Source organism: Hermetia illucens, chromosome 5, assembly GCF_905115235.1.
Source record: "Hermetia illucens chromosome 5, iHerIll2.2.curated.20191125, whole genome shotgun sequence".
Lineage (NCBI taxonomy): Eukaryota > Metazoa > Arthropoda > Insecta > Diptera > Stratiomyidae > Hermetia > Hermetia illucens.
In genome coordinates, this window is record NC_051853.1 from 40,556,012 (window position 1) to 41,077,536 (window position 521,525).

General features: G+C 40.8%; 6 protein-coding genes across 16 annotated transcripts; 3 read left to right on the forward strand and 3 right to left on the reverse strand.

Moving 5' to 3' along the window:
* Window positions 1-35,836: 35,836 nt before the first annotated feature.
* On the forward strand, window positions 35,837-89,143 carry LOC119658471 (microtubule-associated protein tau). Of its 8 annotated transcripts, none has more exons than XM_038065893.1 (10): window positions 35,837-35,943; window positions 52,337-52,438; window positions 54,134-55,418; window positions 55,550-55,593; window positions 65,797-65,959; window positions 69,770-69,972; window positions 71,119-71,304; window positions 73,687-73,713; window positions 74,158-74,316; window positions 87,501-89,143. In XM_038065893.1, exons 2-10 carry the CDS (start codon window positions 52,421-52,423, stop codon window positions 87,681-87,683), a joined length of 2,268 nt encoding a protein of 755 aa, XP_037921821.1. In that variant the 5' UTR covers window positions 35,837-35,943; window positions 52,337-52,420; the 3' UTR covers window positions 87,684-89,143. The 8 variants fall into 8 exon arrangements, with proteins under 8 accessions (XP_037921821.1, XP_037921824.1, XP_037921827.1 ...); XM_038065896.1 differs by lacking the exon at window positions 87,501-89,143 and adding an exon at window positions 80,373-82,321; XM_038065899.1 differs by lacking the exon at window positions 87,501-89,143 and adding an exon at window positions 80,004-80,344.
* A 9,204-nt stretch (window positions 89,144-98,347) lies between these two features.
* On the reverse strand, window positions 98,348-111,359 carry LOC119657161 (ras-related C3 botulinum toxin substrate 1). 3 transcript variants are annotated; one of them, XR_005250118.1, is made up of 6 exons: window positions 111,157-111,359; window positions 104,451-104,566; window positions 104,153-104,385; window positions 103,902-104,062; window positions 100,120-100,718; window positions 98,348-100,037 (listed from the first exon to the last, which is right to left on the reverse strand). XR_005250118.1 is itself a non-coding variant. In XM_038063942.1 (5 exons), exons 2-5 carry the CDS (start codon window positions 104,564-104,566, stop codon window positions 100,641-100,643), a joined length of 588 nt encoding a protein of 195 aa, XP_037919870.1. In that variant the 5' UTR covers window positions 111,157-111,359; the 3' UTR covers window positions 98,348-100,640. The 3 variants fall into 3 exon arrangements, 2 of the variants coding, with proteins under 2 accessions (XP_037919870.1, XP_037919871.1); XM_038063942.1 differs by having other exon boundaries at window positions 98,348-100,718; XM_038063943.1 differs by lacking the exon at window positions 111,157-111,359 and adding an exon at window positions 104,829-104,964 and having other exon boundaries at window positions 98,348-100,718.
* Window positions 111,360-111,727: 368 nt separating this feature from the next.
* Window positions 111,728-112,431, reverse strand: LOC119657396. 2 transcript variants are annotated; one of them, XM_038064286.1, is made up of 3 exons: window positions 112,238-112,431; window positions 111,841-112,185; window positions 111,738-111,788 (listed from the first exon to the last, which is right to left on the reverse strand). In XM_038064286.1, the coding sequence occupies exons 1-2, from the start codon at window positions 112,351-112,353 to the stop codon at window positions 111,864-111,866; spliced, it is 438 nt and encodes a 145-aa protein (XP_037920214.1). In that variant the 5' UTR covers window positions 112,354-112,431; the 3' UTR covers window positions 111,738-111,788; window positions 111,841-111,863. The 2 variants fall into 2 exon arrangements, with proteins under 2 accessions (XP_037920213.1, XP_037920214.1); XM_038064285.1 differs by having other exon boundaries at window positions 111,728-112,185.
* Window positions 112,432-123,193: 10,762 nt separating this feature from the next.
* LOC119658343 (protein CREG1-like) lies at window positions 123,194-129,955 on the forward strand. Its single transcript, XM_038065689.1, has 4 exons — window positions 123,194-123,549; window positions 129,506-129,616; window positions 129,684-129,765; window positions 129,826-129,955. Exons 1-4 carry the CDS (start codon window positions 123,256-123,258, stop codon window positions 129,930-129,932), a joined length of 594 nt encoding a protein of 197 aa, XP_037921617.1. The 5' UTR covers window positions 123,194-123,255; the 3' UTR covers window positions 129,933-129,955.
* Window positions 129,956-130,024: 69 nt separating this feature from the next.
* LOC119658342 (protein CREG1-like) lies at window positions 130,025-131,274 on the reverse strand. The gene is made up of 4 exons (XM_038065688.1): window positions 130,909-131,274; window positions 130,719-130,838; window positions 130,244-130,325; window positions 130,025-130,179 (listed from the first exon to the last, which is right to left on the reverse strand). Exons 1-4 carry the CDS (start codon window positions 131,209-131,211, stop codon window positions 130,046-130,048), a joined length of 639 nt encoding a protein of 212 aa, XP_037921616.1. The 5' UTR covers window positions 131,212-131,274; the 3' UTR covers window positions 130,025-130,045.
* A 99,912-nt stretch (window positions 131,275-231,186) lies between these two features.
* LOC119656677 (forkhead box protein O) lies at window positions 231,187-486,937 on the forward strand. Its single transcript, XM_038063162.1, has 9 exons — window positions 231,187-232,600; window positions 293,843-294,363; window positions 328,624-328,841; window positions 478,495-478,787; window positions 479,175-479,423; window positions 480,441-480,603; window positions 480,668-480,839; window positions 485,665-485,783; window positions 485,897-486,937. The coding sequence occupies exons 2-9, from the start codon at window positions 294,159-294,161 to the stop codon at window positions 486,119-486,121; spliced, it is 1,644 nt and encodes a 547-aa protein (XP_037919090.1). The 5' UTR covers window positions 231,187-232,600; window positions 293,843-294,158; the 3' UTR covers window positions 486,122-486,937.
* The last annotated feature ends 34,588 nt before the right edge of the window (window positions 486,938-521,525 follow it).

Below are 521,525 nucleotides of genomic sequence, written 5' to 3' on the forward strand. Positions count from 1 at the left end.
GCGTAGTCATATGCTGCATTTACTGAAAGTTTGTCAAAGTTATGATATGGTATAAAGGTACGCATTTAAATACATTTACGCTTAACATTTGAAATCAAACGCATTTCACCTATTTCCTACTGACATCATGCCAAATTCTCCCTCACCAAATGCAGGTAGACGAAGCAACCTGCTAAAAACCGACGCCACCTTTGTGAATTGCGTCTTTCAAGAAAACCAGCTCGTCTTCCAAATTGCGTAACCTTCTTCACACTAAAATATTTACTTTATCCTATTCTTACGTATACGAGTATGTACGTGTATATACATATTTATGAGTTGTAAATTTTCAAGCTGGTTTTGTAGAGTGACACAATCCGAAATTTCTAGGTGCTATCTTTTCACCTTTTCCCATTTCGAATAGAAAAGTGAAATCTATTGCTGGTTAGATCGACAGATCTGGATGTGATCACAATTCTAGATTGGATAATTCAGTTTTCTGCCCACCATGAATGAATCAAGTATGTGTAAAAATACTATTTTTGCATGAAATCATCTTAAATTTGTCACATCAATCAGTCTAAGCTCTGAAAATAACCACAGATATACTTCCGAACATATATGATAGATGCACGGATATCTGTTGTTTGTTATTATCATCTCGTGAGAATTAACGATTGAGGTGGATCGGCTAATTTGCATTCAAGAATATAAAGGAATAGTTTACTCGGACGTTAATGCACTTATCATGCAATGACTGCCTCGATGGGGCAATGGAATTAAGTACCAATTGTAGACTTTATCTGGGTTTATATCAAGTACTGATAAGAGCTCATACCTCATTACGTCATGTGAAATGGGACAAGTGAACAGCATGGAGTAATAATGGACGCTATTATGCAATTTGGAGTCATGCGTTGCAAATGTTCATTTAACAACCTTGTCATGATTTCTATTATCCATTTATTGTATTTTGTTTGCGAAAATTTTTGCTTGGATAGTTTACACAGTATCTGTCACATTATTGCTAAATAGTCAGCAATAAATTTTATGCGTTTAAAAATATAGAATTTTGGCGAAAAAAAATTTTATATGAAATTTAAGAACAATAAATCTTTTACTATTAAATTAAAAGCTATATATATAAACATAATAACATGATTCACGACAATGTATCTCCACTGAATAGTCTATCAGATCGTTACAAAGCCTGAACAGAATGCAAGCGACCATAAAAGTTTTTTGGTGTTGTGGAAGGGAGGTTTTTTGACAAAGAGAGGAGCAAACCTCCTATGAACAGACTCTAGTGTATAGCAATTGTGATACGGAGATCAAATCACGTTCAGAAACTTCGCAACAAACTTAGTAAACTCTGGCATATTAATGGCAGTTGAGCTTCCTTCCACTTCTTCTTTTTCTTTGGGCTTTGTCCCGTTCACAAGCGGGGTCGGCTCGTCGTGATCGGTTTCGCCATTTGGCTCTAGCGAATTCCTCATCTGGGTGCAATCTCGAGGCGTATCAAGCCACCGTTGTTTTGGCCTGCCTTTTGGTTGTTTACCATCGATGTTCAGACCAATCTTGGCAAGTGAATTCTCGTTAGCATGAATTACGTGACCATACCATTGAAGACGCCTCTCTCGCAATTTTTCCACGATCGGTGCAACCCCATATCGATTGCGGATATCCTCATTTCGGATGTGATCAAAACGTGTCAACTAGTCCAACGCAACATCTTCGTCTCCATTTCCGAAAGACGCCATTCATTCTCTCAATTGTTCAAATTGCGATGGACATGGAATTATGATAGTAAGCGGACTAGGAGCTCGTAAACACTAATAGAGGTAAGTATGCTCTAACACACTTCAAGGCCCTGATCCATTTGGATTGTTGCGCCAACGATTATTATTATTACGAGGGAGTAATATATTTATGGTAAACTGGAAGACTCAGAAAAGTAAGCCATTTAATGAAGGTACGCCAGGATATTTAAGCAGCAAAACAACTGATACTACACCTAGCAACTTTTCGATAATGGAGGATGGGCAAAAACATAAAAAGTACACGCTGTCTGTTATAAAAGGGAACCAGTTCGGATGAGTAACATGAGCAAACAGTCGATTAAGATGCTGACAGGAACAACAGAAATATACTGTTTAACGGAAATGCGGACACCATCCCCGATAGTTAACCTGATGCCTGAAAATCACGATGGCAATAAAAAGCGAAATCGCCATCCATTGAGTATACTAGAGTCGAGTGACGTTCTAGTTACGCAGTCATGCAGATGAATAACAGCTTGGTCATGAAGACCCTTACATGCTGATAATATAATGAAAATGACACTAAGTGCGTCGCCAACGTTTGCAGTTCTTCGGAAATTCACAATGCTGCTCTGGCATTTCAAATCCTTGACGAAGACGCCGGGAGCCAAAACGATCTTAGATTCAATCCTTCCAGATCATACTGACAAGCAGTTCTAACGGAGCCTATAATTCACGCAGGAGTATTCTCTTTTGTCAATTTAGCAAAAACGAGAGGAAACGGCAAATATTCCAGCATGCATTCGACATACCTCAAAATATCATCGGCTCCGGTGTTAAATCCCAATCGCTCCCCAGTTGTCTGGGGGAATAACGATGCGTCCATCAGGATCCTCAGTAGTTGAAGCAATTCTGATGTATCTCTGGCATATTCTGGCTGGCTGTTCGTAGGCAACTCACCTTAAAAGGCTAGATGTACCGCCGTTTTCGCTATGCCACAAGCATGCATGTAGCGATAAATTAGTCGATGGACGCCTTCTGGACTGCTGGACTGCTCTAACATGCTTCTTGGGCGGGAAAAATTTTGAATTTTGAATTTTTATAATCCCTTAAAAAGAAAGACATGATAGCCCTAGTTCGGCTAAGAACTACCTGAAAAACTCGGCGCTGAAGCCTCAGTGTAGACATATGGGAATTATGAAATTCCACGCATACAGTGAGTGACATAAATTTAGGTGGAGTTTAAAGGCCGCTCCCCATACATGCAAAAGGGGAATGTGAAAATTTTTTTTCACCAAAGATAGTCATGTGGGACATCAAATGACAGGTCAGGTGTGTACTTTTTTATGGGTAACAAAACCTTAATAGAATCGATTCGATATCTGTCTCTCCGTCTGTCTGTCTGTCTGTCACACCTGATTTATTTGGAAACGTTTCGACCAATTGTCATGAAATTTAGTGACAACGTGTGGTCTGTGAATCTATACATATAGCAAGCGGCGCCATTTTGTGTTGAGTTTAAAGGGGCTCCCCATACATGCGAAAGGCGGGCAGAATATGGGCATGTAGATTATCAAATGAAAGGGCTCAATTAGTACTTTTCGAAAACGATACCATTTTTGAAATCGGATGAAATGTATGGGAGCGAGGGCTCAAAACATGAACTCCGAAAAGTGTAACAGGTCCGCCGAAAAGCCTGAAAAAAATCACGAACTCCGTTCCCCAAATCAAGTTAATAATAGTATATAAGCATATTTTAGAAATTTTGCCGGAAGCCCCCTAAGTCCATGTTAGAAGTACAAAATTTGGCATAAACATAAGGAATAACATAAGGCGTAACTTTGGAAAGTTTGAAAAAAATCCAACTATTGTTAACAAAGTTATGGAAGTGAAACTTTCACAATTTTTGGGAATTTCGTGCATTCTTAAGCGCATATGATGTCGTCATAACACATCAATTCGTCAATACCGCAACAAACTGAGCGCATATGAAATGGGGACTCACCAGTAAACATTTCTCTTTTTTATACATCAATATGTCAATATCAATTACTCAACAAAGCCATATTTATATGTATATGAAGCATTGGGATAGTGTCTAATTTAGATAGATATATTTGTACATCAAACCAGCGGTGTTCAATATATGTACTGTATATGTACATATGTGTACGATCAATGTATATACGTCCATGTATGTCCGGTAATAGACAATATTTGTTTTAGGGTGATTATAACATCTAGCTGTAGTATGTACATACCTCTTATGATTTGGACAAAATATAAAGGAATATTTTGGGTTTTTAGCCATATACGAGTAGAAAAATGTTTGTTGAAAATTTTTCACATAAGATGAACACAAAACCTTTGGTCTTTATACCCGAAGCGCCAACTTCCGGTATTCCGACTTGTTTGTTATCTGTAGTAGGTGAACTTCTTCACATTGTTGAACTCCTCGTGTGCCGTATGAAGTTATTTATTATCAATACACTGCTTTCCAGATAAAAGTATTTTTATAAATGGTTCTTTAAAAAATAGGGAAGAATTGGATTTTTTACTATGTACACACAGAACTGCCATGCATTCATTGTTCCTCACATGGGAAACACGAAACCTTTTATACCTGAAGCTCTAGCTTTCGGTTTGCTGGCCTGTTTCTAAAATAAAGGTAAAGACAATTATATTTGTTCCCAAAATAAATGCATCTTTCTTCTTTATTTAAAAAACAAAAAACCATTTTTACATCCAAAATCCAAAATTTCGTAATTCTAGGATGAACTTAAGGGGGGATTCAATTATTAAAAATTATAGTAATATACTATTATCAACTTTATTTGGGCAGATATCGGTATGGAGGGTATTTCGAAGCCTAGGAATCAGATAGTGGCAGCCTCTTGATTTCTTTCAGATTTTTGTGTGGAGTAGTTTCTGAGAATTGGTCCGAGGAAGAAATGTTCAGTTTCGACCCCCACCTTTCTAAAGAATCTCAAAAACGACATCGGTCTGTACTGACCGAGACCTTTCATTTGATATCCCCCATGACTATATTTCGTGGAAAACAATTTACACCCCCTTTTGCCCCCTCTCCCTTAAATTCGACGGTAGAATGATGTAACTCACTGTAAGCGTGAGCGTTCAAAGTTCCCGTCTTCTCATCAAATTTTGTGCCAATCGCGATGACCTTCGAAACGGTCAAAAATCTCGTGTAACAAACAGACAGTAAACCAATTTTAATAAGGTGAATACACTCTCACCAAACTAACCTGGAAGAATTGCAACAATCGAGAAGTATTGGTTCATCGGAGTATGTGGACCAAATCTTCCATTGGGGATTTTGTATCTTAAGGGGATCAGGGGTTTTGCTTATGAGGGCATTCCACGCAAGCACTTTTGTTGCCATATTATAGCGCAAACCTTTTACCATAATAGATTTACATTCTCGTACACATGGACCATTTTCATGAACAACTTGCAATGGGAAATGTGAGAAACTAATCTGAAAAGCGAGAAACTACAGGTACACTAAGTACGAGTATGTATTCACATTCAGCATGGGGTGCAAAGTCAACGCCTTTTGGACAATCTTCTGCATTCCTGCTCTATACACTTATATGTTCTTCATATAATTTCATATTCTTTGTCGCAGCTAGTAAAAGGAAGTTCCTACATGCTGTTGCCATGCTTCGGGCAAGGAGGCTTCAGAAGAATACACATTTTACATTTACGTTTGAATGTAAGTTTATATACATATATATATACAAGCGAATCTAGATAAGCATAAACCCCGTATAGGCTTTCAGATGAGAACAATAGAAAATGAACGATGGCAAATGCAAATTTCATTTTTATTTCTCAACTTTGCATAAGTTACCAGAAAGTGAAATTTAATACTTTTCAGTTATACTTAACGGAGTGTACACTACACACGATGAGTACTTAATTTCCGCAAAAGCTACTATACATGCAGACATACGTATATGGTTCGTGCCATATCACTGTTCAGATTTGAGCCTTTGCCAACGCTCGTCTACTGGATTTCGCTACGTACTGAACGTACTGAAGTAGTCGGTATCACTTTTGTCTGCTTTTATGAAATATTAAAACAGAACAAGACACTTACTGTGCACTGCTTCCTCAAGAATGGCCATTATCCTCTCATTCAAATTTTCTAGTCTAGTAGATATCCCTGACCTACGCCACTAATAGCATTACGCACACACGGTACCCACCTATGTTTGTATGCACATGTAACATGCAAAGTAACGTATGCACCTATCCAGAATGCAACTTCAGCAGTGCTGAAAAAATAGAGTCATTTTGTAAAGTAAAAAGTTTGAAAGTTAACCCATGGATAAATCCTTTCGTGCTCAATTATGCCAGGGAATACGTGATCGTTGACTTAAACAAAAGTCCCTTCAAACTGAGTATCAATTGTGCTTATGCCAAGCGGAACAATGATGCTGACTTGAAATGGCTGGAAATGTACATTTATGTACATATAGTAAATTTAATTGGGTCTAGAAAACATTAATCAATGAAGCATAATAATGAAATATTGGCCTCTAAAGCTAATTTGGGCCTAAACGTAAATTTGGTTGTGATACCGCGTGCCCATACATAGGAAGATATAACACATTTCGGGCAAGGCAGGAAAATCATTACTGGATAATGGGGCAAAGAAAATTACTCTCCATATGCTTATCTTAAGGGTAATGGACCTGAAAACTTGCCAGAAATATCGCAAGAAGAGTCATTTTTCTGCTTGATGGTTAAATTGTTAAAAAGTACATACCTAATAATGATTTGAACCATTAAGCCTTGTTTTGTATTATACAATAGGACATTTAGCGGAACATCAGCAAATATAAGCGTACTTATGTTATCTGGTTAGACACGTAACGAAAATACCCATCGCAAACCAGGGCGAGGCCCATGGGGGTGTTAGCCTTCGTCGAAGAAAGACGGGATGGTGGAGGTGACTTTAATTTGACCACAGTGTACCGGAGTAAGCGCAAAAGTCCAGTAGTCGAAAGGGCTGACCTGGTATCGAACACAGTATCACTGGGAAGTCTCAAATTTTTCCCATATACTAGCTCGGCGGAGCTGGTGGCAAACTACTCACAATGGGCTGCCCGTAGGTCAAGTAGAACGAAAGACAGGACTTTCGATCACGAAAAGTCATCCTGCGCCATTACAGCGGCCTTCAGTGCCCTACGCCAGCGTTCCAGCACCCCATTGGATTTCGGATAGTACGCTGTCGTCCGATGGCGTTTGAAGCCCAGGAGTTTGTCTAACTCCGAGAACAGGGTAAACTCGCACAGCATTGCCTTGTCAGTAATGAGTTCGGCTGGAACTCCAAAGCGTGGGATCCATTCCCGACAAAGGACCTCGACCACAATAGCGCGGAAATATCTGCTAGAGGTATTACTTTAGATCACCTCGTGAACCTATCGATGATTGTGAGGTAATACTTGAAGCCATGCAAATCGTCAATGTCGATGTGGATCATGTGAAAACGCTTTGTAGACTAAGATAATAAGGTGTCTTCTTTCTGTACCTGCTTGGTGACTACACTTCTGACACACGATGCACAGTCTCCCTAGGAATTAACATCCTTATTCATTGAGGACCAGAAATATTTGCTTGTGACCAGCCGATTGGTCGTCTGAATGACTGGGTGCACAAGATCGTATACTGCATGGAATACTTCCTTGTGAAAGGTGGCCGGAATATATGTCCTACGTCCCTTGGCAGCAGTCCCGCAGAGTATTCCAGAAGTTGAGTTAAAAAGGGGAAACTCGGGAAATTTGCATTTGGGGTTGCCCCTGAGGCTCTGAAATACTGCGTCTTCCTTCTATGCCTTGGCGATTGCCGACAAATCAAAGAGGCGGGGATTGTAATGACAAAATGCATGACAAATCGTCTGCGACTACATTGTTCTTGCCAGACATGTGCTGGATGTCCGAAGTAAACTGGCTTATGGAATTTAAGTGCCGAAATTGACAAGGAGACGCTTTGTCGGGCTTCTACTTAAAAGCAGGGATAAGAGGCTTGTCGTTCGTGAACACTGTGAACGGCCTGTCTTCTGGGGAGTATCGAAAGTATTTTATTGCCATGTATGCGGCTAATAGCTCACAATTGCAGGTGCTATAATTCTGTTGAGATGTACTCAAATTTCTTGGAAAAGAAGCTCAACGGCTGCTAGATTTGGTTCATCTTTTGGTGAAGGGCAGCACCTACTGCGATGTCTGAGGCATCGACGAATACGGCTAAGGGTATATCTAATTGAGGAAATGCCAGGAGTGTTGCGTCCCCCAGCTGTCATTTGGTTGGCTCAAATGCCTGGATGGCCTCTGTGGACCACGCAATCATGCATGAGTCTTTGGTCTTGGATGCAGACAAGTAGGCGTTAAAGTTTGCTTGATATTGGGCGGCTTTGAACAATAAATGACCATCAAATTTTAAAATTTAAAACCTTCGCAGATACTTGAATTTTTTAAGTGATGGCAAGTCTGCGGTGGCCTGAACCTTGTCTGGGTCCGGATGCATCTCTCAGGGGAAATTGTATGGCTTAAAAACTAACGTTAAGTGCAAGACCGGCCTCAAACTCAGTAAAGGAGGCAACCAAAACATTATCCAAGTACACGAAACAAAATTAAAAGTTTCGCAGGACAGAGTCGATGAACCTCTGAAAAGTTTTAGCCGTATTGCACAGACCAAGGGCATCCTTGTGAACTCAAAGAGTTACCGTTAGCGAAACATCTTCTGAAGCTATAGGGATTTAATGGTCCAAGTCCAAGGTCGTGAAAACACGGCAGGTAGTGATGTTGTACTGGGTGAGTATGTGGATTTCTTGATGGTCTAAGGGAGGTTGTGGGGTCCATAGGGCACCTATTATGTATATCCACTAGCAATCTATAGTGGCACAGGAAATCCGCGCATAAGATAGGACTGCTGTTGTCCACGATAATGAAACGCTAAGAAAACGCTCGTCGAAGTCCTAAACTCAAGTCTACCTGCCTGTAGCCGCACGACCGGATCGACGAAGAATTTGCTTCCGCGAGTTTCAATGATTGCAGTATTGACTTATGATACCGGGATACGAGAAAAATGGAAACTTCAGCGCCTGTATCGATCAGGTAGCTCTGCTGGCTCAAGGGGTCGTAAATTGTGAGGCAACGCGGTGCTGGATTGCGGGCAGCAGTCGCTACAGCTCCCGACAAAGCTGATTTATTTGGTGAGAAATTGCCGGGGCTGACGACTTACTAACCGATCGCCCATTTCGGGAGGCGAATCTAGACCTCAATTTAGTCCTACTCCCCGAAAGGACTCACGGCCTCTGTCAACTCAGAGGTGGCTGTTAATGCTGGCACCATATGCTACAGCTTTTCCACGTGACTTAAGTTGTCACGGGACCCCGCACCAATCATGGGTCGCACATAGACCTCATGAACTTTGTTTGCGATGACAGCTAACGTATCCAAAGAATCCGCACATGCCAGAATGGCCTGTGTGCTCTCCGGAAGCCTCTGCAGTCAAAAAGACAGTCACCGCCCAACTGCTTCCTTTCACGCCGCAGTTGGTTTGGCGCACGATCGAATAGCGTTACCTCTGCCAGTATGTGGTTAAGTTTAGCCGTCTCACTTACTGACAGACGTTTAAGAGCTGCTCTTTTTATCGAGTATAAGAGCCATCCTCGAGGACGTCGAGAAAAACTCAACCGCCTCCTCGTCCAGGCCGACCAGCGGGTAATTGAAACGAACGGCTCCTACGCCGAACCAACGGCACTCGTACAACCACGATAGTCCGAAGACATCGTTAGCGGAAGCGAACAACCTAAGAGGGGAAACAAGCAAGTGGAATGAATAGAGAAACGAGCAAAAAGAGCGAAGAAAGAGGAAAATGGTCCTGCGTCGGCTCTTGTGGCGTTCTTCTTTTCTTATAACATTTGTTAACGAGAAAGAAGTAACATCCACTCTTGCGGCTTGACGAGTTTTAGTTTGAAAAAGGACATTCAATTCTTACAAACTTCGAATAACAATTTATTGGTAAGCGTTCCTTTCTTCGTCAGCACCGAAAACCAAAGAACCACCAACATCAAACCGCCTTGGTAAAACAGGAAAAATAGAGATAGGAGAGTACAACTTTAAAACCGTTGATAATTTCACCTATCTAGGGTCGAAAATCACAACCGATAACAGCCATGACGATGAAATCCGCGCACGGTTATTGGCAGCCAATAGAGTCTATTTCAGCCTTCAAAAACTGTTCCGCTCGAAACGTTTCACCATAGGGTCGAAGCTCTTGCTGTACAAGACAATGATCTTACCAGTCCTCATGTATTCCTCGGAGACTTGGGTTCTTAGCAAGAAAAATTGCGAACTCTTGGCCGTATTCGAGAAAAGAATCCTTCGAGGAATTTTTGGCCCCCTACATGAGGATGGACGATTCCGTAGCCTACATAACAACCAAATCTATGAGCGATACCATGACCGTAAGGTTGTGAATAAAATCCGTCTCAATAGGTTACGGTGGGCGGGTGGCTTAATCCGTATGGATGAGGATGATTCCACCCGGAAAGTCTATAAGGGCAATATCTATGGTAGAAAAAGAAGGCGAAGCAGATCCTGCCTGAGATGGAGTGATGGGGTAGGTCAGGACGCCAGACAGCTTTTAGGGATATCGATTTGGTGGACTTCGGCACAAAACCGGGATGTCTGGAGTTTCTTATTAAGGCTGACCTAAACCGGATACCGGTTGTTGCACCGTTGATGATGATGATGATGATTCTTTCCTCGGTGCCTTTTGTTGTGTTCGATATTTTGTCTGTTCCAAGTTTGTTTGGGAGCTGAAGTTGGTAGAAGTACGATTACGGAACTCTTGCTTATCGTCAAGTTTTTGTATTCCCTGGTCAATTTTAGGTATTAGCGAAGAAACCATTTGCCAATGTCGTCAACGGTGGCAATACGACGAACCTTCGCTAAGCGACTCGACGCTGCAGAGCCTCAACCATATTTTTACAACCATCTTTATGATGATGATGATGAAAAAATAAGTAAATTTTGAACTATTTTCAACGATGTGTTTGATTAACAGAAACTTTTCAACTGCATTTAAATAAATTGAATAACCACCAGTTATTACGGTTTTTAAAAATGTTAGGATTTCGTTTCTAGCTGGTTTGGGAATGTAGGCAGAATTCTTGGCACTTGACCGCTTTACATCATCTTAGCGAAAATGCACGTGCCTAGCTGAAGGCTGCTAGTGAGTGGACCTTGGGACTTAAATCTGCCGAAATCCGCAATTTCGATTTCACTAATACCACAAAATGGAGAAATATAAAATAGGTTAATCCAAGCCCAGTCATGACTGCAGATACTTTATCTTTACTTGGTTTACACTCAGCTATAGATTCCGGTTGGAATTTGCCCCTAGATTTGCCAGTTTTATATCGCAGTGTTTTGTGAGCCGTGGCTAGCCGTTCCTTGAACGCCCCCATTAATACCAAATCAGGTCCTGGCAGATATGGTGCTTACCGATAGGCACTAAAAAAGAAACTAGATTTCATTCCATTACCAATAAACGACCGACCGGTTTATTCAAACCGGTTGTTATACATTATCATGGTTGAGCGTTGTTCGGAGTAGTTAAGACTTAGGTGGGGGACCATATTAGAATTTTTTTTGGCTTTTTTTCTTAGTTAATTGCAAAATAGATTCATAATACCGGATATCATGATACGGTTTTCTATCTTGCGTCGTTTTGGTGTTCATCCTCTGTTGAACGAAATTACGGATGAAGCATTGAATTACGGATGAAGCAGTGAAAAGCTAACATCACATCACATTCGACTATGCTCAATGGGCTGAGGATGTTCACTCTCAGTCATAGATATGCCGCTAGCTGTTTCCATATTATATCATAAGTCTTTTTAGGAAAATCTAGTAAACAGTCCTTATTTGTTAATGCTTTGTTTCCATTGGGTCGCGCTAGTTCTTTCTCTAAAAGCCCTTAATAGTCGTCGTCGTGAATGAAACCGTCAGTCAAATTTTTTCAATAGCTGATGCGTGTAACCCAAAAAGATGGGTCCGCGGACCACGAGAGAGGAAGTAAGTAGGATCCCAAGCGGTCCGATCCGTCATCAAGTCGATGCGCACTACGTCCCAGTTTAGGTCTGAACTCACGAGAGATTTCACTTAAATATAATTCGCACTTATGGCCTGTTTATGATTATATAGAAATGGAGCGATTACCGCTTGCTGCCACTTTTGGTCACACTGATCCTAGGGCTGAGGTGAGGTAGCGTTTGATGAGTTATTTCTGTCCTGGACGAAACCGTCAGTCATTTTTTTTTACCTAAAGAGCAGTTCCTTTGAAGTGTCCCGTCGGGACGCGCTTGCCCCCTCTGGACAAACGTGGCTTACTAATGCTGAGAAGGGATCGTTTTGAACACTTCGATCTCTCGTAGTCCCGCGGTCCGTCATGTAAAAAGTTGTACGTGTCCTTAAACATGGCGTTGCGACTACACTAGATCCTGTCTGTCCATCACACGCATTTTTCTCGGAGACGGTGGTAGCGATTGACACCAAATTTGGTAGAAAGGTGGGAACTGTGAACGCTCACGCATATAGTGAGTTACATCCTTTTACGTCCAATTTAAGGAATCGAACAAGTGACTTTCGTGGGAATGATTTAGCTATTTATTTACAAATTGATTCGCATCGATTGAATACTGAAACCGCACAATCTAATGAATTTTACCAAATGTTCAAGACACCGTTGGAGCATAAAAACATAAGCATAAAACATCACTTTCTACTATTCCATTAAATAAACGACAGTTCGCTAATAGCTCGAATCTACACGTGTAGATATACATATCTCTGAAATGACACGCAACTTTAGAATTATTGTGGATTTTCTGATAGTCATCCGGTGAGTGCTGCGAAAGAGTTTATCGACCAAACCGTCCTTTTAAACAGTTCATTTAACTCCGAAACTTAGTCTTCCAGTCTGTAATCGATTGAGCAAGTCATATTTTTAGGTCCTTCCTGTCCCGCTTTCTTGGAAAAGATTTCAAACAGGTGTTTGTTCTGATATGACGTGGAACTTCCATATTTGCAAATATCCAAAATTCGCTTACTTTGAAATGATACCTTTTCCGATAATAGTCCATTGAATACAAATCAGCGAAGGGTAGAAATCAGCCACCTTTTTGATAAAAAGCGATATTAATTGACTTTTATTGATTGCGTGCAGGGGAGTGATTGCGATTGAATTAAACTATAGCGAATTGGAAAACTGTCATTAATTTCACATAAAGTCACTCTCGCTCTAAATAGACATGGAGACAACTAACCCACATTAAGAGCAATTTATTGGAACCAGGAAGTCACCCGAATGAAGATAGTGCACATATCTGGGTTGGATTATGCCAGGCATTGCCTGTGGCTGCCACCCCTTGAATTGAGGGTTATTGAACTGAAATGTGTGCTAAGGGTTGCATCAAAGAGAGTGGTTGGAGAGATAAATTGAAATTGTTCTTTGCTATATTTAAAAAGTGTTTACATGGCAAAGAAATAGATAAAAATGTAATCATGCCACCGCTGTGAATATGTTTTCTGGCCTGGAGGCTGCCAGGAGTTGAGTGAAATTAATTGCTCGTTTGCAAAGGGAGAACATGAAATTGGACGTTTCCATGTGTATAATAAACAAATGTATATTCATAGCAATAATTCCTTCACATATAAATCTATTTCAAATTAGCATAGGAGCGATAATGCACGAATATTCTTGTGTGAAACCATAACAATAAATACTTTATTAGACAACAACTTAATAATAAAACCACCCAACCTGATAATTCCCTGCTCCTCATTTGAATAATTCTTAAGTACTAATTGCGCAAGGAACATGGATTTCATTTCCCTACCCAGCTTAGCGGAACAGCCTGGAAGATAAATCCCCTCCTGTCGAATAATTGGACTACATTTTTATTAATAAATTAAATGCGGCTGACTTGTAACACGCAATCATTTTGTAATCTCCGTAAATGCAGACTAAATCATACATTGCTTGAGGCGAATTACGCATATGCATGCATTTGCAAATATCTTTTATGGCGAGAGAAAAATTCTGTAGATTGCCAAGTAGGTAAGTGTTTTCCAACGATATGGTACGCGTCGGCATGCAGGCCTGTTAAGAAAGTTGACAATTCCTTTTATACGTACACCTATCGACTATGTGAACTTTATTAGGAAATATTCAAGCATTAATTCAAAACTACAATTGCAAAAACGATTACGTACAGGAAACGTAATTTTAATTTTAAGTGTAAAGACTTTCACTTATTTGCTATATAGTTTTTCAGAATAACGTGGGAAAAAAATTTGTTTGAATATGTATACACGGTCAAATAGATGACGACATCTTTTGAACATCTAATATCCGCACATTTTGCAGAACTCTCATGTTAAAATCCCTGGCCCCTTGGATCATCATTTGGTGGTAAAAAACTATCGAGAAAGATAGTAAAAAAAACCAGGACAGCTCAACTTACTAAATTTATTCGCCAGCAAAATATATACCAAAGAACAAAATGATTCAAAGGTAGCAGCAGCAAAAGTCATTAGCTTTCTTTTTGGATAATATGGATTCCCGGCCAGCTCCTTTCACGGTGATACCGATCTATAGGACGGAAAGTTACACTAGTTTGCTTGTAGATAAATCTAGAACTAAAATACTTTACTTTCGTAAAATGATACATAATGAGGTTTATTTTCCAATGTTTCAGCCTTAGTCCTATCCGAAATTTACAAAAATAAATTCCATTTTTAAGGTTTTATGTAAAACAAAACCTTATTAAAATCGGTTTATTGTTTGTCTGTCTGTCTTTTCTTTTTTTTTTGCGTTGGAAGGTGGAAAGGTTCAAAACCTATTGCTGGCTCCTGCCACGCAGTTATGTGAGACTTCTACTCACTAAAACCACTTCCTTCTCATTCCACCCTCCCCACGGAACTCCAATAAAGTTTTGCGTCGCGGGGCTGGATCAGCTTTGAACTGAGGCTCATTATGGTTCTCTTTTTTCCTTGTTTTCGTCGTAGTTCTTCCTGCCTAAGCTGTTGCTTGCAGTTCTTTACAACCTGTTTCCAGGCATCCATTGACTCCAGCATGAACTCCACAATATTTTCGGGTGTTAAATGCCTGTCTGCGACCACTTCATTCTTATTCGCGGTGAACCTGGGGCAGTCAAATCTGACATGCTCCGCATTCTTAGCCACGTTGCACATCTTGGGCAGCATGGTGACTCGTCGTGACCAAATCGATGTAAATAAGCACGATAACCTCCATGTTCACTTAAGAATTGTGGTAACTCGCAGCTGAATTGCCCTGACTCAAACCATTTCCTAATATCCGGAATGATGCGGTATGTCCAACGACCAGTTTGTGACTCGTCCCATCGCCTTTGCCATCCTTCGGAAGATTCCCACCGTGCCAGCTGCCGTCGAAATGCGCTAGACTCCCCAGCTGCATACGTTTTGTCGTACAGTCGCCGGCCTTCATTCGCCAAGATGTCAATGGGGAGCATCTATGCTAGTGCATATGCTGCTTCTCCTGATGTTGTCTGATACGCACTGCATACCCGGAGCGCACTTAGCCGGCAGTTTACTTTGCCATCTAGGACAGTTGCTCAAACTGGAGCTGCGTAGAGTAGTGCGGAGCTGACTAGAAAACAGAAGACGTCGACTTTGTCTTGGCCCACCAATGTTCGGTAGTATCCTCGAGATCGTTGCAACGATGGAAGACGCTTTAGTTACGGCGTACACAATGTATCTTTTGAAGCTGAGTCTTCTGTCAATAATTATTCCCAAGTATTTGAGCGATAGTTGGGAGTAAATTGTTTGTTCGCTAATTTTTGATTTTCACAATTGAGTTCTTTCTTTCTTGTCAATTAGAACTACTTCTGTTTTATGTTCAGCAAGTGAAAGGCCAGAATTTCTCAACCAGGAGTTGATCTCCCATATCGCTTCATTTGCATAGATCTCGATCTCGTCTTGGTGTTTTGCAACCACTGTTATTCCGATATCATCAGTGAAGCCAATAGTTGCCACGTTGTCCGGAAGGCGTAGCGTCAACACTCCATGATACATAACTAGTCACAGCAAAGGACCCAGGACAGAACCCCGTGGCACCCCGCAATTTGTCGGGAATATTTTTAGCCCATCATCCGAGTCGCAGTAAAGTCTTCCCCCAAGGAGAAACTCAACCACAATGCGTACAATGTACTTCGGGGCCTGTAGCTTGTCGAGTGCCTCGATGATTTTTTTTGCACTATTGAACGCATGCTTTACGTCGAGGGTTATTACTAAGCAGCATTTTCCTTTTTGTATTGCAGCCTGAGCCAAACCAGTCACCATGCTGATTGCGTCGACAGTTGATTTCGCCTTACGAAATCCGAATTGTTTGTCGGAAAGGCCTCCTTCCTTTTTCGCAATAGCGAGCAGTCTGTTGTATATAAATCGTTCAAATAGTTTGCCAATGGTATTGACCAGACATATCGGTCACCCAATGGTTTACCTACCTTCGGAATGAGTACGAGCTTTTGTAGCTTCCATTGCTCGAGGAATTCTCCTTCCCTAAGGCATGCCGTGGCGGCTACTTTCAGGGCAATATTAGTGATTCCATCCGGTTCTGGACCCTTTTTTTCAGTCAATCTTTTCGCTGCGTCTACCACTTCGTCGGGATTTAAATGTACTGCAGGAAGTCTTGTACAATTCACATCTTTTGGGAACAGAATGTTTACTATATTCTGCAACAATAAGTAAACGGCGGGGAACGCTCGCCTTTTAGTCATGAGATCACCGACCTGTAGGCGCCAACCCATGGTTCAGAGTCAGCCTCAGTACACATCCGCATTTAGCATTTTTATCTTGCACGTGTAGCTCCTCGAACTCAGGTCGGTTTCTTCTGCGCTGGGAGCGTCTCATAGCTTTGAGGCACTTTTTCCGGCAATCCCTAATTTCTGAATTCCACCAGAAATTAAGATTTCATCTTCGGAAAATGCTACGTCGAGGCATAGCGGCATCGCATGCAATTTTTTCACGACCTGTGAAATTTTTTTTTGTGCGCTTCCGGATAGCAATGTATTATATCTTCCAGAAGTACTTCCTGCGTCAAATTTCTTGGTTACCCAGCTCATCGTTATTCTTTTTAATGGCTTTATAATATTCCTTTGCGAGGTTTGAAAGATGATAGCCTGATGATCGCTGTGTGTGTACTCCCCGCTGGCACGCCATTGCAAGTCTCTGATTAAAGTATCACTGATGAAGGTGAGGTCTACCATCGATTACAATTCTCCCCTCCGAAATAGGTTGGCTCCTCCATAGTTGACAAGTACCACGTTCAAGCGCGAGAATGTCTCCTGCAATATTCGTCCTCTTGCTTTGGTTTCTCCGCTATCCCATTCTTCTGCCCATGCGTTGAAGTCACCGGGTATTACTTTGGGATTGTAGCGCCTTCCATTGAAGGATGTTTTCTGCAGCAATGACGTGAATTCCTCTAATGTGAGACTCGGTGCTGCGTAACAGCTATAGATAATAATATATTACTATAATTTTCAGTAATTAAGTTCGTCCTAGTACCACGAAATTGCAGCAATGTAAGCTATAATATAGAGCTTGATCCTACCAAGTTTGGTGGAAGTCGCACTATGACTAATAAAGTTATAATACGTCAAAGTTGTCACTTCTTTGGATATTCAAGATTTTGAATGTCAGTATCACCCGAAAGTGGATATTCCCACATAATATATCCATATATTACCTGTTATGTACTAATGGGACAAATGCACACTCAAATGTCTTTATAAAGGAAATACACAAAATCTTTCATACCTGAAGCCTCCAGTTTTCGGTTTCCTGACTTGTTGCTACCTCGTCGCTGTCTAAGAAAAAGCAAAATACATATATAACTTTCTGAATGAATTCAATGCAATTCTGTGGGAATGGGTAGAAACACAGAGCGTATATATAAAATATTTGGGTGTGTGTATGTATATATATGTAAGATATTTTCACCTCTGGCCAAGCTCTGGTCAATAAGGCGGATTTGCGCTCAATATAATTCGTACTCATGTCGTTTTCTGCGAATTATATAAAGGAGCACTCAGCATCTGCGAGCCGCTTCGGTCACACTGCTCCCAGGGTGGAGGTGAAGCAGTGTCTGACGATTTGCTTCTCTCCTGGTAAGAAACTGTAAAGCTGTCATTGCCTGACAATTTTTGAAAGTTTGGGTGAAAAGGGTTCTCCCATTGACCTACCACCGGCCATCACCAGCAGTGCCCCTTTAGTTTTTAAATAGGTAGAATCGTCCGAGCCTAAATGCTTGGCACTTCGTGCTAGTATTGGGTAAAAACATCTTTTCCAAATGTAGTTAGCAATAGTCAAAGAAGATATTCATTAAAACATATCCAAACAAAGTGAGCAAAATTGGCAGATAATTCGTTACTGGTTTTTCGTGTCTCCTTGTTTGCGAAGTAGTTCGACTCCATGCGAGCTGAGTTGAAGTGTACGTGCACGGGCCAATAATATATGTTCATTAGCGGAACATAGACCCATTATGGAAACCTTCCTCCAATAGGTTTTACAAAAACCCTTCAAGCCCCTCCAGAAGGGAGTGGGAGGAGAAAAGGGGTAAATCAAATAAGTCTAAAATTTGCTCGAAGGGTTCGAAATTGAAACTCTAATGAAATTGTATTGACTTTTCACCCTGGACTCGGATTTTCTCCCTACCAACCTAAGGAATAGGATTGACTCACCGAATTTGATTTCGAATTTGTGATATGCACCTAAATAAAATAGTACTGATTACAGCTTTTAGAACTGGGTTTAATCAACTTTTCCTGATGTGTCATTCATTTATTTAGAGACAAATTCGCTTTCTATCGAAAACAAGAGTTCAACCTACTGATAAGACTTAAAATCAACAGACTTCTATAATAAAGTAATGCTTTTGCGATTTCGTTTAAATAGAAGCCCAAATTGGACGAAAATAATATTCGAGAATGTTATTATTAGATGAACAAAATATTCTATGATAAGATTTTTACCCGAAAAACGTTTAGTGTAACCGGCTCCTTAGCACCCAGAATAAAAAATAAAATAAATTTGAATTGATTGAAGCAACTATCTATTGGACGGTTGTCTCCCTAATGCACAATTCTCACACCGCGTTAACTAAGATGTGTTTGCACCTATCTTTAGAAATTCACGTTAGAAAAATTTATTCAAAAGTTGGTCCTACACATAAAAATTTTTATTTTAATTGAGGAAATAACGTTGTTTCTAAAAAGAGCCTGACGATTCACTCTGGTAAATAAATATATAGAAATACTATAATGACGCCTATCAGTATTAAATATTTTTATACATAGTATAGTCATACGTTCTGTAAGTTGACGCGTATAGACAAACGTTAGGCCGCCGAAACTGGTAACACTTCGCATGGAGAGTACCTAACCATACCCCAAATTCGTCAGACTTTTAGGTTCCCAAGGTCAGTAGTGCGTGAACGACAACACGATGAAGTTCGGTAACTACGAAAAAAAAATCGCGATTATTGCCTTGCACCAATGTGGGAATACGCCGAAAAAGTTTAATAGTTTTTTTAAAAAACCGGCGGTAAACGAATGATTCGATTTTAGGACATTAGCTATATACTGCGAAACAGCTGATGTGGTTGACAGGCTACGAGAAGGATGCCCGCGCTCGGTACGCCTCCCGAATTTCTTGGTGCGTACCGGCGGTGCGTTAGCCATATATAACGACAAAACTGCAGCAAATACGGCGAACTCGGTGTGCTACTCTTCTGCAACGATTTCCTGGTAAAAAATATGGCAAAATTATATTTTCTGATGAAAAAAATTTGACCATCGAGAAGAAATTCAACCGACAGAATGATGGACTATATGCTCACAATTGTTATGAAGCCAAAGACAATGCTCCGTGAGTTCAACGTCGTCGCCATCCGACTTCTGTCATGGTATAGTGGGACGTCTCATATCACGGAGTGACTGATATTCATTTCTGCGAGGCCGGCGTCAAAACCAATGCGAGCGTGTACGAAAAGATGTTATAAGATGTAGTCGAGCCATTGAGTGAATCTCTATTGGCTGGAAAGCCGTGGTGCGCCCAGCAAAACTCGGCCTCCCGGTCACAAAGCCAAGATAATTCAGCAGTGGTTAGCGGCGCATGTTCCTGACTTCATAACTGCGGATGAATGGGCCTCAGGTAGCCCAGATTTGAATCCTCTGGACTACAGCCTTTGGGCTAAGTTAGAGGAAAGTGCCTGCGATCGAATTTACACCGATTTAGAGAGTTTGAAAGTCAGCATCGTGCGTGCAGCTCGCGAAATGCCGCTTCATACCGTGCGTGAAGCGATCGATGCATGGCCTCTGAAACTCTGGGCCTGTATAGCTGCTAGCGGCGGCTATTTTGAATTTTTTTTTTTTTCATTTTTTTCATTTGGAAGCTCTATGTTTCCTTTTTCTAATGGTGTACTTTTCGATTGATTTGGTTTAGCACTTCGTCAGGAATATACATACATTTGTTTGACTGACAGAATTTATGGCTATATGCCTCTTGTACATTCCTTTGTGTTATAGAGGGCATCCTCACAGACTTATTGTTATTTTTCCATCGTTTGTTCTCCATTTGATTTCCAACGAGACTGAATTTCCGTTTCATTATCTAAGTGTGGTAGGTAAGACTGATTAAGAATCAAAAGACAAGCTTAAAGAAACTTAACAATGTGGTGGAGTAAGAGAAACTTTTAAAAATAATCGTTTGAAAGCGGATATAACTTACGAACTAATATCCGCCTCAATTGGGTTGTGATCAGCTCGCTTAAAAGTCATACCAGGAACAAGCTACACTCATCTTACGTATCATTCAGGAATTGTCCCTCAGTAAGGGAAGGATATTAATTGTCAAGGGCTTCAAGCTCGCGGTGAAGACGCGGGAACATTCACCAAGTCGTACAAAATGTGCATTGTAGAGGAAATGTTTTTAGCATCTTAGAAGTGACTGAAACTTGTGTTGGTACGCAATGTTTTTAAACTTTTGGGCAAGCCACCTTATTACTGTGCCATGTAGGTGAGAGTTATCCTAAAAACTAATAAAAAAAATGGTGAAATTGGCCGTGTGTTCTGTTGACACAGACCTGCTTATCAGGCTCGAGAACATGGAAGTGCTTTGAACATTTCACACCATTTTTTACTAACAAACAAATGCAAACGGAATTAAATTATTTTTCCCGGTCGATAATTTTCCACCACTTAAAACGTGCGCCCCGAATTATTGAATTAAATTGACGATATCATACGCGCTTCTTGGCACAAAACGACCATCCTTAACAACCATAACAACAACGCACTAACCTTCAGCTGTCTACATCAAACGGATTTCCATCCAATCAGCCCTACAGCTGGATCTAAGCATTCGCATGAATAATACTTCGCTTTAGCTAGAAAGAAGCGTTAGGAATGCATTTCATAATATGCAACATTATTAAATCTACATGTAAACAATAACAAAAAAGATCAATAATCGTTTTCGAAGTGTTAAAAATTTTCTGTATTAACCTTGAAATATTTAAAGGAATTTTAGGGTTTTATGGGAGTTAAAAGGTGTGGTAGATAAAATTCTCAAACGAAAATAAAAATCACTTTTTAATTACCATTTTAAAACGAGTAAATGTAGGGATAGCAAATAGGAAATTGAAAGGAGAGTGATGGAGCTGTTGGAGGGAGTTAGGTAGATAAAAAGGAAATATATTGCTTACAAAGAAATGCATCTCTAATTCGGGCGTCACAGGACCCACAGAATTAACGTTGCAAATGCTGAGAAGGCATGGCTACTACAGTTTTCACTAGGATGGGAAACCACAGCAGGAATGCGGTATATTTTTAGGTTGCTCAAGCCTGAAGAGCAGAGAGGAGAAGGGAGTGATTTTCTGCAGATCCAGAATTTTCTGGGAGCCTGGACACAACGAAATTATTGAAACTAACGAGATAATAGAAGGGCCCGCATAAATTTGACCCCTTGGCCGGGTTTTTTCTCCACGGCACAGCATATATCATTAACTCTATTCAAAATTATTCACTTGCATCCCGTTTTTGGATCTATATCTTAATTTTTTGCCTTGCTGCTTAAGGGTCTTGCAATCTACCACACAATTTGCCAACAAAAAGCTCAACTGGTTCCGAACAGAAACAAAAAATAAACAATACAAACGCGTGGAATTGATTTGAATACAGTTTTGTTTTAAAAAAAAGTATACAAGCGACGCCAAAGTTTATCTTATAATGTCATCTCTGATGCACGAACCTTCATTAAAACATCATTCAAATGACTATCTGAAGGGGTCCCGAAATTTGGGTTCATTCAAATTGATTCAAATTATTTTGAAAGTTAACTTAAATTATTTCTTATATCTATTCAGCCTTTATGTCATTCGCAACATATTGCAAAATGAAAAACGCAAATATCAAAAAAGAAGTTATAATGCAATATTAGTTAATCCTCATAACGGGCCAAACATTTGCATTGACCTCTTAACAAAAGCAGTTTCCATTTGAAAGTTTTCATTTCGCTTTCCCGCCTCATTCTTTACAAATCATCTAAACTTCCTGGAAATGCATTTTAAATTGACCAAAACTATCTTATTTTTTATTGAACTGATTTATAGCTACTTAATATTCACACTTTATCGCAGACCTTGAGTGTGTAATTTAAGTGATGCTCATAATACACAAGAACTGAACTAAATCAAAATGAAACAATCTGTCTGATGTCATTTTTCCCCCTTCATGATGTCATATTTCGGTCCACTCAGTTAGATTAGTTAATCAATTCTGCTGGATGAAAATTTCGAGGCCTACTCAAAGCTCTTTCACCACTTTCAAACGGCACTCGCACTGTGACCGGCCGGCCCATTGTTTTTATCTAATTAATTGATGGAAGCTTAGATTTACGCGTTGAGAAAATTTAAATAATCATTTTGACCTCTTCTCGGAGTAACTGCGACCGGTTATTATTCAATTTTAAGCTCACCCAACGTGGACATGTTTTTGTTAATGAGAAGCAGATTTACATAGTTTCGCATTATATAAAATGAGAGGAATACTGTCAAGCGTCTTACGCTACGGTAGGTCAGTTCGTGTTCTATTTATAAATATTGCACAAAGCTAAGCATTTCCATGTAGTTTGTTGATGCAATACATACAGTTTCATGATGTAGATACAGATACATACCCCAGCACTTTTTCATTGAAAATCTCATCAGCATTCTGTCGCCGAATAGTAAATAAGATGAATTTTTTATGATGGGATGCAAATTGATTTTCCCATGAGATGCAAGACACACTCAATGATATGCGAGTTCCGAGAATTCAGATCAATAATTTAAGGATTTCGAGAAGTTTGGGGTAGGAAAAATGAGCTTTCCTTGCTAGTCAACCACCCACCCACTAACCCACCCTGTAAGCTCTGGGAGAGCGAAATAAAAGCTTGGAAGAAGTATCTTTGCCCATATACCGCCAGGTGAGCCATCTATAGGGATTTTCACGTTTTATTTGTCAATGAGACTTGAAGTTTATCGCAAAAATAAATTCAAGTTTGCCGAAGCTTAGACAAAAACTTGGTTGTCGCGCTAAATAAACTTGTATAAAAAGTTGGATTATATGAAATAGCACAGACCTTGGACCGGAAGTTTATTTCAGAAACCATAAGCGGAAATTCAACTCAAATCGTTAACGGTGGATTACCAATAGCCAAAGCCTTTATTCAAAAAAGATATATTATGGGTACTTGGACTCCCATCAAATTAAAACACCAGCGCTTGATTTGGACACCTTTATTCGCCAACGGCTTCGTACGTTGTGCGAAGAGTGGAAACGCGCCACGATAGTCATGGCAAGAGTCCATGTGGCTTCTGTCTAAAATAATCCCTTGTAAGGATCGGCATGATTTCCCTCGCTCTTAAATGTCATGGCAATCGCTGTCGCGTTCCCACAGAATCCCCCTCCAAGTTGCATTGACATTACAATATAAACAAAAACAATGATTGAAAATGTTATGCTAACTTTGCTCAGAAATTGCGAATCTTGATTTGTATGTTACTTCATGTTTCCTCAGACAAAATGTACTTCAAATTTTCAAACAAAGTTTTATACGTTGAACCTTACACGTTTTGCTCGTGGTCCGCTGTAGGTCTTCGGTTTGGCTGCCTGGTCGAAAACGCTTCGGGTAAGATCGAAAACCTGACTTGCTTCAATGTCTTCGTTCGTTTCGAATGCTGGCTTAAGTCGTTCGGTCGTAACGTTAACTTCTTTTGTTCCGAGCACAATCGTATATACTCGGTCGGTAAGTCGCTTGACAACACGATGAGGTCCTAAGTACTGTGGTGTCAACGGTGGTTTCGTTGCGTTCTGGCGCAAGAACACTTGCGAGCAGGAGTTTAGTAATTGCCTCGCAAACATATGCGGCTCGGTTAAGTTTCCGTGTTGTACGAGAATCTCTCCAGGAAACGTGAGAGTCGTCCCGTATACAAGTTCTACTGAGGAACATTTGAGGTCCTCCTTAAACGCAGTGCAAATTCCGAGAAGAACGGTTGGTAAAACTTCTGTCCACATGCCGGATTCGTGACAAGTGATCGATGCCAACGTTCAATCAGCCCGTTGTATGATGGGTGGCATGTTGTGGCTCGCTATCTCGAAATGCCCACCAGCGAAAGAAGGCTACGGAAGAGCGCTGACTCAAATTGCGAGCCTTGGTCGGTCACGATTGTTCTGGGCACATTAAATCTGGCAATCCAGGTGTTGCATGCACTTGCCACGCATTCCGCCGTCATCTCCGCAATCGGAAATGCTTCCGGTCACCTCGTATATCGGTCCATCATCGAGAGAATGTAACGGGATCGGTTCGAGGGCGATAAAGGTCCAACGACGTCGATGTGTACTTCCTTGAAACGTTCGGTTGGAAGTGGAAACTGCATTGGCTCATTGTAAACATATCGACTAACTTTCACTCGCTGCCATTGTTGACAATTTGTTGCCCCAGTTTTTACATCACGGACCATTGAAGGCCACACGTATTTCTCCCTGATTTGTTGACTGGTGGACTTTAGACTTGGGTATGCTGGGTTGTGGAAAATATTGAACATCGTCGCCACCTCTCGAAAGACACATGCACTATCTCGGTAGCGAATTGAGAAATGTATTATAAGTGCCTGTTCTGGATGGGTGTCGCGCGCTACGATTTCTGCTGAAAGCGTATATCAATGGCTTGTGATTGGTACGGATATGGAATTTGCGACCTTCCACCATGAAGCAGAAGAATTTTATTGCCAAAGAGACCGCCAACAACTCTCGATCGTATGTGCTGTAATACGACTACGCTGGGGTAATTTTTTCGAGAAGAGCGGCCGCCATTCACCATCGGTGACCTGTTCAAAACAGCTCCTGCTGCTAGATCGGATGCATCAATTGAGATTCGAGGGTCTGCGTCGTCGGCTGGATAGCCGAGTAATGACATTTCGGCGATGGCTTGCTTGATCTCTTCGCAGCTCGAGAAGATTCGGGGTTCCATTCTATCTGCGTGTTGTTATTCCGCTTGCTTTCACATAGGTAGACGTTCAAAGGAGCTAAGATCTTGGCTGCGTTCCGCAGGAATCGCCTGTAGAAATTGACGACCCCTAGAAAACGTCGAAGATCTTTGACATTCTTCGGCCTCGGGAATTCCTAAATGGCTTGGACTTTCGCCTTGAGTGGCTTGATACCATCCTTGTGTCCAAGATACTCCACTTGATCAACCCCGAATGTGCACTTTTCAGGATTGAATCGGAGCCCATGTTTAGCCAAACGTTCACATATGGTCTGAATATGTTGCTCATGCTCCTCCATCGATGTTGAAGCGAAGAGGATGTCATCAAGATATTTGAAGCAAAATGTGAAACCACGTAATACGGAATCTAACAACCGCTGAAATGTCTGCGCAATCCAAAAGTCATCACGTTAAATTCGAATAGGCTAAACAGGGTGATCACCGCCGTCTTGGGAATGTCCTCATCGGAGATCGGGACCTGGTGGAATGCCCGTAGCAAATTTAACTTTGAGAATATTGTTTCACCATTGATCCCTTGCACAATGTCATGGACGTGAGAGGTTGGATAACTTATCAGCAACGGTGACCGCATTGAGTCTCCGCATGGACGCCAACCACATTTTTTCTGTTTCATTAATTGCGGACACAGTGACTCTTGGACGGTCGACAGATCCCCTGCTCGATCAAATACTCGAATTCACTGCGCGTTCTTTATCTCCCTGTTGACTTACTATGGTTAGTTTAATCGTTGTCATGTGGCCACCACATAGGTCGTTAAGGAACCTTCTTAATGCCGGGTGCGGGAAACCCGATAGTCAACGATGCTCCGGCCATATCGGCTCTCTTTCCTGTTTTCCTGCCTAGCATCATGCTAGTGGAGATTTTGAGGTTGTTCTTGAAATCAAGTCATTCCGAAACCTCTTTTTCTAGTAGCAATAGGAAACACTTTTTGAACAATGGCAGCTCAGAGACCTCTTCAGGGTTAGCCGCGTCGAAGAATTGGGATCGTCCGAAGACCGCTGCCGGTTTTGCTTTAGCCACAGGTGCCTTGGAGGCGGTTTGTCCAAAGGCTGCTGCATGCTTACTCATGAGCAAGATTTTAGCCTCAGCAGGCGCTGATTGGAGCCTGAGGCCAGGAGCACTGACAGAAAGGGCCTGCTCCATCTTGTCCGTTAAGAACTGGGTACCAATCAGATTGGTTCCCACTTGAGTAAGTGAGCAATCTGAGTCCAGACTCAGGTTCTCCAACGATCTGTTTAGGTTTGCCCTTTACTCGGGGTTGGATCGCCGTGATCGAGATTCAACTTTGGTTTTCAAACGGTTTTTTGTTTTTTAATAATAATAATCGGCTGCATTGTCTCAGATTTATCGGGGAAAGTAAGTCGATTTCGGCAGAGCCCCTTTTTGCCGAAACAAGGCTAATTGAAAGTGGGGATCGCCTCATACCCAGAGTTTACCCTTCACATTCACATCTTGTTCGTAGGTGTTAACATTCAGCCCTTGGCACGGCAGACACACCTTGGCTTGAGATTTTGATTGCCGCTTGGCTTCAAGTGTCACCTAGAGGATCTGCCTTACTGAGCTCCATCGCCACAACAAGGTAGGTGATGGAGACACATAAATTAAGAATATTGTACGTCATATCAAAATCTCTGAAAACTGCATTTGAACGACATGGACAGTCAGCTCCTCAATTTTCCTTTCCTCGATCATCTGAATCACCTTTTCCTCTCCTAAATGTAATATTATACAAATTTGAACCGAAGCTGGGTCAATAGAATTTCTTTAAAAAGACGACTGGAAGTTTTGTCTAGGGCAGTGGTAACTAATAAGATGCCACCTAATCTCTGCCTTAGCAGCAGCGAAAGTGGTTCCCAGGTAATGGTTGTTCTCGTTAATTTTTCGCTCAGCGTATGTTTAAGCGAGACGGTTTTTGCTTTGAATATAATTCGGACCCATGTTGTGTTTGCAAATATAATAATTTTTAACCAGTACCCCAACGAAAATACTCAAATCAGAGATTTAGAATTTTTGAATTTTGAATTTTTATACCCAAACATTTTCAATTCTAATGCAGATATTTATTATTATTTAATTTAATTTCTTTCCAGGTAAAGAAACACGTCAATATTCTGACAAAGGTTTCATTGGTTTCTCTTAACAATTTACGCATATTATAATCAATGTAAGTAGAATTGTTTATACAATATTAACCCTTTATTTCAGAAATTTACTTATACGTGTATACTATCAAGGTTAATGTAAAGCTATTTATATGCATATTATACATATATAGGAGTATATAAGAGAAAGGAACATGTTCCTTTGCATATTATTTAAGCAATAGCTCTATAACTATTTTTTTCGCAATACATAAAATGTAGGCACGAAACCAAATACTATGCTACATACCATTCATGACATGCGATTGTCTCATAAATGATGTTAACTAGCCGGTATTTATGTACTCATACTTATACTTATATGGACAAAGAAATAACTATGTGGAATAGTGCACATTCAATTATTATGTGAACTCCTTTGTGAAGGCATTAGGATATTTATTCCGAATTTCAATAAAAAGATAAACAGTTGGAAATTATATGAAAATTATCAATGCTGTTGGAAGCTCCTATTATTTTTCAGTCGGAAATTCATGCATCTGATTCCTTAAATCAATCAAATTAAAGTGTGTTGAACTTTTAAATTGTAACCAATGCATTGGCAAACTTCGGCTCTGATACACTTTATATATGTATGGTAAGCTGCCTCAATTAAATACAATATTACAAATGAAACTTGATATTGAATAAGAAAACTAGATTAGAAAACTTTTTTGTTACTATTCTACTTTACGATGTGATTGGTTTAGTTAATTTTATTTTGTGGAATTGAATTCTAATACATCGCATGTTTGCAGTAGGAACAGTAATCGTGACTATGAATTATACATATGTGTATACACAACCATATGTAATACAAAAAATCTTTATGGAAAATAAAAATAATTACTATGGTAGGGTTTTGTTTACGGATCATTACTAACATACATTGTTCAGACTGTCTGTTCGTTCGAAATTATCTATAACAAGTAAAAATCCTAAGACATGAAACTTTAGAATGGTACGGGTGATCATTTTTAAGGTGCTGCTTCCCTACAACACCAGTAATGATGTAAATAAGGAAGTCACTATATTTGCGCACTTCCAGCAACATATCAGAAGCAAAATTATAACACAATTAGAATAGCAGGAACATGAATAAGTAGACAAAACGCACAAGGCCTTCAGTGTAGATGGAGAAGAAAATCTGCGATGAATTGCAAGTCCACAAACGATCTTTGTCCAAGTTCCTTGTGTTCGAAGCATAACCTTTTCTTTCTCGCCACACGAACTTTTCCCAGAAACGGTTGTACCGACTGACATCAAATTTGACGAAACGCCCACGCATACAGTAAGCTACGTTGTTCTATGTGGAACTCAAGGAAAGATCTACATACATACAAAAGTAATTTTTTTTTCACTAAATATAGTCATAGGGGGCGCGCTAGAAATTGGCCATTCCTTTCACAGACCCATTTTCAAAACCTAACCAACTGCAAAATTTGAAATCACTAAGCTGCTCCGAAATACCCCCACATTGATCTGTTCAAATGAAGATAATAAGAGTACACAGTAGCATACGTACCATAATATAATAAGAGCACTAGAGTATATTAATATCATTTTAGTAATTAACTGTAAAACCCCCTTAAATTAGTTGTAGAATCATGAAATGCAGTGAAATAGGCTATAATATAAAGCATGATCTTACCAAGAATGCTGGAAATCGCACTACATTTAACAAAGTTGCAGTAGGTAAAATTATCCTTTCTGCGTAAGTTCTAAGACTTTGAATGCCAGCATCTCGCTAAAGTGAGCATTCTGACATAATATATGCATATGCATTACATGCTATGTACAAATGAAACAAATCTCCACTCAAATATTTTTATATAAGAAATATACAAAACCTTTCATACCTGAAGCGTCCGGCTTCCGGTTTCCCGACTTGTTATAGACATTCGCCTAATTATTCGTGACAACATAGAAATTGATCTAAGAAAAGGACAAATGAAAAAGAAATGTGGATGGAAGAAGAATTTCCTCTGGTGATGAAGCAATTTGGCATACCGGAAGCCAGGTATAAAGATTTTGTGTTCATCTTATGTGAAAAACTTACTATACACGTTTTCTTTTCGTAAATAATTAAATGTATTATACAAACAAACATATGTATATATGCACATACCTCTCTAAATTGAAAGCACACATCTTTAGTTGCTTTATTCCAAGAGCCAGCATACATATGTACATATATATACAAAGTTGAACATCGCTGGCGCTAACGTAGGTATATATATCCATCGGGATGCGACAATATTCACAACATATGCTTCCTTTGTTCGTATACGAAGGTGGGAAACCTTAGAAAGACACATCCGCACGAGCTACAGCGGGCGCGTGTCCAATTCGCATCCACTAAAAACCATCCCCGATCTCTCCAGCCCCAGCCCCGCGGGACCACCTTTTAGATATTACTTCGCGAGGTAGGTTTGCCCTTAGGCACTCGTCCCGTCCTTTCTTTTCCTCCTTTTTTGCTCCTTCAGCAATTCTTCCTGTATTTTCACCATTGCGGAGCCAACCGTAAGCCAGTTTTCCTCGGACCTTAGCATCTCCAGGCTCACGCTCCTGCCCAACACTTGATTTAGGCTTCTCTTCTCCATTACAAATCTAGGGCATTGAATCATCACATGCTCTGGATCCTCCGCAATGCCATCGCATCTAGGACAATTCGGAGAATCATCTAACCTAAAACGGTGCAGATACTGCCTGTAGCAACCACCGTGTCCCGTGAGTTCCTCACGTGTAGCTGGTCCCCCCATGTTTCGGCTCAAGCCACACTCTAGTGTTGGGAATGAGCTGGTGCTTTCGCCGGCCCTTCGTAGACTCGTCCCTTCTGCGTTGCCAGATATCATGCGACTCTGGCCTTCCTGCATTTTTACGATCTGTGTACAACACACTCATTTCTTTCACCAAGATTTTCGAGAAGGATCATGCCCGCCACCACCAATACTTCCTCATCTGATGTGCTTCTAAAAGCACTGAAAATCCTCAAAGCCATCAGCCGCCAAACCGAGTTCACCTGCTTCCGCCTCTGAGAGCTTACATGCACCTCTACCCACATAGATGACGAGTAAAGCATGATGAAACACACCACACCACCTGCGATAATGTTTCGGCCCAACAGGCAACCGTTTTGCAAGTGCCACGGCGGTACTGACTGCCTTTTGGCATGCATATTCTAGGTGTTCCCTAAAGCTCAATTTGGCGTCAATTATCATTATTTGATAACCGGCTTCGATACGACTGTATATCCACTGACATCCACTTTCACAGTGTTATTTCTCCTGCGGTTGGTTATTAAGACCGCTTTCGTAGAGCGGGCACGCCGAAAACCAAACTGGCTTTCCGACAAACCATTGCTGGCTTCGACGATTGGTAGGAGTCTGTTGTTGATGACTCTCTTCATCATTTTCCCCATTGTATCCAGCAGGCAGATAAGTCGCTATGATGCTGGTTTCGAAAGCAACACCAACTTTTGCCTTTTCCACTGGACAGGGAATACTCTTTCTTTTAGGCACGCTTCGAAAGTGTTGGCAAAAATGTCGGGCCTAGTCTTCACTGCCAGTTTCAAAGCTCGGTTAGGGATGCCGTCCAAACCTGGGGCCTTGTTGTCACCAATCCTACCGCGCCTCCACAATTACTGGAGATATTATGTCCTCACTTAGCTGGACAATCATTTGCCTTCCCCTATTTTCGTTATGAGGGAATAGAATTGTAACAATCTGTATCAGGATACGCGGACAGGTCACCTGGGATGATGTCCGCAGCTTCTTCATTACCCTGTAGGCCTTGCCCCAAGGGTTTATGTCGGCATGGTCACACAGCTATTTGAAGCAGTTCTTTTTGCTCCTCTGAATGAATTTTTTTAGGTGGCCACACAATTGCCTCTGTGCCTCCTCTCGACCGTCGCCAGCAGGCTTTCCCCTGAGTCTCTGGCAAAGCCTCATTGCCCAGAAACATGCGGCTCGCAAGCTTGCGATTTCGCTGTTCCACCAGTAGTTCGGTTGCCTACTGGGGAGCAATCGTCTTCTGGGCATAGTAGCATCGCATGCTTCCGTCACCCATCAGGTAATTTGAGTGGCTTTCTCTCAAGCCGTACCATTCAGGGATATGCCGGGTTTGAACGTCGCTTAAAACGTGTCTGGCACAAAAGTTTTCACCATTCAGCCCCAGAGCAGCAAGCATCTGCTCAAACTCGGCAAGTGTAGCGCTTGGTGAACCATAGCAGCTGCAGATGTGGTCCACTTTCACCTTCGCTCTGATGAAGCCTTCCTCCGGGTGCTCTATTATTTCCTCGATGGATTGTTTTCCACAAGCCCAAAGCTCTGCTTGGCCCGTTTGGTCTTCGACCTAAATGATATCACCGTGGTTTCGATATGTTGTCTGACAACAACCATTCGCGGATTTTCTCGTCCTAGCTGTTATCGCTTGTGATTTTTGACCCTAGGGAGGAGAAACTATTAGAAGTCCCAAAGTTGAAGTCTCCTATCTTTATTTCTTTCAGTTTACCAGAGTCCCTTGATATTGTTGTTTCCACAATGTATTTTATTTTGTCCTGCACCGCTTGATCATTCTAGATGAAGGCAGTTGGTCCATATTGGGTTGTTATTTTCAATATATCAATATTATCAGCATAAGCCAGTTTTTGGGTGAACTTAAAGGCAATAGTGGTTCTGACATATGTATTAGTATAACTGACCACATTTTCCCAGGCCAGATTGAAAAGGACACGTGGTAGGGCCTCCTCTTGTTTTAGATCGTTGTTAATGGTGAAAGGTCTCAAGAATGGTCCTGCTGCCTTTATCTGGTCTCGCACCTCGGTCATGATTACCACAGTAAATCTTATCAGTTTAACGGTGACTCTCACGGCCGTGTACTGTTTTACCTTGGCTATGGTACCACAGACGGCTTCCTAGACATTGATAAACCACTTGATCTATCATGAAAAAAACTTTTATCTTTTAATGCTGAATAGTCAGACAAAAACTCACTGAGGAAGAGGACAACTGGTCCTCGAAATACCGGTATATGAGGAATAAAAAACTCACTATTCAGCATTAAAAGATAAAATTTGTCTGTTTTGTTCATTATAAAATAAGCCGGAAAAACGACACGCACAACCGAAGAAAAAAGACCACTTGATCTAATTGGTTGCCTCTATATTTAAATGGTTGTAATTCCATCTGCTCCTGGTGCCTTCTGATACATAACCCGATGAATTTCACGGACTGCTTCTTCCATGCTTGATGGTCACAGCATTTGTTCGTTGGATTCAGTTGGCTGATAGTCTGGCTGTTCAGCAGGTCATTAAAATACTAAAGCCATCGGTCCATAAGGTCGAAAATCTGATTTTTCTCTTTGCCTCGAAAGGATGCGCATAGAGGTGTATATGGCTTCATCCTGCTGTTGATAAAAGTTCTGCATTTGGAGCGGTTGCTTCCTGTACTTCTCATGTTCACGGACTTATTGGTTTTCCCAGAATTCCTTTTTTGCCTGCAAAGTAGCCTTTCCGCCGGACGTAGTTCGTGCGCGCCTTCGCATTTATCCCGGCCGCCGCTATGCAGCATTCTTCCATTTCGTTGCCAACCTACAAAGTTCATCTTTTTCTTTTCATCTGGTCCCTTTTCTAAGTACTAACCATTCTTAATAAGGATTAAGTTTGGTGAACACTTGTCGAGTTCGGCTAATTAGATTACATTGCGTTATTCCGCAATATAAAGAATCTAAGAAAAATCTAAGAATCTTATGTTGGTCTTTTCATTGTAATTGATGCTGACATCCTCTTAGCGTACAGTAAATTAATATCTTTCTGCCTATTGAACAAATGGCTCTGAATTCAGAGAGAAGGATAATTGTAGTGATGGGGAAAATATTGCGGGCTTCAAACAGTTTGAGGCAATGGTACGCTACAATATGGAAGTAGTACATGGAAAGTGACTACCACTCAGAATCTCCAAGCTTTCATCAGTCCACATCTGCGTCATTTCATCGGTGTATTTTGTCTTGAGACAATAGTAAATGAAGAATTTCGACGACGTATGGGAAAGATTCCATTGGACGTGAGAACGCCGAAGTGGCAGTGAATAAATCATGCATTGACAAATGGTGACAGCTTCAGTATTGGTTATGCCATGCATTGAAATTTACTACTACTGGATGGCTGACGAGTGGTTCGGCCTAGAAACACGTGGCACAGAACAGTAGAGGCAAAGGGCAAGCTTCTTGGAAAGTTCTGGAGGGAGGTGAAAGACATTTCTAGAAACCAAGATCGTTGGCACGTAGGTGTGATTGTTATGAACACCCTTTACTCCCTTTATTTCAACTATGTATAAAATATTCGGTAAATTTTTAGATGAATCTCTACTGAAATCCAATTGATATTTTTCTATAATCTCGGAACTGTAGGCAGGACTTTGTGACCCCTACTCCAAAGGAAAATGCGCCTGTAATTTTCATAGGGCAACATGCCAAACTATATAAAAGAGTCGCCATATTCCGATAATTTACAATTCATCCCATCCTCCTGCGAACTTTGCCTATTTGACTAGTTGCCAAAAACTCACGTCTAGCAGCCGAAGCTTATTGCATCGTTGAAAAGAAGCAGCTTCATCATCAACGGCGTATAAACCGGCATCCAGTCTAGGGCCCGGTTGCAACCGGTCCACCAATTCGGTATCCCTAAAAGGCCTACGCCGTCGCTCCATCTGAGGCAGTTTCTGTTACGTCTTCTTTTTGTACCATAGATGTTACCCTTATAGACTTTCCGGCCTGAATCATCCTCACCCATACGGATTTAACGACCCGCCCACCGCAACATATTCAGCCGGATTTTATCTACAACGCTCATAAATTTCGTCTTTATGTATGTCTTTGGTATGGGCCGATGACGCTCCGGACGTATCGGGCTATACGCCCTAGCAAGGTAGCGGAAAATATCTTATAGATGGTATTCAGCAACATGATACCTCTATAATTGCTGCACTGAGTGACCCCTTTTTATATCTCATTGCCAATCGTCAGGCATTGATTCGCTGATGAACCGGTTAATGTTGATGTTGCCTCCATTTTTAACCAATCCGCATGTAATTCCATTGGCTCCAGGCGACTTATAATTTTTAAGCTGATAAGTTGTACGGGGTGTTTCTTTCATGATTGGTGGTAGCAGTATTTGTCCGTCGTCTCCGGTTGATGAAAACTCTTGCACGCCGATATTATGGTTGTTGAGTAGTTCATCATTGTACTGAGCCCATCACTCCAGTAGGCCTATTCTATCGGAAATCAGATTTCCCTCTTTGTTGAGTTGTATAAGGCTTCATCCTACTCCTTGTACTTCTTGGCTCTTCTCCAGGAAGCCCATCCCTGTTCAGCGCATTTCTTGCAACGATGTGACATTAGCCCTATATTGGGACAGGGTATCGACTAAATGCTTGGGAGCTCCTTTTTTGTACAGAGAACGCATTTTCCGTGATAAAATGCGTTGCCGAGTCCGCCGTTGTGTTATCAATCCAGTCCGAGACTCTTTTTGTGGCTCCGTAACTTTGGTTTTCCATGTAGAGTTATCAACCCTACTCAACCCCCAATCTGGACGACCCGTTTTTGGCACCAAAGAGTCCACTTCTTCATGTGTTTAGAAAGAACTCCCAGAAATCACCACGTGGAGGTGGAGATAAGGTTTGGTAGTATAGCTGTTGGTGTTAGTTCAGTAGGTGTTTCCCAGGTTTTGTGCTTCATGGTGTGTACCAATCCACGTCTCACCCTGAGATCTACACTACCCTTGGACATACATACGACAAATGCGATGTGGTCATTCTGACTAGATAAGCATTAACTATGACATGCGGAAAGAAGTTTATGCCAACAACGAAGCATTGAAGGTTATAGAAATCTGGAAAAAAACACTGATTTCACTTATGGCAACAAGACACTGGTGACATTTATCTTGCTTTTCTATCACTTTCTTCAACAGTGGATTGCCAAGAAAATCTTACTGCTCAAAACCAAATTAAGAGCACGCCCTATTCAAAAAGTCTCTTCTGAACTACATTGCGTTTTTCATAGAAATTTTCTTCTGGTTTCAGTTCTACGTGGGGGGTTGCAATTTAATGTTGTATTTTCCGTATGGCAGTAACAAGTAACATGAAAATAAAACCCAGTAACAAAAACACTTTGAGAAGCACATGCATAACAAAAATTCAGGATAATATGTCCATTGCGCAAACTCCTGTTTTAGCGAGTGTTAATAGCAAAGGAAGCTAAGAGAAAGTCAAGGAATAGTCGAGCCATTGTCGTCTACCGAGATAAAAGGTTTTTCTAGATAGTGGCAAAGTTGTGTCCCATTATCAGCTTCTAACCAGCAAACATAGTATCTCAACCCAACAGGTAACGCTGGATTCCTGGATTACAACTTTTAAAGTTCGAACGGTCAAAAGCAACAAAGTGTGTGTTTTAAATTAGGAAAATCAAAATAGAAAAGGCCGCCATGCAAGAAAATGTGTTATTCTGTAGAAGGACTCATAAGGACTCCCAGCGCCTGATTACTATTATTTCGCATTTAGAATCTTAGTGTGTCATCAAAGTTGAATGTACCATTTTGTCCGTGTGTGTATAGTTTCTGTTTATAGTTTTTTTGTTATGTGGTTAGCTCCCATAACACCAAAATAAAATTCAAACTAACAGAGGGGTGGAATTATTGTTGTGAAAGGAAGAACCCTATTTCTGTATTGTGTGTCGTCTTTGTTTTTTTTCTTATCGGGAAAACGCCGAAAATCGATAAACGAATGTGAGTGAAGCCGACGCGTCGCACTGTTTGCTCCTTTTTCGTATAACGTTTCACCCCTTGGGAGTTAAATTGCGGTTGTGTATCCTATGTATTCTGTTTGAAATAATTAAGAGATACCTTAAATTGGATGTCTACAAATGTTGCTTCTGGCCGTTTGGATGGACTTTTCCAGAGAAAGATTGTGTTTTATTAATTTTTCCTAGAGTAGTACAATGTCCTGGTTTAATGTGAAATCATGTAGTGTTCTTTGGTAGAATATTTGAAAGCTTCTAGACTTTAGTGCTTCCAGAATAATTATATCTCAACACAAGTTTCACGCAATTCAGAATCATGCTTAGTATACTCGTATAGTGTATTGTACGTCCGTAAATGTAGCTACTTCTTTACAAGGATCATTAGTATTAGTTAAATGCACGCTATTGCCTGCATCGTCTTCGAATTACAACCACGACAGTGCTATGTACTCCTCCTCATAATCCAAAAATAAGAAAACTAGTATATTATTTAGATGGTCATGCTCCTTCGATATGTGACCTACATAGTAACCAGTATATCCTGTGCGTGCTTATCATGGACCTGTTAGAAGCTAATATGGTTCTTACTTTGATGACTCGACCAATTATAATAAGTTATGTTCTTGCTAAGTAATAGCTCATTGTCAAGAAGTATTTTCTTTACATCTATCAACCTATGGATATCTATAAATATTCCATTCACTTTGGAAAGCCGCTTTTCACTTCTTCTAGAGAATTATTGAATTCGAAAAACATAGAATAAAGATTTCCACTGATAAAAGCACAATTTCAAATACATTTCAACTTTGTCCTTCACTATAGGATTTATAACAAGACGGAGTTGAGTACTTGCTAAGGATCCCTTCAGATTGAACTCACTTCTTTCATCCTTAAAACCTCCATTTAAATTTTCACCCATCCATAGCGAAACTAGTTAAAACAGTTGCAACTAAAAAACAATCCCACCTACAAAACGGCAAGCGTATGCCAAAAATAACTTATAAAGTAATATACCTTGCTCAAGGAAACTAGCGAAGGACTATTTAAAGATACACTTGATAAACATAGCTGGATTGCCGACTAGATACGTAGTAGACTCCGCGGGTATTCTCCACTAAGAATAATTGAAATCACGATATTATGAATGGTGGCCATGAATATGGTTTTAGTGATGTTAGTTATTATTTTTGCTAAATTTAGCTAAGTGCTGAAGGGTATCCATTCATAAATCCATAAAAGATTACATAACTTACCAATTTCTACTAAATTAAGACTAAGAAGGTATTCGATCATAATAAGGTAGTAAAGCAAGAATGATTTGCTTGTAAATTGGTTTAACTCGCTGATGACCATCTTCATTTTAAGATAAGATATTACTTGGGAGAAATTTCATTTCGTTTCGTTTCATTTTGATAAGTTAAGCTATTTTGTTCGCTCGAAAGTCTAATCTGGAGAGAGTGGAGAGGCTCGGCTATCACGATCTAGTATATCAAGTCAACATGGTTTCGACCGGCCTTTTGTGCGATTCCCATCGATTTGATCTTTATCTCCATTACCGCGAGCACCGTTCATTGCCTTTGATAGTCGGCCAGCACTCGGATATGCAATACAGAGAGGACGATGCTTGTCACGATGTTTCCCCATCAGTAACCGCGCAGAATATATTACATCAGTAATCCCGCTGTTCTTGACAAACCTGGCTTGATTCACTGCCCAGAGTCGCGCAGTTAAAAGCATTGTATTGATGGACCGTTCACGTAGCGGCGTTGTCCTTTCGCATTGAAAGTAAACTATACTTTGCAAGCAATTTCGACGGTAGGTGGTGGAAATAGAAACTCTTCGTAAATTATAACCTAACTGTAGCTGACCCCTTTCTCCCCTTCTTTATTTATTGTGCCTTTGTTCTCCCTATGCTGTCCTAGGGTTTCCTGTCCTCTACTATTTCCTTATAACGCCATCCACGCCTCTCGTCCCTTATGTATCTTGCCCCCCCCCCTAAAATTTCCTGTGCAGTGTATTTCTCAACTTTTGTATACTCCTCCTTACGTCGCTCCTAATGCTCTTGAATTCCCTCCTCTCTCCCCTCTATTGTTGTTGTGTGCAAGCCTGCTAAGTTCAAATTTCGAATTTCTGAATTCAATTTTGGTCAATATCTGAACTGAACCAACACCAACAACTCGACTACCAAATCCTATCTCCACCTCCACGTGGCGACCGCTGGGAGCTCTTTCTTAAAAGCTGCGGACGGAGAATGATGAAGGCGGGTCTCTCGGGTGTAAAAACGAGGCAAATTGTAACAACTGGTCCTCCAGGTTGGGGGTTGTGTAGGACTGACAACCCTACACGGAAAACCAACGTCACGAAGCCACAGAAGGAGCCTTGGACAGGATGGACTTTACAACGACCAATCCGCCAACATATGGAACGTGCGCTTCCTGTACAGAGATGGAGCTGCCAAGCAGCTAGCCGATACCCTATCCCAATATAAGGTTGATGTAATAGCGTTGCAGGAAATGCTTTGGACAGGGACGGGTTTCCTAGAGAAGAGCCACTACACCATATAACATAGCGGCCAACCAGTAAACTATATGCTCGGAGTAGGTTTCTTAGTCAGCCAAAAAATGAAACCTGCTGTAATGAGTAATGTTGCATTCCCGCGGGGAAGAAAGGGGGGGGGGAAGGGAAGGGACTTCACACACGGAAGAAGGAAGCCTGGGAGAATCAACGGATCTCTGTAATAGTACAGGGAGCAACCGCACCAGGAGCGCAAGTTTTACTTACAAGTCAGCTGGATGACACCTTGTACACGTCGATGCTCATCCTGCCGAGATAAAGAGGAAAATCTGATTTCCGACAAAATGGGTATATTGGAGCGATGCGTTGAGTATTTTGATGAACTACTCAACAACCAAAATATCGGCGAGCAGCTTTTTCCCGCCAACTGAAGACGACCCACAAATGCTGCCAACATTGCGTGCAATCCACCGGCGTAAAAACCATAAGTCGCCAGGAGCCGATGGAATTACAGCCGAATGAGTTAAGTATGGAGACGACCAACTACACCAAGTGGTTCATCAGCTAATTCTGAAGGGTTGGGACAGCGAATCAATGCCTGATGACTGGCAACAAGGCGTTATCTGTCTCATACATAAAAGGGGCGATATCATACAGTGCAGCAATTATAGAGGTATCACGCTGTTGAGTACCATCTATAAGATATTCTCCACTATCTTGTTAGGCTGGATAGCCCCATACGCCCAGAACATCATTGGCCCATACCAAAGAGGCTTCACTGCAGGCAAATCAGCGGCAGATTAGATTTTCTCTCTGCAGTATGGACATCAGTTGCACCACCTTTTCAGCAACTTTAAGCCACCTATGAGAGTATAGCCAGGGTAAAACTGTACACGGCCATGAGAGAATTCGGTATCCCAACGAAATTGATAAGACTGACAAGGCCGTCCAATGTGCGAGGCCAAGTGAAGGCAGCAGGATCACGATTGGATGATTCCGTAGCCTACATAACGAAGAAATCTATGAGCGATACCACCGTCAAGTTGTGGATAAAAGCCGGCTCAATACGTTACGGTGGGCGGGTCACTTAACCCATATGGATGGGGATGATCCAGCCGGAAAAGTCTATAAGGGCAATATCTATGGTAGGAAAAGAAGACGAGGTAGACCCTGCCTGAGATGGAGCGATGGCGTAGGTCAGGACGCCAGACAGCTTTTAGGGATATCGAATTGGTGGACCTCGGCGCAAAACCTGGATGTCTGGAGTTCCTTATTAAGGCAGGCCTAGACCGGATACCGGTTGTTGCGCCGTTGATGATGATGATGAATAATCTCGCGCGAGCGCAATACTGACCACATTGCCTCTTACAGGGTACTGTAATCCTGTAGTGTACCGTTACAGTCTTGAACGAAGTGCTCTAACACACTTCAAGGCCCTGATCTAAATTGTTGCGCCAACGATTATATTATTATTTCCGAGTTATCACCATCTCGGCAGATGCTGGATTTTACCTAATACTAGCACTAAGTGCCAAGCATTTAGGCTCGGACGATTCTACCTATTTAAAAAGTATAGGGGCGCTGGTGGTAGTGGCCGGTGGTAGGTCAATGGGAGAATCCGTCAAGAACCCCCCACAACATCGAGCACGTATGCAGAATGGTGTACTTCTGCCTGGCTTGAACTAGACTGTGCGAAAGTCCCAGGCCATCAAGGGAAGTCATGAGGGATTTAGGTACAATACCTGTAGCTGACAATATTATGGGAACTACAACCACCCGCTTGGCGTCTCGCATGGGGGAAAGCGACATCGATAATATAAGCGGAGCGACCCGTCTTGTCAACTAACAGTACGTCAGGCTTGCTATGTGCAGTATGGCGATCAGTTAGAACTTGTCGGTCCCAATACATGCTGTAAGCAGAACTATCAAGTACTGCTTGCGGCTCATATCGGTAAACTGGGCATGTTCCCATGCTTGAATGCAAGGTGCAAGCCACCCGTTCTTTCATGATGAGTTTTTATAAGCTAAGGTGGCAACTACGCCGCCCTGAATGGCACACATGAACCTCTCCGTCTCGGCAAAGAGCTGCCCAGCACACAGCCATCTGTGCGACAAATGCAAATCAACAAATAGCTGCCAAAGACAATTCACGTGTTTACTGTGCATTGCCTTCGACTTTCATTCATCGATCCGCTCTTGGTTCAACTTCACCCCACTCAGAGAATTGAAAGATCGATCCTTCAAGTTAAGTGGAGTCAGTCCACAGTCTGCCTTACAGACCAGACAGCCGCATACAAGGGACTCGCCCGCGCGCAGCGAGTCGCCTCGGAGATGATGTTGTGCCGCCACGTCAACCACGCCCCTACCTCCGATGTCATAAGGCAGTTTCATCCGCTCCACGGTAGACTTTGAATGATGCATTCGGAGTTTGGACATAGTTGCCCGTATCCGCCGCTGGACGTTTTCCAGATCGGTCTTCGTCCACAGTAATATTGCGAATACATAAGCCAGTGAAGGGATAGCAAATATATTCAGCGCGCTTATTTTATTCTTCCGCGGGAGATGCGATTTCAGTACCAGCTTTAGACGTCGCAGGAATTCGGACAGCAAAGCATTCTTCAGATCACCAACTTGAGCATGGGTTCCTTGCAGAATTCCTAGGTACTTGTAAAAGCATGTCTCGGTCATAGCTTCGATGTGGAGGTCCGTCATGCGGCTCGTGATAACCTTTGCGGATGGCTTGAACGACACTTGTCTAATCCAAACTCCATCCGAATATCACGGCTGAACATGTCTATTATTCGCAATAGACTTCTAAGATGATCGTCAGCACCAGCATGCAGCTTGATTTCATCTAAGTACATCAAATGTGTCAGTTTGCACTTAGCACGTAGGCCATATTTAATTGCAAAACCATGCCCTCTTGCATCATTCAGTAGCCATGAAAAGAGCTTCAGTGCCATACAAAACCAAAGGGGACTCAACGAATCTCCCTGCAAGATGCCCCTCCGTACACGGATGGGCTCTGAAGTATTAGCACCCTCAGATGTACTCCCTGATGTGGTATGCCAACCTTCCATGACTGTCGCCAAAAACTTTATTAGTTTCGGATCAATGCGATACAGATGTAAGACATCGATTAGCCAGGCATGAGGGAAGCTATCGAAAGCCTTGGCATAATCGACATAGCAACTAAAGAGGTTTCTTTGGCTTCTAGTTACTTGTCCTACAACTACCGAGTCGATAATGAGTTGCTCTTTTGCAACCCCTTGACCCAACTCGGCAGCCCTTCTGCTCCTCGGACAGAATGTTGTTTGTCTCGAGCTGCGCATTGACCCTACCACTAATAATGGACGTGATGAATTTGTAGACGGTTGGTAAGCAAGTAATCGGTCTTGTGTCTGCGGGGTCCTGCACCGTGTCCTTCTTAGGGATAAGGTAGGTAATTCTCGCAGTGAGGGACGATGGAAATTCCTCCGGCCGACTCATGACCTGATTTATACTGCGTGCCAACCGACTGTGTACGCTGGTAAATTTCTTATACCAGAAATTCTGCACCCGATCCAGACCTGGGCCCTTCCAGTTCTTCGAGCTGTTTATGGCTCGTCGAACTTCCTCTTCGGTAACATCCGCAAAATTCATGACAGGCGTATTGGCATGGCGGGTGCGTTCGGCGGTGATCTACTCAGCATGCTCAGCATGCTGGGCGGGTAACCCCCAAAGTCCATCCCAATATTCTTTCGCAGAAAGTTTCTGCTTTAGTGTGTCCAAAATTTCAACTACGGGTATTTCACTGGGGATGGCATAGTTCCGGTAAACCCACTGCACATTATTTTTCACTCGTCTGCTGACATTGTCAGTGCTGATCTGAATCAGTCTAACAATGTCCTGCCTTAGTAAGTCCCGCCGACGTTCCAGACGAATTTTCCATGGTGGATCTCTTTGGTCACTCAAACCAATAACACGAAAGCGGATCTTCTGACCGTGCAATCTGATAGCCGCAACTGCACCGCAATACACAAGTGATTGTGGTTGCAGCAGCGACATATCAGCACACAGCCGAGCTGCAATCTCATCATTGATTTGAGATAGAATTCCCGGAGTTGCTGGATATGCATAGAGCCTGGGAGCCTGGTGTATGCAAAACATCCATATCCGAGAATTCTATACACGATCTTTGGAAGCGGAAACCTCAACTAGACGGTGGAGAAGAGTGCTTCCGCGAGTACTGAAACTGTTGCCTGAAGTGCGGCGTGGTGTTGTTGATGCCACCGCCTGTGCCCCCATCGACTCTCGATCACCAGTTTCCCCGATGACCTCAAGTCGAACACGCTCCCTGATGGTGGCCGGGATTGTGTCGCTGCGAGTAATAAAGCGGTATTGGTATGCGACTCGCTACGCAGTCAAGTACGCGAATTGCGGGAAACGCTCGACAAATGGTGCAACAAGGAGCGGTAAGATGTTGTAATTTCTGAAAAGGTATAATTTGCGCCAGCAATGCTTTTTTTCTCCTTTTACAGCCATATTGGGCAGGACTCCAAGGGTTTCTAACAATATGGATCACATTGTGTTGGTCTTTGATAAATTCGTACAGTTCAGCTGCTCTGCAGTGGGGGGAAAATAATAAGAATGAAGAGACTATTTGGGTGTCCTATATTCCGCAGCGGAATTAACAAGAAACAGAAAAGACCTTGATCTGGATGGTTGGTAACGTCTGTCTGTTGCAAGCAGGGAAACTGTTGTACTTCTTAATACGAAATTTGGTGGTCATATGGAAATTGTGAAATTCTGCAAATGCATTGAATGGTGTGAAAGACGAGGTGTGCAATTCTAATTCCTCCCAATATAGCCATGTGGCGAGAAAAAGCCATGATTAATACTTTCTAAAATCGGAAAACATTTCATGTTTAAAGTACGAGGCTCCAGTTATTCTGCCGCTTGTACCCCTCGTAATTGTTATGCAAAAGTCTTGTGTCATAACTCGTTGAATCTGGAATTCGCAATAGAGTGGACTTTAAATCCCAAATATTACGAAATCAGCCTTAAGGTTCTGAGATGACGTACAGAATATTGAAATAAAAATTATCTTGTATGCTGTACCCCTTTTAACTAAATCATGAAAAGTCCTCCCAGTGAATGTTAGTTATCTGACCAGGTTAGCTTGAGCTTTTAGCTGAATCTTGACATAATGTTTCCCGACTCCCGACCTTGGTCAAAACTCAATTTAAAGTTAATCGGTAAATCAAATAGCAACACCATTAGTAACTCCTCATGAACATATCACATTCTACCACATTTCCCCATTCATTAACTTTGTGGATTTTCACACTATTCTTCTATGTCGATTAGCTTTAAGTTTCTCTAACAACACAAGTTTTTAAAGCCTCCGTACGTGATCCTTTGCGCCAGGAATTTCTTCCCTTATATGAATGTTACTTCGTCAAGAATTCATTGCACTTTTGCATGCAATCGGTTGCCGGTCAGGAAAGAAAAGTTTTGCTTTTCACGGCAAAGTTGTATCACTGACTTTCGGTTTTTCATATGGCTTCCTTGCTAGGCTTAAAACTGTTTGCTTGTCGCGTCTACCGTTTTGGCATATATTCAACCAACTTTCAACCAATTTCTGTAAGTTCTATAGACGTAAATGTGGCTATTAGCGCCTGCCGAGTACTCAAGTAATTAATAGTTGAGTGGATTTGTTTTATTGCATGATAATTCCAAAGTTAAAAGTTGCCGCACCTTCTGACATCAGATAATATGTTTTGCACTCTTATGCCGTGGAAATTCGTGTGAATTTTCCACAATGTTGTGGTTTCTGTGTCATTGTTGTATAAATGTGTATAAATGATTTTAACGATTTGTTGTGTGTCTCTGCATTCATTAGGACGTCGCAAAGTAGTACAACATAATAGTGATGTTGTTTGAGGGAAAGTTTCATAAACTTGTACTTTGGGACATTTTAAAACACTCTTCCTTGTCTCTTCACGGTGACAATGAAAAGTTTTACCAGCTTCCACGAGATTGGCGGCACACCATATATATATGTACATATATTCACGATTCTATAGAATTTTTCACTCTCCTTATGCAGGCGAACATATTTTTTCACAGAAAATATGACAATCACAATTTGCATCTTTTCATTATTCTGGTGGCTCTTCCTTGTTCTCTTTTAAGTACTAGAACTTCTTGCGCGCCTATGTGGTCTACTCGCTTGTAGCCGTTCAGGATTCCTAAGACTAACAGCTGCATGTTTTGCAAACGTTTTGTGAAAGCCGAAGGCGCTAGAAGATATTAGACGGGTTTTTCCTGGGTTATGCCTCCGGACATAAATCACGGAACTTAGTTTGTTTGAAACGCACCAATTGGTTTCGAAAATCAGATCCAGGGGAGTACCTTTCATAGGTTTTTACTCAACACATGGTATTATGTGCGTAAAAACGTTATAACGTCAAGGTTGTAGCCTTCTATCGACAAATGTATTTTGTCCTCTCTATTTCCAACCCGAGCTCAGAACAGACTTAATCACCAGCTCGATGATGAAGAACATTGAGTTGACGGTATACTGAACCATTAAATTTCGGAGAATGGGACGACGACAGCTTAGTGTCCTTGATTATAATGCAGTTCACTTTAATTCCAATTGTGACTCTGTATTTCGAATGCTTGATTGAAGTGTCCAGCGGTTGGATGGCTTAATGACCGATTCTTACCCACTTCTTAGTCCGCCAGTATGCCTTAAACAGGTGCAGTAATCTTTGAACTGTCCGCGTATAAATCCTGTCTACATCTCGGTTTCCTTTTCCATTTTTCCACCGACTTTTTTAGCCAACTAGTTACCATCAACTGGGATGACACGACCGCTTCTTTGAAACTTCTCGGCATTGGAGGCGACCCCTTATCGACTACCGAAGTTCTGATTTCGAAAGTAGTCGTTGAAATATATTCCTAATTGAATCCATTATCATCAAATCCATAGCCATTGCGATACATTGGTTTTCTCTGTGGTCGTTCAGAATTCGGGCCTATTCGATTTTTAGCGCGTACGTTTATTTATACATCGATCGCAAATAACATCTTTTACGGAAAATCATTTTATTCAGGATGTAGTGATTTTCGAATCTCCGGATGTCGGTATTTTCCAGAATGCTGCTGCAAAATCTTGATGTATGAGATTCAATAGTTAGTCAATGAGTCAGAACGTTAGCTTCCTCCTTCTTCCTATTCGCGGCTCAACTGCAATGTGGGAACTTTTCTCAACTTTTCTCGTTTAATTGCAAGTGGTGGGTGATGGTCAGATGACTATCTTGCCGGCCGGAAACGACTAAAAGGGGAGAGCTATCCCAAAAAACCTAGAAAGACGGCGAAATTGACCGTGAAAGTCCACCCGCAAATATAAAAAACCCTATCGAAGTGCTCCAGGATGATGGTGAAGTCGTCAATATACAGGTCGCATTTTTTTATCTGGAACAGTTACAATCGATTTTCTTCAAGCATTGATGACTTTACCGATAAAACAAGTAAACGGATAAATGCTGCAGAGACTATGATCAAAAGGAGAGACGTACTAGAATCTGCTTCAGGTGGAACGATGGTGCAGGTTAAGCCGCCAGACCACTACTAGGATAATTGAAGCGTAAAACCGAACTGGTTTGAGATCTTGAAATACATACTATAGCAGGGGTAGTCTGGATATCGATAGTTTAACGAGTAGAAGTGTCGAATATGACAAAACACTATATGCTAGAATTATGACAAACCATGCCAAAATCATGAAGCAAAGCTTAACTTTGCTAGGATATGAGTTTAAATAGTAGACTGCGAACGATATTGATGGAAGCTTCCTTAATTTATTCCTTTACTATCGACCAAGATCTGTTAAAAGTGAAGGCATTAAGGTAATAACTGGTAAGGATGATAACGCCTACCATACTTGCTGCGGAAGTTCTAAGGTCAGCGCGTTTAACTCTGAATCGGATTCCCCACGTAGCAACTGAACCCAGTTTCGCCAATGAAACTGCGCTAGAAGTCATCACTTTCGAGATCACGGAAGTATCATCCCATCGGGAATTCTTCGAGATTGACGGATATAAAAAATGTCACAGTGGAGAGAATTTGGTAATGAACCTGGGAACATCTTCAGCTGTTTCATTTTCAAATAAATGCGGGGGGCGAGACATAAAGTGACCCTCAGGGCTTGATTCACAAATTCGTAGGGGGTGTATCAAATTCATCAGAGAAACTTTCGAGGACGGCTGCGTCGTATGCCAAAGAAGGAGAAAACCCCGTCGCGGAACCCAAATTTAGCAAAACAGAGGATAACGGCGAAGAAACTCTTTAATCGAACTTCCAAAACTGAATACGGGAATCGATGCAAAGAAGTGCGAAAGGTTCCGGAGAAGAAAGTAACATAGGTTAAATGTGATTTTGGACAAAATAGCGCTGTAAAGGCATACAACGACATGAAATTGGGTGCTTCCATTTGTGATAGCGCCGCTACTTAAATTTATAAATTGATCACTGCCTTCAAAGTTCTGCCAATTAAAGTAGATAAAAAGGGTACCATGACAAGTCAGGCTGAGAAACTTGGATTTGTTGGTATTTATTTTCAGTCAAATTCTATCTCTCTCCTAACGATCTTCAGCCAAGGCAGTATGGGGAATGCAACCGATAACGAGAAAAAGTATCTCGCTGATAAGGGCAACCCTGACGGATTTCAAATTCCTATGAGATTTTGATACCATATTTGCGCCAATACTTCACCAGTTGTCGCACTCAAAATGGGTGCTCGTTCTTGAAATTTCAACAATTAGTACAATAGTAAAATTCCTTTTGTCACAGCGCACACTATCCTGCTCTTCCCGAGAATTCTCACGGTATCCGAGCCGGAACGCATTATGTTCGCCACGACTCACACCGATTAATAGAGCCTCCAATCTCTTATGCTTGTCGATCTGTTTTCACGCTTCCACAGTAAACCACGCCATATAATGCCTTTTCGAGAAGTAGTGATAACTTGAGTAGCGCCGGAAAACGAGTGTTTTTAATAGCGGTCCAATGACATCTGCCGTCCGGCGATAAAGTAATTCCGCTGCTGTTGAAATACCCCTTGAGTTTTCTTTCCGTTCAGAAGCGGGACCGGCTTGTCATGATCGGTTTTGCTATTTTTCTCAGTCATGGGCCTGATCTGGATGGAGTCGAGAGGCTGTCAAGTCAAGTCACCGATTTTTCCTGCCAGAACCCAACATACGTACCGCAAAGTTTATCCTGTCGAAAAGCAGGAGGACTTGCAGGTGTATTGTGGGCATTCTGACAGGCCATAATTCACTAGCTGGGCATATGTTCAGAATAGGAATTACCGAAGATGATACGTGTCCCTCCTGTAATGAGGAAGCGGAATCCACGGAGCATTTCCTATGTGAATGCCCCGCCTATGGACGCATCAGGCATCAAATCTTTGGTGCCGATGTTCTCCAATTACGACGGGTAGCATCACATCCACTAACGGAAATCCTACGATACGTTAACGAATCCGGAATATTCCGTTAGACGGGGGACGCGAGTACAATGGGCCAACACGGCCTGAGTGCTCAGAAGCTGTAGTTTCTCCCCACCATACACACACACACACACATATACACACCATTCAGCGTATCAAGCCAACCTTGTTTTGGCCGGCTTTTTGGTATTTTCCCATCAACTTCAATGCTCAGTTCTGCCAAGTGAGTTTTCATTAGCGCGAATTACATGTCCATGCCATCGAAGACGCATCTCTCACAATTTTTCCACCATCGGTGCAACCCCACAACGATCGCGAATATACTCATTTCGGATGTGATCATGGCGTCACTGGTCCAATGTAACATTCTCGTCTCCATCACGGCGATTCATTGCCTTTTATTGTTGGCCAACACTCAAAATTACAGAGGGCGACAGAGCGGATGACAATGCGGTAACTTTTGGATTTGAGATGTTTATTGATACCTCGATTGTAAGGAACCCCACTCGAGGAACACAATATCATCCAAGTTGCATTAATGCGTGAAGCAATTTCGTAACGCAGTTTACCATTGGGTGATAGCATTGACCCGAGATATCTAAATCGTTCAGTTTTCGGTCGAGAAAAATTCTGCTTTATTCAGATTCAATCTAAAACCGTATTGCATGAGGCGATCTTTCAATTTTTGAATAAGGTGCTCGAGATCATAAAGCTCGACCCGGACCCAAGTGCCGCTATCGAGGAGGGGAGATCTACAACGGATCGCAGTCTCGATCCCTGTTCCTTCTGCTTCAGATGGTCATTGCGGCGCGGCCTCTGAGGTTCCCTCCCTTTCTTGACACCCCCCGGCCATTATTCTGGAGTATGTCCCTAGCTTGTTAGAGGTTTGCGGCTTTAGGAAGGACGAGAAAAGAAGGAAATCCTCAATTTGATGAGAGAATTAATTCATAGTTAGAATCATATTCATGAGAAAGGATATACAAAAGATATAATCATGCAAAATAAAATAAATAATGTAGGAAAAAGTATTAAATGAACAAAGTAATAATGAAACAGAAGGAAACCAAAGTAAATAACATAAATAATAAATAAATGAATGAAATTAAAATAATAAAAAATAAAAAAAAAGAATGGAAGGACCCACTCTGGAAAGGGGAAAACAAATTTCTCTATAATTTGGTACTTCACGTTTTATATGTTAGCATGTACACAGATCAGCAATTCCGGCCCTTCATTTGATATTTCAATTATCTGTCCTCTCAATGATTTTTCGCGTTTCTACTGAAACTTCTTTGAATGTTACTCTTGTGTATATATTTTGGTATGACTTCGCCGAACCACAATTACTGTCGAACCTGAATTATTGGGAGATATCAGTCGCCTTTTCCTTTCGGCCGTAATTCGCATTAACTGCTGGTCTGGCCTCACAGAAGTTACCGGCTAATTGAACTTGAACTTGAATAACTTGAGGTATTTGGCGATTCGATTCAATATGTATGTACAGTAGGAAGATTCTGAGCAACTCAGCAAGAAAACTTCAACGTGAAATGATATGGGCAGAGATAACTGCTAAAGTCGCAAAAATCGTATTCTGTCGAACTGAATGTCACGTAGATCTTCTTTTGTGTTCTCGAAGGTTCATGCACGACAAATAACTCACTTAGCGAATTTTTCGAAGCCTTCGCGTCGCACCAAAACTTGAATTATTTATCAATAGATCGTTACGAGTGACTCAACGACGCCCGGCAGATAACTTCCCACAGGTCGCATCTATTCCACCCTCTCAGTTCATCGCCGTTCCTCCTCGACAGCCAAATCGTCCTTGCTCTTGCGAAATGCTGGTAGCAGTGACCAACAGCACTTCCAATGTCTGAGACTGTAATATCCAAGTCGCTATTATTCCGCTTCCGTCGTACCGTTTGCGTATTTTTCTGTGTCCTCCGCAGACTCCTCACCATCCCAACTTTTACCTCTCATCCAAAAACGATTCCAAGTGGAGCCTTTCACCGCTGGCTCGCTCCATGCCGTTGCCTGCGGGCCCCGTTTCATGCCTCCTCCTTTTCCCTGTTTCTCATTCACGACTTCTTGTCTAATGAAACAGAATTTCAAGTGAAACTGACGCAGAAAAGAAACTCATCACTGTAAGTGGCCTTTTTGCGATTCCAATTTTCCACTCGGCAAAGACAAAATTTTGGACTTTTACCACGCTCGGTGGCTAACTTTCCAAGTTTTCAGGCTATCGCAACAACAAAATTCAGAGAAAACTGCACGAAACAATGAACTACGGAAGATCCTACGAGCTACAATGCGTTTAGACAAATTCTCCTAGATTGAAAAGGAAAATCGCGGAAAACAAAAGCACTCCTCCCATTCGATGTGACTTAATAATAATAATCGTTGGCGCAACAATCCATATTGGATCAGGGCCTTGAAGTGTGTTAGAGCACTTCTTTCAAGACCGTAACGGTACACTACAGTATACTGTAGGAGGCAATGTGGTCAGCATTGCGCTCGCCCGAGATTACTACCCTGGTTTGAGTCAGGTACTCATTCACAGCTGAGTCGCTTGGTATCCGCCGTCAAGTCACGATACAAATCCCACTGCCACCAGCGAGGTTTGTACCACGGCCTTCCGTATGACAACCCAGTGCTCTAACCACTGAGCTATTCGGACACTTCGATGTGACTTGGTTGACGAAAACTCACGTTCTCGTTTTTCCTTTGTTCCCCCCTGCCCATCGGTCGTCTCTGGATGAGTCGGTCCCGCTAAACCTGGACTTGAACTTCTCGAATTCATATTGTCAGCAACATGCGCAGTAGCGTTGACCGATACGCAGGTCATTCCCCTTTGTCACGATCAATTCGCCCGAATGAATTCAATAATGTGCAATATGCGGCGAAATTTAAGGGAATTGTACACTATAGAATGCATTATTGGATCAAATTAATCCCGAAAAAAAGCGAATAAAATCCCCCTCCTGTCGCGAAGCCGCGGCCACTACACGGCTTCTGTTTGGTCTCTCACCGAGCCATGGACCGTAGCCAAGGGGTTTTGAATTTGGATAGGGGGCAAACAGACTTAGACTGCAGATAAATAGCAACAAAGCCAAGATTCTCTGTCTGATGGGTCATCGCACTCTTCCTATTTCTAATAATGGACAGCGCATTGAAAACATTGATCAATTTTGTAACGCCACTTCTAGGTAACAACGAGACCGAACTTAATAACGTCGGACGCGTTAACAGCGCTAGATTTGTCTTGGCCCTTTGGCCTAGAATCTGGAAATGCAACAATCTCAACATCGATATGGCCTAAGACAATAACTAATGAAGAACTTGGTTCGTACGCCCCAGATAGCACGTGTCCATGAGAAAGCACAAGTTGTCGTAGATAGGTCACACAGAACCCACCATACCAGAATGGGCAACGTGTGGGAGGCCCTAAAACTACGTGGTGTGGAACAGTGCATCTGTAATGACTTCTGGAAATTTGTTTCAATAAAAATGTATTTAGGGTTGCTTGATTCATAACGAAACTTTATGAAAGAATCCATGCGTCATTATTCATAGCAGATGCAATTTTAGCTTGAACAGTTCTCTCTCAATATCACCAAAAGCTTAAATCATCTACAATGTACACAATATAAGTCGATTAAATTTATTTTAACATATTTTCGTGCCTTTTGGAATTGAATTTCACCTCGTCCACAATGAACAGGATTCTTAGAACAGTAGAATTGTTGCCATCATTATAACACCTCATTGGGCACATAGTTTGAAAGTAGAGGTCATTCGTATTCATTTTTAAAACAACATTTTCTCCTCCTGATATCATCAGAATAATATTACATAATTGGAACAATAAGTCATCCTGAATTCACGGAGTTCACTTCTGGCAAACACAGTAGTTAGAGATTTCAGTAGAACCTACTTAAAATGACTTTATAGCCCCCGTTAATAATTTAGATTCTTTTCGAAGAGGACGTGATTCTGGATTTCATTTATCGATCATCATCCAAGGACAATTCTTACAAATAAAGCGTTTATACCATGTCTGAGACAGATACGGTAAGATGATGTTAGAAGAGCACGATATATACAAAAAGATTCAGTTGTAAAGGGTTCCACAGACAAGTATAGCAAACACCGAATCCACATCTTCTGCTTAAATTATTCACAAGAAATATTTATTTCATTTGCATACGTTCATAGAGTTATCGACATGATATTCGCATATTTCACTTAGTCATCCTTTCATTTGTGTCCCTTTGGTACAGTAATAAGTATAGTAGACCAGACGAGTACAGCACAACCCCCAAACCCTAACATTTCATTGAGGGGGAGTGTACTTGCACTATTCAAATAAAAAATTACATTATTTATGAAGACGAATAATATAAACAAACCCTAACCTAAGCGAAACTAAGAGTTGAAAATGAATATAGTATGCTTGGAACGTTAAACGAACTCCTGACACGAACACGACATTTTTATTTTGTTTATGGTCAATGATAGTAATGTTGTCATAGTTTCCGTCGTGAAATTTATTAGTTTTGGGGTTTTCTTCGGTTTTATTGAATTTCTACTGAATATACAGCACTGACAGCGATACATGTACTATAAGGACCCACCGAAGAAAGACATTTTGTTATTTGCATAAGCATACATAGATATCGATGGGATGTATATGCATATATGCATATGTCGAATCACAAAACAAATATTAGAAAAATACTCATAACACAAATTTATTACCTTGGAATTCGAACATTGACATTGAAATATACAAAGGATTCAGTTGTTAGCATATTTATACTTCCCTCAAATGCTTATATTAACGCAGTGGAAGGGAAGCCGGCTGAAACGAATATAATTTGAATCTCCAAGAGTATAGTTAGCTCTCCTTATTCGTGAAAAATAATTCAACTCAAAATGATGAGGAGAATATAAATATGGGCACAGACAAGGGTGACAATTGAATTCAACTATGAGTTGTTATTTCATCTTTTACTTACAATAGAAAGTATCTGGCACTTCAATTTAGTATGATCCTAGCCCTGTTAAATAAAAAATGTCCTCAAATCTAGGTTTGAAAAATGTTGCTTCAACTTCGCATCGATTTGTCAGGATACAGGAGAAAATATTAATAATTAACTAAAACACCAGCTTTAATATTGCTGGCCCTAAAATTTCCCATATCCACAAATGTGTCTAATTCCGTTTTTCCAAAATACGGACGCAAGAATTCTCTGGAGAGCTATTAAGAAGTAATACAGAAGTCTGGGAAATTTGAGAGCCGAATTTAATTGAGCGGATGCATACATCCCTTTGACATTCTCGCTCACCGCTTTATTATCCCTAAACTAATATCTATCAGACTTTTATGACTGAATATAGTCACCGCTAAATTTATCGATGATTGAAATGAAGCAAAAAAAAGTTTTGTTTCGGTATTTCCTTACCATGCAGCAACAAAATACAACCTTGTATAATCAATAAGCGATTCTCGAGTGAAGTAGGTCATATTACAAAACGACAATATTTCATGACAACAATCATGAAAAACAAGATACGTAGATTCATAGTAATGTAAGGGTAAATATGAAAAGTAGAGTTTCCTGAATTTTACCCTTAGCTTTATCGAGGAATATTTATTTATTTTTAACGAGCAGAAATATGTTGTATCGTTACTATTTTTTCACATGTACCTATTTGACCAAAGATTTAGAAATTTTCAGTTAATCTAATATTCTGATGTATTAGATACGAGGGCCTATCCAGCAGCCCCAACAATTTCAAGCGCAACGTCCGCCACTTCAGACGCAACAACCGCAACCATCTGTTCAACAGAATTCTGTACGACCAAATGTAAATCCTGTACAACAAGGTGTACGACCACCACCACCACCATCACAAATTAGTGGGCAACCGCCAACAGCGGTTCCTCAACAACGACCCGTACCATTACGCCGTGCTGATAGTAGAAGCAGCATCCAACCGAATCAGTTTGTGAGTCAACAGCAACCACCTCAACAAAGACCTATTGCACCTGCTCCAACAAATCAACCGATTCGCCCTCATATTCCACCAAGTGGTGGACAGAATTTTCAACCACAGGTACAGCAACAGCCTTACAGGCAGCAAAGTCCAGGCACCTTATCTCCTCAGCAGTCGTCTAATCAGCTTCACCAAACCAGACCAAATTATTCTTATCCGAACCAACAAAACCAACCAAACCAACCACAACAAAACCCGCAAGCAAGGCCGACATTTCAACGTCCTCCAGGACAACAACAACCACCTCAATTCCGGGCTCCCTATCCTCAGCAAGGACAGCAACAGCGACCACCTCCAATTCCTCAACCTCAACCAGTAAGGAATATGCAGAATCCAACAATGCCACAGAGTCCTAAATCTACAACTGGTTTCGATCGTCCTGACTTCACCAGTCCTACTGATGTGAACAAAATGAATGCATTGAATAACTCATCTTTCAACAACAATGACGACGATGATGACGTTATAATGGGAAAATCATCAACCCCTCTCAAAAAACCCATTGATCCAATGACACAATCGCAATATGGATTCCTCGATAATAAACCTCCCAGCAATGGTTTCAACAAGCCAGAGGAAGCTACCAAACCGCCTTCCAATACGAGTTCTTTCATGGCATCCAATGAAAACAAGGCAAACAACGATACATCAGGATTTAAATCTTCTTTCTTGGAGAATTCAGGGTCAAAGTTTGAACGCAACGACAGCTCCGATTTATTAGGGTTGAAACCAAGCACAGTTCGCACCGATCACCCACATGATAATCATGGATCTCGTGAGGTTAACAACAAACCATTGGCATCATTTGCAACTACTGATTCAAAGCCTCCAATTTCCTTGAATTCGATAATTGACGACAACGATGTTAAGCGCGCAATTCCCCAACAGAATAATCCTGCAGAAAATGTAAGAGATTCTCAAAGGGTTGTCGATAATATTCAGAAAAATGTGAAGGAAGCCCCTCGAGGCAGACCGCCAGTTCGATATTCAAGTAAGGGTCATTGTCTAATTTGGAGGTTTTACTATATTTTTCTGTTAAGAGAAGCCAACTCATCAATGATTTATTCTTTTATTTTCCACATCGCTTGACTGGGATCCTAAAATCAATTTCTATTTTTTCAGAAGGTGACAACGATAGTGGCGTAGATGAATCGACACAAGGAAATGTAAGTTAACATCAAGATTCCAGATACTTTTCTGAATTTATTGGTTACTGACTTTTAAATTTATATTATCCTTAAACACAACAGCCAGTTAGGTTAATTGAAATTTAGATCTCTGTCAATGTTGATGTGAATGCGATATATTCTCTTACTTCCCGCCTACCCCTATCTACACAGTCGAGCCATAAAAACTGTCAGTACTTTGAAACACCATAACTCATGAGCAGAACGCCAAACGCACTGTTTTTACGGTTTTGTTGAAAACAAAACCTTATTAAAATAGGTCCACTGTCTGTTTGATTCTCACACCCATTTCCTGAAAAACTATCATTCCTATTGACGCGGAATTTAGTGAAAAGTTGGGAACTGTGAATACACTTGCATCCATTGTTCTGCATTGAGTTTAAAGGAGGATTCCCATACATGCAAGAGGGTGGTGTAAAATTGTTTTTCACCGAGAGAACTTGTTAGCACTGATGAAGGAAACAAGTGGTTCCCGAAATATCAACACCAACGAAAAAGAAAAAAAAGTTTTTTATTATTTCAAATAATTAATCGCTGGAAGCACCGCACAATTACACTCAGATAACTATTTTAATCTAATTAAATTCATGAATAAGCCTTAATTATATCTTAATTTACATTACCCCTCTATGGCATCAGTGAATACAGATATGAATGCACGATACCCATATCTCTCTTCAAATGGTGCTCCTGAGGCTCTTTTCCAATGAAATTGGTTGCGTTTGACCCCTTTGAGCACCGATACCGCCTCCACGTGATGGTCATGTTCCAGCATACGCCATGCAACTGCAGATTGGATTTGTGCTTTTCTGCCCCGTTTTACAAGCTCACCTTCTATTAAATGCTCCTTGACCCGAGTGCTGACTAGCCGTTTGGTTTGCCCTACGTAGGTACATGGGCAATCTTCGTAAGACATCCTTTAGATGCCGCTTTTTTCCTCCTGTTTTTCCGGATCTTTTTCATTGCCTAATTGCGCTTTGAGAATGTGAATCCTGCTTGGTCCTATGGCTTCGATGCCTTCTTTAATCAAGCTTCGTCACAAAGCTGGTAACATTTCCGTTGAGTATGTTATGCTGGTTCGTTGTGTGTCCGTCTTCATTTCTCTAGTTTGAAGAAAGTTGTTAAACAATTCCGTTCATTCGTATCCTGGCTTAATAAGCTATGGATTAGAGTTGGCCGAAATCCATTTGTAATGGCTATAACCACAAGATATAACGTTTCTTTTTCAAACTTTTCTTTGGCAAGAGGTATTGACAAAAGTCTATCCACCAGGGATCGGTAAATTACCACTTTATGCCGGTGTGAGTGATTAGACGTCCTGGCGATGGTATGTATTTTTTCCGATGGATATATCGATTCGAGACTGTTATTCTTCTCTAGTGTTTTGATGTCGAGGATTTGATTTCTTCCATCGTGGGGGTGCCACTTGTTGATGAAAGGAACTCCCTGATTTGAAGGCTCCACAAGGCGGGAGAGTTCGGGGACTAGCCCGAACTAATGCGACAAACGGTTCCAGGCTAGCTCTCTGACGATGGGGAGGTGTTTAGTTGGAAGTCCGACGACGTACCGAACCGGGAGTCCAACACTGTGTACGTAAATGCATCCCAAAAAAAATCCCCCTCTTTCACAATGGCTAGGACAGCATCCACATAACGTTACCAAGCTCTAGGTTTGGTCATCTGTCTTTCCATTTTCCTTTCTAGACTTGCCATGAAAATTTTACTTAATTGAGCAGATAATGGGTGACCCATCGCTGTCCTTTGGTCGTCTTATAATATTTATTCCTGAAAATAAAGTCATTTTCTGACATACATGTCGCCATTACGTTAATATACAGTTTGGCCTTTCTTTTACCCTTCGGAGTACTATCATCTTATTCGATACATTCTTCCAACTTCCGTAATGCTTCTTTCACTGGGATGCTAGGAAATAGTGTCTTTACATCGTATGTAGCTAAGATCTTCCTCTATATGCTCTTCTGCTGTCTTTCTTACTGTTGTGCTTTTGTAAATACTACCAATTTTCTGCATTTCGCGTATCAACCGTTTGGCTATGTTGTAAGTTGGAGAGTTCGTATCTGATATTATTTCTCTCATTTCTATTCCCTTTTTATGGATTTTTGGTTGACATTCCAGACTGTGCCATGTTTGGTATAATCGATTTGCGAACGTGGCACAGCAGCTTAGAATAATCAAATTTTAGCGGTGGTTTTGATGAAGTGATACCTTTCCTCGAAGCTCCCTACCAAACCATCACGGACATTAGATGATGGTGAAACGCTTCAATCACGGAGTAAGGAGACGTCCAGTACATTGTTTGTAAGGTCTCTTGACCAGAATGTGAGAAATGGTTCGCGGTGCTAATTTCTTGTCAGACCCTATGATTTTTTGCTTACAAGAAGGGTTCCGATTAACTCTCGAGCACATCGTTTTAACCAGCTTTTCCGTATGAACAAAGCCCAGCCAACCGGGTCCAGGCCTATCAACAACATCGCCTGTATCTTAGTAACCTTGCTTAACACGAAAAGTCAATACTGTTTCCACTCTATATACGACACAATTTCTCGTTAGACAACGCTACTGACAGCATTTATGGTCAAACTATCTATATTCAGGAAGGTAGAAGCAGCACCGTAGATCATGGCCATTATAAGAGGGAACAATAAAATCTAGAGGGCTTTAAAGCTTATAACTAGTCCTTCGTGACGTAAAAGGCAACAACTCACTCACCCTAAAATTGGAGATTTCGGTTTAGCTAGTGTCCGCAACCTGACTCTATCTCAAGCTAGGTGATCGTGATGGCTGTTTATGAAAATCTGGGTGCCCTCACCGCAACTTTGGCAGTGGATATTATAACCAGTACCTCGTGTAGACCCCGTAAATATTCGTACGAAGTTGACTCACCAGACTTTTGCAATAGAAGGACCGACAGGTAGTTAAGAGAACCCCTTCTGACCAACTCGTCGGTCTACTCCTTCTACTTTCTATTTGTATGTCGGTGACACTTTGTGCGAGGCGCCCAGACTACCCTGCACGGACTCATCGATTTAGAGAATGCCACCGCCCATTCTAAAGCTCTGATGCCGCCTTGGCGGTCAGTCCAAATAGGTATATTTTGTTTAGCATATGGATCATACCTCATCTGCCGTCAAGCCTCGTGTATCGCCAATATGTTATTTCATTTTTTGCAATTCAGGTATGTTATGTGGGAAAACAGAACCTTTTTAAAATCGGTTTACTTTTTGTCAGTCTGTCCGTCTATCTGCCACACGTACCTTTCTCAGAAATCGTTACACCTATTGATATGAAATTTGGTGGAAAGGTGACATGTGTGAACGCCCACACATTTAAATTAAAGGGCCATTCTCAAAAACTACCCAACCGAAAAATCTGAAAAAAAAATATGATGCGTCTATATGACATTTAGGCCCTGAAATACCCTCCGTACCGATATCTGCACAAATAAAATGAATAATAGTATGTCAATATATTTTTGAAATTTACTGCGGATACCCCCTCAGATTCATCCTAGAGCCGTAAAATTTTGCACTAATATAGGTTTTGATATTAGCGTACTGTAAGTTTGGTGAGAAATCTTATTGACAAAGTTACAGTCGGTAAAAATCGCTTCTTTTGCGTCAAATTGGTACCCCCTAAAAGATAAAATGGGGTATGTTCCACGGATATACACTACGAGCTATATATAAATGGAACCCTAATGAACCCAGATATTAATACACGAAAACTCAACAAAACCTTGCAAACTTGTTGCTACTTCGCGTCGAAAATATTGTGTCCACTCTGCTCTGATTAGGAATCCCGTTGCGAAATTTCTCCTAGAGCTCCGCCTACGGTTAATGTAGTTCGTCGAAAATGTATGAAGATCCAAGATATTGCTAGGCCATAAGGACTGGATGTCCAATGTCGATCGAAGTCGATACCACGAAAGTGGAGGAATACTTTGATCACGCAAGCTGCATAGGCTTTGAATCTTGTTACCTTCTTGTTAAATTGATCTTATTTTAGCCCCTATGTAGTCACCATATATCAAAAATATAAGTTAGGAACAATTTTCGAACAAAACTCCCATTTTGCACAAACAGGCGTAGAAAGCTATGCCGGGCTCCTTAACCGTCAGTTTCATGTTTAGTCTCTAATTTAACTTTGCATCCAAGATCACACCAAGAACCTATACATGGGGCGACATCAGTTACCAGTTTAGCGGCGACAGGTTGAAAGCTTGTATCTTCATCGTTTTTGGTTGGCTTTATAAACTTTTATTACACTCTTTCCGGCGATCCTTCTGAAATCTCTCTGATAGTGCCTCAAGACGACGCGCCGTTCAGCCCACGGGCCTATTTAAGAGGCAGCCCCAAAGTTGGGGGTTTGGGAGGCAGCAGCTAAAGTAAACTGTCTAGTTTTGCCTTTGAAGCTGACATGCTGTAAGTGCAAAAGAACTGATCTTGTCACAATTGTCGTCTAGCACACGCTTTAAGGTTTTCAACACAAAAGATGTAAGACTGATTAGCCTAAAGTCCTGCAAAAGAACAATACTAACATGTTGCTTTTGCAGCAAAGCTGGTATTATTCCGCCTTAGCTAAAAGATTTTTTTTTTCGAGGAAACCGAATCTATGTTTTCTGGCGGCTGGGTCTGCGTAATATCCAAAAAGGGCCCTAGCCCACAGGAGAAAATGCCTCTGAAGTTCATTCCATCCCGGTAGTAATGCTTTCGGATTCGGATATCGTAGACCTCGCTCGTCAGTAAAAAGTGTCTCATTAAAAAGATTTTCAGCCTTTTTCTCAAGTAAACGTGACAGTGCATAGTAATAAGATTAAGCTTTTTAAAGATTTTCTCGAGAAATCTTTGAAATCTGCGTGATAACTGAGACCGTTGTGCAGGAAACCGATTGTTTTCATACACTCTTGCAGTTTCTGCGTAAAGAGCTTCGCGAATGCGTCCTGGTGCTCAAATAATTCATCAATTGTTCGAAAGGCAATTTCGTAAACAAGTTCAATTGATAAAGCGCCACTGCCTAATCTAGCTGGTACTCATAGTACTAATAGAAAGAAGGTTGTACCATACCATTTCAAATGTTGTTCGCATTCTCCTTAGTCGACGAAGTAGGCTTGGGCTTATTGTAACAGAATGTGAATATCTATCACTGTCAGAATATATGTAGTTATATTCTTTCGTCGTTCATAGCAAGCTAACCACATATATCGAAATAACTCTTGTCAAACCAATGGACCGTCCTATCTTCTTGACAAATGAGCAGGGTCTTACTACTTTGCCAAACGGTTATGATGAGACGGGTCGTGAACCATGTCGAAAAATTGTTTTCTAAAGAGCACGTATCGAGAGTCGAGTTCAGTGAAAGTATCCCAAAACACGATAGTTAAAGTTTTATGCTGTCTCAACAGAGGAGTCGGATTCTGCAAGGGTTCCTGCAACTTCTTTTCATCCTGCTGCGCTGGAGTAAAGTCCAATGTAGTCGTAATGATAGAAATTTATTACTGTTGATTTTTAACAAAGCAACCTATGCCTATGTATCCGAATTATTGCTGTTGGCAGGAATAGACTTTTTCGAGTGATCTTCAGGAGGGAATGATATCTGGCTCAGCATTTATACTAGTGGAAAAAAGGCCTACCTAAAACCTACCGCAACTAAGGAGTACGCACCCGAATTTTACAACGCAACTCTACTCTTGAGCCCACAAGTAACTAGGCCCAACCACACCCACCATGAAAATCCCACAAGAGAGTAACCGCAAATAACCGGACTACTCTGGTTCCCATGGTACCATATAACCTCTGGTGAGGCTTCGTGATCGAGACGATTTCAAATGAGTCCCGTGCAGGCTCAGGTCTGATCGCCCTGCTTAGGCCTTGGGGCATTCGTCAACTGCATCAAAACCAGCAAGTCAATGTGAATACAGCGTCTCCCGGTGCTACCACTTCTTTTCTTGGTCACTTTGTGTGCTAACAAGGTTGCCCTGTCTGCCTCCTCGCCACATCGGAACACTAAATAACAGAAAATTCAATCTTTTTGTTCTTGTTAGAGATAATAATAATAATAAGTTCTGTTTCGCTCGCTTTATGAGAATGGCCCTTTGGTCCACGACGTGATGATAAACAGTCATGGTTTTGGAAGTTGACATCTACTTGGGAGGACCAAAATTGTTAAATTATTAAGGTGCTTTTTGTTCATCTTGGTATTCCCAGTTGCTGCTCCTATTTATCGGTGTTAATATGGATGTAGCGCGTTACCAATTAGAACGTTAGTTCTAATATAGCTGTCTATGATTCTCTTCCTTGTTTTAAGTAAAAACGATGTCAAGCAAATTGGTCCGAAAGGTTTAAATTGAAAAGGATCCTTTTTATCCGGTTTCGGAATAAATACCAATTTTACCTACCTCTAAGACTACGCCTGAAATAGAACTGAGAAAATACCATCAACTTCGGGTGATTCCAGTTTTTTAAAAGTTCCCTCTGCCAATCGTACTCTAGCTTCCGAGTACAACTCTTTTGCTAGTTTTCAATTTGTTCTCCTTCTGTAAAAGTGTTGTTGTCCTCCACTATGTGGTAGTATCTCGGGAAATGAGTTGTGATCAGCAGACATACCATGTCTTCTTCAGTCTCGGTAAATGTTCCACTTTCCTACTTCAGACGGACAGAAGGTGTTGCCTTATCTTTGGTTATAGTGTTGTATAGTCCAGATGCTTCTGTGGTTGGTAAAATCCCTTCACTAAATTCCCTGTCTCATTCTGTTTGGGTTCTTATTCCAGCAGAGTAAATTGCTTACTTAACTATCTTAGCCAGACAGCTCATATGCGTCAATGATGACTCTGTTAGGATCTTCCAGCACTATTTCCTCCCACCTATGGATGAGCCATGTTTAACCTCAAGTTCCTTGAATATAAGTCCCAATCTGTTCCCTTGGTATTCCTTACTGTTCTTGTTGCTTCCGAGTTGTCATCAATATCGAGTCTGCCTATTCTAGGATCCGACATGTAAGGCACCCTTCAAATCTTTACCAGCCCATTCATCATAGTGCTCCCTAGAATTATGTCTTGTACCACTTGCCGGTGCTGGTCACGAATGTTGGTGTGTTCCCTACATTATATATTTCTAACTTATCGATAAGGATAAATTCAAGAAGGTACTCGCCTCTTTGATTGTAATCGCTGTTTCCGCAGATTTCATGATGGGCGTTGGCACGACACCCAAGGAGAAATTTTAGCATCTTCCACTCGCAAAACTTCACCACTCTAACGACTAATTGTGTTGAGGTCCGAGTGTCGCTGATATCCCCGGACATTCTGAAGATCGCGCTCTTGTTCTACATTTGCATGTAAAGATGGAGTTGAATCAATCTTTATAGACCTGGTCGTGTAATGAAAAGTAGTCCAATGACACGACTGCCTCCCGAGTTCTCCTACCGGCTTCCAATGAGACTTGGTCGCTAATCAGAGACTCTGAAAGACTTATATACTCGTATTTCAAATTGCGTTTAGGAATTATGCAAGTTCTTGGCTATTCGCAAGACCATGCCAGATTACCTGCATGCCTTCTCTTTGTAGATCACGAATCTGTCTGCGGTACACCCAGGATTCTTCAGCCAGCACTATTCCAATGTTATCCTTGAACGTTGCCCTTACAGTTACTTTTGATTCAGTTTTTGCATGGTGGAGGTTGAACTAGGCTATTTTAGTGCTGATCATTGGTTTCATTAGCGTTTAGGGCTCTTCGCCAATGTTGGAGTATCATCATACGCCTCTGCCGTGGCTCATCCTTGCTTTTCGTTGTCCCCCTTGATCTTTAGAAGGTCCAGGTCTAGGTCATCCACCCTCTCCTATCTAGTGGATAGCAGTTCCACTTCCCTGATCGGCTCTGACCTTTCAGCCTCCATGGCTTCTTCCTTGGTTTCTCCATATACACAAGTACAGAAATGCTGCCAAATTTATAATTGATAAGGCAGTTACGGAGTCTAATTACCCCCACGGATCGGGCATCTACCCCGATAGTGAGGACTTTACCTTTGCCCTCCTCTTTGCTTCTGAACACTTTTCATAATCGCATGTGGAGAACTTTGTTCTAAGCGATTAAGAGAGGCAGAAGTTTCTCCGTTTTAATCGCTGCGGCTTTGGGAAGGTCGACTATGTGCACTTGGCATGTCATCCACAGCACATATCGATAGTTCTGCTCCCTTCCATCCTTAAAAATTGGGGGACTATGATTCTATCGCCTTAAATTCAATGGAAGAACATGGCCGCCAATGAAAACCGGGATACACGATTTGCATTATAAAAAAGATGGAGAGATGCTTATGAGGATCGTTTGACCCAAACTTTTCCCTATCATAAAATGTTGAAATGGCCTATTAAAGCTACAATTTAGACTTATAGACCTGATATTTAAACTGGCTCGAAACGTGATATCCTCCAGAAAAAAGGTTATGACATCAAAAACACATTTAATTACTGCCTACTGGAGATGCCTCTACCCGGATGAAAAACCTAATGAGTCGCGTTAGGTCTCAGCGCCAGGTTCATTTCTGTAAAATATGGTATTTCCATTTTTCCCAATCCGAAGAAGGCTATTATTCGGCTTTGCTGCAGCTGTCATGCGAAGCAGAGTGAACATCTTAGAAATAAACGATTGTTTTTTAAACTAAATGGCGAACAAACATATTTTCTTATCCTGCATGTGTCGGGAGCCAGGTGCCCCACCCCCCCCCCCCCCCCCCCCCCCAGTCTCGAGGAGTGGATTCAGCAACGATACGGTGTAATCTCTAAATCAGGAAGTTACAGGAAGTATCTGTACCGAATTACGATGAATAATTTTCCTGAATATGGTGGTGCAGCATATCTGATGTCTACTGTTCGTAATCGGCCTCAAAAAGGAAGAGATTGACAGATACTTAACTGTATTGTCTTATTGAGTATGGGCTTCATTTGAGTAAAATTCTAGACAACTATGTAAAGTATGTCAGACTATTGACTTTAATGCGATGCTGGCATTCTAGTGTGCCCCTCCCTTCCTGCTTTTTCACCAAATATAAAATTGGGTGACCTCCTGTAAGTAAAGGGTCTCATAGACTACATGCCACTACAAAATTCGTGATAATTGGTTTTTTCGTCCTGGCAAAAATCAGTTATTGCAGATAGACAAATCTTGAATAATAAAGTTGTTTTACACGGAATCTCAAGGAAGAAAGACAAGCTAAAGAATTAGCAATTGACTACTCAGAGTGGAAGGCTCAATATTCCCTTTCTATCAATATATGATATAAATCAAATTTATGCATATACACTTGCGTGTGTTCACTCTATAAAGGGATTTAGGGGTAGCGATAGTCTACAGGGATTTTCTGATTGGATAATTTCGATTTTACACTTGCTGTATTAACTCTCTTCCGGTACAAATTAATAGCATAGTTGGGCTCATATCGTTGAATAGGAACATATGTACATATATGCCCATATTTCGAGACAGTTCGACCTACATATTGACTATAAATACCAACACACATTCGTTCAATACAATTAACCTTGACGAATATTAAACTTTGGTAATGCCCCTTGAATAGTGCGACGATACTCAAAAGAACAATGCACAGCAAATACTTCTACTAAGGTAAATTCACCACCATCTTAGTCTCAATAATGCTTTGAATTTGAATTCACATAGAATCTGCCGATTTACAGGAAATTGTATTGTCTCAAGACTAAAATCTATAAATGGGGCCACGGTTCGGGGAGCACAGTTTTCGTTTGATTCGATTGGATTAAAATTGAACAAACAACAAACTCACTTTTAGTCTTGCTTCAAGTAACTCCAAGGAAACCCGCCAACGACGAAATCATTCGCGAAAGTTTTCTGAAACGGTTATACATACATATTTGTCAGTCAATTTTCATATATTCGCGTTGTAACGACACCGGTTGGAAGGAAATTATTCGGTTCTCATTCGCATTCTGTAATACATCAAAGTGGTAGGAAAATCAATGTGCGATTTTTTCCTCTTGAAATCGGTTGTTTTGTAATTCGACTTGGATCCAAATGGTTCAGAAATTAAAGGTCAATAAACAATATTTAGTTGAATTGAAGAGAAAAGTATAGTTTAAATATTGGTGGATGATATTGTGCTTCACTGACATTGTTTCAATATTGATTTTCAGGATCGCAATGGACCAAATTCTCCAGGATCTCCATTGAAATCACCCACGAAAAATGCTAGCTCTCGACCAGCCAGCACCACCCCTTCTACAAAGTCGAATATTTCGAGAAGTGCGTCCAGATCAAGAAATCTCAAGACACCAGAACCGGAGGCCCCGAAGAAAGGTAAGATGTAACACTTAATATGTTAATTAATTGATTTTGTTGTAAACCTAACAACTTTCGAAAATTTCATTCGATTATGTAGTCAAATAATTATTCGACGAATTTCGATTTCTATAGTTTGAAGTATCTCAACTGAGCGTTAAGGATAATACCCGTTCTATATAGGCCAATGCATATTGATACATATTTATCGTTAAAAGAATGTTTCAATTTTATAGTAAATTATCCATCTTTCATGCTTGTAAAGCCGTTTATATCGAAGAAAATTTCTTGCCTAATCATAAGGTGACATATCAGAGCCTCCTTTCAGTTAAATAACTATCGACGATAGCAGGGAGATAGGCGGGAATACCAACCTTCGCTAGAGATTTCCGTATTAAATTCCAATTGGCCGAATTGAATGTATTTTTCACATCCAGGGTTACTACCACGCAATATTTGCTGGTACCACACTTTCCATGAATTGCATCTTCGGCAAAGCCAGTAACCAATTTGATGGCATCAATGGTTGATCTGGCTTTACGGAAGCCATACTGCCGATCTGGAAAGCCGCCTTGGTTCCCAACAACCGGGAGTAATCTATTACAGATTACCCGCTCTAACATTTTCCCTACAGTGTCCAAAAGACATATGAGTCTGTATGAGGATGGTTCACCTGGAGGTTTACCAGGCTTAGGCAAAAGTACCAATTTCTGCCGCTTCCATGTCGCTGGAAATATCCCCTCGGACATGCACGCTCAACTCAGCGAATATATCTAGTCTTGATCTCACGGCAAGCTTAAGGACCTTATTCGGTACTCTGTCCAGTCCCGGAGCTTTATTGTCTCCAATTCTACCACAGATATCCAGCAACTCGTCTCTGGTGACAGCCGGAATTGTCGTCACATTCAAAGGTGGTTGGAATGTGTCGATGCTCTCCTCTTGCTGGGGGAATAACCCCTGGATGATTTTCTGCAAGAGAGTAGGACACGTGATCTGTGGAGATGAATCGTCCCATCACGATTTTGTAGGTACCCCTAAACGGGTTTACGTCCGCTTCTGAGCAAAGCTCTTTAAAGCATTTCCTCTTACTTCGCTGGATGGCGAGCTTGAGGGTTTTGCGCTCTTTTTGCCCCTGATCGACTCTACCTACGGTCCTTTGAGCGGCTCTTCTGGCTCGATGGCAGGCTGATCGAAGACCAGCCAGTTCACCATTCCACCAGTAGTTTGGTCTCCTACTGGGGAATGAGCACCTCCTAGGCATGGATGTATCACATGCTTTGGAGATGCATTAGGCCCCTTGGACGGCTCTTTCCGCAGAGGCGCCTTCTTTATTAGGTTCATCTAACCACACCTTTATGAAAGTCTGTTCATCCAAAGTTTTAACAGACCAGCCTGAAATCTTTCTCGGTTTCGGCCATGATGGATCTTTGCCCTGTGGCGGGATACATGTCTCAAAGAAGATCGTCTGGTGATCGCTGGGGGTGTAACGTTCGCTGACGCCCCAAGACATACAACGCGCCAGCGCAGGGTTGACAAAGGTCAGGTCTACAACCGAACTTGACCCCCTTTCTGAAAGGTGTCCACAACACCTTCGTTAGCCAAAACTATGTCCATCTGCGCAAAAGCCTAAACAACGGTGGCTTGATACGCTGGATGGGAATTTAAAAGCCTCGAGATTGCACCCGGAATAGGCATTCGATAGAGCCAAATGGCGAAACCAATCACGACGAGCCGACCCCGCTTATGAACAGGACAAAGGCTGAAGAAAAAGAAGAAGAAACTGCGCCCCCTTGACATTTGATTCTCTGCTACCCCACTCAAGGGCCCAAGCGTTGAAATCACCAGCAATCACTTTTGGACTTCGTCCCCTTGCTTCGAGAACAACATTATCAAGCACTTCCTCGAATTCAGACAGTGTCAGACTTGGTAGGGCGTAGCAGCTGTATACATATACACCACTTATTTTCGCCCATACAAAGCTACTGGCTGCCTGACTTGCAGAACATTGTATGGCCTGCCGACCGCAAGCCCATATTGCCGCTCGACCAGTCCAATCTATGACCCATATGCCATCGTGACGGTTTCTATATGACTCACTTATGATGGCAATTTCCATCTCAGATTCGAACGTGGTCTGCTCAAGTAAATCCTGAGCCACCCTGCAATAATTGTGGTTTATTTGAATAAATCTCATTTTCTCATTGCGTTGAGCACGTTCCTAAATTCTGGACATTCACTACTTCCGGCACAATAGGCATTTGGGGTCCCTATTGCACTCTCTGGCAATACGGCCCTCCTCCCCACACCGTCTGCATCGATCGGATCGATCAATGCTGCTGATGCATGCCCTCGCGAAGTGCCCAAACATGAGGCATTTAAAGCACCTCTTTAGTGAAGCTTGCTCTCTTAAACGGCAGACAACCCATTCAATCCGAACTTTTCCGGCAGCCAACCACTTCTGCGCTACCTCCGCTGGTGCTCGTATTGTGGCCGTTTGAGTACCACCATAGGCTTTTTGTTAACTCACAACAGACTCCTCGGTAAGTTCTTGCAACTTGAATTGCTCCTTCAAAGCAGTACAAATTTCTCCTTTCGATGTCACTTCATCGAGATGCTTACACTATATGTAGATCTCAAGTTTTGGACACGCACTGCGGCATTCTCCCCAAGTGAGTTATTCACTTGAGTGCGAAAGTCATCAGTTTTGCCCAAGCTGGATCTTTTCAGCTCGAACATGAAATCCCCTTTCTGGGTTCTTCGGATTCGGTTCACATTTCCGCTCCGATCTTTTAGGTCGAAATCTGCTTTAACCTTTCTGAGTATCTCTGCGTAGGGCAGATTGCCCTTACTGGAGATAACAATCGCATCCGGACGGGTTCGCACTTTTGCTTTTCCTTTCGTTTTTTTTACTGGTAACTTAAGTCCATTCTTCGTTTCCGTTCGTCTTGGGCTTCACAATGCTGGTCGACTTTCGTACATTCGCTGCACGCTTTCCTCTTTCAGAGCTATTGGTTCTAGTTTTCAGAGTTTCCTGTCCGCCTTTTTTCTTTTAGGCGCCTGCTGATTATTTAAAGGATCCCCCTCTTTTTCACGTACTCGTTTATTTCTTCGTGATTCGATGGTAGTACGGTTAGGTGTCAGTGGGGTCCCTTGTGACACTGTTGGTGCAGCGGGATTCGGCGTATCCTTAGTATTCTTTTCCTCCATTTGCGATCTACTATAGAGGACTCTAATAGCCCTCACCATATTCTTTATGGCTTGGTGCACTTTGTGCTTGTCCTTGATGAACTCGGACAGCTCAACTAAGGGTAATTCCTCCGGATCGAGACTCTGCTCCCTATAAGCCCCAACAGGGTTACTCCTATTTTGTTGTCACCAAATATAATCATGTTGGGTTAAGTTTATCTCAGAGTTATAAAAGTTGGTAGTAGTATAGAATATAATATGAAGCATATTATCCCCAAGTTTGATCAAAATCATGTTAATACCAACAAAGTTACAGTACCTGAAAGTTGATTTTTCAGTGTAAATTTACTGCAACTAAATATAAATGTCACACTAAAGTGAGCAGTCTGACATGCTAAATGCATATACATAACGGGCTACGTACAAATGGTATAGTTCTGCACTATACTCACAGAAGAAGCATACAAAACCCTTCATACCTAAAGCGCCCAGCTTCCCGATTTCCGTATTGTTATCTTTCAATCGAATTGTGATTGTAACTAAAGATGTATTTTTTCATGATTTATCAAAAACTATAGGAATAGATTTTCGGCGTCTTTTTGCTTACTTTCAGTAAATAACTATATTCTCACCTTTCTATAGTTCCAATGAACAAGGTTCAAGTTGGACATGCGCCTTCACCAAATTTGAAAGCGGTTCGGTCTAAAATAGGATCTTTGGATAATGCGAGCTACAAGCCCGGCGGTGGAAACGTTAAAATTGAAACTAAAAAGGTTGAAATTAAAGCAGCACCAAGAATAGAAGCGAAGAATGATAAATACATGCCCAAAGGCGGTGACAAAAAAGTAAGTAATATTTGAATCCGGCATTAGAAACGAATACACTGTGAAAATCTCGAAAGGTATAATTTCAATCAACAGATAACTTTCATTTTTGTCACCTTTCACTTAATCGGTAGTTGAAGCTTTAAAAGATTTCCTCCAAATTTAAATTTAGCGCACTTTTCAGCAGAGTATTAAAGTATTCACGTAAGAGCGCACGTAGTTTGGGATAACTGCAAAAGTATAATAACTTTCTCAATCATCAATATCTTTATATTATAATATCTATATCATAACTTCGCATAATTCTTATAGATATTTTTTTGATTAGTCACGACAAAAAATGTAGATGAAAAATATTTAATGTTGAACTCGTTTCAGATTTTGCGTGTTTCATAGACCAAACCCGAAAATACATAAAAGTAATTTCCGTTCTTTGTTCAAATTTTGTTAAATTACTTTGTGAACAAAAAAAATCGATATTGACTCGTATGCTCCCACATGCTCTTACGTGTGTGACGTGAATGATTTTCTGCTAAATTCAATGAAATAATTTGGACGAGGTAAATTTTTCCTTAAAAGGAAGGACTTGATTCTCTGCTAATTAGGTCCATTAGTTTGATTTAAAATTTTTGCCAGAATCCCGTCGCCTATACCCTGAAATTGAAAATGCAGCAGATGTTGATTTATGTATGTGTTTCTGAACCTTCTTCAGTTATTTCGCTTTGAATTATTCGCTGTATTTGAGTTCATATCAACGTTTTAAATATAATAATATAACTGTGTCCAAAGGTTGCGAAAATCTTCCAGATATAATATAATATAATACCTTAAATTACAATCTGAGCTGCAGCAATCGAGAAACACTACAAAAATACCGTCTTTCGATCAAAATTTGATCCACTCAGCCATGAAATTAGACATTGTTTCATGATTCCCAATAATCGATGCCATTCTACAGTAAAAATCCGTGCAAACAATCTCTATCTTCATGCAGTACCCTATTTTAAATAAATTGATACATCTCTCAACATGTAAGAACCATCAAACGAAATCCGTATTAGCTATTTATTGCCATTACCATCATTCGGAAGTCATCAGAATGCATCACTTTGTCCCAGAATTTTCGCAGATATATCTATTTTTCACTTTCATATCTAAATATTTTAGATAATTTCAACCAAACTTCAATGGAATGCTAAATCAAAAATTGGTTCATTAGAGAATGCTCATCATAAGCCTGGCGGTGGTGATAAAAAGATAGAAACAGTAAAAACTGACTTTAAGGATAAAGCTAAACCGAAAGTCGGCTCGAAGGATAATACGAAACACACCCCTGGAGGTGGTGATATTAAGGTAAGATTTAGTAAAGAGTTTCGCTTTTAAGCAAATTGTCTTTTAATATTCAAATATATTAATTACATGGAGCATGTTTGTTATAGGAGTAAAAAAATAATTTTAACTTATTCAAACTAGAATAGAGTGAAATATATTTTGAATCTTGGATGTCCCTCTATTTATTTTTCCTAGAAATATGGTCAAAAACTGTAATCTGCATGAAGTTTTAAATCTTTTTCCAATTAAATAAGTGTTGCATGTTTTATTCAACAAAACTATATATGAATACCCGTGATATTCAATTTATTTAAAAATCTTATTGCATATGCTTTAATTACTCAGGGGTTTGCCAATTTTAACCAAAGTCAAAGCTAAAACGGATTTTTATCATCACGTTATCATCTCTCCTAGTTATATTTAGTTTCTATCAAAATATTCAAAATTACATAAACCTAATCGAAAATGTACATAATGCAAGTTAAATATTTATCTATATTTCCGAATTTATAACAGCAACGCCTTTATGCCCAGTAAACCAACTGATTCAAAAATATTTCAAACCAATCAACTGAACACCATATATACACATTCGCATCCAAGAAAGGATTGAAATATTATTTTCCAAAAGTTAGGGTATTTTTAGAATATAATTCTTCCAAACATTTTCGCTCCTTTTCGTTTCCTAAACTTAGATCCTCATAATTGGACAAAGTGTTTAAATTTTGGTTTATTGGGTCCAAACAAAAGATTCTCAAATCTAAATTTTCTATCAAACCATACATGAATCGATCATTTTTTGAAATAAGTGAAATCCAGTTTTCCAATTTTTTTTCTAGGATAAGAAAGGATATGTTTTGCAAAGTTACAAAAGTAACTTTTATAGGGAGAAATTGTGTCAATTACTGTAAATATCAGCGAGGGCTCATTCAAAAAAGAATAGTTCTCGTAAGTTAACAATAATTGAAGGGATTTTCACTACTTCCTGAAGAACTATTGTGTTTCTTCCATGGTTATTGTGTGCACATCAATGAGGCCTATAATGAAATATTTTAGAGTATCGCCTCCTCCAACCCTTTGCCTGGTGTATTTTCCTGCTGCGCAGAAAAGCCGAGCTTCGTTTCAAACCATGTATTTGCAGAGATATCATCAGTTGATAGTTTAGTAGTTATTACGAAAAATCACCAATGATATGATAATGAAAAACTGCTGACTTAACATTTAAACGAGAGAAAGGCCACATTTTTATATTTTAGTATTTTTTTTTATTTTTTGAGATATTTTTTGAAAAGATGTCTTTTTTGAAAAAATAGAAAATTTTTTTTTGGGGTAAATCACGGGGGAATCGCTCATCGGCGCGATATAACTTTCGTTTCTTATACCACCGTCACCACCCCAAATTTCATGTCAATCGGTCTTGACTGAAAAAATTTAGAGGTTGAAAGCTTTAATGGCTGGACTAATAGTCGAAATTGCAAGTTTGTGGGCAGGTTACAATTGTTTGCGTAGTTTGCAATATGAAAAAAATTGCAAGTTGGTTAGCGACGCTCAAGTGGCTCGCATATCCTTGATAGAAAAGGAAAGTTTGATTCAAGTAGGGAACAATCATCCGAATGAACCAAAAACAACATGGGCTTTTCCACTCACTCATTCGAGGCAGTTTCATAAATATGTGGTCCAATTATTTTCTAGCATTCTTGCGCGGATTTTCCGTTGTGTGCTAGGGCAGTACCTCACCACTAGCAGAAACGCTTACCATTTACCGTAGTATTTTCCTTTTCAGATCCTCTGGAAACCGTGGTAATAAATGCCTTTTTTATCTACCTTTCTTCCGGAAAATTGTTCCGCTCCGGTCTTTGACTTGGCGCAAGTTTATTAGCCTCAGGAATTGGTTGTGTTCCAGTTTCACCGATGTCCTTGAAAAAGACTTGTGTTTTGTTTTTGAAGTAAAAACAACTGGCTGAAGATACAACGCAGGTTTACTTCGCCATGCCGGAGTTCAAATATGGGCCTTCCTGAAATAATGCTAATGCTAATAATGAAGGCTTGTTATTCAGTGTTAATAAGGATTTTTCCTAAAAACTTTCCTTTACCAACCAAGAGTAGGTCTCCATTAAACTGCATCGGATAGACACATTTAGATTGTTTTTAGTCTTAAATTACTGATCTGGAGACTTGATTTTGGAAAGTCCTAGAATTTTCCTTTTTCAAAATGATCGATTCAAACATATTATACAGATACAGTATCGCTAACAGCTTGGAATATGCATTACAACAGTATATAGCCAACAAATAATCAAACGAAACTACATATATACCCGAAACTGTGTATGTGATTCCGATTTTACCATTTCATAACATTTTCATTTTTTTTACATATTTCTCCTTGAATTTTTCTAAAAGGCTAACGAGGGCAAATCCGAAAATAACGTAAGTATGGGGAGCAAGGACAATTTTTGTTTTTTGTTTCCAACATTTGTTGAGAAATTTTCTCAATCCTAAAATCTATCTGCACCCCTTTCTGGAACGCAAATCATTAGCACATTGTCAGTTGAAAATTCACATATTTCAAAATTATCTCTTCAATGAGTGTAAATTGAATAGAACTCACTACTGGGTAGATTTGGTACTTGAGTGAAATTATCTGAAGGTGATCTTTAGTTTTATAAAATTAAGATTTTGTCTTAATTTTTAAACCAAGCGCATGCACTGTATACATATTATTAAGAAAAATCTAGAAAATTCATAAGGATTCGTTTGTTACTAGCGGTACTGTGGTGGTCTTATGAAAATTTCTAATTTTTCTCTATATCCACGAAACCTTGTAAATACTAACATAATGCAATTCGATTTTGTGTGAATACTTTCTTGCAGATACAAACTCATAAGCTAGAAATTAAGGCACAAAGTAAGATTGGTTCACTGGATAATGTAAAGCACAAACCAGGTGGCGGAGATAAGAAAATATTTGACGACAAGGATTATTTAAAGAATGTTGAGCACCCAGTTGCACCAACTTCACCCACCACGCAGGTAACATCTTAAAGATACACTTGACTGGTTCAAGATATCTACTAGAAAATTGAATATTTTGCTTAAGTTTCTATCCTTTGACTTTAGCAACCGTAATTTAAGTGAATTTTGCACAAACTCTACACATAGCAGTAAACTTACTATTTAATTATGTACTAATTGTTAGAGTCACCTAAATTCAATATTTATTTTTAAAGGTTTATAGAAAACTTGAAATGGTTCTAGAAAAGAAGATTTTATTAAAAATAAAAATAAAACTAGTGGAGATAATATAGAATAATGAATACCGCTAAAAAAAAATAATAATGGTATTGTCTGCTATTCGACTCCAACTATATAGGGTGTCCCGTTTATAATGGTACAAATTTTAACGATAGATAGTACTACTTGTTTGAGGAAAATTGGTCCATAAAATGAGTCTATCTTTTACCATTACAGAGTTATAGCGTTTCTGTGAATAGTGTCAAAAAGCTTAATCTTCACTTAAATATATCAGTTTTAGTGGTTTTTCCATTAATTTTCCATATTCGCAATTAAATATTTAAGTGAATTTGCTCCATATTAAGACCACGTTTTCTCCCATTTAATGCGTAATAATAATAATAACCGTTGGCGCAACAATCCATATTGGATCAGGGCCTTGAAATGTGTTATAGCACTTCATTCGAATTGGTGAACCTTACTTCTATTTTGGTAGCTTAATGAGGGCCGATGAACGCAGTTTATCGTACACTCTGGCGCCATCTTACCAGCTCTTGGATTTTTCGTGAAATATGCCTTTTGGATACGTCTATTTTATAAATTGTTTGTAATAACGTGAACGTGTCACCTGTATATATGATTAAAATCGTTTGACTGTCTGTCTTTTTACCTGGCAGGGGTCAAAACCATCATGGATACGGATCTGGACGCGCATGCCGGATTCTGACCGACCCATGTTTTCTCTACACCCTTCCCACGGGACTATCGTTCTAGTATTGCTTCCCGGGGCTATTCACTTGTTAACTGTTCACTCTATATACATATACATGAGGTGCTGCCACTTTGCATGGTGTTGATTGCAGTAGTTTCCCTTCTATGTCTTCGTTCCGCTTCTGCTTCTTTTAATCGATTATGGATCCGTTTCACCATTACGCGTCCTATACAACCCACCAGATTTTCCATCGTTAAAAGGGTATTTCACTCAATTTCTAGGTTTCTCCTTAAACTTTCAAATCTTGGTCAGGTGAAGAAAACGTGTTCTACATATTCGACTGCACCTTCACACGTAGAGCAATCGGGTGATTCAACCGAACCTATGGAAGTACTTCCTGTACACACTGGGCCCGGTTAAGAACTGTGTGGAATAGTAGCTCCTCCCACCATGGTTTCGCATACATAGTGCACATACTTCAAACCGACCATTCTTTGCCTGCTTGCGGAGAGCACTTAGCCGATATACAGCTGGAAACTGTCTGTGACTTTCTACAGTTTTTATACCTGATAACCACACTTTGGAATCATCCTTGCTAAGTTGAGCTGTTGGTCGCTGCTTTCTGCCCAATAAACCTTAAATGACGTTTAAAGTTCAGCTTGGAGTCGAAAGTTATTCGCACCGATGCAAATTTCAATCAGTACCAATACCAATTCCGTGTTGTGTTCGACAAGCTTCAACCTGAAGTATTCAAATCAAGACTTAAGCTCTACTTCGTCAGGGTAATTAGGTCATCTGCGAATCCAAAGGCAATGGCTTGCTTAGGTACTGGGAGACGTAGGACGCCATCATACATTATATTCTACAGCGGGGATCCAGAACAGACCCCTGCGGAACTCCTGCCATTATATCGTACGTCATCGACCCTTCGTCCAAATCGGAGATTATAGTCGAAGATTATATATAACATATAATTTGGCGTGTGTGGCGCGATGGGCGCCTCTATACTACGGTTCAAGCTGGCAGAATTGCACGCATTTCTGATGTCGAAAGTAACTAGTGCGCAGTATTCCCCTTTGTCAAAGGCTTTCTTGGCTTAGCCAAAAAACCACTTTTGTAACATCAAACACTGACCGAACTTTCCGGGAGTCAAACTGCCTATTTGATATATCAGCGCCACTATTAGTTATTAGAAATAGCCGATGATTGATTATCCGCTTGAGAATCTTGCCTTTTGTATTCACAAGGCATATAAATCCATAGGATAATGGTTCATCTATAGGCTTACCTGGCTTCAGGATCAATACAAGCTTTTGTAATCACCACTCTGCGTCTGTGAACACCTGTGTCAGCATGCCTGGTGCCATTCTAATTGCCAGTTTCAGCACCTTATTGCAAATTCGATCAAAACCGGCAGCTGCAGTATCCCGGACCCTTTTCACTGCGCCCAGAACTTCGTCTGTAGCTGCTGGAAGGATGCCTTGAGCGCTCATGGATATCATCTAGGGTGCATAATAGGAGGGGACCTATTTACTTTTTGTTGCCGACATATCCGACTTTTACGGACCTCACCGTGAGTCAGAATCAGTGTCATCTCTGTCAGTCAGTCACATGCACCTTTCTCAGTCATGTATGATATTAAATGGAAGGTCTAGATTAGTACTTTCGAAAGCTAACCTCAGTTCTGACATTTGGTGCAAAGGGAGGAGGGGTGTGACGGTTGGAAAGCGGTGATTTCTTTCACAGACCCATTCGCAGAAGCTACCAAACTAAAGAATCTGAAAAATCATCCCGAATACCCTCCGTGCCTTTTATGATCAAATGACAATAATAGAATATTACTATATTTTTAGTAATTGACTGCCAACCCCGCCAAAATTCATCCTAAAATCATGAAATTTTCCAATAATTACACTATAATATACCTAAAGCGTGATCCTTCTATGTTTGGTGGAAATCTCACTACTATTAACAAAGTTGTAATAAATCAAATTCTCAATTTTATTGGTTTTGCGATAATGGAAAAAAATCCATCCATACTTATATGGTTGCCATTCACGCGCCGTCGAACACGGTCCGCTGAAAAGCACTTCAACTCCTTCTAGGGTTTCCCGAGAACCCTACACACATCCTCCACTCTTCTGCGCCAAGTGCTTTTGGAACGCCCCATTCACCGGCCATCTTGGGAGATTTTGCTCCATTGCATGGCCATAGCCAGCAATGGAAGTGTCATCCCTCCTTACTATGTGAACTATCAAGTAATCCACGTATAACTGACGTATGCGCTGACCGAGTTCTTTGTTCGAAACGGTACCAAACCAGCGTAATTCGATGACACGTCACAAACAAGTCTTAACCAAGGCGTGGAGTTTTGAGTAATGGTGGGGCCACTTTCCATGAGCTATATATAGCAACACAAAAAACCTAGGCAAATAACGGTCTCAACTTGATCTTCCTATTAAAATAACTGCATTTCCAGATTTTAGACAAATAATGAACACAACGATGAATAGCTCAGCGGGAAGACCATCAAGCCCAGCGGCTTTACCTTGTTTGTGTCCACTGACGACCGAGATGATTTCTCTTTTGTTGGAGGAGCAGTTCGTATCCGAATATTAGGGATGTGATGTGGTTAACAACCGTGGTGAATTGTTCCTTCCACCTTTTCAGTTATTCGTAACCGTGGATGAGGAGTCACCCGTTAACGTCCCTCACACCGTAAGTAAGTTCTTTCCTATGCGGTATACAGTTCTGAAGTTATTGCGATCATCGGCAGCTTCTGCTTCCCTGATCAACGCAATAACCAATTCCCTTCTGTCACTTCCTGAGATTTCACACACTATCGGAGCTCGAGCGCGACACGCTCGCCATCAATCACAACTATCAAATTAACCTCCATCTCTTCCATTAATCGATAATTCCACACAAACCCTACATATGATTGCATTTTTTTCGCAGTCTCCTGTAGATCAACGTTCACTGATGATTACTTTGACCTCTTCTTCCTTTCCAAGAATTAAAAACTTAGTGTCTCGAAACGCGCGGACGTCTCTTTACCCATCGTTTTTAGAAAAGCACGTGGTCGATTTGGTTAAAGGTCTGGCCATTCGGTAATGGCCAAATCCGTTTGTGAATGCGAACATGTGAGTAGCTTGTCAAACTAATGGCCATACTTGCGGTGTACACAAAATCAACAAAGCGCTTTTTTCTCCGCTGCTAAAGGATTCTCGACGCTTCCCAGTAAATTTCGCAAGGTAGACGATCGGCTTGAACCTACAACTTCCAATTGAAACTTTTTATCCAATTCCTGATGTTGTTGAATAGAAATACGGGATACTTATCCGCCTCGTGGTGGCTTCCTTATGCTGCGAAAGTAGTGTTGTATGGGCATGCCCATCAATAGTCTGAGGGTTATACCCATCCTTAATAGCGGTGTCAATAATGTGCTGTCGTTCCTTATTGAAACCGTATTCCGAAAGAGGGTATGTGATCAGTCGGTAAATCATGCAATTATAGGTTGCCACTTTTAAGGAAAATTTATGATGTGAAGCTGCTGGTATCGATTGCTGCGTCGCTGTTGGCTTACAGTATATTTCGAACTCAAGCTTCCCATTAGAGTAAATGATATTCAGGTCTAAGAAAGATCGAGTATCATCCTTTTCTGCCTCGAGTGTAAACTCGATTTTATGGTGAATCTTGTTTATTGAGGAGACGACCTTGTCGATATCGTCTCTTCCAATCTGTATCCACCCACTGAACCGTGTACCACCGCATTACTAAATTTGGCATTAAAGTTCACAAGCAAAATTTTAATACCACGTCAAACCAACGAATCATAAAGCCGCTCTAGGTAGCTATAAAAATTATGCTTCCTTACTTCTTGGTTATCTTGAGCTACAATTTAAAAAATGTTGCATCTGTTCGCAGCCGGCACAATCGTTTCTTGGGGAACATCTTGTCAGTCCTATTATGAAAAATTTCATCAATTTTATCAAAGAGTTTCCTTTTGCCATAAAAATATAAATTGCTACTGCTTTAAATATTATAAAGGAATGATCGGAAATGTTTTCGCAGCCTTAAGTTCAAACTGCAAGGTTTACTGCTCACCTGAGGACGAGTGGCTCCTCTTAGGAATAGACGCACAGTGGTCAATCTCTTTAACATTCCTGTCATGAGAAAATATGTATAGAAGATTTCGTTTGAACGTTCTGTGTGGAACAAAACCCTATAAAAATCGGCTCGCTATGTATCTCTGTCTGTCAGACACACTTTTCCCGGAAATGGCTTCGCCTTCACCTTTTGAGAACCAGAGTTCTAGTAGGACAAATTTATTTGTTTCTCGTAAATTAAGCGGACTCTAAGTCATATGTAGGGCGTAGTACCAGATTGTTATGAACAGTTGACGCAGACTTAATGCAGACTAATTGCAGACTTTCAAAGTTGGTAGGCTTTCGGGAAGACAGGGCTCACTCTGGGACTAAGTTTGCAATATTTCTAAGCATTTTCTGGAGATATGATAGGCCTTGCTTTTCAATACTTTAAACGCCCAAGAGCTATTAATTGTACTCTTTTGATATTACCTATCACTCGATCGTAATAGCTATTGATATGTTTCAAGTTTTCGAAAACCTTCACATAAAATCAATAATATAAAATTTCAACGCTTCTGGCACCAGCTTTTAGAGCCTCAAACAAAAAAATTAAACTGGTCTAACTTTAGAGATTGTTAACGTCTACTGAGATGTTTGTAAAAATTAGTGCTTCATCATTCTAGGAATATTTATACAAATTTTATTGAAACAAAAAGAAGCATTGAATCAAGCTTATCTCATACATTGTAAGTTTTTATGTTGAACGAGTTTCAAGATTTTGAAGTGAATTTATTTTCAAAATTATGAGATGTTTGTGTGAACCGATTCTTATGAAATAATTGAATTTTGAATGCTCAGATCAAATGTGATTTCACTAACATGCTAGTGTGATTGTTTGATCTTCAAATAAAAGTCAAAAGGTTTTTGTTTTTCTTTTAATTTTTATTTTTCAATTTACGTTTGAGTTCTGATTCAACGAGTTTTTATTTAATTTTAATATATATTCTTTTTGATTTCCTCCCTAAAAACTGAATGTGTTTACGAATCTTTAGAGTCCTGCACCACCATCGATGACATCATCAACTGGTGCTGATGAAAATTTGAATCAACAACAACAGCAACAACAACAAAGTTAAATATGCAAATGTTTATAAATTGTTCATAATAAGATGATGGTTTATTAATTTTGAAAGCAACTATTGTTCCCCTTTGTGTTCTGACAGAAACTTACCTAGAAATACTTGTAATTTGAGATTGAAAAGTAAAATACTTTTCAAATCATGTTATAATTACAATTTTAAACCCTCGATGACGAATAATTCAAAGATGTTTTTAAAGTTATATGAGATGAAAACTATCGTAAATAGTAATGTTGATGAATGAAAAATGTCCTTCTAATGCAGTCATTCCTTCCAAATGTTCCGTCACTTTCAAATTCTGTTATTGTAAATTGATTTTCCACATGCTTATCGATTTCATTGGAGGTAGCAGTGAGGGGCCAAAGTTTTAATTTTCGTTGAAAAATACAAAAGAACATACAGACTATTTACCAAACCGCTCATCAAAGATCAAAAATCGCCTTTCAATGTGCCTGAGACATTTTTAAGTTTACAACAGCGGCCAACTACCATTCAGTTATGCTTATTCCCATATCGCAAAACTAGACTAAATTAGGCATATCTGCTGTAATCTAGCCCACTCATCCTACAAAATTTTCTTTCTCTCTTAATTAAAAAAAAAATCAAAAAATTAATTCACTGTAACCACACATCCTAAATCCTTTTCCATTACTTGGTCTATTGTTTCAATACTTCCTGGGTCAAAGTAGGTTACACTCTTCTACGAAACAGTAATAGATATATCGGGTTTGAAAAACCTGATAATTTTACCAAATTCATTTGAAGTGAATCGTTACTAACTCCACGCTTAGATAATTTTTATAACCAAATGGAATTAGCTTTCAATTTCACAAGTCCACCTAATTATCAAACACCGATATATCATTATAGTAATGTGCCTATTCAATCCAAACTATATTCCTGAAAATGAAAACCACCAAAATTTTGTACAAAAATCATCAAAAAAAATCTTAAATTTCATTTGTGAGTATTCAGTCATCGTTCCTTCAATTCAGTCTTTCGACCCACCCACAGATACAATTTCTTAATCGGCCAGAGGAGAAGAAAATATTAAAATCGTAACAAGATGGTCGTAAAGTAAAAAAATAATAACGCGCTTGCCTATTGTAGTTCAATTCAAGTTATTATTGCTTATTTTTGTAATATTTGTATTATTGATTGAATTTGTTGGATATTTAGACGCATTAGATTTTGCACAGCGCTGTAGTTGCGAAGAATAAATATGCAAAGTAAATTTGAAAGCTGGAATTTTATAAGAAAATCATTCTCAATTGGATTTTAATATATTGTTAAGCATATTTAACAACTTACAAATGCTTAATGCAAAATAATTTTCTAAAGAAAGTAAAAATAGCGAAATAAATAATGAAAGTAATGTAGATTATTAAATCAATTCAATATTGTAATCACCGATTTTTGCAATTTCAATATTGTATCTTAGTGTTATTTTTTTCTATTATTAATAACCGCCAAAGGTTTTGTATCATTGCTGTATGCGTTATAATCATGAACACATAATATCCTGAATATATACAATACATTATTCTGGCAACAATAAAAACATCCCGCAACATAGTACTGAATGAATTGCAAAATATAACTGGACATTGATAATCGTCAAAAGATTAAAATAGAAAATATAATGAATATGATTAGGACACGATAATAACAATAAGTTTTGTAGCAATTTATATACATTTACGTACACTTATTAAATTTGACAAAGATTTTTTTCTTTATTTAGATATTTAAATTTTAAGACAACTATACATAAAATATTATTTATATACGAAAGGGCAACAACAGAAACAGACATAATACATTATTGAAAAATAAAAAAATCTATGTTTATGAAATTCGTACATTTATTGTTTGAATTACGCTTGCTTATCCCACTATCTCTTAGCTTTAGACTTTATCCGTACTTGCACAGTAGTGAGCGCTGAGTTGGATACAAAAGATGCACTCAGGATAATCAGTCACATAATAACAGCAACAGCGCCCTTAACATTCAGCAATTTTCGAAAATAAAAATTTTAAAGTATAGCATGTCATCCTATTGCAATCTGGAATAATTTGCGGAAGAAAATCTTCAAAATAATTTCTATTATTCAAAAACTTTCTATTATTCAAAAACTTTTTAACGTTGTTTTAAATGTAAGGTTGATATTTATGGTAGTTAAAGATGAAATAGTAGGTCAAAAGACCATCGTAGGCGGCCAAGGGGGCAAAACAATTCCAAAACAACCTAAAAAGTTGGCCTAATTAACTGTGAAAGTCCGCCCGCAAATACTAAAGCTCCACTGAAGTTACCCGCAACATTCGAATTATAAAAGGGAGCGCATAACATCTGCGAGCCGCTTCGGTCACGCTGCTCCCAGGGCAAAGGTGAGGTAGCGCAAGAAGAGTTGTCTCTTCCCCGGTAAGAAACCGTAGCCATTTTCGTCCCTCTTTTAATTTTGGAAACTTGGGTGTTAAACCTAAAAAGAGGAGTCCGTGGACCATCAAGAGTGGGAGTAAGTTGCTCTCCATTTGTTCCGGTCCGCCATCAAGTCGATGTGGATTTAGAACTCCTCAATCCCTAAAAAAAATAAATTTGATTGTTAAATCTTGGCTTCGTTCCAGGCTCCAGCATTTTTTTCAATAGGCATTCCAGGAGAATGATTTAGCCACTGAAAAAAACGCTGAAGCCTGGAACGAAGCAAAGATTTAATAATCATGGTGTTCACGATGGGCTTCTCCATTTGGAGTGCACTGATGAGGCTGCCTTAAAGTGGCAATCGTCCCTCTGACATTTGGACGAAACTCTCACGACAGCAGTCAGAACTGAGGCTGCAGCTTGCGCATACGTTTTCTTCCTTCCCGCCTTCGTATCCTATGGGAGGGATCAGCTTCATTGAGATTTCTCTCACTGATTTGATCACCATCCGGCACACCGGTCCTAGTCCCTGGGGGACGCGTGGATGTTGGCCCTGGTGCGAAGCACAATAAAGCGATGTGTTGGTCTTACGCTTCTTGCATACCTTACCGTTGACAGAAAAGTCTGGTGCGTCCAGTGTGGGTCTCACCAGGGTTACCACTTTATCCCCACCTTCCGCCAGCCGTACAGCCACAGTCCATATCCTCATTCCCAAGGTGCTTCATCTTCTTTCGCAGTGCCTTATACTACCGCCCGCTTGAGGTCTTCACAGGTTCACGGTCTGGGGCCGCTTGATCCATTTCCACATATCTGTAGCTTCCCTTTCTTCTGCTCCTCCCGGTAAGGGTGAAGGAAAGGCTCTGACAGGCAGAATTCAACCCGTTGTCCGTCCCTGTTTAGTGGCTTAAGTTCCCTTCTGCCTAGCCTTCCTCTTCCGTTGCGGGTAGATTTGGGCTGTGGAACCGCGAATGGCCGGCCGTAATCGGATTTTCAGTTTCTCGCAAGTTGAGAGTTTCTGTACTTTCCTTTCTGGCTAGCTCCGCCGTAGGCACTAAATGCAAGTTTTCCATTGAGTCGGACTTTTATCCATAGGGGGCATGAATGTGGTGAGGCAACTAAAATTAGCGCCTCAGCCGCGACATGATTGCTCATGGTCGCGGGTGGATTCGAAATCTGTGATTTCTTACCACTTTAAGTTTAAATGTCTAGTTTCCATATTCACTTTTGGACACCCCTAGGGTAGTAGTAAACTACTAAAGGCTCCCCCATCACGACAAAGTGGTGTCTGAAGAGAGAACCATACCGGAACCTAAAATACAAACAAGGGGAATATCTCGTGAACCTATCAGATAGCACGCGCGAACCGAAACTGAAAATATGAAAAATTTCCCCTAGACCACGCATGTAGAGCCGTAAAACTAGTGACTCAAGTGAGGCAATCGAGAATATGATTCTACGACGCATCGCATCCTCAATTGATGCTTAGCCTGTCTCAGATCTTCAAGGGCCACGGCCTTTGGAGTTTCCTTCCATTCTTAATATTCCCAGGCCATAAAAATTGGTGTGGATCCTACGGGAGTAAGGAAGGAGAAGAAGAAGTGTTCAAATTCGGGATTTAACATTTCATCTTATCTACTTCATTAGCAACGCATTGAAAAATGTATTAAAAAAGAAGTAGGGTAAAATTAAGAAACTAAAAGTAAAATAAAAAGTAGGGAAATAGGATAAACAACTAAAGGTAAAATAAAAAAAAAAATAATGACCACAGAAATAGAAATTCCAAATAAATGAGAAATAAGGTTCCAGGTTAAAGGCAGGAAGGTTAATTTTTTTAAAATGGAACCAGTGGAAATCTCTTTCTCTTAAGTGCTAGTGTGTGATAATATATAGGTAAAATACCCTTTTCTCCAAGATAAATCTGTTAATATTGCTTTAGCAAGAATAGTTCCTTCGTATAGCACGGAAGCGCTTCTTCAAGCCCATTCGATGAAAGCCAGCTCTTCAACCATATTGTTAATACCACTTTTCCAATTCGCAGGACATAATTCATCGAATTTGTCAGGGAAGTGGAATGCTGGAACTGATACTGAGTCGAGAGAATAGGCTTCTTCATCGAAACGTTATATTTGCGAGATATTGACAGGAACTTATTTGCATACCGCGGGATGTCTAATTTGCATCGAATTCGCGTAAGAAATCAAGTGTACAACCAACATTTCAATGGTTTCTTGTACTTAACAACAATGTATGGCAAAGCATCCCAACTTCCTAAAACTGCTGGTGATTTTAAAAGGTCCCCACGGCTTTCATCTAGCCTTGCACATGCATAGGTCACAGTCAGTAGTTATATCAATTTTATCAGAATACTGAATTCTTTGGAAGTCGTGCAAAGTTTTATTTAGGCTATGGTATATAGGCAGCCTTGAAGTCTATCGAAAAGTAGTGTAACTGATATGTAGTGTAACTCCATATTCCAGAAATTCCTTCAATAACCGCAGGATTTGGGAATGAAGTCCCTTTAGTAAGAACCAAAAATTTTTTGATTGTGTAGGACTTTTACTTAAACCAAGTAAAAACCTTTTCTTCCACGCCCGGTATTCTAAATGTTGATAAATTCAATTTTGGCAATATCATCATATATATGGCTTCAACCTGCTGACTTGTTGGTAAAACTACCACGCCTGGTGCGATAGCTACTGTGCAGATAACAAGAAACACGAACCTTCGATTATTTAACTTATGTGACAAATCAAAGTAATTCTGCTATGTCATAGCGAAACGTCGCTTGCTTAGAATTCCATTATACATATGTGAAAGAAACACAAGTATTCATCAACAATTACTTAAGAACAATAGGCAGGATATTCTGGTTAAGAGAATAGCAAATCTAGAGCTATGGAAAGACTCAAAAGAGGGACCGAAAGCAGTTCAAATTAGCAGAACCTAATGCACATAAAGACCAGCAAGCAACAATGTGAGGTACTGGCTACGAGAGGTTAAAGATATATGGCCAGGTCCACTATGGAAAACAGCAATGAATGAATGACAGTCAAAAATAGGTAGGAACAATTTTGTAGAAATTCCTACGGTAATACAGGACAACTAGAAGCGAAACATATGCAGTACCCGCTAATGTTCCATCTTTATTTAGGTCGAGGATAATAATTGATAATAATAACAATAAATAATTGATAATAATCATCAATATATTCTGAAAATAAAAAAAGTAGACTTGCCTTTATCGGCCTGGGTCCGCACATACAATACATCGATTCAAAATAATTTGCCATGTCGGTATTACAAGTATGAAAAAACGATCCCATTTTAAATTTAGCTTAAAGGACCTCTTCCACTAGCTACAACACGACACGAGACGCTATGGTGGCTATTAGAAACCCCACAGCCAAAGACGCAATACAAAAACCTTTTGAAGCCACTCTGGCACTGACGGCGACTGAAATCGATAAAATATTGCTTAGTGTATTAGCAAAAATTAAATATTTAAAACGCTATTAATATGAAGTGTCTACATCTAATTCAGACAAATGTCTGTCTCAGGTTTATTCATATTTGATAAGTATTGGTATAAACGAGTACTTTATGAGTACGCCCATCATTCCGGTAAAAGCATTTTCAAACGTACTTGCTTCCACCCATTCTGATTAGGTATCAAAAGATAGAGAAAAAAGAAATATCGAAAGATTACCAAAGGTTATATTTTCCTTCAACATTTACCCCATGGTGTCGTTTAAAATAATAAAAACTTGTTTTTCCTAGTGGCTAGTGTTGATTTATATTTTGCAAATACTAAAAAGTCCGAAATATTGGTATTCGCAAAATATAAATCAACACTAGCCAATAGGAAAAACAAGTTTTTATTATTTTAAATAATTTAATCGCTAGAAAATAAGTCTTGGAATAAACTATTTACTTCATAAAGTATTTACTTTTATATAAAAAAATTAAAAAGTCATCCATTCCTAAAATCTACAGGATAGAATTGTTTCACCTGTGTGTGATAGTCATAATTTCCTATCAGAAATAATAGATTAATCATTTTATATTCAGCCAACACAAGTCACAAAAAGAAAATTGAATTCATTTAAATATATGAAATTTTGAATTTTGGGAAGTAACAAAATATTTTTAAAATAGATTTACTCAAAAATATAGTTATTTTTTTTAATTTTCCAGAGATAAGGAATTCATATCCTCAAAATCTCGTACCGGACTAAGAATTTTGAATGTTGAAAGTATCCAACGCTCTTCTGGTGGAAACAAAATAATTCTTATTTTCTAAGAAATTAATTGGATTTTTTTCTGTATTTTACTAGTTTTTTTTTACATTTATTATTGAAAGAATCACTTCAAATTCTTTATTTGTAGTATTGCTTCGGTAATCAATATCCCCCAGACTTTATCACAAATCTTCTCACAAAATTACAATTTTATTCAAGCCTATAGTGTCATTGCGTAAATTGGATTAATAAAATGGGTAATTATTGTAGAATTGTAGTTAAGTTTCATTAGACGATATAAAAATTTATCTTTTGAGATTCACTAAATGAGCTTTACGAATGTTACTCTAATATGCGCTATGAATAATGATTTTATATTTTTAGTACTGGCGGACACCCTCAATGGTGAGAACATCTACGTTAACATCGTCAATGTCTTTACCAGCTGAATGCATCGTCCTTTCTGTATCGACTCCATCATTGACGTTTGAAAGACCAAAGAGTTCCAGGCCGAAATCAGCTCGTAATGGTCGAGCCATACACCCTAAACCTTTCCGACTCTTCTAAGCGCACCATTGCCAGACGAACGGACTTTGTTATAAAAACTTAGTTTCCCAGAAATTTTGGTGGTTATAATGTTAAAGACGACAACTGTACCGAACATTGTGGACCAATTAAGTTTAACTGCAATATTTAGTATCTTCATAATTGTATCAGCACTTACAGTGTAAATTTCACAATTCATTTATTAGTCGACTTAGTGTCTAGATAATTTCACTGGAAAATAATATTATCGAAATTTTAACACTTCTAAAAAAATACTAATAACTGTACACGAGTAGAAAATATTTATTGCGTAACCCTATCGACGCTGAAATGTACATTACATATGGTAAAACGAAGAATGTTTCCTCCCTATATGTATCCGTACCAGTTCTCGATGTCTAAACAATTCAAATGACAATACGTTTTGCGGACATAGTACATGAACGTATAGTCCACGGGTCAACCAACAGAGAGTTGGGAAAGGGTAATTCCCCCTGACCCGGAATTGTCTCAGAGGACCCGGGAATAGAGTTTTCAACCAAATGAGGCTGACTGTGCAATTCTAGACGGGTCAGTATGATTTTCACCTCGGACCCAGATTTTCTCCCTACGACCCCGATAGTGTATAGATATGAATTGCTTAGAATTAGTTATGAAACATAAATTTCCCTTGCCTTGTTTTGAAGTGTTCCGAAAAAGACCGGTTAAAACGGACTACACTTTTCCCCTTATGCTCAATAATTCATTGATATTATATAATTGTATGAAATCTTAAAAGATAACGCTTTCTCAAAACAACGCAAGAGGAATAGGTGATCATAATTTGAACAGAAGTTCAACAAATGTTAGATCGTAAGTAGGGCTACCAAGTGACACCAGGGTAAGACTCCCTTTAAAACAGTCTCGGATTTGGAGATGTCGTCACCGACGTTCCCTCCATAGAAAATTTCAACAGTTACCATTTACCCAAATAAAATTATTAGACCCCTGGAATAAACATTTACATACCTGCCTGAAAGTATCAAATGTTTATCCACTAAAACCAGCTCTCGATAATCTACGACTAATATTTTCCCCATCCAGAAGCTTCCTTTTAATAATTCATGTTCAAACTTTTGGGAGAAAGTACGTGTGATCAACCTCAGCATATTAGTAGACGTTACTGTCTAGTTATTCCTTATAAGCTTTAGCGGTTTGGCAGTTTGTTCTTTATGAAAATAAGTCATTCATCTGCTTTCCATTCAGTCATCTTGACAGACTTGTAATATCCGTCAATTTTTGGACTTCACATGGAGACATAATAATTCTTCTTTTCCTTTAGCCTTTGCCCCGTTCAGAAGCGGGGTTAGTTCGTCGTGATCGGTTGCGCCATTTTGTTCTATCAAAGGCATGATCTTGGCCCAGGCTTTTGAGTCCCCATCTAGCGCCTCTTTCGCATTTTTTTCACAATAGGTGCAACTCCATATCGATGGCGGATACCCTCATTTCCCTCATTTTACCGCAAGACGACGTTCGTTGTTTTTTATAGTCGGCTAACACTCAGAACCGTAGAGGGCAACAGGACAGACCACATTGTGATAAATTTTTTTAAAGTTGAGACGTTCGTTAATATGTCCATCACACACAATACCTGTTGAGGAACTCTAGATCATGCAGGTTGCGCTAATGCGTGAAGCATAACGCCGGTTTCCATTGGCTGATATTGATCCGGGATCCGGGATATTTAAATCGCTCAGTTCTGGGCAAGTCAATGCCATTGACAGTTATTGTGCCTGCTTCATGGGGATCGGTCGTCAAAAATTCTATTTTATTCAGATTCAATCTGAAACCGTGTTACGTGAGGCGATGATTCCATTTTTGGACAAGGTGCTCGAGATCATTTGCTAGGACGCTAGGAAAACATCTTCTACATAAAGCAGTGTATAGGGCGCTGGAGTCCCGTGTGACAATGTTCTTAACCAGAATAAAGAGGAGTGGGGAGAGGACGATTCCTTGATAAACATCGACAGAGATATGAAGCAGTTTTGATACACCCCCATACTTCAAATTTTACATTTCGAATCATGGTGGAGCAACTGAACACAGTGATACAGTTCCTCTGGCACTAAGTGTTGTCGTAGAGCTTATTAGATGAGTTCATATGGCACACAGTTTAACGCTTTCTCCAGATCCAGAAATGCAATGTAGATGATGTTTTTCACGGTGTTCCATTAGTAACCACGTAGTGTGTATTGCATCAGTAGCTAGTTCCGCAGTTCTTGACCAACCCGGTTTGATTCACGGTTCACGTTCAAAAATCTTCATGGTGCGGACAGCCACTGGATCGGTAATTTGAACATTCTGTTGGACTACCTTTCTTTTGCGATGTTGGAACTATGGTACTTTCTTGCCAGTCAGATGTTCTATCTTCTTTAATAACCCAATTGAATTCACTGAACCATAGCGTTGGATCCCAGCTCTTCGGAGGATGAACAATTTCTTCAGTTGAAATCTTCTCGAAATATTCTCGCCATTTATCCGTTGACGCTCGTCGGTCGGTAAGCAAAGTACCATTCTTGTCATTAATGCAACAGAAGTATTCGATATCCTGTATGCGTTAGTGTCGGCTTTTGACAAATTGATACAGATCTCTCTCCCCATCCCGAGTGTTCAATTTATCGTAAAGGTCTTTGTAATGGACCGCTCAGGTAGCAGTGATCGCTTGCTTTGCTCCCGGTTGGCATTCTTGAAAGTTTGCCAATCGTCGAGAAACTTGTGGTAGAGGCATTTCTTTTCACGGACCATCTTCTAAACATCGTCATTTCAAAGCCAAGCATCTCGGTTGATGAACCGCTTACCTAGCTTGGTGACCCTGAGGATTTCATGGGTGCTTGGTACGACGATTCTTCTAGATTCGTAATGGTTAGTAATCGCGTAAGTGAGATCATTTCATTCTATGACACAGTTGTGTGCCGTACATCCATATGGGTTTCAGAATCTGTTGACAAATTAAGTATCTATTGCCGATGGTGAGCTGGGAATTCTTTTGCAACAACTGGTACCTCTGTCGGTATCTAACATTTAACTCTTCCTTCTTTTTCGAAATCTGCCAGTTGAACGAGTTTCATACCTGTGTCCATTCATCGTGACTTTGGCTGAATTCACTTTGCGTTGGTGTTGCTTCCTCAGTATCCTTTCCAGTAGTAGAGTTAGAAGTGTCATCCGCAAATGTGTCCATTTTAGCTTCCTCACTAGAAACCCGGTCTATCACTAGCATACAACAGAAACAGTATTGAACCATGACACGGGCCCACGATACATCAACAGTCATTTTTTCCAACCAATCTCGAGAAATTTGTCTATCCTGACATCACACCCTTTCGAATGCCTGAGCACCATTGGGTATAATGTCTGAGCACACTTGCTTGTTTTCTACCGCATTTTCAATCAGAGTCGTGATCCTGAATACCAGAATCCAGATGACAGCTTGCATCGACTCACAATAGTTTACTTTAATCTCTTCAGAGGTAGCCTTCAAATAACTTCGCGGTAGTTGCGAGAAGGGATATTGTTCGATACGATTACTTTGGGTATTTTCAATTTTTGGCAATTCTTTCAATATTCTTCCTATAATGAGCTAGGAGCCAAGATCTTTATTAAGAAGCATATTTGTTTTATTTGAAATAATAAAAACTTGTTGTTTCTTTTTCGTTGGTGTGAATGTTTATTCTTGCAAATACCGATATTTCGGGAACAAACAAGTTGAACTTGTTAGCACTGATGAAGGAAACAAGTGGTTTCCGAAATATCGGTATTTGCAAGAATAATCATTCACACCAACGAAAAAGAAAAAACAAGTTTTTATTATTTCAAATAATTAATCGTTGGAAACACCGCATAATTTCACTCAGATATTTGTTTTAGTTTCTATCCTCAGAGAGTCTAAAACAGCTTTTAGACAATGTATTGGGTAATGGTCATTTTTTTGGGCTGGGGTTAGGCATGTAGTCTCTTGTGTGTTAAGAAACTGGAAAGTTCTTTCTAAATTCTTCGCGAAAAGATCTGCCTTATCTTTGGAAAACGAATCCAGTTCCCTTTTTGCTTTTTAATAGGTATATTTCTATATTAACCTTTGCAGAACAGTCAGTATTTTTCTCTATTTTGTCTATTTCCAAGCTGCCTTGTAGATCCTCCTCTAGCTTGCTTAGTGGGAGTAAAATCCAGGGGTTTTGGTATTGGTACATCTCGTAAGGTGGCTTTCCGGAATAAGGCAAATGTAAATCCTGACGAGAGAGGATGGAAGGGGAGGATTTTCCCTGCGCCCGGAATAAAAATTCCAATGAAAAAAGGAATAATAGGGGCATTTGGCAGTTTCAAGTGAGTTACTCTCCTCTATATGATTAACTTTGGCAAAATTTTATATGTGTATTGATAGTTGTTTCTACACAAATAAATGAATTTAAAACTTATAATATATTATTCGAAAATATCATAATCCCTTTTTGGCAGAAGAAACTGTTTATAACTTGTATGTTAGTAGCCATTGCAATCGTTAGTGATTTAGACAACATATCTGTTTTATATATACGAGATATCAAACAACACATTTAATAAAAAAATATATATGTATTAATGTTATCAACAAATCTTTCACCTTGTAATAAAGAACATACAAAGCGTCAGTTTTATTCTAATTCGTTATTTCGTTTAAAGATGTTATCTGTTCTGTTGTGTCCATGGCATCACAGCGGGTGTATAATTTCGTTGCTTTGCCCTGTGTCGAGCTGACGAGAGATTTATTTGCTGGTATGTGGATTTTTCCTTTTCCTAAATAGCTCCCTTCAACACCTCCATTACACCCCTTTCAAAGTTCTACTTTCCATCCGGACATTCATTTATTTCAAAATATTAATTTAAAAATGATTATTATTATTTTCTTTCTCACAATTTTATTCAAAAAACCCTCTGACCTTTTAACTTGCTCAAAGCCCTAAAATCCATCCAAATATCATCATCAACAGCGGCGCAACCGGTATCCGGTCTAGGCTTACCTTAATAAGGAACTCCATACATCCCGGTTTTGCGCCGAGGTCCACCAATTCGATATGCCTAAAAGCTATCTGGCATCCTGACCTACGCCATCGTTCCATCTTAGGCAGGGTCTGCCTCATCTTCTTTTTCTACCATAGATATTGAGCCGGATTTTATCCACAATCTGACGGTCATCGTATCGCTCATAGATTTCGTCATGGGGTAGGCTACGGAATCGTCCATCCTCATGTAGGGGACCAACGATTTTCCGAGGATTCTTCTCTTGAACGCGGCCAAGAGTTCGCAATTCTTCTCGGTCATAAACCTGATGATGCTATATATTAGGAAAATGGTTATGCATGCAAGTGATGCTGCAGAATTTTCGTTGTGATTGGAGAAGCACAGCTGACGATTGGGACTTTTCTAAGTTTTTTTTTTTTTTTTAATTAGAAACAAATGTAAAAGCAAATTGGTATCTGTCTTGTCTTTTCAAATTTTGAAAATCGGGAATTTAGAGGGGGAGATACCTGTAACCGCTCCAAGAAACTTCGATTTTTTTCACCTAAATATGTTTATGATCTTCCGTGTAATAAAGGCTGAAAATTTCAAATCGAAATTCAAAGTAATTTCCAACCATATAAGCTTCGAAGTGTCCATGTCTCTATTGGAAAAAGGGTACCGACCTTCTCATAATTTTTCACATTCTGATTTGTTTTGATCGATTAATTATTATAATATATACCGGTACAATTAGTGCAGGTATATACCGATCGACTTTTACGTTGAAGGATTGCAGTATAGGACGGGATCGCTAAATGGGTGTAAGTCGTTATAATTATCAATTTTTTGTTATAGAAACTTTAAACGCTGTTTTTTAAGTTGTTCAAAAATTACTTCTTTTGGCGTTTTCCACACACTCTTTATACACTAGTACGTTCTAGTTAAACCTAAAAAAATCCAAATATTGATAAAAGAAATTATTTTTTCAGAGCATAAAAGTCTCAATTTTTACTGAAAATTCACACTGTTTTGTTAAAAGCTTAAAATTTTTAATGAATTTTAAAAGTGTTTAACATTTTATTAGCTTAACAAAAAACTATAGATGTGTTTAAATGATTGTGATTTTAGTATTTTTTCAGATGAGAATTAAGAACCGATTGGGCATTTTGATTGCGACGTCCTTGAAACAAATGTAAATATTACCGCCATTTTGTATTTTTAAGAGTGAAACAACAAATATATATTTCATTTAAATATGCCTATTATTTAAAAACTGCAAACATACTATTTCTATAAAAAACCTCCCCTTAAAAAGAGATGTGAAGTTGGAATATTCCTAATAGTTGGGTTGAAAATTTCGTAGGCTAACATGCAGGTGGCGCTACTAGTATTAAATCCATGTGATTTTTAATTAACCCTAATCTTCAAAAGATAGCTGCGGGATGGAGCATTTTGAGTGAAGCAACTTTTGTTAGTTTGAAGAAACTAGATAAAAATAGATAAAAAAAAAACAAATACTATTGAAGCCAAGTCTTGACTTGACGAACATTATTCGGACTTAGCACTAGGAAAAGCAGTCGTAAAAAAGTAATTTGCTAAGCTTAAACGAGGCCAAATGATCACCGGAGACTATCTACATAGTGGACGCTCCGAAAGGTTGTTACCGACGAAAATATCAAAAAAATCTACAAAATAATTTCGGATAACCGCAAAATGAAGTTGATCGAGATAGCCGGGGCTTAAAAGATTTTAAAGGACATATCGTGCATGAATATTTGGGTATGCGAAAGATCTGTACAAAGTGGGTGTCGCATGAGCTCATAATCCACTAAAAACAACAACAAGTTGACGATTCTGAGCTCAAACGCTGCTTCCTCCATAAAAAAACCCGAATTTATGCGTCAATATGTGACAATAGACGAAACATGGCTCCATTATTATACACACGAAACAAAGCGATCGTCATCTGAGTGGACTGCACGTGGTGAACCGACTCCAAAGCGTGTAATCGAGGTTTGTCAATTTCAGCAGCTTACACCATCTTGTCATTGGTAGCACATTGTTCCAGCACAGAGCTTGCCATAAGATCAGTTTCAACCAACCGCCGCAGCACGAGCAATCAGATTCACAATTAGATACTAGACAGTTACCACACTCCCCCTTGTCCCTCAGGAGGGAAAATCAGTGCGAGTACGCACGATTTCAAATTGTTTTGCCCTTGAGCATGAGTGAGATGTAACGAAAATCCGATCAGCTGTGTTTGACATACCGCTCGGACTTGCCAATATATTGGTGAGACCGGCAAATATTTACTTATACATAAGTGAATACTGAAACAATTTTTTGCTATATGGGTGAGCACGGCAGTAGTACCAAAATAGCAAAAGCTCACCGATATCTCTCTGACCAATACGATTTGACGAAAATTATGCCTTTTCCTCGTTTAGCGTCTCTGATGTGTTCAGATAAGCTTCTGCAGCGCATTCGCAAGTCGGGTCATTTTAGTGTGGGTACTGCCTATAGTAGATCTACTGTGATTAGATTGACCACTATCAAAAATGGTCTTTTCTCGGGTGCTACAAAAGTCGTCGATCACGCCGCCCTGAAGTTCCTACTCTCCAGATATACTATTTCCACTCGTATGGAAATCTAAGGAATCCGAGACCGATATCAATACACTGGAGATCATTTTGGAATAATAGTGGTTTAGATTTTCGCTTCACCTGCTCTTTATCAATTGATCGAGAATGCTTTCGACATCAATGCGAGACATTACGGGGCAGCTAATAGCTATTATCAAAGCGATGATTCAAAATGTTATGTGCTGCGTCGGGGTAAAATTTTAGTAGCATTTTAGGTCCAAAGCGAAGTTTTGTCACGGATGTAATTTTTTTCTTGTTATCAGTGACATTCTTAATGCTGCTCTGTCCGAATAACGTGGAGAAATTTCTCATTAAATTTAATGAACCATAACATCTTTCCTCAAACACCTCGACCATGCTGATGACATCTATTTGATCTTCTACGGGTGGTAGACCTTGACCAAATGGCTCTCGGCTAAAATGATGTTGTGTCTGTTGTTTCTGCCAAAGATTGGAATAAATATAAACTTTTCCACCTAAAATTTGGGAGTGTGATTAGATCCGGATAGCTGAGTGGTTGGAGCACAAGGATTTCGCACGGAATGTCGCGGTTCAAATCTCGCTGATGGCAGTGGAATTTGTACCATGACTTGGCGTCAAATACCAGTTGACTCAGTTGGGAATGAATACCTCGGTCAGATCAGGATAATAATCTCGAACAAACGCCATGCTGATCACTTTGCCTCCTATAGGGTACTATAATCCTATAGTATCTAGGCCCTGACCCAATTGAATTTTTGCCCCAACGACTATTATTATTAATTAGATCAGACTCAACTCTAACTGCGTTCATTACAGAAAAAACCGACGAATTAGATCCATTAATCTACACAGGTTTTGTTTCCGCAGCGATGATTGATTCGGATGTCCTTGCTGTTTCAAAAATGGCATATTGAATAATAAAACCAGATTTTACCAAAAAAAGTTTTTCTATGTTAACCTTTGAACTTTTTACCGCATTTTTCATAATTTGTGGAATTTTAAAGATTTTGAAATTTACCTAGTTACGCGCAGTTCTGTTTCTTAGGGTTGTGCTAAAGGTTTAAAAAATCGAAAAAGGTATATAATATTTTTTATTTAGAAGTGCTTAAGGAATCGCGGGCCAAAAGTGTGGAAACAAATTAAATTCCAGAATAAAACTCCAATCAGAAATCACAATTATTTGTTTTAAAATGTCACTTGGCAGGGTAATAATGCTTACGTATAAACAAAAACAGTAACTTTAAATTCATTTTTTTTTTCATCAAATTTTGGCTTCGGAATCCCCTCGTTTATGTTTCATCACTTTCCCACAAATTTTAGAGATCCTGTTTCTAAGTAATCATGTCTAGAACTTTTTCTAGCCGCTTTGTAACAATGTCTTGCACTTCGGTCAAATTCATCCCAAGCAAGTGCGATGGGAAAGACATCTGGTAATTTTCATGATGTTGTGTCCATGCAAAGTTCTCAAATATCCTTCTTTTTCAGTATTCCCTCGTTACTGGTTAAATAGCCAGACTTTCTACTACGAAAGTATCCTAAACCAAGACACTGCCTCCTCCGAGCTTTATAATCGGCGCAGTACAGTAAGATCTAACGCCCTTTCTTCTTTTGAACGATTAACAAACACTTTCCTATTGGAACCAAATATTTAGAAATGCAACCTCTTAAACGAGTGGAGAGTAAACGCTTTTTAATCGTAGTTACTAAAAATGGTTTCCCACGCGTTTCATTTAATGCAGTAGTGATTTCAGGAACAGTTAAAAGTCGGTTACGTTTAAATATAACTGTAATAAACATGTCCTCTTTTTTATTGTAGCTTTTCTTCGGCTATATCCTTCTTTGTTGACATTAGCCTCGGTATTTCGTTTCTTTGAAAGGGTATAATGTACACCTTGCAATTCGTGCTTTCGTTTGGGTATTATACAAGAAAGATGTGAGATTTTCTATTCAAAAAATTATTTTCAAAACTGGTCAAATTTAATTTTTAAAAAAAAATAAACAGAGCCTTCGCTAAGTCGTACCCTACAGGATTAGTTTGCCGTCATTCAGAATGACTAAATTGATTGAATCGTGATTATTTAAATTTTTAAATAAAATCTGGGTCTGGCTGGACTGATGAGTTAAACTGAGTGTAGTGCAGTTACCATTGTGTTATTGCTAGAAACATCACTTTAAAATCGATAGTGATCTAAGCTCCGTACACTAGTTTACAATGATCCGCAGTGTCTCAATGTGGTCGGTGCAGGAGGATCCAGAGTAGAAGCTTGCTCTCTGTCGATCAAGCTTTCGAGGCGTTACTTAGTGCGGCCGAGGATATTTTAGTTGTTATCTTTGCGTCGGCAGGCAACAAACAATTACCCCGCCAAGTGTCGAACTCAAACATCATCCCCTTTTCTACTCACGGGGAAATATTTAAGACTGTCAGGGTGTGAAGCATTCCTTCCATCTAGAAGCCGCGGCTCCCACAGAATCGATGAAAAACTTATGACCACCTACAAGCCTTTTCGTGATATGGTATAGGGTAGCGAAATCGTTGCTATTCAAGTCAGCTACACTGTACTTTTCATACTTTGTCACGAAAATATAACACGTAGCGTTCACCTGTCATCAGAGCTCTGAGCCCCTTGCATTCATCGATCCGTCCCCGCGTTTCTGCTGTCAGCGAGGTCCTGTGGCATTCTTTTAGGACGTAGCCGAAAATTTAGCCCGCGTCAGAAATAAAGACACTTTTGGCGTGCTTATCAATATTCCCGATTAGATTATTCAATTTGTATTCTTTGCGCAGCACGGTTTCTTTCACCGTTGGACGAGAATCGGAAGGCGTTCTGGGGCCCCATTTTTCCGACATAGCTGTAGTCTTTAGCATCCTCTCCTGCGGTCTAATAATCACTAATATATTTTTTGCCCGCACTAAAACCGCATAAAGATTTTATACATTCTTTCAACGTCACGTGTGGCACGAGATATACTGTGACCTACAGATGGCGATTCCTTTCGCCAATGTGTGTTTTTTACAGATTTAGGGAAGAGAAAATAAAACTACATATTTTATTTGTGATGTGTATGATTTTTTTTTATTTCACACTCATATGTTTTAAAAATCCTTACAAAAACAACAATATGATTAGATTACATACAGTATTGTTTGCATTCAGCATTATATCATGTATATAATAAGAATTTCTATTCCTCATCATTGTCAAATTTGTTCGATATATTTCTCATTTACAGGATTTTAGTGTGCTTCGTATGAACTTGTTGAGATTGATTTCTTTTTGTACAAAAATAGATTCAATTGTAAGACGATACTAATTAAAAGAGATTCGCAATAAAGTTTTCGGAAATATTCTGATGTTTAAGTCTTTTATTTGCGCTTTATATATTCGAAGCAACTTGATCAAATTGACAACATGTTTCCACTGAGTATTGTGAATTTGCGCATAATTCGAAGCCCTCTGCAATGTAGGACTTCAGTTTCCATATCGGTTCCCTGCCACTCACTTTACTTCATAAAGCATAAATAAAAAACTTAGACCTATTCATTCATGAGCTTTGTGATGATTTGTGCTTTTGATTAAATGAGATACTTCTAATATACTGATTATAATAGGCAGAACTAAAATTTTGCTTCAATAGATGCGAAGGTGAGAGAATATAACTCCAATTGATTTGTGTAGTGGAGCAGATCTAAAAGATTAAGCTGATGGCGAGAAGGGGAGTATAAAACGATGGCGGTGTCACGACTGATGGCACTCAATTTGGAATTCATGTCGATATATTCTTTAAACATTCTTGAGGAAATGCATTAAAATCCTATTGCTAGGGAATTATGCATATTCATCAAGAATAAAAAAAAAAAAAATTCTTTATAGATGTTAAATTATAGGGAGAATTTGGTGAAGAGAAAACAGTCAGTGACTACCAAAGAAGGTTGTCAACCTGCCGCCAACAACAAAATTAGGATACTCAGACTTTGGGTGAAACGGGAGTATAGCTGGCACCCAAAGTGAAGGTGTGGTTCATAGATTCAAGGAAACATTGGGATGAAACATGAAGTCGCATAACAGATCCACTCCTGTACAATTGACTAGATAAGATGACCTCTCAAGAAACCTCTAAAACATAAGCTTTTAGCAAAATAGTTCATTACATCCTTTGGTGTCATGTATAAATTACTACATCAGATGCTCAATTCAATAATGTTCACGTTTAAAATAATATTAACTTAAGATCACAACGAAAAACTGCAAAAACTCAACTCAAATTTATGATTACAAGACAATGTCAAAGTATATCAACTGGTACATGAGATTCTGTGATTTCACTTATATTAGTACAAAAAATTTAAACTTTCCATAAAAAAAAATACTTTTCAGAGTTTAGTCTTTTCAGAAGTAAAATCAAAACCGAATTCTGAGTTCACAGTATAGTAGAAATGTTGGTAGTAATAGTAGCAGTCTTATTTGATTGAAGCTACCGATTTGATGAGAACTAAGTTTACTTATCGTATCGCAACTATTTGTCTTTCTAAAAAATGTTAACATCAAGAATAACAATCATAAGGCGGACACTACAAACCTAAGAATCTAGGAATATAGAAAGCATTGATTTTACTTGGGGAGATGAAACGGCTGCACAACTCAGTCTTTACATTTTTTTGGTAATTCTCACATAAATCGCTTTAGTTCCCAGTAAGTAATTGCTCTTACTCTTTATATTCCTTCCAGCGCTCGCCACATTACTAAAGACATAAATAGCCCGATATAGTCCACTTGATTTCTGTCAGAGAATTATTTTAAACTTCAAAGCTAAGATTTACTCACAACAGAAAAAGCACTTATTGATGCCTTCCTCACAATGCCGCTAGTCACTAAAATAATTCATTCGTTGTGAGGACTCGGGGATGGTTTGCTGCCAAAAATTCCATAAGGGGAAGTGGTGTATATCTTAGGGTGAAAACTAGACAAAAACAAATTCAATCTTTTCCATATATGGTGTATCAAGCCGTCTGCAAAACGAAGTCCTAAAAACTATGTATGGCTTATTGACTTCTATGGTACTACCCTTCTTTTCTCTGAGTTTAGTATAAAATTTGAAAATTCTAATTTGTCATCTTTGTCAGTTATTTATCTTGCTATTCGTTTTTATCTTTGCTAAATTTAAAACACTTTGAGTATTATAATAGGCCTAAATTAAATATTTTAAGGAGATTCGTCATTTATGCATCAATAATTTTAAGTAATTTGCATTTAGTTCCATCACTATCCTTTTTACATTATTACAAATAAAACAATAAAATAAATGAGAAAATAAAATTATCCTGGGTAAAAACCTTAATAGCTATTTACATTACTACGCATTTCCTTTGGCGACGTTTCTGCGGTTCAGGCCTTAGTACAGCTCTAACAGCCTCGTCGAAAACCTGAAAACATTTTTTATTCAGTACTAACTTATAATTTCCAGGAAATAAACTTCAAGAAGGAGAAATGTTTCCGTCCAGGAACATAAATAATGGCGATTTATATAGAAAATTGAATACCGATTTTATTCATGATATATAGTAAGCAACCCTCCGAAGGAAATGCGTCGATACCTGCAAGAAGCGGTGGTGTGGTTCCAAAGATTGCCACATATAATTTAACCATGGAAAAATTGGCTGTAAAATCCTCTGCTTTGGTAGCCCATGGACTTAATATGGCGCCCACATTGTAATTATTGAGAGTTACTCCGAGGCCACTAAAGACATCCAACGACTTGAAAATCGGTTTATGAAGATCATCTTCCTACTGTGCCTAACAGTGTAGACTAAACATCTTCTCAGGAGTCTATGCACCAGGCCTCTCAGTCTGAGCTGATTTCGCCTGCAATGCCTTCCTATATCAGGGTTGCTTCCACTGGGTCTACACCCCTGATCCTGTGGCCCCTATGCGACGAGTTACGGCCTACCGAGCCTCCGATCCTGTCCCGCTCCATCGCGCCTACAACGGGGGACAATATCCGTAGCCTCCTCAGCAAGTCACGAATCGGAATACAGCCGCCCCACTTTTTCACATCGTTCCTGTCGCCAACAAAGCTCCATCTCCCGCCGCTGCCATCCATCCTGGCACTTCATCCACCCATACCAGTGGCCCCAAGCTAAAAGTAGCGTCCCCACCTAAACAGCTCTTTATCTCCAGGCTAGCATTCGCAACTTCTACGGGTGATGTTCTGGAGTATACAAAGAGCAAAATTGGTTTACTTTCTCCTCTGTCCTGACAAAAGACAACAACGCCGACCGGGTGATTACATCTTTCAAGCTTACTTATCCACACGAAGTTGACGTCCTCGCAACCCTTCTTTCTGACCTGAAGGTGTATTCATCAAGCCATACAAGCGCTTCAATTCGCGGGCAAATTTCAGGACAACCCGCCGAGCTATATAACTGGATCCGCGTTTACTGTCCGTCTGTTTTATCAGAACGTTAGGGGTTTAAGAACCAAGCTGGGGGCCTTCAATTTATCCGCGCTGACTTAGCAACACCATGCCATCTGTATCTCCGAAACCTGACTGGACGATGCGATATTGAACTCCGAGCTCCCCGAAGGGTACTCCATTTTCCGCTGTGACAAGGACCGGGATGCATCTCGTAAGTCCCCCGGCGATGGGGTCCTAATTACAATAAAAGATACACTCCCCGCCGAACTCGTCTTCTCCTCCTCTGGCCTTCCTTTTGATTGTGTTGCTCTTTGTGTCTCCCCACACAAGTTCCTCCCGTTCATTGTATCTTGTGTATATGTCCCCTGTGCTATGTCTTCTCACCTGTATAAAGATTTGTTTGATAGCTTATCTGAAATTCTTAGCGTCAAATTCCCATCCCTCCCTTTCTTCTTTGAGGAGATTTCAACCTCCCCATGCTCCACTGGCCTAATCATCCAAGCCTTCCAATTCCTTCCAACAACCTCTCCCATTCTTCCTTTATGAACACTTGCTCTGCTCTGAATTTCAATACCACCAAAAACTCCTTGGGCCGCACTCTCGATCTCTTCCTTTCCAACATCCCCGAGCGCCACCACTCTTTATTTCCTTGCTCGTATGTCATAATTGACGCTCACCACCCCGCGCTTGAACTTGAAGCGGAGCTCTCTCGTTCAAAACCCAAAACCAAGCGTAAATCCACTAAGTTCAACTTCCGCAAAGCCAATTTTGATGGTCTGAATTCAGCCTTAGCGTCTTTCAACTGGGTACATATATTAAGCAACTCATCGTGTGATCAAGCTCTAGACACCTTTTACAATATCCTGTCCGATCTCCTCTCCTGTTATGTCCCTTCTTCCCCTCCCTGCCTACGTTCGTACCCAACTTGGTCCACAACGGAAATTCTTATTAACATTCGCTTGAAACATACAACTGCGGAAAAAGTTCCGGGCTTCTAAGAATGACGCCGACCTTGCTCACTTTAAGACTATACGCTCTACTGTGAAGTGAAGTCAGAAAAGCGCACAAAAGGTACGTATTGAGCGTCCAAGCCACTTTTGCCCGCGGTAACTTAAAACCCTTTTGGTCTCACGCTCGCAATTCTCTTAATGCCACTCCATCTCTCCCTTCTTCTATCAGTTTCGCTGACTCCACTGCCAACTCCCCACAACAATCCTGCAATCTACTCTGTACCTACTTCGCTTCAGTGCTTTCTCCCTCGAGCCCACCACCCTCTACACCTCTCATAACTGCAGACTGCTCCGAATCTCTGGCCATTCCTCTCCTTACGCCTTCCTTGGTTGAGTTCATCATTGATTTTTGATGTACCCTTCGCGGAGCTCGAGATTTACTTCCACTCTCCGATCTCGAGGCTATGCCGGTCCTATACCGCCCTACAGCTTGGGTCCTTCGACTCTATTTCCTTTTCTAGTTTTAAGCGTAAAATAAGCCATTCACTTGGTCCTCCCTCTGAGGACAATATGTAATAAGGAGTTTGTTTTCTGTGTATTGTACTCATTAAATAAATAAATAAATTATCGCTTCACAATCCATTTTTTACCGACAATTTGCTACAAAGACCTGCAACGTGTATGCCGACGACAATATCATCGTTACGAGTGATCCCAGTAGTCATGCCAGAAAAAAGACAGACAGTAGCCGGTGCCACGGAGGCAAACAACAAAGTCGGATACGATTATACCTCAACATCGATCGTTGATTGCTATCCTTCGCAACAAAGCAACGCTGTTGTTGTTGTAAATTTTAGTGGTCCCACGACGTCCCGGCGGGCTAATAGAGAGAGCTAAGTTCTCTGTTCCGGCGCTCGATGATTGTACGCGGGGACGAGACTTGGCCAGGCCTTCGGCCTATGTATGCCAGCTGTCACTCGGTTTTTGAGCACTGGCCCTGTGTTTCCAGGTTCTTTCGTAGTATACAGAAGATTAATCCCCACCAAAAAAAAAAACGAAGTCCTATAAACACACAACTTAGTTGTCTTAATCATACCACATCAAATAGATGTCAAGCTAAAGGTACAGTCACTTCTTCGACAAAACACTTTTATAATCGTTTTTGGGATTAATAGCAGAGATAAAAAAATATGTACTTCGCTTTTTCTTCGCAAATTCAATACAAATGAAAAATGTTTTACCTGTTTCAAGCCACGTTGTGTTAACGCCGAACATTCCATGTACTTCACTGCTCTAATTTTATTGGCCAGCTTTTGACCTTGTTCCCGTTTTAGCGGCGATAATCCTTGTTCAGCAAGAGCACTCAAAGTTTCTCTGTCGTCGCGTAAATCTATTTTTGTACCTAAGAACAACGAATGAACGCAGAATAAATACTCACTTGTTCTCCTGATTATTTATAAATGAAAGTAAATTTAGTTATAACACTTCTTACCCACTAAGATAATCGGGGCATCTGGGCAGTGGTGTTTAATCTCTGGATACCATTTCGATGTGACATTTTCAAAGGAAGACGGACTTGCAACACTAAAGCATATTAAGAACACATCAGTTTGTGGATACGATAGTGGTCGTAATCGATCATAATCTTCCTGTCCGGCTGTGTCCCATAGTCCTAACGACACTTGTATACCATCAACTGCCATTGGCGCTGAATAGTTATCGAAACTGCAAGCAAGAAAGACAATTGTTTAGGTATTTCGAAAAGTTTCTTAGTGTGATCAAAAACATACACAGTTGGAACATATTCTCCTGGGAAACTGTCCGTCGTATATGAGATCAACATACATGTTTTACCAACTGTTCCATCTCCGACAACAACACATTTGATTGGGCGACCTGAGGACATCTGAAATTATCGAGAGTTTAGTATAAACTTGAAATTGCTAAAATATTATTGATTAAAGGTCATATTTTAACAACTTTTCTGTAAAAAATGGTGGCATATGAACTGACAATTGATATTTGCTGTTAATTTGAATGAATCAAAGATCGAATTAACTTGATCCAATGAGAAGTTGTTTTTGCAACGAAATGGATACGACTATAAGTCTGATTGTATCAAAGAATATAACAAAATCCAGAGTAAATGGGTGACTAACAAAACTTACATTCCTGTTGTGTCAATATCAAATGAAATTAATTGCGAGAGAGTACGTGATAAGGTCGCTACAATTTCATCCGGTCCTGTAATTTCCGTGTTGTTCTTTTACGTCAAACAAAACCTATTTACTGTGAATTCTTTCTCAAATCAGTGAATGTCAGGAAATCGTGGGACTCAGCTTACTTTTAGAAAATCATACTTAGAGATGTTTTCCAATGTTTATAGAAACTTTACTAAAAAAAAAATCTGCCTATTGAAACTTTTTTTTCCAGGCAATCATTAGAATGTGACGAATGATTAACTTTAGAAATCATCATTAACGGCGCAACAACCGATATCCGGTCAAGGCCTACCTTAATAAGGAACTCCCCACATCCCGGTTTTGCGACGAAGTCCACCACTTCGATATCCCTAAAAGCTGTCTGGCGTCCTAACCTATGCCAGCGCTCCATCTCAGGCAGGTTCTGTCTCGTCTCCTTTTTCTACCATAGATATTGCCCTTATAGACTTTCCGACCTGGATTGTCCTCATCGACACGGATTAAGTGACCCGCCCACCGCAACCTGTTGAGCCGGATTTTATCCAGAACCAGATGGTCTTGTTATGGCTCATAGATTTCGTCCTTATGTAGGCTTCGAAATCGTCCATCCTCATGCAGAAGGCCAAAAATTCTTCGGAGGATTCTTCTCTCAAACGCGACCAAGTGTTCGGAATTTTTCTTACTAAGAACCTAAGTCCCAGAGGAATACATGAGGGTTGGGAAGATCATTATCTTGTGCAGTAAGAGCGTTGACCCTATGGTGAGACGTTTCGAGCGGAACATCATCGTCGTAGTTGTTATCGGTTGTGATGTTCGACCCTAGATAGTGGAAATTATCAACGGTCTCACAGTTGTAGTCTCCTATCTTTATTCTTCGTGTTTGATCAGTGCGGTTTGATGTTGTTGGTTGGTTCGTCTTCGGTGCTGTCGTTGCCACCATATATTTTGTCTTGCCTTCATTGATGTGCAGCCCAAGATCTCGCGCTAATCGCCGCCTGCTCGATCTGGATGAAAGCAGTTTGTACGTCTCGGGTGGTTCTTCCCATGATGTCGATATCGGCAGCATAAGCCAGTAGTTGGGTGGACTTACCTCTTACCTCTTGCATTTACATCAGCATCATGAATAACTTTCTCGAGGGCCAGGTTAAAGAGGACGCATGATAGGGCATCCCTTGTCGTAGACCGGTGTTGATGTCGAATGGTCTTGAGAGTGATCCTGCTGCTTTTATTTGGCCCCGTACATTGGTCAGGGTCAGTCTTATCAATTTCGTCGGGATACCGAATTCTCTCATGGCCAGTGTACAGTTTTACCCTTGCTATGCTATCATAGACGGCTTTCAAGTCGACGAAAAGTTGGTGTAACTGGTGTCCATATTCCAACAGTTTTTTCATCGCTTGCCGCAGAGAGAAAATCTGATCTGTTGCTGATTTGCCTGGAGTGAAGCCTCTTTGATATGGGCCAATGATGTTCTGGGCGTATGGGGCTATCCGGCCTAATAAGATAGCGGAAAATATCTTATAGATGCTACTCAGCAGCGTGATACCTCTATAATTGCTGCACTGTGTGATATCTCCCTTTTTATGTATGAGACAGATAATGCCTCTTTGCCAGTCGTCAGGCATTAATTCGCTGTCCGACACCTTGAGCACAAGTCAATGAACCACTTGGTGTAATTAGTCGCCCCCATACTTAACCAAGTCGGCTGTAATTCCACTGGCTCCTGGCGACTTATGATTTTTAAGCCGATGAATTGCACGGACTGTTTCTTCTATACTTGATGGTAGCAGTATTTGTCCGTCGTCTTCAGTTGGCTGGACCTCCAACTCGCCGATGTTCTGGTTGTTAAGTAGTTCATCAGAGCAGAAGTAGAGGTGAGGTAGCGTCTGACGATCTGCCTCTGTCCTGGTAAGAAGCCGTAAAGCCGTCATCGCCTAATTTTTAAAAAGTTTGGGTGCTAAGCCCTAAATTTGGGGTCTGTGGACCAAAAAAGGAGGGAGTAAGTGGCTCCCCATTTAGTCCCCCAACGTTCCCTCGATCCACGCGGCCATTTGCGAGACTCGTACTTTTTCAGGTATTGACTCCCAATCATCGATAGGTTCATCGGTAGCCTGAGGTGATACCTCTGAAAGGTATTACTGCATAACTTTGCGCATGAACCCTCTGTCGGGAATGGCCACACTTTCGTGTGCCAGTAATTATAATCACCGACCAGGGAATGCAGTTTGAGTCCTGCCTTTTCTCAAAGTTGAGCAAACTTCTTGGCTTTAAATGTCACCGAACAGCCGCGTATTACCCGCAGCCCAATGGGATGCCCGAAAGATAGCACAGGACGCCCTTTTTGGCCGCAAATCCTGCTACTCGTTCTACTTGGTGTCCGGACAGCCAATCAAGAAGAATTTGCTGCAAGACTCCCCCGACATCAGGTCGGGATTCAACGCTGCCGGTCTTTTGCGTATACTCAACGACGCAATGCCAAAACTGAAGCCGCCACCACGCGAAAACCGTGGCTGACGTGTCCAGGGATCTCGAATCCTGTACGCATGTCCTAATTAGGACGGCCACCCCTCGGAAGCCCCCGCAGCCGCCTTATCTTCGAAGTCCTCGAGCGAGGCCGACATCATTATAGTCTCAACGTGGCGGGTACGGTCAAACGGGTCTCCTTGGTTCGACTAAAGCCCTCGTCCAGCAAAAAAACGTAACCAGGGCGATAGGCGGGCGACATGTTCGTTTTGACTTGTAGCAGTCGAGTTGAGGGAGCCGTGCATCCTCATATTCCTCACTGAAACCCCCGTTTGGTTTTAACTGAGGATGCAGTGATAAAGGGAACAAGTGGTTCCCGAAATATCGGTATTTTCAAGACCAATAAATTAACAACTAGTGAATAGAAAAAACAAGTTTTTATTATTTTATAGTAAACTTCATTTCCCATATGATGATGACATCTGGGTTTACGATAAATTGCCTTGAAATACAAGATTTAATCTTCTATAATTTGGTTAATAATAGTTGGATTTCCTTCAAACTCTGTGCATTATATTATTACTTATAACATCACCAATTGTACTGCGAGGATGAACGAGCATGAACTTAAGGAGGGCTTAAATATCTATTGTAAAATATGGTCATATGTTATTAACTTTATTTGATCAAACATTGGAATGGGATATATTTTGAAGTTTAGATCTTGCATGGGTGCACCATTGTGAATTTGTTGAAACTTTTTTGCTGGATAAGTTCCGAGAACGGGACCTGTTAGACACCCACTCCCCTATGTTTCACCCAATATCAGAAACAGGATTATTTCCGAAAAGTACTAATCAAGTCCTTTCATTTGATACTCTCCATGACCATATTCTGTGAAAAAAATGTACATCCCAGTTTCATATATATGGAGTCTCCCTCAAACTGATCAGAAAATGGCGCCACTGAACGAGCACTACAATGCTGTACGTGAATGAATTTACAGACCTCATGTTCTCACCAAATTTCGTGACCATAGCCTCAGCCGTTTTCGAATAAATCAGGTGTGACAGACAGGCAGGCAGAAGAACAAAAATTGAATCGATTCTAATAAGCGTTTATTTTACACAAAACCTTAAAAAAGAGATATCACACAGGGCAACAATTATAGGTTTCACATTGCTGAGTCTTCTTTTTCTTCAGCCTTTGTCCCGTTCACAAGTGGGGTCGGTCGTCAAGTCACGTTGCTGAGTACCATCTATAATATATTCACTGCTATCTTGCTAGGTCAGATAGCCTCATACGCCCAGAACAACATTGGCCCATAGCATAGAGGCTTCACTCCAGGCAAATCAGCGGCAGATCAGATTTTCTCTCTGCGGCAAGCGTTATTCAGTTACACCATCTTTTCATTGATTTCAAAGCTGCTCGTGAGAGAAGTCCGTGTCCCGGCGAAACTGATAAGACTGACTATGCTGATCCTGACCAATGTGTGAAACTAGATAAAAGCAGAATCACTCTCGATATCATTCAACATCAACAACGGTTTGAAACAAGAAGATTTCGATGATATCACGCCACCCCTTTAACCTTGCCATGGAAAAAATGAGCCGTGATGATGGATTAAATGCGAAATTCAAAATTCCTTTCTAAGTCATTCTGGTCTACGCAAACGATACTGAGATCATGGGAAGAACCCGAGATGTACAAACTTCCTTCATCAAGATCGGGCAGGCGACATAGGCAAGATGAAGTACATATATGATGGCAACGACGGCCCCAGAAACCAAAGAGGCGACAATATCAAATAATGGTAAAATAAGAACAATAAAAATACAAGCCTGCACCTCTGAGCCGTGTTTTTCTTTCTCCTGTCTCGGATCGGAAATCACAATCGATAGCAGCTACAACGATGAAATCCGCTCACAGTTGTTGGCAGTCAAAAACCAAAGAGGCTCTAGCCAAAGCCCTTACCCTTACTGTGCAAGATACTGATCTTGTTAGTCCTCATGTACGCCTCGGAAATTTGGATTCATAGCCGAGTTCCAGAAAAGAATCCCGCGAAGAATTTTTGGTCCCCTTCAAGAGGATGGACGATTCCATTAGCCTACATAACGACGAAACCTATGACCGACATCATGACCGTCTGGTTTTGGACAAAATCTGGCTCAGTAGGTTACGGTGGGTAGGTTATTTAAGAAAGAAGGATTAATCCTTATGGATGAGGATGATCCAATCCGAAAAGCCAAAAAACGCGATATCTATGATGGAAAAAAAAATCTGCCTCAGAAGGAGCGATGGCGCCAGACATCTCTTAGGGATATCGAATTGGTGTATTTCGAGGACCAACTCTCCCCTGCATCAGTGTGCTCTCTTGATACTCGCTTCAGCGCAAAAGGATAAAAAATGTTTTCCATAATGGAATCACCGATTGAACGGATGTACTACATTTTTATGTGTTTCCCTTATGGGAAAGTGCATATTTTGAAAGTGATGAAGTTCTGAAATAATAACAAATACATGGTTTTCGGCACCGCCTTTTAGTTGAATCAGGTAAGCTCTAGTGGCTTATGATTGGGACTGGAATGTTTTTCTTAATGACGCAGAATAGTTACTACACCACGCTCAAAACTTGTGAAGGCTAATATTTGGCTTCAGCAACCTAATACGCCGAAGCTGTTACAGTTTTGATGTTTTTGTTAAATTTGTAAATTTCGCTCATCGGGATCATTTCTCGACATAAGGACTTCTCATTTTTGTGGAAATGTAATTTTCAAGTAAGGTCAGACTTGCCAATAGTCAATTCTCATCGATTTCAGCACCCAAATAAAAATTTTCGTGTGACCCAAGACTGGCTTATCTGATCCACTCGACTGATACTCGCCCCTAATGGCAACAAAACAAGCGCCAACTCTGTTCGAGATCCGTAATTTTCACTAATTCTCATCACATTCGCCGAAGCGCGTAATTAATTCTAAAAAAACGTCATTAACCAAGTAAAATATTTGAGAAAGCGGAAATGCCAATTTTGCATTGGTTGGAAATGGGAAGCGTAGAAAGTCCAACAGCCGCATTAGCCAAGGCCATCGCCGATATCATCTGCGGTTCTGACCAAGAAGGGCAACTGGCAACTGGGTCACCGCACGCAATCTGCCCCGTGGGCCGCAATATGGTGCACTTGAGGCGGCACGGGCCGGCTGCACCTCATTAGAAATCCAAGGCGGCAACTTGCCGAGTCGCGAAATAGTATGAACCATACCAAATTAAGGCATAGTATGATGTACTCCACCATTCTATCGTCAAGCGGTGACGGGACGTGCGAGATTGCAAATCAATCTGCGAAGCACGTTCGTCGAATGCGCCCCCGTCTTCACCCGAAACTTTTCCATTCTTCCGTCGCGGCCGCGATTCGACATTTCTTTTTTTCCGACGTTTCCTTGTCATATTTTTCCTTCCCATTGCACAGTGTCTAAACACAAAACCTCTTGACTTCTAGTGGCCCTTTAGCGAGGCACACATTATGCAGTAAATAGCGCACCACACTGGAGCCTCCTGGCACACCCACCCCTCATTGCCCTATTGGACAATCTGACCGGAATCAATGGTCCACAATGCGTTGGGAGGAGGGTTTGCACCGCAAACCACTCATCGCCGCAGATTCATATTGCATACAAATACCGTCCATCGGATATGGGCATATAAATAAACTGACACCACGCCGACACCGCCGAGAAGTCGGAAGAAAGTGAAATTTCGGGGGCGGCTGAGATTCTGACTCAAGGCGATGACAACGCCTGTCCCAAACAAAAGCGACATTCCGACGTCGATTCTTACCTTCTCTGAGTGCAAGGCTCGTTAAAACTCGAAGCGATCTTTCGGCGAATTAATTCTAGGCAGTTTCCGGTAGTCTGGACGTTTGCATTTATCTTACTGTTAACAACAAGTTGAGTTGGGAGCACTGATTTTGAAAAGTTTCACGGACGAAAACACTGCACAGTTCACGACCCCGTCCGATGTTCCTTCTACAACGATGTCAAATGCCAACTGTGCTGCCAAGTTTGAGTAAATGAAAATTTTCCTCGGAAACGTTCAGTGCCCAATTGGAGAAAGCAGATCTTACGGTTGTAGTCAATGATAAGTAACACAGTGCAAATTCAGGTTTAGAAATGAGGTGCTATACTTTCTTCAAGCCTATAACATTACCAGCAGGTGGCACTTCATTCTGGACTAAATGCAATCAAAGCACTGTGCAACCGTTCTGATAAGCAAAAAAACATAAACGCTCTTTAATTTGATCGGCGGTATAATACTCACCAAAATATATGTATGCACTGTATATTAAGACTCAAGGCAACACTACATTAAATTATGTGCGAAACCACCCTTAAAATCGAAACAACCCATGTTGGTTCCCAATATATTTCAAAAAAACAATTCGGTACCACAATTATCGGAACTACACACGCTCACTCCCCAGTTTGTACTTTAATTCCATAAATTCTTCCTTATAAACTAAGCAAAAACAATCCGCAGCCAGAGCTTCATTTCCGCGGGTAGTTTTGCAATGTTTTGTCCTCCATCAAGTCTCGCGTCACAGCCAGTACCTGTTCAGAACTGACTACATTGTTATTAGTTAGCATCACGAGGGTCAATTTTCTCATATAATTAATTTTCTCTATCAATCGTAACGCATTTGCTAAACCTTCTTTCTCGCCGCCTGAAGCGGTGGAACCCGCGTTTCTGAACTGCAGCAACAACTCTTGTAACATCTTACGTTGTCTTTCCACTTTTATTTGAAGCTCAGTTTTCGATTTACTGCTTTGTGCGAGATGTTTCGCGATGCCAGCCGCCTCTTTCAGCTTCCTGCAAAATAAAAATTAACAACATTTGAACGCAGACAGTACAGACAACTTACTCTTCCGTCACATTGTGGGGAGTTTTTCTCAGCAAGTCCTGAGATTTGCAGTGCTTTATTATCTCCGCTCGATTCAGCGCGGCTAGAACTAAATTCTGATTTGTCGGTAGCGACATTTTGCAAAATTCCCCAACGAAATTAATTAAAAGCCGAGAAATCGTAGCCAGAACTACCGAATTTCAAAACTGACAAGAACTATCTGATAAATGTCAAATTAGCCCAACATCAGTAAACAGTCGGTAAGGTAGTTTACTTGCTATAATCATCTTAGACACAATCCATTACGATTTAATCGAAAATATCCATTTTCGAAAGTGTTATTCGGGGATTTCCATTGCCGAAAATGTAATATCAAATGAATTAATATGTTATATATGCGATTACCTACTTTTTTCTTTTTAGCCGTTGTCCCGTTCACAAGCGGGGTCGGCTCATTGTGATCGGTTGCGCCATTTTGTTTTACGAAGCCCTGATCTCGATGTGGTCACCAGGCTTTCAAATCACCATCCAGCGTATCAAGCCACCGTAGTTTCGACCTTTTAGTCGTTTACATCGACTTCGATGTTCAGACCATTCTTGGCAAATGAATTCTCTTTAGCGCGAATTACGTCACCATACTTCTCGAAATTTTTCCACCATCGGTGCAACCCCATATCGATCACGGGGATCCTCATTTCAAATGTGATCATGGCGTCTTACGCTACTAGTCCAACGTAACATCTTCATCTTCATTACTGCAAGATGCTGTTCCTTGTCTTTTATAGTTGGCCAACTCTCAGAACCATAGAGAACGACAGGGAGAACGACACTATGGTAAAATTTAGATTTGAGACTTTCGTTGAATATCGACCACACAGACTACCAGTTCTGGAATGCCACCTCATCCAGGTTGCACTATTGCGTTAAGCAATTTCATACCACAGTTCTCCTTTGTCTGATATCATTGACCCGAAATATTTAAATCACTCAGTTCTGAGTAGGTGACTGCCACTGACAGTGATATTGCCTGTTTCATGGGATCGTTAGTGAAAAATTTAGTTTTATTCAGATTCAATTTGGCGATCATTTCATTTTTGAACAAGTTGGTAGAGCATACCAAACGAGTTCGTGTGGCATACGGTCAAGCGTTTTCTACAGATTCATAAAGAAGTATAAAAAGGGCGACGCTTTTCACAGTATTTCTCCTTTAGTAACCGCGCAGCGTGTATTGCGTCAGTAGTTCCGCGGTTCTAGACAAACCCGGCTCCATTCAAGATTATTTGAACGATGTCGTGAATATCATTGTCAAGAATGCATTCAGAAATCTTCATGGTATGGGATAGTAGGGGGAAGCACAACAGCGGAATGAATGCGTGCGTGCGCAATGAGAGAGCTGTCAAATGCAGTTCATTACACAGATTGTTGACTCAGGTACTCATTTACAGCTAAGTCGACTGGTATCAACGTCAAATCACGATACAAATCCCGCTGCCACCAGTGAGATTGGAACCGCGACCTTTTCCGTATGATAGCCTTGTGCTCTAACCACTCAGCTATCCGGACAATGGACTTGTGTGCATATTTTATGTTAAGAAAATCATACAATTAAATGCCACTAAGAGTGCACATATCTCCGGCTTAAATTCAATTTTTATGAATGGATGCGACGGGACTAATGCGAATCACATTAATGGTTAGCACTTGCAACGCAAAAAGTGCCTTCCACAGTTTTCAAAACGAATTTATTCAAAAGTAACCACTGAAAACGAAAAGCGCCTACAAATTGCAAATGGCGTGATTATCTGATTAGAATGAACTTTGTCGACGTGGAGCGAACTTTGCCGGCCTAAAATCTTGATTACTCATTGAAATCAGGGTTGGACATATTTGTTTTCGTAAATACGAATACCAACAAATTGGTACGATGATTTTCTATAAATATGAAAAGTGAATATATCAATATTTACACAAGTGAATAGAAATACGGCTGTATACTCATGTCCGAAAGTGGATGCAAACGTAGTCTTATTCACGACTACGAATACGAATTAATACGAGTATTTCCAAGTGCGAATACAAATTTTTTGTATTAAAATGTAACTATTCGCCTGGATAGCGAATATTATTATTATGTAAGGTGGAATCGGACTTAATCTCCAACAAGAAAATTAAAAGGTGCTGCAGGTGTAGACAAAAAAGTATGTACATATAAACTGAAAAGATATTTCATTCGTTTTATTGCTTACTCGACTTGAGTGGCCCCAATAAGTGAAATTGCTCCAAATGTCGGTAGTGCTTCTAGAGGTCAAGGATGAACCTGCTCGAAATATTCTCGCCATCTATTTGTCGCGGCTCGTCGGTAGGTAAACAAAGTACCGTTCTTGTCGTTAACGGAACAGAAGTGTTCCATATCCTACGCTGGTGTCGGCTTTCGACAAATCGATACGGATCTCTCTCACGGTCCTGAGTGTCCGGTTGATCCTAAAGATCTTTGCAATGGGCCGCTCTGGTGACAACGATCGCTATTTTTGCTTTCCAAGGTTGATGAGACTGCTTACCAGGCTTGGTGACATTACATAAACCGCTTTGTGAATCGGATTTTTAACTTGGCTACACGATTCTTCACAACACAGAAATCAATGGTCGATGTTGAGACGCGATGGTGGCAAAATGTCGGCGTCTTATTAGAATATATCGATTTGAGTTTTTCTGTTCCCACTATAAAATGTGAGAAGATGAGGGAATCGTTTGATGAGCCATGTATACACAAGTACAAGGTCATGAGTGTCCGCAAAATCGACTATGCGCTCGCCACCCTCATTACACGCTCCAAACCTTTTTCTCCCATAGCCCATGGCAAAACACCGTCTGCCTTTTCACTCACATGACCATTAAGGTCGCTGCAATGATGAGATAGTCATCGGCGGGCACGTTACAAGTTTTTGCATCGAGAAGTTGTCAGAAGGCATCTTTCTCGGCATCAAGTTACCCTGTGAAGAAGTGAATAGTGCAATCAGTTGATATAATATTGCGCTTCTTTAGCCAATCATCCAATCGTTCGACTTCTTCAATGGCATCACGGAAACCCTCTGAGATGGCAATGCAAGCACCGTATTGAGTGTGTGTGCTACCAAAATAAAGAAGTTTATAGCCATTTTTACCGCATTCGCGACTATCATGTTTCTTGAAGAGCGCAGATATCAATGGGCTTTTCCGAAGGGCTCTTGCGAATTCCTCGTTCTTTCCAATCAGGGTGGCAATGAAATCAGGTAGGATTTAGCATTGTGGAATAACTCCAACTTTAATGGATTTATCTCTTTCCCAGATCTCAGCATCTGTTTTATATTCAGAAAACCATCTCCGGCTGTAGCCTCCATTTCATCACGAATCTCCTGGGCATGACTTGTCCTACCCAAAAGTATAGTTTCATTGTGTGATGGCAGGCGCTGAGCAAAAGTACAATAAAACCAAGCTTCATCATCATCATCATCAACGGCGCAACAACCGGTATCCGGTCTAGGCCTGCCTTAATAAGGAACTCCAGACATCCCGGTTTTGCGCCGAGGTCCACCAATTCGATATCCCTAAAAGCTGTCTGGCGTCCTGGCCCACGCCATCGCTCCATCTTAGGCAGGGTCTGCCTCGTCTTCTTTTCCTACCATAGATATTGCCCTTATAGACTTTCCGGGTGGGATCATCTTCATCCATACGGATTAAGTGACCCGCCCACCGTAACCTATTGAGCCGGATTTTATCCACAACCGGACGGTCATGGTATCGCTCATAGATTTCGTCATTGTGTAGGCTACGGAATCGTCCATCCTCATGTAGGGGGCCAAAAATTCTTCGGAGGATTCTTCTCTCGAACGCGGCCAAGAGTTCGCAATTTTTCTTGCTAAGAACCCAAGTTTCCGAGGAATACATGAGGACTGGCAAGATCATAGTCTTGTACAGTAAGAGCTTTGACCCTATGGTGAGACGTTTCGAGCGGAACAGTCTTTGTAAGCTGAAGTAGGCTCTGTTGGCTGACAACAACCGTGCGCGGATTTCATCATCGTAGTTGTTATCGGTTGTGATTTTCGACCCTAGATAGGAGAAATTGTCAACGGTCTCAAAGTTGTATTCCCCTATCCTTATTCTTGTTCGTGCTTGTGTTTGACCAGTGCGGTTTGATGTTGTTGGTTGATTCGTCTTCGGTGCTGACGTTGCCACCATGTATTTTGTCTTGCCTTCATTGATGTGCAGCCCAAGATCTCGCGCCGCCTGCTCGATCTGGATGAAGGCAGTTTGAACGTCTCGGGTGGTTCTTCCCATGATGTCGATATCGTCAGCATAGGCCAGTAGTTGGGTGGACTTGAAGAGGATCGTACCTCTTGCATTCACCTCAGCATCACGGATCACCTTCTCCAGGGCCAGGTTAAAGAGGATGCATGATAGCGCATCCCCTTGTCGTAGACCGTTGTTGATGTCGAATGGTCTTGAGAGTGATCCTGCTGCTTTTATCTGGCCTCGCACATTGGTCAGGGTCAGCCTAGTCAGTCTTATTAATTTCGTCGGGATACCGAATTCTCTCATGGCCGTGTACAGTTTTACCCTGGCTATGCTATCATAGGCGGCTTTAAAGTCGATGAACAGATGGTGCAACTGTTGTCCATATTCCAACAGTTTTTCCATCGCCTGCCGCAGAGAGAAAATCTGATCTGTTGCTGATTTGCCTGGAGTGAAGCCTCTTTGGTATGGGCCAATGATGTTCTGGGCGTATGGCGCTATCCGGCCTAGCAAGATAGTGGAGAATATCTTATAGATGGTACTCAGCAACGTGATACCTCTATAATTGCTGCACTGTCTGATATCTCCCTTTTTATGTATGAGACAGATTATGCCTCGCTGCCAATCGTCAGGCATTGATTCGCTGTCCCATACCTTGAGCACAAGTTGATGAACCACTTGGTGTAACTGGTCGCCTCCATATTTAACCAATTCGGCTGTAATTCCATCGGCTCCTGGCGACTTATGATTTTTTAGCCGATGAATTGCACGGACTGTTTCTCCTAAACTTGGTGGTGGCAGTATTTGTCCGTCGTCTTCAGTTGGCGGGACCTCCAACTCGCCGATGTTCTGGTTGTTCAGTAGCTCATCAAAGTACTCAACCCATCGCTCTAATATGCCCATTCTGTCGGAAATCAGATTTCCCTCTTTGTCTCGGCAGGATGAGCATCGAGGTGTATAAGGCTTCATCCTGCTGACTTGTTGGTAAAACTTCCGCGCCTGGTGCGGTTGCTCCCTGTGCTTTTCTAGTTCACAGACTTGTTGGTTCTCCCAGGCTTCCTTTTTCCGTCTGTGAAGTCGCTTCTCCGCTCGACGGAGTTCGTGATAAGTCTCTGCGCGTGCCCGCGTTCTTTGAGAATGCAATATTACTCGGTATGCGGCATTCTTCCGTTCCGTTGCTAGCTTACATTCATCGTCAAACCAGCCGTTCCGACTCCTTTTGCGGCTGGGGCCAAGTATATTTATGGCCGTATCCATGATAACGTTCTTCAGGTGGTTGTGAAGATCATTAGTTGATGCTTCATCTCCAGGTCCTCTATTGACTGCGGTTATTGCGGCATCCATTTCCCTCTTATAGGTGTCGCGGAGGGTTGTGTTGTGGATGGCTTCAGTGTTCACTCTCACCTGATTGTCAGAGGGGATTCTAGGTGGTATTGTTATTCGAGCTCGGAGCACCATGCCAACGAGATAGTGATCCGAGTCTATATTGGCCCCCCTATATGTTCTGACATTCATCAAGGCTGAGAGGTGGCGGCGTTCGATCAACACGTGGTCAATTTGGTTGAAAGTGGTCCCGTCTGGAGAGGCCCACGTATGTTTGTGGACCGCTTTCCGCGCAAACCAGGTACTTCCAACAACCATTTCGTGTGACCCTGCTAATTGAATAGTCCGCAGTCCGTTATCATTTGTTTTTTCGTGTAAGCTATGGGAGCCAACGTATCGCCTGAATACGGGCTCCTTCCCTACTTGGCTGTTAAAATCCCCAAGTATGATTTTGATATCATATCTGGGACAGGCTTCGAGGGCTCTTTCTACTGCCTCGTAGAAGGTATCCTTCTCCGACTCTGCAGTCTCCTCTGTAGGGGCGTGAACGTTTATGAGGCTTATATTTCTAAACTTGCCTCGCAAGCGCAGAGTGCATAGCCGTTCGCTTATACTTTTAAAGCCGATAACAGCAGCTTTCATTTTTTGGCTGACTAAGAAACCTACTCCGAGCACATGGTTTACTGGATGGCCGCTATAATATATGCTGTAGTGGCTCTTCTCCAGGAAACCGGTCCCTGTCCATCGCATCTCTTGCAACGCTGTTACATCAGCCCTATATTGGGACAGGGTATCGGCTAGCTGCTTATCAGCTTCATCTCTGTACAGGGAGCGCACGTTCCATGAGAAAATGCGCAAATCGTTGTTCCTTTGTCGTTGCCGGGTCCGTCGTTTTAACATCCGTCCTATCCGAGGCTCCTGTTGTGGCTTCGTAACAGGTTGTTTTCCGTGTAGGGTTGTCAGCCCTACCCAACCCCCAACCTGGAGGACCAGTTGGTACAATTTGTTCCGTTTTTAGGTGCGGGAGACTCGCCTTCATTCTCCTCCGTCTGCAGCTTTTCGTCAAGAAAGAGCTCCCAGCGGTCACCACGTGGAGGTGGAGATAGGGTTTGGTAGTAGAGCTGTTAGTGTTGGTTCAGCAGGCATTTCCCAGGTTTTATGCTCCATCGTGGGTACCAATCCACGTTTCGCCCCGGGACCTATACTACCCTTTGACCACCACCAAGCTTAATAGGATTTAAAGAACCTCGTGTGCCAATGTAATCCTATACCTGACTCCCCTGGGCCTCCACATTAAATAAACTGTAGAGCGTAATGCTGCCAGAGAACGTAAGTCCCAATGTTGCACAGCGAAGCCCTATTGTCATAGGAATATCCTACATGAAGTGCCTCGGAAACTCGAAGCATTCCAAACGGACTATGCCACAAGCAAACCGAGTGTCAGTGGAAGTACTGGCAATACTGGAAGCGTATTGATGGCTGGAGCAGATCCGAGCCCCAAGCGTAACAAAGCCCAACACCCAGTGGTGATAAAGCCCAGGGTTCATTACTTACCCCAAGTCAAGGAGGATTTGGCCCACATATAAAAAGACTCGATCGCAGAAGCTCTTGCGTCAGTAGCATGCAAATGCTTACAATAATACGGCGGTCTGCATGAGGCACTGGCCTATAAGGGACCATGTCGTCAGATTCGTATTCGCATTGCCGAAGTTGCGGAGGGGAAGAAAAAACCCTCAGGCACTACCTTTGCGATTGCTCAGCTCTAGCTGGAGCTAGACTATGGACACTAGGTGAACCAATTTTTGAGAGCTTCATCCCTAGTGGCAGGGTTGGAGAGCTACGGTCCTTCGTGAATGCGGAAGATCTGAGTCATTTGGCCTCGCCCATTTGCTCCTACCACAATAGTTAGGGTGTTAGGAGTTTCTGACATCAAAACGGCACTTAACAGCTTAAATTGGGCTCCTACTCTATTCTACCTAGAATTTTTCAGTAAGTTTTAATGGAATGATTTCTAGTTTGCAGCTAGAAGGGATACTCCTGATAGCACGTTGAGTTTGCTTGGAGTTGGAGTTCGTCAGCCAGCTGCATTGGGTTCAAATCCCAGTCATCATGAATGGTTGTGTTTGTCTCGCTGCTGTTAGCTTATCCTTTTTATTGCCTTAAATGTAATAATAATGAATTTTAAAACAGTTTCATTCAAAATAAAAGTGGAGAGAAAAAATAACAATAAGAAGAAAAAAACTGTTTGCCTGTGTCCTGCATTTCAAAAGGGGTAAATAGGGCTCTTGTAAAAATACTCTCGTCTTGTGTATGACAGATTTTTCTCAATTTCATTATCATCACACACGACTGGTCTCTCCCTTTTATCACACGACGATGTGCTTTTGTACTCTGAAAAGCCGAGTCGTAGCCGACGCGAATCCTGCGTCGAATATTTTCTAACGGCTACCGCAAGGGACGCTCTCGAACAGACATCTCGCTACGAGATTACGATCCAGGTCAAGGAGCATCATAATTCTACAGTGCTATGCACAAGCTGAGCCTTTTACAAACAATTACATGAAGTTCAGGAGAGGCTTCTTAAAGATGATGAATGATCTAAAGGCCAAGGTGGATTCTGACAACACCTTGTCAGATATGTGATAGCGAAACACGGTTTTGGGAAAAGTAATGATAATGGTGGGAGGCTTATGGATTTCTGCAGTTTCACCGCCGACTACGAATCGACTACGTTGCGATCAGCAGTAGATTTACAATCTGTCTCATTGATGTACGTAACAAGAAGTGCTGATACCGACCTCGGAAGCAATCACAATCTTATGGTCCCTTATCTTCGCCCGTGCATTGCCTTCGCCACTTCTCGAACGCTGCAACCTCCCAAGTTCAGCATTATCCGCTTATATAATCCAGCTATCTCACGACAGTGAGAGAGCTGCTGATCAAACGGTAGATAAAATGAATCACCCGCCTAAGAATATCGGTGGGCCGCCATGAAAAATTATCTCCTCTCAGGTGCTAGACAGGCCACACAAGGGCATCATAAGATCTGGCTGACTGCGGAAACGTGCAAGGGGATTGATGAATGGATGGAATTGGAGGCTCTACTGACCGCTGCGAGTGATGTTCTACCATATATATTTCTCATTTCCTGGAGTCTTCATCCTCATGGAGTTATTATCATATGGCATCATTAATTTGAGGTTAATTTGTAGTTGTACACAAATATGTACAGTATGCAAAATTCGTATTGGAACACCTATGATTTTACAGAAAAATGGTTTATTCTACGAGAAAATTAAATGATTTTAGCACAATTATATTTCTAATTATTTGCATTTGAGTTAAGACACTTTTAACACATAAAAGTTTTTAAAATAACAAAACCGGTTTTTCATAATGGGCTATAGATCATTATTGTCGAAGCAAAATTCGTATTAGAACACTAATGGTGCGACACTGTACGCTTCCAGGAAATGCACAATTTGCACAGATTATGATGTTTTAGTTAATGATCGGCTGTGTATCGAGTTAGAGAATAGTTTTAAGTATAAAAATTACATTTATTTTCCATAATTAGTTATACTATTCAAAATTTATCAAAATGGGTCGGAAGTCAACAGAGTTATCAAACGATGTTCGAAAATTAATCGTTAATTTGCATGAAAATGGGAAATCGCTCCGGGAAATAGCAACAATCGTTCAAAGAAGTCATACGACGGTTTACAACATAATCAAAATATACAAATCAAGCGGCAGGATCAATAAGAAATCGCATAATCCGAATCGAATGCTTCTGACTCGCAGACATCAGTCCTTTCTTCTCCGTCAAATTCGAAAGGATAATGCCGTAAGTGCTGTAAAGCTAGCTGCCCTCCTAGAGAAATATTGTGGAGTAAGTGTAACAGCTCAAACGATTCGAAATTACATTCGCCGGCTTCAATTTCGGAGCAACGTAAGTGCAAGAAAACCTTTTATAAATACAGTAAATCGGAAAAAGCGAATTACATTCGGAAAAAGGTATTTAAATAAAAACTTCCGATTTTGGAAAAATGTAATTTTTACCGACGAATGTAAATTTAATGTTAAGTCGTCGGATGGTCGCATACGAATTTGGCGTGAACGAAATACTCGCCTCCATCCGAGAAATCTGAGACCAACCTTTAAACATGGGTACCGCTCATTAATGGTTTGGGGTTGTTTCGCTGCATCCGGCGTTGGAGAGCTCCACTTTATCGAAGGAAATATGAATGCCGCGCAGTATATCGACATTTTAAAAAAAAAATCTGCATAAAAGTGCGAGAAACTTGGGCATTGAGGACCGCTACATATTTCAGCAAGACAATGACCCCGAGCATACCGCTTTAAATACTCGCTTGTGGTTATTGTACAATTGTAGAAAATATTTAAAAACCCCTCCTCAGAGCCCAGACATTAACCCTATTGAAAATTTGTGGTCAATTTTTAAACAGAGGTTAAGATATCATAGCATAAGAAACATCAGTGACCTTAAAACTGCATTACAGGAAGAATGGAAAAAAATTCCGAGAAACTTGACTGAAAAATTGGTGCAGTCGATGCCAAAATGACTAAGGGCTGTTATAAAGCAAAAAGGCTACCCAACTAAATATTAGATGTGTTTAAGAAAATGAATTTTTGTAATCCATTTTAGTGTTCCAATACGAATTTTGTTTTTGTTAAAGTATGAAATTATTATTATTTTTTTTTTGTTACCAACATTTTTAGTTATTTTTATACAATTGAATAAATATTTTGCTTTAAAATCCAAAACACATTTTAATTTTTCAAAATTCGTGCGAATTTCGAAGATTTAAGCAAAAAACTGTTAAAAACCTATGTGTTCCAATACGAATTTTGCATACTGTATATGCTGGCTCAATTTATTAGTCGTCTTCTCGGATATTGTGCCAAGACCACTTCCATTCTAATTTCAAGTAACACATTAAATAGTAATACATAGTGCTCTTGTCTACTTCGTAAAGCATCAGTTGCTTCAGAAACGAATTGTATAGTGCCAGCGACCACCTTGTGAATTGATCCTAAAATGATTTTTTTCACTAAAATTCGCAATTTGCTGTTTTATTATACCTAGAATTCAGAAAAGTCAGACCTTTCTGAGAAAAATCTGATTCACAATGAGTTTAAAACGTATCTTAAGTACTCTATTTATGGGAAGGTAATTATGATACCTGCCTCATTTCAGTGATTATATTCATTCATTGCGCGATTATAGTGTACTCTCTATGATTGTTTTTATTTTCGACGTAACACCCGTCTATTAACTGATGATAAATTACTTCCTAATATCTCACTCCTTATCAAACAGAAGACGCTATCTCTGATATTGATATTTATAAAATGTTAACTTTCGAGTGTTCGTTTCGTCAGTACTGCATAGAGTTGTTCAGAACCGCCAATCAGTTACCGAAATGTTGATAAAAGTGAACTTGCTTTTGTGCGGAATATTTGCCACTGTTGGCTCCTGCTTTGGGCAATATGCAAATAACACAACCTCTGAGAATAGGGCTCTCGCTCATATTGCTAGGAAGCTTGTACATGCAGCCAACTGGACCGTGCTCGGAACGATTGCTCCAATTCCTGAGATAAAAGGATTCCCAATGGTTAATCTGGTTCCAATGTCGGATGGACCACCAAATGGACGATCATCGGGATATATTTATTTTCATCTCTCCAAATCCAATATAGTTGTGGAAAGTATTCAGGTTGGTAGAAATTTCTTTTATTGGGTATATGTAGATACAGTGACCAGACGTCCTTACGCACTTTCTTACATATAGAGGAGTGTGTGATATAAATGTTTGTTGAATGTTTCATACCATTTTCTTTCCATATTTAAGTGTCTAAAACTCTGAAATAAATACAGAGTCTAGGAAACGTTAGAGGAGTCTTTCCGCTAAATTGGTGTTGCCCGTCAAAAACAGATCAATCAGTCAATCAAAAATTAAAAGTGTTTAACATTTCAAACTCGAATTCGCTGACGTACGCGATAACGCAACGCTTCCGCCAAATATATCCAGAAGCTTGGGCGCCATCACCTGTATATAGGTTCGGGATGATCCAATTGGACTAGGAGTAAAAACTTCCTTTTTTGATGTGCAGCCTCTTTGTGATTTACAAATAGGCCTTTGTATGGCCTGCGGTTTACTATAGGATAATGTGAACTTCACTCATGCCTGTGAATATGATCCTGATTTGGCTAAGGTTCTTATTTATAGATTCCATTTCGAAAGCTTGTTGCTCTGACTATAACACACAACCGTCAGGAGCTTCTTCCCAACCTCAGTTATCTTTTAGTTTTCCTTAGTTTCTAGACTACCTACTTTTTTCTTTACAAAAATGTCCATCGTTTATCTTATCTTTTGCAGTTTTTCATTGTAGATCTTTGATAAAAAGAAAACAATGCATGGTAAATAAAGATACAATGTCAAAGTTTGAGTGAAATATCTGAAAAAATGCCAAAGATCATGTTTGTATATCATTCATTTCGTGATAAGCTTATTTTCAAATAGGCAGGTAGCGGAATGATTGACTTTCTTCCGGAGGCTTTGATGATTTTGCTGATTCCTGATACTTACCAAACATTGCATACTTCAAAATTTCGTGGAGTAGATACTTTGATTGTAAGGCGGGAGTATACATGCCTACCAAAACAAAACCAGTGGTTCCTAGGCCAAACTCACTGACAAACGAACCCAACCAAGAAATTATGGAATTTTTCCAACAGGACGGAGGTAACTAACAGTTGATTTTAGCCTATGCCTTGGACTATTATAATATGAGGAAATGCGTGTCTTTGCAAAACTTTACGTAGAGGCATATATCCCTGAGGAGCAGCATACAACCCAATTATGAAGAAGTTAAGCAGCTAACACCATATCCTGCATAACTTTCTCTAAATATAGTAACGCTCCCCTTGTCCTCTGGAGGGGTAGCAGTGCAAGGTGGAAAGCAGCGCTAGATACCTTCATAATACTGAGGTGCTACGTGTGTGTATGAGGTAGGGAGGGGAGGCATAGCCCCGAAGAACTCAGACTAAATCGGTTCATTGTATTCAACACTACCGTCTAATGAAATATCCCAGATTTTTTTATATATGGCAGGATTTCTGTTAGTCGATGAGATGCTACTGGCTGCAGCTGAAGTACATTAGTACCAGAAATCTGATGTCTGATGGGGCAGCCCACTCATATAGGAAATGTCAGAATGCCCATAATACTTCTGTACAAGTTTCTACTTTTCGTCAAGGTAAACTTTCAAGTATGTCTGTTTGGTTCTGGCAGTAAAAGTTTGGTGTGTCTGCGGTATATAGGCGCTGCTACCTGGCATTAAGGGTAGTTTCTTCCAACTTTTAATAGCAGTATTAGTCAACACTACTGACACTTCAATTACCGGTTCCGGTCCCGGCATGAGGGAAATACTAAAGCATTCGAGATTTCATCTATCGATCTCGGTTTCTATCTTCGCGAATGGTTTAACGATAGATGGTTGAGCGCCAGCCTCTCAGTCTCAAAAAAAAAACTAATCAGACGCTGGCTCATCTCTGCCCTGGGAGCCCCGTGACCGTAAGTGGCAACAGGTGGAAAACGCTCTTTGAGGGTGCGAATTATATCCAAGTGAAACCGTCAATAGTTTGAGCCTAAGCTAGGCTAAGGCTAGATTATTGTTTAGGGTAGTGAGGGATCTAATGCTCTGCAAGTAATAAGCCTACAGTAGCAGGATAGTAGGCATGTGAACACAAATATCCAAGACAAGCCGAATTTGAACCCGAGGCAACGAGACTGAGAGTTGTTTAGGATAGTGAGGGATCCTAAGTTCACATCCACTTGATGTTGGACCAGACCAAATGGAGAGCAACTTACTCTCACGTTTTTTAGTCCACGAATACCTCGTCTGGGGTATGACCCCCAAGCATTTAACAATAGGGAGTAACGGTTGCGTCTGTTGAGCTGTCTATGCCTTCGACGAAACCGTTGGTCTCTATTTTTAAATGCTTGCGTGCCATGCCCCAAAGAAGGGATCCGTGGACCAAAAAACGTGAGAGTAAGTTGCTCTCCATTTGGTCCGGTCCAACATCAAGTGGGAGGAGGATCCCTACCTATCCTAAACAACTCTCAGTCTCGTTGCCTCGGGTTCAAATTCGGCTTGTCTTGGATATTTGTGTTCACATGCCTACTATCCTGCTACTGTAGGCTTATTACTTGCACAGCATTAATTTTGATGATAATGAAACTGAAGCATACTCTCACTGAGACTGTGGTGATGCCCAACACTCCACAAAGTAGAAGATAGGAGAAATACAAAAGACTGCTCAATGTCATCATGACTACTGCGGCAAATTTTGATGCGCCTGCTCTTTACCCGCTCGTCAATCATCTCGGTTGATACATTTGGAATGCAATGCAATGCATTCCAAATATATCAACCTCAATATATCCCATAGACCTAAACGAATTAGTGGATGAACTGCTATCATGGTAGTATAGGGAATATGTATTCGTACATATCCATCGTCATCATCAACGGCGCAACAATCGGTATCTGGTCTAGGCGTGCCTTAGTAAGAAACTCCAGGCATCCCGGTTTTGCGCGGAGGTACACCAATTCGATATCCCTAAAAACTGTGTGGGGTCCTGACCTACGCCATCGCTCCATCTCAAGCAGGGTCTGTTTCGACTTCTTTTTCTACCATAAATATTGCCCTTATAATCTTTCCGGGCTAGATCGTCCTCATTCATACTGATTAAGTGACCCGCCAACCGTAATTTGTTGAGCCGGATTTTATCCATAACCAGACGGTCGTGGTAGCCCTTATAGATTTCGTTGTTATGTAGGCTACGGAATGGTCCTTCCTCATGTAGGGGGCCAAAAATTCTTCAGAGTATTTTTTTCTCGAACGCGGCCAAGTGTTCGCAATTTTTTTTACTAAGAAGCACTTTGACCCTATGGTGAGACATTTCAAGAAAAACAGTTTTTGTAAGCTGAAATAGGCTCTTTTGGCTGGAAACAACCGTGGGCGGATTTCATCCTCATAGCTGTTATCGGTTGTTAACTTTAGTCTGTAACCATGCAGTCAGGAACCATGATACACATCCTGGAAATGCACTTGAATAGGAGTGCAACGGCTTACTACCTGTTGATATAGACAGGGTTTACCATCGTGATATGTCAATGTACTTGCTACTGCTGCATCCATAGGAGATCGTTTCTGTTTTAACGCCCGGCAAATACCTATCGGGTAGAATATCGGAAAAATTGACTTTGGCGAATTTGCCAAAAGAAGATTAAACGAGCCACAGGACTCGGACATAGACAGAATAAATGCAACTAAATTCTTAGTGAACTCAAAATGAAGCCTTGTCACCACAGCTTGCGATGCATCGCCTCCCAAAAAAGGACTCCATCATTGAAAATCAACTGTGTGCTGGTGTTGAAATAACAGGTCTACGGAATTGCCATAGACTTCGGCGGATTCAACAGCGTGTAACTGACCAAGATGGTGTAATCCTTAAATTCGTAGAATACAACTAACTAAAAGGAACTCCGCTTAGAAATCACCATGCAGAAAGCATACTGGGGTCTCGAATATATGTTAGTTACCAAAAAGCTAAGTGCCCATCGATTATCCTGTTTACTGAAAGCAGTCAAGACAGAATAAATGGTGCAGCCACTTTTCCCTGTCCACTCCATCTCCACTTGTTCCCGATGAGAGGCAGATTATTGAGGAATGTTCACTCCTCATTGTAATGGAACTAAAAGAGGCGGTCTTGTCCGTGAAGGTCAAAAGAGCATTAGGACCGGGTAGAATTCCCAGCAAAATGGTAAAATTTGTATTTAAGTGTTACCCGTGCTTGCTACTCAGTGACAGTGGGTGTTTTTACCTCCCGTTGGAAGCTTGCGGCTAATAAGCAAAGGCAAAGTAACCCCCCAGCGCCATTAGCGTGCCGTCCTTTCAATATGATGGACATTGCGGGAAAAGCACTTTAGAAGCTCATCAAGTTAAAACTGACTAATGCGCGAGGCAGCTCATCAAAACAATATAGTTTTAAATCCACATTGGATGCAATTGAAGAAGTAGCCCTAGCAGTGAGATTGGCTGAGGCACACAATCGTCGCATCTATTGTTTGTTTGGTTTTTTGGACCGCCTGAAGACTCGCATTTGGTCGAAGACGCAAAGTATGTCCCGTCGAAAAAATTCAGCGCATATTGGCAATGGCAATGCAGCGAGTCATCAAATAGATGACTGAGCTTGGTTTCTACCTAGCTCTCGAGAAAACTGAATGGGTCGCTCTTATCAAAAAGAAGTTGCTCACAGTCCAGCCTATTCAGATTGATGAAATCGTGGTTTTGTCTAAACCTGTAGATAATTACTTCCGTATCATCCGAACAGATTCGTAATACTGCAGGTAACGCTGCAGGTAGAATATTTGCGATTTGTCGACTGATAGTCAATATTGGTAGGTCAATAGGTTTAGTCCGTAGCTTTTTACGGTTCCGAAGTGTGTACAATGGCGAGAGGCATTGCAAGTTGCGTCTACCTATCGTACCGTTTTAGAACAAGCACTAGTGGTAATAGCAAGAATTACTTCGATCGCTCTATATATATCAGAATAGGTGATAGAAACAAACAAGCCCTTGCTTGTGAAGATAGAATTCACACTTTCAGCGGCAGCAATCGTAGGAAAGAGGAGGGAGAGGCAAATTGACCGCGCATCTCAAAGACGAGTGGCCGTGGTTCAAACGAAGGCACAGTGAGGTTGACTGTTGCCTAACTCAGATGCTCAAGGGTTACGGGTATTTTCAGTCTTACCTTCACACAACGCGAAATCACTCTCGCCGGATTATATTTACTTCAAGGATGTGGTGGATGACGCCAGCAAGTGCAGAGCTAGGGCACATGGAGCAGAGTGGTATATTACATTTAAGGCATTCTTAAGATGAAAACGAGGGAGATGCATAGGAGGGAAGGCAGGGTAGCTGGCAGCTCATGAGTCACAAGAGTGTGCTCCTACACGGAATAGGCCTGGTCTGAGGTAATGTGTCAAAAGTTTCTGGGTTAGTGTCCTATGCGCAACAGGGCAACAGTGAGGTAGGGAGTAGTCTACTTGAGACAAGACTCTAGCACTTCGTGCGAAAATCCAGTTTACCTATCTACCCGAAAAAAACCGAGGAGCATAAGCACATCTCAGGATGTAGCTTTCATCCTTAGACTATATCCAGAGATCATTACCAAAAGTGCATCCTTTTCTGAGAGATGATTAACATTTAATTGGCAATGGTATTTTTGAGATTTTCGGTTTACTACCCAAGAATTTTCTTGTGAAGGAGGTTTATGGTACTCTTGAATTTCTGATCCGCCATCCGTACTCCTTGTGGTTGTTGAGTTAAAAATGGTTGCTATAGATTGTCATGTTTTTCCTGCCAACTTATCTCCCTGGGATACGTAGGCACTTCTTGACAAATCAGATTGCAGTGACCCTCCCTTTCTTCCTTTTAACCAGCCTTGTTACCATCTTTGGCTCATTTATCTTATCTTTTGTGGGCTTCAAATCTATTGATTATACGAAAACTTACCTACTTCTTACCAGCCTTAAGAATCGTTTCTTCAAATCCTTAAAAAGTATATTGTGTTGATGCGTTTATCTTAAATCTACTTCCAGGCACGAAATAATGTTACTGCACTTATAACCCCTAACGATGATTTAGGTTGCGTGAAGCCTGGTCGGACACAGACATGTTATAATGCTATGATTAGTGGTTGCACTATTTTGGTAATTTTCTTGTGTTGGAATGAATCCTTGTAATAAAAAACAAAATGATTTCCACAATTTCTTTCAGCTGAGGCCACGCACAAACGAATTTGCTTTGGGTTTGAGGGCGTATTTGAGCCGACATCCGAAAATGGCGATTTCACTTCTAGGTAAGAAAGGAAAAAGTAATTTTGACTTATGCAGTACAAAATCAAAATTATTCCTTCCAGAGGACGATTTCCTTTTATACAAATTAGTTGTGGAGAAAGTGTTTGTTGTCGATTCTTACGGGACGCCAAACTTAGTACCCTTACAGGATTATTACACAAACAATTAAATGAAAATACACAATACTCAATACAAAGTATCTTTTATTTTGTGATAGCTTGGTATCATCATATATTCATTCCTCTTTTTCTTTGGCTTTGATTTTTTTTTGTTTAACCAGAATTATTGTTCTTCAAAACTGAATATTCCAAATATTTTGTCGTTATAATAATCTTTCACTGAAATATTATGAACTCCGTCGGAATCGAATAGGTAGACATTTTCCACATTCAATTGACATAAGTAGTAATTGTTATCTGGGAAAGATAAATTGACGGTGAGACGATTTTAAATGGGGGAAAAATTTGTAGATATTCTTACTTTGTATCCAGTTTGTTGAAGCGGGGTGTCGACTTAGAACAGCTGTTTGTCCTTGGGTATATGCTTGTGAGCCGACATTGAGCTAGGAAGAATAATAAACATTTACATTTATATTTCTATTAGAATAAATTTTGCATGCTATTGTACTTCCGCGCCTCATTTGTAGTACTATAAAGTTAAGGGACACTTGCTTAAATTAAGGTTTCACTCAAAAATGTTTAGATTTATTACTAAAGATCAGCACTGAGGAAGTATAATTGTAAAGGAGTCAGAAAACTACTAAATTACTCCATTGCCATTTGGTGAAGAATCCACTTTGGCACCAAGAAAACTTGGCATTTCACCTCCCAGATTAGAAGGACAAGGGTAAACTATTGCGTTTCTATGTAGATAATCTTAGGTTTGAGGGCAGACACCAACCGTTTCTCACTTAATTTTTAGAATACATCCTAATACTTTCAATCCATTAGTTTACCTGTATCACACTTCCACTAATAACAGCTTGTGAGCATGATGGTTGCAAGGAACCCATGTTCTGATTTTGACAGTCCAATTCATCGTCCGTGACAAAAAGTGCGGTAACATTGTTAATTACCTGTAGAGACGCCATCATGAGTAAAAATTGAAGGTAATAAGAACCATTGAATAAGATCCTGTTCACATACATTGATATTTTGGGTAACGAAACCTGAGCCGGACAAATAGAAATAAATATTTCCTGTAGAGTCTCCTCCGACCGGACTGTCAGCAACTGCAACAACGTCTATCATAGGAAACCCGGCCAATTGGTTTGATGAAATTGTTGCCAGCGACGTCCAGTTTGCATTGTGAACCAACTTCCGCACAGTACGAGCCTTGTTGTTGAATCCGGGAAGGCCAAAAATCAAGTCATCTTTCACTATTGCACTCACGGCTAATTGGACTAACACTGCGAAAACCAAGCACAATTGCAAACTCCTAATCGCCATTCTCACTATTTCTTCTGATTATCCAGGGAACAGAGTAACTAGACTTATAACCAGTAATCCACACTTTCGCAAGCTTATATACTATTTATCAAAAGGAAAACATTGATAAGACGACAAAACATTTGATTTTTATTTTGTATTTACGGTTGGAAGCTGAAGGAGTATCGATCATTTTGGACAGTGTCGAAATTGTCGGAATGAAATTAAAATATCGCAAATACACAACATTGGAATGTTATGTGATCCATAAATAAATTTAGAAGGCAAGAAAGGACAGCCAAAAACGATCACTCATAAAAAGATCAAAGTCGTTGTCTGACAATAGATTTTATATAATTATTATAGACTGTTGTTTTTTAGATAACAATAAAAACAAAGTGAGGGTCATTTAAGGTCATAGATTTTGGGTGGAAAAGCTGTTTGATTTTTAAGTATTCTGTCACCCGCAAATGTCTATTTCGCTATCAATTTCAACAATGGAAAAGCTCCATAGATTTTTCCCGAAAAGCATTTCCAAATGTTTAATACGCCTAGACTCAGCACTGGATTTGAGCTATATGTTAATATTATCCAAACTTTCTTAGAATTTTACACTCTCAACTATTTCACATTATATAGTTCCAAGATTCACTTACTGATTTTTGTTTGCCAAAATAGAGATCATTACGTCACGGTAAGGACGGAGCTAACAAGTATCAAAGACTTCTTCATTTTGACTCCAGAATGCTTTTAGCGGGGGTAGTTATGGAAGCCATCAGTTGCTCCGTCTCTTCGTCGATGCCAATTTATGCTTTTATATTCATGATATTCGTTGGTCCAAGCAGTATCAATCTAATTATGGTGTTAACAGTATCTGGGGGTTCTTTTTAAATCCAGGTAGTAATAAAGAGTGGCACACATCGGTTCCCAGCGATTCATTGGTGTTTCCAGGGCCAGTACCGCCACATAATCGGCCAATCACTCCAAGTTCAGTTCTTTGAGTAGTTGGGCCTTGGTCTTCACCGCAGCGCAGACATTAGTGACCGTCGGTATGATGAGGATGGACACATTCATGTTCAGACTACCTTTTCTTGCTTTGAAGGACAGTGAAACCCAACCTATAATTTGCATTGAAGTATCAACATCCAAACCAAATATGCTAAAAATAGCACTATGCCACTCGGCGTTCAACAATTGCTCTGCTGATTCTGTGATGAACCATTGGTGTCAATCAATGCTTTCAGAAAAAATACTTGTCGACTTGTGTATAGATTTCTGAAGCGAATAGTCTAATATTTGAAACTTTCGTACAATCGAAGTAGACCCCAGAATTTGTTACGATGGACCTCTTCCTCCCCACACTCGTGGCATTCAAATGAGTATATCTCTTATAAAAAAGGTTAATATTAAAAAATAAAATGGGACTCGCGCTCAAACTGACCCATCAGGCGGAAACACATCTCCGCGACACTGAGGGCAAGGTAACTACACCCAAAAAGGGAGAAGTCAGGCAGTGCAGCCAAGAACAATATTGGTCTATCGCGAAGACGGTAGCTAACGAAAATCTACATCCAAAAAACAAAACTATGTCTCAGGTCGGCATATCAGACATGAGGAAGGATACAGGCCCCAGTGGCGCAGGTGCTAAGTAGTATTTGCGCTATCTGAAGAAAGGCCTGAAATCAGAAGGCTCAGGCCTTCAGTATCAGAACTAAGAAAGCGGGGAGCAGCAGAGATCAGTCCGCAAGAGGGGCATGTTCCAAAGCAATCCAAACCTGAACCTAGGAGGGGGTATTTCCATATAGGTCAGGGGTGAATGCGGGGGTTGGGTAGCCTGCCATTAGCAATGCTAGTGCAGTCGAGGGTATTCGGCTAGCCATACTGCTGAAAACATTTACGGAGAAAATACTCACTCGTGATGAGCAGGAAATTATCGAAGATCTAGTCGTTAGGCAAACGTGCAAAAGGATGGACTGCGAAGCTCGTACTCACCGCTTTCGTCCAGGTCATATACTGGTGGACTACGCGACGGAGGACACACAGCAATGACTCAGGATCATACTTCCTAAATTGCCAGTCTGGAAAGAAGCAGAATTGCCGACATCTGCTGAGGATTGTTTCCTGCCAAAGCCGCAGCGCTAGAGAGGGAGAATCTTATGGACCGCCTAAATGCTCGAAATGACGATTTCCATACACGATTATGGAGAGTATTCAGAAACAACATGGAAAGCAAAGGCAAACTCCTCATGGTCGGCCATAGAGGCTCAAAGGACAGTACCAAGCAGGAGAATATATCTGCTGTTCAGGGGAATAGACCTGAGAGGGAGAAACTGGACAAACTAGATCTGGAACTCCTAGCGCTTAAGGTACGTAGGAAAGTGACATGTCGGAGGAGGAGGGTGATAGTCCACGTTTCACGGAAGCTGCGAGAAGATCACGGGAGGCAGCCATGTTATGTTACCTTCTTGAATTTATTCTTAGCAATAAGTTAGATGACGAAGCAGACCCTGCCTGAGATGGAGCGATGGTGTAGGTCATGACGCCAGACAGCTTTTTGGCATATCGAATTGATGTTCCTCGGCGCAAAACCGAGATGGCTGGAGTTCCTTAGGCCTAGACCGGATACCGGTTGTTGCGTCGTTGATGATGAATAAGTTAGAAAGATATAACATAGGGAACATTCGAACATTTGTGCCCGCACTAGACAGGAGAAACTCGCTGATGAATAAGCTGGTCAAGAAGTTGAGGTTTTTAGATAAGCCCTCTATGGCGGATTAGAGAATAATCAAATTCGACATTAAGAGCAACTCGGAAGTAGATAGAATAATAAGGAAGCCTATGAGAATGGATTGGGACTCCTATTAAACGCACCTGAACAACAACATGGCTCCCTTACAGAGAGACGATGATATCAGAAGCAAACGAGAACTGGAAGCAATGGCGGAAGATCTCAACAAAGTCAAAGCAGAGGTCCGAAAACTCTTCAACCGGGCGAAAGAAACCGGAAACGGGCCGAGGTGCATTTACGCGTGTAGCAACGCACTCTAGACGAGTGGCAGCTCTCTTGGCAAAATGAAGCTAGAGGCAGATGGACTGCGCGGCTCATCGGCAGCTTAGGTGCGCGGCTGAATCGGAAGCATGGTGAGATTGACTATTTTCTTACCCAATTTTTAAATGGGCATGGAAGTTTTCAGTCTTACCTGCACAAGATTGGAAAAGCGCGTTCTCCGGATTGTGTGTTTTGCAATGGAGTTGTGGACGACGCCCACCACACTTTTTTTTCTTGTGGAAGGTGGGATGGTGTTCGTCAGCAGCTCTATTTAAATACAGGGAATCTCTCTCCAGACATCATTGTCGAAGAGATGCTGAGGACTGCTGCCAGGTCGAATCTTGTTGCCCATTACGTTCGGGCCCTTCTCGTTGCTAAGAAGATAGAACTTGACCGGTGGAGGAGCCGGATGGCAGGGGGTGCCTTGAACTGACAGTTCCCTTCCTCCTCTCCCCTCCCGTTGGTGAAAGGAATTCCCTGATTTGAAGGCTCCGCAAGGCGGGAGAGATCGGGGACTAGCCCGAAGTAATGTGACAAACGGTTCCAGGCTGGCTCTTTGACGATGGGGAGGTGTTTAGTTGGTAGTCCAACGACGTACCGATTCGAAACTCCAGCACTGTGTGAGTAAATGCATTCAGTTCAAAACGGAACAGTTTCAGGGAATTCTGTGAAGGGATAGAACAAGCCATAAAAGCAGCCAAACTATACAAAATTATAGCCGAAGGCTGGGCAATATCTTCTGTCTGTCTGAAAAAAGAAAATAGGGAATATATCAAGAATGAGGACGACCGAGTACATCTACATCTCCGAACTCATTTCCCAGACGCTGCTCCTCAGAACTCATTTCCTACCCGGTTTCTACCTGACGCCTCAATAACAAGCAGAAACGGGAAAAGGGAGAACTGAGAACTAGCAAAAAAGATATGCTCGGAACCTAGCTGCAAACCTTCCAACCACTGAAATCATGGGAAGTAGATGACATCTCCAGAAAGGCTTAGAAATCTCCTTATGGTCTCTTCTAAGAGTGACAAAGGGATAAATACCAAGGGATGTAGAGTGTCCGGATAGCTCAGTGGTTAGAGCACTAGGCTGTCATACGGAAGGTCGCGGTTCAAATCTCACTGGTGGCAGTGGAATTTGCATCGTGATTTGACGTCGGATACCAGTCGACTCAGCTGTGAATGAGTACCTGAGTCAAATCAGGGTAATAATCTCGGGCGAGCGCAATGCTGACCACATTGCCTCCTAGTGTACCGTTACGGTCTTGAATGAAGTGCTCTAACACACTTCAAGGCCCTGATCCAATATGGATTGTTGCGCCAACAATTATTATTATATGTAGATGGGCAAAAGCGATCTTTATTCTGAAAGCGAAAAACGATCATTTGCAGCCTAAATCTTTCAGACCAATTTGCGTAATATTGTTTGTACTCGAAACGGAGGAGAAGGTCATAGACAGCTATGCTTGCAACGTTCTAATGCGCAACCCCCTACATCATTGTTAACACGCTTAGGGGGACGGTCAACCGAAATTGGCCTGCATGGGTTGACGGATGTATTACAGGATGCTATAGAAATAAAAGAAATAGAGCACTGTGTGTTTTTGGACATCGATTCGCAAGGGGGTTGGAAAACCCCTGGTATTGTGGATGTGCAGAATATGAGGGAGTATGCCAATAGAAATACCGATAGGTATAAACTCTATTGTCATGAACACTACTCAAGGATGTTCACAAGGCGGGGTACTATTATCGCTAATGTAGAGTATGGCAGTTGATTGACACCTCGTCAAGCTAAGAAACACTGGAATGGTTCAGGGTTACATTTATGACTAATGTATGGGCAAATATGAGAATATCTTATATGATAGAATCCAAACTAGAATAAGAATTACTAGTATCTGGCGCCACTATGGTACCATCGAACGCAAGTTTCATCACTTGGGAGCCATTAGATTCCATGACATGGGTTAACCTAAAAATATAAGTCATATATTTGAGAATTACATTAGACCAAAAACTACTCTGGAAGTAATATATCGCGAACACATGTCGGAAAGTTACAAGGGCTTGAATGACTTGCAGGTCCATAGTAGGAAAAAAATGGGGATCCACCCCGAAAATACTACAGTGAACATATACTGCAACAGTAAGGCCAACGATTTCGTATGGGGTGGTGATCTGGACAGACAGAAATGAACTCAGCACAACATCGAGGGAATTACACAAGCTGCGAGGGCTGGCTTGCGTGTGTATCAGTGGGGCAATGAGGACACATCAAACGTTATCCCAAGAGGTCTTTTTGGGATTGACTGCTCTCCATCTCCAAATACAGATGCAAGGAGGGTAATCTTCAGAACGTCCGGGAGTATCAGTGAGGAGGAAAGCTGTTTAAATCGTGTTTGTGCGTGGTATCCCATGATGCCAAGAGACGGCAACGAGGTTTCATTTTGATAAGAAGTTTGAAACACGGTGGAGCAACCAGGCAAACTGGGCAAGCATTGCAGTGATCTGCGGCTTATACCAGCAACTGTTTACTTTCTACGCTGATAGATCCTAGGAGAGCAGAGGGTGTCGGAGTCATTGATCCAACGAAAACATACTTTTTAGCCAATGGATAAGCACACTAGCAAATGCATCTTCTAAGACTATAAAATCTTCATCGAGAACTAAGAACTAGAATTTCGTGAATCATATTCTAGTTGTGTTTTGCCTCCACCGCCCAAAGGGCCAAATCACACCAAACTTTCTGAAATATCAAAGGTCCTGTCCATGTCATTGACGTTGAACTTGACGTCAAATGTTTCCCCATAATTTTAGAATTATCAAGACCATAGCTTTGAGGGGTCAACTATCACATGCCTCCAGCCCTACAAATTAAGCTGAATACAGCTAGTGATATATTGGTGAAATTTTCGCTAATTAGCTTATACGACCCTTCACGCCTCCATTTATCTAAGGATGGATACTGTTCCTGGCTTTAGTCCGAGCAAACCCGTATGATTAATCTGACTCACATGATGAAGACCGAAAAAAGTTATTGTTCTCATATGCACATATATTAGCGCTAAACCGAAGGAAGGAAGTTCTTCCGAATATGCAATTGTACTTTGCGTAGATCTCATCCAAGCATCTAATGGTAATAACCGTTTTAGTTTCAAAGTCACATCAATAAACCAAAGCCCGACAGTAGTTATGACTCTTCTAACACTTTGACTCCGCTCCGAAAAAACCACTAAACTAACTTTTGGATACAATCAGCAAATTAAGCGCTAAATTGCTCCAACGAACGAATCACATACAAAAGTTGGAACAAAGAATTATGTTTATGACACATCGAAATTTTTATAGTCTTCCTTATCCAGAAGGCACTCCAAGTATGTACGCACATATTAGTAGCAGTATGTGTGTATGTAGGTAGTTCCAAGCTAAGTTGCCATAGTCTAACCAGTTGCGAAATTTTTGAAAAAAAAAGTTTAAGGAAGTTATGTATCACACATAAGATCCCGTAACGATATAACCATTCGTCCAAAACGTACGAGTAAGGACAACGTCAAAAGAAGAGGATTAATCGATTAAGGAACAGGATCGAAATCAGAAACGTCCGAGTGGCGCCAATGACAACGCTTCGTTTCATAGAAAAGTGTAACAAAACATACGTACGTACACGTAGCATCTTATAAGAAACCCAAGGACCGAAAGGTGAAATATCGAAAACTTGTAGACATCCGCTAAATGAGTTGCTTCGATAACGAAGACTTCTTTCTTTTCGAACGTTCTACATCTTCTGAGGGTAGAGTTCCAAGGAGTCGTGCTGATATATGGAAAAATTGTCGTCTTTCGCTGAAACGGGCTATTTGTTCTAACGACGCGTACTACATCCTGAGAAGGTTTTCGGAATTCATACTTACTTTTCTAGATTTTAGATCTTTTCATGAATCCTTTTCTAAGATATACTTCGGCATATCTGATAATTGTTTTGTTTAGAAAGCTTCAATCTACTTGCAGTAGTTTTGAATGTATTTATATTGTAAATAAAAAGATATCCTTAAAAAGGTATCCTTAAAACTTCGTACATGTATTTTTATATAACATATATGTGTATACATTTATATTTCAACAGTTGCATATTTTATTTACTATATAATCACAAACATCACTGAGAGAGCTAGTTGTTGGCGCTAAAATATACCCAAGTATTTACGTAAGAATTAAGGATTCAGGATTAACAAAGTTAACATTTGCGTCTAATTTGTCTGAATTTGAATCAACTGCCCGGACTATACTGAGATATAAGTAGCTAGACTTACACCGTCAATAGAGACCAACTCATTCAGAGCGGAAATAGTTGCTTATGTGAAGAAGGGCTTCCTGTGTAACGATGCCACCGATATCATGCTTCATTGAGAGTCGGGAATTCATTCTTAGGATGTAGAACTATTACAGAAACTGATTGTTCCTAATGCATGAAACCACGCACCTACATATCAACTTTAAATGTCCTTTTTCAACTTCAAATTTGAAGTGAATTGAATTCCTGAATTACACACTGCAACTTTTACAACTTGCTGAATCACATCGCCTACGGCAGGACATTAAAGAGATGAGACCGTGAATAAATGATATACCCCCTGTCTGTAATGCAAATGTCAGAGAATCCCTTGGAATTAAGGGTAAGTGATACAGATGTATTCGGAGAAGTATTGTGATTGATGACAGACCCCCCAGATTGACTCGAATCTGTCGTCGTCCAATGGAGTTTTTTACATGTAGACACATAAGGACATACATATATACATATGCATGTACAAGCGTATGACTATGTGGCGGTGTTGAACCAATTTATTGTACTTTGGAACACGTTCAAACAAATCGTCTGAGGTTATTCGAGTACATTTGTAAGTCATTTGATTTTTGGGTAATCAATTTACATTTTATAGGATTACAATGACATCACACAATGTATGGAAATATGAATACAATAGCAATTTTTTTTAGTAAAAATGATAGTGACAAATTTAGTGATTAGGTAACGTAGTATTGATTATAAGAGGATTGATTCCGTTGAAGGATATTCAAAGGGTTATATTCTTCACAACTCAGAATATACAAGGAGACAGAATCAAATTTGAGTATAATGAATGTTTAGATGATGATTGCAAGATTCGATCCTCTATTTTAACTTCAATGGGTGGCCAAAATTATTTTCAATTTGGGCTATCTAAACAAATTTTTGAGGTTTTCTTAAGTTAGTATCTTAAGGTACTTAAGGTTGATTAACTTTTCCCCTTTTGCCCCATATATGTGTATATCGTTATTTTACATTTGTCCTTTTCAATTCTAGTCTCCATAGGTAGATAGGTATCAGTGGCCCCCAAAGGAGACCTTTTAGCGCTATGGTGAACTCTTTTGATGTCCTCAATACCGTAAACGTGACTGCTATGGGAAGGGCAAGTAGACCAAGAAACTAGCCGCTGACTCAAGTCTTTAGAGCTGGCCCGTAGTGTTTTCGAAAATAGCAATTCCCTCATCATGCAAGTAGAGATTTCTTTGAGGTCCCCAAAGACCTAGCTAGAGCTGGGTAATCACAAACGTAATGCGTTTGCGGTACAAACCACCGTAATCTTGTATGCATTTGCTTGCGACCAGCTCAAAAGCTCTTGCGATTTTTTTAACTTAGCGCAAGTGAATATGAAGTCAGCAGCAGTTAATTAATGCGAATAGATTCCACTCTTTACAGATGACAGTGGGACTCCGCCTATCCACCCCACCGGCCTACTCATTCCTCTTTATATCTATCTGGATTGCTCAGTCAGAATGGTTATGTCATGCTAGGGGCTCGGATCATGCCCTAGCCATTGGCAAGCCTTCAGTATTGGCAGTATCTGCACTAGGAATACACCGGCGAATCTCGGAAGACTGTCCTATTCGGCTACACCTTGCGTATGCGAGAAAACTTTCGCACCAACTCCATCGAGCATATTTAATCCATCGATGAAGGATACCGTCACATAACCTCGATCGTCCATTCTGCACTGGTTGGAATGCTCACAGCAAAATTTCTCTTGATACTTGGCTTGACAGCAATGCATGCCACAGCGTATTTAATATGGACGTCCAAGGGGAGGAGGTATAGAAACACATTGAAGGTATCTGCCGGACAAAACTGCAGAGCCTCAGGAGCACCAGCACATGCGGTTTTTCGGATCCTATTAAACTAGATCCAATTCTTGCTCAATACCAACAACCACACAATAGAACTGCACGACTGTTAACATCCAGAGAAACATGGCCATAAACCCCATTTCCATACGAAGCTCTTCTTGCATTCTTAGAACGCTATATGTACCTCTTAACCCTCAATTCTACGCTAAATTTCCTAATTAAGGAACACACCTAGTTACCTCACATTGGAGGAAAGTACTAATCTTTGTCTATTTAACTGCAGAAAGTGAAATTTTGGGTGCCCTTGTCTTGGCGGTAAAAAGCATTAGTGACGACTAGGTTCAATTTATGCGCATCTTGCAGCCCACAGGAATAGTTTTCCCAACGTCCTTTATGTTATTTCACTTATAAAGGAGGGAAACCTCCATGACACCAATATCACCAAGTCGTCGGAACCCCACTGCCGTACATATCCGTCGAATTTAATTAATCATTTTCAACCAGACTTCCGGAGAGATGGCACTACCCTGGTGTGCCTTTCTACTCATAGCTTCGATTAAGTGGCTGCCTCCCTCATCAGATTAATACTATCAATTACGTAAGACGTCCTTCGCATCCTATTCTGAGTAAAGCTACAGTACTAACGTTGTTGAATACTCACTCTATATCCAGGTATGTTGCTTGTAGGGTAATGATTTCCCAACTGTGTTAACTACCTCGTGAAAAAGGTTTTGTGTCGATTTGAGATTGCTAAGATATGAAGAAGGCCGACCTCTGTAGGCAGATCTAGACATCCAACTGTGATTTTATTTTTTGGTATTGAGTTAAACATTGGGCAGTGCGGGCTCGAAATGTGAGCTACAAAAAGTGAAACAGGTCTCGCTTTCAAAACCTCTCTAGTCAAAAAATCTGAAAAAGATGGTGTATCTTTTCGAAAACTAGGCCTTAAATACACCCCGTTTCGATATCTGCTCAGAAAAAGTCAATATATACCATTATTAATTTTATTATTATATTTTAGAAATTCACCCGGAACTCCGCTTAAGTTTATCCAAGAAGTACAAAATTTGGCACCAGTATAAGGGATAATATAGTGCATAAATCTGTTTGAAGGAAATCCAACTATCAGTAACAAACTTATAGAAGGTAAAAGTATTCTGTTCTATGTGAACATATTGGACTCTAGGACGTACCCGACATCATCATCATATATCAATGCATCAGTAATACAATAAATGGGAACGCAGTGCATGGGAACATAATGGTTTTCCTTTTTAAGGTTTTGTGTGAAACAGAACCTTAGTAGAATGGATTCTGTTTGTCAATCTTACTTTTTTTGAGGAGGTGGAAATCCTTAAAGGAAAATATTTGAGCTGTTCCTTTTGTACGTAGCTAGTGATGTACACAAATATGTATTTAGTATACCAGATTTGTGACATTAGCGTAATACTAATTTTCAATGTTTTGGGTTACAGTAAATCCCAAAAACCTGTTAATATTCTAATGCCGGCAATAAAAGGTGGAAGGTCTCCTCCTATTATGTGTCCTAAATTGCTGTCGGAGATAGTTTCGACATGGTTTTCCCAAGATACGGAAACTATCTTCCCAACGATTTAAACAACAACAATAACTGAGACGAAGCCCTGAACGCAACGAAAAGTGCCAAAGGTAACGAGGCCGAGTAGAAAATGGCGTTTTGGTGTTTTGGTCGGCGGTCAATAGCGTTGAAATGGTTATTTAGCTTGCCAGGAAAGCCTTTGATGGATCTGGAAACACTGAACATTTCTGGTCTTTGACATCAAGAAAGCTTTCAATTCTGTGAGATAAAACAGTATCATCGAAGCGTCCATTGCGGCACAAACGTCTAACTACAAACTAAGAATATTTTATGGGTGGAAAATTTGGTGAGCTTCATGGTGGAATCGGATACAATGTAGAAGGGGTAGTTGCAATGGCGCAACGGAAGCCCCAGCGAATAAAATTATCAGAAGCGAAATGGCGGCATAGAAGGGAAGTTACTTAAATTATCGCCGCAGCTAATTTATCTAAGATGAACAGTCACGTGGAGCAGAAACAGAACGGTGGCTTCGCGGGGAGAGTGTGGAAAAAATGTAGGAATCCAACATGTGCATCTTTGATCACAGTTAAGAGATTTCCATCAGCCAAAAAAAGACAGACCGACAATGAAGCGATTTTACAGAAAACCTTGAAAAGGAACAATCCTCTGCTGCTCTGCGTTCTTCCAACTGAATCAAAAAAATGTTACTCCTTCGGATTATATTACAATCTCAATTCCTTAAAGAGGATGTTTGAGTTACCGATGAAAACCACTATATGAGAGGCCAAGATAAAAATCAAACCCTATGAATCGAATTTCACATTCCTAACGTCGTCGTTTCCAACCGAATTTTTGAACCCGACTCAAAATATAAACCCTCAGCGGTACTTTAAGGGGTTGTGACCATTTTTGAATATTCTAAAATTGCTGTATTATAATTCAAAATATTCAAAAGGGTTTAGAGTGTCGGAAAATGTAAAATTTCAAATGATCATTTATTAATATTGAAAATATTTGGTACGACTTAAGGTAGAGATGCAAAGTAGGAATTTGGAAGCAGGATGATGGATGTGCCAAAGGAAGCTAAATAAGAAGGAAAAAGAAATGTGGTACGTACAAGTAAATTAATATTCTCGTCAACTCATCGCGGGATAAAGCAAACGAAATTATGCGTATGATGCGAAATAAAACAAGTCGAGAAACCGGAAGCTGCACACTACAGGTATGAAAGGTTTTGTATAAAGACATTTGGATATTCATTTGTCCCATTAGTACCTAGCACGTAATATCTGCGTATATTATGAGAGAATATCCACTTTCGCGTGGTATTGACATTCAAAGCCTTGAATTTGCAAAGAAGCAACAAATTTGACCTATTATAACTGTGTTAGTAATAGTGCGATTTCAATCAAATTTGGTAGGATCATGCTCTATATTATAGCCTACATTGCTGCATGCAATTCGTGGTTCTAGCATGGACTTAAGGGTTTTGCAGTTAATTACTAAAAACTATATACTAATAATATACTAATTTTATTTTCACAGATATCGGAAAAGGGTATTTCGGAGCCTAGGCATCATATAGTGGCAGCCTCTTGGTTTTTTCCAGATTTTTCAGTTTAGTAGTTTGTAAAAATGGGTCTGTCACAGAAGTGATCACTTTCGAAAGCCCCCCATTCCCCAACACTCCATCAAAAATAAGACCGGCTTCGAAAATTACTAACCGAGACCTTTCATTTGATACTCCACATAACTATATTTGGTAAAAGAAATGTAAACCCCCCTTTTGCATGTTTGGGGACCTCCCCCCCCTTAATTTGACGTAGAGGGATGTAAGTCACTGCATGCGTGAGCGTTTATAGTTCCTACCATTTCACCGAATTGGGTGTCAATCGCTATAATCATCTCCGAGAAAAATGGGTGTGACAGACAGACAACCAAACAGACAGGCAGACGGCCCGATAGACAGACAGTAAACCGATTTTAATAAGGCTTTGTTTTAGACAGAACCTTAAAAACGGCCTTTCTTGTGTTGAAGGTAAGTGATATTTTCAACATGATGATTATTTAATAATTTGCAGCTTACAAGAATACTCCTATATAATATATATGTACATATAGGTATTTATTCCTACATAAGTACCAAACTTATCACTTAAATTTAATACGAACGTCTTCTGATGGCTTAGCTTCCAATAAATTCACATGAACTTTGCCTGGTTGTAACTTTGTCAACAATAAAGGGGCAATTTTTTTTCGGATTTTTTAATTAGGTACTTTCTAATTTAAGGTATTATATACCTGGTTGTGATTGTGATGGTCACCGAAAATGAAAAACAAAATAATTGCATATTCTTTAAGTACATTATCTCAAGAATATTCTCACCAAATTTTGATCGGATCATTAGGTCCGAAGTTATAGCAATTTATAGCGCATTGCCTCACTGGTCCAGCGTAGTTGTGAATAGACTTTTAAACCTTCATGGCCGTATATACCGCTTGTAATTTTAGCCACAAAAGAAGCTATAATGGCTTGTAGCCGGCATCAATCGATGTTTTAACCTCTGCAGAGGGAGTACTGTATAACCTGGGATCGGCGACTCGATGTAAATAAAGGAGTTAATTTTTAAAATTAAAAACACAAATTTGAAATTTTAAACGCAATTATCTCAGAATACTCAAAAGTACATTGGCGGTGGACACGATTACTAAAAAGCTACTAGTCCAGTCAACGCCAAATTTCGACTACTTATTTGTTGTGGTAATAGCTAGTCACTGAACGAAAAGTTTTCAACACTTACATAAAAAAAAATTTTGTTTTTAAGTGAAATAATCCGGAAATGTAACACCTCGAAAAAGTAAAAATTTGACTAAAACCGTGACCATTTTTCTAACAGTTCGAATTTTGACAAATCCTTCGTTCAACAACTAGATAATACGATATATTAACGGCAACTTTTTCAAGTTTTGATTTTGGCTGAACCATTATCGAGTTATCGTGTCCACCGCAAACCATCCTAAAAAAACGCTTTTCGAAAACAGTTGCAGCTTTGCCATTTTTAAATTTCTTTCTTAAAAAATGTTTTACAAATACGCCATGATATGTGTTAATCGGTGCTACTAACAGTTTTTTGATAAATTTGTACCAACCTTTTAAAAAAAAGGGAAAAGGTCATTGTACCACCCACTGCAACTGTATATAACCCCTTAAATATGAACTTTTCATGCCCTCCTTCTCATTTTTACAACAAATGGCAAAACTACCACGGAAAATACTAATCGAGACCTTTATCGTGTGATGTGTGACATGGATATATTCGGCAAAAAAATTACACTCCACTTTTATATGTATATGGACCCCCGGAAGATAGTTGTGATTTTCCAAGAGTATTCCGAAAGAGTACCTCTCACGTGAAACTAGGAAGCACAAAACGTAAAGTCAATTAATTTTCACAAATGGTTGATCCTGATCCATTTATTCAATGTAGGGAAAGAGGGATTTTTAATATCAAAAGTGTAATTACAACTAACACTTAAACGAAGATTTCACAAAAAAAAACTGTCAATCCCGCTTCACTACTATATTTGATATAGGTATAAAATATTTTCCTTTGAAATAATAGTGAACACGCAAATAGTCGACCTTCAACTAATTTCAAAAATTTTGCAGGTGATATGAGGGATAGAGTTCAAAATGCTTCTGTCTCTAAAGTATCAATCACGCGACATACAAATAAACTGACATTGTTAACATTTGCGTCAAACATGAGAACGTCCTCCAACTGTAATATTTACACAAACGAAATATTAAAAACCTTCCCACTTTCCAAAATCTTATTTAATATTTAATTGTTCACTGAAATAAAAATTATTCATGAATGGTTAAAAGCAGAACAGATTCGAGCCAGGTATAATACCTCCCCTGCCAGGGATATATTTTAAATATTTGTCCGAAATTCACGTTCATGTATCACATTGTGAGGACATGAAGTTAATTTAGAGTAGCATCGGAATATCAAATAGCTGTTCTGCTCGACGAGGGAAAACCCTATCATGACTATAATTCACCCTCATCATTGTTCACAACCGGATTCTAATTAGCTTTCATGAATCGAGTGGAAATATTGTACGCATCATGATTTAATTCGGATTATATCGAATTTGCAATACATATTTTTGCATATGCAATTGCAATTGTCCACCATTGATATGCGACTTTAATGAATATATGTACATATGTGCGTATGCACGACATATCGAATTCAGAAGACAATTGACGAAATTCTTAATATGATGTTGATATTAAAGCAATACTGAAGCAGGCTATTATTATATTGCAATTTCCAAATTTGTGAATTGCGAACCGCTGTCGCTGCAATAGAGATTTAAAAAGATGAATGCTCAATTTAAAAAGCGATTCAAAAAGACCAAAATGCTTGACCACAAAGCAGGAAAGTACTTCAGCGGAACAGAATAGTTAATTTGTTGGTCACTTTGTAAGATAATACGATTTGTATTTGTTAACAACGTTCTGTACGCGTATATGACTCAGTTCCAAGAACCCAATCGACGATTATCTACCATGTCGTGTAAGGGAGCACGGTAGGGAAAATCCTCTGGAGAGCTAGAGAAGGAACTTGAAGCCAAGCGGTAACCAAAGCCCAAAATAAGGTGTGACTGCTGTTCCAAAGGTTGATTGGTCGCAGAAGTAAATATATGGTCGCGATCGATGAACTCCGGATACTAGGGGACCCTCAGCTTCAATTACCATTGTCTCGGCAACAAATAGGGCTATTGAGATCTAACTTTCTCCAGTAAAATAAAGACCATGGCAGCTAATCAGAAAAAATCAGAGAAAAGATAAAACTTATACTCCGGCCTTAATGATCCAGCGCTGAGCTCATCGATGCAGAACCTGAGTATAGACTCAAATTGGGAATGTTTCTTGGAGAAGTTCTAATAAAGATCGAAGTGCAGATCATCAACTTGGATAATGAATCTCTGTTCTATAATGCGGCCAGGCGAGAAGTCATGGACACCATGGTGACATTTCTTTACATGGAGCCTTTCATCAGACAGTAAAGTGTATGAAACGATACGCTCTGAAAGTGGTGTTTATTCCAAGACTGGAGAAACTCATCTCCATAGACGCAAGAAGCTTCTAACCTCTCAGCCTAACTTCCTTCCGAAAAAAAATAACTGGGATAGATAATAGATCGGTTTATATGGAATATGTACATCCCTAAGTAACCGTTCCACTGTATGCAGCATGCCTACGAGAAATGCGAAACCACGGAGGCCACATTTTACGCAAAACTTCTTATCGTCAACCATCTTGGAAGAGTGGGTTCCACTAGTTTGCACTGCCAGCAATGAAATTGACGCCCCTCCTTAATGTGTGACCTGTCCATTGCCACTTCGTCTTCCGACCACATCGCATACGGGTGACAGGCCTTTGCGCCCATTAAGTTCTTGGTTTGAAATAGTATCAGACCAGCCTACTTCGATTATAGATTGCAGACGGATGTTGACGAAGACTTATAACTTGTGATAACCCGTCGCATCGGGAACCTTAGCTTTATTGCTGTTTAACTTCAATCCAACTCTACCTCCATCCCAAATCCAAAGCCATTTGGCCAAGGTCTCGGCTCAGTGAGAAAGCAAACAGATATCATCAATGCAATTGAGGTGTTTGAGGAAAGATGTCATAGTGCAATGAATTAATCCACGTCCTCTGGACAAGGGAGCATCAAAAACGTCACCGATAACATGAAGAAATAATATCGGCGACAAGATCCAGCCTTGGCAGAGTCCGACTTGGCTTCACTTTTGACACCTCATTTACACCATCATATGTTATTCCAATAATAGCTAGTTTGCTCGGAATGCACCCTTCGTATCGAGCCCGGCAGATACTCTCCTTTCACACTATCGCAAGCTTCCTCGAAATCGATGAAGCGCAGTTGTACAGTCTGGGCCCTGTAGCCTAATGAGGGTGGTGATGTGGTCAATTCAGGAGCATTCGGATTGGAAACCAGTCTATTCTCTGCCGATCAAATTTGAAAATGTTCTTTAACGCGTTCTGCGCATATTATGACGACTGGCCATTTCATCCACAAGAGAGGGAATTCACCTTCACCATCTCTTCAAATGCTCGTCCTCGTGGATAAGGAATCGACCGTTAACGTCCTTTGCAGGGCCATCAAAAAATTTACGACCATATCCAAGTGGTTTGGTGATCCGGTAGTTGCTTGTGAAATTATTGCCATTTTCTATTTCTCTTTGATCATGGGGTACACTACGCTAAACTTCTCGGGATTTCGCATGTTATCAAAATTTAAGCTCGTCACGCCGCAAGCGAAGATAAGCGACCATCAGATGGTGATCCCTTTCCAGGCCGATGTCAGTGCCCCTCTTGTTACGCATATCCTGGAGACAACTCCTAAATCTGCTGTTAATCGCGAAGTGGTCAATCTGATTACTCGTACGCTGTCGGCCAGTTGAAACTCAACTGGCCTTATGGCAGGCTCTGTCCTCGAAGAATATGCCGCTAATGATGAGGCAGTGGAAGCTACAGAAATCCTCAAATCTTCCACTATTATCGTTACGGTCGCCGAGACCTTGCATCATCTTCACCTTTCGGAGAAAGGAACTGCATGTAATTGCTCGTAGAAAGCGTCCTTCTCCACTATATCAGAAGTCTCCATTGGCGCATAGCGCTGTATAATTGTGATGTTTCTTCACTTGGATCGGCTCCAGGTCAAAAGAGCGCGCCTTATGGTAGTCATCAGAAAGAACCCAGAGTACATGGCACATTGCAATTAGTGCCGCAAGGGGAAGAAGAGTACTCTCCCGAGTCACACCATCATACTTCGCTTAGGCCCACAAATTCCAGCTTATCTTAGGAATGGATTCTCGGTCGAGTTAGACAAACCAAGCATTCTGGTGACCCTTGCTACCGTTATCGAAGAAGATGCATACGTTTCGAAAACCAATCATAATCCGTTTTCAATAGACAAAGGCGTGATCTCATTCCCTATCCGAGGCGTAGTTGACGTTTAGATAATGTTCGGAGGCTGCTAACGCACAAATTTTTATTCTCTTTAGTCGCCCTTTACGGCAAGCAGGGAAGATTTTGAGTGTATTTTTAAGCTTGCAATGTCTAGTGAGTATTCCCACTTTGATCCTAAAGCTCTTCTTAATGAGGTCTAAGCAGTCCTGCGATGGTTTACAGCCCCCTGGAGTTACCTGGACTGGTGAATTTGTCCATTACAGTTCTTTCAGCTACTCCTCGTCATTCCTTAGCGTCATAGCGATAAACCCTTTTCCGATTCCATTATTGTACGAACCGTGCATATTTAGTTTATTAGGGCGTTCCCACACCAGTTTAGCGTCCACCGTAGTATTTTTGGGGTGCATTGCCATTTTTTTATTGCTATAGGCCTCAAAGTCAAAATCTTTGAAGGTTATCCGATATATTTTTCCAAAATTGGATCAATTCCCAAATATTTGACCTATATTTCCTTTTTAATCCGTGTAAGCAAATGTATGTTATATAATAGCTCTTAAGTGATCAAGCGACTACCATTCTCCACATTAGCGGTGCTAGTACTCTAACCTTGAGTAGCGTTCATGACAATCGAATTTATACCTGTCTGCATTTATACTAACCTGCTTTCTAACATTCTGCCCATCCATAAGGTCAGAGTGGTCCCGACTCCCTTACGGATTAGAGCCCGTCTTATCTGCGCATGCGAAAGCTCCTTCGAAACAAAACAAGTCGGGAAACCGCAAGCTGGACACTTCAGGTGCGGAAGGTTTTGTGTATTTCTTAGTACGTAGCATGTATTATATGCATACATTATGTAAGAGTATCCACTTTCGGGTGATATTGACATTCATAGTCTTGAATTTGCAAAGAAGCAACAGTTTTGACGTATTATAACTTTGTTAGTAATAGTCCGCTTTACACCAAACTTGATAAGATAAGATAGTGAGATGCTGTATATTATAACCTGCATCACTGCAAAATTTTGTGGAGCTAGGATGAACTTAAGGAGGGTTTTATAGTAGTATACTATTATTAACTTTATTTGAACAGATGTCGATATGGAAGGTATTTCCGAGCCCAGGCACCATATAGTGGCAGCCTCCTGATTTTTTTCAGATTTTTGGGTTGGATAGTTTCTGAGAATGGCCCCCTTAAAAAAATCACTTTTAAAACCCCGCACTCCCCACCTTCCCAACCCCAGATTTTTGGGTTGGATAGTTTCTGAGAATGGCCCCCTTAGAGAAATGATCACTTTCAAACCACTGCACTCCCCACCTTCCCAACAAATGCCAAAACTAAGACCAGCTTCAGAAAGTACTAACCGAGACCTTTAATTTGATAACCCACATGTCTATATATGATGAAAAAATTCGGTGTAAAAGGATGTAACTTACTGTATGCGTGAGCGGTCACAGTTCCCATCTTTCTACCAAATTTGGGGTCAATCGCTATAACCATCTCCGAGAAAAATGCGTGTGCCGGACAGACAGACATACAGACATACAGGCAGACAGACAGGCAGACAGTAAACCGATTTTAATAAGGTTTTGTTTTACACGTTTCTCCATCCAATGTATCACCTACACGACACAATCACCACGAAAACGATTCGCAGAACTCTTTAAGCGCAAGTGATTGACGAACGTCAAACATGTGCAATGTTTTTCTTCTACCATGCAAATACAAGCAATGCACTGGAGACGAATCGCCTGTATGTATTTTTCTTGATCCCGATTCATATTTTGACTTCTTGGCAACAGGATAGAAGTTGTTCCCTTAATCGAAAACGAAGCAAAACATTTTCTATTTTCGCTGAAATCATATTACTCAGGAGGAGTCTCCTCAATAGCAGATGGCCATTGGGAACTAATTTGCATAATAATACAATCACACATAATATATTAACATCATCTATGCGCAATTTTGAATAAAAAACCATCCGCATCTGATTCACTTAACTATTTACTTGTAATTATATCTGTCTGCATGGCTGATAAATTCTCACATTCAAAAATTAATCTGAAACTAAACATCCAAGAAAAACTTCAAAATTTTCCTCACATTCAATTTTCCACCTCAATTTATTTCAATTTGAAATTACGATCGGAATTCGATCATCAGCGTGGAAAATTAAATGCACTCGGCTAGCGTTTTATATGTGCAGAAACTTCATGTAGTAATTAGTAATTTTATTAAAGGGAGCTTCGAATTCATTAAATTAGTTTGTGAATGTGAATTAATTGTGTGCTGGGTCTATCTGGCCTCGACCCTGCTCATTAGATACCAGGAGTTGAAAGCTGGATTTCGAAGTGATTATAACTAGAGTGTCCGGCTACATATACATATGTACATGGATTTAGGATATGGAATGAAATCAGTCGTGCTTAAGTGTTCAGCGAAATTTCCGCAGCGGGAAAATCACCGGAAAATAGTTTAACGTTTGGGGTTTGCAATTAGCCCGGCAACATTCTTTGTTTCTAATCATGTTTGAAAATAAATTTAGATCTATTGCCAGCGTATGAGTATGTGTGGGCAATTTAGTGCAGGAGTATATATATGCAGGCTAGAGGGTTCCCCTTTGTTACAATAGGAGGGTGGGTACGTTTTGCTGAGATGATGCAGAAGTACTCGTATATGACCGTTAGGATTTTACCAGCGATTTGAATAGAGCTGTTCATAGGACATTCACACGAAATGAATTGACGAAATGGGAATAATCATCCAATTTACTTTGGAATATTTAAGGATACAATTTTTTTCCGAAACTACTACTTGTCAAGTTTATAAAGCTATCTTCGAAGTATTAAGGTGTTTTCTCTTTGAAGTTGTTTCTTGATTCAGTGCTAATTGCTTGTTTCTTACTAAATTTCTACAAGAATTCCTTTCGTGATAGACCAAATGTCGGGAATATTGTTTGGAAGGGGCGTCTCAACCCGAGCACATACACATCCGATAATCCAATAATATTCTGTTATTTATTGCATTTGCGGGGATATAACGTTGGGATTGATCTCAAAGTATGGAGTATGCGAGTTAATTGTATTCATAACTGAAAATTTCTAGTAAAATCAGTTCGATGAAATAATAATAATAATAATTGTTGGAGCAACAATCCAATTGAATCATGGCCTTGAAGAGGGTTAGAGCACTTCATCCAAGATCGAAATGTTGAATTAATATTTGAGATATCGGAAACTGATTGTAAGGTTTCGTTCACACCAAAACTTTATTAAAATCGGTTCAATGTCCGTCTGTCTGTCTGCCACACCCAATTTACTCCGAGACCGACTGCCACGAAATTTGGTGAGAATGGGGTGACTTTGTGTTAAGTTTAAAGAGGTGGGGCACCCCATACATGTGAATGGGTGTGTAATTTTTTAGTTAGTAGTTAGTAATTTTTAGAAGCATGATACTTGGCGTAAAGGACAACACAAGGCATAATAATGAAAAGTTTGAGAGAACTCCCACTACTACCAACAAAATTATAATAGATCCAAGTTTTCTATTTGGTCTGAGTTTATATTAAATATATTCCAGATTTTATGTGTAGCGAGATACGAAGAGTTCAGATGCATATGTATGTATATAAAAGGCGCCTGTGAATATAAGATAAGCCTGTAATAAGATATATATCAGGCTCAGTTTTTCGAGCCGAGAGTAGATGTGTGTATGAAGTGTGCGGAAAGTGGCCGATTCCTACAAACACATATACATATCTTTGTTTTCCGTGCGACTAATATTTGCTTTTGACTACGGACTAAAGCGGAAATGATCGGGTGCGTGTGATCAGTTTAGGTGTGTAAATATATATGCACGCCCAAATAATTTTTTTTTTTTATTTTTTACAAACATGAAAAGTGTATCGAAAGTTTCACACACAACAGAAATACAAAATCTTTCATATCTGAAACCTCCAGCTCGTGGCTTCCCAAACTGTTTATTTTAGTTTCAATTAAATAATTATTTTTCTCCGTTTCAAATAAACTTTTTCATCTCCTTCAATGATCCGTCCTCTGGCCTGAAAACCCAGCTACCTTGAAGTACCCGCGGGTCAGTGACGTACAAACCATTTTTTTTATTGCTTGCTTTTATTGCTACTTCACTGTTCTGCTTGAGATAGTTGTCGCCCTGCATTAATATGTGACCTATCTACTACAACTTTCGGCTTGTGATCACGGCACGAAGAACTCGTCTACGCGCCAACGAAATCCTCCGTTTGAAATAGTCATATCAAAGCACCCATTATTACTTCACAGACAAGTGTTGACGAAGGCTTGAAGCTTTCAAGTAACAATCGTGATCAGTTTCCACGTGTTACTCCTACATAACACCAGAAATAAATTAGCACAGAGGAGCCTCAACTTGATATTTGTGTTAAAGCAACCATGTTTCAAGATTTTCGACAAAACAGAAAAGACAGATCTAGCCCTATCAATGCGATATCAAGTTTGATGGCGCCGTCGTCGGCATTAACCACGCTTCCTAGATATATAAATTGATCGATGCCTTCCATGCTCTACCCATTAATGTAGATGGGAAGAGTGCGATGATCCGTCAAACTGAGAACCTTGGTTTTGTTGGAGTTTAACTTTAGTCGACTCGATTTACCTCTCACTCCAAATCCAGAGCTACTAGGCTAAGGTACATGACCCACGGAGAGTGCAAATATGTAGATGTCATTAGCGTAGTCGAGGCGTTTGAGGAAAGAAAAATAATGATTTTTTTTATGGACCACAAGACATTGTCGCCAGATTCATTTATTTGAGGTATATAAAATACCTAAGACTGTAACATATCTTACACTAATTGCTTAATACTAACGCCCTTACATATGGGGATCATTCTTCCTTTTCTTGATGATGGAAAATGATCTTCAGAGTTTTTTCAAATTAAATTTTTATGACGTCTGCCATTATGCAACAATCATGCACAATAATTATGTCAACAGGTGTCATAGGACTGTCAACTCCGCCGCATCCTCGATAACAGCTCTTAGTTTCTCTGGAATGCCCTTTTACATAGAGAGCTCCACATAAACTCCCTGTGACGCTGTCGAAAATCTTATTGCAATCAATGAAGAGCAGGTGAAGCGGAGTTTTGAGCCCTGTGCACTACTCCTCCTGCAAGAAGTCTATCAGGCCAGTGGCTTTTCTCCGTTTGAGTGTATTGATGGCGCAAATGATTTTCCGGAGTCGTGAGCTTCTGCTTCCCTGATCATTGCAGCAATAAATTCGCTTTTTTCAACGGCACACACTACGCTGAATTTCCTGGGATTTCGCGCGTCATGCTCGCTCAATAAAAACTTCAATTAATTATCTTCGTTAATTCGCTTCCGCAGTCAGCCAGATCTAGTGACGCCCCTTCTGGAAGTGGCCGTGGACCTACGTAGCACCCGAGAAAAGGGCAGCTTTAATGGCGACCCAATGATCATCAATATTCTCAGGCGGATTATTCAATGTTTTCGTTTGAGGATTGAGAGAGTCCTCTGTCCGCATCAACTTGATGACAGGACCGGACCAATTGCGAAGCAACTGATTTCCTCCCTTGTGTCCCACTAACCCTTTTTATTAAACACCCAAATTAAGAAAAACCATCAGTCAAGTAACAGCATGTTAGGCTTGGTGGTATATGAGGACCAGGTAGACCCATGCTTGTATACATCGTATATACAGCATCAGCAACCCGTATCTGATGTTCGACGATTCCCAAATCGGTCTTCGTCAGCGGCAATGCTCTGAATGCATGTGTCAGTAAAGGGGGAGCGAACACATTTAGTGCATTTATTTTACTCTTCCCCAAAGGATGCGAATTCAACTAGCTCCACGTGTCACAAGAATTCGGACGGTAGAGCGTCCTTCAAATCATCAACTCGACTATGGGCTCCTTGCAGAATTCTTAGTTATTTGTAGAAGTCTGCGTCTGTCATAGCTTGCATGCGTAGGTCACCAATGCTATGTTCGGTAATCCGCCCGTGATAGCCTTTGCGGATAACTTGGATTCGACCCTTGTCAGTACCAGCATATAACTTGTTGGCATCTAAGTATATATTTTGCTAAAACAACGCCCTCTAACATCATTCAGTAGCCATTTAAAACCAAAGGGAACTCAATGAATCTCCTGGAAGATACCTGCCATTGGGTTCTAAGGTGTTGATACTGTCAGATGAATACACTGACAAAGTGGTATGCTAATTCAGAATCAATGCGATGCAGATGTACGACATTGATTAGCTAAGTGTGCGGGGCGCTGTCAAGAGCCTTGGCATAATCGATATAGCAACTAAAGAGATTTCTTTGGCCTTTAGTTGCCAGCCTTCTGTTCCTCGAACAGAATGTTATTGGTCTCAGGATGCGCATTGAACCTTCCGCTTATAAAGAATGTTATGAATTTGTAGAGGATTGGTAACCAAGTATTCGGTCTTGTGTCTGAGGGGTCCTGCACCGCGTCCTGTTTAGGGCTAGGTAATGCCCGTAGTGAGGAATGGTGGAAATTGATCGAGCCGACTAATGACCTGATTTATGATATGTGCCACTGACCGTGTATACCGGTGAAGTTCTTTTTGTAGTAGAAATTCTGCACCCGATGCAGAACAGGGCCTCTCCAGTTCTTGGAGCTGTTTATGGTTCGTCGAATCTCCTCTCCAGTACCACTACCAAAATTTATGCCTAGCATAGTGGCATGGCAAGTGCCTTCGGCGGTAATCCATTTAGCATGCTCAGTAGGACGGGTAATCCCGAAATTCCACCACTAACTTATTTTGCTTCTGTCGCCGAAAATTGCACTGTCTAGTCGCAGTGTTCGCATTTGTTGAGTGTCGACAATTTCAATTAGGAATGTTTCACTGGGGATGGTATAGTTCCGGTAAACCCTCTGCACTTCTTCACCGCTATGCTGACATTGTCAGTGCTGAATTGAGCCAGCCGAGCAATGTCCTGCCTTAGTGAGTCGCGCTGACGTTCGATGGAGAATTTCGATGGAAAACTTTTTCGATCACTGAAACCGATAACGTGCAAGCGAATCTTCTGATGGTGTTATTTGATAGCCGCAACTGCACCATAATATGCAAGCGTAGTTGCAGAAGCGACATAACACATAATGTCATCATTAATTTGGGTTAGACTTCTCGGAGTTGCTGGAGATGAATAGAACTTCGGAATACTTGGTCTAAGCAAAGGATCCATTCCCAAAAACTCTGTATCCGCTTTTTTCAGCAGAGACTTCAGCCAAGCGGCGAAGAAGAGTGCTTCAGCACGTACTGAAATTGTTGCGCGCTACCCGGCATGATCTCATTGATGCGCCTCTACCCCATCAGCTCTTTGCTATCAACTTTCGCGATGAACTCAAGTTGAACACTTTCCTGATAAGGGCCGCAGTAATAAACTGGTACTGGTCTGCAACCCTCGAAGGAAATTTGAAGCAACAAGCGGTGGTAAGATGTTATACCTATTCACATTGTTAAAATCCGTTGAAATGGTCGTCACAGATTGTGTCGAAATAGCTGAAGCAGGCGGAGCCATGTTCCTGCTCGCCGGTACCCCTAGATGTCGAACGCCCCACGATTATCTATTTAAATGATCCGTGCAGTACCCCAAAGTCCTTTGTCTTTTCGATCAGTTTCAATTGTCCGTTTTTTCATCAGCGCCCCAAATCGCTACAATGAAACATTCAACCAGATTTGCCTATAATCTATCTAATCTCAATACGATGATACGATTATAACAACAACAGAGAGTAAGCTAATATTTTTATTTGTAGCCGTTAAAAGACTGAAAGTAGATTATTAAAATTGATTCGAAAATAAATAGATGAAAGAATAGAATAGAAATTCCACTTTTATAACAGTGTAATCAGAAAGGGGATTCATTTCTGGTGACTTTACGTCAGTTCCCGCCGTGTAGACCCAACCCTCCGGTCTTCTTAAGACACAAATTAATTTAGTGACCCCAATCAAAGCCCCATTGTGACAAGTTCTACGTTGACAGTTTATATTGACTGCAATCTCAGCAAACATATTATACAAGTAGATGCAAAACCTACCTAGGGCCCCTACTGAACTAAGGGATATGCACCTGAATTATACAACTCCATGCTTGAGGCCCGAAGGACTCTGTCCGCGCTGTGAACATAACCACAACCCCCATAAAACTCCCACTAGGGGCCAATCGCAAAAAACCGTTGTGAAAACGCATGCTCCATGAATTCTCCTGAGACATATGAACTCAGAAGAATATCCCGGTTTACATGGTGCCAGATAACCTTTGTTGAGACAAAGTCACTTCAGATAAGTCCCCGTGTAGACTCGGATCTGATAGCTTCGTGCCTTGAAGCATTCTTTTACAGCATCACGAGCAGTCAATGTGAATACAGCGCTTCCTGGTGCCACCGTGTGGAGGTCCTTCTTGGACACTTGGTGTTGATTTAGTCGACAGGGTTGCTGCCCACCACCACCACTTTAGAGCACTACAGTGAAAGAGAGTCACAAAAATACGATGTGGACAATTTGGTGGATTTTCCAGGCGATTTCGAGGTATGACAATCCTCCATGAGTTGCAAAACCAGCAGGTACTTCAATTGTGGAAACCACTTACCAATTTCTCTTGTGGGGAACTAGTACATTATCGTATGGAACTTAGTCTCTCCGATAGATTTCTACAAGAGAGCTATTGGACTTTTCAAGCCGGCGTACTTACTTACTTACGACGTACTCTCTTCCTGGGGTGCTGAAATCTAGACTTCAGGAGAAGTTTAGTCACTCAATGGCATATAAATATAAACCAAAATTGGAGTCTTTTCTATTAATACTGTTCTAAAACCAATTCATCGAAATTGTCGAAATACTAATTTATTACTATTTAATGCTTTTCCCATTTATTTTTGACTCAATTGAAAATACTAAAAATAATTAATACGGCCGCTTTTAAAATATTGTCTTTTTCTCAGAAATGAAGTAAATTAGGCAAGATTCACTTAGGAAATGCTTGCTTTTAACTCATCATTTATATAAATCAATAGTCAAATAGGCATTTCACCAACTAATACCATAACCATTTACTTTACTTCAGGGCACCAGCAAAGGATAATGGTCCGACAGTCCGTTTCTCTACCATCCATAAAAGAACCAAGAAAAAATTCAATTTGGCTGGACAAGACTTAATGGTCCTAGCACTAAAACATTTTCCTCATGTCAGCTACGACGTTTTACCCTTGATTTGGTAAAAAAGCTACTAAACGAATTTTCCGTAATATCGCACAAATGCTAATGTAATGACATCTAACTGAAATCAGAAAATTAGATACGGACCGAAATGGCCTAACGTTAAGGAATAAAATATGTTAATATGCAATAATATGTAAAAAGCGCTTTGATGAAAAGAAGCGGGTCATAAGTAAATTAATAAGACAGACGAGGATATCTAATGGAATGGAAGAACTGAGTTAATGCCGTCAGATCTCCTAATAACGAAGAGGAGGAAAGGGAAAAACTTATTTATTATCCTGAACCGTTTTTAGAATTCAAGGAAAGTCACTCAATTTATTAGGAGTATGAAATGCTTTCACCTACAATAAAATTATCTTGCTAACTTTTTTTAAACATGCAGGGGTACATGTATAGCTTGAGATGCCTCACCTCAAAGGTAAAATTCAAATTTCAGATATTTCTCAAGTGTATTCAAGTCCGAACATGGATATGAGGCACTTAATTAATTCCCAGTAGTACAGAGGGAATTCTCCTTTTGATTCTCATATTTTAATTGCCAAAGTTTCCAGAATGTTAATTATGTTCTGCATTATGGCATTTTTTCAGAAAGAAGAGATCGGGTTCCCATCCTATTTTCAATGCTGATATTCTTTAAGTTCCCTACAACCTCAAATTGAACCTCCAGGAAGTTTTAGATATTTTTTTTTTGAAACAATGCCTTAAAACAAATGATGTTCAATCTTCTTGCCGCCTTGCTGGAGACTTTTTGGTGGAAATTAATTGGCATTCCCTGTGAAACAAATGAATGACTATCTAATTGGGGATCCTGGATACCACCGAAGAGTGATTAATTATCGCCGTCGGCAAACTCCCAGTGACAAGTCTCTGTTCGGCATCGAGTCGCCCTCAATGATATCAGAAACGCAGCGCAGGAGATATTTAAGGGTTTGCTTTGCTAATTGAATGTAAAGCCTTAGGATGATCCCAATTGATTGCGTAAGTCCTGAGAGAAATTAAAAAAAGATTAAAGCGTGTAACTCTAACGATTAATGGATTTTGATGATGTTTCAAATACTATCCAGACAAGATGGATGAAATCATGTGGGAAGACAAATTTAGTTTCAGAAATTTTCGAAATCTGTGATATTATGAATGCAAGTAGGATATAGTTCACTGACATCTGTTCGGGAAAAAATTCCATGGTGTTCTCTGCGAGATATGTTCTCATTAATGTCCAGCAAACATAACTGGCGCGTATAAAATGAACACTTGGAGTAACTCGTTGGCTTCGAACTTAGACATTTCTTTCCCTGAGAACTTCTAAAAAAAAAAAAAGAGAATCATTTCGTTGAATAGTAGAATAACAAATAAAATTATTAATTTAGTTGGTGGTCAAGGGTAGTATAGGTCCCAGGGCGAAACATGGATTGGTATACACGATGGAGCATAAAACCTGGAAAACGCCTGCTAAACCAAAACCAACAGCTCTACTAGCAAACCCGAACTCTACCTCCATGTGGTGATCGCTGGGAGCTCTTTCTTAACGAAAAGCTACACACGGAGAAGGATCAAGGCGAGTCTCCCGCGCATAAAAACGGGACAAATTGTACCAACTGGTCCTCTAGGTTGAGGGTTGGATAAGGCTGACAACCCTACGCGGAAAACAACTTGTTACGAAACCACAAAAGGAGTCTCGGAATGGATTGACTACACAGCGACGAACCCGGCAATGACAACGGGGTAACGATTTGGGCTTCCTCAGAACATCATTGGCCCATACCAAAGAGGCAGGCAAATCAGTACCAGATCAAATTTTCTCTCTGCAGCAAGCGATGGGAATATAGACATCAGTGGCACCATTTTTTTCTTCGACTTTAAAGCCACCTATGATAGCATAACCAGGGTAAAGCTCTACACGCCATGAAACAATTCGGTTTCCCAACGAAATTGATAACACTGACTAGGCTGACCCTGACAAATGTGCGAGGCCAGATAAAAGCAGCGGGATAAAAGCTCTGGAAAAAGTGACCCGTGATGCTGAGGGTGCAAGGGGTACGATCCTCTTTAAGTCCACCCAACTACTGACCTATGCTCACGGTATCGACATCATGGTAAGAACCACCCGAGACTTACAAACTGTCTTCATCCAGATCGAGCAGGCGTCGCGAGATCTTGGGCTGCATATCACTGAAGGCAAGACAAAATATATGGTGGCAACGTGAGCGCCAAAAATCAACCACACTGGCCAAACGGAAAGAATAAAGTTAGGAGACTTACAACTTTGAGACCGTTGATAATTTCTCCCATCTAGGGTCGAAAATCACATCTGATAACAGCCACGATGACGAAATCCGCGCAGGTTTCTTGACTGCCAACAGGGCCTATTCCAGCTTACAAAAACTGTTCCGCTCGAAACGCCTCACCATAGGGTCAAAGCTCTTACTGTCTAAGACAATGATCTTGCCAGTCCTCATGTGTTCCTCGGAAACCTGGGTTCTTAGCAAGAAAAATTGCGAACTCTTGGCCGCGTTCGAGAGAAGAATTCTCTGAAGGATTTTTGACCCCCTAGATAAGGATGGACGATTCCGTAGTCTACATAACGACGAAATTTATGAGCGATACCATGACCGTCAGGTCTATAAGGCATTATCTATTGTAGAAAAAGAACACGAGGCAAACCCTATCTGGATATGGTGCGATGGCGTACGTCAGGACGCCAGGCACCTTTTAGGAATATTGAATTGGTGGACCTCGGCGCAAAACCGGGATGTCTGGAGTTCCTTATAAAGGCAGGCCTAGACCGGATATCGGTTATTGCAATGAAACCGCGGTTTAGAAGCATTATGGTTTCAATACCTTGGTTGTTACTATGAAACCCTACCAGAAATGACTACGCCTGAAAATTACATTGAATGAACCAGGAGTTGACATAATTCACATCTTTCTCTATTTCTGGCTCCTATTCACTTTCAGCATGATACGTTTAAACGTATTTAGAGTCAATAATAGACGAGTAAGGTCAGTTCTTGCAAATAATAAGAAATATAATGGAACTGCAGTGATGTACAGTGTCACTTTTCCACGTCATCAGGGAGGAAGGGGGTGCTTGAATTGAACTACTACAGTTCTTTTTTTTTTAAAACCAATCTTCTAGACCATAGCAGCTATAGCAGATAATGAAAGCAGAACCTTACTTCAGTGCAGTCATATACATGTGGAAATAGAAACTCATTCACGGAGAGTACATCAAAAATGACATCAAAGCCTTCCACAAATGGTTGACCAATGGTGTACTGCAGACAGAAGCATTCCTTACTTCAATTGAGGAGGATTCGGAACTATATATTCTCCATAACTCCCAAATTACCAAATCCATTATAACAATATGCGTGTAGGATGCTGAATAATACCGAATACATCAGCTGCCTGCAAATAGACATGAAGACTGCGGAAGTTCTAAGTAGCCCAAGTTATGATTTCAGCTAGGAAAACGCTCGACCTAACGTGATACTTGCGACTTGCGTTATGCTCCTAGAGTACTGTTCAGTAGCAGTCTAATTTAGTGGGCTCTCTTTTCAATTTGTCGTCAATACTATTTAAAATATGTTACTCATTTGTGTCTGTAGTTTTGAGCCTTCGCATCCTTGCCAAAAGTCTTTGCGACATTATGGGATTTAGCAATATATTTTCGCATACTCACACGTTTCCTTCAGCTCGTTCCGACGATAGTCACCTGCCGGTCCAGATGGATGAGACTATAAGCATTTTTCATAGATATTCAGACTTTTAATATTGTTGTTGAGGGATTGCAAATTTTCGTTGACACTTGTCTCCCCTAAGTAATAATAATAACACCGATAAAGTACTTCGTTCAAAATGATCTCGGGCGAAAGTACACTAATGACACGGGGGTGACAAGTATCAAAGGAAACTTGTAGTCCCTGAGCAACGGTGGTGATCACTTTTCATACCCTACTCTCATATAAGGGTGCAAAGAGAACATTGGCCCGAAACAAGCTCAACTAATGTTGGTGTTGGATAATTGAATTTAGAAATTTTGGGCAAAACAGTGAAGGCGGATATAGCGCTACATCGAGCCACATTAAGTTCGGAGTAACGGTCTTGTTCGACGACTTCGATGTTCTGCACATTGATGCGAATAAGAAAAGTATGATGACTCGTCAGACTGAGAACCTGTTTATCTTCCAAGCCTTCTCCAAGTCCACAGTCATTCAACCAAGCTCCATAGCTGAGTGAGAGAGCAAAAAGATGTTATCAGCGCGGTCGAGGTATTTGAGGAAAAATGCTATGCTCCATTAAAGTCCTCCACATTCTCTGTACAGGACAAGGAGAGCAGGAGATACGCTCCCTATTTACCCCACTGAAAGTCTTTTCGAAATCGATGTAAAGCAGGTGGGGCGGAGATATGAACTCCACAAACTATTCCAAAATGATCCCAAGGATGTCAATGTAGTCGATATAGGAGTATCCAGAGCGGAAATCAGCTCGGCCTCTATCGATCGATCAACCTTCGCCAGATCAACCCTCTCAATAAGTTTATTGATTCGCAACTTGATAATTGACTTAAGCAGTCTAGCAATTGTATTAATGAGAGTAATTGGGCGGTAAATAGTCAAAAGTTCAGGGTTCTTAAGGGTTTAGGGATGACTATCACCCCAATAATAAGCCAGTTCTCAGGCGGTTCAAATCCTGCAGCAAAGCAGGGAAAGCATCTGGCGCCAACCAGCGTGTATACTGTAATAATATTGTTAGACCCAGGGGCGGAGACGCGCTTGCGTTTAAGCAAGGCAATAGTTAGCTCTTCTTCAGGGAAGGGTTGAGAAACTGTGGGTAAACTCTTGTGCAAAATGGAGCCTTGATAAAGTCTGTTTACTACCTGTCTTTCTGCCTGTTCGTCTGTTATGCCTTCTTTGCTTTCGGAGGTTTTAAATATTGAATAAAGTTTTGATGGAAATTTTGTTTGTAAATGAATGCCTTTTATGACCAAAGTAGACTCTTTGAAATGAATATGATCTTACTCGAGGAAGCACGCAGCCTTCAATGGTAGTTCGATTTCTAAAAAATGAATTTCTTTCTATTCTGCAGACCTGTCAAAATATGCCCTCAAATATGCAAATTTTGTTTAAAGATAACAAAATAGGGCTTAAAAAAAATTCTAAATAATTGTACCTTTTCATGTTGAATTGTTAAAAATAATATTTATTATCAGAAAATTAAATATCTTTGAGATTCATCATATCAGCGGTCTGACTCCCCGGAACTTTGAAAAACCGCTTTTGAGTAAACCGCGTTTTAAGTTTTGATAACAGAATTTTCGTAACAAAATTTACTAATGGGATGTTCCAACATTTTTTGTCGTATACCGGGTCGATTTAATATACATATATATTTTTAATAGTATCTATTTTCGCATAATGCCTAGACCTTACCCAACTGAATATAATAATATAGGATCGAGGATATTATATAGAAGGCACTATTAAAGCCTCTTCCATTTCTACTGCGACGCACTCTATTACTGGTGCTATAACTTTAAAAATATTTTTAATTTCAACCGAGATTTTGGCTGTACTTTTTCATTATGTTATACTTTCGAAAAATGTGTGGCGCTATTTAGGAATCTTGTGCCCTCTGTCGAGAGTGGATCCCTCGCTTTGGTGTCCTTGCAGTGATCATCACTGACCAGGGAATGCAATCTGAGTCTACCTTTTTTCGGAGTTAGGTAAACTCCTGGGTTTCAAACGCCAGCGGACTATTGCATACCACCCGCAATCCAATGGGATGCTTGGCACCGGACGTTGAAAGCCACCATTATGGCTCGCGATGATCCGTCCTGGACTCAAGTTTTGCCTCTCGTCCTACTTGGCCTACGAACAACCCGCCGAGAGGAATTTGCTGCCAGCCCCGCGGAGCTGGTATAAATGCAAAGAAAAAAATCGATTTCTTAAAGTCACACTGCACTACTAACTTAGGTAAAGTAATTTACATTATTATATATTACCATACCTTATACATTTCCTGCAGACATCTTTTAAATTCATCCTAGAATCATAAAAAGTAATAATATGGGTCATAACATAGATACCCATAGTGGAAAGTTTGGTGGAAATCCTACTATTACTAAGAAAGCTATAGTGGTTCGAAGTTTTGCTTAAATTTACTGCAAGCTAGCAAGAAAAAATGCGAACTCTTAGCCATTATAATTCATACTCATGTCGTGTTTTTGAATTAATATAAGGGAGCAAATACCAACAGAGGTGAGGCAGCGTCTGATGATTTGCCTCTGCCCTGGACGAAACCGCAAGTCATCTATCTTAGCCAAGTTTAAGAGAAGAATCTTTGGAGAATTTTTGGTCCCATACAAGAGGATAGACGATTTTGTAGCCTATACATAACGACGAAATCTATGAGCAAACAGAGCAGAAGGCATAGATTACGCCTTGTCACTCTCATGTATTGTGTCCACTTTATTTCATCATAGGAAGTTGACATCTTCGACATTAGCACCATTTAAGGATATTTCTTTATATTATTCAATATTTCTTTATATTATTCAAACTGGGTGTATACTGACACTCACTACAAAATTCTAAATAAAATTCTGGCAGCTGGCCCAGATTATTTCGCAGCTATATTTAAAAATCTCCATTTTTCATTTAATACTTTTATCTATTTGACTTGATTACAATTCACTACACTAATATGAATAAAACATATCATAACCCATCACGTACCCCTAACACATTTTGCTCTAATTCAATTTAACTCTCAATCACTGTGTTAATTGGACATGCTAACCAGACCCTACCCATTCTTGGGAATACCAAAATTCGACGCTATCATCCGTGAATAAATTTTCCGGTCAATTGAGTGAAAAACTTATTAAAACCGCTCGTTCGGCTCACTAACCACCTGTAACAGTCCATTTATTTTCCCAGTGGATGTATGTGCATTTTCCGGGCGATGTCCGCCTTAAAGCTAGCCCTCCTCGATATAGGTGCCACGAATTAAGCCGTAAATCGATTTTTAATTTTGAATGTACCTAATTCATTAACAGTGTTACGTCAACAATCAATGGTAGGATTATAACCTGCGATGATGATACTTATAATTCATACCGGAACCTGAAACCTGAAAAGCGAGAGAATTTGATTTTTGGGAACATTTATTTTAATCTAGGTTAAGACTATTTTAGATTTAAATAATAATAAAAAAATAAATAATAACATAAAAATGCAATTTCTGTCAAAACTAATTAACTGTCTCGTAACCCATCTAATTTTCATTTCCTTTCCATTGCTAGCATGAGGTCAACCCCACTTCAGACCTAGACTTTTCGGATGAAAATTCCTTGGAAACCCCTGTCTTTTAAATATCTTATTCTATAAGTAAGAATGTGTATGAACGTTCAATTGTCATTTCAGACATTAGGTAGCTCTATTACCAAGGAGCACCAATAAATCTTATCTCGGCCACATGTTGCTTAAGGATGATTTTCCCACCATAAATCGCACACTTATCCCATTTTATTGAGATTTATTATGAGGAAATCTCTCCCTGTGGCTGGCTTAATTGCCGAGATAAGGTTATGTATGTCAGTTCCTTTTACTTTGGAAAATAGATGAATCGACAACTTTAACCGACTTCAATGCAGTTTTCCCATTTTCAATAGTTCAATTGAAGTTGTTAATTTATGCAATTTATAAGGGAGGGTCTACCGAAATTTTCAAGACTAACTCTGTTAGCTTCTGCTTCCCGGAGCGATATTTAAAAAGTTCTTCAATGCCATTTGCCTTCATTGACTTAGTAGGCACTCCAAATCGTGACCTAGCCTCCTCCCTATCGCAACTGTCATAAGGACATTCGAAGGCAATTAGACTTGCCCTCTAATTGATGACAATCACAGTCTTCACCCAATTTATCACAAATTACGTATGAAGGATGACTGCTTGCCAAAGCTGTAATGGGCCTCGAAGACATTTTAAAAATTTACCAGATTTCAATAGGACAATTTCTGTTGGACAATTCCCCACAGCAATTTGTCCATGAAAATCGATTTTTACATCAAAAAGGGTGAAAAGTGCATTCGAAATTAGCCCTTTAATATCCTTTAATCCCTTAAGTTGCGTGCAGATAATAAACATGAAGATAGACGTACGTGTATTGCTCAGGACGAATTTCACTACTAAGCGGTATTTAGATAAATTACCGAGCTATTAAATGGCACATTTTCTGACGTATCACTTGTGACAGAGGTTTGAACATTGAGTGGGGATAACATTGAATTGAAAATGTTTTCATTTTGCAGTCGTGCATGGTTAACTACCTGTGGCAAAGTTTGTTTTCGGTTAATCAGACATGTTGAGACGAACACGTTTTTATTCCGATGTCCTTGGGGAAGAATGGAAATCTCAGTATAGGCCAACAAACATTCTAATGTTGCGGGTAGTACACAGGCAAGGTGTACTGATACATTTGTTACTGGCGATGATTTTCACCCAACATCATCATCATCATCATCAACGGCGCAACAACCGGTATCCGGTCTAGGCCTGCCTTAATAAGGAACTCCAGACATCCCGGTTTTGCGCCGAGGTCCACCAATTCGATATCCCTAAAAGCTGTCTGGCGTCCTGGCCCACGCCATCGCTCCATCTTAGGCAGGGTCTGCCTCGTCTTCTTTTCCTACCATAGATATTGCCCTTATAGACTTTCCGGGTGGGATCATCTTCATCCATACGGATTAAGTGACCCGCCCACCGTAACCTATTGAGCCGGATTTTATCCACAACCGGACGGTCATGGTATCGCTCATAGATTTCGTCATTGTGTAGGCTACGGAATCGTCCATCCTCATGTAGGGGGCCAAAAATTCTTCGGAGGATTCTTCTCTCGAACGCGGCCAAGAGTTCGCAATTTTTCTTGCTAAGAACCCAAGTTTCCGAGGAATACATGAGGACTGGCAAGATCATAGTCTTGTACAGTAAGAGCTTTGACCCTATGGTGAGACGTTTCGAGCGGAACAGTCTTTGTAAGCTGAAGTAGGCTCTGTTGGCTGACAGCAACCGTGCGCGGATTTCATCATCGTAGTTGTTATCGGTTGTGATTTTCGACCCTAGATAGGAGAAATTGTCAACGGTCTCAAAGTTGTATTCCCCTATCCTTATTCTTGTTCGTGCTTGTGTTTGACCAGTGCGGTTTGATGTTGTTGGTTGATTCGTCTTCGGTGCTGACGTTGCCACCATGTATTTTGTCTTGCCTTCATTGATGTGCAGCCCAAGATCTCGCGCCGCCTGCTCGATCTGGATGAAGGCAGTTTGAACGTCTCGGGTGGTTCTTCCCATGATGTCGATATCGTCAGCATAGGCCAGTAGTTGGGTGGACTTGAAGAGGATCGTACCTCTTGCATTCACCTCAGCATCACGGATCACCTTCTCGAGGGCCAGGTTAAAGAGGACGCATGATAGCGCATCCCCTTGTCGTAGACCGTTGTTGATGTCGAATGGTCTTGAGAGTGATCCTGCTGCTTTTATCTGGCCTCGCACATTGGTCAGGGTCAGCCTAGTCAGTCTTATTAATTTCGTCGGGATACCGAATTCCCTCATTCACCCAACATGCATGCATCAATTATTTCTCTATGTTCAGCAGCGACACAACTTTTTGTAAAAAGCAGGGAAAAGTGTTATAAATTTGTCTACCAGCAATTATAAAAAAATAAAACATCAGCGCTTCGAGGAACACGATTTATGTTCCAGGCTAATATTGGTTTATGGAATGCGAGGGCCTCTTGCATTTTCCCCATTCACTGTGCAAACAGAGGTTTTGAGTTTAAGTGAGAATTGCTCTTCTCACTAAAGCTACTCTTCCACATTGATCTCTGGTATACCGTCTCCAAGGCATTACCTATCTCCTAAAAGTCGGCATGTGAAGCTGTGAGCCTCCGGCTTAGATTAAAAATTCCGTCCGGTATTCCGCCGAAATTGGCAAGACTGACTAGGTTGACCCTGGCCAACGTTCCTGGCGAGATAAACATGCATCCTTTTTAACCTGACCCTGAAAAAAAGCGATCTCTTATGCTGATGTGACTATTGACTGACTACTTGCCTATGCTGACAATATCGACATCATGTAAAGAACAACCAGATATGTACAAACTGCCTTCATCCCGATCGACCACCCTGGGCTGTACATTAATTAAGGCAAAAGGAAATACATGGTGGTAACGCCAGCATCATAAACCAAAGAAACAACAACATCAAATGCCAATGATCAATCCACGCACGGTTGATGACAGCGAAAAGGACCTATTTTAACTTACGAAAAATGTACCATTCGGGTAGCTCGAAAAAATTTATAAACTATAGAACGAATGAATAAAATTTGGCTCGATAACGACCGGCGGGCCGTCACCTAATCCATATGGATGAGAATAATCTAGTCCGGAAGATGTATAGAGCCAATTTCTGGGGTAGAAAAACAAGACCAGACAGACCCTACCTCAGATGGAGTAATGACCAGGAATTCCTTATTAAAACTGACCTGAACCGAACACCGGTAGTTGCGCCGTTAATGCTGGAGATAAAAGTCCTCAATAAATATATAGCAATTTCCTTGAATAGTCTGAAAGCATTTTAGCGATACCTTTATGGTGTTTATTAAAAGATACACAATGTAAAGTACTTTTCTGACTCTATGATATAAATTTGGCTACTTTAGCAGAAATTATTGATAAATATCCTCCTCGTGAAAAGCAACAAAACCCAAACATGCAAGTCAAGTATCTAAGAAGCTAAAAGTTCGAAAAAAATTGGAAAGTTAGTGAGATAAGTTTTACCGACGGTTTACAAAAAGGCCACCGAAGGTTACTATATTAATCAGAGAAATCGAAGGATGTTAGGTTTCATTGAGTTTGTTTCTCACTTGGAGACATGTCTCCATGTTTATCCAACAAAAGCTTTAAGACTTATCCAATAAAGGCTTTAAGATTTTGATGTTGCCGTAGAGGTGCCCTCGAAAATAGTTTTTGCTACGAATATCAGCGACAGATTCCTTTTGGCCTTGCGTTTTCACCACATCACCAAATGGCACTCCAGATGAGTGCTTTGCCAAACCTAGACGATGTTTAAACTTTGTCTCAGTGTACATTCGTTTTTACTCCCATCTTTGATGCACACACTAGAAAGGGAACAATATGATCCATTCTGGCCGAATCCCTACCAATTCAATTGAACAGGATCATTGCGTTTATGCTAATATCTGGAATTATTATTCGCTGCCTTCTAATAAGAAGCACATGCCCACTTCCATCCCAAACCCACCTTCCTTCCCGTCATTTTCTCACGATTTATACTTCCTCGTTTCGATCCCTGACAAACATTTTCATCATCTCCATGTTTCCAATGGCATCGAATGCGCAGAATTTAAGAAGGTGTTAACTGCAATGTGAAAATTAAATTTATTTAAATAAATCTCAATCATTGCTAGGTCGCTCAAAATTTGTTTACGCAGATCACTTACTAGTCAAAGATTCGACCGATGGAAGGGCGATATGGGCGTGCAGTTTTCAGTCGTGGCTTTGTATGGCCAAAATTAAGCGGTATATTTGTGTTTAGCTGCTACGCCCTACGAAGACCCACATTGTCTGAATTTGAAGGCTTGCTAGACAATATTGATCTCGAAAAAATCCACCCGTGACTTTGAAACAGCGAAAAGGACGTCAGGTTAGTCTGTATGAGCAAACATTCATAGAGGTGTGATTAGACCAGTCTATTAATTCAAGCACCTCCACGGAAGTAGCTAAGCGACATTTTGCCACCGTCACTAACTGCAAACCTGTTACCTTTGAAACCATCGTACCTCAACATCGATTACGAATGTGGAAGGTCCGTGAAAAGAAACGCCTTTACCGTAAGTTTCTTGACGATAGAACGCTGGTCAATTGACAATTTTACAAGAATGCCAACCGGGAAGCAAAGACGGCGATCGCAGTCACCCGAGCGGTCTATTACAAAGATCTTTACGATCAACAGGACACTGGGGATGGTAAGAGAGATCTGTATCAACTTGTCAAAAGTCAAAACGAACGCACACAGGATATCGAACACTTCTATTCCGTTCATGATAAGAACGATACTTTAAATCGAGGAATAAAACAAATGAAATGGGGGAAAGTAGCAGAACCTAACGACATCGTTCCTAAGCTGGAATGAAATTCTTTAATTGGATTTGAGATTATTCGGATTATTCAAGAAAATATCACAGTTTCAATATGGAAAAATAAAGCTGGCCCAACAGAATGTTCAAATTACCTTCCGATCCGTTTGCTGCCATGAGGATTTTTGAATCCAATTTTCACACCCGCATTCACGAAATCGTTGAAACCACCATGAATAAAGCTGGGTTTGTTAAGAAATGCGTAACTACTGACGCAATACACACTGCGCGGTTATTCATGGAGAAACGCCGTGAAGTATCGCCTTCTTTACATTGCATTTCTGGATTTTAAGAAGGCCTTTGATGGTGTGCCTCATGAATTCATCTGGTATGCTCTATGACAACACCTCTGGCCAGAAGAACTCGTCCGCTGGGTTCAATAGCTCTACCACGATCCGAAAAGAAAGTTTGAAGTGTGGTAAGTGTGGTAAGTGGTAAGTATCAAAATCGCTTCAGTTCTCTGCCGGTATTCACCAAAGAAGCATCCTCTGACCACTCCTCTTTGTTCTTGTTATGGACTGTCACACGGGACATCCAACGTCCAGCGCCCTATACACTAGTTTATGATGATGATGACGTTTTCCTGGCGTCTCATAGCAACAATGATCTTGGAAAACTTGCCCAAAAACGAATTGATCGCCTCATGCGGCACGGTTCCCGATCCCCATGAAACAGCCACTATCACTGCCAGTGGTAGTGACCTGAATTCAGCGATTTAAATATCTCAGGACAACGCTTCAACCAATGCAGCATTGCATTATGAAATTGCTTCACACATTAGAGCAACCTGGATGAAGTAGCGGCGTTCTACAACTAGTGTTCATTGTGACGCAAGTCTAAAATTTATCGCAATATCGTTCGCCTTGTCGCCCTCTATAGTTCTAAGTGAGGCCGGCTATCGAAAGACAATGAACGCGACTCACGGTAACGGAGACAAAGATGTTGCGTTGGTCTAGTGGTGTGACACGCTTTGATCACATCCGAAATGAAGATATCCGCTATCGATGTGGGTTTACACCGATCGTGGAAAAATTGCGAGAGAGGTCTTCGATTGTATGGTCTTGTAATTCGCGCTAACAAGAATTCGTTCGCCAAGATTGGTCTGAACATCGAAGTCGCTGGTAAGCGATCATAAGGTCGGCCGAAGCAACGGTCGTTTGACATGCTGAATGGTGTTTTGAAAGCCTGGGGACTGCATCCAGATCAGGACTTTGATAAAACAAAATTGCGCAATCGATCACGACGAGCCGAGCCAGCTTTTGAACGGAACAAAGGCTACGAATAAATAAAGAAAAATGACAGAAAAATAATAATGCTTACGAAATGCTCATTCTCTACCCAACTACTGGCTGAAAAGTGCCAAAACTGACCAGTCCACGGTCAACCCGCCGTTGAGCTAGAAAAATGATTCAGAGGGTGGGCGGAAAGAGCGTGCCCGTGAGGAAGCTCTTAGAAATCTCAAGCTGGCCATTCACTGGAGTGGGTACGTTTGAAGTTCTGTTCGAAGGCAGACGTGCATCCACTCAGAGACCGGTCATCTCCACAGATTACGTGCCCTACCCTCTTCCTGAAAATCGTACATTCAGCAACCTTTAAATGTGAAGTTCCCACAGTCATCAAAGACGAACTACTGGAAATCTGGAGTAAAATAAGAGACAGTGAAACGGATGCGTGCTAGTGACTCAAAATGTGAGGAACGCATACAACTCAGCCAGCTGGAGTCCTATGCATAAGTCGTTAGCTACCGTTGTTGTTCTCACTCATCTCACTGATATTGTCGATAGTTACTTGCAAGAATGAAAGCTTTGGTATGATACCAATAATGGTACCACAGAGCTCCTTACTGGGCCCTCTGCTGTGGAATATCATGCGCAACAATGCACCCAATCTTCCGGCTCCGGAGAAGGATGCTGGGTTGAGCCGATGAGGTAGCGTTGATTGTGGTCATAAAGCATCTCGACGATGTTGAGTTGTACCCATGCGAAGCGGTCTGTGTTCATAAAGCTCGGTTAGAAAGCGGAAGACTAATACTTTTCCTCCGCAAGTAGGCGGAGGCATGTAGCAACGGATGAGGAGCATGCGTGTTTTATATAATAAGCATAAACTGAGTGCGGTCTATAGAAGAGCAGCCTTAAGGGTAATTTTGGTTTCCTCATCTCTTGCTACAATTAATTTCCTGTTTCGTAAATATATGCATTTCAGGGACATGCGGCCGAAGCAATGGCGGCGTAATACGCTGAATAGTTCGAAATAATAAAAACTTGATTTTTCCATTCGGCAGTGTTAATTTATTGGTCTTCCTTGGTCCATGTTAGCACTGATAAAGGGAACAAGTGGTTCCCGGTATTTGCAAGATAAATAAATTACCACTACCGAATAGAAAAGGCAAGTTTTTATTATTTCGAATAATATATTCGCTAGAAATACCGCGTAATTGCACTCAGACGCTGGATAGTGATTTGAAATCCTCGCAACTGCATCCAGATCAGCCCTTTGGCAGAGCAAAATGGAGATCTAAGGTGTGTTTTAGTGCGGCGTTTCTATCTCTCGAATCATGTCGACTGACATCTTGGTAAATGAGGTGGCGAACATATAATGTTCAGTGCATCTCCCCCTTATAGCAGGCGAAAAAAGACAAAAAGGTTGGAGAGCTATAAGTAGATGGCAAGATTGATAGAACCAAAAAAGAATTGTTTGACACCCAGCTATCGGCAAGTGGTTAGAGAAAAGCATAGTGAGATAAATCCTGATCTCACCTAGTTTCTCACGTTACATGGAAAATATCACCGGAACCTGTACAGGTTTAAATTGAACACCTTTTCTAATAATTTAAATGGTGAGGAGGACCCAGGAACCGACCGAGCACATGCATTCTTCCAAAGTCCGAGATTCGTCTAGTCTGGTGGAAAGTGTAGGTAGAATGCAATGACCGAAATATTCAGTCGGAGAATGCTAGTATGCCAGAAGGATTGGGATGAGCTCCATGATCACAGCAATCTAAGGTAAACTGCGAAAAGCAGAAAAGATCAGGAAGAAGTGGTTACGAACGCTATCATTGAAGAATGGGTCCTAACTAAAGTGAGCTAATTTCGTCCCGTGATGTAATACTTATTAGTGATTCCACATAGCAGGACGGGAGTCGGAGGGGTTTGGGCGGTTAAAAATTCTACACATTGGCTGGTGCTTTTTGAAGATTTTCACCTTCTGAATAAGATTTTGTTCTCCACAAAACCTTAAAAACGAAATTAACTTTTTACACATTGGATTCAGGAAGGGATACCGGAATTACAGCAATTGGGATTTTGTAATGGGTGGTAAACAAGTAGACGAATCTTATCTAGTTTCCGATACAAGACTACATATATGTGAAGATTACTGAGCCCATTTATTTTCCTAAAAATTCAATGTTGACTCCGTATCTCACATTCAAGAAAATATGGAATTATGTTGGAATATTAAGACATTGGTTGTGAAAAATACAAATTTTGACAGGAAAGTAACAAATTCTATTGTAAAACTTGTGGTAGTTGCTAACCACATATTTTCCAATTTTGTTAAAGATCTGTTGCTAGGATGAATTCTGCTTTGAAAGTTCTTGAGGCATGTTTGCAATTACTTTTATAAGTATACCTCGCAGCATACCTCTTGTTTCTCATCATGGCTAATATGATGCTTCGGTTACTTTAGGTTTCTTATTTCCGTATAACTTAATGCAATGGTAATGGACATATAGGCTACAAAAAAAAGGCAAAAGGTTGACTGACGGTTTCGTCCAGGGCAGAGGCAACTCATCAGACGCTGCCTCACCTCTGTCCAGGGAGCAGCGTGACCGAAAGTAACGATAGAAACACAATTTACAGAAGCACCATTTTCATTAATAGAAGGTGATTAAAAGGAGACAGGAAAGAAGACTTAACGAGCTAAACCTTACCTAAGTCATAAACTACTGAAAAAGGATTAATTAAGAGAACATATAACATGTAACCTAAGGGCAAAAGAAGAAAATAGGAAAGAAAATTAAAACATCTTACGGCTAAAAGTCCTTAAAATCAATTGCTGGACTTGCCAGGGTAACGCCAAGTAATTCATGTCCGCTCAGGAGCCATCAGTAGACTGCTAATGAGGGTTCAATCTTCCCAGATTGACGCCACAAAAGCAATCATTTGGAGGCTTTGTTCCCAGATGCCCTTGGAACTGGACAGGGCTGGTAAAAAGGTTTTCAGTTGGCGACTAAGTTCCGGCAGGCTGTACTTAAAGAGCTCCTGCGCCTTGCTGTTAATGACCTCATGTGCATTTGAGGGTGGTGTCTAAGCAGGCGTCTGCTGGCTTTTCCTTAAAGGGATGCCGTGTGTGGCCTGGGTGTAGGAGACGCCAGGGCTTACTTTCGCGGTTTGATGGTTTCCTGCGCCCTTCTTGAGAACTAAGAAGGCGGAACATTTCCTATAATTGGCCGGATGTTCTATTGAATCACAGTTAATGCAGGCGGGTTTTTCCTCCTGCGTCTTAAGGCATTTGCCTGGCGCGTGTGAATTGACGCACTTCACACGCCTATAGGGCATGCTGCAATTGACCGCAACGTGGCTGAAGCGTTGGCAGTTCTTACACTGCGTCACCTTCTTGTTTCGAATAGGCTCGAACTTAACGAGCATGTCAAAGAGTGTCTTTACACAGGCGAGCTTCGCCGTGTTGAAGCTTAGTTTGAACGTGATTAGTCAGATGTCTAGCGAACGATTTTCTCGTAGAGAGCGTCTCGTCGTGCACTCTCTGACGTCTGTGGCCTAGGATAAGCCGGCCTGCGCGATGGCGGTCATAATGTCGGTTCTCGGATGGAACCTGTGCAAGCCCCGGATAACCATATTCACCGGTTTCAAGCTCTTCGGCGTGTAGGAGAAGAAGCTCTTCTCCTTTCTTGCAAGATAGTCTCTTGTCTCGTTGAAGTCACTTAGTGAGTTCAAGAGCACTTTGGTTTTAGCGCCACTTTTCTTCAATGTATACTTATCCGGGAGCGACTCGAGGTGCTCCGAGATAATGGCGGGCATTACTGCCTCGTCCTCACACAGGATGATGGGCGGATTTCACACTTTCTTATTGCTTGATGCGGGTGCTGGATTCGTCGTGGTGGTGCTGTTGTCGGCGGTACTCGCGGCGGCGGTGTTTGCTGACGTAGTCTTGGACGTGCACGGTGCGTTGTGGTCCGGCTGAGAAGTAGATGGAGTAAACACCTGCTTTCGAAGTCGCAGGATCGCCAGGTTCTGGCGCTGGATGTGCGCCATCAGGAACTGGATCTTCGCTGCCGGATCGTTCCGGTCCGTAGAGCTCGTTGTCGGTTGATCCTCTTTCTCCACGGTGTCGATGTCCTTCGTGACGTCATCTTCAAGCGGCGCGGTTGTGCGCTTCTTTCGTTTCACCGTCACCCAGTTCGACATCCTGGGGAAAAATAAACAATAATATATGCAAAAATTACCTTTCCGACTAACGTCGGTCGATAGCGTTGAATTCCGTAAAAGTCCAATGTTGGTTGCGGCTTCCTGCCGACCGAAGTCGGCTCTAGTTGCTGGTGCTCAGTCGGCGATATTTTAATTCTTAGTTCCGGAGAGCCACGTTTGCACGTGGTTGCTGCTGCGACTGAACTGAACTGAAAGTAACGATAGATGGAAAATTCTCCACTTAAATATAATCGCAAACACCTAATGGGTACGAATTACATTTAAGTGAAATCCGTCATCAGTCTAGAACTAAACCAGGCCGATGTAAATCAATAACATTTTTTGTTGAGGATGCTGGGAGTCCTAAGTCCGCACCCACTTAGTGACGGACTAAATATAATTCGTACCCATTACGTGTTTGCGATTATATTTAAGTGGAGCATTTTCCATCTATCCTTACTTTCGATCACGCTGCTCCCAGGGCAGAGGTGAGGCAGCGTCTGATGAGTTGCCTCTACCCTGGACGAAAACGTCAGTCAACTTTTTGCCATTTTTTGTAAACTTGGGTTTAACTCAAAAAAAAAGAGAAGTCCGAGAACTACAAAAGAGGGAGTAAGTTGCTCCCCAAGTGGTTCGGTCCGTCACTAAGTGGGTGCGGACTTAGGACTCCCAGCATCCTCAACATATAGGCTAGTTTCAAATGAATATAAGGAAAGGACTTCAAATAGGTACACCCAACTAATTAGCTCCAGCGCGAGCTTAAGGAGAGGGATGCCTTTAAGTATTTCTGAAAGACGATTGTAAAACACATGTCTAATATGAAATGAAAGAAAATTGCTGTGTAATCCTCAAATCTTTTGATGAAGCAAATTTCAGACAAATTCTTTTATTTTATTCAATAAGTCACACGAAATGTATTATAAGCACAAAGTGAAAGCCGCCGATAAGAACTTCTGCAATCCGATTTTCAAACTTTTACACATCGCAGATAAAAGAAGGTAATTTCTCCCAATCTCGCTTTCTTTTCAAACATCTTTTCATAACTTCGATGAAAATCTTTTTTTATCGACGCCTACTAGTCTAGCGGTGAAATAATGGGCCATATTTCTTCTTTATTCGTCGAAATTTTCCCTGTATGAGACGAAAACGTGTCTCATAATTTAGAGCTTCTTTGGCGTCTTGTACGCGCGTATTAAATCAACTTTAAGAAATTCTTCTGTGTTACTTCGTATGAACAAGGAGGTACTACTTTCATACACACATTCTCGTACGTAAGTAGGAGTAAGCATGGAACAGGGCATTGAAGTAGCAAAATCACAAAACGTGTAGAAGGCAGGTACAGGATCTATTTTCCATTTTTGCTTACGATGCTCGTACGTAGGAGTGGAGATGTTAGAATGGCTAACTAGCTAACTTGCTAGCTTCTGTCTGTTGGAGAAGAAGTCCTTGCAGAAAATTCAATTTCAATAATAGTCGAGTAGAGACGGTATGGAAGAGGAGTTATGTATTGCTATTGTCGGCAAATATCTGTTTCACCGATTGTATTAGCCCAATTATTTGGCGATGAATCACATTCATATTCCGCAAGTAGAGATGGAATTCATGCATGAGAAAGTGATAAGACTTCATTTATTTTGTGATAGAAGTAAGAAGTAGATATTGGATGAAATCTAAGCGACGTACGTAAGAATTTTCGCTGAATATTGTAGAATACCCGATTCTAGAAGATTCATGGAAAACCGTTTCAGCTTTTGAAAAATTGCGCAGCTAACTTCGTTGTGAAATCAACTGAGTATTATTTAGACAGACCTCCATAATCTTTCCATAAAGTTTTCCAAAAAGAGTCTTGGTCTCTCATTTGTCTTATATTTGGAAAACGAGAGGAGGAGACGGATTTGATTTTAAATAAATGCCAACGAAATCCAAGATCCAATTTTACACTATCCACGAATATTTGTACAATAAACAATATTATATTATTTATGTATGTATTATATAATTTTTTTTTTGTATTTTGAAAAAAGAACGCCGTGAATCAGCTTATGTTCGTCAGTTCCGCTGAGGTTCTGGATGAATTCAGGTGGTCACAGGGTAGTATAGGTCCCAGGGCGGAACGTGTATTAGTACCCACCATGGAGCATAAAACCTGGGAAACGCCTGCTGAATCAACACCAACAGCTTTACTACCAAACCCTATCTCCACCTCCACGTAGTGTCCACTGGAAGTTCTTTCTTAATGGGAAACTGCAGAAGGACAAGTATGAAGGCGAATCTCCCGCGCCTAACAACGGGACTAATTGTATCAATTCTTCCTTCAGGTTGGGGGTTGGGTAAGGCGGACAACTCTACACTGAAAACCGATGTTAAGAAGCCACGGAAGGAGCCTCGAACAGGATGAATTTTACGACGACGAACTTGGCAAAACAGATTAACGGTTTGCGCAGTTTCACGAGGAATGTGCGCGAAGGAGCGAGGTAACTCCTCTCTAAGAATTATTAAATCAATAATTATTAATTAAAACAAAATATTATTTAATTAAAATTAATTAATAATCAAATAATAAAATACAATTTAGTAATTTTATTTATCCCATAACAGGGAGCAACCGCAGCGGGCACGCAAGTTTTACCAACAAGTCACCAGGATGAAGCCTTATGCACCTCGATGCTCATTCTGCCAAGACAAGAAAATTTGATTTCCGACAGAATGGGCTTATTGGGGCGATGGGTTGAGGACTTTGATGAGCTGCTCGACAACCAATATATCAGCGAGTTGGAGGTCCCGCCAACTGAAAATGACGGAGAAATGTTGCTACCGGCAAGCGTAAAAGAAAGAGTCCATGCATTTCATCGGCCTAAAAACCATAAATCGCCTGAAGCCGATGGAGTTACAGCCGAGTTGATTAAATATGGAGACGATCAACTACACCAATCGGTTCATTAGTTGCTGCTCAAGGTACGGGATAGCAACGAGACATTATCTCTCCCATACATAAACAAGTAGGGATACCGGAAGCCGTGTGGCACGGCAGGATTCGCGGCATTCGAAATTTATTTCGAATGTTGCGAATACCAGCGGACATTTCTCGTCACCTACTCTGCTCTTCACTCCTGTAACGTCAATAAATCCCGACAGCAACTGGCTGAAGCTACACTCTTGGCATTTCCTCTGCAAGATGCACCTCTAGCCGTTTTTGTTGATGCCTTTGACACCGCAGTAGGTGCCGCTCTTCACCAAAAGGCGAATCACGTCTGGCAACCGTTGAGCTTCTTCTCTAGGCAGTTGAACTCCGCTCACCGGAACTACAGTACCTACGATCGTGAACTGCTCGCAGCGTACTTGAGCATCAAATACTTCCGCTTCTCCCTTGAAGGCAGGCCGTTCACAGTGTTCACGGACCATAAGCCTCTCACATATGCTTTGAAACAAAAGTCCGACAAAGCGCCCCTCATCAGCTTCGACATCTGAGCCTTATAAGCCAGTTTACGTCAGACATCCACCACGTGTCCGGCAAGGACAACATAGTTGCTGACGCTTTCTCTCGTGTCTCCGAGGTTAGCATCCCCACCTCACTCGACTACTCGGCTATTGTCAAGGCGCAGGAGGATGACGCAGTACTTCAGAGCCTCAAATCCATCCCCAAATACAAAATTCGAGAGTTGCCAATCTTCGGCTCGAACCTCTCTCTATGCTGCGAAAACTCGGAAAAGGGACCTCGGGCATACATACCGGCCACCTTTCGCAAGAAAGTGTTCCACGCGGTTCACGACTTAGCGCATCCAGGCATCAGGTCAACAAATCGGTTAGTCACCGATAAATTCTTCTGGCCCTCCATGAACAAGGATGTCAATTCCTGGGCCAGAGAGTGCATCGCATGCCAAAAGTGTAAAGTCACCAGGCATGTAAGGAAGGAAGTGGGCTCATTCCCCCGCACTACCAAGCGGATCCACATAATACACCTCGACATAGTGAGGTCTTTGTAAGACTCGCACGGTTATAGGTATTGTCTCACAATCATCGACAGGTTTACGCGATGGCCTGAGGCAATACCTCTGATTACGGCACAATCTTGTGCCGAAGCCCTCTGTCGAGAGTAGATACCTCGCTTTGGCGTCCCTGCAGTAGTCATCACTGATCAGGGAATGCAATTTGAGTCCAATCTTTTCTCGGAGTTAGGCAAACTCCTAGGGTTTAAACGCCAGCGGACTACTGCATACCACCCGCAATCCAATGGGATGCTAGAACGTTGGCATCGGACGCTGAAAGCCGCCATTATGGCACGCGACGACCCGTCCTGGACTCAAGTCTTGCCTCTCGTCCTACTCGGCCTTCGAACAACCCGCCGAGAGGAATTTGCTGCCAACCCCGCGGAGCTGGTATACGGGGAGAACCCGAGACTCCCAAGTGATCCGGTCTTCGACAAGAGATCGGGTCTCACAGAGTCGGGGTTGGTGCGTCTGCTGAGGGACAATCTCCGACGCATCAAGGCCAATCCTCCCACCTAACACTCGTCCGCACCTGTCTGTGCGCCCAATGAACTGGACGCACGTCCTGGTCAGGACGGATGCCGTCCGGAAGCCGCTGCAGCCTCCTTATGAAGGCCCGTACCGCATTCTCGAGCAGGGAGAACATTTCTTCCAGCTCGAGATCGGTGGACACAAAAAGGCGGTCTCCCAGTCCAGGCTGAAGCTCGTGTGCACCCCTAAACAACGGCACGTTCGCTTCAAGGACTGATGGAGAACACAGTTCCGGATTCGGTCGCTGAACCCCCTTGGTTTCATCTGGGGGCGGAGTGATGTGGCGCGGCAGGATTAAATAAATTTCGAATGTTGCAAATACCAGCGGACAGATGACGTCACCGACGCTCTCCACTCAGTTTAGACCTTGCTACAGGAGTAAAGAGCAGAGTAGGTGACGAGAAATGTCATATTTTCAAGTGAAAAAAAACGTGAATCGAAAGATGAAGATGTCGGAAAAATAATAAAAATAACTAGCACCAGTTGTGTTGTTGGAAAAAGTGAAAAGATTCCTATACAAAGTTTCTATGAAATTCATCCTTTGTTGAAGTTGTCAGTGCCATTGTTTTTATGAAATAAATGAAGTGTTATAACCAGTGAACACCGTTGTTCTTAACTTCTAAAGCCTGGCGCTTCGGGTGTAAAGGTTTTGTGTTCCATTCGTAGATAGCTAAGAATACAAAATATTCCGTCATATTTTGGGAAACACCAAGTTACACATATGTACATGCAAATCAACATCATAAATACTGTAATCAGGTTGCCTTCAAACTTTCAGAATTATGTCCTATATTATCGTCTATGCTGACCTCAAATTTTGTACTCCTGGGATGAACTAAAGGGGGGCTTTTCGGTAAATTACCAAAACATGGTAATATACTGTTATAAACTTTATTTGTGCATACATCGGATTGGGATGTATTTTGAGGCCTGGATTTCATATAGTTGCATCATTATGATTTTTTCAGTTTTTCTGTTGGGTAGGTTCTGAGAACGAGACCTGTTTCATTTTTCGGGGCCCACATTTTGTTCCCTACCAGATCAGTTTTGAAAAGTACTAATTGAGCCCTTTCATTTGCAGACCACATGACCATGTTCTGTGAAAAAAAAATTTACACTCTCCTATCGTATATATACGGAGCCACTCTTAAAATTCAACACAAGATGACACCACGTGCTTTCTTGGGAAGGTGGGAATTATGAACGCTCGCGCATACAGTGAATTAAGGCATTCTAGGTCGAACTTAAGGAAGGGTCTCCATATATGCAAAGGAGGTCCAAATTTTTTTCATTAAATATGGCCATGTTCGGTATCAAATGAAAAGTCTCGATTAGTACTTTTCTATACCGGTCTTAGTTTTGACAACTGCTGTAAAGGTGGGAAGTGCGGGGGGCCGAAAATTATCATTTCTTTCTCAGAAACTACGTCGAATTTAAGGGGATGGGTGTCCCCAAACATGCAAAAGAAAGGTGTTATTTTTCTTTCACCAAATATAGTCATGTGGAGTATCAATGAAAAGTCTTGGTTGATACATTCCGAAGCCGGTCCCAGTTTTGACATTTGTTGGAAAGTTCGGTAGTGCTAGGTTCTAAAGGGGCAAATGCACACCCAAATTGTTTTATAAAAGAAATAGACAAAACCTTTCATACCTAAAGCGTCCAGCTTCCGGAATATGGCCACCAGTTGTATCATCTTCTCATCGACTTCAAGGCCGTCTATGATAGCATAACCAGGATAAAACTATACACGGCTGTAAGAGAATTTGATATCACGACGAAATTGATAAGACTGACTAGACAGGCTCTGAACAATATGCGACGTCAGATAAAAGCAGAAAGATCACTCTCGAGACCATTCGACATCAACAACGATCTAAGACAAAGGATGTTCTTTCATGCGTCCTATTTAAACTGGCCCTAGGAAAAGTGATCCGCGATGCAGATGTTAATGCAAGACGTATCATCCTCTTTAAGTCCACCCAACTATTGGCCTACGCTGACGATATCGACATTATGGGAAGAACAACCGAAATATACAGTCTACCTTAATCTAGATCGAGCAGGCGCGTGAGATCATGGGCTGCATATTAATGAAGGCAAGACGAAGTACATGGTGGCAACGTCAGCATTAAACACCAAACAACTAACAACATCGAATTCCACTGGTCAAACGAGAACAATAAAGATATGAATCTACAACTTTGAGACAAGGCAAGGAAGAAAAGCGACGTTCCAGAGAAGAATCTGTGAAATAATTTTTGGCCCGCTACATGACGATGGACGATTCGGTAGCTTGCATAACGATGAAATTTATAGGGAATCCCTTGGCCCCCTGGTTGTGGATAAAATTTCACTCAATAGGTTGCGGTGGGTTGGTCACCTAATCTGTACGGGTGAGGATGATCTAGCTCGGATTGTCTTTAAGGGCGATATCTATCGCAGAAAAAGAAGAAGTAGAAGACCCTGCCTGAGATGGAGCTATGGTGTAGATCAGGACGCCAGACAGCTTTTAAGAACATCAAATTGATGGATCTCGGCGCAAAATCGAGATGTCTGGAGTTCCTTATTAAGGCAGGCCTAGGCCGGAAACTGGTTGTTGGGACGTTGATGATACTGACGCCCACGAAATTCAAGGCCCAATTCTACACCATTCACGAATATTTATACCTAATATTGTTTATTTACGTAGTTTATGAGTTTTTTGAATTTTGAAAAAATTGCAATGCCAGGAGATGTTTGTTATCGGTTTGAGCGATAAAAAAACTCGATTGTAATGTCACGGTGACCCATTAGGGCAGGATATTGCCAGGCTAACTGAAATTAATCCTGGCAAAGTCCTCAGACAGGTGAAAAATAAAGTGCCGAGGGTCTACTGGAACTCTACCTGCGACTGAAATTCTGGATACACTCAAGCAGAAACTTTCTATCGTATGCAATAAATTATGGCGTTACGGTAAAAGTTACACGTTCAGAATGCTTCCTATAAGAAGAAGTTCAGTAAGTAAGTGACACATGGTTCGGATTGAGAGGTTACAAAAACAACCATTGGTTTACGGCAATTTTAATCGAAAGATAAATTGAAGATTCCAGTTCCCTATTGAAATGCTTGTACTTTCTAGCCAATTAGAAAGTGTTCTATCCTTGTTAATAACGCAATGGAGAATTTACTGAGCGACAGTATTGGGTTCCAGTTCTTCGAGAGACGGCTCGGTTGCGATACCTTCACGTCCTATTTTTCCACGATATTATTCTTTTACTTCTCTCTTGAGATAGTCCAAAGTCGACAGAGCTCGTGGAAATCACGGATGAGCAAAGTATTTTGCTTGAAGTACTCCCGCCATCTGTCAATCGAAGCTCGTCGGTATTTTTTTAATTTTCTTTTTCTCTTTTTTTCTTTTTCTTCAGCCTTTGTCCCGTTCACAAGCGGAGTCAGCTCGTCGTGATCGGCTTCGCCATTTGTTTCTATGGAATGCCTGATGCAATCGCGAGGCTTTTAAAACCCCATTCAACATATCAGGCCACCATTGTTTCGGCCGGCCTTTTGCTCGCTTATCATCGACTTCGATGTTCAGATCAATCTTGGCAAGATGAAGACGCCTCTCTCGCAGTTTTTCCACAACCGTCGTCCTCATTACCGCAAGAAGCCATTCATTGTCTTTTATTGTCGGCCAACACTTTAAATTTAAGTTTGGGACGTTCGTTGATACATCGATCACAAAGAGCACCAGTTGTGGAACGCCTCTTCATCCAATTTGCGTTAATGCGGGAGCCAATTTCATAACATAGTTCTCCATTGACTGATAGCATTGAGCCGAGATATTTAAATGGCCCAGTTTTGGACAAGTCACCGCCGTGCTACTGATAGTGATTCTGTCTGTTTCATGGTTTGCATAATAAATGTGTTACATATCCTGTTAACGCTGGTGACGGTTTCTGGCAAGCAGAGTTCGGAAAAATCATAACCATGATTACATATTTATAATTACGAATTTCAGAATTACATGATTGCAATCATCATCGGGCTTTCGTGATTCTGATTCTAATCACGTAATCATGTAATCATAATCCTGTGTTTTCAGTCGCGATTGTATGTATATATAAAATATACATTTTTTTGATATCAAACTGAGACGTATTTCGAGATATAATACCCGGGATAATGGCAGGGAATAAAACTTATGTTAATGAGATCAATCAAGTAAAGCGATTTAAGTTTGCTCGGAATTATATATCCTTTTGGGTGATATAATCTTTGTCGACGAGTCTGAATTTAATGCATTCTCCTGCGATGGAAGAAAGCTTAACACAAAACTGTAACCGAAAAATTTGAAAATCACAGTAAAGTGGGAAGTTGAAGTGAATATGAATGATATTTAAAAAAATCCGCATACCAGCGATGGGAAACTGGGTATTTGTCAAACATTCAAGTAATACCAAAACGTAACCATAATTACGATTTGTCCAACTCTACTGACAAGTTGATGCAGATCTTCAGTTTACCCTGAAAATTTTTTTCGAGGTTTGCTCCGGAAATAGCGGTCGCTTTTTCCATCACGGTTGCTATAAATTTTCCAATCAACCAGGGTTAACAAGGAACTTATGATAGAGGCATTTCTTTAAAACATTTATTTGAACATCGTCATTCCAAAGTCAAGTATCTCGGTTCGAGAAACCCTTACTTTTCTTGATGACCCCCCGGGGTTGCTTGAACCGTTTTATGTTTCTGTGCTTTGGGAAGTCAATGATAGCAGACGTGAATCCGTTGTCGGGTCGTTACTGGTGGGTGCCGCAAAGTGCGCTCCCTTCACCTCCCTTCCTGACCGCAATATTTCAGAGGAGCATCACAATTGTAGAGTGCTATGCTATATACGATATTCCCAATATACTGGACGACGATATTTTCTCTGAGCAATTACACGTAGTTCAGGAGACGTTTCCTAAGGGTGATTTTCTCTTCGTGATGTGCGATCTGAATACCAAGGTGGGCTCGCACAAGTGATGAGAAAACAACGTCTTGACGACCGCAACGACAATGGTGGGAGGTTTGTGGATATCCGCAGCTCCCCCGCCTCATCATTGGTGGCACATTATTCGAGCGCAGAGTCTGCCATAAGGTCAGCCGAATTTCAACTTTGCGATCAGCCGTAGATTTAGGAGTTGTCTCGTGGATATGCGTAACAAGAGAGGCGCTGGCATTGGCCCCGAAAGGGATCACAATTTTATGGTCATTCGCCTTAACTTAGATTTTGCGCCCGTCACATATCGTAGGGTTGGAGAGCTGCCACCCCCCAAAGTTCAATATCGAACGCCTATATGATCCAGCAGCCGCCCGAAAACAGGAGGCCTATCTTGCTGATGGGATTCAGATATGCTGTGTAACCTAGCTAAGATTATTGATGAGCAATGAACAATCATCAAAAATATAATATATGATATGGTATTTATATCCGGAATGGTTCTCCACTCAAACGTGTTAGTCAATGTTCAAATATCACTACTCCAACTTCTTGGTATATTATATCAAGGACTTTCGCCCCACAGCCCTATCAAAATCCTTGACATGACTGCTGATTAGACAGTCTCAGTGTAACTGCCACCGACTGACACTACAGTGAGGGGGTTTTCATTTTTTCAAAATCTGCCAAAATTTGACAAGGCTTATCTGAGGATAGTCTGCCCAGTGAACTTCGTTTCGAATTTTTCTTTGTTTTCAACAACATTTGGAACCTGCAATTAGGAGCAATAGTGTTCACCTTGCTGATTTGAGAATTTTTGACAATCGAAGGATCTTCCCAACAAAATATTTTTTTTTTTTAAATATCATATCCTAATGAATAGCTATTTTTCTGTTTTTATATTTATTTTTAAGTTTAACTACTACAATTAACGAGCTTTCTTACAAATATTAATTACTATTGGATAATCGTTTTTAGGGTCCATATGAAGAATGCTGCCACCACCAAGCATGGAAGAAACAGTCCGTGCAGTTCATCACCTTAAAAATCGTAAGTCGCCAGAAGCCGATGGAGTTACCGAATTGGTTAAATATGGAGGCGACCAACTACACCAAGTAGTTCACCAACTGATGGTCAATATGTGCGGCAGCGGATCAATGCCTGACGACTGATAACGAGACATTAGCTGTCCCATACATAAAAAGGGGAATATCATGCAGTGCAGCAATTATAGAGGTATCACGTTACTAAGTACCATATATAAGGTATTCTCCGCGGATAGCCCCATACGGCAAGCGATGGAAAAACTGCTGAAATATGGACCATCTTTTCATTGACTTTAAAGCCGCCCATGACAGCACAGCCAGGGTAAAACTGTACACGGCCATGAGAGAATTCGGTATCCCGACGAAATTAAGTAAGACTGACTAGGCTGACCCTGACCAATGTGCGAGGCCAGATAAAAGCAGCAGGATCACTCTCGAGACCTTTCGACATCAACTGGGAACTCTGGGCCGCATTCGAGAGAAGAATCCTCCTAAGAACTGTTGGCCTCCCACATGAGGATGGACGATTCCGTAGCCTACATAGCGACGAAATCAATGAGCGATTGTGAATAAAATTCGGCTCAACAGGGCACGGTGGGCGGGCCATTTAATCCGTATGGATGAGGATAATCCACCCCGGAAAATCTAAAGGCAATATCTGTGGTCGAAAAAGAAGATGAGGCAGACCCTGCCTGAAATGGAGCGATGGCGTAGGTCAAGACGGCAGACAACCTTTAGGGATATCGAATTGGTAGACCTCGGCGTAAAACTGGGATCTTTGAAATTTCTTATTAAGGCAGACCTAGACCGAATGCCGGTTGTTGCGCTGTTGATGATGATGAAGTAGAATGGAGATGTTCAAAGACTCACCTGAGTTGAAAAGAATACAATGCATTCCAGTTTAACTCAAAAGAAATATGAAAGCCAGTTCTAAATGTAGTTCTAAGAATCTTTTCAAAAAGGAAAAAAAATAAAAAAATCGTTTGTAGAAAAGCCGTATTCCAAGAATGTGTAGCATGATCTTGAATATTTTCTACCTTTCTTTTAAATTTAGGCAGAAATTCTTGTTGTAGGAACACAAAAGAAATATTTCATTTTCTTAGTAAAGCTAGGCCATCTTAGTTTGAGGGCAACATTAAAAATTAACTAGGTATACACTTTTGCGAATAGTATATAAGAATGCCAGGATTGTTCCTTATTTTAATAGAAAAATATACCAAATCCTTAAATAATAAACTGTCTGCGGTGTTCACTATTTTAGCAAAGTCCCCTATGCGGAAGTTTCACGACCTTAAGTGACTAAAGTGTTTACACAAAAGATAAATATAAAAACGTCATCATAAAACGCCCATGAAATATCGTTAACGTCCAGCAAAGACGTAATTGGCCTCGTGTACTCACCACCCCCATATAGCCGTGTAACCTGTTGTGAAGAGAAGAACTGAATCCTGCCAGGACTCAATATGAACTAACACGAGAGAAACTCAACCGGGTATGTGAAAACTTTCTGTAGATAATTTTAATGCAACAGATGGTTCCCCTGAACAGAGAGCAGTTGCCTCCCCACCGAGTTCTACCACGTGTTGATAACGAAATATGATATGCTTTTGCCTCTTTCTAAGTAAGGATTTCCTATGAGAAACAGGATAGCCATAGTAACACGCAGGACGGACAAACCTTCTTTGGTGTCGTTTAGTTTCTGTAAAACAAAAAGACTGAACTCTACAATGCCACTTGTGGGTGTAGCCTTTATTTTTTGAAATCTTCCTTTTTCGCCAATCAGTCGGAAAATTAACGAAAGCTCTCTACAGGAAGCAAGGATATTAAAAGAATGTATAGCACACGTGCCAGAACTTTTTCTCTACTAACGAGAAACGTGTATGAAATACCTTGGATTTCTTCTTGACTTTTATTTTGTTCTTTTCACTCTTCGGCTTGAAAAGAAAGAAGATATCACTCCGGCTGGATTTCGAAAGATATGATAGAAGCTCGACCTCATAATAGCCTGTTGAAGTAGACTTGATAGATATCTTAAAAGCAAAAGGAACTGAAATTAAAGCGAAATATAATTTACTGAGATCTTTTTTTGAGAAATTTCCATTTCGATTGACTATGTGGGTGGCTATTAAGGGCACGTAACAGAGCAAACGTTTGACTTTTGTACGTTGGGACGTTATAAATACTTTCGATTTGTTCAGTAATGCTCTGGGAATATTGCAAGCTACGACGTAATTTATTGCATTAGCGCTAAATTGCCAAAGATACTTTTTACTAAATGTATGTATTGAAAGTCTGCAGCTTGGTCTCACATAAGGAAATTGTTGCTTCTAAGCTTAACTATATATTTATAACTAAGCACAATGTATGATTGCTTCTATATTTCTGATAATTGGAAGAATTCCACGAAAAATTTGTAAAGCATCGTAATTCAAACCATTTCAGATAATAATAAGCAGGATAAGTTTCTATTGAGCAGATGGAGTATCTGTTGATCTGGCAGCCTGGTGGTAATATGATGTTATTGATTGACCGCCCCATGATGATCTTGGAGTTGAATTGCTAAACCTCTTCAGTTAAAGTGGGTTGCATAAAACCGACATGTACCACAATATGGTTACTTCTAATAAAAGCTATAAGCTCCAGTCTAGACTTCTCAAAAGAAATCCTATCTGAAAAAGTGACTGAACTTGTTTGTTTACTATGTTAAAATTGTACTGAGTAATGTCATGGATTTTGGATGTAACGCTCAAGTAGTACTTTTGAATTGAATCTTTTTTTTTAAGAATTGGTTATCGCTGCATCTGCAATCAATACAATTTAATACGATTTATATGTATTTTGTATTCTACAGAAAATATGTTTTGGAGAGGAATGAATATCTGTGGTAAAATTAGGCGGTATAAGAGGATTTCCTGCACATTTTACTTCGACTCTGATACTGAACGTCGTCGAAAGTTATCGATCAATATTGAATGATGCGGCAAGGACATCTCTCAATCTCTATCTATCAACGTTTTTAAATCTCCCTCATTTTTGGAACAATACAAATATATTTTTTTTATTTTAATCGCATTTCCGCACCTGATCTAGAAAGCTTCTTTCATTCAACGTTTCAATGTATAAAGAACCGCAGCATCCTTTGGCTTTATACTTTCTCCATATCCAATAACCCATCAAACAGGTGAAAATGTGACGAAAAGATTTTTGTTTCCTGTCAATCTAATCATGTGAGATATAAGATGGAATGCTTCAAATAATAAATGTTTTAAAAATTTTCCAAAATCAGCGTTACTTCTTATACTGGTTAGTAAAGGGTCACAAAATAAAATCTAAACAAAACTCGTTGAAACCTGACTACATATTCTGAGAACTCACTGGAAAATATTATTTGAAAATGAAAGAATATATGTAAATTGTAAAATAGGTCACGATGCGGGAAGTATATAAGGACAAAAATCACTATGGAAAATTAGATCAAGTAAAATTCGCAGCAATAATAATAATTAATAAATACACAAAAACTTATAAGAGTAGCACTAATATTTAATCAAAATACCTGACTACAGATTTCTCAAGTATCAATAAAAGTTCTGACATGAGTTTCTAGCGAAGAGCACATTTGAGGACTCTCCAATTTGAGTAACGAATTAATATCTGTCGAATTTTAATGCCTCTCTCTAGTAGGAGATAGCCAGCATCACCACCCAGGTTAACTGGAGTCAACCATGAGGGCGAAATTTTCCCAAGGACCTAGAGAAAAATCGCATGTCTCCATGCTAAAGGGCCGAATTTGTGGGAGGGTGCTCTTTTTGGCATTTTAGTTCCTCACATGTCATTGACAAAAATGTCACGGGTCATTAAATTGGTGCACTAAGACCCCCCCCCCCCTCCCAGAACTTGATATATAATATTAAATTGGGGAAAACCGAAAGGTTTTAGCCCAAACGTTTTCCAAAGTTGAAAAAAATAACAGCTCAACTGCTTCCAATATAGGGCTGATGTAACACTGTTGCAAGAGATGCGTTGGGCAGGGACCGGTTTCCTGGAGAAAAGCCAAGTCAGGAATAGGCGAGGTCCGTTTTTTTTTTGGTGAAATTTCTCGAGAATGACGACGATGGCAATAGGACACGAATAATCCTTCCTGGATCCTGAGAAGTAGAAAGAACTGCATACAGTATCAGCAACACAGATAGACTCGAGACACGCAGTCACTTCCAAGTGTTTCTTTTCCAGTTGATATTTCCCTGCATGTCGCGTTGTTGAATGCCATGTGCTAGTAGACCGCGTTTCCCCGAGCGTCCGTGAATTCCGGGATCAACTAAGTATAGGTCAGGTATCAGGGAAGTGGGGCAGGCGCTATGTCCCCGAGGGTACACCCGTTTCTGACAATTGCGGCCCGCTCCCTTGCACACGATGCGCTACTGAGTTTGGGGAATAAACCAAAGTCAACAAAAAAATCGGTGAAATAGCAGGGAAGAACTGAGTGCATTTGGGTGCAGCACAAAAATGCCTCATTCACAGCAGCGATCAGCGAAAGAGGCAGTCAGGGTTGACATACCCGATGTGACAGCGGGACGCCCAAATAAAGACGAAGCCTTACCAAGTGGTGCTGGGAAGGCAACTTCAATACCCCGTAGTACCCCTCTTCCGAAAGAAAGCCCTATCAGAATCGCTAGTCCTGAGGAGGAGAATTCGGACACTAACCGAGTAGAAGTGCAGCCAACCATCCTAGCTAGAACCGAAGCGGAAAAGCTCATCAGGAAACGCGGAGCAATCGTGAAGCGCATGCAATCGGCAACGTCCCTCCAAAGGAACGTCAGCAAAGGCATCAAAACCGGCTGATGGAACTGGAAGAACTATTCGATCCCATCACCTTCTACAGGCGAACATAGAGAACAGCAGAAGACGATTGGAAATCAGAAACAGCCGCACTTCCTGCTGAGAACACACCTTGCGCCAAACAGACCACAGATGGCTCACTTTAAAGCGAACTGAAGAAAAAGCGCAAAGAGTACGACGTGCTGAAGGAGACTTTATCAGAGTAGCGCCCAAAAAAAAAGAAGAGGAAGGAGGATAAATGAAAACAATTGACTACGCCGCCAGAAACCCGTCTGTCCAAAGACAAGGAGGCTGCAAACCAAAAGCCAGGAACAGAAAAGACGAGGAAACGAAGAAGGACTAGGCCGTCGGCTCTGCTCATTAAGCGAACGGAATGCAAGACTTTTACGGAAGTCCTTAGTGGAATCCGCTAGAGGATGAAACCCGAAGATAATGGAGCAGAGGTGGTGGTCGAACTGGCCCCAAAAACGACTGCCTCACAAAAAAGGGCAAAGTGGAGGAGGCTATAAAGCGTGAATGTCCAGAGGTAACCAATGAACGGATAAGTATCCCCTTGTGCGGCTGGTGAGAGCGGCGCACACACTGCGCGCTCGGGACGATGTTCAATCTGTAGGGTTGAACTGGACAGCACTATGGCACGAATGGCATGATCCGTATTTTACAAATTAACGTGCACCGAAGTGTAACCGCTCACCAGTTGCTGGCGCAGTTCGCTGCGGAGGTAAATGCTGATCTTGTGAGAGATTGCCTTAGAAGAAAGATATTTTTCCTTTTTATTGGCTAAAAGTATTTGGAAATATATATAAATACTTTTTTGGGGGACCAACTGTTCCCTTCTTCAGTGCTTTATCTTCTGAGCATATATGTAATTATAATATTTTAATTAACCTTCTATTCTTCTGCTCTTCCACCAAGGTGGAAAAATTGTTGCCCATAACTGTGTTTAGTCTTTTTTTCGGGGGGAATTTTCGAGATGTGGAGACTTTGTTAGAAGTCTAGTTTCCTAACGTTGTTCACTTCCTTCAAAATATTGGCATTGTCCAACAACAAATGGTGCCCCTGCTCTATTATATGTCTGGCAACCGCGGACTTTATGTGTGGGATATTCTTATTTTTAGCAGTTTCACCCTCCTTTATGTATTCTTACAGCCTGGTGTGGACTAGCCGGGTCGTTTGCCTACGTATTTCTTGTCGCAGTCTGGGCAGAAAATCTTATATTATAAATGCGACGGAAAGAAAAATCCCGACTCTGCGTGCCATATCGAGCGACGAGTTGACTATAGAGTTAAAACCAGCGGCTAAATACCTTGGTTTAATGCTCGACTCGAAGATGAACTTCTTCGAGCAAATCAAAGCAGCAGTGGACAGGGCTGCAGCTGGAGTTTCGACCTTGAGTCGGCTAATGGCGAATATTGCGGACCCTATATCTAATAGCAGACGTCTCCTTATGGTAGCAACGCAGTCGGTTCGGCTGCATGGCGCGGAAGTATGAGCCGATGTCCTTGACATCGTAAGCATCGCCCCTTGCTTATCACACTGTTTCAGAAGCGGCGGTGATAGTGATCGTGGGAGTGATCCCCGTTGCCCTCCTTGCCAAGGAGCGTAAAGTTATCTACTGCCGTAGTGGCGAAAATTTAAGAGAGCCCGTGAAGAACGTCTCTTATCGAATGGCAACTCTCTTGGCAAAATGAGCCAAGAGGCAGATAGACTGCGCGGTTCTTCGACAATTTAGATCAGTGGCTCAACCGAACAAACAGCGAATTTGATTACTTCCTTACCCAAACTTCTAAGCGGGCATGGAGGTTTCCCGTCTTACCTACAGAGGATTGGAAAGGCACCATCTCCTGATTGTGTATTCTGCAGTGGAGTAGCGGACGACACTGAACATATCTATTTTTCTTGCGAAAGGTGGGACGGCTTTCGTCAGCAACTTTATGCAGATACAGGGGAGCTCTCTCCAGACAACATTGTGAGGGACATGCTGAATAGTGCTAGCAGGTGAAGTCGTGTTGCGCATTATGTTCGGGCTCTTCTTATTGCGAAGAAAATTCAACTCAATCGGCGACCGGATGGCAAGGGGTTCTCCAAACTAACAACTCCCTTCCTCCCCTCCCCTCCCGTTGGGGAAAGGGATTTCCTGATTTGAAGGCTCTCAAAGCCGGGAGAGCAGGAGGGCTAGCCCGAAGTAATGTGTCAAACAGTTCCAGGCTAGTTCTCTGATGACAAAGAGGTGTTTAGTTGGTAGTCTGACAGCGTACTGTTGCCGGAGTCTAACACTGTGTACGTAAACGCATTCACCTGCCCTACACCAAAAAACAAAACAAGTCGGTTTTGTGTATTTCTTTTATAAAGAGATTTCCCATTAGCATATAGCACGTAAAATATGCATATATTATCTGAACATTTCCACTTTCAAGTGATATTGACATTCATAGTCTTGAATTTGCAGAGAAACGACAGCTTTGACCTAGTATAACTTTGTTAGTAATAGCGTGATTTTCACCAAATTTGGCAGTGTCATGCTCTATGCTGTAGCCTACATTGCTGATTTTGTGATTCTAGGGTGAACTTAAGGGGGGTTTCCCTGTCAATTACTAAAACTGAACTATTTTTAACTTCATTTGAACAGGTATCGGTATTTCCGACCCTAGGCACCATATAGTGGCGGCCCCCTGATTTTTTTTTAGATTTTTCGGTTGTGTAGTTTCTGTGAATAAGTTCGTTGAAAAAATGATCCCTTTTAATCCCCCGCCCTCCCCACCATTTCAACAAATGTTAAAACTAAGACTCGCTTCGAAAAGTAATAACCGAAACCTTTAATTTGACACCCCACATGACTATATTTGATGAAAAAAAAATTACACCCCCCTTTTGCATGTATGGGGACTCCCCCTTAAATTCGACGTAAAAGGATGTAACTCACTATATGCGTGAGTTCCCATCTTTCTACCAAATTTAGTGGCAATTGCTACAAGTGTCTCCGAGAAAAATGCGTGTGACGGACAGACAGACTGACAGTAAACCGATTTTAATAAGGTTTAAGGATAGCGGAAGGTCGCGGTTCAAATCTCACTGGTGTCAGTGGAATTTGTATCGTGATTTGACGTCGGATACCAGTCGACTCAGCTGTGAATGAGTATCTGAGTCAAAAACAGGGTAATAATCTCGGGCGAGCGCAATGCTGACCATATTGCCTCCTAGTGTACCGTTACGGTTGGATTGTTGCACCAACGATTATTATTATTATATTATTATTTGTGTTTACACAAAACCTTAAAAATGGGGATAATAAGATGCATAAAAATCTTTTTACACTTTCTAAAATGCTTCAAATGTTACTGAGACAGTCACGTTCTAGTGTGATTTTGTTCCAATGTCCTGTTGTTTACACAACTTTACTAAATTCCTTCCAGTTAATCGATTATCTTTTATGACTTCAGGTTTTAATGCAATTTTTTGACATCCTTCACGTGAATATAATTTTAGCTGTCCATCATCAAGAACGTTTGGGTTCATCTTTGACCTTGTTTGCTTGTTGCGGCATATCACTTTCACAGAATGAAAATTAAAATGAGAGTTAAGCATATGGTATCCTTTTTTGAATGTCTTAAATTGTTTCCGGAAATATATTTCAAATTTCACCACAACTTTCTGAGAAGTAAGCACCTATTTTCTACTATTCTGCCTGGTGTCTTAACACCATATCTATCTAAAGATCTTAGTTTTAGGGGAAAACAGGACCTATATAACGCTCCTTGTGGATAAATTCCTCAAATCAATTAATTAGTTATTGAGCACTTCCTCTGAGATGCTTAGTATGTGGAGAGATCCCACTAGAGCAGCCTGTTGCTCCAATTGTTTTCTTTCCTTCATAATTCAATCAATAAATCAATTTTATTTAATGCGAAATCCTAACTAATATTTCCATACAAATAAGATAAAAGGAACTACATAGTAATAGTATTTATCCACAATAAAAAGGGTAAAGTAAGTGCTCCTGTGGTGTTGAAGGTGGCCCACATACTCGTATATCTCAAGGCTCCGATAGTGATAAGTACTTTCCGAAAACTTTTAATGAACAAACTCCATTGGTCCTACGTGTATATGGATGTTAATTTACACGAAAACTTATTCCAACGAATATTCAACTAACTTTCTGCAATTTCTATAAAAATCAATTCTCTAAATCAGGTCCACTATGTAGTTTTCCTTATCATGTCAAATTCCATTCTCAATGCCAAAACTTCCCCGTCATTTTTGCCAATAAACGTTAACCATCCCGCAAAATATGCCAATCAGAATTGCTTTCATTTCGAGCAATTCTCGTTAACCTCGTTACATTCCGCAAACTTATTACATATCGCACATGCCACATATCCTATCTCGACGATACATTCCCGCGTCAGTACTAACACTGAACTATCGTCATCGCCGCCGACAGTGCCGAGTTCGGTGCCATTACGTGGTTTTTGCAAAAGGATGAGTTCAATAACAATCAATCCGTCTAAGGATCAATTCAGCTGGATTACTTGCAATCGCAAAGTTTGGATTTCTTTTTCTAACTTTTCAAGCCGTGGTAATGGACGAGAGACAGTCGAATTCAAATCTCTGAAGAATGAAGGCAGCCACTTTTAGCTGATACGCTGAAAAGATGTAAGTCAAAAATTGCTTTTGGTATTGGTTAAATTTTGGTTGGATATATTCAGCAAATTAGGGGAGCATTTTATTTGAAAAGGTATCGAAGTTCATCTTTGTTCCAAACTATGTGGACTTGTTCTATGGATTCAGTAATTTCGTCGTATCCGCTTATCATAAGAATCTTACTCCCACGTGATTAAATTCCTATTTATCAAATTTGGCAAAGCTGCAGGGACCATTAGAGTAGGCTTAGTCTACCGCCCCCGACCCATGATACATTCGAAAGCGGGGCTGATAATGTATTATGATGGATTTCCATTGTCTACTCCGGCCTGTAGACAGAAGAAAGTACAAGGTGTCATTTTAGAAAGAAGGGATACAATGAAGCATTCTGGATTTTGTTGTCCTAATGTAGATAGAGCTAACAAAGGCAATATATAACTATTTATTAAAGCTATTACCTTACAATTAAAAGGCTAATCGAGGGCAGGTATACAAGCTAGCGACTTCTATATTAGGTTTCATTATCTGCAGCGGAACTGTAGAAATAGGAAAAAAATTAAATGGATTCTCAATCAGAACTTCGACAGAATTACTACACAAACCACCATCAATTCCAATAATTAAGTAGTTTAAAATGAGTTTACCAATAAACTTGTCTGTGAACAAAAGGCCACCAGAGATGAAAACCGAAAAAGGAAACATATGCAAACAGCCGCGGGAATGGGCTTGCCGACCAGTTTGAGTCGGTGAGTCCGGTTCATTTTCGCTCTACCGGCCTGAGTTGAGCGAAGAAAAAATTTTTCTTTAAGGATTGATGGAGTTCCTAGTCCGCATCCACTTGATGATGGACTGGACCAATTAGAGAGAAACTTTCTCCCACTAACTAACAAATCTTTCGACAGTCTGGGGCGAAATGTCAAAGGAGGAAAGAATATTCGTCCGCGCCCATGGAACAAGACTACTAGATTATTCGACTGCCGCGACCGCGGGAGGGAATATCCACAACGGATTGAATGCACTGTAGTTTCCTGAATCGTTGGACACCAGATATCCCGGTTTTGCACCGCGGTCACCCAATTCGGCCCTAGAAGCTGCCTGGCGTCCTAGCTCACGTCACCGCTCCATCTCAGGCAGTGTCTGGCCCCGTTTTCTTTTTTTACCATACCCCCTACCAGAAACCCACCGCAAAGTGTTAAGTCTCACCTCTCCGTTAACACATCGATTGGATTCGTAACAGCACCTTTCTCCACTCCTGTACCTCTCTCAAATCCTCATTACCATATGGTTAACTGCAATTCCAGTTTTCCTAGCACACCAGCATTTCCTCAATTAGACCATCGGGTACTACTGTTATTCTCAATGTCTTCTCTAGACTCTACATTCCCAATGCAAATCTAGGACAATGGAAGAAGATATGATCCAGATCCTCAGAAATACCGCCGCAGGAACAATAACTTGAGTTGTCCAATTTGAACCTATGCAGGTCTTTACGGTATCAACCATGTCCCGTGAGAAACTGCGAGAGATCATAATTTATATCCCCATGCGTTTCTGTATTCACACTTTGATGCTAGGAAATAATCATGAGCTCATCCGCCCGCTCCCACCGTTGTTACCATCTGCTCAACATTACTCATTTTTAAGGTATTAGGTAAAACAAAACCTTATTAAAATAGGTGTACTGTCTGTCTGTCACACTCATTTTTCTCGGAAACTGTTGTAGTGATGGACACCAAATTTGGTGGAAAATGGGAATTGTGAACGCTCCCATATACAGTGATTTACTGTTTTTTACGTCGAATTAAAGGGGGGTGGGTCGCATGCAAAAGGGGGATGTAATTTTTTTTTCATTAAATATAGTCATGTTCGGTATCAAATGAAAGGTCTCGATCAGTACTTTCCGATGCCGGTTTTAGTTTTGACATCTGTTGGAAAGGTGTGAAAGTGACAATTTCTTTAACGGGTCCGTTATCAGAAACCACCCAACCGAAAAATTTAAAAATAAATCAGGAGGCTGCCACTATATAGTGCCTAGGCTCCGAAATACCCTCCATACCGATATCCTTTCAAATAAAGTTAATAATAGTATTTTACTATAATTTCAAGTAATTGGCTGCAAAATCCACTTTAAGTTAATCCAAGCACCACGAAATTTGGCAGTAATATAGACGATAACATAGAGCATGATCCTACTACGCACTATTACTAATAAAATTATAATAGATCAAAGTTGTCGCTCTTTGTAAATTCAAGACTATGCATGGCAATATCACCTGAAAGTGGATACTCTCACGTAATATATGCATATAGCACGTGCTACGTACTAATGGGGTAAATGCACCCTCAAATGTCTTTATATAAGAAATACACCAAACCTTTCATACCTGAAGCGTCCAGCTTCCAGTTTCTCGACTTGTGGGTCTTATTTACGTGCTGGTCAGTCAAACAACTAAAACCATTATAAATATGATTCGCTTCGTCACTCTTTGGACGGTCCTCCCATAAACCGCGCTCATCTTTTGAGTATTGCGTGTGGTATACAGTGCACTTCCCCAAACTGCCGCTGCATAGAACGGTATAGAGCTCACCTCTCTAGCTATGAGCAGCTTACGGGTGCATCGTATGACTCATTCATTATTTGGCATCATCCCTGCCAGGGCCATGCTAACATTGTACGCCTTAATGCAATGTAATAATGATGTACACGACGCGAATGCAAGACATACATCTTTCAGCCACTTTTTATAATACTAATTTCTTACGATAAATACAACTCGCTAGCAGCAACATTTTTTGAAACTACAATTATCGTCGTTCTGTATTTCTGTATATATTCGCAAAAACACGCCAAGGATGCGAATTATATCCAAGTAAAACCAGCGATAGTTTGAGCCTAAGCTTGGCTAAAGCTAAAGTATTGTTTAGGACAGTGAGGAATCCTAAGTCCACATCCACTTGATGTTGGACCGGACCAAACGGAGAGCAACTTACTCTCACGGTTTTCTGGCCCCGGGAGCATTTTCCATCTGTTGCCACTTAGGGTCACGCTGTTCCCAGGGCAGAGATGAGGCAGTGTTTGATGAGTTTCCTCTGCCCTGGACAAAACCGTTAGTCCCTATTTTTGAATGCTTGGGTGCCATGCCCGACGGGAACTGACGAACCCGCCACGCAAGCAGATCATGCAGAGGATATCGCAGATAAATCTGCAGTACTCGAAGTGCACCACGGCTAATTTGTTGTCTTCCTCCTAGAGGAAGACGTCGATATCGCACTAATATAGGAGCCCTGGGTCGAAGGTGACCGAAACATCAAAGGGCTCCAAAGCAAATATTTTAATTTTTTCCACAGCAGCAGGTGACGCTGATCAGAACAGACGAAGAGTATGTATTCTCGCAAGGAAGAGTCTGCACGCTTTTCTGTGTGCGACCTAGTCGTGGTCAAGTTGGAGCAGGCGGGGCAGTGAACTTGTATATTCCCTCGGCTTACATGGCTCACGACCGATCAGCTCCGCCAGAAGAACTACAACATCTGACAAACACCATAGCAACAAAGAAGGCCAACCTATTGATGCGACGCCAATGCAAGGCATACGCTTTGGGGAAGCTCGGAAATCAACGAGAGAGGTGAGTCATTCTTTGATTTTATTATTTCTTCAAACCTATCGGTGTGTAACAGGGTAACCTTCCATTTCCCCAGCTCGGAGAACTGTGACAGTTGGGAGGAGGTCCTTGAAATCACCCTGATAACCGACAATGGGGTTCTTAGGGTGGAGGACTGGAGAGTGTTTGACCAGAGATCCTTCTCGGATCACAGTTGGATGCTTTTCAGTCTAGATCTCGCCGTAGAGATCTCCAAACCCTTCAGAGGCCCCAGGAGGATCGACTGGAGAAAGTTTGGTCAGGTAATTAAGAACAAACCTTCCGGTGCACAAATCGTTAAGACTGGCACGATTGACGAACTGGAGTCAAACGTCGGGGCTCGCGAAAAGGCATTCCATACCGCCTTTAAAGTCTCATGCCCTACTAAGTACAGCAAAAAGACACTGCCACCGTGGTGAAATAAAGATCTCTCCAATCTCAAGTAGCTGACCAGAGAAATCCTCGACATCTACTACACGCATAAATATTGGCAGCCATACAAGGACTGCCTGAAGAAGTACAAGTCGACCATCAGGACAGCCAAGAGGCGGTCTTGGTTGGACTATTTTCAGAACATCGAAAACACCAGTGAATTCGCGAGGCTCAGTAAAATTCTGTACAAGGAACATAAGAGCCCATGCTTTCTTAAAAAGTTGGACCGAATCTTCTAGTGAAACCTTGGAGTTGATGGCTCAGCGAGGATGACTATGAGTCAGAACCTTGCTTGGAGGGTTTGCTGTCACCCCAGCTTTGTGAGACTATCAAATCGGTAATTACCGATGATAAGATCGGCTGGGCCATAAATAGCTTCTCCGCATATAAGTCTTCAGGCCCAGATGGCATAATACCAGTCATGCTACAGAAGCAGCAGGAAAGGGTTGTGCCGTGGCTTGTTGAGATTTACCGGAGCTGCATCACTTTAGGATACGTACGTGGAGACGCGCACGAGTGGTTTTCATACTGAAACCGGGCAGACGCGATGATGAGTCCGCGAAGGCCTTTCGACCAATCAGCCTGACAACTTTCGCGCTAAAGACTCTAGAGCGCGTCCTGGACATCCACTTAAGGACGATTATGAAGAGAACGCTTTTCTCTAAGTCCCAGCATGCCTACCTCAATAACCATGCTAAACACGAGGATAATCCAGTCGAATCTAGGAGGCAACCATTTGACCAGAGCTGTGAACAGAGGCATGCCCCAGGGTTCTAATGTAAAGTATCTGTGTCTATGCCTGCAAGAGAACCTTTACTCTGGATGTACACCGTATGATGGCGGGCTTTGAGCAAAAAATACAATAGGATGAAGCTTAATAGGATTCAAAGATGCGCGTATGCCGGTGCTACTGGGGCACTGCAGTCCTGCCCGGCTGATGCTCTCAATGTACTCCTGCATCTCCTCCCCCTCGACCTACACATTAAATATATTGCAGCATGCAGTGCCGTCAGACTACGTGAGTCCGAATCTTGGGCAGCAAAATCCTACGGCCACAGGAACATCCTAGACGAATCTAGCGTAACATAGCTATTCTCCCCGACAGCCAAGCGGCCATCAAGGCCTTCTTCACAGCGACGACATCTTTCAGGCTAGTACAGTGCAGAGACGCGCTGAACGGTCTGTGCGGCACGCTCGACGTCACCCTCCTCTGGGTTCCCGGAAGGGGAATGAGCGGGCTGACGTACTGGCCAGGCGAGGCTGTGCATTTAGCAGCCCCTTTGGTGAATACAGTCAGTGATTTGTTGGCAACTGTCACGGGCGGAGTCTACTCGCACTACCTGGCAGCCGCAAGTGTTAGATGCCGAAGACCTACGAGCTGGTCTAAGTCAAGGAGAATTTGCCTGCTTATAATATAGCCCGATCACGAGAGCTCCTGCGCCAAATGCGTCCAAATGCATTCAAGATTACGGCGGTCTGCACATGCCACTGGTCCATAGGGGACCATGCCGCCAGACTCGGCATACCATACAATTCTTTGGGGGCCTCAAAGAGATTTCTACAAAAAAATAAAAGGATGATTTCTTTTTGTGATTAAATATGCTTCGTTTCTGTTTCATATCATTTATACATAGGCCTTAGATTATTTCTACATAAAGTTTTCGAGTTATTTGCGAGAAACCGTTAAAAAACATCCATTTTTTTAATAAAAACATGAATCTGAATATGAATAACTCGAAAGCTACGACTGTGATTATTTCGAATACGAAATTTTTCACCTCCGAGGTAGACAGGCCGATGTGGATGATTTCAGTTGGTCCCAAGCCAGGAAAGATGATGAAGCAATTTATTGGATTTCTTACAGAAAATAATGAAGAAACTCATTCATTCCCTTTCTTTCCACAAAAAAGAAACAACAGGGTAAGCAAGATCCCTGCAACTGACAAATTCCAAATGTTTGTCAGCTGCACTGATCAAAAAAGGCATGATTGGAAACCGATGTGGACTGACCGAGAAGGTAAGGTTACTCCGGAAGGTCAAGCAGCGAAATCAGAGAAGGAACAAAGAAGGGCAATAATAATGTTAATACATTTTTTTTTTGTTGGGTACTCAATTTTTGGCTCATCGCTCTATTTTATTTCAGATTGGTACAAAAATTGAAGTAGAGATGCAAAGATTTTTCAATTTTCCAATGAAAAATTTTCCTAAAATGCGGGACCCCTCAGGTAAAATCGATAAGGTCATTGATCTATTTTTGTTAGTTAGGTATGTACCTTTTCTGGCATTATTATTCATTTCAGATTGTCGCTGGGACCTTTATGTATGAGATTTATGTTTCGGATGTGAAATCTCCAACCATAAAAACAATTCCGATATTACAATTTAAACTAATTTCTTAAAAGTACACATACTTCAACACGTTTTGTAGGTTTATATTTGCATGCATATATTAGGTTCCGAACCCATCTTTTACCTATTCAAACGAAAAGAACAGTTTTAACCAATGTCGATACTTCAAACTTCATGTCGTCATTTTGTATACTCCTGCTCCGCATCATGGTTAGCAGCAACTGCAGCGGAACAGATAGAATAAATCAATGAAATGATAGATATAAGATATCGAAATCCACTGCCATCGAATAGAAATGAAATCGCATTAAGTAACATTTGGCTTTGGCTCGATGGCCATCGCTCCTTTCGTCTCTGAACCATGTATAACCGTCAACGCTGCGGCATCCACATGATACAATCTCGAACTGCTGAAATTTCCGATAGTGCTTCCATATTTCCCATCAGTAGCCGCGATGTCACCCCAACAATTTCCACTATCTGCAAGTTCTGCTCAATTGCCATTCCAATGTCTCCGAAAGGATGCCATCAGTGACATATCTCTTCACTGGCTGAACCTTGTGCAATAATTCAAAACGAAAAATGCCGCCTCATACTGCAGGGGAGTCAAAGGTCATACATTTTCTCTATTTTCAATTTTTCCTCGTGGATTGTGTCCTCAATGCAAATAGAATGGCTGAAAGTGTCGCATTTCGTAGGCTCACCGAAATTTCATCTGACATATATTTCGACAGATTTCAGTAATTTGTCAGGATGAAATGAATCTCATTCAGTATATCGGATTTTGGGCAGATATGAAGAATTATTATTAAAGAAATTGAATATCTTTATCGCATAGGGAAATCTGGATTTTGGAGAAAATGGAAGTTTGAAGAAAGGATTGGAGAAGATAAAAAGCATGACGGAGGGTCATTAAGATGCTGATATCTTTCAAGGCTCGTCCATTCATGAGAGATCGTTTTTAATGGATACTTTTCCTAAAGTAAACATATCAACAATGTCTGTAGCATTCTTCAGGAGTTCGAGGGTTCGTCATCTGTAACATAAAGAAATCTCTACTTAACAATCGAAGTATTGTATAAAGATTCTACCCAACGTTATCCTTACCCTCCATTAATGTAATGCCTCCAATATTGTTGGAATTAGATTTGTTGTCAAAACATTCCTGTTGAATGTTCATCATATAAATGGCTAATTAAGACTGAGATTAAATTTCATCTGTCCGAATAGGCCATGAGGCTGACATTAGAACCCTATTTCCGTCGTAGCTCTATTGACCTTGTCATCTCTGAACGTTTTGTCTGAGAGATGTGTTACCTGAAAAGATTTTCATGGGAACAAAGCGGATATCAAATTAGGTCCCTAAACTTCCTTTAGTTTGAGAAATTGATACCTAAAAGCACGTAGGTGGTATTGTCCTTGGCTTGTATTGCCCAATACTATTGTCGTCTTTTCCATGGGCAAGGTAGAGTAAATTACTGTAGGATCTAAAATGGAAACTGTGCACATAGAGTGCCGATTGCTTAGAAATCGTGCCGAGATAGAGGAAAGTTATTTTTAGGGGCATCGATAAGCACAACGTAAGGAAGCATTCAAACGAAATATCTAAACATTTTGACAATTTTGCGCATATGTTTTTAAGGCAATTGAAACATTTTCTGTGGACAGGAAAGACTTATTGAAATAAAAATCAATGTGATAATTGGCCAATAAAATACAGAATTATCCTAAAAAAATCTAATGACATCAGCAATCAAAACGGATAATAGTAAAACAAGAGCAACTGAACAACTTTTGCAATAAAAAGCTATTGTATTTCTTCTATGCTAGTATCATCAGTATTTAAGCAGCATGCTTGATTACGTCAATGGATTCCTTCTTTCACGGAGGATAAATAATGAAGAGATTTAATTTTTATCAATTATTTCGTAGCTTCCGGGGGAAGGAATGGTAAATTTTTCTAAAAAAATTTTAACAAAATAAAACCCACGGGAAGAACAGGTAGAATGAAATGTATCGTTCAGATGTCTCTAAAACTTTACTCTCCCCATAGTACCTGGAGGGGCGGAAAGAAAACCTAAAAACACCGCCATGTAGGAGTTCGAGATAGAGAAAGATGTTTCCAAAAATAGAAACTCCATAGACCAAAAAGCAGGGCAATGATTGGAAAACATAAAAAACAAAACGGGGAGTAGGAAAATTGTTTTACGCGAGCGTCGTTCCGGGGGTAAAGTTAGTATGGAGAAGGATGAACTTTTTTACTGGCAAGGAGACGGTTCACAAATAGGTGAAAAGCCCTTATTGTCGTTAAGGTAAAAAAATCTCTTATAGTAGTTAATCTAGGTGAGGAATTCGGTGAAGCTCACCTCTTGTGGATACGACAAGCCACCGAAACATGAGGATACAGACTGCCCTTCCAAACAAAAGTGAAATTATCTTGGCTATTAACACGCCTACAAACCTATTCAACTTGGGACTTGATTTGATTGTGATTTCATGTTGGAATCGGGAATTGTGGGCTCATCTGGTTGATTCGCTCGCAAGGGCTATCCTTCCCTTTTGCCAGGGAAAACTCGCGGAAAAGCGAAATTGAAAGAGCACACGAGCGACTGATGCAAGACAGAGTTATCCCCGTTTCTCCCACGGACTTGGACTGGCTTTTTGAAATCTTCAAAAAGGTTTTCTGGAGCGCATTAGGGCTTCCCTACCGCCAGAAACAATTTGAACCGTTCGATCCAACGATTTGCCACTTCGTCAGCGTTCAGCAGTCATTTGTGTCCGCTACCTCGAACAAACGAGAAGAAGCGAACCTCTGTACCAAGATCATCTATATTTAAGATTCGCAATTGCAACCTGCGTGGACCAAAAAAAGTGTCGAGTAAAAGGCCGTCCAAGCAACTAATTGAAAATCTCCTAGCAAGGAAAACGCAAAAGCAGAAGCAGATAAATTTCACTTGAAAACATGTCATAATAGTTAATATTTTAAACTTTGTGTGTAAATCTTTTAATTACAAAGAAAACGTCGCAAGAGATGGTCGAGGACTCATTTTCCTCAGCCTTTTCTCCGCTTCTTCTAGGTCTCGTTTCTTTCGCTCGTAGGTTGTCTTTCCGGGTTGCTTCGCGTCGTCTAAGGACGTCAACGGGCAGAGTAAACAATTAATTGCTGTTATTATAGTACGGATTCCACAGTTTAGGCGTAGGATCCCGATAGTATGGTTCCTCCAGCTTGAAGCGCTATATGAGAAGACAATTGAGCTAGTTGTCGACTTGCTCCTGGACTGCTCCTACCTACATTCTTTTTGGCTGCAAAGACGTTCGGAGAGCAGACATTCCATCTGGGCATGTAAAAATTCGGGATATGTATACACGTTGGTCAACACAACAGATAAAAACTATGAGATCCACGCGCGATCCGTCGTTGCGAATTGTCTCGTGATACATCGAACCAGGGGGTTCAGTTGGAACAGACGGTGGCAGTGCAGATAGACATGAGTCTTGGACTTCCCCGATCATTTTCTTGGCGCTTCTCCTTCGGCGCAGATTTCCTCTGCCATTTTGAATTGCTAATTAATCTGCACAACAGGCCTTATTGAGCCTAAAACTTCCCTTATATCATCCGGAAGAATTTCAACCTGTACGCCAAACACTCTTTCCAAAGTTTTCAAGACGTTGCCGACCCACGGATTCGAGCACTTCTTCAAAAATATTGCAACAGCAACTAACGACTCAAAGCCGCTTCAACTTTAATGGCGCCTTAATCATTTCGAAGGTGCGTCCATTACCACCGAACACCTTCAGACAATTGTTGGTTTCCCCCATTTCACATGGTCACTAAACCCAATGACGCTAAGCGTCCTGACGATTCCAGACCCCCATTACACTGAACCACAATTTTCTGCACTCTATCAAAAACTGCCTCATTTTCACGGCCTTGGAATTAATCGAGGCATATTATTAAATCCCTGTAACTCCCGAAGAGATTCCAGTAAAGGCAATATATACACCTTTCTGACACTTCAAGTTCACTTGGTTGAATTTTGACTGTGTAATGCACCACAAACTTGCTGCGAAACCTCTACGTTTGTTTCATTTGTTTAGACGATGTTCTGAGCTTCATCTTCGTCTGAGCCCAAGCATTTAGAGCATCTGGAGTGTATTTCTCGAACTCTCATAGGGGTTAGTCTAATACTCAGCGTTGAGAAATGCAAATTTTTGCAATCTCAGGTGAAGATTCTCGGCCACGTGATTACCCCTGAAGCCATCCAACCGGACCAAATCGAAGGGAAAACGATTTCGAGCTTCCTGCTTCCATAATCCGTTAACGATCTGAGAAGATTCTTGCGCATGTTAAATTTCTATCGTCTTTTTTCCAAGGCAACCCACCAAAAATCAATACTTAATGCCTACCTGTCTGAGCCATAGATCAAAGACTCCCGCCTAATTGCGTGGTCCCCAAAGGCTTTCCAGGCGTTGAAAACCACCGAGCTTCTGGCATTCTATCAGCACAACGCGGTTCTTCAGTGCCTCAGGGCCAACTCAAAATTGGCATTTGGGAATTTCCTGTCTTCGACCAAACATCCAGTATACACTGCGAGACCTCTGACAGGTTGTGGATAAAATCCGGCTCAATAGGTTGCGATAGGCGGGATATGGATGAGGATGATCCCGCCCGAAAAGTTTATAAGGGCAATATCTATGGTAGAAAACGAAGACGAGACAGACCCTGCCTGAGATGGAATGATGGTGTAGGCCAGGACGCCAGGTAGCATGCAGGGATATCGAATTGGTGGGCCTCGGGGCAAAATTGGAATATTTGGAGTTCTTTATTGAGGCAGGCCTAGACCGGATATCGGTTGTTGCGTCATTGTTGATGATAAACTTTGCAGTATGTTTGTTTGGTTCGGACAGGAAAAGTTTGGTGTGTTTAGCAGCTTATTCCCAGTTTCTAATAGCAGAATCAACCAATGCTACCAACACCCTAATTGCTGGTTCCGCTCTGGTCATGGGGGGAAATTGAACCCTCTTTTGCTAAAGTACCCGAGAGTTTATTTCCCTTTACACCACAATGACCAGTACCCAGAGTAGTTTCACCATATTGAATTTAGATACAGCTTGACTATCGCTATAGATTGCAATGCGCCTGCCCTTCAGCCACTCGTCAATCATTCAGGTTGCCGCCTTTAGGATCGCATATACTTAAGCCTGAAAGGCCGTTGTATATTGTCCCAAGGCAAAAGCCCACTTCTCATTTTTATTCGAAAGGTCGCTTCCGTTGTTAGGTAGCGATTAAAACCCACTTCAGCACACAGCAATCTCTGAGTTAGCATAACATAGATCCACTTAATTAAAGTTTCATCAACACCATGCTCTGTGGCGTATCACAGAGCTGTTGGAAGGGCGCACAGTCAAACGCCCTTTCAATGTCCACGAACACCCCCAACGCCTGTTCACATTTCAGATTTGTGGCCTCTATTTTTGAAACCAAAGAGAGAAGAGCAGGATCATTGGACATTCTACTTTGGTAAGAATGTTGGCTTTCATTTAGTGGGTTCGATCTTAGCGCCTTGTCGAGTATGTGATGCTCAACTGGTCTGTCCAGATATTTCAGCGAAAATGATATAAAGCTGATTTGCCTGAAATTCTTTGGATTTGAATAGTCATCTTTCGCAGACTTAGGTATGAAGACTACCTTCACCTTCCTCCCGGGTGGTGTACTTCCAAGAGAGTCTGCATAGACTCAACTCTGGAGTTCGTGAAAGTACCATCTGGTTTTCTAAGAGAGTCCAACTTGGCCAACTCATCCTTAGTAAGAACACTGCACAGTCTGGAAGTTTCCCTTTCGCCTTCCAGCTCCTCACAGTATGCTCTAAAGGAATCTCGTTTCGAACGTTTTACGAGCCTCTAACATTCACGCTGTGAGTCCCGGAAATTTAATCAGTTTTCTTCCTCATTACTTTTGCAAACACAATTTCGAAATTGTCTGATTGTTTTCCTGAGTCTTTGTAGTTCGCGGTTCCACCACGGAACCGTTTTACCACTTTGGCCTCGGGGAAAAAGAACAAGCCACTTCAAAGCACTCTAAAAATGTGCGATTCAGAGTTCCCAATTGATATTTTATCGCCAAAATAGTCTTTAGTCTCCTAGGGAGCTCCACTTTGTCACCAAGAAGTTCATTGAACTTTGTCCAATCCGTTTTCCTAGAATTCCATCTTTGTATTCTAGCCTGTTCACCCGCAATAATCAGACTAAATTCTTTATAACGGCAATCTGAGGGTGAGACTCGCCAGTCTCTAAACAACTCTAACAACTTTGAATTGCAAGTTGTCAGCTCAATTACTTCACTTCTTCTTGGCCCCACGAACAAAGGGGCGCACCCTACGTTCGTGGCCATCAGATCAGCTGAAGTGATAAAACCAAACAGCTTCTCTTCTCTAGGATTGCATTTGATACTTCCCCAACAAATATGCTGAGCGGTCAAATCACAACCTATTGAAAGTTCAAAGCCACCCGATTCTGCATACACTACCAGGTTCCATAGTTCTTGTGTCGGCGGAGGATAAACAGAATCATAGGGTAAGTAAGCAGAGGCAACAATAACATTTCTCCTCTTACCATTAACCTGGTATTGTAAGTTGACCGCAACAAGGTCCTAGGGACAGAATTGTCAGCATGATTGCCTCTAACAATTTGACATCAAGACGCAGGCCCACGGTCTCAAGGATATTTCATCGAAGAGGATCCTAGTCCCATTGACTGATCCAATACCACAGATTCAGTTAAAACGAACCCATGGCTCTTGAACCAGAAATATATAAGGAGAGTCCTGCAACTTTGCCTGTCTTGCTACCAATATGTTTGTAGACATAAGTGCAGTCTACTATGAAAGCCGCCGCTAACTGAAAAGTTTGCTGCATTTAGTGCTGATCTCACCGAGGTTACCTTTTCCTCACCTTCCACGGAAAATTCCGCTTTCTTGTGTCCGATTTCTATGGACATCGCCACACTTGGTGGTGTAGCAAGGCCCATATCCTCATTCATTCATTCTCCCTTTCGTTTTAGTCGTCTTGGAGCCCTCCCGAATTCACGCTGTCCGGGCTGCATGGATCCATTTCCACATACCGGAATTAGACCAGTGTCCACATCAGCTTCCCTTTTTTTCGCTTTTCCTAGTAGAGGCGGAGAAGAAGGTTGTGATAGGCAAGCATGTAGTCCCTTCTCCTTCGCGGCTGAAGTATCCTTCCGAGTCTTCCTCTTCCGTGGTTTTAGAAGAGTCAGGCAGCAGGCCGGCCGTAGTCAAGTTTCCAGTTCCTCTCATTACGGGAGTTACTGTACTATCCTTTCTGATCCTGCCCTAGACACCGGGTATAGGTTTCTCACTGAAGTGAAGAGCCTGTCTTCCACAGATTTCTCCGGGAGAGAACATGAATCTGGCGAAGTCTCCAAAATTCTTACTTCGGCCACGACCTAATTTTCCAAATTCGCGGGTGGAATTGAAGTTATTGACTTCTTACCACTTGGAGAGTTACAATCCTTTTTTTCCATCTCCATATGTTTTTGGACACTCTTAGTTTAACAGTAAACTACCACAGGCTCCCCAGTACGACAAGGTAGGTCCGAGGGGAAGAGTTTGCAGAGGAGTTGCAGTATTAATTTTGGTCATGGTGAAAGAAATGAATATCATCACTTTTGCTTTATCTTGATGGGCGGATTGGCTTCTTCTGGGCTCTGTACTATAGGCTGCCGCTTGGTTTCCAAATCATACTTATAGAACCAACCTTCTTCACCTGTCACTATTTTGTCAAAGATTCTACACTGACTGTTTTTAAATTTCTTAAGGAAATATTTAACGAAATCAACACGTGCCTCCTTTTAAGCATCATTTAGAATGCCTGGGACCCTGAAGATTTTTTGTATATCCTAGATGAAAATCGAATATTCGTGACACTGCCATGGTATTCAAGCTTATTTCATTAGCGACCATTTTTTGAGTCAATCGTGGATCTTCGTATATTCAAGCTTTCAGTAGGGCCACATTCCTATCAACAGTCGAACATTTTAAGCGACCTTCAGAAGGTTCGTCCTCCAAGAAAAAACGTATTCTTTTCCAAACCACTTCGACAGAATTTTCAGTGAGGGTACATTCGCATTTCAGATGACATCGAAAACCGTAGAAAATAATGCATCGAATTTCCTGTTGGGCTGGTGGCGATATTCTTGCAAGCATGGCATCACCCAAAGTACGTTTTCTCGTCTGCGTTTTCACTGATCCTCCGGAAATTTCACATCAAATATCACTAGCTAGCTTTTAAGTAATTTAGTTTACTGGGGGAAGCTGCAGCTCCGAGCACTCAGTCCATTGTTAGACCCATTGTACTATCCGCGTAAATTGCCTATTCAATTTCTTCCCGCCTAGGGCATTCGCAGGTTTTAGTGAATCGGGGAGCATTCTCCAGAGGCAAACAGTGTGCAGATCCTTCATTGAAGAAAACCTTGCCGAGGTGTCTTCGTCTGAGATCTGTGAAGCTGCATAAAAAGTGTGGGGCCGTCTCCTCCTCCTCCTCACATTGGCTGCACATAGACGAAACCACCACCCCAATCTTTTCCATATGGTAGTTTAAGGAGCAATGTCCCGTTAAAAGCCCTACTAGGGTTTTCATGTAGGGACAACAAAAATACCGCTTTGGGGTGCAATTCTATTTTATACGTCGCCCAATCTGTCTTCCGCGGATTCCGAAATGGAGTGGGTGGAGGTAGCCGCCTGTGATCCAAGAGTATGATATCGTTTGATACTCTCCGACCAGAGCCGCGATGTCAGGGGATGCACCGGGATGTCGATGACCTCTCGCCTGACCACGTTGAAGAAAGTGGGGTCATGAGGATCTGCAAATCGGTTCCTACTAGATACTCCAGTAGTGTCAATCCTCTTGCATTGATGTTGAAACTTCTCCAGCATATGTGGTGAGCATTGACATTACATCCTGCTATTATCACCATGCCTTTACTTTTGGCATATTGTACAGCTCTGATGAACGTTCCACTTGGAACTTCTTCTGCGTCATAGGGGAAATATGCAGAGCACCATAGTATCTATTTACCTCCCTGTTTACTTTTTATGGTTAGTTTAGCCAATATGGTGTTGTCATCACATAGGTCTTTAACCAAATTAGCATGTTGGAAGTTTAGGCCCCTGACTACCATACCAACAACCCAGGGTTCTTGCATGAGGTATATAAATGTCTTGCAGCTATTGATCCGACGACAAGTGCAGTCGCCGCTTTCCAATGCTGCAAATTTATTTGGGAAATGTAGCACCTCATCTACGCTTCAGATGAAGATGCCGAGGGCTGCACGTCAGCTTCAATGGTTTTAGGAGCCGGCACGTGGTAATGTGACGATCCCTAGTCCGTAGTAGAACCCGCAGTCGAATGTTAAGAAGGTTCGGAAACGTCGATAGTGAAAAAAGTTTCCGGCCTATCGTCCCTCTCCTGTTTTGCTGCCTAGCAGCATCCAGGTGGAAGTGCTGAGATTATTCTGCACACAAAGTCGTTCCTGAACCCCAGCACCATTCCACCCTTTTTTTGAAAGCCAGAAGAAGCACTTTTCTAACGATGGCAGCTCGGAGACCCTTACCATGACAAGGTAGGTAATCGTCGCAAAACTATGAAAAACAACCTATTCCCATGAAATTATCCTCACTGAAAATTAAACTGTCAATTTACCAAACTTTAGTTACTCCTTCCATATATTATATTATTTAGAATGTACCAGTAATAAAGTATGCGGCAACTTTCCCGTTACTAGATCGACACTGAACCTCTCTACGAGTCGTCATGTGCATGAGAAGGAATACTGAAACATACATTTTAGTCCTTCATAAGTGCTCACATAAAATTAGGAAGTGATGCAGGCCTTTTCCGTGCCGAGAATGCCTTGGCTTAGAAACATTGGATTTAAATCAATTCAACGTACTTTGCTCGTAATTGACCGCTAGGTCAGCATCTCCTTTATTTAATGCATACATCGATACCTACATGCATATATATTCAACTTTTCCCAGAAGACTTGACGCATAAATATACCACTCCTTGTATGGGGACTCGGATTAGACGTAGTTCCAAGAAAAACTTTCATTTTGGCACATTTCCTTGTAATTAAGATGGATCGCTTCCTTGTATACTATTTGCTCTTCATATAAGAGCCCACTTACAGTGTAAGGACACGTTCGACAGTTGAAATCATTGAAACTTTTGGGAATAAATTTTTCCTGCCAGCAAGCAGAAACGGTTTGTGCAATTTGTTGGGGTAGGGGCTTTGATACCGGGAGTTACTCTCCTATTATAATTGAACATGTATGGATGACGTTATCGCTTTAACAGCCGAAATAAGTCCTCCTATTTTGACCTGATTTTACGTAATCGAATTAACGTGGATTAATTGTGATTTGATGTTTCAATACATTCAGCAGTAATACCAAAAGCAAGGGTTTCAGTCCTCTGTTGTCGATGCTTTGTACACGGCAGGATGGTAAAATTGAATAACAATGAAAATCAATATGCTCTTCTTTTTGTGCTGGCCGCATCCTTTTACCTAAGAATACTATAAAAAGTCAGAGCTTACGCCGTGGCTTCCAGGAGAAAGTTGCTTTGATTTACGACGAGATATCAAGTAAGCAGATAAATTTTTTAGCCATGTTCAAGTATACGATCAACAATTTATGTGCACCAAGTTCATTTGACAAATTGGAAGACTTAAGCCAGTACTTCCCCTAGCAAACACCAATATAGAGCAGTTCTGAACGTAAGTTTGCAGCCATTGAGAGGAACTATGCAAAGTACCTCCTACATTTCCCTATTATCTTCCATCCGATTAAAAGTTAATCTGAAAATTGTTAACGAACTTTTCGTTGCCAAAAGTTTTGCGGTTGCATTACTCTTATGAGTTGGAATGGAATCCACTGAAACGGAATGATATGGAATCAAGTAGTTTTTTAGTTGTAAGTAGTTGTTTTTCAATTTTCCATATCAGAGCGGGCAAGTTTTGGACTGGAGTTTGGAAACTTGACGAAACTTTCCACCTCACTTCTAGCGGTATTTCCAAAAAGGAAGACAAAATGTCCATGGTCGAAAAAAAACCGAGTAACGCCAGAGAACACTGTACTAAATGCGACCTGCAAACTTACGACAACGGACGCGACATAGACGAGAAAACTTGCGAGAAAATGTGAAGCAAAAGCGCGTCCTTTGAATGCCAGGAGCGGGACAAAAAATTGTGAGTTAAAACGACGAGTGAAAAACTCGAAGGAAAAATTGAAAATCTGTAAAAGTTGAGAAGGAAAAGTTTTGCAAATGAGAAAGGGTTTCCAACAGGAGATCGTTTAAGAAAAGCGGGAGGTGAGCTGGTAAAAGGAGACGCGTACAGAAAACTTTAAACATAGAACAGAGATAAATTATAGTTTGTGTGATACCTTAGGTACTTTTTGTTTCAAGGGACCCAAGAATGCAGAATAAAACCAAAAGACTGTCGGCGCCGCTTAGACGTCGTATATATCAGTCTAATGGATTTTATTATATAACCATTTAGTTCTACAAGTTTTTCTCTATGTAGATGAGTTCCTTTTAGACCATTATCGGGCAGATATCATGCCAAGCATTCATTATCCTTCAGCTCATTTTACCGTCTTTATAACCAGCTCGTAGCATCTGGTAGTCAAAATGGACCAGAATGCATCAACATTTATCACGAATTGACGAACAAGAGTTATTGCATCCATTACACTGAGGTTTAATACCGATTTTACGGCTCACAAAAAGGATGGAGTTTGATGGAAGCAAAAACGGATTATGTAGTATTTTGCTCATCTTCATGCATGCATATATTTATGTCATGGAAAATCCATGCGAATTGAAAGTAAAAGCTAGGGGAAAAGTGAGTAAATTAACTGATATCTTCATAAAGGGTAGAGTATTCATCTTCCTCTTTAGCCTTTGTCTCGATTAGTATCTTACCAGTCTAATGATTTGTTCCGGCGATATCCGGGTATTGTCTCCCGAGATCTCATAAGATGCCACGAGGTCCCCCACAGACTTTCAATGGGGTCCGGATAACCATGTCATTTTCAGCCAGGGACTCTGAAAAACGTATATATTTTAGTTCGGATTTAGAAATGATGCAATCTCTTGATTTTTCCTTACAGGCCGCGAATATGCCCCCTCACGGTTCCGGAGCTAACATTTTTCCAAGGTCATCTTTCAAAATTGCTATTGCAGCTACCTCTACACCTTTTGCATGGATGGAGCTTTGCTTGGCCAATCTTAGTGCTGGCTTTCGAAAGTGTCAGGGTATCGTCCTCCTCTTCTGACATAGTATCTGCCTGTGACTCACTGGGCGCCTTGAGCCATGGGAAATCATGGTCGATGTCATCTCTCCTTCTCAATAGGCATCTACCTGCTCTTTTACTTTCGACCCGCATAATATCCACAATTCCATAAGGAATCTAGCCAGATTTTTCACCTTATATGTGTCCGAAGCTCCTTTTCAGCTTTTCTTTGTTCACGTGCGCCTAGATATTACCAAATCGGTAGTTAGCACGGCACTCGTTGCTCTGGATCGCCACCAGAAATCGTTCTTTCGTAAGCGATTTTCTTTTGCTCTATGATTTACTTTGCTTCTAACGAATTGAATACCTTTGGCCGCAATAGCACAACTAACGCGGATGTCCTGACTTCTAGCTTCCCTACTCACCCGTCGTTTCCTCTTTAGGTTCGGATTTGAGTTTCTTGGGAGAATTCCCCTCTTCAGATTTGCTTGAAAGCTTAAGTTCATCCTTAGCCTTCTTGAGGCCCTCTTCCAACTCCAGTCGAGTCCAAACTTAGAATTTTTGTCTAGAAGCCAGCGTCTGATAGTTCCTCATTTTGTTGAGGGATCGTTTCGCCATTGATTGAGACCTTAGCGCAGTTTTGCCGGTTCAGGGTGAAAGTAATATGACAGTACTTGATTTCACTTACGCGAGTTTTCCATTTTGTATTCACCTTAGGTCGATTTGTAAGTTTTTTGATGCAATCTGCGGATTAGTGTAGCTACCTGAAATGGCAGAGTCATTTACAAACGTTGAAGATATCAGATCAGGATCAGTTGGTAGATCCGAGGTATAGATGAGGTAGAATGTCGGTCCAAGGCACTGCCTTGTGGGACTCCAACTTGGATGCTGTACTCGCGAGATGAGAAGCTCTAGTATTTCCCTGAATTTTCCCCCCAGCAGCAGCTTCTTTATTTTAAAACTCAAACCTTCGTGCCATACTTTGTCGGAGGCTTGCGCTACGTCGAAAAGGACCGCTTAGCAATACTTTCTATCCTCCAGTGAATTTCTTACCTCGGAGACGAGCGCGTGAACTTGTTCGATAGCACCATGCTTCTCTCGAAAGCCAAAATAGCGCTGGAGACTTACTTTGTTTTCCACTATCTACGGTGATATTTTTTAAAATAATAGTTTTTTGAACTCCATTGAGAGGATGGATAGCAGACTTATAGGCCTATATGATGTAACCTGCGTTTGGTCCTTCCCGCATTTAGGAATCATTGTAATTTCTGAAACCTTCCAAACCTTAAAAAAATAGGAGAGGCATAGAATTGCATTCAATATGTGCGTCACGTGAATGATTGCGATACCAGGAAGTTCCTTCAACATTTTTTCCATCTTGGAGCTTTCTTTGGGTCCACTTGTTCTCTAAAAACTTGAACAACTTGTTTGACTCTAAATGAGAGGTTTCCCTTCTGTACATATTTTTGACACCATCTCCATCTCCGGTAAGTGGGGAAAGAATACCTATTTGAAGTTTTTGCAAATGCCGCCCCTTTTTCGACATCACTTCTTGCCCAACTGCCGTCTACTGTGGTGGTGATTCACATTGGTCAGGTCTCTTCAACTTTCTTGTAATTTTCCACAGAGAAAAATCAGTAGATGCAGTGAGCGATAAACCTCAGAAGTAACTTTGTGACTCGTCCTTCTTAAGGGCTTCATGGAGCGATCGACTGGCTCTGGTCCATTTCATACAGATCTGTAAGCCTGCCATTATCTTCCTAACTTCCGCTTTACTCGGACCAGCTGTAGTAGGCCTTTTATAGCAGGTACGTTCGCAAGTGTTATAATGACGGGCGAGTGGTCTGAAAACAGCTCATAGCACGGTTCGCTCGTTATCAGCTCGCGCCGCACATTTATGGTAACACCAAAGTCAATCAGGTACGGCATTTTTGTCGATCTACTGACGAATAAGTGAGTTGTCCAGATGAGGAGATGGCAAGTCTAGTGTCTCGGACTTGCACGTCCCACAACTGCCTTCCCCTGGAAGTAATCAATCTGGATCCCCAATGAGTGTGCTTAGCATTAAAATCTCCGGCAGGAAGAAATCTGTTCCCCAGTATGTTAAAAAATTCTTCGAATGTCTGACAAGCCAGTTTAAGCTTTGAAGGGCAGTAAACCGCGGTGATGGTTATCTCGCTGACCTACTCCAGTGATAGGATTAAAGTTACTTGGAGGCAGTCTTTGCAGTAATCTCCTGAAAGATTAATGCGGGATCTGAACAGTATTCTAGTTTCGCCGTGAGCCTTTGCTTCCAGATTCTTAGTGTCGTAGAAGCAATACCTATCACCTACCTATTGATTTTGTGAGTGAGATGCGTTTGGGATATGAGTATTATGTCTCTCTCTTCTTCAAACGGGAAGTGTCGTATTTCCAGTTTATGCTGCTTGACACCGTTTCCAGTCCAATCATTTGCCATATAATCTGGGCCAGCCCAGATCTGGGGTTGATTACTCATCATGTTTTGCATTGAGACCATAAACTGCTTTATCGTTTGAGTCAGTATAAGGAGGAGCCCTTCTAGATTGTGTATTGGTATTGTATTTTCTTGGCTTTGAGGTGCGGATTTCAAAACAAATGATGCTAAGATAACTGCATTTCCAGATTTTAGACAAGGACAAAGCGGATCTGTTAATGCGTCGGGCCACATTCAGTTCCACACCCCCTAGAAATTAGTCAACAGTTTCGATACTCTGCCCATTAATACAGATAAGGAGATTGTGATGACCCGTCAAACTGAGAACCTTGGCTTTGTTGGTATTTGTCTTGAGTCCAACTTTACGTTGTTCTCTTTTCAAATCCAGAGTCATTTGGCTAAGGTTCATGACTTTGTGAGAAACTGTTGTTAACAGCATAGTTAAACTTTTTGATGAAAGACGTCATAGTCCATTAAACTTTACATCTTCTCGACTAAGCAACATGAAGAATGTCCCCAATAATATCAAAATAAAATCGGTGACAAAATGCAACACTGCCAGACTCCGCTTTGGACTTCGGAATCCTTTGAGACTATTTTTAACAGCATAGTCGAACTATTCGAGGAAAAATGTCATAGTTGAGTAAACTACTCCACATCTTATGCGAAAGGCAACATGGAGAACATCACCGATAACAAGAAGAAATAATATCGGCGACCAAACGCAACCCTGGCAGATCCCACTTTGGACCTCGAATTCCTCAGAGATTTTACCTCAATTCAGCACGTTACATTTTGCGCTTTCATCTGTCGCTCTTACAGTAGCTATACGAAATGCCCCTTTCCTGCATTAAAAGCTTTCTCGAAATCGATGAGGAGCAGGTGAAACGAAGATCTAAACTCCCCACGTTGGCTTTACTAAAGATTGGAGCTTTTTTCTCCAGTCTCACAATATCATCGTCTTGGTCTGACATGCTCTGACTCACCTGTAACTTGCTATCCACCATGGTCTTCAATAGATACAGATTGAGATTTGCCGGTCTCTCTTTCTCAGTATAACAGTAGGTTAACTTCCTTTCTCGACTTGTCCTGTCGAACCACTTAATCTCTAAGAGTCCTTCAGGGATCTCGATTGATCTTTCACCTAATGTCGTATCCTTCTTCAGGTTCACCTTGTTCACGTGCAACTAAATATTACCAAGTCTGGGGTTATTACGGCACTCGTTGCTCTTCATTGACCCGAGAAATTGGTCGTTCACTTCGATCGTGAGCCGTTTCCCTTTACCTTCTGCTGAACACCCTCGGTTTGGGTAACCATGAGGTAGCTTCCGAATCTCCATCGTCGCAGCTTTTGTTATGTTTATCATGCCCAGTACATGTTAGCAGTTCTACCCCCTCCAGCTTGGCAATTTAGTTACTGTGGTTCTGAACCATTCTGCCGTATTCTTCTCTGCACAGTCTATCAGTATTAGACCTGAACAAAAACGTATGCCGCATAACACATATTTGTTATTCCATCCTTTATATATGGGTACGTTAATCATAGGGTCCGATGTGTCATAATCCCCAGCAACACAGTAAAGTCAAGCTTATTTATAATAGCGAGAAATATCCAATGTGCACGGTTCGCACGGGTCTTTAGGGGATACTTTTTGACTCCCCAGTCTAGATCCGTAATGTTTTGTTAATAGTAGAGTCACCTTCTACCGACTGCCGCCACTACAAGACACTAACTGTCTTGGAAGGTGAGAGACTTGGCTCGCGGAGAGCTATACATTGAGTCCCGGAAAGCTATACATTGACACCTGGGGAGCAATATATTGATTCATGAAAAGCTATAATTTGCATTAATCTACCCCGCAGTCCATTGCTTGAAATTCATGATTTGAGCTTCGATTCAAGAATGGCAATCAGTCCCCGTTGCATTGAATAGCTTTTCATATTTTCGATGTCCCAACCATCGAATAGCGTATCAGTGATAGATATTTGCTTTTGTCCTTATACTTGTTTCGTAGTTAGAACTTCAGCATTTACCTTTATCCGAGGGCAAGAGCGGTATCACAATGTCGTGCAGAAGATACAGGCAGCTCACTTGTGGTGTTCTCCCTCTCATTTTCTTCATCACCATTCTGTACGCTGCTCCCCAGGGGCTTTGGTCTGCCTCCCCGCAAAGTTCTTTGGAACATTCTTGTTTGCTGGTCTGTATAGCTTGCTTAAACTTACCTCGAAGGTTCACAAACACTTGCCGTTTCTCGTCGAGGTCCGGTCTTCTTCTAGATCGTTAGCAGATCCTGCAGTCCGCAACTCCGCAATCTCTTCATTCAACCAATAGTTTGAGCGGCTTTTTGCGAGAACTCGCTGCCTCGACATAGCAGCGTCGCATGCTCTCGTTTGCGTCTCATCATTTTGTTTTCCTTTCTGAAGCCGCACCACCGCGATTATGGCCTCCCAATAACATCACTATGAATGTATCATCTTCAAGCCCCTTCACCATGGCTGGTCCATGGTTTCCAGCTCCGCGGGAACGTACATCGCCGCGTGGCCCATATTCGATCTGGACAAAAATTGCATGGTTGTCGCTATGAGTATAAGGCTCGCTGACAAATCATGACATTCTCTATGTCAGTGTGGTACTCACACATGTCAGAACCACTATTGAGCCCGTCCCTGTCCCACGAAAAGTGGAAACATTTCCCGTATTTACAAGCACCAAGTCTAGCTCCGCGAACCGCTCGAGCAGGATACGGCCTCTGGTGTTCGTAGTGCGACTGCCCCAATCGACGGCCCAGGCGTTGAAATCACACGCCATGATCTTGGCATCCGAGACTAGCATTCCTTCGAATTCTACTATCGTCGTGCTTGGTGGAACAACTATATTTGTAGATGCCAGCTATTTTGCCCTGACGAATCCAACTTCTGGAAACTTCATCACTTCTTGAATGGTTTGATTTCCATACGATCATATTGCCACCTTGCCAGTTACATCTGTAATCCAGGCACCGTTCTTATTATTGCAATAAGGCTAGCTAGTTATGGCAGCTTCAATTCCCTTTTCATAGATGGTCTGCGAGAAAATGGTCTTGAGCTGCCACGCAGTGGTTGAGGTTGATTTGTATCAAACTCATTTCTTTACTGCATACAAAGCTCTCCACACTGACACTATTCTTGATGGCCTGATGCACATTGAGTTTGTCGTTTATAAATTCGGACAACTCTATTATTTTTCCTCCGTGTAGGGCTTGGTTTTCCCACTGGGCACTTCCGTATTTATTAGCCTTCCGGGAGCTCCCCTGATTTCCTTCCTTCATCAACGGTGATTTCGGAGGAGATCGCAGGATTGTCGCGCTTCTCCTAAATGGATCAAATACTAAGTCCTGCGACATGTCCTGACCAGGTGTAGTCACCCCTCTATGAGCTTATGATGTACTCCTTCTTATGATGTACTCCTTTTAAATGCCTCTTACTCCAGGCTACTTGTAGTATTCAATACAACGGTGGCCAAGTAATCCACCATCTGGGCACCGCAGTCGATCGGCGGCCGGGAGCCTGCTTGCCCACTCCCAAAAGCCGCTGGTACTGGGGTCCTGAGTCCCTGTACCGTACATTTTTCTTGCCTTTCTGCTACCATATTGGTTTCTTGTTCTGGGTGTTTTTTTGCACTTACCTGACCCGCGCATAAAAACGCTCATGCACGTACACCTCCAAATACGTACAAATTCCTACGCATCCGCCGGGCATTCCCTTATCCACACGAAGAGACGCGCCTGATGGGAGGTTTGGCAACTCTGCACAGGCTCTGTCTGACTGTCACACCCGCTTTATTCGGAAACGACTAAACCGATTGTCAGGAAGGTTGATGAGAACGTGTGGTCTGTTGTTCCTGTTACATACATTAAGTGGCGCCATTTTCTGTTGAGTCTAAGGGGGGGATCCTCATACATGCGAAAGGAGGGTGTAATATTTTTTTTCTCGGTATGTGGCGTATCAAATGAAAGGGCTCAATTAGTACTTTTTGAAACTGGTCTCATATTTGATATTAGGTGAAACGTAGGAGAATGAGGGCTCAAAATATGACCCCCAAAACGGTGAAGGAAACAAGTGGTTCCCGAAATATCGGTATTTGCAAGAATAAATATCTACACTAGCGAAAAAGAAACAACGAGATTTTTATTATTTCAAAAAGTTCCTATGTAATATATTAATGATAAACATTAGAACTACGGGTCTTTACGAAATGCTACTCCTTTTGGTCCCCCATTGGGCGTATGAAGCCAAATTAATTAAATAGCAGTTTAACCTGAAACTTTCATTAACTATAGGTTGCTATTTCTTCTTTCTGAAATCAGTGGATACTGAAGAACCATCATCACTCAATGCGTGGACAAAAATAATTCTTTGATTATCACTACTTGCTAGACTAAGGCACATGAGACCAGGATCTCTATATAAAGGATGAATCACAGAATAAAAATTTTTTTAACTTTGAAATTTCGTCTGATCAGTTTCACCTACTCGTCACAAACATCCACTGCTCCAGCGGTCCTAAGTAACCCCACTTTGAGTAATGCTTGCAGTAAATGAGTTGAGTTGAGATACGACTACAACTCTCGCTGTAAACTCCTCCAATTCGTTGTCCTTTATGATAATAACCAAAAGAATTAGCACCAATTCTCGTGCAAACTCGTCGTATTTGTGTTGAAATTACAGCCGATTTGCAAATTCACATGGCCACTTCAATAAACTTGTAGAGTTTAGTTATTCTCTTCCATAATACATTAGACCTAATATATGTACATACGAATATCCTTTATCATATTTGAGCCCAGTAAGTAAGATTCTAGATAATTTATAGAAACATTCAGAGCCGTTAACTAACTATCCACAACCGATAGTTAACTCTCGACTCAAGCATTTTATTGAACATCCCATTTATATCTTTTTCCCCATTGTATTCATTAATTGCGACCCCATTGTGCTGGTTATGTGCTTCCGCAATCGAATATGCATGACTTAATAAAGAAACTTATTACCCATTTAATTGGTAATCAATTAGTCATTTCTCAAATTTTTCCTTCTCTTGCAGGAATTATGTTGTTTTGGGGCACCAGTAGCTAGCATCCAGGGAAGTAAGGGTGGTGAGAACACTGCATTCAAAAGATGTTTTGTAGATTGACGCTGTTGTTCAATAGTCAATTCGCAATTAAGGTCAGGTTGTCTAATTTCTGAAATGCTGGAGCATGGTATGGAGTGAAAAGTTTCTCCAGCTGAAAGAATTCACTCATGCGATTCCTATTAAAATTATTTAGAGCTCCAGGCTTACGGCAATTCCTGACATCGAATAGACGATTCTGAATGAGCAACTGTCGGCCTTTTTATTTTTATCTGAAATGTTGTATACTGGTACAGAAATTCCAGCTTATGAGATTTACACTTACTAGTTCTGCCCCTTTCCCCTACAAATCACCTAACAATATCGAGGTATAGCTAGCCCTCCTCCCCACTTTATCTACCGATTGCATTCGTCGTAGAATTTAAAAATGTTTCTGACTACATCTTCTTTTAGCTAGATTGTCCTCTGGGCTTTTGCGTTTATCCAAAAAGTTCACAATATTATCCGTGTATCGTGGGAAACTGGATAGGATTATTCCTTGTTCGCTATCTGAAACCTTTAATGATAGCGTCCATAACCATGTGCAGAATTCTTTAAATCGGTATACTCCTTAGCACAAAGATGCTGACTTAGAATTTAACCCCCTGTCTATTATCGCTCCTAAATATTTAATAGTCTACTTAAAAATGCCTGAATCGAAGGAAAATTGATATCCTTTCTAGACGGTATCCCGAATTACTGATACCAAGGGATAACATGACAACGAGGTTTCACTTCGATAAGAAGTTTGAAACACTTTGGAGTAACAAGGCAAACTGAGAGAGCGGGGCTGCAACATACTGTTTAAACCAGCAACTGATTACTTGGTACACTGACGGAACCCTCACAGCAGAGGGAGCGGGTGCCGGTGTCATTGACCCAAGGAAAATGTACTTTGAGCCAATGGTCAGGTACATTAGCATATTCAAGGCGGAAATATACGCCATAGACAAATGTGCCTCCTTTAATCTGCAAAGGAACTATAAGGGGCAGAATATAGCTATTCTCACCGATAGCCAGCGATCAAGGCAAGTAGGTCCAACCAGGTGAACTCTAAACTGGTATGGGAATGCCTTGAGAGACTGAATACACTCGGCTCGTCCAACACGGTCCGGATACTTTGGGGTTCCAGGCCATGCAAGGTTGGAAGGCAACGAGGCAGCGGACGAACTAGCCAAGAAGAGAGCAGGGACGCCTTTACACGGCCCAGAACCCTTCTGTGAAATCGGAAACGGTTTTATGGCTATGAATCTAAGAAATGAAAAGGAACGGTTGAGGGAACTATACTGGGCGGGCATACCAGGGATGGAGCAGTCCAGGGTGCTTATTGGAGGATACGAACCCATGCGCACAAAGAATTGCTTAAACCTCACCAAAAAGAACCTCCGAACCATAGTGGGAATTCTCACTGGTCACTGTCGGCTGAACTATCACCTAGAGAAGCTAGGGATATCTACGGACACTGCCTGCAGGTTTTGTGAGGAGGATGACGAAACCTCTATACACGTCCTGGGACAGTGTCCGACATTTGTGTAAAGTAGGTAGAGGTATCTGGGAGAACACTTAATACCAGATGCAAAGCTGAAAGATCTGGAAGTTGGGAACATACTAAAGTTCCTAACGGTTATAAGCCTGCTTGAGATACTATGATCAATAGGTAGACTATGACCAGTAAAAGGGGCACAATAGTTCTTTAAGGACGCGGTGCGACTTTCCCTTAGCAGAATAATAATAATAAAAATGGCGATAAAGTATCCTACCATAATACTTTATGTTAAAAGCCGGATTTGATCAGAACGCTCTAAACAAGCTGAATGATTTTCATAAATATAGCTATTGATGTATCTTCGGTATAATCCCCAGGCGTAACCTCTTCCATAAGGGGGTCTGCACAGATCCCTGCAAGGTAGATAGGTGTTTGTGGTCAGTATCTATTTTCCCATCAAGTGATAGAGGACACCATTAATCTCAAGTAATCTACTCATCATGTTACAAACATCGAACATATATTTGCCAAGATACCTAAGTAGTACCCAATATTTCGTTGATTAATAAGTTATTTTTAGGCTAATTGCTAACTGACTGCTCTGCCTTCCGTCATACATTATTATTTCACAGGAAAGTTCCGATCCTCGTGGACCGACACAGGTGATCTCATCTATTTTAGCTCGATCATCCGAATCATTGCACAACAGTCTTTTCAGGAGGAGGTCTATGAAAAGGCGCACTAGATATTTGGGAGTCCCTAATTTGAGTAAAGCCTCAATTACTCGTATAGATAACCCTCACCCATCCATCTCAGAGAATTAAAAGCATTACTTACATCGAGAATGAGCGTAAGTCGTCTATTTTTAAAGATTGGATGCTGACCCAAAACGGGTTAGTCTGTGGACCAAATATAGTGCAAAAAAGTTTCTTTCGAACTAGTCCGGTCCTTTATCAAGCGAATTGTGGACTCCCTCAATTCCTAAACAAAATTTAGATCTGCTTCTGTCGACTTAGGTCAGAATTTTTCCAAGCAGTTTTTGTCCTGAACATAATTCATACGTACATCGTGTTTATAAATGAATACCCAGTATCATATACGAATTTATAGTCACTTCGGTTACGCTACTGTCTGCGCCGTGGACGAAATCTGAAGTGGTGTAATAGTTCTGATATGCTAATTCTGCAAACAAATGAAGGTTTGCGGTGAGGGTCCTGGGGTTTTGAAGTGGCAAGGATTGGACAAGCTTGCGGATCTTCGACAACCAGATGCGAGTGTCTCCTGAGAATCTCGTCGTAGGAGATGACTTTCAGCTTTTCACCCTTCCAGGCGCCCTTAGCGACGCACGAACCGAGAACATCCCTGGAGAATTCGTCTTTGCAAGCTATAACATGATACCCACGGACCACCAAAGAGGAATCAAAGCAGGGTATCCCGTTCGTTCGCCTTTGGCGTCCAGGAGATGTTCAATGACCATCTCCGAGAGTCTGGCCTCAACGCTGGGCCACAGCGCCACACGTAATTGGCTCCTTGTCACTTCGCTAGATGATTTTGCAGTTTATAGTTCGTCGGCTGGCTGCTGCTGCTTACCTTTCTCCAGAGGTTGCTTAGAGTTCTAGCTTTTGTCCACTCTGGTCCGTATGTGTTTTCGTTCGACCATGTCTTCAGATCGATTGCGTTTGAGGGCAGTGAGATTCGCCTTCTGCACTTCTGCCAGGCGGCTTATATTCCTCAACAATCGCCTAGTATTTAGCGAAGTCCTTTTCATCCCACTCGTCAATAGTATGGGCCTCCTTATTGTTAGAAATTTTGCTGAGAATATGCATGGCCCTCTGGCACTGGCTCTTGAGCAGGACTCCAGTGAACCTTCGCTTCCTAGCCGGTTTCTGAATTTCTTGTCGGGGGTATTGAAATAAATCATAAGGCTGAGCAATCAAAAATTATGAAAAATATATACGTGCATCTACTTTGAAGTGTTTCTCCTTTTGTAAGCGTCCTCCGGTGTTTTCTGTTGCTGAAATCTTTCACAATGCTCGCCCGAAACGGCTCCACAATTATCCAGGAAAAAACTCAGGTGGGAGTGGAGAAAATGAACTTTCAATGACATATTGCAACCTAAAGCCTTGTAAGATTTAAGTAACTCATCAATTCGTTGTTGCTCGTCCCCTGATCTTTCATTTCTAAGAAAATTGCGGCAAGCGAAGATAAAAAATCTCAGGCTCTTCTGTCTTTTATTGACAAACTGAAAGCGTCGGCATCAAATAACTGTTTAATCGGAGGTCCCACAAATACGCCTTCTTTGATTTTGGCGTCACTCATGTGGGGAAATTTTCGCTTGTGTAAGAATACTTTACCTTCCTTATTAAGAGCCTTAACAAATTGTTTAAAAAGGCCCAGCTCAACGTGAAGTGGAGGTATAATGATTTTTCTTTTATCTACTAAGGCGTCAAAAGCGATGTTTTTACTAACGGTAATATCATCCACGCGCAAAGACCAGCCTTTTCATACATTATGCAGCCAATTAATATAAATTATAGTAATGCGCTATTAGTAATTTTATTTTAACGGACATTGATTTGGAGGGTATTTGGGAGCCTAGGCACCATATAGTTGGAGCCTCTTGATTTTTTTCAAATTTTTGGGTTGGGTAGTTTCTGAGAATGGGTCCGTTGAGGATATGATCAGTTTCGACCCCCGCACTCCCCAGCTTTCTAACAAATGCCAAAACTAATGACTTCGAAAATTACTAGCCGAGACCTTTCATTTGACATCCCACGTGACTATATTTGATGTAAAAAATTGTACACTCATCTTTTCCATGTACGGGAAACCCCCCTCCCCGTGAGCGTTCAAAGTTCCCACCTTTCCAGAAAATTTGGTGTGAATCACTACAACCATCTCCGAGAAATTCGTATGAAGGACGAACAGACAGACAGACAGTTCCCTGTTAGACCTGGGTGAACATGTGAACTAGATAAGACGTACGCAGAAAGGCGATTTGTTCGTTGAGCTTAGACCTGGGGAGAGTAAGTCCCACGATCTACATAAGACGATCGAGTCGTCACGGGACAAACCAGCGGAAGTAAAGCTAAGCCAGGACTCAATGCTGATCGAATGCAAGAACCTAGATGAGATCACCACCACGGAGATCTGCGAGGCCCTAAAGACTTAACTCGGGTTAGATTCGATCCTTGAGTCTAATGCATATGGTGGTACTCAGACGGCCACAATAGCCTTACCATTGTAAGAGGCGAAAGAAACTATTAAAGAGGTGTTTCAAATGCCTGGAATTTGGACACATCCCAAGAAATAGTTCAGGCAAGTACGATAGATCTAAGTTGTGCCGAAGATGCGGCGAAGAAGGGCATATTGCCAAAAAATGCAAAAAATGCTATGCACAGAAACACAGGCACAGGAGGGTAACATCGACCATATCACAGGCAGTTACCGATTTCGGGGGTTTAAGAAGGCAATTTCAGCTTTTCGTAAATGAAGTTCCTACAGCTGAATTTAAATCAATGCCAGGCTGCACACGAACTGCCCCTCAAAGCGTACTTGAAAATAAAATTGAGCCATTACAATTACAAAGATTTCTACAGTGGTGTCTTTGTATCAGACAGGAGCGGCAATCTGGACTTGCGGAAACCGAACAATCGAAAACACGAGCAATAGGCCAGAAGTTAAGGTAGGCGGCATTCACATATTCATCGTTGCGCTGAGCCTCACGCTAGATAAATTCTTACTGATGGTGGAAAAATGAACTTCCGAAGCAACCCGCCACAACCCAATAATAATAGCTGGCGATTTTAACGCTTGGGTCGAGGATTGGGAATGCTAGGGGCTGAATATTGCTCAAAGTATTTGCACGTTTGAATGTCGTTCTGGAAAATACTGGCTGCGTCAATACTTCTCGGACACGGGATATGGGATCGGTAATAGAGCTTACGTTTGTTAGCGATACATTATCTAAGGATCTCCAATGGCAGGTGAGCGAGGAATATACGCACAGTGACCATCAGCCTATCATCTGATATCATGAAAACTACAGTAGCGGGTTGGACATCCAAAAAAATGGGCAAGCGAATGTCCGAGGAAATACTTTTGCGGGAAGTGATGCCGGTAGGAAATGCAGAAGAAAATATGATGCAGGTTCTTGAAAGGATACAAAAAGCGTGTGACTGTTCCATGCCCCGCAGCACTGTACTCGAGATACCAATGCGCAACTTCTGGCGGAATGCCGAAATCGAAGAACTTCGTAAAGTTTGCCTTAAAGCCAGGAGACACAATCAACGTAGCAGAAACCGGCTTGGATCTAAAGAATTGCACAACCGATATAAGAAGGCCAGGAAAGAACTATAAGCAGCCATCTCTAGACGTAAGACTGAACACTTCAAGACGACTTTAGCCAAATTGGGCGCTCCGAAATACCTGGTGCAGATAGTTATAGAATTTCTCCGGGAGAGGATATTGTGTTACGATTCGGACGATGGACCTAAGACGTATAAAACAACCTGCGGGGTTCCACTAGGATCAGCCCTCGGTCCTCTACTGTGGATAATAATGTATGACGGAATTTTATAGTTGCAACTGCCCAAAGGAGTGACAATCATTGGCTTCCAGACGACATCGGGGTGACTATCGTAACAAAAGATATTGATGATGTCGAGGTACTCACAAACGAGGTAATTTTTGAAATTAGGTCTTGACTAGTGGAAGCTGGTCTGACGCTCGCAGAGCATAAAACTAAGGTAGATTTGATCAACATGCGAGGGAAGCAAACATCGATAAAGGTAAGGATTGGTGAACACACGTAAATACCTAGGAGTCATGGTTGACCAAAAACTGAAAAGGCTCCTTATCTCGAGAGTTGTCAGCTCCATCTTGCTCTATGCAGCTCCAGTCTGGGCACTGTCTTTTAAGTTAGAAACAAATAGAAGGAAAATCGCAGGTCCATATCGATTGAGTGCATTGCGAACATCGTGCGCTTACCATAGAACATCAGACAAAGCAGTCTTTGTGATAGCAGGGATTTTCCCTATCGACATCTTGGCGAACGAGGGGCGACGCCTCTATGACCCATCATATGCAATCGGCGAGTCCTATACCTATCGTCGGCAATTAGCATGAAGTGAATCTATTTAGGAATAGCCAAAAAGATGGGATGATTCACCTAAAGGACGATGATCGCACAGGATTATTCCAGATATCACAAAATGGATCAAACGAAGGTACGGTGAGGTTAGTTACCACCTAACTCAATTCCTGAGCGGACACGGAGGGTACCGTGCATCCCTTTATCGCTTCGATCGTGACGACTCGTTTTATTGCCCGACAAGCGTGATGATTCCGGAGGATGCGGAGCATGTTGTTTTTAACTGCCCGCTGTTCGCTGTACACAAATCGAAGGCGGAAACTGACAGCCGGACACGATTAACACCTGAGAATATCGTGGACCACATGCCAGCCTCTGAAACATCTTGGAGGGCGGTGCAAAAATTATTGAAGGCAATCCACAATCATGAGGCGCTGTTCGTAACTGATCCTGCCTCGCGACGTAATACTGAAATGGGGTCCCGCGGGGTAAGCGAAGCAGAATGAGGTGGTTTTAGTGAGTAAAAGTCTGACATAACCGTATGGCAGGAGCCAGCTGTAAAAAAATTACAAATTGCCAAATAGATAGACAGGCAAGCAGACAGACAGAAGACCGATTTTAATAAGGTTTTGTTTTACAAAAAATCTTAAAAATAAAACATCTTTACTTATACGTCCAGATTCAGGTTTCTTCCTTTTGAAGAATGAGGGGTAGAAGGGGGTTGAAAAAAGGAATAGGCAGGTGGAGGAAAGTGCTAAGGGGTGGTGGGAAGGTATAAAAAGATAGCAAAGGGCTCTGGAATGTCGGTTTTTGCCGAAAGAAATAAAAAAGAATGCTGATTTTTTATGGTCTTTTTTGATAAAAGCACCCCCTGACCCCTCGGATCCCAAAGATGTTTATCGTAGGACATACATAGTCTTTATCATTATTTTGCTGTAATTTGAGGCTATAAATTGGTATTCTTCGCTGTGATATGAGCAGATTAGACGAAATTTACCGATTTCACCTCAATTTCGGTCAAAATGGGGATGTGACAGAAAAATGGAGGGTGACGGAAAAAAACGGAAGTCATATCCTAATTCAGTGACTCAAAATTAGTAAAGATCACCCACGAGAGTGTCTGTCCACTTTTCCCATGGTGACCAGTGTAATTGCACAAATTCAACCAACTGTGAGACAACTCACCCTGGACTTATCTTTCCTTGCCAGATTTTGATACGGTCTTCACATTATTATTGAAGTGTATATATTTGATTCGGTTCGTTGTTCAAAACTGAGTCGGAAATTAGATACCAACTCTTCGACATTGTAACCACCCATTCCCATGGAACTTACTTCGACCACCTTTGATCTTATCCAGAATCTTGAATTGTAAGTCGCAGCTAAAATCTGCCCGAGAGCAGTTATTCCATGCCAGGACACGTGCATATGCTTTCTTCCTTCACGAGTCACTTTCTGTAAAAAAAAGATTAATATCATGAAATATTTGAAATTATTTCAGCATAATTTGCATAGCCCCCGCGTTTTGAACTCCACAGTGTGAGCTGCTTCCCAGGCGAAGGCAGCCAATTCGCTGAATCTTACACAAATGAAAAAGCTTCACTTTCTCAGGATTTCTCGCGAAAAAAGCATCAAAGTGTCCTTACCGTCGACAAGCGCAGTTAATTGACCGATTTAGGGAGCCTCCCACATTACAAGTACGCGTGCAAGGAGCACAATGAGTCTCCAGGTTGTTTCCTCTTGGGCGTTCTTACGAGCAAATCCGAGGCGGAAGAAAGCACGTGGCCGTCTGCCCGCTTGGCGCGAGTGTCTCTGAAACAAAAGACGAACGACTCGAGCGCTGCTAGCCAGCATTGGCCCCCAACCAAGGCCGCGTCGCATGTCGACGGGACGTTGGAGCGCGCGGCGCGAGCAACAGACGAGCGCGGACGCCACGCTCCGCGCTGGCACGAATCAGCCGCCATACGCCAAGCGCTCCACTGAGGTTGGCGGAGAGGCGTTTGTGCTCCAAATTCCGCGTCCACGTGGACCTGACGCAGGTGCGCGGGCGGGTGGCGCGGCAGCGGGGCGCGTCGACCTCTCGGACACCAGTGCCGGCGTTTGTGATTTTTATCAGCGCGAAAATGGGTGGGAGCTAGGTCGAGCGTGTAACGGGTTCGCTTATACGCTTGCTCCACAGCTTTCTCACTCTGCCACGAGAGGGCTGTGGATGCGCTTCGATGTGGCAGCGGCGATAGCGGTGAGGCTGGGGAGTCCGTTGGGGAGCTTCTGCGCATTTGCGCTTGCGATGGTGTTGGAGTTGGGGGACAGGTTCTGGCCGCTCTCTCGGCGCCTCGCTACGCCAGCGCGAACTGGCCGGAGATGCTTCGCCAGAGAACCAACAATTTTAACAACAAAATGCTGGAGCTGGCGTTTGGCGTTTAGTTGTGTGTCCACATCCGGCTAGAAAACAAGTCATACTGCACGTGAAGTGTTTCTAGAATCGGCCACGAGGTCGCGCCACGAATATTCTGTACGGTTTATCCTGAAGGAATTCGCCGCAATTTGAATTCGATCTTTCGCCAGGAGCGGACATTGTTACGGATCACGCTTGCGGTAATCTGCCTTGGTTAGCGAAATTGGGTGAGAACGCGCCACCAATCGCAAAAGACCGAATTTCATGAATTGTTTATGCGAAATCTGCTTGTGACTGAGGACACCCCGCCTGAAATGACTGGTCGACACGGTCCCTGGTCCCGACCATAATTTGTTGATTTTTGAATTCGCAAAGGATCCCATGTGCCCGAGGAATTCGGAAATTGAGAAATAATTCCGTTCGGTGTGGAAAAGTGAGGAAATCCGCGGTGCAAGGGCGGGAAAGAGCGGCAAGAGCGCGAAGTGCCACTGACTAAGCGAGCGTGGTTCTGATAGTGAATGCACACACTGACGTGTAGTGTAGCGCCGCGATTTATTTATACGCTTACGTAACAAGTGTCATTTTGTTGTTGCTTTTCCATTTTGGACGGCAGTCGGTGGAGACGAGCCAGCAAGTGGGGAGCAGCCGTGCGGAGTGTTGGCGCGAATTAATTAAAGCCCATGTGGTCTGTTGCCCCTTGGCCGATAGAGATTTCATGATTTTCCCAGCCAGCGAGGACTGATCCTGGTCAATCCCCCGGGATACTGTCGCCCTGCAAGGACTCTACTGGAAGGCAGGGTAGCGAGCAGATCGCACTAGTGATCCAGGCGAAACGTGCAGGTCCGTTTTTTCGGAATTCGCCAATTCTAATACGCAATACGCAAACATCGCTCCGGAATTTTTTTCGTTTCTTACACGCTTATCGGCGGCGGCCGCCCCTGAACGAGTTCGTGTATTAGTTAGTCGTCTGTGTGCCAAGTATAAAAATAAAAATCCACTGAGTGTTAGTAGATTTTAATAAGCAGCAAAAAGCGAGAAAAAAGTGCGCCTTCATCGCATCGCCCGGTATCGAGTATCTGCGTATAAAAAAATTTATCTGCTACGTACGGGGCGAATTTGCATATGAATCTCCGTTTTTGAAAAAGTGCCGATCGCAGAGTCGCAATTGCAGAATTGTCGTTACCTTATCGGCGCCGTCGTCTCAGCGACAGAAAGTCGGTGGAGCCGTTCGCAAGTCTAATCGAGTTCGTCGCGGCCATCTGAATGTTGTTTTTTCTCTCGATCGATTTTTTTATTAGTAAACAATAGTACAAGAGTGACATCTGTGATCCACGTTTTGCATCGGCGGAGAAATACGACACTATCTATCATCCAGCTCGATCGTCTGGGGGCCCGGGCGCCTTGGTGCAAACGAGAGAGGTACACTGACAACCCAGCAAAATGCTAATATTTAGTCAATAAATTACAAACTTAGTTCTATTTGACTTTAGATTAAGATCGGGCAAACAGAGTGGAATGTGATCCGCTCTGCAGAAATGGGTCCAGGCGTAGTGCGGCCGAACCTCACGAGACGGGGCAAAATTAACTTTCCAGAATAATTCTATTGACCTCGGGAGCGAGTCTGGAGCTGCTCAGCGAATTATCAGTAACAATTTCTTATCACTTCGTGCTCGCCGACCCGGTTTGCTTGTTGTTCTGCTCTGTGCAGATCGTCTGACCCCCGAGCTGTGCACGCCCTTGATCACGTACGATCAGGAAGCATGTCAATAACATTTGTCCAGTGATATCGGCCGGGTAACGGTCGCCAATTGGAAAATTCAAATATGCCCTGAAATCTTTATCATGTCAATCACGGGGCTGTAAGTCAGCAGATTCCGTTGAGTAGACGCTGAACGAGCTTCAGGAGATTGAAGCATAAACAATCGCTTTATATTTAGAAATCAACGGTCTCTAACACAGATCTGTGAAAAAAGATTGGATTTCTGTGCGAACTTCTTTAAGGGGGGCGGTATAGTACCGTGTCCGGAGATTGGGAGGGAATCAAATTAAATGTTCGGCTCATTTTCGACGTTCCGCCCTCGGCTACAACCTTTTCTGTAACTCAAATCGTTCAGAAAAAAAAACATTTCTAAGTTCCTTTCGGAAATTGTTATAATCAAATCTGTAAGGAAAATTTTGGTCTTGATGAAGTAGAAATTAAAGAGTAGCTCTACCGACGAATCCGTTATAAACAGCGATGTATCGTGAAAAGTCTAGTTGCACTTACTGTAGCCCTCAATTCCACAACGAGGGTTTGAACATTATTTAACGGGCATACAGAAGTTCGCAAATAAAATGGATGCAAAAAATGAATGGCAAAAGATAGCTACTTTATTTATAGTTCTAATCAGTGCACTTTTATCTATTATCAAAGATGAAAAATAAAAAGAAAATGTTCCCATGCGCTAGAGTGATTATCCCCCGTGATTCACAACTGCCAGTAATAATATCGCTCAATATTTGGGCTGCGTTATTAGGATCTCGGAGCTAATTTCTGACAGGACCTTGACTGCAAGAATTCGATCCATGTTAAGAGGTATTACAATTATGTAGTCCTACGCAGATGCAGAGAAGGGTATTTTCAATGCGCAAATGCATGCAGTTTTCTAAAGGTGACATTCTGATCATGATGGGTGATCTGAATGCCAAAGTGACCTCTGACAACACCTTGTTTGGTCATGTGATGGAGAGGTATGGTTTCAATGACGGTAGCAACAACGGTGAAATACTTAACAACATTGTAAATTTAACCACTTCGTCATCGGTACCACACTGTTGGACCGGAGGACCTACCACAAGGTTAGTTCGGCCTCGGCCGGCCAACGACGAACAATAGACCATATCACGATACGCAATAGATTTAGGAGTTTTCTTCTGAATATGTATAACAAAAGGGGTACTGACATATAATAGTCTAGCAATATTTAAATAACTCGCTCGAAAATATTCATTAGCACAATTATGGAATTGAACGACAACCATATTCTAGGCGGAGATACAATGACTTAGAAAATAGATTTTCGCTGAAAACCAGATCTTTTACTAAAAACGCAAAAACATTTCGATATTTTCTTAAATTTTTTATTTTATTCGAACTATAAACTAGAAAGGAGCAAAAACAGGAAAATAATTTGATACAGCAAAAAAAAAACTAAATACCGTAGAATCCCAATAATTTGTATTCAGAAGGGACTGACGATTTGGTACGAAATATCGGGATTACCAATCATCGCGAGTGCAAAATAAAGAAAATTGACTCTGGGAACCAGCAAATTTGTACGAATTAGCCGAATTAATCGATGTACAAATTGTCGGGATTCCACTGTACTTATTGAATACTCCAGGATGACCAATTTTGTTACTTTACACGATAATGTGGAAAAATTAAGGCTAACATACCCTCCACTTGCATCTAGTATAGTTTTCACAAATTTTCTATGGTATTGTCACAATTCGGTTAGTGTCCCCGACTCGTTTTTGACCAACCGTCTTAAAACAGTTCAGAAGTGGGGTTAAACCAAGCTAATGGGAAAGCCAATCTAACGTTTTTGTTCCGCAGTCCTGAAGTCATATGGTGAGCGATTTTGCTGTACGGTGCAGGTCATTGTCCCATTGAAAGGCACTATCTGAAACACTGGTATTCAAATCTTTCATGGTACCACACAAATGATCCTGTGGAAGCTTAATATAAGAGTCTGCCGTCATTTTTCCTGCAATCTTTTCCAACCTCATAGCTCCTTTTCTTGTCCCAGCCCATAATTGAGCCTCATGCAAACTTCAGTGTGAACTCGACATGGTGCGGTTGTATTCGCGGTCATCCGATCCAAAATAGTTTATTTTGGACTCATCTCACCATATAAACTTCTCCAGTATTTTTTGCGAACGTCGATCGAATTTTGTGTTGGGTCCCACTGTCAACAAGGATTTTTAACTTTTGTGAACCCTCTAAGACCAGCATTTGTAACGTTCATAGAATAGTTTCTGAGAAAAATTCCAGTTTTTCAATGTATTGAGGGTTATGGTGTATTTTTACGGTATATTCCTATTTGTCCTTATATCCCTTACAAGGACCTGGTCCTAGGCTAAGAATCCGCTTGCGTTTTGCCTTATTTTTTATAGACAAACCGGAAAACTTGTTACGGGTCTTGCTAACTACACCAATAGAGATTCCAGCTTCCATTGAAATGTGCCAATATATTTCACTATTACGCAGTATCCCCTCAATTTCCTTGGGAATGTGGTGGCTTGTTCTCTTCTCCTGACGATAACAAGCGCAACCTCTTGATCATCATCAACGGCGCAACAAAGTATGATTTTGATATCATACTTGGGACAGGCTTCAAGGGTCCGCTCAACTCTCTCGTCGAAAGTATCCTTCTCCGACTCCACAGCCTCCTCTGTAGGGGCGTGAACTATTATGAGGCTTATATTTCTAAATTTGCCTCGGAAGCGCAGAGTGCATAGCCGTTCTCTTATATTTTCAAAGCCGATAACAGCAGGTTTCATTTTTTGGCTGACAAAGAAACTTACTCCGAGCACATAGTTTACTGGATGGCCACTATAATATACTGTGTAGTGGCTCTTCTCCAGGAAACCAGTCCCTGTCCAGCGCATCTCTTGCAACGTTGTTACATCAGCCGTATATTGGGACAGGGTATTGACTAGCTGCTCAGCAGCATTCGGTCTGTACAGGGAGCGCACGTTCCATGAGAAAATGCGCCTATCGTTATTCCGTTGTTGTTGCAGGGTTCGTCGCTTTGAAATCCAACCTGTCCGAGGCTCTTTCCATGACTTCGTAACTTTGGACCAACCTGGAGGACCAACTGGTATATTTTGCCCCGTTTTTCGTCGCAGGAGACTCACCTTCATCCTTCTCCGTCTGCAGTTTTTCATGAATTAAGAACTCCCAGCGGTCACCATGTGGAGGTGGAGATAGGGTTTGGTAGTAGAGCTGTTGGTGTTAGTTCAGCAGGCGTTTCCCAGGTTGTCACATAACCCAAAATTACTATACCGTTAGTACTGACTGAACTCAGGAATATATTGATAATGGAAGAGCGCTAACACAGATGCTATTTGTTGATTTGTACACAATGAAGCTAGAATATCAAATAAAAATCGTAACTAATTCGAACGTAATCAATTTTGTGAGTCATTGTGTATGCCATTTTATCCGCAGGAAAAAATGTTTGCGACAGAAATAGTGGGGCTGCACCATTCGAATCCGAGAGCCGACAGCGTTATCAACACTAAATAGCAATAATATATTAAGCCAGTTGGTGTGGAGTTGGCCTCAATTGCTACTGAAACTTGGCCGACTCAACGAAACATTCCCGATGTGGCTGCCAGGATATTCAAACATCACTGGTAATAAACAGGCTGACAGGCTAGGTTGCCAAGGATTTATATTTACAATTATGCAGCCAGAGCCAGCATTTGGCATCCAGCCATCCGCTATCAAGTCTACTCTTAAGGGTCATATTGCAAGGATTTACGCAGCTGAGAGGAGAAATTTGAACTCTTGTCGGCTGGCGAAAATCCTTGAGAAGGAACCCGGGGTCGCTTGAACAGCATTTTGTGGTTATTTAAAAAGTTGCACCTGAAAATCCTAGTATGGCTTGTAACGGGACACTATCCCTTAAACTACCATATGGAAATGGATTTTGGCTATATGTAGCCAATATGAGGAGGAGGAAGAGGCGGCCCTGCACTTCATATGCAGCTGTCCGGTATACTCAGATAAAGACACTTCGATGATGTTTTCTTCAATGAAGAATTTACGCACTCTCTGCCTCTGGAAAATGTCCTCAGATTCGCAAAAGCCTGCGAACGCTACAGGCGGGAAGCCATTGAACGGACTATTTATGGGGATAGTACAATGGGCCTAACTAAGACCTGAGTACTCGGAGCTAGGATTCCCTCCCCTTAGCTAAACTCAATTTCACCTAAATCCAATCAGAGATATTCTAATAAAACATGTTTTTAGCGTAACATTGGATGTAACAAGGCAACAACTTCTTGAAAATAAGGAGCTGCATAAAAATACTATGAGAAAATTTTGAAAACAGCAAATGCAAAAAACACTGTATTGCGTCTAAGGAAATATTTGGCGGATCAAATTGCAAGGATTCATGCAATCAGTTGAAGAAATTTTGATTTCTGCAGGCAAAAATCCTTGTGAAACAGCCCCGGTGCTATAGAGCAGCATTTTTATTGTCCCTTAAAAAGCTTTTACATGAAAACCCTAACGGGACACTGCCCCCTAAATTACCACATGGAAAAAATTCGGGTGGTAGGGTCGGTAATATGGAGGGGGGATAGAAGGAGACCGCCCTGCACTTCATATGTAGCTGCCCAGCCACCTCTGACGAATATGCCTTGGTTTTCTTCGATGAACCTGCAGCTCCTCCACTAACTACCCTAATTTGCGCTGAGCGCCATCAAAAGGGACTTTACCTCTAGCGCAAAAGAAATTGTCGGTTAGATTCCAAAACGAGGTGGATCGACGAATGTAAAAATCTGAGAGTTCTTTCGATAACTGCGAGCGTAGGCGATCTCGACGCGCTGGGCTCCTTGATCCTGAAAAAGTGAGAGATGTGTAGTAGAGGATACATCATGACTAAAGAAATTGTGTTGATGACGGAAACGGAATTCATCATAAATAGCAACAAATTCGGTACCGTATACCACATCGCGAAAATCTTGAAGGTGGTCGTAAATCTTATTCATGATAATGGCCTGCTGAAGAGGAGAAAGAATCCCTTTACAAGGATTCTCAAGCGTATAAGATCCGCTGAATTTGTACCTCTTGTGGGTAATATGGTAACTTACCGTAACATGGGGGTAGCGATTGCCCCAAAAACAGATGCGAAGTCATTGTACCAATGCGGAGTAAAGTGACTTTGGCCCCCTAGTATACCATTTCTGCAGAAAAGTCAAAAAGGAGAAGATCGTGAAGATTCCAAAACAAATCGAAAATCGCATGTTCAGCGGTTCTATTATGAAAGGTACAAAACCTTTCAGACTGCTTAGAAAAGAAGCAGGGACGAAAATTTAATTGTTCAATTTGTAGTTCGTAATGTACAAGGTGTAATCAGGAAGTATGGTCACGTTTCGAATTTCGTGGGATATCTAAAGCTGAGCTCATCCCGAATATATGCTCATAATTTCAGCCATGTAACAGTTTTTATTTGTATGTGAGAGTCATAAAGGTTAAAAGAATTTTTCATGGTTCGGCGATTTTTCGAGTAAAAAATGGAATTAGGTGCTCAAAAACACTTGACAGTGGCATATGGTGTTTCCAGTAAAAAAAATGTTTATAAGTAGTATAAGGTTTTCCAAGAGGGTCGAGCGAATTCTAATGATGACGAAATTTTGGGCATAAAATGTGTGTCAGCAAAGTTTGCTTCGAAACAACTTAATTATGACCAGAAGAACCCCCGCTAAGCATCGCTCAAGAGTTGCTGAGTGATGTCAACGATAATTTTGATTTGGTCAACTCCTAACTGAGGATTTATCCGCTTGGGGGATACATCAAAGGACGAAGATTCGCAACTATTGGAGAGATAAAGACTACATCGCCGGAAGAGCTCAAGGCTGTATCACTATGTGATAATCAGAAATGTTTCAACAATTAGAAGAAACGCTGGGAGAAATGACGGGAATTACTTTAAAGGGGACGATATAAATATTGTTGAATAAATAAATATTGTTTGATAAAAATCTAAAGTTTTACTTTTTGATCTGAGGTATGATCCTTCCCTATACCTTTAATATGTCATACCATCCACTTGAGTGTGGTACTGACATTTCATGCCTTGGGTTACAGTAAATTTGGATGAAACGGATAAATTTGGCCCACCATAACTTTGTTAATAATGGTGTAATTTCACCAAACTTTCCAGTATTGTGTCCTTTATTATGATCTATGTTATGCCAAACTTTATGGTTCTAAAATTGAAATGAATATGTAGATAATTTTGATATGTATACATCATATTGGAGTAGGTTCGCGATTTTTTTTTTCAAATTTTTGGGATAGGTATTTTCCGAGAATGGGTCCGTGATTCATAGCTGCACTTGTGCATCTCATTCTCTTTCCTTTATAACCAATGCCGCAATTTCGCCCCGTAATCGACACTTTTGATTTGATATCCTATATGACTATATAAGGGGAAAAGAATTTTAGGCGCCCAAGGCACTCTTAATCTCATCATTACATGATTCCTATCACCGCATGGATGGGAGTTCACAATCCTAACCATTCCACCAAATCTTGCATCAATAAATAAAACCACTTGCGTGCTGGAAAGAACACTACGAAAATTGAGAGCTGGGTGATTTCCGTTTTAGATTCTCCTATACAGACGACATTAGTACCTGTCGGATCGTTCTGAAATAATACGCGGAATTTAAATCCCCGCTCTACCTATTTTTCATCAATATCGAGAATACTTTCGCCAGTGTGACCAAGGGGCATTCCGGCGAAACTAACTACGTTCTTGAAATTTGCTTGCTCTCTCACCCTACCATGGATCTTTGCCAAATGGTTTGGGATTTGAAGACGGAAATAACCATAGTCGGACTGAAGATAAAGGCCAACCAAATTAAGGTTCTCAATCCGACTAGTCATTACACCCTTTCTATCTGCAATGCTGATAAAATACCAAGGACGTCGGACAGTTTGTATAGCGTTATTTCTACCAATGACACCAAACTTGTAACGAAGTTTAAAATTGAATGTTCTAAAAATGCTACGCAATGTATCCTACTTACAGTTCGTGTTCCAGGGCCTGACAACAGATTACAGCTCCTTGAAATTCCCCTCCTCGTATCTTTGCATCGAGTTTCGATTCTGATCGTGACTTAATTGCTATAAAGTCTTTTTTTTTAAGGTCCTAGAAATCAAGAGGAATTAGGCCGTGGCATCTAGCTGACCATAATATGGATCCGTACCTCCCGATCCAACAGCTTACAATTTTCTAGTTTAAACATTGCGTGCCAATTTTCCCAGTATAAGCATCCGTGCCTTTGCCACCACATTTGTTGCTGCTATCGTTCAGGCAAAGTACGCAGATGATGAAAACTTGTTTTAAAATAAAAATCGATGTGGAAGAACAACAGGATTCAAAGCATAATTGCCATTTCCACTGACGTTATGTTGGTATCGTTCTAATTCTATGCGAAATTGACTGTGTCCCTTATGGGTATTGAGTACATTGAAAATGACGCTAGGAACAAATATTTTTTTATTTGTCCATACTATTTTTGAAGGGAAATGATGATTTTGTCAATACTTACCCAAAAACTAAGTACAGAAACTTCCCCTTTGGTTGCACTAGTAATTTTCATTGATGTGGTTGAGGTGTCAACTGTCATCTTGGATAGCCCTCAACCGTTTAGTGTTAAATGCTTAACTCACATCGTGCCCTCCAATACTATAATGAGCATTCTGGAAAAGCAGGTTACTTCACCAACTCTACCAATACCGCCCCCTAAAGGGACAATGTTATTATAGCTATATGCGGGAATACAACCGTCTTTCTAGTGCTTTGATGCTCTGGTTGAAAAGTTCGCCTATTCGGAACACGTCCATTGTCAAAGTGGATTTGGCATTCACGAACCACCTCATGTCTACTGCTGGAGGCAAAACCATACACAGACAACACGTCGGCATATTCAATGTTCGGAAGGCATCATCTGACGTACGAAGAGCACTGGGATACTGAAGAACAACAAATTAAGACACACGATCGTTGGATCTCAGCAGAGATGTCAACGACCGAATTTCTTTTTCAAAGAAAAGACTAGACTCAAGTCTGGAATTCCTTTATTTTTAAATTCTAGCGTCTAGTTTTATGACTATAAATTTACATAGATTTGGACTAGCTGTTTTATAATAATATTAGGCTTTTTAAAACTACTAGACTAGTGTCTGCTTTTGTATTTCCTATTTTATGACATTAGCTTCCCTACTGGTTACATAGCCATTAGAGATTCTAACTGACGGCAAGCAGGAATGCAAATATGAGCCCGATCACTATCGCGATTCGCACACTTAATGGAATATAGTTCTAAATATAATAAAACAAACCGAAACACGTTTTTCAACTTTAATCAACTCATATTTACCTAAGAGAAATAATAATCGATGAAGGTGGTTATACCGTTTGAAAGCATGAATCTTCCAATCCAAAAAACATGGATTCCGTATTGATTTATTTGTTTAGGAGGCTGCTGTGAATTATTCGTGGTGTCTTATAGGGAATTTCATGCAGTTTTTGAATATGCTTGAGATATGTGTTTTCGGGGCATTGGAGTCGAAAAATTATGGAATTCTGACAAAAACTCCGTTCTTCAGCGAAAAACATAAGAAGATGGAAATATCGTATTAGTGTCACTGAACTAGGTTTCAGATCAGGTAGATCCCTTAAGTTTAAACATATCGTTCCAGAAGACCCTTTATGTTCCGGACCTAATTTGCAAATAACCAAAAAATTGTCAAAATAAGATATTTCTAAATGACCCTCATATATGTATATATGTGGGCTTCCAATAGCTTGGATTGTTCTGTTCACTTTATTGTCAAAAGAAAGGGAAAATCGACTCATTATAACTATGTTAGTAATAGTAGGATTTCCATTAAACTTTCCAGTGTTGCGTGTTGTTTACATAAATTCCAATCTTTTTACTTCCAAATGAACTTTAGGAAAGGGGGGGTGGTTCGTTTATAAATTTTCAAATGTAGCGTAGTGCACTTATAAACTTCATCAGGGTAGGCCCCGTTATGATTTTTTTAAAATAATTTTTGATTTTATATTTTTGACAACAGGAACTATTTTATATTATGGACTACATATGATATTTTGAGCTGCAAAGCTATTATTTTCCAAATAATATTTCAGCGCTTTCATTTGATACCCCGCATGACCACATCCTGGTCAAGAAACAATTTGCAATTCTCTTTCTCAGGTCTTTGTTTTGTACTAAGAACTTTTTGCAGTTTCAAAGATGAAAAAATGAAAATGAAAAGTGATTGTCCAGTCCCGCGATTCACAACTAAAAATAATACTCTCGCTGCATCACCGCACTAATCCATTCATTTTAGTGTGAAACTAATATTCTATCAAAATTACTCAGGAAGCGATAGTGGCGAGACATTTAAAGCGCAATTTCTACTAAATTTGTAATATATATAGGAATGCCCAGGAAAAAAAAGCAGTCATCAACCAATATCGAGTTGCAAACCCAAGACAGTCAAGTATGGTTGAGAGCTTTATTTGATACAGAAGGATTTCGAGGAAGGGGAACGCAATCCAGTGCTTTAAGCCAACTGGAAGTGTACCAGACCATGAAGCACTCAGCCATAATCAAATCGACGGCAAGCGACGAGAAGGCCGGCGAAACAACGGTGGCTTGATACGCTGGATGGGGATTTAAAAGTCTCGCGATTGCATCCAGATCAGCCTTTTGGTAGAATAAAATGACCAACCGATCACAACGAGCCGACTCCGCTTGTGATTGGGAGAAAGGATAGAAGAAGTCCTGTGCTCGAGGGAGCGTGGGATCCTTGGTACTTCAAACCCACACAAGTGATTGCTAAAATTCACGTGTTTCTAGGTTGGCTCATTTAGGGCTCTCGCCAGGGCATATTGGTCAATATCAAGATCGCAAACAATATGCTGTCAGCCGGCAAAAACAAAAAAAAAAACAAGTCGGAATACCAGAGGCTGGACGATCTAAAAACGAGACCTGTTTTCGAGGCATGCTGAGAAATAGAAATAAGATCAGTTTGCGAAAAGCACTGATCAAGCCCTTTCATCTGATACCACACATGACTATATTCTGTTAAAAAAAAGGTTATGTCCCCCTATCACATGTAGCCCCAATAAATTCAATGGATAATGGCGGATCTTGCTATAAGTAAAAGGATTCACAGATCACATTTTCTCACCAATTTCGTCACCATAACCTCAGCTGGTTCCGAATAAATCGGTTATGACAGACAGACAGACCGACATTGAATCGATTCTAAAAAGGTTTTGATTTACAAAACAACTCCATGGGTGGTAAAATCCAGGACGGATTGCATCCTCATAAAGTACCTCTTCTCTCTGTTCCTCATGTAATCGAGGCTCGGTTCTTGGGGTTTCCTCCCAGTTATATGGCGATGAGCCTTTATTATTGATTTCAATGACTTGATGAATTTGAGGATGATTAACTCGGACTGGACTTCAGACCATTGTCAAACTCTGAATCCTGAACCCTACTCTCTAAGTCAAACCCATAAAGGCATTACTTTAGGGTTTTGGTTTAATACCACATATCATATAACCATATTCTCTATATCGTTATATAAGCAAGGTTGAAGGGGTTTTTAAGAGTTTTTTACTACGCAAAATCAGAACGACATCAAGCAGGATGCGCAGAAAGTTGGAGCCAAAGGGAAAAACAGGAGCCGTTTTCCGATACTCGTATATTTATAGTTATCTTCTAGTTATAGTTATAGACTATTAGTTAACAGTCATCTTTCGATGAGGCATAGTGAATTTACGAGATGCACATACTACCGTCATTAATCGTTGGCACAATACTTAATTATTACCTGGGCCCTCCCGGACATTTTCAGTCAAAATAATGTCATTTAATGGTACTGTTATTGTTACAGATATACTCAAATAAATTATGTCTTGCAATCCTGGATAGAAAGTAGTAGGATTGTGTTTAACGGGGTCTTAGGCTCTGTCATTTATTGTGAATTTTTTATTTTGTTTCTATTGTATTTTAGCTGGTCATCTTTGGTTTTTAAGGTTTTTGTATGAAGTTAATTTTTATCAAAGTCAGTTTATTCTCTGTCTGTAACATGCGTTTCATTTGGAAACGGTCAGAACTGTGAACACCCACGAAGAGAGTCAATGACATCATACTACGTTGCTTTTAAAGGTGGGCCCCATACATAGCATATAGGGATTAGAAAAAATGCTTTACAAGATCATAAAAATTCACTAATATAGGCTACCAAATACAACACAATCCTAGAAAGTTTGGTGGAAGTGTTATTAGAATTAGCAGCTTTTTGGTAGACCAAACTTGTTTTTTTTTCTCGGAAACCTCACCTGACAATGTAGAATATCAGAATCATATAAACGTGAATTGTCTTAGATATAGAGTACATGTACACTACGATTTTTGCACAAAAGAACCATCGTCCTGTTTTGTTTCCCATTTTCTCCAAATTTTGATTTTTACAGCATGGTCAGCATGCCCGAAAAATAATTTTCATTCTAATTTTGCGTGTTGGTTTTAAAAGTGAAACGACACCCAATGTTTTTGTTTGTAGGATTGAAAGGGCCATGAACATTCGTCCATTTGATGTCGGGTCGCATCAACAAGGAACAAGCCGTACCCTCAATCCCGGTGCAAGACTGCGCAAAAAGGTCAACGATTTTTTTTCGAAAACTGAACTCTGTTTTCATCCAGTGTAAAAGCGAATGTGTCCTTTTTGTGCGGGGAGCCAGAGCTAACCCTGCCCAATCGCAGGTCACATTTTTAAAACAAAAGTGATTGATGGATGAACGTTATGGTACTATGGCTATAGTACCTTCTGTCGTCCTGGTCATCAAAAAATTATCATTGTATTAGTTGCTCTTCTCTATATTGAACTTTAATCTTTTTTGCAGCACCATCCATTCTCTGTACAACTGGTCTTTTCATTTATAGTTTAACTGAGCGGTGCAGGTCTTCAGTATTCTCTGATGCCCTTTGTTGAATATTATTGCGATCTTTAGTATTTCCAGGATTTCCGGAAAAAACTTCCATTCACAGGGTAGTTTCTCATAAATGACCTTCAAAATTGACTAATTAGAGAAACCCGGATGGGTGGATACAACATCTCATTGAAGTTTTGAAAGGATCATATCCCCCTCTATTTTCTTAATGGAATCAGAGTGCCTCGGCATCATCTCCTCTATGACTTCATCCGGTAGTTTGACCTTTACCATCATTTCGCACGCTCATCCCTATTTCTACGTGTCCTTCGTATTTTTTCCATAGCATAACCACCATAATGGCAGTAACAAGTAAAACTTCCCACATTCCATATTTTTCACGTAATATTTATTTGAACATCTCGGTAATTCTATCAATTTCCATATTTGCCGTGCCTCCTGAGTGATTGAATATAACGTACACAGGTCAAGTTCACTCATTCATTCATTTCCATGCTTCTGATGCAGACAAACAAACAGTTCAGGGTGAATAAATCAGGGATAATCCCGAGAATCGGGAAAACTTTCAACCGCGCGTGCTTGACGGGTTACAACTTCAGAAATACGGAGAAATTCAGACAATTTCGAAAGACCCTTGATCGACACATTTTTGAGAACTTGTAGATTAGGAGTCTGGGGGATTGATTCGGTGCAGTGCGATGCCTGAGAGGCATATGTTATAAGATAAAGAATGCTGTGTATACATAATGTAAGGAACATCCGACAAGAGCCAAACGAGACGAATACTTAAAGTTGAGGAAAACAGTTGACAATACTTGTAGAAGAGGAAAAACCCGCAAGGATTCAAGCCGACAAACTTCACAAATTGAACAACGACTTTGAAAATAAAAACCCGCCAGATCTCTTGAACAGGATTCCAATCTTAACACTACAATACGGATGCGGCAGAAAAGATCTAGGAAGCAAGAAGATAATTAGGAAAAGGGAGGCTGGTTATTTCGAGGAAATCTTAGAGATCATTCGAACGAATTGCTAAGATTAAGGGTGGTAGTACGAGTAAATAAAACTCAGTGGACTCTGCAATGACATCTGTACGGAGTCAACTACCCCAGAGGCCAAAAAGCAGAATTTGCCCCGTAAAAAATGGCGACCAACTTTGCTACGAAAATTATAGGGCGATTTCATCAGTTACAAGGTCCTAATTTATTGGAAGAAGCGTAGAGGCTTACATGGGGCACGCAATTGGTAAATATCAAAATGGATCCCAACCAAAATATTAGTTAGAAAACTATGCAAATCGACAATCGGCCAAATATTTTCAGTGGGTTAAACCCTGAATGGACTTCAGATAAACATACGACTGTATTGTTCGTGAATACGCTGCAAAATATTGCTGACTTTGGACTCCCATCCCCAAATTGAACACACTCTATAGAATTATAATTAGCCAATCATCGATCCAAATGGAAGTATAAAGCCATTTGATGTGAAGCTTCAGGACAGGTTCTGGGTTTAAACAAGACTGGATCCGAAGTTTGTTAACATAACTCTGGAGTATGTGCGCTTTACTCAAAATGTTTCATACAGAGTAGCCTATGCGGACGATATAAAGAACCTAGTACAGTCCAAATTCTACGCCAAAGAATCCTTAAAGAAACTAGACGACGTAGCAAGGACAGTCAACCCCACAATAGTTGAGAATAAGGCGGAAATGCTGGTGGGATCCAAAAGACGGATAGGACAAAATGTGACACACGATGACTATAACATTGAACAAGTCAGTAGATTTGTGACCCTGGAATCACTGATAATAGACAACAGTAATGAAATAGCGGAAGGATTGTACTTGTGAATAAGGTCTATAACTTCGTGTAGCCTATACTGAAGAATAATAAGAAAATCGATATAGAAGACGCTAGTTCGGCCTATCCTGTGTTGTGGTAGTTTATGAAATTGGCTTAGATTGATTCTCTTTTCACCAGTAGTTATCATTCTACATTATCTACCATTTAGACCTTCTTACTATACAAATGGGCCTTAATTCGCGGTTTCATAACTGTAGTAACCAGCTGCCTTCTTCAGTGGTAAATCTGAAAAAGCATGGAAACTGGATGTGAATCTGGAGAATATGGATATTTTGATAATGATTTTGAAAACATTTTCAATTTTTTAATAAAATTTATCTATACACCACCGGAAAACGACGACGTAGCCTAGAGGAAGCTACGGTTTTGGTTTTAATGAAAGAACTGGCCATTAAGATGGTTTCTGATAACACCAACTAATGAAGCTTCTAAAATTCAAGGGTGGTTCAGCAGTGCGGGAAACATCTTGCTCTGTAATCAGTTTTTACAAACAAAGACTGAAAGTAGGAACTGATAGGTAAGTGGAAGTGTGTTTAGAAACCCAGTCGGTCTTTGAATTGTCGTGGGCGTGATCCGCTGTTATGGCATACTCCAGAAAATATAGCATATTCTGCGCCGTAACAAAAGATGTGTTATCGCACTGCCAAGCTGCAATTAGAGATGGTTTCAACAGTCTCGATGATTTGGTTATCAAGAAAGTTTTTCTTTCTTAATAGAAATTTGAGCAGGATTTGGTGGAATTTGTACATTGTAGTGCCTAAAATTTGTTAGTTTTTTCACCTTTTTTAAGGATTTGTTTGCTATGAAAGTTTGGGTGCTTTCAGTCTTCTTCTGAAATCATAAAGCACAAGTTGACAGACAGACACTCGGTTCTCTGTTATCCCTGATTTTGTTTCAGTTGCAACTAAGTTTTTATCAGATAATTGTCCAACAGTTATTAATATTTCGTAGCTTCTTCAAGGTTCTCCTGATATTTAAGGTTTTGTGTGAAAATAAGACCTTATTAAAATCGATTTACTGTCTTTCCATCTTCCTGCTTATTGCACATACTTATGGTAGATTTTTTCTATTTCTCTTCAGTGACTCAGCTTACCAAATTTTAGCCTGCAGATGATATTTTAATTAATATTCGTGCACTACCAATGATTAGAAATGATTAAGAACTGCTAATAAATTAATTAGAAATGATTTTATCATGAACAACGTACATACCTTATAACGACAGTGGGACTCCAGGCATATTCGCACGTTCAACTGGAACGTGCCATTAAATTTTCCATCTGCAATAGCATAAGCCGATAGGCTAGTATCTGGGATAGTATCTTTAGCACAAACACTACTAAATGAAGGCAAAAGTACTCCGCCGCCTGTCTGATATATATTTAATTTTTCTACTCAAGATGCGTGTAAGTGCTTTTAACTCATCACGTGTATACCACTTATATCGTGCGTTTGCCCAAAGCTCACTGAAGAGCCAAGAGAGGGAGGGCTAAAATCAAGTCATCGGCCTTCCTCTCATCTCTATTTCTATGTATTTACTTGAACCTCGGTTCGCAATTCTCCTGATAGTACCCAGCGTTGTACTACCATGATCGTAAAATTTTCCTCTGCTCCCCACATATACAGCTCCAGAGAATGGAGAGTATAAAACGGCCGTCAAATTTGATAGAGGTTAAGATGTTTGATTGTGTATATCTATGCGCGTATGTAAGTATAGGCTCAATTCGCGTTTGACCGCAAAATCATGCGTCTTCTTGATCGTGCGTTGCGGTTTATTTACTAACATTTGCTGCGTTGCCCGATTTTACACTGAACCTGCCGAAGATTTTCATTTCCCGCTCTTGAGGTCTACACTCAGATAATTTCGAAAGTGAAATGCTATCTTTTTTGCATTATTGATGGTTTTCTTTTTGGTTAAGAAGATTTAAGAAAAAAATTATAGATTTCGCTTAGGTTTTTTTTAAAAGAGTATTTAGGCCCTGGTTATGGGCCATGTAAAATTTGTTGTCAAAAAATTTGATATTCATTAGCTGCAAAAATAGTCCATGTTTTGACAGTTTTTACTTCTTCTGTCTTTTTGGGTCCTTGAGGATGTCCTATTTTGAGAAAGTTGGGAAAAGAACGTTAGCGAGGAATATTATCTCTTCATGCTGCAGGAACCTTGCCCTGCAAAAACTGGTTTCCAAAAGGACTTTCTTCTGAATTAGGACCGAGAGAATCTTATTGTCCTGATCCTAGTAAAAGTAAGAACACGAGACATATCGATAGCAACTTAGGAAGAGGACAAACATATACGCCTAGAAAAAGTTAATCAAGTTGCTTTTGGGAAATACATAATGTGGACGTACCACTGGATATATATATATACATAGTACTGGGCAAAAAAAGTAAATATTGGGGCTTTGTGTATTGATATTTTGGTAAAAATAGTTGTTGGAGAAATAAAAAACCTATGTAAAACTTTCCACAAGGGACTTTTATTCAAAATTAGTCTACTTTACAAAAAATAGGTAAATTTGGTAACAATAAACTCATAAATGTTTAATTAGTATTACGTGGCACCTCCTTTTGCCATAATTGCGGCTGTAATCCTCGCTGGCATTGATGAAATAAAACTCTGCAGAATATAATATATATAAATCAAGCTCATGTTGGCTTTTCGGCTTCTGTTCAGCTACCTTTTTCTTAATTAGTGCCCACAAATTTTCTATGAGGTTTAACTCCATGCTGGTTCCGGGCCAAGTCAGCTGCTTTACTGAGTTTTCGGCCAGAAAGTTGCGCACCTCCAAAGCAGAAAAGGTTTAATAATTGGAAAACCTTCAATATTTCTTATAAAACAGCTGGAGAAAATAAAAAAAAAATTGCTTACAATATGGGACCTGTAAAAGGGCGCAGAATCGTCCTGAAAGATGACCCCACTTGAATACTGATATTGCTCTGCAATGCAAGGTATCAGATCCTCCTCCAAGATTCGTTTAGGCTGCACCATTGACTGTTCCGTCAATTAATGAAAGTTCTTTCACACCATAAAACGAAAAGCAGCCCCAAATCATCCTGTTCACCAGCTGGCGTATTGTGGTCTGAATACACTCCCCACTGAATCGCTCACCTGATCTTCTCCATACGTGGTGTATTCCATCCAACCCAATAATATTAAATTGGAATTCATCGGAGAATATTACAGTTTGCCACTGTTCCAGAGTCCAATTTTCGTGGTCCTTTGCCCATAAATAGCGTTGCTTCTGCATCCTTTCAGTTAAAAAGGTCTTCTTTGCGGGAAGTCAGCCATGAAATTCGCCCTCTCTGAGCCTCTGACGAACCGTTGATGCATCAATTTCTCTCCCAATGGCATCCTTGAGCTCCTTTTTAATGTCCGATGAACTTTTGAACCAATCCGTGGGCAGAATCTCCGCATCACTCCATCTTCCGCTGATGTAGTCTCTTGCTCGGCCTTCCAGAACCCTGTTTTCAGGCAGTACACCCAGTGGCCCGGAATTTTTTTAAAAAGTCAGCTACAGAGAACTGACTAAAGCCCACAACGACCGCTATTTGTCGTGTGTTATATTTTTTTATGAAATAAGGTAATTATTTCTCCTATATCACTCATTTTACGTGTTTTTGCCTTTTTTTTCAATTAACGCACTTCAAAAACTTACCACTGCGAGAAACTACAATCTAACGATACAAATGTTTTTTGACATGTGTATTTATGCAACAACAAAAAACTACTTGTCAATTCAAATTAAAATAAGGGACTTACACAAGATTAAGTAGGACACACTTAACTGATCGGATTTGTTTGCCCAGTACCCAGATATATAATCAATCGCGATTGGATCAAAATTGTCTTTACAGATGTATTATCCTTTTGGCTGTCGAGAGCGGTGAAAAGTTCCTGGGGTAAGGAAAATTAATGATTCCGATAGCACGCCAGGAAGGAGACAGGCCTCAGTGGCGCAAGCATATGAAGGTAGGCCTGGAGCAGCAGAGATTAATACAAAAAACCCAAACCTAAACCCATCAGGGGTGAAGGCAGAAATCTGGAAGCCCGCTTTATCTATGCTACTACGGTGAAGGACATTCGACCAGGATGTAACTCCCGGCCCTGTATTTGTCTCTACAGGCCTCATTATATCGAAGATTTATGTAGACCCTATCTAAAACACCCACGAAGGAGCCTTTAATTACCCACCTGCCAAAGGATACACTTAGAAAGGTATGAATGCAGGGTCATTTTTTTCTTCCATTACACATAACAGTCAGCCCTTTCTGATTGAGTTCAAAAAAACATTTTATTCGTATCGCATTGTTTGTATTTCTTTAAGTCAAGGCGGGTCAAACTCTCCACTCTTCAGTGTACCTTACATTATTCTTCAAAAATTTGAATTTTCAGATTTCAAGGAACTGGTCTGCATAATTACTCTATTATTCCATGTTGCACACAACTCACTCATTCCAAAGAAACGACCTCTGTAAAAGATATTTGTGCACGGAAGGCTTTTTCAACGCAATTTCATTTTCATATTGAAATCATGCTTCCAAAGGCATAGCTACTTTTGCGCCACCACAATGGCTTCCCGTTGGGTATTGGATTTTGGACTATGAATAAGTCACAGACGAGATTCAGTTGCACAATCCCAGTTTAAGGTTCGCTACAATGTATTCAATGATCATGTAAATTGTGTCGATCCGATCGAAATAGTATAAAATCAAATGTCCTGCGAAGACCCACATTTACGGCGGCCTCTTGGCACAAGCCTTCGTCGGATGATTTGGACACAGAGTTGGTGTGCAACTGCAATTATGCTAGCTTGCAAGATGTTTTTGTTAGCACATTTCCAAATTATAGTCCATAAGCAATATACTAATCGATGAAGCAATTCTCAAGGAGTAAGAAAAATTTATTATTGACAAAACAAGATTTTTTGAAAGTCCTCCGCGGCAGGCAGTATTTTGTAGCATGACCATCTAAACACATAATAGACTTTTTTTTCTCGAACTACATAAGCGTAGTCAGTGAAGTACACTCGATTATTATTGAAGATTTTTGAGGATTTGAAAAAAATCTAAATAAATATTGATTTAATTTTTTTATTTAAAAAAAATTTCTCTTCATCAATCAATCAAAAATCATGTGTACTAGACAAACAAATGAGGAATTACGAAAACATGGCTTCGAGAAAAACGCATTTGAAGTTTAAAAACGATACGGCTTTTTCTTTCTTTTTCTTCAGCCTTTGTCCCGTTCACAAGCAGCGTCGGCTCGTCGTGGTCGGTTTCGCCATTTGGCTCTATCGAACGCCTGGCCTGGGTGCAATCTCGAGGCTTTTAAATCCCCATCTAGCGTATCAAGCCACCGTTGTTTCGGCCTGCCTTTTGATCATTTATCATCGACTTCGTTGTTCAGACCAATCTTGGCAAGTGAATTCTCGTTAGTGCGAATTGCGTGACCATACCATCGAAGACGTCTCTCTCGAAACTATTCCACGATTGGTAAAACCCCATAACCATCGCGGATATCCACATTTCGGATGTGATCAAAACGTGTCACGCCACTAGTCCTACGCAACATCTTCGTCTCCATTACCGCAAGATGCCGTTCACTGTCTTTTATAATCGGCCATCACTTAGAACTATAGAGCGCGACAGAACGGACGACATTGCATAAATTTTAGATTTGAGACGTTCCTTGATACGTCGATCACAAAGAACACCAGTTGTGGAATGTCACTTCCTCCAGGTTGCGTTAATGCTTTTTTAAATTATGATAATATGGCCCATTAATTTTTTTTAACCTCTGATATCCCAACATCATATAATTGCCCTAACAACTCCTTTCTGATTGCTGTAATGCTATGCCCAGTCTCTTTGCCATATTGACCAACCCGCTTTTCTTCTTAGAAGTTGCTCCAGAGAAATTAGTTTTGAAAATATTTCTAAATGTTTTTATAGAAAAATGTTATTAATTTTGAATCTTAGGTAGTTTTAGCGTATTTTAAGCAAATAAAAGATAAATTGGAAACCAGAAACTCGCGCTTCTGGTATGAAAGGCTTTGCTGATTTTTTATCTAAGAATATTTAGGTACACGATGGTACCATTTATACGTAGTTCTTGGTGTACGTTGAATACATCCGAGATTCAATTCGATGCAATGCCCACATTTTATCTTTTAAGGAGTAGTAATTAGACGCGAAAGTGGTTGTCATTTCTACCTACAATTTCTTTATTAATAACAATAGAATTTCTACCAAATTTTCCAAGATGGTGCTTCATATTAAAACCTATATAACTGCAAAATTTTCTACATCTAGAATGAACTTAGGGGGTAAATTTGCAGAATATACAAATATACCATTAATTATTTTATTTGAGCAGATATCGTAACGAATATTATTTTGGGGTTTAGATACTTCATTCCATTTTTTTAGATTTTTCGATGGGTTTCTGAGAACGGGTCTTTGAAGTAATTGACCCTTTTAGATCCCCGCAACTAATGTCAAAACTAATGCCCGGTTCGAAAAGTTCTAGTGGAGTTCTTTCATTTGAGATCTAACATGACTATCTTCGGCGAAAAAGTGAGGAAAGTGCATGTGACAGATAGACAGGCGGACAAAAATTTCGAAATAGATATAACCCTTAAAATTGTGCCTCAGATTGTGCAAAGCTCAATATAAGAAAATTCTATTTTCAGTAGCACAAAAAATAGATTTTCTACACATTCTTGGCGAAAATTCTCGTTTCTAAGATTTTATGTAGACCAACACTTTATGAAAATCAGTTTAATGTTGGTTTGTCCATGTGTATACTTGTTTTTTGTAGAGATTGAAAACATGAAAAAATCACCTCTTTACATCTAATAAGGGCGAATTACAGCCCTACCGGCACATTCACATTGTCAAAACTGCAAGTTCCCTGATATTTGTCAGGGGATTCAACCATTTTTGAATATTCGCTTTTACTCATAAGAATCTCGTTCGCAAATCTCGGATGGACGGAGAGCAAGTGCTTTATTCCGTATTCATTTTGACATTTAGGACAGAATATTTCCATAGCTGTCCACCATCTAAACTGGGATATTTGGAATCAACTTGTGTGCCCGCTGCTTTTGTCAGTATCATCTCAGTGTTCCTATCACTTTCTACTCGTGAGTATTCTTCCATAATTCGTCACTTCTCGGTATTATGGCCACCCCGTATTTTGTCGTTATACAGGCTTGGCATATCCTCAGACAAAGTGTCAATAGATATCATACCCGCAGCAACGAATCCTGATTTCTCTGACATTGTTCAAAATAAATTAGCAACTTCTAGTGCGCTCAGATTGTGTTACATGTTGTCGATTGCATCCAAACAGTAACATTGCCGTTGACGTAAGCAAAGTTTAACCGATGGTCTATAATAGTAAAACACCGAAGTATTTAATGCTGTCCTGCACAAAATAATAACAGTTTCTTCAACTTACGGTTACCACTAATAAAGCCGCAGTTTTGCTTCCCCCAGTTTCAAGTCATGTGATAATAGAAATTTTTCGTTAAACTTCACCGATATACCATATGCTCCAAGAACATTTTTAAGTTTTGTATTTATTACCACAAGCGTGATTTCATCGGCATAACCAGTGAGTGTGGCTCATAGTACCGATACTTGAGGTAGTCCGCCGGTTATCAAATATTCAACTGGGCCTATTTTAGTATTATATGGAGGCGTTTTATCCACGAAATAGCCCGTGATAATTTGCTACATACCACATCCAGCTGATTTAGGGATTTATAATATGATTCCGTAGCGCAGAGTTGAAAACATTTCCGACACCGAGAGTACTGATAGGGCAGTCTTTCTTTGATCTGCTATGTTTGTGCCTGCAATTGGTTCTTCTGCCAAGCTGGCCTCTATATTGGTTGCATCTATTGTTAATCAGGGTTTGTTACCCGCTCTAAATTTTGGAGCAGTGTGGTACGTATAATTCGCTTAAGCAGCTTTTCCATTCTGCACAGCAAACAAATAAGGCAGTAGGGGTATGATTCGCTAAGGGGTTTATCACTCTCTCACCGGCAGCTGCTTTTTCCACTCACTCAAGCGGACTTCATTCTAAAGTAAGCCCAACTTCTTTCAATCAAAAGGGGTGGATTTCGTACCCATCATATCCTTGCAAACCATGTGTACTTCTTTGCCTTCTTCATTTTACTAGGCTAGAAATTTCGCTCTTGGTGTGATTGTTCTTGGTTCTACTTGCATAGGATCGGCACGACTTAACTCAAGACTACTACTTCAGCAGAGGATAAAGAAAATGTAAAGAACAGGATTCCATTCGAAAGCTAATCCTTCTAAGACGGAATCATGGAAAATTTGATGGCTGTGAAAGACCATGTTCTCCCTATATTTAAACCAGAAGATGCCAACGAGATTTTTCGTCCCTTTTTATCATCTCTGTCGCAACTTTTCACGGTTTTACGAGCTTCAGTATTCTTAAGAACAGATCTCGTTTGGCTTCAGGTTTCAAAACACCTGGAATTTTGTACATGGCGTGTGGAGCACCAAATTGTCTAAAAAACTTGACCCACCATTGTGCGTCTTACTAACATAAATGCAAGCAAGCAAGCGTCAGCGTGGTTACACTTAAAAGTCGAATAGCCGGTGATATGTTTGTTTGGTTTTAACAATATTGTATATGAATACCGCTAATCCCCCATAAATCAAACTAAATACTATACGAAAATACAGCAAACGCGAAACCAAAGTAAAAAATGCGGTAAATATTGTGCCTCCTCCAAATAATATGACGAGTTTTGCCTGGACCATTTCTTCAAACTTGGTTGGTACTAGGTTACCAGAGCAGAATAATGGTAAAGAGAGTATTGGAAGAGCTTCAGATTCTGTGAAGCTTAATTTCATGCAGATAGAACTAAGATCTGCACGGTAGTCGTAAAGCTGCAGAGTGGGGAAGAAGTGTGAAAGTGTGCACTTAAAACAAGAACCCATTCTCAGAAATTGCCCAATAAAAAAAAAAAAATGATGATCCTAAAAATTCAAAAAACTTTGCAACAATACGACGTATAACATAACTGTCAAAGTTGTCTCTTTCAATTTGCTGAAGGTCCTGGAGGTTGATTTGGAACCTCTTTGTGAGTAGCATATGTGTTCTGGATTATACAGAGTGGATGCTTATAATTAATGCCAGTAGATGTCAGGCGTATCTAACAATTCAGAAATAAGAATTTCTAGTTCTAAAACCCACAATTAGCTCTGCTCGCACTGTGGATGCAACCATACGCATCGTAAAATCTTTCCAAGAGCGAATATCAGAAATCTTCGATCCGAAAATACGTTCTTTAGAAATTCTCCTGAAGAATATGCTGACAGAGGCTCATCCCGGTTCTCGTGATACCAGATAATCTGCGGTGAAACTTCATGACAAAGACCACATCAGGCAAGTCCCTTGCAGGCTCAGGGCAAATCGTACTTCTTGAGTACATGGGGATGGTAGTCCCCAACGACTTAACTAGAATCAACTTATTGTGGAAAACCGCAAACTTTTTACCAATATCGCTCTCCGTGTTTCGAGCTACACGTAAATGGAACCATTGTGAATCTGATTATTCTTACATAAAAATTCACTGAACCTTTCGTACACAAAGCGCTGAGTTTTCGGTTTTTTGTTTGTCTCTGAATACTACAGAGAAGAATTTATAGGTAGACAAATCTTTTCCTAAATTGAGGAGATTTTGGCGTTTGGACAAGTTACTCAAATCACTATGAAAAGAGTGGTCATTAGTTCAATGAGAAAAGGGAGAAACTCCACTAAAGAACAAATGACATTTTATGTTGATAACTTCAAAAGTAACCTACAGAAAACGCAGATATAACTGGACTATTGACAGTGCCACTTTACTTCAATCAATGAACAACCTGATTATCACAGCAATGAGATTGAGGGGATTTTTACGGTCCGATTTCTGATAATTGAATATTGGCACAGGCTCATAAAATGTATGTCAGGTGAATTTAGACAAGAACCTGCCTGAACGTGACTTAAGTGGCTTATATGAAAATTGCTACAAATTTCGCTGACTCAATATCAGCAGTTCTCTATTGAACCGCATGATTTGAAAAAAGTTCGCCCATGTGATATCTGCATTATCACATGTATCACATGTGTGAAAAATATTTCAATCAACGGCCAGAACAAAGCTGTGTTGAAGAGATAACAAAAGGATTCCTTAAATATGAGATAGCAAAAGAATATAATTATTTCATAGCAATTATCAATCAAATTACGATAAGATGTGGATATCACTTTTTTGACTGTCAAACTAAGAGGAAAATTTTCCGAGTGAATTGGAGCGATAGAACACCTTCAAAATTTAATTAAGGGGGTCTTCTACCGTTATGCCTACAAAAAATCTATTTTTCTCACATATTTTGAAAATAGATGTCATAAAAAAGATTTTGTGAAAAGTACGTTCCTTCATGGAGGGGGGGGGGAGGTAATATGAAGACCTGCGACCTTATCGAGCGCTTAGCGGCATGCGACTGCTTTCGTCATGAAGTGGCGTCAGACCGTGGCCCAATGAACTTTCACAAGTTTTCAGCATGACAGAATTCCCATCGATCCCAGATTTTACAATTGATGAATCCTATATACGAGAATCTGTCTTCTGATAGTTAATTAGAAAAGCTGTATTTTGATTTTGGCCCCAAAACATTTGCACTCGGGCAAATGGGTGGCTGCAATTGCTACCCGAATTCCCAAAATTAGGCCTGAAACTTACACTTGACGGTAGAAGAGCGCCTTAAGATAAAAATTGTGAATGTAGTATTTCAGATAGCATACAAAACACTAAAAATCTGGCACAAGTGATAAATTTCATTTTTCCAATTTTTTCAAAATTTCCTTCAGTTTCTGTAGGCAAATCTGTACATTGATATAAGATGGCTTCTCATGTCATACACTATACATAAAAAGGCTCCAAATAACTCAAGCATTTACTTAAAGTATTGTATAAAGTTGAACGATCAGGTGATTGAGGAATAATAATGTTGAAGAGACACTGGATAGGCTACAAAAGTTCTGTGGTTAGCTTCAGATAAGTTAAGAGATTGGTAGGAGTCCCTTTAAGTAGGCCGATTGTACTATTCCTTAAAATCACCTAGGCGTTTGTGTCGTTCGTAGGCTTTTTGGAATTGAAGAACATTTCCTAGGGGCATAGACTGCGCAGATTCTTCGGTGAAGAAAATATCTTATCTTCGTCTAAGGTCTGAGGAAGTTGGCAGCTGCATGTAGAACACGGAGCTTCTTCTTCCATATAACCGAGGCCATTATGGCAGTTTCGATGGGGCCTTTGACAAAACATTGTCAGCAGAACTTTGGCTACGTGATCCCTTGTAACTTAACCCTTCAAAATAGAGTTGAAATGTGGCTGGCCTGACGCCAAATGTTATTTTTAGTCCCACTATTGCGGAGTCAGGCTCTTCATTGCTAGGGATGATATTCAAATGACGTGACAAACAAACCAAGAATGTTTTGTTCAATCAGCCAAGTTTCAGCATCAACTGGTAGAAGCCTCACATCAACGGACTTGATAGAGTGTTACTACAGTATTTAGTGCTAATAAGGCTACTTGTCTACCGGGACAGATTCGAATGGTGTGACTATGCCAATTTTGTCGTAGAAGTTTTTCTGTTGCAATTAAAAGAGCATATATCTCTGGTTGTCATTTTCTGAGAGGTTGGATCAGTCCCATAATCGAGTGTTTCCTAAAAATACTCCCGGGTCCGATCCTACTTCCAGGACTGACTGATTTATTGTCTTTCCCAAAAGACTTGTGGCCTTTTTTCGATCATTCTTCTCTTTTGCTGGTTACGATAAAATATGTTTCTCTCAATTCGTACAAATTTGCGGGTCCCCATCCTTAATTTTCCTTATTTTGCAGTCCCGGTAATTAGTAATCCCGATATTTCGTACCAAATTATCAATCCCTTAACCATACGAATTATTGGGATTTTACACATCCAGATGGATATATGACCATACGAAGGGTCGCCATGCACCACTGACGTAAGGCCTATAAGTGTTGTTAGCTGCTTTCCATTTCGCCTCGAAATTCATGGCAGATAGATTTAGGTCAGATAGATTTCATCGTCGACTGATGAAGAGAAAGTATGAAATATGCCGAATCCTGGCTTAAAGAAGCCCCCGTAAACGTGGAAATTTTTTGGATGTTTAAACGGGCATTGCAAAATCGTTGCTTCTTTTTTGATGAAGCTCTTTTTCAGCGACTACCAATCGTGAAATTTGATTCGTCTGAAAAGAATATATTGCTCCAATCTTAGTTGATATTTTGGTTGGCCCAACTTAAATTTTTCTCGATGTACTTTGTTGACAATGCAGGCTTTCTTGTCATACTTCTCTCAATAGCGACGGATTCTCGAAATTTTTCTGATGTCTAATGGTACTTTAATGTTCTTTTTTCGTAATTTCTCCTTTGCTTCACCCGAATATATTGTTGGAGACCTCGTGAACAAGGTCATGTTCGTGTTATCCTCTAATTTAATGGTATCTCTATTCGGCCACCTTCTAGGTAGATCTAATCCATTTGCTGCCTGCTGTCTTTGAATACCTGGATAAGGAAGGTCTTTTTGTTGGTGGTAGTTGAATGCCCATTACGAAATTAATACACCTGCGGTCTGGCAACTTGACGCCATTTAATACTGGCGAACTCTTCATTAAGGGTCGCCAACTTAGTGAATGCCACTGTGAGATTCTTCTTCTCGCTTGGTCGCATTGAAGAAAGTGAATTCATTTCCAAACTTGAGTATCTGTGGTTCGATTGCTGCTAGGTATTGCAATCTATTTAATCCGCTTTCTTTGTACTGATGTTACTAGAGCCCCCAGTAAATATGGCAAGCGTTAACATCATAACTTGCATTTACCATATACCCCATTCCCACTGGGAACTTCGTCCTCATCGTACAGGAAATAATAACAGCAAAAAAGAATCTCCCCATCATCTTGTTCACTTGTTGTGGTTAATTTGATCGTTGTGGTGTCATCACCACATAGGCCGTTAACCAAACAAGTCTCAAGATTTTTTGAATGCACTATGTTCCAGAGTCTCAGCGCTATTGTCATCTTCAGACAGGGAAAGTCCTCTTGGTCGAAATCGGCATTATTACAACTGCCAATTGGGTAGTTTCCTGGTGGGGTCGGTGAGCCTAGACTAAGGCTTTCCATCGATGGGCTCTGGGCTGCCCTCTCATTCTAGACTGGATTATGACATGCGAAAAATAGGTCCATCTAGACAGGGCTCATTTTTGCCGAGGCAGTGCTAGTTGGACCTAGAGGTCACCTGGTACCAAGAGTGTATCGTGCACAGCCCCATCTGAACCCCTATGACTCAGCCTTCGGCACGGTAGTCATGCTTTAGTTTGGGGAGGATTTTCCTTACTGTTCTCCCGCACTACGACGAGGTAGGCAATCGACGGGGTAGCTGTGAATAGACCACATGGCGATATAATGGAGTCCACTGTAGATCGCCTCAGAGCAAAGAGAATAAAGGCCCCTTGTAAAATTTTGAATTGAGTTGAAGAACTCATTACAGAACGTAAGTAACTGATGGGTTTGCAACAACTATAAGTGAACATGTTCACTATCTACTTACGAAAATAGGATGTCATTATTTCACAATTTTTCGGTTTTATACTTTAACGATTCTTTCAATTATTAGGAAGCATAAATGAAAAAAATCAGATAATTAAAATTTACTGAAGGTTCCTGATTTGTAGCTTAAGAAATCATACTTTATCTGAAAAGGTTGATTGCAAATAAATCACGCTGAAGATACATATCATAGTATTCCTGTGAATGTAGTCTTACATCATGGGAATGGAAAAACAGTGAATTACTTTAAATGGGAAATTTATTCGGAATCGTTTCTTCTGAAAGAATATGCACTCTTGCCAAAACACCCTGAAAACGGGAATATGCAAATGTTCTTAAATGTACTATGTATAAGCTTCGGAAAGAATGATGCAATTTTTAAATGCCATTACCTAATTTATTGACGACAATCAAGAATCATTTAGATTAGCTCAGGGGTATTCAGTGATTTATCTTTCTGAGAAAGTCAAAAGCTATGTAAATAAGTAAGGTCTTAATTGAAAGACTATCGTATCCCTCCTTCATAAACTTAGTAAACAGAATCTTATTTTTGATGTTAGATGTGATTTGGCTTATACGGTTGGAATGGCTTCTAATGCATCATTTTTACAACTTTTCGGTCGAGGTGTTATGTGTAGCGAATTGTCTTCCTTCCTTCATTTTCAGTTTAGTAGTTTGAAATTAGAATTTTTCGTAAATTTCCAACAGAAAATTATTCAAAGAATGTGAAATTTAAGGAAGGAAATTAGCAAAAAAAGAATCGTCAAAATAAATTAACAGAATAAATTTAGATTTATATTTTTTATTACCACCGAAGTGTAAGCAATTTTAAAACTACCTTTCTGATATGCGTACATATCTTGCTAATTTCCCGGAACGGAATGAATGAATATTAATGTAGAGAAAAATGTTCTCAAATGTTCTGATTTTACGATCGGAATAAATTTCCCTATCTCTACTTTTTTAGCAGTTAATAAAATAATCTATTTTATATCAGCATTAATATTAATATCTTCTTATAGTTATCAATCTTGACAATGGATAGTGGAAAAGCTCCAACAAAATAGTAATTCATTTATAATAAAATAAAAAGTGTTTTCACGTGGTTTAAAGAACATTTGACTCCGGAAATACGATATGAATGCGAAACAGAAGCCACACACGTCGTAAATTAGCGTAAAATTAAAAGCGTGACATAAATTCGAAAGATCATGGAACTAGTTTAGGTTTCTAGTTATGCTATTCTTTGTTTGTTTGATTTCTATCTATTTTTGGAAGTACGTGGATTTATTAAACTTACGCACTATTAACTTTGCCTTAAAATATTCCGGTATTTTCAAGCGAATAACGGCTTCCAACTTAATATCTCGAAAAATTAAGAGACGCGTGGGTAGCTTTTATTACAATTGTAATAAATCATAAATGAATAATTGGGGAATTTTTATTTTAAATCAGCGCCTGTGAGTGAATGTCCGGTGTAAATATTCTATATTATTCCAAAATCTTCCTTAATGCATCCTTAGCGAATAGCTTTGATCGCCAAGTAATTCTGCTATGCTTAATTTGCCTTACGATGATAAAATTTGTTCTTCGGTTTATAAATACAAATATTATGAGATAATTGCTATAAAAGATTCATAAGAAGTTGAACCTTTAAACGCGATTTTCTACAAACTTTGTTTAAAGCCAATGACTGAAATTAATCGGAAACTATTGAATCGATCTTTTTGAAACTTGGCAGGTTTAGTGTAGGGTTTAATCGTTCGATTTTTTTTAGTAAAACATAACCCACAAACGACCTTTTTTAGTGAAATCATTAACTTTGACTGTCCGCCATTTTGTGAAAAATGCACATTTTTTAAATCCTTCGATCAAACACTGTTACCTAAATTCATCGATCGTCCAAAAAGCTTCGAAATGTTCTTTAAAAAGATTCGTAAAAATTACCCTATTTTTCCCCCTTAAGGGAGTCGTTGTAGAATGATTTCTCTTACACCATATATTGCTAGGTTTTGTGTATTTCTCATGTAAAAATATTTGAGTAGGCATTTGTTATATTTGTGCGTAGCTCGTAATGCATTTAACATTTAGCTCTCGCTTTAGTTTATATAATAGATTGCAAAGAAAGACCTAATGTAATTTTGTTAGTAATGATGTGAGTTCCACCAAACTTGGAAGTATTATTCTCTATGATATGACTACATTACAACCTATATTACTGCCACATCAGCGAACAGTCGAACCCAAGATAAATACTAATAAAAACAATATTATCAGTCTGACTAGCTAACATGCTCTTCCCATCTGCATTATGGGCTGCATATCGAAGCTGCGATCAATTTGTTTATTTAGGAAGCGTTATCGCAGCCGAAGACTTCACCAAGTTTGATTCTGTTGGACGCGTTAACCGTGCTGAATCGACTTTCACAGGTTTGTTCAAAATTTGGAAATGCAAATATCAATATCCACACCCACTTGACTGTTCTGTGCCAATCTTCCTTTAATGTTGCTGTATGGAAGTAGTACATGGAAAATGAAGTGCTTTCTGGAAGGTCCGGGGGTACCTAAAGTACCGAAAGTGGCTGAGATTACATGTGGGTATATTAGACGCGCTATGCCGCAGACAGACCTTTATATATACCACTAATTAAAACCGCATATTGTGAACAGCTTTCCTTTCATTAGCCAACACTTTCACGTCCAGTATAGAAGCTGATAAGTTTGCTTAAGAAGCTTTCTTTTTTCTTAAAAAAAATGTTTTCTTTAATTCCGTCCTCTCGACTTCCTTCTTTCACTTTACGTGTCACTCTATTCTGCATCAAATACTGGCTAGTTCATTTAGTAATGTTGCAATGATAACTTCAGTCAACCATAAAGAGACTCATAAAATCGATTTTTTTTATGGGTGGAGGTGAAAATCTTTAAAAGATGCTGCTATGACAGGTTGCAGCAGTATGTAGGCTTCTCACCCACTACAATCATCCTGCCTTTTTCCGGTCATATCCCCCCAGAACAATCGTGGTAGCTCGTGAGGCGGGCCGAATTCGACCTCCTTCTCCGGTGAAGACAGTGTGCCTCATTCGCTAGAAGATCCAGTGGAATCATCCCGCGATGACACACACTGCCTCACCGTATACTGTCCTGTATGCACTGCGTATCTTCAACCTATCTTTCACCGTGTCGCGCCCAGACAGGAGCCGCGTATAGCAGGATTGATATTACCACCCCCGCGATAAGCAGCTGGCGACAAGATTTTGGCCCTCCAATATTAGGCATCATCCTGGCTAGAGACTTTGCTGCCTTTTCGCGCATAATCCATTTGTCCCTTGCAGCTCAATTTGGTATCGATCATTACCCCCAGATACCAACCCAGATTTTGAAAGTATTGCTATTCCTGCGATTGGTAATAAGAAACACCACCATTTGGACCTATGCTTTGATGGAATGAATGGTTTCACTTCCATGTCCTGCGGTTGTCACAACATCATTTTAAATTCCACGAAATGTTCTATTATGGTTTATAAGGCGCTGATGTAGTTAATGCAAAGATCTCTAGAAGATTCATAAGTACATTTGGTTAGAAATATTGACCATGTTACCATGACATTGAATAAAGATTAGGAAACAAAATTTTGAATTTGCTTCAAAAATTCTATTCTAAAAATATTAAACTCATTATCTAATATTTTTCTGTCTTTTTTTTGTTTCAGGTAAGCCAAGTCCCATTCTAATTTATAATTAATAATGAAGGAGGTAAGATTTGAGCAATTCAGGAGAATATCAGAAACTGATAAAACACCGTAGACAATCATATTTTTACCCGGCAACGCACACCTTTTTATCTAGTTCAGAGACCCCGAGCACGAAATCATCCTCATGGTAATTTACGCAGGATGAGGAGTCAACAGACTTTGATAGGGGAAGTGGGTGCGGCATAAATTAGACAAAATGGGCCTTTTCCAGTTTCCAAAATTAAAAGACTCATCTTTAGTATCACGCTCTCGTACTCCCTTCTAGGGACTCAGGAGGTTCGGGATTCCCAAAATTAGCATTTAAATAAATTATTACCAATGAAGAGGGTATAGCTCATCAACAAGACTCAGAAAGTATCCATTCAGATGAGATCCGGTTGAAGTTATTTCACTAGTGGTTCTTTTTCTACCACTTCGCTGCAGGGATTCTATCATTCTAGGATCCTGGGTACGATTCTAGACCCGTTCCTAAAGATCCAAGTTTGATAATCGATCTTGGGACTGATCTCTTATTGTCTCGCAGGGAACCATCTCTAGCCGAGTAAGCAGAGTTTTCTGGAAGGCAGTTACATACGCCGCTTCCCCAGACCAACTCAAAAATGACAATTTTCGATGTTGTATTATCAAAGAAAAGGATATGAAATTTTTATCTACTATTTAGGATATGAATGAAGCGAAGTTATGTATTTCATAAAGAAAAAGTCGTTTTACCAATCCATAAAACAAGATGATAGTTCAAAATCGGAATTTATAGTTGAAATAGTCCTATTTTCGTAAAACTTAAATGATTATGAGGTCCATGTCGGGCACCACTTGTAATGAACTAGGGGTTTCATAATTCTGCATAGTACGATAGTATCTGGAACGAAAGTTACCCCTATTTCATAGATTGTCCATTCCGTCAGTATGCGCAATATCGAGGCTCGTCTTGAAATATCCTGAAAATCTTCGGATTTTGTCTGGCTGTCCAATCCGTCGTAATACCTGTCCGTATTTAAAACTCTTTGTGTTTATCAATTGGTCTTTCTTTTTGCTTTTACATTACAATATTTCTTTTGCGCATAAGAAGAACAATTTCTGAAAGGCTGGTTAGTATTCTTAGGCAGGTTTATCTGGGATATTAATTTGACCCAGGGAGCAAAGCCGGTTACTGTGAGTTCCATAGAGGTAACATGCGATCACCAAATGAACAATTCTCTCTAGGCCCATGGCTGCCATGCTTTCACTACGTGTATTTAGGAAGATAACGTCCCATGTTTACTGCTCGTTGCAATTTGAAGTGTGGCATCTCTCAGTGGAGAGCCCACCTGACCTTGGGGCTTGTTTTCTGTTTAGAAAATGAGCCGCAAGTAATAAGGCGATAATAATTACAAAAGTCTACAAATGTTTCCATGGTGATTGCAACAATTGCTCGCAAGAAATATCTTTTTATTATATCAAGTTTTCTTTTGGTCCACTTTTTATGTTGCGGACAGACTCCTGCGATAAAAACCGCGGTAAGCAGCTCATATACTGGCAATGTTCACGATTTTCGTTGGAAGGGTGTCGAAGAAATTATTTTTAGAAAAACTATTAAAAGGAAAAGTTTCCAGTTCAACTATAGATTTTATTTAAGGATAGCAGACACGTGTTTCGGACACAACATGTGTCCTTCTTCAGTGCTGTTTTTTTTTTAATTACAAAACCATGGTCTTGAAACGCGGAAATGTAATTAACAACCGTTTTTATTGGTATTTAGATAAAGCTTTTAGATAGTCTTTCTTTTTTATAAAACAGGTTACATCAAAAGAAAACATATCCAAAATGCACACGGTAATATTGCCGTAGTCAAAAAAAATTCTGAATTTATGATAGTAATTGCTTTATCTACTTGCAATGATGAAATGGAATTGAGCAATGATCTTAAAACGATCAGCAGTGACCAAAGTCGACCTAGAGGGGAATCGGGAAGTACTGCCCGCAAATACCCCCCGGAATCCCACTGCGCTTGCTCGCCTCTTTGTTAGTCACGCTGGTGAATGTGGGGGGCTTTCTGAAAACCTCAGTCTCTTATGTATCAGAAATTTCACGTGTCCTTAAATCGATGTGTGGGTCCGCACCGGAACCTGAAAACCGAATAGACATGGGACAACGTGCGCACATGTCACAAGCAAATACGCGAGGTAAAGCTGAAAATCAAAACAGCAAAAGAAAATTACAACTTGCGTGATACCGTAAAACTCCGGGCCCAAGTGCCGCAATTTGGAAGATTCACGACGGATCACACTTTCCTGCCTCAGATGTTCATGAGGCGTCGCATTTGGCACGTACACTCTGGATTAGGCCATAATATTGGAAGATGCCCTTTGATAATTGCCGGTTCCTTATATAGCCTACATGTTGCTATATATTTTTTAAATTAGAAAAAAACGGCAAGTACAGAAAAAAAAGAATTAAATAATAATTAAAATTAAAGGATAATCGATACGAGACATAATCTTAAAATAATAGAAAAAATATAAAACATGAGGAAATAAATTGAACGACTAAATAACTAAAAACTAGGAAAAATAAAGAAATGGCTACTAAATTGAATGAAAAGTATTAAATGAAAGCCCAAACCCCAGAGCTCTAGCTTTGGCTTACGCGAATAATACAAATTTATTCCTGTAATTTTAGTTATTCAATTATTTCGACAAGCTATTAGGCCTTTCCGTTAAAGTAGAAAATTTAGAACGGCCTGGCATAGAATTCATTACACTTCCGATGGCGTCAAACCTTTAGAGTAATTGATTTTGGCAACTATAAAACATAAAAGTGTTCCCGAAACCCCAATGTTAGTGTTTAGATTTTGTAGCAATCGATGCAAGTATAGACAAAGTTCCAATGTTATAAGGATATGTCCCAAAATTTTACTTAAACGTGAATTTCACAATTAGCCAGGACAAAATTAGCGCACGTACTAATTCACGTTGCGCCCATATAGCCGAATTATTTTCCGTTAAGTGTATTGTTGGTAACACAGGGAACACTCTTGCAAATAAAGATGCACTAGCACTCACTATCCATGCGAAATCATCCATCCGGCGTCTGGGTAATGTCGACGGCACTGTTTTTCCACTGAAAAATGCTCATTCCTCCTTGCCACGGTTTGCACTGTCTAGAGGTGTTAAAAACTCGCTTAACTGCTTCTGGTCGTCGTTGAATCCTGGCGTCTTGTCAAAATTCCTCAAAAATGGTCCCTTTTCTATTCTACTCGAAATTCAAAGAAAAGTAGAACAAACGATGCCTATTTTACGGCGGTCCCGAACAAAAACCTGGAAATAAAACCACGGTCGAATCCGTACGTAACTTTTAAATACCAAATATCCATCTTATTTTTTTTCTTTTCCGACCTCGGTCGTATGCTGATCTCTTACGATAGAAAAAAATTTGGAGTACCCTAATCTTTTCCTTGTCTAGCGCCAATCTTAAACGGAATTCATTTGCGCAAACTACACGTCAAAACTAAACTTGGATGATTCGTGTGATTTTTCTGGAATCACACTATCACTAATGCTACTAATTTTCATTTTTGGAAATTTAAGGGGAAAAATCACCCCTCCAACGCTAACCTACACTTTTCTCAACTTTTTTCCCGCTGCTACTTCCAAATTAACTTTAACGCCCTGGCTCAGTAGTTCTTCAACGAGGCGGCATCCAGCCAATAGGAGTTCTGCTATATTCCACCATTTACAATTGCATGCACAAAATTGCGCTATACCCAGAAACAAGAATTAGTAGTGCATTTCGTAACATACAACCTGAGTAAATCTATTTATAAGCAACAACAACCACCGTAATTGAAATGTTAGAAAACCTTCAAAATATTTAAATGAATTTTAGAGTTTAGTGGAAAGTTAAAAGGTGATAGAGTTTTATACTAGGCCTACAAATAAGTTCTGTCGGTTTTTTTTTTTTAAATTAGAAGCTTTATTTTGAAAAATTGGTTATACATTCATTGTTCAAAGTATTGCCCATCGCTAGCCACAACTTTCTTCCATCTTTCACGCAATTCATAGATACCATCGCGCCAAAAATTGGCCGGCTTGGCCACTATCCACTCATCGAGCCATTTTTTGAGTTCGTCGTAATTGGAGAAGTGCTGGTCAGCTAGGCCATGCTGCATCGACCGGAACAAATAGTCATCAGAAGAAGCAATGTCTGGAGAGTACGGCGGGTGGGGTAGGACTTCCCATTTCAACGTTTCTAGATATGTTTTAACGGGCTGTGCAACATGTGGACGAGCATTGTCATGTTGCAAAATAACTTTATCATGCCTTTGCTGGTATTGCGGCCGTTTTTTCTTGAGTTCGCGGCTCCAACGCATCATTTGACGTCGGTAGAGTTTGCCCGTGACCGTTTCGTTCGGTTTTTGCAGCTCATAGTGTACCACAGCCAGCTGGTCCCACCATATACACAGCATGATCTTCTCACCATGAATATTCGCTTTGGAAGTCGATGATGAGTCATGGCCGGGGTATCCCCACGTTGCCTGACGCTTGGGATTATCGTAATGGATCCACTTTTCATCGCCAGTAACTATTCGATGCAGAAAACCCTTCCTTTCTTGTCGTTGGAGCAGTTGAAAAAACGGCGTTCGATGTCTCTTGGCTTCAGTTCATACGGAACCCAATTTCCGACCTTTCGGATCATTCCCATGGCTTTTAAACGGTTGGAAATGGCTTGCTGAGTGACTCCAAGTGTTTTTCCAAGTTCTTCGCGCGCTCTGCGTCTTCCGTCCAAATCACCTCTGACACGTTCGCTCAGATAGAGCATGGTCACCATAAACTTCCACCAAAATGCGATGACTTTCGGTTGCTTTTTTCTTCATATTGAAATAATGAAGTAGAACTCCCCGCAAAAATACATTATTTGGTACAAAATTGGCCATTTTCATTGATGAAAAAAGTATTGTTGTTTACACTTCAATTAAATAATTTATAGTGACGTTTGTGCCTATTGACAGTAGCTTTCCGATAAATGTTTGGAAATGTGGATGAATGGAATAAAAAACAAGCTACGCCATCTATTGTGAAAACCGACAGAACTTATTTGTAGGCCTTATAGATAAAATTGAGAATAAAACTTATCTGATATTTCAAATGGATATTAGGCCGAGAAATAGCAAATTGGAAGAAATATAGTGGGGGCACTAAGGGTGCATATGCAATTGTGCTGCAGATGCTATGAAGCCGCAGACACTACCTACTACTAAAATAGTTTAATAAATTACAAATAATAACATTTATTGCTCTTGTATTAATCGTTTCTCTTTGCTTTACAAAAAAAGGGTCTATGTTTCGTTTTAAAAAAAAAAAAACTTCACATATTGATCGCGCAATTTCTCAAATGCAATCCCATTTCTGTTGAGTTGGCTTCGTTTCCTGGCGTAGTGGTAGGTTTTTTCGCATTTTTTGATTGTCTCTAGCTGCTCGTCGGTCTACCTGTCTGTCATGCGCACTTTTCTCGAAAATAACTGTACATATTGACACGAAATTTGACAAACTCATAGGAACTGTGGAATCACAACAAAACAGTAAATGGTATGAGAGGTGGAAATTTGTTTTCTCCGAATATAACCGCGTGGAGTATCAAATAGAAGATCTTGAGCATTACCTTATAAAAGAGGTCCTAGTTTTGAAATTAGCTACCCTTTGGGTTTGAGAAAATCTAGATAGTTGAGGGAAATAAAAAACAACGTCGATCTATTATTTTCTATTTACTAGTTTATCAAGGGTAGAAAATACATCGTATTGAAAGAATTTATTATTTATAAATATTCGAATGAAGTCTACAACGGGGGAAGTAAAATAAAACCCTACTTGGGAAAAAACCCGAGCCCGTAATCTCAGTAAAAACTTGCTCCATATTTCTAAGACGCAAGAGATACCGTCCAACCCTGCTAAGCCTAGGTCTGTGTATCAGCAAGAACCAGTAGTAATTTCTAAACAAATGAAATTAAAAATGAAAGTTTACGGAAACTATGTAAATTTCCTAAAGCAAGATTCAAGTAAACAACAATATCTTGTCGCATTCGTCAAGTGAATGTATTTTCGCAGAAACTTGAGACGCAATTAAAGCTCGATCACTTTGCGCATAAGACATTAGAAAAGCGATTAGGAAAGGTTATGTTTGGCTATTCGTCTCTTCTGGTTTTTTGCTAGGTTCTCAGCTCATTTCATATTCTTGACGTGTTTGTTTCAATTTACAGAAAGCATGGTGATAACCACATTTGCTGCGGGACATGTAGAACACATTTTAATAAATATTTTCGAAGATATAGGAAAAAGTATGATTTGACCGAGCTCTTCTAACCGGTTTGAAGTCTCCACCAAATGGACGAGAACCAAGCCCCCGAAAGCTTCCTGGTTTTACGCCAATTCCGCTGATCTTGACTATTAAAATTGGCAACATCGACTATAAATTTTTTGGCACAACTCAAGATCGCGATCATGATCGCTCACAAAATGGTTCATCTTGCTTTTTCGCGTTGAGCGCGAATGTATTCATTTCACAGCGTTTCAAATGGCATTGTAAAAGTCGTTTGTAATTTTATTAAATGGTCTAAGTCCAACGCTTCTCTCAGCGTAATTTGAATTCCACAGATACAGTTGCGCGCATACAGATATCGGGGGGTATGTGTGCGTCGATTTGGAATGCAAATGATGGGATCTCAGCAATATCCAAAAAAGTTGCCTTCTTATGATAACCTTTTTAAGTCGCAAAGGAAGCGAACTGAATTTGCCTGCAATTGGCCCTGGCTGACATGCAAAAGACATGTTGATAAGGAAGCATTCATGGACTAATGTGGGGAAGAGGAAGCCACCTCATCTCGACACACCTCCTCAATTTGCCACCCATAATAAGATGGAATATCAACGGTTGCAGAAGAATCACCACCCCTTGTTCTCCACTTCTATTTGGTCATTGTTCACTATTTTTGATTTTCATTTTGTACTTCCTAATTGAAATTGTTGAGTAGAGTTCGATGCTTTTGCAAAGCAAAATCTTTATACCCAGACTTGCAAAGTGGCTTCATGCCCATATATGTACGTTCTGCCTCACATGCTAGTATTTCTAATTTCTCCATACCAAATTTCGGATGTTCTTCAAAAACTTGGAATGTATCTATGTACTCGCAACTATCTCTAACCATGCGGAGCTTTGCTATAACGTCTCTCTATATTCGTTGTATGTATAATAGATAGATATGTATCTACTGTGTATGCAGAGAACTAAAAAAGAATTTATCATCCTCCTAGACAAAGATACAACCAATGTGTAGAGTTCGCGAGCTGTCTTTCAGAGCGTAGACGGAGTTGATGATCTTGAGGGCATTAGACGCTGGCTAATGTCTTCTGAATAAAGTGGCGCGATCCGTGCAATATCTAAAACTCTGTACTGGCAATCAGCAGAATTAGCACAAAAAGCGCTGCAGTACGTAGCAGTTTTTAGCATATTTGATTATTTGGTAGTTCAACTAGCTTTTCATTGGGGCTGTCACGATGAATGCGGATTTAAACTTTCTTGGAACTTAGCATGGCTTTTTTCATGAAACGAATAAAATTTACTTCTATGAAAGATAAATGAGGTGCACGTTCATTATCTAGAGCTCGTTAGCTATACATATTGGCTGAAGATTGCGACTTGGTTTTTGTTTTTTGCAGCGTGGTATGCACCACCGAATGACAAATTGTGTTATTCGTGTCTGCCATTACTTGAGTCTGATCTAACACTTGCCAAAAGTAGATACTTCTTATACAAGATTTCGAATCGAACTTGTTCCTGACCTCATGGGGTTTTCCTAACGTCCAGGACAATTTTTTTATTCCCTTGCTTTGAATATATAACCAGCAAATATATAGCATGTTTCTTCGGACGTTTGAAGGATATTTTTTAAAAAAGTGTCTTTCATTTCAAAGGTTCACAAAAAACAGTTAAAATTTTCTAGACAGCTTAAAGTCATCTACCATCTGCTAGTTCTGCTATTTACATAACTCATATGCATAAGGTTAATATGGGAACAAGACTGGCCTATAACGATCTTTTATGCTGTATCTGTGTAGGAAAAAGGCATCAATGCGGAACGAATTTATTTGCAGCCGAGAAGGTTAAATTACATAAAAAGTGTGGCGATGATGATCGTAACATGCTTATCGGAAATGGGAATCAAACAGTGAGGCGTGGCAGCAGCTATATTATCATATACACTTGCATGAATTACGCTTGCAATAAGATGCTTTTATGAATAATTCTCGAAGAAGTGCAGAAAGGGATGTTGGGGCCCCATGAACATGCGTCAACAACAAGCTTCTCCAATGCAAATTCACAGATAGTTTTATGCAGATCACTTCCTGAAATATGGGGAATGAGGTAAAAGAATGAATGTTGAATTATTCAAAAACCGAACGGAACTTTTTAAAAATTTCAGATTAAAGTTTATCAGATGTGGAATATTTAGGTTGTGCTAAAATTTGAAATAGAATGGGTTTGTAAATAACCTTCAAAATTATTTGCCCGTTTCTGTGCTTTTGTTTTTCTTTTTTAAAATGAAATAATTACTACGTTCCGGGGGAAATGACCTACGGTCGGGTGGACTGTTTATCGGTTATTATACGCCACGCGATGGCGAAATTAACATTTATTTTTCGGAATTTAGATTATAAGAAATGAATACCGGACGGTAATGTATTACAGGATGGGATATTTCCATGCAGAGATGATGGATGCTCCAAACTACTGATGGATCATAACTACTTGTACGTTGATGCCGCCTTGCCTTCAAAGAAAAGAGGATATGAGTTTCATTTACAACCCCATCTCCGGAGGGGTTGAGCAGTTTATGAAGGGGGAGTCCCTTCTCTCCAACCCTGGTGAAAACTCGTGACGATCATCAAAGTGGGTTTTTGTATATTATGATTTAAAGTCCCTACATCGTTAAAGAAAGAGAATCGAAGGAGTATACCAGAGGAGAAGGAATGCTTCCCCTCTCTAACTCCATCGAAAAATTGCAGCGGCCATCAACACTTAAAGTGTCATAACACCCCAAATTGTGGCTACTTTCATGTCAAACTGCTACGGTTTATCTCCCGCAGGCAGAAATTAGAATATGAACTCAACTCAACTCTCAAACTTCGGTCACCTCCTTGAAAAGTTACGTTGCTTCAAATGCGGGGCCTTTTGATATCATCATGTTCAGATTTGATTTGCCTTCCTTACCCTCGAAAAGGAGGGGATAAGGAAAGAATTTTGGCGGTTATCATCCATTCAAAAGTTATGGCGTCCTGAAAAGGGTCCATTTTCGTTTCATTAATAAGCTTATTTGTAAGGCAATCATCGCCGCCATGTGCAAGGGGCGGTCTCTCTGTAACTCACAAATAAGCTTATTAATGATACGATGATATTTTTCAGGGTGCTGTAACTTTTTAAGTTGTGCCGATCACTATGGGCTTTAACAAGCATAGAACATACTACATATTTTCTCCTACATAGCTTCTTTACCCCCATCCCATTCCGGAGGTGGGGCTGGTAAATCTAGATTTACTATGAAGATTTTAAAATAATCCACATTTGAAGTGCTATAACTTTTTAAAGTTCCCGGGATTTTTCAGCATGGTTTGAGAAGACGTTCCTCCTTTACCCGCACGACGATAGGGTTAAAATCTAATCCCTGCTCTTATGACATGAAAATAGACAATAGGCGCCATGGCTTTTTAAGAGGGGTCTCGCCGCCTCAATTCTTTAACAGGACTAGAAAGGGGGAAGAAGCTCCTAAGCTCCTAACCCACTAAGTTCAACTTCCGCAAAGCCAATTTTGACGGTCTGAACTCAGCTTTAGCGTCTTTCAAGTGGGTTCATATATTAAGTAATTCATCGTGTGATCAAGCTCTTAACACCTTCTACAATATCCTCTCTGATCTCCTCTCCTGTTATGTCCCTTCTTCCCCTCCCTGCCTACGTTCTTTCCCAACTTGGTTTACAACGGAACTTCATATTAACATTCGCTTGAAACAAACACTGAGGAAGAAGTTTCGGGTTTCTAAAAATGACGCCAACCTTGCTCACTTTAAAGCTATACGGTCTACTGTGAAGTCAATGGTCAGAAAGGCGCGTAAAAGGTACCTATTGAGCGTCGAAGCCGCCCTTGCCCGCGGTAACTTAAAACTCTTTTGGTCTCACGCTCGCAACTCTCGTAATCCAGCTCATTCTGTCCCTTCTTCTATCAGCTTCGCTGACTCCACTGCCGACTCCCCACAACAATCCTGCGACCTTCTCTTCAGTGTTTTCTCCCTCGAGCCCTTCACCCTCTACACCTTTCAAAACCACAGACTCCTCCGAATCTCTAGCCATTCCTCTCCCTACGCCTTCCTTGGTTGAGTTCCTCATTGGTAACCTTGACCCCAATGTCGGACCTGGCCCCGATGGGCTTCCTAATCTCTTCCTCCTTAACTGTAGAAAACACATTTCCCTCCCCCTGTGTATAATCTACAACAAAAGTCTAGACGAATGCTACTTTCCCCGTCTCTGGAAAGAGGCCCTTATCATTCCTATCCTCAAGAGCGGAGACCCTTCCCTTGCTGTGAACTACCGCCCCATTTCCCTTCTCTCCTCTTGCTCCAAAATCCTAGAAAGATACGTCAACGACTGGTTGACCGCGCACTTCGGTCACCTCATTGTCAAAGAGCAGCATGGTTTCGTGAAACATAGATCAACGGCTTCAAATCTTCTGGTCTTTACCAACTTTGTTGTTAAACGCTTGAATTCACGACAGGAGGTACATGCTGTTTATACTGATTTCTCCAAAGCCTTTGACACCGTTGACCATAACATTCTCCTCCCTAAACTTTCTTCGCTAGAGTTCCCTCCCCCAGTCATCTCCTGGCTTTCCTCCTATCTCTCATACCGTTCCTGCATAGTTTCTTTTCATGGTCACTCATCTCGTTCCTTCTCTCCTTCCTCTGGTGTTCCCCAAGGCTCTATACTTGGCCCGCTACTCTTCCTGTTTTTTATCAATGACCTCGCCTCCATCCTCACCTGTCCGTATTTGCTTTACGCAGACGACCTTAAATTGTTTGCCTCTGTTTCGTCTCCATTGGACTGTGCTCTCTTACAATCCAACCTTGATAATTTAGCCCGTTGGTGTTCGGCCAACAAGCTAACACTGAATGTCAACAAATGCCACTGGATGCGCTATTCCCTGAAACCCTCCCCATCATCCTTTTCCTATTCTCTCAGTGGTCAACCCCTTTCACTACTGACCTCCTTCAAAGACCTGGGTGTAATATTCGACGATAAACTTCGTTTCAATTCCCACTTCGTTGACATCATCAATAGAGCTTCCAAAATGTCTGGTTTTATCCTACGTTCCTCGTCCGACTTTACCTCAATCCAGCCCTCCTTAACACTCTTCAATTCCCTTGTCAAAAACATCCTTGAATACTGCTGTGTAGTCTGGTCCCCCTACCGCATCCGTGGCGGCCGCGCTCTTGAAGCTGTACAACGCAAATTCACCCGGACCCTCTTTTACAAAAAGAACCTTCCACGGGTTGATTATCCATCACGACTCCGCACCCTCAATCTCCCCTCCCTACAGCAACGCCGTATTTTCCTTGATATGTGTACTCTTTTCAAACTCTGCAATGGTCTGATGGACTGCTCCGCCAACTCGGATATTACTCTCCGTATCGCCTCGTCTCATGACACACGTAATGCGGACATTTTTGATGTGCCCTTCGCCGAGCTCGAGATTTACTTTCACTCCCCGATCCCGAGGTTTTGCCGGTCCTACAATGCCCTACAGCTTGGTTCATTTGACTCTTTGTCCCTCTCTAGCTTTAAGCGCAAAATATGCCATTTACTTGCTCCTCTCTCTGAGGACAATATGTAATAAGAAATTTGCTTTCTGTGTATTGTCCTCAATAGATAAATAAATAAATAAATTTCTACATGTCCGTCCCAAGGAAATTGAAAATTTAAAGTTCTTCATGGTGAATGTTTAATTTTCAATTTTATATAAAAAAAAATGTTTAATTGAAAAAAATGGGGCGATCGCTTTTTAAAGGGGCACTTCGCGCTTCCATTGGCTCTCCCGCTTCCCCCTCCAGAAGTTTTCCACTTCCTTCGAGGATGCGATGATACCAAATTCTAGAACAAATTTTCAAAAAAACCTTAAGTCCTTATAAACTAAATGGCGATGAGAGCGGTATTCTTAAGTGTTTGAGAGCGCACAGAAGGAGTCTTAAAATTGTTTTAGTATCCAACAACCTTTGTCCAAGCTGCTGCCCTTAAGGAGGACAAGGATATACAACCCCAATAAACGTGTATATAAAGTATAGCCAAGCTTAAAACTGTGTTGTGGTATCACGGGTTACCTTGTTGGAAAACATAGTAGTATGCATTTATCCGCTTGGCAAATACGTGGAGAAAGAAGAGGGATGACTCCCTTCAGGAAGGTTAGGAAAGGAACAAAGTAAAGAAATTTTAACAATATTACTTTGATTTTACTATTGTGGATGTAGGCCCTTGGCCACACTGAAGCGAAAATAAATCAGTAGAGAACTTCGTATAAAGAGGTTGTGAATAAGGATGTACCCACCCGTATTGATGAAAATGATAGATATTTCCAACACCAATGGCTTGCAAAAAGGAATTACTTAAGACAACAAACATCTTTCTCGCCACAGTTGGCTGAAGAGGGCTATTCTGATTTTCTTAGTGAACATCATCATAATGGTTTTAATTGGATTGCCACTCAGACCGTAGCTAGTAGCTGATGAAAACCCTTGAAAGTAATATGATCATATCGTTCACATATGTATGTTAGAGCTCTTCAAGTTTCTCTAGTTTCTTACGGGTTTCATCCATAACCAGATGATAGGAGAAGTGACCCTGCCTTAGGGAGTTTCTTTGCTGACTCGTTTGGTAAGATTGGCCTCGAGCCTTCGCTAATTATCCTTGTCCAAAACATTGAAATATTTTTTGGAGCCCTTTAGATAGCCTTGTTATTTATGTTGAAGAAAGCTCTGTCTAGGAGTATTGCAAGTGTATACGGTTTACAGTATCTGTCTGCCTAAAGATCCTACAGTACTTTGCCTTTGGGATGCATATGCTGAGGTCTGCTTACTGACGATCAATCCAAAATCTCTCCAGTGGGAAGATTCAAGATGCGGTCCAAAGTTTTCAGTCCAGAGGAAGTGAGGATTTTAGGTCTGAAGTGATTCGCGGAATCGGTTTTCGGGATAGTGGTGACTTGTCATCTGTATTATTATGGAAAATAATTGAATAGTAAAAAATAGCTGAATCCTCCAAAGATTTATATCTGCAACATTATCAATAATATAAGGTCAAAGCTAGGGAACTTGTATGGCGAAAAGCTATCCTTCTTATCCGTAAGAACAATAAAATATTATAATAATAATATCTGCACCCGTACTTCTGTGGCTTCTACTAGACAGGATATATGTGTTCACTAAAAATGCGAATGTTTCCCCCGACGACAATGTTCATGTCTCGTCCGGCTTCCTTCTTTTCAGACAGACAGAGGATAACGCCGTTTCCGTTAGGACATTAATCAATGGTTTGATTAATGCGCTAACGGAAGACTCGGGCCTGGAATGGAAGATCTATGACGAATCACATTCTCACCGGAAATATCCATCTAGCTCACATGGAATTACGGTCTTCATATGACTCCAACTTAGAATTAAATTCAATAAACTAAGTTAATCCCTCTTCCTTTTAAATCTCAAGCCGTTAAATCCCAAGGGCAGCTCAATTATGTATGAAAAGAAAGAAATGTTCAGGATTGTATGTCTTTGTCGTGAAAAAAAAAATCCTATAAGTTTACGCTTGGCGGCAAGTTGTATTATCATACATAGCCCCAAGTCTCGAAATGATTTTAGCGTTTGCGAATTCCTGGCGCAAATTAACAATGCAATGTTTTGTCCAAACAAATGCCGATACACTATCTCGCACTCATACTCAGAAAACCGAGATCGCAGATTATATGCCCTCTCCGGTACCTCGCAAGGCCGTCATACCTTGTATTTGAGGCAAAAGGGCATAGGAGTCTATGAGTGAACACAGTTTGCACGAAAACGGGCACGATCCAATTGACTTATTCTTTTAAGGAACGCAAGACACAAAATACTATAGAAAATCTGGTATCTTAATTCCGCTTATCTGGGTGATCGTAAATAGGCATTGTCCCCAGTAGGGACCGATTTACTCACTGAAAGTTATTCTATAATGCGTCTGTTACTCTCGACGTGGGGACCCTGAATACATTGAAGATTCTCTTCTCGTTTGCGGTAAACCTTTTTATTGACTTCACTAAAGGAACTTTGACACCGAATCTAGAGCCACTATGGAGCCTATGTTACCTGCACAGGATCTGAGGAAGGAACCGATCACATCATTGATCACACTTTGAAAAACTATATCTGAGGCGAGAGCCTTTCCCATTGGTGCTTGCAGTCTTTGAATGAGGGCTTTTGATGATTTACACTTTTCACAAGTAGCAATGTAGTCCGGGACCTGGAAAAAAATGTAGGCCAATACAGCCAAATGGTATACATCAAAAGGTTTTGCCCACCGCCTCCCCACATCCGCGCTCAAGGAGCTAATGCTATGTTAACTAGCTTCGCAATGAATGGTGAATGGTTTATTGAAATTCAGACTATGTAGAATCGGCACTGAAGAGAGACTGACTTTTAATGTACCAAATTCTGAGATCGCTTCCTTAGTCCAGCATAACGTTGATATCAACCATACATTCCAAGAAACCCCCACAACTGCCTGACTGTCTTTGGACTCAGGAAATTAGTTATGGTCCGGAGACGACCAAATGGTCCCCTACCCGATGCTGTTATCTAAGTATCGGATTGCCTTAACTGCAAACTTGCTCTTCTGTACGTTTACTGTCAAACCAGTGTGTCTCGTACAGAGTAACACTTGTTTTAGCAACAGTAAGTGCCGATTAAACGTTTCTGTTGTGAGTAGCAAGTGGTCAATGTAAATGAAAACTTGATATCGCAGGCGGACATAAATGACCTTATTCATCAACCTTTGCATAATTTGAGGTATATTACAGATCCCAAACGTATGATCGCGAGCGACCACATTGGAGCTGTGAAAGCAGTGTTGTCCTTTGATGTTTCGTCCAAAGGAATCTGCCAGAACGCATCCTCTAACTCTAGACTCGTGATGAATCTAGTTCCGGGAGATGGCTGTATATTTCCATGATAAAAGGCAGCATATAAGCGTCTTTCATAGTTATGCTATGAAGACAAATTGTATCAAATTTCATGAAAAGGGTGAATGGGCGAATGACTGGGTTTACTATAGATTAGAGCAGAGCAATAAAGTTGATGAGTGCGCTTTATTCGTTGCCAAAATAAACGCAAAAGAAGAGTGAAGCGTGTGGGCTTCTGACCTGTCAACTCGGATACTCCGAAAATTTATTGGGTATGTTGTAGCCTTAGGTGAAACGCCCTCAATATCGAAAGTCTCGGTTCTTTCGATACTAGTAGCAGTAGTTTGATGTCTGTGCAATTTCCTGGTGGCTTTTCGGTATCAACGATGCAACTTAACTGCGTAACCGGAGGTCTGGTATTAATGTTCGTTACAGGGTAAGGTATGCAATGGATGGTATGCTTCCCACGTTCTTCCTGAGCCCTTCTTGATAAATAAGTCGACGGAAGAAGACCAATATTATTTCGTCTACCCTTTGCATGATATCGGAGAACCGTAGGCACGAAAATGCTTACTTGTTCCTTGTGTGGCTGCGAAAAGCAACTGGTTCAAAGGATTCTGTCGATTTTTCGCTGCAGCAGCGTTTAGATGCAACTTGTACCTTAAACCTGTCGCTACCTAGCTTGCCTTTTATCAGTGTTTCTCTAATACTCAAACTCTTCCTTGGGATCTTCTGCGATATGTATATTAAGGTCGCTGCTCCGAGATTTTGTTACTCTGAAGATGCCCACATTGGGCGCCTTATTTGTAAATGGGAAGCCTCTAAGATTAACTTTACTATTGCTAGGCTGCTAATGGTTATAACATACGCCTAAAATATCAGGAGTAGTTGGATTTGTTTATACGTAATAGGCCCCACTATTAGGAATGAATGAAAGGCCATTCTTTAAGTGTGTAATCAGCAAGCGGATGTGCTCATTCCTAGGTCGTGACTCGTCGTTTACAATTCATTGTTCATTCAAAGTTTATGCAGATATTCCAAGAATTCAGGTTCTAATTCTACTGAAATCCTTCACTGACCTGACTCGTTTCATTGTACATTGAAGACTTGTAATGCAAGCTAACCAAAAAACCAGCCGAAATTCAAGAATTAAGAATTCCAGAAAGGTTTGACCAAACAAAAATCTAATGTCGCGACAACCTTCAGTATTCCGTTAGCAAATCGCATCCCGTGCAAGCATATCAAACCACAATATATGAAATATTCTACGCCTTCGTGACCAGTTGGCAAATGGGCTCATTTTCAAAGACGAAATCAAGATGCGCAAATAGATAAAAATTATATTTGAATAATAACTTACAGATATTCTAATGCGCCAAATACTGTGGAATGTTGAAATGCAAGCTTGTTCTGACCAACACCCCATTCACCCATACAACAATTCTTGCAGCGATGGATTGTGGGTTGGTGAGGCTGGAATTTTTTGCTTTCAGTGAATGGCAGGGAAAAAAAACAATATGTGGATTCAACTATTGCGAATAGGATCTCCTGTGTCTACGTATCTGGGTACAAACCAACTCAGGCTCATGGCTAATTCATAAAAGGCCTTCGAGCAGTATCACGTGTCTGGTATGAATATTTATTCTGGCATTATAGCTTGTGAACTCCACTCAAGTGTTATGGATACTATATTATTATATATATCTCGCGCAGATACTTATTTATGCATATGTGTATCTTTATATACGCACACATGAGTATGCATATATGATATTTAAGCTTTTGAGTGATTCGCGTGATCTTGATGCTTTGCGAAAAGAGCGACGATTTCTGATCGTTATCACAGAAGACCTTCACCAAACGATAAAAAGTATCGCTAAGTTTTTCTCTACCATTTGCAGAGATCTCTAAATTTTTTTCTCCGCATACGATCTCCTCTATAAAAAGAGAGTAAGATATTTTTATCTGCGTACGGAAATTATCATAGATACTCATCACACGTTCCTGGGTTCTTCGAATTAATGCCGTCAGTTTGGCTAATGCCAGTCCAATGCTTTTGGCTTGCACTTCACCATGGCTGAAAGTTAATTTATTCAGTGCTAACAGTACGTCATGGAAATGAGTTACCAACACGTTCTGTTCAGTTGACTCCATGTAGGCAGATCGAAAGTACTCCACGCACTGTACGCACACACATTGATACGTGCCTATCGGGCGAGGAAAAAAATAAATGCGAAATTCCATAATTAGCTCTGCTGCTGTATTTCAATATAAAACGCGTGTATAACCGGGAGCTTTCCGTTTTATGTGTAGAGGATTTTGTCGGTTATTCACGTGACAAAATTTGGCAAAACGCTTTCGAGCCATATATGTAGGCGTTGGACTCTACCATTGTAATCATTCCCAACTTTTTTGTGAAATTGTCAACAAACTACTTTTCTGCAGAAAAAATATATGGTGGAAGACATAAGTGCGTCTACAGTATCTTATAAAATGGAATCTTGTATGCTTCAATCTCCAATTTATTGATTCAACTACGCAAATTTTGAAGAAAGAATTGGTCCATTTTCTTTCTTTTTCGCCATTCGTGACTTATGAAAGATGAGAAGGACTAGGAGACCTGCAAGGAGCTTATAGTAGCAGATCTCTTTGAAAACCTACGTTCTTGGTGGGTGGTCTCCCTTTAGTTCGATTATTTGTTTTTGGCTCCTTGCAGGAGTTGCTTGACGATTTGGAGTGCTATCATATCCACATCGCGGTCACGTAGATATGCAGCACATGAAGATTGTTGTAGAATTAAGCCACACGGCATGTAAAACCCCCTGGATTTCCATATTCGTTTATCTCCTATGCGTACACTGGAGCAATTGAACTTTTACCCTATCAATCTTCAACCTACTTTTACAGGACACACTAATTAGTATTTTTATATTTAATGCATGCATACTATTTTCTGGCATATCGAAAATGATCAGTAACCGTTTTTGTTGTTTATTGCACATAGATTTAACTATATTGCATATCACGAAATGCATCACTAACGCTTGTTTGTGGCTAAGGTAAAATTTCGCACATGCAAATGCGAGGGGGATTTAGCCGGGCTAATGCTGAGTGGATACCGGTTCGATGAAAGATGGCTGAACCAGTGCTTAGAAAGTGCAATGCGAAGGTGAACCAGGAGTTGAATTGCCATCGTTCGGGCAAATTGATCATACTTCATTTATAATAGTTCTCTTTGTGAGCAAGAAAATTGATGTAATATATTTTCTCGTGTAATTTGAAGTGGTAAAGGCGACTCTAAGCTTATTAAATATGGTATTTTGAAGTAATAATTGACGTAATATTAACGGTGTCGGCGACTTTGGCTAATAATCTTCTGAATAAATTGCGGAGAATTAAGAATGTCCCAGATTCCATGGATTTGCCCCACGGTATATACTGACTGATTCAACCAATTGATCTATGTTACCTATCTATGAATTTTCTAACGTCGATCAGACGACTAACTCCACCAATCAGATGTGACTAATTTGTATCGCAATCGATAATCGATCGAAATCAAAGAGTAATTCGTTTTCGAACGTCGAAAGCCAGAACAGTTTTCCCATGCTTTTTCTAAAGCATAAGTTGCGCAATTTTTTATGCAAATTGTTGGTATTACTCATACATTCCGACGAACCACAGCACTTGCTTGAGGGTCCTTACCCTTTCAGGATCGGTAGAAATTGTCCCATTACCGATCTCCCCTTAAGGGCAGCTTGCTAGTCGAAAACCTCTGTAATGAGCGGCAAGGTATTTAGATGTACGAATGCCTAAGGGCGGAAGTGAGTATGAGTGACTTTGTCCATCGGTCACTGCATCCTTTGACGTACATTACAGAGCCCAAACATCATTCGTCAGGAAATAGCCTTCATGTCTAAACTTACAATAAATCTACTTTTCAAAGGACGACTGGAAATCTCCTTACTGATATGTAAAACATACGCCTCTTTCACGGTGAAACTGGTCACTTTCCGCGAACTAAGACAAAGAATCACTTTGCCAAGTTCCACTATAACAACCCGCGAAGACCATGTGTTTTGAACTTTGCGAGCCTTGCTGACTGATGTGTTGTCTACTGATATTGGTTGAGGCGAATGGCTTAGAACGTGTAACTCTCACGACACATTTTGTCGAAACTAGGGGTGCGTCATCAATGTCCACGGGCGGAAGCAACGTTTCTATTTTCCGGTCAGTATGAGTCGCGAACTGCACAAGTTAGTGCAGTAGAATGAAGACTTAGAGACATATCTCTCAAGTAGGCATTATAACAAAATGCATGGTTATTCTGCTGGGTCTTTAAGAAGGTGAACTGGCCGTGCTTGTCAGGAAATTCTGTAATTCACAAAAGTCTTTACAATTCTCGTCATCACAGTTTTGAATGAATATTGCGGACCCTTCAAGTTTGCCCACCAATCCGTTGCTCAGTGCCTGTATCTCGGAGACTTTGTCGGGTGGAGATAGTTAAGTTTTCCATACGAAGGAGGAGGTAATTGGTAGATAGGGATATGACAAAATAACTTAACAGTCACATTTGCTGGCATGTCCGTGGTTCAAATGCATCACACGAATTAAGGCAGACTGTTGTTATTCTGTTTGTGGGTTTGCATTTGGAACATGGGGCCTAACCATTGTCACAAGCCAATTAAATTCCGGATGATGTAAAATTTTTCATCTTAAGTGAAGGAATCATTCCTACTTAAAGGGGGTTCCGTTATCGCCTCTTCTTACTTTTGCTTTACCTACTCTGGCTGTCGAATTGATTAACTTCCATCTGTTTCCCTGTTCAGTCGTGTACCTCCAGATGGACTATGTTTACTAAGCAAAGATGAATGCTTAGGAACTCAAAATCAAATATATTAAAAATGGAAGTATAAAGGAAAAGGTATAGCGAGAAGGTAACCCAAACTACAACGAAATTGATTAGGCTCATCCGAATGACAAGCACCCTAGTAAAGCTACAATATGATTTTTCGGTACAGGCTCCGGATTCCACAAAGGTGATAAGTTGGCCCCAACTTATATATAATCGAAAAGTTACCAGTGAGTTTAAATAAATGTAGAAATCTTCCTAAATAGCCCAGTGACCTATGCGATAAACATCCTGGAACAATCGAAAGAGAACACGATGGAAACCCTGATTTGACGAAATGCGGCAGTGAGACGTAGACGACGAACCAAGCCGGAAAGCAAAAAATTCTGCATGTAGAGCAGGTGCACGCCAGAAAAGTTTTCATGAACCTACTCAAAGGCAGAGGAAAGCGGTGACTCAGGTGACTCAGTGACCAACGGAGGTTATACGCCACTTAGTTTCGGAAATTTGATGACGGGGTCGCTCGACCGAGAAAAGCGGAGTTGAAGCCTTCGGGAATCCAAAGACCGACATCAGACTGTGAAATATGTGGAAATAGTGTATCAACCACACATAAGAGCCATCGTTGTCGGTTTCTAGTACTGTGTTTCAACTCCCACGCGACTTTCCGAGAAGCCTGCATTCCTCCTCCATTGTTCTATGCGACTTGGCTCTAAGTTGGTTACCACCTTCTCTTGCGTATCCCCTTTCTGAGCAAGACATGTACCATATCTACACCACACAACTGTGAAGTGCTTCGAATGTTATTTAGTTGGCAACGTTAACTTAGCCTGCTACTTCCATATAACATCACCGAGAAAGCATTGGCATAACTTAATCATGCTGTTAGGCAAATTTCGGAGAAAATAGCAAAGGCGCCCGCCTTTAGCGTTGTTAATATGTCGAGTAACATGGAGTTCACCGCCGCCGTTAGCCGAAACAACGCTACCAACTATTGATGAACAACGATGAACGACGTGGATGAGGTATTTGAGGAAATACTAATGAACATGACTCAGTGAGAGCATTAGTCAGCATAACTTCTATTTGATGTTACATATATGGTTGCCATAAACCCCTAAGTGGGGCGTATATTATATGACTTTTGCCTCGTGTCTTTATTTGTTGTGTCAGTTTTTTATGTGAATTGCATGGAAATCTCGTGATGAGGGCTTTCTTGAGTAGTGCTAAATACTTTATATATTGCCCGTATCCGGCAAAGAGTTCCGCAGAGGCTGTGAGGTCTGCTATACGTTACTTTCTGGATGCCCTATAACTATCATCGCCAAATTACATAGAGAGTCTTCTACGTCTCTAAATGTCGCACTGCAAGGTGCTGGCCGTTTCAGTATGTTTTTATATCATTATTGTCGTTGCCAGAGAGTTATGAAGGATTTCACTGAGAACGAGAAAAAAATGTTGGTAGTAGAATTCAACCTTGACGGAATCGCCTTTCAATTTTAAATTTCTCCAAGATTTGATCTCGATGCAGTATGTGAGATACCGTCAAATGTCATCTTGATTATAGCTTTTATTTCTTCTAAAAAGTATCTCTCCGTGGAGCACTTCAATTGACCCTAGTGACACTGTTGAAAGCCTTTTCAAAATCAATGAAGAGCAAGTGTAGCAGGAATTTAAACTCGGCACACTACTCCGCAATGATCCGATTTGATTTGGAGCTGAAATCAACTGTCAGTTATGCTTTGAGATGTTCTTTGATAGGTAGGATTATTTTAGTTCCAGTCCCTCTACTGGCGCGCTCAAGACAAGTGCTCTTCCTCGAAGTCTTCACAATCATTTCCTTCTTTAGCTCCCTGGGAAAGATCCTAGCTTCTCTACAATCTAGGAGATAGTAACTGGTAGTAGCAACTCATCAGAGAATAGGGAACATTTCCCTGGAGAGACTGTCAACTTTACCTCATCGCAGCAAGAGAATTTCAGGGCATTACGCGCATCCCCATTCAAAATAACTCCTCGGCAGAGTTCTTAACTCCCTGAGTTCATCGATCCACTTCTGCGTTTCCGTAGTCAGGCTGATCTTGCGGACACCTTCTGGGATGTCATCGACAACTTTAGTCCTGCTAAAGATAATTTTAGTGGTGGTTCAGTGAACATCAATATTCTCAAGAGGGTTATTCAAAGTTTTTTATCGTTTGCGCAGCGATAAAGCTTTCCTCCTGCTGTATGGACGCTGTCGTGCCTGATGTGAACAACATTTTTGTTACGTGCATTCATGAGGCAATTCCTAAATCTAGTGTTGATCAATAGGTGATCGATCCGACGTTTGTTGCTAGTTAGTCGAAATCTAATTTACCGATCCTTGTTCGAACAATGTGCTGCCGATGACAAGATGGAGAAGGTTTCAGAAATTTAAAAAACCTTTTACCGTCGTTGTTACTGTCACCAAGACCATGCATTCCATCCCATGCTCAGGGAAGGTGTTGTCAGAGCCCACCACCAAAGGACTATCACATCGCAATGTCACCTTTGCGAAGTCTTTCCTGAACTACGTATAGTTACTAGTAGAAAGCATACCTCTCCTTTATGTCGGGAATCTTCGCAGATGCATAGTACTATGAATTGTGATGCTCCTTTATCTGGACCGGAATCTCGCGGTCGAGATCCTGTCAGAAACCCGTAGTACGCTGTGTCCGCATATAATACCACCACGCTTACCAGAATACAAAAGCATAATATCACAAAAGGGAGTACTCCTCACCATTAAAAATTCTCACTTAAACTGGAGAAAGCGAGCATTCTGGGGTCCTAAATACCATTATCAAGAAGTCTGAGTTTAGTACGAAATAAAATGTTTTATCTTTTCTTAACAATAAATGCAGGTTACTTGGAATAATACTTTTAGTTATTCGTTTCACTCCATCAAATTTTCTGTTAACCCTAAGCTAAAAGGTCATTGAATCCAAATCCAAATTCTTCAAGTTGGTGCTTATTGACTATTTTTCTATATACGAATATTGTCAACTTTTTCTTGTGCTTATGAATCAATAAATCAAATTCTTCTGTGGTTATTATCTTTTCCTTGTACGAAAAGTCTGAGGTATCATCATGCTTTGGCTTTATAATTCGATTGGTTATTTCGCTATTTTCAAAGAAGCGGAATTGGAGCCTAGGATAGATCACGAGTCCAAATTATTACCTCTTACAAGTTGCCTTAAGTTTTAAACGTGGCACACAAGTAATAAAATATTTTAACCTTTGGTATCCCTTAAAAAACATCAAAATAAAACAGATAATTCTCATTCTATAGAAATTGCCTCATATTCTAGAATGTTATTTCGAAGGGAGGATTGCATAACGCTGAGGCATCAAATAGCCTCAACAGTCATCCTTATTGCTACTCTAATCGCGAACATACATACATATGTGAAATGATAAGAAATTATATATTTTTAAATTTCTTAAATTTTTAATCACGTGATAAAGATAATCATTTTATATAAAATATTCACATTACAAGTATATTCGGTTACATATGTCACAATCTTAATTTTATAAATTTCATTTTATCAACTACCATATATAAACATTTTCTCTCCCCCGCGGTTTACGATTTAACCCAGTTTTCAGCGAACACTTACTTTCGACCTAGAATGTACTTTTCTTGAATAAATTAGAGTCTGAATCCACTTGAAATTAGGCGATCTTGATGCTCACATCTATGAGATCATAGGTGATCCACGCCTGGTGTGCTGAGGAATAGCTCGAGCGACGAATTCCAGTCTGGCTAGAAAAGTTTTTTTCCCATGGTAATTGGCTTCCAATAACGTTGCCTAATTATCAGTTCAGTAATAATTAAAAATAGGATCATCGCTAAAAATTAGGCAGAGCCACACTAACTGGATGAAACTGGCCACTTGTTTCCAGAAGATAATTTTAGTATCATTCGCTGCTCATCATTTCCGAATACTGGCCGAACGAAGAACCCACAATGACTTGGTCCAGCCAGCGTCAACTGATTTTCTTGACTTGTATCTTTTTTCGAATAATTTCTCCTTTACATTCGGGTTACATAGTAACCCGAGGAAATTTGAATAATTCATTTAGAAATGAAATCAACTAGTGGAATTTTCCGATGATCATCTGATGACGTCGATTTTTTCTTTCCCCCCTTTCGTTATAGCTGGATTCATGCAATGGCATAGCATTACACAGATTGCGACTGCGCCCGTACGGGGGGATCAACCCAATCTCACAGATAAGAGCCGCGATGATAGCACTGTTTTCTTCGCGGCTCTCGACCGTGTCGACGATGCAAATAATGATAGTAACAACAAAATTAAATTGTTGAATCAATTAGGTCGACATTAATTTTACTAATAACGATTGTGATTATTTGAAATTGAATATGAGAAGTGTGCGCTAGTGGAGCCGATTAGAAATTGCTCGCTTTCGACTTCGGAAAGTAGGAGTATTTTTGGCTGTGGAAAAGCCAGATTTGAAATCTGGACGGAGAGCTATTTTACGAACGACGTAAAAATGTGATATGTCCATAAATCCTTTGGAATTCCACAAAATTCCGAAACTTTATTACTTTTATATGTTCAATTTCAAAGCAGAAAACTGAATACGTTATTTGACCTTCCTTTTTAACGTACCTTGACCGCTTCAAAAAATTACAATTGCAGGTAATACATAACATATATAACATTTTTTTAAGGGATATGAGAAAGTCCTGAATCGGCCATCCACTTGTTGCCAGCCTGGACCAATTGGAAAGATACTTTCTTTCTCTGTATCTGGTCCAAAGGCCACTCTCGGGAACGACCTTTGGCTATAGAAACTGGACTATGATTGGTTTCTGGCATGTGCGCACGATCCTCGACAACGATAACGGGAGTCCTTAGAATGCCCGACTTGTGCGGGAATTCCAGAGATATAAACTGGACACAGCCAAAGTGAAGTAGGATGGTGTAGCTCTGGAGAGTACTCCTCTCCCTCTTGCGGCAATGTGCTTTTGTACTCTGAAAAGCCAAGTGATAACAGACGCGAATCTGGTGTCGGGTTACTTCTCACGGCTACCGCAAAGGGCGCTGTCTTGACCAGGAGGCTGGCTTCTGGCAGCTTTCTAGCTGCAAAATCGAAGTCCAGACTAAGGAGCATCACAATTATACAATGTTACGCCCCAACGAAGACTTCCGAGGTTCGAGGGAGACTTCCTAAAGGTGACATTTTGACCATAATGGGTGATCTGGACGCCAAAGTGGGATCTGAAAACACCCCGCCCGGTCATGTATTAGGGAAGCACGGTTTTGGCGACAGTAACGGTAACGGTGGGAGGTTCGTGGATTTCTGCAACTTCCACCGCCTCGTCATTGGAAGCACATAATTCGAGCACACAGCCAGCATAAGGTCAGTTGGGTTTCAACTGACCGACGTCGAACGAGCAATCTTTGTATTCTGTATGTGCGTAGCAAGAGAGGAGCTGACAACAGCTTCGAAAAGGATCACCATTTGATGGTCGCTTACGTTCGCTTGCAAGTTGCGTCCGCCACTTCTCGCAGAGTTAGTGAACTGCGACCCCTTAAATTCAACATCGACTGCTTGTGCGACCCAGCCGTAGCTCGACAGTGGGAGCACCATCCTATTGATCGAGAGGCAGATCTACTGAATAATCCGCCTGAGACTATCGATGAACATTGGGTCGCCATCAAAAATGCTCTTTTCTCGGGTGCTACTCAGGTCGTCGGCTACGTCCCGAAGGGACGTCATAAGATTGGGCTGAGTGCAGAATCGTCGAAGTGGATCGATGAACAGAAGGGGTTGAAGGCTCTACAAACCTTTGCGAGTGATGGCGGACGTGACCCACTCGAACTCCGATATCGAACTAAATCCCGAGAAATTCGGCATAGTGTACGCCGTAGCAAGAGGAAATTTGCTATTGCGGTGGCCAGGGAAGCGAACTGTATACCGCATCACGAAAAAGCTTGCATGTGGTCGCAAATCTTCTGATGGACCTGTGAGGGCGTCAACGGTCGACTTCTCATCCACAATGATCAACAACTGAAGAGGTCGAAAGAAAACTTCACCATGCTTCCTAATCGTATTACATCTGGTAAGGTTCTTCCTCTTGTGGTTGAAATGGCTAGTCACAGTAACATGGGGATACGGACTGTTCCTCCAAGCAAAAAAAATTAATTCGTCCATCAACACACCCAAACGGAGGAAAACTGCTAGGCTTGACGATCTCACCCACAGAGGTATTTATCGTTACACCTGCAGTTATTGCAGACCTGCTGCTTCCACTCGTACGGATTTCTTGGGAATTCGAGATCTTTTCCAGAGAGTGCATCTGCTCAATGCACTCTCCTTATCTCCATTAATGAGCAGAGCATCGAGGCGTCGATCAATTTGTATATCTAGGAAGCGTGGTTTCTACCGATGGCAGTACCGAACTAGATCTTGTTCGAGGCGTTAATAGTGCTAGATCTATTTTTGGTGCCCTGTCTAAAATCTGGAAATGCAGTTATCTCAACACTAAGTTCAAGTTGAAATTATTCTGTGCTAGTGTTCTTTCCGTGTTACTATATGGGAGTAATGCATGGAAAGTGAACTCGACTGTTACTTGAAAGCTCCAAGCTTTTGTTACTACCTACTTGCGGCCTATCATCGGAGTATTCTGGCCTTACACTATCCGAAACGAACAACTTGGCTAGCGCATAGGCACTGCGATGTGATAGTAAGACGGAAGTGGCAGTGGATAGGTCACACATAGCGGAGGAGCGACAATTGCATTGCAGGCTACGCCATCTTTTAAGATGATCGACGACAAGTGATTCGCCCCAAGTGCACTTGGCGTAGAACAGTAGAGCACTAGTGCGAGCGTCTCCGGAAGTCGTGCGGAGATCTGACGCGCATTTCAGGTAACCGCGAGCGATGGCGCGAAGGTGTGGCTGATGCGCTATACCCCACCGAAGCGTGAAGGGAGCCATGTTACAAGTTTCATATTCGCTTTTTCTTGCATCAGTTCCTGGACTCTGGCTATTTGAAGACAAATATTAATAAAATGGATAATTATCTGAATGGGACACTCCATATTTATTTGCATTAATAAACCGAAAAAATAAAAATATGCTAAACAATTCTTCGCAAATAGTGTTTGTCAAGAATTTTGGAGCTACTATCACAATACATCCCACTCAGGTCCTTGTTCTCTAAGGTTTTTGTTTTGTTCGTACACGGAGGTGTAAAAATGTTAGAAAGACGCGTTCGCCCCAGTTCCGCCGCTCGAATATCGGAGCTAGAGCGGCCGCGTGTGGGAGTTACATCCACTTAAAACCACTCACGATCCCTCCAGTTTCAGCCGCGCAGGACCAACATTTAGGTATTACTTTAGGAAGTGGGTTTGCCTTTAGGTACTCGTGCTTCTGCTCCTTTCTGCTTTGCTCCATTTGACCTCCTACCATATGTTTCCCGCAGCTTCTACTCAGTTACTGGGGGTATTACTCACTCGTTGATCTGGATCATCTCTTTCAAGAGGCACCTGCAGGTCACCTGATGCGATTTTGGCAGCTTTTTTGTATAGTAGCACAACTGTTTGGAGCAGTTCTTTTTACTCTTCTGCATGGCCTCTTCTAAGCGACCATGATCCTCTAAACCTCTGGTAAAACCTCCTTGCCGGGAATATGAGTCCCGCAAAATTGCCTTTTTTGCTTCTACCTGTAGTTGGATTCCCTACTGAAAAGCAGTCTGTGGATAGTAGCATCGCATGCTTCCGTCATCCATCGCATGAGACAGGTAACTTTTCTCTATTCGTACTATCCAGAGATATACCACCCTTGACCGAGAAACGTGTTATCCTGAAAAGCTTTCACTATCCATCGAGTCAAACGACCCGGCCTTTTGCAACAACTCTTTTTCAGCTCGATTTGCCCTTGATTTCCATGCACTGTGAGTATAGTTCTCGCTGACTTACCGAGCAACTCTACTGGCTGAATGTACACTTTCATATGTGGGGTTCACTGTAAACCCAGGGTTTTTCCTGTAAAAGTGTGTTAGGTTCCGACAATCTAATATTTCAAGCAAAACCTAGCCTCTCACATAAGTTGTTCGGCTGCCCCAATATAATTTTCAGTCAACGTATTTTCGCGTCCAGAACCAGCTGAACTTTTTGAATTCACAGACTTATTTAAGTTGAATTTTAATTAGGTTTATGTTTGGAGATTTTCAAAGCTGATAATTGCAGTTTTTCTGGCTGAATAGGAAGTCTACTCTGGTTGGTCTACTCATGGTTTGAAAAATGGTCGCTATAATATATGGTGTAATGGTTTTTCCCCAGGACACTGGTCCTTGTCCAGCACATGATTTGACGCTGTGACATCGCCCAGCCATTTATTGGGACAAGGCTTCGATTAACTGCTTGACAGCTCCTGTCTTGTACAGGAAGCGGTTGTTCATTTGCTGTGTGAGGCTCCTTTCATGACTCCATTACAAGTAGTCTCCCATGTGGGCTTGTCTGTCCTACCCAACCCGCATTTCGGAGGGCCCCCCCGGAGGACTAGTTGGTGCAATTTACAAAACTACGAATGGTAATGCCGTGATGCATGGGCCCTAAATTGGTGACTATCGAAGGTTTGATCTAGTAACAGTTTCCTTCCGGCCTGATTCCTTTCAGGCAGTCTCCGTATAGGAGATTAGTGCTGGCTGCAGTTGACATTCGAAATGAATATCCCTTTCTTTGCAATAGCTGAGGACTTAGTTAGGTTTTGGTCTACTTTCAGTTAGCAAGGGCAATGTACTGCCTTGGGTCCAGCTCCCGGGTATTTGCCTCACAGCTCCCTGCAAGCCTTATAGATCCCAGAAACTTAATAAAACAAGCAACACAATGACATTTTTCAAATAAATTTATAATGCACAATTCTAATGCAGGCTACCCTATCTACTTTGTATAACCCAGGCAATTTATAGCAAAGATCAGGGAGTATCTTTTTTACGTTCCTAGCAGCTACTGTACTGAGATTGATTATTATTATTCATGAACTTTGTATGTAAGTAGCAATCAAAAGAGAGCGATTTGATTTGAGGCCCCGAATCAATGCAAAATAAAGAAAGTACGGTAAATATGATTGTTTTGCAAGTGGGCAAGTGCATTCATATATTTACACTTATCAGTGTTTTCCAGAACAATATTATTATTGCTTTTTGTCACCCTGTTTTTGATGAATGTTTACCTTTAAGATCAGTTATTGACGTCAAACTTTTGCTTAAAAAATTGCTCTACAATTACGAGATCTGCAGACGCATAATCCTTTTGATCCAAGAGGAAAAAAGTGGAGAAAATAAAATAGTTTAAAAGTTATTTACGTAGCTCTCAATAGAGAAGTGAAGTGATATTGAGAAATGAATGCATACATGCACGCCTGTTTTACTTGTATGTTTTTAGTTCAAAATGTAGAATATTAAGTGCAGTAAAATCTTTTTCAAGGTAACATTACAATAATAATTAACAAGTGCGTATCCACATATCAGTTACAATAACAGATTTTCTTGTTATCTTTTCAGAATCCAGTGCTGTTTTTTCGTATCTGTGAAAGTGCAATAGTATGAAAATCAATCTTTTTTCTTAGTTCAATTTATCATTAGTAGTTGTTATTGTCGTTCTCATAAATAAAAATTGATCGTTAAATTTTTGAAAATTAAATTTTGGCGTCATTACGTCGTGCTTATATATGTGATATACAAAAATAAATCTAGTTAGAAACGGGATAAAATTAAATAAGAAATCAATCGTGTAACCACAACGTGTTCATAATTTACAGTTTCGATATTGTTTTCAAATTAGCTATTATCATTATTAAAATTAATTGTTTTATTGACCATGGATCAATTCGAATGGTTACCACCGCAAGAATCTACGGAAGAAAACTTACAAATGGACTACGTATCCGAGTTACAAGATGGGACATTCGAGCCCCAAACGCGTACCCGGTCGAATACTTGGCCCTTACGGAGGCCTGACAATTTCGCGGAACCCAGCGATGAGTCGGAAAGTACCAAGGCCAGTAATCAGCAATTGCCGACAGGTAAGGATCGTTAAATATCTTTTTTGAAATTAAATTTTTCAACTTGTCAAGGACACCTTCAAGAATCATACTTCTAGAATAGTATACGGAATAAAATTTTACTACGGCTATATTTTTATTGGAGAAGAGGTCAATTTGTACAATTCGATGTTGTTCCGTGTTAAAATATATTTATAACTCGTTCCGCATAAAATTCACCTAAAAGAAACACGCAGCTATTTTAAGCCAGCTATGTCCCACTTACACAAATATCAAATGATTGGAATTTACATTTTTTCGGATGAATTTGTCGCTGTATATAATGTAGAAATCTAAATATAATAAAATCCGTCTAATTTTGGAACCGCTACATCAAATTGATTTATCTCTAGTCAAAATTCATTCGTTGTTAATATGGAGATTGAACTTTGAAACGCGTTGAGAATGCATTATTTATCTTATTCAAGCATTTATAAGGTATGCATACGTTAAAGCAGATTCAACTGCTTTTGTGTTAGGATTTTGACAAAGCCTAGAAAAACACCTTATTTGAATCGTCCGCGTCATTTGTCGGCCTACTCCATTGAATCTTTGGGCGAAAGTGGATATATTTGAAAAGGAACCACCGCAACTAATAACCACATTGCGAGTAGTATCTAACTGCGATCATATGTTAGTTGGTACTAAGTATTTGCGATCGGATGACCTAATGGTTAGCGTCCCAAGTCATGGTTCGAATCTCACTGGTGACAACGGTAACATATTTCTACTGCAGGCTGAGTGCCGGATATTAGTCGACTAAACCATGAATGAGTACCTGAGTCAAATCAGGGTGGACTGGAAGATTGCTTTGTGTAATGTTGGGATCTGGACTAGCTGCCTTTGATCGAGCCTTTCTTCAGGATTTGTTATTCCCTACGTGGTACGTCTCTACTGCAAAAGCATAGTGCAATCCAATAAGATGTTCGAGAGCGCTTCGTCTTCTTCATTTGAGAGATTCCCTATTGAGTCTTAATTATAGATCCCCATTGTGTACAGATGTTTTCGTAGAAGACACTGATCGTTAAAATTTTGTTTGAGAATTGAGGGATTCTTAAGATCGCAGTCCACTTAATGGCGGATCGGACCATTTGGAAAGCTACATGCTTTCTCGATTGTGGTCCACGGAACCCTCGGCTTCACTCAGGGCAGAGGCAACTGATCAGAGGCTGCCTCACCCTCCCTGCCTTGGACGATACCGCAGGTCATATAGTGATCGGTTATTAAACCTACCAAGCATTCAAAGGAGATGCTCTCGAAAGCATCGAGTATATCCACCAGGATTGTTATAGCCGTCTCTTTGGTGTCTGCTGCTTTGTCAGCTTTGATATCAATTGATACCGCCTAATAAGATTTTTCTGATTGGTATGTATGTTGGATTCGATACAGGGGGAGGACACCAGCCTTTCCTTTGTGTGTCTCTTCACTTGGTTTTCTAATATTTTAACAAAGAATGAAGTGAGGGTGATTGACCAATCGGGTTGGGTTTAACCCCTCCTTGTATTTCCTAGAAAAGCCTCCCTTATCTATCTCCAAGTCGTTGGTATATAGCCGAGAGTAACATTGGTTCTATAGATTAACTAGGTGCTGCTCCAGAAATGGAATCCCCTGCTACAAGAGAATGCAGTAGGCTCCATATGAACAAAGGTATTTATACGCTTCAAATAGGTTTACCGCTCATTTGACTTTATTCAATGTTACGGACGAGTTCGCGAGTTTCTAGTCATCTCTACTCGTCCACCTATTCAGAACTGTTATATCCAACTTTATCTCACTACATATTCTTATTTTGAGAATGTTGATAAGCTCCTACAAGGATTTGTAGGGTTTACGTTCCAATTTTCGTATTTTTCGGAGGATTCTTCTCTCGAACGTGGTTAAGAGTTCGCAATTTTTCTTGCTAAGAAGAAGCTCCGAGAAATACATGAGGATTGGCAAGATCATTGTATTGTACAGTAAGAGCTTTGAACCTATGGTGAGACGTTTCGAGCGGAATAGTTTTTGTAACCTGAAATAAGCTCTGTTTTCAGCCAATAACCGTGTACGGATTTCATCGTCGTAGCTGTTATCGGTTGTGATTTTCGACCCTAGATAGGAGAAATTGTCAACGGTCTCAAAGTTGCATTCTCCTATCTTTATTCTTCAAGCTTGACCAGTGCGGTTTGATATTTTTTTTTTAGTTGGTTTTTGGTGCTGATGTTGCCACCATATATTTTGTCTTGCCTTCATTGATGTGCAGCCCAAGATCTCGCGCCACCTGCTCGATCTGGATGAAGGCAGTTTGTACGTCGTCTTTTAAATCATATTTAGTAATATGTTGATTAGCGTAACCTCCTCTCCTGTGTTTTTGGTGATCTTCAAGTGTTATGGCCCATTTTTACGTCGGCACTAACAATTAATTGAAGGTTGCGTGATTCGCTGTAGTTGACCAGTCGCGTCAGTGAGTCGCTGAAAATAAAGTCATTTAAACGTTGCAGTTGAATATTGGATTTGGTAAATATGCTTGTCAGAGAACAAGAAATATAATATATCAACTTACCTCCAACGTTACTGGGTCGTCGCAGCTTGATTAGCTTATTTGAATTATCTACAGCATTTGTTGCCGCGGTTTTATATTTTCGAAGGTTAACTGAAATAAGCTAAAGTAACTTTTCCAGTCCCTATCTCCCAGCGCTTTTAAGCATTCGTCATCAATTTGTAGCACAAGAGTAACACCGTCTCCATTGGGTTCGCTTTCTATTTTTAATTTTGAGGCACACATTCGTCAGCTTAGCAGGCGCTTTCTCTGAATCATCGGTGTTCAAGATGTCCGGCGCCATTCAAGGGGGTCATAAGCGGTATCACGATTTCACATCTTTAGCCCGATAATTTTCACAAATTACAAAAAATCTTTCTTTAATTAAAAGAGGGACGAAGACGGCTACGGTTTGATACCAGGGTAGAGGCAACTTATCAGACGCTACCTCACCTCTACTTGAAAAAAATAAAGGAAAACATTGATTTTCTCTCCCTTTCTGTATTATTTTTAACAAAAACCCCGAAGATTGTCGTTTTCCAGAGAGGCAGTTGAAAAATTCTCATGTGCTCCATCCTTTCTATTCCAAAATTATTGAAAGATATGTCACTGAGATGTTATTTGAACACTTTGGCACTTTCTAGCTCAAGAGCAACACCACCTTGTGGAACGTCTGTCCACTGATACTAAACTTCACTAACTTCGTGGTCAAATGTTTAAATTCTCAGCAGGATATCCAAGGGTTTAAGGTTAACTCTCTTGCTCACATGGCACTTTCATCCAAATTCGCCTCACTTGACTTTTCCCTGTGAATCATTAGATGTCTTACCATCTCTCTCTTGTAGACCGTATGTCCTTTCAGGTGGGCTTACACACCCTGCTTCGGAGGTGCTCCATAAATAAGTTGCTATTAAACGTAAGCAAGTACCATTCAATGTGGTTGTCTCTCAAATCCTCTCATATTCTGTTTTCCTACTCTCTTAACGACGCCCCTGTACCACACCAGAGCTTCATTCTGGACCTTGCTGTAACTTTCGATAATAAGCTGTTCTCTGATAAACATTACCTGGATGTCTGTAATGGCTAGCCTCGTACTGAGTACCTTTTCTGGCTTTGACTTGGTTTAATCCCTTGCTAATACTTTTCATCTACTTCGTACGTAAACATTCTATCTTCTGGTCTTCTTCCTGCAATATGGTTGCTTTGGCCTAGAGAAAGTGCAACATAATTTCACCCGATGCTTCTTCTTCAATAAGAATCTCTCTGTGTTGACTATACTCGAGTCCACTCTCTTAATTTCACTTACCTAAAATTATGCAGAACTCTCCCCGATATGGGAACCATCTTCAGGTCTTCTACTAGTATGATGGATTGCTCCGCCTTTATTTAGATCACTTAGTGCACAACTTTATGCAGCATGCGCAACGCCGAAACTTTGGAAATGGCTTTCGTGGAGCTCGAAGGCTATGTCTGCGCTTTAACGCGTTATAGATTCGCCTGCTAGAATCTTGTTTCTAACATAATTTCAAGCTTAGGTTAAACTTTTTTCTTCCTCTTTTTTCTGGAGACAATATCTTATTGGATTATCTCGGTTTAGTGTCCTTAAATAAATAAATGAATAAGACCTTGTTCACCAAATAGTTACTCGTGATCTGATGATCAATAAAGGGCTAATACCTCAAGACCTCAGACAAGTTAGCCCTTTGTACTTCTCTAACATAGAGCTGGGGTTGGGGAGGGGCATTTTTCTCCATAAGCGATTCCGCTCCGTAGTAACTTTGCTGAAATTTTGACGATCCACTGGGTCTCACCTCCAAGAAGTTTGCGCTCTTTGGCGCTTTGAAAGAAAGTTTGAAAACGTCAACAGGCGACGTTTTAGATTCCGTAATCCCGTATTTATTTCGTCCGGAGTTTCCTTGCCAGCGGTGGTATTTGGCGAGAGATGAGGTCGCCTAGGTGGTTGAACTAGCTCCCAATTTTCCCTTCCCCGTTTTATAGCAACCTTTTGTCAATTTTCTAATTCGGGACTTGGAACTATGGGTTTGTCTGCAGAATTTGTGTTGTTCAACATCTCCTGGGTTTACGGATGCTGCTGTTAGCTGTATTTTGTATTTTTGTGCGCTTTTTCTTTTCACATAGTCCATGTTTAGTCCCACGAATACGACGGATTAAGGGTCTACTTGCTCAGTAACACCCATCGACACGGAAGGCTTCTCTATGTTCTATGTTGGTTGGATGTCATGGGGCACCAAGACCGCGATTAATAGAAATCAGAAGTGCTTTCTTCTGACGGCATTAATAACGGTCATATCTGGTCAATTATTCGTTCAGATATGGTCAGGGCACTATACAAACTCTTCAAACGAACTGTGTTCGGATCCCCGAAGGCTTTTGCAGGGTCGATTTATGCCCACTCTAGCTTGTACATGTGATAATGCTGGTGAATTTTTGTTGCCCGTTGAACTTAAATTGAAGTTTTCGGTTTTTTTTCGTTATCTCTTTGGATCACTGGAATCAATCGTCATTTAACTATTGTCAACTAATCCTAGAGCGTTATGTGCGTACATAGTTGTCCATTGGCTCCTGTAAACTTGGCTCCTGTCAACTTGGCTCATAATGCATTTCATTGCTCATACGCCGAGAAATCCACACAAAATTATAATAATAAAATGATAAAAGGTCAACAGATATTTTTTGTTTGATTTTAGAAATCTGCTAATCGCGGGAAATGGGGGGAATGTTATAGGATTAAATATTTTTGGGGTAAAAACTGGAAGCAAAGTTAATGGGATGTTTATATTTTTTGGTAAAGAATTCTTAAGAGAACTTCAATTTTAATATTATCTATTCAGGAGGGTGTGCAAGAAATACGAATTGAGATTATGAAAATGGTATGCAATAGGAAAAGGGAAAGACTGTAAATAATTACATGAATTTTTCCTGTCAGTTGAGAATACGCCAATATAGAGGCGAAGATGATTCATATGTCGTGACATCAATAAATACTACCGTTTAGTGCGGTCGAGAAAAACGTCCCCATCAAACTTCTAAGTTGCAATAATTGAACACAAAAGGAAGTAACTGTACCCATATTAACATCTCATTGATTTAAGAATTTTAATCGGTGATGTATGCTCTCAAAAATTTCCTTGAATTGACTAGAAATGAGGCTAGCAATGCATGTCAACGGGTTTCTCATGGGAGCTGCATTCACGCGTTAAGGGTCCTTAAGTGTTGAAATTCCCCATGTTTGTGGGACAGCTTTGCCCTTTCCGTTGACAATATCCAACTAGGATGCTCTTTTCGGGTCTCATTCGCGCTGTGACCCAAGGGTTTCCATATTTTACCACTCTCTACATCGGAGGAGATCTTAGGCGACTTTTCCGTTCTGCATCCAGGCTTTGCTTCTGAAATATTTTTTCTCTCTACTCTCCCTCTGGTACGACTATATACAAGTATATGGTTGCCATTTACCTCTTGGTGGGGTATAGCACGTCAACTACATCTACCGACAATCGTTTGCGGTTACCCGAAATACGCTTCAGATCTCTCACGATTTCCCGAGATACTTGGATGCCTTCTCTACTGTTCTAGCCCAAGTGCAGAGTGCGATTGACATCGTCCAATCTAATGTCAGTGCTCAGAATTTGGTATTTTTCTGTGCCATTCTTCTTAATATTTCCATAAACAACGTCCCTACATGACGGTCAATGTGCCGATAATGAATCTATCAAGCACGAATTGCTAGTCGGTTTCGAAAAGGTGCACCCTACGTTTTTTTCTCCTCTTTGATTTTTGTATTCTTTGTATCTTTCTACCAATCAGATATCAGCAAATATCATGGGGTACTACGTCTCCAATCACCAGCAACTTATTGCTCCATACTCAGTCGGAGAATAGTGTCAAAAATCGCAAGGGTGATACCACAATAAACAATTATTGGGATTTATGTCTTATCAAATAAGACTAATGGAGGATTGTAAATGCACTGAAGAACGCAGGAACTGTCTTCGTAAATATCGATATAAGCGAAAATAAATACATCGTGTTTGTCTCTAAACTAAAAAAAAATCTTTTAATTCGAAAATCGGACAAACAAAGGTTCAAAGGTATTTATTTCCAATCTGGATTTAAGACTGTACATATCACTATCATTGCAGTCAGCAATCATCCCCATTCCAGGTGCCCAGTTTCTAAGCTTAAAATTTAATTGGGCAGGCGTTTTCATCTAAGATAAAAAGCATTGCCTGGCCTATGTACAGCAAGTAGCGTGACCGATATCAAGAATTAAAGAGTTTAAGATAAGATACGATTAGATTAGTATACATATATAGATATATGTGTGTGCACGTCACAAATAATTTTTTAGTTTCATGACTTTCTGGTTTTTGTCTTTACGAGATAATCCGCATTAAGCGAATATTTAGCTGAATTTTTTTCTCTGGTTTAGGGCCGAACATGTTGTTTAGATTCTTGTAGGAGGCACAAATTGCGTGTAAAGCTAGTGGAAAGATACAACGTTCTTTTATGATCAATTACTAGTAGGGAATACAAGATATTGTGAAAAAAAAATCTTAATCATGGCTTTTCGCCCCATTGCCCTTCGAAAACTGGTTATCCGTATATTTTAATCGATTGAAATAGACCACGCTTAATACCCGACCTTCTGGTATTATTTTAATTATTCTATCGAACTAGAATCAACTCGATTGGATTGCTGTGGCAACTGGTATCCGACTGCTATATATCATCTATCGACTTGTAGATATGGCCATAAAAAAAATTGCTTCATGATTTGAAGAGTTCTAGCGCTACCCAGAATTAGAAATTAGCAAAAAGCCGGCTATAAATCGCTTTTTTTCGTGGTAACTTTAAAAAGAACCTGACCTTGTTGGAGTTGTCGCGCATTTACTCATAAATGCCACTTGAAAAAGTCGAACAAATTACCTTTTGATTTGGGGGCATGATGAGATATGGCTTCTTGCCGTCAAAATGCCGAAGTCGAGGGTTCTTTGTATTCTTTTGAAGGTGGCGTCTCATTCCAGTATTTCTCGTTCTTGTACTTTTTTTTCGGAGTCTATTTAAAATTTCAATGTGGCGCTAACAATACCATCAGCAAATTTCAATGCCTCCTTCTTTAGGGAATTTCAATTTCGTGGTGAAATTTAGGTTTTTTTCTTGCCCTTATTTCATTATCGAGCAACAATTATTTAGCTTTTTGTTGCCTATTATGTCGGTCACGAATTGAGTGTGATATTTCTTTTATGTAAGTTTCAATTCAACAAGTTATTATTTTGTGATTGAACCAGGGATGGAGATGAATTCTCAACAAGTTTCTATTCATTGCCATCGAAATTGACTAGCGTTTATTAAACTTTTGATAATATCTTTGGAAAATTTAATTGGCCGACAGAAGAATAAATCAATATCAATGATTTGCGATGCACAGTTTCTAATTTCAAGTTGAAATTTCAATTGATTCATTTTCTTCAAGCCTATCCCCACTAATTTCCGAATGATTAAACAAGTTGCATTGCTGGGCGAAAATGAGATAAAAATTATGTATTTGATAAACATGGGTCTATGAGGAAGTCAGTGTAAAGATGAATTAACATACCAGGGGCTCGCAGCCAAGGTACCTTAGTTTCGCTATTCTGCTCTTTCTTGTGAACGCGGAATGATTTCAGTTTCTCAAATATTATCAAGAGATGGAATACAAAGTCTTATCTTCTCGAATGTGTCCCTGTTCCAGCTGCGAAATAGATCGGGTTGTAATACACACGTCCACAAACGATTTTTTTTGTTACTGTGAAGTAACCTCTACACCCTTCAGACTTTCCACTTTAGATTTGATGACTACCGATAGGTTTATTTCACCCTTTACAGGAAGCATTTTTTTGTAGCATACTTTTCTTTATCACGCCGAATATATTCTCTATTACCAGATATCCTGTCTGCATGATCTTTTCTAAACACTGCCTCGGTTGAGTTTCTCCTTGTCTTCGATTTCACTTACGGTTTTAGTCTCAATTGTTCTGGGTATATTTTACTGATTAATACTGAAGGGCGTATTGTTACCCTTATTTGATTCCTAACAGTTGAGAGCAGCGATGTCAGCGCTTTTTACCCTTCGGTGATAAAATGAAAGACGTCTTAATCAGACTCACTCGCGGAGGTGGAGACGTTGACAATGGTCTTCAAAGGAGCGATTTCGCTTGTCGGTCCTTCAACACCGCAGGGCAACCATTGTTCGAATCCCTTCGTCGACGAGGAACTGTACCACTTGCCACCTGTCCTTCTACTCTTGTCTAACTCCGTGACACGAAGTCACAGAAAAAGTGGAAACAAGGATTCCCCCATGGAAAAAAAACGATCGAATCTCCTCCTTTTAATATGCGGTACTCAAACACTTTCCATCTTGATCAAAGTCGACGGTGGCCGGAATCTCAATAAGGCACTATCCGAAGAATAGGAAACGTCGAAGAAGAAATAACCAGAGCGCCAGTTACATAACCACTCGGGTTTAGAACACATTGCCGCTGTTTAGTGTGCCTTTCTCCAATTGACGCCGTTGCTATGCGTTCAAGGACATATGCAGATTCTTACTTTTTCCTCGCAGGAGACTTCTAAAGGTAATCATGGAGGATATTAGTAAACGCGCAAAGCCACTTAGCGACCCGCACTTGGTCTGTTAGCTTAGGTGAATTTCTCGTTGATGAGTTCCTGGTAAGTTAGACGACACAGTTAACCCTAATTTTTCTATCGTGAAAACCTGCTTCATCAAACACACTTTCACAAAGGCTATGCGACGACCTATCTCTTGCCTGCTAACAACGAGATCGAACCAAATTACTTTTCTACGATTCCTCGAAACACCGCCTGATACTAAGCGAAACCCGCTAATCCTTTGTTTGTTATCATCGGTCACGCATGCTCTAGCAAATCATCACGCGGTTATGCGAACCAAAGGGCATTTCGAATATTGCTGGCCTTTGCCACAAAAATTTCAGACGGTCTTTACTGCTTGTAAATATTGCTTCGTGAACTCGCTGCCTGATAAGGTTACACACAACGAAAATTTCCATTGCCTACATCGATCAGTAAGGTAAAGTGCAACTAATTGCACGCTGACAGGGGAATGCTGCATACAACCAAATCAATCTCTCTATCAGAAAGAAAGACATAACGTTGATTTGCATATCGTCAAACCGGTGAATAATGCACAAGGTTAAAAAGTGACGAAAACGGCTCACGGTTTCGTACTCGCGCGGAGGCAACTCATTAGAAACCGCTTCACTCCAGCTCTGACAACAACGTGTCCAAAGCGTTTTGTAAGTGTTATCATCATCATCATCAACGGCGCAACAACCGGTATCCGGGCTAGGTCTGCCTTAATAAGGAACTCCAGACATCCCGGTTTTGCGCCAAGGTCCACTGGCTGATAACAACCATGCGCGGATTTCATCATCGTAGCTGTTATTGGTTGTGATTTTCGACCCTAGATAGGAGAAATTATCAACGGTCTCAAAGTTGTATTCTCCTATCCTTATTCTTCCTGTTTGACCAGTGCGGTTTGATGTTGTTGGTTGGTTGGTTTTCGATGCTGACGTTGCCACCATATACTTGTCTTGCCTTTATTGATATGCAGCCCAAGATCTCGCGCCGTCTGCTGGATCTGGATGAAGGCAGTTTGTACGTCTCGGGTCGTTCTTCCCATGATGTCAATATCGTCATCATAAGTGTTATACGCTCGTTTTTATAATTCACAAAACACAACGTGGTTGCGAATTATGTCGAATCTAACCCCCCACACTTCACAGCAAAGCTTGGCAGGAGCTAGAGATTTTTGTATAGGATTCCTAAGTCCGCAACTACAACCTGAAAAGAGGATTCCGTGGGCCAAAAAATGGGAGTAAGTTGCTTTCCATTTCATTCAGTCTGACATCAAGTGGATGCGGACTTAGGACTCTTCAATCTCTAAACAGAGAAAAAAACTACAGGAGGCCGTAGACTGCCGTTCTCTTGGTCCCTTTTCAGTTTAGGATAATGGGTTTCATCAATCTTTGGGTCAACGTTAATAACCCACTTAAAACTAAATGCATAGTGCTCTCCTATCTTCTGAAATGACACCCAGGCAGTCCTGACGAAAAGGTTGTTCTAGAAAAAACCTTTTCCGACTAGAAATTTAATTTTGCTTTTACTGAATCGCCCTCTCAAATTTTTTTTTGGCTAGGCCCCACGTATGGTACCACGATTTGTTTTTAGTATTTTGGTTTTTGTCTAGCCAGAGTTGAATTTAGTACTAACTGATCCCGGTTATCACTAATATTTCACTTAAGCTTTAACTACAGAACGTTTTAGGATTATTTACGTTTTCGCAATTCAAGCCTCCGCAGCTAAGCCCTACGATAAAAGGGCTTGTGGATAACGTAAGAAGTCTTCGCTGTTTCACGTCACCGAAAACTGCTAAAGAAAGTCTGGCTGCGAATGGTATAGAATGGCGAATTACCACCATCACGACAGACCTTTTCTTTGTCCAACCTAGCAGTGTTCATCCTGTTTTTTTGCACTAAGCGGAAATTTTAACAAAGTAAACTCTTCAAGTCAGTTATGACACAATTGCGACTACATTCTATTTGGGGATGATATCGCCGATCGATTCTTCTAATACTTCCTATGTGGCTAGCACTTGCTCAGATCCTCGAGAAGCTTCCGGGATCAGTTGTCAGACCTTGATCTCTCGGAGCAGGTGCGAAAATTGAGCCTGACTGTCAGCAAATTAGGAAGATGATATCGGTTCCTCCACGTCCTTCGCAAGAAATGGATCTAATGAAAACTCTAAAAAGTGGTTTACAATGTGGGCTTTGTTCTCTATGATTTTTGTAACCGTAGGGGAGCAACATTGCTGGGTACATAAATATGAAGTCTAGGACGACCACATGGTCACAAAGTGGCCGCCTTATCCTCACGATGCTAATCTTCCAAACACAATCTGCAACTTCAAGCCGCAATGTAAACGATGTTGCGATCCCAAACCGAGGTCTCAGTTAGGGGTAGGTAAGCATTGCCTACATACCTCAACTATCCTTCTTTTAGATTCATTCATTCGAATATTGAAACATTCCGATAATACAGATATGACACCATCTCTAACATTGCTCACGGAGCCAATGATTTCGGTTCTGAACCGACTATATTTACGACTGTAATTATTTAAAGTAGTAAGAGAATGCTACACTGACAACGAAGAATGAACAATGGACTCTACCATTCCTTGTTCTCACCAGTCAATCCAGATATAAGACTTTACGCTGACGTCACTTTGTTGAGTGTAGAGGTCTCAGGACTGATTAATACCGATGCTTCCGTAAGGAGTTCCGCTTCGCATTTCGCGCATAAATTAATTAATGATGAACAATTCAAATGAAAGAGATTACGCATTCATTTTAGCATAGTTAACGGGGCTTGTCACTCGATAGTAGGCAGGGTGTCACCTGATATCGACTGATAACGATCTTTCTTATCCCTTCGTTAACGCAACCTTTGTGTCCCAGTGTTGAAAATTTGTAGTAATATAGGGCCTATGTGTACATGCACCTGGAAATGTTAAAGATATCAACCAGCAATCAACGAGCTAATTACATATCAAGGAGGAGGTCTCGAGACTGCCTTTTACAGTTTCCTATACGACGAGGGAAGAGCTTAGGACGTACGAGCTAATCACATATCAAGGAGGAGGTCTCGAGGCTGTCATTCACAGTGTCCTATAGGAGGAAGGAACAGCTTAAGTCGTACGAATTTTACGATATATGTTAACAATGTTAGGAACTACATCTAAACTACTCTTTGTCTTAAAATTTCGGTTTCTAGCTTCGAACGAATAATGCTTCCTTGAAGATTTGAGATCGATAGCGATCAGGCTCTTGATTTCTACTGAAGAAGGAAGTGTGGTACGATCGTCAACTATGCCCATGCGGTACAGTCGAGCGGCCATGATTTCCCGATTTTATACAAGTCACACGTTTCTGATATGTCATGCGTTCCATCTTCTTCTGGATTTGTTTGCCGAGGATTTCTCCTGCCCTCATAGTGAAAACCCTCCAGCGATCAGCTTCTTATCCTCTTTTGTTTTTCTGCAGTACAAACATAGATCTCCATAGTGGGCAGAAGGATTGGAATAAACTTTGATGAACGAGATGTAGTTTTTGGAATCATATTATACTTTTTTTTCCGCTGGTAAGTTGATTCTAGATAGGCAGTTAGAGAGGTGGCGGACCCACGTAGTCGAGGAGGGCGATCAGCCTTGAGCTTGTAAGGAATTCATGAATGGCTGCTCATGCCGCGAACGTTATCTCATGTGAACCGGGATGGACGTCTAAGCAAAGGTACTCAAAAGAATTCATGGAGGATGTAATTGTGGTAGGGGTGGTAGATATATTTCGTATTAATGCTGCGCCTGCAATCAAAATAAATCAGGGGGGTGGTGTGGGTGGGGGTGTTTCTAGCGATTCAATCATTTTAAATAATGGAGACTTGCTTGTTTCTCTTCGCTAGTGATATTTATTGGTCTAACAAGTCTTGTTAGCGTTGATGAAGGGAACAACTGGTTCCCGAAATATCGGTTTTGCAAGACCAATAAATATCAATGGCGATGAGAAAAAGCAAAATCTTAATTAATTCAAAAAAATAAATCAGTTCCATTGTGCTATTCCCGCCGGGCTCTGTTTGGCGTTCTCAATTCAATACGTGCCGGAAGAGGGCTGTGGGTTTATGCTTTCACGGTAGATACTCACTTTAAACCCCAAAGACCTTCGATTCCTTTCTTAGGCTAGTAAAATCGGTGGTAATACAATGACATTTTGTTCGATCTTCAAGATTGTTTTACTAATTTTATAAATAAAGTCCTCTTGTCCTTGGGTCTAAGATGAAGTAGACTGGAATAAGGTAGACCCCCTTTCTAATTCACCCCCTGTATACGGTCGCATACGAAAAAATTGGGAAACGTAGACATAAGACTCATATGCAGTTAAGAATTGTAGTCGAAGATACTCAGATGGTGGATTTTAATCAAACTCTTCTGTCGTGAAATAAAAAATAAAAAAACAAAAAATTGTACCATTCTTATAAGATCAATCACTTTCTCAGTTCTCCCAGGCTTTTAATCTAAAGTGCATTGTAATTCTCTTTAATTATCTCATTGTAAACCTGAGGTAGCAACAATTTCCAGACATTTACAATATTACACAGTTCACTTACATGAGTCAGACCTTATCTGAAATTGTTGGTCAATGTTATTTCTATATTACCCCAAGCTTACACATATGCATTACATTGGTCATTGTTATGTCCAATTGGTTATTTCCAATTAATTACTGCTGGAAAAAATCTAGAGACTGCTATAAATAGGCAATGTAATCGCGAGGGGCACGTTGTTCTGGTTCAATAAACTTGAATGGAAAATTCTTGCGAAATATTGCAAGTCAATCCGAGTTTGTATTCATTATTTGGTCAAAACATCTTTTGCTTCCATTACTGCCCATTAACCAATTCATAGTCGGCGTTATGTAGCATTTCTTTGGGTCCTCCTATCCCGGAAATCGCCTAGTGTTTTATTTAAAAATATTATTCATTAAAACAATCATTTCTACAGCAGAATACTGATGAATTAAATGGCTTATTCTTTCTTAAACAGCTTATTTAGTTCTCTGAGTTCTGGAAACCTAAGATATTGATGGAATCCCACCAAAAACTTGTAAGACCATACATGGCCTATACTCCCGAAAGTAACACACCCTTGTCGTTGTTCGCTAAAAATTTAACTGTAGAAACCACTGTTTCTTGTAAAAGAGGATTTAAAGTCTTTTCAATTCAAAAATCCTAAGATTCGGTTCTATGCGTCTAGCATTTTTGAAGAGAACGAAATCGTACTAAATAATTGTACTGAAATAATTGAACTGAAAATCGATAGAAAACCTTACAGCATATAGAGTATTTCAGGAACCATTTTACCCTTGGAGTGTGTGCGATCTACTACTCTCAGTCAAAACATTTCTCTTGTCGCGACTGGTAGAATAACGTCAGTTTCTCACTTACTTCAGTGCAAAATTTACTGCAAACTATCCCATCCTAAATTTAATCTGCCATAGAACCCAAATATGTCAATAATTGCTGGCAACCTGCCTATGATATGACATTGGGTTTTTTACAGATATGGGGGCTTGGTCAGCAATATGAATTCCGATTTCTTCTGCTACCAATCCCACCAGTCATCGTTTTTGGTGCACAAAACCAGTTGTGCACGCTGATTTTTATTGTACGCTGCATTCTTCCAATCCAAGAAAGGTAGAATCAGCAGGAATATAAACTTCTCATGTCATACAACGGTGACAGTCGGAGTACCTCCTTCTCGATTTCTTCGGTACAATTTATATATTTTCTTTCTTGAAAATTCCTTGAATATCCCAGGTAAATTCGAATGAGTAATTAGTTGTGAATAATACTTCATGGTTTCATCTTCTGTTGGTTGAAGCTTGCTAGAGTAATTCCCCTTCCCTGCATTTTTATGTCTATTGCACCCTCATCACTATTTTCTTTATAGCTTCATCTAACACAATTGATAGTCACATTGTATAAAATGCTTACTAATATACTAAGTGATTCCCTGTCTGAAGGTCGCATTTGTTAAGTAAGGTATATCTTAACCACCAACTTCTGGGAAAATGAAGAAATTACCAAAGTTAGTGGTTGCTGTTTTCAGTTCTGTGATTCTTATTGGAAGGGTATATCCCCTAGCATTTTCTGTTCAAATGCCTCATAGTTCGGTATGTAGTTATAGATATAAATCGAGCTATAAAGTCTAACAACCGAAAATGAGGCTTCCCTTTCTACTTTTGTGCTATAGTGAAGACTACACTAGGATGCTACGATTGATGTAGCTCCCCAATGTGGTGAAGTTTTTCATCTTAAGCTATGTTATATACCAACCAACCCTACCTACCTATAAACTCACAGTTTCCGAGCCTTCTTATTTTGATGAATACTGCCCCCCTTCTGCGTGCATTATGCATTATGCATATAGTCGCATAAAGTAGCCAAATTTTCTATTGTTATCGTACTAATAGGAATCAAAACTTCCAGAACTATTTTCTGACTTATGTTTTTTAACTGGCACACCCTTCTACAAGGTGCGCCCGATACGTTTTGAGACTACGCTTCCAAAAACGGTACAATGACACGATCTCCATGAAATTTGCTGAAGTATTTTGACGAACCTTGCCATTCCCACGTGCCAAGTTTCAGCTCGATCCGATCATTTTAGTATTAGTAACGTACGCTTTTCTATTGTGTCATTAAAAAAATGGAGAAAAATTTAGAGCAACGTGGCGCAATTAAATTTTGCTGTAAAGCCGGGTTTAATCGTACCAAAACTTGCAAAACTAATACGAAAAATGTATGGTGAGTTAGCTGTGTCTGGTATGTTGCGTTTACTGACGCTAGTGAGAACATGGAAAACGAAGAGAGGAGTGGCCGACCAGTGAACAAGAAAACGGACGAAACCATCGCTCGTGTAGCGTGCAGGTTGAGAGAGAAGTAAACGAGGATACCAAAAACCATCATTCCACGCATATTGCACAAAGATTTGAAGGAGAGAAAAAGTGTGCGCGCACTTTGTGCTACATACGTTAACTACCGAACAATAGGAACAGCGCTTCGCTCACGCCGAAGATCTGCTGGAAATGATCGCAAATTGTCCATTTTTTTGGACTCTATGATAACAGGTGACGAAAGTGGGTCCTTTGCCTACGATCTGAAAACGAAGCGCTAGAGCACAGAATGGAGTGGTCGGAACACGCGGCCTTCAAAAAAATTTCAGGTTTAAAAGTCGAAAATGAAGAAAATGTTCTTTCTTTTTGCGATGGCAAAATGATCATTTACCGCGAATTTGTTCCGAAGGTTCTGACTGTCAATACTGAGTTGAAAATACCGCAATTTTCTGCTCCTCCACGAAAATGCTTCGCATATAGCCACTGCTGTTCAGCAGTTTTTAGCTAAAAAAACTATAATTCAGTTGAGCCATTTCCCCTACTCTCCCGATTTGAGTCCCCCAGACTACTTTGCCTTTCCAAAGTTGAAATTGGAGATGAAGGGAACCCATTATGCACCGATTAAGGGCATCCAAAAATCTGTAACCAAGCCAATGTTATCGGCAATTATTTTAAATAAAAATGACCCTGTCAAATTTTTTGCAGTTTTAAAAATTGTTTTCGAAGCCTAGTCTTGAATTTTCTGATGTTTTTTTAGGAGTTGGTTCCAGATTTTTGTGTAATAAGATCAGTTGTTGTCAACTATAATACAGTAATGGTTATAATTGCTTCTTTAAATATTTACCTGGCCCTAAAAGGTTAAAGTTAATTGTTAAAGGGGAGAGTCTATTTCAATGTTTCATGTTATGAATATCTTTTGTATTTGTCCGATTTATGACTAATCAGTACACAGTAATTTTTGGCAACTCTCCGCTAAAAAAAAAAATTGACATGATATATATAATTCCTTGGAGCTACAATCCAATGTCGGCCCTTCGCCTACCGCAATCTTTGTTTTCATTTTTCTCGATCGAACAACAACGTTCTCTAATTTGGGAAACCGAGTGGCTTCTAGCCTGCATTGTCAACTGTTTCAGCAGGTGGTCATTTACCTCCTATATGAAATCGCCATGCCTACGCTCAAATTCGGCTTTCAATGGTACTTCGCTTCGAAAATCAGAATAGGGGCCCATAGATTTTCCTGTTTGCCAATAATAAAGTATTTAACCAGACCCCGATTGCTGAAGAAGACATACCGAAAGCTGCCATAACAGCACCATTCGACCTATAAGACTTCTCAGCGTTTGGACGTTTACTATGTTACGTTGATGACATTGTTCACTTATAGAGCACTACTGAACTCTGTTTCAGCGATAAAACAATATGAAGTAGTAGTGACTCTATGCAAATATATTCTTAGTCAGTAAAAGTTCCGTCCCTTCCGATACTTGGTACCTTCTTTGGTAACTTGTCAGTGGCTAGCCAAAGTCAAAATAATCTTTTCACACGAGGAGCCAACCAACGTGGATTCTTGGGTATATTAAATTGTTATGGAAGGTCCATAAAGAGTAGAGCATCAGGAATACAGGCGGCATTCAACGAGATTCTTCGCGGCCAAATCAAAACAAATTCACCAATAAAGTGGACCTGTGAATTTATGGAACTTCGAAAGAGGCTCTGGAACCAGCTATACTTCTCGCACTTTCGATATTTGACACACCTTTGGCCATCTTCCGGGACTTGGCGATTAGAGCCATGCTTCAATTATAGCGGGGTTCACTGGCTATATCCTGGTTACAAAAAGCAAAGTTGAAACATTGGAGTCCATCATTTTTCTGAGTCACAAGCCACTAGATTTTGCCTCATATAAAAACAACCACCTGAATTTTTGTTTGGGATATCAGTCAGTTCAGTCACCTAGATGATATCGGACAGTTTATCGCTGATATCCACCGTGTATCTGGTTGTGACAACATTGCCGCGGATTTATTATTGCTCACTGAGAAAACGGAATGAATTAAAGTTTACAGTATCCCAGTGCGCTGATAAAAATGGTACAACAGCTTCATCAGTGCCTGGTGGCTCGCTAAACAGGAGAGTCAAGTAGTCGAACACCATTTGTAAAGCAGGCTAAGGTAATAGTATTGATATGAGGTTGTATAATAGAAAAGTGCAGGCAGCAACCGCATTAGGCGCGGAAGTTTTACCAACAAGTCAGCAGGATGAAGCCTTACACACCTCGATGCTTATCTTACCGAGACAAAGAGAGAAATCTGACTTCCAACAGAATAGGCATATTGGAGCGATGGGTTGAGTGCTTTAATGAGCTACTGAACAACCAGAACATCGGCGAGTTGGAGGTTCTGCAATCTGAAGACGAAGGACAAATACTGCCACCATCAAGTATAGGAGAAACAGCCCGTGCAATTCATCGGCTTAAAAATTATAAGTCGCCAGGAGCGATGGAATTACAACCGGATTGGTTAAATATGAAGGCGACCAGTTACACCAAGTGGTTCATCAATTTGTCCTCAAGATATGCGACAGTGAATTAATGCCTGACGACTGGCACCGAGACATTATCTGTCTCACACATAAAAAGGGAGATATAACACAGTGCAGCAATTATAGAGGTATCACGTTGCTGAGTACCATCTATAAGATATTCTCCTCTATCTTGCTAGGCCGGATAGCGCCATACGCCCAGAACATCATTGGCCCATACCAAAGAGGCTTCACTCCAGGGAAATCAGCAACAGATTAGATTTTCTCTCTGCGGCAAGCGAGAAATAATTTGCTTAGATATTCGAGATAGCCACAAAATGCTGTTGGAATATGAACACCATCTATTCATTGACTTTAAAGCCGCCTATGATAGCATAGCGAGGGTAAAACTGTACACGGCCTTGAGAGAATTCGGTATCCCAACGAAATTGATAAGACTGACTAGGCTGACCCTGACCAATGTGCGTAGCTAGATAAAAGCAGCAGGATCACTCTCAAGACCATTCGCCATCAGCAACGGTCTACGACGAGGGAATGCCCTATCATGCGTCCTCTTTAATATCGAGTTGGTAGACCTCGGCGCAAAACCGGGATGTTTGGAGTTCCTTATTAAGGCAGGCCTAGACCGTATATCAGTTGTTGTGCCGTTGATGATGATGATGATGTATAATAAGTAATGGGACAAATTGATAGAGCAACATTTATATCATAGACTTATTCAAAGGATCTTCTAATTCGTATTTGTCTTCGACATGATTTGTTTTGAACTGACATCGAAGCGACTTTTGCACCTCATTTGTAATTTCTTCATTGTGTTGAAAATACCGCTTTGATTCATAGAATACTGAAAGCCTGACCTGCCCTGCAGACTCCTAGGTCCGGTGGGAGCGCTTATATGATTCCAGTTAAGGCCATTTATAGTCTGGCTCAAAACCTCGAAGTTTCATCATATATAACAATTGTATTGATTTTTTTTTCAATTAAACACCGTTCTTTCAACTGTTTACTGATTTAAAGCCTGATTTCTGTTTTTGATAATTCATCTGCAATATCTGGTGATTCTATTGTTCTGACGTCTCTTTTTGAAGCTTTTGGATTCGTTCTGAATCTATCTCATTCGACATTGCAAGATGACCCCGGCATTCGGGATAAATCTGGTTTAAATCTAACATTGTAGGCACCCGTTTTCATATATTTTTGAAGGTACCACCTTACAAAGTCCTGCAGAAGGGCCAGCACAAAGATAAACACAATCATCTATTATGTAACCAGTATTGAAACTCAGGACACAAGACCGAGGGACTATCGTACAACCAATTCCCCATACCTACCAAATATAAGTGAAACTAAAACGATTAGCCGCAAACCTGCAGTATTACTTTATAAGACACCATCTATATTTAGGTATATTTTTTTTTTTTTTTTTTTTTTTTATGGATGGAGGTGGAAATCTTAGAAAGACGCTGCTGCGCCAGGTTGCAGCAGTGTGTGGGATTCACACCCACTAAAACCACCCCCACTCTTCCGCCCCTCCCCGCGGGACCACCGTGAAGTATTACTTCGCGGGGGAGGCTCTGGTTCGCTATACCAGCTCGTCGATGTTACGTCTCCGTCGCGCCGCCTTCCGAGCTCGATCCAACTCCAGGAGTTTTGTCTGCACCACGGCTACTGCCTCATTTACCGCCATCCAGTTTTCCTCCGACTTCAACATCTCTTCCACCAGGTTGGAGGGCTCGATGTCCGCCCCTAAGATGCTGTTCAACCTCCTTTTCTGCTGCAGAAATCTGGGACAATAGAACATAACGTGCTCCGGGTCCTCGAGTGTAGCACCGCATTCAGGACAGTTGGGAGACTCGTCCAACTCGAAGCGATGCAAGTACTTCCTATAGCCACCGTGTCCCGTAAGGAACTGTGTCAGGTGGTAATTCAATTCTCCGTGCTTTCGATTGACCCATTTCTCGATGCACGGGATCAATGTATGGGTCCACCTGCCCTTGTCGGAGTTATCCCATCGTTGTTGCCACTTGCCACACAACTCTCTCCTGATGGCTTTTCGGAAATCCGCATTCACCTCTGCTGGATTTGCCTTCCGTTTTTCGTAGAGCCAGTGTGCCTCGCTCGCTAGAAGATCTATAGGGATCATTCCTGCGATAACACACACTGCCTCCGTCGACGCCGTCCTAAATGCGCTGCACACCCTTAGCGCAATTGGCCGGTATGCCGAACATATCTTCCTCCGGTTGACAGCGTGGTTCAACGCTCCCGCCCAGACAGGGGCCGCGTATAGCAGGATCGACCTCACCACTCCCGCGATGAGTAGCCTGCGACTATACTTCGGCCCTCCCACGTTAGGCATCATCCTTGCAAGGGATGAGCTGGCATTTGCTGCCTTTTCTCGCGCATAATCCAAGTGTCCCTTGAAACTCAGCTTGGCATCGATCATCACCCCCAGGTATTTGACAACCGATTTTGAGACGACCTCACGATTACCAACCCGGATGGTAACCGTGTTGTTCTTCCTACGGTTGGTAATGAGGACCGCCTCCGTCTTTTCGTCCGCCAGGTCCAGCTTGACCATTCGTAACCATGACTTGATGGTATGAATGGCTTCATTTGCATAAAGCTCCACGTCCTCGGGATGCTTTGCAATTGCAACTACCGCCAAGTCGTCCGCAAAACCAATCAGCGTTGTCTCCTCCGGCACGCGAAGGCCAAGCACTCCGTCGTACATTATGTTCCACAGCAGCGGTCCCAATACAGAACCTTGAGGCACATCTGCTGTCACAATGTACTCCTTCGGCCCGTCGTCCGTCTCGTACCAGAGAAGTCTATCCGAAAAGTAACTTTCGATGAGCCGAGCCAAGTAGCTAGGAACACCCAGTTTGGCCAAAACGCCCTTAATCCAGCCCCAGTTGGCTGAGTTAAAAGCATTTTTGACGTCCAGCGTCACCAGAGCACAGCATTTGCCCATGGCCATCGCATTTCGAGCCAATTCCACGACCTTTGCTACTGCATCGACCGTAGAACGGGCTCGCCGAAACCCATATTGCCGCTCTGAAAGACCACCCGCAAGCTCGATGAACGGGAGCAGCCTGTTGTATATCACCCTCTCCAACATCTTCCCCATGGTGTCTAAGAGACAAATAGGGCGATATGAAGAGGGCACGCCGGGTGGTTTTCGAGGCTTCGGTAGCAAGACCAGTTTCTGCCTCTTCCACTGGGCGGGAAACACTCCTTCCGCCATGCACGATTCGAATGTGCTTGCGAACCACCTTGGTCTGGCCTTGACCGCCACCTTCAGAGCCCTGTTCGGAATTCCGTCCAATCCCGGAGCCTTGCTGTCCCCAATACGTCTGCAGATTTCCCAAAGTTCCTCTTCGGTAACATCAGGGATCGAGAAGACGTCCTGCTGAGCTGCCAGTTGGGGTTCTCTTTCGTCCTGCTCCTGCTGCGGGAAAAGAGTTGCAATTATTTGGAACAAGAGCCGTGGGCATGTCACCTGAGGTGACTTTCGCCCGCGGATCTTCTTCATTACAACTTGGTAGGCTGTACCCCACGGATTCGTATTAGCCTCCACGCAGAGCTTCTGGTAGCATTCCCGCTTGCTTCTCCGAATGGCCTTCTTAAGGTTGCTTCGCAGATCCCTGTATTCCTCCTCACGCTCCTGGTGCTCTGGCCTTCCTCTTGTCCTGTGGGAAAGTCTCCTCGCTCGGAGACAAGAGGATCTCAGGGCAGCGATCTCCGTGTTCCACCAGTAGTTTGGCCTCTTGCCGTGGTGCAAACGTCGTCGTGGCATCGTAGCGTCGCATGCTTCGGTTACACGCTGAGACAGCTGTGTGGCCCTTTCCACCGCTGTTCCATCCGGATCATGGGCTCCCTCCAATGCGGCCAGGAATGTCTCCTCGTCGAAAGCTCCGATAGACCAGCCAACCGCCTTAGCCTTTCCACCTCCAGAGCGTCGTTGACTGCTTCCCCGGTTCCCAATGTGGAGGAAGATGGCCTGGTGGTCACTGTGGGTGTAGTGCTCACTCACTTGCCAAGCCATCCCCCTCACCAGTGAAGTGCTAACAAATGTCAGGTCAACGATCGAACCCGACCCTCTTCCTCGAAAGGTGGGCACGCATCCAACGTTGGCCAGCACGATGTCCAGCTCCGCAAATGACTCCAACAGAATTTGACCTCTGGTGTTCGTCGATCGGCTTCCCCACTCCAGGGCCCACGCGTTGAAATCGCCCGCAATGATTTTAGGGCTGCGGTCTCTAGCATCCAACACCAGACTGTCTAACATCTCCTCATATTGTGCTAAGGTTGCACTAGGAGGAGCGTAGCAGCTGTAAATATGGACACCGTTGACCTTCGTCCTTATAAAACCGGCTGCCGGGGGGGCCATGACTTCCTGAATGGCCTGTCTTCCGCACGCCCAGATTGCCGCGTTACCAGACGCATCCACCGCCCAAGTCGCACCGCCGTAGTTTCTGTACGGCTCGCAAATAACCGCGACATCGACATTCGACTCTCGAATGGTTTGCGAGAGCAGGTCCTGAGCTGCCTCACAATGATTGAGATTGATTTGTATCAATCTCATTTTCCTGTGCGGTTCAGCTCCCTCCTATATACCGGACATCTGCTGCTTCCCGCAATATGCCGGCCGTCCACGCCCTCTTTCCCACTACATAACATACACCGTGGATCTCGGGTGCAATCTTTGATGAGATGGCCCTCTTCCCCACACTTCCTGCAACTCCTCGACCTATCATGCTGGCTAGTGCATGCCGCCGCAAAATGGCCAAAATCGAGGCATCTGAAGCATCTCTTTAGAGAGATTTGTTCCCTGAGCCTGCACACGACCCAACCTACTCTTACCTTGCCCGCGGTAATCAACTTAATAGCTAATTCCGCCGGCAAACTAATAATAGCGGTCTGTGTGCCACCATATGCCTTCTTCATCCTTTTTATGGCACTCTGGTCTATATCGCCAAGGTTGAACTGCTGCTTTAGCGCAGCACAGATGTTCTCCCGTGAGGTGACTTCATCTAGGTCCTTGCACTCAACCACTATCTCCTGTTTCCGAGCTCTTACCTCAGCTTGCTCTCCAAGTGCACTTTCCACCTTCCCGCGGAAGTTATCGGCCGACTTGTCGGCGGATTTACTTAACTCCAGCATCAGATCCCCTTTCTGTGTTCGCCTAATACGGCTCACATTATCCCCCAAATCCTTCAATTGCGGGTCAGACTTCACCTTTCGGAGGATGTCGGCATAGGACATATTTCCCTTCTTGGAAATAATTATTATTTCCGGGCGGAGCTTCTTTTTGTCCCTTTGCCTCTTGTTGCTCACCTTAGTCCATTGTTCCGGCCTCCGGGCGTTGGTTTTTTCCACTTTTGTAGGTGTTGTGGCTGCAATCGTGAGATTACCGACTTTCGCGGGTACTCTCGCCGGCTCCGCCTTCTTTGGTGAAGAGGCTTTTTTCTTCTTCGGGACTTGCTGTGGTCCAAGAGGCTCGCTGGTACCGTCTCTAGCCCGTTTCCCTGTCTTCCCGCCTGCTTTATCACTGGGAGGCGTCACCTGCGTTTCCCTTGTGACCTTGCCAACTGACGCTTGGGAATTCTTTTCTTCGAGTACCCTGATATAAGACAATTTAATGCCTCTTATCAAGGCTCGAATATTTTGGTGGATATTCCGCCTCTCCTTGATGAACTCGCACAGTTCATTTATTCTTTCCCCGAGTGTAACGAACGCCATTCCGGTATGTTCCCGTTTGCTTTCGCGCCTTGCGCCACAAGGAATGATCTCGATTAAGGGACTATTCGTATTTCTTTCAGAGTCCCGCGACGAATCTCGACTACCAAAAAGAACCATGGTTCTCGGTGGTGATCTCCCAAGCTTCGAACTCCTCCTAAAGGGATCCGGTGTGGACCTAATTTCCACTCCACCATTATCTCTTGTAGCATTAGATGCCACAGTAGCCAAGCTTCCCACTACTGAGGCACTGCGGTCGTTGGATATCGACGGCCGGGAGCCCGCTTGCTCACTCCCAAAAACCGCCGGCACTGGGTTTCCGAAGCCCTGCACCGTAAAAAAACTACTTTTCTCCTCTTCCATATTTGGTTTAATTTCTGGGTGTCCTTCCCATAGCCAATTTTTATCCACGGGTGGGCGTTTACTTCCCACCTACCCGACCTGCGCATAAGCATGCCCATACACGCACATCTCCGGATGCGTGCATGTGCATGCCCATGACACATTCGCCGAGCATTCCCTTATCCGCACGAAGGGACGCGCCTGATGGGAGATTTGGCAACTCCACACAGGTATTTAGGTATATTATAACACATTTTTGGTATATATGTATATATACCCTTTTGTTGACAACCTTCCAGAAGCCTGAAAAATTTAGCTTTTCGAAATTAACTCGTTCTTTCGCCCTCATAAATTCGTATTCCATTTCCGAATCCAATCAAATATTGCTGATACCAACGCAACTTTACCAACTATTGTAGAACTGCTTAAGAGTCTCCTTGAGAAATCTTATTTTAAATGGTCATAATTTACATGAATTGTCGTCCAAGGTAGCTGGGTTTTCCAGTGGCGTAATACGTGTTACATATTTTATTTGCATATAACTGTTGCAATATTTGAAGTAAGTGCATAAAGGGAGATCGTTTATGAGGACAAATAAGTCAAGTTCAAGTATCTGATTTTGAATTTACTTTGATCTTCATTGATACAATTGAATCGAGTCTAAGCAAACACTTGGCACTTCAGTGATACCCCGATTACATGAAGAGGAGACTTTCAAGTCGCACCGAACAACACAAGTTTGCTACCTCTGATACAGACCCTAAGCATTTCTCCACAAGTCGATAAGTAGCTAATCTTGTTAATAAAATGCATCTACATGCACTACTTCACGGTAGATAGTACGACAAGTTGATTAGCAACATTGCCGACAACGTCTTAAGCACAGACAATGGCTTTAGACTCGATAAGCAATGCATTGAGTGCAATAAATGCAGCAGGAGTCAATCGAATCGATTGGCGCACACCCCACCATGCAGCACTTAAGCTGCATGTAATTCGGAATTAAGTCCTCGCCCACCGTCGGACGAGCTTGTAATTAAGTTGTAAAGCATCATGCGCGCAAGTGGCTAAGAGCACTTTTACAATTACACATTTCGACTAAAGGCTTAATTTACATGTAATTGATGGCCACGGATCAGCTGCCACTCACTACGGGAGTAATAATCCATGGCAGAAAAATTAGAAAAATTCGAACTTGTGTTACTCGCAAATGCTAGTTACAGGCTCATTTCGGATCTCCATCGGGGATGGGTATTTTTAGAAAATATCTAACCCTGATGTCAGCCACGTGCGGTTTCAGAACAAACCGACAGTAATTGTGTTGAAGGTATTGCTTTTTTGGGCAAAGGTCAACCAGTTGATTTGAATACTATTGGAGAGCCGGAATAGAAGTGGACCAACTCCGGTGTGAATTTTGTTTCGATTAAAAATGGGAAAATTTTCGCGTTTTTCTTTTAGAGGTCATTTCCATTAATTAGAAATAACTTTGAATGGAGGTTCGACATACCACGCATCTGATGCTAAATAACTTGGTTTATACTCGTATATGCGTTTGCGATGTTAGTATTTAAGTCTATCAATTAAGCCTGTAGATTTGAATTTTGGAGATAAAAAAAGATTGGAAAGCGTATATTAGAGGGACTTTGCATCAAACATTTGACAAATCTAAATGTCATCATAGGAGCAACAGTTGCCATCGGAGCTAAGGTTTCAGAATGGTGTTCTTCTAGAGATCCCAGACATCATCATCATCCCAAATATAAGGACCAAATTTCAAATAATTACACAGATACGGTATTTCAGGAATCAGTTGTTCCCTTCTTCAGTTTTTCCCTTCTGACATCTGATGAGATTAGAAATTATAGGTTTTTGTTGTAAATCTACTATCTGTTTCTTGGTTATTGATCAAACATATACAGTAAGATCTATGAGCGATACCATGACCGTCCGGTTGTGGATAAAATCCGGCTCAATAGGTTACGGTGTTCGGGTCACTTAATCCGTATGGATGAAGATGATCCCACCCGGAAAGTCTATAAGGGCAATATCTATGGTAGGAAAAGAAGACGAGGCAGACCCTGCCTAAGATGGAGCGATGGCGTGGGCCAGGACGCCAGACAGCTTTTAGGGATATCGAATTGGTGGACCTCGGCGCAAAACCGGGATGTCTGGAATTCTTTATTAAGGCAGGCCTAGACCGGATACCGGTTGTTGCGCGTTGATGATGATGATATACAGTAAAAAGAAAGACAATATATTCAGGATAGCAACCTTATACCGAAAGTTCGCCGAAAAGGCTTAAATATCCATAGTGGAATAATTAAACACTTAAAAAAGCAGTATATCGTTTACAAACTGACAAAATACACTTTCTCATCATTATGAACGAGCGGGGTCATGATGATTAAGTCACAAGGAAGGTTAAAGAAGGACAGTTCTTTGAAATAAAGATTCTCTCCCGGCAATCTAATTTTAATCAAAGTAAAGCGATTATTGAGGGAATTTCCAAAAGTGGTTTCTAAAAAAATATTACAGCAAAGAATAGAAACAACGCTGCGGGGAGTACAGGAGCAGGAGTTCTTTACTCTATTCAAGGAAAGAAGCAAAGGGCCCGAGGCATTGAGAACCTACTGAGTAAATGAGAATTTGAGGGTACAAAGACCAGCAGATAATACCTAGGCACAATTGCGAGGCCTGGTAAAAGCAACCAGATCACTCTCGAAACCATTCAACATCAACAACGGTCTAAGCCAAGGGTATGCCCTATCATGCGTCCTTTTTAACCTGGCCTGGGAAAAAGTGATCCGCGATGCAAATATTAATGCAAAAGATACTATCCTCGTCGAGTCCACTCAACTACTGGCCTAGATGACTACATTGAGAATAACAACCGGAAATGTATAGTCTACCTTCAACCAGATCGAGCAAGCGGTGCGAGATCTTGGACTGCATTTTACTGAATGCAAAACGAAGTATATAGTGGCAACGTCAGCGCCAAATACCAACGCTACAATTTTGAGATCGTTGAAAATTTCTCGCATCTAGGGTCGAGCATTACAACCGATAACAGGTATGACAATGAAATCTGCGTACGGTCGTTGGCAGCAAACAGAGCTTATTTGAGCTTACAACAACTTCTTTGCTCGAAACGTCTCAGCATAGGGCCAAAGGGTGGACGGATTTTTTAAATCCATTTGGGTGGGGATGATCCAACGCAGAAAGTCTATAAGGGCAATATGGTAGACTGTCTATGGTAGAAAAAGAAAACGAGGCAGACCTTTCCTTATATGGAACGATGGCGTAGGTCAGGACGCCAGGGAGCTGTTAGGGATATCGAATTGGTGAACCTTGGCGTAAAACTGGGATGTCTAGGAGTTCCTTACTAAGGCAGGCCTTGACTGAATGCCGGTTGCTGCGCCTTTGATGAAGAAGAAAGACACAATTATAATCAATAAAATACCTTCGGGGGAGTAGAAAGGAAAAGGTGGCATCTTGCCCAGGTGTGGGATAGTGCACGTAAGGAAAACCACGACTAATTCATTTTCAAGTTATGGGACACGTAAAAGAAGTAGAATGCCCGAAGAAAAACAAAAACAATCACGTAAGATCTATAGTGGTAAAGATATGGTAGAACATGAACATCACCTTTCATGATCAAAGAAAACAACAATACAAGAAATCTTGACCTACATGGGTGTCAGCTTATCACCAAAATACCGAAAAAACCGGTTAATACCGGCCTCGGGAAAGATTTCTCTCTTTAAGTTGGATATAATTTGCACCATTGCCGTGTTTGGATTGTTGTAAAAAGAGGCGATTTCCATCTGTTGGGACTTTCGGTCATGCTGCTTCCAAGACAGAGGTGAGGCAGCGTCTAATGAGTTGCCTTGGACGAAACGGTTAGTCGTACCGAGGGGTCCGTGAACCAAAAAAGTGAGAGTAAGTTGCTCTGCAACTAGTCGGGTCCGACATCAAGTAAATATGAATTTAGGATCATATCGCAAACAAAAAATTTTTTAACAATTGGAATATAATAATGCATAGAGTTTTAACTGATCGCCACATTCCACATAAAAAGCTTGACGTTCTGCTTTTTGACAGGACGGGTCACACCGCCTATATTTTTGATGTTGCTATCCCTCATAATAGCAACACTGAGCGGAAATACGTGGAGAAGAAGGTGAACTACGAACCACTGTGTTGAGAAATCAAATAAATTTGGGAGTTTGGCCAGTCCCATAATTGGGTATTCCGGACACATTATGACCCACCGATGGAGTTGATTAAGGGGACGTGATGGGTTCACATTTTAATTTTTTTTATTTTTTCAAATGGTTTATTTATTGAGAAAATAGACAGATATTTTGATGAAATTTTGGACAGATATTATCATGATGAATTTTCCGGGCTGTTTTTTGTTAGCTACAGATTTTTTAATAAAACGTCAAAATTTGGCGCTGAAATGTCTGAACGACAAAAAACGGGGTTTTAATCAGCATGAAATTCTCTCATAGAATGAACCAAAGTCAAAAAATTTCGCCGGCAGTTTTTCAAATTTTTCGCCAAAAAAGCTGATGTAAATTAAAATGTTTAGCACCTATCTCCGTCTCTGAGGTTCATTCTATTGCTTTGAATGTGTACAATGACATATTAAAATTCCAAAACGAATGATCAAGTGAATCTTTAATCCTCCATGCCAACCCGCCAGAAACGTTATTTTGAGAAAAACGCGCTTAAAATGTTATTGCAGTATTGACAGCAGTGACTTTTCAGTACAAAAGATGCATTATAACCGGCAAAACTAGTTTTCAAAGTGTTCCCTTCTATTTATACAACATGCTAACAAAACGAAAATGTGTAACATACATATATAACGCCGACGTTTTGAAGAGAAAGGCTCGATACAAGAAGTAAGAGGCTCAACATGTGGCTTTGACCCGCCGCGCTCATTTTTAAAATCGAATATGGCTTTCATATCCTTACCAAATATTTTCGGATATATTTTTAACTAAAACCAATAATAAAAAAATTAAAAATTTACAAAAATTGAACCCATCACGTCTCCTTAGATCTGTATTCCCAGAATATGCATGTCCATTTGTCATTCAATTTCGTTCGCCCGTTCATCGCCCTATCGATTGTAAAAAATTATCAAATGCCAAAAACGCTGTTAATGATATTTTTATAAGTAGTTAATAAGTTGTTCAAATGTGAGTTGTTTTGAACGACTTATTAACTACTAACAAGGGTCAAAACATGGAGTATATAACTTTTTCCAATAGAGATCTGTCCAAGCTGTTCAAAACCCTTTGCCTACAAAAAATTATCAAGCACCATTTAATTGCCCTTGGTGGAGTATTGCAAAAAGTTAAAAAGAGCAATGTTTTCTTGAGAGAGGGGTGCATTGTGACCCAGTTCTTGGTTTTTAAAGTACTGCCTTAAAATGTGAATTCACCCGAAAGAGTATTTAATCATTCTTTTTTCCAAAGCAAAAATAATTGTTGAAACTGAAGCGTACCAATAGTTTGAGGCTCAGCAACATAATATGTTTGTCTATATAGAGTCGAATGGCTCTCAAAACGATACCTTGCATGCCAAGCCATCGTTTTTTAGGTCGGCCTTTTGCACATTTCCCATCGACTTTTATGTTTAGGTCAATCAGTTATCGTTAGCACGCATTATATGACCATACTATCGACCCATCTCATATCAATTGCGGATGTCTACATTTCGGAAGTGTTATGCCACTGATACAATGCAACATATTCGTCTCCATTACCGCGAAGCATCGTTCATTGACTGTTGTAAGTAGCTAACCCCCAGAACTACAGAGGACAGTATAGCGAATGACACTATAGTAGATTTTGGTTTTTATACATTCGTTGATACCTCGATTACTAAGAATGCCAGTTGTTGAACGCACTTTATCCAAGTTGCGCTGACACGTTAGTAAATACCATAGTGGAGTTCACCGTTGGAGACCGAGATACTTAAATCGCTCAGTTCTGGTTTTGATATATTTTCCTCACGTCGTACTTTACTGTCCATCTTAAGATCACCTGGCATGCTAACAGAAATGTTGCTTTATTATTATAAAGTTGACAAATTTGCAGGATGGTTTGTTTCAGTGTCGTTCATTTTTTCCTCCTGTCCTATGATGCAGAGCTCTACGAGATGAAAGAGGTACTTATGGAGTTGTCTCTCTCCTCTTTAGTTCACGCCTTCTTATTAAGTCTTAGAATTTATTATACCTTTTCCAAGCAATATTTCCAGCTAGTTTCTGTAACCAGTACGGTAAATGTAAAGCTATGAGCCTGTACAGAAAAGACTTTCGGGGAGCCATGAAACACTTTTAAGCCAAATTTGTAAGAACCAAGATGAAAGGTATCGACATCTGCAGACACTGCTCTTCCTCTAGCTCAACAATAACTGAGTACCAGGAAATATTTAGCAGGTATGGTCCAAAAATTATACGAGGGTCGTCTGAAAAATTTCCGACGTCAACGTGAAGCACTCGTCAATAAAAGCTTTCATTAAATATTTGTTTTTGAAAGGGAATATGCCACGCAAATCAAAGAATCAAAGATGCGTTGGTCGCTGTGTACCGGGACTCTGCACCATCGTTTACCACCATGAAATTTTAAGCAGCTGAATTCAAACGTGGCCGTACAAGTTTGGGAGACAATGAACGTTAGGGACATCCAAAAACTGCAACCACTAACGATAACATCGCTAAAGTTCAGCAAGTGGTGCTAAACGACCGTCGAATTAAAGTGAGAGAGATAGCAGAGGTTATGAACATGTCAAAAGAACGTGTGTGTCACATATTGAATGAAGATTTAGGCATAAGAAAACTATGCGCGCGTTGGGTGCCGCGTTTGCTCACGTTAGACCAAAAACGTGTTGGAATAAACATTTCCAACGCTCTCTTGGTGAACTTTAGTCGCAATAAATCAGAGTTTCGGCGAGGATTAATTACTGTAGATAAAACTTGAATATACCATTATACGCCCACACAGTCAAAACAGTGGACTCTGACGTGGAATCGGCTCCAAAAAAAGCAAGAATTGTTTATTGGGCTGGGAAAGAAATGGGGACTATTTTTTGGGATAGTCATGGAGTTATCTTAACCGATTATCTGCAAACAGGAAAAACCATTGCAGGATTATATTACGTATCATTACTCGACAAGTTAAGTGCTGAAATTGTGGAAAAACGGGCACATTTAAAGAAAAAAAACTATTTCATCCACGAATAGCGGTTTCAACTGCTTGATCTCCCTCCTTGTTCATCAGATCTAGCCCCAAACGATTTCTTTTTGTTCCTTAATCTGAAAATTTTGCTCGGAGGAGAAAGATTTTGTCAAATGAGGCGACCATCACCTTCGTAAACAATTATTTTGCAGAGAAAGGCGACGAGTGCTATTTGGAAGGGTTAAAGAGATGTGAGCATCGCTGGGAGAAGTGTGTAGACTTACAAGGAGACTGTGTAGAAAAAACAAAGATAAATTTAAAGAAAAAATGTCTTGTATCATTGTTAGGTCGCAAACTTTGCAAACAACCCTCGTACTAGGCGATTTTAATGCATAGCAAACCAAACGACGAACGTCAGGGTATGTGTTTTGCTCGAAACTCGAAGGTAGACATGCTAATCTGGAATCCCGGGAATATGAATAGTTTCAAAGGAAGGAAGGAAGGCCTGAGATCTACAAGATCCTTTTTTTATGGTACCCGAAGTTTGATTTTAAATAAAATAAAAAAACCATCTTTTTTTGTTTATTTTATTTAAATTTTGACTTTACAGTTACTTTGATAATTTTTTGAAAATTATATCCGGCAAATGTGTACCACCAGCAACCACGCAAAGACCGGCCCTTTTTCTCGGCGTTTTCCATAACTTTTTCCAGTTTTCAGGTTTTGGTTTAATTCCGGCAATTTCGTTGCCGTGTGTAGGGTCGGTCCAACCTATTCGTGAATACCTTCGAGATGTGCTTGAACGAAGATATATTCCCAGCTTAGTAGAAAAGCAGCACCAGACAATCGAGCGTCATAGGCCTGCTAGGCGCATTGGGGAAGACGTTGAAAAGAATCATCTACAACAAGTTTTTGCCCATTAATGAAAACAGAAATGGACTGTCCAAAGATCAGCATGGTTTTTAACACGCCCACTGCACGGTGAACGCAATAAACTGGCAAGTGCTGCGCCAGGTTGATGCAAAATGTAAAAAACGTCCAATACAGCAACAAACCAGGAACATATCAAAGACAATTCGTCGTCTACTGAAATAAGTGTTCTTGGATACTTGGACAGTATTATTTGTTGCACTACAGATGTTGAATCCAGACTATATCGTCACTACCAGGGTAGCATAACGCTTTATTTAAAGCGATTTTTGGTGTGAATGTAGTAACCAATTTTCTTTATTTAAACAATACCGTATTTCGGGAATCAGCTGTTCCACTAGAGTATTTCAACTCCAAAATAGGTTGCTACTGAATAATATCCGGAGGTTATGGATGAGTATGCGAAAGGAAACAGGCAAAGAGGTGAAGTCCTGGCTGGAACGTGTAAAAAGGGCTTGATGTAGGAAATAGATGTAGCAAGAGAGACACTATGAAAGTATAAGTTACAGGGTATATGGTGATCTCGAAATCTGCTACAAAATATTTGGAGGGGATGATAAACGCTGAAAAAAACATCAAAGTACATCTGAAATATGCTTAACAAAAAGGGTCAAATGCCACTGTGAACTGTGAGTGCTGTTGAACGCCGACAGGGCGAAATAGCCGGAAATCAGCGCAGTGTCCTAGAAAAAACGGATGGACTGATCGGCAATATGTGCAGAACGAAAGCCTTTAACTAGGAAAAGAAAATCACTAGCAATAGAGGGTCGGTGGACACGCAAACTCACCCCAACTAGCAGCGAACACATACAGACAGTGCTTCCACCCCATTAGATTGGATGATTCTTTGGATTGTCTTAGATGTGATTACGCGCCGAGGGTCCTAGGATACGTGCAGCCCATTGACTAAAATTCGACGCTGAGACATGCTCTGAGAGCATGCTCAGAAATATGTTTGGAAGGACGCTCAAATCGAAGCAAGATTGGCTCGCAATTAGCTCCCTGATTCTAGAAATTTAAGGTGCGCTCTCGTAGGAGGTAAGAGCGAAGAAAGATCTAAGCCCGGACCCAGAGGGGATAGCTGCGAACCAGCTTACGAAGTAATACCTGCCCCAGGCTCGTTAAGCAACAGTGCTCTTTTAAGATTTTTACGTTTTCATGCCACAATAAAACATAGTATATAGTGACGTTTAAGTATCTAGTTCCACCGGATAGCATATTAATCACCAAACATATTGTGAAACAACAACCAAATGAGTCTTATAAGGAATAACCCCCTTTCTAATATTCAATCGTTATCAATTTCCGTTTTCCTAGTGCTTGAAAAACTTCAAAATAATTAAAACCAATTTGCCTAATTTAGCTAATCTGGATATATTCTATTTTCTTTCATGTTCCTTCCCTGCTTTCTCGGATGACACAATATCGACGCTAGACTCACAACAAGCCACAGCTCAAAGTCTGACTACGTCAAAAAAGAATTCATCGCGACGCAATGCATGGGGCAATTTATCATATGCTGATCTCATTACACATGCAATTGGTTCGGCGACAGACAAGCGACTCACTTTAAGCCAAATCTACGAGTGGATGGTACAGAATGTGCCATATTTTAAGGACAAAGGTGATTCAAATAGCAGTGCCGGATGGAAGGTGAGTAATTTTTGTGAATGCCATTGTTATTGATATCTCGGCGCATTTGAAACTGTGTAGGTAAGCTTGAGGCTTAAGCCTGGATCTAGAGAAAAGTGGATCAACTTGGAATCACCGCTGAATTTGGTTCTTTGTGCTATTGATCGAGAAGAAATGACCGTTTGGATGGGAACGTTGTACTGGGTTTGGATGAAAGGCTAATGGCAGTGAACCAGATCCCACTGACTTTATATCATAATGCGTTCATTTTGATCTTGGATATTATTAAGTACTTCTGGTTCGAACAACAGGACTAACTTTCCAAACACCTCATTTTCGACCTTATGAACTGCAGCACGCATTCGCTGCATTCCTACACTCGTCCAAGTTCGAATGCACATTTATAGAGCGATGGAGTCACTAATGAAATTCAATTTGGAAACGTGAATGATCTAAATATAATCGAGCAGTCGCAGCCCACAGACGGACCGTGTCTTCCCATCTACCATGCGCGTACAAACTTTATATATACCGACTTGGTCATTTCCTCGATAATTAAGTGGCTCAAAATTAGGTCTATAGCAATAAATGGTAGTTCCGTGTTCACCCGGTATCACTGTACGCCATATAGTAAACCTGAATTCGTATCACATCCACAAGCACACATGGATCGGTTAACTTCAGAGTAGAATTTTCCATTGCTCTTGATCCGGTCCGGTTTTGCAGGTTCTCCGCCGTCCATTTTTCAATCCCATACCCGTGGTCGTTGTGATCAAGCCTCTCCAATAAAATCAAATAAAATGAGGAATAAAAGATGGAATGGTTGATCATTTTAATTCACTGACATACATTCGCCCATCCAAGGGGCCACTGCAGAGGCGCTTCGGAAAGTTCAGCGGCAGCAATAAACGCCCGTAAATCTTCACCCGGTCGACACAAAAACCACCACGGTCAGATGGTGCCAAATTCTGGGTTCTTTCCAACATCCATAGTCATACCACACCTGGCAAGGTGAGGAGTAAAGTTCCAAGTGGTAGTTCTTTGCATTCAGAATGATCTTTAGAGTTCAGACCGTGGAGAGTAAATGAGCATTCGCAGAAAAGAAACAGTATGAGGTCTTGCGGGCAGCCTTGTGGCATCTCATGGTCTCTTTGCTGCAGCCAGAGACCGGTTTGATTTGAAAAGCCCGAAAGCAGCAATTGTCCTGAAGATTGAAAGACAGAGATTCAGAGTCTGCAATTTCCGAGCTGAAATAATCAGAACAGTGAGTCCGAAGTGAGTGACATGAGGTAATTGCGCGCAGATTTGATCGCTTCTCTGTACTTCCTCTTCAGAGCTGCATGCAATGTCTACAAAATTCATGTTTTCGGCCACCATTTCAGCAGTAATTGGGGTTTTTCACCTCGAATTGATAATTTTAAGATTTCTTTGGAAAATGTGCACATATTTGCAAATTCTGCCCATAAAACCTCATGTCATTGAGGAAATCCTGCTTCACAGTACCAGTAGCGGTGAGGACGATGTAAAGAAGTGAAGACTTGGAGTCGTGAATATTCGACAATCGGATTAAGTTGCTCATCAGGTTTTCGAGAACTACTATTGGCATAAGAGCAAAAAGGTAAAAGGTAAGGTAATTGCCGGACAAAATGAGTGCATCCAATAAAACGTTGAAAACCGTCCACCAGGTAATTCAACTTCTCACAGCTCTTGCAAGTTTTTACAAGGGTTCGAAACGTGTCTATAAAGGCTATTACCATCAGCATTTTTAGTCCTTTTTGGTGTCTGGAACTTTTGAACTGAATTTCGTTAAAAAAAACATGTCGCCCCTGTACATACTTATAGTATTGCTACTTTATCTGAATTGCACGGACTAAGATTTGGAATGTGTGATTGACGTGATGCATTTGAGGGTGTTGAACTTTTGTGATTTATAATTTTTTTGTTTCCTGTCTTTCGCTAGCCTTGAGGCGGATCAGAGGTGCCTGTGATGCTTTGGCACGCTCTGGGCATTACTGGCTCCATGGCCGTTCGACTAGCTGCTCCTCAGATGAAATCCGTAAATTTATACTGGAATTCATGAATCTTTTGGCCATTTCCCTGAGTGTTTTATAGGCAACACACACGACCCGCCTAGTTTTTTGTTTTGATTTGTAGATTAAGATATCGAAAGCTGCTTCATCAGTAACAGGAGAAAATGAAATAAAAACAGAAAGACCAAAACAAACCTGACAAAAACAAAATTGAAAATAAAGTAAACAAAATTCGTTTGTAAATTTGATGATGAACTTGTTCGTAAAGGTCGAGGCTTCCAGAGATAAAGATTGTTTTTTTTTGGCATAGTGTTGCAAATATTTATGTTTCGCGCCAGTATTGTGCGCCACTGATGAAATATGGTGACAACACATTGAAATTTTGATAGGTGCAAGGTCGGAATTTCCAAATCGGTCCACCTTGAGAGGAGATGCCATGCGAATCGATAAATAATTCCTGAATTTCGTATTTAATTGTCATGGGAGTTTCGAAAATTCAGTGGAAGATTTCGTAGATGAAACGTTATACAGCCAAGTATGCATTATGCATCTGTTTTCTTGTATTTTAATCGTTTCCGTTGAACATTTTTTTCTTGTTTTCGGTTTTGATATTTTTTTCTTGTTGCTATTTTGGATTTTCCTGGCAGATAACTGGGGTTAATGTTTTTGAAGTGGGCGTGTTGAAAATGTCGTAATCACGCTGCCATCTATTGGTTGTTGTTTTAATTATGAACCTAAGAGAGCTATTTGGCCTTAGTATGCACGTTTGCACAGTCCATCAAAAGATAAACATGACCAGTGGAGAAATTGATAAGGTGAATAGAGCGACCAATAAGGAGGAGGTTAGCAAAACAGGGATGCACTCAGAACTGACTATACAAATCATGGAATCCAAATACCCATGATGAGCAAGCCGGTATACCTTATATAAGATTTTACGGTGTGCACAACGTCTGTGTTGTGGAACTCGCAATCTATGATGACTTATAAATGGAAGCAATAAATTTTTCTTAAGTTCGGTAAGATTTGCGGCAAACTTCGCATTCTAAGGATCTATATTTTGCTTGTATTACTGCTAAACGTTGCAGTCTTAGGATGAACTTTAGTGGGCTTTACAGTAATATTACGTTAATATTGTATTATAAGCATTTTTTGAGGACAAATGGAAAGGAGGTGTATTTTAGGGCCTAAATTATATAGTGAAGCACCGTCATGTATTTTGGTAGAATTTTTTATTTATTAGTTTCTGTGAATGAGTATATCCAATTTAAGTTTGCATTTGCTTACCACTTTTTACTCTATTTCGCCCATGTTTTGAAAGAGTACTAATCGATCTCTATCATCTGATATTCCATACGAATATATTTAAACCACGAATTGTTATTTCTTCATTTGCCTTTTAATTCCCAGGAAAATAATATCAAACACTGAATCTGTCGATTTTCGGGAAAAGTACATGTGACGGACAGGCAGTAAACTGGATGCTGACTTAGGACTCCCAGCATCCTCAACAAAAAATTTGCTAGGATAGCTTAATCATTAGAACACTAAGATGTCAGGTCAGGGTTTAAATGTTGCTGTTAATAAAGGGATTTGCATCGTGAATGATGTCAAGCAGTTAGACTTGGACGATCCTACCCTATCCTGTCGAGTATTCCCCGCAAAATCGAGAATGTTTGCAGAATAGAATATTTCTGCATGCTTTGAACCAGACTGTGCGAGTGTCCCAAGATATCTAGGGATGCCCTGATATGATATAAATACTACACCTGTAGCTGACAATATTATGGAAACTACAACCACCATCTCACTTTTTTTCCGCGTATTTCTGCTTGATGTTATTACTGGGAATAGTGACTTGTCAACTTACAAAAACCACAAGCCGGGACTACTGTGGTCAGCCCACGCTTGTACGTTGGATTTTAATGAATCATGTTCGTTTTCACTACGGCGTCCTGGATAAATCATAACATAAACCTCTCAGTCCCGGAGAGAAGACTTTAGCATGCAAGTCATTTGTTTACTATGCATGCTATCAATGTTCACGCATCAATCCGCTCCTGGTTCGGCTTAATTCCACCTAGAGAATTGTAGAATCACCCCTTCAAGCTTAGAGAAGTCTGCCTCATAAAATAGTCGCATGTAAGAAACTTTATTTCCTTTCTGCAAAAATAAGCTTTGCCTCCAAGATACACTTCACCCAGTCATCTCGATCCTTCGATTGCATTCTCCAGTTGGAAAATTTCAATAACTCGCCCACTGAGTCCTCTCACCGTTTACGTAGCTTTCCCATTGGGCGGCGTCCTTCGGATATGCATTTGGATACCCTGTTAGGTATTCGCTTGTCGTCCATCCGTTCTACGTGACTGGCCCACTATAATTGTCACAGCTTTGCCACCACCGATGCTGCTTAGTCGTCATAGAGCTGGTACAACTCATGGTTTTATCTAATTCGCTAGTCAGCTCCATCTTTTACCGGTCCAAGTTTTCGACGTAGAACTTTACGTTCGAATGTGTCAATGGACTTCCCTTTCGCCTGTACACAGCCGTACAGTAGCAGGATTCTGTACCGTGTCTTTTTTAGGGAGAAGATAGATAATCTCTGTGGAACTTTTAATGGATCCTTTTGACCAAGCAGCCTAGCCGCCACTACTACACCACAATGCATGAGCGACTGACACAGGTGAAATGCAATCTCATAACTGCTTAGAAGTAGATGTTTCGGAGTTGCTGCAGATGCATGGAGCCTGAGTTATACTCACTGGAGTTTGTTCTGAATCTCAGCAAAGACTTCAGATTGAAGGAGAAGTGTGTTTCGGTGAGTATTGAATTTGTTACCCGTAGTACGATACGGTGTTGTTGATTTTGTCGCTTATACCTCATCAATTCTTCCGCGATGACTTTAAAAGGTACACTTTTCCTGATGATAGCCGGTTTTAAACCAGGTGCACAGTTGCGTGCATATATTGCGGCAAAAACTCGATTAATCTTTGGTGTAGAATGCAAGGGTGGAATGATGCCACCTGCCCCCACAGTTGTGATTTCGTTGTAGGAGCCGATGATAGCAAGGTTTATTTCCTGCTTGCGTGAAACTGCTCAAGCGGTGGCCATAGATTGCCGCAAAGCAGTTGCACCAGGCGAACTTATGCTTTTGGTCATCATTGTGTTCAGACTTCGAACTGCCCCATGATTAACGGTTTCGGCGCCATTATCCGTACCAGACCTTAAGATGTGTATATTATACCTAACTGCCGGGTGCCGTGACGGCTTTCTCAGTAAGTAATTTGTAAGATCCCAAGTTACCGCACTTTCCTCACTTAAGCTCTGAGATGTTGCGTCCTCGGAAACATCGTAGTGTACATTTTGAAGGTCTTCCCCTACAGGGAATTCGAAAAGGCGGCTCTTACTTTAAATGGTTTCTTTCAACTCTACCTTTGAAATCTGTAGCATTCTTATACAAACTGTATGGTGACATCTTACCATGGAACAAACCTTCCCTGCCTATTTCTTGCAATTTCTTACGCCCAAAATTTGAAACTTCGCTTCTTTTTAACTAGCCAAGAGCCATTTGGGAAACTTTATTTGCAAACCTTCAGACTAGGGTAGTTTTGTTGCAGTACATTTTAGTGCAACGGTGGCAGGTTGTTTCAAATTTTATTACTTATCCTAAGGCCTAGAAACATAATTGAAGTGGTACTTTCTTCTTAAATCTGAGCAAGCCATAACAATTTAATTTGAAATGCAGGCCCGTTTTAAAGCAACTTGACAATTGTAATGATCCGAATTGTTCTACCGCGCCAGTCACGCTGTGTACGTTTTCTGCCCTTAATTAAAAGTTGGCGTGTATCTTTGCCTTGAATATAGCTGACATTTTCCTAATGGGATGACTAATTTCAATCCCAAATTTTGTAAAAAGACTGCTCAGCTTTAGCGTCTGTAATGCGAAAAGAGTTGTTGTGAAGTGAAGACCGCGGTTCTCGGTGAGGGCGTGGCGGAGGTTCTCCACAGCCACTTGGTTTTGATTTGGCTTATAGGGTTGCTGCCCCGTCTCCTTCCCCGCCACCTCGAGCACCTTCTTGATTGGAGCGGAATATGACCAACGAAAAGAACCGAAACCTGTTTAAATGTCTATAGGGTGGTAGTTAATAGCCGTTCTATCGGAAAACGCATTGGCCGTTAACCACTACCTCTACAAGTTCATTTTCAATAGTCAGATCCTGAACGGAGTATAGACAGGCTTTGTACCAGCACATGGTATGCTGTATTCTCCCTCCATATGGCAGAGTCGCGGCTTTCTGCTAGTGGAGAATTCGCCTATATACTCAAGATCAGCGGCAAATCGATTAGTGAACGTATAGACGGCGGTTTCTATTGGTTACAAGAACTTCAGTTTTCAACGATTCTTTGCCATCAAACTTGACCACAGAAGTTTCATGAAAACAGTAAATTTGCCATGTAGAACGAACCGAGGTCCATCGTTATTCTGCAGTACCAGGTCGGTCTACAGGATTTGGATATGGATTTCTCTTAATTGTAGTATATAACATATCGACTAATAGTTAATTGATCACATGCTGCAGATGGCTGCGAACGCAACAAGCAAAGTGTTTTTCAGCTTCCACCTTCTAGATTTTCTTCAATAAAGTTGCTGGGTGGTGCCACTGTGAATTTTTTGCCTTTCACCGTTTGTAAAAGCGTGCAACCTGCAATGAATGCAGCACCAAAATTTGAACATTCTTCTGCCTAGCATATCTTTTAGTAAAAAAGGCTTTTAAACGTTTTTTTTATTACATGAGGAGGTCCTACAGAACATATTCATTCAATACATCTCCCGCAGCGGTTCGAATCTCGTTCCGAAGCGCTCTTTAACATGTGGCCAGAATTCTCACAAACAACACATTTCGATGTCGTCTGACTACCAGTTTTGAAATAAATGACTTGTCTGGGCAGAGGCATCCTGCTGGAAAACGTACGGATTTCCAGACGACACAGTATCCGTCCACGCCCTCACTAAATTTTTCAGAACACGTAAGTAAACTTCTTTTGCGGCATCTTCCGTTTTGCCAAAGAAGCGCGGTGGCATCACATCGCTTTCATTGGACATGACATCTGGCACGTGAAGATTCGTTCTTGCTACAATGAGAACACCATAAAGCTCACAGGCAAACTAGCGGTCATTCCTTAGATCGATCTTTTCATTCACAGTAAAAACTTATCCCATCAAAGAAAAGCCGCAATCATCCAGCAACGTTGTCGCTTTGTCCTGGCGGTCTTATAAAGCTTTCTTGACCACACCTATAAATGGCGACAATGTCCTTAATCCTTAAAAATCAGCTTCTAAGATCCTTGAATGAAGTCCAGCGCCCTGGTAATTCGCTCCTTCAAGTGTGTCTTTACCGCCACTGTTAAAAACTCTCCATGAACTTTTTTGACGCATTGTAATTTGTAGGACGTTCAATGTCGGGTACCCAAAGGATCGTATGATTTCTATCCACGGGCGCCCAATGCGAACACTTTCGATTATCGCGGCGTGAGTGTCAGAGTTTTTGTATTGTAGGTTTTATACTGGTCAAAAAAGTTAGGAACTTCAAACTCTTTCAAAAAGTTGTAAAACCAGAAAATTTAAGGGAGCCAGATAGAAAGCTTAATGAAGCTTCAGCCTGATTTAATCGAATGACAAAACAAGATGTAACCTGTTGCCTAAACGTTTCCTCACTTCTGCGCTGAGTGCAGCATGATAGGCCCGGTCTATTATCACATGGATTCGTACGTAGAACTCCCTGAATCCTCCATTTAGGCCAAACTTAGGCCTGAACAAGGTGGTTTACAACGCCTGTAGTCTCTTTCGATGATGCTGTAATGGCAGAAAAGAACAACTGATGTAACTCATCCTGGTTGAAGTATCAGTCCTCCTTTTGTGGCGACATTTAATGCTATGGGGAGTGTGAGATAAGTACGAAATAAGCTGCGTAACATAATAGTTACTATGAGTGCTTTCTAAGAGCGGTCCTTCGAGATGCAAATATCCTTTAATCTGAAAGTATGGATGTCTCTTAATTGATTTTTGACCAAATGCAAAGTTAGTATTCTTCACTAAAACAAGTTTCCAAACGAGGTGAAATTCAATTAGCATTTTTACCCTTGTCTTCCCACATTAATCAAACATCAGATAATGTAGCTTTATTACAATAGATATCTATAAATATATGCACATTCGAAGTCTGCCTGTTCTAGCACCCATATTACTGATGGCATTATCGTATAAAAGTTGTCCTGATTTAATATAAGGTCGTCGGAATCAAGTTGTGTTTTATCGCTAGGAACATCAAACGATTCGCTAGAAATCATTTTCTGTTGTAGAACACATGTTCCAGTTCGCATCATAAATTGAAGGGAAATCCTGAACAGAATATAGTACATTTCTGCGATAAAACTTTTTGCATTTTTACTGAGAGTACATATTAATATGGTCGTCGGTCATGTGGCTACATAGTGGAAGGTATTAGTTTTCATATGGCTTACGTAAATTGTTTCTAGGAGAGAGAAAAGGTAGATATAATTTTTTAATTTTTAGGGATTTGATGCAATAAGGAAATAGAAGATCAAGGAGATACCTTAAGCATATCAATTTGAGAAATTATATCCAAGATTTTAATCCTTCTCTTTAGCATTTTTCATATTCCTTACAAGCATACCCTCATTTAGTCAAATTAATTTTTCAAATGTTTTACAAATAATTTAATTATTTCTAAAAATATTACTGCCACCTAAAAGTCCTTACTTCTATGCTAAAATATTTAATTCCTAGGCATTATATTTTTGTCGTGCTATTGCTGTTATGGTTATCACATGATGTGCAGTTTCAAATATCGCGAGCGAAAATTATTTTCACTTGGACGAAAAACAAGAATTAACCGGAAGAGGGTTCTTCTGTGAGGCGACGGCCGGCTATTACAATTTGGGGAGGATTGAGGACACTATTTCAAAGCTAATAAGGAACACTAGCATATTAGTTTAACACCATCCACTGTCAACAATTGGTGATAATCACACTATAAAACGGTAAGATTCGTCTCCCATTCAATTTTCCTTAAAAATTTCCATGTTGTTGTTTCCATGCCCGAGGTATTGAGGTGGCCCATTTTGCAAGGATATGTCCAAAAAGATAGATAGCTAGGGCTAATGGATATTGTAAAATGTAAGGCATATCAGTGGAGAATTATTACCAAATGTTTTGGAAAAAAGACTGACTCATTCCTTAAGGCAATATGATCCAAACATCTAAATTCTAACAAAACCCAAAAAAAACTTTTCACCAAAAGGATTACAAAAATTAATTTTGTTACTTCACTCACGACATCCAATGTCGAATAGTAAATTTCCCCCACAACGCGTAATATACCGCTTAAAGTTAGAGCCTAACAATGGAAAGTTCATAGCTGGAAGGTGTTAGTGGACACTGTTCAGCATTGTCATCAAAGAAGCCAACAATTTATAACTTTTTGACGTTTGCATGAACTCATAATTACCGTGTACAAGGATGTAATTTTATTCTCTTTAAATTGACAGTAAATCTATTCGGAAGGAAAAATGTAAAGCGCAATATTGCTTGCCTATCGGGCAGCAACGATTTAATGATGCTTTTCATTAGTGAAAATGCTGGAATGTAAATTTACAATGCGAGGTTTAATGAAACTGTTCATTAGTGAGAAAAGAATGAACGGTTCAGATTGCCTATTTGATCAAGTAGACTTTACGAAGTTGAATGCAGTCTTTGCATTGGAGTTAGCTGAAAACGCATACTTATGAGTAAATCGATGTGAAATGCGTCCTTTTGAAAGTGAATCTAATAAAGGTAGTGTAGAGGGCCAATAAAGGATTCGTATACACATTTCCACTTGTCCTATCTCGATGTTGGTGGTTCTCATTTATCTCATCCTTCAGTGATTTTAAATTGGAAACTCCTACCTTCTAGCTTTAGTCAGAAACCAATTCGACAATATTTCTGAAAAGTACTAAGAAGCGAGCTGTGGAATCAGGCAGTTAAAAAAGGGATTTCAGGTAAAGGAAGCAGAAAAACCTACCTCCGATCATGTATGGTCAAGCCGACGAGATCGAGGGAGAAAGGGGATTCCCCAGAACCTTGAATTATATATGGGATCCAAATTAGAGAAGCTTTCACAACGCTGTTAATTATCCAATTTTAAGAGTGCCCGCATGATCCTTGTGATTTGAAAAGCAGGCGCTCGGAAAGCATTATGGTAAGACCACTTGATCCGGTTATTCGATAATCAAAGGGAAATGCCTAACGTAGTGCAGAAGACAAAGAAATTCTAGAAAACTACGGAGGAACTATTTTGGAATACTTATTTGATATAAAACTTCTGAGGACTAAGGGTAATAGGCTCTCGTATATCTCATCCTGTCATTAGTATTAGAAACTAATTGGCCCACTACAAGGAGTTTTCCATATCTAACAGCTATGGTTTGCTAAAATGTCAGTCTGCATATTTCAATCAGTATATGTACACCATATGGTACGTAAAAATGGTTTCACGAGTTCAACGGGTCATAGGGTGCCAAAATATTCTTTATTATTGATTACAGAAAAATACTTTCGTAACAAATGTATTGTTAATCATCGTTGTACTTCAACAACTCCTAGGACGACCGAGTTTCCTTTTTTATCGGCACTTACTCTCCCGGTTTAGGTTTTGCAGATTCGCGGGTTTTTTTTTATTATTTTCTTTAGGTTTTTTCTAATAGGTTTCTTATTACCCGAACCGCTCAAACAACGCAAACCGTTCGTGCGCGCAACCGTGCAAATTCCTATATTCGGGCGTACTGGTCTCTGGCTTTGTCTTCGATTCCCACAATTCCATTTTCATGGATTTATGAAACCGGTGGGATGTAGTCCCCTATGCTCTTCTGCTTTCCAAGTTAAATAAAGTTGATTCCACAATGTTCTTGTTGCTCGATGTGGCCCCAAGTATGGCGTCTTTCGGCTTGACTATAACAGACAAAACATCGATGACAACTTGAATTTGAACCCGGGTGAACGAAGTTGACAGTCTGTCGGTTAATCAACCCGTTAATCACGCCGTATTCCAGTAGTATTGACCGATTTTCAGTAAACCACTTTTTCCTTAATTAGCTCCAAATGATCTTTTAGCCTCATTTCTGTCACGACAAGCAACTCGAACTACGTGGATCGAATACTTCCGTTTATAGTGCTGGTCAGTGTTTGACATAGACAATTTGATCAGTGCCTGTGTGATATTGCCATTTACTCTTTCTATTTTACCCTTTTGCTGGTTACTAGTAAGTGTTCACTTCCTTTCTCTTTACAATATTCCATAAATATCTTCAGTGTGAGAGCTCATCCGCGGTCTGAGATTACTTTCCGTGTATTACCAAAATGCGTGAGTGTCTCTTCAATCATATCACTACCGCCTCTATTCTAGTAGATCTGGTTGGGTATAGTGACCAAATTTCCTTAAGGCTAATAGATGACACTAGCTCTTCTCCGTTGATGAAATCGGTCCCAAGTGGGATACATGGGACCAAAGACCATTATTTGGCATAAGTTGTCCGATACTTCATGGTATATCGGTATTTCTCCAGCATCGAGGCCCAGTGAACAGCTCCAAGGTAGATATCCTCCAGCTTGTACGAATGCTTGGAAGTCTGTAACTATCCCAGAAAGGATTCTAAGCAGATCAATGCGGGATTTCTTAAAGATTGTCACTACTATACCATTAAGCTCCGGTTTGAGAATAGACGAAAATTATTTCCTGCGTATCGTAAGAAACATCTAGAAAGGATAGGAATTTCTGAGATAGGAACCTGCAAATTTCTCAAAGACTTCGCTGAAATGTGCATAACCTCCTCGACAAAAATGCTGGCTTTTTCTAACTTAAGCGAAAACTCAAGCGATTTTGTTTGGACTCTGGAGAGTACTCTTCTTCTTTTGGACTGTATGAAGCCTATTGGTAGTAGCGGAGATTTTCCATGAATTACTCCAGGCAGTTTATGAGAAGGTTCCTTCCAAAGTGACATTATAGATAATTTGGATGTCCAGGTAGGTTCTGATAACACTTTGGTGATCTCGGTGCCCATAACGACACGGCGAAAGGTTTTTAGGTCTCTTGGATAACGTTGGTCAGTCGTTGTTGTTTTCACAAAAGTAAACTTAGACCACGTTCTAAAATAATGTTTACTTATTCTTCCATTTCGTTGAGTTACCCCTGAAGTCGAGGCAACCCGGCGAAACGTCGGAAAAGTAAATAATATGCACATATTTTTCTAAAAACAAACAAACACTTTTGTGAAAATGACAGTTTTGTAGTTTTCTGCTATGTTTCCCACCTCGTGATAACCGGTATATTATTCGATGATGGTCGCTCACCTTCCATTGCTTGTCGCTACTGTATTTGGCCGCAGGGGAACAGAACGTCCGGCAATGGTTCAAAAAGATATCACACGATCTGGCCGACTGCGGAAACGTGGAGGCTTAACAATGAAAGTAAGTAGCTAAGAGCTCTGTTGATGCCAAGGACTGAATGGAGTGAGTTACTGGAACTCGGCTACCATGACAAGGTACAGGAAGTACAACGTAACGTACGTCTCGACAAAAGGAAACTATCGTTACATCGGCCGGGTAGAACCTGCCGTAAATGGCAATTCTTCGACAGTTTTATGAGGGGCATTACGGTAGGCTTTTCATCTGTTATGATTATTCTGAATCGTATAACATGTGATGAAGTTCTACCTCTTGTCGATAAACCAGAACATTCGAGCTGCTGCCATCAATACGGCCAAGTGAAGTAAAGTCTCATGGAACTGTTTGTTGCGGCCTTAGCACACATGCGTAAATCCTGGAAATTTGAAACATTTCCTAATGACGAGGTGATCCGAACAAGTTTACTGGTCTTGAATGCAATAATTCGCGAGGTATTTGTCCGCTTCTTGCTACCGCGAAGATATTATCCAAAATCGTCCGGAAATCCAATGAAGAACACCTTTAAAGCTTAGTCGTCAAACTTTACCACCTTTGGGATCACTATGGGTTTCCGCGCATCAGAGGTTTTCGGTAGAAACCAGTAACTATCATCGAAGAAATATAGACGGCGCAAAATGCATCGATGTGAAATTTCTAATAAATTTCAAGTGGAAAGCAGGGTCCGCCAGGATTGCATCTTGTTACCGAAACATTTTCTTCCCTTTTCCGGCAAAGTTTTTCATGAGGGGGGAGGCTGAAGCTGGTATGGTTGACGCGCTATAAACCACCAAGGGGCGAATGGCAATCATATATATTGGCTGAAAAGCGTGGAGACGGACGGACCGACGATATCATCTTTACTCAAACACCTCGAATACCCTGATGATATTTGTTTGGTCGAGTCATGGACCATGCCCAATTGGCTCTGAATTTAGAAAAGTAGCTAAGCAGAGTTGGACTGAAGATAAATACCAACAAAACCAAGGTTCCTAGTATAACTGATCGCCGGACTGTTCCTATTTGCATTAATGGGGAGAACATGGAAGACGTATTGCAGTTTTTATATCGAGGTAGCAGTGTTTTCGTTGACGACGGCACTCACCTTAATGTCGCTCCACACATTGAAAGTGGTCAATGCACTTTTGCTATTTTGTCCAAAATTTAATAATGCAGCTATTTGGACATTAATTTCTAGTTCATAGTTCTTTCTGCTCCCTCTTTCAGGCTCTCTTACTTGAGCCCAAGCTTGTACGTCGAATGTGAAACAACGGGGCATCATGTATTCGGAGTCCTCCGGTGTGCCACCGCAAGTGGGAATGTACTGATGACAGTCCAAGTGTGTGAGGACTGGTAAAATGACAGTTTGTTTGCTCATGATTCCAATCGGTCTGTTCCTTCGCATTAAAGATGAGCTTGTACGTTTCATCTACGCAGCCAGTGATTACATAGCTCCGTCCTAGCCGTGCAATTTCGCTCTGGGCTCGTGGCAAAGTTGGGATCATGCCTGCTATAACCATAAGGTCGACGATCCCATCAGTAACCAATTCCGGTTGCCTTTCCACTCACTAATGTCTGGTGATGAAGATATTGACATTGATTCAAAAGCATATTCCCGGTTCCCCTCGGTTGCTCGAATTGGTGTCAATTATCATCCCTAGATATTTGATAGCTGGCTTCGAGGTGATTATATATCTACTCACTTCTACTTGAGATACCTTTGTTATCGGCCTTAAGATACCTTCGTTGTTACGATGTGTTCAATGTGCCATCTTGTAAGTCTCGTTTTTGACCAAGCATGCTTGCAATTTACTATTGAAATATTTTCCTTGCATGGAAACAAATTTTTACTATTAACTTTGCTCAAGAAAATGAACGGAGCTTTTGAATGAAGGGTTTGATGTATCTCGAGAAAAGCCTTTTCCTGGAAGTAATGCACCAGCCTGACATGTGCCCTTTAGAGAAGAGAGAGGAGGAACATTCATCTGGAAACCTCACCGGATGAAATAAATGCTTATGTAAGGCTCGACGAATTTATTTAAAAATAAATTTTCTGCTAGGGAGAGTTGAAAATGTGATACTATGTGAATTGTTTAAGTTCGCAATGCACTCCCAATGAACTGAGCAAACTAGCCAATAAATGAATAGTGTTATAGATTGTAGAAAAAATTATAAACCGTCGGTTTAATTTCAAAGTGCAAAAGAAGATTTTTTGAATAGCCAAAACTGATGGCCCTTCAAAGTGTTTTTTTTATATCATCAAGTCTAAATTTTCAATTTTACTCCGTTGGATGGGTAGAGTATGAAGCCGGAAGAGGAAGGTTCCCTATCTATTATTATTATTATTCTGTTAAGGGAAAGTCACACCGCGTCCTTGAAGAACTATTGTGCCCCTTTTACTGGCTATAGTGTACCTATTGATCATAGTATCTCAAGTAGGCCTGTAACCGTTAGGAACTTTAGTATGTTCCCCACTTCCAGATGTTTCAGCTTTGCATCTGGTATTAAGTGTTCTCCCAGATGTCTCGACCTACTTTGCACAAGTGCCGGACACTGTCCCAGGACGTGTATAGAGGTTTCGTCCTCCTCCTCACAAAACCTGCAGGCAGTGTCCGTAGATATCCCTAGCTTCCCTAGGTGGTAGTTCAGCCGACAATGACCAGTGAGAATTCCCACTATGATTTGGAGGTTCTTTTTGGTGAGGTTTAAGCAATCCTTTGTGCGCATGGGTTCGTATCCCCCAATAAGCACCCTGGACTGCTCCATCCCTGGTAGTTCCTTTAATCATTTCTCTTCATTTCTTAGATTCGCAGCCATGAAACCGTTTCCGATTCCACAGAAGGGTTCTGGCCCGTTAAAAAGGCGTCCCTGCTCCCTTCTTGGCTAGTTCGTCCGCTGCCTCGTTGTTTTCCAACCCAGCATGGCCTGGAACCCAAAGTATGTTGAACGAGCCGGGTGTATTCAGTCTCTCAAGGCATTCCCATACCAGTCTAGAGTTCACCTGGTTGGACCTAAGTGCCTTGATCGCTGCTTGGTGCCTCCTCTCTAACCGTTTGAAAGAATTGCCGCCGTAATCTTCTTGTAAATTCGAACCTCATCCTCCCAGGGGAAAGGAGGGTATGGAGGAGAAGCACGAAGTCCTCTCTCTCAGACTTCGTTGGAAAATCTGACTGTTATGACGCTTTAAATGGAGGGTATTTTGATATCATTATGGCAAAGTTTGAGTTGGCAGCTCCATCATCGGAGAGGGAGGCAGAAGAAAAAGATCGCCATTTCTAGAACCGTAGAGGAATTGCGGCGATCATCCTCCGCTGGAAGGTTACGGCGCTCCGGAAAGGGGTTATTTTCATATTTAATAAGTTTCTTGTGAGGATAATCATCGCCGCGATATGCCAGAGGTATTAGGGAAGAGGGGCGCCCCCTTGTGCTTCCCCTTCTCCACCTTCCTATTATGAAATGGAAATGGAGCTTGGCTTTTCTGAAACGTTCGCCACTTCCCAAAAGGTTATTTAGCGGAAATATTTGTCCATTTTTGTATTGATTACTCTGCTCGCCATATTGTCAAGCCTGGCTCATAGTTCAGCTGTAGCGATATACAGTGATTCCTTCGTTGAGAATCTAGTTGTTAACCTTTTATGATAATTTCTGGGAATGTAATACTTGTGAGATCAAAACAACATGGTTCCAAATTCTTTTCGTCCATCTGGGGCCAGATTTGGGTTGATAACACGTGCAACCTCCTTTAAACACGCGCAGATACTCAAGCTGTTCATATGTCAGCGTTTTTTCATGAACCGTCATGTTCAACACCTAAATAACTCCATCACCTATATAATATAGATTTACCATACATTCCATTCTATCAATTGACCTTCTGTAGTGATTCTACTGCTGAGTAGTAAACCCCCTTTTTTGCTCTACCTATTCCAAACTATTCAACGATAGATTTCATTGTTGTTCAAGCCACGTGCTGTACTTTTTAATTACTACCGCTGTTTTCGAACTTCTTGTTTGCTAGCTTCCAACTTTATTGTGGATGGACTTTGCGCCGAAAACTTTGGGAAAGCGCATTTTACTTATTGCGGTTTGCTAGATATCGGCCGGCGTTCTTTATGTTTTTCTTTTTGGTTTCCATGAGTTTATATGGGGCCTCTCTTCTGCCTCTTGAATCCTCAGGTTGCCGCTACTAATTAGTAGCCAACACAAGTTCACGCCTAAATTGAAAGAATTCTGCTCCGCAGTAGCCGAAATAATACCCAATCAACACCGAAGACTTACCAATGAGTAACCCTTTATGAATAGGCTAGAAGTAATCTTCTGAAAATACGTTTCTTGGGGCTTTTTCAGTTTTTGAGCTACTATTCTATAGGTTATCTATTAAGGTCGTGCATGAACATTAGAGATTAGCGATCGTTTGAGGTCTACATTTTAAGCTAAGATAATGGAAAATGATACTTAATGGTCCAGGGAATCAAACTTCAACCTATTTCAAGTGCTGGAGTTCATACATATGTAAGTACATTATACCAAAAAATAGTTCTTAGTGTATTTTCAAGAGATTTTCCTGTCGCTCTGTGTACTTTGCCCAGCGAAAACTAGTCAGTATAATGCCAGAGCCAGCTCGCCAGAAACAGACGATAAAAAAACCTAACCTGGTTTAGGAAATGACAGATATATCTATGGACATACGGAGATACAATATGCATAAGTAGATACTCGCAAACCTCGTTTGGATTTCTTTGAAGAGCATATCCTACCATTCAGATACTCCATTATGGGGTACACCTCATTAACCGAATGAATTATGCTGTGTTTAGTCTATAAAATCGGATGTTTACACAATTCCGAAAAAAGTATTGTTACACTCTCTAAGACGAAAACCGCTAAAAACAAACTGAATGGAACTTAAAAATGGCCATCACTATTTTTCTCGTGTTCGCTAAAAAGGTAAATAAACACGATAAGTTCGTGCAGAAACGTGAAATCAAATCCCAACACTAAACCAGAGAATCTTCTCATTTGACTGCAAATGTGGGGGATAGTTTGTCGAACTCTTGACCATACCCAGGTACAGTTTGACCACAAAGCGGGTCTTGGAAAAAATTAGTTAGGAATTTTTTTTGTGAGCTTATTATTATTGTTATTCATATTCATTCTGCGAGCTCAATTTGATCACATGCTATGTACCACAAGGAGCTGGTTACGTGCCAGGTCTTCAGAAAATCCAACAATAAAAATGTGGAAGCATCTCACCTCACCATTAGCACACCTTGGCCGAAGAATGGAGTGTAAATATGATATTGAGATCTTCCCATTCTTCTTCAATATTCACGTATGTGAGATGCTGTGGTTTTTCTGGTAATGTTATCTTAGAGGTTAACGGAATGTATTGTGATTTGTTTATTTTTGAAAGATTGATTTTTTTGCTGGTATTTGGACTAAATTTCTTGTTGGTCAGTCACATCTATATATTCTGCGAACTGTAATATTCGACGCCTTCAGATATTGGCGGAGAAAGGGTACTACTTACTTGTTGGAGACTAGTACTGGTGGTTGGTTGCATGTTATATGAAAATTTCTCATGAGAAGCTTCACCGAATACCCGATAGCCAGAGTAAAGGATCAGCAATATCAATTTCAAGGCAACTACAGTAGACTCGCAAAACAACGAACAATAATCGAACAATCCCAAATAGTAACCAATTTATTTTTTGCTACTCGTTTTTTTGGATTTGTGTAAGCAACTTAGTCCAATTGTTGTCTATCTAGCTTCCGTCATAAAGTTGTATGGAGCTCTCAATCACTAATACCATTTCCTTCTTCGCTTCTCCCATGAGACTGCCATGCCGTCTGTCGAACTGGAGTGACTAAGTCCACTGTAAAAACCTTTGGGAGTACTATTTTGATCCGTGCAAGCCTCTGCATGTAGTGAATGCATTTCCGAATTAAATGGTTGCACCTAAAAATAACAAAATAAAAAGAAGTTGCATTTTCAACCTCATCTCTGGTGGCCGCTTTACATCCCTGACCATTCTCCCCCTCATGTCATCATGAGGATGATGAAGGTATGCAGAAAAAAAGGAAGGTCCGTCTCTATAAGCCGATTGAAAAATGATACTGCTTTGATGTAGAAACAGTTGGATTTAAAAAAGGTCGACTGACAGTTTCGTCCAGGGCGGAGGCAAGTCATTAGGCATTGCCTCACCTCTGCCCTCGGCCCAGCGTGGCCGAAAGTGGAAATCGTTCCATTCATATATAATTGCAAACATGACATGAGTGCCAATAATATTGAAGTGAAATCCTACGGACCTAAACTAGGCCGAATTGAATTTTTTGGTTTGTCCTAAGTTCGTATTTACTTGATTACGGACCAGACCACTTGGGAAGCTACCTACTTCCTCTCTTGTGGTCCACGGACCCTCCTGGTTGAGTTGAACACCCAAGTTCCCGCTGATCCAAGGACAAAGGTGAGGCAGCGTCTGATGAGTTGCCTCTATCCTAAACGAAACCGTGAGTCAACCTTTTTTTAAAAAAAAAAAATTTTGGTGTTTAACTAACAAAAGGGGGTCCGTGGACCGAAAGAGAGGATGTAAATTGCTTCCCGAGTGGTCCGGTCCGTCATCAAGTGGATGTGGACTCAGGATTGCCTCAGCCTCAACAAAAAATTGTTAGATTTGACTTTGAAGCCCACCAGCGGAGGGACGGGTGCCCGCAACTTATATACAGAAACAAACTCCATTAAAAAATCGCAGTGGTCGCAGCAGATTATTTTGATATTAGCCCTTTCCTTCTCCACAACCTTTTACATTCTGGCTGAGGTGACTGGAATATCAGCTTCAGGATCTCGGCTCCTTGCCTACGTTTTGAATTCCGGCCATAATCATGGGGCTTTGTAATAAACCAATTATACTAGTGGATTTGGGTTGAAGAATGGGTTTACTAAATGTCTTCTTTTGTTTCTTATTCTTGTCATTTAATCTTTTTCATAACCTTATTCTTGTTAAGTCGAACGGCTCTGAAATCACCGTCGAGCGAATCAAGTCATCGTTGTTCCGGTCAACTTTTGGTTGACTTTCATCAACTTCGATGCCAAAGGAAATGCTTGCTTATGGTATAACTTTAAATTGTAATATCACATTAGCATCACCGAATACGATCTAAACATTACAACATCATTGCATCACCAACCAGTAGAGAAGTGAATAATGTGTCTGTGCCGATGTGATATCACATCACAAGACATCATTAAAAATCTCTGAGTAATAGTTTCTTGCAAGTAGAAGTGGTAGCAGCGGTTGTTGAGTGCCGATGCTTAATTTCGCATTAACAGATTCTGTTAATGCTATCATTCTCTCTTCTCCTGGATGGCTTTGGATTGCTTGCTTTTCTTTGCTTTTTTTCTCCTTCATGGCATTGCCACACATTTTATACTACGAATTTGAATTTATCATTTAGCAGGGAACATCACTCTAGTGATAAGTCTTCTTTTTCTTAAGCCATTGTTCCGTTCAAAAGCGGAGTCGGCTCGTCGTGATCGGCTTCGGCATTTGGCTCTATCAAATGTCTGATCTTTATGCAATCTCGAGGCTTTTAAATCCCCAGTGAGCGTAGTAAGCCACTGTTGTTTCGGCCGGCTTTTTGGACAACTTCGACTTCGATGTTCAGACCAATCTTGGCAAGTGAATTCTCGTTAGCACGAATTACGTGATCATACCATCGAAGACGCCTCTCTCGCAATTTTTTCATAATCGGTGCAATCCCATATCGATCGCGGATATTCTCATTTTGAATGTGATCAAAGCTTGTCACGCCATTGTCATTGTCCTTTACAATCGGCCAACATTCAGGACCATAGAGAGCGACAGGACGGACGACATTGCGGTAAATTTTAGATTTAAGACTTTCATTGATACATCGGTCACAAAGTTCTCCACTGTCTGATAGCGCAGACCCGAGGTATTTGAATCGCTCAATTCTGGGCAGATCACTGCCGCTGGCAGCAGACTTCGGTATTTGCAAGCTTAATAAATATTATATGACACGATAAAAACTGACCTTGGTTATCGGAAAAGATTTATGATTAGTTTCAAAGGTATTAAGGACCCAGGAGCAATTGAATATAGTTCAAGAGAGACTTCTTAAAGGTGGTATTATGATCGTGGTGGGTAATTTGAATGCGAAGGTGAGTTTTGGTAACGCCTTGCTTGAACATCACATGAGGAGGTATAGTCTTGGTGACTGTAACGATAATGGTGAAAGGCTTGCGGATTCCTGCAGCAGAGTTCCAGAGTTCATCGTAAGGTCAGTTGACTTTCACCCCATTGGAAACGCAAATTGGACACGTTGGGAGTAGCAGCAGATTTAGGATTTGTCTTCTGAATGTGCATAATAAGAAAGACGCTGATATCGGCACCAAAAGAGATCATCATCTAATAGCCGCTTACCTTTCATGTGTCTTAAATGAACCAATTGGTGGTGTGTTTGCGTGATACCTGCCGTTGCGAGGTAATAGCTAAAATAATCCTCGAAGGCGCTTCATCGATTTAGCGAAGGTATGAGCAGTGAACAGCTTCAATAATGCGTACTATGCCTAATTTTCTGTCATGTTCTAGACACAGATTGCAAGCTAAATGTTAGAATTGATGACATAGAGCAGAGTGTGTCTTCGTGAATATTTCTGGTGTTATTCCAGCTTCTGTTTCGGACAACCAAGATAGTCCTTAAACCGAAAAACTTGAAAGAATTGTGAAGTTCATAAATTCTTGCAAAAACGTGAAGCGAAAGGTGAAAAGGACGCGGAAAGTATATTTTTCCTGCCTGCTCTCCTAGCAGATAAAAGCCACAAAATGACTTGAATTCCTTCCTCAGACTTTCGGTTCTCGTTTTTCGTAAGTAGAAGTAAGTCAAAGGTTCATGTAAGAGTCAAAATGTTTTCTGAAGTAGTTTTTCAAAAATTTTTTAAATGAACATCGCCCGGGCCCAGGGTGAAAATTACGCGGGCATTTTTATTTTCCTTTTAATTTCAGCTACTACGTGGGGTGTATCTATTCTGGCTCTCCGAGAAAATTCCAAGCCTTTCCTGTGTATTTCTAAAAGCCTAAAAGTATATTACACACCCCTCCGTTCAGTATCAGTCTTCCTTGGATCAACGGTCGCTACTTGGTCTATAATGAGTATATTGCAGAAGCTGTTTCAAATTGGCCGGTATGCATGTCACCATTAACACACGCTCTAACTTAAAAGCGGACAATATGACTCTCAATTTTAATAGAACTTTCATATGCCTCTATGTTGATGAATATTATTTTCGTTCGCTACTCCTCAAATTTGTCTTCATATGGGTACAATCCGAAGTCGTTAAGATATTTCCTAGCCACAACCAATGCTATGATTGGCATTATCCACTATTGTGGCTTATTGAAGGTTGATTTTATCGTTGTATATAATTTTACACAATAGTGGGCGCAGTACAGAGTTCCACAGCGATAATAATACCCTCCCTGAGTCTATCATCAATGTTATGCCAGAACCGTCCTTGCTCTGCGCAACTATCGACAAAAGCAATACACCTTTCACTCTGATTCCAGTTGATCGAATTTAATACATTCCTTACATCTACACATTATCAGTCAAGCCATAATGCAGGGAAGATAGCCTCTGTCCGCACAACTTACATGTGTCTCTCTGAGTGTAATTATGCGGTGCTAGCACTGATGAAGGGAACAAGTGATTCCCGAAATATCGGTATTTGCAAGAATAAATATCTACACCAACGAAAAAGAAACAACAAGTTTTTTATTACTTCAGATTACGTGTGTCTTCATAACGAGACTGACTGCCTTATTAGGTTTTCCTTTCAGAGCTGAAGATTTGCTTCACCACATCCCCCTAACAATTTTCAGTAACTATCACCTCCTAAATCTTGTATGGTAGTCCTACCTTTGCTGAGATAATAACCTCTGAATAATGATGAAATGAAAAGTCTATATTTTATGATTGCCCAACAATTTTTCAGAGGCCGATAAAAACTTATCTTGTTCTTCTTTCAGGTTTTTTAGGTTGTTTATAAATTTATTCTTTCTTTCGCAATAAGTTTGATCTATCATTCTCTGGAAAAATGTTCCATTAATTGGCGACCCAAATAAAGGTTGGGTAGTTTATTATTACATCATAATTTAGCCTTTCTGCTGAAAATATGGACCATCTCAACACTGATTCGTGAAAGACAAGAAAGCTCCATCTGTACGCAAATAAACACATCTCTATCAAGGTTTCAGGGATATAGTTATCGCAGGCCAGCTGAAGAGTCTACAATCAGAAATGAAAGTTATTTGTTCGTTATGAGAAAAATCCTTATTAAAGTAATAAGGCAGGTTATGCATCAACCAATGTCAGTGCCGGTACGTATTTATTTTACCTCCGTCCGTCAGTGTTATGTTTGACTGCAGAAAATCTTAAAATAGACTGTGCTTCCCTGGATTTTCGTAGGTCACCATGGAAGTCGCAGAACAGACTGCCGAGGCATGTTTTCGAAATCCGTCAAAATAAGGTTTGGGGCGCGTAGTAAACATCCATTCTGAATACAAAGCTGTCTCTAGGAACCCCGTATGTTTTGGTGCTGGACATCCATGTTAGGACTCAGGAGGACCAGCCTAACCCGTAATCCATACATCATTGTGAAGATTTCTACATGAGAACTTCGGCAATGGTTTCTTCAAAAATTGGGGTCGAATTAATTAATTTTTTCTATTGCCAGTTATCACCTATCTCAGTTCTGATTATTTGGTGCTAGCAGCAATGTGGCTACTATCCACAACTCCTGGATCTGAATAGGACGAGGTACAAACCTTACTGGTAGTAGAGAGATTTGTATCCTAACTGGATGTCGACACAATAACTGCTGAAAAAGATTTCAATAAAATATTAATATCTCACATCTTTCTATCTGAAAGCGATGAAATGTCAGATGCAAATAAAAATGAAAATTCCTTGTAGTGATGATATCCAATAATCCAGCTAGTCAAAACGATGTGGCACAGAAGACTTACGAAGAATAAACTTTTCGGGGATGAATTAACGCAAGTGGTAAAGAATCGTTAATTATGACGCATATGAGTAGTTACCGTGTATCTGACACATGGATATAATTACACATAAGCGTAGGTAGATCAATTACTCTAGATTGTGATACATTCTAAGAGTGAAGTCCAATATCATCATGCGTGCAACCAACAGGCGAAAATGCAACAATTTCGAAGCAAATTGGTAACAGTGCAAAATAATGCATGTAAACCTCCCCCATTAATTCTTCCATAAATTTCACTGAAATGAAAGCAAAAGTCGCCACGTTTCGACGCCACCACGCAAATGAAAATGTAATTTACTAGGGCATGATTCAGTTATTCAATTTTCAACATTCATTATTGGCAGCGCATACAAAATGTAATTGTTGGCATGTTGTCGTTCATCGCATCATTAAGTACCGCGTTTTTATTATGGCATGCTGTTGCTGGTGCACTCCAGAAACTCTAGTCCCATGGTCTAGGCAAATCTGCATTGCACTCCGCAGTGTGCCAGCATCGGTCGTTATGCAATCGAAAGTTTATTACAAACAAAACATAAAGATGGAGAGTGTGTACAGATACACAACATCAATAATATAAAATGGCAATGAAGTAACCGGCCATGAACTTGGAACGTCTGTAAAACCAACAAACTATAAACCTCCTCCTTCCTTGTTAGCCCCTTCCGTTTCCAGGGACGAACTGTACAAACTTTCGTGTTATAGTCCAATGATGCTGGCATGTTGAATGGATGGCTTGGATTTGTACTGTTTAACTATTTGCTTTGGTTCACCACAGCTATTTCTTGTGTATGATGAGTCTGTTGGTCGATGCAGGCTTCCTAATGATTACCTCCGACTCTGACTTCCCGCGTAGAAATGAGGAATCGATGTAATATGCGATTTGTATCTGGTGTTCTTGTGTTTTTCCGGAGATAGTTTCTCTTATTTTAGATGTTGTGTTTGGGGAACAAACTGAAACATGTTGGAATGGTATCATGATTGTGCGATGAGTATGTACTCAAGCATGCTGCAATGCAACAGGCTTGATGGCACCTTCTTGTTTACAGTTAGATTAAAAATTAGAGAATGGATCTATTTGCAAAAATACGTTTTGAATATTTAGCAACCACATAGCCTGTCCTCCTCCGTCAATTATTCGTTTATCTGGAACTGAACTCCTATCTGACTACGGAACTGAATCAAGGGAGGAAATCTCAGTTGGTCATTTTGGAATATTTTGGGAATTCGTTTCGGCTTAATTCCTCGTTTTAGAAATTATCTTTTCCTTTCACCTCAGCGATACATGCATTCCATTTCGTGTGCAATCGCTTAATGACTTATATAAAGTAATGTGGTTTTCTTACTACAGCTTCTGCGGTTTTCTTAGTACCGCTTCTGCTCAAGATTCACCACAACTTAGTTTTAATATCCACGCTAAAGAAGTACAGAATAATTAACAACTTTCATGTTTGTGTTTTCCAGTAGTTGCCTTTAGGGAAGTCAGACAAAATTGTCTAAAAAACTTCTAACTCAATTTCTTAGAATATTGCGTCTATACTCCCCAACAGGAAACATTTTCTCAGTAGCAATTCAACCTCTAAAGCCGGAATAGTGTCCTGCAACAATAGGTTGAATTGACGCGGACCACCATCTCTCAGTTGGGTGCAGTAAGCTCTGCGGTGGTTTGTCTGTATTTTTTGCACTTCAAGAGGCTGGTAAGAACACTAAAAGTCCAGTTTTCCTTTTTGTTGCCTTGTCTGAGTGTCTGTCTGTAACTCCCCGCACCCAGGTACTCATTTACAACTGAGTGGACTGAAAGCCGGTCGAAATCCCAACTAGTATACAGTGAGTAGGTTTCGAACCGCATACCATTGAAACTGAGGGTTAGCGTTCTCGTCAGACTTAGTTTTGCGGTGCGAATGAGAGCGCCATAAACTCTATGCCGCTTATGCGATTATCCATTTTCTCAGAATGCACACTTCTTCCCTGTTCCATCTTCTCCAGTGTGAATGTAGCCGATGATATTAATCATTATATTCTAGACTACTTCCGACTTTAGCGTCTCTAGGATTAGCGATTTAACCGTCAATTCAATGCTCAGTGTTGGAAGCAACTCTTCTTTCTCTCCCGTAAATCTTAGGCAATGGGAAAAACTCAATGAAAAGGACTTTTGTCACTTCCTAAACGATGTAAAGAGCTTCTGTAGCCTGTAACCATGACCAGTGGTGAACACCATGAGGTGATCATTTCAGATGTGATCATGGTGTTTTACCCCACTGGCTGTGTCTATTGCAGGGAGGCGTCGTTCATTCTCTTTTATAGTCGACCAACACTTAAACCATAGAGGGAGATAGGGCGGGCGACTCCGGTAAATTTTGGATTTGAGACGTTCGTTGATACGTCGATCGCAAAGAATGCCATATGTAGAACGCCACTTTATCCAAGTTCCTCTGATGTGTGAAGAAATTTCGTAACGCACGTCAGCATTATTTCTGGGCAGGTCACTGCCACTGACATCGATAATGTCCATTTCATTGTGATCGTCAAAAATCTGTTCTATTTAGATTCAGTCACTATAACCGAACGGAAAGCATATGGGGCAGGAATTCTTCTGAGATATTGAATTCAGGGGCTATTCCGGTTCCCATGATATCATTATACCCCTGGATTTCGTGGCCTATTGCCACTTCAGGTGAGTCCCCATGAATACTTGGGTCTGATCGCCCTAATTAGGCCTTCGGAGTACTGCATCACGAACAACAAACCATAGTTGGTACCACTACGGTCATTTGGTTTTGGTCCAGACGAAAGGAGGTTGCTGTCCCGCCAGATGAACAAATTCTTCGGTTGAAATCTTCTCGAAATATTCTCGTCATCTACCCGTCGCGGTACGTCGATCGGTAAGCAAAGTACCGTTCTCGTTATTAACCCAATATAAGTATTCGACATCCTGTGTGCATTAGTGTCAACGTTTGATAAGTCGATACGGATCTCTCTCGCCATTTCGAGTATCTAGTTTATTGTAGAGATTTTTGTAATGGAGCGCTCGAGTAAAAGCTATCACTTTCTTCGCTTCCCGTTTGGCATTTTTGTACATTGGGCACCTGGTCGACATTTTATTGTCGCAAAATTTATGGTAGGGACGTTTCTTTTCATGGATCTTCATTTGAACATCGTAATTCCTAAGGCAAGTATTTCGGTTGATGAACCTTTCGCCTAGCTTGGTGACCCCGAGGATTGAATAGACCGCCTTGTAAATCGTGTTTTAACCTTGGTTCCACAATTCTTTTTGGTAATCGTAATCTCTTCCTTTTTCTCACGAAATTACCACCATTTTATACGGGGCGGGCTAGTGCGTTCCACATGCTGTGTTATCGGTGTCTTGATTCGTAAGACTCTTCTCCCCCATGGCACCCGTTGTCCTTTGCTTTTTTACCCACATCAAGATCACCTGCAATGACGATGTAGCCATCAGCAGGTACGTTACAGGTCTTTGCATCGAGAAGTTGCCAGAAGACATCTTTCTCAATGTCACGTCGACGGAGGTGCGTACGCGGTGAAGAAGTGTCATCAAATCGCTCAAATTCTTCAATGGCACAACTGAAACCCTCTGAGATGTCAATGCCAACACCGTACTGAGTGTGGGGGCTACCAAAATTCAGAACTTTATAGCCATTTTTACCGCGTTCGCGTTCTCGCAGCTTTTGGCACCAGACCATCGGGTTTCCTGTCGAGCGCAGATATCAATTTCCCTTTTCCGGAAGGCTTCTCCGAGTTCCTCTGTCTTTCCAGTGCGGGCGCCAATATTTAGCGTCCAGACACATATTTATCTCTTTCTTCTTCTTTTGCCATACTTCCACATCAAATAGGGATCAATTTCTGGAATCAACTGAATGTTCAGTTGCAATGAATTCCATCTTCTTTGTCAGGCAATCAACGTGACGAAACACTCCAGTATGCGTTGTTCCTTGCAAAACCGTCTCGTTCTCTGGCTGAGTGAGCCGGAGCCGCCAGGGAGAGACTCTCCTCTGACCACTCAGTAATATCTCAGCAGGCGGAGGAGGGTTTCGTTACTTTTGAGAACCATTTTGCTTAGCAAAAAAAAAATTTGTTTACTTTGGTGTACCAATGTTTGGCATGATGTGCGATAATGCGATGGTTGCCTGCCTCTCCTGTCTTTATGTTACTGCAGGTTACTGCTTGTATTTCGTCTATTATTTCGTTAAATGTTTGAGGAAATTAAACACTCGTCTACTCCTTCGTTCACCTGCTGTTAAGCATTATTATTCCTTGACAGTTTGAACCGCATAACAGCCTCGTGCTCTAACCATCCAGCAATCCGGACACACACATCATACATAATGGTCGATAATAGTGGCCCTAGTACTCACTCCAGTGGATGGTAGGGCCCCGCTGATCCTGATGTAGCTTGTAATACCCTCATTTGTGGGTATAGGTATTCTACACAAGAATTTGCAATTCTCAGTAGAGAAGGCGGTGGATTTATCTTGCGTAGTGCTCCCATTATGTAATACTAACTAGTTGGATTGGAAGCATATTTTTCATCAAGAGTGATGACTGCTCAATATCCCCTGGCACTAATTTTTCTTTGTAATCCTTTGATGAAATTTCTAGTGAGAAATAAGGCTGTTAAAGATTCACGATTGCCCACTACTCTCCGTAGGTATGTTATCCTGTATGATGATGGTCCACCCAGTGGTATGTATGTAAATTGTAAATGCATCCGCTTTCTTTTCATCGGCAACTTTCTCTGTTCTATTGAAATTCCTTCCATATCTGGCGCTTTAGTATTTCTGAGTCGCCGGCATGCCCAGGAAAACTTTCCACCGTTTTCGCATTTTATTTGTTTTAACAAAATTATCTGACCGTTCAGGAAAAAGAGTACTCATTATTTCCTGCAGAAACTAACTTATGACTTACTTTTTTCTTACTTTTTGCCTTTAATTTATAGGAATCAATGTTCTTCCCATTAAATAGTTGCTCATAGCAACTGCAACTGTTCTTTTTATGGCTTTTGTCAGCGTGTTCCTCTAGATTTTATATGAATCCTATTGCTCGCGAAAGCGCACTTCTCTATTCCTGCACTGGTATCTCCAGGTCACTGTAAAACGTTTTACTCTTAATCTTCTTGTGCACTTGTTCTACCAGATGTAGACTTCCAATGCTTGTTATATCCCCGTCTAGTCGTAGAAGGTACATGCTTTCATTTCTTCTGCTATATTTGTCTAGAGGTCCCGTGAGGATTTCCTCATCAAAGGTTTTGGAGTTCCGCTGCCTTTTCCTGGCTTTGCCGCATTGTATTTTGTTACGCCTTTTATTTTCCAGTTTGTTCAACTTTGCAGAGAATCGGCTAGAACGCTGAACGTGAAGTGTTCGCTAATGCTCCAGGGTAACTCACGTATAACGATATTCCTGATATTAAAATTGAGGTCCACTATTGAGCTCACTCTTACGAAGGTAGAGAAATCCCCTGTATTTACAAGCAAATGGTTAGTGGCCTTAATACATTTAGTTACACTTGCCCTTTGCGGTTTGCTGTTTTTCTGCTGACTCAGTAGTGGCTCAATTCGTCAGTGCCAATGCACTCAGTAGCACTTTACTGTCCCATTCAGCGGACTAACTATAGAAATCGGAGGTAATAATAATTGGTAGTCGGTTCCTGGACTCTAACACCAATTCCTGTCCTACTACCCTAACCTCTACTTTCATTTCAACTATCCGTTTTATGTGATTGCTAGTAAAACATTTTATTTGCTCATCTCGTCGATTGATTGTGGCTCTATTCCACCGGATATCGGCAAAGGGAAGAGCATCAGCTCTTAGAAATTAGGATAGCATCTGGCCGGGCCTTCTTTCAACTTAACTTCTTCTTTTTCTTCAGCCTTTGTCCCGTTCACAAGCGGGGTTGGCTCGTCCTGATCGGTATCGCTGAGTGAATACTTGATCTGGGTGCAATCTCGAGGCCTTCAAATCTTCATCCAGCGTATCAACTTGACTTCTGCTTCCTTATCTGCTTTCCTCAGTAGTGCTCCCTCGAACTACATGAGGTAAATAGAATTCTTCTATGCTGAGTTTCGTGCAGGGGAAGGGGTGCAAAAAAGGTTCAGATTTCCATTTTGAAAGATGTAGTTACGTGGGATATCAGATAGAAAGGCTCGATTAGTACTTTACGTTGTAAGCGACTGTTTTTGATTTTGTTTGGTGATGAAAATTGCATTGTTAAGGGCTCATGTGTAGAAACGATCCATCTCCAAAAAAAAAGAAAAATAATTTGTTGAAAATCGTGGTGTTTTCATCAAAATCAAGATATGCTCTTTTCTTTGGAATCTTAGCGATCCTAACGAGCTACAATGAAAAATTTTATGGAGACAGCATTAAGGTTGGTGCCTTTGCTCCACTGCATTGACTGCCAAGGTGATTTCATTACTGTTCGAAATAGCAATTCGCTTCTGCATATTGTGACCATCCATTTCATCAACAAAAGGGGTAAATTCCGCCGTTACTTGCAGTGATCATTTTATTAATGCAATTAGTTCCTCACGCTAAACGATCCGCTTCCATACTTCCGCTGTCAGTTAGATCTTAGACTTCTACTTTACAAAGCGACGGAAAAATTGATAGTGCTTATTAGTATTGTTTATATGGAAGTGCTTAGAATCTGTTCTAAGTTTCACAGTTTCCACATATCCAGGCAGATATCAAACAGATTGTTATTAGATTTTATACAAAACCCTAAAACTTTCTCCCTTCTCCTCTCCCTCACGTTTAAAGAGGTAGGTTTTTCTGTAAGTACCAGGCGTTTACTGCCGCTCGTAGTTACATAGTCTGCCAAACAGTTTTTCCATTCTCTTAACCAAAATTATTATATAACCAAATGCAGAATCCAGAATGTCTCTCTCGCTATGAAACCATATTAAGACTAGTGCACTGTACAATGCAAATGCATTTTTTAGAAATCCGTGAAATGACTTTCCACCAATTTCTTCAATTCGTGCAATTCCTCTAACTGCATCCTGGCGCCGGAGATGATATTAACTCTGCAATAATTTGGACTATGTAAGTTGCCAAGCGATCCCATAATATGTACATATTAAATTTTTATAACCACTGCATTGAGCGCAGATTAAAATGAAGATTCATATCCACGCGATCTCATTTTCGTTAAATAAAATTATACGTCGTTCCAATAGGGAGAATTGCCAGCCAACTCATTTATAACTCAATATCGGAGAAAGGAATATCGTCCATATTCGGCCATTCGCCACCATTATCAAGCCACACATATAATCATCAAAAACCGAAACTATCACGCGCTTATTTGAATTCTCTCCCTTCACCATTTTATTCTCGATATTTCTATCGAATAAAAGTAAATTTGATATTATTCAACACTTTGGAATCGCCATCGTAGCGACAACAGTAAACTAAAAAGCTCTAAAATAAATATAAAACCTCACTACCAGCGGAATAGGAATAAGGACATCTGAAATTCAGCAGTGGTAATCGTCTCAAGTTTTTCGAAGGGGGTTTGGTTGATGAGTAACGAGATAGAGTTGAAAATTCTAAATGCATAATATTTTACTGCCTGTCGTATATGAACGTCACATATGAAGTTGTCAATTCTGATGGCGAACAAGGACATAGGAGCGCGAACGTTCGTGTCACTTGGTAATTTCAGTAGTTCAGGACATAGCGGGCTTTGGCTTTTGGAAAAGTAAGTTGAATGAGAATGTTAGGGTAATAGAACCATTTTTGGGAAACTTCTTGGCATTACCGTTCATCGATGATAAAATGTGGATATCAATATTGCTGATTTGAAGAACTGATGCAACTGGTTTCTATAAAATATATTACTGTTGAAATTAGAATTGGTTCCATAAACATACAAGGGCTGGAGGGGGTGACAATGAAGTAAAGTCTTTTATCGGTTAAGGAGGCAGTTGGGGGAGGGAATACTGCATCCTAACTGGAAAACCCTGACATTTACAACAGAAATAAGGACTACTTATTGTAAAGTTTCTAATCTCCCATTCCATTCTTTTGTAAATTTGTTCGTCTTGGTTTTACTAAAGTTTACTGAGTTTTTACTCTCATTAACATCATGAAAAGCCTTTGTCCCATTTGATAGCGAAGTTGGTCCCTTTGTATCGCTTTGCCAGTTCCTTCGATTATAAACTTGGCCCAGGTGGAATCAAGAGGTTATCAAATCTCACATTACACGTAGTGTATCAAGGCATTGCTTTTTTCGACCGGTTTCTGGGCCGCTTCCCATCAACTTGGTCGTCTAAGTCAATCTTAGGTAGCGAGTGACAATTAGTGCGGGTGACATAACCGTACATTTCTCTCATAATTTCCCCAAAGAAGTAGAACGCCATATCTATTGCAAATGTGTTAACCCCATTTCAATCTTACAAGCATCAACATATTTAGATTAAAAAAAAAATCATAGGACAAACGGTTTCGTCCAGGGCAGAGGCAACTCTTCAGACGCTGCCTCACCTCTGCCCTGGGAGCAGCGTGACCGTGAGTGGCATCAGATGGAAAACGCTCCTTTATATTTTCAGGAAAACACGCCAAGGGTGCGAATTATATCCAATCGAAACCAATAGTTTGAGCCTGAGCTGGCTAAAGCTAAATACTAATCCTAAACAATATATTTAGATTATTGCGGTACTTGCATGCCTTTGAGGAAAATCTCCCGATTTCTTGGAAATGGAGGATCCTAAGTGTGCGTCCACTTGATGTTGGGCCGGTATAAGAGTTTTTGTGCTTTTCTGTAGCATGGTCAGTTCGTCTGTATGAAGCTTATCGTCCTTATTGTAAACCGTTTTTAGGTCGCTTTGAAGTATGTAAAGCCATTGCTGTCTAGTTCTTTCCAGGACCTTTCGTAAGATAGCTCCAGCGTTAGATGCTTCCTCCGCATTCTAAGCTTCCAAACGCAGAGAATTGGAAGTATAACTAGACTAGATTGTTCTGCATTGGTGACCGCTTTGTGGGGGGCTAACACCGTGGCAGCATTAGTAAGACTTGCTTAAGGTTCTGTTTGAGTGTTAGAATATGAAAATGTGCCCAAAATTTAAATTTACTTTAGATCTATAGCTTTCGTTTACTTTGCGGAGACTCCATTATAACAATCCAAAGTGGAAGTCTTCGCAGTTTGAAGCGTATTCCTGCTATCTTTAGGGCGATGTTTGACCGTGTGGCATGTCATGTCCTATGGCAATATGAAAATGAAGCCCCGAATTGAGTAGTCTTACGATGCTTCCCGTTGTAAGAATATTCTTTTACTATACATTACGTGTTATAATAATAATATTAATCGTTGGTGCAGCAATCCATATTGGATCAGGCCTTCAAATGCGTAAGAGCACTTCATTCAAGACCGCAATGGTACACTACAGTACACTGTAGGAGGCAAAGTGGTAAGCATTGCACTCGATTGAAGTGATTACCCTGATTTGACTCAGGAACCGCGGCCTTGTACTATAACCACTCAGCTATCCGGACACACACATCATATTAAAGAGATCTTGTGCTTCTCAATCGTCACACAAGAAAAGTAGGTAATTGTGCTATTGAATTTATCTAATATAACCTCTCAGTAAGTCTGATAAATATTTCCACTTAAAAGGGTCATGTGCTATATTCATTCCTTTATAATCTTATTTTTAAGGTTTTCCTTTTAAGGTAATCCTTCCTGGGTGCATTTTAGATCCACTTTATGAGTTTTCCCATCTCAGGCATTTAAAACCAGCATGCTTCACATCTTTCGCATTCATTTCGCATCTCAGGGAATATGGGTAGCCGTCGACCCTCTTCGTCCGCTTAGAAATTATATTAGGTGGTAGCAAACTTTTCTTCGTTTTCGTATTTCGAACATCTGAGGTAATTCTGTAGCATCCTTGCGTTCGTTAGGTTAACCCTCCGATCTCTTGTGCCGTAGATTGGATTTCAAATAGATTTAGACCATGCTGATCGCCGAAGATAGGTATAGGACTTGCCGATTGCATGTGTTGGGGCCCTCGTTCACCAGGATCTTGATGGAGACCACACTTTCTTTCACACAATGCACTTAATCTGTATAGAATCCCATTTTTTCCTTCTTCATTTCCTCTCGATCGAGCTAACAAGTCTCAAGATAGGAAGCCACGGCGGATCTGTCTTGGACCATCTATATTCGTCAAGATTTTCGCCAGCAATGTACTCACTTCAGAAGCGTTTGTTGCAGAACTCTCAAGATGTGGCTTAAATGTTAGGTTCTGCTCAATCATGACAACCAGATATTTCAGCGCTGGTTGCGCTGGTACTAAGGCAAACCCGTTGGTGATGATGATAATTTCTGGATCCGGTACAGCCATGAGCTTTTTCAGATAACTCCGCTACATTCTTCTTCTTCCTTTTCTTCAGACTTCGTCCCGTTCACAAGCGGGGTCACCTCGTCGTGGTTGGTTTCGTTATTTTATTGTATCAAATGTTTGATCTGGATTCAATCGCTAGGCTTTTAAATCCCCATCCAGCGTATCAAGCTACCGTTGTTTTGGCCGGCCTTTTGATTGTTTACCATCGACCTCGATGTGAAAACTTCGCTTCATCCAATGTAATAAAATTGCTCAAACTCTACTGGGCTAGTGACATGGCATAGATTGAGTTGATCATGTTAGGACTCCCAAGCGGACATTGAAGGGACAAACTCAAAGAAGGTTACAGCCGGAAAACACGAAAATGTTTGAAGCAGTTAATTATCAGAGCCACCATCAAAGTCTCCTACCACAGGCAAACCTCTGTGAATCAGCCGCTCTTCCTTGTTCGCTCCTGATGCTCCAATACATCTTGGACGGTTGTTGGATTTTGCCTCTTATGTTTTTCCAGGTTTGTTTGATGATTTCTTCAGGTTTGTTATTAAACGTTTTCTTCAAGGATTAGGTACAGTTGACACGAACCGAAGAATTATTTAATTTACGTCGAATTTTGAGAATATCGTTATATTTCGCTTCTCTCCTTTTGTTCGAAAATCCTTGAGGTATAGCATATTTCAGTGATTGTGTAACCGGTCACTTTGACCTCTTTTTGGTTAAAGAGCTCTTGGACTTGTTTATTCAGAGTACTGCAATGAGAGCACCTCATAGACTAATTCGATTAGATCTATGCGGAAGCAATGGACGTGGTAGCTCAGAGCATTGTTGGAGTTTTTGGGAGAATTGAATGCAGTCTTCGCAATACCATCTGATTCTCGGATCCCCATACATCAGTTTGGTAGAAAATATGAGGTTATTTTGATACGAAGTGAAACCGGAAAACGGAAGTGAAAGGCACGAACCAGAAGAGTGCGTGTTAGGATATACTGATGTCGTCTACATCGATGACTGGAAAGAACAGGAGCAGGAGTCTACCTCACAATTAGAAACCAGAAGTAAGTTTTTCCCTTGGAAAAATATGTATATAACGGTCTTTTAGTTTGAAGTGTATGCGATCCTAAGGGCAGCAACCTGGATGATTGACAAGCGGTTGAAGGACAGACGCATCGCAATTTGAAGCGATAGTCAAGTAGCAATGAAGGCGTTGAGCCGCGCTCCGCTCTAGCTTCTCCAAAAAATTTGTATTTCCACAGTTGAACTTAGATATTCTGGTCACTGGTGCTCTAAAACGCAGGAAATACCACTCGATTGGCACTCTTTTAAAACTTCACCTCTCAGAAACTACCCATCAAAAAAATCTAAAAAAAATCATTGTGATGGCCTCTATATGACGTCTAGGCTCCGAAATACCCTCCATACCAATATCTGCTACAATAAAGTTCATAATGTTTTATTCATATATTTTTAAAGTTTACTGTGAACTCCCCTTAATTTCATCCTAGATCCGTAAATTTTGCATTAATATAGGCTTTAATATATAGCAGCCTACTGGGAAGTTCAGTGGAAATCTTACTGTTATTAACAGAGTTACAGTAGGTCAAAATTGCCTCTTTTGCGTCAAAGTGATACTCCTTAAGAGATGAAACGTCGGTACCACCTTGATCCCACTACGACGCAGAGTCTTCCACGATATAAGCATTCTCTTTAAACTCTCTACTAGCCTGGTGCAATGCTTCGCCTCTATTACTTACTCTACACTCTATTGATATCATTTATTGGCAATGCACTGCCTATATTTGGGCCTCGCAAAAAAGTGGTGTGTGCCGCAATTCTATCCAATAAGAGCACGTGAATTATTTTAGAGGCACTTTTTCCAAGAACTGAATAAACTATCATCCGTCAGATGTCATCTTATGGATCCATCCACATAAAACATGAGTTAAACGTATACCTTACCGTATCTATTAACAAATTAGTTAAGCATTGATTGTTATCATCAGAAGATGGCGATTATGCTCTCCTATGTTTGGATGTGATATGATATTTTATTTCTTACTGGATAGTATTTTGACGCAGAAGGGGCAACTTCGACCTATAACTTTGGTAATAATAGTAGGATTTTCACCAAACTTTCCAAACTGCGGATACAGGATGAACTTAAGAAAAGTTTGCAGTAAATTTTCAAAATATATTGATATACTATTATTAAGGTTATTTAAGCAGATATCCTAACGGAAAGTAGTCTGGGGTCTAGATATCATATGCAATTTTTCGGTTGAGTAGTTTCTGAGAACGGGTCCTTCAAGTAATTGATTCTTTACGGACCCCGCATCCCTCTCCTTTGCAACCAATGTCAAAAACAGGAAAAAAGAATCTTGACTGACGGTTTCGTCCAAATCAGAGGCAATTCATCAGACGCTGCCTCACCTGTGGCCAGGGAGCAGCATGACTGAATGTGGCGACAGGTAGTAATCGCTCCATTTATATATAATCGCAAACACGACATGAGTGCAAATTATATTGAAGTGAAATCCGTCCCAAGTTCTAACCTGGGCCAGGCCGAAGTGAATTTTTTTGTTGGGAATGCTGGGAGTTCTGAGTCCACATACATTTGATGACGGATCGGACTACTTGGGAAGCAACTTACTTCGTGGACTACAAGAGAGGAAGTAAGTTGCTTCTTAGTGGTCCGGTCCGTCATCAAGTGGATGTGGACTCAGGACTGGCTGCTGGCATCCTCAACAAAACAATGTCAAACCTAATGCCTGCTTCTGCTAATCGAGACCTTTCATTTGATAACCCACATGACCATATCCAGTGAAAAAAGAATTGCACCCCTCTTTTAGGTGTATGAGTACACTGCCTTAAGTTCAGGGTGCGGCGATGTTATTCACCGGATGCGTAGAGGTTCACAAGTTCACAACATTTCTACCAAATTTCATGTCAATAGGTATAATCGTTTCTGAGAAAAGTGGGTGTGACAGACAGACAGAGGGTAAACCAATTTTATTTAAGTTTTGTTCTTAACAAAAAGAATCTACAGCTGGCTTTGATCCGTTGGTGGTATATTATTTCCGCATTTCCATTGAGGGCGTTCTTTTATCCGGCTCTCGAGAATGCGTATAAAGTACACCGAATACTCTACGCGGATATTGCTATCCTTACATCTACCCTAAAAACTGCAGTTTTATTTCCTCTCAACAATTCGGTCCGCTGTAGTTGAATAGGTAGAACATTCAAAACCTAAACAAGTTAAGTCTCAGATAAAAATATCTTCTTTGAAGAAAAAGCTTCTCCTTCTCAAAAAATAAGTCACTGGTTACTTTACCCTACATATTGGTTTTCCACGAAAATGACTGAGGGGTCATTTCACGATACAAGTAACTGTTTTCAGCAATTTATTTTATTATTCTGGAGAATTGCGAAGATACTAATAAATATTGATTGCCAGTATGTGTTCGCCGCTTCTGTCGTCATAGATATTTGTAGTTTGATTATCCGAAAAGTCGGCTCACTTGTAGCCTGGCCGGGGATAACTCTTTCTGAATGACTTCCAAAAAAGGCGAACAGTGAAATTTTGTTGGCCATCAGTTTTATATGCAATAGGTTGAGTTATTGTGCCATTTGTCATCTATAATTTTCACTCAATTGGTTTCAGAACTGACTGATGAGATTCCATTGAATCCATTAGCCCGGCAAAGCCTTACGATAAATCTTTTTATCGATGAGGCAAGATGTCCTTCAGATAAGATGGAGAATTGCTTACTTGTAGGGGTACTATCGACGAAGGCACTAAAAAAATTTAGTTCGGTTTCTTATAGTTGGGCATATTGCACACAAGTTACTATTGCAATATCTGGGTTTAGTTTAAAAGTGTCGAACCTGTTTGCTCATTATATTTTCATGATGAAGAGAGAAGATGGTTTGTTGCGTGATATTTAGGCATGGAAAATTTTAGAGAAACCAAATTTTCCTCCAGCCTCCAGCTCAAGAAAAAAACAATATTTTTATCTCTCACGTCATAAGTACCATTTGCAAGAATGTAAAACAGAGATTACCATTTAATTGGACGAAAACAATACTTCGGTTGAGAATCGAAGGTTAGCTGGATTCTGCGAGCAGCAATTCATGCCTGTACCTCTGATATTTGAATTTGCATGGAAATTGAGTTTGAAATTTATGATTGGATTGACTTTATGGGATTGTCTACCTGTTAAGGTTGTTTGACCTACACAAAATTGCTCGTTCTACTGTTATGATTATGATAATGATATGTAATTATTATAATAAATTATCTAAAAAAAATTATTGACGTATTTGAAATGTATCGTTTGGAGGTAATTCGCATAGTTTACAGAGTAGCAGATATGTATGTAGTTATATGACTGCGGTGTCGTTTAAGTTTGACGATTGCTGCTGTATTACTTTGTTGCTGGAGAGAATAACACTGCCATGCTATAGATATTTCCATACATTAACAATTACTTCAATATATGCCACTTTAAAGTCAAATGCACAACTCCCAGCACTTCCATAATCCCTACATCAAACGTATCTGAGCTTGTTTATCACCGACGAGGTAGAGGAAGCTGCTCAATGTGCAACAGTTGCACTACTTAGTCGCAGTCTTTCAATGCAGAACAGTCTTGCTTTTACTGCATATTTAAGCCATTTGTGGTTAAGGTATTTCGCACTTGCCACTTAAGCGGGTTCATTTTCGCAATATTCACTTCAACATTCATTGACTTGCGGGACAAGTTTAATGAAATCGAACCTACCTTGCCGCAGGCTACAATTTGCCTGATTTGTAGAATGACAGAAGGAAACTGAGAGAAACTAGATTTTTTTAATATTATGTGCGGGGTAATTAATTGATTGTAATTATTGCTATTTACAGTATGGTTTTCCATGAAATTACTACTCAGGTTTTAATGGGAGTAGTAAAAAAATATTTTTGTCCGATTTAGAAGGGTTTCCGGAAATCAAATGGAAAAAAATGTAGATTTGATACGTCAATACAAATAATCAATTCAGTGTTTACAATTTTTTGTTTTTGAGAAAGTTTTTTGTAGATGTTTAGTATTTCGTATCGAATGAATACTGTTCTTGTTTTTGGTAACTACGATCATTGTAGCGAAATGTGAGGCACAAATTTTTGCGATGAACCCGTAGTGACCAGGTCTTTGAGAGGTCGGCAGCAGATTTGCCGCTTTTCTAGCCCCTAGGCTTAACCCGAGTGAAATCGAGAGGCTTCCAAATCATCTCACTACTTCCCAGTCAAAATTGAGCTTTCGTCGATAAGTAGCTGTTGAGACCTTTCATTTGGTATCCTTTCTGTTTTGGTTATATTAGGAAAAAGTATTATTCGCTCTTTATATATAGAGGTGGATAGAGCCCCCCATTTATAGTTCCAACATTTCTACGAGATTTTGTGTCAATGGGTGCAATGCTTTTTATAGAAAATTTTGAAAATGGGAAATGCGGAGTTTCGCTAGCTCTGAAGATATCCTCATAGAAATTGCATGTATTTATTTATTTATTTAATTAACGGACAACAAACAGAGAGAATTCCAATTAATTATTGTCCTCAGGAGGAGGAGAAAGCAAAAAACTTATGCTACGTTTAAAGCTACTTAAAGTAGGGAAGTTAAAAGGACCAAGCTGTTTTGCATTATAATTTCGGCAAAGCCTGGGAATCGGGGAATGAAAATAGACTTCGAGCTTCGCGAAGGGCACGTTGAAAATATCTGCGTTACGTGTGTTATAAGACGCAGGACGGCAGGTGATCTCGTCAGCGGCGGAGCAGTCCATCAGGCCCGAGGAAAGTTTAAAGAATGTGCATAGATCCAGATAGGATCTACGCTGTTGTAGGAAGGGAAGGTTTAGAAAGCGGAGGCGGGAGGGGTAATCCACACGAGGGAAGCTTTTCTTAAAGAAGAGAGAACGGGTGAATTTACGTTGCACATTTTCAAGGGCAAGACAATCACAGTTACGAGTGGGTGACCAGATCACGGAGCAATACTCGAGGGTATTCCTCACAAGGGAATTGAAGAGAGCTAAGGAGGGTTGGATGGAGTCAAAATCAGAGGAGGAGCGAAGAATGAAGCCTGACAATTTTGCTGCTCGATTGATAACATCGAGGCAATGGGTGTCAAAGCGCAGCTTATTGTCGAAAGTGACTCCGAGGTCTTGAGTGGAATTTAAGCAGGATAAGGAGTGTCCGTTAAGCGAGTAGGAGAAAGAAGTCGGTGAGGATTTTAGGGAGTAGCACATAGAGTGACACTTTCTGACGTTTAGCGCTAAACCATTAGTCGAGCACCAACGAACCAGAGTGTCCAGGTTATTCTGAAGGGAAACACAGTCCATAGGCGACGATATAGCGGAAAACAGCTTAAGGTCGTCTGCATAGAGCAAACAGGGACAAGTAAGGAGGGGAGGAAGGTCGTTAATAAAAAATAAAAATAGCAAAGGACCCAGAATAGACCCCTGTGGGACGCCAGAAGAGGGGGAGAAGGAGCGGGAAGTACAGCCGTCAAAAGAGACGCGGCAGGATCGGTTGGAAAGGTAAGAGGCAAGCCATAAAACCAGTGGTATGGGAACATTTAGGGACGAGAGTTTGGATAGAAGTATCTTGTGATTTACAGTGTCGAAGGCTTTCGCGAAGTCAGTGTAAATGGTATGCACTTCTTGCCGTGAATTTAGACATTTGGCGACAAAGTTGGTAAAGTCGAGCAGGTTGGAGGCAGTGGACCTACGTTTAACGAAGCCATGTTGTTCTTTCACTATGTGTTGGCCAAAGTGGGCGGACAACCAGTCGCTGACATATCTTTCCAGGATTTTGGAACAGGAGGAGAGGAGGGAAATGGGACGGTAATTCTCGGCAAGCGAACGATCGCCACTTTTGTGAATGGGGATAATGAGAGCCTCTTTCCACAAGCTGGGAAAATGATTCTCTTCAAGGCTTTTGTTGAAAATAAGAGATAGGGGAAGGGAGATGGACTTACCAGTTTTGATCAAAAAGAAGTTTGGAAGACCATCGTAGCCAGGTCCGACCTTGGCATCAAGTTCGCCAATGAGGTATTCGATAAGGATAGGAGTAAGAAGGGGAATGGTAGGCGATGCGGGGCAGGCTACATCTACTATCGGGAGGGATTCGGAGGAAGGAGGAGGGACATAGACTGACGAATAGTAGCGGCAGAGTAAATCACAAGATCGTTGGGGGGAGTTAGCTGAGAAGCCAGAGAATTTAATGGACGGAGGGGATAACTGGGCGGGGCAGCGGGAGTTCCTCGGCGCAAAATCGGGGTATCTAGAATTCGTTATTAAGGCAAGCCCACACCGGATACGGTTGTTGTACCGTTGATGATGATGGTGAGATTGTGTTGTATGTGAAATATATCTGTGTATGCCAAAAGATATCGAAATTGAGCTAAAGGTATTCTCTCTCAATTCTAACACTTGTCATCATTATTGGATTTTTCGAGCTGAGTGGATACTTAGGGTTTAACCCCTACCCCGACCAGATGCCCTTAAAATCTTGTATTCTGCACTTTAGGTGAAAATAAAACCTTATTATTAAAAAAAAAACAAAATTTTATTTATTACCCCAGATGCGCATTTCGGTAGTTACATGCTACCATTATAAGCTAGTTGCTGAGCCGTGCAGTTCATCTGCATTTTTACTCGTTTTTCCAAGAGAGTTGCAATACATTTAGTTTATGTTGCCGTTCTTCACTAGGAACCACCTCTCTTGAGCTTCTGGATGGTTTTGCATTCCTTGGCAAGAAGGGTAACATTTCACTCCCGCAATCACCATCACAGCCAGTTCTGAGACAGACAGACGATAAACGCTTCTTCATTAGTGTGTCCGGTCTTATCACCATCTACATAACGGAGCAGGCATGTCTCTGCTGGCAGGTCAAGTTTAAGCAGACTATCGTAAGATGCATTTCGAAGGCTCGCCCCTTGAATGGGTCCCTGTCACCACTAAACATACCGTCCTATGACCCTCCAGCATCTGATAGGGCAGGGAACGGCCTTTTAGATAATCCTTCAATATCTGCGATCTTATGAAATTGAAGGCATTTCTGACATGAAACGTTACGGGAAGCGCTACTCGTCGAAATTAATACAGGGTGCCTCAACTCGATGATTAACATCCGCAACTTGGATCTTGTGTCCGGATAGCTACGTGGTTAGAGCACAAGGCTGTCGTACGGAAGGTCGCGGTTCGAGTCTCACTGGTGGCAGTTCAATTTCGTATCGTGGTTTGACGTCGGATACCAGTAGATTCAGCTGTGAGTGAGTACCTGAGTCAAATCAGGGTAATAATCTCGGGGGAGCGCAATGCTGACCACATTGCCTCCTACAGTGTACTGTAGTGTACCGTTACGGTCTTGAATGAAGTGCTCTAACACACTTCAAGGCCTTCATCCAATATGGATTGTTGCGCCAACGATTATTATTAACCTGGGTCTTCCTGCTCTAAAACCGAACCGTCTTGAAGTCCGCTGTTCATGAGCTTTTCGAATATTTTCGCTCATTCATACGAGCTTTACCACCTTCAAACCACAACTAAAAATTCTTTCTTTCAGATAAGTATTGAATGCGCGGAGTAGTAGGTCTGGCCGACGGTGAGACACCAGTCTATATAACTTTGCTAGGATACCGTCGGGTTCTGGAACTTCCTCCTTTTTTTTATAGAGGGGACCAGCTCTTTCATAGTGAAAATTGGACAATCCCCATTGAATTCCACACTTTTGTCGTCAGCCTGAACATGATTGGTAATGGTCCGCACAATTCGATACATTTGCTCGGCATTAAAGGAAGAAGGCTTACGCGTAGCCTGGATTTTTCCGGGTTTATAGCCCATTCTCCACGAATCTCCATTAACCTCGTCCGCTAGCTAGACAAGGAGTGCCCAAGATTGTTTCCATACAAAATGTTAGAGTCAGAGCCGTAAGCTAGCTTCCCTGCAAAAGCTGGCAATAGGCAATCTAAAATAAATGATTTTTTCACTTCCTAATTTTTGCGACTAACTTCCCTCATTATTTTATACATTATAAATTATTGGAATAAATACATATGTATAATTTGTTTGAAATTCATTGGGAATATGATCACGGACCGCATTTTTGTCATTATTAAAAACGCTTGGAAATCGGAAGTTATAAGAAATTACTTTTTGTTCCTAATTTTCGAGAAACCATCGGGTATCCAACTATTCTTATATAAAATATCAACAAAATCGTTCACACCTGAAGCGCCGAGCCTCCGGTTTTTCTTTCTTATCGCCACAGCATAATTGAAACTACTATCTACAAGGGATAGCAATTCCAGATAACTTGACCTTCAACTGTGTCCTGTAGTTGGAAATAATTTCATATTTTTTGACGGTCAGCATCTTCCTTCGATCTTCCGTCGACTCCCAGGTGTTGGCAGACGAGTCTAGTTTAATTTAGTTAGTCAATTTATATATGACTTCGTACGATTCATGATTAATAATTTTGAAAGATAAGTACTTTCGCAGCAGGGTTCTGATTTTCCAAATTCAAAGCAATCACAGGACTCTAATATGACAGTTTCACGCTGTTGCAAAGGGATTAAGTTGAGTAAAGTTTGCGCAGAAGACACGTGGTCCTCCATCATCAGTGCACCCAGAAACCAAGGCATAAAAAGTTAAATATTAACCGAATTATCAGGGATTTAACTGAGGTCGTTAGAGTCTTCTATGGTGGCAACCAAAGAATTATTACCATCGAATTTCATACAACAATACACGGACCCGATAACGTTAATCAATGGCAACACATTCAATGCTTTAGATGGGATCAGGAATATCCTGGGGCGACTGCGCAGCAAAGCGAAGGTAACATCCACTGAATATACCTGAAGATTAGTTAGCCTTTCTAGAAACTTCATAACGAAAGCTCTAACTACGAAATTGCGGACAAAAGATCAAGTGGTAAGTGATGTAATATCATCCTTATTGACGGATTCAGAATAATCTGCGTTTAATATCCGATAACTGTATCCCGTTCTGAGGAAATAGTAGTCCTTTTTGCAATTTATTCCAAGGCGTGAAGGGATGATCCATCAGGTTGACCACCATCCCATCTTTTGAGACCTACCCTTATCAATTTTTCAGTAGGAGAAACTTGTCAATGAGATGATGACTTGTTTGTTTCATATAAATTCTACAAGTCGACTGCAATGTTTACGACTTGCAGATGATGGCACTCAGAGGCTCCATAGTAAACCAGCTTTTTGCAGGCTTTATCATTCTCATTCTCTCATCGTTCAAGGTACTGTTAAGCTAGCTGTAAGATTTGGTAGCAGAAATATCTGTGTTAAATCTGTGGGAATTTTTCGGGGCTTTGTTATGTCGAGTTTGCTGAGTAGGGTTACTTTAACATTTTCCATTTCCAAATTCGACATGGCCACTTCATTAATAGTATGGGGGAACACGGCCAAGAGAGAATTCGGTATCCTGACAAAATTGATAAGGCTGACTAGGCTGACCCTGACCAATATGCGAGGCCAGATAAAAGCAACAGGATCACTCTCGAGACCATTCATCATCAACAACGGTCTAAAACAAGAGCATGCCTATCATGCGTCATCTTTAACCTGGCCCTGGAAAAATTGATCCGTAATGCTGAGGTTAATCCGAGAGACACGATCCTCTTTACGTCCACCCAACTACTGGGCTGCACATCAATGAAGGCAAGAAAAAATATGTCAGGTACTGACAGGTACAAAAACCAACCAACCAATAACATTAAATCGCACGGACCAAACGAAAACAATAAAGATAGGAGACTACAACTTTGAGACCGTTGATAGTTTCTCCTATCTAGGGTCGAAAATCAAAACCAATAACAGCTACGATGATGAAATCTGCCCACGGTTGTTGGCAGCCAACAGAGCCTTTTTCAGATTACAAAAACTGTTCAGCTCTAAACGTCTCACCATAGGATCAACGCTGTTATTGTAGACAATGATTTTGCCAGTCCTCATTCCTCGGAGACTTGGGTTCTTAGCAAGAAAAATTGCAAATTCTTGGCTGCGGTCCAGAGAAGAATCCTTCAAAGAATTTTTGGCTACCTACATGACGATGGACGATCCCGTATCCTACATAACGACGAAATCTATGAGAGATATCACGACCATCAGATTGTGGATAAAATCCGGCTCAACAGGTTGTGGTGGGCGGGTCACTTAATCCGTATGGATGAGGGTGATCCAGCCCGGAAAGTATAAGGGCGATATCTATGGAAAAAAAGAAGACGAGGCAGATCCTGCCTGAAATGGAGCGATGGCGTAGGCCAGGACGCCAGATAGCTTTTAAGGATATTGGATTGGTGGACCTCGGCGCAAAACCGGGATGTCTAGAATTTCTTATTCAAGCAAGCCTAGACGTAGTTACCGATTCTTGCGTCGTTGATGATGATGAGGATTTGGTTTGGTACTATACGTCTCCCTAGCACTGATGAACGGAGTAAGTGGTTTCCGAAATATCGATATATGCGCACCAAAATAAATATTAACCAAAAGGAAAATATCGTCTAATAATTTCCATTAATTTAATTGCTAGAAGCACCGCAAGAATTGACAAAGTTGGATGAATACTTTTATATTTGTCGTCCGTGATGCATTAGAGAAGGATCGGCGGATGTTTTCTTTTGTGAGGAATCTCTTAATCGGAGTTGATCTTTCTGATCGTCGTGTTCATTGGAGGTCCAGACCCCGCTTCTTTTTATGTTCGGCTGAAAATTGTCCCCGGACTTCGATTTCGTTTGGGTGCCTATACGGTTGTCAGCTCTCATCACGTCCAGAATGCAATGATGAATATAAGGGCTCTCTGAAAATTTTCCGCCTTGACAGTGGAGCGCGTTATTTTCCTTCAAATTTATTTCTGTTTTTCTCCGTAGTCTACTTACAAGTCTATATGAGATGCTTCCCTTCTTCCAAGCCTTTGAAATATTCGGGGTTCTTGACCTTATTTTCTGCCAAATATTTATTTATGAAAGTGATGACTTCTTCATGTAAAGAAAATATCTGCTCTTCAAGCATAACTTTTAAAGCAAGAAACGAGAAATCCCACTTGGGTAGATTTCTTGCGAGTAATGAGGGTGGCTAAGTAATTTAAATTGTCATTCATAGAATGTCGCCGTGGAAACCGTCAAACTTCTTAACCAATGAGTCATATTAGACTCCTCCTTTTTTTGGGTCGAGTTGCACTGCGCTGCAATTTGTACTATATTTTTGATTCTAGAGTGTAGTGGTATAGTTTTATCTTAAAAACTGGGATTTGTTGCTCCTAATTTCCACCAGCACAGCATGGGAATGTTGATTCGAACAAGCTTTCTGTCCAGAAGGAGCACACACAATCCCCAAATGTCCCCCAAATATTAATTGAATATTTAACTAATACCTACCTTGGACATGTTCACAGTGTCTGCTATTTCTTTAACTTTGATTCGACGTTAGTCTAGCCCCATTAGTAATTTTGAGCGTTGTTATCAATCAACTGGAATTGCAGTTTTAGGCCACCTCGAACATTCACCATCACCCAAGCGAATACAGCCGCATTTAAATTCAACTTTCCAAAATTTGAAGTCAACTTGCCAAAATTCACATCCGAAATTACTTCTGCAATCAATATGTGGTTGCAGTGGAAAAATTGTAAGAGGGGTCTCTCCAATGGTATGGACGCGCCATATGCTCTGACGAGAATTCGCTTACTAAGATTTTGCTGAGTACCGAGGTCGAGGAGAAACTACTAAACGATGGCTTGATACGCTGGTCCAGATCAGAACTATAACCAAGCAATAAAAAAAGACGAGCCGACCCTGTGTCTGGAAGGGACAAAGACAAAAGGAGAAAAAAAAATTCGGTTACCTTATCATGGAGCAGGTGAATTTTCGTTAGCAGCTTCAAACTTGTCCTTAATTTGAGTGTCATCTTTATAGGGAGAGTGACAATTCTCAGACCGCCTTAAAGTAGTGAACTAGCGAGTGGGAAGAAAAAAACTCAGAAACAAAAATTTTCTGGAAAGAGAGCGTTTCCGAAGCAGGTAAAACAAGTGTCGAGCGGAGGAATACCAAAATATTTCCTCCCAGCAACGGAAAATTCAATTTCGGCAGCTGTAGAATTGGGTCGAGTGGAGTGAAACCTACCTAGATGATCCTTGGAAGGGCTTAGTTGGCTGGACTTTTTCGTTACGCAAAGGTGGATATAAAAGGGAGGGGACGAAAACTACTGCCTTCAGCAATTCAACCTCGCATAGTCCCTGCAGTATTGGAAGCGGGTATTACCTTTCCTGGCTCAGCTTGACTTTTTTGCATGCAATGGCACATCAATTAGCTGGAGTTAAAACTAGATCCAACGACGAATGTCCTCATCAGTTCTAACGTATAGGAAACAGTATAAACTAGATTTCATCGCAAAGATCATGCATAAAAAGTGGCTGATGCTGTCTTTAATAAGTTTATCACATTCAGAACTAAACCAACCATTCGAATGGAGCTTCCAAGTGACTTACTTTCAAATTTTCCTATCAGAAATTCATACATTTGCTCGGTAATGAGGAAAAATGGTATATCGGATTAGTTCTTATCAGAACAGCGATCAATTTAGGATTTACTGTAGTTGATACCCCAAATAGCGGAGCAAACCGGATGTGGTTGAACCTAAAAAGAATTTAGACAGACCACGCACCCACAAATAAATGGTAAGGCGTTCATTTATCATATTCTGATACGGCCCCCCTTGGTTAATATATTTTAGTTGACGATAAAGCAAGGCGGAAGTCCTTCCTTTTTTTGACAAGCGGGGACTTCTGGATTCAACTATAATATAAAAAATAAGGGGTATTAACGGTTCATTGCAGTGAATACCCTGCTGATACGGATGATTTTTTTCTCTCAATATATCATATAATTGACTTAGATGGTGACGAATTCCCGGGGCTATTTTTGTCAGTCTTTCTAGATATATAAAACCACAGTGCTTTTGAAAGCAGCAATCCAAAATGAGTATTATGTATCAAGTATTATGTATCAAGTTTCGCTTCTGACAAGTAAATATATAATTCTACTTCTGCATAGAACGCTATCAAACTTTTGGCGTCCGTTATCAATTTTTTCAAAAGTTGCAACTTTTTGCAGCGAATTTGTACATACATATATGCAAAAAAATTGGAAGATAAATGCGACCAAAAATAATCCGCAGTTAGCAATAATGATATTTTAAAAACTATTTATAGATTCCTACAGCCATGCCTACATTATAGGAATTTGTACTACTTTTTTCCACGAATATCTCAATTTTTTTTTTAATTGGAGAAAAAAACTGAGATTGAGAAATGGAGGTCAGCGACCAACTCGTGAAATTCTTGTAGTATGCTCGCGAATTTCAAGATACACTTCGGAATTCAAGATTAATGTGTGCCTTCGAAAATGATTTTTAAGCGACCACTACTCGTATCTCTTCCCATTCGTTTTAATTCAGGTACAATTCGAAATAAATTTTGTGCCAGGCTATTTTTACAAAGTTGTCATACCATGTGTCGCAGCACCCCAAGTACTATCGAACCGAAGTCAGGCGATCTGCGTGATTCATTTGACGCTTGCTTCATAAATTTCCAGAATTAGCTCCAGGGATAATTAGAGTGTCGAAAATAGCTTTTGAGTGCCTGAACGCGCCTGAAAAGTAATTTATGCCTTATGCATTCTTCTTAGTTGAGTGCAGAATATCGATGGAAGTGGCCTGGATGACATTTATGTTATAAATGTTTATAAACAAAAGAGGCAATTTATGGCCACAGGGAAAAATCCACAAGGTGGGACATCATGTGACTAATTTTGATATCAGCTCGCTAAAACTGACAATTATTTCCGTCGTTCAGTTTTAGATTTGATTTCTTTGCCAATCTGAATAGAGCAGGTTTGATCCCATTTTCTGGTCCAATTTCAAAATATATCTTCTCGGCAATTTCGTTCCTGAAACTTGTGTCGACTATAGAGGCATATCACTTAGTGTACTTGTAACCATTCGCACCATCTTGCTGATAAGAAAGTCGTATCTGGAGCATGTGTGGTTACTCTTAAGATGACTTGCCCATTTTTGAAGACTGACTGAAGTGCATCATCGCAGCACAAAATGATGCTAATATTTCCAAGCCAATTGACACCGAGGCCAAGATATTGTAGCGCACCCATAAGGTTAAATATGCTTTATTGAAAACGTCTTTATGGGCAGTCAGATACTATCTATCACACTCAAATATACATATATTCGGTCCACTACTAACCTCTACCAACGAACATAGAAACGAGATTAAAAAGCTGGGAAAGAAGAGTCAGAACGGGCACAAACGGCAAAAATGATGGCAATTTATTAAGTATGTCAGATTAAGTAGTTTGGAATCGTCGCAGTGAATTTGTATGAAAGATCGGTCGTAGAGATAGTGTCAATGTTTATCATCGTTTTATGAATATAAATAGCACAGAAATGTATTTTGGGGACCATTATTAATGTGAGTATTTAATGAATGGAAGACATTATGTGTCAATTGCAACCATTGTTATATTTTGGGCGAAATTTTTGTGGTCATATGCTTGGGGCATTGAGAACAGACCTGATTGGAATAAAACAATTAAAAATTTACAACATAAGATCGCCTCCATACGTATGTACATTGGAGAAAGCATATAAGGGTCAACTTCTTAGAAGGCTTAACCCATCTTCTGCTCTCAGAAATCTTCCAAAGTCAGAGTAAAAATGGATATACTTGTTCATATTAGAACATATGATGATGATTTTTTCTAAGGTAATATACCTTCTTATCAGCTCACAAAACTTCTCTTAGGCAATCTACTATATTTATCGTTTTACGTATAGTCCTACTTCACGTAATTAAAAAAAAATCGAACGTCTATAAATAGCAAATTGGCTGGTATCATAATATCTATAGAAGATTATCTCATCTTCAACTTTGGCCGCTACGTTGCTACACATATTTACGTATCTAATCGAATTAAATTTTTGTTAATGTGTAAAGCTTTCCTCGCCCATATAGAGCATATTCGGGAAATATTTTTGACTTTGGTTTCCCATAAATTTTTTCTATTAAATAAGGGTTGAATTTTTTTTTTGTTTTGAGGATTGCAGGGTTCTAATTCCGGATTTACTTGATGTCGGACCGGACCAAATGGGGAGCGGCTTACTCCCTCTTTTTTTTGGTCCACGGACCCCTCGTTTAGGTCTTAGCACCCAAACTTCAAAAATGTTAGACGAAGACGATTTTACGGTTTCTTACCAGAGCAGAGGCAAATCGTCAGACGCTACCTCACCTCTGCCCTGGGAGCAGTGTGACCGGAGCGACTCGCAGATGTAAAGTGCCAAAACTTGGCCATCTATGGCATATTTTTTAAGGATTGCTTAGGGTGGTACTAAGCCCTAAATGTGGAGTCCGTGAACCAATGACATTGGCATTATAACAAATTTAGTACCTATGAAACTCAGAAGTTAAAATCAAGATAATCTCAAAAGAAATAACTGAAACTGATTATTTCTCACTCCAAGATGTGGGCGCTGCATCTTAAGTACGGAACCAAATTTCACTTACCAAAATCAAGGAAGCTAATGACAATATGATAAATATAGGGCCTATATCGTAAAATTTTAAAAGAAACCATTAAAGGTCGACTTTGTGCTCCATTATAAAGCTCTCTGTGATTTCTCGTCCCACAAGATCCCTCTCCACATCTGATATTGGTAAAGTTCACAAATTAGAGGACCAAACAGTCGCTCACACTTCCAGAGAACATATATTTAGTATATAACCGGGATGAATAAATGCGCAGAAACCAAAGTTTCAACGATGTATCCAACTAATATTTAATGAAAAAGAAGCTCCAAATCCAAGATGTTCTCACGCGTATTGAAAACTTTGTAACGAACGTAAATGTAGGCGATGGGAAAAGTGACCATCCGGATTGATTATAGTCAACTACAAAGGCTACCACAAAAATAGAAAAATTGACAATGCACCTCCACCAGCACCTTAGTAACCGGTCGATATGCGCTCATCCGCTCCTGCATAAGTCAGTCATGACAGTCATTTAGTTCGATTTTTTGACAATTTTGATACATTCCTTCATCAAGACGAAGGCACAAGCGAGTGTAAGCAATTGACCGAAATACAGAGAGAGTCGGGCCATACCGTGCCCATTCTTTTTAACTTGGGTAATTTTCATGCTGTTTTCTGATTCTCGGGGTTAGTAAATTTGTTTGATTTGATTATTTTATATTTTACGAAGGGAAACAACTCAGCTGATGTTTTCCTTTTTAAATGCATTATCTGCGGGTTTCACACAATGTCATCTATGTTCTCTCTCGACGGACATGTACTAGCTAACTGGTAGTAGTTCCATTACAAATGGATGCTGTCAAAAGAACAGCGTTAATCAATCGACGCGGAATCCGCGTATCCTCAGATTGAAGTTATCACGAGTTGTCTGGAAAGAGGGGACTTTATGGTGGGACGCCTAAGTCTACTTTCGCCTCGTATTTCAGGGTTCGATTTATGCCACGGCTGAATTTGTTGATTGAAGAAGTCTTGGTCGAAGAAATGCATTAATTCACTATGAAGATCCCGTCAGTGATGGACCAAATCCCATCTGCTGTTTTGTTATCGCCGTTGTTTCCTCCTTTGAGTCTCCCTGCTATTTCATTAGCCCTCTCTTGTGGTGCACTTTAATCCGACTGTATGGCCACATTCTAAATCTCATGGAGTCAAAATGCAATGGGTCACAAAGTTGGCTACTTGTCGACAAATTCCTCTTTCAAGTCTTTGACTCATTTGACCTTGCTGGAACATTTTGGCTTCTGTTGGAACGCGCTTATATACTGTTCCCCAGTGATGCTGCTGATTTGTATTGGGAGTATCGCCAGTTGATTTAGTTGGTCGAGGTTGCAGGACGCTTTCAGGGATTAAGGTGGATATATGTTATTAGACATTGATCTTTTGGAGCGAGTCCGCAGTTGAACCTAACACAAGTTGATTCGTTTCTGGACTTCTATCGTGATGTCTACAAAATATTCAGACTGCAACAAACACCTCGCAAAACGGTGTTGGGCGGCACTTTACGGAGAGGTTTGCATCCGGTTAATGAGAGCTCTATTCCTTATCATATTCCCCACGATGAAGGATTTAAAAAGCTGGGTCAACAAGTTTGACAGCCTGCGGGTATTCCCTCACTGAAACGTCAGGTTTCCGAGATAGGCAAAGACATGATGTGAAAGATAATGGACGAACGAACGACTCCTGCGAAACTGTGGCAGGCTCAAGCAGTTCTGAGGCCTCTGTAGAAAAGAGCGACCCTTTTGGGGAACAGACGCAATGATGCGCAAACATAAGCGTGCATTGTCAATACCTGAGCTAGACGAAACAAAAGATGACGATGTGATCCCTCGTGGATGTTTCCCACCTCGATCATGCCACTCACGAGCTTCCCGGGTCTAAGTGCGCCGTTGGTCATTATTTTTTTTTTATTTTGCATTTCCCGTGAAGTTTTATTATTTTATATTCAGCATGTTTTGGAAAGATAATAGTGATTTGAAGAAGGAAAATCGCCAAATCAATGTCAATGTATGTGCAGAATTATAACAGAAATACCTTTTGCTACTCATACGATAAATTTGACAAGTATTTCTATATGGCTCTCTTGCGACGAAGTAACGTCTACGAGATGTGAGAACATTTGGAATCTGTAACAAAGCTGACTATCGAAAAATAGTCAAGAACTAAATAAATTTGTCATTTCAATGTCCATATTACACCCTTGCGACAATGTAACGTCCACAGGTCGAAAGAAGATTTGGATATGTTTAAGAAAGCTATTGAAAAATAGTGAAAAGCTTAGAATAGTTCTAGTAGAAATTTTATAACTTCCAACTGAAAAGCAATAAGGACCTGGTCGTCATTATCAAAGAGAGAGAACCAAAAGTATATTCAAATGAAAAGGATTTCAAGATACATTTATTTTGAATCGGAACCGTAAAAAGGTGCCTGACCTGATGGAGCTGGATACATGAGAATCAAGCCTCCCCATTTACAATTTAAATTTGCCTAGAAAAATTATGTCTAAAGAACATCATAAGGTCTTACCCAGGAATTCAGCGACATTAATAGCTAATGCACTGTTCTAATAACTAAATACGGATGACCTTAAAATAATTTAGCAGCTATGGCAATGAACATACAGCAAAATACGTAGTCTGCCTTGTATATTCTGGAGTCAAACAAAGGCTTTCATCTAGGGCAGAGCCCCGTTTGTCATAACTATGACCTTTGCGCCTAATATCACGTATGCCCGTGCACCACTCAACATCCAGCCTTCATTACCATATACAGCTGAACTAAAAGGTGGACAAAGCAATGGTTCTTGCTCTTTCTGGGGGATGTACAAAAAATTTCATAATACAGCTTGTTAATAATAATAATAATCGTTGGCGCAACAATCCATATTGGATCAGGGCCTTGAAGTGTGTTAGAGCACTTCATTCAAGACCGTAACGGTACACCACAGTACATTGTGGGAGGCAATGTGGTCAGCATTGCGCTCGCCCGAGATTATTACCCTGATTTGACTCAGGTACTCATTCACAGCTGAGTCGACTGGTGTCCGACATCCAATCACGATAACAAATTCCTCTGCCCCCAGCGAGATTTGAACCGCGACCTTCCGCTACGACAGCCCAGCGCTCTAACCACTTGAGCCATCCGGACACAGCTTGTTGAAAGCATGAATTTGTTTATTCACAAAAATTTTGCGAAAGCAGACGCTAATCTTTCAAAGTCTTTTGAAATAAACTTGGCGATCATATGCCGCTGGGAGGCAAATGGTCTTAGCCAGTACAATTTTGAAATATATTGTAGATGCAATGAAGTCGATATCCTGCTTATGATGGAAACTCACAAGGCCGAAAAATACAACTTAACAAACCCTGGCAAACCCAGGTTTTATGGGATAGTGGCTCTGGTGGTAAAACTCACGGGGCAGTGTTATTTAAGTGAAAAAGCCCATAAAGCATCATGTGTTGGATGATTTCGCTATGCACATGATTTCTGCGCGCCGTATATTGTCCACCGAGATTCTCTCTCTCTTCAAAACGGTTTGAACAATTTTTACAAAATGCTTAGGGAGTAAGTAGATTCATTGCAGCGGAGACTACAATGCAAGGCATATCCACTGCTCCCAACTTCAGGCTGAACGCACCTAGCGACAAGAACTTGTTTGCTGGGATAGAAAAACATAGTAGGGCATAATTTTTAGTGACCATCGTATGTACTAACAGTGGACCGCAAAAAAATACAGAAGTTGGGGTAGCTAGTCAATTTTCTGCAAGGTCTAATTTGATCCAAATTCCTACCATTCACTAGTTTTACTGATCTTCCTTCTGGCACATATGTAGCATGTCCAGTTTAAAGAAATTGACTAGCTTACATATCGACAGTATGTTATCATCTACCTAATAACGGACATGCCTTTAAGACCAAACACTGGACTCGACATGGCGGTAAATTATTATATTTCACTGTAGGCCACTCTCCAAACTGAGAATTGAACTGCATTATCCTTAAACTGCCCTGAAGTAACCGATGAGTTGATTGAAAAAAACAAAAATTGAGAGAGAGAGGAGCGGAAAAGGAGTGGATTATTTTCTTGAAAATTTGGCTCCCATTCAATTATTTCCTACAGGAAATAATGCACATAGGACAGATTAGTGCAGGTTAGTGAATGCTTTCCATATTTGAATGGAAGCACTGAAACCGACAAGTGATCGTCGAAATATACATATCTGCGATCAATAAAAATTAGTAAAGCGAAAACTGCAACGGTTTTTTTTTTTCAAATCGTAAAGAAGTTTCATTCTTCGGAAATCTGCAATCAATCCTGGAGTGCCTTAAAAAAGTGTGCTCAAATCTGTACTTATTATACATAGCAAATCTTTCTATAAACGATGCAGATTAGGTGACCCACTCAGCGCAGCCTGTTGAGGGCTTAGTTTGTTGAGCGTCTCATTACCTCGGATACAATCTTATAGCTTTATTCTGGCCTCCCACATTTCTCAAAATCAGCCTAACCAGTCTTATTAATTTTACCGAGATACCGAATTTCCTTATGGCCGTGTAAACTTTAATGCTGATTATGCTATAATAGGTGGCCTTGAAGTCGATTATAAGATGGTGCAACTGGCGGTCATACTCCATCAGTTTCTCCATCAACCGCGTTTTATTTTTTGCCGTATTAAAAAACCTACTTCTAGTCCCTGGTTTACTGAGTAGCTGCTATAATATATGATATAATATGCGGGTCCTTTCTTGCAATGCAGCGATAGTGGCCTTATATTTGGACAGGGCTTCGGCCAGCTATTTAGCCGCTGCTTTTCTTTGCAGAGGTCTGGCTCCTTCAGTCCCGCCTTCTGCAGGTATTTTTTTTTCCGGGTATAGTTACTAGCTGTACACCTGCAGGACCAGGTGGTCTGGCTTGTCCTCTTTTTAGGCTTTTCTGCCTACAGTTTTCGCTGTGGAAGAACTTTCAGCGATCACCACGTGGAGATAGGGGATGGGTATTTCTATTCTATTCTGTTCTATTTTCTTCTTAGTGGCCTATCAACGGAATATAGTAACTTGTGGTTACACTTTTATTAGAACGATCAAACAAGCCACAGTAATCTTAATTCAACTGTGTTTTAACATCCCTTGACAAGTTTTCTTAATACCTTATTTTGGGCAAAAAGAAATAAATGTGGTGAGAATTTTTTCGTTTCAATTCCGAGCCCATGAATTTCATTTACAGCAATAAAAAGTAAAATTTAAATGTCAAATTTAAACACATACAATACATGAAATTAACTAGTTTTTCTATTTTTTGCTTTCAGGTAGGACTAATTTTTATACGTAAAGAGAGATACTAATGCGTAAGTTATAGCTTGATAATGATGATATTGTTTTAACTAGTGACTCAATGAGTCCTTTTTTTCGATCAAGAAGGGAGTTATGGGCTGGTGACCACCTTTTCGAAGGGAGATGGCAAACACTTCAAAAAGCATTCACTGGAGCTTCTATCACGTCGCTAGTAAAGTTTTTTATTTCGCAAATACTATTCCAGTCAAGCCGTTAGGGAACGCCATCCCCACGTACTCAAGCCGGGCGGTATGGGACGCGAGTTTTAAGGGCTTTTGTCAGGAAGCCTCACCGGAGGTAATCCGGTACTATAGAAAACGGGATTGTCGTCCAAGAGCATCTACTTCAGGAAAATTTCTGTGGGACTTATTTTCGGCCTTGTTATTTGTGGTTGACCCTTGTGGGATTTTCATGGTGATTGTGTCGATATCATGGGTAGAGCTCCTTGTTGGCTCAAGCGTGGAATTGTGCTGTTCAGCTCGAGCGCCGTGCCCCTTAGTTGTGCCAGAAGTGCCTCACATCCACTGACCTTAATGCTGAGCCTGCACTTAGTATAAACCAGCACTGCTGTGTCAGTCACGAAGGGGCGTGTGGTCTCCAAATCAATTTGTGCCCGAAGAGGATCGTAAGATTATGACTTTACGTTAAACCCCCAAGAACTTCATTTCGCAAATACCATTCTAGTATTTCGGCAACAACACCTTCAATTGAGGGAGACAACGATTTGTTCCCGAAATGCGAAATATACAACTTTACTAGCCAAATTTATTCATTAGATTTTCAGAACAGTGTCGCTATTCTTGTATTAGGAATGTTGATGAACAATTACCCATTCAGGAAACACTCAAGAAATGCAAGAAATATTTCGTCACGGTTCTAGATTTTATTATGTATTGTGTATCTAGTATTAGGTAGTGAAATAATATAATCTTGCATAAACCAGGTTGGAAGTGCTAATCGTTTGCTGACCTCGTAGGAGTTTCCTACAGTTCGTTTCCTTATTTGCACAATTTCTTGCTTATGTTGAGCTTTCAGTACCAAATTTATTCGCAATTCAAAATGGGATTTTTAGTCTGAAACTTGATAGATTGTTTTCAGATAACCAATATCAATTCACCTCTATTGTCTGGGAAATTTAGGACTCCTATCAGACATGTTGTCGACGTATCAGAAACATACTCTATGATATGTCCATTTTTATTATCTCCATAATCAACTAAGGTGATACTGTTATCTATTCTATAAAAAAATCTTATCACTCAGGCTATTTTGAGATAAAAACCATCACATTCACGATGATAGGAGTAACGAGCAAGAAAATATATCTAAAGTAGAAAATCACCTTCTGTTCTCCGATACTTTTCCCGCATGATGACTGTGTGTTGGTTATCAGAAACCGCAGAATTTTAAGCGATTTTCACTTTTTCAAGTGCTTGTGCGGTTGTAATGTTCATTGCAGATAAAAAATTAAACTGAGAATGCAAAGAGCTGAAATTGATATGAGAGAATGTTCAGAAAAGGTGGTACCTCTGTAAAATTTCGCTAAAATTGTTAAAAGTGTGCAGATAAATGTTCGATCTTGAACAATTTCAAAATTTCTGCAATATTGGTAGCTAAGAAAGAGAAGCGAAAAATGTCATCGACCGATAAAACGTGGCTGAGGCGAAATTGTCGAAAAAAAAATTCAGCGGCTTAAATTTGTTCATGCCGATGGGGAGCATGATATATGTACGTGCTCTTTTTTGCATTGTGCATACCTGTAGCGATCAATGCGGGTAATGTAGGCCAGGTTGAATTGAATTCAATTTCAAAATTTTATTCCGTTTTATTTTATGCGGTTAAAAATAAGGTAAGCATGTGCCTGCCACCATGAGTGGTTTCAAGTAATACAATTGTAAAACTTTCTCATTTTCATTTCGCTCATGTTACTAAGCCCAGGTTCAGGCCATATGAGTTTCAGTCTTCTGCAATATCTGTGAGGTAATCTTGAGTGAAATTTTTCCAATTTATTGTATCCATTGCCCTTATATGTCTTTATTAGAATCTGGAACGAATTTTCAATTTTTGAGGGGCCCCCTGTTACCACTCTGCCTTCATGCTCAATAAATTTAGCCCGACCTACACTAATGCTTGGTGTCATGCCAATTAGAAATTAAAACAATTAGATCACGTAGGGCCTTTTTAGAAAGAATTTTTAATTGGCTTTGGTATCATTTACTCTCACATTAAGGCACTTTTTGCGGAATGCGCACATTGAAATCATCATGTCATTAAAATATCATAAATTAATTAGGAATGATAATTCATTTTTCATGATGCTATTGAAAATGCCGGGCTGAATGACTCGCCGGAATAATGCGAAAAACCACTAATTGATCAAATATCGACCTTGGCGCTATTCGATTTATGGTAATTAACATTGTAAGTCACACTCGATGACTTGGAAATTTTACGGTCGAATTTTTGTCGGCACTCATTCATTATTATTATTTCTTTTTTACAATGATAGAGGCAATTGAAAAAAAGTTGGTGATGATAACTCTTTTTGGAAATACTTATGCTTTGGGGAAAATGATACTGTCTTCTCTCACATTTATATATATATATACGTATGGCGGTATATTTTTTATGGATAGAGGTGGAAATCTTTAAAAGACACCGCTTTCTTTGTATAGCCGCTATCGCTGCTTTCACCGGAGTCCGACTGATTTCTGATTACAGGTCATATGAGTACATTTATGACGTTGCTCCTCTCCTTCCCTCTTCTTTTAATCTTGGACAGTGAATTATTGGTCCACTCGACCTATTTCTCAATATACAGTATCGGTGTATAAGTCCAGCGGCCTTTTTCACGGCTGTCCTACCATTGGTACCCGCTCTGTGCAATTCTTTCTTAATATCTGATATCCTTATGAGAACTACAACCAACCTGATGAGCTGCCAAATTTTGTATCATCTTTTCTATGTATGTCTGTTCAGTCTTGCTGTTATGAAGAACATCATCCTTTGCCAACTGACAGTGACAAAGTGGAAGTTTCAGTACATCCTGTAAACGAAACTATCCAGTACTGCCTGGGGTTCATACCAGTATATCTACAATGTGTACGTGGCCAGTTCATGCTTGTAAATACATGTATCATCATCATCATCAACGGCGCAACAACCGGTATCCGGTCTAGGCCTGCCTTAATAAGGAACTCCAGACATCCCGGTTTTGCGCCGAGGTCCACCAATTCGATATCCCTAAAAGCTGTCTGGCGTCCTGGCCCACGCCATCGCTCCCCGCCATCTTAGGCAGGGTCTGCCTCGTCTTCTTTTCCTACCGTAGATATTGCCCTTATAGACTTTCCGGGTGGGATCGTCTTCATCCATACGGATTAAGTGACCCGCCCACCGTAACATATTGAGCCGGATTTTATCCACAACCGGACGGTCATGGTATCGCTCATAGATTTCGTCATTGTGTAGGCTACGGAATCGTCCATCCTCATGTAGGGGGCCAAAAATTCTTCGGAGGATTCTTCTCTCGAACGCGGCCAAGAGTTCGCAATTTTTCTTGCTAAGAACCCAAGTTTCCGAGGAATACATGAGGACTGGCAAGATCATAGTCTTGTACAGTAAAAGCTTTGACCCTATGGTGAGACGTTTCGAGCGGAACAGTCTTTGTAAGCTGAAGTAGGCTCTGTTGGCTGACAACAACCGTGCGCGGATTTCATCACCGTAGTTGTTATCGGTTGTGATTTTCGACCCTAGATAGGAGAAATTGTCAACGGTCTCAAAGTTGTATTCCCCTTTCCTTATTCTTGTTCGTGCTTGTGTTTGACCAGTGCGGTTTGATGTTGTTGGTTGATTCGTCTTCGGTGCTGACGTTGCCACCATGTATTTTGTCTTGCATGTATGCCTGCTCGTATTTTGCATCATTGCATGTCATTCGTAGTGCAGCCAGAAGTGATACATAGTGTATAGTCCAACGAAGCCATACATTTTGCGCTGGTTGTTCTTCATCCGTTTCTTCACGATAAGCTTGCGATAAGCCCGACCGATGAACATGAACAATTTCCATTTCTGAGAGATCCCTGACCCAGAGCCGTGTGTTTCATAAATCGAGTTTATCGCGAGATTGGAAGAGACGATTCACGTTTTCCATTGCCTTTAACTTCCCCGCATCGATCTAACCCTGGTCCGAATTCGCACTGCAATCCGACGATTGAATGGTTGACTTTTAAGGTTCTGTGTAAAACAAAACCTTATTAAAATCGGTTTACTGTCTGTCCGTGTGAGTGCCTTTTTTTCCGATGGAAGGTGGAAAGATTCAAAAGCTACCGCAGGCTTCTGCCACAGGGTTATGTCGGACTCTTACCCACTAAAACCACCTCCTTCTCCTTCCACTCTCCCCGGGGGACTCCCATTTGGTATTACGTCGCGGGGCTGGATCAGAATTTATTCTGCGCTCATGTTAATATTCGTGTTCCTCTCGCGTTCATTCTTTCGGATGACTTGTTCCTGCCTAAGCTTCTTTCCGATGGCTGCAATTATTTTTTCGACTTCGGTCCATATCCCTGCTATCATGCAAGCTGCTTCATTAGATATTGTTCTGTAAGCGCAACATATTCGGAGTACACTTATGCGATACGCAGCTCCAATCTTTCTCTTATTTGCTATATTTTGCAGTGCATCTGCCCATACTGAGGCTGCATACAGTAGGATCGAACTGTCCACCCTTGAAATAAGGAGTCGACGGCTCGGCCTTGGGGCACCTATATTTGGTAGCATTCTGGCAACCAACGCTCCGATGTTATATGCCTTAGTTGCTGCATCTTCCACATGCAATTTGAACCCGTGTGTCTGCCTGTCTGTCTGTCTGTCCGTCACACGCATTTTTCTCGGAGATGGTTATAGTGATTAACACCAAATTTGGTAGAAAGGTGGGAATTGTGAACGCTCACGCATACAGTGAGTTACATCCTTTTACGTCGAATTTAATGGGGGGGTCCCATGCATGCAAAAGGGGGTCTAAATTTTTTTTTCATGAAATATAGTCATGTGGGGCATCAAATTAAAACTCTCGGTCAGTACTTTTCGAAGCCGGTCTTAGTTTTGACATTTGTTAGATAGGTCCGAAGTGAAAGTGATCGTTTCTTTAAGGGACCATTCTCAGAAACTGCACAACCCAAAAATCTGAAAAAAATCAGGAGGCTGTCACTATATGATGCCTGCGCTCCGAAATACCTTCCATACCGATATCTATATATATATATATTACATTACATTACATTATATTACAGTAATTTTTAGTAATTGGCAGGAAAACCCCCTTAACTTCATCCTAGGACTATGAAGTAGTGCAGTGGTGTAGGCTATAATATAGAGCATGATCCTACCAAATTTAGTGGAAATCGCACTATTACTAACAAAGTTATAATACGTCAAAGTTGTTGCTTCTTTGCAAATTCAAGACTATGAATGTCAATATCACCCGAAAGTGGATACTCTCACATAATATATGCTTATGCTTTGCTGTATTACGTGCTACGTACTAAGAAATACACAACATCTTTCATACCTGAAGCGTCCAGCTTCCGGTTTCCTGACTTGTTTCATTTACTCCATCGCAGAATATAGGCGGTGGATAGGAAATTTTGAAATAGTAGCTCTTCCATGACATTTGCCTTTGAAACTTTATTAAAGTCTAATCTATGCCATACAAATGCTGGATATCAAATAAATTAGTGCTAGCAACTAAAAACATTGTCTGACTTCCTACTTGTTTCCCCTCCAACTACAGAGTGGATAATAAGTTGCTCTTTGCGAGCCCTCCATCAAATTCTGATCCTTCCACTGGCACCGGACGTTATGGATTTCTAGAAGCTTCATTAACAAGTAATCGGTCTCGCTTCCATTGAGTTCTGTATCATGTCTTATATTGAGCCACCTTTGCGTTCATTATGTGTCGTTAGCTCCTTGCGTAAATTGCATTGAACACGTATGGAATGGGTTTTGCTGTACTGTCAGAACTTGCTGTATAAAAGGGTCTGAGAATGACCTGAGCCCTCTGCACTCTATTCTCGCTACAGTTCCGAGTCAGTCTTGTAGGATCCCAAACACATTTTCTTTTGCGGATCTCTTCGGTCACATTTGCAGTTGTTTGAGATGCATAGACCTGACTACATGCAATCTGTGCGGTAGATATATTTCCGAAAATTCCATCTATGCTTTTAGAACTTGTCATGAAACTTAATATTAGCTAAGTGTGGCAGTTAAAAACGGACCAGCAGTATATCTGCGCATTGTTGATGTCATCGCTTCCCTCCTTGTTAATTCTAGCTTTTACGATGCCTTCAAGTCGTACTAGCTCCCGGATGAGAGCTACGATTATATGGGTGATAAAATGCTACTGGTTTGCAACTCAGTATTCAGTCACATTTGTGATTTGTGGGAAACACTTAGAGACCCTTTGCTGCAATAAAAGACAACATGATGTTCTGTTTTCTCCTCCTTGGCGTGATTGCCTTGTCAGTTGTCAGGACACCATTATTCACGATATTCCTCAGTAGTGGATTTAGCACAGAAGGTTGTACGATATCCGCAGATGTAATGTGTTCCTTTATTCCAGGACCTGTGACTCAATTCCTTTCAATGTAGGGCTAAATTTCGACAAAAGCTGCAATAGAAGAGCAAGTGGAAATTGTGTATTTTCAGTAGGGGAAATTGGGCGCACATAATTTTTTATCAACATGAAGGGAGGTAGAAATACATTGATAAAGCAAATATAAAAAAAACTACTCCACAAATCTAGAAAGTTTAGTGAAACAGCACTGGAACCTAAAATACCAAACCGGATATCGGGCGAAGCAGAAACGCCAGGAACGCGAATCTGAAAATGGAAAAATAAGAAAGAATATCGGCTGGGCCGGCTGTTGATCGACCCGAGTGTTGCAATGGAGAGGGAAAATCCTCGAAGAATCACATTCTTAATTGATGTTTTTTCTAACCCAGATGTTCAAGGGACGAGGCATTTGGCTTTTCTACCCTGCCTTCGCATTTTTAGACCATATTGGAGGTTGCCCCGATAAGTATGAGTTTCGCCGGTTAGAGATTAGGGGGAGAAGAGGGTCTATTCAAATCAGGACTTTAGCTCAGATTCATATCTATAATTCAAAATCAGGCAAAATGATAATACACAAGAAAAATCAAGAAAGGAATCAAGAATAAATTAAAAATAGAAGTCTTAGAAGTCTGTTGCGAATAGTGAACATGTTTAGCCGTGACATTCGGATGGAATTTGGATTAGACAAGTGTCGAATCCAAGCCATCCGCAAAGGTCATCATGAACCGCATGTCGGACATAGCATTGGTGACCACCACATCATAGCTATGACCAAAACAGACTTCTACAAATACCTAGGAATTCTGCAAGGAACCCATGATGACCCGTGATCTGAGAATGCTTTGCTGTCTGAATTCCTGCGACGTGTAAAACTGGTGCTAAATTCGCATCTCCCTGGGAAGAATAAGGTAAGCACATTGGAGATATTCGTTATCCCTTCACTGGTTTATGCATTCGGAATATTGCCGTGGACGAAAACCAATCTGGAAAACGTCCAGCAACGGATACGGACTACTGTGTCCAAATTTCGAATGCATCATCCAAACTGCCGTGGAGCGGATGAACCTGCTTCATGGCATCGGAGGTAGGGGCGTGGTTGACGTGGTGGCACAACATCACCGCAAAGTCGAGCCGCTAAACGTTTATTTTTACAGCAAAGAGTGGGTGGGTCCCTTGCATGCAGCTCTTCGTAAGCCAGACTCTAAGTGGTGTGAAGTTGGACCAAGAGCGGAACGATGAATGGAAGTCGAAGGCAATGCACGGTAAACACATGAATTGTCTTTGTCTTTCCGAGGTGCACACAATTAATTTCTAAATTTTTTCAATGAAGATGGTAAGATTTGAATTAAGTTCGAACAAATGGTAGAAGATAACGAGCGCCTAAATGAGTGGTGTCAATGATCGAGTTGGTGGAAACTGGGAGTTCCTTACTAAGGGAAGCTTTGACCGGATACCGATTGTTGCGCCGTTGATGATGAATGATTGTTTTACGTTTCTCTAAACAACGGAACTTGCCGATGTATATTGCTGTTAAATATTGAAGTTCTATGACTCAAGTTGCCCATGTGAATCCATGTACTATCTATCCAAGTTACTCCTTCATCAATTAAAAAGGCCCGCCATGCACTAGGAAGGGATTCTTTCTCAATAAAATCGTTATATTCAGAGTCCGGGAGATGTCTTGTCTCGAAATGGTCGGCAAGCGACCACCACGTTGCGATGGCGATGGTTTTGGCGACTACGGATCCATTTAACGGTGCTCTTCGCCCATCATCATTTTCTTGTAATTATTCTTTGTAGGACTACGTTAACTACATGTGTGCAAGACAAATGGAATAGCCAGTTTTCCACTTCTTTTATAAATTTGACAATAGTCAAGTCCAGTGCAAGTGCCCCATGGAAGTCAAACTTGCTGCTCCGTACGTCGTCCACGATGAGTTCACCAGATTTCGCGACGTTCAGGAGTCCACTCGAGTAACTCTTTTTCAATCATTCACAACAAACACAACAAAAGTCAGTTCACATTAACAAACGTTTTTTTAGCACGTTTGTTATCGACACTTTTAAGAAAATTGTAATTAATTCGCACGGTCAAACCAACGGCCAACGGCCAAATGGACTCGCTGCCATTTCCAAATTCATTTTCCTCGAGTCAGGTGACTTCCGGTTAATCGTGCTTAGCTACCTAATGACTTGCTATTTTTCTCACCCAGACCTTGGACTCTACATTTTTCTTCAGCTGAAACAAAACAAAAACTGGATCCATTCACATGCATTTCGCCCAAGCCAGAGATAAGCGTTAGAAATGCCTTTCATAAGATACAGCGGGAGCAGTCCTATGTGAAAGCAACAACAAAAAGGTTAATGATCGTTCTCGGAATATTAGAAAATCGGGTTTTCATGTCCTATTGATGCAAATTTTATATGATTTTTGGCAATATAGTGTAAGAGAATGGAGAAGCGGGGAACTGATTCGCCTTCCGAACTGACTAGCAAAGAAGCAAGCATGCACATATACATTCGATAGTAAAATTGGGAATTAATATTCATATGTAGATTAAAATTGAGGAGCAAGCCACTTGCGGTTTCGTCCAAGGCATAGGCAACTTCCCAGATGTTATCTGAATTTTACCCTGGCTGCTAGTCTAAAATATAGGGGTCTGTGGACCAAAACAGTAGGAGAAAGTGTCTCTCCCATTGCTTCGCTCTGCCATCAAATGGATGGCGGATTTAAGACTCTTCATAACTGTCATTATAATTCACAAGTGCTGAATTACTGTAGTTTTGATTTAATGTATAATGTTTTTCTAAATGTCGTACTCAATTGGGTACCAATCAGTTTTCTTTCAATGCGGGTTCTTCTGGGAAGTGTTTTCGAAATTTTCCAAACGTTTTCTAATTCTTCAGTGTTCTTCCTAAAGAGCTAATAGCATGTAAAACCAAGTCGGAATACCGGAAGTTAGGCGCTCCAGGGACAAAGGTTTTGTGTTAATCTATTGGGCCAAATCTCTATACAGGTTTTTCCATTCGTACATAGCTAAGAATGCAAAATATTCCGTCATATATTGCCAAACAAAATATACGTATATATGCGAAAGTGACGTCATACACGTCCTAGAATGCAATAAATTTAAGTAAAATGCAATACTTTGACTTTCAATAACTTTGCTAATAATAGTTAGAAACCGTCCAAACTTCCTAGAGTTATGTCGTATATTATCTATCGTCTATGCTGACACCAAATTTTGTATTCCTAGGATAAACTTCAGGGTGGTTTTCGGGTAAATTACCAAAATATGGTAATATACTATTATTAACTTTATTTGTAGAGATATCCGAACGGGGCCTAGATTTTGTAGGGATGTATCATTGTGATTTTTTTCAGATTTTTCAGCTGGGTAGGTTCTGAGAACGAGACTTGTTTCACTTTTTGGGGCACACATTTTGAGCCCTCACTCTCTTATGTTTCACCTAATGTCAGAAATAAGTTTCGAAAAGTACTAATCGAGCCCTTTCATTTGATACCCCACATGACCATATTCTGCAAAAAAAAATTCTGCACCCCCCTTTCGTATGTATTGGGACCCCCTTTCAAACTCAACACAAAATGGCGCCACTCACTGCATGTAAAGGGGTACACAGACCACATGTTCTCACCAAATCTTGTAACAATCTTTCGGGTAATTTTGGATTAAATCGGGTGTGACTGACAGACAGACATTGAATCGATTTTATCCTTAAAAACCACTCTAACCACGGAGACACTGGCTCCAGAAATGCAGGGTAACTTCAGGGAGAATTAATGAATCTGTTTTTTCAAATTTGGGGTAAAAATAAAATACCAACCATTTGTTTCTGAACTATTTAAAAGAGTTTCATTTGTCATTTTCCCTGAAATTGAAAAGTCAGTTTAACACATAAAATGATAATGTGATTCAATTGTGTCGTACTATGCCATTATTTCTAATGAAAGCTTTGGATCCCATATTGCAATTCCTTTAGCCCGCCAATTATTTAAATTGTCCACTAATTATGGCGCAATTAGATTCAAAGTCATTGTTGGGTCGAGCGGTCAACAATTCGTCCGACATCGACATTTGGGCGTCGTGTCACTCACCGCGAGATAAAGCACTCCGCCACCTCATTAATTATCATTATTCTTGGATTCAATGTTCCGTCGCAACCATTACCCTACCATCAGTCTGCCAGATAGGCGAGTTTCAAGGTTGACTGAGTGTGAAACAAGTTCTAAAATAGACGAAAAACTCGGCTACGGAGCGATCCAGGCGAAAAAATTGAAAAAAGATCTTGTCGAAAAAGCAAATTCCAAATGCAAACAAAAAGCTCCCACTTGCTCGATAATTGCAAAAAAGAAATCGTTTTACTGAGCAATTGCCGAAATTTGTCCTTCGAACGGCTAACGCTCTGTGACCGCTACGAGAATTCCGACAATTATAATTTGTCGGTACGTCGTCCTGCCCGCGACCCCCTGGCCCGTTTCGCCGGGGGCATAATTGGGGTGGTGGCGTTGAGCGGGTATAAAGCTCTGGCAAATTCACTCGACGCGGTCGGTACATTTGCTCGTACTTACGTGTCAAATTGCACCGCCACATTGAGGCGTAATTGCGCTGTTCGGGCTGCGCTCCGCACTCACACACTCGAGCAGCCTCCCCCGAAATACCTAGCCAGCTATAGTTCCACGCCAAAAGACACTGCATAGTATGTTAAGGTAGTCACCGTCTCTCCAACACATTACATAGCCAGGAACGATTTGTCTAGCACACAGCTAACCTCGTGAGCGCGTCGATCCGCGACGCGATTTACCTCTACAGGTAGGCTGTGACGCGAACGCTAATTGACCATGTGGCGGTGGAGTGTTGCCTCCTGCTTATGTTTAGTTTTGTTATTCATACTGTCTGGAACTTAGCGACGGAACGACTTGAGGAAAGGTCGACGATAACGACAGGTAAAATTAGTCTTGGACCAGAACCGTGCTAGAGCGTGCCAAGCAGACAAAACAAACTTAGGGGTCCGCCGACTTGAAATAGTTAAATGCATACTAAATGAAGTGGAGACCCCTTGAGAGTGGGAAGGAGAATTTGGCGAAGATCCGCAATTTTGTGATAGCACTTACCTCGTTAGTCCATGATGGCAGAACATATAAATAGATAAGAACACCAAAGATCCGAAATTTATTTTATGAGCATATGTGTATCGGTCTCCTTCAAGGAGTCACCTCAAATATTGCATAGGCAAATAGACTCCAGAAAATTTATGGAAGAATTCCATGACAAGTGGAAAACCAAATAATATCACCACCTTCCATGGGATGATTGCCTTAACGAAGGTGAACTGATTTTGAAAGTCTACGTATGAACATTGAACCTGAACTGAAGGCGTTCGCAATTGGGTCACGAAGCCGTTTACCTGGAAATGAGACTTCGCAACGATATCTTTCAGATAAGTTTCCATATACGTTTCCAACGGTAACACCAATATCAAATGAAATTAAAAAGGCGTATCAGAGAGCGGCAAGGGGGTAGGCGGCGCCATCGACAAGGTCGTCCGGCCGCCTGTTATCGCATGGGTGGCGAATTGGGCGGCATGAAGGGCTTATTGAACGTTCACGTTGAATTATTTTACTTTATATAATCAGCTGAACTTTATTTCCGCGCAACGTCAGGAATTGGCTTAGTCATCGACTCAACAGTAGCTTTGTCTACATATGAGTACATCATCTTTGTACCCATTATGTAATCGGCGAGTACTTAATGGGCCCTGCCGTCCACGTTGGCCGCTATGTAGTCTTTTTGAGCTTATTAGCATTCCCAACGTAGTTGAACGTAGTAATCATCGCTACAAACTTGCAAGACCACGTTGGACGCCATTTGTTATAGGACGCACGGATGTGGGCCTGCGGAACGCTCGTGGGGTGTTCATCGTAAAAAATGATAATTTTAATTGCAAGGTCAAGTGGCTGACACACACTAATACATATGCTTGATGGGGAAATATTATATTTATCGAATCGCTCCGCTTCACCCCACAAGTACTTTTTCCTTGCTCGCTTTTCATGTAGATTCCTCCCCCCGAAATCTGGAACAGCTATGAGCTATTCGTCTGGGGCTTTTATCTCGCTACAATTACAATTTGCTAACTGATTGGATTTTAATTAATAAAAATGATGACAAACGGTTATAGACACGTTTTTTTTTTCTTGTTGTAATAAAAGTTTTTATCTCAAATCTTTTTGCTCGTTCTTACAAGAGAGATGTTCACGATGAGGAAGAAAGCTAACGACGCAATTTGAACATTATCGATGCTATCGACTGAAATTATGGAACGATTCATAATGGATTATACAAACCGGGAATATATGCAAGTGAAACGTGATTGAAGAAATAATTGAACTTCTCCCACACTGACATGGCTTATTATTGCTATTATTATTGCGAAATGCCGATTAAGAGTTTCAAGATGTAATAAACTTTGCTCAGCTTTTTCGATAAGCCCGTTCAGCTTCAGTAGAAAAGGGCGGCTTGTCCAAAACCAAGGTTTCCTTCTTGTTAAATGTCAACACTCATACAAAAACCTACACATTATCATCAAAGGCGCAACAACCGGTATCCGGTCTAGGCCTGCCTTAGCAAGGAACTCCAGACATCCTGGTTTTGCGCCGAGGTCCACCAATTCGATATCCCTAAATGCTGCCTGGCGTTCTGATCTACGCCATCGCTCCATCTTAGGCAGGGTCTGCCTCGTCTTCTTTTTCTACGATAGATATTGCCCTTATAGACTTTCTGGGTAGGATCATCCTCATCCATACGGATTAAGTGACCCGCCCACCGCAACCTGTTGAGCCGGATTTTATCCACAATCAGAGTCGTGGTATCGCTCATAGATTTCGTCATTATGTAGGCTAAGTGACAAGTACCACCTTATGATCTGCGAACGATAGATCAGCGTTCTCCCACCAGGTTTTAATGTCACAAACTGCCTCAAGCGCATGTAACAATTGTCAGCCCAGAATCGTCCGCGGGACCAATACTGTCCGTGCCAAAAGGGAGAATCAACGCCAGTGGCTAAAAAGGACTCTTTTGAAATGTGGCATGTTGTTCGATTTGATATCGTTCCTTCATCTGAATCGAAGACACAGAACACGGTCAAAAATTCGCGGTACTTTAGCTCGCCTATTTTGAATAGGGGCTTTAGTATTTCGTTCCATCTCGTGGACACATTTGGCTATCTTGGGGATGCTATCCAGGCTAGGCATCTTAGTTTCGGTCATTGCCTATGCAAATTCTGGAATCTTCTCGCAGCAGCAGTATGTACTTCAAGGTATTCTCGCGTGATGGCAGTGTCCCGGTATCATTTTCCACCGTCCTGTGCATAGCAAATCTTGACCATTTAAAGGGAGCATGCTCCACATCTTCGGCGATCATCTAGCATATCAGGCAATGTCGATCCCTGTCCCTTAGAAATTACGTTAACTCGTGGCTAATTTTTCGTTGTTTAACCCACTTTGAAACATCATTTCGCGTCATTTAGGTGGATCGCCCAATATCTTTTGTTACAACAGAATGGATTCAGTTCGACGATAACTATGAGATTATGTTCGATCATGGACCTGCCCCCTACCTGCAAACGATGTTTGTAATGCATTTAATCGATATGGAATTCTTATTTTTTTAATAATATTTTTTCTTCAATACTAAGGTCCAGACCGGAGCCTTATTAAGCAAATCCGCGTTAAAAACTCCCTAGATAACCAGCCTACGGTTTTGTCTTGGACGACCTCTCACTCAAGATGCTTTTGTTGCTAAACTCTCAAAATGTGACTAGGAATTCAGTTTCTACTCAATCGTGAGTCTTAAATATTTGAGCGCTGATTATGAATATATAGTTTGCTCGCCAATCGTGGTCTTAATGGAGGTTTGGATAAACCATTTCGTGATTAAAATCACTTCAGAATCAAATTACTCAAATTGCCTTGTTTGTAGGAATCTTGATCCCCTTGGTGATAGTCATTCCGGTGTCATCTGCGCACAGTCAATAACGGTCATCCCTTAAGGGGGGAGGGAATTTCTGAATGCGATTATTGTTTATTGTCTACAGAGGTCGGGGAAGTATCCCTGTGGAGCTTCACAGGTTGTCCGAAATATCTCAACAAACCAATTTGGTCCACTAACAGAGCTTGATTCAGGATGCTGTTTAAGTCTGAAAGTAAAATTTTCTTTGCGGCCGCATGGATCTCTCCCGTGGTTATAATAGGAGTTTTGTTGGGATTCACCTGATTTGTTGCTTGGAACTTGCGGGAGAAAAGTGTTTATAATACCCTGCGCTTAAATCAGGGTTGCTGATCGCCCGTTCGCGTTTATTCAGATTGACGACATGCCCGCCTGCGTAGACCCGACTATCAGTCTATGTCCGCTTTCTTGCTTAATCTCTTGAAGTGCTCAGTTTTACTTGCTGCAATGACTGCGTTCATTCCTAGTATTTTGGTTTTGCATATGCAAGCCTTCAAACACGAGTTGATTTCTGTTACGTTGGCTGCATTTCCTGGCTTTAAGACAGACTGCGATATTTTTCAATTTCAGCAGAAGCAATCGGTGGCACCATTCTCCTGCGTTTCCTATAGATTTTGTCTAACGATATTCCGTCGAACACCTGGAACTTATCGAATTTCCTGGATGTCCAACCTGTTATCGCAGTTTCCTTGGTCTACTTTATTTTTTGTCACCCTTCACCTGGGAAGCGGTAGTTTGATGGCCATTGTGTGTAGATTCCTCGCCCACGTGCCATTAGAGATTCTTAGATAGTGTGTTGTTATCAAACGTCAGATCTATCACCAAGATCAAATCCGTGTTCTCGTAATCGACAGGATTCAGCGATGCGAATTTTGATAGCTTTTCTCACTGCTTCGGTTGTTCAGTATATTGTGGCCTTCTGAGTACCACCACCTGCATTGCATAGTCTTATCATATTGAGTCTAAGCATCGAATGCAAGCCGAGCTGTGAGTGCTGATTCCAGGTCACTTGTTATTGGTATAGTCAGCGAACTCTGCCGTGATCTCTTTTGCAACCTTGCTATTCCCTCTATTTTAGTTTAAGTTAATTTGCTGGTCCGTTTTTCCAGTGGGTCAGGTAGATTTTCATTTGGTAAATTTGTTGATTGTATCCGTTGCATTTTTCCTTTCTTATGCTTTGGCATTTACTCTGGTGGTTCTATATTAGTATTTCTATGTCGTTTGCGGCCTCTAATATTTTTTTTCATCTCGGAAGCGATCCACTATTGCTAGTCCGGGTTCCTACCATGGATATTGATTTTGAAGAAGTTTGTGCCATTGTTCTGATTTGTACAAGTTGTGTTGAGGATCTACAAACTCCATCGACTTTGAGATTATTCTACCCTATGCGTCTTTTTCTTCGAAAAATCCCAAAAGAGTCATTCACTGTAGTTGTATTCCTCCTCCTCCTCTTCTTATGGCTGCTTATTAGATTAGAAATTTCATTCATGATAACTGGAATTTTCAGCTTGTCATGGGCCCTGGAATCCTTTCTTTTATTGTACCTGTTGTAGTGTCATAATCCTGGATGGACCTTAAGACAGCTTTGTAGGGTAACAGTTTACACTCTAACTACCATTTAGACCTTCCGCAATTTCTTTGCCTCTATTTCAGCCATTGATCCGCATACACTCTGAGCTTTTCATCAACTCATGTTTCCGTTAGTCATCGAGGTACCCGCCGGTCTGAAACAATAAGTTCGAATTTCGCCGGCATATGGGCAATGGATGTGTCAATCGGAAGGCAAAAATGGCATTGTATAGATGATACTTCTCGCAAAGGGAAGACTGAGTATGCCATGTAGTAGAAACGACTATCAGAAGATTACTAACCAGTAAATTGTCCAAAAGCTGTATGACCCGGAACAATAGAGAAAGAAATGGAAATAGAAGTTTCTCAACAAGTTGTGGGTGAAGTTGAAGCATATCACCAGGAGCCGATAACGGTGACGCGTAGGTGTGGGTGGGCGAGGCTCCACTTAGGGATGAAAATAAGCGTCCTTACGCTCCTTCCTTCTGACTCTGAATGACACATTTTTGTTCTTGTCATAGGCACTTGACACAGCGTGGAGTGTCCCTCTCAATTTCTCTTTGTGAACTCACTGTGACCATGCACTGTTCATGGTTATCAAAAAAATATTAGATGATGTAACGCCTTCAAACTTCCAACTTAGTTATTGCTAAAGCCAAAATATTGCCGTTTTCCTCATATAACTTTTGATGGGCGGATGGATAGAAAATCATCTGGTTGGCAGGGCCCGAATATAAAAGAAAAAAGGGCAATTCATGCTGAACTACTGTTTGATTGCGTTGTTATCACTGACAAGCGCATTTCTGATATTGTGAAAATTAGCATTAGCTAAATCGGGTTGTTCAAGAACTGCAGGCCGCTCTGCTGTTTATGGCGAATAGTCTGGTATGTCAATCGTCCAGCGTCCTCGTCGATGTTCTTCATTCCTGGAAAGAACCGTGTTACACCATAGATACTGCTGTATACATGCTATCGTCTCACAATAAGACTGATCTCGAGCATTTCATACATACAATTATGGAACAAACGAAGGCTAAATCTGAAGAGAATATAATTTCTGGCAACCTACCCCTACGGGACAAAGACCTACTCAAAACTTAGCACTTTAAGTACTTCAATCAGTGCAGACTTGATGAAATGGCATTGCAAAGCTAACGGCCTTTTCATTTGACGCATCAATGGGCGCCGTTCGTACTGTCCTCTTCTATGGTCCCGAGTGCTGACCAGTCACCAAAGACAATGAACGCCGTCACATTGATGGAGAAAGGGTATTGCATTGACACAATGGGATATGCTCACATCAGAAAGAGGAGGCATCGTATTGATCCTGGAAAATTTGCGAAAGAAAAGGCTTCGGTAGTATGGTAGCGGCTAAGATTGGGTCTGAACATTCAAGTAGACCGAAAAGGACGGAATTGTTAATAGTAACAGCGATTGCTTGACACGTTTGATGATAATTTAAAAACCTATCGGCTATGGAGTATGAGAAATGACAAACCCACCTTTGTTCCATTTAGACTTTAAAGAAGTGGGAGTCATCTGTAGTTAGTTGATAGGGGATGAGGGCTTGTGGTTAAAGAATTCTTAGTTCTTGAAAGTTGGAAATTTTCACGGCAAAATTTCACCTCCACTAGAATCATAATTTCCTCAAATTTATCTTTTATATAAGAACGGAATAATATGCAATAACATTAGCAAGTATCTGTCTCTATCGTATCATCATTTGGTAATAGAAAAAATGAATAATAAAAACTATTTAGCTTAATAAAATATACTTCCGTCTTAAAGTCCTATGGTGTCAGGCTCCGTCTTGGACGAAAAATTCTCAATTGCTGTGATAAAATCGTCTGGGAAAATAGCACAAATATCATAATTTAATTAAGATAGCTGCGCGATATACATTCGCGTTCCATCATTATACCAGCTGGATCCTAAAATAGCTTCATTTTCTGATTCCAAAAGCCACTGAAATAGAATATATTTGATCATTTGTCAGCACTTGGTACAAATCTACATATGTGCAAGCATATATAGTGTTCATTTTACGATAATAGTTTCTTAGAAGATTGATATGAATCATCCACTGCAATCATTCACTTGAATCCACAGCAACAATATTTTGTTGACAGCCTTTCGAAATATCATGCAACTATGCAAAATGATCTCTATTATCATCCCCAGTACACTTTATCGCTGACGTCACAACTCATCACAATCATACGATTATGCACTCTGCCCTAAATTGCGGCGAACTCTTGATAACTGATAAGGAACGGACGACAGCGACCCAGTTAAGAGTCGACAGCGGAACTTTCCCTGAACAGCAGTAACAACAGATAATGTCGCGACTACATGTTTCCATTATGTACATATGAATAGTTTTGGGGGCGCACTTTAACTTCGGCGAGTTTATTGGGGTGCAAAGGAAAAAATGAGGCTGAACGGCAATGAAGCCCTGCGAATCAATGTACGAGGGGTGGAAGAGGAAATTCTTTTGTGTGGGGTGCTTCTGGTGGTTTCTATTGGGTCTTCCCCTCAGCTTATCACTCATCAACTGTCGAATTGTTCGCGAATGCTAAGTTACCCTCTCATCCATCCGCCCATCGAATCAATCGGTTCGTATGCTCGTTGAAACAGAACTTTATTACATTTTCGTCTATCAAGTCCTCATTAATCATGTTATCGTGTTTCGTCACATTCATCAATATAACTTGGAATTTGGACCAAGTTCAAGTCCGAATCTGTGGACAGTGGCGTAGACGGGTTCTCTTTCAATATTGAGAGGGAGGGAAGACACACACGATATTGAGGCTCTGGAGCTTAGACGGATGTTTGCAAAGATACGACGTTGGTACAACCCCGTGAAATCGGGAGATTATCGGAAACAAACAATATGTACCTCCTCTTTGTCGATGTTGCAGTGTTCTGCATTTCCCCCTTCTTCCGCGAAATATAGTACCATACGTCCCACCACTGGAAAACTACTATAAAAAACTTTATACCAAGTCCATCGAAAGGGAAATCTACCAACTTTCTCTGGAAAAGTTAGAAGGAAAACGTCTACCCATTCACAAGACTACTCGTACATGCCTTGCTTACGCATAAAACGCTAATCATTCAGTCTGTGGCATTAGAACAATTCAAAAGGCAAGGAAATACTATATTTGAGCCGATGAGCCAGCAAAGCTGAAGGAGGAGGAAACGTCCAAGGACGATATAATTCCAAGTTTGTCGGCTTTTGGTGTGAAAAGTATTCCGACTGAATGATAGATGAAGTCGCCCCATATCCTGACAATCGTGACACCACTAAGCTGTTCAGTGTCTATATGCCTTCGAACTTAACAAATATTAATAATTGATTTGATAGGGTGGTTGGATGGGTTACAATATCTAAGCAAAGTATCTTTTTTCTGTTTAAATAATAAGGCCGGAGGATAGTATATGTATACATGTACCATCGATAGTGCAATTGAGAGCTCGTGATGGTTTCCAGATTTTGGCTTTCATAGAAACTTTCCGGCGAAAGTTGGTTAAGTTGGTTTGTATGCGAATGTCACTTATTTGGATTGAGTTTGACGTTTGGAAGTTTATTTCCGGGAGCAAGAAATGTAGTGTGAGTAAGTTAATTTTCAGAGATTCTGCAAATTAAATAAAATTGCTTGCCAGGCTCCTTACTAAAGTCAACCCCAGGAAATCGGTGTATTTTTTTCCTTTCTCTCCCGATAAACCCCGTTCAGGATGCACTATTACTTCAGGGTAACTTTTAACATATGATTGTTGGGCCAACAAAATGTTTTTCAACTCTCTTCATTACATCCCAATCCTAAGAAGCTTGCATTCGATTTCTGGGTAATTTACACTCATTCCTTTGACTGCGCGATCGATCGCACTTTTATGTGTATTTCAATCTTGGTTTTACGGAATTCCTTCTGTCAACATCCGCACAATTAAGGTACTGTCAATTGGGGTCATTGAATTTGTAGGAGGGTAAGCGATCAAGGTGTGTTTTTCAGTCCTTCAACGGTATATACAAGACACTGTAGGAGGCAATTTGGTCATTGTTGTATTTGCCAGAGATTATTAGCCTGGTTTTGTTCAGGTATAGAAGCCTGCGAGAGAGGCGTTTTCGATGGAAAAGTCCAAAAGCCAGACCGAAACTACAGTAGCTTGTTTCACTGGATGGTGACTTGAAGTCCTCGGGACTGCATCCTGTTCAGGCATTTGACAGAGCAAACCGATCACGACGAGCCAACCCCGCTTCAGAACGAGACAAACGATAAAGAAAAAGAAGATGTGACTCAGGTACTCATTCACTAGTATTCGACATCCAGTCACCATACGAATCTCTCCCTACAACAGTCCAGCACTCTAACTACTGAGGGGTCTTGTTTCCGCATTCACTTGATAACGAACCGGACAAATTGGGGAGCAACAGTCCTTCTCTTTCCTTTAGTCCACAGACTCCTCATTTTGGGAGGTGCACCCATATTTTCAAAAGAGAGACTGACGGTTCCGTTCAGGTGATAGTTTATTCCAAATCCGTTGCCATATGAATGCCCTCAAGCAACCTGTTTTGATGAGGCGTAAACAAGGAGGTTTTTCTTACTCTTTAGCCTTTGTCCACAAGCGGGTTTGGCTCGTCGTAAATAAGGTGGTATCCATCCTTAACATCATTTGTAGTTATATAAGGGGGAAAACAAAACTTTGCAATCGCTCTCGATCACGTTGCTTTCAGGGCAGGATCTGATGAGAATCCTTAGCCTTGGATGAGACTGTCAGCTTTTTTTTTGTTTTTTTTTTCATCCATTTATGCTCAGTACAACATTAAGAGTCGCGGACGAAAAAAAAACAGTGGATGATAGGCATTCCCATTTGTCTGTTCCGCCATCAAGTGAATCCAGACTTAAAGTTTATTATTTTTGAAGCATTTCGCTCTTAAGATTGGTACACTTTTGCCTTCGAAGAAACGAGTTGTCGAAACATTTTTTAACTTTGAAATGATTGCAAAACGATAATCACGCATTTTAATGGAGAAAGAAGTGCGGAAGTCGAACTATCGCTAGTAAAAACTTAATAATTCTATGTTCTTCTCCTTGCAATAATTAACTGTTTGATATGCTGCATGAGATCTGATATCATCAAGTCATAGTGGAGGATAAGGAAGACTAAGTTATTTGTTGAAAGCCCAACTGTCTTCAAGACAATTGGGTTCTCGAACGACCGGTACATACTCTGTTTCTATTATGCTTTCTCAAAGTGAAAATCCTCTCAATGAGGATGACCGCGTTTCAGCATTTACTTGTTGCCTAGATGCCATTTACCCCGTGATGGGGCCTTCGCGTCGTCGTACAAGATCCACTGAAATGCGCTTCACTTCGTTCCTCCTTCCCCTTTCCCAAGAACCCTTTCCTACCCCTTTCCACCAAGGGCCATCTTAGAACAGTGGATTGCCGTAGCTAGTAACAAAATTGTCGCCTCCCCTTAATGTATCACCCATCCTTTGCCACTTTCGTCTTCTGATCATTTTGTTTACAAGTAACTGGTATATGCGCCGAACAAGTTCCTTCTTCGAAATAATATCAGGCCAACGTACTTCAATAATACGTTGCCTAACAGTGGTGCTACTCCTATATAACAATATAGACAGAACATTAACTTTATCTTGGTATTAGCGTTCGGTGTCACCATTGGCAAAAAAGGCGCTTGCTAGATATACAAATTGATCAACGCCTTCGATGCTCTTCAAGTTCAGGTTGACACCTTCGGTTTTGTTGGTGTTTATCTTCATGAAGAGCAGGTGAAGCAAAGATCTACACTCCGTACACTATCGATCAACTTTTCGAGATGTTCTCTGACCCATCCCAGGCTCCACTTAGCTATTACCTTTGCGCCGGCGGGGAGCGCACAGGTAGCACTCCAACTGTCGCAGCCAAGATGGGTGGGTTTTTTGGAATCTTAGCAATCTTCTCCTTCTTCCACCCTCTGGGAAAAGTCTCGGATTCCCATTCCAGTTGCAGAAGTTACAGATCTGCAGAAACTGCACGTGCAATGATGAATAGCTCTGACCGTCGAGCCCAGCATTTCCTTAGCTTCCATGATTCCGCAATCAGCTTAATTTTGTGACGCCAGAATTTTTGAATGATGTTCGTCAATATTCTCATGCAGGATTTTCGGACTATCTATCGTCCGATGGACTAGAGCTGGATCATATAAGCGGTCGATGTTGACCTTTGGGATAGCAGCTTTATAATTCTGCGGAGTGTGAACGAGACATGTGAGTGGGGGAAGCGTTACGGTCGCCATCCAAATCACATGTCCGAACAAAGTATTGTCAGAGCCCATCTTGGCATTCAGGTCACCCCTCACAATCACAGTGCCACCTTTAGGAAGCCTTCCTGGGACTGCGTGTAAGTGTTCGTAGAAAGCATCCTTCTCCCCGGATACCGGAGCTCTCCGTTGTTGCATAGCACTACACAGTGGTGGTGCTCTTTAACCTGGATTGGAATTTTTCAGTGAGACATCTTTTAGAACCCGGTTCCCAGGTCAAGAGAGCGCGACTTGCGGTTGCGTCCGTACAAGTCCGACATCGGATTCGTGTCTGCTATCACTTGGCTTTTCGGAGTACAAAAACTCCTTGAGGCAACTATGCAACTATTTAGCTTAAGCTCAGAAGCTTATATCGCTGAAAATGCTCTCAATCGGTTTTCATGCCACAGCTCAGTTCTCATATTTCCCACAGCTTCAAGGCGGTAGATTCTTGCATCGTGATGTTGTCAAACTGCTCTCTCTCTCTCGTTTGATGTATAGTTCGATGCCTTGTGGACAATGTCCACTTTGAATCTTCATCAGTTGAACTTTTGATTTGTTGAGTCATTCGCTCAGCTTAACCATTGTCTTGCTTCGAGTCTGAAGAGGATCGTGGAATTAAGTCTATGCGGCCGGTATACATGTTACTTTCTGGACCTGCAATTGTAAGAAATTTGCGGCTAGTTCTTTGAACTCGTTGTCAATTGCAATTGAGACCATGACCTTCCTGATTTCAGGACCTTCGATATCTTGATGTGCTTATTAAATCAGACGCCGACTTGATCGAATTTGACCGTTTTTATAGATTCGATGGTGAGGTTATGACTGATCAATGGGAATGTCCATCCACAGAGGCGTTTTTTGACACTGTCGCCGAACCCTCTATTTTGACTTGGTTGAAGAAAGCTAATTCTGAACGGCGTTCGGTCTAAAAAATGAATTGGTGTTCTGATGCGGATTTGTAAAATGCGGGCACTACTTTTCAATTAACGTTTTAGGTGATATTTTCCTTCTCGATTGCGTAGTGTTGCAGATTATATCCTTGTATGTTCGCGCCATCCATTTGAGCGATGTGTCCTTTCGTAAAAGTTCTTCTGGAGGCTTTTCCTAGTGCTAGGTTAGTTTCTATAATAGCTGACTAAATCATGAAGACTGCAAAAGTTTTTTCAATCCGCTGATTTGCAAGGTTAGTCAATAGCCTTCATGCGTATGGGATCTGTATAACTGTCATTGTCATTGGTTTCGGCTCAACTCTTTACCAGAAATAAGATTGTCATTTGCCTATTTGCCCATACTCCCATTCGTGTAGATGTGTAGTAGCCGATGCAGTTGTTAATCCTGTTCATGATAAGAATGTCATCTGAATGGACTATGCCGGCCTTGATTTCAGAAAGGCAGGTTTCGATTGTGCCTTGAAAGTTTGCTGGTGGTTGTATTAGAAGAGATCGCGGCGAATGCTCATCGTTTTTCTAAGGTTGGAATTGGATACTCATCGGGGTCTTTTGCGTCTTTCAGGTCAGATGAATTGTTGGTGACAGATCCTATTTTGTTACTGGTTCAGCGATCAACAATAGGAGCTATCTAAAATTCACCCTATTGTGATAGTGCAACTTGTTGGTAAAACTATAAAGTTCATCCGACAGGCGTTGTTGGATGACGCTATTGGAGGATATTCATCGTTAACCCATTCAGCGTTTGACTTGAGGTATAGATGTTTTTGTGCACAGATATTAATATTTCGGGCTAAGGGGTTCGGGATTTCTTGCTATTAGAGAAGCAGAGTTGACCCTGCTATTGGTGGTGGCGTTAACATTGTTGTTGATGATATAGTTGATTATTGTTGCGTCTTACCGATTTTCGACGATGCCTAGTCGTTATAAAACTCGACGGCAAAAAAGATTCGAGTTCTTGTGTGTAATATTCGTGGACTCGAGCTCGTCACCGCGAATGGAGGTGGGGGGCCATCTGGCGGTGCTCCTGTTGACAGAATGTCTCACTCTTGGATATGTTCGGCGAAATTCGTCCACGAACCTATCTTGTAAAGTGATTAACAGTCTCATTGAATATGAAATGTTTGCCTATATTCCACAAAGGAGTGAACAGCATACATATAGTAACACCTACGTCCTTCCCGATATAAGCTGTGTTTTTGGCTTCGATATGACGCTTTTACATCCATCCTCTATTTGGATAGATCTCTCCTCATTAGACTGTGGGATACATCCCAGCGTTCATGGTAAAGCTACTTGGCTTCTCTATCGGGCTACCCACTGTCCTACAATTTTCAAGGGATCCAGACAGCTCTGCGTCACTTCCTTAAAATATATACTTACTATTGCTGTATTGTCAGCAAAGGAAGTGTAGACTGATGATCATTTAAAGACAAATCTGCCATATATTTAGGGCTTAACAGAGGACCCAAAAGACTGCCTTTTGGCACTCACATGTAGATGACAGGTTTACGTGGCATGGAGCTTTTTTATTTAGTTTTATATACTCATGCAAATGTATTGTTTTATTGCTATCTGCCCATGAATTTTTTCGTTAGTTCCATGCATATTCCTTAACGTGGATTGATAAGAGAAGGATAAGGAATTTCAGCAAATGTTACCATTCTTTTGAGCAACGGATTTTAAAAACACTCGAAAGAATTGCCAGAAGATTCATATGTGTCCGGTATATCGCAAATGTAGGACTTTTACTCGACTATGGAATTATTGTTATCTGAGGCAATTTTCAGTTTTTTCGGAACGTGTTACTTGTTAGATGGATTAAGAGAGATAACAGCCACTTTCTAATCGTTTTGTTCATAATAAAATTATTGCCAGCTGCTTTTTTGGGATCAATGTACTCTCGTATCATTCCAGTCGTCAAAATTACTTGAAAATGGAATGATTTGCAAAATTCTTGTAAAATAGCGACGCTAGTTTATCATCTATTGTGGGAGAGTTAAGGTTGAACCCACTTATTAAGTGTTCTGAAAATAAGTCCTTTTGCAGTATCTCTGCAGGCCCGATTGATGTCCGATTGTGGATTGGTAATTGACGAAGTACAGTTTTGTTAACCTTGTTTCCTGTTCTCCAAAAACCATACAGTCGGTGAAGGCAAGAGATTCCCGCGTAAATATTTAAAGCCAATACCCTCTTCTTGTTTCAGAAAATTTTGTTGTTTTCTCGAGGCAAGTTTCCCGCAAAAGTGGTAGTATTCCCTTTTTCAGTGTAGCTTCTTCTGATACTGAAGAAGCCTATAGTTGGTTCCCGAAATATGGTACATGCAAAATGAAAATATATTTTTGCCGAAAAAGAGCGACTACAGAGCCACTCTATACCTATGACTTAAAATGTGCTAACTGGTCGTACGTAGAAGATACATAACGAGATATTGAAATATCTGGCTTGCAACCTTTTCAGAAATTACATCAGTGTTCATTGCATTGGAACTAATGTCCTCCTCAGTTTAAACGGACGTCAACATGAGATGTACCCTGTCATTTACAGGCGATGTTATGCTGAAAGTATCTAAACTTTCACGTTCAATCCTTGATGATCCAAAAAATTACTTCCATGTAAAACAACGTTCATAATATGAAGAAAGACTTTAAAAGGTTTGATCATTTACATTGTTTCTAATTAGTGATAATCCTGATAAGCCTTTTTAGTTAAGTTTACATTGTCAACAATGAATGCCCCGAAATCTTTAAGAATTCGGAATCCAAGAAGAATCATCTTAAAGAGAGGAAATAACCACGGATAACCCTGAACTAAATTTCCATCCCCAAAGATTATGGGTAATGTCTGTTCTCCTTTGAAATCATAAAATTCTTCGAAGTTTTGGGTATGAATTCGCGGATTCCGATACGAGGTTACACCACATTTACTATTGAAACGCAAAAGAACGGAAGAATAATCGATTAATCGGAAATATAACGTCTAGGTGGCGCCCCGACAGATTCACTGGGCGCTCTCCCGTAGACAAGACACATCCATATTTATGTGTATCAAGGAGTCTGATGATAGTAGCTGTGCCACTACTATGCATACTAGGACATCTCCTTTCCAATCTATTTAGTTTTACGTGTGCAGTGTTGTCGACATTTCGTCTTCCTGCGGTTAGAAGGATGCTTAAATAGAGGAAAGATGAAAGGATTCTTGTATTGGTTTAGCTATTTCATTGAATTGTAAAAATGTGGGGTCATGGAAAGCTTATTTCCTTTAAGATGATTTAGGTTTTTTTGTGTCCTTTTAAAGATAGTCCCCACTAAATGCTTTATGAAAGAAAAGCTACAAGTTATCGTTAAAGGTGTTGGAAAGCTCTTCGTCCGTACTTATTACGACAACCCTTGGCAACTCGTCATACATACCTTGGAAAACTCTTCCGATACTATTCCGTATCGAAACGTACAAGTAGTTTTCTTTACTTTTCCAAATTATTCGCATTTATATAGGTATTGGCGCTTACCATAGGTACCTAGCCCATTCCTGTCGTCGTCTAGGTATTCGAAATTTTTGGCATCCTTACCATGACATCGGGCAAAACGATTTTGGAACAGACATCGTACAGACAATGATGACATGTCGGACCGAATTCGAATTGAATATCCATATCTAGTAATTTCTAGCGGATGCGACGAACGTATCGAAGGAACAGATATTGATGAAGATTTCGTTACGCTTGCCAAAAAGATCCTTACTGTGTCGAGTTCGACTTATGACAAATTCAAATATTCAATGTAATTTTCCTATTTATGTCGGTTGGAGGATATTATCTCATAAAGTTCTATGGAAATTTAGCTTAAGGACTGCTGGAAGATGTATTCCATGAGATGGGTTGTAAAATTCGAAATCGAGGGGAGATCTTTAATTATGAAATGGAGTTGGGTAATGCAGTATTTTCTTAATTGCATCACAAAATGATAAGTTAATGAAAAGTGCAAATCAAAAGGGTCAACGATTTTTGCAAATTTTAAGGACGGAGTGAACGCATCAATTTGGATTGAAAAATAAGAAGAAATAATTAATGTGACCCAAATGACGTTTAAAGCTTTAAGTATTTCTGAAAGTAAGTGGGATGAGCATTTTTTTAATTTCAATACACCAAATACTTCATCCGCCCAATGCAGTGAATATTAAAACTTCGCTGAGAGTCCTTTCTTCTTGTCATAGAGATCATCTGAAAGTAAGCAGGAGGTCATCGATTATAAAGTTTGCCATTCAGTAAGGATTTTCAGTTTGCTCTCTAAGGCCAGTTTTGAGTTAGAAAAGTTAGTTTTCAATTGGCACCCATGTAGCCCATAAGTTTCTCCTCGGTCTTTCTGTAGAGTAGACCCTGAAAAATGAAGCTGGTCAGAATACGCTTCCCCGCTTTGTAATGCATTTATTATGGTTCGTATAATTGCAAACGGCGTCACGATACTGACTAGTTCTTAAAAAGGGGGTGGCGTTTCGGCCTTTTTGTGCCTTGGAGAGTCTTCAGCACACTTCTCTCCAAGACCGGATGAAGTTTTTGATATTTTGAATTCATTCATGCCGAGCCTTTCCAGGATATTACGATAGTAGCCCGCCATTGACAGGGAGCAACCGAGGAATTTTGACGCACGGGAAGACTTGGCCTTTTCAACTTCGTTGAATAGCTTCTCCAAATTCGTTCAATTTTTGATTCGATTCGCCTTTTCCTTATCTTTTGAAGCTCTGAGATATAGGCACGCATATCAACACGATCATGATATCTTTCTTGTCGACGTACAAGTAAGTATCTACATAGACGCCATTGACACAAGACAGTTTCCAAGCACTGTTTTCAAACACCGTTCCAATTCTTGGGGCCCCATTTGCATTTTTTTCGCTCTGAAAAGTTCTAATTTAAAAAAGAATAACAGATTTTTCCCTCATGGATAACCGGGCCAAGCATTCTTTTTATTAGTTCTGATGTCTCCATGGGGGTCTTAGTGTCGATATTTCCATTCAGGTATGCTGCAATGATATCCAGCTTCAGAAGGTCCATGTCGAATTCGATGGCAATAGCGAAAAAATTCTCTGGGGACTGACTATGTGGTAACTAATACCAGACTTTTTGGTGAATCCCTTGGTAACAACTCAAGATATCTTCGTTTCATGGTGTACAATGTGCCTCTGAGCAGAGTCGGTTTTGGGTCAACCGATAATCTTCTAAGTGTAAGTGTGGATGTACTCTTTGACTTACTAGGAGTGGGCTTTTAAGGACTTTGATTCGTTGGAGCCTCCTCGGCATTATTTGCGTCCTTGGGCAGTTTTGGAGAAGCAGTGGTCCTCGGGGAGCTTTAGTCCAGGTGCTTTGGATTTTTTTTGGCAATTTTTACCAAAGTCATTAATAATAATAATAATCGTTGGCACAACAATCCATATTGGATCAGGGCCTTGAAGTGTGTTAGAGCACTTCATTCAAGACCGTAACGGTACACTACAGTAGACTGTAGGAGACAATATGGTCAGCATTGCGCTCGCCCGAGATTATTACCCTGATTTGACTCAGGTACTCATTCACAGCTGAGTCGACTGGTATCCGACGTCAAATCACGATACAAATCCCTCTGCCACCAGCGAGATTTGAACCGCGACCTTCCGTACGACAGCCTTGTGCTCTAACCACTCAGCTATCCGGACATTGCCTGGGGGTAAGTTATGTACGCCATCGAGATTACTGACTTCCTTCGTTCGAAATCTTGTTTTCGTCCCCAATGATCTCAAACGTTGTTCCTACTTACCTATTCAATGGCCCTTTGATTCAATTTTTGAGTGCCTGGAGCCTTGGCTTGGACGTAGACCTGACGTCCAAAAATGAGGAGGTGCCTTGGCTTGAATCTCTTTCCGTGAGATTTTCGGAAGAGTATTCTCTTATTTAATTTTGCGGTGACTTATCGGTTCCGAATATAGTGGTAGTAGGGATAACCTTGGCTCAAAAGAATGGACGCAGTCTTGATTGAAACAGCATGCACTGATCTGATTCAACAAGGTTGGGATTTTGACGCTACTATGCGCCATTTAATTGGGCGTACATAAAACTTTAAATCGCGGCTGGTCTCTGGTATCCTGTCGGACCCGTTATCGTATTCCATACGGTCGTTTAATTGAAAGGCTTTGATTCTTAGCTTTCAAATGGGGAACTTTTGATTTAAATGTCGGTGATGTTCATGTTAAGTGTCGACGTTGAGGTTTTCGGCTTTTTTACTTCTCGCTGGTTAAATAAGCTCCTTGTCTGGTCCGTGATCATTTTACTTTTTACCCTGGAAACTCGAACGATGTTCGCCACGGAAAGCATATCTAAGAATACTAAACTATAATAGGTATACCAGCTTATTTGAAACTTTGTTAATTTTCTTCCAGTTTGTATTATTGAAGACCTACCCTGTCATGTTGTTTACATTAGAACGAGCTCCTTCTGATTTTAATGTCCGAAGTGTTCACGTTGATTATCAATTGATGTTCACGACACATGCTAGGGACTTTCTTGGTCAGCATCAGCATCTCGTCTGGTCCGGAATCATTTGGTTATTTACTCTGGTGTCCTGACTGAACTTCCCTACGGGAAACGTGGATTTATAGGAAAGAGTGACCTTGGCTACCCTTGTCTTTTTCTTTCTTTTGTGCCAGCAATTAGAAGCTTTATATCGCTTCTTTTTATAGTATTTAGATTTGACGGTAGCCTCCGCTTATCTTTTTGAGTGGCTTACTCGCCTCACTAGGTTTTTCTTGCTTTTGGTGAGGAGTAGAGGCATGGACCTTGGCCGTGTTGGATACACCTTCTGCCTGATTTGTAAGGCGATCCTCCTATTGCTTCTCGGTTCAGAAGACGCCCCTGAGCAACCACACCTTATCCTATTTCGACGAAACGCTATACATTTTGATGCAATGTTCATAGCCGATGAAATAGCCTTTCTCTACTTTTGAATATTGAAGTTATGATTTTCATTGAAACACGGACGGAGATTGCAACTATGAGGTCCCCTCTGACCATGATCCTGTTGCTACCAAATTGGAGACTGACAACGTTTATGTTGCTTCGCTAGTGTACTAGAGCTAACAATTAAAATTTCCCTCTATTGAAATATATAAACCATATGAGCGCATGGAGGAGTCCTTCTCTGGCGTGAGGCCACAGAAATTAATGTGAATAAACTCCTTATCGTGTCTGGATTGTGAGCTCCTAGTGAATTGTCTTTAGCTTTCGCTCTAAAACGGAATCCCTACTTTCTTCCACCCATCCACGCTGATTATTTGTCGTTTTTACTGTAGTTAGCGACAGCGAATAAATTCAACCAAAGTGAACGCTTATCTGTTTTAAGGTTTTGTCTAAAATAAGTTTGTTAGTCGGTCTGTCTATCTCTCTTGTTTTTTAATTATGGCTGGATGTGGAAATCTTAGAAGGGCGCTGCCGCGCCAGGTTGCAGCAGGGTGTGCGATCCTCATCCACTAAAATTACCCTCACTTTCTCCTTGTTCCTTCTCACAGAACTGTTGCCAAGCATTAATTTGCGAAAGGACGGCGCTTTAAGAGACCAAGCCTTCCGCTTTTCGCGCCCTCCCTATGCGCTCCGCTTTTTCCAGTTCTTCCTGAATGCTTCTGAATGCGGAGTTCACCGCACACAAATTTGCCAATTCGGCGAATCAGAATGAGGATTCACCGACTCCTCTGCTAGTTATCCCACCGTTGCGGCCACTGGTAATAAATAATCTGCGGCTGTATCTAGCGCCTCCAACGTTCCACGCTGGTATTTGCCGCTTTCTCCCAGGAATAGTCTAGCTGTTCCTTGAAATTAATCTTCGCGTCAGTCGTCACCCCAGGTATTTCAAAACCGGCTTTATTGTAGTGATATCATCATCCACCAGCAAGAATATTAACCGTACTCCTTTTAATACGGTCGGCAAGCAAGACTGCCTCCGTTTTTTGCAAGGTCAACCTGAACCATTTTCAGCTAGCGTTTTATGGTGCCAATGGTTTCATTAGAGTACACTTCTACATTTCGGGATGCTTCGCGAAGGTAACCATGGCTAGATCATCAGCGAAACCGATTATCGTAGCCTCCTTTGGGACAGCAAGGGCAAGGACTCTGGCACTCTTACTGTGACAGTGTACTGCTATTTCCCTCATACCAAACTGTCCTTCCCGAGAAACAACTTTCGGGGGCCTAGTCAAATAACTGGGGATGCCCGTTTTAGCAATTGAGCTTTTTATTCACTCCAAACTGGCCGAATTAAACGAATTTTCGACGTCCAATGTTACCACGGTGCAGTATTTATTCGACGACATGCTGTCTGGAGCCAGCCAGGACAAAACTTTTCACATCTGATGCGTCTAACTTCCGGTTTTTGACCGGCAGCAGCTTATTCAATTGTCCCTTTTTAAGGTTTTGTGTAAACACAAAACCTTATTAAAATCGGTTTACCGTCTGTCTGTCTGTCTGTCTGTCTGTCTGTCTGTCTTTTTTTTTTTTTTTTTTGTTAAGGAGGTGGAAATCTTCAAAAAGACACTGGTCTGGACACACCAGCGTGTGGGATTTTTACCCACTAAAACCACCCCCGACTCCCTCCCTGCCCCGCGGAACCACCATAAGGTATTACATCACGGGGCGGAGTCAGCTCACTCTAGCTTTGTCACCTTTCTTCTATACGCGGCGCACGTGACCGCGCTTTTCTCCGTTCCTCTGCCTTTCGCAATTTATCTTGAATAGATGCGATCATGGAGTTGACCGCATCCCAATTCTCTTGATGTGCTAGCATTTTCGGTACCAGATTTTCTGGTACCAGCACCTCTCCTAGAGTCTCTTCTAGATTCCTCCTTTCTTCCACAAATCTCGGACAGTGGAAGAATACATGCTCTGGGTCCTCTGGGACTCCATTGCAATTTGGACAATCGGGTGAGGTCTCCAATTTAAACCTGTGAAGGTATTGGAGATATCCTCCGTGTCCCGTGAGAAACTGGGTGAGATTATAATTAATCTCACCGTGTCGTCTCTCCAACCACTCCTTGATGGCAGGAATGAGCCTGCGCGTCCACCGGCCCTTTCCCGAGCGTTCCCACCGCTCTTGCCATCTATTGATGGATCTCTCCCTTTCAGCGTTCTTCGTCCGCGATGAGGAAGAGGTTGGCTTTGCATTGTATATATTCGCCATCTCATCTGCCAAGATGTCAATCGGCATCATTCCTGAGATGACGAATGCTGCATCATCTGAGACAGTCCTGAAGGCAGAGCATACCCTCAGGGCTGTCCTCCTGTAGACTGAACTCAGTTTGGTAGCATTCCCTGGCATCCACAACGCCTCCCTCCAAACTGGGGTCGCATAGAGCATGATCGAGGTCACCACCCTGGCTATAAGCAACCTAGAGGTATGCCGTGGCCCTCCCACGTTCGGCATCATCCTCGCCAGGGCCATACTAGCAGTGGATGATTTATCACAAACATACTGTAAGTGTTGCTTATAGCTGAGCTTCCTGTCTATCACCACCCCCAAGTATTTGATGGTCGGCTTGGAAGTGATGATATGATTCCCGATTCTAACACAGGCGTAATTTCTCTTCCGGCGCTTCGTGATGAGGACCGCTTCTGTTTTTTCCTCCGCAAGCGTCAAACCAGAGCTCTCCAACCAGCACTTGACAGCACTGATTGCCTCACCTGAGTATAACTCAGCATCTTCAAGATGCTTTGCGACAACAACCAGTGCTATGTCGTCAGCGTAACCCACAACTGTGGCTTCTTCCGGAAGGGGAAGATTAAGTACATCGTTATACATGATGTTCCACAGTAGTGGGCCCAATACGGAGCCCTGTGGGACACCGGCGGAAACAACGTACTCCTGCGGTCCGTCATCAGTGTCATACCATAGCCTCCTTTCAGTTAAGTAACTATCGACGATAGCAGCGAGATAGGCCGGAATACCAATCTTCGCTAGGGATTTGCGTATTAGATTCCAATTGGCCGAATTGAATGCATTTTTCACGTCCAGGGTTACTACCACGCAATATTTGCTGGTACTACCCTTTCCGTGAATTGCATCTTCGGCCAAGCCAGTAACCAATTTGATGGCATCAATGGTTGATCTGGCTTTTCGGAACCCATACTGCCGATCTGAAAGGCCGCCTTGGCCCTCAACAACCGGGAGTAATCTATTATAGATTACCCGCTCTAGCATTTTCCCCACCGTGTCCAAAAGACATATGGGTCGGTATGACGATGGTTCACCTGGAGGTTTACCAGGCTTAGGCAGAAGTACCAACTTCTGTCGCTTCCAAGCCGCCGGAAATATTCCTTCGGACATGCACGCTTCAAACAGCTCAGCGAACATGTCCGGCCTGGATTTCACGGCAAGCTTAAGGGCCTTATTCGGTACTCCGTCTAGGCCCGGCGCTTTATTGTCTCCTATTCTGCTGCAGATCTCCAGCAGCTCGTCTCTGGTGACTGGAGGAATTGCCGTCATATTCAGAGGTGGTTGGAATATGTTGGTGCTCTCCTCTTGCTGGGGGAATAACCCCTGGATGATTTTCAGCAAGAGGGTGGGACACGTGATCTGCGGAGAGGAGCGGCCTCTAAATCGTCCCATCACTATTCTATAAGCACTCCCCCACGGGTTGATGTCCGCTTCTGAGCAGAGCTCCTTAAAGCATTTTGTCTTGCTTCGCTGGATGGCGAGCTTGAGGGTTTTGCGGGCTGCCTTATAGGCGCATTCTTTCTGCCCCTGATCGACTCTACCTACCGCCCTCTGAGCCGCTCTTCTGGCTCGGTGGCAGGCTGATCGAAGACCGGCCAGTTCATCATTCCACCAGTAGTTTGGTCTTCTACTGGGGAATGAGCACCTCCTAGGCATAGACGCGTCACATGCTTTGGCGATGCATTGAGCCAGATGGACGGATCTTTCCGTAGAGGCGCCTGCTATATCAGGTTGATCTAACCACACCTCTAAGAAGCTCTGCTCATCCAAAGATTTTGCAGACCAGCCTGAAAACTTTTTCGGTTTCGGGCATGATAGCTCTTTGCCCTGTGGCTCGACACATGTCTCAAAGAAGATTGCCTGGTGATCGCTGTGGGTGTAGCGTTCACTGACGCACCAGGACATACCACGCGCCAGCGAAGGGCTGACAAAGGTCAGGTCTACAACTGAGCCTGACCCCCCTTTCTGGAAGGTGTTTACAGCACCTTCGTTAGCCAAAACTATGTCCATCTGCGCAAAAGCTTCTAATAAACTGCGCCCCCTAGCATTTGATTCCCTACTACCCCACTCTAGGGCCCAAGCATTGAAATCACCAGCAGTCACCTTTGGACTTCGTCCCCTTGCGTCGAGAACAAGATTATCAAGCATTTGCTCGAATTCAGGCAGTGTCAAACTTGGTGGGGCGTAGCAGCTGTATACATATACACCACTTATTTTCGCCCACACAAAGCCACTGGCTGCCTGACTTGCAGTACATTGTATGGCTTGTCGACCACAAGCCCATATCGCCGCTCCACCAGTCGAATCTGTGACCCATACGCCACCGTGGCGGTTTCTGTACGGTTCACTTATGATGGCAACCTCCATCTTAGATTCGAACGTGGTCTGCTCAAGTAAATCCTGAGCGACCCTGCAATGATTCAGGTTTATTTGAATAAACCTCATTTTCTCATTGCAGTTAGCGCCTTCCTAAATTCCGGACATTTGGCACTTCCGGCAATGTGCCGGTTATCCTGTCCCTCTTTGGCTACGCACAATAGGCATTTGGGGTCCCTATTGCACTCTCTGGCAATATGGCCTTTCTCCCCACACCTTCTGCATCGATCAGACCGATCAATGTTGCTGGTGCATGCCTTCGCGAAGTGCCCAAACATGAGGCATTTAAAGCACCTCTTTAGTGAAGTTTGCTCCCTTAAACGGCAAACGACCCATCCAATCCGAACCCTTCCGGCAGCTAACAACATCTGCGCTGCCTCCGCTGGCACTCGTATGGTGGCCGTTTGAGTGCCACCATAGGCTTTCCGTAAACCGACAACAGACTCCTCTGTAAGTTCTTTCAACTTGAATTGCTCCTTCAGAGCAGTACAAATTTCTCCTTTCGATGTAACTTCATCGAGATCCTTACATTGTATATAGATCTCATGTTTTTGGGCACGCACTGCGGCATTCTCCCCAAGTGAGTTTTTCACTTGAGTGCGAAAGTCATCAGTTTTGCCTCCGCTGGATCTTTTCAGCTCGAACATGAGATCCCCTTTCTGGGTTCTTCGGATTCTGTTCACATTTCCGCTCAGATCTTTTAGGTCGGGATCAGCTTTGACCTTTTTGAGTATCTCCGCGTAGGACAGATTGCCCTTACTGGAGATAACAATCGCATCTGGACGAGTTCGCACTTTTGCTTTTCGTTTCGCTTTTTTGTTGGTTACTTTAGTCCATCCATCGTTTTCGTTCGTCTTGGGCTTCGCAACGCTGGTCGAGTTTCCTAGATTCGCTGTATGCTTTCCTCCTTCTGAACTGTTGGTGTTGGTCTTCAAGATGTCCTGTCCGCCTTTTTTTCTCTTAGGCGCCTGCTGATTATTTAAAGGATCCCCCTCTTTTTCACGTACTCGCTTATTTCGCTGGGATTCGATGGTAGTACGGTTAGGTGTCACTTGGGTTGCTTGTGATACTGTTGGCACAGCGAGGTTCGGCGTGTTGTTATTATTCTTCTCCTCCATCTGTGATCTATTATAGAGGACTCTAATGGCCCTCACCATATTCTTTATGGCTTGGTGCACGTTGTGCTTGTCCTTGATAAACTCCGACAGCTCAACTATCTTTGCCCCAAGCTGGGTGAAGGGTAATTCCTCCGGATCGGGACTCCGCTCCTTATAAGCCCCGACAGGGTTACTCCTTTTATACGCTGTTTCACTTTTGCCAGTTGTTGATCTTGCCTGTACTTTTTCCTTCATCGCCTTTAGCATTGGTGGAGATCTCAAAGTTGATGAGCTTCTTTTGAATGGATCCTTATCTTGTTCCTGGAGCGCCTCTTGCTGTCGCGCATCTTGAACATATGCTGTGGGTGTTGTTACAGTTTTTGTCGTCCAACGATCCATCTTCAGTTCATCCTTGGTTGTTCTTGCTACTGGTGTTCTCGGTAAGGTCGTACTTCGCTTGAACACTTCCTTCTCCAGATCCAAATTACTTGTAACATTATATGCCAAGGTGGCCAAGTTGTCCACCACCGAGGCACTGCGGTCGAGGGATATCGACGACCGGGAGCCCGCTTGCTCACTCCCAAAAGCCGCCGGTACTGGGGTTCCGAGCCCCTGCACCGTAAGTTTACTCCTTCTCTCGTCTTCCATGGTGGTTTTATGTTCTGGGTATCCTTCCCATAGCCATTTTGGTCCACGCACCAGAGATGAGCAAACACTAGCCCATACACAGTCAGAAAAGAAAAGTGCATGAACACATATTTACACATCAATAGGTATGCCCCTATCCGCCACCTGGGGTCGCGCCTGATGGGAGATCTGGCAACTCCTCACAGGTCTGTCTGTCTGTCTGTCCGTCTGTCTGTCTGTCTGTCTGTCTGTCTGACTGTCCGTCTGTCTGTCTGTCTGTCTGTCTGTCTGTCTGTCTGTCTGTCTGTCTGTCCGTCACACGCATTTTTCTCGGAAACGGTTAAAGCGATTAACACCAAATTTGGTAGAAAGGTGGGAACTGTGAACGCTCACGCATACAGTGAGTTACATCCTCTTACGTCGAATTTAAGGGGGGGTCCCCATACATGCAAAAGGGGGGTGTAATTTTTTTTTTCATCAAATATAGTCATGTGGGGTATCAAATTAAAGGTCTCGGTCAGTACTTTTCAAAAACGGTCTTAGTTTTGACATTTGTTGGAAATGTGGGGAGTGCGGGGGGTTGAAAGTGACCATTCCTTTACGGGGGCCATTCTCAGAAACTACCGAAACGAAAAATCTGAAAAAAATCGAGAGGCTGCCACTATATGGTGCCTGGGCTCCGAAATACCTTCCACACTGATATCTGCACAAATAAAGTTAATAATAGTATATTACTATAATTTTTAGTAATTCGCTGCAAAACCCCCCTTAAGTTCATGCTAGGACCACCAAATTTCGCAACAATATAGGGTGTAACATAGAGCATGATGTTACTAAGTTTGGTGCAAATCGCACTATTGCTAACAAAGTTATAAAAGGTCAAAGTTGTCGCTTCTTTGCAAATTAAAGGCTATAAATTCAATATCATCCGAAAGTGGATACTCTCACATAATATATATATTACGTGCTACGTACTAAGAAATACACAAAACCTTTCGTACCTGAAGCGTCCAGCTTCCGGTTTCCCGACTTGTTTATAATACCTTCGATTCTCTATCATTTAAGTCAGCTGTCTCCGCACACCTGAGTCATATACTGTTATAAAATAAGAGTTCGTCAAGAGAAAGAATTCTGGAACATCTCATCAGTAAGCGTTGACAATTGACAATTTGACAATTTCAAAGTTTCGGGGAACTACTCACAAAAAAATTATTTAACTGATTCAGTTAAAATTTGAAGTCCTACACGTCCATACAGAGGTAAATATTAAAAATAAAATATTTAATTTGGTAATAGTTATATTTTTCTAATTATATTATCTAAAGCAAGCCGATTTTCAAAACTCTTTTTCCAGTTTGTCATTTTATGTTATTTTTAAAAATATTTGCATATACGAGGTTTCAGGCCTTGCGGCAGGTTTACAAAATAAACAGAAATTGTTTTTTTTTAATGTAGACCACCACAGAAGGCCGTTTCTCCGAGTGATATCATCTTTTTTAGGGAGTCTACTTTGGGGACAAAATTAATTAATGTAAAATTAAGTAAAAAAACTTCTTTGGATATTTGCCATTCAAATCATATTAAAATTTCAAAGCGCTCCTGCAATATTTTCTTGTTCATAAAAAACATAATAATATATCGTCGAAATTTCTAACGTCACATTGTGCACTGAACTTATTTTCCGATTTGGTTCCAATCGATTTGATTAGAATTCCTAATTCGTAGAATTAAATTCATAGTATTTATTTGACGTAACACAAATCTCCGTAACTAACCTATCATAAAGTCTAATCAAACTCCAAAAAAAAAATCAAAATGCAGTAAAAATCCCCAGTAAAATCAAACTAGATTATCGAAATGATATAAAAATCTAAACTTTATCTGGATTTCCATCAAATAAATTAAATCTATTGCTGCCAAGATTTTTCAATCTAAATTTTTCAAAATATACATGCATATCGGAATTCTCACTGGCAACCAGAAAAAAAATCTCCACACTTTTATGATAATCGTGGGCGCCATGTCTACACGGTAATCTGGTTAAGCTGCCTTTTCAAGCAGAGCTAGAGCTCTTTTTAGATACTTAATAAAGAGAATTTCCGAAATGGTTTATTGTGGTGTCAAGAAACTAGTCAAAAATATATACAATGTATTAAACCACTTTATACATGCTTACTATACATATGCATTTTTGCATACATACATACCAACGTGTGGATTAAGTTCAACAAGTTTGGTGACTTTTTTTATATCTGAAGAATCTTGTATTTCTAGATTGTGACCTTACTGTGTCAGAATTTGGTGCAAATATAATTTTTTGAATTTCCATTTGAATAGATTAAAATCAGGTTAATTTGCATATTCATAAGCATACGCGAACATATACAAATTTGGTTGTAAAATTAATAGTTATATGCAAAATGCCAAATGATTAGCAACTGTATTTTTTCTAATAATAAATTACTTCTTCTTTGGGGCGGGAAGTAACAGGATGAGGATCAGACAGTTGGTTCAGATTATAATAATAATTATGAGTAAGAATATCTCCTATGAGATTTATTTGGACTTGCAAGATTTATCCGGACATCCGGAAGGTGTCTTTATCGAAATTCTATTCTTTGATATTTAAATTGTGGATACTGGCGCGTAGGATTGAAATCCTTGAGCTTTTTTGAAATATCACTAAGACAATACATTTTAACAAAAATTTACGTTATAGGATGTGCTTTCTCTTGTGTATTCACGGTTGATATTAATGGCGATTGTAGTCCCGATGGTATTCCAGAACTACACATTCCAAGAAAATGTAAACTAACCATCACCCTTCCCATTGTTATAACTTATAATAAGAGTTTGCCTGAAGGTTTTTTACCGAATATGTGAAAGAAAAAAATTCCCTTGCGAAAAGGTGTCATGGGTCTTAACGCACCGACTTTTAATCGCACTCTAATTGTAAGGATTTCCGTCAAATATTCTCGTCTAGAGATGTTACCTTAGTGATAGGATAAATTGAGTATATTTCTGTTGTTGAATTTCATTGTCATTCCTCCGGAGATACCCCAAGGCTCCATTTTCAGCCCATTTCTGTTGCCATTTTGCATAAATAATGGTCCTTTTTCAATTACCTGTTCTTGCTTTGCCTTGGCACAAGCTGTACAATAAAAAACTCTCCCCTCCCCCTCCCCGGCTATTATCAAAGTGTGATGTTGACAGCGAGCTTATATTTAATCTTAAGACGGTCTCAGTCGAGCTTTGAGACTGTTTCCTTTTAGAATCAGTTTAAATGAGACTAATATGATGCCTAAACTTCAAAAGGAAATTTCCCTTTTCTAGTTATCTAGATTGTCTGGTGCTCCTTAATTTGCCGTCCCTACAACCTGCGCATGCGTCCTTTTCAACCTTGAAAATAGCTTGATGGACAGCTCTGCACTCTCTGAAATGTTGGTAGCTCCGGATGAAATGCCGGATTAGGTAGTAAAATTAATTTTGATAGTCAAAATAAGTACCAACAACGAGAACAAGACCGCTTATACCAATTTCGTAGAAGTTCGACCTTCTAGGGTGAAGTAATTTCGATGCCTGCTTTATTACTAAATCGTTTTTCGAACAAAAAATAATCCAAATGTTTCTAAAAGGGGAAATCGGTTGGGGGAAGTCGGGTTAATATGGTGAAAGAAGTAGAGTCTCATACCTACTGGTTTAATTTTTGGATCGTTATCCTGAATATATAATAAGATGTCTTGCTTTGTCATGAAAAAATCTCACCCCATCTCTGTTGGGCAATCTAGGCCGTGGAATGTGCAATTTCGTGTGCATTTCATCGAGTTAGACACAGTTCTCCTGTGCATTATTGGTTTCATGATAACGAATTAATAGATGGACTTATTCACTCTAGCCGGAGGTCATCAAATCGTCTCCATTATCTTCCTTGAAGGGTTTGTTTCGACAGGTATTTTGGAACATCATCTACCTGTCCACATGGCTCACTATAGGGTGCAATGGTCGCGATTGTTGAGGGTCAGCCTTTCGATCTTGTTACCCCAGCTTTGAGTTTCAGTCGTCATGGATGTTTGTGTGCATAATCGTGCTATCCCACTGCTATAGGCTCATCATTTGCACAACATTAAGTGTGATAACAATGAAACTGAAGCACAGCCTGGAACTGTGGATGTCTTATACTCCACAAATAAGTGAACAGGAGAAATATATAATTCTATATAAGATATGCTACAAAATCTTGTATAATATATAACATAAAGATTAAAAATACATTCATTTTTTAACGGAAAACATGAGTCGTGATTTTCTCCGCCACTGATTATCCGGGTTATCACAATCTCGGCAGATGCGCGATTTTACCTAATACCTCGGACGATCCTTCCTACTCAAAAACTAAAGGGGTGGTAGGTCAATGGGAGAATCCGTTGAGAATCTCCCGTAATATCGAGCACGTATGCAGAATGGCGTACTTCTGCATGGTTAGAACTAGACTGTGCGAAAGACCCAGGACATCAAGGGAAGCCGTGAGGGATTTAGGTACCATACCTGCAGCTGTCAATATTATGGGAACTACAGCCACCCACTCGAGATGCCAAATTTCTTTGATTTCCCGAGCCAATGGCTCATAGTTCACCTTCTTCTCCACGTATTTTCGTTCAATGTTGCTATTATGGGGGATAGCAACATCAATTATTTACGCGCAGCGACCCATCTTGTTAACTAACAGTACGTCAGGCTGTTATGTAGAGTATGGCGATCAGTCAGAACTGGTCCCAATACATGCTGTAAGCAGCACTATCAAGTACTGCTTGCGGCTCATAATGGTAAATTGGACATGTCCCCATGATCAGCCCACGATTGTATGCAAGGTTTTGATGGATAACCGTACATACAGCATTATGTCTAGTGATCTCTAACGCCGAACCACACATTCTGCATTGGTCGTTCTCCACCCGATGAGCTTTTTATAAGCCCGAGTGGCGACCACGCCGTCCTGAATGACACACATGAACCCCTCCGTCTCAGCAAAGAGCTCCCCAGCACGCAGCCATCTGCTCGACAAATGGCTGCCAAAGGTAATTCACGTGTTTACCGTGCATTGCCTTCGACTTCCATTCATAGATAAGCTCTTGGTCCGACTTTACCCCACTCAGAAATTTGAAAGATCGATCCTTCAAGTTAAGTGGAATTACCCCACATTCTGCCTTACAGGCAGCCGCATGCAAGGGATTCGACTGCTCTTTGCTGTAAAAATAAACATGCAGCGGGTCGACTTGGCGATGATGTTGTGCCGCCACGTCAACCACGCCCTTACCTCCGATGTCATGAGAGAGGTTCACCCGCTTCACAGCAGAGTTTGGAGTTCGGAATCTGGTCCGTATCCGCCGACACTTGTCTAATCCAAACTTCATCCGGATATCACGTCTGAACATTTCTACTGTTCGCATCGTCGTCAGTGCCAGCATACAGCTTGATGTCATCTAAGTACATCAAGTGTGTCAGTTCGCACTTAGCACGTAGGCCATACTTTATTGCAAAACCATGCCCTCTAGCATCATTCAGTAGCTATGCCGCAGTACGCACTGATAAGGTGATATGCCACCCTTCCATGACTGTCGCCAAAAACTTTATTAGTTGCGGATCAATGCGATTCAGATGTTGGACATCGATTAGCCAGGTATGCGCGCGTCAAAGATGGAGTCCACCAAGTAAGAAATTCGTCATATTTTACGTTTTTACTACCTGAGAGGTAAAAGTGCAACAAAGGCAACCGAAAAAATTTGGGAAGTTTATGGGCCCGATACTATAACAATTCGTACAGCACAGCGTTGGTTCGATCGATTTCGTGCTGATGTAGTGGATGTCGAAGATACACCCCATGTTAGTAGGCCAATCGTCGTAGAAACCGATAAAATCGTCGCAATCATCCAAGTAAACTGGCATGTGAGCATTCGCTCGATTGGCCAGGAACTGGGTATAGACCATAAAACCGTTTGGAACCATTTACAGAAGATTGTACTCCAAAAAAGCGGGATGTTTGGGTGCCACACGAGTTGACGCAAAAAAATCTCATGAACCGAATCAACGGTTGCGATGCACTGTTGAAACGGAACGAATTCAACCCATTTTTGAAGCGGATGGTGACTGGTGATGAAAAGTGGATCACGTACGATAACTTCAAGCGAAAAAGATCGTAGTCGAAGCCTGGCGAGCCGGTCCAAACCATCGCCAAGCCCGGATTGACGGCCAGGAAGGTTTTGCTGTGTGTTTAGTGGGATTGGAAGGGAATCATCCACTATGAGCTGATCAACTATGGCCAGACCCTCAATTCGGTCTTCTACTGTGAGCAACGCGACCGTTTGAAGCAGGCGATTAACCAGAAGCGGCCAGAATTGGTCAATAAGAATGGTGTTGTTTTCCACCAGGACAACGCTCGGCCTGATACATCTTTGATGACCCGCCAGAAGCTACGGGAGCTCGGATGTGATATAATATCGCACCCACCGTATAGTCCGGACCTGGCACCAAGTGGTTACCATCTCTTCCGGTCCATGCAAAACGCTCTTGGTGCTACTAAGTTGGCGTCAAAAGAGGTCTGTGAAAACTGACTTTCTGAGTTTTTTGCAAATAAGGGGGGGATAATGAAATTGCCTTCTAAATGGCAACAAGTTTGATAGCGAAACGGCGCATATTTGACTTAAATCGGATAATTCTAAGTAAGTTAAATAAAGCGTCAAATTTCGATCACAAATACGACATTTCTTTTTCCCCAACCCAATATAAATCTTTTGCTTTGGGATCTACGATCTATTCGATGGCATACAGGACCTATTGGGAAGAAATTTTCTGCCATTATTTTTGGTTCACGGACCCCTGTATTTGGGGAGGGGGTGAGGACAAATAACAATTTGTCGCCACTTCGTACACCCTGATCCCATGACGATGGAGAAATATCATCTGATGACTTGCCTCTGGCCTGGACGAAACCACAAGTCGTACGTATTATCTTAATTGTTCCAATCTGCGCCAGAAATCAGTGGTCACAAATAAAAACACATAGCGATCTTCTCTCACATTGGGTTCAAGTGAAATAAAATCAAATAGACACCTTTCATGGTAGGAAAAAATAAAAGGTTCAATTCATCATGCAGTTTTAAAAGGTTGATTTTTTAAATTAATTTATGTTTGTAGAGATTTATTGAACGATGTTTCAAGGTCTTTCAACTTTTATTGTAGCAAGAAATGCACATTTTAATCTTCATAGTATCTGAATCTAAATTGCAAAAATCAAGATGCAATATTTATCATGATATTTGCGTCATCGGAAGAATTATAAAACACTTTAATTGGTTAAACTGCATTTTTAATCTTTATTTTATTGAACAGCGCAATAAACAACAAATGATGATAATAATTCATGATTCTGAACCTATGAAAATTTGTCTAGTGTATTTTTTAATAACACTAGATTCATAAAATATTTACGTCTACACCATTTAAACGCCCAGAATAGATAAAATAAACTAAAATTAGACTTAGCCTTAGAAAATATTCCCAAGTCATAAGTAACAAATATGTATTGTAAATAGAGATTAGCATTTTAGTCTTACATTTAAATAAATACGATTTGAAATGCTTGCAAATACCATAAAGAGAAAAAACAAAACTTAAAGGGGTCAGAGAATTTTTAGTCAAGAGTTAATCACAGAAATCTTTTTTAGAAACGCTTTTGGATTTTATTTTAACAACTATCATATAAACTATAACTATCATGTCAACATGTTCTTAGAAAAGATTAAGCGAATGAGATTGAAACTTGCTTCATATTTTGGATTATTTTTTATATATTTCCATTTCTTGTTATGTATCTACATTTATTCTTTTTATGACCCAAGGCCATTTCTGACATCCAGGTTGAGATTTGAGCCGTATGCGATTAATTCAGTCATTGAAATTAAGCTTGGTAGGTCCTACATAATGAGCATCAGTAAAATCATGTTATCATATTATAAATCATGGAAGTTAAAGATAAACCAAATTAAAATTAAATGAATTAAATTAAGCATTGAAGGGAAACTAATTTCTTTGAATAGAGACGCTGAAATTAGCAAAATAATTTCACATTTAATGACCAACAAACTTATCATATCCAGACGCCTTATAATCCATTCAAATCCATCCTTTGCGCATTACCTAACCTTGTCATTAACATCTCCACCTTTGCCTCGATGTATTCGCCCACCAAGGGTACACATGTTCAGATTAAACATTTAGATGCACGTCAACCTTTATAGCCCACTTTTAAGTCATCATGTCATTATTCCCGAACATCCTTTTCAACTACATCTATTCTATTACACGATCCAAATTTTAAATATCTTCATTTCATTTTCAATCTCATTTACAATTTCAATCATTTTTTTAGCAAAGAAAAAAGACTTTGAAGTGAGCTCAATAAATCCAATTGATGATATTATTCGTGAGGAAAATTGTTCAACTTGAATATCTAATCAAGTGAAAATGACCATTCCGACATTATTCGGAACTTTGAAAGAATAAGGAAAAGCTGTAAAGAAAGATAAAGAATGAAATGTATCTGTCCTCTGCAATTGAGGAGGAAGAGTAAATGAAAAAAGGAAATCATATTAATCTTGCAAGTTGAACGTTACTCGGAAAAAAATTGTTAGAAATTAGTGACGCATTCTAATTTCAATAATGTCAGAGGAAATTCTTGAAGGAAACATTTGAATTTGATTAGTTTTCTTTCTTTCCTTTCTCGGTTGAATTAGATGTGACCTTTCATCTGATTCTAATTTGAGCTACATGCGCCCTTTTTAAACTGATTTCAAGTATGTAGTGGGTATTCGCAAATGAGGGAGCAGTTGTCAAAATTGGAAAGTGCTCCTTTTATGTTTCTTGTAATACAAATTTATTATTTCCCCTGGCAACAGCTGACTTTTCGGTAACAAATTTTGGTTATCCTTAAAGGATCAAGGTTGATTTTTGCAATATATCCATGCTGTCCGATGAAGTAGTCGTGGGATCGAAAATTCTGTCTTCCTGCGGATTGAGTGAAATGTCAGCAATATTTGTTGAATAAATTTGCTCCAAGTGAGTTAAATACTCCTTTCCATTAACCAATAATGACCTGTACTTTTCATGTAAGCTGTTGTAGGCCAACACAAATCCATCGGATTGTTATTGATTATATCCACAAGATGCATTCTCATTACTTGAGAATCATTGTGGACAGGGCTAGAGACTACAAATCAAAATAAAGAACGTCGCAAGGTTACAGTGCTATCTGCGGATGGAGACTTTTAATATACAAAAGAGGAACGCTTTTTAGTAGAAAAAAAACTTTTTTATAGGTAATTGACGGGGATATAGATACTAACACCATAGAAATTATTTTTGTTTGGAATTGTGGGAGCCTTGAATCCGCGGACTACTTGATAGCGGACGGGAGCAATTGGAGAGAAACTGTCTCTCACTTTTCTGGTCTATGGGCTCCAGGGCAGAGGCAACTCATCAGACGCTGCCTTCATCTCTGCCCTGAGAGCAGAGTGACCGATGTAGGTAGTTAGTAGATGTAGTTAATTGGCAAACACGTCTTGGGTGCGAATTATATTTAGGAGAAAAAAACCGCCTAGCATTTCTGGTCAAAAGACAGTCGAAACTGAAATAACTTTTGCTTAGAATTTGGAGCCCATGAACCAAAAAAGTGAGAGGCAGTTTCTCCCCAATTAGTCAGGTCCGCCATAAAGTAGACGGCGGATTCAGGGCTCCCTCAATTCTACGCAAAAATTGTTTCAGCTCCCGCGTGTTTTTTTTGTGGGTTCGCCCAAATGACGTGTTTGCCGTTTACTAAAGGGGAGTGAACTAGATCTGCTACCACTTTAGTTACGGTACTCCCAGGGTAGAGGGGCAGAGGCAACTCGTCAGACGTGGACACGGTTTCGTCCACGTCTGATGAGTCTGTACAATTTATTCTTAGAGCGTTTTCGGAAAGATGTGCACTAAATGCGAACTTCGCTATGATTACGGTCCCAAAAGTTTTAACCGTGAATAGAGGTGGGATAGAAGCAGCCTTTCGCCACAACTATAGGTTCTGTGTTCCATCCCATTTATACAAGTTGCATATGTTTTAGATGAAGTAACTACGTCGCAGTAAGGTCTCAACGTCCATAGGAAAAAAGCTGCCAAGTCGTAACGTCTACGCTGAATAAAGGTGCGGGGTAATCTTCAGGCAGAATTATCTCGCAGATTTAGTTGCTGTTGCTACACATACTCATTGTTACCACTACATCTACAAAAAGGATAGCTTTTTTAAATATTGAAGTTTGAGGGGCATCTTAAGTAAAGTATTGGATGGATGGGACATGGAAAAAGATCTCGAACGCTTAGTGACATCATTCACTTGCTACGGATTATATTAACAGCAACGGGAGCTTTTGGAAAATTCTACGTAGAAGGGACGTTTTGAAGAAACTAGCAGAAATTGTAATCTATGACGTATTTCCTGCATGTTCAACAGCGTCAACTTTCGCCAAATTTCTAAATTTGTGGATAGCTTTGTTCTCATGATTGACTATAGCAAATCTGGTCGGTCATTTTGCCTAGTCTAGAGCAACAACGTTCATTGTAAATAATGTTCAAGGTGGACGCTCCATTCGTTAAGTTCTGTGTACAATACCAAAGATACGAAAATAGTCTACATAGAGTCGTTTTATAGAGCTGACATTGGTCTCTCATCTTTGCTTCGCGGTTAAGTTTCAGGTATTCTCGGCTTTTTTCAAGTGTTGGGACACAAGTCTTTTGCAAATGTGTCTTTGCCTCGCTTTTTTTCCACCTCCTGAAATAGAGTTTCCTGTTTCGTAGTGTGCCTGGAAGATATGGTTTCTTGTGTTTGACATGGGGGTTTGGTTCTACAAACGATTGCCTTCCTGAAATTCCTGAAAATATGGGCATTAACGGGTATACGCTGTAAAGTATTTCCCGTCCAAGCTTGTTAGAAGTATCTTGCTTCTTTGTAGATGGAAATTTTTTGCTTACTAATTGATAGGAGAGACTGGTATTTTTTACTTTGTCGCGAAGTCCTTTCTTTGACTTGTTTTTAGTCTATTGTAGAGATACGTAAATTATTCATCCATAATGGGTCATTTCTATCTCGTCTACTGATTCCAAACGAGAAAGATTTAGTTCTCGCAATTTCCAGCAAGGAGTGGCTCATCTGAGTTTTCTTTCATAATTTATATGTTGTTTTTTTTTTCAATTTTAAAATGCTTAGTGTTAAAACGAGGCTTAGTCATTCATGAGTCTTGTCGGTTAAGAAAGTGAAATTGAAAATTTAGGAATGAAGGAGTTTGGATGGTTTCGAGTCATTTTTGAAATTTAGGTCATGATTACCCTTCCATACTTAAGCAGAACTGATTTTTTATACATCTAGACTCATTGTGAGTGATAACTAGACTTCTTGCCGAATTTGGGGTCAATTTCTTTGCTTACTGCGAATAGACTCGTCTAGGGATAATATTATCAAGGATTTCTGAAGAAAAAACCATCAACCAACCACTCTATCTGCTCATCTAATCTTCATAAGTTTGTATGGCATTGGATGCACTTAACCGGGGTTTAAGCAACGGCGCCGTCTAGGGGTTTCAAGTTTACAAATATTCGATGACTCCCTAGCATACGTATGGGGTATCGGTACCAAAAAAAAGGCATCTTCATATCTTATGGACGGGAGGTTATGAGGTACGGTAGTACGGTAGTTCCTTATTAAGGCAGGCCTAGACCGGATACCGGTTGTTGCGCCGTTGATGATGATGATGAATTAATGGTAGAAATTAAATGTCCAATAGGTGAAGAGACAAAAAATACTTTATCCAATCCTTCTAGTCAAGTTTAAAAGTGAAAAATCAAGAATATTTTCACGTCGGCCAAACGGATTTTAGAACTAGCTTAAACCTGATGTGCAAGTGTGTTGATTAGAATGAAGTGCCTATAGAACGGTAACATCAGATTCAGTGGATTGCTTAGTTGTAGGATTTCAACTTTTCGATATCGAGCTTCAAGAGGAACAATAAGTGGAGCGTCGGATTTGAAGCCCAAGATTTCAAACGCCTAAGATATTGAGCAATGCGGGTTTAGTTGTGCAGAATAGTTTAAGGGTTTCTTGCTCAATTATGCCATAGCCGCGTTTTTCGATGCATGGAGTCGACTTGGCCAAAGCCCGTCTATCATGTTTGCCTGTTTAGAACATTCTAACTCTCTTACAAGAACGTGGATGGCGATGCTTAATTATTTAAAATCAAACCAAACGTTGGTAGCGGTTTTGAGTTTACGAGAAGCGCCAATCGTGGGGACCCGTCATTAATATACGCTTGTTTGCAATTTGCCGCTATCGGCCAAGCTTTCTCATTGTGATCCTCTTCCAGTCGGGTTTTTGAGCAAGCAGAAAAAAAACGAGGCAATACTCTAGCTTCCGACTTTTGGAAGTAGGATTTAAAAAATTGGGTTGCATTTTTAAATAATTCGAATAAATAGAAGAAAGAAAATTGATAATTGGAAGTGAAAAAACCTTGTGCAGATAAGGAAAATAATAAATGATAATATTTATTCGTATACCACTTGCAACTGGAGCAGACAACTATCCGTCGGAAAGTGTAAAATGTTGCTGGCGACGGCAAGAATGCCAATCACTATAAGACTCTTAGTGACACTTAAATGTTAGTGTGGCGCGGCAGGGTTAAGAACATTCGAAATTTTTTTCGAATGTTGTTAATGCGAGCGGATAGATGACGCCGCCAGTGCTCTCCGTGGTTTATTCGAACTTGCCACCAGAGGGGAAAGCCAGCTGTGAAAAACTTACGTTGGTTGGAAGCAAAGGGACCGCATGGAAAACCTGCTGTAACCGTCGTAGAAAGTACACGCTGTTCGGTGTTTTTGACTAATCAATGAAAAAAATAATAAAGTAGAGTTTCTATCTTCTTACTCGCAATTCGTGGATTTTTTCGTACTTGCTCAGCAGTGGAGTTTGTTGGTAGATAGTATCGATATGTATAAATCATTCTGATCAAGCCTTTACACTTATATGCGAGTGCGATAGTGTCGTCCCAGTAAGATTTACAAATCGTTCAAAGCAAAGCCTCTTTAGAGTGGATTTCAACAATTTGTACTTCCGCGTTACTCAACGTTGGACCCTTCAAACTGTTAGAATGAAGACGACCAAATTGTTATTTACGATTGCGCAAAACGGGCTCAGTCGTGAACAGTGAATTTGAAGAAATACGGGGTTGAGTTGATACATTTCACGCACGACAACAACACAGCAATTCATGGTTTGACAAAAGTGCAACTGGAATGAATTGTTTGGCTCGCATCGAAATCACAGCCGCGGGTGCTCCATTCAGCAATTCCTGGTCTAAATGCCGCAATCATAATTCCACTGTCAATTAGAGAAATCACAGTTTGATCATTAGCGCTAGTAAGAATGACATGAATTGACTTTTTGTAGCCATTTATTTCAGACAGCATTTTCGGAACAATCTTCTCAGCATTAGGGCAAATTTTTTACTATTTTAGTTATTAATGAAAATAAAGCCTATTTTAAACCTCTATTGCTACTTTATGCTACTATCGGATGTAATATAATATTAATCGTTGGCGCGCCAATCCAATTGGATCTGGACTTTGAAGCGTTTTAGAGCACTTCTTTCAAGACCGTAATGGTACACTACAGGATTACAGGATCCTATAGGAGGCAATGTGGTCAACATTGCGCTCGCCCGAGATTATCACCCTGATTTGACTCAGGTACTCATTCATACCTGAGTCAACTGGTATCCGACGTCAAATCACGATACAAATTCCACTGCTACCAGTTAGATCGACAGCATTGTGCTCTAACCACTCGGGTATACGGACACTACATCTATCTGTATATTTCTACTCGTATACTTCCCCAAAAGCTATAAAATGATTCTAAGATACACGCGATAGTACGAGTATAATGAAGTTTACTATTCCACTGCGAAACTGCATCGCGGGAATAGTTACGAAACAGACAAGTTGGAGTATACCCTTTTTAAGAAGTCCTGATAAGCGTCATTGCCGTAAGACCGTGGCTGACGTGGTAGTTCCGTCTAGCCGACAATGTATTTCTCTCTTCTTCCCAACAAAATTGCCACATTAATACGTAACAATATAGTTCCCTGACGTTAATCTGTCGCTCGAAAAATAACACTTTAGACTTGGGAATTTCCAGACTAGCTTAAATTCCAAACCGATTCATTCAACCAGTTTTCTGCTTCGTGATAAGATTGCACTTTAATTGAAATTCTGCCCCAAGAGTGGCCCAAATTCGTCTGCTGAACCGGAAACGGTAATCAATGATGATTTCTATTGGACAAATCTATATTTTCTATATCTAAAGCCAATTTCCTCTAATAATATGATAATGCCTACACTCGACTCTTGATAAGGTGGCGAATTCCTTTCCAGCGAATGTTACTGTAAACAAAAATAAACTTAACGCTTGCACCTACTCCGATGTAGTATGGAGAAAGTAGCATATTTTTCGGGCGACAGTGGCGGAGATAGTGGTGACATTTGCGATAAAATATTGAATTTGTTACTTCACCGTGTGAATCATTTTTCTCCGAAGAGCGGAACCAAATTTCTGTTTATGTTTTTCGGTTCTTAACAGACAAAAATCCAAATAAATACGTAAATTTACGTTACTATTACTGCGTATTTATGACGGCCTTGCTGTTGTTATTTTGTTGCTCCGATTTTTCGGGAATTTTCAGCATTTAATGTGAATTAGTAATAATCGGCACGTGTAAGAATACTTCTCTGGTGGTTGCACAATAGAGTATGATTTAATATGTACATGCATCCACATGTGTTGTATTTATGATTGGGATTTCAGTAGAACGATTATGCTAATTCAGAATTCAGGTTTAATTGTTCTTTGCATTGGTGGTCTTGTGGGGGGTTAATATTTCTAATCAATGCTATAAATTATCGTTATTGTTTATTTCGTCTTTCTAATTTTTTTTTCTTTTTAATTTCAGGTGAGAGAAAATTAATATTTTCGTTTGGAATCATGTGAGTGGTGAGTGGAATTAAAACGTATCTGGTTGTGGTGCAAATGATCAAAAGTGACGCAGTGGTGACTGTGGCTAGGCAAAATAGTTTCAAAATGCTTTTTCTTATCAGAGGGGTGTATTTAATCTATCGTGTTTCTTGATAGTTGGACGAACTTTTATTTATTTGCTTCTCACATTCACTTGCGCTCATCTGCAAAGTTGATAAGTATTTGAATATCCTTATAGAGGCTCCAAACTCTTGTTGGATTCATTTTTAAGGTTTTGTTTGCAAAACAAATCGGTTCAATGTCTCTCTGTCTGTCTTTTTTTCATCGTTGGAAGGTGGAAAGTTTCAAAACCTACTGCTGGCTCCTGCCATGCAGTTATATGAGACTCCTACTCACTAAAACCACCTCCTTCTTCTTCCACTCTCCCCACGGGACTGCTATAGGCATCGCATTGCGGGACTGGATCAGTTCTTAACTGCGGCTAATTATTGTTCGCTCCCTTTCTTGATTTCTTCGCAGTTCTTCATGCCTTAGCTGTTGATGAATCATTTTCAGCTCAATTACCACTTGATTCCAGTATAAACACCACTATATTTTCAGGTGTTAATCGCCTATCTGCGATCGCCTCCAGCCTAGTTCGGTGTGCTGTTAACCTTGGGTACTCAAATACAACATACTCCGCATTCTCAGCCACGTTACCACATCTTGGGCAGCATGGTGACTCGTCGTGTCCAAACCGATGTAGATAAGACCGATAACCTCCATGTCCACTTAAAAACTGTGTTAGCTCGTAGCTTAATTCTCGGTGGTTCCCTTCAATCCATTTTCGAATGTGTGGAATGATCTTGGTCCACCAATGTTCGGTAGTATCGTTATAGCGATGGAAGACGCTTTAGTTGCAGCACACTCAATGTGTTTTTTAAAGTTGAGCATTTTGTCAATCATTACTTCCAAATATTAAAGCGACTCTTGGGAGCAAATTGTTTGTTCATCAACTTTAATTTTCACCGTCGTGTCTATCCTTATTTTGCTGATTAGCACTAGTTTCGTTTTATGTTCAGCAAGTGACTTTTCAACCAGGAATTGATCTCCCATATCGTTTCATTTGCGTAGATTTCGATCTCGTCTAAGCGTTTTGCAACTACTGTCACCCGATATCGTCCGCAAAGCCAATGATTCTCATTCCGTTAGGAAGGCGTAGCGTCAGCACTCCATTGTACATAATTAACAGTACGGTACCTAAGACAGACCCCTGTGGTACGTCGCGCGTCATTGGGAATAATTCCTGTCGATCGTCCGAGTCGCAATATAATCTTCTTCCTAGAAGAAATGCAACAACGATGCGTACAATGTACTTCGGAACCTGTAGTTTGGTTAGTGCCTCTACGATTTTCGTCGACTTTGCAGTGTTGAATGCATTTTTTACATCGAGTGTTACCACTGCGCAGCATTTGTCATCTTGTATTGCAGCGCGAGCCAGGCCAGTCACTATGTTGATTGCATCAACGGTTGATCTCCACTTACGAAACCCGAATTGCTTGTCGGATAGGCTTCCTCCCTTTTCCGCAACAGCGAGCAGCCTCTTTTATAATACTCGTTCAAATAGCTTACCAATGGTATTGACCAAACATATCAGTCTACATGGTTTACCTGGCTTCGGAATAAGTATCAACTTTTGCAGGTTCCATTGCTCGGGGAATTCTCCTTCTCTAAGGCATGCCATAAACATACCTGGTGCTGTTGCTCTTCGTGATAGCTACTTGCAATTTTTTCCTCGGGTTCTTGTATTGCATGTGTAGCTCAATGAATTCAGGTTGATTTCTTCTGCGCTGGGAGCATCTCCTAGCTCTGGGGCAGTTTTTCCGACATTCCTCAATTTCTGTCTGTCGGCTATAGCGATTGACACGAAATTTGGTGAGAAGGTGGGAACTGTGAACGCCCAAACAACTAGTGATTAATATCCTTCTATGTTAAGATTTAGGGGGGGTCTCCATACATGCAAAACGGAGGTGTAAATTTTTTTTTCACCGAATATAGTCGTGTTGGGTATCAAATGAAAGGTCTCGATTAGTATTTTTTGAAGCCGGTCTTAGTTTTGAGATTTGTCAGAAAGGCGGGCAGTGGGAGGGATGGAAAATGATGATTTCTTTAACGGATCCATTCTCAGAAACTTCCCAAACGAAAATTCTGAAAAAAATCATGAAGCTGCCGTTGTGTGGCCTCAAAATACTCTCCATATTGATATCTGCTCAAAATTAGTTAATAATAGTATATTTCCACATTTCTGGGGAAATTGAGTAACAATCCCCCTTATAAAAGTTGGTAGTAGTATAGGATATAATATGCACTCAAATATACTCACAGAAAAGGCAAACAAAACCTTTCATTCCTGAAACGCCGAGCTTCCGGTTTCCCGACTTGTTATTAATCTGAAAGGTATTGTAATATTGGAAAGCTTCTCTTAATTACTTTCAAAATTCAATGAACAGAACATTAAACATCCGAAAGATGCTACATATCTGATTTTTTGACACAACATCTAACATATAATCTAACCTTCTGCGCTATATTATCCTTTGGTTTTACTATTAAGGTTATGTATCACGGCTGAAGTAGTGTCCCCCCTCGAAGTTACAAGTTCCCAGTGTGATATTCCAGTATTAGAGAAATTATGTATCTTAGCAAACACACTGGCTTCCAGAAGAAATAATTGATTTTAGTATCACCAAATACCGAAATTTATATATATCATAGGACTCTGCCGCTTCGGACTACCATACAACATCAAAGAGCACAGCGTGATCTCATGATTAGTTTCATGAGGATTATGTACCTTCTCTGACAATGACACCAATAGGATGAAAGCATCAACTCGAAAACTTACCGCCACTTCTGCATGGCGACTTCTCCGATATAAGGCAAATGAACGGTAGAAGCTTGGGAAGTAAACTGGATTTTCGGTGTTTATATTTCCCTAAAGTTACTCTGTGAAAACTTTCATGGTAAAGGTGGAATGCTCAATCATATTCCTGGAAGGGGTGAGAAGTTTGATGAAAATCGGGTCCCTTTCATCCCCAATGAAAATTTAAAACCCTGTTTCTAGAGGATATCTACGATGTCTACGACATGGAAGTGATAAAATTCATTTTACACGTTATTCACTGTATTGTTCTGATCTCAGACTGAGAGCGGCGGATGCTTATCGAAATGTTGTGTGCATTTTACAACGATGACGTTATAACCGAATGTATGTGTCAGCAGTGGCTCCGACGTTTTGGTGATAAAGAAGAACGGATCCAAGATCAGCTCCGTTCTGGAAGGCCTTATGAGTTTGAAAGTGAGTCAATGAATTTGGAGTCAGAGGATAAATGAACTCTTGCTGATCTATCAGAGGGATTCTACATATAACGTACCACAATAGAAAGAAGAATCTGATCCTTGGCTTATCTTGTCAAATTCGATTCCTGAGTTCCACGATATCCCCCAGGAACAAGGAAGACAATAATCGGAAAATTGTCTTTCCAAATTAGTCACCGGGGCGAAAATTGTGTTCTTTTTAAAAATTTTGAACGCACCCGTTTCCGGGAAAAACAAAACACGCCCATCGGCATCAAGAGCAGGGTTTCACCCCCATGAGGTCGTATATGCTTGGTGGGATATTCGAGGGATTATCTACTGCGAACTGTTACTACTTAACCAAACCCTAGCAGCGAAAATATACTGTGTGCATTCCCGTTGATTAGAGGTAGCGTAATATTTCACCATGACAATTCCCACACTGCTGTACACACTCGGAAAAGAATTAAATCCGCGGTCGAACCCGCTTATCCTTCGACCTTGCTTTTTCAATTTCCACTTGTTTCGGCCTTTGAACAATCATTTGAAAGGAAAGTATTTCTTAACAAAGACACATCTATGCCATCTGCATTTTTCAAAAAGGGAATTTTGTAGCTGTCAGACTGTTAGCGGAATGTAATAGATCGCGGAGGAAACTATATATTAGTGTAAAAATAGATATTTTGTGAGTTTTACTTAAAAAGAATCCCTAAAATTTAAGGGCAAACCCAATGTTTAGTTCTTCTAAGAATCTAAAGTTTTCTGTACAGTTTATTTACTTATTTGATTAATTAAAGACAATACACAGAAAGTAAATTCCTAGTTGCATATTGACCTCAAAAGGAGGAGCAAGTAAATGGCTTAGTTACGAAGGAGACAGAGCCAAAGGACCCAAGCTGTAGGATCGGCATAGTCTCGGAATCCGGGAGTGAAAGTAGATGTAGAGTTCTCTGTTCAGCGGAAAAAGCAAAAGTAGCGTTGCTTCCGAAATTTGGCAAGCCCCCTGGAAACTCAGCATCGTATCGTCCTATCTTCCTGCTGGATACAATGAAGAAAATGACGGAGAGAGTTATCTACAACAGACTCACACCCGTTGTCGAAGCCAGCAAGGGTTTGTCGGAACGCCAGCTTGGTTTCAACGTGTCCGCTCTACGGTGGACGCAATTAGCATGGTAGTAAACCTGGCAAAAGGCACACTGATTTTTGGCGGCTGTTGCGTCGTGTTAGCGCTGGATGTCGAAAACGCAATCAACTCAGCCAACTGGCACATGATTAAAAGGGCGTTGGCTGACATAGGTGTCCGTGGATATTTAGCGAATTTGGGGGAAAACTGCCTCTCACAGAGGACTCTCTGCTACGGGGCGAATGAGGGCCCCAAGGAGTGCATTGCCACTGCCAGGATACCAAAGGGAACGGTACTGCGTTATCGGTTGTGGAATATCATGTATAATGGAATGTTTGCTCTCCCCACAAGATGTGGAGGTTTACGCGACGGAAACCTTAAGAGCGGTAAAGTCCTGCCTAGAAAGAGCCTGGCTGACCTTGGCGGATGCGAAAACGGAAGGGGTCTTAATAAACAACCGCAGGGGAAATAACCCTGTGAAAGTGGTAGTCGGTGGATATACAGTCGTGTCTAAACCGGCTATGAAATAACTGGGGGTTATAATTGACACCAAATTGAACTTTAGGGGACACCATGCATACCAAAAGGCAGCCATTCCCCCTGCGGTACTTGAAAAAATGTTGTCGAATATTGGTGGGCCGAAACAGTGTCAGAGGTTGCTTCTAGCCGGAGCGGTGCGTTTCATCCTGCTCTACACGTCACCTGTGTGGGCAACGGTGCTTGCAAGCTCTGAGACACGCAAGCAGGTGAACTCGGTTTACCACATCAGATGAGGCAGTATTGGTGGTGGCAGGCATGATCCCTTTCGACATTCTGGCGAACGAAATGAGTGTGATGCACCATGCAAAACGTATTAACGGACAGACAGAGCGCGGAAGTACGACAAGGCCAGAGTTGCATGATCTCTGGCAACACAAATGGGATGAGTCTACAAAGGGTCGGTGGACGCACAGGCTCATTCCTAACATTAGGGTGTGGTTTGAGTGAAACATGGGTAGACCAACTACCACATTACCCAGTTCCTCACGGGACATTTTTGCGGCGGAGCTGGGGCGGACGTGTCGTTCTAAGATTTTCCACTTCCATGTACGAACAAAACAAACATGTAGAGCTCCGCGAAGGGTACTTCGTTGTCATAGTTTTCACCAGATTCACCTATACCAAAGAGTTAATTTTTTGTCGATCAGTGATATACTAATGCTAAGATATACAATTCCTCCTGTTACCCCAGCCCTCGTGTACATTTTGTTTATTTTTAGAAGGAATTCGTTCTTTTGGCTTCCAAAGTAAATTTCGGCCAGAACCAGGCAAATAATCACCCAGCAAATTCTCAAACAAGTTCTTCGGTCCTAAATTAATTTTGAAATATCCATCAAGTTTGCAGACTAAATAGATTTTTTTTAAAGAGTGTCCCCTTCCTTTAATAAATTGCAGAAATTTCGTTGCTAGTTTTTGGGTATCTTATGTGGTAAGCTTACGATCAATCAATCATCAAATAACGAATATGATATCGTTCAAATCTCGACTACGAAACCGCTGGCATTCTAACGAATTTATGGTGAATATACGGGCTCGATTATTTGAAGTTCCTGACTTGTAAATATAAATCGACTCAACGAAGGCCATTTCTTACAACAAAACTATTACTAAACTTGATTTTCAACAAGTTGATTGGGGCAAGTGCTACATGATCACTACTTGGAACTACACATCCTTCAAGCCACTCAGCTCTAATAATCCCCAGAAATTGCAGCAGCATTGCCGACATTTGGAGCAATTCCAGTTGTCAGTGCCACTGAAGTCAGCGAAGCAATAAAACGAATGAAATCAGGGGACACAGCAGCTGCTTCTGACATCCCATCTGAGTTATGGAAAGCCAAGAACTGAACCCAACACTGTGGCTCAGTGAGGTTGAACACCATCTGAGTGGCAAGAAAGCACCACCATTCCTCTATGGAAAAAGAAAAGGAGTCCAAAAGAAAGTTCAAATTACCATTCGATCCGAACGCATTCTTGACAACCGTATTGGAGACATTTGACAAATAACCGTGAATCAAACAGGGATTGTCAAAAAGAGCGGAACTACTGACGCAATAAACGCTGCGCGGTTAATCATGGAGAAACACCGTGATAGACATCGTCCTCTTTGAATTGCATTTCTCCATCTAGAGAAGGTATTTGACCGTGTGCCACACGAACGCATCGGGTATGCTTTACGACAACACCTAGTGCCAGACGAACCCGTGCGTTGTGGTTAATTGCTCTACCACGATCCGCAAACTCAAGTTCAAAGTGTGGCGGGTGTATCAAAACCGTTTTGTGTCTCTGTTGATGTTCATCAAGGAAGCGCCCCCCTAACAACTCTTTGCTCTTGTTATGGACAGTGTCATAAGGGATACCAAACATCCAGCGCTCTATACACTGTTTTATGCAGATAATGTTTTCCTAGCGTCCAATTGCAAAAATGACCTCAAGCAACTTGTTCAAAAATGGAATGATCGCCTCATGCAACTCGGTCGCATATTGAAATTGAATAAAAACAATTTCTGTCGACCGATCCCCATGAAACAGGCACCATCACGGTCAGTGTCAATAACCTGCCAAGAACTGAGCGATTTAAATATTGCTATCAGGTTGATTGAACGGCACGAAGACGAAGATGTTGCGTTCGACTATTGGCATAATATTCCTTCATCACATCCAAAATAAGTATATCCGCGATCGACATGGGGTTGCACCGATCGTGGTAAAATTGTAAGAGAGGCGTTTTCGATGGTATGGTCACATAATTCGCCATAACCAGAATTCACTTGGTCAGATTGGCCTGAACGAAGTCGCTGTCAAGCGACCAAAAGGCCGGCCGAAGCAACGGTGGCTTGATACGCTGGATAGTGATTTGAAAGCCTCGCGACTGCATTTACAAGCATTTGACAGAAAAAATGGCGCAACCATCACGACGAGCCGACCCCGCTTGTAAAGAGGACAAAGGCTAAAGAAAAAGAAGACTAATTAGCGAAAAATTGTGTTCGCGGGTAAGAACGATTCTTCTGTGAAATTGGGTTCTGTTTCCATTTTCGAGATAGTCTATTCAGAGAAAGTTCAGCAAGTATGATGGTAATTTGTTTTTAGCTGCATTTTTTCAGAAAAAATAAACTTAGGAAAGTTAAAAAGGGAAAATTCGAATTTTAATTTTTTACTTGAACTCCTCAAAGAATATGTTAAATTATGTCAAATTAACCTTTAATCTTTATTAGCAGCAATTACCATGATTGAGGAGTGGTTAAGGAAAAACACCTAGAATTGACAACCTGTCGTGGTGTCAACCTCCGGCAAGATAATGCACACATGTTGGACTGTATAAATACCCCTTATTCCTGCCCTTTCAATATTCCTTGCAATACGTTCGTGAGACATACTTGTCGGAATTTCGTGAGGATAAAATCATGCTTCTGTCTCTACCTTAGCAAGGGTATCAAGCACAATGCGCAGTATTTCGATTAACTTTCTTTGTTTGGAGTAATAAACGTTACTAGTTTGTCTTTTCCAATGTTTTATTCATTGACGCAGGTAAAGATAGTTTAATGAACCAGCGGATAAAAAGCCTTGGTTTAGTTGGTATAAAAATTCAGAGCTAGCATATATCACCGCCATATTCGAAGATTTCTAGCAATGGTGTCAATGTCCCTATAGTTAAAAACATTATTTCGAGATCATTTATAGAATACGAAAAACGTTTTCACCTACTTATGTAATATACGACGGTAGCTGCGGCGTTTCATTTACAATATTAATAGCTGCTTTAAGCAGCGATATCCTAGCTTCAGCACTTATTTAGGCGAGAAATAACGGCCCTCTGGTTACCACTCTGTAGCACTCTGTAGTCTAGACATGCGGAAGTTTGGCTGCTACGCTGTGGATGTATTATGTATTGTAACGCTCAAAAATGTATTATAAGAAACATTAGCCCCCGAAAGGAATAATTGGCAATTACTATTCTAATGACAGAACCATGAGATATCATTATTCACATTACTTCGAAATAATGGCTTTGCAAAAAATTCAGACCATGTTGAGACAGGCGAAAGATCGTCATTGGTTGTTATTGGTGCATCTAATTGAAACACATCTCAGCGTAGCGGCAGTGATGGTGCGTAGGCGAGCGCGCTAAGCCCCATTTAGTGGGAACGACAACCATAGGAATATATCTATAAATTATATAAGTTTAAAGGCACGTCGTCTAAATATTCCTGAAACTACGTGTACTAATAAAACGTACCCTTCTTTGTCAAATTTTCACTTTACCGTTCAACACATTATAGTCTTCTTTAAGAGCAATGCAATGGGCCTAATTTCTTTCTATTTTTTTATAGAATGATCTATCTTTACCTCCATGATCCTCACTGCTACGGTAGCATCCTCTTCGTTTGACCTTAATATCTTTACCTATAATATTTTTTGAGATTCTAGTTGTAGTTGGGATAAATGAGTACCAGAGCCCAATTAAGAAGCGACCTCCTTTTTGTAAGTGCAGTATTAATTTTTACTATAAGCTCCATGCATATAAATCGTAAGCCATTAATGCATTGCCTCCAATTATCTAGTTCCAAAGACCGTGGCCTCCAGTTAGAAAATCTTAGAATTGATCTGCAATCCTCCCACTGAGTCCTCCCAGCGTTTTCTTCGCTTCCCTTTTGGCCGGTTACCATCGGCCCTGCCATTCAGCACTCCTTTCGGAATCCTTCCCTCGTGCATTCGTTTGATGTAGTCAGCCCATTGCAATTTTCGGATTTTGACTATTTCGAGAGTAGCGTTCCTAGATAGATGAATTGGTTCATTTGTTCGAAATTATACCAGTAATGTGCTGCTGGTATCAACTGAGGCCGCCTTTCCACAGTTTCGAAACCGCTTTCCTGAGCAGACGCAGCATGCAGAAGTCCCTTCGTGTTCGGTGCCAACGTTTCAGCATCCCATTAGACTGCGGATGGTATGCAGTTGTCGTGTGACGTTTGAAACCCAGGAGCTTGCCTAACTCCGAGAAAAACAGTATATCTAAACTGCATTCTCTGGTCTGTGACGCAACATCAATGCACGGGATCTGACTCGACAGAGAACCTCAGCGCATGATTGTGCCGTAAGGTCAGTTAGAGGTATTGCTTCAGGCCATCGCGTAAACCTAACGATGATTGTGAGGCAATGGTTGTATTCGTGCGAATCTCGCAAAGGGCCAATGATATCGAGGTGGATGGTGTGGAAGCGCTTGGTCGACCGAAGGAATACATCTACTTCCTTTTTTACATGCTTGTTAATCTCACACTTCTGACACACGATGCATTGTCTGACCCAAGAGTTTACCTCCATGGTCGATGGACGGCCAGAATTTTTTCCCGTGACTGATCGGTTCGTTATCATGATGCCTGGGTGCGCAAGAGTGTGTAGTGCGTGAAATACTTCTTTGTAAAAATCAGCCGAAATGAATGGTCTAGGTCCCTTGTCCGAGGTCTTGCAGAGTAAGTAGGAGTTTGAGCCGTAGATAAGAAACTCCTTGAACTTGCGCCCGGTGATTGCCGTATAATCAACGCGGTGGGGGCCGTAACCTCCGACATTCGTGACAAAGCGTCTTCAACGATGTTGTCTTTTCCAGTTACGTGTAAGATGTCAGAAGTAAACTAGCTGATGAAGTTGGCGAGGAGACGCTTTGTCGGGCTTTTGTTTAAGTGCGAAAGTAAGAGGCTTGTGGTCCATGAATTCGGTGAATCCTCAAGGGAGAGACGGAAGTATTTAATGCAGGGATATGCGACGAGTAGCTCACGATCGTAGGCGCTGTAGTTACGTTACGCTGGGTTGAGTTATTTCGAAAAGAAGCACAACGGTTGCCACGTTTGATTCACCCGTTGGTGAAGAGCGGCGCCTACCGCTGTTGGCGGCAGTTCAATGCCCGGGTGAAAGTGTTCTGACCGCTGGCAATGCAGTCGGTGGTTTTTGCCTCCAATGTGCCACCACAGATCTATTACCATCATCCTGAATCGAAACAATGCTAAGGAGTGGGGTCCACCTGAATCTTCGACACGGAAGTCAGTTTGCGAACAGCAATCAATTAAAAACGTGTTAGCGTCAGTGGGATGCTAAAGGAATTTTGTTAGTGGATTACCTCCAAACTGGTGAAACAATAAGTGAAGATTATTGCTGTAACCTTTTGGGCCAGGTGGACATGCAAATTCATTAGGAAAGACCTGGTTCGCAGAAGAAAAAGGTAATTTTGCATCTAGACAATGCGCCTGCTCACACAGCTCACAAAGCCATATCTGAAATCGCGGAATTCAAGTTTGAATTGTCGCAACATCTACCCTATTTCCCAGACTTAGCTTCCTCTGAGTTTTGACCTCAAAGAAGTATTGCGTGGTTATTGATTTTCACTAAATGAAGAGCTCATAGCTGCCATAAAGGGGTGTTTTGCAAAAAACAAAGAAGTTTTTGCAACTATAAATAAGTTTTTTCATTTCCATACCGCGAACTTTTTGATGTACCTAGTGCCTCACTAGAGGGCATCATATTCATCTAAATCTTTGGAATCCATCCTTTGATTCTGGTAGATATTAGTCTTCGAGGCACAGAAGCGATTAATTATAACCTCAAGAGCTTTGCATCGAGGTTCCACGTAAATTAACTATATATTTCCAAGTAATTCAATGAGGAAAAATTGGACCTTTCAAAAAACCTTGAACAATGTAGTAAACTTCCCCTAAACCCCCTTAAACAGTTGGAAAATCAAAGAAAATTAAATAGATCTATTCAAGTGTTGCTCGTAGAAATATGAAAGATAACTAGATTTAAGCTTATGATCGCTGGCTTTGTTTATTGACCTATTAATTTTTTGACACTGTAGGATTGTGAGACAAAGGATGATCATAAATTTCACAAATTTTTCTTGGCATTTAATTATCGTTACTAAAGATTTGTTTAATGTAAAGAACCACAAAGTCAAGATAGAAAAGAATTGTATAATTTTTCACTCCAAAGACACAACAAGGATGAAAATCGAGCCAAAGTAAATCTTAAGAATGAACGAAATTTATTTTTAGGTTCGCCAAGTGAAATCAAACAGAAATCCAGAAGCTTCGCGAATTTTTTAAAGATTGAAAATGAGGTAGATATGTTAGTACATTTGTACATATCTGTGAAGTGCGGTTGAAAGTTTTTCTTTCGCAAGTTTGAACGTGATCGATAGAGAATAGAAACCAGTCTTTGTAAATTCTTGTCGGCGGTTAATATTAATAGGATCCGCGACCAGGAGGCCCCATTACTCTGGTCGAATCCAGCAAGTTCAATGTGTTATAAGTTTACATTATACATTTTGCTGGTCGACCGCTTCAAGGTTAAATGAGTAAAAGCGATTAGCAACACAGTTATATGGTTATTGTATCTGTAGAATGCGCACGCTACCTGTGCGAACTTAAATGTATTCCAAAGCAGATATGGCGATACGTTTTAATGCACAGGGGAAAGCATCCAGCGGTTGGGTTGTGGGTAGACGGTATTTCTAAGAAAGCAGTGTTCACAAAAAGGAAAAGGAAATAGCAAAATAATTTGCACAAATCAAAGGTTATGATTGATAATCTTCAAGATAATCCAATATTTCTGTTCATAGGAAAATGAGGGGGATCGTATTCTAACCCTGCATACTGAAGTTTTGTACTATATCAGTAGAACGAACAATAGCTTCCTTAAAAATTGTCTCGAGGCCCGCTGATTCCTTATAGGAATTTTCTTGCTGAAAGTGATGAAGTTATTCTGTTTTAATTTTTTTCAATATCGATAATCTTCGAATGCTTCATTTCCACTATAATCCGAATAATGGCTACATTACTTTAAATTATTTCAAACAATTCAACTTGGTTCATCATATTGGCATTGGAAGTCGGCTTAGGTACACTTAAGCCGAAATACCTGTTCGTACTTTGCATGAATATTAATGGAGCGTGACGGTGACTATCTTGTCGAACGTACCGAACTTGAAATGAATACTCAAAACTATAATTGATGTTATAATGCAAATTTGTTCAACTATCAATTTCAATTACTCTTCAATCTTTGAAAAAGGAACAATTTATGTGATATACAGATCAGATACTGTTAAGCTCCTCACATTTAATTTTGGAGTGCAATCACTGATTGGAGTATGTTTTTCAATTAACTGCATGACAGTGTACAATTTAATCGACCTTTGTAGCTTCGACCTCAAAGAAACTAACGCTGAATATAAAACGAGCAGGAGGAGCAATTTTTCTAAACATTGGTGTTTGCAGTGTGCGGCACCAAAATCTGCAAACAATTTAATTAATCTTTTTTTTATTAAAATCGGTTTACTGTCTGTCTATCTGTCCGTCACAAGCATTTTTCTCGGAGACGGTTATAGCGATTGACACCAAATTTGGTAAAAAGATGGGAACTGTGAACTGTGGGTGTACATTTTTTTTCATCAAATATAGTCATGTGGGGTATCAAATTAAAGGTCTCGGTTAGTACTTTTCGAAGCCGGTCGTAGTTTTGACATTTGTTAGAAAGATGGGGAGTGCGGGGCATTCAAAGTGATCATTTTTTTAATGAACCCATTCTCAGAAGCTACCAAACCGAAAAATCTAAAAAAATCAGGGGGCTGCCACTATATGGTGCCTAGGCTCCGAAATACCCTCCATACCGATACCTGTTCAAATAAAGTTAATAATAGTAAATTACTATAATTTTTAGTAATTGACAGGAAAACCCCCCTTAAGTTCACCCTAGAATCACGAAATTTTGCAAAATGTAGGTTACATCATAGAGCATGATCCTACCAAATGTTTTGATAATCGAACTATTACTAACAAAGTTATAATAGGTCAAAGCTGTCGCTACAGTGCAAATTCAAGACTTTGAATGTCAATATTACTTGAAAGTGGGTATATGCATATACTACGTGCTACATACTAATGGAGCAAATGCACACTCAAATCTCTATATAAAAGAAATACACAAAACCTTTCATCCCTGAAGCGTCTAGTTTCCGGTTTCCCGACTTTTTTAAACATATTTTTTAACCAAGAAAAACGGAAAAGTTTTGTATTTCTTTTAGTCACGTTATTTGTGAGGACATACAGAGCACATTTATGTAATATACCCCTCGACAGTTTCTATGGTCGCCTCCAGTCTCAATCTGAAGCGTACCTAGGCGTCGATATCGGCAAATGCCACATTAATAGGGACTCTTAGTGAACCGCATTTGGATGTCTGGGTTTGTTGACGGCTCTTTCAACTACGCTATAATCATTAAAGTTCAAAGGATTTATATCTGTGCTGTTGGGAGGTCAAAATTGACTAAAGCATGCTGACGTTGTCTGACAACCAATTTTGAATCAAATGACTTGTGTGGGCAGGGACACTATCCTGCTGGGAAACATTGGGATTTCCAAATGACAGTATCTATTCACGGCTTCACTATATTCTTAAGAAACGTGAATATACCTCTTTTATGACATTTTCTCTTTGCTAAAGAAATATGGTGGCATCACATAACCCCCACTGGACACGACACCTAGCACGTGAATGTTTGCCGGAAATTTATAATAGTTCTTCCAACATTGGGAATTACTCCAGAGTCGTCAGTGTGCTAAAGGTTTCCTTCGATTGATTTTTGCATCCGCAGTAAAAATTTAGTCTCTAGAGAAAAGCTGAATCGTTCGGCAGCATTGTTTTTTGAGAAACACAAAATCGAATTAAATCGTTCAACTTGGTTTCTCCTGGAGGCCTTCTGGTCCTGGCTAACGGATTATAGAGGGAAGCTAGCATTTCTTTTTATTTCATCATGTGAAATGAGATCTCCTCTCTCATTGTGGTAATTTAGGTGTCTCTGTTGATGCTTGCATTTTTCACCGCCAAAGTGCACCGGTGATTATTCGTAGTATGGATTGGATTGGACTTCCTGTAACAACTGAATATTGGATATACACGCTGAACCCCAGAGCTAAATTCCGCAAGTCCAGATTGGTGCTATGATCGTTTTGTAGAGCAGATGTTTGTATCCAAGTCCCATCTTTTCAGTTTTACTTGCAGTGCTTTTGTCTCGATGTTTCCTCCATGCTAAGTGCATATACAGGTACTTTACTTCATTCTATTGATGGATCTTTACACTTTTGACTGAGAGCTTAGCCTCAGGATGAAAGTGACGCGGTAACACATAGTTACATCAATGCGAATTTTCATTGTGTAAACCACTTTTCAATTCATTCTAGGTCGATTTATAGATTTTCGGATTGGAGTGGGTACTTAGAATAACTGTCGTCTGCAAATGTTGAGGATGCCAGATTAGAGTCTGTTGGTAGGTCCGAACTGTGAAAAAAGTAGAGGGTTGGCCCAAGGACACTACTTGAAGAACTCCAGCTTGGATGTTGTAACAACAAGACGTGATGCTTCTGAATTTGATTTGCTGAGAAGCCGCTTTGTTTTCCATTATATGGATATGATGTAATTTTTTAAGCTAGTAATTTTTCAGGTTCCTTGAGAGGATAAATAGCTGACTTCGGAGCTGTAGGATGCAACCTTGGTCTAATCTAACACACATTTAGGAATCATTGTGTTTTAAGAAATCTCCCATTCTCTGGGGTAATAGGTGAGACCTAGAATTGCGCTGAACATGTGTGTTACGTGAGTAAATGCGATCCGCGGAAGTTCTTTCAACATTTTTCCTGAGATTAGGTGATGCCCTGGGGCTTTCTCTGGGCCCACTTGTTCTTCAATGGCTCGAGCAGCTTGTTCGGTTCTAAATTATCTTTGGCGTAATAATATATACTTTTGGAAATATTACTTGTATCAGGTAGTTTCATACCAATTATTATTTCCTGTCAGTCTTAAAAGTGCTTCCATGGTGAACAGATGTGTTCGGTAAAATTCAAAGTAAGTTTCGTGTTTGCAAGTAGAGGTAACTACCTTTCTTTTAGTGCTGTATTTATTATCTATGCGGTTTTCTATATCTATCCTTTTTGGGACAAAAAATACTAGTTTTTTTTTTCAAAAAGGAGTTTTTGATATGTTCACACGTTGGCAACGAACCATAGATGTCAACGGTGAATATTTTGAGGAATAAACACATTTGAATTGAAAATAATCTAGTTTTTCTTAACCTTTTAAAATCCGACATTTGATATGAAACTACCTGATATCTATAGTAAATTGTAAACGAATATCTTTCCCAGGTTTCATGCAAATGCTGCCCCTTTTTAGCCATTACTTCTAACTTGGTTGCCATTGGCTTTGTAATGAAGGCTGAGGCCTTTGTATTGACCCACATGTTCCAATTAATCCTTTTTTTAGGTCTGAAGGTCTGATTGTTTTTTCAACTTGTGTTTGTTTTGAAGGAGGTATAATATTCAATGCGGGGTACTATTTTTTGGAAGTTCAGTTGCACAGAGCTAACTAATCAGACTCATAATTTCATTGAGCTTCGACAAGGTTCTGCCGGAACGCTCCTGGTCACCCTCCTCTGGGTTCCCAGTCATGAAGACATTGAGGGGATGAGCGGTGGGCACAGTCTGTTTCCTGCTAATGACTGTCGAGAGTGGAATCTACTCGCACTACTTAGCAGCCATGTCGAAGGCTCATCAGCTGTGCCAAATCAAGGAAGATTTGGCACAACAAACAAAACTCGATCGCGAGAGCACTTGTGCTAGACCCGTGCAAATGCATATAAGATTGCGGTGATCTGCACGGGCCACTGGCCTATAGGCTACCATGTCATCATGCTTGGCACTCTCTATATTTTGCATTGCCGAAATCGCGAAGAAGGGGGAGAAACCCTCAGCCAGCCATGGTCTTAGCAGTTTGCGGCATCAAAACGGCGCATCATAGCGCTAATTTGGCTGCTCGCAGCGGCCACTGATACCTACCAGAATAGGCGAACGATCCTCCAATGGCCATAGCTCACTTTTCGAGTTGGGAAGATGGGGGAAGTCTAAGTTAAGATATTGTTTGAAAAATCTGTAAGGTTTCCTCAGACAGCAAGACAGGCGGTGATGGATTGACTTGTGGGCTTGTTTGGAAAATCTGAAAATTATCTCATAATAAGTAAGTTGAGTTGAGAAAGGTTTTTCCATTTTGAATTACTCCTGCATTACCGGAAAGTATGGTATAATTTTAAGTTGGCATGGAAAATATGGTACTTGCATTTTACTGGTGATAGGCCAAGACTTTTGGCCCGATTGCTCATTTGGAGAATGAATGGGCGTGTAAAATCGGGAACGCCGAGCTAAATATAAAGAGTTTCAACTCCATTGGTTCATTTTAAGTGTAATAATAGTGAATAATTGGTGCAAATTACTTTCCGCGGGGATCGAATTTTCGAAGGGGTTTTGATTGGTTGGTATTTACGGATTTAGGAGAGTTTGGGGCCCGGTACTCGCAATAATATTCTTTGTAGCTTGGGGGTGTGATACTCCTGGTGGAGCCAAACTTGGTGACATATGTGTCACCGTTCTCAATTGACTTCTTTGTTTCATCAACTGGATATCTACAGGGGTAGCTGACCGATTCCGATTTTATTGCAGTTACAATAGGGGGCGTTTCGATTGTGAGTTTTGCTTATTCCCCATACGAGTGGTTGTTTATACACTTTATGCATCTGTGCACGATCGAGGACTTTACGGCAATATACTAAAAATTATGGTAGTTGAAACATTGTTATTACTCCATGCTCTGACTCTCGTGAGTGTTATGGTAATTTCTAGTAAAATAGATTTACCTTGAACACATCATTGAACTTTTGTAGAGTCTTGAGGGTGGCAATGAACAGTCCCATGATTTCATGATTTTATTGTGAACGTTAGGCTTTCGCTGCGAATAGCTTTATTTCTTCTTGTCACGTAGTTGGCTACTATTCGCAAGTGTAATTGGAATATTCTTAGTCTTCGCTTCGCTTCTGTCTTGTGGTAGCGTCGGGAATGATTGGGTGTTTAGTGCAGAGGGAGTTGTGGGGGTGGCAAATAGTTTCCCGTGGTTAGCAGAATCTGCGAATATTAGCACTTTTCCACCGTTGGTATTTTATAGGGATGGTCTTTAAGAATTTTGATAAATTCGAGTACACTAATTATGTACCCAGTAATTTGGAGGATTTTTTCCTTCTTTGGTTAAGCTAGTTGGGAGTTGCTAATTGAAGTGGAAGCTACAGGCGGGGCACTGACAACTTTAACAATAATTTGTCATTTCTCCGATTGTGTATGTCGTTTTTTCGGCATATTTTATAATGAAAAAAAAAGACAAATTTGGTTTTTTAAATGCCGAATAGTGAGTTTTATATCCTTATATATCGACCAGTTGTCTTCTTCCTCAGTGAGTTTTTGTCCGCCGTGACAATAGACAGGAATAAACTATTCGGCATTTAAAAAATAGCATTTGGCTTTTTTTTCATTACTAATTTGCTGCTATTTTTGCAGCAACTTAGTCCTAGTGCTTCCCGCTGGCTGAATCGTTCCTGAATTGTTGCTGTTTCCGCGGAAGTTGACGAAGATTTTTGTGCATACTCTTCTTCTTGGAGGCCCGTAATTCATAATCATGTGCCATAATGTTGCTGTTGAGGTACTTCCATCTAAACCAGGAGACTCGATTTTCCCTGAGATCATCCTTACTTACTGCTTTTTTCTTTCTGTAATTTTTATAGATTTCAATTTTGGTTTTGTTTGGGGTTAAAAGTAGCGTCCCAATGATTATCTTGCTGTCTCTATCCTATTTTCGTCGAATACTTGATGTGGATTAGGGTTTAAGGTTTTCTGTAAATAAAACCTAACTGAAATTGGCGCACACTATTTGTCTGTTACGCGGTTATATCTATTGATCCTAAATTTAGTCAAAATGTAGAAGCTGAACTCCAGTATTGGATTGAAAGGCGGTTCTTATTCATAGAAGAGCGAGGATCCATATTTTTGTTATCAAATATAGCAGCCCATTAATCGAAAAGTCCTCATTATTTTCGACTAGTATAGTGTTGGTTTTAGTTTTGACGTTTATTTGGAGGGAGACTTTGAGGGGAATTTGAGATGTCACATTTAAATCAATGACTTTTTCTTATAACAACTGAATTGAAAAGGTGAAAGCAAAGAAGTGCTAGCTACAGAGGCTCAAGAAAATAACAAGGACAACGTAATCTAGGACGGTGTTATCATCAAGAAACTCTATATTGATTCCTCTAGGTTTGAACAAAGTTCCAGCTATATAGGTAACATTATGGATTCTTGCTGTAGCAAATAACCGGAAATTCAGCGACTCGCTCCTGGGTAATATAACGATAGCGTTGTTAAATTCCTTCTGGGAATTGTGAGGGTAAACTTGTTGGTGAAAATCTTTGACAAAACTCTGGGTGGCCAAAACGACGATTAATCAAATCCATCCAACTCATGTGGGTAAGCAATTTTAAAGCACGCTATATTTCGATCAGAATTGTTTTTCGTCAGTAAACACTACAGCCTAAGTTCAGCATACCTCCGAATGTTATCACATAAATTCTTATATAGTATGGTAAACTCGAGATCAATGTAATAAATAGGGGAAAAATCTGGCGACAATCCTTCCGTTAAATTCCATGGAGTTGAAACTTATTTGACGAAAGTGGGGGCATTAGACAGCGCTGGTCAATAGAGCTCTTTGGTCGAGCATGACCATATAAGTGGTCTTCCCGAGAAGCTAACTAGTACGATGACACAGAGAAAATTGAGCCGGTCATTGAGATGGTAGTCTTGAACTTCACAAGAGGTGTATCTTCGGGGACAATAAATTATTTAGATATTATGCTTTATCGCATGGTACTAGGCGATGTTTAGAGAATTATAACAAATTTAAAACTGTTTGTCATGAAATATTGAAGGCAAAGAACAGGAGCTAAAAAAACGGGCATGTCTAATTTAGGACTTACTAACATACTTTCTACCCCGCATCCTGCATGGATCAATCGATATAATTGTACCCATTGCTGCAGATAAGCATCAAATTTCGCTCATTTAATATAAATCATGATTGACTGTTTGACAGAAATTTGGCTGTACATCTGGCATCAGGATTTTTCCGTTCAGGTCTTTAAAACAACCGAGAACTATTTTTATTTTATTTTACACCAAATGCTTATCACTGATCATCTATTTAAACTTTTACATTTGTACGAGTATATATGTTACTATGTATCAGGGTTTTCCTTAATTACCACGAGTTACTGGGGAGCTTTGTATCTTTAGTGAGTCAAAGCTATTCCGCTTTTAATTTCAATTTTCAAACCAGCCGACATGCTGGCATTTAAACTATCTTAATTTCCAAGCGGCAAATAACATATAATAAATAAATAAATCATTCCAAATAAAACACTGCAAGATTGAAGAGAGCCATGTGATGCTTCTTCCAAATAAAAGTATGCATTGAAAATGTGGTAACATTGGGAAACCCACTCACAACAGCGACGTCACACCACCGAGTAATTCAGCATTGAAAGCCAGTATATATGTGTATGCATATAAACAGGTCTTTTCGCACTTTTTTTGCTTTAACGCTCATTCACTGGTACAACGATATATCGTCTATTTCGTTCTCAAGACGTCAATTGCCTTGGCGTTCGATTGTAAGGTTGTTGGATTAAAGACAAAATAATTCCCAGCAATCTCCCAAAGGTTAACTTCACAAGGCGTCCTGACTGCAAAGGAGACACTTTTCTACTTCTCCTTTGCTACCAATGAATAATAGGAAAAATCTTGAGTTAAGAGCTTGTACTTAAACACCAAAACGATATCAATTACAGTCAGATTGAGGGGGTGGGCGTGGAATTCAACGTTTTCTCCTCATCCGTGTCGTCAAGTGATTTACAATGTTTCAATTGACAACAATTCACCGCGCGACGACTTATAATGCCACGCGGATACGTACATCCATTCAATTTCGTCCTCAACCCTCGTCTACAGTTTCAAGAGACGACGATGGCGTCATCCCAAGTGATTATGCCACGAATCCTTCCCTCCTCGGAATCATCTCGATGTGTCATTGAATGCAGGGTGCAAGAAGTGGAAAGGATTCCGATTGTGGTTACTGAAATGAATGGGAGCCAATCGATAATGACAGCTTAATAGGCAGTAAAACTGTTGTAAGCGGGTTTGTTAGCAGAGAAAGGCGAAGTAGGTACTTAGGATGTTGAAGTTCGACGACATATAATTTTATCAATTGAATTACTTCTGTGGGGGGTGAGGTCAGGTTGGTGGGTAAGGAGGAAATAGGATAAAATGGATCTTTTCCGGAAATAGTGAGCTAGATTTTGTATATCTCATTGGGGGTGTAGGGACTTCGGAGCCGGCTTTAAAGTAAACTATCGTATTGTAAAAAGTAACAAGAGAAATTTTTACTAGGAAGACGCTTCTAAGCCAATTTTCAAAAAATAAAAAGATACATTGCAGAAAAAAGTCTAGATTTATGTATTTAAAGGACTGCTGTTCCACAAGCAGTTGAGACTAAAACTTAATAAGGAAGAGGTCAGCTGACCCTCGAAATTCAGGTTTATGGGTAATGAACAATTTTTATTCGCCATTTAAAGAAAAATTTAGTCTTTCTTTTTTTGTTTTTGTTTTTCTGCCTTAAAAATAAGCCGTAGAAGTATATATTGCATTTATCAATAATAATGAAAATGTTAATATAGTGTATGGTCTAACGATTTACTTTGAAAAGGTCAGCGAGCCTGTCAAGATAATTAAAAAATATTTAGGTTTCTAAAACAAAATTGTGATGATAAATAGGTTAGCTACTATCAAAAAATAGAGACGCCGAACAAGGCTATGAAGTAGCTCATATTAACCAGCCCTACTAACGTACAGTGTTGATATTCATATGGCTAAAACATCGTAGGATTTTGTCAAGCGCAAATAAACTCAGCTATAGCTTCAGTAATTACAGAATATGGAAGGTATCTACTACTACTTTTTCCTATGAGAAGGCAGATATCATTCTGTCCATGTGGCGAAATTGGTTTTACCTCAATTGGAATGCATCTACCCATTTCAAACTGTTGCCTCCGCATTTACATGCATTCTTTTCGTTCATTGCAAATATTTCATATAGTGCAAAACAATCCTTAGTTCATCTTATCGTGGTGGGTTAAAATAAGTACAGTACCAGATTAAAGATACCATATAAAAGAGGAATTCACCATCACTTATATCGGATTATCGATAAATTTCTGGTAATTTTTAATGTTTCTCTTCCCTTGGTAATTTTTTTCCAACCGCGAAGGGCAATAGCAAAACTACGAGCCGAATGCGGAATCAAGGTTGTCAATGCCAATCCCTAGAATTTCTAAGTAGAGCGAAATATACCACTTGATTGAGGACTAGCAAAAGTGGTGTTGCCTGGAAAAATAAAAATATTGAACTCAACTTAGAATTTCACCTTTTCTCTGGGATATACTATTCTGTAACAGTAGTAGATTTGTTACCAAATCATAGGCCAATTTGGACTTACTCTGAATCACTGAATAAATCGTCATTTTACTGAGTGAAATCGCCTTAACAGAACTAAAGTGAAGTTTAAAACTACATTTTATTTGCCCAGGCGAAATAGAATATTTTGTCAGTGTTCGATACCAGTTCACAAATGCTACGTGTAATCAATCTCCAGGAAAAGGAAACGGAATCCTAAGTTACTTATTCTTACATCCTATATTGTTGCCGAGTATTGGAGTTTTTACTCCCCGCTCGCCGTTTCTGATTGGAAACCAGGAATAATCCAAAATATAGCCCCCCGACCGTTTAAATTACGAGTTAAGATCTGACAAACTCAATTCGAGAACTGCTGTCAGAGGTTCGTTTCCATGCTACTCTTTTGACAGCTTATGTTTTAATTTTGACATAAAATCTTCGGGTTCTGTGACATTCGCAAGTTGTTATTGTCATGATCCCTAAAATAAAGTTTGTCGAGTACGAGTTTCATTGCATTCATTTGCTCTACTTCTTCCTTAGACTATCATAGAAAAGTTATCGATTTGGCCCGGCGAACTTTTGTAAATCGTGACACCATTGAAATAATGCCAGGGAAATTCACATCCTAAGGAAGGGTAGTTATGGTTATCTGGAGTTAGCTTCACCATCATCAACGGCGCAACAACGGGTATCTGGTCTAGGCCTGCCTTAATAATGAACTCCAGACACCTCAGTTTTGCGTCGAGGTCCACCAATTTGATATCCCTAAAAGCTGTCTGGCGTCCTGACCTTCACCATGGCTCCATCTCAGGCAGCATCTGCCTCGTCTTCTTTTTCTACCATAGATAGTGCCATTATAGACTCTCCGGGGTGGATCATCCTCATCCATACGGATTAAGTGACTCGCGCACCGTAACCTAATGAGCCGGATTTTATCCACAACCAGACGGTCGTCCATCCTCCATCCCCTGTAGGAGGCCAAAAATTCTTCGGAGGATTCTTCTCTCGAACGCGGCCAAGATTTCCCAATTTTTCCTGTTAAGAACCCAGGTCTCCGAGAATACATAAGGACTGCAGGATCGTTGCCTTGTACAATAAGAGCTTTGACCCTATGGTGAGACGTTTCGTGTGGAACATTTTTTGTAAGCTGAAATAGGTTCCGTTGGCTGTCAATCAGTGCCCGCGAATTTCATTTTCATAGCTGTTATCGGTTGTGATTTTCGACCCTAGATAGGAGAAATATTCCACGGTCTCAAAGTTGTAGTCTCCTATTTGCATTGTTTTCTTTTGACCAGTGTGATTCGATGTTGTTGGCTCTTTGTTTTTTATTGCTAACGTTGCCACCATATACTTGCGTCTTGCCTTCATTAATGTGCAGCCTGAGCTCTCGCGCCAATCGCCGCCTGCTCGATCTGGATGAAGATGGACTGTACATCTCGGGTTGTTCTTCCCATGATGTCAATATTGTCAGCGTAGGCTAATAGTTGGATGGACTTGAAGAGGATGGTGCCTCTTGTACTGACATCTGCATCGCGAATAACTTTCTCCAGTGACGGTTAAAGGGGACACATGATAGGGCATCCCCTTGTCTTAGGCCGTTGTTGATGTTGAATGGTCTCGCGAGTGATCCCTGCTGCTTTCATCGGGCCTTGCATAGTGGTCAGGGTCAGCCTACTCACTCTTATCAATTTCGTTGGGATACCGAATTCTCTCATGGTCGTGTACAGTTTAACCCTGGCTATGCTATCAGAGGCGGCTTTAAAGTGGATGAAAATGCCCAACTGATGCCCATATTCCAGCAGTTAGTTAGTTAGAAGTTATACATGAAGACTAGACCCTGTTACCATGATGTCGAAAGAATCAAAGAAAAGTTATCAAAAGTTAAGGAGTCATAAGGATGCATAAGGGTGTTTTCTAACCACATCCCTCACGTTAAATTTACGATAGCCGACCAACTATGATTTGGGATTCCACTGCTGAAGAGTCTTTTGTTACTTTCACGCTCTTAGACTATGTATTAGGCGACGTTTCTCGTTTTCCCGTCTCTTGTCGCTTGTTAGTTTTCTTCCATCATCATCTATTTATCAGATTTTTTAAACTCTGCACTGTGTGTGTACTGCTCATTGTGCCAGGTTCATCACTTGATAAAATCATATTTACTATGTTTTCGGCATGTAGCGGCGCGTTTGTACGAGTTCGTAGTTTCCTTGTAAATAAGACAATTTTCCGATGGTGATCAGTCCCGAGTCTGTAATGAGATTCATATGAAGTGGCTCTTGCCACGCGCGTCACGGATCTTCCCCTTCGACTTCGCCACCCGGGTCTCGAATGGTATCAAGGAATTGGTACTACGATCAAAAGAAATATTCTCCTGCTTTGATGGTTATTGAGTTATGTGTGTCGTTGTTTCGGTTTCTAATGAAAAAAAAAAAACAAATTTTATTTTTTGAATGTCGAATAGTGAGTTTTTAATTCTTCATATACTGGTATACTGGTATTTCAATTTTTGTCTGTAAGACAAAAACTCATTAAGGAAGAGAACAACCGGTCCGCGAAATACCGGTATATGAGGAATAAAAAACTAACTATTCGGCATTTGAAAAATAAAATTTGTCTTTTTTTTCAATATATAAACTATGGTACATCGATGAATGCTACAACCATTAGGAATTTTAGGGTTTATCCTACCTTTAAGTGTTTTAGCCTTGCGTTTGGTAATATAAGTGTCGAAGATCATCCCAAGGTATGTATGGAGGTTTCCTCGCTCTTCCCGCAGAATTCGTAGACAGTGTACACAGGTATCCTTAGTCTTCCAGGCGGTAGTTCAGCTTGTAGTGGTTCGGTAGTATTTCTGTTATTATCAAAAGGCTCTACTTGGTGAGGCTTAAACAATTCTTTGAGCGCTCTCCACAAGCACCCCAGACGGTCCCAAACCAAGTTGTTCGACCCTTTTCTCTTCTTTGTCTTCCTGATTGACGTGGTAGTGAACCTCTTCTTGAGTCTACAGAGAGGGCCTGGTTCATTTGGCAGCTTTTCTGCGCCTTTTCTTCCCGGTTCCTCCAATTCCTCGTTGCCGTTTGACTCAATATGGCATGGAACCCAGAGCATCTAGACATTATTGTGGGAGTCAAGCATATTCAATATATTAAGGCATTCTCATACCAGTGTAGAGTTCATGTGATTCGACAAGGTAAATAACTTTGATAATCTGAGTATAAATTATGCGGTGTTTCCAACGATTTATTATCTGAAATAATAAAAAACTTGTTGTTTCTTTTTCGTTGGTCTAGATATTTATTCTTGCGAATATCGATATTTCGGGAACCACTTGTTCCCTTCATCAGTGCTAACAAGTTCCCTTCATCAGTGCTAACAAGTAGGACAACAAGTCATCAGTGCTAACAAGTCTAGGAAATATCGGTATTTGCAAGAATAAATATCTACACCAACGAAAAAGAAACAACAAGTTTTTTTATTAATTCAAACTTTGGTAATCGATTGTTGATTAGGATTGCAATATGCTGCCCTTAAAGTTCCTTTGGACGTTAAGGTAGGAACACCTATCTATGACGTATCTATATTTCCTCCGGAAATAAACTGGAATATTTACTTATTGGTTCGGAGTCCATCTTCCTTGGTTTGCTCCCTAGGCTGCCCTGGGATTTCGTCAGTGCAATACGTAAACTCTGACTGGTTTAAACAGTGGGTCCCTACTACGCCCTCCCAGCTCGCTCTATTGGTCTATTATCTTTCAAGTTTATTATCGAAATGAAGCTCTGCCGAGAAAGAATTTCAATGTTCTTCCGATTTAGGTCAAATCCATTGTAGCGTCTTGGTTGCTTTTTCACTTCATGCAATGGATTTGATATCCCTCCCACGAATTGGGACTTCGCGAGGTACAGTTTCAAGAACTTCGAAAAATGGGAAGAGGGCTTCGAGCGGTGCACTTCGGGATAGGGGTGAAGGGACCATAATTTTAAATCTATTCCATCTCTTCATTTTCTAGAAGGCCAATTCAGAAATATGGAGTAGCTTATGCATTTTTTGCAGTTTGGAGCAGTCGCTCCCAAATAATGTCGTTAAAACATTTTTTTATGGGTTTACAATTCTTTACATGCAAAACCTCAACAATTTCGAATACTTCGAATACAACCAATTTTCATAACGATAAATTAATAGCCGAAATAGTGAGATTCTAGTTGTTAATTTTCTCACGAAGTAATCAGAACTGACCTTCCAGAAAAAGTGTCAGTCTGACGATATCCGAATGCCAGAAATTGCAATCATAGCATAGCTCCCGCAGAATTGACGACAAATTTTATTCCATTATTTTTACGAGCCATTTCAAATATGTATCTTTGAAAGATATAATCCAGCCAGTGCCAAATCAAACTAGTGCGAAATCATCAAACCATCAAAACGACATATAAATGCCCCCAACATCTAAATCATTTGTTCATTAAAAATGAATTTATATTCCTCCAAAAATAATAATGAAAACTGTCGGAACTTTGATTGCGTCTATGATGAGCCGGCTTGAGTGAATCTAGAGGACTTTCGAGGCGTCTGCTTAATTCAAGCTCCTTTTATTCGCTCGGCGAACTATCAAGAGGACCGACAGTGGCGAAAGGGAATGGGATGATTGTATAACATAGCACCGAGATTTTTATGACCTCTGAATGGAATCATTCTCAGAGGGAAAGTTTTATAGTTTGTCATGAATTGAATGTGCTCTGTCGGAAGGAACTTTATCGTCGCACTATCTCCGACTAGAAATCGCATTTAAGCATAAAGAAAAACACGCGATAAAAAACTACTCACTATTGAGCACTCTTCGTATCAGGAACAGACTAAATGTCCTGCCGGAATAGTGTCTTCACGTCGCGAACAATATGTCAAATGTCTGTCGAAGTCTTCATTGAACATCCTCAAATGATTGTGACTTCCGCTATTATCTTCTAAATCCTACAAATGATTGGAATTTAATGCTCTTTGGGCTTCAGAAAGTTTTGAAGGACTCAGGACACGTATATGTGGCAGCCTTGATTTCAATTCAATCGTTTTTTATATCATTGTGCGTTTCAAAGTGGAGTGGAGTTAAATTACCAGGAAGATAAAAAAGTATCAACTAAGGGAATTAGTAGGAGAAGCTATTTCCTGACCAGTAGGTCGAATGCACACGGAGAGGTTCTCCACTGTTGGCGATTTCACATTGTGTGGAGGACATAAAACTGGAGGAAATTTGAATAATTTTTTTTTTTAAATTGAATGAAAATTCCTACTTTGAATTAGTTATATAAGAGATGAACAATAAATATTAAGGCAGTAGCGGTCCCAAGGATTTAATTTGGGGATCAAAATATTAGTTATTTTTGTGGTTCGTTCTTGAATTTTTTTGTAGTTAGAATTGGGGATTAAATTATTACTTCCTGAAGAGTATGTATGAGTTGACAATGTCATCACCGAGTTGATTGGGCGTCAGTTCCTCGAACTCTTGCTCTGGGTTCAAATCTTGTTAGGTCGTGGATATTTGTATTCGAACAGGGTGTGTGGATGCCCTAACTCGACAAACATAGTAAACATTTCGGAGGTAGTCACACACTTGCACGTGGCGTCCCAAACGATGTTAATCTTTTGTAGATGTACCGCCATTTTTCAATTAAGTTACCCAATTGTAAAAAGGAGTAAAGGTGCCATGAATTTTACCCAACTCAGTTGGTGTTCCGTCTTTGAATACTGGTGTTAATCACAGATCTCTACTCTATTTTTCGAAATAGCAAAAGTTTCTTCTTTCAATTGGCTATCAAATTGAAACCACGAGACGGAGATATATAAGAGTTTAATAGCTATCTGGCGAGAATTTACACTTACTAGATTCTTTCTACCGCCATGACTGCTATCTTTTATATTTTTTAAGGTTTTGAACATCTCTCTAACATATCTCCAGTCAAAATCGGCTAGCCTACTTCTCCAAATCCGCAACCCCTTTGAGCGAAATCCATGACTCAGCAAGAGAAGCAAGCACATGTCATCGGCGGAGTAGAGGTGTTTGAGCAGAGATGGCATCGTCCATTAAATCTTCCACATGCTTCGGTACCAAGAAGGATATCATCGATAACAAGAACAAAAAGTATTTGTTGGTTTCTCCTGCGTAGACCCCCCCCCCTTCTTGTTGATACTGTCAAAAGCATTTTCGGAATCGATGAAGAGCAAGTGAAGCCAGGTCTGAAATCACATACTGCTCAACAAAGACCCAAAGGGTGGTGATGTGGTCGGCGTAGGAGGATTCAGGGCGGAAACGAGCCTGTTCTCTGTCAGTCACGCCGCTGTTTTCTCCATGCGACTCAGGATTATCTTTGCCACAACAGGAAACACATAAATACCCCTCCAGTTGTTACACTCAAGCGAAATATCTGCGCTCATGAACTTAATTTAAAGAGAACTAAATGTCGCCAATCCAGTAAATCATGCGTTTGAAATAATTCTAGTCAGTAAAAAAATGGAACTTGCTATCATTAGCTTTGAAAACATAGGCAAACGGCCATACACGGCCAAATTTCGAAACACCATCCACCATTAATGTTTACTCCCCTGCAGAGCAGATTGCAGATTTAGAGAAGAATACCTTCTACGAGCCAGTGGAACCAATAACAACGTGTGAATTATTCAACTAACAGTATGACACGAAGTGGTCATTGGAAGTACTTGGTTTCTGCGGTATGCTGCTGCTGGTTTGAAGACGATTATAAGCTAGTAATGAAACGGAAGAATACATACTGGGAGATGCAGCAATATCAAAAAGGGCGGACAGGCGCAAAAACCTATCACGAACTTCGTTGAGCGGAGAAGGAACTTCAAAGATAGGAAAGTTGGAAGCACCAACAGAACTCAAAAAGTTCAGGAAGCAATCGCAGAAGTTTTACCAACACGCCAGAAGGTCGAAGTTCTAAACACCACGATCTTCATCTTGTCGAAACTAGAAGTTGTTTGTTTAGGGAAACTATGAAACCTTATCTACATATATTATCGCGCACTTAGTTGCTGCGTACTAAATTACTTCACTTTTATTCTACAGAAATCATGTGTTAAGTCAGAAAATCACTGATAGGAGTGATTCATTTGGGTTCTGTAAATTAAGGGGAACCCATACATATTTTTAAATGATATGATATTGGTGATGATATTTTTGACTGACGGCTCCACTAGATATTTATGTATATTTGATATATCCAGTCGTGCGCCGCGTACGAGCGGTGGTCTAGTGGCCAAAAAAACCGAGTTGGAATGTGAAGATGTGCCGCCATTGAATTCTACAGTGACCGCGGGTGCGGAGTCCGACATTGGCCATGACTGGACGATATACTCCAGAACATACCGCCCAACGAAGCTACAAGTCTCCTTAACAAGTTGGATGAAGCGCTAAAGAAGAATTAATCCTTTGATGAATCGGCCAGCGGACTAAAAAAACAATCGCCTATTTAGTGGTAATAATCAAAAATAATCTCAGTGGATCCATCACCACAAGAACTATCACTTCCTTATCAAGCCGTCGACCTCGCTGTGAATTTTGGAAAACCTGACCAATGACTTCCTGGTTATAAAATTAGAGGGAAAGAAAGCGGACTATGTTCTTGCGAAGAACCTATTGGGCCAAAGCATCGCTAGTGTTACAATCGTCAAAGTTTTCGTTACAAGGGTAGCGAAATAAGAGCGCGTCAGACTGAACTTGTGACTATCCACTTTTGACGGTATGGAACAGCTCCTTTCAACTAAAGCGATCAACTATAAGAGATTAGATTTTTGTCTGGTATTTGTAGTTTAGCCTAAAATTGATAGACAAGGGAACCTTACTCCAAATTTCAATTTTTAGTTTTCAATGTAAAAATATATTCCGGGAGAAATTTACCCCCTTCATCAGTAAAAAGCTTATTTACTTACTGATGAAGGGGGTAAGTTGCTCTGCAAATATATATTTACATTGAAAACTAAAAGTTGTAGTTTGGAGGAAGGTACCCTTGTCGATCAACCATAATCTTATCAGTTTCGCGGATCATAAATAAGCAAATCCTCCAAAAAATTTACGACTTGCGGATTCGTTTAAGGTATCAGACACTGCTTCACTTTTGCCCCAGGAACAACGTAATCGAAGTGATTTTAAGATGTTATTTAGCCCTCTGTAAGTGTACATTCATAAACACAACATTTGTGTGAATTATATTCAGGACAAAGACATTGTAGTGAAGCTTAAGCCTAAGCAGGCAAACATTTTGCCAGCAATTTTGTGAAAGCCCACTAGTGCATCCAATTTTATGAACTAGCACTCTTCCATCCTCACTGTCCTACAAACCAACAGCTAGATAGATTGGTCTGACTCAGCATCAGTTCCCCCTGAATAAATTCTCTGCTGCTATCCCGCAAATCAAGCCCAAAACAGTCGCAATGTCCAAGAACAAAAGGTCGAGCGTGCTTTGATACTTAAAAAGCCTTCTGTATCAATTAGTCCCTTAAGTCAACATTATTCAATCACTGCTTGTTGAACAAATGAGAATCACGATAATTCCCATTAGGATGATCCTGATCCCCTCCTCACGAATAACTGCAGATGTATCTCCATTGTCGCATCGTCAATTCAATAATAGATGTGTGCTGTGACAGAAACAATACTATCCATACGTTTCCAGTTCACTAACTAATCAGATCATTCGGTTGGGCATGCCCTTATATTCCTGAAAACCGACGTCTTACTTATAGCAATCCGGCTGGAATCCCAAATGGCTAGGCACTCTTTCTTTCTAATATTTTCTCACTTTTTACCGGGTATATCCCGAAATCCATCCCCACACCAAGTTCAATCAAGATCCTGCAATATACCAATAACCTCATCACTACTGTGGTGGAGTTCGTGTGAATTTATATTTAGGCGGGCTCAGCCGTAATTCACCAAATGGAAACTGGTCCTCAACCCGGAAAATGACAACCAATTTTCCTTAAAGGGCAAATGAACAACAATGCTTTTCTATATCAAAAACATGTCTTTAAAAATCTATGTTTCTCCCATCCCCTCACTGAAGCAAGTGGACGCAAACCTATTAAACAGCCTTGACATCAGAAAGTCGCTAAACCACGGCACCTTCAGATCGTTATACCCTACTCTTTACTGCAATAAGCTCGCCAGGATTTTCTGCTGTAAGCAGTTGATTTGACCACCGTTTCATCTTCTGGGTTGGCATTTCTCCTCATCAGATGCGGCTCAAGGAAAGTCAGATCCTTTGTCACGTCGTCACGTACGAAATACATATCCATTTAAATCTTCTATGAAACTTTCAAGACAACAAAGCACTTACGCGTTGAAATTCTTTAAAATATGCCAGTCGCATCCCAATCCCTTAGTAGCCGGTTGTTAAGGTTTTGTGTAAACGCAAAACCTCATTAAAATCGGTTTACTGCCTGTCTGTCTGTCCGCCTGTCTGTCTGTCTGTTCGTCACACGCATTTTTCTCGGAGACGGTTGTACCCATTGACACCAAATTTGGTACAAAGGTGGGAACTATGAACACTCACGCATGTAGTGAGTAACATCCTTTTACGTTGAATTTAAGGTGGGGGGGCCCATGCATGTAAATTAAATCAAATTAAAGGTCTCGGTTAGTAATTTTCAAAGCCGGTCTTAGTTTTGAAATTTGTTGGAAAGGTGGAGAATGCGGGGGTTGAAAGTGGTCATTTTTTTAACGAACCCATTCTCAGAAACTACTAAGCTAAAAAATCTGAAAAAAAATAAGGGGGCTGCCACTATATGGTGCCTAGGCTCCGAAATACCCTCCATACCAATACCTGTTCAAATAAAGTTAATAATAGTACATTATTATAATTTTTAGTATTTGAGAGCAAAACTCCCCTTAAGTTCACCCTAGAACCACGAAATTTTGCAGCAATGTAGGCTACAGCATAGAGCATGATCCTGCTAAATTTGGTGAATCGAACTATTACTAATAAAGTTATACTAGGTCAAATCTGTCGCTTCTGTGCAAATTCAAGTTTATGAATGTCAATATCACTTGAAAGTTTATATTTTCACATATGTATGCATATGTTACGTGCTACATACTAATGGGACAAATGCACACTCAAATCTCCTTATAAAAGAAATACACAAAACCTTTTATACCTGAAGCGTCTAGCTTCTAGTTTCGCGACTTGTTAAAGATTGAGATCAGAGAGGCAAGTTTCCACCATATGCTAGCCGATTCCCCTAAACCCTCATTCCTGATAGAAATGATAATCGTCTTTTCGACTGGGAAGATAAAGTCGTCCTTCCAAGCGCAACAATATGAGCTCCATCTAAGCGTAACGGCTAGTGCCATATCTGACTCACCTTCCTATCCTGAATCCTTTTCTTGCGACTGCTCTACACTATTAACATGAACAACAACGATTAGAGGTTTTAGTCATCTTTCGTCCAAAAGCCGCATGATACCGATCAACATGTGTAAATTGTTACTAGCTTAAGTTCACTTTTGTTAATTTAAACTGTCCAGATTTCTGTTAGGTTAAGTAGTTTTGAAAATTAATTTAGATTTGGTAGAAAAACTGAATGTTGGCATATTAGTTATTTGCCAATGCGTAACCCAAAATAAATCATGATATTGTATCTATTACTTTATTACAATTGATGCCGTATCTATTGGCGATAGCGGAACATGCAGAACCCCAGTAACAAGCACTACGCCACTGTTCCCCCAAAACAATCTCTGTTGAACATCAGTTTTCAAGACAATCTCGCCAACTCGTAAGAAATGGACATCATTGTCTTCATTGCGTCATTCAAGTGTCGCATAAATAAGTAATTTATACACGAGGGTCCTCGAAATTAGGCCACCAATTTAAAATATCGAAAACGAGAGAAGGAAAACTTTCTTTATTATCCGATGAAGTGGATTACATGTGGACAGCCTATCGAATTGATGTGAAATTATTCTTTTAAAATTGTCGAAGTTTTCTATTAAGATTTCCTTCGGTTGAGGAGAAAGTTAGCCTTGCTTTCAACTTTTAAAATATCAATTTAAAATTTTGCCCACTTCCTGTCGTTGTTTTTTGTTCGATTGGCGTCTTCGTTGTCGTCTTTGTTACCTTCTTTGAAAATTGCGAGCATATTTTCCGCATATCAGCTCGTTATTGTCCTCCTTCGTTTGGTGGTCAGAGTGAGAGATGATGTTTGTATACCAATGATACTAGATAGATGTATATTTATCTTTTAATAGGGGTTGCCAGCGCATTCATGCCGGATTAATTCTAGGTCTTATTTTCCCCGAAGTGTTTTGGCACTTGAGTTTCAACAATGAGGAAGTTCCCAATATCGCTTTGTAGTCATCAAAACAACACATGGATCTTTAGATTCCAGACTACGATTAAAAGAATTAGTCTCAGCATTCTGATTTCCATCGTTACTAAAGTAAAGTTAACTTACTTCCATCTAATGGTGTCCTAGCACTCTGCATCCCAAAACGCTCCCAGCAATATTCATGACCAGGGCAACACTACTTCCTGCCCCACACATTCAGTCAACTCTAGGGAATAGTTCATGTGTGAAAATCTGTCAGCCGACAGTGATGAACTACTATCCGTATGGAATACGGTATCCCTACAGACTCAATAGTTACATCTTTCGACTTGCAATCCACATTTCACGTATATACGTAGGAAATACGCGTTTCTCAATGATACCGTCGATACCGTCGCCAGGATGGCGCCATCTCGCCACCCCCGCCTTGAATGAAGAAACTCTGAATACGCTCGTATCCGACGAGGAAAAAAGCCCAAAAGTACCGAAATAAAGTTAGCGGTGGCGGTAGCTGCTAAGTACTATTTTTGGGTTTGTCCTAGAATCGTATGTCGACGCGACCGAGATAACTCTTAGTTCTCTTATAATAACTTTGAGACTAAGCTATGTGTAGCCTTCCTGTACCGAAGGGTGAAATACTGAATAAGATAACGATATTCAAATCAATTACTTTATTTTACTTTGTATACTTTTATATACATATGTATCTACGTAACCCTAAAAGATTGTTCTGATTCTGTGTGGATTCACGATGTGATAGATGCGGAGGAAAGGGAAAGTTTATTATCGGCCCAGCCAGCAACTATTCTGAACTTTCTTTAAACAGGAGATGCATCTTTCGAAGGGAAAAAAGCGATAAACGTTTCCTCACTGAAGGATTTATTTGGCCGTAAATCAGAAAAGTTTGATTCTGAATATTCGTTTGGTGTTAGTAATCAGATACAGAAGATTTGGAAGATATGGGTATGTTCAGCGATGAACTTATACATAAAATATCCTCGTGATTTCAGTCATATCTGCATATGTATAAATGATTTAATTTGCTTAGCCCATGCTTAACAGCATCTCAATTTTATTTCGGGTGATACATTCATAGTAGGCTCAATTTAGGAACTTTTGGCGTCTAAGTTTTGCTTAAAATGTTCTAATTTTTCCATCCTTCCATATGTACGTAGCATCTTAATAAAGATACTAATAAGAATTGATGGTCTTTTTACTCCTGCTCATAATGTATACATGAAAAACTATTTGGAGCCAGATGTACTGAACATGGTATATGTGGGAGGGATGACTTTCGCGAGTATAGTACGTTCGAATGCAATAACCCTGTAATCGCTTGGGTTGTTGCTTCAATCGAAAGTACTTAGCAGCGATCACCTAAAGAAAAGCGAATTCTGAAAGGTTTTTTTGTTATTATTCTGGTTTGTATATGGTATGATGCCGTATACTATCTTCCGCAATAAGGGTAAGGGCTGCGACCCCGTTCGTAAGGGGCTGGCAGTGTCGATTTTATTTGAATTGAATAGTCTGTTTAATTATCTACACTTTATGCTTTTTACGCATTATTTTTTAAAGTTTTGTGTAAAATTGGTTCAATGTCTGTCTGTTTGCCGATATGGTGGGAACTGTGCACATCCACCCATGCCATAAGTAGCATCATTCTACGTTGAGTTTAAGGGCGAAGGGCTCCCCATATATTCAAAAGGGGGTGTTCTTTTTCCAGCGAATATAGTCATGTTGGTTATCAAATGAAAAGTCTCGGTTAGTACTTTCCAAACGAGGGGAGTGCGGAGACTGGAAGGTGAACATTTACGAGTATTTAAAGGCAACATTCTCAGAAACTGCCGAACCGAAAATTCTAAAAAAAAGTTATGAAGCTGCCACTATACGGTCCGTAGGGCTCAAATACACTTCATACCGACATCTGTTCGAATAAAGTTAATAATGGCATATTAGAACATTTTTGGAAATTGGGTGGAAATTCATTCTAGAGTCATAAAATTCTGCAGTAATATGACTATACTGCTAAGATTATTGGAAATTGTATTATTACTTACAAAGTTATAATAGGCCAAAGTTGCCGCTCTGCTGTAGATTTACTGTAATCTAACACTGTGAAAGTCAGGTTTAAGCCAAAGTGAATAGCCTGATCGATAAACATTGTGAGCTAGATACCAACGAAACAAACGTTCGTTAAGGGGAAAGAACTATTGTGCCCTTTTTGCTGGTTATAGTGTACTTATTAATCATAGTTTCTCAAGTCCTAGAACCGTTAGGAATTTTAGTATATTTCCTACTTTCAGATTTTCCAACTTTGCAACTGGTTCTCCCAGATGCCTCGACCTACTTTGCACAAGTGCCGGACACTGTCCCAGAACGTATATGGAGGTTTCATCACACTCCGCACAGAACCTGCAGGCAATGTCCGTAGATATCCCTATCTTCCCTAGGGGATAGTTTAGCCGGCAGTGACCAGTGAGAATTCCCACTATGATTCGAAAATTCTTTTTGGTGAGGTTTAAACAATCCTTTATGCGCTTTATGTTCGTATCCCTCAATAAGCAGCCTGGACTGCTCTATTCCTGGTAGGCCCGCCCAGTATAGTTCTCTCAACCGTTCCTCTTCATTTTTTAATGTCATAATTATGAACTCGTGTCCGATTCCACAGAAGGGTTCTGGCCCGCGTAAAAGCGTCCCTGCTTCCTTCTTGGCTAGTTCATCCGCTGCCTCATTGCCTTCCAACTCAACATGGCCAGGAACCCAGAGTATCCTGACCCTGTTGGACGAGCCGTATTTAGTTTCTCAAGGCATTCCCATATCAGTTTAGAGTTCACCAGGTTGGACCTAAGTACCTTGATCGCTGCTTGGCTGTCGGTGAGCCACGCTCTCCCAGTGGTGTTTGTTGGTTGTCGTCCTCGTAGTATACCAATGTTGACCTTGGATCCACTGCTTGATGTCCAACTTCTTCCTTCTTGGGTGTGATCAGCTGACTCTCAGTATTTCGGACATGTGCCTCCGCCTGGTTAACCAGTTTGTGTGCGGTACGCGGTCTCGCTTATTTGGCTGTAGTTTTTTTATCTTTGATTCCCACGAGTATGCGGGTTAGGACCATGCCCCCCTTGCACGGTAAGTTCTAACTTACTCACTGAGGCGACTATGTATCAGTGAGGCTCAGTACGAATACACTCAGTTACCCCCGACTGCAAACTATCCAATGGGCACGGTTCCCACGACACCCTTGATTGGGGGAGGTGTTTTTCGACTTCCCAGTCTAGATCTGTAGCGTTTTGTTAGTAGTTACTAACGGTCTTGCTAGACGAGAGGCTTGACCCGTGAAAAGCCACACATCGCCCAAGAGGAGAGACAGCTCAGTCTCGAAAAGAGATAAGTTGGCCTCAGAGTGCTACATTCTGCGTCAGTCCAAATATAAGAAACACACAAAACGTTTTATACCTGGAACGTCCGACTTCGGGTTTCTCGACTTATATGGCCCAGGAGCTCACAAATTTGCGGGTTATTGTATACAAACATTTTGGTTGGCCGCTAGGCCGTTTTTAACATCACTGCGGTCTCTTCGCCTCTGCGTCTGCGATTCTATAATAATGGCTTTTGATGGGGGGATGTGTTGCACCAGAATTACAACTTGGAGGATTGGAACGACGAGATCCTGTTTTGCGGCGCAGAATATCCGCAGTCACCATTCCTTGCTTGCTGCGTTTTGACTGGATCCAACGATATGGCGGCAGAGCCGTTGGTGTTTCGGCACTTTCCTTAAAGGTAGGAGTCATTGACTTAAGAGATGATTTTCTATCGCTACGATTTAGGGTGGTCATAATGATCTTATTCGATTAATACCTTGAATATTTCTTGCTATTGTCGTCCTCGTCGAGCTCCTGTCGTCCATTGTATGCCTTGGCCTTTCGAGTACTTTGTTCAGCTTTCCTTCGAATACCTTTTTATGCATTCCATACATTCCACGTCAATCGTAATTTGATGACCTTCGAAACTTCAGGCTCTTATAATAATTTGTACTTCTCAGAGATTTCATGATTCATCTCAAGACCCTTCCATTAAAGGCATTTAGCATTTTCCGGGATGCTTTCACCTTTTGTATAACACAGATCGTATAACTGATTAATACTCCTGTGTTCCAACTGACCTTAAAAATCATCAGAACAAAGTAGAAAGGTAGAAGGCTTTTGTGGAAAGCAAAAAAATTGAATCATTGTCTCCCTGTCTGCCCGGCTTTTGTCGGAGGTGGAAATCGTCAAAAGACAGTGGCCTCTTTTTATTATTATGGTATGATATTTCTAGCTTTCTTTAGCTTGCATCAAATCTACTCACATAGTGGGGTAACTGTATTCCAGATGCAGGGACGCAAGCATTTCCCCAACTAGATTTAGTCGCACTGTGACCATTTGCAATATTTCTTCGGTTTTTTCGTTCATTTCTAAATTAGGGACGGGTTCCGGACTTTCCGAGAGATCATCTGGTTTAAACCTATACAGACTTGATGTTGAGAATCAGTCTATTAATCCCACGACTCTTTTACGACTGTCTTTATCGTTGTTGCCATTTGTTTAGCGATTCTTCTCTCGCGGCGTTTTTCACGTGGGGATCAGGTGAACTGTGCTCATCATATATGTGTCATCTTACCACCCAACTTGTCGATCAGCATTATTCCGTAAATAGCCAGTGAGGTACATTTATATTTTGCATATGCCATGTAGTGGAGAGTGTAATTATCCATTCTGGCGCTTAGACCAGTATGGAGCTCACCACTCAAGCTGTATTTTAGATGAAGCCAGTAACTAATTCGACGACATATCAATGGTTAATTTGACTACGAAAATCAAATGGTCGATCTAATAAACCTTCGAGACTCTCAATAACGGAGGGCAATTTATAGTAGATTGCTTACTCCGTTTTTTCTATATTGCCTAAAAGGTATATGTGCCTGTGTGACTACGTTTCATAAAAAGCCTTGTTAGCTTTAGGCTTCATGGTAGAGGAAAAATACCTTCGTCCAGGCATGTTTCAATCAACTCATGATCATCATCACCATCAACGGTGCAACAACCGGTAATCCGGTCTAGGCCTGCCTTAATAAGGAACTTCAGACACCTTGGCTTTACGCCGAGGTCCACCCATTCGATATTCCTAAAAGCTGTTTGGCTTCCTCAGCTACGCCATCGATCCATCTCAGGCAGATCTGTCTCGTCTTCTTTTTCTCTTCAAATTATGATCGGCCTGGTTTAATAGGTTACTTCAATGGCCTATACCCGGTATCGTGTTGTCTGTAAATCTTCAGCAGTTCAAGGAATAGCAGAGAAAAACTTCTGAATCACGACGAAATTGGTACACGTGATTAGTGTGAGATGTGTGAATTCTCATTTGCTTGAAGCTATCTCGTTTGCCTTGCAGTATACTTAGCTTGAGATTGTTGCGAGCTTTTCTTGTAGTTTCTTAACCTCCTAGTAAGTCCCATCTAGAGCCTTTTAGATCGAAGGTCAGACAATCTGTATTGCTTCTGCGTTGATGAGTCGCATGCAGACCTTTTGAAAGGGAGCGGAAAGATTAGGTCCGGAATAAGAATTGGAGGTTCACATAATTTGTTTCTCACACCCGTATAATTTTGGCTCCGGGCCAAGCCTTTCTGCATAATTTTCACCCCAGACACGGATTTTCTCTCTCCGCATTGTAATCAGTGTCAGTGAGTTTAACCTAAAAAATGTTTTCTAGTGTCATCCTTGATGATACTGAAAAAATTCGGCGAAACGTAGATTTCTTTTTTTTTGAAAACATTTGTTGGTTTAGGTTTACCCTAGTTGGCCAAGATGATGTTTAGCTATGCAAGAGTGTCTAAAAGTTCAATGCCCTCGCTCAATGTGAGGTTTTGTGAGCATATATAATGCCTATTTTCGGCAACGGAGAGCTGGTTATGGACTACAATAGGGCCCCTTCTATGGAATCCGCTTAATATAGCATTTTTTGGTTCGAATTCCTGGGTGTTCTACGAAGGCAAATCCTGGATGACCTTGCAGTAGTTGAGATTTATTTGTGTGAATCTCATTTTCACGCCTTTTCAAATTCGGTACATTTGTCGCTTCCACTCCAGTGTAACTGCTTTCCAGATGCTCCTTTCTAATGCACAGCATGCATTTGTCTTTGTCGTAATTTCTGAGAATGCGACTCTTTTCCGCTCTCCTTCTGCATCAGTCAGATCGATCGTTGGGACTTGCACATGCCCCTTGCAAAGAGTTCATACACTGGCATTTGGAGCATTTCTTCAAAGACGTCGAAGGTCTCGATAGACGTCCTATTCATTACGAACATAAGATGTCTCTGCCAATAGCCATATTGTTCAACTGTGTGCACCGTCTTTATGAGTTGACAATGGACGACTATTGTATCCCTTCCAGCTTCAGCTACTTGGCCCCTTCATCACCAACATGAAATCGACTTTTTGGTTCCTCAGAATTATGTTCAAATGTGTTCCCAGGTTTTTCAGATTTGGATGATCTTTCCTGGACATCAAGATAACACATAATACTCGCGCATGAGATGAAGATTGTGTCGACTTGACTCCTCATGTACTATTAGCAAAAAAAATCGTCGAGTTGTCGGCATTATCGGACTAACTGAAACAAGTTTCCTTTATGATACCATGACAGCTCGCTGAAACATCACATTCATTCCAATCGATGGTCATTAAACTTTGGCAAACTGTTATCCCCTGAAATTAGCTTTTATTGGATCAACATTCACCCAGCTGTTACGTTATTTTCGCTTACATATTGTTTGGGGGCACTTACGCCTTTCACCCTCCTTTCCCACCCACCTAGGTTTTAGCCCCTTTCTTCAGAATGGGCGACTCCCCTTTATGTCTGCTGTGTACCTTTTAGTGGCGTGGTTTTTTTTCCTCCTTATTTCGTACTCTTGCTGGTTACACTTATTTACACGAAATTTGATAGATAGGTATGAACTGTGAACTCCACATAAGCAGTGAATCGGATCGTCCTAGGTTGGAGTTAAGGGGGGCTACTATTGACCTGAACCTATAGAACATCCATGCGACATGCTGAATCATTTAGAAGGCATAAGGAGATTTCATTCCAGTTTTGATCTGGTTAAAATGCTAAAATGTTGATTCTTTAGTTACCAATGCGTTTGTATTCTCTTTCGCTCCCGGGGGTTCTGGAAGTCGTAGATTCGGATGAAATGTATTTGCCCTAGTCCAGCTACGAAAGCTTTAATATGCTCGCCACATGAGATGAATGATGGAGGAAAAAAAATTCATTGGTTCACTATGAAAGGTCGAGTTTCTGGCAGATGCTGGATGGGAAACCTTAGGTTTCCAGTAGATGCCCGATAGGAACTCCTCGTAAGCGGTAGAAGCCCATAGTGTTTTACGTAGGCACCTGTCGTGAGACTTAATCCTACGGTCCTCTTCAGACACGGATTGATTTTGTGACCACAATCAGAGCCCCGCTGAGACAAGCAACAACGGTACCAGTCTATACCAAGTGCATGGCTTAGCATTCATACTGGTGGATGCAAGAATTACCTAAATCTCTACCGAACTATGGAGTACGGCACCCGTGTTGATACGTAACACCACGTCGAGGCCCGAAGGTCTCTTCTCGCTTGAGCACAACCACAACCACAATGAAACTCCCACTAGGGGGGCCAACCGCAAATAACCGAGCCTTCCTCACATACAGCAGGAGTTCACCCGAAGTATGTGAGTCCAGGGGCTTTCCCGGTTCCCATGGTACCAGTATACCCCTGGTAAGGTTTCGTGACCAATTTGCCACTTCAGATGAGTCTCCGTGCAGACTCGGGTCTGATCGCCCTGATTAGGTCTTTGGAGCATTCGCCTACTGAATCACGGCCGGCAAACCAAAGTGATTACAGCGTCTCAGGGTGCCACCACTATGGAGGTTCTCCTCGACCACTTGGTTTTGGTTTGGTCGATAGGGTTGCCGCTTCATCTTCCTCGCCGCCACCTCTGAGCACCTGGTAAGCGGTAAAAGAAAGGGTCGGCACACAGAGCAAATCGCTATTAAAATTTTCAAACTCGCGTTCGTTCAATCGAGCCAACTGGAGATTAAAGGCAGCCATGCACATTTCCGCAGGCCTGTCACTTATGCTGTCCATCTGATCGCCTTTTGAACAGAAAACGTACCGACTAGCCGGATGGCTCCATCTTTGAGATCAACTCTGACCATGCATGAAAAATCCATATTATAAACAGAACGCACATTACCTAGAAGATTCAGGTCAACTGGTTGGCCGAATCTTTTCCGATGAATCACCGGCCGCCTAGATAGTCGAAACTAACAGGGGAGTTAGACCCTAAGTACGTTCCGTGTGACTGCATTGTTGAGTTAGATTTGTAACTTGAACATACTGAATTATTAACGGAAGGCTGTTTACCTCTTTCTTTAAGTATATTATTGTGTTAATTCATAAGTAATATGTGGATACTGTATGATTAGAATAAATGACAAGCTTCTGATATTTATTTTGCATTAACCTACTCCAAAGTACTAACATATTCCATTCTATTCTCTTTACAGAACTCCATTCGACACAACCTCTCCCTACACAATCGCTTTGTGCGCGTACAAAATGAAGGCACTGGCAAATCATCATGGTGGATGTTGAATCCTGACGCAAAACCGGGCAAATCTGTGAGGCGAAGGGCTGCGTCAATGGAAACGTCGAAATATGAAAAGCGACGAGGACGAGCGAAAAAGCGTGTCGAAGCTTTACGCAATGCCGGTGTAACTGGTTTGAATGATGCCACCCCCTCGCCAAGCAGTAGCGTGAGCGAAGGACTTGATCATTTTCCTGAGAGTCCTCTGCATAGGTAACTATTAACTTTAGGATGATATAGGTGCCGAGTTTGCTTCATTTTTTTGAAAATTTTCATATTGCTTGCACTTTTCCCCTTTTGAAGTTAAATTTCGAGTAATTCCTTTGAAGTTTGAAAAATTCATTTTGACAATTTCACTTAAGCATTTATAAAAGTTTCCAATACGTAGCAATAGATTTGGCTTTCTATGTGTAGTCGAGTTTTTTTTTCAATATTAGATTGCTCCCAAGAAGTGCATTTGAAGTTTGAGATGTAACAATGATTCAGATATTCTGTAAACCATTAGAAATATTCTACTATTTAAGTTTCATACGTTATTTTGGTTTGTTTTTGTTAATTTTCGCTTTTTTGTGTTTTTTTCTACGAAAATAATTCCATCAGTAGCGGGGGCTTCCAATTGTCGCCCGACTTCCGCCAACGAGCATCATCGAATGCTAGCTCCTGCGGGCGTTTGAGTCCTATTCCAGCTGTAATAGGCGTGGAGCCTGATTGGAGCTACCCCCAAGCGCAATCGTCATCGGACTTCAACCAAAACACATCATCAACGGTCACGTCAGCGAACACTTCTGCGTTAGACCAGTTAGCAGGATCGCTGGCCGACGAATTGACATTTCAAAATTCACTACAAGGGTCAGTTTCCTTTTCTACTTTTTATTTAGCTTGATTGTCTTCAGTTTGGGTTTTAGTTTGTACTTTAAGGAGGGTATGTGAATGTGTCAGAGGATTCTTACAGTAAAATGTTGTATTGTAATTTTTTAGTAAAGTGTCAAGAAATCGATGTTTTTAAAAATTCAATTTCGGCATATCAAACCTTGTTAGTCTTTTTAAATAGAAAGAGACTGAACTAAAATTTGGGCGACCTGAATAAATTTAGGGATTTCGAATATGAATATGGGGAAAAAAGAAGAAAAATAGTCCAAAGTGGGGTCCCTTGGAATAATAAATTACACTGAAATATCTCATCTTCTTTTGTACAATGTATAGTTTTTTAGCCCCCGTATTTAGTTCGAACTACTTTGTAATGCTCTGTGACGATTTCTGCGGTATTAACGAGAAAGTATTATTAGTTTAACCGTTCATAAATGTGGAAATTAGAACCTTTGTTTTGGGAACTTGGAAAATGCCCCATGGATCAACAATGTCGAAAATATTATTTTGTTCATGATGACTAAATTTTGCTAAAAAAAATTAGATTCGCCACTAAATTCTTGTGAAAAGCTTTATTAAATCTAGAAAACATAAAAGTAACTATTATGATCTGGTGCCAATGAAAATTCGATGATGACTTATCAAAAATATGGGTTTTTTTTAATAATTAAGGTCTTCATTGCTTGAATGTGACTTGCATTTTATTTGAAATTTCCATTTTAGCCCTTTGGCTTTATTACCAAATATCTTAGAAAATTGCATTAATTTTATATATAATATTAAAGTGTTGATTGATTTTATTGTTTAATATCAGGATCCGATATTGCATTTATTTCTAAAAGGCTTAAATAATGTTTCTGTTTTGCATGAGTGATAGCACTTTACTGTTTATTGCACGAATTTTCCTCTAAAAAAATAAAATCTATTCCAATGCTAGACGATCTTATCTAAGCTTAGCTTTTTCTCTTTTTCAAACCAACGATCATACGGATGGAGTAGGTTCGTTACAGCCTCAGGAATTCCTAATCAACCACCACCACCTTATCAGCCCCCACAACCGTTTTCGTTACATGCAACCGTTGCTCAATCCTATGGTATGCAAGCAAATCAATGTCCTTTACACGGTTCTCTTCCCTGCGCTTGCCTGCATAATTCCAGAGAGGTATGTACTGATATAGGCTTGTCTAAAAATTTTATATGAAATAGCCTTTTTCTCTATTTTAAAGGGAATGTCACCATCATCAGGAACTGGAATGTCCCCATCGTATCCTCATAGTGAAGCATCACCTGATACGCTAGGGACATATACCACAGCCGTGCAGATGGGTACGACAGTGAACCCTCGACCACCATCAAATAGTCCGCCATTGACTCCAACGATAAATAATAATAGAGAAGGTAAGACACAATTCAAATTATAGCGCACAATAATATAGAAACACATAGTAAGGAAAGCTTCCTGCTTTAACATTTTTTTCTCTAAATTAGAGTGTCCTTTAGGAAGTAACGGTTTTACAAATGACTCGAAGATATTCTTTCATGTAGGTTTCCTAAAGGGTCTGCCCTTTTTCGACGATAAACGATAGGTGGTGATTTTCATTAACTGAGTAAAAAGGGATATCAATCGACCCGAAAGCTGCAGGATACGTTGAAAAGAAAAGTAGCGTAGTGTAAACGTTTTCCGATCTTTCCAAATGGCCTATGTCTTGAAATGCTATGTACCAGAATATTTTTATACTGGGGATAGAGCAATTCCATGTCGGCATAATCTCTAAAATACACGCTCGTTTCAAACATATTTGGAGATATGACTTGCGATTTCATCCAGGGCAGAGGCAACTCATCAGGCGCTGCCTCACCCCTGTCTTGGGAGCAGCGTGATCGAAGTGATTACAAGGTGGCATTTGTTCCCTTATATTAATTAAAAAATACGACATGTGTATGCATTTATAATGAAGACAAAGAACGCCTTGCAAAATTCAGATCTAAGCCAGTCGAGGTTTGAGAATCGAGGGATTCCTAGCTTCGCCAAACACTTAATGGCGGACCGGACCAGTTGAAAAGCAACATACTTCCACGGTTGTGAATTTTACAAGGCGGTTTTTGTCTTTAAAAAAAAGTTCACAATTTTACCTAAATTTACTGCATCCAGACATCATAAAACGTTATTTTCACAGTAAAGTGAACAGTTTGACTCATTAAATGTATAATACCAGCTACGTAAAAGTGAAGCACCTTTCCAATTCCGAACTTCTTGGTGGCTCGATTGAATATGAAATGGTCAAAGGGTAGTATAGGTCCCAGGGCGAAACGTGGATTGGTACTCACGATGGAGCATAAAACCTGGAAAACCCCTGCTGAATCAACACCAACAGCTCTACTACCAAACCCTATCTCCACCGCTGGTGAGCTGGGTGACCGCTGGAAGCTCTTTCTTAACGAAAAGCTGCAGACGGAGAAGGATGAAGGCGAGTCTCGTACGCCTAAAAACGGGACAAATTGTACCAACTGGTCCTCCAGGTTGGAGGTTGGGTAGAGCTGATAACCCTACACAGAAAACCGAAGTTATGAAGCCAGACAGCTTTTAGGGGTATCGAATTTGTGGACTTCGGCGCAAAACCAGGATGTCTGGAGTTCCTTATTAAGGCAGGCCTAGACCGGATACCGCTTGTTGCGCTGTTGATGATGATGATGAATATGAAATTGTTTTGTTTTCTTTTTACTTTTTGGTTGCTTTTCTGATTTTTTTCCCTCCTCCTCATATATTTTACTGGTAGGAGGCATCCCAAAAATAGATACCGTCCGTCTGCTGTTCTTGCTACTTGCTTTTCAAGCCAAGCTTTCCAAGCCAAGTTGAGTGGTTGTTGAAACTCAACTAAGATTGATTAAGAATCAAGCTCAGGAACCCTTATGGGCACGATTTGAATTTCGGTCAATTGGGCGGTGTTTGTTGTTTTGCTGACTTGACTTCGTCACCAAGAAATATTACCTTGATAAAAAAAATTTCAGAATTACCAACAAATCTCCTGAATCGGAGTAAAAATTCATCAAGCCACCCATTCCTGGAGGCGATACCTGGGTTTATTCAGGATACGAATGAGCCAAAACTAAAAAAAAGGACAGGTCGTTTTCACTCGAATAAGAAAGTAACGCTCACGGTTTTCATCGAATGCGACAGTGCATCATTAATTATTGCCAGAAAGTTCAACAATGGACGGGGGATATTATGTTACTTATTATGAGAAGTTTGTGTTGAAAAGTTGAACAGTTGAACACAATATAATTATTACCCGCGGTTTGGCTCCCTGAAATTACTATGAAGGGAATAGTCTTAATTTTGATGATCATATTAATGAATAGTGGCAACGTGAGCACCGAAGACGAACCAACCAATAACATCAAACCGCACTCGTCAAACAGAAAGAATAAGGATAGGAGAATACAACTTCGAGACCGTTGACAATTTTTCCTATCTAGGGTCGAAAATCACAACCGATAACAGCTACGATGATGAAATCCGCGCACAATTATTTTCAGCCAACAGAGCCTATTTCAGCTTACAAAAACTGTTCCGCTCGAAACGTCCCACCATAGGGTCAAAGCTCTATTATACAAGACAATGATCTTGCCAGTCCTTATGTATTCCTCGGAGACTTAGGTTCTTAGCAAGAAGAATTGCGAACTCTTGGCCGCGTTCGAGAGAAGAATCCTCCGAAGAATTTTTGGCCCCCTACATGAAGATGGACGATTCCGTAGCCTACACAATGACGAAATCTGTGAGCGATACCATGACCGTCCGGTTGTGGATAAAATCCGGCTCACTAGGTTACGATGGGCGGGTCATTTAATCCGTATGGATGAGAATGATCCCACCCGGAAAGTCTATAAGGGCAATGTCTATGGTAGAAAAAGAAGATGAGGCAGACCCTGCCTAAGATGGAGCGATGGCGTAGGTCAGGACGCCAGACAGCTTTCAGGGATATCGAATTGGTGGACCTCGGCGGAAAACCGGAATGTGTGGAATTCCTTATTAAGGCAGGTGTAGACCGGATACCGGTTGTTGCGCCGTTGATGATGATAATATTAATGAATCCTGTATCATGTAATCCATCTGGAGACTTTTTGATCAAATTAGTATATATAAGATCAATATATATAAGATCATTCTACTATACTGGACAGGGGAACGACTGACTAAAGCTGGACTGAAAACAATATTTAAAAAGTCGAAACCGGAAGCTCGACATTTCAAGTATGAAAGGTATCTTTTAGAAAGTAGTAATTTTGCGCGGAATGGAGAGAATTTCGAGGCCTAAATACCAAGTGCGTGGACAAATTTTCCGGTTGGATACTTTCTGAAAATGAGTGCTTAATGTGATTGACCCGTTTTGGAACCCCACTCTTATCTCCTTTGGAACCAAGGTCAACTGTATTTAGATTCAAAAGCGATAGTCGGCATCAGCTCAGCGCTCAATAACTACGATGTGGTGGTGATGTTTTGCAATGTGATGTGTGATGCCACATTACGTTACCTATTGCAGAAGTAATATCGTCCACTTGCGGTGATGTTAGGTAATGCAGTAATATTGTAATGTTTGGATAATGCTCGGTAACTTTTGTGATATTACATCACCTAACCATTTAAAGAATTAATGCCTGTGTCCTGCGGAGGTCCGTTCTAAATATATGACACTGTTTTAGGCACGTACAAAAATTCACTGCCTGTCCAGAGGCGATGAGTAACTCTGGAGTAGTTAAGCGGTTTTTATTCGTATTGAATGCTAACTTTTTGTCCCCGCTGACTGTATTTACAATTGTTAATTTGGACGATTTCAGGCGGATTTACATTGGATAGAATTCGCACTCACATTGTAATTGCCAATTAGATAAACGTGTGTTAACAGTTGCGAATCGGGCGGGTTCTCCAAGCGGAGGTAAGGAACGCTCTGATAGGTTGCCCTACGTCGGACGAAACTCGATGGCGTCTTCGTCCTTTTTTTGATTACTTGGGTACTAAGCCCGAAAAGCGGGATTTGTGGACTGAAAAAAATGTCGCCAGCAAATTGCACACTATTTGGTCCGATTCGACATCAAATGGATAAGAGCACTCTCAATTCCCAGACAAAAGACAAGAAAAAGCTATTTAATCAATTGTGAATAAACATTTGTATAAAAATCATAAAACACGGTTTTGTTAGTAAATTTTGCAATCCACTGATGCGGCTATATGGATTATTCCGAATTACGTGTAAGGATTTCGATTAAGGGAATCGCGGGGTTTTGCGTAAAAGTCTCAATTTTCTCCATAATGATAATCATTCAAATTTTCGCGGTCCAGTTTGTCAGTTGTTACAGGGCCAGTCTATTATTATCGGTCGAAGAAAAGTTCTAGCCTACATAACGACGAAATCTATAAAATCTGGTTCAATATTTATGGTAGAAAAAGAAGACGAGGCAGATCCTGCCTAACATAGAGTGATGGCGTAGGTTAGGACGCCAGACAGCTTTTAGGGATATCGAATTGGTGGACCTCGGCGCAAAGCCGGGCTGTCTGGAGTTCTTTATTAAGGCAGCGCTAGACCGGATACCGATTGTTGCACCGTTGATGATGATGATGATGAAGAAAAGGTCCTGATTCGGAGGAAAGCTTTTGGAACGACCGTTCTAAACTTGATAATTTTCCTCGCTCTTAAATGAGAAAGGCGTCTGGTGCAATTTGTAACTTCTCTTTGAATACACCTTGGGCCTTCATGGCAATGGCTTTGGAGAATAAGTCCTTGATGCAATTGGCCCATTTATGAGAGAAGCCTTCAGTATGTCGACGTATTCAGGAAGTACCACAGCGAGGCTTGTTGGAAGCGATGAGAAATCAAGAGGCTCCAAATAGCATAAGGTCTTTCTGCTATTATAAAAGCAGACTCGTCCTCTCAAGCAACTATGAAAGTTCCGTCGTACCAACTGCAACACATTATATTTTTCACCCCTAGTCAACAAAATACTATCGTCCACAGATGGGTAAACATGAGGAAGCTGTTTAGCATTTTCTAGCCTCCACGTTTGTGTATGAAAATCGTGTAAAACTTACTGATTGTCAATAGACTATTTGCGGAACAAAATAATTACTTCCGCTTGCTAAGAGTCGTATGTTATTGAACCTTGCAGCATTATCCCTCGCTTTTTGTGATACGTACAACAATAAAAATATTTACTATTTACCTTGCAGAAAGCGCGCCATCAACATTAATGGGTCAATTCATAGAAGCTTTAAATAATCAACAGACGCAAATAGAGGAATTCAATCTGGATACCTTTCAAGGCGGATTAGAGTGCAACGTAGAAGAGGTGAGTTGTTTGTAAACATTTACCATCCTCCCTTCGCTCTTGGGCACCCTCCAACCCCTGGATAATTGTCATGCAACAAATTCCACAACATCCTTCTCTGCATATCTTTTCAGTTAATTCAGCAAGAGCTTAGCATCGATGGACTGCTGGACATCAATATCCCGATAACAACTTCCAATCAGAACACAACATCACTTACGAATACTCAGCAGGCAACTACTACAACGACAGCAGTAGGGACGCTAGGTGTGCCGCAAAGTCAATCGACTGCGAATTCCTCGCACACGAGAGTACCATACTCGCAAACAAGTGTCACGCCACCGTCGTGGGTTCATTAGCTTGCAACGAGACCAGTGCTAAATTCTAAGGGAAGATTCTTAAACACAAAATAGAAAAAAAAAACTAAAATTCTAGTGAAATATCAATATGGCGTCACGTCAGTTTACGTTGGCGTCACTGTCGCCATGTTGTTAACGCTGACATTCAGGAAAACAGCTATTTTCTTTGCAAAATAATATATTTAGCAACATTAGCATCCTATCAGGCGGAGAAAATCAGAAAAAAAATTGAAAAATTAAAATTTCAAAAAATCAATTCAAATTCAGTCTAAATTTAGATAAGATTATACCGACAAGGAGTTGTAAAATTTAGTTCATTACCTGTCCAATGGTATCCTGTTTACAAATTGATAAGTGTAAATTTACTACTGTACTGATGAAAGTTGGTTTATAGATACAAGAAATGTTCGAATCGTTCTCAGTTACGGACTTTGTTAAAAACGAGAGGATTCGTCTCGATTCTCGTTCAAGTTTTTTTTTAATTTCTATCTAAATGTCGATAAATTTAATTAATTTAACTTGTAATTTTTGGCAGCAACGAGCCAGCTCTGAAATGATATTTTCCTCCAAATTACGTGTTATCTAGATCCTGGCAAGTTTTATGTTTTTTACTTTTTCTAAATGGACCGTTAAAGTTCGGGTCTTTGTTACTAAGTTGGGAGGAAATTGTTTATTTCATTTGTATAAATTATGTACTAAAATGGAGGAGTAAAAACGAAAAACGCACTATAGAGCTTAGGGTGAAATTGTAAAATCTAGGTTATAACTATTATAAATAATGATAATAAAAAGAAAATAAAGTCATAACGAATGTAATCTACTGTTTGTATGAAGATATTCTATAAAGATACAGCGAAAAGATTTTTAATACGTTTAGATAAAAATTACTTCCAATCATATTTCCCATTCGCGCTAGATACCGGTTAACTTCAGGGACTTTAGTAACAAACCCGCCATCAACATATCTTAACGACAAATTGATTCACTTTCCTGCCTCACCTTACAAGCTGCAAGGCTCAATTTCAAACATTTCAATGATTGAAGAGCGAACTATTTTTTCTGACGAACGTATGTCCATACCATACAAAGGAATCGCTTTGAGCGCCCTTACAACCCCTGGAGATAGTAAATCTCGTTTTTCCTCTTTTTTTCGAAACCACCAGCTGCTCTTCAATGCCAGGAATTCTCAAGACTTTATCCCGTAATCTTTCAGATCATTGAAAACTTTTTTACAATGCTGTTAAGTCTTTTGTGCTCATTCACAAGGCAACAGGATTCTTCTCCTTTGCACGTTTCACTTTTTTCCATATTTTGTTTTGTTACTCCTCAGAACTCTGAGATACGAAATAAAGCGAAAAATTATCTGACAAGAATTAAAAAAAAATGCGAAAATGTAATAGCAAAGATTAAGATCTAAGGAGAGAAGCGAAAGAAGCAACTGGTGGATCTAAAAGGATATCCCCGAAAAAAAGATGTTCTTTCAAAGAAGCAAATTATGAGTTGCTTCTTCGCTTCAGATGTAAAGGAAAGCGAATGTGGGCGATGCGTTTGTTATTCTTCCTTCGCTAATGAAAATTGTGTAAGTAATAAATTAACTTAAAGTGATTCGATTTGCACTCAAATGAAGAATAAATTGATTATGATAATGGACGCTTTGAGAGATTAAAGTAAATTTTGTGGTGTGCTCATTGATTATTTTCCACGAGAGTGGATTTTGACTTTGCTGCGTCAGGGGTATGTTAATTATGGCAAGCGGGACCAGGATTCGAGTAGGATGTGGTTGAACTAATGTTGAGGAGTAAACATTAGGTTAATATTCCATCGGACATCAACTGATGCGCCTGTGGTGTCCGAAATTTAAGGGTGAACAATTATTTTATAAAAAGCAGAACAGGGAACAGAGAATATCTATACCATTGTATATTAATTTCAGCCGTTTAAAGATCAATTATGATTTTCAGTACTATGGATGGGGAAAGAACGATCGGCAACACGAAAGTTTGGTAATTGTCCTAACAAGGCGCTGATAGTTTCATGGTTTGTTTTTGTTTTTTCTTCAATTTCAGGAATTTATTCAGTTTTTGCACAAGATATGCCCGACGAAATGACGAAGGGAAAAGAACGGTTCCTCGCAGCACCGGAGTTTTCCCAAGGGACTGAAACTTTAACTTTCACAGAAAAACATATACATTGTTTAACATAGAGTAACCTTAGGCCCGGAGTTTTCCTTTACAGTCCTGGTCATGTATGATTACTTCGAGAAAGCATGAGAAGAATATTACGAGGTCCGTGAATTTTACGTCAAGAGTAATGGAGGCTTTGCAATTTTATACCACTTCTAAATTGCACCCTACAGGAGTCGTTGTCGTCGGGTGCATAAGACTGATTAAGAAAGAAATAACAAGTCTAAGAAGAAGCCTAAACAAGTGTAAAGTTAGTTTTGTCAATGTTATTGTAACCAGTTTATTCAAAGACGCCATAAGAGACTGGGAAAATAATAGTAACAGAAAAAGGTTACTGGAAATTTACAGTGGAATATGGAGAAACAAAACTTCCGGAAGGCGAACCTAATAACGCCTTCAAGTTTTCGGTAAAGATACGGCCTGGCACGTTTGGCATGCTGTACAAAACATACGTTATCGAGAAGGTCTTCTCAGTTTTATACAAGTGGCAGAAACTTGTGATGGTACCTAAAGCTGGTAAACCTTCAGATGAGACATCGTCTTCCTGTCTCATGCACCTTCTAAGCAATTCTTTTAGGTAGGAATGTGGAAGGCAGACTCCTGTCTGAGACAATCTGTCGACTAAAGCAATTCTGTTGTGTATGGAACACTAACTCGGAACCTTTTCACACAAGCCACTCCTGTTCTGTCTAGCAATTCAACCCTACCAGGTACCCTGGTATCTCTCCTATACATCTCCCTATTTTTCCCTTTAAGAATGTCTTGAGTATAACGTCCCACTATATTCCACGTGTCGTTGTTATACATCATGACCACAAAAGGCACTTGACTCCCTTCCTTCGAGAGGTGATAGTGATGGCGCTCCCACCTTCTACAAAAGTAAAGGCGTGGTGGAAAATATCATTCCAATAAATGGAATCGCGCGACCGTGATTTCCCCAGCAGTATGGAGAGCGATCAGAATAACTTTCACCATAACTGCTGGCTCCGAGACAGTCTGATAGGCGGACGTAACTCGCAAAACCCCTCGCCGTTGTATTTGCAGTAGACACTTGTGGTAGGTTTACTTACTGAAGGAGTTGGCCCATACTTCGGAACCGTCAAAAAGGACAGAAAAATGACGCTTATAGGATAAGGAACCTCTGACATTGAACATCAGTCGGCAAATCGTAAACATTCAGCCTTGCCTGCAGTGTTGCGAATCTGCTCAAAAAAGTTTATCTTCATGTCTATCATGATGGGGAGGTATTTCATCGCTGGCTTCGACAAGACCATGGCTTCACCAAACTGAATAGGAAGGGCTCTACGAACCCTCTTCTTGGTCAGGAAAACGCCTTCGGTTTTGTGCAGAATCCATTATTGGCCATCCATTTGCTAACTTGGGCGCTAAGTAAGGACTAAGGACTTCTTAGCAAAGGTTACGTCATGGGTAATACCATATTCGAGGGCTCTGGCGTTAGAATCTCCTCCAACTAGAACTCTCCGTACCATGTTTAGAATCTCGTCCCCTAAGGCGCGAGCCTATTTCGAAAAGCGGACATAGATTCATTCGGTGTGAGGTTAAACGAAGCCATCTTCTCGACCATGGGCCGGTAACATAAGCCACCTTTTCTTTCTGCATACCATAGTTTTCGCAAAGAACACAGCATTTTTTCTACTGGTAAACCTTCGCTTTGTGCCCAGGTTAGCCACATTCGTAGCACAAAGTGCTTTTTTTTGCTCTTTGCAAACCCTAGCTATTTGCCTGTAGGCCCAGCACTCAAGACAGCGGAATGGAACTGCCGGATTTTCCTGCAATTAATAAGTTAGGTCGCTGTCTTTTCAGGGACCGTGGCAACGGCCAGTTTTTATTCTCTGGAGTTGGATAGAAGTAGGTTTCAGGAGGCTTCACACTTCTGAGTAATCCTTTTTATCACTTCGTCCATCTATTCTGTGTTCATGAGACAATCCATTTCTTATTCAGGGCGAATTGGTTCTAAACCGCTGCCTTGATGCTTAGAATGCTCTGGACTGTCTCACTCGCCTTGTCAGTCTTCGACCCAAGCTCGACAATTATGTCACCAATTTGAGTTCAGATTTAACGTCTGTCTCCCCCCCCCCCCTTTTGGTTTGGAGATGTTGCGAAATTCTCGAAGAAATTCCGAGAAAGATCTCCTTTCGTTCGACTTGATGAGATTGGCCTCTGGGTGGTTTGCCCTTTTTCGTTTTCTTTTCCGCAGTTGTAGTTAAACTCCACTTTGCTACAGTGTAGTCACTGCCATCGCTATTTATTTGATGATGCTTGGTTCTTTTGGTTACCGTCTTGGGAATTCTTCTCGCTCGAATCACAGCTTCCCCCACCAACTGGCAGCTTATAGTTTTATGGTAAGTAGAATGGCTTTCCTTCCACCTCTGAAGATATTGTAGATGGGCAAAATGACTATCCGGGTTGACTATGGTCGATCAAGAAGATAGAGCTATATATCAAATAACCGGGCAGGTCCGCTAGCACCTGAGTGCAGCTTCACTAGAATATTCCTTCGATATGTGCTGCCTGGATTACACCCAAGTCTGAAATCTCAATTTGAAAAAAATCCGGGAAAGATGCTGAAAATTGCAGTGGAAGAATAATTAGTAAAACAAAACAAAAAAATATCGGCTCGGCCGTGCGACATCGAAGGACTTTTGAGCCGAGTAAGATTTTACCACGGATCATGTGTTGATGAAGCGCAGCCTGTGGAGTTCATCCGACCATGTAATCTGAAGGTGCCCCTTGTGTCGAGAGTTAAGTAAATCAACACACAAAATAACAGACGAAAAGAAGAGATAAGAGAAGAGAAGAATTCCGTGAGGTGGTAGTTAAAGTGATTGAGCAGCGTAAAAAAGAAGCAAATGCAGCATCAAAAACGAAAGTTGGACAACAGTGACCCCACCATGGCAAAGTTGAAACTGCCTTGGATAGCTACAGCACCATCAAAGGTGACGAGAAAATAAAAACCCAGACTCTTCTCATCAAGCCAAACAATGACGTTCCTTCGATAAATCCGGAATAGAGTCAAATTGCCAAGTGGCCCAAATTGACAAGTGGAATAAATTCTGTGAAGCAGAAAGAGGCAGCTTTTCTGGTCGGCTGCGATGTCAACGCCCATCATGAAGGCTGGAGCAGCAGCGACCCCAAATGGGGAGGTGAGTACCTTCATGAATTTGGCCATAAGTTAGAAATGTGTAACATAGGAAACACTCCAACTTTCGTGACCAACACTAGACAAAAGGTACTAGACATAATTATAGGGTATACTCTGATGAATGGGCTGGTGAGGAATCGAATGAGTAATCTACGAGGGCGGTCCGATAAGTACTTAGCCTCTCCGCCCGATGGCGCTACTATCGCAAGAAGTATTTACTGTCGTGTAGAACATTCTCTTAGACGGCTACTGTCAAAATTTCAGTCGAATGGGACTTGTAGTTTTGTTTTTAGCGCGTGTAGAAGCGGGAGTGCGGGCGAATTTTAGAAAAATGGAAAAAGAACAATATCGGTCGGTGATTCGATTCTTGTTTTTGGAAGGGAAATCGCGCAGCGAAATCAAAGAACGCTTGGATGCTGTGTACGGTGACGCTTCTCCTTCGATGGCGACCGTCAAACATTGGTTTAATGAATTTCAACGTGGTCGCACGTCAGTTTTTGATGAGCACGCCCCGGTGCCCCGAAAACGGCTACTGCGGAGAAGAACGTTACAAAAATCCATGACCTTGTATTGGCAGACCGCCGATTGAAGGTACGCGAGATAGCCGAGACAGTAGGCATCTCAAAAGACCGCGTGGGTCATATCCTGCACGAAATTTTGGGCATGAGAAAGCTGTCGGCGAAATGGGTGCCGCATTTGCTCACTCCGGACAACAAGCGCAATCGTGAAACCACTTCAGAGCAGTGTTTGACGCTGTTTAAGCGCAATTCGAAGGAGTTTCTTCGTCGTTTCGTGACCGTCGACGAAACATGGATCCACTGGTACACTCCAGAGACCAAGGAACAGTCGAAACAGTGGACTTTACCCGGCAAACGTGCTCCCAAGAAGGCAAAGACTGTGCAATCGGCAGGAAAGGTGATGGCCGCCGTTTTCTGGGATTCACAAGGTGTGATCTACATCGACTACCTGGAGAAGGACAAAACGATCACAGGGCTGTACTATGCCGAATTATTGAGCCGATTTGACGCCGAATTGCGGAAAAAACGGCCGCATTTGGTGAAGAAAATAGTGCTCTTCCACCACGATAACGCACCGGCTCACACTTCCGCCGTCGCCACGGCCAAATTGGTTGAATTGGGCTACGAACTGCTGATTTGGCCCCGTGCGACTATTATTTATTTCCTTACTTGGAAAAGTCACTCGCCGGGCAGAAATTTGAGTCGAATGAGGAGGTTATAGCCGCCACGGAAGCCCACTTTGCAGACCTCGAGAAAACGTATTTTTCAGACGGGTTAAAGAAGTTGGAGCATCGCTGGAAGAAGTGTATCGAGTTAAAAGGAGACTATGTCGAGAAATAAATCGCCACTTTTCAAAAATTTTCGTTTTTTTTTTGGTAGGCTAAGTACTTATCGGACCGCCCTCGGATCATAGAATAATCAGATTCGACAACTGCGAAATAGAAAGAATAATAAGGAATCACAGCAGAACGGATTGGGAACCTTATGCAACGCACATGTGCCGAGAATGAGGAGGACAGAGCATATCTCCTTAGAACTTATTTCCCGGGGTCCTCTTCCACAGCAGAAGGCGACAACATTCTGATAGACACCCCAACGAATAAGGGGAAAAGAGAGTAAACTGGAAACTAGCGAAAGAGGTATGCTTGGAAGCTAGAGAAGGGTGGGCAGAGAGAACCTTCAAATCACTGAAATAACCCGGAGTAAATGGGCTCTTCTCACTGCTCCAGAGAGAGAAGGCATTCTAGAGTTTCTTCAAAGTGTGGTAAGGGCAGCATAACCCTGCGATAGATATCAAGGGCATGGAGGCGGGCGCAAGTGGTCTGTATTCCGAAAACGGGTAAAAAGGATCTTTTGCGCTCTAAATTTTTCACACTAATTTGCGTGACTTGGTTCGTGGTTAAACTATTACTTAAGGTTGCCTACCCGGCGGGGTACTGTCACCGCTTCGACAACGAACGAGCTAACAAATAATGAAATACAAGTCCAGAGTTAAGCTGTTTACATTGGAATATTGATACTCCGAATTATTGATACCAAGGGATAACATAACAACGAGGTTTAACTTCGATAAGAAGAAGAAACACATTGGAGTAACATGGCAAACTGGGAGAACGTGGCTGTGATATACGGCTTAAACAAGCAATTGATCACTTGCTACACTGACGGATCCCTCAGAACAAAGAGAGCAGGCACCACAGTCATTTATTATCATTAACGGGGCAATAATCAGTATCCTGTCTAGATCTGGCTTAGTAAGGAATTCCAGACATCCCGGTTTATGCGCGAGGTCCGCTAATTCGACATCCCTAAAAGTTGTCTGGCGTCCTGGTCTACGCCATCGGTCTGAAGCTATCTTGTGTTCTTTTTCTACCATAGATATTACCCTTATAGATAGTCCAGACTGTTATCCGCCCATCGCAACCTATTGAACCGGATTTTGTCCACAACCAGACGATCATGTTTTCGCTCATACAACTCAACGTTATATTGGCTAAGGAATTGTTCGTGTAGGTGGCCAAAAATTATTCGGAAGATTCTTCCCTGGAACGCGGGTAATAGTTCGCAATTTTGCGTGCTAAGAACCCGAGTTTCCGAGGACTACATGAGGACTGGCAACGGAACAGATTTTGTAAGCGGAAATAGGCTCCGCTTGCATCCAACAACCGTGTGCGCATTTCATAGTCGCAGCTGTTATCGGTTGTGATTTTCGACCTTAGACAGGAGAAATTATCAATGGTTTCTTTATTATCCTCGTTTAGCAAGTGCGATTCGGTGTTGTTGGTTCTTTTGTTTTTGGCGCTGAAGTTGCCACCATGTACTTCGTCTTGCCTTCAATAATGTGCAGCCCATGATCTCGCGCCAAGCGTCGCCTGCTGGTCTGAATGGCTGGTTGTTCTTCCCATGCTGTCGAAATCGTCAGTATAGGCCAGTAATTGGGTGGATTTAAAGGAGATGGCAATAATATCTGCATCACGGATCACTTTTTCTTGGACCAGATTGATCTCCTTGTCTTAGACCGTCGTTGATGTCGAATGGTCTCGGGAGTAACCTTGCTGCTTTATCTAGCCCCATACATTGGTTAGAGTCAGCCTAGTCAGTCTTATCAATTTCGTCGGGATACTGAATTCTCTCATGACCATGTACAGTTTTGCCCTGACTATGCTATCATAGGCGACCTTGAAGTTGATGCAAAGATGGTACAGCTGATGGCCATATTCCAGCAGTTTTTTCATCTGATCTGTCGCTGATTTGCTTGGAGTGAAGCTTCTTTGGTATGGGTCAATGGTGTTCGGGGCGTATTGGACCGTCCGACCTTTCAAGATAGCGGAGAATATCTTATAGATATTACTGAGCAATTTAATACTCTTTTAATTGCTGGACTGCCTGATATCTTCCTTTTTATGTATGGGATAAATAATGCCTCGTTGCCAATAGTCAGGCATTGATTCGCACCTCGAGCATCAATTGATGAATCACTAAGTGTAGTTGGTCACCTCCATATTTAATTAGTTACGTTGTAATTCCATCGGCTCCTGGTGACTTATGATTTTTAAACCGATGAATTCCATTGACTGTTTTTCCTATCCTTGGTGGTCATCAAAGCACTCAAACCGTCGCTCTTAAATGCCCATTCTGTCGAAAATCAATTTTCCCTTTTTGCCTGGGCAGGATCAGTATCCAGGTGTATAAGGCTTCATCCTACTGATTGCTCCCTATACTTTTCGAGTTCATAGACCTGGTTCTTTCAGTCTTTTTTTTCCGTCTGTAAACCGCTTTTCTGCTCGACGAAGTTCGTCATAAGTCTCCGCCCGTGATTCCGTTCGTTGAGAATGTAACATAACTCGGTATGCAACATCCTTCCATTCCATTGCCAGCTTTTACATTCACCGGCGTACCTGCGGTTCCAACTTTTTGCTTCTTAGGCTATATTTGTGGCCGTATCAATGATAACGTTCTCCAGGTGGTTGTGAAGATCATTTGTCGATGCTTCATCTCCAGGACGTCTCTTAACTGCGGCTATTGCGGCATCTATTTATCCCTTATAGATATTACGGTGGGATGCGTTCTGGATTTTTTCAGTGTTAACTCTCACGTGAGGGGATTCTAGGTGCTGTTGTTATTGTTGTGTTCAGTCAAAATGTGGACAATTTGGTTGAGAGTTGTCCCATTCCGAGGATGCCCACGTTTGTTTGTGGATCGCTTTTCGCGCAAACCAGGCACTTCCAACAACTGTTTCATGCGACACGGGGTCATTGGTCCAAAGAAAATGTACTTTGAATCAATGGGTAAGCACACTTGCATATTCCAAACGGAAATATATGATATAGGCAGATGTGCCTCCTTCAACCTCCAAAGGAACTATAGGGGGCAGAACATTGCTATTCTGACCGACAGCCAAGCGGAGATCAAGGCATTTAGGTCTAATCAGGTGAACTTTAAACAGGTATGGGGATGACTTGAGAAACTATATCCGCTCAGTTTGCACAATAAGGTCTGGATGCTCTGGATTCTAGGCCATGTTGGGCTGGAAGGGTGTTCATGGAGGGACACGAATCCAACCTGGAGAAGCTAGGGATATCTGCAAACACTGCAGGTACTTCCCCTAACAAAAATTTGTATCACAGGAAAAATTATTTCACGGGAACTTTGAAATAAAATAATTATAGATGAGCCTGCATAATTTTCACCCTGGGTCCGGATTTCGTTTCTGCGTGTGATGATAATAAAACAAAGCACCCAGTTGTTAAAAGTTAAACAGGAAAAAGAAATAGCAACAAGAGAAAGCAAACTGTCTTATGGTCCTTAGAGGAGTGGGCAGGAGACATTCAAAGAGGGGTTGATCATTAAATCATACTCCAATCTTCACATTTATTGTAAAGTCTATACTACTTTTTAGTAACAAGTAATTGCCAACCTACACAGTTATATCAAGTTGCTGCCATGCAACGTCCCAAGATTATTAAAGTATCCAAGTATGAGTTGCTTTTGTCCTTATCATCCCTGCGAGTTCAGGAGAAATCGTATTTGATTCCTTCATGATACCTGGTTGAAGAATTTTCTATCGCTTTTCATTCCTGCTTTCTTGGCTGTCATGGCATCCCAGACACTATCTCTAATTGAATATCATTAGACGTGCAATCAAAGGGAAACCACATAAAGAAATAAAAATCACCGACGTTGAGTTCTGGGAAAAAAATTAAGTTTATCTTGCTCCTTTTATAAAGTCTACTCACAAAGGGAATACACTTTAAAGACTCCGCCGTCTAAGAAAATTCGAACTGCTTGGAAACCTTTGTACCGTTCGTGGAAATTTAAAAATTTTTAAAACGACGTATCCAGGAGAAAGTTTCAAGGTAAACCATAGAAAAGCTCTTCCCGTCTTCGGTTCAATCCATTCCAATTGTGCCACAGAAATTGCAACTTGTTTCGTTACAACTTACCCCCAAAGCGTCCTGTCGTCATCCATTTCATATGATTTCGTGTCAAGTCCTATCAATTACGCTCTGGAAAGGATGCAGGGAATATTGTATCCTTGCGAGACATAATGTCGGGTCATGTTCTGTAGCGAATAGATATCATGCACACTTGACCTGCAACAAGTTAGGAGTGCGGATGGGAAGCATTTCCAAGTTTAGTTTTTCAGAATGGACGTGTGCATTGCACAGAACGGGAATCTGTACGAGGCACCATGCGGAAAGGATCACACATTGTAAATCACTTATGTACTTTGTTTGCAGTGGTTTTGTTGAAATGGTTATCCAGCTATAATAAGACCATGAATTATTAAATGGTTTCTGGATATGCCAGTTTATTTATGCAGCTTTTTATCACTCAAGTTGGTGTTCCTGAATAATATTAATCAGGAGGCGGATTTAATGAAAGTCAGCTCTCGATGAGTCCAGAATAACCAAATTAAAGACGATGATCAATAATTCTTGCCTTAAATCAACCCAAACCCTCGCTAAGATATTCTCCAGAAGTACACGAAAGGATGTCATAAGATATTTCCCTGAACGATTAATTCAAATTGACGTGTGAGGGAAAAAATCGATCGATGCTGTAAAGGCGAAATGAACCCTTGAAAGTCTCGACTGGAAGGACGTAGTAATGCGACAGTATGAAAATCTTGTAACAAATCCAATGCAGTGCAGGAGGATGTCACTAAGAGTTAAGACATCCGCTGTCATTTTTGTCTTTTGCGTTTATGGGATGGACGTAGTTGAGCACTTGGTTTTCTCCACCATTCAACCCTTAAATATGTACATATATTCCTGAAGTCAAGTAAGGGAGAAGACCATCTGTCAACTTATATTTAATCGACGTTTAGTGTGTCGTTACTTCATGGTGAGGAATTAACTAAATTTATAGAAGATAATGCGCAATTGCACAAGCTCTTGTTAAAGGAGTATCTCAGAACTGCAGGAGTGAGGGGTTATGAACTGATTAAATGCAGCCTCATTTCATGTCAGGGGGAAATCTGATAACAACTGTACCGTGAGTCACTCTACGGTGGAATCTCATTCAATGTCTTCTCGGACGAAGACAATTTCAAAGATACTTCACTTAAAAAAATGATTGCATGTCGTTCCGAAAATTCAATTGATCCCGAAATGCCTTCTAAAATACATAAAATCCAATGCAATAATTCCGCTATTACTTTCACATAAAAATTTTAATCTGCTGTCTTACATCTGAGTGAAGAGGGACATTAAAAGTAGGGCATCCTTACTAAAGCCATTATATTTTCATAACTACCTGTCGAAAAACGAGGAGCGAAAAGCAAGTCACCGAGAAATTTAAGCTCCACTTAATTCAGTACTTATTCTATTTATTAAGTCTAATTGTATTTCAACAAATCTCAAGTGACTTCATCCGCCTAATTAGACTTTTTTCTCCTGCTCTTTTACAAAAATCTAAACTAGGGTGGACTTTGGTAGTCATATTTTTTTCTACTTTATCTGTTTAGAAAAATCTTTTTCTTTCACCAATTTTTATTCCCTGTGTCTTCTGCTTGTTAGAAGTTTGCCAGGTAATAAGTGAAATGGGACCAAGGAAAAAATAGAAGATGGATGGGGGAGGCTAAATGTCTGCCTGAATGAGGAAGCCGCGCAAAGCATAGACACTATGTAAATCGGAATGGAAACAAAATATCTCGGGGGATTACGTGACGACGATGTCGTCATCTTGGCGAGGGTGAACAGATTTTTAAGTCATTTCGTTGAAATGCGAACTATGAATAATTCACTGGGCTACTTAATATGAGTATGGAGAAGTTACTCGTATGAAAAATACATACACGATTCAGGAGCCAGAAGAAGTTCTATAACGTCACAGGTTTTCAATGATGGATTGCCCATGAGTTTCAGTATGCCTTAAATTTTCTGTAGCTTTTACCAGTACATGTTTGGCGCTGTTTTCAATCCCCCACACTAAAATTCATTTATAAATCTATAACAGGATGCCCTGCTAAAAAATTAACTTTATTCAGGAGGAATCAAATGCAGATTCAAGAAATTATTACTCACCTTAAAGTGTTTGACATCTCCGTAGTATAATAAAAGGTTAGAATTTCTTAGCAGTTTGGCAATATTAAGTAGGAGGATTTGAAGCGACGCACCTATTACCATCCTCAGTCAAATTTGCAAGGATCAGGGAAAATGATAAAATATAGGTGGGGGTTCAGCTTAGCAGGGGTAACTCCACTATACTAAATCCTACATGATCTCACCTCTTCGTCTAAGAGGTGCTTTTTCTGGCCTTCAGAACAGGAGCATAATGGTGCTGAGGTCCTAGAACAGCTTGGAGTCGAGAATAACCTCAACACCTCCACCTGGATGCCACTAGGTAGCAAAGGAGGGGAAAAGCTGATAGGTCGGGAACTTTCCTCACTATTGGCGTTCCTGAATCAGATATTAGGAAGGTTCGGGAACAAACGGGCTACCGGCTCTACTACAGGCTTGGGACTGTCACATTACAAGTGTCGGCTCGTAAAACGATTGAGGGGGCGTGCAGTCCACGATATCTTCATCTGAACCATGGATGAGGTGCCATATCTCTCAGATAAATTTGCAACATTGTAAAGCGGCGATTTTACTTATCAGTCGTCGGATCAACAGCTTCAAGGCATGTATATACCTCACACAATAAACATGGGTTGTTGGTGGGGAAATTAGGGGTTTAAACTGCCCACATGCTGACCCGCTGTATGCCAATGGAAGTGATAGATCCCGCTTTTGCATGGTAGTTTCAAAAGACCTTTAAGCTATTTTGGTTAACAACCTATGTGATGGCGACACCTCAACGATCAAATTGACCATAAAAAGCCAACAGGAAGATAAGGAGACCCTTTGGTACTCTGCTAATTTCCCTTATGACGTCATCAGAGTAACCAGTATGGCAAAAGCAAAGGCCTGGGAATACTAGCAAGATTTGATATTAATGCCCACCATATATGCTGGGGAAGTACCAACATCAACGCGAGACGATCGAGATTAATGGAGTATCTGGTAGGAACCGAATTGCAGATCCTTAATTTGGATAATGAATCCGTTTTCTTCAACGTGGTCAGGTAAGAGGTCATCGACATCACGGTGCCATCTCCTGACATTGTGGCTCTTAGAGTGGAGCGGAGAGGAGAGTGATAATGACAAACCATTTGCTTGATTGCACTTCCCAGGAAGCATCCAAAATCTCACCTCGGGCCCGTAAGACACATACAGCCCATAATCGGAAGATTGGACTCTAACTTGCAAAGTAGTTTCACGAGAACGAGTAAAATGGGCATAGATATAAGTCTGGAGGGCCGGATGACATTATTCCTGGTCCAGTATTAGAGGGAATGGATGCCCTGGGCTTTCTCATTTGGAATATATACCGCGCTTGCCTAGCAGACGCTTATATATATAACCAGCTGGAGTGATGTGAAGGTAATAGTTATTCCCAAATAAGCGAAACCCACCTACACGGACGCAAAAAGCTTCCGACCGATCAGTCTAACTCCTCTCTGCTAAAACGACTGGAAAGACAAGTAGATTGGTTCATAAGGGATACATATATCCCTAAGTCGAAACTTTCCTGTAGGCAACATGCCTACCAGAAAGGCAAAACCACTGAGACCGCACTCCACCAACTAACGGCAAAAATTGAAAAGGCAATGTTCAATAAAGAATAGGCGCATTTATGAACATCGAAGGCGCAATTATGTCTCATTCGCGGCGATTTCTAATGCGACAAGACAGTATAGAATCGATCTGCTGTTAATCAGTTGGATCCTTCACATGCTAGAGGGGAGAAAGATCCACTCATTATTCGGACAGAAGTCTATCGAAGCGTAGTACCTCAAGGGTTGCCCGCAGAAAGGGGTGCTCTTTCCTCTGTTATGACTCCTGGCAATGGACACTTTGCTAGGGCTCTTGAAGGGTACAAAGGTCTTCGCACAAGCATTTTTGGACGATCTAGCCGTAATAATTATCAGAAAGTTTGTGGGCACAGTATTTGACCGCGTGAATGCAACACTGCATGTAATCCACAATTGGTGCCTCCATAATAGACTCATGGTGATCGCTAGGAAGACTAGACTATTATGCTCACTGGGAACGTCAGTTGGGGCAGCTACTCGCAACCCTCCTTAGCAGGGACGGAAATCCAGCTGGTACTAAAGTCAAATATTTAGGAGCACATCTCGATTCCAAGTGAACGCTAAGGCACCGTAATCAGGCAATACCAAAAATTCTGCAGATTTCTCTGGTGCTGTAGGATTGCGATAGGTAAGACTTGGGGACTTTCACCAAAATGGATTCATTGGATGTATACATTAATAATAAAACCCATATTGATCTATGCGTGCATCGTCTGGTGGCCGAGGATGAATTTTGCTAACAGCAGGAAGTTGCTGACGCAGATTCAGAGGCTCAGTTGCCTAAGTGTTACTGGAGTAATGAGTAGTACGCCGACCGTGCACTGGAGGCTATTCTAAATTTACAACCAATCCATTTGGAGGTAAAACGGAAAGCAGCTAACGACGCATATAGGCTTGATAATATTGGCACGTGGAAAGGCGGCTAATCATACGGTCATGCTTTCATCTGGAAATTTCTTGGAAAATATCAGGTGGCTCTGATGCTCACTGATCATATGGTTTCCAGATTCGTCTTCGAAAAGACATATTCCGTGGTAATCACCAAAAAAGAAGAATGGTCGATAAATGGCCACGCATCTTTTGTGTTTACAGACTTAATAATCTTCATCGATGGGTCATTAATGGAAAATGGATCGGGCGCAGGTGTTTTCTCGGGAAATCTGATTATGGAACTGGCTCGACCGCTCGGAAAAATGACCACATTCCAGGCGGAGATATATGCCATTTTATTGGTAGCAGAAGAATGTTTGCGGCAAAAATGGGGGGGGGGGCATCATTTCATTTGAATCTGTTCGGAAAATCGAGCAGCATTATCAGCACTAAATAGCAAAGACATATCAAGCCATTTGGTGTGGAGTTGTCACTAGATGCTGCTGAAACTTGGCCGACTAAACGAAACATTCCTGATGTGGGTGCCAAGACGCTCAAACATCGCTGGTAACGAGGAAGCCGACAGACTGGCTCGCCAAGGTTCTGAATCCACAACGGTAGGGTCAGAACTAGCTTTTGGTATCCGGCCATCTACTGCCAAGTCTACTTTGATGGGGGAAATGGCAAGGAATCACACAGCCAATGGAGAAACTTCTACCGGCAGTGTGAAAATCTTTGTGAAGGAAGCCGAGGCCGCTAGAGTGGCACTTTTATTGTCCCTTCTGAAGTGGGACATGGAAACCCTAGTAGGGCTTTTAACAGGACACCGCCCCTTAAAAATCGGGGTAGTGGCCACGGGTATATGCAGCCAATGCGAGTAGGAAGAAGAGGCGGCCCTGCACTTCGTATACTACGTGGTTCATCAGACCTCAGACGAAGTGAAGGTATTTTAAGGTTAAGGTTTTCTTCAGCGAAGAGCCGGTGCATTCTCTGCCTCTGGAGTATGTTTTTAGATTCGCGAAAGCCTGTGGGCGGGAGGCAAGCAATCTCCGGGGATAGTATAATGGGTCTAGCAAAGGTCTGAGTGCTCCGGCTTTCCCCACTAAACTAAACTAAACTTGATCTCATTCTCCCGTTTGATCCATGAGGAAACAACTTACTGCCACTGTAAAGGCAAATAGGTATTTAGAAACTTGATACAAGCTCTCGGATTGGTTGGACCCAATGGTGACAATCTCGTAAACAGGACCCGGGTTATTTTATTGGACCCTGGAACATACGATGCCTCAACAAACCAGCGGCAATAGAAAATTAAATATTGCTGAAGTTCTGGAAACGAAATTTCTTGATGTAGATATTAAGGATGCCAAAGTCTACAAGAGTTGGATACTTTAAACCCTCAATTACAGTCGATGAAAAACTAAAGCCCCAAGTTATAACCGTCAGGCACATCAACGAACTATTGTACTCATTCTGAATAAACATAAAATTATTCAACGACTAGCTTATAAACGCTCACGCCCTAACGAAACATAAAGATGAAGCAATAGAAGATAGTTTTTTTAGCCACATCGAGCGGCTTTACGATTTGCCGTCCTATTACTGCTAATATTATAGTGCCAAAGAAAGCTGCATTGCGTCCTAGAAGAACTATTGTGCCCCTTTAATAGTCGCAGTATACCATACTTATTAACTATAGTATGTCGATCGACGAAATCTATGAGCGATACCATGACCGTCCGGTTGTGGATAAAATCCGGCTCAACAGGTTACGGTGGGCGGGTCACTTAGTCCGTATGGATAAGGATGATCCAGCCCGGAAAGTCTATAAGGCCAATATCTGTGGTAAAAAAAGAAGACGAGGCAGACCCTGCCTGAAATGGAGTGATGGCGTGGGTCAGGACGCCAGACAGCTTTTGGGGATATCGAATTGGTGGACGTCGGAGTATTAAGGCAGGCCCAGACCGGATACCGGTTGTTTCGCCGTTGATGATGATGATGATGATTGATTAAATGAGAACAATGAAGACTGAAGACTGCAATTTTGAAGCCGCTGTAAAATTCTTCTAAATAGAGTCGAAAATTGGCAGCCAACAGACCCTATTTCAGCTTACACAGACTGCTCCCCGCGAAACGCATAGGGCCAAAGTTCTTATTATACAAGGCAATGATGGTGGCCGTCCTCATGTGCTCCTCAAAAAATTGGGTTCTTGGCAAAAAAATATCGAACCCTTAGCAACGTTTGAGAGAAGAATCCTCCGAAAAAATGGTTAGCCTCCTACAAAGGGATGGACAATTCCGTAGCCAATATAACGAGTAAATCTATGAGCGATACCAAAACCGTCAGGTTGTGGATAAAGTCAGGCTGAACAACCTATTCAGTAGGCGAGTTACCTAATCCGGAAAATCTAAGCTTGATCAATACAACTTGATATTAGTGCTTGTGCCCCCAACTCGATGGCTTGACATGCCAGATGATAATTTGATAGCCTTTCGGCTCCACCCAGACCATGCCTATGTCCGAGAAAAACGATTCATTCGATCCATGCAAGCCGACTCTGCTTGAATGGGACAAAAGTCGAAGAAGAAGGAGATTTAAGAGGGCAATAAACGGAAGAAATTCGCTCGAAACTGTAGTAGAAGGAAGAGGCTAACAGGCAAGCTTTGACTAATTACAGCACCGACATAGCCTCAAAATCGCGGAGTGAAAATTCTATAATAGTAGAGGCCAAATAGTCCACCAGGTGGACAGAAAGTTCGAAGAGAAGACACATATCCCGGAAGGTTCTGGATAGTTTTGGGTAAGACAGATGAAAAAAAGGTAGATGGGTAAGATAATCCACAGTGGGGAAAACTGCACTGCTGGAACAATTAGAGAAGTCGAAGATGAGCTATACAATGAGTGGCAGCGAAATGTTGAGTAAGGCGAGTTTGGATAAAAGTTTCGAGTAATTATCATAACATAGTCACAGGCCTTAGAGAGCGAATCCATGTCCACTTTGAGCATTTAGACAACTGGCCAAGAAGTTGGTAAAGTTTAGCAAGTTGGTACTAGTGGATCTATGTTTCGCAAAGCTGTGTTGCTCTTAAGGTATCCAAGTAGAGTGGTGAACCAATCGTTCACATAGCTATCAAGGATTCGATAATAGAAGGAGAAAAGGTTAGTACTCGATTAAGGAAACTACGCCCAGACTACACGCTAAATGAGCAGAAAATTCTGTGAACTTAATAAAAGTAAGAGGGACTGGGCATGGTTGCATCATTTGCTGATATGAGACCACAAGATTATACCAATGCTGACTTTACTTTGCTGAAGTGGCCGGCCCTGTCTCAGATGGAGCGATGCCGTATGCCAGGACACCAGGGTATCGAGCTCGTGGACAGTGACGCAAAACTGGAATGTCTGCAGTTGTAGCGGCGTTGATGATGGTAATGTAGATGAAGAGTATGGTTTAAGTGATTCCTTGAGATGAGCTTTTACTATGAAATGCTAAGTAGTGTGTTGGATGCAAGGCACTGAATGTCCTGCTTGGCAGTGCCCATGACAAGAACGAAGAAGGTTATTAAAGGATAAGCGGTAAATACTCACGGAGACACCATGCAATTTTGGTGTACCTATCATATTTCGGACCCCGCTCTTTGGATCGTACGATGGTAAATATGGTTAGTTCCATGAATTATTCAATTTTTTCCACCTAAACCTTGGTCATTCTCTGTATATAACAAATATTTGCTACATGTTCACACATCTAATGTGCTTAACAATGCCTTTTTGAGCCTTCACTCCGAAATTTACTCACGAATTGTTTTATCCTAGTCTTTCAATTAAAGGCAAAAAAGTTGAAATCTCTGCAGCTTTCTTACCCACGTGCGGATTTCGCTAAGAGTGGATGATAACATGTTTGCAATTTCTTTTTCATATGATTTATTTAACGTCTTTATCCTCTTGAATGTCCTCCACTACTTCATTCACTTGTAGCCTGCAGTCACATTGTCCATAGAATCACACATATATGTCGCCTTTGCCATATCCCTGAATATGTACATCTTGCGGAGGCTTCGTTTCTGGGCCCATTGACAACTGGAGGATTGTAGTTCATGAAACTCAAGACAAGACGCAATAAAAACCAATGTTTATGTCACTGAACGCTGGAAAGGCGGGGAATATCACCAAGTGAAAATTTTCTCACTTAATTTGTCCGCGATGGAACTAGATTTCTTATCTGAACATAATCAAAATTGATACAGTATTCCGCCGACGGGTGAGTTCAACATTTGGGAAATCTCGACTGGCAGACATCGTGAAATTGCCGGATAATACGCAGATTTAAAGGAACCAACATTGGATATGATGAAGTGATAAATGGGCTTTATCCTTCGGCTCATCGTACATTAAATGGAAATATGAAAATTCATCTGCATATGTATGAGGTGCAATATGAATATTTCTTTCTTTGGACATGATTGAATTTTATAGGCTTCTTTGAATAACAAATGAGTATGAAGGCAACGCTGAATATGGGCCGTAGCCGTTATAACAAGTAGGGTTCAGCCACCCATTTTTCACTCATATGCATGTAGATGTATATATCTACTTTTGCTACGCGAAGAGTCCTTTCCAAAGAAACTCGCGAAGGCCCTGTCATTAAAGAGCACCCTATAAGGTAATTAATTAATTTGTCGACGTCAAGCACTTTGTGCCCAACCAAAATCATGGTAATGGAATTAACTCATTTCGCATCCTCCTCCACTATAAGCTGCAACTAACTGCCCCCAGTTAAATCTTGTGTCAGGTCCTTGTCACATCACACCAGCTCGGAACTTTCCCAACCGTCAATTCCCAGCGTTCCGTTGCCAGTCGCAAAATGACTTGAGGTGGTTTCAGTCTGACTGACCACCGACCTGCAGGATTGTATCGCACAAGTCGCTGAAGGGCTGATGGGTATCTTCCGTCGACAAGTTATTCATGCAGAATTTATTAATGGTGAAAAATTTAGTATTAAAATTTAATCAGACACGAAACTTGTCAGGAAAAATTTAGCTAACCAAGGACGCCAGGGCGCTTATCTTTGTACATTTTTTCAGCTAGCAGTTTGCCGGCTCTTCGATATGCAGGCACAATGGCGGTAAAGTTCCTGTCGACGAAAAGTGGTCTTTGATTGAATTATTTAAAAAATGTTCATTGGATAGTCAAAGAAAAAGTTTTCCGTTGTTCCCTTATCGACAGGGGGACTAGACCACCACATACAACTGTCACACTTTGGAACTTTTCTTAACAAATTTCTTTAGCATCGAAGACAATCGAAATTGTGGCTCAAGAGTGAGTTTTTTACGTACAGTTTGTAAATTATTGTACAGTGCATGATATCACAAATTGTACGCTAAGTTGGGTTCAGCACATGGATAAGGGAAGCGTGCAACCCCAATCTGATTTTCAAGGAATGGTTCCTTTGGAAAGCAACGTCTTCTGCATTTCACTTTTTCTTCATTTAAAATGTGATTTTTTTTAATCCTGATTTTGAATTTCATGTTCCGGTGGTGAGTGAGGAAAGTCACAGTCAAGGCAGCATGCAAAGCTCCCCCACGTCTCCGTAGGAAGTACCCACTAACAGAACAAGAGTAGCAGTCCGAAGGAAAAAGGTACCGGTTTTTGGGTCGATAAAGTGGCCAATTCAGATTTTCTCTCTGCAGCAAGTGATGGAAAAACTGTTGGAATATGGACATCAGTTGCACCATCTTTTCATCGTCTTTAAAGCCGTCTATGATAGCATAGCCAGGGTAAAACTCCATGAGAGAGTTCGGTATCCCGACGAAATTGATAAGACTGACTAGGCTGACCCTGACCAATGTGCGAGGCCAGATAAAAGCAACAGGATCACTCTCAAGACCATTCGACATCAACAACGGTCTAAGACAAAGGGATACTCTATCAAGCGTCCTCTCTAACCTGGCCCTCGAGAAAGTGATCCGTGATGCTGAGGTAAATGTAAGGGATACGATCCTTTTTAAGTCCATCAAACTACTGGCCTATGCTGACGATATCGACATCATGGGAAGAACCACCCAAAACGTACAAACTGCCTTCATCCAGATAGAGCAGGCGACGATTGGCGCGAAATCTTGGGCTGCACATCAATGAAGGCAAGACAAAATATATGGTGGCAACGTCAGCACCGAAAACCAACCAACCAACAACATCAAACCGCACTGGTCAAACGGGAGGAAAAGATAGGAGGATCTAACTTTGAGACCGTTGATAATTTCTCCTACCTAGGGTCGAAAATCACAACCGATAACAGCTACGATGATGAAATCCGCACACGGCTGCTGTCAACCAACAGAGCCTATTTCAGCTTACAAAAACTGTTCCGCTCGAAACGTCTCACCATAGGGTCAAAGCTCTTACTGTACAAGATAATGATCTTGCCAGTCCTCATGTATTCCTCGGAAACTTGGGTTCTTAGCAAGAAGAATTGCGAACTCTTGGCCGCGTTCGAGAGAAGAATCTTCCGAAGAATTGTTGACCCCCCCACATGAGGATGGACGATTCCGTAGCCTACATAACGACGAAATTTATGAGCGATACCATGACCGTCCGGTTGTGGATAAAGTCCGGTTCAATAGGTTGTGGTGGGCGGGTCACTTAATCCGTATGGATAAGGATGATCCCACCCGGAAAGTCTATAAGGACAATATCTATGGTAGAAAAAGAAGACGAGGCAGACCCTGTCTAAGATGGAGCGATGGCGTAAGTCAAGACGCCAGACAGCTTTTAGGGATATCGAATCGGTGGACATCGACGCAAAACCGGGATGTCTGGAGTTCCTTATTAAGGCAGGCCTATACGGGATACCGGTTATTGCGCCGTTGATGATGATGAAAATAGATTCACTTCGTGCTAATTGCCGACGATAGATATAGGACTCGCCGATTGCATAGAGACGTAGACCTTCGTTCGCCAAGATGTCGATGGGGACCATACCTGCTATCACACAGGCTGCTTCGCCTGATGTTGTACGGTAAGCGCACAACGTTTGCAATGCACTCAATTGGTATGGAGCGGCGATTTTCCTTCTATTTGCTTCCAACTTCAAAGACGGTGCCCAGACTGAAGCTGCATAAAGCAAGATGGAGCTGACAACTCATGTTTTTTTATCTTTATCGACGTTTGCTTCCTTCGTTTGGTAATCAAAACTAAATTGGTTCATCGTCCGAATCGTAACACAATATCCTCTCCCAGAGAAATTCCATGACTATGTGCACCAGGTATTTAGCAGCGTCCAATTCGGCTAAATCCGCAATTATTTTGCTCCATTTTGCCGTATTGAAGGCATTCTTCACGTCGAGAGTAACTACCGGCTCGTCCAACAAGGTCTGGATACTTTGGGTTCCAGGCCATGTTGGGCTGGAAGGCAATGAGGCAGCGGATGAACTAGCCAAGAAGGGAGCAGGGATGCCTTTACACGAACCAGAACCCTTCTGTGGAATCGGAAACGGTTTCATGGCTATGAATCTAAGAAACGAAGAGAAACGGTTGAGGGAACTATATTGGGCGGGCCTACCAGGGATGGAGCAGTCCAGGGTGCTTATTGGGGGATACGAACCCATGCGCACAAAGGATTGCTTAAACCTCACCAAAAAGAACCTTCGAATCATAGTGGGAATTCTTACTGGTCATTGTCGGCTGAACTACCACCTAGGGAAGCTAGGGATATCTACGGACATTGCCTGCAGGTTCTGTAAGGAGGAGGACGAAACCTCTATGCACGTCCTGGGACAGTGTTCGGCACTTGTGCAAAGTAGGTCGATACATCTGGGAGAGCACTTAATACCAGATGCAAAGCTGAAACTTCTGGAAGTGGAGAACATACTAAAGTTCCTAACGGTTACAGGCCTACTTGAGATACTATGATCAACAGGTACACTATAACCAGTAAAAGGGGCACAATAGTTCTTCAAGGACGCGGTGCGACTTTCCCTTAACAGAATAATAATAACTACCGCGCAAGATTTATTGGCCTCCATTGCTTTTCCCGCAATTTCCGTCACCAAGCTAATCGCATTGGCAGTAGATCTTGCCTTTCGGAATCCGAACTGCCTGTCTGAGAGACCACTCTGCTTTTCTATGATTGGAGCAAGCCTATTGAAGACGACCCGTCCAAAAAGTTTGCTGATGCCGTTTAGCAGGCATGTAGGCCTATAAGACGAAGGATCACCCAAAGATTTATTTCGCTTCGGGATTGGGACAAGCTTCTGTTTCCTCTAATTTTCTGGGAAGATCCCATCTTTGCAGTACGTCGTAAATATTTCAGGAAAGCACCTTGGAACTATCTTCACGGCCACTGCCAGTGCTTTATTCGGAATGCCGTCCAAGCCTGGGACTTTATTTTCGGCAATTTCATCGGGATCTATCTGGATAGTGGGTAGGTTCGATTCACTTGAAACTTGTGGGAAGAGAGTACTAATGATTTCACGCTGCAAATCAGAGTTGGTGATCGGCGGAGAGCGTTTACCCTTGATTGATGCCATAACTGCCTGCCTGTCTGTCACACGTGTTTTCCTCGGAGATGGTAATAGCAATTGACACCAAATTTGTTGGAGAGGTGGGAACTATGAAGGCTCGCGCATACGATCAGTTACACACTTCCGCGTTGAATTTTAAGGGGGGTCGCCCTACATGCAAAAGGGAGCATAATTTTTTTTTTCTCCATATATAGTCATCTGGAGTATTAAATGAAAGGTCACGATTAGTACTTTCCGCAGCCGAATTTTGAGATTTGTTGGAAAGGTGGGGAGTAGGCGGCGCCGAAAGTGAGAATTTCTTTAACGGACCATTCTCAGAAACTATCCAACCGACAAATTTCAAAGAAATCAACAGGCTGCCACTATATAGTGCCTAGGCTGCTGCTGTCTTGGTGAACTCGGACCTCATTTAAGTAGTAGAATTAAGAAATGATCGGCAATCTCTCAAAAATAAACGCTCTTAATAGGTGCAGTTAGTGAATTCAACTTAATGATTATCTCGATATCCCGACTCTGGAGCTTCGGACCCCTGCTTTTTACTTGAAAAGAGTCTTTCAAACCACGCAACCTTCTCCCTTTGTGGGAGTTTCTTGGTGGTCATTTTCAAGGAATGGTTTTTGAAGAGCCAGGCAAAGCTCCCTTATTTGCGACAGAAGTATTAAGTAAATCTCGCATCCACTGGTATGAATACTGAGTCTGCACTCTGTAGAAATCACTGTCATGGTGAGGCACTAATTGTGGTCCCTCAATCAATCCGTGCCCGGAAAACACACTTGGGACAAGGACCTTCATGAACCTTATCAATAGAGTATCGGGATTTGAAATGCAGCCGTTGGAAAATTCGATTACATATAGAACGCACATTTTTTAGGGAACCCTTGATCGCATTCGCTAAAGTCCAAAGTCAATGTGTTCCGAAACGAAGACTGTCGGGAGGGAAGCGATCCAACCTGCCTTTTACAAGCTGTAAGTACGTCTTTCAGATATTCAAAGCTATTCCAATTGAAGATCTTGACGAGTAGATTGGAGACTAAATTAAGCGGTAGGAATTGTTTTTGTATGTGATGAATCGAAAACTGCTAAATTAACAACTCCTTCAAATTTCAATACATAATTATATATGCATATTATACACAAATATGTTGCTTTGATTGTTATAACCTCCCCTCAAATTTCAGGTTCAATCCCGTCTTTATTCAAGGAGTTTTCACAATTTTGTAGTGACGCATCGTCAGTTTCAGTTTTCTGATAAGAAAGCGGGGATTGCATTTTATGTGAGCTAACGAACTTCCATTAGAGTACAACAGATACATTAAAGTTAAAAATGGGTACAGATGATTTAAAATGAAACATATCCGCCATAAATGTACCAAATATCAATTAACATAATTTCTTTCTTTTCCAAATATTATTTTCATTCGAAGCGTCCCATTTCCTGGAAGAAAAGGAAGCATTCCTTCGAATAATAGATGTACGAGTACAATTGATTCCAAGTGTACCATATCTACCACCACCATCTGTACCTTCTCCAAAGTACCCGAGAAAGAACTTGAATCCTGAATTAAGAATGAGAAAGAACAGAAGCTATTTGAGAAATTCGTTCAAGTTACCTTGCAAGGATTTTTTTCTTGGCCTCGAAAAAAGCGAATCCTACTAAATTGAATGACTTAACTGATGTCACCACATCATCACTCCCTTAACTTTGTCTCCCATTCCGCGGCCGTATATTGACTAGGCAAGATGAAGTCGCCCGAGGGTTGGCAAACAGGGGGTAGTCTATTGAAGAAACCAGAAACACTTGGGCTTTTGTAATGAAATGTTGGCGCTCCTCGCACAAAATGTGTCAACTTTAACCACATTATATTCTAAATGAAAAATGAAATGCCGCAGTCAGTCAAAAAGACCAGCATTTCGTCATACATAATGTATAGCGAACGGTAATGAAGTTGTGGTATTTTTGACACGTATTCGTGATGAGATTGAAAAAAGTACCGATAAAGTTGCCACTTTGTTCTGGCTTCAACCTCATCGAGCCAACAGAAAGGAAGAGCAAATTTGTCAAAGAGGCAACTTTCACCCGGCCCGAATGAAGTGAAATGATCTTTTGGGAATAATTTATTCGCGCCTCTGACTCCTTCAAAATATGACAAGGATTTTTAATATTGACACTTTCTGCCTTTGATTACAGCCATCCAGGTGGAAGGATGAATTACCGCATGACGAACCTTTTTCACACTTCTTGTGACTTCTCGCATATGCTTGACATTTGATGATACCAATCTTCCATATGACTTCCCTTCAAACCTGAGTTCGAATACTCCTGCTCGCATTCCAGGACGTACGAGTGCCAGCAACAAGTGATTGCTAGCTTTTCTCCCAGAAGCACCGTTTTCGAGGTTTCGAGAGCCATAACAGCACCAAAAAGGAGCAACCACCCGCTTCTTGTACATTAACTTGCTTGAAGAGTTCCTGGTGTTAGGGAGGTCGGCTCTTTATTGCCATTAAACTTTGCTACGTGTTCTTCATTCCAAAGTGGCTGCGAAAGGAAAATGTGCGGTAAATTGTAATTTAATAGAGACCAGGATTGAGATTGTTGTAATGTCGGCCGCAATGCCGAAGGGATTTAGGGGGTTACATGTATATATGGGAAGGAATACAATGGCTGGTAATGTATAGTTTAGTGGTGATAAAATGATTGTCTTTCATGTAAATGAGTTTAAATTGAATGTAATGAGCTTATCAAGTTGTTAGCTTGCGGATTTGGAAGCGAATGCACGTTTGATTGTGCAGACCTTCCCTTAAATTGAAATTTATACCTTAATAATTCGGTGACCTTTTTTGAAATTCCGGACGGTCTTGGGAATTTTTAGAAAAAGACCATTGCACATAATTGCACATAATTGTTTAAATATGGCAGGAAAGTAATATTTATTCGGGGTTCAAGGAATTAAGAAAAGCATAACAGTCAATAAAACCCATCAAAGAGCTGTAAGAAAAGTCAATGTGTTATATAAAAGTGGACAAAGGTAATACGCTAGTGATAACGAACAATTGAAGACCGCCAATAACTCCCATTTTTGGATTTGAAAGTGGAGAAAAAAGGAATACCTTTGAAACCTGTAGATAAGCTATCGCCGCTCAATGAACGAACCATTCTTTTTCATTTAAAATGGGTCCCTTTCATATAATCCTCATAAGGTCTCATAAGGAAAAAAGAATGATAAAATGAGTGACTTCGCCAAAGCTCGAAAAATGATTAAAGGTTCAAAAATCGTCATGGTACCATCCAATAGCAGAGAGGCGGAAACGACCAGGAAAGCTAAAAGGAAGAATACATTTCTGAAATCGATGGTAAGGCGACATATTATAGAAGACATAACTGTCAACGAATTGTACCAACTCTTCCTCTAGATTTGGAGTTGGGTTGGTCCTACACGGGAAACAATTTGTTACGAAGACACAAAAGGAACCTCGGGTTGGATGGATTTCATAACGACAGACCCGGTAATTGACAAAAGATTTGCACATTTTCCCATGGAACGGACACTATCTGCACAGAAAAGTAGCTGCCAAACTTCTACCTGATATCCTGCCCCAAGGAAGCATATATTATAATGTCCATCCAGTAAACCATGTGCTCGGAGTATGATTCCTTGCCGAACATGAAACCTGCGGTTAATGGCTTTGAAAATATAAGCGATAAGAGCTCTACAAAAAAAATGTGGGCCTCTACAGGCGAGACCACTTTCTGCCAAATTGACCACGTACTAATCGAAAGTCGCATTTCACCTTGCTGAATGTCGGAACGTATATACCGGCCAATATAGAGTCCGTACTATCTACCCCATGCATTGAATTGGGATATTATGCAACACAGCAATTATAGCGGTATCATGTTGCTGATTACCATCTATAAGATATTCTCCGCCACCTTTTTGGGCCGGAATATCTTTAGACCATACCAAAGAGGCTTCACTTCAGGCAAATTAGCGACAGATTAGATTTATTCTCCGCCGCAAGCGATGGAAAAACTGTTAGAATATGTCCGTCGGTTATACAATCCTATCATCGACTTCAAGGCCGCATACGAAAATAGTAAACGACCCTCACCGAATTTGATTTCCCAACTCAATTGATACGGTTGACTAGGCTAACCCTGACTAATGTGCAAGGCCAGAAAAGATCAGTGGGATCGTTCTTGAGACAATTCAACATAAACAAGGGTCTAAGACAAGGGATGCCTGATGGATCCTTTTTTACCTAAGCCCTGGGAAAAGTAGGCCGTGTTGCTAACGTTAATGCGGGAGGAGCCATCCTTTTCAAGTCCACCCAACTACTCGTCTATGCTAATGATATCGACATCATGGGAAAAACAAAAAGAGACGCTTTCATCCAAATCAAGCGAGCAGTGCGAGATCTCGGGCTGCATATTAATGAAGACAAGACGAAGTATATGGTGGCAACGTCATCGGCAAAAAACGTAGAACAACATCAAATGGCACTGACCAAACGGAATAATAAAGATAGGAGGCTAAAACTGTTGACTGTGGATAATTTCTCCTATCTAGGATCGAAAATCACAACCGATAGTAGTTACGACGATGAAATCTGCACACGGTTATTGGCAGCCAACAGAGCCTATTTCAGTTTAGAAAAACTGTATTCTCTCGAGCTCTCTAACCATAGAGTCGAAGTTCTGACGGTGCAAGACGTTGATATTGTCAATCCTTATGTATTCCTCATAGCTATGCTCTTAGCAAGAAAGGGTGCGAAATTTTAGCCGCGTTCGGGAGAAGAATTCTCCGAAAAGTTTTTGGCTCCGGATGGATAATTCCGCACTTTATATAACGACGAAATTTTTGACTGATACCACGACAGTCTGAATGGGTTGTGATGAGTGTGTCACTTAATCCGTATGCGTGAGGATGATCCAGCCCAGAAAGTCTATAAGGGTTTTCCTCCTCCCCTCCAGACCCTTTTCAGATGGAGCGATGTTGTAAGGAGGCGCAAAACCGGGAGGTCTGGAGTTCTTTAATAAAGCAGACCTAGACCGGATGCCTGTTGTTGCGTCATTGATGATGATGGTGACATAACTTCACTTAGAACAATGTGTACATAATTAGAGAACGAAGCAACGGCCAGGGACTAGATGTTCAAGAGACCCTGGTGACCTTACGTGAGAGAGAGGAAAGTAGGCTGCATTGTGAATATATAATCGAGACTGCTCAGAAATTTTACCAGCCACCTACGGTGGTACGAATCACTGGTCAGTTACATAACATTAAGAATTAAAAGTTCCATTCTTAAAGCTTTATCCCATCGCTGGTTTCTCTGTTTTCCTTGTTAGGTAAGTACTGTACAACTAATAACTAAGACATTTTTTTTTCTTCTTTGCAATACTATTTTTTTGTGGGCCTTTGGCTTCTTTCAACATTTGCTTCCCATTGGTCGAACCTCCCCTATATATGTTCTGAAGGCAATTCAGGAACACTCCTATAGAGAGTGGGACGATCCCTTTCTGGCGATATCAAGTGTCAAAGGACCATTTTTCTCTAATATTCACGCTGCCTTACCCATAATTCCACCGGAGGCTACGCGTACGTTTACAGCTTTCGAAGAAAAATTACTGAATTGTCTTCAAACCAATCACGCATATAACAAAGTTTTTCTGAAAAGGTTTGGAAACAGATTCGGACAAATGTAATACTTGCATGTTTAGAGAAACTAACGAACACATAATCTTCGGGTGTAAGGATTATATCCGGGTTCGGGTTAAGTGTAGATAGTATAATACATTTTTGAACCTTGAACAAATCTTTTTGAATAGAGATCCTTGCATGATTGATGACCTTTTATATTTCTTGAAGGAGACTAGAATCAGTTCATAATACATATAGTTTCAGTTTCTTCGCGGCACGGTATTTCCTGCCATCCCCTTCTTTATTGCATTGATCCACCATTACCTCTCGGCGCTAAAATGGTTCGCAATGATTAGTAGAGGTGCGGAGAAGTATCTAATCCGGCCGATGTCAGATACCTTTAAACTACCGAGCAGCCTCTATGGGTCCGGGCGTCAAGCTGTTACCGGCTTTCTGGTCTGAGCTGGGGGCCGTTCGGATGGAGGATGCAGACAACCTTTTTATAGCATGTCACAGTAGACTTCAACCGCGTCCTCCTATCCTTTTCTCTATTTTCTAATTATCCCCTTCTGTCAAATTTCTCTTTGAATATCCTTTTAAGTATTCTCGCATCATACTTTGTACATGACTTGTCCAAGGGAGTCTTTCTATTCGTAGCATGATCGGGACTTCTAACTATAGATTTTATACAATTTTTTGTTGTGTTTGATGCGCCATTTATGTCTCACATAGGCTGCTTAATATATCCTTAAGGGCTAAGTTTAGCTTTAGGGCCAATCTGCCCAAGACAGTTTCGTCAGTTTGGCAGAAGCTCAAATTGGCAATGACTTGAATTTCAATTTAAAAGTTTGAACTTCGACTAGTATACTATATTGGAACATAACATAGTGCAGTACGTTGCGATCGATACCATTGTATGCCCATTTAACGTAGAGGTATATTTGGTTGACGTCAACGTTGAATTCACAACACTTCTATCACGGTGAAGAGCTTATCTCTTGTGGAGCCTCCACTTCTGAAAATGCCCTGGAACTAGCTCATGATTTCTTCCAGTGTTGGACTTCAGTCAGTTTTCCTAGACTGTGGTGAATATTTTGAAGGCCGAACAAAGCAGGAAGATGCCCCTATAATTGTCCCAGGCCAACGTGTCGCCTTTTTGTTATTGCCTTTAAATGACTCCGCCGGTAGATAATCGGATCCCAGCGCATAATTTGCTCTCAGCCGCTTGGTCCTTAATCACAATCTCGTTTGGGAACAGTGGGCTGACTCTAATATCTGTGTCTTCCATTTGCGGGATCGCTAACTCAACCGTTGTGTTGGAGGAGTTAAAGAAATCGAGAAAGCACGACGCTCATTTTCAGGTCACCTTCTTTTTCCTCTGATGATGCTACCATCTTCATACTTACTTTTGGTTGAAACACAGTCCTTTTCACAGTTGTGTAAGTCGTTTTTGTTTTATTAGCTGCAAAAGTTGTTATTAATGCTTGCATTGTCAAAATTGTCTTTTCTTTTTCCAGACTTTTCTCTGAAGATCGTCATATTGATTTTTCTTGTTTCTTGTAGGTTGGAGTATATATTGCCTGTAAGCATCTCTTTTTCAAACCATTATTTCTTAGTATTCCTCGTCAAACCAATCGTTCCTCCTTTGTCGGGGTTGTCGCCTTCGCGACTGTTTGGATAGCGTTCCTTACTCTTTTGGATATGTCATTTCATCATCATCAAGGGCGCAACAACCGGTATCCGATCTAGAGCTGCCTTAGTAAAGTGCTCTAGCCATCCTGGTTTTGCGCCGAGGTCTATCAATTCAATATCCCCAAAAGCTGCCCGCTGTCCTAACCTACGGCGTCGGTCCATCTCAGACAGGGTCTACCTCGTCTTCTTTTTCTACCATTGATATTGCCCTTATAGACTTTTCGGGCTGGATCATCCTCATCCATACGTATTTCTTGACCCGCCCATCGCAACCTGTTGAGCCGGATTTTATCCACAACCGGACGGTCGTGATATCGCTCATAGATTTCGTCGTTATGTAGGGTACGGAATCGTCCATCCTCATGTAGGGGGTGAAAAATTCTTCGGAGAATTTTTCTCTCAAACGCGGCCCATCGCAATCTCTCTTGCTAAGAACCCAAGTCTCCAAGGAATACAAACAGGACTGGCAAGGTCATTGTCTTGTACAGTAAGAGCTTTGACCCTATGGTGAGACGTTTCGAGCGGAGCAGTTTTTGTAAGCTGAAATAGGCTCTGTTGGATGCCAACAACCGTGTGTGGATTTCATCATCGCAGCTGTTATCGGTTGTAATTTTCGACCCTAGATAGGAGAAATTATACGCGGGCTCAAAATTGTAGTCTCTTTTCTTTATTGTTTGCGTTTGGCCAGGGCGATTTGATGTTATTGGTTGGTTTTTGGTGCTGACCTTGACACCACATATTTCGTCTTGCCTTCATTGATGTGCAACCCAAGATCTAGCGCCGCCTGCTCGATCTGGATGTGTGCGTCTTGGGTCGTTCTCCCCATGATGTCGATATCGTCGTAGTTCGGTGGGCTTAAAGAGGATCGTACCCCTCGCATTTACCTCAGCATCACGGATCACTTTTTCCAGGGCCAGGTTAAAGAGGACGCATGATAGGGCATCCTCTTGTCTTATACCGTTCCTGATGGTCAATGGTCTTGAGAATGATTCTGCTGCTTTTATCTGGCCTCGTACATTGGTCAGGGTCAACCTAGTCAGTCTTATTAATTTCGTCGGGACACCGAATTCTCTCATGGCCGTGTACAGTTTTACCTTGGGTATGGCATTAGAGACAGCCTCAAAGTCGATGAAAAGATGTTGCAATTGATGTTCATATTCCAGCAGTTGATACATCTATAATTGGGGCAGATAATGCCTCATTGCCAGTCGTCAGTCAATAATTTGCTGCCCGACGCCTTGAGCAGAAGTTGATGAATCGTCTGATGTAAATGGTCGCTTCCATATTTAACCATTTCCGCTGGATTCCACGGACTGTTTCTTCTATACTTGGTGGTGCAGTATTTGTCCGTCGTATTCAGTTGGCGGGATCTCCAACTAGCCGTTGTTCTGGTTGTTGAGCAGTTCATCAAAATACTCAACCCATCGCTCTAATATGCCCATTCTGTCGGAAATCAGATTTCCCTCTTTGTCTCGGCAGGATGAGCATCGAGGTGTATAAGGCTTCATCCTGCTGACTTGTTGGTAAAACTTCCGCGCCTGGTGCGGTTGCTCCCTGTACTTTTCTAGTTCACAGACTTGTTGGTTCTCCCAGGCTTCCTTTTTCCGTCTGTGAAGTCGCTTCTCCGCTCAACGGAGTTCATGATAAGTCTCTGCGCGTGTCCGCGTTCTTTGAGAATGCAACATTACTCGGTATGCGGCATTTTTCCGTTCCGTTGCTAGCTTACATTCATCGTCAAACCAGCCGTTCCGACTCCTTTTGCGGCTGGGGCCAAGTATGTTTGTGGCCGTATCCATGATAACGTTCTTCAGGTGATCGTGAAGATCTTTTGTTGATACTTCATCTCTAGGATCTCTGTTGACTGCGGTTATTGCGGCATCTATTTCCCTCTTATAGGTGTCGCGGAGGGCTGTGTTGTGGATGGCTCCAGCTTTAACTCTCACCTGATTGTCAGAGGTGATTCTGGGTTGTTTTGTTATTCGAGCTCGGAGCACCATGCCAACGAGATAGTGATCCGAGTCTATATTGGCCCCCCTATATGTTCTGACATTCATCAAGGCTGGGGGGTGACGACGTTCGATCACTACGTGGTCAGTTTGGTTAAAAGTGGTCCTGTCTGGAGAGGCCCCCGTAGATTTGTTTAGTTTTGATAGTAATTGTAATAATTTTGTTATTATTGTTGTTTGTTTGTACTTCTCTTCTCATGTAGACACTTACATGAAAATTAAATTCACCATTTTCTACATTTTCTTACAATACAATTTTGTTCCGCAGCGTTGCAATACCAACCCTATGTATATTTTTCTAAGACACAAACCGGAAGAATTCACTGCCATGGATTCTCAAACTTTTCTTGGATAGTATTCTGAAAAACTAATGATAAATTAAATAACTTTTATTTTTTATTTTCTCCAGGTGCACAGTAGATTGTACACACTTTTTCTCAATATTACATCTTTTATATTATATAATACATGTCTACAAATAACGCACAATAATAGAGAAATCTACTAACCTAATCGATTACCTTGCTATTACCAGTGTAGTGTAGGTTACGTTATATAATATTTAATAATATTCTGGGCATATTTATAATAGGTAGTTAATTGTTAATTATTATTATATACCAGGTATATGTACAATTCCATATGTAATCTTTAATTTATTGTTCAGTGTATCAAGTCACCCAAGTCTCATATGTATGACCATTGACTCAATGCAAAATGTGGGATTTTGAATTTAATTCGCTTTTCTACCTAAATTGAATTTTTGAATTTTTCTTGTCTTCATTTTTAATTATCTTGAAAGCAAATATCTTTTAGAACATGTTTGTGATGGTTAGAAGGAAATAAAAACTTGAAAATTTGTACTCTCAGGGCGCGTTCATAGACGGTTTTGAAACAGATGTCAAATGAGGCTTTGAGGCCTGAATTTGAAGCAGATTCATCATAAATATTTTTTTTAGGCGGCTTCTGCTTCTGGGAATGATTTCTGCTTTTTTCAAATCTAGCCTCAAATATCTGCCAAGTTTCGCGTCAGTAGATGCAGGTAAGGAAAAATTGTGTACGATAGATAGACAGGGCAGTTAAAGGACAGTTTAGTTGACTGATAAGGCCTGAGAAATGTCCCTGCTCTGCCTTTTGCTTTTGCCAGAACGGACGGACGAAATCCCATATCTCTGTTAGTGTTGTCTCTGAAAAATACACAAATAACTTAAGGGTAGAAGCAAGTAGATTCTATACAGAGGATTCGTCTCCAGGCGCGTTGTTTAAGTTGGTACGGTGGAAGAAAAGCATTGCACTTATTCAACGTTCTTCAATCACTTGCACATGAAGAGTTTCGCGTATGATTTCGATGGTGTTGGTGTCGTGTATACGATGCATCGGATGGGAATACATATTCGAAAGAACCATCTTGGCGTCATCGACACACGCACAAGTTAGCTACCTCGTACCAATACCATATACGTCATCACATTCTGTGACCCTTTAAAATTCGATTTGCTTCTTCTGTATGTAGTCTTCTTTGGTAGAAGATTGTAGGCATTAACTCGGCATAAGAATATCAGTTTCCATGGCGGAGTGTACCCTTACGCCGATGTGCTGCTAGTGGGGTAATGACCGTAGTATTTACAGATGTAAACGATTATTTGAAAATGAAATCAGCCAGAAGTTATTGAGAGAGAATTACAAATTTTGTGAAATGTGAAATTTATTTTAATGAACGGAAGGGGAACAGGGAAACCTAACCAAAAATACAATATAAACGTCTTAAATATTCCCAGTAAGAAAACTAGTGGATCTTCCTCAAAGCAGTAAGGAAATTCCAAAGCTTCAGATGTAGGATGCAGTGACCCTAATACAGAATTCCCTTGGCTAGGCGTCTATAATCTCTAAAAGTCCCCATTCACCATTGGTCTTGAGAACCAAATTGCGTGGAGATAACCAACTGCTGTTGGAAAGTCTGCATATACCTTGCTTAGGTAGCTCTTTCCTCGGAACAGCAAGCTTCTAGGGTGGTAAAGAACGCTCAAAAATTGTAAGATAGATCCTTATTAAGTCTGTAAGAAGGAGATAGGGGATGGGATGAGTAACCATTGGAAGATGCTCTGCAAGATCGGCGGATATTTGATGGGGAGGAGGGAGTTAAGTGAAGCAAGCTTGGAGGCGACGGAA

Coding starts and splice junctions, on each gene's coding strand:
- LOC119657396 (XM_038064285.1), bottom strand. CDS start 112,353: ATGTCGCTACCGACAAATCAGAATTTAGTTCTAGCCGCGCTGAATCGA. Junction 112,186..112,237: donor CCCCACAATGTGACGGAAGA/GTAAGTTGTCTG, acceptor TTTATTTTGCAG/GAAGCTGAAAGAGGCGGCTG.
- LOC119658343 (XM_038065689.1), top strand. CDS start 123,256: ATGTTGATAAAAGTGAACTTGCTTTTGTGCGGAATATTTGCCACTGTT. Junction 129,617..129,683: donor TTAGTGGTTGCACTATTTTG/GTAATTTTCTTG, acceptor AATTTCTTTCAG/CTGAGGCCACGCACAAACGA. Junction 129,766..129,825: donor AATGGCGATTTCACTTCTAG/GTAAGAAAGGAA, acceptor TATTCCTTCCAG/AGGACGATTTCCTTTTATAC.
- LOC119657161 (XM_038063942.1), bottom strand. CDS start 104,566: ATGTCCTCAGGTCGCCCAATCAAATGTGTTGTTGTCGGAGATGGAACA. Junction 104,386..104,450: donor GGAGAATATGTTCCAACTGT/GTATGTTTTTGA, acceptor TCTTGCTTGCAG/TTTCGATAACTATTCAGCGC. Junction 104,063..104,152: donor TGCCCCGATTATCTTAGTGG/GTAAGAAGTGTT, acceptor CGTTGTTCTTAG/GTACAAAAATAGATTTACGC.
- LOC119658342 (XM_038065688.1), bottom strand. CDS start 131,211: ATGGCGATTAGGAGTTTGCAATTGTGCTTGGTTTTCGCAGTGTTAGTC. Junction 130,839..130,908: donor TCGTTACCCAAAATATCAAT/GTATGTGAACAG, acceptor GCGTCTCTACAG/GTAATTAACAATGTTACCGC. Junction 130,326..130,718: donor TTAGTGGAAGTGTGATACAG/GTAAACTAATGG, acceptor TATTCTTCCTAG/CTCAATGTCGGCTCACAAGC.
- LOC119658471 (XM_038065893.1), top strand. Junction 65,960..69,769: donor ACCGGAGGCCCCGAAGAAAG/GTAAGATGTAAC, acceptor ACCTTTCTATAG/TTCCAATGAACAAGGTTCAA. Junction 74,317..87,500: donor CAACTTCACCCACCACGCAG/GTAACATCTTAA, acceptor TTATATTTTTAG/TACTGGCGGACACCCTCAAT.
- LOC119656677 (XM_038063162.1), top strand. CDS start 294,159: ATGGATCAATTCGAATGGTTACCACCGCAAGAATCTACGGAAGAAAAC. Junction 328,842..478,494: donor ATAGCAGTGCCGGATGGAAG/GTGAGTAATTTT, acceptor TTCTCTTTACAG/AACTCCATTCGACACAACCT. Junction 485,784..485,896: donor TAGAGTGCAACGTAGAAGAG/GTGAGTTGTTTG, acceptor ATATCTTTTCAG/TTAATTCAGCAAGAGCTTAG.